Here is a 576,716-nt window from a genome sequence, read left to right as displayed (position 1 = left end):
CAAACCTGTCGATCATTGTTAACTTTAACTACTAAATTTAAAAAAAAAATAAAAAATTTGGCGCACTGCAATTAGCTAGCAACAGTGAGGGTGAGAGACTGTACGAGCATGAAGCAGAAAAACATAAATATACTTTTTTAAATTAAACCCGATCCTTTTCACCCGATTCCGAGCCTCTGAAAAATGGAGTGAACGGCCCGATTTCCGATCACGTGATCAGATCAGTACATCCCTAATTCATTGCCATCATATTAATAAAGTGCCTCCCTATATTGTGCTCAAAAGCTACCTCTTGAAGATACGTATGTTGGAGTGCTCAGTCAATTTGTGTGACCTTTTGGTTCCAGTCTGGAGAGGGAGTAACATGAACCGCTTCTAAAATTGAATGTCAGGTTATAGAAGTACCCTAAACCCTGTTGTAAACCTGTTCACTAAACCTTTAGGTTTTTGCGTAAAGTGCTTTTCAGAGAAATACGGTCATAAAAGCCTTGAAATTGAACATTCATCCAGCAGCAAATTGTTTTGTACTTACAGTATAGTTTACTGGATGAAATCAAGTTTCAGTTTAGACCTCATTAAACTTGAGTGGTTTGTGCTCATAAAATGCTCCAAGAGAAGAGTGAGGACTGCCCATCTTTCGCTTCCAGCACTGCTGTCTGCACCACTGGCATTTTTTGCAAAGCCAGAAGCATGTAAACTACAGTACTTCAAAGTGTGTGGTTGCAGACCTTTTTATTGCCACTGTCCTCTAATTATGCATTCTGTGGAAGGGAAAAAAACGGGATTCCGCCCGTTTTCTGGAACACTGTGTTTTCACTTGCTCTTAATCTCAAGCCAAATGGAGTACTGGGTCAAAATTTTTGAAAAGAGTGCACATAAAGTCAACCTTCTGCTGATAAATTAAATAACATGAGAGTACACATTACGAGTGGGACTTAATTTAAAAAAAAAAAAACTTAATTATTTAGAGGCTTTGTAATTAATTAATCTCCATTAATCACATTTTGTTTAATCGCATAGCAATATCTGTCCCAAACAGCATTTTTTTTTTTTTTTTTTTTTTTAATTGAGAGGATTTTAGTGGATGAATGAATCATAGTATACTCCGGAAAATTGTAATCAATTGCATTTGAATTCAAAATTGTGGAAAAACAGTCCAGGCAATTAGCAATTATCTGACAACAAAGAAATAGTCAAAATAAAACAAAATCAGAAAATATACGTAAATATTAGGGTGTCAAATTATTAAAATTTTTAATCAAGTTAATTACAGCTGAAAAATTAATTAATCGTAATTAATCGCAATTAATCACAATTCAAACCATCTATAAAATATGCCATATTTTTCTGTAAATTATTGTTGGAATGGAAAGATAAGACACAAGATGGATATATACATTCAACATATGGTACATAAGTACTGTATTTTTTTATTATAACAATAAATCAACAAGATGGCATTACCATTATTAACATTCTGTTAAAGCGATCCATGGATAGAAAGACTTGTAGTTCTTAAAAGACAAGTTATAGAAATGTTATATCAAAACCCCTCTTCATGTTTTCGTTTTAATAAAATTTGTAACATTTTCAATCAAAAAATAAACTAGTAGCCCGCCATTGTTGATGTCAATAATTACTTACACAATGCTCATGGGTGCTGAAGCCTATAAAATCAGTCGTACCCAAGCGCCAGCAGAGGGCGGCAAAACTCCAAAAAACACAATAAGTACACCAATTGCGTGAAATATTTTAACGGGATTAATTTTAAAAATTAATTACCGCTCGTTAACGCGTTAATTTTGACAGCCCTAGTAAATATATAAACATATGTGCTTTCCAGTAGAAAAAAAATGAAAATAGTTATTTGACTGTAAGTAAGTAAGTAAGTAAGTAAGTAAGTAAGTGACTGTAACAAAAAATATGTGGTTGAATTAGACACATGCGGCGTGGTTTATGAGTAATTGGTACGTACAGTTCTGAAATAAAGTGTTCAATCTCGGGCTCTGGCCTTCCTTTCTGAAATTTGCATGTTCTCTCTGCGCCTACAGTATGTCATTTTCTCTATGTGATCCTGCTTCCTCACACTTCCCAAAACATGCATGGTAAGCTAATTAGACACTCCATAAATGTAATTGTGAGGGCGAAAGGTTCTGCTCCTGGCCATAGTTATGCAATCCCACGACTCTTGTGAGGATAAGCGGTGTGAATTAAGTCGCTAGAGACTTTGAATGCGCCTAATGCGCCAGCCGCGGAGCAAAACAGAAGATTAAACAAAATAGTATCAATAGTAAGAACCGAAATCTTTGGACTATAAGGCGAGCCTGACTATTAGCTGCGCCCACCAAATTTGACACAAAAACGGCATTTGGTCATAGATAAACCGCTCCGGACCATCAGCCGTAGCTGTCCTCACTGTATTATGGCATATTTACACCAAAAGATATTAACCAGTAACACTTTATTTGACAGCGGTTTCATAAGACTGTTATAAAACCATCCTAATTATGACATGACACTGTCATGTACATTAACGAATGCTTATGACAGATGTCATTGAGGGTCATCCGGCAAATTTTGTCACTTATCTCACTTTTGAATGGATGTACAAGATCTGGACTGGACATAAATTGAGTTAATGACAAAATTTGCCGGGTGACCTTCAATGACATCTGTCATGACCAATAGCAAAGCAAAATTGAAGATGGGATCTTATTCATGTCTCATTTACATCTTTGAGAAGTCAATCAGCAACAATTGAGACCAGAGTGGTTTTCTCAAATTTGTCTAGTGAGAAGTAAGTCTCACAGTGAGCATTTATTACATGAGAAGGTCTTGAGAAATAGTTCTATTGGCATGATGTCTCAAAGCTGTCCCATTTCTGGACCTTAACAAGAGACAACTATGAGCGCTTGTGTTGATCTCAAATGTATTTCAATTTGATCTCCTTACTTGGCCTCATTATCTCAGTCATGTGTCAGTGAAAGATATGGATGAGCAAAGTATCTCACTTTTTAAACTTGCCTCAAAGCTGCCTCTTTCCCTGATCTTGCCTAGCAACTATATATTGTGCCAGTTACAAATATTTCTCAATTTGATCTCCTTCCAGTCTGTAATTGCTCATTTTGAGTTCTCAAGATTCTTTAATTGTATGAAAAGAGTAGTGTCTGCTCTGACATGTCCAATCACATCTTAATTCATCTCGTGCCAAAATCTAAGAAAACAACATAATTGGGCAAATAATTCAATCACATATCTGGTTCATTTACACAATGTACAATCTAGAGATGGGACTGAAAATTCAGCGCCGAAAACTGAAAATAGCAGCTGAAAAAATGCATTACCAGTTTTGAAGACCACAGAATAGTGCGAAGAACCTTGGTCCTCTTGTGATTACGTAATCAAAACACGATTAGAAGCAACACGCTGGCTGACACTGGTTTGCTAAATCTACTGGCTCACAGCCAACATGTCCGCAATTTGGAAGGATTTTGAAGTATCAAAGAAATACATATTTAAATTATCAACAGAAGGAAAATAGAATAAATTTGCTTCATCGCTGCTACATGCTCTTTCTGAAGTTTCTTTCAATTGATGTACTGCAGAACATCGAGTACAGTGCATTTCAGCCCATGCGTGGCTCAGTGGTAGAGTAGTCGTTCCCCAATCAAGGTTGTGAGTTCGATTCTCCGTCCTGATGAACTCCTCTAAGTATCCTTGAGGAAGACACTGACTATACGTTGCTCCTGGTGCTGTGTCAGCAGTAGGTCAGTGAGGATACAGTGGAAAGGAGCTGTATAAGTATAACTCCATCTTCAGTTATGAGAATTTCTCTTCTCAAGTATTGCTCAATTCTGGTTTTGTCATTTGTCACACTGATGTCTTTGCTCATTTTGACTCATCCCTTGCTCCTAAAGGTACCCTAAGGCAGGGGTCCCCATCCGCCGGGCTGCGGACCGGTACCGGTCCGTGACGCATTTGCTACAGGGCCGCACAGAAATAATATTTTATTAACGACCGCATTCTGGCCGAATTAACTTTGGTCTGTGCCCCTGCTTGACTCATCAATATCCCTGTCTACTCTAGATATAATACTACAGTATAGATTAGAACGTTGTCATAGAAATCCATTGATTGGACTGCAAGCAATACATCTTGTTTTGTATATATAATATCTCTATGTGCGCTTGTCCTCCATAATAACGTATGACTAAGCCCCGGGCGCAGCACATTTGTACCCCCACACTAGCGAAAATGACTGGAAAACAGACGTCTTTGGATAGATTTTTTTACGCCGAAAAAGGGCACCTGACGAGCCAGAAGATGAGCCTATAACCTCGAAGACCCACGAACTGCGAAGGAGTGGATTCGTGACCCGTTCGTGAATAAACCGAGTGACTCGGGCATGTTTGTGCAACAGGAGGATCAGCTTGTAGAGATCGGAAATGACGGCGACCTTAAACGTACATTTGAGACAATTAAAGTCATTCCGGAATATCCTGACAGCACTACGAGAACACTGAAAACCTTGCTACAACTTCCAACATGGCATCTTTGTGAAGCTGGCTTCTTAATTAATGCTAAACGACATGGCGAAGGCTTTAACGGTGAGCTAGCGGTGTGCAGCTAACATGGCAGGATGGGTCTGAGGAGAACTGTTGTCCATCCATGATCAAACGTAAGTTAATATTCCTTTCTTTAAAGAAAGTTTGTAGTGTTTACTTTGGAATCGCTGCATTCGCGGCCATTTTTAATGTTTGTTTAGTTGCATAGTTGCAGTTTGTGATGGGTTGCAAACATTTGTCAAAACACGGGTCCGTGAAAAAAAGACCCAAATCCCACCGGTCCGTGGTGCAAAAAAGGTTGGGACCCCTGCCCTAAGGAGCACAAACTCAGAAACAAATAAGCAGAGAATGAGATAAATTTGAGATGATCAAATTCGTCTCACGAGACGAGAGTAAGAAACAGATGAGCAGCAAATTTTTGCTATGGGAAGCGTTCAATAAATGCCCATGACAGTGTCATGTCATAATTATGACAGTCTTATCACGCCGCTGTCAAATAAAGTGTTACCTATTGACTTAAATTAAGAAATAAGCCACACTGGACCGCAGGATTCTAAATGAGGGGGAAAATTAGCGTTTTATATTTCGAAAATTACGGTAATAGTAATAGTATCCTTTTATTTTCATTGAGAAAACAGAGCTTGTTTGTCGAGGTAAAAAAAAAAAAAACATACATAAGCCACTTGGTTTTAAATGCCGCAGGATTCAAATGGAAAGAAAAAAGTAGTGGCTTATAGTCTGAACTAGGGGTGTGACAAAATATCGAAACATATCGTGATACTTTGTATCCCAAAAGGTTATCGATATGCTCCCGTCAAGAATCAAAATATCGTTTTAAAAAGGCGTCAATGTTTAAAAAAAAAAAAAAAAAAAAATGGAAGGAACCAACTATTATAGTGTCTCAGTCAACTCTAAGGCAGCCATTGACGGTGCTCAACACCCAATCCATTTAGAGACTGAGAATGTTCGTTCATTCAAAACCAGAGCATTCACAGTCATTCCGTCTGATTTTCGGGGCATTTACAGGTCACTTGCTGTTCATTTTAGGGCATTTACAGCTCATTTCCTGTTGAGTTTGAGTCACTGCCTATTCATTTGGGTGATTCCCAGGTCACTTCCTGTTCTGTAACTCAAAATAAACAGGAAGCGACCCATAAAATACCCCAAAATCAACAGGAAGTAACTGAAAATCAACAGGTTAATGACCTTAAATGGCCCAAAATTACCTCATTGCCGCAGTGGCTGCCACTGACGGCCATAGACGTTCAATCGTTTGAAGTGGGAGGGATGGCAGCGAATGAAGTTCATTCGCTGCCATCCCTCCCACTTCAAACGGATTGAACGTCTACTAGTGATAAACTCATTCCAATTCACAGCAGACACTTGTTTTTCTGTTTATTAGTTGTTTGTAGAAAATCCTAGACCAATGTACCAATGTATCGATAATCGTTGTATCGCCATATCGTCAGATCATCGTTATCGTGAGCTTTGTATCGCAAATCGGATCGTATTGTGAGGTACCAAGACGTTCCCACTCCTAGTCTGAACGTTATGGTAATTAATTGTAATTATTCAATTTGTAAAGATACATGATGATCAAATAAAAGATTCATTTCTGTGGCAAAAGATACATCGGTACATCTATTACTGTCAAAGACAATAAATGAGTTAACCTATACAAGTTACCTCATTTATAATTATAAAGAATTGCAGTTGCATCATCTTTCAAAAAGTAAGTCAACACGATACTGAAAAGATTTTAAATAACCTCATCCATGGTACAAAAAATTGTCCTCCTCTAATTGTGCAAACTCTAGTGCCATCCTTCATTTTCTATCAAATACAAGTTAATTAAATCAAGATGGATGCTTTACCTCACTTAGCATTGGGGGAAAAAACTCCCAATTAAAATGAACTGATGTTACTTCTGGTTAGAGTTGATTATTATTGACAACCCAATAGAAGTCACTTACACATACACTTCATATCTCAAGTGGCTGGCTGAACGTTGATTGGAGAGCTACTTCTTCTGATTAGGCAATTAAGGACACTGAAGAGATGGGTGCAGGTGGAGAAGGTCACGTACATGTGAGGTCACTCGCTCAGTCAGCCATCTGATGGTTCCTAAACACGGCAGACTTGGTCATGGCTCTGTGGACAGCAGTATCCTTCTTCCTGGCGTACTTTTTGGTGAGTCCTCACTCTTGTGCAGATTTATTAGTCATAACCTTTAAGAGTGTTCAGTGGAGTAAATATGAATTGATCAAAAACTAATAAAATTAGATGTGTTCATTCACTGTTGTTTGAATCAAGAGCAATGTTGTGACCAGTCCAGATTGTTGTCTACTTTTCATACTCTGTGAACTGGATAAGTGCTTAAAAGAGAAGAAATTGATGGGTCTATTGTCTAACAGTAGCCGGAATAGTCCCTTTTGATTTAAGTTACCAAATATGCTTGTTTGCCCTACACAGGTGGAAAAACATATGTGATAATGTCATTTCGTGTTTTGTTGGCACACCCTTACTCTTGTTTCGATTCATTTATGCAGGGTGTTCATTGTTGGCATGATCTGGACAACACGGAGTATGACTGCTGGCCTAGCAACAATCCAAATGATTACAACATGATAAGTTGTGGTGGTATGTGTTATCACCTGTGGCTATTTCTGTTTTTATTTGTGTTATTACAGTGAAGCATTGCACGTTTTTGAAAGTAGTCACATCTTAGTCACAGCATTGATGAATGTATTACACGCTTGTAAAAGAATGTCATGTTCAAACAGCTTTCAGTCATTTGGAATGAATGATTAATCCTGATAGTCTTTGTCATTTGCATATGTGTATGCAGGTCTGGAGATGGCTTGGGTGCAGCGCCCTCCAGAGAAAGTCACGAATGGGGAAGAATTCAATGTTTCGTACACAGTCACAGCCTCGGATTCCTTCTACGACTATGCTGTCCGCAACAAGATTTTCCAGTTCAGGTGAGTGACTTTCATTAACATTCGGAATCTTGAATGTCTGCCGTGCCTGGATTGTTGACACGTGCACGAGCAAACCGCAAATGTCATAGATTTGTGCTTTTTACTAAGAGCAATTGATATGAACTTCTTGACTTAAGTGGAATCTAAAGTTAAAGGGGTATGGCAAGCCAAACGTAATGATAATATTAACTACTGAAATTTACAAAATGACACCATGTATAAGTGTTGTAAAAAATCTATTAATTATTATTATTTTTTTTTCAAGCATTTACATAGTTTTCCCAATTCAGTGTGTATGCAACATTCTTTTGTTCACTGCAACAAATGGCATTCAGCTATATTATTTATTACATATAATTATTCCCAGATGGCGTAGTAACATTCCAGTCAGCGAGTACTATAGTGATTAATACTAACTCACACCCGCACACTTTTTTTTGTTGCATCCAGTGACGCTGCGGAGGCAAAGAGGTTCTGTCATGATCATGAATGTCCGTCCAACTGGAACAACGCCAATGAAATAAATTGCTGCGTGTACCACGCCAACATCCACTCTTGTCCCTTAGGCCTCATGGTCAGTGTCGAAGCACTTGTCCTTTTTCACCTAAGTGAGTGCTTCTTAAATTGTGGTGGTGCATGTGACCTCGGGGAACATACTTTTTTGCCATACTGGAATGAAGCATAATTGCACATCCGCTCAGTAGGTGGCAGTTGCGCTCTCATTTTCAGAGTGTGCCCAGTATTTTTGAACCAAACAAGAGCATGCAGCAAAGAGCACTGAAGATATGAAAGAGCTAAGATGAGGAAATATGACAAAGCGTGTGTAGCCTTTGGCTTTGATTTTTACTACAGCGGGAGACGAGGAAAGACCAGTCTGTTTACTGTGTCTAAAAATGTTTCCAGCGGACAGCAGGAAGCCAAATCAAGCCAAATCAAGTAAGACATTAAACCCCAATCACATTGATAAGCCACTTGATTTTTTTTTCAGTGAAAATGTATCGAATATTGCAAACAATCGTCCCGCTTTGTCAGTGTTACATCAGTATACCAGCGAGCACTGTTAGCATCATATAAGGTGGCATGCTAAGTTGCTTAGTGGAAAATAACCCCACACCATAACAAAGGAGCTGATACTGCCTGCAGCAAAAATAAGTACAGGTAGTCCCCGGGTTACGAATGAGTCCTGTTCCTACGCTGGCAACGTAACACGAATTTCTACGTAAGTTAGAATGAACCCTTTAAGTACCCCTAAATATCAAAACGACTATCCATAAACATGTATTATATGTTATTTTACTGTCCTCGCCAAGACATTGGAGCTCCGTACTAGCTAGACAGCGAGCTAAGCTCCGAAATGACGATATCAGACGTCCGTGTGGTTTGCTGCCTTTATTCAGCTGCTTATGACATCAACACTTGCAGAATGAAACTAAAATAAAAATGATATTAAATCAGCTTCAACTTCAATAACAGCAATTCAAATTTGCGTTTATAACTAGCTGCTGTTATAGCAATAACAATCCACACAACCGATTAGCATCTATCAGTTAGTGTCCGCAAATCAACAAAAACAACCACATAAACTCGCCCCAAGTATTCGACCACAATTCAAAACGCACAATAAAAAGTACAAAAGGTGTTATATAGAGGCGTTGCCTCTGTAGATGCTTCACAAGCAATAAATATGCGCGCAGGCTCACAGCTGTAAACTATCCCCTTTCTCCCTCACTCGTCTCTCACCCACTTCTTCTTGGGCGTAAATGTGCTCTTCCTCGTGTGCGCGCCTGTGTTCTTCTTCGTGTGTACATGCGCTCTTACTCGCGTGCAGAAGTAGTACCTGCTCCGCACTTCCTGTGCCAAAAAAAACAAAAAAACTGTCATCACAAAACAAAAGTCAACATTATACAGTATATATTTTATAAACCGACTGGGTGACAAAATGGCGGATGGGACAAAATGGCAAATGGGACTCCCGCGTTGTAAAGTTGAAATCATGTAAATCGGGTACGTAACAGAAAATAATTGAGAAGCACTGACCTAAGTGAAGCTTGAAACACTCATTCACTTACGACATAAGTTGGCAAGATTGTCTGTCAGGGGCTGCAAGTTTTAAATAAAATTGTTTTAAGAAAAATGTTGCTTAACAGAAACAAGGCGGCATCTGTGGCCCGTGGATTCCTGATGACGGCAAAATAGTGACTCATACAGTGTCCAAAGCAGGCAAGATGAGCCAGAAATATTGGACGTCCAAGGTGAGTATACATCGGTTATTTTGAGGGTTAAAGCTTGAACAATCTTGAATCTTCAATGTTTTTGTTACGTATCATTCCTTGTATGTTAGTAGAAATTGTGACGAGGGCATCCTTTCTTTGCAGGTGGTCCTGATCCATGTGGGCGTCACTTCAGTCATTGCTCATATTAAAATAGGACAAATGCACGCAGCATTGGAATCCAAAGTGCTTGTTGTCAGTGCTCAAGGTCAGTCTGCAAGTACATAATAATGCTTCTTAACACTGTGACAAAAGCATATATACACAAGAGGACATACTCTCCATTGTATGGCAATACTATAAACACAATAAATGAGCAGGAAAGCAAGGAAAGAATGGCCTTGACCGTTCAATAGTACAGTTAATCTGCACAAGGAGACAAACAACCATTCATTCACACATTCATATCAACGAACCATTTGGAGTGTTCAGTAGCCTACAGCTGATCTATGTTTCCGAAATATGACATTTATCAATGTTACAGTGTGTGGGGATGATGTCTGTGAATTGGAGGAGAATTGCCTCAACTGTCCTGCTGACTGCGGTATCTGTCCCATGTCTATGGCCATCAAGGTGTCCATAGGTCTCCCAGTCGCATTTTTCAGTGCTGGATTCATCCTAACCATGGTGGTAAGTGAGTGCCTTTGTCCGTGTTGTGTGTGTTCCAGAGAGAGATCCTCATAAATTCACACAAATACTGTATGAAGTTACACAAAAATGTGCAAGGCCCACATACAGCATTATCTTTATTCTCTTCCCCGCAGTGGCTTCAGTACCAGAAACAGAAGATGTTTTGGGACGAAAGCTGGATCATTGACTATAAGAGTATAATATTTGGTAAAATGACACAAGAAATGTATGGAATAAATAATTTTGTGCTTGCTCACTAGAGGTTCACCGACTAAATATGTTTTATAGTCGATTGTAAAATGCTTTAAGTCAATGAGGTCATTTTTCAGCACCATACGACTGTCCACTAATTTCAATATACAGTGATACCTCTACTTAGAAAATTAAATGGTTATGTAAGTAATTTCATAAACTGAAAATTCGGTAAGTAGAGACGTGTTTTCCATGTAAATGCCCTAATCCCTTCCAAGCCCCCCAAAATTCAGCATAAATCTTTTATTAAAAAAAAAAAAAAAAAAAAAGCATGAAAACGTGTAACAAATACATGATACAATCAGATTATTGCACAATAAACATGAAATGAGAGTTGTGCATAATGTAAAAAAATAAAGAATAAAAAGTTAATACACTCATGTAAAGCTGTCGGAAGACCTCATGGCCTGAGGGGCGAATGAAAATGACGCTGGGATCAAGGGCGTAGGTTTGCATAGGGAGGTAGGGACATAACACTTTTCAGGACGTTGAAATTGTCCCCACTAACTTTTAAGCAACCTTATTTGCATTACATAATGACATCAGATATATACAGTAGGTCATTTAGATTGGCTTCCCATAATGTTGTAAGGATAGAATCAACCCGACCATCATTAAGTGAATTACAGTACTTTCATTATGTTCCGACTTACATTGACACCTTTTCACTTGCTGAATGTGCCAGTCCATTTTTTCCCCCTCAAATGCACGTTTGATTGGCTGATGACTTGACCCCCCCCCCACCCCTACACACACACATACAAGCATTCACAGCTCAACAGAAATACAACATGTCGCCTCCTTCACCCCATTCGAAAACGAGGGATATTAGAAGTTTTTTTTCCTCCAACAGCAGCCATGGTTAGTAATGTATGTGGGGAACACACCACTAATTTTGCTACTGAAAGTCCGACCTGCATCAGAGTTAGCATAAAATTAATCCGTGTGAATTTCTCGAGCGCGAGGAGGAAGCTGCGTTAAGACAAGTATCCTCCTGTATATTTTCTACTGTTAACGTTAATTAATAAACTGTAAGAAATGTAGTGAACTAAGGATTACCCCCAAATAGATAGTTAATTGATGATTAACAAGTTTGTATTTCTTGTGCATGTTAATAGAATTTGTGTTCAAATATTGCAATTTGTCTTTGGTAGTTTTTGAATAAAAAAAGGTTTGAATCGAACGGTGTATCACCTGAACCAATACACATGAACGTTAGTATAAGTCAGTACAAATTTATTTGCATTGATCATTTAGCCTATCAATTAATCAGGTTCATATTGGTGTTAAATGTAGCCCTGACCTCCGTTCACCCAGTCTCTTTGGTCTTACAAATGTCCCGTCCCCAGCAAAAACTGTACATGCAGGTTATGCTATTATATCGTCCCTACCAATGTTGAGAACAAACCTACCCCCTTGGCTGGGATACAAACATACACATACAGTAGAGGTCCCTCTTAGCCAGTTGGATGCCAGGAAGATGCAAGGCAATAGCCAATGGCAGAGCAGCTATAAATAGGTTCTATTCAGTAAACTCTGGGAGCTGCGAGTAGCCGCCCATACAGTATTTTTTGCCTTTCGTATGCTGAAATTTCTTTCGCAAAAAGAGTCAATATTTTCCCGTTGAGGTGTGTTGAAACCCTATACAGTGTATCACAAAAGTGAGTACACCCCTCGCATTTCTGCAGATATTTAAGTATATCTTTTCATGGGACGACACTGACAAAATGACACTCTGACACAATGAAACGTAGTCTCATCAGTAGTATCGCTCGTTTCATCAGACCATAGGACATGGTTCCAGTAATCCATGTGCTTTGTTGACATGTCTTCAGCAAACTGTTTGCGGACTTTCTTGTGTACCGTCTTCAGAAGAGGCTTCCTCCTGGGGTGACAGCCATGCACACCAATTTGATGTAGAGTGCAGCGTATGGTCTGAGCACTAACAGGCTGACCCCCCCCCACCTCTTCAATCTCTGCAGCAATGCTGACAGCACTCCTGTAATGAGTCACATGACATTTTGGAGGGAAAATGACAAGCAGTACTCAATTTGGACATTTAGGGATGTACGTTTTTTTAAAGGGGTTTACTCACTTTTGTTGCCATCGATATAGATATTAATGGCTATATTTAGAGTTTTTTGGGGGGGTAAAATAAATTAACTCTATTATATAAGCTTCATAAAGACTACTTTTCATTGTGTCAAAGTATCATTTTGTCAGTGTTGTCCCATGAAAAGATATACTTAAATATCTGCAGAAATGCGAGGGGTGTACTCACTTTTGTGATACACTGTAATTCCGTATGTAGGGACATCCGTAAGTAGAGGTACCACTATAGTCGTAAAGGCTAATCAGTTTAACCCCTATACATTTTTTTTCATCCAACTGTATGGTGGTGCAGGCAGGGTCTTTGGTACAGACTTTGGCAGCACAAACAGCCCCCAACATTTCAAGAGCACCTCGAATGTCAGTCAGTTGACTGACATAACCATGTGCACCGGTGTCAACACCTTCTTCAAACAAGGTTTCATCCAGCCCGGCATCTAGTAAGGCAGCAAGGATTGCAAGTTAACTCCCTTCTGTCCAATTTCTGTTCTGCTTATCCTAGTAAGGGCTGTGGGGAGACAGCGCTAATCCTGGCTGACTTCAAATGAATGGCAGATAATAGTGTGACATCCAAACAGGCTATCCGTCGAAATAGGGTGGAACTAAATTAGTAGCACACAGTTTACACTTGTGGAATGTACTTAGAAACATATTCAGATACAATACATTTTTTTTCAGGTTGTTGTCGTGTTTTGACACCACACTGTTGCTATCTACTGGTCAGTATGAGCAACAATCTAGTTGATGCCGGTTTAAGTAATCTGCAACATGTTATTATTCATTTGCATTTGTATATTATGGTTTTCTCTTTTGATTTTGGAAATTTTCCTATCTCACTACAGACAAGCAAATAAGAAACTCAGTCTGGTTGATATTTTGATTTTAGAACCAGTCAAACAACCAGTCGTTTTTCTATTTTTAACATGTTTCCTCATGCTGTGTGTAATTACCAAACGATACACGGATAAGCAGGGTAGACAAAAGATGATGATGATTCCAACAGAAAAATGAGAAATGTATTTAATTGTATTCTTCTTGTTTTATTTCATATCTTATAAAGTAGATTTCTTTACATAGTGTAAATGATTTGGTTTCCGAGGCAAGGGGTTAATATACTGTATTTCCTTGGAAGTCACAGCCAAAAGTTCAATTTAATTCCTCTTTTGGCAATGCTGACCAAAGAAGTACTTTTAGCCCATACACTTTGCAGTTTATCCTTTGTAATTTCACCGCGAAGGTGACGTGTCCTGTCTGTGATTTCATGTGTTTTCTCAGGTCAACCTGGCTTCCTCCCTCATTCTAAAACATTCTGTAAAAAAGCTAATTGAAGACTCCCAAGTGGCTGTAGCATTACCTGTTTTGTGCCAAAGTCCACTGGGATAGACTCCCAACTTACTAGCAAACCTAATGAGGAAAAGCAGTATAGAAAACTCATGGACAGATATAAGCTTTTAGTCATTAGAACCTGCACTCTTACATGACTACTTATCCCACTTTTGCACAACGTTCTCCTTTTAGTGATGGTAGGACGGTTGCAGTTAAACACCTCCAAAAGAAACACTTTGCTCTCTCAAAAAGTATCAGGAAGGAGGTGAAAGAGGTCAGGTGAGGGAAAACAGGTGACACTTTCACACGGGTTTTTTTTTTTTTTTTTTCCTGACAAGATTTGATTTCCCTTTTAGACAACTGGACCATCCAAATCTTTGTAAGTTTATCGGGGGCTCGATAGAGGTTCCCTATGTTGCCATTATCACAGAGCACTGCCCCAAAGGAAGCCTGTCTGATGTTCTACTCAATGATGATATCCCAATCAACTGGGGATTTAGGTAAGGAAAGGCACATTCATTATTATGTCTCCTCAAAAAAAAAAATGCGTGGTAATACCGGTGTTCTGCCAAAATACGCTACATCGGCGAAACGTCCTACATTAGTCGAATTTGACACCTAAAGTACTACCGTGCGCTCTAAACTTGTTTTGTATAGATGCATACAGGAATAACGTACTAAAAAATGCCTGCAGAAAATACTTAAATGTAGTTATATCAAATAAGGACAGTTTAAACACGCTACGTGACTAATGTGGTCAACTGCTTCAAAGCTAACACAAAAAAACCACATTGGTTAAAGGTATGAGAGTGTAATACATGCAAAAAGTATCTTTGAGGCAGTGAAAAGGTTCTAAATAACTAAATAAAAACAAAAATATTGAGTACTCGCCGCTTCTAACCGATGTGCGCATGCGTGTGGATGCATGCGCAAGCGCCCTGAGCATTGTGAAGGACGTTTCGCCGCGTAGTAAGGAATGGCCGAACACCGGTATATCCAACAATATGTCACGGTATCACCAAAACACTGCGTAATGTCATTAAAAAATGCATCAACCATTTACCTTACTCTGACAGTGTCAGTCAACTGAGATTCATCTAGTTAGTATGTTAAATCATCTCTTTATGCTACAAATACAGTATAATCTCATGCTCTACAGACTGTCATTTGCCACTGACATTGCCCGTGGAATGTCCTACCTGCACCAACACAAGATGTTTCATGGTCAACTTCACTCCAGGAACTGTGTTATTGATGATCGCTGGGTTTGCAAGATTTCAGGTTGAAAACAACAATGAGCAAAATACAAAGTGCAATATAATAAACAATTCCATTTCTACTTGTGTAGATTATGGCCTTACACTCTACAGAAAGGAAGACTTTGATGTGGTCAGTAATGCTTTCACTTGTGGCGACATAAACCGTGTCTACTGTGCTCCAGAGGTCCTCTTGGGAAGCAGCTCAACTATGACACAAGCAGCTGACGTCTACAGGTTACTGCTTGAATTTCAAATAAATACTGTTGGCCAAAAGTATTGGCAGCCCTGCAATTCTGTCAGATAATGTTCAATTTCTCCCAGATAATGATTTCAATTACAAATGCTTTGGTAGTAATATCTTCATTTATTTTGCTTGCAATGAAACAACACAAAAGAGAGAAAAAAAAAAAATCATTATCATTTTACACAAAACTCCCAAAATGGGCCGGACAAAAGTATTGTTGCATTACTTGGTAGCACAACCTTTAGACAAAATAACTGCAAACAACTGCTTCCGGTATCCATCAATGAGTTTCTTCCAATGCTCTGCTGGAATTTTAGACCATTGTTCTTTGGCCAACTGCTCCAGGTCCCTGAGATTTGAAGGGTGCCTTCTCCAAACTGCCATTTTCAGATCTCTCCACACGTGTTCTATGGGATTCAGGTCTGGACTCATTGCTGGCCACCTTAGAAGTCTCCAGTGCTTTCTCTCAAATCATTTTTTAGTGTGTTTTGGGTCATTGTCCTGCTGGAAGACCCATGACCTCTGAGGGAGACCCAACTTTCTCACACTGGGCCCTACATTATGCTGCAAAATTTGTCAGTAGTCTTCAGATTTCATAATGCCATGCACACGGTCAAGCAGTCCAGTGCCAGAGGCATCAAAGCAACCCCAAAACATCAGGGAACCTTCGCCATGTTTGACTGTGGGGACCGTGCTCTTTTCTTTGATGGCCTCATTTTCTTTTTCCTGTAAACTATGTTGATGACTTTTCCCAAAAAGCTCTACTTTGTCTCATCTGACCAGAGAACATTCTTCCAAAACGTTTTTGGCTTTCTCAGGTAAGTTTTGGCAAACTTCAGCCTGGCTTTTTTCTGCCTCTGGGTCAGAAGTGGGGTCTTCCTGGGTATCCTACCAGAGACTCCCTTTTCATTTAGACACCGACCGATCGTACTGGTTGACACTGATGTACCCTCCGACTGCAGGACAGCTTGAATTTGTTTGGATGTTAGTCGAGGTTCTTTATCCTCCGCACAATCTTTCGTTGAAATCTCTCGTCAATTTTTCTTTTCCATCCACATCTAGGGAGGTTAGCCACAGTGCCATGGGCTTGTGGGGCGCCGTTTGTAAAGCAGCACATGCTCAAAATTACGGCAACATTTTCTCACATTTAGCGCCACACAGTGTTTAAAATGGTGTAAAATTTTTAGAGTCACTTTTTTTTTTTTTTGCACATTTACAACATTATTTAGCAACTTAAATATTTATTATTAAATAAGAGGTTTTGGACCTGATTGTTTAAATCCAGAACAAAATATTTAATTTGAATCTTGAACTTATATCCTATATCCTAAATGTTAAATCAGGAAACGGTCGGAACTAAATATTTAGCTTAATATGCAAATTCACATGACTGGAGACCGGAAGTAACAAAATAAAAGCTGAAGCACACAAAATACTCTTTAAATAGTTTCTACTAAATATGTATTTTACCCATATATTGTTATTATCACAATGACTCATGTCCAAGAGCAGACTGCCACCGTTGAGTAGGTTTTATTCATTTTCAAGCAACTTAAACACTAAACAGACAGTCTGAGCTGCTCCACCAGCTTTTATTTTGTTACATGTGAATTAGCATATTAAGTTAAATATTTAAGTTCCAACCGCTTCCAGATTTAGCATTTAGGATATAGAATATAAATTTAAGATTTTAATTAAATATTTCGTTCTGGATTTAAACAATCAGGTCCAAAACTTCGTATTTAAAAACAAATATTTAAGTCACTAAATAATGTTGTAAATGGGCAAAAAAAAAAGTGACTCTAAAAAATTCACACCACGTTTTAAACACTGTGTGGCACTAAATGTGAGAAGATGTTGTCGTGATTTTGAGCACGTGCTGCTTTACAAACGGCGCCCCATATGGGCTTTACACTTATTGATCACACTGTGCACGGTAGACACAGGAACATTCAGGTCTTTGGAGATGGACTTGTAGCCTTGAGATTGCCCGTGTTTCCTCACAGTTTTGCTTCTTAAGTCCTCAGACATTTCTTTGGTCTTCTTTCTCTCCTCCATGCTCAATGTAGTACACACAAGGACACAGGACAGAGGTTGAGTCAACTTTAATCCATTTTGACTGGCTGCAAGTGTGATTTAGTTATTGCCACCACCTGTTATGTGCTGCAGGTAAGTAACAGGTGCTGTTAATTACACAAATTAGAAAAGCATCACGTGATTTTTCAAAGGGTGGCAGTACTTTTGTCCTGCCCATTTTTAGGGTTTTGTGTAAATGATAATGATGTTTTTCCCATTGTCTTTTGTGTTTCTTTATTGCAAGCAAAATCAATGAAGATATTACTACCAAAGCATTTGTAGTTCCAATCATTTTCTGGGAGAAATCGAGCATTATCTGACAGAATTGCAGGGGTGCAAATATGTTTGGCCAGCAGTGTACATAGTTTGAATTCATCATATTTTTCAAGTTATGTTTTGGTTGACTGTAGCTCTATACTATTCTAATGTCAAATGTGTTGTCTGAAAAAGACAAAGACCCTGTTAACTGAATTCAGATTTTTTTTTTAAATCCTAAATCAATCTACATGTTTGAAGATAGTTCCTAAAAATGTTCAATAACTAAGCTGCTTTGTCCTTTCTCTCAGTTATGCCATGATCCTGGTTGAGATAGCTACTCGCTCTGACCTCATCTCAGTGAGTATGACAGCTTCGTCTTCCATCTGGTTTATGACCTGTGGTTTCATTTTGAAATGAGCAGTTGGCATTGTTGTACAGGACCAGGCGGAGGGAGTGAGAATGGATGTCATATGGCGCCCTCCTCTGCCTGAACTTAAAGCAGGAAAAACCGACGTGGACTGCCCTAGTCAAGAAGACTACTGTGAGGTATATCATCACTAAGTCATAATAGAAATTTCACTTCTCGGCTGCTTTTTGAGTGAAAGTATCAAAAGCCCAATACATGCAGTCAACTGAGGAAATTACTGATTCCTGCTGTCTCTAGCAAGATTACTACTTCTTGTTCTTTACGTATTATTTGCTTAACATTTTTGTAGCTCATCAAGAAGTGCTGGTCTCACAACCTCGCCACGAGACCTACATTTGAGCAAGTGAAGAAGATGCTGGACAAGATGAACCCGCATAAAGTCAGCCCTGTGGACATGATGATGAATCTGGTAACAATCCTTCTAAAACAGTGGTTCTTAACCTGGGTTCAATTGAACCCCAGGGGTTCGGTGAGTAAGTCTAAGGGCTTCGGCGAAGGTAAAGAAACACAAAAGCCCTGTTATCGTACACTGATTAAATTTAGGCAAAGAGGCTTTTTAGAGAAGGTTTTGGACTGGTTTGCTCCTAATTTACAGGCATAATCCATTCCTTTACCTGCTAGTCCTCGATCTGATGGGAGGAGGAACTGGTTTGCTCAGTGGAAGGTCGACTCGCACTTGTTATGAGGGAATACAACAGACCTATGGGCAGCGTGGTCTGAAATTTGGACCTGTTCATAAAACATGCCGTCAAAATGAGAAGCATTTCACTGGGAATTTGCTAAATTATTAGCTTGCCAGCTTAGATATATCGATTTTGAATTTGAAAAAAAAATGCTTTCTTATCTAATGCCGAAGGGTTCGGCGAATCCACATATGAAACTAGTGGGGTTCAGTACCTTTAGCAAGGTTAAAAACTACTGTTCTAAAATGATGCTAAAGACAAACAAAATGTTGATATCTGGATGCTAAATTGAACAATTGGACTGGAAAATATGACAAAAATGTCCATAAATTGCAGATGGAGAAGTACAGCAAACATCTGGAGGCCATCGTTGCTGAACGAACACAGGACCTTCTTCAAGAAAAACAGAAGACTGATCGCTTGTTATACAGTAAGTGTTGCAGGCTCATTAATTAAGAAAGCAAGCAGCACTGCAAGCAACACACATCAATGCATTAAATCAGGGGTCTACAAAAAAAAAACGGTCCTCAAGGGCCGCTTTGGGTCCTGGTTTTTGTTCCAACCGATCGGGTACCGACAGTTTAACCAATGAAGTTTCTGCTAAAACAAGCAGCACCTGAGTGCAATCAACTGATTACACATGTAAGACACCAGATTGGTGCTTAGGTGTTGTCTTGTTTTGTTGGAATGAAATCCTGCACCCACTGCAGCCCTATGTGGAATAGTTTGGAGACCACTGCATTAAATCCAATGGGTGGAGACAGACCACTTGATTATGCTACATTCCATTGGTGTGTACAAGCAGCAACCTCTTAATTCCAATCATGAAAACTTCCGAATGACATCATCTATTTCCTCTGTAGGCATGTTACCAAAGCCAGTTGCCGATGACCTTCGCCAAGGCCGAACCGCAGAAGCCCAGAGCTTTTCCAACGCCACTGTCTACTTCAGGTTTGTCAAGAAGGTTCAATTTACTGGCAAAAAAGAGGCAAATAAATGGATGTCAGTGGTGGAATGTAACGAAGTAAAAGTACTTTGTTACTGTACTTGAGTACATTTTTGTGTATCTGTACTTTACTTGAGTACAAATATGAAGTGGTACTTTTTACGTTAACTTAACTACATTTTACAGCAGGTAACAGTACTTTTTACTCCACTACTTTTCAAATTGTCGCCTGCGTTACACGTTGCTTTTGTTTGGTTTTTTTTCTCATTGTGAATTGATGGTTTTATTTTCATGCCTCAGGGTGAGCACTAGAGGCAGCAACACGAGTACAAGCAAGATTAGGCTGGTGAACAAGATATTGACCACTAAAAACCACCACACTCTTGAACAGTAGGTGGCGGTATGTGCCTGATAGTTGCTTGCAATCCGCCAATAAGCTAAATTTAGGAGTTTTCGAGCTTGTTAAGCTTCTGTTTACAGTGCAGTCAATCATATTGGTTGTTTTTTTTTTTAAACAAACTAAGCACTCAATGAATTTTCTGGTTCTTTCTTTGAATATCGACTCAGATCTCTGTATATATACTGTGTGTATATATATATATATATATATACATATATATATATATATATATATATATATATTTTTTTTTTTTTTTTTTTTTTTGTATAATATATGTATAATTGACAAGTAAATTTTAAAGCAAGTACTTCTGTACCTTGGGTAAGTTTTTTTTTCTTCGATACTTGTACTTTTGTTTAAATAATCTGTACTTTTACTTAGGTTAAAAAAAAAAAAGTGAGTACCGTATTGGCCCGAATATAAGACAGTGTTTTTTGCATTTAAATAACACTGAAAAAGAGGGGGTCGTCTTATATTCGCAGTCTACACATTATACCCATTCACGACGCTAGATGGCGCCAGATATCATTGAAGCGATGTTCTGTCATGACAGATCTCAGCTACTCTCCCCATTCACGACGCTAGATGGCACCAGATATCATTGAAGCAAGCGATGTTCAGTCATGACAGATCTCAGCTACTCTTTTTAGTTTAACCAGTTTGCATTATTTTATTGCAATGTTTTTCCTTATTCTGATTTGTTTCAAGACTACAGTTAGTTAGACTTCACTTTGATGGTTAATGCAGTTATTGCAATTTTGTTGTTTTATTACAATAGATTGGTTTATTTACATTTCAAAAACCAGAAGCCATTCATTTACGAATGTGATTGCACTTTAGTTTACATATTTAAATGTTATGATATTAAGATTTGAATGAGGCAAAATAACATTCTTTTTCTCTCAAATACTGTATTGTAATAATCATTTGTTTCGGAAGTACTGTAATTATTTTCTGTATAAAAATTAATTTGGTGTTCAAAAAGTCTTTTTTCAAACTTATCATCCTATAATCAGGGCCGTCTTATATTCGGGCCAATACGGTACTTCATCCAGCACTGATGGATGTACATTTGCCTCCTCATGACAGTGACATTGTGGGCTTCACTCAGCTGTCAGGGGCCAGCACACCCCACCAAGTTGTAGACTTTCTTAACCAGCTCTACACTACCTTTGACGACATCATTGACAATTATGGTGTCTACAAAGTGGAAACTATTGGTGATGCTTGTAAGTAATGAATAATGATATACAGTACATCTTTGTAGCAAAATGTGCTTCTTTTGATAGTACAACTTATGTTTTGGATGAGGGAAATTGTCATTAAAAACATTTTGAAATAATTTGTAAGTAAATTGAGGAACAATCATCTCAAAATTCTTTTTTTTTTTAATTAGTTGGTGCTTTGGCTTAGAATGGGTTGTGAAACTGCATTAAAATCGTAAACATCTGATTAATAAATCCTCAGGAAAGTGTAATTTCCACAATTATATTTCATTAACAAGGAATATACATACATGCGGTAAAAGAGGAGGCTGTCTCAATCAAATATTACATTAGGACATTTTTGTTGCGTTACGTCCTATAATGTTTTTTAACAAAATTTTGAGTGCAAATCCAAGACTAATCTCAGTTTATCACTGAAGGTTTTTGAACTACAGTATATGATCCCTGTTTTCTTAAATGAAAAAAACCTTTAGCCTTACTAAACATGAGCTAGTTTTTTTAAACAATGGGGTACTATGCAATTAAATATTAACTCATTGCCTGCCATTGGCAAAGATATATCCAATCCATTTAAACTGGAACAATGGTCATTTAATGTATGTAAAACTGCAATATTTATTTAAGACTGTGATGCTTTTATAAAGGATATGGCTACTTTATTATAATTCCGTGCATGTAGTATCGACATATGAGTACATAGGAAAACTGTGGGAAAAAAACAAGATAATACACTTGAATCACAAACATTTTGGAATCAGCACACCAATTTTAGTTTTAAACATAAAAATCTAATGAACAGATATTTCGTTTACATTTTTACCCAGTGTTTATATGAGATGTGACATCTAAGTATAGCTCAGTAAATTCATGCTATATTGACAAACAAAAACAAAATATAATTTTTTGTTATCTGCATTGTCTTTGTTTTTAAAGTGGTTACAAATGAAAGATAGTTGAAGTCTTTCATAGTGGATCAAAGATGAACAAAATCACAGGCTAGCATCCATAATGTTACTCATGTCATTATGTCACATTAACAAACTTTTTTGGTTTTACTTTGGCATTACGGGTATGTATCTATGCACAACCAAATGGTTATACAATAATCATTCCTATGACCTGCAATGCTGGTGATTCTATCGTTGCACCCAGTTCTGTAATGTCAGGCAATAACACAAAACGTGGGAATTTGGAGGGAAAAAAAACAAACAGTATTTCCATGTCCCTTTTTTTTCCTGTCCATAAAAATGGCTGGCTGGCACAGACATGGTGGTCTCAGGGGTCCCGCAAGAAAATGGCATAAATCACGCAGGGGAGATAGCCAGCATGGCCTTGGATCTGGTCAATGTTTGCCACACATTCAAAATCCCCCATAAGCCTAATACACAGTTGAAGATTCGTGCAGGCATCCACTCAGGTACTTTCAACAGTACCACCTCTTAATAACATTTCTATGCAAAATGTAAATCTACATGGTGAATAGTGGTTTGTCCCTACAGGGCCTGTAGTGGCTGGTGTAGTTGGAACCAAAATGCCTCGTTATTGCTTATTTGGAGACACGGTCAACACGGCATCACGGATGGAATCAACGAGTGAAGGTAATTAAGGATGAGGAAGATGACTTTTAATTTGAACTTTGAACTTTTAAGATGTAGTATTGCAATTTAAAACTGTTTTTATGCATTTTGATTACATGCATATAACATGTTTCAAGGATTAATATTGACGCACTTTACTCATATTACGCAAGTGAGCAACTAAACCCACCTATAAACTACTTGGCAAATGTTGATGTCTGTAATGCATCCTTCCTAAATTCATATAGAAATTGCACCCAACGTTGCACAAACTATTTTCCTACTTTACTAATTGATCGGAATACAGCAGCTACCAAGGAATAAACATTGCCGTAAACTACCCAAATGAATGGAGTTTTCTTTTGTGCTTTTTATGTAGCATTGAAGATCCAAGTGAGTGGGGCCACAGCTGACTTGCTTCACACATTGAGAGGTTATATTTTAACCTGCAGAGGGATGCTAAATGTTAAGGTAAATCAGGTGCTAGAAACTCTTGAAAATACTCAAGTTTTGAACTCTCACGTTTTTGTCACCGACAGGGCAAAGGTGAGATGAAAACATGGTGGCTGGAGGCCAAACGAAAGGAGTGCACAGATCCGCTGCTGAGCACTTCAGAATCTACAGGAGGTCCCGTGCCAGTTAGTGACTGAAATTGGCCAACGTGTTGTGAACATATTAATAACCATGTGCAGTGACAGATCACGTTGTGTTTTGTTGTCAGTGTCAAACTTGTGCAGTTGTAGCCATGTTAAGCAACATTCTACTCACACTATGACTTCACAGGTGCCGTATAAAAGAACACTGGAAAGGGATCCTCGGTTTATGACTGTCATGTGGTAGACCTTAGGCATGTTGGATTTCCTCCATATTCAATTTTTCATTGCATTTCATTGTTGAATATCACTGGCATTGTATTGGTTTTCATACAAGTATTTACCATATTGTTATTATGACGTTTTATGGACTTGGGCTGTACATTAATGACAGATTTATGTAAAAAAAAAAAAAAAAAAAAAATCAGGTTACTCTCTGTCGTGAATGGGTATCGGTCTACAGTTAGTGTATTTTTGAATGCATAACACTTTGAAGGGCGCTCTTTGAACCCATTTGCTGCCTTTGATGGCGCTAGACGTTCAGTCCATTTTGACAGGCAGATGGATGGAATGGATGTCTTGTGCCGTTAATTTCATTGAAACATGAGCTTTTACAGCCAACCCTCTCTGGTTAAAATAATGGATGGATGCCCATGGTTTTCAATTGAAGGCAATGAGCTAAATACTATGAAATTTGAAAAAAACATCAGAGTGTCTTTGAAGGCAAGAACCAGTTTATTTATTTTTTCTATTCTTTTGAGTTTTAGTACTTTTGTTTTTATTAACATTTTACTAATGTGTAATTTTATTTTTTCAAATGATTAAAAAAGTCACTCTTTACAATGTTAATATTGTTGCCTACATGACCCAAAATGTGATGTCCAGATACTGTATGAGGACGGCAGGTCTTTGTGGAGTTAAGTTCTTTTTATATTTTATTTTATTTTTATTTTATTTTTTTTAAACAGAAAATCCGCTTTCCCTATAAATGCCTCAACCACCTGTAACCCCACGCGTCTATTATGGTTTAATCACACACAAACAAAACAGAAATTATGAGAAAATGAGCAAATACTAAAATACTGGCAATATTACCACTCGAATAAATGCTAAATCCACGAGCCAATCAAAAGAATTGTTGTTCGTTGCTATGGGCCGTGACAGCCAATCCGCGTGTTTCTAGCTTTGCGTGTTTCAATTTGAGGAGACCAAACTGGTGAGTTGCAACACAGAATCGTGCTGAAGAAAAAACGACATTTCATAAGTACGTTACCCATCCGTCATGTGTTTCCTTGCGTTTAAAACACGAAAGATAAACTTATGATTGAGTTTGTATTTAACCAAGGTGATAATTATTAAATGTTCGGAGAGGTGAGTCGAACCCTAGCCGACACCGCCACCTGTCTCCAGGACCTCTCTCCAATTCTGCGCCGTTTAAAAGTTGTAACTGTACGAAAATTGTGATGATAGCGCCAAGATCTGTCGTTACCTCATGCTTATTGCCTCATATATTAAAGCACGTCATGATCATGTCACCGACACGCTCATCACTTTGCGTCGCATTTCTTACTTCATTGTAGATTTATTACCTTTACCTGTTCACTATTGGAAATTCAAGTAAACAGCCGTTTGACCTATGAGGTAAAATTAAAAGCTGTTGCTTGTGTTGTTTTGTTATCTTGGGATTTACAGTACTGAATTTCTTGGCAGGGGAGGTATTAAAACTGCAAAATGTAACGTAAATGCATTGTCATATTTTGAATGAATCTGTGGAGACTAATGAGCAAATGCATTGAAACGTTTTTGCAGAAAAGACACACTCAAGAATACACAGATAAAATAGATATTTAATACATGGGAATTATTGAGTGTTGTTAAACGGATAAATCTGCATCCCGCCTGTCTGGGATTAGCCTGAGCAACTAAGCATAAGAGCATTGAGATAAAATGCTGCTTTCAACCTTGTAAACTGTTAAATAGTCCACCTGCAGTGACAATACTTTCTGTAAACAACAATAATCTCGAGGAAATTAGTACCCAAATAAGTGTGAATACTCGTTTTAGTAGAAAGGTTCATTTACAGTATTTCAATCGTTCCATTAAAAATGTGAATCTAATATATTCTGAAGATTTATTAAATGTATTATACTGTACTAAATTTATTGTATGTATTTTTGCGGAAGGTCCTTCCTAATCCAAATATTTAAAATAGTTTAAGCACTTTAGTGGAGCAGCACTTAAATTATGCTGTATTTTACATGCAATGACAAAGCTACTCAATTCAGCACATAAAACTTTAGTAAATTGTCATGGTTTGTGTTGAATAAATTTCAAAATTGTTGATGTTGATTATCTGTCACATTTACACTAGTAAACATATGACAGTCATTCAATAGCATTAAGAGAATGATGATGCTAGGCAGGGCTGTCAACAGACTTGCAGGGGCCCGGGGACAAGAGACCATTATAGGGCCACCCCACCCCACCCCTGCCACCTGTTTGTCACAACAACATACACAGTACTTTTAACGCTTTGCAAGCAAAGACAGTGTAAATTTTCAAATTATTTAATTTGAGATGCACAGTTAAATTTACCAGACCGTAATGTGATGTAACACAATACAAACAAACAATATCAATCTATTGTCCCGTGTAGGCTACAATATAATACAACTGAGAGTGCTATGCTTGCCTGTTAAGCAACAAAACAGTGTAACTAAATTACTAAACATCCTGTGCCTGCCCCCTCCACATCCCTTGGCTTATCAAGCCCTCAAACAGTGATGCGCCTAGATTTTTTGACAGCAAAGTCATTTATAAGCGTTTGCTGTAATACACAGTGGATTCTAAACCCAAGATAAATCCAGCCGCCGGACCCAAGTCTGTTCAACCTTGCGCACCTGCTCCCCACAGACTAACATATATCCCTGATCTCCAATCACCTTCTGTCTCCTCGGCTCAACGCGAGCAGCATGTCTTGTCATACCACAGCTCAATAGGCTACAAGCGACTGGTGACAGACTCGAGTCGGGCTATGGTCACAGTGATCGCGAATGTAAACGTTCAGTGTTAGCGGCTGTTGTTCACTTACCGACATCACCATCCACAGCAAACTCTAGCCCTAATTCTCTGGCTTCTTGTGACCATTTCAAAAACTTCATAATTTTTTCTCATTCACCTCTATGATCTTCATCTCTTTTTCTTTTTTCTTTTCTTTTCTGGCACCCGATTTATGACGACTCGCCATGGTTAGGGTTTATAACAATGGCAGATTTTAAATTCCTGCTTCAGAGCACATACGTAGTGTAACCTTGAGTGCGCCAGAGCGGGGTCATACCATTCTCTAAGACGGGGGGGGGGGGGTGCTCTACTTTTACTTTTGTAATATTATTTAAGTAACGCTACACTTACTTGAGTACAATTTTTGGCTACTCTACCCACCTCTGCTAATTATACAATTTATTGGTTCTGGAAGTAGTTTCGTAACTTGAAAATTCTATAAGTAGTGATGTGTTTTCCATGTAAATGCCCTAAACTGTTCCAAGCCCCCCCCCCCCCCCCCCCCCCGAATTAAGATATAAATATTTTATAATGCATAAAAATACATCACACATGTACCAAATACATGTTACAATTAGATTATTGCACAATAAACATATACTCAGAGTTGTGCATAATGTAAAAAACCAAGAATAAAGTAAAGAATACAAGTTAATTCACTCATGTAGAGCTGTTGGAACACGAGGGGCAAATGAAAACACTGGGATACACACACAGGTTCTCTTATTTGGAGGAAAAAAGAATACTGAATTACACCATACCCTCTGTGAAGCATGGGGGTAGAAACGTGCTTTGGGGCTGTTTTTCTGCAAAGGGACCAGGACGACTGATCTGTGTAAAGGAAAGAATGAATGGGGCCATGTATCGAGAGATTTTGAGTGAAAATCCCCTTCCATCAGCAAGGGCATTGAAGATGAGACGTGGATGGGTCTTTCAGCATGACAATGATCCCAAACACACAGCCAGGGCAACAAAGGAGCGGCTTCGTAAGAAGCATTTAAAGGTCCTGGAGTGGCCTAGCCAGTCTCCAGGTCTCAACCCCATAGAAAATCTGCGGAGGGAGTTGAAAGTCCGTGTTGCCCAACGACAGCCCCAAAACATCACTGCTCTAGAGGAGATCTGCATGGAGGAATGGGCCAAAATACCAACAACAGTGTGTGAAAAACTTGAGAAGAGTTACAGAAAACGTTTGGCCTCCGTTATTGCCAACAAAGGGTACATAAGAAAGTATTGAGATGAACTTTTGGTATTGACCAAATACTTATTTTCCACCATGATTTGCAAATAAATTATTTAAAATCAAACAATGTGATTTTCAGTTTTTTTTTTCCCACATTCTGTCTCTCATGGTTGAGGTTTAACCATGTTGACAATTACAGGCCTCTCTAATATTTTCAAGTGGGAGAACTTGCACAATTGGTGGTTGACTAAATACTTATTTGCCCCACTGTAGTTGATGAATTAATGAGGTGCCCTAGTGTTCTATTAATACACGGAATAGTGATCCTGACCTGATCTGCCTATTCAAGGGGAATTAAACAGATCTTTTCCAGATAAGCCCTACCAAAATGTTAACCCCCGCCACCTAAATAAAGTTATAAATAAAAAAAAGGATATGTAACTTGTACATTTAGTTTTTATTGAAGATGGTGACATTAGGACATGTCATTAATAATTTGGATGAAAAGGTCTGTATTTCTTTCCTATTGCCTCCAAACGAACTCACACAAGTAGCTGTCCACTAAAGACCCTAATGTGTGCCGCATTAGGGTTACGGTTAGGGCGAGGGCTTAGAGCGTGCATTAAATTGGAGCTGGCGCGTGCACTTTTGCATTCGTGGTGGGCCTTATCTGGAAAAGATGTAGTTAAACATCTTTGTTAAATTTTGCAAGCCCTAGAATAAAGTTTAATAAAATATTAATTTCTTTAATATAAAACTTAGCCGCATCAGAAGGTTCAAACAGCCGCATGTGGCTCTGGATCCGCAGGTTGCTAACCCCTGGCATAGGATCTGCATTTAACAATTGTCATGACTCATCATTTCTAAATTGAGAAATTTAAAATTTGTCAAGTGTCAAGCAACAGACATTAAAATGTCAAAATGGTCTAATTGGGTTGTCGAAAACTATTGTTAGTACCTCCTTCACTGTGTCACCTTCACCATGTGTTTGTGTTTTGTTCTTATGCGTGGCCTTGTAATCCGGACTACACTTTGTTGGCGCTGCTAATCTGAAGATCTATTTCAGGTGTTGTCAGCGTAGGAGCATATTGGGACACTAAATGTGTACAAGTGTGTCTGTAGTGGATGTCTAAAACGTCAGAGGCTCCACTTCAACCATGCCAGAATCCTCCTCTGGTGAGTTAATGACTAAAATGATGTTATAACATAAGAAAGTCCTCACAGTTTGACACTTATTTAGAGGTTTCTCTGTGAAAAAGAAGGAAGAACGAAGACCCATTTATCACTGGTTACAGCTTTCATTGTCATTTTGCTTGTTCAACATTAATTACTTCCTAAAAAACAATTACCTTTTAATTCTTTTTTTACATGAATCCTGTGTCTCATAACAAAAATTGTTCCCTCAGATGTCAAGGACGTTTGCAGCAGCTCTGTTTTATGTCCAACACCCTCAAAAATGGGCCACATGACCCAGTCACCGCTGCCCCTGCACAGGAACTCTTACATACTCACAAACTTCTGTACTGAGCACAACCTGCAAGAATGTGTAACGCATATCAATCAGGTTGGTGACCTAAAGACATAATAATATGGGCAAAAAGACAGAACATTGTAGTCTCATGAGAGGTGTAAGCTGTTAAAGTGGTAATGTTGGGACCAGCTTCTTACAGTTTAATTTCTTTTAGCTGTAATAGCCAAATGTCCCAAAATCTTTTCATAAATCAGTACTCGCCTCATATTTTTGTAAATATCTACTGTTTATTCAGAATAAGCACACAAAATTTAGATAACGTGCTGTACGCTACAATGCAGTGTTAAGATATTTCTAGGCAAATAGAAAAAAACAACAACAACACAAATGTTTTAGCTTCCCTTTCCTTTTACAGGAATTGGTATCACTCTGTCTTTCACCGGTTTGGACGCAGTCAGATGGCAACTTGGATGTGAATGTCATCCCTGTGCTCAACTGCATTTATGAACTGCTACAACTGCACCGCAAGGGTCTCCAAACACTGGAGAACATGGAGAAGGAGCAGTTGAAGTTGGGCAACAATGTAGACTCCCTGCAGCTTACCAGCACACGACTAAAGGTTTGTTTTTCTCTTGCATTGTTGTGCTTAATGTGTGGAGAAAGGGAAAGTTTGTAGGATGAATTTTGTTATTTCAAGCCCTAAGTATTGTGGTGTATTGAATTATGCCATCTTGTTATTATAGGACCAGCTAGAAATTGCCAAAAGAGAGAACACGGGACTTTTTGAGCGGGAACGCCAGCTACAGCTGAAAGTGAAGAGCTTGCAGAACTCCCTGAAAAATGAAAAGGAAGAGGTGATTTAAAACTGGTCAGGGTCTGTTTAAAACATATAGGCAGCAGTCAGACCAAAAGCCAACATCCATGTACTGTATTTTTCCAACTATAAGTCACACTTTTTTAAAAAAGATTTGGCAGTTGCTGTGACCTACAGTGAGGAAAATAAGTATTTGAACACCATGCAATTTTGCAAGTTCTCCCTCTTAGAAATGATGGTTGGTTTTGAAATTTTCATGGTAGGTTCTTGTCTGCTGTGAGAGACGATCTTAAAAAATAATCCAGAAATCACAGTGTATGATTTTTTTTTTTTAACAATTTATTTGTATTAGTCTGCTTTAAATAAGTATTTGAACACCTGAGAATATTTGGTATAGTAGCCTTTGTTTACAATAACAGAGGTCAAATGTTTCCATCCTCTCCTTAATACATTGCAGTCGCCCAGTCCCATATTCAGAAAAAAAAAAACAAAGCATGATGCAACCACCCCCATGCTTCACAGTCGGGATGGCGTTCTTGGGATGGTACTCATTATTTTTCTTCCTCCAAACACTATGAGTGAAATTGAGACCAAAAAGTTGCATTTTAATCTCATATGACCACAATACTTTCTCCCATGACTCCTGTGGATCATACAAATAGTCATTGGCAAACTTTAAAACGGGTCTGGACATTGACTGGTTTAAGCAGGGGAACCTATGTGCCATGCATGATTTTAAACAATGACGTCTTAGTGTATTATCAAGAGCAACCTTGGAAATGGTGGTCCCAGCTCCTTTCAGGTCATTGACTAGCTCCCTCTGTTTAGTGCTCGGCTGATTCCTCACCCTTCTTAGGATCATTGAGACCCTACAAGGTAGCTCTTGCATGGAGCCCCAGTCCGAAGGAGATTGACAGTCATGTTTAGCTTCTTCCATTTTCTAATAATTGCTCCAACGGTCAATCTTATGTCATCAAGCTGGCAATTGCCCTGTAACTTTCCAGCCTTTTAGAGGTCTAGAATTCTGTCTCAGGTGTCTTTGGACAGCTCTTTGGGGTGTATGGGGTGGACAGGTGTTTATATGCAGCTAATCGCCTCAAACAGGTCAAGAAGTCCAGACACAAAAACTCTTTGAGTCTTTGAGGCTCATAATTTTTTTAAATACTTATTTGCAGTAGTATACTACAAATAAATTGTTATTGTTATTTTAGATTGTTTCTCACAATGAACAAGCACCTACCAATTTCAAATCTGGCTATCATTTCTATGTGGGATAACTTGGAAAATCGCAGGGTGTTCAAATACTTATTTTCCCCACTATATATTTAGGTGCGACTTATATGTACCGGTATTTAAAACATAATGATTTGATATGATTTACACTAACAGATATGACAAAGGAGTAGAAATTACCTACAGCCAACCACAAGGGAGCACTTTAGGCTTCTGGAAACTACTACCGTAGTATCTGCTACTCCATTACTAATGACAGTTAATTTACCATAAACATTGAAAGATGACTGAAAAAGACAGAACACAAATCCCCACAAAAAGACAATTTCAAAATAAACTACGACCCCTGGTTCACTCCCTAACTGACATACTCAGAACCTACAGGCAAGAATACGTTTGCAATTATCGTAAATTCTGCACTATAGAGTTCACCTGTCTATAAGTCGCACCACACATATTTCTCAAAATCTAAGAAAAAAATTCAGATATAGCCTATGTTGCACGTGATTATAAAGCGCATGTGTCCATGTCTTAATATGGTATATTTACGAAGAGAAATGTGACACAGAAACATTTCATAGATCAAAAATACATTAACCAAATTAACATCAACACGCCGAATGCATCCTCTACTTGCAGTGGCCTGTAGAGGGAGCCACACACCACAAGTGCCACTCATGTTCTCGGATGCTGTCTGATCGCAAATAGGAGTCACTACATTTGCAGGAAAAAAATAAATAAAATCCACTTTATCTTAGCTGCCTAACAGCATAGCACTATGGCTATTCGTCTTCTATAACACTGTCAAGCCATCCACGTATTGCCATAAACGGTTCCTCTGTAATGGCATCAAGTATTAGATGGAGCCTTCGTCGGCAATAAAGTCTGAGTGCTGGTTTAAAACTGCTAATCAGCGCTTGCATAGCGTCCTTTTATCATAGCTAACAGTGGATATTCATCCTTTTAAAATCTTTCTTTTGTGGGGCTATATAAGCAGTGGTTTCCAAACCGGTCCTATAGAGCCGATTTGTGTCCTGCTTTTTGTTCTGACCGATCAAGCTCGTACAGTTTAACCAAACACATAAGTAAATCAACTTTAGAATGGTTTCAGAAGAACAAAATGCACGTTCTGGAGTGGCCAAGTCAAAGTCCAGACTTGAACCCCATTGAGATGCTGTGGCATCACCTAAAGAAAGCGATTCATGCCAGACATCCCAGGAATTTGACTGAACTACAGCATTTTTGTAGAGAAGAATGGGCCAAGATTAGTCCTGATCGATGTGCCAGACTGATCTGCAGCTACAGGAAGCGTCTGGTTGAAGTTATTGCTGCCAAAGCGGGGTCCAGAAATATTAAATGTGATGGTTCACTTCCTCATTTTTTCCCCTTCTGTCATTGTTTGCATACTATCCTTATTAAAATATGAAAACCTATAAATGTTTGGTTGGTTTTAGTTAAAGCAGAGTTTTTTCATCTACTGTATGTGATTTTGACAAAGATCAGATCACATTTGATGGTGATTTTAAGCAGAAATGTGAGAAATTCCAAAAGGTTCAGATACTTTTTCATACCACTTTAGCAGAGGGATATTAATTTTAATTCTACAATTTATCCAACTAATCAGCCCTGAAACTAAAAACAAAAAAAATGATAGAAATAATGGAGAATTTTAGTGTTCTCACCAACAATATCAGCGAAAACTTCTTACCTCCCTCCAGACGAAAAAAATTATATTCTGTAGATGAAAATCTGCAAATGGTAAAATATGTAGCCAAAATTGTTAATATGTTGTTCATACTTTCTGTGGTTGAATAACCATTCATGTTACATTGACCTCGGACACTGACATGACTTTGTTGTTCTTTATTCTGCTTTTTTTTCTCTTTTTTTTAATCAATTTAAAACTCCAAATGTCAAATATACGTCAGATTTTTGCAACCCTATACACTATCAGTGGTATACAAAATGAATCACTATACGAGGGCAAGTCAAAAATTATCCACACTTTTACGGTTTTTATTTGTGAAAACACAAAGTTAAAAAAAAATACATAGTTTTTCTACGTTCTCCACCCATTTCGATGCACTTGAATTTCAGCATTCGGTGAACCTTCTGACCACAAAAATCGGGCCACAGCACGTTGTTCTTCTCTGGTGCATTGTGCTAGTGGAGCATCCTTTTTTTAATCAACTGAAAATAACACGTCTTAAAACTAATCGAACAATTAGATCAAATAATCGTGATCACGTGACACAGTATTGGACGTGTTTTTAAAATTTGTGAAGAAATTAAATCAAGAGTTCCTTTTTTGAGCACTGTGCGGATCATTTTTGCCTTGCCCTCGTAAATATATATTTTTATTTTCACATTTATTGTTTTTTATTGAAAAGCCATTTGTTCTTTCAACATACCAGATGCAAAAAAAAATTTTTTTTTACAGTTTTCTTCTGCTTTTCCTTTTTTTTTTTTTTTTTAAACAAAATAAGGTTTTACCCACAAAAAATAAATAAATAAATAAAATAAAATAAATAATTATAATAAAGTCGTAAATATATTTAAAGATCAGTCACAATGCAAAACACATGCAAGTTTACTATTCATATTATTTGATCATGATTGGGATTGTATTAAGTCTATCAGCCTTGGCAGTGTGAAAGCAACCAAAATTTTTGTTCCAGATTCACAAGCTGCAAAACATTATCTCCAGCCGGGCCAGCCAGTACAATCACGAGATGAAGAGGAAAGAGCGAGAGTTTAACAAACTGAAAGAGAAACTGAATCAGCTCCTGGTTGACAAAAAGGAGAAGAGACTTGGTTAGATCTACAAATTTACACCATCAATGTCCAAAAACTAAACTCTTTTTGGTTTTAGCCATTGACATAGTAAACAAACTAGGAAGAGCTGACGGGAAAAGAAGCGTCTGGAAAACTGAGAAGACAGAAGCAAAGTAATTTATATTCTGTACACAAAGAAATAAAAATTTACTGTACCTTTCATGTGATTAATTTTATGCTTCAATGCAGGCATGAGGGGGAGATGTACACCACTCTGCTCAAGGATCACGAGAACACGCAGAGGGAGCTACTCCTGGAAAATGCTGAGTTGAGAAAGGTTTTGAAACAGATGAAAAAAGACATGGTGGTCATTCTCAGTTCCAGGAAGTCGACTGGCAAAGGAGAAACACAGGACAACGGTGCCATAGAAGTAGGTGGAACGCAAACAACAGGCTCACTGACATAACACTAGGTCAAGCCCTTTAACTCAGTTGCTGCCATTGATGGCGATCAACATCCAATCCATTTTAACTGGGAGGGTTGGCAGTGATCATTCACTGGTAGCCAGTGAGTTAAAAGCACATATCCAACACACAGACACTACAAAACATACATCATATTCTCATACATACATTTTATACTGCCAGTTTATTTTTGTCTTAGTTTAACAAGTGTTTCATTACATCTAATTAAAGTGTGTTTTAATAAGTATAAAAATGTTTCAAAATTGTAGGAAAGATACAAACACTTAAAGTAGAAGTTCAGGATTTTTGACATTAGGCTTAATCTTCGAGTTAGCGGGGGTTTAGTTAGTTGGTGGAGTTGATTTCAACGAATTCCGTTTCGTTTGCAAGTTATTTGTTAGTTTCAGGGCTCCGGAGTGGCTAAGCTAGCGCGAGTCAATGGCACCATGATAGCATGCCAATAAAAACCAACATATGCACACATGAAAATCATTGATGACCAATGCAGTCAATAGTGTTAGCTATGTTTTCAGGATAAAGTTATTAAAACCTACCATTGCATATCAATAAGTGCAGTATGAACAGCAACATTTGTAATCCAGAAGCTCTGCAGAGGAGCTGGGCAGAGTGAGCTCATATTTTCTTCACCGCTGATTTTTTATGTCGTAGACAGCAGCAAGTGACCAGTTTATAAATTTCCTCGTTCTTCAGAGGGAATTTGTGGAAACTTTCTTCTGTATGTTTCCACAGCCTCTAAATGCACATTTCACCATGTTGCCGGCCATCAATTAACTCAGCAGACTGACGCTGCATTCGAGGAAGGTGGGAAGTCAGAGTTTCCAACTTCTTGAAAAATATCGTTAGTGCGCCCCCACTATTTGATAGCTTATGAGAAGTCAGGTTTGCTGGAGGTCAAAATGTCTTTTGAAGGCCAAAATACCCTCCGAGCGGGATAAGTGCGACTTCCCACCTTCCTCGAATGCAGCGTGAGAACGAGTGACAGAAGCACTCCTCTTTATTGGGGACATATTACGCATCTAAAAATATAGTCCTGCAGCATGAAATTAATTATGGCAGTTTTCTGACATTGTTTTGGCCGCTTGGGTGGTTTGAAACAATGATCTGTGTTTTGAATTTATTTGACTATGTTGGATCTGTATCGTTTTTTATTGCCATGCTATATATAATGGTGCCATTGACTCGCGCTAGCTTAGCCACTCTGGAGCCCTGAAACTAACAAATAATTTGCAAACGAAACGGAATTTGTTGAAATCAACTCCACCAACCAACTAAACCCCTGATAAGTCGAAGATTAAGCCTAATGTAAAAATCTAAACTTCCGCTTTAAAATACATAGGCGGAGTTTGACTTTTGTGGCAGGGGGGCGCAAAACATGTTGATGACGCCGAAACGCAGTGTCACCAATAAAATTAACTTACAAGATATATGTTCAGTTAGTAGCTTAGCCCATGCTCGTAAATACAGGCATCCCAGCTGTGTGAGCGCGCAAGTTTTTCTGCGGAGAATTAGGCGCCGATTTTTGCGTTTCGTGGAGATATCCAGTTTAATGCCAAGTTTTTCCAGTCACTCACACCCTTGCGGAACGAATCCTCACCGTCGTGAGTTTAAAAAAGGCGGCAGGCAAAACAGGAGATGGCATCCTTTTTTACTTAATATTCCAGCCAAAATATTCATAATTATACATTGAAAATGAGCGTTTTTTGTTTCCCATCATTTTAGGGAAACTCTAAATCAGGCTGCTTAGGCTTTTGGCCAAGGATGTCGTTCATTAAATATGAAACGCCCAGGTGTGGCTCCGTTATACAATTAGCGTCTTTAGTGGGACAAACTTAAACTCCGCTCACCATTTTGGCGGTGCTCTCTGGCGTTTCATGGTCCACATCTTCAATCCTTGGTGTCGCTCAGTAGTTGTCGCTTTTGAAAGCTTAGGTTTAAAAAAAAAAATACGTATATCCATCTTATTTCTTCTGTCCTCTGGTGGTTTTGGCTAAGCAATGCAAATGACCGTCTCTAAGGTGTTAGTCACATCATCTGTTCGAAAATTAGTTTTGACCCATTATTTAAAAAAAATGTGTTCATTTCATTCTTTTTAGTTGGTGGTTTTATTGCTTTACAACTTTTATAGACAACATTTTACTGACAAATTCTTAATTTTAAATTCATATATTGGAAAGTCAATTACATGCAATGATATTTTCGGCAACCAACCCCCACCTCCTCTTTTTTCTCTGCATAAGTTAAACGATACTTACTTCTGAGATTGTGAAAGTTCACCTATATTGAGGTACACTATATATTGACTAGAGATGTCCTGATCGATCGGCAATCACGTCATTTTCAAAGTATCGGAATCGGCAAAAAAATATCGGACATGCCTTTTTTTAATATATATATATATATTTTTTTAATTAAATCATTTTCTAATTGTATTTAACATTACAGACAAAATGTCTTACACTCATCCAGAGTCTTTAGTTGTGGCTTAAATTAGGGCTATCAAATTTATCACGTTAACAGCGGTAATAACTTTTAAATATTTAACGCAATTAATGCATGCGCTGCACTACCCACTCACGCATTGTCGCGTTCAATCTATAATGGCACCGTTTTACGTATACATAGAGTTAAAAGGCAATGTTAAATGAGTAGAGAGAATTTTGGCAGCCTTTGAAGCTTTTTTTAATTGGCTAAAGCCTTAAAATCCCTCTCTCAACAATTAGAAACATCGTGGGAAGCAGTGTGGGGAAGAAAGGTGGTAGTTGATCTTTATCTTAGCACTCTATTTTATTTTCCAACGCAGAGAAGATATATCATTTGGTACCACTACGCACAGTCATGGTTGCACTTCCCATCATGCATTTGGGCAGAAGTTAAATGGCTACAGTATCATTTACTGAAAGCTCAACAAATACACTAGATGGCAATATTTAGTCACAATATACAAGGTCACATTTATCCTATTAGAATTACAAGTCTTTCTATCCGTGGATCCCTCTCACAGAAAGAATGTTAATAATGTAAATGCCATCTTGAGGATTTATTGTCATAACAAATACAGCACTTATGTACTGTATGTTGAATGTATATATTCGTCCGAGTTTTATTCATTTTTTTCTTAATGCATTGCCAAAATGTATATGATCGGGAAAAATTATCGGAGATGATTGGAATTGAATCGGGAGCAAAAAAAAGCAATCGGCTCGGGAAATATCGGGATCGGCAGATACTCAAACTAAAACGATCAGGATCGGATGGGGAGCAAAAAAACATGAACACCCCTAATATTGACCATGAAGCTGCAGTAAAGCCATAAATATTTCTTTTGATACAGATTGACTCTAATGAGGAGGAAGAAGTGCTCGATTCCTGTAAGGAGAGCTCGGAGCTCTTTAGTGTTCACACTCGGGAGAAGCTGACCAACAGTGTTCGACGTCAGTGGCGAAGACTAAAAAACCACGTTGAGAAGCTGGACAACCGAGGTAGCCACACTCCTCTGTACTACATTTATTTTGAGGAACGATATTCACCTGACGACTGGCTGGCAACCAATTCAGAGTGTACCCTGCCTACTGCTCATGTTTAGGCTCCGGCAAACCGGCGACCCTTGTGAGGATAAGTGTCACAGAAGATGAATATAAATGAATGAATATATTCACATTGAAAAAAATCCATCTTTTCAGATTAAGAGCAGTCTTTATCCTAAACTGGTTGCCAGTCAGTTGCAGCCTAGCTTGAAACCTCTGTGCAATTCCAAAACTCTTATTGGGCTAATATTCATGTTTTTGAATGGAAAAAATAAGATCATATAGATTGTCATTTAAAAGGACAAATTATTTCTACTTTTCCTATTTCTATATAGTTTCTATGCTTTAATATGTATATGTTTGATACGCTAATAAGCTCCTATCCAGATGCCATATGTATTTTATCTGGGTTTTGTGGGTGTCCTGGAAGTAGAGATTGACCAATATGGGTTTTTCAGGACCAATACCGATTATTAATAGTTAAAGGGGCCGATTACTGATTTTTGAAGCCGATATTAATTTGCCGTAAAGTGTAAAAATTAGCATTAAAAAATGGAATAATGCAAACACTGAACTTCATTGAAATGCCTAAAGAATGTTTATTGAATCACACAAATCAAAAATAAAAGCTAATAATAGGGGGTGACGTGGTTCAGTGGTAGAGGAGTTGTTCACCAATCCAGAGGACGTAGGTTTGATTCTCCGCCCTGATGACCTTGTCTAAGTATCCTGGAGCAAGATGCTAAACCCCATGTTGCTCCCGGTTGCATCACCAGTTGGTAGATGGGGATAAAGTGTGAAGCCTTAAAAAGTTGGAAAGGCTCAATACAAATGTACCTCAATTTAGCATTACCATTTAACCAATCAGAGGACGCGGTGAGTACTAGTGGAGGAGAGAGAGGCGCGGCTGCTTCTGAGCCGAAATAACCCAGTTTTAAATGGACTTTTATCATATCGGCCGGTCGGATTTAAAAAAAAAAAAAAAAAAACGTCAAATTTCCAAATAACGGCGCAGCCGATAATTGGCCTATCTTTACCTGGAAGCATACTGTATAGATGCAAAACAAATATACAGTGACAATGAGTATCAAAGTAAAACCTGGAGAATGTCTTGGAATTTGTGGCAAAAAAGTCCTGCAATGTTGGACAAGTTTCCCCACCTTTATCCAACATGACAGGAAAACACCATCAACATGTCTTTAAGATGCTGAGTGGCCTGGCAGACCTTACAGAAAAATAATGTTATTTGTCATCAGCGTCCTAAGTCATAATCATGCTTTTTCTTGTACATTAATGTTAGTTCACATTCTATTTTGGGTCACCCTTTTTTGTAATAGAAGCCCTTCCATACCAAGCTCTTCCAAGTATGCCTTGATATTTGGGTGTGAACAGAAAATGGTCATAACCAGCCTAAACTGTTCCTTCATATTTGGAAACATGGATTTGTCAAAAAAATCTTAATATAAAGAATTAGGTTATAGGCGATAGTAAACCATCTAGAGATATCATACAACTGTGTTTCTCATCAGCCTCGACAGATGAAAGTGAAGACGCTGAAACCATTCCCCGACAAACATCGAAAGAAATGGGCAAACTAAAGCTCGAAGTGCGGCAGTGTAAAGACTACATTTTGAAACAGCAAAGTCTCCTGCAGGTTAGAACCAACCTTTCATCATAAATGTGTGTTAAAGGATTAACAAATACCGTAAATGTAACAGAGGCTGAGTTGTCAGAGTGAGGACACGACATCCGCCGTGCTGGGTGACTCCCACATTTCGCAGGAAAAGGATCGTCTCCGGGACGAGTGGAAGAACCTCGAGGACCAGAGGAAGTGCTTTGAGAGGGAGAGGAGGAACTTTACAGAGGCAGCAATTCGACTAAGCCAAGAGGTGACTGCAACAAATGACATAGAAAGGACAGCGGACCATGTTGATGCTGATTAGGTTGCTGACACTGCTATTGCTATCACACTTTATCTTCTGCTCTCAGAGAAAGTCTTTCGAGGAAGATCGCGCTATGTGGCTCAAACACCAGTTTTCAAACTTGAGCCCTTTTGCTGACTCCAAGAAATCACAGAGGTCAAAGTCTCAATGTGCCTTTCAGATATGTGAGTATCTTATTGCTCCACTTTCCCTTTTTTGTTTATACATATGCTTGTTGGATAAATAGTTGTGCGCTCCAAATGTTTTGAGTGCAGAAAACATGTCACAGTTTTATAACGCTCATATTAGTTAGTTCGTGGGCTTTTTTTGTGTAATGTATCATGTCATCAAGCATCTTAAATAGGGCTGCAACTACCTTGTACCGATTAATCGGACAATTAATCAAACAACTAGTCGATTAATCAGATAAATGTCACTTTTTTCAATTACCTATTTAACTTGCTGTTGTTTTCGGTTGTAAGCAGCAATGAAGACAAAATGGATGACTTTCCTGAGAAAATTATATTTTATAACATCTTCCTGACTTAACTGTATTCTACAACTGTACTGTTTTAAGTACATAAAACCTATTAGATTTTGTGATAAAGGTTCTGAGTATAAAACCTAAAAAGAATTTCTCAGTACACAAATCAGACAAAAGTCCTGTTCATTCAAATAAAAAAAAGTGCTGCTTATTCAATTTCAAAGCACACACTCTAGTATGACAATTTACAGTTTGAGTTTGTGTTGAAAGGAGACTATAAGCTGTTATATGAATGGTTTTATGTACAGTGCCTTGCAAAAGTATTCAGCCCCCTTGAATCTTGCAACCTTTCGCCACATTTCAGGCTTCAAACATAAAGATATGAAATTTAATTTTTTTGTCAAGAATCAACAACAAGTGGGACACAATCGTGAAGTGGAACAACATTTATTGGATAATTTAAACTTTTTTAGCAAATAAAAAACTGAAAAGTGGGGCGTGCAATATTATTCGGCCCCTTTACTTTCAGTGCAGCAAACTCACTCCAGAAGTTCAGTGAGGATCTCTGAATGATCCAGTGTTGTCCTAAATGACCGATGATGATAAATAGAATCCACCTGTCTCCGTATAAATGCACCTGCTCTGTGATAGTCTCAGGGTTCTGTTTAAAGTGTAGAGAGCATTATGAAAACCAAGGAACACACCAGGCAGGTCCGAGATACTGTTGTGGAGAAGTTTAAAGCCGGATTTGGATACAAAAAGATTTCCCAAGCTTTAAACATCTCAAGGAGCACTGTGCAAGCCATCATATTGAAATGGAAGGAGCATCAGTCACTGCAAATCTACCAAGACCCGGCCGTCCTTCCAAACTTTCTTCTCAAACAAGGAGAAAACTGATCAGAGATTCAGCCAAGAGGCCCATGATCACTCTGGATGAACTGCAGAGATCTACAGCTGAGGTGGGAGAGTCTGTCCATAGGACAACAATCAGTCGTACACTGCACAAATCTGGCCTTTATGGAAGAGTGGCAAGACGAAAGCCATTTCTCAAAGATATCCATAAAAAGTCTCGTTTAAAGTTTGCCACAAGCCACCTGGGAGACACACCAAACATGTGGAAGAAGGTGCTCTGGTCAGATGAAACCAAAATTGAAATTTTTGGCCACAATGCAAAACGATATGTTTGGCATAAAAGCAACACAGCTCATCACCCTGAACACACCATCCTCACTGTCAAACATGGTGGTGGCAGCATCATGGTTTGGGCCTGCTTTTCTTCAGCAGGGACAGGGAAGATGGTTAAAATTGACGGGAAGATGGATGCAGCCAAATACAGGAACATTCTGGAAGAAAACCTGTTGGTATCTGCACAAGACCTGAGACTGGGACGGAGATTTATCTTCCAACAGGACAATGATCCAAAACATAAAGCCAAATCTACAATGGAATGGTTCAAAAATAAACGTATCCAGGTGTTAGAATGGCCAAGTCAAAGTCCAGACCTGAATCCACTCGAGAATCTGTGGAAAGAGCTGAAGACTGCTGTTCACAAACACTCTCCATCCAACCTCACTGAGCTCGAGCTGTTTTGCAAGGAAGAATGGGCAAGAATGTCAGTCTCTCGATGTGCAAAACTGATAAAAACATACCCCAAGCGACTTGCAGCTGTAATTAGAGCAAAAGGTGGCGCTACAAAGTATTAACGCAAGGGGGCCGAATAATATTGCACGCCCCACTTTTCAGTTTTTTACTTGTTAAAAAAGTTAGAATTATCCAATAAATTTTGTTCCACTTCACGATTGTGTCCCACTTGTTGTTGATTCTTGACAAAAAATTAAAATTTTATATCTTTATGTTTGAAGCCTGAAATGTGGCGAAAGGTTGCAAGGTTCAAGGGGGCCGAATACTTTTGCAAGGCACTGTATATGGTTTCGTTATAAAAAGAATTTTACTATCTAACAATAACTCAAGTGGTAGTACTGTATAATTCTCCAAAAACACAATAAAAACAGACACAGAAGACACTGATTTGCATAATTGCTAACTAGCTTAGCGCTCCGTGCTAAGTAGTAACATCTCATCAACAAAGAATACAAACAACACAACTGGCTTCATTTACTCACCTCTGACAGAGGCCCACTGGATCTAAAAACACAAAAGACAATGTAACTCTCGGCACTTTGTAATATTGATTTAGCAACCCAACAACAGCAGCAGCAGTTGCAGCAGTAAACTCCTTCTTTCTTGCTCAAATAACTGGCACGCAAAATCCCCATCAAATGTTATCTGATTTTTGTCAAAATCACAAAGAGAAAAATACAGTGTCTGCTTTAACTGAAACCACCCAAACATTCCTAGGTTTTCATATTTTGATGAGGATAGCATGCAAACAATGACAGAAGGGGGGAAAATAAGTAAGTGAACCCTCTGCGAAAGGAGACTAAAAGAGCAATTGAAACCAATTTTTACCAAACATTTTAAGTCAGGTGTGTGCCCAATCACTGATGAGTGGTTTAAAGCTGCCCTGCCTGTTGTAAAACACACACCTGGTAAGAAATGTCTTGATGAGAAGCATTGTCTGATGTGCATCATAACTTGGTCAAAAGAGCTCTCTGAAGACCTGCAATCAAAGATTGTTAATTTGTACAAAGCTGGGAAAGTATACAAAACCATCGCTGAAAGTCTGGATGTTCATCAATCGACAGTCAGAGAAGTTGTCTACAAATGGAGAGAGTTTGGCACTGTTGCTTCTCTCCCAAGGAGTGGCCGTCCACCAAAGATGATGCCAAGGGTTCAGTGCAGAATACTCAGAGAGATAAAAAATAACCCTAGAGTGTCTGCTAAAGACTTACAGAAATCACTGGCACACATCAACTATATGTGAAACTATGGCAAAGAATGGTGTTCATGGGAGGACATTGTTGCTCGTTTAATGTTCGCAGAAAGGCACTTGGACACTCCACAGTTTTGGCAAAATATTGTGGGACTGATGAAACAAAGTTGAATTGTTTGGAAATAACACACAATGTCATGTGTAAAGGAAAAGTGGAACAGCTCACCAACATCAACAGTTCATCCCCAACATGAAGCATGGTGGAGGGAGCATCGTGATTTGGGGCTGTTTGGCTATCTCAGGGCCTGAACAACTTGCAATCATTAATGGAAGAATTAATTCAAAAGTTTATCAGGATGTTTTGCAGGAAAACCTGAGGCCATCTGTCAGTTGAAGCTAAAAACAGGATGGATGCTGCAACAAGACAATGATCCAAAACACAGAAGTAAATCAACTTCAGAATGGTTTCAGAAGAACAAAATACACGTTCTGGAGTGGCCAAGTCAAAGTCCAGGCTTGAACTCTATTGAGATGCTGTGGCATGTCCTAAAGACAGTGATTCATGCCAGACATCCCAGAAATCTGAACTACAGCAGTTTTGTGGAGAGGAATGGGCAAAGATTAGTCCTGATCGATGTTCCAGACTGAACTGCATCTACAGGAAGCGTCTGGTTGAAGTTATTGATTCCAAAGTTGGGGGCCACAAAATATTAAATGTGATGGTTCACTTACTTTCTGTCATTGTTTGCATACTATCCTCGTTAAGATATGAAAACCTATAAATGTTTGGGTGATTTTAGTTAAAGCAGACACTATGTTTTTCATCTGTGTGATTTTGACAAAGATTGGATCACATTGGATGGTGACTTTATGCAGAAATGTGAGAAATTACAAAAGATTCGAATACTTTTTTATACTACTGAAAGCTCCAAATCGTCACCTCAGCTGCGCACTTTTTTCTCAAATGGATTCAATGGAAAACTTTTTATCAATATTGTTTCTTTATCTTTACAGTAACTGAAGCTAAGCCCAGTAGCACATCGCTTCCAGAAAAGCCCATCACCTCCCCCACCCTGGGAAGCACACCAAGCGGATCACCCTCTTTGTCTGACCGCCTTCACAAATTTAGCGTTATCTGTGAAAACAGGTACAGTACATGTTTAGCTACCATTCTTATGTGTTGGGATGCTTGTGTTAATGTTGGCTGTAGCAATTCCCTAAGTCGATGTTTGTGACTTTCAGCTCGACCAAACCAAATAGGAGCGAAGACGCGGGAGATGCCAGCTTCTTGGCAGAACAGCACAAATGTTGGATCAGCGGGGACGACCACAGCACTCTCAAGCTTGGTGGGGACAAGAACAGCTCCGTTTGAGCAGTTGATGAAACAAGACCAATGTCCATTCATTGATGTGCTGGCAAAATTATTTTGACTTCAGGGACTTCAGGCTTTGGGGGACCGTCGCAATGGCGGAGGGATTTTCACTTTTATAGCTGTGGTTCATTTGTTTTAATGTAGTTGTTTTCTATGTAGATTTATGGGGAAGTGCATTTATCTTGTATTGTTGTGTTTACTCCTCGTACCAAAGTTCTCACTCCCAAGGAGGTAAACAATACAATAAAGGAGAATTATGTATTTTTTCAATGAGGCTCATTGACTACAGGTTTCATTTCAGCAAGAGGGTTGGAGACTATCTAGTGGGTGTTGATGAATGATCGTGTATGAACGCGTTCCTATTTTGGGCGAACGTGAATTGATCGTATCATATTTCTGTCTCGTGAATGTTTTTACTATGAACGCTCTCTTTATAGCGATTGTGAGCGGCGCTCATAACGTTATTCATGAGTTCAAAATTAGAGCCTCGCCAACAAAACTGCAGATAATGCCATAGGCTGTAAACACACGTTAAAAAAAAATCTAACTTTAACTCATTCACTCCCAGCCATTTTCACCAGAGCAAGGCCTTTCGCTCCCGGCCGTTTTTCTGGATTTTGACTGATTTTGCAATCCCACAGAAAATTCTGTTCTATTGCTGTATAAACATGGAACCCACCAAAAGAAAGATTAGACTCTTCTTTCAGCAGAAAAAAAGTAAGTTCATATCTTTTTCCATTCTCTAGAAATCAGCATTAGAAAATAGCTTAGTTTGAGCAATATTCCAATTTCTGATGAAAAAACATTTCAACCATAACTTTGATTTTAACAAAGCTATTTTTTGCATTAGTTACATCCCAAACATCGGAATAATGTTTTCCTTTTACAAAATACCATGAACAACCAGACAAATAGAGCTTTTGATAGCAAAGTAACATTTTATTTACACATGACTACTGAGAGATGACGCTTTGTCGCCGAGATGACGCCGTTGTCGCCATGTCAGCCGTGTAAACTTTTCCCCCATCGTTGTCTGTCTCACAAAATGGATTATTTTTGCGTCTCTGCGGGGTCTGCTCGGCGAGCCGCTGCACTGGGGGTCCCACTCGTTTTGCTCGGTCGTCCAGCGCCTGGCCTTCCAGTCGTCCTCTCGGTTGTTTTGTTCGGTCGGAGCGCCGCCTGGCATCATGCCGCCAGCGCTCTGACCGTGCTGCAAGGCCGTTCATTGCTGTTGAATCGGGTCTTATAAAATGCCCTACTGCCCCCCAGTGGCCAGTTTTATTGCTTTAAAATGGGTTTGGAGCCTTGTTTTTTGTTTCTCAGATAGATCACAAGCTATAGATCAGCGGTCTCAAACCGACTCCACAAAGGGCCGCACTGGGTCCTGGTTTTTGTTCCAACAGATCCAGCACAAACAGTTCAACCAATGAGGTTTCTACTAACATAAGCAGCACCTGATTGCAATCAACTGATTACACTTGTAAGAAACCAGATTGGTGAAAAGGTATTTGTCTCGTTTGGTTGGAATGAAATCCAGTACCCCCTGCGGCCCTTTGAGGACCGGTTTGAGACCACTGCTATAGATGCTTCTTGTAAAAAAAAAAAAAAAAAAATTAAAGACATATAAATATGTTTTTGGGACAATGAAGCATTTAAAAATAGAACGTATTTATACGTTTCTGGGAGCAAATGAGTTAATAGCAGAAACCTATCCAACCTGGCAACCCAAGCTGCCTGTCACAGCTGTGTTGTTTTAGCAATTACGACTGCTTTTACTCCCAAAGCTTTTGTGGTGGCGAATAAGCATTCTTTTACATTCAGCTGGACTCTCAATGTTGAGAATCACCTGAATCAAATGATTATGTCATCAGCAACCTCTCCAGAAGCCTGCTAATGATCCTGATTATTTTCATTCGGGTGTGTTGGAGGAGAGAGACATGGAAAACACGACAGGAAAAGTGGCACCGAGGTCCGGATTTAGTGAACCCTTACGGTCCGCGGCCCGGCACATTTGTTCCCGGAAATAATTAGCCCCCACACAAGCGAAGATGACTGGAAAACAGATGTCTTTTGAGATATTTTTACGGCGAAAAGGGCACCTGGCGAGCCTACAACCTCGAAGACCCACGAACTGCGAACTGTTTAACGACAAGGCGAAGTCGTTAATGGTGAGAGCGGTGTGAAGTTGTTGTGTGCAGCTTACATGGCAGAATGTATCTGAGGAGAACTTTTCTACAAGTCCTTTCATGATCAAACGTAAGGTGATATTACTTTCTTTCAAGAAAGTTTGTAGTGTTTACTTTCGAATCGCTGCATTTGCGCATTTTGCGGCCATGTTTAACGTTACGCGCATGCGCAGAACCGCATCCTTGCAATTTTTGATGGGTTGCAAAATTTGTCAGAACACCGGTCCGTGAAAAAAAGACCCAAATAAAACCGGTCCGTGGTGCAAAAAAGGTTGGGGACCCCTGGTTTACGCTGTCGCTCCGCCGTAACCAGAACGCAGAAGCATAAATCAGCCTTAAGACCTCCCAGTTCGAGTGGGGTTACAATGATATATTTCCAGGTCGGAGGTTGGAAACTCCATCTTTACACCTTCCTCTAATGCTGCAGCAGTCTGCCGAGTTGACTAAACCTTCAACCTTTTCTGAGTCACGGCACGTTTTTTTACATTGGAAAAAATCTCGCGCACACCACAAACCAAAAATGTTCCAAAATAACTTTCTGTACAGTATATTTAGTGATAAAATAATTTCTCAATATTTATACTTCATCAGTGTGAAACTTGAGCCTGTTTAGATGAACACAAAGCCGATATCCTGGCAGAAATTGAAGAAAGACACAAAGCTCTTCTTCAACAGCTTTCAGTCTCTCTGTTTTTATTTTTTCCAGCAGTTATGTTTCAAAAGCTCAGAATTATCAGACAGGGGGACTTTAGCAATGTCTTTAACCACATCAGGGCAGAACATCTCGCCGACAATGGCTTTGCAGGCAGGTAGCAGCGTCTCTGCCATCGTGTGAGACTTTTTTGATTTAGCAACAAGCTAACTGGCTTTGAGGGCTTTCTCATTGACCTTTGTAGTTTCTCTCAAAAAAGTTGCCTGTTTCTCTGTTTTTTCACAAAGGTGAACAAAATAGTCCATCAACTTGTTTTTAAGCAACGGATCTTTCGTTTGAAGATGACGTCTAAGCTTGCTTGGCACCATAGCGCTGTTGGATAGCTGCTCGTGTCACGTTAAAGAACTGCTCTGATTTCTAGCCATAAGCCACCTTGCTGTTCTCAACAATGTGTTGGAATAAAACACAGGGGGAGGATTGACGGTCGTCACATATGGATAAAATTGAAAGTGTACTTACGTGCATATCAACACTTGACGAGTCTAATCAAATGATGTACAGTAGACGTGCTGGGGTCCGCATGGTCGCGGACGGTAAGGTGGCTGATGGCTAGAAATCCGAGCAGTTGTTGAACGCGAAATGAGCGATACCTCTCATCTGCACACAATAAAACCTTCTACCTACTCCTTCATACTGCAACTCCGCCCAACGACGTTAAAAGAAAAATATTGGATAATTTCTTGCCGCACACCTGACAATCTCCCACGGCACACTAGTGTGCCTGGGCACACCCGTTGAAAAACACTCGACTAAAGGACGGCAACATGGAGAAATGTGCATTTAGAGGCTGTGGAAACAGACAGAAGAAATGGGCAGAGGAAAGTTTTCACAAATAAAGAACAAGGAACAATATAAACTGTGGTTACTTGCTGCTGGCTGCGACAAAAAAAAAATATCTGCGGTGAAATAAGCAATGTGATATCTTTCCGCCCTGATCCCTTCAGAGGTGCTGGATTACAAATGTTGCTGTTCATACTACAATTGTTAACATGCAGTGGTAAGTTTTAATAACTTTATCCTAAAATCAAAGACAACACTATTAATTGCATGTGTTGTCAAATTAAGTAGTGGAGGAAAAACGATGGCTGCGGTAAATAGCACACACAGTAAACTGCCTTCTTTAGCTTTACTATACACGGTCTGCTTTTTGATGGGCAGCGACATTTTGTCGAGTGACGTCAGATTGAAGCAACTCGTAAAGTCAGGATACTATTTTTTTTCTGATTTCGCGACTAGGGCGTTCCAGTTCGAGTGGCGTTCCAATGATATTTTCCTGGTCGGAGGTTGGAAAACTCCGACTTCCCACCTTCCTCGAATGCAGCATCAGTCTACAGAGTCTTGAATGAAGAACGGCAACATGGGAAAATGCATTTGGAGGCTGTGGAAATAGAAGAAATGGGCAAATGAAAGCGTCTATAAATTCCTTATAAAGAATGAGGAATGATATAAACCGTGGTTATTTGCATCTGGCTACGGCATAAACGCAGCGGTGGAAAAAATATCACTCTGTTCTGCCGCCTGTTCTCTGCAGAGCTGCTGGCTTACAAATGTTGTTGTTCATACTACAGTTACTGACATGCAATTGTAAGTTTTAATAACTTTATCCTGAAAACATAGCCAACTTTATTGATTTCATGGGTCATTGGTGATTTTAATGCGTGCATATGTTTTTTATTGGCATGCTAAGATGGGACCATTTACTCGCGCTAGCTTAGCCACTCCGGAGCCCTAAAACAGACTAATAACTAACAAACTGCACAGAATTTGTTGAAATCCACACCTCTGACTAATTAAATCCCCGCTTACTGAAAGATTATGCCTAATGTCAAAAATTCTGAAATTCTCCTTTAACGGTGAAAAAAGAGCGGTGTGCAGTCGAGTTGAGCACAGCTGCATGGTAGGATGTGTGTGAGGAGAACTTTCCTTCGTGTACATCCATGACTATACACCAAACGTAAGTACATACAACATATTCCTTTCTTTACCTAAAGTTCTTGTTGTTTAATATGGAATCGTTCCATTTGCGGCCGTTTGTAACATTACGCGCATGCGCAGCGCTACAACATTGCAATTTCTGATAGGGTACAAAATCTGACAGAACACCGGCCTAGTGCCAACAATTCAGAGAATTTTACAAACAGATCAGTACTAAAGCGGATTAGAAATTGAATATGAAGGTGAATCAGTTTCAGGGATGAAGTGGATAAAATAATTGCTGTCTGTAGTTCGATATCGATTGCTTGCAGCAATTATTGGAGAGAAGAAAGAATCATAAAATTTTGTTCAAAATTTTGAATTATTAACTGTTAATTTTAAAATTTGCTATTGCAATTTGAACAAGTTCATGTAGAAAATGAACTTTCCCAACACTGCTTACTGTTGATTGCAACAAGGTGTCTTTTCGTGGCATGATGACACTTCGGGCTGGTAAAAACAAGAACTGGAATGCTTTGACCTTTAACTCCCTCATTTGATGTTATTATGCACGATGACTGTCAACATATTTTGTCCTGCGCAGTTGTCCTCAAAGAGACCACGTTTTCAATTGAATGAACGTACAGCATTAATATCGTTTTGAGATGCACTTTATTTAATATTACATTCAAAACTTCGAGACGAAGTGACAGGGTAAATGTTGTTATGCACACTGAGCAGTGCAGCTGCAAGCGAGATGGGCTTGGGTGGTTTCCCTCAGATCCACGCTGAAGTTGTAGAAGTCCTTGGGAATCACAGCAGTGTCTGTGCATATGAAGAGAAACGGGTTATATGAGAAACTGTTTTTGTTTCAAAGTACAACATGTTTGTTCCACACTCACCGATGGCCTGACAGTGGAAACCAATGGTGACGGGGGTGGTCTTCACGGGGAGACAGCCAGGCAGACAGCGCAGCACAGGCTCAACAGAGAAACACTTGGACTCCGTGCCTTGAATGTTCATCTGCTTCTCTAGCGGCACTGACTCCAGCTTCAAGCGACACTCTATCATTTTAAAAAAATGGAAACATGTAAATTCATGCATTGTATTTGTTTTAGGATTGAAGGAAATTCCTTTTCTTCAAACTGAGTGTTGTGCATCTCACCCGTGTTGTCCCGGCAGTTTTCAGCAGGCAGAACCCAGGAATGAGCAAAGCTAATGGGGTTCTTAGTCACACGTCCGTTGGAAGTACGGAATTCCTGTCTTATCTCACCATCAGCCTTTCCACAGAGTCCACAGGTCTGTCCCTTAATCCAGTCTGCAACTTTAATCTGCATGGAAACATGGAATCAACAATTCAATCTAAATAGGGTAAATAGATTTGGTGATTGTGTGATAAAAAGGAGCATTCAAGTTTAATTACCTTCCAAGAACTGCTGTCATAATACACTTCATGAAGTCCCAGGTTTGGTGCGTAGACAGAGATGCCATCTTGATTTGGTTTGATCTCAATTTTAACTAGATGGGGGAAAAAACATTTGGAAATTTCCTAGTGAGGACATTTGAAAGTGTTTGGCATCACTGCACTGTTACAATTTTAAGAAATAACGAGTAACCTGATGGGTGACGATATGGCAGATTGCTGGTGGGCACCTCCCGTCCGTTCACCTTCACAACTACATCGTTGCCCCTCGTGGATAGGTCGATATCACTAAGAAAGACGAAGTAATTTATTTTTTTGCATCGTAATTGCCTACTGAGCACTACTTATTCATCCTTTCATCCTCACATGTCAGCAACTTTAACGTTGAGATGACTGTGCACATTATCATCCTTCCTCATCAAGACCATGAACTTCATCTCTTCACTGCTGTCCTGAGCCAGAACTTGGTAGCAATTCTGAGGGATTTCGTTCTTGTACTTCCTGTTGTTGAACGTGGTCAATGTGTCTTTGCTGAAGCTACATTCAGCTAAACGCGAGACAAGAGGAGGGTTAGGTTAATGACAATGTAATGCATGCTATAAGTGTTCTTTAAAGAGTTGCGTGCAACCTGCGCCAGCCTTGGAGATGAAGTAACGGATTTTATCAGCCACGTCATCGAAAGGTGTGAGTCCTGATATCGCATCAAGTGGCATGGCAAGGGGTACGCGCAAAGCCAGTTTGTAGATACTGCGCTGTAAACGGAATACAATAATTATTAGGAATCAAGGCTAAAAGAAATCGTGGCCTATTCAAAGTGCTGGATTATCCATACTGTTGGTGTCTTGAAAATCAAATCCAAGGTCCTCTCAGATGTTGCAGCCACTGTGAATGACAACTGATTGGCACTGTTGGCAGCCTTCCCTCGGATGAACCTGTCCAGCACGTAAGTAGGAATGTATTCATAGGCCCTGTAATTTCAAGACAATTTATCAAAACACATTCCAGTCTTTGTGTTAGTGGGGAAAGATTTTGCCTACTTCTTTGCGTAGCGTTTGAATTCAACTGGTAGTCGAGTCCATGCCATTCTAAGGCGAGCTGCTGGGCTTGGACCTAGGAGACCAGTCTCTGCGGTGATGTTCATGCCATACTGTTTGCATGCCTGTCCCCAAGCTATTTTGGCCTTTTGAGAGACAACAAACGGAATAAAGTCAGTGATAAAGGCTTTAGCTACCTTTAAACTGCTAACTAAACAAGCAATTTTCTCACTGTGACTTTGTGCTTGCTGAGCAAAACTCCATCAGCACAGAGCCTCCAGTTGTTATCACTAGCCAGAACAGCCAGGATTAGCTGAACTCGAGCATTAGTCTTGTCTGCGTAGCCAGTGATTTGGTATCCCTGGAGTTTGCCGTCGGTTCTCACAGCTTGTAGGATGACAGTAAAGGCAGGAGCACTTTGACTAGCAAGGAGTACGTTCTAGGAGAAGAAAAAAACACATTTTTTTAGCCTAAAGATTTCAGGTATGAATGTTCTTGGTCCAGAAGAAAAACAAAGTTTCACCTTGCTGTAGATGGCCTCAAAACTTGCACCGCTGCTTCTGCTCTTGCGAGACGATGAGGTAGCTTGAGACTGCAACAACATTTAAATAGATTTTTTTTTTTAATAGCTCTACACCTCTGTTTTTTTGGTCCAAGCACTACAGTATATATACCTTCTTGTGGTTCCTCTCAAAAGTGCGCACGTAGTTAATTTGCTGTCAAGACATAGGAAACAATAGTGGGATTCCGCGCTGTGTACTCATTTCTAAAAGTATGTTTTGGCATGGTTTACCTTTGAGACACGACGACTGGAACGAGAAGAACGAGAGCTGGCGCTGAAGAGAGATTCCAAACTAGATGCAGAGCTGGATTTGGCAAGTGCACTGTGTCTGCTGCTACGTTTGCTGCTCCTGCTGCTGCTGCTGCTGCTGCTGCGCTTGCTGATGCTGCTGCTGCTGCGCTTGCTGCTGCGTATGCTGCTGCTGCTCCTGCTGCTACCGCTTCTGCTGCTGCTGCTGCTGCTACTGCTGCTGCTGCTACTGCTGCTGCGTTTGCTAGCGCGGACGCTGCTGTGGCTGCTGCTGCTACGGCTGCTGCGACTGCTGCTGACTGAAGATGAGGATGACTTGCTTGAAGATGAGGAAGTGCTGTTGAGAAGTTTCTTGAGCTTCATCAAGACTGGCCTTCCCTCGATGACGTCATCTTCTTCCAGAGTGATCTTCTTGATAATCTTCTCCACTGCCTTTGGTCCAACTTGAACCAACATCTCCAGTCTTTCAATGGATTCCTCTTCATCTGCAATTAACATTAAATTAGTAAATTGTTTATGCTATCCCATCTAAGAATGCTACTTTGAGAATTCTATCACGCACTTCGTTTCAACGACAAAGAGACAGAGTGACTTCCAACCATTCTGTACAAAGCAACGTCTCTAATAAAAGCAGCGCTGTCTGTGGCAACCCTGAAACAGCCTCTCAGTCCAACGCCGTAAGCTTGGAAACAGTATTTTTTAGAAAATGATCTGCTTCTGATGGGTTTAAAATCTGTTGGCATATCATCCTGAATGATCTCTGAAGATATGGGCTATTGAAGGGAAAAAAGAGGCAAATGGTCAGTCTATATTTCACCATACATGCGTTGCTGCCTCATATTTGAAACCTCACCAGACTAGCAGAACGAGAGGAGGTTTTTGAGGCTAGGATCTGCTTTGAAGTTGGCTTCATGAGTTTGGTAGGGATGAGGGGGGTGATTTTGGCATTAGGAAGGTCTTCAATGTTTCTCACCAGCGCAACACTAACTACCCTATTAAAAGATCAAACTTTTGGTTATGTTAGCTCTCTCAAATTGACATTGTCTGAACTGAAAGTCAAGTCATACTCAATAGCGGTGACGTTTTCAGGTACAGAAACAGGTAAAGCCGCAATCTTGAAGAGACCCTCATTGATGTCAAGTCTTGCTGTAATGGAGGCTGGGACATCAGAGTTGAGCTTGGCTTTTGAGAACAGGGCAGCCTGAAGAACTGGAGTGTTCACTCCCATCACGGCAAACATGTTCACAGCAACACTAGAATGAGAGGAGGATGTGGTTAAAATATCACAATTCAAAGGATGATGTTTGACTTCATAGTCAGACTTTGTATACACCTTGGTTTGATGTCAGCCACAAGCTCCATGTTGGTCTTCAGGAGATGGCGGAACTGGATGGGCTCTGGCAGAGCTGGAGTCATGGTTGCCTTGACTACCAGAAAGGACAAGTATTTTTAAAATAAAAATAAAATGTCATCAAAATAATTAGGTACTATAGTTTTGAGTGGCAGTGCTCACCTTTAACAACTGCATTAGTTACAGCAGCAGTGTAGAGACCAAGCTCCATTGGGAATCCAGCAGCCGTTGGCATGATGCGTCTTACTTCATTTGCCAGGACTGGCTTAGCAACATGGAAAGTGACTCCAGCAATCAGAGATCTGAGAGCATCCCTACCAAGCTCCTGAACAGTTGACACACTGGCCATCTGAGCAGAAATAATACATGTCAATGCAAAGTCGTTGTAAGTTGGTGTCAAAATTTTGTTTTCTTCCAAACCTGCACTTCCCTTAGTTGCTGTTAAGGTTGACAAGCTCAAACATAAAATTATCAATTATCCAATTTAGGGTGTCACATTTCATATAAGTTCCAATTTTAATCACTTTATAAATTGTCACTTATTTGTGTGACCTAGGTAAAATCTGGCAGAAATGTTAAAAGCGTTACCAAAATTCTAAATTGAACAGGAGACGGTCTTCAACATGTCAGACCTTTGTTCTGTCTTGCACCGTGATTAGCTAGTTTACAAAAGTCCAGTTTATGTTGTCTTATCTCTAACATATATCACTATACCGCAATGGCCTGGTTGATCAACCCCGGGTTGATGTCAGCAAAAGCAACCTCTTGTCCAAAGATCCTAACATAGACAGAGGCCAGAGGTTTGCTGTTGGGCATGGCCCTCCATTCAGACAGCTGAAACAACAACAAATCATGAACTAAATTTAGAAAGGAAATACTCTCCATGACGTGAAGTTACTGATTTCTGAATGACGTTGACTTCTTACAGCTTTAATGACACGCTTCATCTTGGTTATCCTGTTCACATCATCAGCTAGTACATCGCTTTTCATCAAAGCCTCCTGAAGTCCCTCAGTTCTCACTCCAACCTAGAAAATGATTGACAATGTCAAGCAGAAATTTTACTCTATCAATTCAAAGTGAGGGGACTTTAAAATGTCACCTCCAAGACATCGGCAGCAGCCCCAGCAATGTAGGCACTTGTCTTAGCCACGATGGTTCTTGGCAAAATGGTAGCAGCATCATTGATGTAGAAAGTACTAGCAGTAGCACCAAGCATCAAGGGATCTGGACAGATACATTAATTAACGTCAATAAGAACTGAGGGTGAATGGAAAGTAATGTCGAGCTCTTACTGCTATATACGTCCATCTGAATAGCTCTGCTGAAGCGGAGGCTCAGTCTTTCCAATTTGCGGCTCAAGATTTTGACTGCAACGTTACAAGCAGCGGCACTGCAATGAAATGTTGCTGACATTAGTTTGCCTGAGACAAATTTGACCATAAACACGGAGTGTCTTGAGCGATGCTTTACATGGAAGCATGGGTGGGAACAGTGCTTCTGGTCAGGGACTTCATGTGAGAGTAGGTGAAGCTGGCCACCTGCAAGTTCTCCTCCATCTTCACAAGGTTGGCAAGACTTGTAATCAAACCCACTGGCGGGCGTGTCTCAAAGATAACAATGCACGCAAGCATACGAAGCTCAGGGTGGAGAGTCTTGTCCATGTAGAGCTGAAGAGCCAATTCCTGAACCTGATTTAAGAAGAGAAATTGTTAGGGAAAATCGGTTATCTATTTGAGAGTGCGAATGGAACCTTCAAATTTGACCTCAGACTGGAAGTATTATGCCTCTTATGAAAGAGTAACTGTGTCTGACAAGATATGCAAATTACCATTCTTGGCTCCTTCTTGGCAATGTTTCTCAAAGCCATGATTGCCTCAGCGTGAACTCTGGTGGGCAGGCTTCTCGCTGGTGTGCCATGGATGGGAAGAACCTTGGTGATCGGCTTAATGCTCATTGGATGGCCAGCGTTACTCAACACCTTCAAAATGGAAATGATCTGACGTATGTCGCTCTTGGTGATTGCTTCCGTAAGAAGGGTGTGGATGGGCTGTTTAAGAGAGAGAATTGAAACACATGTACTTCAAAAATAGAAGAAAACAACAAACAAAAATAGTTTGTTTAAGGACTTTTCACCTTAACGAGTTCAACAGGACAGACGGGCTTGTCGACACAATATTTAGAAATCATTGTACCATAGCCAAGCAAGACAATCTCAGCCAGAACTGGGTTCCTCTTTATTTTGCTGCTCACTGATAAGTTCTAAAAAAAGACAGATTGTAGAATCGTTAATCTTCAATCAAAGAACAATTTTAGGAGTGTGTCAGCAATTTCACTGACTTCAATCATCTGAACGGTCTCAGTGTTGGCTGTCGCCGTGTAAACTGTTGCAATCAGAGCTTGAGGAATCTCAAGATTGGTGAGTTCGTCGGACTCATATTTCTGAATGATGAATCTCAGAACAACAGGCGTTCCAACAGAGGGAATTGCATCCAAGATCCATTGCCTGAAAGGTAGGAGTAGGTCGTTCACCCTTTGAATCTTTTTTTTTTTTTTTTTTTATGTCAGAAATGTTAATGAAAATGTTACCTGTAGGCAGGTTTATTCTTGTACTGACTCCAGAGCATTTGCACATCCTCAATTTTGGCCATACGAAGGATTTGAATGAGCTCCAAAAACTTAATAGGGGCATCCTCATGAACTCGTTCCACGTTGTTGGTAATCAGATGATTTAGAATCTCAACAACCTACAAAGAAATAAAGGTACAGTTTATACGATAGGAATTCCATTTCTTCTTCTGGACTTAGGTGATACTCAAATGAGTCTAATTGGGTACCTGAGACTGAATGTTTGTGATCTTCACAAGCTGAATAGGTGTTTGCAGCAGCTCGGTGGAGAATTCATACTTGAGGGATCCACGTGGACGATACTCAGCTCGCACGGGCTTTAAGGGGCTGTTCTGGACCTCGACGAAAGCCAAACGTTGCCTAGGGAATTATAAGATTAAAAAATGCATTCTCTGTTTAGCAGTCTCCTAAATTTGACACAGCTATTATCTTCAATTTTCATACTTGGTCTGCATTTGCGCAGCTCCGTTCATATCGGTGAAAGGTGTGAACTGAATGAGCTCATCAACGGATGCTTCCAAGATCATGATACCATTGGGAACTGACTTCAGAACGTAGTTGTATGACGTTGCACCCTTCAGGTTCTTAGAATCCTGGAATATAAATACTAACATTAGCATCCCACCTTCTCTCCTGCCATCATTCTATTCACTACAAAGACTGATCATGCAGTTACCCGCTGACACTTGACACATGTCTCAGTGTAGGCCAACCCGATGTCCTTCATTATCCTTTCCTGACAGTGGTTCAGATCTCTGGTCTTTGTCAGGAGGATACGTTCAGCCTTCTCATCTTCAGTGATGGCATAGAAGGTCTTGCACACACCCTGAGCTCCAGCCTTAAGACAAAAGAAGACGTTTCAGAATATATAGTGATGGATCCATAAGCAAACCCTCTTTTGTTTACCTCCTGCATCTCATAGACATTCTGTGTCTTCTTTACGTTGAGCTGCAGGACATTCAGGATACCTCTGTAGATGTTCAGCACCATAACCGGGACTCCCTCAGGTGCAAACATTTTTCCGACAACCCCATTGGAGTACTCAAACTTGATGGGGATCATCAGCTGAGGCGCCAGGACCGAAGTCAACTTGGGGGCCGGGGTGAAAGCATCCTTGGGCCAAACATCACTGTACTCGAAGAACTCAGGTTCTTCCAGCTACAATTTCAGACAAGTTAATACCATGTTAATCATAATGCTTTTCCCACTTCGATCTTGAATGAATATTAGGCAAATCTACTTCACCTTAAGCATGAACACGTTCTGTTCAATGGCGCTGATCAGAACTTTGCTTCTCACTTTGAGTCCAGCTCTCGCCAATCCTTCCTCCGGCAGACCGCCAAGGAGCAGTGTCTCATATTTGTACACGTAGGTCTTACCGACAGCAAATTCAGGGGCTTGAAAATAAAAAGTGTCAATTGGAACATGAAATGATAGTACTTGTCTAATTGACTTTCTTCAAAACATTGTTCGTCAAATTGAAAACATGACAAAAATGACCTTTTCTGTGTTAGAAAAAAAATAAATAATACATTTGGCACACTCAACTTTCTTTTGATATGTCTAAATTGAAACTTACCGAATTGATGTTGACAGGCTAAAAGGCAAAGAAAGGAAAGGCACTATTACTTACGTAGTTCATTGAAATTTATAAGTTTCTGATTTAGTAGGCTGGATTTTAAAAATGAATACTATTAACATTTCATTAGGGTGTCATTGTTAAAACAAAACATGAATACAGTAATTACTTTCAAAGTTACCAGTTTTATGAGGTAGAACATTCACTGAACAAATGCTAACTGCAAAAAAAAAAAAAAACTTTTTTCCAAAAAGTGAATGAAGGCAACACTTACCCACAAGGGCCAGAGTCAGGGCAAGCACAACCAATCTCATGGCTGATGGGTTGTACCTGTCAGCACCAACAACCCACCTTTTATAGGGAAAAATTGCAAGGCCCAGCTATTTACTTGGTCAAAGTCGAGCATCATTTAGTAAATATTTGCTGTTTCTTGAATCTAAGCCATCAAAAGAAAATACTGAAATTAAACATGTACAGTAGTTAAAATGATTCATGGCCTTGTGAAATGATGAAAGTGGCGAGTTCTTTATTAAATGTCTATTTGTATTCTTTTCAATGAAAATGACAAGAGCGTGTCAAATGACTAGCATAAGATATGTAAGCTGTGTAAGACCTAAAGAAAGACCATATTTTACATGTGTGTATGTGTGTGCACTTTCTGTTTTTGTTGTGGAAAAATAATTTTATCAGAAAATGAATCATCCCATTTCTTAGTAATGCTTATCTATTTCCAATTTATTATAATGCTCTAGAATTATGGAGAAAATGATACAGTTAGGTTATCAATATTTTTTGTCTCACAATGGGTCATTTCTTCTGCCTTTCTAATCAATGATAAACTGTATCCCAAACAGAGGCCATTTATTAGCGTTAAACGCTTTTTACAGTAGTATGAAAAAATATCTGAACCTTTTTGAATTTCTCACATTTCTGCTCAAAATCATCAAATGTGAGCTGATCTTTTTTAAAATCACACAGATGAAAAAAAAACAGTGTCTGCTTTAACTAAAAGCACGCAAATATTTATAGGTTTTCATATTGTAATGAGGATAGCAGGCAATCAATGACAGAAGGGGGGAAAATAAGTAAGTGAATCCTCTGCTTAAGGAGAGTGAAAGAGCAATTGAAACCAATTTTTACCAAAAAATTTAAGTCAGGTGTTTGCCCAATCACTGATGAGTGTTTTAAATCTGCCCTGCCCACTATAAAACACACACCTGGTAAGAATTGTCTTGATGAGAAGCATTGTCTGATGTAAATCATGGCTCGGTCAAAAGAGCTGTCTGAAGACCTGAAATCAAGGATTTTTGATTTGTATAAAGCTGGGAAAGGATACAAAACCATCTCTAAAAGTCTGGATGTTCATCAATCGACAATCAGAAAAGTTGTTTACAAATGGAGAGAGTTTGACATTGTTGTTTCTCTCTCAAGGAGTGGCCAGAGATGACACCAAAAGTTCAGCGCAGAATACTCAGAGGTAAAAAAAAAAATAAAAAAAAACCTAGAGTGTCTGCTAAAGACTGACAGAAAAAATATTAAATGTGATGGTTAGCTTACTTATTTTCCCCCTTTCTACCATTGTTTGCATGCCGTCCTCATTAAAATATGAAAATCTATAAATGTTTGGGTGGTTTTAGTTAAGGCAGAAACTGTTTTTTCATCTGTATGATTTTGACAAAGATCAGATCACATTTCATGGCGATTTTATGCAGAAATGTTAGAAACTCCAAAAGGTTCACATACCTTTTCATACTACTGTATGTGTATGAATAACATTTGTAATTATTGACCAGCATGATGAGTGTGGTTTTTTTGGGTGGGGCCAGATAAGACGCAGTAGTCATTAGTTTCATATTATGTATTTTTTGTTTAATTTTACTAGATTACTGTCGGATTTATAATCATATTTCATACGTGTAATGAATTTATAACTGTCATAGATGTGTGACATTATCGAAATTCGGTTTCAAAGTTCACACTAATAGGGCACAATGACTATGGTTGTTTGCTCACTTTATTTGTTGTGGTCAGTGTGACCACTGATGACATGACATTTTAACACCCGTAATTGTCAAAGTAGTCGACGAGATAGAGAACTGAAAAATAAATAAATAAAAAGTCTGAGAAAATTGGGCCAACAGATTATCTCTGATTCTTTTTCTTCATAAAACCAAAAATGCCACTTGTTGGTTGGGAGGAATCCTGGGGTACAGTCATTTGTGGTCCAATCAAATCTTGTCCTTGACATGTTGGGGAGAGCACATGGAGAAAGGGAGGCACAGAAAGACAAACAAAACTAAGGCAATATGTCTCAGCACATTCTCACTCATCAGGTCATGGTGATCTGCAAAGGTTCAACTGAAGCAAGTGAACAGAAGTCCAGTCGTCTCGATTCAATTCTTACAAAACATGCAAAGACGATAACTCAAATATCGCCCTATTTAATACGTTGAGCATTTGTAAAAAATAGTAACTAACACTGGAAGACTTTTTTTTTTAAAATAAATAGATAAATAAAACAATAATTGGCATGCTGATTTCAAGATTGATGTCAGTTTTGTTATTAGCACATAAAGTTTATCTCCAAGCTTACATACGTACTAGCAGAGGTGGGTACAGTAGCCAAACATTTTACTCAAGTAAGAGTCTTCTAAATAATATCACAAAAGTAAAAGTACTCTAAGACGTGCATTTTTTCGTTTTTTTTAAAACGTTAAGTAAATGTAACGGACTAAATGTAACGCGATACTACCCACCTCTGCTTGCTAGGTTGTTACTACTTGCACACATTTATAAGTACATTACCCATATACTTTGTAAAAGTAAAAATTAGGGCAGTCAAACGATTAAAATTTTTAATCGAATTAGTTACAGTTTAAAAATTATTAATCGTAATTAATCGCAATTCAAACCATCTATGAAATATGCCATATTTTTCTGTAAATTATTGTTGGAATGGAAAGATAAGACAAAAGACGGATATATACATTCAACATACGGTACATAAGTACTGTATTAGTTAATCATAACAACAAATCAACAAGATGGCATTAACATTATTAAGATTTTCTTAAGGTGACCCAATTATAGAAAGACTTGTAGTTCTTAAAAGATATGTTAGTACAAGTTATAGAAATGTTATATTATAACGCCTCTTAATGTTTTCGTTTTATTAAAATTTGTAAAATTTTCAATCAAAAAATAAACTAATAGCTCGCCATTGTTGATGTCAATAATTACACCATGCTCACACATGGTGCTGAAAGCCATAAAATCAGTTGGACCCAAGCGCCAGCAGAGGGCGCCAAACACCAAAAAACAAGTAACAAGCGGACATTACACTCTGCTGTCATTTTAATCTGAGCGGGGCATGTGCGTTAATTGCGTCAAATAATTTAATGTGATTAATTTAAAAAATTAATTACCACCCGCAATGCGATAATTGCGACAGCCCTAGTAAAAATGTATTATTAAGTCTTATATGCCATGTGTTTCATATTTCATTTTATGTCAATATTCGATTTTTTAATATACAGTGAGGAGCAGAAGTATTTGCACCCCTTGTGATTTTGCAAATTCACCCACTTAGAAAATAGGTAGAGGTCTGAAATTTTAATCATAGATGCATTTCCACTCATAGAGACATAATCTAAAAAAAATCTGAAACTCACAATGTATAATTTTTAATAATTTATTTGTAATTTAGTGGGATTCATAAGTATTTGTACACCTGAGAAAATCAGTGCTAATATTGAGTGCAGAAGCCTTTGTTTGCAATTACAGGTGTCAGACGCTTTCTGTAGTTCTTCACCAGGTTTTCACATGTGGAAACAGGGATTTTGGCCCATTCCTCCACACAAATCTTCTCTAGATCTGTCAGGTTTCGGTGCTGTCGTTGGGCAACATGAAGTTACAGCTCCATCCAAAGATTTTCTATTGGATTGAGGTCTGGAGACTGGCAAGGTCACTTCAGAACCTTGATATGCTTTTTACGCAGCCACTCCTTGGTCAGCTTGGCTGTGTGCTTCGGATCGTTGTCATGTTGGAAGATCCAGCCACGACTCATCTTCAAGTCTCTGACTGAGGGAAGGCGGTTGTGGCTCAAAATCTGACGATACATTTCACCATTCATCCTCTCCTTTATACAGTACCGTCGTCCTGTCCCCTTTGCCGAAAAGCAGCCCCAAAGCCTGGGGTTTCCACCCCCATACTTCACAGTAGGGATTGTGTTCTTGGGATTGTACTCATCCTTCTTTTTCCTCCACACATGACGAATAAAGTTTACACCAAAAAGTTCTACTTTCGTCTCTGCTGACCACATGACTTCCTCCCATGACCCTTCTGCATCATTCAGATGGTCCCTGGCAAACTTCAGACGGGCCTTCACATGTACTGGCTTCAACAGGGGCACCTTCTGAGCAATGCATGATTTTAAACCATTGCACAGAAGTGTTCTACTGACGGTAGCCTTTGAAACTGTGCATCCAGCTCTCTTCAGGTCATTGACCAGCTTCTGCTGTGTAGTTTTCAGCTGAGCCCTCACTTTTCTCAACATGAGTGATGCCCCACAAGAAGCGATTTTCCATGGCACCCCAGTCCGAGGTGCATTATCAGTGCTGTTTAGCCTTTTCCATTTTCTAACAATTGCTGCAATTGTTGGTTTATTCTCACCAAGATGCTTTACAATTCTCCAATAGCATTTTCCATCTTTGTGGTGCGCAACCATTTTTTGCTCTGGTGTCTTTTAAAAGCTCTCTGGTCTTGCCCATGGTAGCAGTTGGATTAAGACTGACTGTGGGGTGCACAGGTGACAATATTGAGCTGAAACAGGTGGTGGGTGGGTGGTTATTCATGGGGTAAAGGTGGATTTTTTAAAAAACAGACTGACAACTCTTTGAGTGTCAAAATTATTGCTGATTCTCAAGGGTACAAACACTTAGGAACCCCAGTAAATTTCAAATATATATATATTTTTTTTAATCATACAATGTGATTTCCGGATTTATTTTTTTAGATCATGTCTCTATGAGTGGAAATGCCACTTTGATCAAAATTTCAGACCTCTACATATTTCTTAAGTGGGTGAACTTGCAAAATCACATGGGTGCAAATACTTCTGCACCTCACTGTATATATAAAACAAGCACATACAGTATGTTAAGTACAGTATTTGTCATATTTTCTTTAAAAAAAATGGAATTCTACAGTTCATCAAATTGATGTAAAATAAGATATGTTTTTGATTCCTTACCCAAAAAATAGTTTTAAAAAGCTGTCAGACCTAACTCAACAAAAACAGTATTCGCCAGTGTGATTGAACATTACATCGTAAGAATTTATTATTGTTTTGTAAGGATTTATTATTGTTTTATAATTATCTGAAAAGTTCAGCAAAGGCTATTTAAATTAGGCTGGGAGTTTGACAGTAAAGGATTTTTTGGGGTCACGCAGCAATGATTTTCAGGCTCACAACCAATCAAAATATTTTTAATAGCCTTCAAAGAGCTTCAAAGTGTCACTGTTGAAAAAGATCGTCAACATTTTCAGATCTGAAATCAAAATCAAAATCGAACAAGATGAAACACTGCAGGTAGATTCCTGCGGGGCAATGGCCGAAGTTTCCTGTGGACCTGGCCCAGTCAACACCTAGCCCCCCAATCATGTGGCACTTAAATTTGTATGCTCTTTGTAGGAACCCTTATAATCAACCCATCTTATAAGACCGGTACTGCTCAATTATTTTCTGTGATGCCCCCCCCCAGAAAGTTGTAAATGTTTCGTGCTTCCCCCCCTTAACTCTCTGCCGCCACTGTAAATAGTATCATTTGTCCATAAAATAATTAGTACACCTCTGCATAACATTGTCTCCTTTTTAATATTAAAGGGAAAAAAATCAAAATTGTCTGATATGCATGTGTAATACATCATTGGAAAGCTTCAAATCTCAATTTTCTGGGGGTAGAAACTTTTTGAACAGGAGGGCATTTAAAAAAACAAAAAATTTAAACAACAAAACCCTAACTGGAGGTGAGAGCATGATAGAGCATAATTAAAGACGCCATGATTTTAACGAGATATTATCGCGCACTTACCTCTTTTCGATCCAAAAACATGTAGCATGTATCACCGAGTGTCAAGACACGGCTATGAATTGCCACAGCCTGATTTTTGCTGGATTTTATGGGTGAAACATGGTAATACAGTGGGGCAAATAAGTATTTAGTCAACCACTAATTGTGCAAGTTCTCCCACTTGAAAACATTAGAGAGGCCTGTAATTGTCAACATGGGTAAACCTCAACCATGAGAAACAGAATGTGGAAAAACAAAACTGAAAATCACATTTTTTTATTTTTAAAGAATTTATTTGCAAATCATGGTGGAAAATAAGTATTTGGTCAATACCAAAAGTTCAACTCAAAACTTTGTTATGTACCCTTTGTTGGCATTAACGGAGGCCAAACATTTTCTGTAACTCTTCACAAGCTGTTCACGCACTGTTGCTGGTGTTTTGGCCCATTCCTCCATGCAGATCTCCTCTAGAGCAGTAATGTTTTGGGGCTGTCTTTGGGCAACACGGACTTTCAACTCCCTCCACAGATTTTCTATGGGGTTGAGATCTGGAGACTGGCTAGGCCACTCCAGGACCTTGACATGTTCTTACGAAGCCACTCCTTTGTTGCCCTGGCTGTGTGTTTGGGATCATTGTCATGCTGAAAGACCCAGCCACGTCTCATCTTCAATGCCCTTGCTGATGGAATGAGATTTTCACTCAAAATCTCTCGATACATGGCCCCATTCATTCTTTCCTTTACACAGATCAGTCGTCCTGGTCCCTTTGCAGAAAAACAGCCCCAAAGCATGATGTTTCCACCCCCATGCAGGGCTGGCCCAGGCCATTTTGGGGCCCTAAGCAAAATAATGCAAATGGGCCCATATTTTTGGCTCACCATTTCGTCACAGTGTACTGTGAAACCCACACATGCAATCCAACCCATACGTCCATATTTTGTATAATAAGCAGATTTTGTTGCACTGGATACTTCAAACTTCTCACCCCAAATGATTGTCAGTACTTACATTAGATAGCGCCAAACCTTTTTCTAGAAGAGGAAAGAAAGAAGTTAAGGAAGAACTTTTGTTTTTTTAAGCTTGTAATCAAATATCAAAAGTCAAATAAAGCAAACTGTAGAAAACAAAATAGAATATAAATTAAACAACTGCCAGATTAGGGGCCCCCCTAGTGGTCAGGGGCCCTAAGCAGCTGCATAATCTGCGTATAGGCTGGGCCGGCCCTGCCCCCATGCTTCACAGTGAGTATGGTGTTCTTCGGATGCAATTCAGTATTCTTTCTCCTCCAAACACGAGAACCTGTGTTTCTACCAAAAAGTTCTATTTTGGTTTCATCTGACCATAACACATTCTCCCAGTCCTCTTCTGGATCATCCAAATGCTCTCTAGCGAACCGCAAACGGGCCTGGACGTGTACTTTCTTCAGCAGGAGAGCACGTCTGGCAGTGCAGGACTTGAGTCCCTGGTGGCGCATTGTGTTACTGATAGTAGCCTTTGTTACTGTGGTCCCAGCTCTCTGTAGGTCATTCATTAGGTCCCCTGTGTGGTTCTGGGATTTTTGCTCACCGTTCTTGCTATCATTTTGACGCACCGGGGTGAGATCTTGCATGGAGCCCCAGATCGAGGGAGATTATCAGTGGACTTGTATGTTTTCCATTTTCTAATAATTGCTCCCACAGTTGATTTCTCTACACCAAGCATTTTACCTATTGCAGATTCAGTCTTCCCAGCCTGGTGGAGGTCTACAATTTTGTCTCTGGTGTCCTTCGACAGCTCTGGTCTTGGCCATAGTGGAGTTTTGAGTGTGACTGACTAAAGTTGTGGACAGGTGTCTTTTATACCGATAATTAGTTAAAACAGGTGCCATTAATACAGGGAACCAGTGGAGCCTCATTAGAACTTGTTAGACCTTGTTAGAAGAAGTTAGACCTCTTTGACAGCCAGAAATCTTGCTTGTTTGTAGGTGACCAAATATTTATTTTCCACTCTAATTTGGAAATAGATTCTTTAAAAATCAAACAATGTGATTTTCTGTTTTTTTTCCACATTCTGTCTCTCATGGTTGAGGTTTACCCATGTTGACAATTACAGGTCTTTCTAAACTTTTTAAGTAGGAGAACTTGCACAATTGGTTGTTGACTAAATACTTATTTGCCCCACTGTATATGGCGGAAAACATAGACAAGGCTGAAAAAGCAGTTTCTGCTCTTGCACCTCTCTTTAAAATAAACTGCTGTATTTTAAGCTAAAAGAACTGTTGTGTTTGGTCGAACAATATGTCTATATACTGCCATAGCAGATTCATGGCGCATTAAGTTCCCGATGTAACATGGGTTAAGATTCCCTGATTTTAGCCAATACTTGTTTTTCCCACACTCCCTGAATGCACCACAGCACATGACAAGTCACATTACACCAATTATCCAATCACCAGTCACCTAGGCACTATATAAGCTTCCTTGACTCCTCTCCCTTCAGTCGTGTGGGAGAGAAGCCAAGGAGAAACAGCTGCAGGTCAGTCTCAAACACTTTTTGATGCATCCAACCAATTGTTTCAAACTTGTTAAAGGCTGTTTTATAACTTATAGAACCAGACCTTTTAGTTGTGTTGGGGATCTGTTAGTGTGAGTGCTCAACTACATCCAAGTGAACTGGTGAGTCTGAATTTTTTCTATCTGTTTAGCGAATTAGCCACCATGCTAAATTAGGCTAGGTTATGTGATTTTCTGTGCCCGTTGGTGATTCTTTTGTATTTCTGTATGTTAGCATGCTGATGCTAATGCTAACATGCTAATGCTAACAAGCTAGCATGTGAATACTTTTGCATTTTCATGTTTGTTGGTGCTTTATGATTGTATTCTGTTGTGTTAGCATTCTGGGGCTAATGCTAACATACTATTGCATTTTTTTTCAATTGTTTAATTGGGTTGGTTGGTCCATACAGGCCAGGTGGTCCTACCCTGCCTTGGGACCACTCCAACAAACGGATGGCGAGCTAGAACTTGAGCCAGGAGCCTGACGGTCCTCTCTTTTTCCTTGTCTTCAAACAAAGTCAGGGTCTGGTAGGAGGCTTAGCAGCCTGTTTTTCTCTCCCCACTACTCGGGTCAAGCATTTCAAATACCCATTCAACTTGTGACCAATAAAGCAGCGCTAATGGACACTCACCCTGTATTGCCATAAACTGAAGCCATGCATTTGTACTCTTGACTGTTTGTTACTTACAAACGTTACGGTGGGGAAAGTGAACTGGATTTTTGTCTACCTGTTGATCAACTGTAAATTGTGTACACACTGGTATTTTGTAAATATTTATTTTTTGTGTCACTTTTTGTAAAATACATATTTCACTCAAACCAACTCTGTCTGTCTTTATTCATTGCCGCTGCCCTCTAGTAGCCGAACTAGATCTTCCTGATTTGCCCACTAATTTGTCACCTCAGTGGTGCCCTTAACACGGCTCATACTTGTTACACCGAACTATTTTTATTTGTCCATTTTACCCCAGAAAACCCCGTTTTCAGATGTCGCGCAACTGCTTTTGTTTCAACCTAGCCATAAAAAGGTAAGTAATCGTATTCATTATTTGAAATGTCTGTCATTAAAATCATGAATTGATGTTTAATATTTAGTTTAAATTTTTTAAAAAACGACTTTGAAAAATGATTCACTCGCATATTTTAAACTTTTACACAAATTACGTCACAATGAAAAAATTGGCTCAGTAAAAAAGTCACGGATGTCTACCTCATAACCATTGCTTAATTGTATTTTTTTCGTCACTGTCGCATTTTACCAAATGTTTTAGATGATAAATAATCGATCCAAATAAAGAATTGAAAAAAAAAACATTTAAAAGGGTAAATATATGAAAATGAAAATCTATACCACTCCTTGATGTCTGCGATTTCTGGATCGCGACCCTTGTTATATTACCATGTTGCACCCATAAAATCCCCCAAAAATCCAGCTGAGGCCATTCACAGCTGTATCTTGACATTCAGTGATACATGCTACATGGAGTTTTTGGATCGAAACAAGGTAAGTATGCAATCATATCTCGAAGTCGTGGCGTCTTTAATGCTCTTTCATGCTCTCACCTCCAGTTCGGGTTATGCTGTTTAAATTTTTTTTTTTTTTTTTAAATGCCCTCCTGTTCAAAATTTTTCTTCCCCCAGAAAATTGAGATTTTAAGCTTTCCAATGATGTATCACACGTGCATATCGGACAATTTTGAAATTTGGCCAAATTGGTTCTCAGAGCGGAACTTCAAGTCACCTGAGTGTTTTGCGCAATATACATTATAATTTTATAACTATTTTACTCAAAACTGATTTAATTTAATTAGGTACATACATAGACTTCAAAATTACATATACAGTATACATACTGTATATTATGAAGTCTATATTTGAGTGATATAAGCACATGAAAAACAATAACTATCCGTAATGTATTTTTATTACAAAAAAAATACTAGAATAAAATTAACTGCCGTGCTAAATTTAGAACTGTATAAATATTTAACCCTTGAGATCCTTTGCCTTTTTTCTTTGTGTGTGTGTATGTATTTTTGGCTGTTTTGTAATTTTTTCTGAAGTACTTTTTTTTTTTAAACAATTTAGGTGCGTTCAAAATCCCCCTCAGCAATAAGTTTCACAAATGATCACTCTAAATATAATGTGGAAATGCAAACGAAATTGACTGAATACAAAAATATACACAAACAATGAAAATAAAGCACAAGAGCAGGAGAAGAGCAAGAACACAAATTATCATCATTTTGAGCATGCTTTTTACTCGCGCTTTACTCAAACCTCAAGACTTACAAGGGAACATTAACCATCAGATGGCCATAAACTAGAAATTAACGACATGGAAGATTTAAGGGAAGGTGTTCGACAACAACTGTTAACAACAGCAAAGTATGAGGAGGAAAATGCTCAGCTGCCCTAGCCATAAAATGTAGGCCAAGTGAACATTTCCTTCACATACCTACGTAAGTACGTAGCTCTTGTAACGGTTTGACTCATTGCTCAATTGATGTCACGTTCCCTCAGGTAAGATGGGGGTAACCTGTTGTTTTACGAAAGAAAAAGGCAAAAGCGAAGGCAAAGACAATGAAAAACTTGATGGAAAATGTAAAGGCAAAGGAAAAAAATGCCATTGTATTTCCGTCTGTGTTTTTTAATGACAAAAAGTAAACGTCAATGACAAAAATTGTCATTGTTTTTTCATTTGTGTTTTTCAATAACAAAAAGTAATAGACGCTGTCAAAATATACCTTTTTATTTTCATTTATTTATTTATACACTTATTTCTCCTAATATTTTTTATTTATTTTAATTTTGGCACTCCCGTGATTCCAAACAAAGACCAAAAAACACCAACATCATGTGGTAGAAATGCTGTACAAATTTTAATGTAAACCACTTCTCCAATATACAGGGGTTGGACAAAATGATGGGAACGCCTTTAAAATCAACAAAAACTAATTTAATATGGTGTAGGTCCCCCTTTTGCGGCAATTCAATCATTCAATTCTTCAGTTTGAATACCCTCTAACGTGTGTTAAGAGATGATGGCGGTGAAAATCGATGTCTCAAGTGAATCTCTAAAACTGACCATAGATGCTCAATAATGTTGAGGTCTTGGGATTGTGCCGGCCATACGAGATGCTCAACTTAATTAGAATATTCCTAATGGCATTCTTTAACAATTATGTTGAATGATTATGACGCCAAAATGTTAGGTGTTTTCATTATTTTGTCCAACCCTGTATTTCTAACAGACAACTTGCAATCAGAGGTGGGTAGTAACATGATACATTGACTCAGTGACATTTGCTTGAGTACCTTTTTAGAGAACTTGTCAGAGAAGATACATTGGAATGCTATTCCAATGCCATTACATTAAGCAATACTGAATTCATTTGATTTGTTTTTTTGTATCAGTGGTCACATATCTTTTTGCCTTTTTTGACGTACTGCCCAGAAAAATAATTTTCATAATTTCAGACCCTTACCATATCATTTCTTTCACTTTGAGCAGTGTTTTATAATCCTTGACAGGGGTTTCATAGTTGCTGCTACATGGAGATAACCTCACCCATTTTAAAACTACAATTTTTGCACTGTTTCTGCCTTACTGGAAGATAATGCCGGTAAGCATCCAGTTCCAGGGATGAGACACATGATCAATGACTTTCCCTATTATCAAGTGATGCTGAGCCACAGCAACGTTTTACTGATAAATAGAATTTACTTCGCGGTCCTTTTGGGTGTTTGGAGCACACAAAAGTCATTTTGAGCTGCTTGGCAAACCATTTGCCGTCAGTTCGAAAACTGCACTCAGAAACTGCATGTCCAACTAAATGTCCAATCCATTTTCCTGACTGGAATGGATGTTTAGTGCCGCCAGTGACAGACAATAAGTTAAATGTGTCCTTTAAGGGTTAAAAACAATGAATAGATTATTCATGCATGAAAAGATCAATCCAGTTCAGTTCATAATCTAATGCATGCTTTGCGTTTGATGCCCTTGCGCAGTAGAGATTAACACCTATAATCCCGCATCTGCATATGTTGCAAATAAGTGAAATCTGAAGCTAATAAATGTATTTTTTGCCATGTGGACTGTACAACAAAATGAAGTAAAAGAATATCATTTGGATAAATAAACAGCACACGACAAAACATTCCACACATAGTCTGCGGTTTAAGTTTACATTTTATTGTAATTGGCAGTAGTGGCATGAATGGAAATAAACATTGTTGCATGAAGGTTTCAATCTTAAGCACACTGAGCAGTGCAACGGCAGGCTACGTGGGCTTCGGTGGTTTCCCTTAGGTCCACGCTCTTCTCGAAGATGCTGCTCATTCCCCCAGAACGGTTCAGTTGGGTGTCTGTAAAAATAAATAAGTAAATAAGTGGTCAGCAGTGAAGGCTAGTAAGAACTGTGGAGGACAGTACTGTAAACCTTTTGTGGACTCACCAGCAGGCAGGCAATGGAAGCCAACTGAGACAGTGGTGGTTCTCAGTGGCATGCAGCCAGGCAGACAGCGCAGCACCGGCTCAACAGAGAAGCATTTGGACTCTTGGCCGTGGAGTATGATCTGTTTCTCCAGCTTGACAGACTCAAGCTTCATGTAACACTCTGGAATAGGTTGGAACAAAATTGTTTGTTGCCATATATGGGATCAAAAACTACCTCTAGCCATGTGAGATTTTACTAGAGTCCATATGGGCAATGAAGATGTTAAAGGCAGTGGTTTTACCTGTGGCGTCTCTGCAGCTCTCAGCGGGCAGCACCCAGGAATGAGCATAACTGACCGCGCTCTTGGTCAAACGTGTGTTGGGCGTTCGGTATTCCTGTCTGATCTCCCCATCGGCTTTTCCACAAAGACCACAGGTCTGTCCTCTCATCCAGTCCACTACTTTAACCTAGACCAAAGTGTTGTGTTTAGAAATGCACTGGATGCGAATTCTGCACTTGATCTTGAACTGCCTACCTTCTGGACATTGATGTCAAAGTACACCTCCTGAAGACCATGTTTGGGAGCGTGGAGGGCGATGCCCTGACCACTCTGTTTGATCTGGATGTCGGCTGAAACGTGGCAGCAAGTTGTTCATTAAGTATTGACTTGAACACATTAAGAATGACTTCAAGAAGAAGAAAAACAAACCTGTTGGATGACGGTATGGCAGCTTATTAACAGGGATTTCTTTTTTGTCAACCTTCACCGTGGGAACACTGTCCTTCAGATACATCTCGACATCACTGATCCCAAAAAACAAAAAGAGGCAAATCAGATGTGAGTAAAAGTACACACATGTAGTTTTTCCCACTTCCTTTAAGGTGATGAGCATTTCCTTACATATCTGCAATCTTCACAATGAGCATGTTTTGTTCTCGTTCTTGGTCTCTCTTCAGCATAACAATGAATTTAGCCTCAGCGGTGCAGTCCTGAGCCAAAACCTGGGGGCAGGAGTGAGGCATCTCTGCCTTGAATGTCCTGTTGTTGAATGTGTTCACTGTGTCCTTGGATACTCTGCATTCAACTGGGCAGGGTAAGCATATGAATTCCAGTGTTCATGAGGCATCCGGCATCCATTTTCACTTCAGTTTTTGTTCAAAATTGTTAACTAAGCCCTATAACCGGAAATGGATGTTTTACCTGCATGAGCCTTGCTGACCATGTAAGAGATGGTGTCAACCCAGCTATCGTCATACGCCTTCAACTCTGACGCAGTTTCACCAATTGGCAGGGAAATGGGAAGAGGGATGCCTTCTTTGAAGATTGTGCTCTGTAAATAATAGATTGTGATTAGTATCTGAGTGACAGATATGTTATAAACTAGTATAGCAAGATCAAAAAAGCGTTTTACCCTTGGTGTCTTGAGGACAATATTCAGGCTTTGTTCTGAAGCAATCGCCACTGTCAGTTTGATCTGATTGGGAACATTCTTGACCTTTGCCACGCTAACTCCCGTTTCCAGAACTAATCTTGAAACATATTCAGACCACCTGTAACCAAAAAAAATCAGAGTAGAAGTTAGGTTTGGGAACTTTGTTAGGTTAACTTTACGCTACACTGTGACTTTTACCTCTTTGCATAGTATCTCATGTTGCTTGGCAGTTTGTCCCAGGTCAGCTTCAAACGGAGCGCTGGTTCTTGACCAACAAGACCAGTTTCAGCAGCGATCTCAGTCATGTATTGTTTGCAGTTAATACCCCAGGCAATCTTGGCCTGAAAATGTTATAGTCACAATTAGCCTTTGCTTAATAGTGGGGGTAGTCTGAATCAAATGTCGCACTGTTACCATCAACTTGTGGTCGCTCAGCATCACACCATCAGCACAAATTCTCCAGTTGTTTTTCTCTGCCAGGTTGGCAAAAATGATCTGCACTCTGGAAGTCGCTTTATCAAAGTAAGCTGCAATCTGGTACCCTTGTTCCTTGCGGTCGGCCCTCACGGCACGGATAAGGATGGTCACAGTTGGAGGGGTGGCACTAGCGAGGTATTTAGCCTAAAAAAAACCACACAAAAATTTCTTTTAAGAAAAATTTTTCCCAATTGAACGCATGTGGTTGGTTCTGGTGTGGCACTGACCTTATTGTAGATGGCCTCAAAACTGCGAGCACTGCTGTGGCTATTGCGGCGACTTGCAGGTACTGAATGCTATAACCAAGATCAAAAGATTTAAAAGAATGAGGCAAAGTACAACATACACTAAATTTATTTCATGGTTGAAATAGAAAATACCTGGTGGATGTGGATCTTGGTAAAATTCATGTCGTACAATTCTTGCTGCAACGGTAAGATAATTGCATTATTATTATGATTATTTTAAAAGATGCTTAAAGTAGTGTTTTTATTAGTTTGTGCCGCACCTTTGACTGAGAGCTAGAAGAAGAACTGCTGCTACTGCTGCTGCTGCTGCTTCTTCTGCTGCTGCTGGAGACGCTGCTGGAGGATTTGCTTGATTTCAGGCTGGATCTACTGCTGGAAGATTTTCTGGAACGAAGACTGGATTGGCTGCTGGATGATTTGCTTGAATGAAGGCTGGATCTGCTGCTAGAGGATTTGCTTGAATGAAGGCTGGATCTGCTGCTGGAGGATTTGCTAGAAGGCCTTTGCAACTTGGATGGCTTGTCAGTCGGGTCAAGAGTGTCAACCATTTTGCTTATTTTGCGAGAGGAACTTGAAGAGCTCTTGGATGGCCTAGAAACGCTTGAGCTGCTTGAGCGAGAGCTAACAGAACTAGAGCTGCGAGAGCTGGAAGAGGTACGGTTCTTCAGACCAGGAACAAGGATCTTTTTCAGCTTCATCAGGACATTCTTGTCCTCAAGAATAGTGTCATCTTGACTCAGGTCAATGACTTTGATGATCTTTTCTGCTGCTTTCTCTCCAACTTGAATCTCAATTTCAACCTTCTCGATTGCTGGTCCAGAAGCTGGAACCAAAGACACATATATGTTCCATAGCAACCAAAGTGCAACTTTTAACAGTAATTACATCTTTTCTACTTGCCTGGTGTAACCTCAATAAAAACGGAATGCTTTCCAATGACGGCATACAGTGGAACATCTCGAATGACTGATGCACTGCGAGATTCAATCACAGCGCATGCCTTGATTCCAAAGGTTTCCATTTCTTTACAAAGCTTTTTCTCAAATGCCTTAATGAGTTTGTTCATTTTGCTTGGTTGATTGGAGATCAGTTCAGATGACACTGACTGTAAAAGTATGTCAGGGAAATGTATTACCTCGTAGGAAATCAGTTGAACACAGTGGACAAAGACTCAAACTCACCTTGTGACCACTCATAGAGGATGTCATCCTGGAATATCTGGATGAGGACTTCTTTGAGGACTGTGGTGAATAATCGGCCGGAATCAGTGGTGTTATCTTAGCAGCTGCGAGGTCTTCCACATTTCGGGCAACAGCAAATGTCTCAACACTGTTAGGATGCAGCAAAAACAGGATATCAGAAATTGCAAACATAATTGATGTTAGTTGAGGATGCCAGAAAAATGTACATACAGTGCTGATGCAATCTTATTGACTCCCTGGACTGGCAGGAGCTCAAACTTGAAGTTGCCCTTGATCATGTCAAGTCTTGCTTCAATCTTTGCTGGGAGAACAGTGTGAACTTTGGCTCTTGAGACCACTACAGCCTGGGCCAATGCAGTATTTACACCCATCACTGCATAGGTATACTTGGAAACACTGTAAGATAGAGAAATGTTAAAATTTGGGGATTTTGGTGGGGGAGGGTTTGTTTCATTTAAGAGAGTTTTTTTTGTTTTGTTTTTAAATTGTGTAAGTTTACCTAGGAGTAAATGCCGCCTTAATGCTGATGTCAGACTTAAGAAGTTGAGAGGGGTTGAATCGCTGAGCTGGAGGTGGCGACACAGTGGCTTGGACTATTAGAAAGGGACAAGGACATTAGTATTTTGTCTTGTATGAGTGATGTTTTAACAGAGGTTGACCATACGTTCAAGGGCCGTATTTATCACAGATGAAGTATAGAAACTGAGTTCCATAGGTAGACCGACAACAGTGGGCATGATGCGACGAACTTCAGCACCCAGCATTGGCAGAGCATAGTTAAATTTCACACCAGCCAGGAGCTGATCTAAGGCCTTCCTTCCATAAGACTGAACTTCTGGCCCGGTGACAATCTGTTTAAAAAAAAAAAAAAAAAAAAAATCACTTTAAGCTTTGGGTTTGAAAATTAAGGGGACTTCAAATGACATGCAATGTTAACAGGCACATACCGCCATCAGCTGATCAACCACTACTTTGTCGACATCGACAAAGGCAATATCCTGTCCGAAAAGCTTAACATGTGCTGAGGCTAGGGGCTTCCTTGAAGGCTGGGCCCTCCATTCAGAAAGCTAGAGGTGGGTTTTGGAAAAAAGTGAGAATATACCATATTCTGATTTCTGTGAGCACTATAGTATATGCTATAGACAACAGATAATATGAACTTACAGCCTTGAGAACTCTCTTCATTTTGGTAAGCCTATCAGCATCGTCAGAAAGATTTGGGACTTTAAGAAGGGCTTCTTGGATTCCCTCAGTCCTCACTCCAACCTGATCGGGTAAATAGCATTATAATACTGTGTAATTTTAAGAAAAAACAACACCATAAAAACTAAAGTGGTTAATATTAATCTGAAATATTGCTTTCATTGTACCTCAATAACATCAGCATAAACTCCCGCGAAGTACAAGCGAGCTTTAGCCATAACAGCTCTTGGCAAAACAGTTGCAGCGTCATTCACATAGAAGGCACTGGCAGCAGCACCAACCATCCAGGGGCCTGGAAAAATAAAGTGGGAACCATCAACTCACTAAATCAGACAAGCTCTGAATACATTAATAATCTGCCAAAACCTTACTGTAGTAGCCATCAACAAGCAGCGCTCTGCTGAAGCGATAGCTTAGTCTGTTAAGTTTGGGGCTGAGGATCTTCAAAGCAACATTGCAGGCTGCAGCACTGCAAATAGAATAAAATTTTAAATAGAGATGTCCCACCGATCGATCGGATCCGATCACGTCATTTTCAAAGTATCAGGATCGGCAAAAAAATATCGGCCATGCCTTTTTTTAATATATATACAGTATATATTTTGATTAAATCGTTTTCTAATTGTATTTAACGTTACAGACATAATATGTTACACTCATCCAGAGTCTTTAGTTTAGGCTTAAGGTAGGGTTATCAAATTTATCCCAATGACGGCGGTAATTAATTTTTTAAAAAATGTATTACGATAAAATATTTAACACAATTAATGCATGCGTTGCACGAGCCACGCAAGCATTGTCGAGCTCAATCTGATATGGCACCATTTCACTGACAGAGAGACAAAAGGCTGCGTATAATGAGTAGAATGAATTTTGACAGTCTTTGGAGCCTTTTTTAATTGACTGTAACCTTACAATCCCTCTCACTACAATTAGAAATATCGTGGGAAGCAATATGGGGAAGCAAGTAATTAACTGATCTTTTTCTTAACACCCTATTCTATTTCCCAACGCAGAGAAGATATATCAATTGGTAGCACTACGCACAGTCATGGGTGCACTTCCCATCATGCATTTGGGCAGAAGTTAAATGCCTGAATTATCATCAACTGAAAGCTCATAAAAATCCACTAGATGGCAATATTTCGTCACAATATACAAAGTCACATCTGTCCTTTGAGAATTACAAGTCTTTCTATCCGTGGATCCCTCTCACAGAAAGAATGTTAATAATGTAAATGCCATCTTGAGGATTTATTGTCATAATAAACAAATACAGTACTTATGTACTGTATGTTGAATGTATACATTCGTCCGAGTTTTATTCATTTTTTCTTAATGCATTGCCAAAATGTATATGATCGGGAAAAATTATCGGGAATGATTGGAATTGAATCGGGAGCAAAAAAAAGCAAACGGATCGGGAAATGTCGGGATCGGCAGATACTCAAATTAAAACGATCGGGATCGGATCGGGAGCAAAAAAAACATAATCGGAACAACCCTAATTTTAAATAAAAATGAATCCTATCTTCAGCATCTACTTTGTAAGAGCCACAATAGGTAACCTGACAGTTTCTAGGGTACTTACACGTGCACAGAATCAGGAGTGGTGGATCTCGTCATTGCCTTCATGTAAGAGTAGACCAAACTGGTAACCTGAAGATTCGGTTCCCTCAAAAGTGCATTAGCAATGGTAGTCACCAAACCCATGGGCAGTTTGGTCTCAAACAGCACAATGGCAGAAACCATACGGAGCTCTGGGTCAAGAGTTTTATCCATGAACAGCTGAATAACAACCTCTTGGACCTAATTCACAATAGTACAGAGGTGGTAAATCACACATCGCTCCCAAGCATTTTTATTGAAAGAAATCAGAGCATAAATTTATACCATTTTCGGCTCTCTCTTCGCAATGTTCCTAAGTGCCAAAACACCTTCGATGTGAACTCGGAGTGGCAGATTAGCAGCAGCATTGCCAAAGATAGGCAGAACCTTCATGATTGGCTTGAGGCTGCTAGGATGTCCTGCATTACCAAGAATTTTAAGAAGGTAGATTATATCATCTGGAGTACCCTTGGAAATAGCCTTGGCAACCAGATCGTGGACATCCTGTTGAGACAAATGAATATATAGCAATATTGTTGATGCTACAATTATAACAGTTTCAACTGGAGAAACGCTAAAGTACAAAGCAATCATACCTTGATGAGGTCCACTGGACAAGTTGGGTTCTCGGCACAGTATTTAGAAACCAGACTGCCAAAGCCAAGCGCAGCAATTTGACTCAAAACTGGAGTTTCCATGACCTTTGGTGTCTCGGAAATATCCTGAATCGAGATGTATTCATCAAAACACGTCTCAACGACCTATTTTCTCTGGTTAAAATTACTCAAGGTGGCATTTAGCATTGACTTACTGAAATGAGCTGAATGGCTTCCAAGTCAGCAGTCACCATGTGCACGGCTACCATAAGAGCCCGAGTTGCTTCAGCTTCGGTCAGTTGACCATTGAGGAAATGTTCTTTAATGAACCTCAGTGAAACGTGAGTGCCAATGGCAGGGACTGTATTCAGGATCCATTCTCTGTATAAAGAAATATAATGGGAAAAAACTTAACATTTTGCTTTTTTTTGCTTGGGTATATTTTCAAATCACAGTAGCAACTACCTATGTTCTGGACGTGATTTGAACTGCGACCAGAGGGCTTCAATCGTTTGGTATTTGGCGGTACGGAACAGCTGAATGAGCTCAATAAATTTAAGAGGTGCATCTTCATGGACTTTGGCAACATTGTTGGTCACCACGTGATTCAGAATCTCAACGATCTATTAATCAAAAAGTAAAGTGGGTGGCTTCAAGGTTTAAGTGAAAACATTTTCGACAGATGGGAAAAATTTTGTCAAGTACCTGAGCCTCAGCGTTGGTAATCCTTAGAAGCTGGATGGGTGTCTGAAGCAGCTCGCTGCCAAACTCGTACTGCAGGTTTCCGCGGTGGATGTAATCAGTTTTGAGGGGCTCAACTGAAGTTTTCTGGATCTCGAGGAATTTCAGGGACTGCCTGGAAAGCAAAACTCTTTCGTAAACAAACTGTCCGTTGGTTTGACACCTTATCTTTCATTTGGAATACATACTTGGACTCCATCTGGGCAGCACCGTTCAGGATGTTGATGGGAGAGAACTGAACCAGCTCGGTCGAGTAAGCTTCCAGGAGTAGAGCTCCTGTGGCTGATGGCTTCATGACATAGTTGAATCCTGCTGTTCCCTTTAGGGCTTTGCCTCTCTACATGAACAGAAAAAGAAGATGTAATTACAGTGAAATATGACCGCGTGCGTAATAACTTGCACTTACCAATTGACACTCAGGACATCTTTCTGTGTAAGCCATGCCTATGTCCTTGACAATTCTCTCCTGGCAGTGGTTCAAGTCTTTGGTCTTGGTCAAAAGGATGCGGTCAGCCTTTGCATCCTCAGTGATGACATAACTGGTCTTGCACACACCCTGTACGCCAGGCTAATCCACCAAATTCAAAGTATACATGAGAGCTCAAGTAAGAGGTACAGAGAATGATGAAAGTGGTTAGTTGTACCTCCTGGAGCTCGTAGACGTTCATTGTCTTCTTGATGTTCATTTGGAAAATATTGAGGATTCCCCTGATGATATTCAGTACAGAAGTAGAGATACCAGCTGGTGCGTACACTTTGCCTACAACACCATTAACGTATTCAAACTTGAGTGGTGTCTTCAGCTGAGCTGCCAGGGCAGAGGTGAGCTTAGTGGCTGGTACAAAAGCGTCTTTGGGCCAGACACCACTATACTCAAAGAGCTCTGGTTCCAGGAGCTGCAAGCAAAAGCGACCAAGTAGTCAAATAACTTTGTGTCATTCCTTGGATGTCATTAAAATGTGATTGTACTGACACAAGATTGGTTTCTACCTTCAGTACTAAGGTGTCAGTAGCCAATGGACTGATTAGAACTTTGCTCCGAATTTTGAACCCAGCACGAGCCAGACCCTCTTCGGGTAGTCCCCCCATAAGAATTGCTTCATATTTGTAGGAGTATGTCTTTCCAACATCAAATTCTGGAGCTGCAACAAGATTTAGTTGATGCTATTCAATTGGAGTATCAAAACTCATTTTCCTAATTTTAGCAAGCATTCACTTACCTATTTTGACTTGGTGGCCCGCTGAATGAATAGTGAAAATAGAGTCAGTTTACATTCTAAAGGAAGCACTAAACAATGTGTGTCTCATACTAGTGCAAAATAGCTGCTCTTAAAATTATAACTCTAGTTGAAATAGTAAAAAGACATACCGACAAAGGCCACAGCCAAGGCTAGCAGGAGCACCCTCATGGCGACGGATGTGACAGACTGATGTCAGATGCTCCCTTATAAAGGCGCTTCTTCTTTTGCACGCGGGACCAAAAACAACTATGATTAACTAGGCATCTATCTGTCAATGGTGTTATCTTGCCCCGACCATGGAGGTTAAACAAACAAGACAAATAAAAGATGTCAGTAATGAAACAAGTCAACTCAACCTGACTCTTGCCTTTTGAATTTCTCAACAGTCACCTCAACACACCCCTGCTTAAACATAATTTATTTTCATATTTTCGCATCTTGATTTTGTTTCCTGTTTTTGTTGTTGTTGTTGTTGTTGTTGTTGTTATGGTGTTTATCATTACACAATGAAAGACAACCATCCAAAATATTTTGACGTTTTGATTAACCTTTTCAGGGACATTGTTCACTACAAAGGACAGTTATTCAAAACGTGACACTTAAGACCTTTAACCCTTTATAGAGTAAGTGACTCTTTGATAATAGTATTTATTTATTAATATTAATATTATTATTCATTTATTTTTTTATACCCTTGACTCTTATGTGACTATTTTTGGTCATTAAAAAAAAATATATATATATATATTAGTGTTGCACCGATACCATTTTTTGGCCCCGATACCGATACAGATACCTGGCTGTGCAGTATCGGCCGATACCATACCGATGCCACCCCATTTATATATATATATATATATATATATATATATATATATATATATATATATATTAGGGCTGTCAAAATTATCGCGTTAACGCGCGGTAATTAATTTTTTAAATTACAATCACGTTAAAATATTTGACGCAATTAACGCACATGTCCCGCTCAGACAGTATTCTGCCTTTTGGTAAGTTTTACAGCGAACTCTAGTGGTCGCTATGCGACATGGTTTATTTTTTTCTTGCCAGTTCAATGTGGCTGCACGGCGTCTCGGGCTGACGCCTACGTTGTAATGTTGTGCTTATATGATCCTTGGACAAGATTTGTCCATAAGTATGGTTGTTGTAAAGAATGTACATATTATGTTAGTAAGCGAAATGTTCTATTTTTTGTATGAGACGCTTTTTGTTTATGTTTAGTGAACCTGTATAGCGTGCTAAGCTAACGTTGTTGCTGATGCAATGCTTGTGTACTTTTTTTTTTTGTAGTTTTACGACGGTCTAAAGAGGACAATGGTTTGAGGCTATTTTATTAATAAATCAGATGAAAAAGGAAGAAGTCTGATTATTAAGGAGTCGTTCACTAGCTGTCTAGCTTTGGAAAAAGTAGACGCTTCGGAGTGAGGACAGCATAGACAGATTTAAATGACAGTAGAGTGAAATGCCCACTACAGTCCTTATGTACCGTATGTTGAATGTACAGTGGGGAGAACAAGTATTTGATACACAAATACTTGTTCTCCCCACTGTATATATCCATCATGTGTCTTATCTTTCCGTTCCAACAATTTATTTTACAGAATATATATATAATTTACAGAAAATATGGCATATTTTATAGATGGTTTGAATTGCGATTAATTGCGATTAATTACGATTAATTAATTTTTAAGCTGTAATTAACTCGATTAAAAATTTTAATCGTTTGACAGCCCTAATATATATATATATATATATATTTTTTTTTTTTCCCAAAGAGCTACATAATTGGATGTGAAATCATTCTATCAAGGCTTTGTCAGGCTGTTGCTTACCTTTGCAAAATAGGAAAAAGACTACTACAAAGTGAATAGTCTACTAAACCCTAGTAGACAATAGTTGAATAAACCTTTGGCTCTCGAAGGCCAAAATAGTGCTACATTTGTGAAATTAATAAAACATGTATAATGCTAGCCCAACAGTAAGAAAGTAAAAATAAATTCATAATAATAAACTCTGAATGAACTGAATAAACTTTTTTAAACCTCTCAAAGGCCAAACAGTGCAACTTTCATGAAATTATTGTCACATTCTGCTGCTGGTTAGACTGTGTTTTGTTGCTGGGCTGGTCGTGGGGGCGTTCCTGATGTCACACCTGAATCCAATGCAGGCTCATCAGCGCAGCATTTAAGCACGGGTGGTCTCAAAGATATTTGCCTTGCTGATCGCCATTTGACATCTCGCACTAGAGTCTCGCTACATTTGCTTGTTACGCCCCTGCATTGGGTTTTTTTCTGTTAGCATGCTGCTCTCGTTTGTAACCTCTACCATGTGTTTGAATGTTTTTATTTTGGCTTTTTGGCTCGCTGTCTATCGTCTTAGTTAACCTTCAAGTTTGTAGTATTGAGCTCCGTCGACCTGCTTTCACGGGGTCCTTTTGTTATTTCTTCTATCCCGCGATCGCGTGTTATTTTTTTGTTTGCAATCATTAAACCCTTGTACGTATCCCCCGCTTGTTGTCTGCTTCGAGTTCCAACTTTGTTTCCGCATTTGCGGACGCTAACAATTATAAGTAATCATAATTGACCACAGCATCCCGTCTCTCTATTAGCCTCCTTTATTTCGGGAGGGGGGAGTCCCTTATTTCTATTTCTGAAAGGTGGCAACCCTACTTTGGAAACAGTTCCCAAATTACTGAGGCATTTCTTTCAGTAAAACACAATAAAAGTAAAGTAGACGTAGTGAACTGACCAGAGATTGTTGCTCCGATCCAGCGCCCTTCTTCTGGATAGCAGTCCTGCTCTTGCAGGCTCAAACTCGTTGTGTTCGTTCACATATTTTATGTGAACGAACACAACGAGTTTTATGTGTTAGTGTTTTATCAGGTTCGAGGTATTGAAATTGGCCGATTTAACTCCACATCTGGAAACTTTCAGGCCGCAAATCTTGCATGCAGCCATTGATTTTAATCGACGGGATTTCTATTTTGAAATACTTCCTGATCGCCGCCATTTCTCCTGGTTTGTTTTTCATCCATATGAAAAAGCGGCCTTGTTATTGGTTAGGAGTGCTCGCTCTCATTGGTCTGGAGCAGGCCAATAGCGATAGCTGCTTGGTGTTCACGTGTCATCACACAACACAGAGACAGAGTGTAGTGAGCGCCAGGAGGAAAAAAAGGCTGCGGTCAAATGTTATAATAATGGACCAGTAAATGGTATCGGCGCCGTCTTTGTTGGTACTCGCCGATACCGATACCACCATTTCGGGCTGGATTGGCGCCCCCTGCCGATACTAGTATCGGTACATCTTTAATATATATATATATATAAATCAATTTCAATCAGTTTTTGCTCTTGTACCCCTCTATAAAATAAACTGCTGTATTTTAAGCTAAAAGAACTGTTGTGTTTGATACAACAATGTCTATATGCTGCCATAGCAGTTTTATGGCGCATTAAGCCCCCAAACTATTTTTTATTTGTCCGTTTTACCCTGGAGAAACCCTTTTACAAACACAGCGCAACTGCTTTTGTTTCAACCCAGCCATAAAAAGAGGTAAGTAATTATATTTATTATTTGAAATGTCTATCATTTTTAGCTTAGAATCATTAATTGATATCTAATATTTCGTTTTTTAAAAAATGACTATTTACTCGCATATTTTAAACTTTTAAACAAATTACGTCACAATGAAAAAAATAGTGTCTGCAAATGGGTCACGGATATCTACCTCATAACTATCGCTGTATTGTATTTTTTTTGTCACTGTCGCATTTTCCCTGACATTTTAGATGATAAATAATCGATCCAAACAAAGAAAATTGAAAAAAAAATGTTTAGAAGGGTAAATATTTGAAAAAGAAAATCTCGACCACTTCTTGATGTCTGCAATTTCTGCATTGTGACCTTTGTTATATTACCATGTTTTACTCTTAAAATCCCCTAAAAGTCCGGCTGTGGCCAATCACAGCTGTGTCTTGACGCTCAGTGAGACATGCTACACGGAGTTTTTGGATTGAAACAAGGTAAGTACGTGATGATATCTTGTTAAAATCAAGGTGTCTTTAATTATGCTCTCAACTCGAGTTACGGTTTAGGGCAGGGGTGTCTAAACGTTTTGCAAAGGGGGCCAGATTTGGAGTGGTAAAAATGTGGGGGGCTGACCTTGACTGACGTTCTTCATGTAGAACAATATATCTAAGCAAATTTTAGCCATTCTGTGTGTCACATTTGCTTTACTATTTTTTTTTATTAATAATTTCAACAATCTCGCAACTAGCCTTTGTGGCGCTCTCTTTCATCTCTCGGGCTCTTGCGAAATACTGCTGCTGTAAAATTAAACTAACTTCAAGTTGCTTCAATTTCTCGCTATGTATCTCCCCTGTTATCTTGTCGTACATGTCAGCGTGTCTTGTCTGGTAATATCACCTCACATTGAACTCTTTAAAAACAGCGACTGTCTCTTTGCAAATGAGGTAGACACAGTTGTTGTGTATTTTAGTGAAGAAATATTCCAATTTCCACCTATCCTTGAAGCGTCGGCCGTTGCAGTCAACTTTCTTTTTTGTTGATTCTCGCCATTTTAGAAAATTGGGAGTAAAGGGTCACACGGGCTAATGTTGCTTAGAGTACTGCTGCCTTTTAGTGGGTAAATGAGCAGCAGCATTTAGTGTGGAAGCAACTTCATATGCTGGTAGCAGTACTGCTGACCAATTTATTAGGTCTGTGTGCGGGCCAGACGTTATTGATTTTATAACAGAGGCTGGGGGCCTGATGAAATTTAACCGCAGGCCGCATTTGGCCCCCGGGCCGGACTTTGGACATGTCTGGTTTAGGGGTTTGAATTTTTTTTTTTTTTTTTAATTCCCTCATGTTCAAAATTGTTCTTCCCCCATGAAAATTGAGATTTTAAGCCTTCCAATGATGTATCACACATGCATATAGGACAATTTTAAAATTTGGCGAAATTGGGGATCTCAGAGTGGAACTTCAAGTCACCTGAGTGTTTTCCGCCATATATATAGTACATATATATATATATATATGTTTTTTTTTTTTTTTTGCTGTTGTTAATTTTCTTCAAATGTAACCATAAAAAAGACAAGAACAGACGGAACACAATAAGGCAAACCTATTTTATGTTTTTTAAAGTAATCATTTTTGTTATTGTATTTTTTAATATATATTTTATATTAATGAATGTATAATTTAATACAATGGTAATAACAACTAAATAAATGAAACTAAAATGAATACAAACATAAATACGCACTAATGGTTATGGCCCCAAGTAATACTCTAAAGTTGAGTTCTCTTTTTTTTTTTTTTTTTTTTGTATTTAAATCATTGCATGCCCCTGATGGTGATGGACGTCCAATTGATTTAAACCGGGAAGGCTGGCTGGGAATCCTCATGTTTCAGTGCCACTGACAGCACTAGACGTCCAATTCATTTTGACTGGGAGAGTAGTCAATGTGACAAATAAGTGCCCTGTGAGGGTTAAAATAAATAAATAGATGAATAAAGAAAAATTAATATTTTCGCATGAAAGGGGTAAGTATTAAGTTAATATAATGCTTGTTTTTGGGGTTTACTGTATCAAACTGGGAGCTGTTTTTTTGGTATGGGTCTCTGATTTTGGAAATCGAGATAACCAAACTTCTCATAATGTGTCAGTTCAGTTGTACACTAGTGGCAAAATCAAACCCCAATAATCATTCAATATCTACTTGTCTGAAACTTTATATTTGATACAAATCTTGCACTGGTATAAACTTATTAACAGTGGTCATAATGTTGTGGTTAGCTGAAATGGCTGTATTTATTCCCACCAATGAGTGCCTGGTGAGTCACATCTCATTTTGATGACTACATTTCTAATAAGATTAACAATAACATATTAAAACAAATATGACATATATAAGTGCTTGTCAAGAATCAGTAAACAACTGGGGCTGCTAGATTTCACTGTTGGGATAAAATGTCATTCCGTCCTGACCTCAAATGTTGTCACAAACTACCACTATGACCTATTGGCTTTCCACTGCCAAAAAGCAATGTGACTTTACTCCTAAAGAGAAAAACTCGACCAAATAGTGGCTTACTACTGACATCATAATCTTTTTTTTAGTTCATCCATAAATGGCTTTATAAGCCCTTATTGCAAAATTCATCAATATGAAACAAGATTTGATTTGCTGCATTTTGAACCCACCAAAAGGAATATGTCAACTATTACTTGAGCAAACCATTTAATTGTGTATACTGTGATCCCTCATTTTTTGCGGTTAATGAGGACAAGAACCCGCCGCGATAGGTGAAAAACCGCAAAGTTGCCCCCTCCCCAAAGTTTTCAATGTATTTATTCAGATTTAGCATTGGAAAGAGATACATATAAGACATCTTTTTTCACCTTTTTCCCAAAAGTATAATTAAAAATATATATTGCGGAAAACAAAGGCAAGACTGAAAAAGCAGTTTCTGCTCTTGCTCTCTTCTTTAAAAGAACCTGCTGTATTTTAAGCCAAAACAAATGTTGTGTTTGATAGAACAATATGTCTATATGCTGCCATAGCAGATTCATGGCGCATTTAGCCCCTGAACTATTTTTAATTTGTCCGTTTTACCCTAGAAACCACAGACATCAGACGTCGTCTGAAAACAATCAAAACATTTGTCTCTCAAATGATGTTAATCGATTCCAACCCCCCAAAGAAACTATCAAACTTTTAACTTTTTGTTTTAATTAAGAAAATAGATTTCCACGTATTGCAATAAAAACAACCAGTGATGAGAAAATTGATAAAGAGTTGAACAATGTCTGCATGATGGTGAATTCATCCTGTGGCAGAACATGATCAGTCCAAATAAGAGTGAAGCTTAATATCCCTGCGAGTATCATAATTGTTTTTTTACATGTGATGTTGTGCTATTCGTTTTTAGATGGCAGTTGTTCATGCTTATAACTAATTAAAGATAGCTTCATAAGCCTGAATGGTGTTCTATACTTTTGTTGGTTTTTGATTCGTTGGACAATAAACTTCAACTAGGGATGGTACATAACTGTATGATGCAAGCAACTTTGCGTTTTTTACAGCATGATTGTCAACTACCGTATTTTTCGGACTATAAGTCGCACCTGAGTATAAGTCGCACCAGCCATAAAATGCTCAACGAAGAGAAAAAAAAACATATACAAGTCGCACCGGAGTATAAGTCGCATTTTTGGGGGAAATTTACTTGATAAAATCCAACACATAGAACAGATATGTCATCTTGAAAGGCAATTTAAAATAAAAATACAATACAGAACATGCTGAATAAGTGTATAGTATGATAATGTTACATGATGCATGAACAACGAAATCCTAACATGGCTGGTACGTTAACGTAACATAGCTGTTAAGAGTTATTCAGATAACTATAGCATAAAGAACATGCTAGCAAGTTTACTAAATCATCAGTGTCACTCCAAAACACCAAAATAACATGTGAAATGACATAATACTGTGTTAATAATTTCACACATAAATCGCTCCAGAGTAGGGGAGAGTGGGGTGATTTGTGCCAGTGGGGAAGTTGCGCCACCCCGTTTCTAAGCAACCATAGGGGGGGAAATGGTCATGTGACCACACATTTTTGAAGACTCAGTCATTTCACTCATCCTGAAGAGAGCCTTATTACATGAGAGGTAGGCACATTTAAGTTAAGAAAACTGTTTTTTGCCTTACAAAGTAAAGTTTCTATGATCACGTTTTTTTTTTTATTGTTGTGTCTGAACAGTTAAGTTTGAAAACATTTCACTCATGTTTTAGTGCTTTGGTAAGCTACTCTATGAATCTGTACAGCTAGCACAATGTTAGCTCAAAATTGATGGATGATGCAATTTTTCCAAAAAGGTGGGGTTGGGGTGATTTGTGCCACAGGGCCTGGGTAGGTTGTGCCAGTAGCACAACTCACAGGTAGATTAAAAGGGCTCTTAAAGAATCAAATCAAACTAAACTCATAAAATCTATAAATTTACCCACACCACAAAAACTTAGTGGTATATCCATAAGGGAGCAGAAATTTATATTGCCCAGTAGCATAAGCAAGTGGGATGTTATGTAGTAGGCCAGATCTGTGAATTGGATTGCATTCAATTTGGTCTTTATCAGAATTTCATTTTGTTCTGATTCTGAACATATGTTTATGTGGCGCTAGGCCTTGTTTCAGAAAATTTGCCTTCAATTTTATAAATTACCTTTAAATAGAATTGCTGTTTTTTTTTGTTTGTTTGTTTGTTTCTTTTGACTAAACTTTGTTCTGATGTGTTCATGGAGCGCTAGGTCTTGTTGAAAATTGACCTCTGATGTGCTCATTTGGCGCAATGGGCTTGTAGAAAATTGGCCTTTGATGTTGCAAAATAAGTTTAAATAAACCTTAAATGAATAATTTTGAATGTTACTTTTCTAGCAGAGATAAAATATTCTGTTTCACTTCAATAATCAATGGCACAATTTACCCCAATGCATTCTCTCCAAAGGCAAGGCAAGGCAAGGCAAATTTATTTATATAGCACAATTCAACACAAGGCAATTCAAAGTGCTTTACATCACATGAAGATCATAAAAATCACATTTAAATCAATACAACGTAAACACCAAGACAAAAGACCGCATTTAATCACAAATAGAATAAAAATAAAAATAAAACAAATATAACAAAAACTACTACTAATAATTATAATTGAAATCAGCAATGGAGATAAGCACAAGAGTAATAGAAAGCAGGTAGATTGAAATATATAGCCAGTTATGGATATGAAGTGCTAAACAAAAGTGTTTTTTGCCCTGATTTAAAAGAGCTAACAGTTTGAGCATACTTCAGACGTTCAGGTAACTTGTTCCAGAGGTGAGGAGCATAATAACTAAATGCTGCCTCACCCTGCTTGGTTCTTGTTCTTGGAATATGCAGAAGACCCGTTCCAGACGACCTTAGGGGTCTAGATGTCTCATAGGAATCTAACAAGTCAAGCATGTATTTTGGTCCAAGGCCATTAAGTGTTTTGTAGACGAGCAGTAGTATTTTATAGCCTATCCTTTGACTCACTGGAAGCCAGTGTAGCGATTTCAAAACCGGTGTAATGTGGTCCAGCTTCCTTGTATTTGCGAGGACTCTGGCTGCAGCATTCTGTACTAGCTGCAGCTTCCTGACTGATTTTTTATCAAGACCCGTAAATATACCGTTGCAATAGTCCAATCTGCTGAAAATGAATGCATGCATAAGTTTTTCCATGTCTTGTTGAGTCAGAAGCCCCTTAATTCTGGTTATATTTTTTAGGTGGTAATAAGTGGATTTAGTGATGGACTTTAGATGGCTATCAAATTTTAGGTCTGAGTCAATAATTACGCCAAGGTTTCTGACTTGATTTGTAGCTGTAAGTGACATTGTTCTAAGTTGCCTGCTTATCTTTACCTTTCCTTTTTTGGCCCAAAAATGATCACCTCTGTCTTCTCCACATTTAACCGGAGAAAATTCTGGCACATCCATTCACTGATTTGATGAATGCATTTACTCAGGGAGACTATGGGACTATAATCATGTGGGGACACAGAAATGTACAGTTGTGTGTCATCTGCATAGGCGTGATAGGAGATGTCATACTGTTCCATTATCTGAGCTAACGGAGGCATATAGATGTTAAATAAGAGTGGTCCAAGAATTGACCCTTGAGGGACGCCACACGTGAATTTGGTTCGTTCTGACTGATAGTTTCCGATTGACACAAAGAAATCCCTATCATGTAAATAGGATGTGAACCACTGAAGAATAGTGTCAGTAAGCCCTACCCACTGTTCCAATCTGCTGAGTAGTATGTTGTGATCAACCGTGTCGAATGCGGCGCTGAGATCCAATAGTAACAGAACAGATGATTTGCCTGCATCGGTATTCCAACGAATATCATTTAGGACTTTGATAAGCCTTATGTTAAGTTTGAAAACATTTCACTCATGTTTTAGTGCTTTGGTCCAAAGGCACAACTTACCCCGCACTGGGGGCAAGTTGTGCCAAAAGACCACTTTTTTTGAGAAAGCTATATTTCTTAAATACTATAGTTCAGATCCAAAATGATTGTTCCCAAAGATGCACCACATTCTGAAATATATGTTCATATTGCAGTTGGATAGATTCCTATCATGACCTCACTTTAAGTAAAAACTGGCACAACTCCCCCCACTCTCCCCTATAAGTCGCACCCCCAGTCAAACTATAAAAAATAACTGCGACTTATAGTCCGAAAAATAGGGTAGTACAAACTCATTCTACAACAATAACCTGAAAAAAATACAAACTTATAGATGCCATTTGTTTTTATTTAGGAGGGTGGGGGGTTAAAATCCAGATGGAAGGACGCTGGGTTTGTCGTCTTCACAGGCAAAGCTATTTCTCATTAGTAAGGCTTGTGCGCCCTCTTGTGGATTTGATAGCGTCAGACAGGGCATAAAAATGATCAATTAAAATTACACCCCCAAAAACAACAAAATCAATTGCTGTTGATCACGAGTGTATCACAATGTATTGACTTTTCACCCAAACCAACATGAATTAGTTTTGCTTAACGAGTTTCAGGGTGTTTCTTTACAAAACCGTTTGTGCCTATATGAGCAGTAAACCACTTAAAATCGAGGATAGGAAGCGGGCCCGTAACGGGTTACATCGCCAATAAACCTAAATAGGTGAACCTATAACCCAAAAACGTTAAAATGCTATAAGTATACTGCTTAGATGTCTTTAAACCCAGTTATTAATACAAGGAATGTATTCCTGATCATCTGCCTTTAACGCTGTCAAAATGTGAGGTTATAAAAGCACAGCAACAAATGTATTAAAGTATAAAAATAATATATAACAATGTATCATACTTGACATACCCCATTTCATTAGTCACTTAAGGATATTTAAAGTGCTCAAGTGGTAGCCGGCTGCCATCAATAACCATATACTGTCACTTTGTCCTGAAGTATTGCCTCTTGCGTCAGAGACATAACAGTGTGTATCTTTTCGTGGCTACTGTAGACCTGCTCAGCACCCGACTCAATAGAGATGCCATATTTCTGGCTCCGTGATGTCCAATGGTGAAGGCATAAGCTCCTAGTGATTCTCCATCACGTCTGATGGCAATGTCTCTTGAACAGGACTGCCCAGCGTTTCCACATTTGGCAGCGAAACGGAGGGCTCAGAGTCTCCAGCTGAGGCATTCGGGTCCTACAGGGGCAGGAATTGCTATTACTGACAGATGAAACATCAAAAAGTACAGAAGAGGATTAAGGCCACTTAAAAAGGACAAAAAAATGCGACCAAGATTCTGAGAACAAAGTCAAAATTCCTACTTTATTCTGACATTAGAGTCAGAATTCTGACTATTCTGTGAGGATGCCCCAATCTGATCACGTGATTGGAAATTGGGTCAATAGTGGCATTTTTCAGAGGATTGGAATCGGGTGAAAAGCATTGGGTTTTTAATCCTAAAAAAAATGTTTTTCTGATTCATAGTAGTGGCCAAAAATTTTACTCAAGTATGAGTAACGTTACTTCAAAATAATATTACTCAAGTAAAAGTAGTCTTACAAAAATGTGCTCAAGTAATAAAGTACTTGGTAAAAAATACTCAAGTAATGAGTAACTGCTTATATATTTGTTGGATTTTTATTTATTTTTTTATTTATTTTAAACAATGGTATTTTTTTCTGGGCACAAAGTTATCTATATGGACTGTGGTTATAATGATACTGTACAATAACCCATTACATAACCACATTTAGCCAAAGAAATTTAAATATATATATATATATATATATATATCACTGAATTCCGACAAGAGAAAAAAAAACATAATAAAGAATTATTCGTCCATAGAGGATGAGTGCCCTCTGGTGGAGAAAATAGTTCTAAGTTTGAACAGTAAAGAGTTCCTTCATAATTACCAATTTGAAATTAAAAGGATATCTCCGATTTTCCGTGGTCAATCGGTGCCAAATAAAAACTGGGAGAGAGGTTTAAATCCACGCTTTCGAGTCATGTAGAGAGCAGCGCTCTATATGAAATATTTAATTTTTTTACGGTACTTTAAAGAGACCAAACGATTGAACAGGCTGGCATGAAGTTAGAACAGCAAGCTTGTGTCTGATTAGTATAACGGAGTCATGTGATTATTGTGGCGACGTCTGGCATCGCTGGACAAAAAATAAATGCAATATTTAGAATAAAGAGGAAAAATGTAACAACTCTTAGCGGAGTAAGAGTAGCGTTTTTTATTCACAAATCTACTCAAGTAAAATGTATAGCTGAGTAAAACTACTCTTAGAAGCACATTTTTCTCAAAAACTTAAGTAAATGTAACTGAGTACATGTCATGCGTTACTACCCACATCTGCCCCTCCTAAGCAGTGCGCCCAAACTGTCTAGTGCGGCTTGCGTTTGGTACTTAAGTTAACGATGACTGACAGGGTTATAACTTTGATATTGCCAGAAACGCTTGGTAGCTCTACAATCAAAGACACAAATGTGTCAGTCATCGTTAAACTTGCAGCCCAGTCATAAGTGTGCTGTGGCAACTCATTAATTAAGTGAGAGCCTGTTCTCAGCAGTGTGAGTGGATTTGAGGGGACATATTTACATTATGAAGGCGGCAACATAGGATAGTAACATGTTCGGACATGTTGTTCAAATAAAAACTTTTTGTCAGTATCGGATTAGGACTCTGTATCGGCAGATTCTAAAAATCAGTTGACTCAGACGCGGGTGCAAAACTATGCGATCGGGACATCCCTACCCTAAAGTCAGAAACTTGGCCAGCCCCCCCCTTCAGTGGCCCTTATCCTATTCTGTAAAAAAACACAATGGAAATTGCAGTTTGACAAATACATGCAATCAATTTTAAGCTGAGCCATGAACACTTTCTCAAAAGATGTGTTCACAGACAGATAAGCAATGATGACAAAGAAGTGTGATGCTATCCAGAAAAGACAGTATGAACAGATATTTCTGTATTTGGTTGTCACAAGGCTCTAACCTGCACATCCACTTTAGGTAGAGTCTGAGGGAGTCCAGATGGCGTCCTCTCTCTGGGCCTGTCTTTTGGATGTTCTAACTGAGATGAGCCGCAGTCGGTGGGTTTTTCCTTTATTTTAGCAGTCTGCCGTGACACCAAAACACTTGCGCCTCTTTGAGTCTCCTCCACCTCTGCATGGTCATCAGAGTCAGACACCATTCGAGGATCGGCCTCATCCCCTTGCCCGGCTTCAACACGCCTCTCACGTCGATTCCCGTCTAACTCCTGTTGGTTTTGGGAAGAAGACGCAGTACGCAAAGTCTCCACAAATATCCTGGCTGGCTCTTCTCGGGCCATGTTGAGTCGTGATCGGCAAAACTGATTGTTGTGCAGTCGGGCCTCATGTCCGTTATGCTGGGGACAATGCTGCGGCATGTCCCCTGCGTCCATGTGGCCACGGTTCTCAATTTCTTGGAGATGACGCTGCTCTGTTGGTGGAAGGGGCTGATCCCTTCTATGCCGGCGTAGAGGTGCAGTGATGCCGTACTGGAAAACTGCCTGCACACTTCCATACATGAAGACCTGAAAATAATAATTTTACCACTTCTTTATTTGATGAATGCCTTAGGACTTAAATACGTTGGGTAATAAATAACTAAAAATGATAACAATTCAAGTGTCTTTACCACAATGGCAAGCACAATAGTAAGGAGAACGGGGATCTGAAGGGTGATGGGAAGATCTTTGAGGAGTGCCCGGAGAAACTCGCTTATCCCAAGGCCGACATGCTTCAGTGGCTCTGTGATGAGGGTCGTGATAGTAACCGAGATTGCCTTGACAGATGGAAACATTTTGTATAAGGCACATTGAAATAACATAACTGGGACGTGTGTTTCTGTTTGCCACATGGAGTACTTCCAATGCAGCTGAAACGTTGATTTGCTCGATGGCGCTTGCCGTTTGCAGGTGAGCCGAGTCAAGTTAAATTCTATGGAGTTTTGCCCCATGCTCTTGTGGCGTCTCTCCAAGGATTCCTGCTTCCTCCCACATCATGTCATGTTCATTAAAGACTTGAAATATTTGAAAGCTGCAAATGTAATTGACTAGCACTTAGTTTAAGGTTAACCCCATCTCCTCACCCAAAGTCTGCGAAGATGGGTTTCAGCTCACCCACAAAGATAAGCAGTATAAAAGAAATGTTGGGGTAGATATGGAATTTTGGTAACAAATGTTACCATTCTGCATGCACCTTGGTGGGAGGTACGAGTAGAATGGGGTTGACCATAAGGACTTCATAGTATCTCTTGCAAGGGTCGTCCTGCAGTGTCCACGTGCTTCTGAACCACTCTGTAGGGATGTTAACAAATACAATATTAACATGCAGCCTAATCATCACATCCATTTTCAGTGCAAACACTGTTATTCTGTTGAAGGATTTTTCTGGGCAAGAGAACTGCTGCTACACTAGCGTAGCTTTTTCTTTGTAGCTGCACGTTGAAAGAGTGTTTTTGTACAATATAAAAGCCAACGTATCTTCCAAAAATATCAATTACAATCCAATTCAGTCCAGTCATTATTTTAAAGAATTGTGATGATTCTATACGTGATCACTACTTGGCATGTGCCGGTTACCGGTTTCAAGGTTTACCGTGGTATGAAAACGTCACGGTTTCAAAACCACTGAAATTTTCCGTAGTGCGGTATTAGCCATTTTTTATGTCCCAAAAATGCAGCAAGAAATCCGTGGCTTGGAGCGGCAGCGCTCACCCCTCCCCTCCAGTTGTTGCTCTGTCGATGATACTACACCTGAGCTTTTTCCCCCCTCAAAAAAGACAGTCGCTAATATGGGAGTACTTCGGCTACCGAAAATAAAACAGACGGCCGCGGCTTGGAGGAGGAAGGACAGCCGACTTGCTTGCGGATGGTGGTTGCCAGGGGAAACAACACCTCCAACATGATTTGACATTTACGTGACCATCATCTGTCAGTTAACACAAAATTTAAAGTAAGTAAACGCTGTCATAAACATTTCCCTTCAGCGTGTTTAGTGTGGCTAGAGATGGTAAACAAATACTATAACGTAAGCTTATTAATGAAGCAGATAGCGTGGCTAGTTAGCATGCCAAGACTGCTAAGTAGTTTCCGCTCTACAATTAGCAGCCTTTTGTAAAGTCTTCCACCATTGTAAACATCTGTTCGAAATAACATTTTCATAATACAGCCTGTTGTTTTTTTCTCTCTAGAATTTTTCTGTGTTGAGAATGGGTGTGTGTGTGTGTGTGTGTGTGTGTGTGTGTGTGTGTGTGTATAATGTGTAAATGATGCTACGAGTCATACACGCACACTCCGTCTCTTACTCTCACTCTCCATTAATATTCCCGCTCTTTTTCAGGCATGTAATTGATGTTGCAATGTTACTTAAATTCCATAATTTGTTTTGCTGCTCTTTTTTGTTGTATGAGCTGTATATGTTTGCGGTCTTGACGGGAACGGTCATGGCCTGAAATAAACGAATGAAATGAAAATCAAATGAAACAAATTAATATTAATAGCAGTAGTGGTGTTTTGCATAAAATCAATTTGATCACATATTGTTTAAGTCCAGCTCTGTATTACCATGGGTTCTTGTTGTAATGTTGACCAACTTGAGCTGTGGATTTAGTCTTTAAGTTCTATTTATTTCAATATTATGTATGTACAGTATGTATTTAATGTTTTAATTATTTTATCTATGTATTTTAACATTATAGTCATGTTGATGTTCCAATTTGCAAATGTTTTTTTATTTTTAAACTCATACAGGTCAAAAAAAGAGCTATAATTGCAATATCGTGATACAGTGAAACCACAATATTGTTTAAGGTTTTCATACAGTCAAAATCTATTAAACAGATTTTAAAAAGCAGAGGTTGAAACCAGTAGTGTTTCACGACTGTTTTAAACCTTTTTTTTTTCACTGCATTCTACTGTATAGCATAAGATATTTGTATTGTATGCGACAATTTTACATTGTAGTTTCTAGAAAAAAAATTTGAGCTCTCACTCAACCATAAATCATGGTTCAAATGCTTTGATTTCCAGTTTGGGAATGTGCTCTCCCTAGCTTTATGTCCTTGCTGCATCCATTGTCCTTTTTGAAGAATTCCCAGATATGTAAAGTACTTAATATGGTCAGAAGCACATACATGTGATATTTCACCATACCTTTCAAACTATCACGCCAGTCAATTGTCTTCACTCCAGTGCATTTTTCATAGACACCATCCATCTTCGCAATGTTGCTTTGGTGCTCAGCAAATGCAATCTAACAAGAAAAAAAAATCTTAGAATCTCTATCCAATCGGAAGGCCATTGATAAACATCTTTAAGCATGGCCAGAAAGTGATTTATCTCACCTTGTACAGGTACAACCAGTTCCACACAATACTAACAAAGAAACAGATGGTAAACAGCCTCTTGAACTGCACAAACCAGGAGATGCAAGACCACAGCTGAGTGCAGATGATGACCATGAAGATCAAAATACAAATTGCCAACTAAAAGGGGAGAAGATATGAAAGAAAGAAAACACTTTATGGTGACAGTTTAAGGAGTTTGGATGTCAAGTGTACGCACATATTTGTTACCCAAAATACCAATGAGCACAGCCTAAAAGTTTGGTCAAAAATGAAACCAAGATCCAAAGCTCCTTTTAAATGAGTATAATTTCTCAAACACTATCATGATAAACAGTGCATGTATCCCCACAGCAATTCCCTTCTGCACAAAGTTATACAGACACAAAAAACATGGCAGAAAACACTCAGGTTACTTGAAGTTCCGCTCTGAGACCCCCAATTTGGCCAACTTTCAAAATTGTCCGATATGCATTTGCGTCATCATTGGAAAGCTTAAAATCTCCGTTTTCTGGAAGAAAAAAATTTGTGAACAGGAGGGCATGAAAAAAAAAAAAATTTAAACAACAAAACCCTAACTCGAGGTGAGAGCACGCGAGAGCAGAATTAAAGACGCCATGACTTTAACGAGATATTATCGCATACTTACCTTGTTTCGATCCAAAAACTCCCTGTAGCATCTATCACTAAGTGTCAAGACACAGCTGTGAATGGCCACAGCTAGATATTTTGAGGATTTTATGCGGAAACATGGTAATATAACAAGGGTCATGATGCAGAAATCGCAGACATCAAGGAGTGGTCGAAAATTTCTTTTTGATACATTTACCCTTTTAAAATGTTTTCTTTGATTTTTCTTTGTTTGGATCGATTATTTATCATCTAACATATCGGAGAAAATGCGACAGTAACAAAATAATATAATTAAGCAATAGTCATGAGGTAGATATCCCTGACTTTTTTACAGACACCATTTTTTTCATTGTGACAAAATTTGTTTAAAAGTTGAAAATATGTGAGTAAATTTTTTTAAGTCGTTTTTTTTTTTTTTTTTTTAAACGAAATATTAAACATCAATTAATGATTCTAAGCTAAAATCAACAGACATTTTGAATAATAAATATAATTAATTACGTTCGTTTTATGGCTGGGTTGAAACAAAAGCGGTTTCGAGACGTCTGTAAGCGGGGGTTTCCAGGGTAAAACCGACAAATTAAGAATAGTTTGGGGGATTAAGGTGCCATGAATCTGCTATGGCAGCATATAGACATATTGTTCTATTAAACACAACAGTTCTTTTGCCTTAAATTACAGCAATTTATTTTAAAGAGTGTAAGAGCAGAAACTGCTTTTTCACCCTGGTTGGTGTTTTCCGCCATATACATATATATATTTATAAATTAAAATTACTTCTGAATTTGTTTCCTTATATAGCAGATACAAGTTTCTTAGCCATCAACAGCCAGGGTTGCTGTCCACATTCTTTTCACACTGAATGCATTGACGTCATGAAACTCAGTTGTGATAAAGGTTACAGTATGCTTGCATGATTACTTTGTCTTCAGTAGGCTACTTCCCCTTCTTACTTTCAAAAGTGTGTCCAGCTCAATGCCAAAGGTGTCTTCAAACCGCCATCTCCAGGCATCGTAGTCATGTGGTCGAACTTTAACCAGAATCTGACTGATGGCATTGTCCAGAGCACCCGTTCTGCAACAGTCTTCTCCATCGAGAAAGTTCTGAATCTCTGCCATGCCTTGGCCGGATAGTCTGATCATAGCGTCATAGTCTACGGTGTCTTTGGGCTGTTTAAGAGCGGCACAAATAAGGTTAGGGTCAAACGAAAAAAAAAATCTAGTTGGAATACTACCACCACTACCATTCTGAACACCCTGGATGAAAAATATGTTTTGCTCAAACATGAATAGAAATGTTTATATGTTACTTCCTAATGTAATTTTTCAGAAAATTCAAACAAAAATTTAAAAAATTACCTTGACATAACAATTTTAAACTGCCATAATTTCTGCATTGGGTTTAAAATTTGCATACTCCAAAAAAATCTTTCCCGAAGAACAAGAAAACATGTTTGTTGAACAATTAAAAATACATAGTCAAAGAGCATTTTTCAACCATTTCATTTTTCACTGAAACCTACATGGGCAGTCATCACTAAACCATTGTATTGATTTGTGGGAAAAACATGAAATTTGTAGTTTGAAAGTTTTGAAAGTTTGGAAATAGGGGTTTTTGGTAGTGATGCACGATAATACATTTTTCAACCGATATCGATAACCGATAATTTCCTGCCCCTTCCACCCGATAACCGATAATGTCACGCCGATAATTCTATTCAAATATGTATGTAAAATTTTAAAGTATACAAAGATCAAATGTTACTGTACAAAAATGTAATTTAGTGCTATTTTTTTCCACATCAAATGTGAACAAGTAGTAAATTCCAACATCTAAACAATGGCAATGACATTGTGTAATGGTAAGCTTTTGGCAACAATTACTTAGCGAGTAAACACCCAAGTTGCACAAAAATGCCTTTAAAAGTAAGCCATTCCTAACATATATCACATTACTACACTGCAAAAACACCTCCTTAAAACTAACAGAATTGGAAAAAACTGTTGATTGCACACATTTGGTGGCTAAATTAAGTATATAATTATCGGTTTGCATTATCGGTAGAATTTCGTTTTATCTGGATTATCTGTGTGACGTCATAATTACCATTATTGGCCGATAATTATCGGAGACCGATATTATTGTGCATCTCTAGTTTTTGGTCCTATACCATCGGCGTACTATGGCAACATACCATTTCAACTCTCCGTATGTCCTTCAAAAGCCTGCTAAGGAATCTTTTAAAAACAGGATTACATGTTGGCTGCTGGGAGATCTGTTTCATACTCTTCTTTTGGGCTTCGACCTGAAGAAAAGCAAAGTGTTGAGTACATAAATTGAGGAAAATAAGTATTTAGTCAACCACTAATTGTGCAAGTTCTCCTACTTGAAAATATTAGAGAGGCCTGTAATTGTCAACATGGGTAAACCTCAACCATGAGAGACAGAATGTGGGGACAAAAAAAAAAAAAAAAAAAAAAAACAGAAAATCACATTGTTTGATTTTTTAATAATTTATTTGCAAATCATGGTGGAAAATAAGTATTTGGTCTATACTAAAAGTTCATCTCAATACTTTGTTATGTACCCTTTGTTGGAAATAACGGAGGCCAAACGTTTTCTGTAACTCTTCACAAGCTTTTCACACACTGTTGCTGGTATCTTGGCCCATTCCTCCATGCAGATCTCCTCTAGAGCAGTGATGTTTTGGGGCTGTTGTTGGGCAACACTGACTTTCAACTCCCTCCTAACCCTGTGGCGTCAAAATGATAACAAGAACGGGGAGCAAAAATCCCAGAACCACACGGGGGGGACCTAGTCAATTTGCCTGGCTCTGCCACACTATTCTCCCTGTATTTTTCAAACATTGAGAGAAATAGTCTGGGAACCATCACATTAACGGCCTTTTCGAGCAGGTACAAAATCAATCGACAAATCAGATTCGTTTATTTGCGTGACGTGTTCTTCACGAGCAACGTCACTCTTGCGCGTCGAAAGTCGTCTCCACAACACAGGTGGTCAACGGGATAACCGAGAACATGTTCCAATCCGCGGTAAATTCTGTTTTAAATTACCAAAAACACATCGACACGAGTCATTGACAATAGTCTGTCTCGCGCTAGCCATGTTGAATAAACTCCGCTCTCTTCGTATGTTTACTTCCGCGCGCAAGTCCCTCATGCTTCCGTCGTCAGTTAATAACGTCACGTCTGCCCGTCGCTGATTGGTCCACTCCGCTGTCTGTTTGCTGTGGCTTGCTCCGCTCTGGAAATTGTATCCGTTGGAATGGTGGCCAGACTCAATAGCTGGAACAGCGTTGAGTCTGGTGTACCAGGCAACTAGTCAATGACCTACAGATAGCTTGGACCACAGTAACAAAGGCTACTATCAGTAACACTATGCGCCGCCAGGGACTCAAATCCTGCACTGCCAGACGTGTCCCCCTGATGAAGAAAGTACACGTCCAGGTCCCGTCTGCGGTTCACTAGAAAGCATTTGGATGATCCAGAAGAGGACTGGGAGAATGTGTTATGGTCAGATGAAACCAAAATAGAACTTTTTGGTAGAAACACAGGTTCTCGTTTTTGGAGGAGAAAGAATACTGAATTGCACCATACCCACTGTGAAGCATGGGGGTGGAAACATCATGCTTTGGGGCTGTTTTTCTGCAAAGGGACCAGGACGACTGATCTGTGTAAAGGAAAGAATGAATGGGGCCATGTATCGAGAGATTTTGAGTGAAAATCTCCTTTCATCAGCAAGGGTATTGAAGATGAGATGTGGCTGGGTCTTTTATCATGACAATGATCCCAAACACATAGCCAGGGCAACAAAGTCGTGGCTTCGTAAGAAGCATTTCAAGGTCCTGGAGTGGCCTAGCCAGTCTCCAGGTCTCAACCCCATAGAAAATCTGTGGAGGGGGTTGAAAGTCCGTGTTGCCCAACGACAGCCCCAAAACATCAAAGACAATCAACAATGAAAAATGTTGAATCAATGTTGCAAATACCGACGACACACGACAGTGACATTGAAACAACGTTGTTCTGTGGTATGTCAGGCTATGGTTGGGTTAAAATTGTTTTATAGTTGATGAACTAATGTTGACAAATAGTTGACTTATAATTGACCGGGAAATATGATTGAAAAGTCATTTAATTATGGATGAGCGGGAGTTTTGGTCGAAAAATATTTGTGTTCTTGGTTGATTGGGAAGACAGTGAATCACCTCAAAGGAACTCCACTGGAAACGCCTCAATTAAGGATAGCCGCATGTAAAGGTATGCCTGCTGCGCTTTTTCAGAGCCGTTACCAGCAATGATGACTCATGGTAGAAAGAAAGTTTGTCATTATTACTTGTATATGAAACCATTTGTCTGACACAATGTGACAAAGTTGCCAAAATTGTAAGAAATTGTGCATTTCCTGTGAAGTCATTTCCTCTTTGATATGATAATGCAGTTTTGTTTGTATTTTTCAGAGTCACTGAAGAGACAGACGGGGATGGACGTGTCAGAATATGCAATCGCTGCTGCTGTGCAGAAGTGGCTATGCTATGCCCCAGACCACATTGGTGGCAAGGTTCGCAGCAAAGCTTGTCAGACAGAAGAGGAGGCTTAAGTTTGAAATATTTTTACTGAGCGTTATTAAAAATAATTTGAAATCGATAGTCTTTAAGTTTGTATTATTTCATAATATTTATTCGGTATTTTATTAGCCTAATAGTTTCATCTGGCTGTAAATAAAGCGGGACCTCTAAATAAAGGCATATTTGAAAGCTATAATAGCATCATGGTTGAAAATATAGGAAAACATAACATTGAGTCAGCGTTTTTCCAATATTATTAATAATCGAAATTACATTTAGGTTTTGTAAGGATTTCAACGTTGGAACAACATTAATTGAGGGTGCAAAGTGACGACAAATCAATGTCGGGTGACAACGTTGATTCAATAAGATTGACAGCGGAATGTTGGTCCAACATCTTTTCAATGTCTGTCTGCTACCTGGGATATTTTAACAAATGGTTTTTAAGCACTTCAAATGTAATAATAATACGTTTTAAACATGCTACTGTCCCACTGAATTATTTTTAAACAAGAATAACGTACAAAAATGCTTGCCTTTATTAAATGCTTCATTGAGTGAGTCCACTCAAAACCGCTCCAGCTGCTCACACAATGCATTGCCACAGCAAGTGTTAAACAAGCAAAACGATGATTGACTCATGCGACGCTTTGAAGTTTCAGCTTGAAAGAATCTCTGGCAAGATCAAACCTTAACATCTGTCAATCATCGTTAACTAAATAAGCAACTCCAGTGCACTGCCTGACCAGGAAAAGCAACAGGAGGGAGAGTGAGACTACGTGACCGGATCTGTGGCCTATACTACGAAGCCGGTTTTCTGGGTTAGCAGGGTAACTTCGAGAGTAACTTCATCACGTGCGACCTAAATTCGCAGCTAAGCGAGACTACGAAAGGTGGATATGTTGGAACCGAGAAGTGTTGCCATGGCAACACACGCCACACGCCAAACCTGGTCGTCTCAGAGTTAGAGCTTGCTTAACCCCAGAATTCTAATTAACCACGCTCTATTTAAACAGCACTCCTCCGCGGACGTGTCCTCCTGACAATGACAGCGTACCTGGACGACCCAAACGACATTGGCACGCGGATTGTGAGGGGCTCTCTTCGGAGGGCATGGGTTTTTGGAGACCGCCAGAATCCGCTGGCGTACCCGGAAGATGTTCTCCATGAAAGATACAGATTTTCAGCTTAGGGAATTCTTTACCTGTGACAAATGATCGAGGCGGACGTCGCTAATGTAACCCGCCGAGTCAGGCCCTCAAAACCGCGCAGCTTGTGTGCCTGTCCGTGCGCTCTTTTGCTAGGGACAATATATGTATTCCATCTGTGATGCGGAATACCTGCGTAAGAACACTGTATGCCGTGCGATTCGGAGTGGGGTATGGAAACGCTTCAAATTGATTGTTAAAATCGCTGAATGTAAACGAATGCGGAGCATTGCTCTCATTCAAGAAATATATTTAACGAACTTTCCAGCGTTATTTCGTTGTGTAAATGCAGTTATAATAATCATAGAAAAATGTAGACTATTTAAACATTGAGAAAACTTGCGTTTTTTTCTGCCAACTCGAAGAGATTAAATTGTCAAATCCACTGATAGGACAGACGCACAAATATAAAAGACATAAATGTTTATTGAATATGCATCTTAAAGTCTTGTTTAACTGAAAATTCGTTATAAAAGACGGGCTTTAATTTACGCAACAACGCATGGCATCCCGCATTTCTTTCTTCTCCTTGAGTCCTCACAAATATAACATTTTTTTTTTTTTTTTTGGTCGGGCTTGGGCCTGCAAATCAAGTTGATTGATCGGACTCGGGTCGGGCTGGATTTTTTTAGCCCCAAACTAAAAAAAGAACATACGTATTCATACAGTCAAGGGGACTAAACATACAATCATCCTGCCTCATGTGGTGATGCGCGATAAATTATTTCTTACTGTTAACGTACCAAATCTTCTTTTATTGTCCTAACAGCAGGCTTTATTTCTTTTGATGGACATAAGTAAACTGGCATATTGACGCATTCACAAATCACACGATCTGTAAATTCGCTGTCAATAGACCCGTCGAACTCTACTCGCCGAATCGGTGTTGGATTTCGCGGTGAGGGTGGATTTTAATCATCGCGCATTCCTCCTCCGTGAAGTAAGGTGCCCGTGCCATCGTCACAAGTAGTGTTTGACTCTGGTCTCCGCCCCCTTTTATGTGAACGCGCAGTAACTCTGACTGGGTTGACACAGGTTCGACTAATCAACCTCATAATCAGCGTCATAGCACCGATTGACCACAAACTAGACAACCAGGTTTTGTCAACTCCGGTTACCCGCTAGTAAACTGGATTACTTCTGGGGAGGTTGAACTCCGCTCGTAGTATAGGCCACAGGACAGCACATCTGTATTTATTTATTTTAATGGGGGGGGAAAAAAGTCAGCGATGGACTGAGGGCGCGAAGTTTGAAGTGTGAAGTAGGGAGGGATCGTTGTACACCTCTCCGCACACACAGAACCCTACTGGAACCGGAGTGTCAAGTAAAAAATATATTTTTGTAATTAGTATAATTGTGAAATAGTAAAGCCTGGTGTCATTAAAATACTTTGTAGTCCGAATCACCACAATGCGTCAGTCAAAACATGCGAGGCACACGAACTCCCCACCGACATACCCACTCCACAAACGTTAAATTCAAATATTGATTATTTGAATTTGATCTGGTACGCTGCATATAAATGAGGGACAGGATTTTGCCAAAACGCAAAAGAAAGGACAAACTAAAATAGCTTAAAAAGGACAATCCAAGAACTGTCAACAGAAATTGTCATGTAAACGTGGTAAAATGTCGTACAATGTTGTGGAATAATGTAACAAAATAAAACAAAACAGAGTACGCTAAAGTAGTGTGAAACCAAACCACGCACCTGAGTTTGTAAATCAGACAACTGTTGGTTGCAGACCGTAAGCTCAGCTTGACCACAGTTGATGTCCACGTTTTGTGAGCTTGGAACATTAACTGCCCTTGCTGGCTGCTATAAGAAAGGGGAATACACATGGATACATTCAAAAACCACTCAATCGTGTGTTTTGGGGCTTTTTAGTCAAAATGTTAATTTAATCAGATTAAAACCCTCTCAACCTCGGCGGGCTTCCTCATCGTTTTTGTGCTTGCGTCGTAATTGAGCAAGTCATAGGGATCCAGCCAGTCGTCGTCCAGCTGCTGACTGGAAGCCAGCATCAGGTAACCGAACAGGATGATGAGCCGCATTGTGGCGACGTTTCCACTTCACGGAAACTTCGAACTCCAGTTGTATCCAGTCGCGACAATTGTTTCGCTATATTTTCCAAGCGCGTTGTGTCCGTCTGCTGATCGTGAGTTCGTGGTGATCAGATAGCAAGCATTCTCAAAACACAGAAATTCAGGAGGCGCAAGGCGAAAACAAAATAAAGTAAGGCGCCAGCACTTTCAAAAATGCCCTTTGAAAAATTACCGATGGACCAAGATGACACTCTTTTTCCGTATGTTGACAGCGTTCTGAATCTGAAGTTGACTGTTGTCGCGTCTGTACTGCGTCATCATTCTTCTTCTTGCTTTAAATGGCGGTGTCATCTCGTTTTAGGAAGCATTACCGACACCTACTGGGCTACAATTTCGGTCAGCGTATACTGGTAGAGCGCAAAAGAAAGAAAACCATAGTCTACTATACTTATTATCATCATCCATTTCTAAGAAACTAAACACCCCCAAACCGCATTATCTTAAATTTTATCATCATCCATTTCTAAGAAACTAAACACCCCCAAACCGCATTATCTTAAATTTCCTCTTTGGAAACTATATTTTAAAAAATCACTAAAGTCACATAAAATATATTTTTAAAGCTGTCACTGGTTCAGAACCCTGTGAAATACATTGCTCTAATCAGTTGCACCGTTCCTTTTAACCACAGCCTATAACAATCATGGTAAGCCTACAACTGTTTTTCCAGTGCTCATACCTCCATACCTTGGAATTCCCTGCTAAAATCCATTAAATCTATCCAGTTATTATAGCAGACATATTTTTTCCTTTTTTTTTTGTTTGTTCTGTGTGCTGAATTAAGAAACCCATTGTAAATCTGTTCATTGGACCATTTGTAAAGTCGAAATACACGTTCCACAGGTCTGTGGCATCTCTGCTCCCCATTTTCGAAAATGCTCAGTAAATGTTACACAAATTTTAGCACCCCACACACATGAAAATATTTTATTGCAAATATGCTTGTATACTATTGTATTTACAAAAAATAATGAGTACATTTATGCATGATGAACCTTTACAAAACCTGCTTTAATTGAAGACAATAGCATATTTGCTTTTAACTAGGGCCAAGAACACTGACCAGTCCCCCAAAGCAATGGTGTTTTTAATTTGTTTTTTAAATTAAACTCAAACCGAAAGGCTCTTTCAATATGCGGAAAGCCAAACCTTTCTTGGACAGTTTCTCAATTATTTTGCCTTTCGTCCTTTATTAGTATTGACTCCTTTTTTGCCACCTTTAGCTTGTCTTCCCTTTCCCTTGCCACCCTTTGCTTTCTGGTCTTTCCTTTGCAATCCACGAGTATCTTTCTTCATGCGACCGTCCACCACCCTAAAGACGCCTTTGACGCCGGCAGGCCGCCTCACTTTCTTGCCGGCTCCTTTTTTCGCAACGACATATGTCACTTCTCGCTTCTCTTTTCCCACGCCAGCTTTCTTGTAGATACTGACAGAAATAATATCAATGACAAGACCGTTACTAACACCTTAGTCAAACGAGCATTGCTCTAGTTTTCGCTGTAGTGAGAAGCCATACCTCTTTAACTGAGCCATCTTTTCTCTCTCAGAAATGTCCACTGTGTTCACAACTGCCTCTGCTTTCTTCTTAGCCTGCTCCATCTTCTTCAGCATCTAGTGAGAAACCCACAAATTTCCTTTTTGAGAAGACAGAACTTAAACTGTGTACAGTTGTAATGTAAAATAAGAACCGATTCAATGAGCTTACCCTCCTCTTTTTCCTGGCCTTGGCTTCAGCAACTCGCTTAATTGGTCGGGCATCGATCTCCTTCCACTTCTGTTTATACTCCTCCACCATCTCTTTGGTGACCGGCACTGGTTTCCTCCTGTGTTTGAGCTCGTCGTTCAAGAACCACTCAGGTACTTCCCAAGCCTCGTCAGAAGATGCAAATCTACGAAAGTATCAATTCTTGCTGTTTTTTCAGTTTTTTTCTTTCATCTTCAACATCATTTCACAAATATTTGGATTCGGTGTATATGCTAGTAGAGGTAAAAGTGAATAGGTGTGTGTTCAAGTCTGCAGCTCCACACTCACCTATGGAAAGAGTTGTCCACCAGGTCTCTGGTTTTCTTCTTGGACGTGGCAATCATGGTACCAATGGCGAGGCCTTCGGCATCCAGGATGCGAGCTTTCTTACCTTACCGAGAAAAGCACAATGACATATACTTCCATCAGGACACAGATAAATCTAAATGTGATCGTTTCAAACCTCCTGTAGGTTTTGAGGCCAAAATTTACTCACTGTTGCTTTCAACTGGAACCACCTGGAAGTCTTTGTCATCATCAGCCCCTGGACTTTTCTTAGTTCCAACATTGGCCTGCTTCAATTTTGTAATGTATCTGGAAAAATATCAGGCTGGATTTGTATTTTAGATGCTTTGACTCATTTTTCTATGACAGCTAATACAATGTAGGTAAAGTTCTGTTTTTACATACAGTAGATCTTCTCTGATTCTAATGTATAAATGGATCAAATTTAATATTACTATTATTCATTTGTTGGAATTTATGAATGTTGTCAATTTATTTAAAAAAAAAAAAAAAAAAAAAAAGATTGGATCAGGAAAAGATAAGTTTCAACTCAACACCGTATTTTTCGGACTATAAGTCGCACCAGAGTATGAGTCGCACCAGCCAAAAAATGTGCAATGGACAAAAACAAAAACATATGTTCCGCCGGAGTACAAGTCGCATTTTGGGGAAATTTATTTGATTCGAACACCAAGAACAGACATGTCACCTTGAAAGGCAATCTAAAATAAAAAAAGAATTGAGAATAAGAAGCTTAATAATGTTGAAATACAGGCCTTGAGCATCCTCTTGTGGTTTAGAGTGAAAATAACATGTGAAATGATATAATAATGTGTTAATAATTTCACACAAATATCACTCCAGAATATAAATTGCACCCCCAGCCAAACTATGAAATAAAAACTGCGACTAACAGTCTGAGAAATACTGTATTTATCTTTTTGTTCTTCAATAAAATTATGACATTTGACACTTAACATAAATATTATGTCCTTTTTGCTATCCAAACACTTTAAAAACAAATGAAAAATAATAATAATTGAATTACCCTTCATCATCGCTGTCATCTGAGTCGCTGTCACTGTCTTCCGCAACTTCCTGTGAAGGTTCGGCTACTTCTTTTTCAATTGGGACAACCTCCTCTTGCTGCTCTACTTCCTCCGCTTTCCTCTTTTTGCCTTTCCCTGAAATAAAATGGAAAAGAAAGAAAATTATTTATCGCAGCACCACTCTATAATTCAACATAAACCATGATTGTACCTATTGTCTTAGGGTAAAATATAATTACACCTTATCATCGAGTTTCAGGAGGCAAAGTTTAAGACCTTTTTAATGTCACTTATAATAAATTTAATTTTCAAATAGCCCCACTTAATCCTACCACAGAAAATATCCGTCGCCCCCCCCCCCCCCCCCCCCCCAAGATTTCCAAAGAAAATATAGTAGCATTTAGGGTTGTTCCGATCATGTTTTTTTGCTCCTGATCCGATCCCAATCGTTTCAGTTTGAGTATCTGCCGATCCCAATATTTCCCGATCCGATTGCTTTCTTTTTGCTCCCGATTCAATTCCAACCATTCCCGATAATTTTTCCTGATCATATACATTTTGGCAATGCATTAAGAAAAAAAATGAATAAAACTCGAATATATACATTCAACATACAGTACATAAGTACTGTATTTGTTTATTATGACAATAAATCCTCAAGATGGCATTTACATTATTAACATTATTTCTGTAAGAGGGATCAACAGATAGAAAGACTTGTAATTCTTAAAGGATAAATGTGACTTTGTATATTAAACTAAATATTGCCATCTAGTGTATTTGTTGAGCTTTCAGTAAATGATACTGTAGCCATTTAACTGTTCTGCCCAAATGCATGATGGTAAGTGCAACCATGACTGTGCGTAGTGGCACCAATTGATATATCTTCTCTGCATTGGGAAATAACATAGGGTGTAAGAAACAGATAAACTATTACCTTTCTTCTCCACGATCTTTCTAATTGGCGAGAGAGGGATTAGGGATTAGGGCTTTAGCCAATTACAAAAAGGCTCCAAAGACTGCTAAAATTCACTCAACTCATTTTACGCTGCCTTTAAGCTCTACATATAGGTAAAACGGCGCCGTTATAGATTGAACAAGACAATACGTGAGTGGGTCGTGCAGCGCATGCATTAATTGCGGTAAATATTTTAACGTGATTAATTAAAAAAAAAAAAAAAAAAAGAATTACAAACGTTAACGCGATAAATTTGATAGCCCTACTTTAAGCCAAAACTAAAGACTCTGGATGAGTGGAAGACATTTTGTCTGTAACGTTAAATACAATTAGAAAACGATTTAATTAAAAAATATATATATATATTAAAAAAAAGCATGTCCGATAATTTTTTTGCCGATTCCGATACTTTGAAAATGACGTGATCGGACCCAATCGATCGGGATGCATCTTTAGTAGCATTGTTTATGTTCATAGAATTTATAAGACCTCTCACAGCAGATTCCCAAGTTCTGTAGGGCAGCAGCTATTGACTTTTTAAGTAATCGATCAATTTATCAATTAGTTAGTTCGAATAATCGAGTAATCAGATTAGGAACATTTAATGTGTTTCAGAATAAATTCTGGAGATGTGAAACAAAGGCTTGCTCAAATTGTCCTTTCAAAAGAGCATTAAATGCGAATACAAAATAAAATTCCCGAGTGTTTTTCAAACTATGCCGAATTGCACTTTCATTTCACAAGAGCAATAAATGCATTTAAAAATAAATTAAAATCCCCGAGTTTAGCCTCAAACGATATAAAAAAGTTTATAAATGACGATCGAATTACAACAAAAGAACTGGCTAACTTTCATAGCGAAAGTCCACTAGCTTATATGCTATAAAATGCTAGGTTTTTTTTTGTTTTTTGTTTTGTTTTTTTCGTTGCCCTTAACTAATCGTTCAAATTCGTATTCCCACAAAAATCTGCTAAATATAACTCTAAACTAAATTACAAATGCATAAATAATCATATTAGCTCAAACAAAAACGTACAACCTTATGTTGGTCTTAAGAGGGAGCAGCTGGATCCAGCCATGTAAGATGAGTCATATCATATTCACTGTTTTCACTAGAGGGCAGTGTATCCACCCAAATCAAAACTAAATGCAAACACCTTCAAAACAAATCATTACAATGCCACTCTAAAACGAATCGTCGAAGCAGCAAGAGTACATTCGAAGCTTTGTTGCAATCGAATTACTCAAGTTAATTGATGAATCGTTGCAGTACTACACTTGTGTAACATTTTTAAACAAGGTTTTTGGTTATTATAATCCTATTTCTGAAAACAGAATCTGTAATTAACAATTTAGCACTTAATCCAAAAAGTTAGGCACTTTAAAAACCTTATAATATGTTAGATTGAGCATTTTCAACAACTTCAACACGTTTGTTTCTTTAAAACAGCAGCACGGTTTACCTGGTTGCTGGGTTTGAAGCAACAGAGTCTGCCTGAGCTCGCTCTCAGCATCTCCTTCCAGTTCAATCTCTGAGAAAATGTCCTACAAAACATGCACAGTACATTAAAATTAAGCTAATTTCCAAATGAGAAAGAAAGGGTCATTTAACGGGTCAAATTGTGAGGGGAGACATTGACAAACCTTGCTGAACCACAAGTTGGTTTCACGCTCTGTCTTCTCATCTTTTCCTTCGAGTTCCACTAGTAAGCCACTCCCCTCTTCCTCGTTGTCATCATCTTCTACCTCCTCTTCCTTGTCGAAGGTCACTCTGAAAACAGGAATGACAAATTGGTATAGGTCTGGTTTTTGACTTAGTTGTTTTGGTGAACATCAAAAATGATGAGGCCAATGCACTATTCAGTGATGAAGCACTTCATTTTGTCTAAGACTCACTTTTTCTTCTCTTTCTTCTTAAGCTCCTTCTGTCTGCGTTCCACCTCCTCCAACTCTTCTTCATCCAAATCAGAGGCCAGGGAGATGTTATCTGCTTGGTCCTCCTCATCATCAGACAGGTGGATGTCGTCCTCCCCTTCCTCTTCCAGCAGAAATTCTGCTGCCTTCATGTCCCCCTTGGAAATATCAGTCAGCGCCTGATTGGTGGGAGAAAAGAAGAATTAACGGACACATCAACATCACCAATAAACACCAGTCCTGTGTTTAATGCTCATTTATGATTTTATATATGTTAAACTATCAAGGCTGTAACAAAAATTCATGATTCAAATTACTGATATTGGCACACAATTTGATAGACTTAACAGTATTTTAAATATTTTATTTGAAAAATATTCTACTAACATTTCAATAAATGTAATAAATCACCCGAACATTGACCACTTATAAGAAGCAAAATGATTGAATAAAAAAAGATAACAATTCTCACTCCTCCAAAATAATGCTTTTAAGGGAGGAAAAAAATAATTTTGCCTTTAGCCTAAAGTTAAATAGGCTCCTTGTCATATGTTAAACAATGTGACAAGAATTACATTTTTGTTGCCTGTCATTGCAGTTAACTTTTTCACTGCCTAAAGTGCGTACGACAGGATAAAAAAAAATCTTATATAGCATTACTATGTGAATTAGAATCATATTTTTAGACGATTTGACTATGTACAACAATTTGGCAAGCACAGATGACGACAAATTAGTCTTTTAATCCGCCATTTAGCCACGCCTACCATTATAGGGCTCTAGCGTCCCCAACAGGTGGATGACGTCGGCAGGGTAATGGTTTCATCTGTTTTATAATTCAGCCCATTGAGGGGGAATTATTTAGAACGAGGAAAATGTGACGAAGAGAGCCGCAAAATGTCATTGTTTCAGTCTCTCTACGCCATTATTTTTAGGGGATATTCTGTTTATCAAAGTATTTTTCCCAAATTGCTAAATAAATGGTATGGTCATGACAAATAACAGTCTTGTGCAAAACTGAATATGAAATAATACAAATGTATTTATTCAGTACGACATGGAAAAATTACTCCATAATGGTAAAAACTGTCAACTTCACCTTTACTGTCGCACTTCCCGAACGATATTTTATGCCACCGTAGTTAGTCAGGCTTTTGTCATTTCCCTGCCCAGGCTTCGGAAAATGTAAACAAACCAAGAGTCGTGACAGGCAGCCAACATGCTAACCCGAACCGAGTCACGTCTCAAAGTCTTATTTCAGCTTTTCGAAGCGAAAAATCACACAAAACTGGCTTGGATAAGTCTGAGGAGAACTTCTCTACATGTCAATCAGTCCATGCTCAAACGTAAGTAAATAGTCCTTTGTTTAGATAAAGTTTGGAGTGTTTACTTCAGGGGTCCCCAAACTACGGCCCGCGGGCCGGATATGGCCCGCAGCCACATTTGGTCCGGCCCCCTGAACAAAAAAAAAAAAAAATTGTAAAAAAAAAAATTTGTAAAAAAAAAATATATATATATATATATATTTTTTTTTTTTTTCAATAGAGTTATTTATGTCCTGGCTTTTTTCTGTGAAGAACTGAGCAATGGTTATTTGGCTATTATCTATTTAATTAATACAGTATTATTATATTATATTATATTACATGATATTATATTATATTATATTCAGGGGTGCACATAAGTGGTCCGCACATGCGTACTGGACGTAGACAAACGCGCTGGCCCTCAACGGCTTCCATACGCTTTTGCGTACCGATGGCTGACCACTCTATTTGCGGCGGACACGAGAAAATAACTTCTCAAAATGTCGATGAGGCAGGCCACACTGAGTAATTACTTCCGTGTTCCCCCACCCCCGTCAAAAGACAGACAGACAACAGAGACGTCACCGGAGCTACCGAAAAAAAAGACTTTTGCTGAAAAGTGGCTACAGGAGGTACCATGGCTAGAAGCGAATGATGCTCGCACGGAAATGCGGTACAAAATGTGCCGTGAGAATCCCAATGTCGCCGATTAGAGCAACGCATTTTATGTAGGGTCAAAGAATTTCAGCCATCCAAACTTTGAAAAGCACGAAAAAAACAGAGAGCATGTGGCAATTAAGCAAACTATCGATGTCAAACAGGACCCCACTCGCCCTATGGACATGTGGCGGAATAGGGCGGAATAAAGGTAATGAACAGCGACATGCACTGACAAACGTGTTTTTGCTCGCATTTTACAAAGCTAAACATGCACGTTCAATGAGGTCTTATGAGGAGGACATCCCACTTTTAAAAAGGCTTGGAGTTAATGTGGGAGCCGCATAATGCCCTTTATTTTGAATTGGTGCTTTTATGTTTATTTCTTTACATTTCACTTCAAAGTAATGGCAATTTTGTTGTGCCAGTTGATGTTAATCAAGCATTAACTGTTAATATAATTAATCAAAGTTAATTGGCTCTAAGTAAAGCTTGTCATAAATTTATCGCATCAGGTGGGTCGGCTCTCAAGCTCAATGAGGACCAAGTCACATCTCCAGGTCCTCCTCTGAGAACCTGGGCAAAAAAATTATGTGCACCCCTGATTATATTATATTATATTATATTATATTATATTATATTAAGGGCTGTCAAAGTTATCGCGTTAACGGGCGGTAATTAATTTTTTTCATTAATTACGTTAAAATATTTGACGCAATTAACGCATATGCCCAGCTCAAACAGATTAAAATGACAGCAGTGTCACGTCCACTTGTTACTTGTGTTTTTTGTCTCCCTCTGCTGGCGCTTGGGTGCGACTGATTTTATGCACCATGAGCGTTGTGTAATTCTTGACATCAACAATGGTGAGCTACTAGTTAATTTTTTTGATTGAAAATTTTACCAATTTTATTAAAACGAAAACATTAAGAGGGGTTTTAACATAAAATTTCTATAATTTGTACTAAAATCTATCTTTTAAGAACTACAAGTCTTTCTATCCAGGGATTGCTTTGACAGAATATTAATGTTAATGCCATCTTGTTGATTTATTGTTATAATAAACAAATACAGTACTTATGTACAGTATGTTGAATGTATATATCCGTCTTGTGTCTTATCTTTCCATTCCAACAATAATTTACAGAAAATAAGGCATATTTTAGAGATGTTTGAATTGCGATTAATTACGATTAATTTTTAAGCTGTGATTAACTCGCCTAAAAATTTTAATCGTTTGACAGCCCTAATTATATTATATTATATTATACTATATTATATTATATCATTTTTATTTTATTTACTTTGGTTCCGTGAAGAATCCAGAAAGGGTTATTTGATTGTGGCTTTCTGAAAAACAATACATTTTTACATTTAGGCACTCCTGCAATCGTCACACTTTTTCTGTTACAAACTGACCCCGGCCCCTCATCAGAGAAGAGAAGGGTTATGTGGCCCTCACAGGAAAAAGTTTGGGGACCCCTGGTTTACTTTGTAATCGCTGTATTCGCGGCCATTTTTAACACAATGTTGAAATCAATAATGAGGTTGAAAATTTGACAGAACACCGGGCACACCAAGAGGGCAATAAACCGAGTATAGAGGGGGGAGTGCAAATAAGCCGCCAGTCGTCAGCCGAGTGGCATTCTGAACAATCTGCCACAAAATGCAAGCCACCTCCGTATTAAAACGTGTGCCATGATCCCAGTATTTTAAATAATACAAAATACGATGTTTACTCACTTCCTTGTAAGTCCAATGGTCCCACAGTAGTAGGGCTTGTTCTGGCAAATATCTGCGGTGAACGGGAACATTTTGAAACCCTCACACGCCTCTCCCTGGTGCAGCAACAATTTTCTGCAGCCGTTTGGCTGGCGTGATGCGAAAAATAAACGAATTAATCCGAAAAATCAGCTGAATCCGCAATGAATAAAGCAATGCTGTTTTGTGTGATGCTGACCCGGGTGACGTCACATTCGCATATGTCCTAAACCCGAGTCTGAAGCCGGAAGTCACTCATTTTCATGGCATGGGATTCAAAAATTGAATATATAAAATGATCACTTCCACACATATCCAAGCAGTCCATTTAAATCAGGAGCATAAAACGCCACGTGAAATATGAAAAAAAACATGCTTTTTGGTGTCATACGCACTTTAAAGCACAGAATTATGGCAGACTCACTACAACAGTCTTTAAGCAATTGAGAGCAAATTGCTTGTTGCTAACTCGCTAACGTTGCAATTCAGAAACCAATCCAAATGAATAATGCTCTCTTCTACTCGCTCCCATGATGTCCGCGGAAAATCGGCAGAGTGGACATTTATCACCTTTCATCTCACACCAAGAGACAGGATCGTGACTCATAGTTTGGGATTACAAAATGCATATTGTAACGTGCTGAAAAACTAAAGATAATTAATATTAAATGTTTTTGTCACTATTATTAGGTATCTGGAACATATTAAATATACATTTGATGATTTTAGTCAGATGTTTTGGAAGATTCATCAGTAAAACCCAATTAAAGACAAGATGGGACTAGAAATTGGTGGGTTTATTTTCTCCAAAGATCTTAATTATCATGTACTAATGTCTACTCATCTATCTTGTAAGGGCTCCTTAGCAGTGTTTTATACCATATTTGTGTGCTTCACTGTTTGTGCCTTTCAAGTGCATCAAGGATGGTTGCGCTCCATTTTTTTATACTCATTCATAGAGGTGTGCAAAATTTCCGATTCTTAGATTATTCGCGATTCGGCCGTGGAAGATTCGAGAACGATTCACAAACATCCAAATTCCGATTATTGAAATATGCGATGTAAAGCGGAAGTACACAACACTCAGCGCGCCGCGCGGTCTTCGGGACGGAACGGAGCGAGAGTAGCTAAACATCATGCTTCCCATTACCCGGCCCCTCAGGTAATGCCAATGCTCAACTCATGGCTCTAGCTCAACTCATGCAACGCGATAAAAAAACACAACAACATACCTGACTGCTGCCGAAAAGCTGCTACAAGTACATCCATATAGTGTTACGGTGGATATCATTTATATAGGACTAGATGCAATATAGATTTGGTAGTGTTAGCAGCACATCTACAAAAAGCTAGATGCTGGCGTTATAAACGGCCGCCATCTTAAAGCAGTACACTTCCCTGCAAGGCTGTTGTAGCGAACTTTCCAAGCAAACCTAATTAACTTTTTATCTAAAATACTCCTAAATCGGTAAAATATTGACTTGAATCTATCTTTAAAATAGTTTTAAAACTTTCACATGTCGAAAGTAGACAAAAGGGAAATTATGGAATAACGGGAGCAATTTTAACAAATTTAACGGTTGATTCACAACATTAAATTAATTGAATGTAGTTTAAAGCTGCTGATACAGAATGGGGACTGGAGTTTTTCAATTAATGTTATTTTTGTATATTTGTTTACGCTATATGTTAACTTGATACTGAAATAGTAGTGTGGTTTAGCCTGAGAGTATTTTTGAACAATTTTGGAACTAATGTACAAAACATTAACAAAAAAACAAAAAAAAAGGGAAAAAAAAAAGGAAGGGGGTGCATCAATAATCGTTTTATAATCGAATCGGAGCCTCTGAATCGTAATCGAATCGTTAGGTGCCCAGAGATTCCCAGCTCTACTCATTCATGTGTTGTCGTCTCTAAAGATTGCTTACAAATGAAGAACAACCAAGCATCATCTTTTCTGATTTAAAAAAAAATCTTAAATTGGGGCAAACATGTTTAGGCACCACTGTATATTGCGCAAGTGTTCTTTATCATGTGTATCCCCAAACATCCGTGTTACGACCCTCACCTTTTTCTTCTTGAGGGCGTGTAGGGAGAACAAGCAGACATCGTTGTTGTCAGCAATGGAGACACCTGGCAGATCCATCTTGAGCTCCACCCTCTCCCTCTGCTTCCTGCGTTCTTTCAACAGCTTCCGTTTCTTCCTGACAGCACAAACACACAAATATTATGACATAACAGAATTCCATGAATCCACCATTGGGGTGAAATCTATTCCCATTACAGTGTTTCTAATGCTCATTCTTGGAAAATAGACAAGACTGAAAAATAGCAATAAATAAGATTAAAAATTTGCAACATCATTATTTCAACAAATTTCTGCAAGTGTTCACAAATCTTATTACGAGAGCTTTTAGCCAGATGTGTCATACCGTTTCAGATCAGCCACTTCATCTGCTTTCAGCTCGGCAATTTTCTTCTCCATTTCTTCTTCTTCGTCAACTTCCTCCTCTTCCTCTTTCTTCTTATTCAACTCGTCTTCTGAATCATCCCCCTCTTCATCAGAACTTAGACTAAAGAAGGAAGCAACAGGATTTGCATTTAATACACCTTGGTAGAGGTCATGCATCATCCCAGCCTCTTATACCTGATTTCCTGGTCAAGCTTCTTGGCCTCCTCCTTCAATGTCTTAGCTAGGTATCTCCTCAGTTTTGTCCTCCAGTTCAGCAACATACTGGGTTTGAAAAATAGAACAAACAATGTCGCATGTTAAATTTTGTAACCTGTGAGGCTGTAAAGATTGGAACTAGGGTATAAAGATTTTACCGGAGTTCTTTGCGCCCCAAAACTTTGATGTCACGACAACACTCCTTTATCTCATCAGTGGTTGTGCTGTGAGCCTCGAGCTTTGGGTTGTCAAACGTGATCTAAAATAAACAACGTGGAAGATGACAATCAAGGAAGAGTTTTGAACATTCATGCAAAAATGAGTGCATCCTATAAGATACATAGGATATTGCAATACGTGACACCTCACCTCACTGGCTTTGCTCAGAAAGTCGACGGGATTTTCAGCTTTTACAAAATTCATAACAGTGCAACTGTGGAAAAGTGTCAGGTCGCCGTCCGTGTATCCCTCCGCCTGATTACAAGAAGCAAATCTGGGTCAGACTCTACAGCCGTGAGACCTATGAAGTTTTGCCTTGCTTGTTAGCATTAACCTAAACAGACTTCAAGCTACGTGTCTGTTTAAAATACAGAAGATGTCATTTTCTTTGATTAATGTTTAGTATGACCGCAGTAGCGACTTACATGATGAAATACACAACGATAGCACCAAATAAAGCACACATCAACACCACCAAGGAAAATCAATGAAATCATTGAGAAAAATGACGGCCCTAAATATATAATTATAGGTGCGACATACTAGTAATTGTTGTATTGTTTTAGGCAATCTAATCAATTTTGTGCATTTTACTCATCTCATTATAAAAGACTGACTGTTTTATGACTTAAATATCCTACACTGGTTGTCACTATCATGATAGTATACTTTATATGCAACCGCCATTTTCATTGGGGTTAGAACATGGTGTGTATGTCTTGCAAACATTAAACACTTGAGAGGTCTGGAAGATTTTTGCTATGGGACACGTCCCTTTTTTTTTTCTCTTTTTTTTTTTAATGATCATATTTTTGCTTCCAAAACAGCAGTTCTACATGAACAAAACACAGAACCACTGAAAATATTAATCTTGACATGCACTATTTTCTGTTGACTGGAATCAACCCATACTGTACCTTTGGCTTCTTATCCGGAACCAGATCTTTCACAGTTTTGGCTTGCACCTCCACCTCTTTAAACGCATATTTGGGATCAAAGAACTTTGCATCAATTTTGTCTGGAGCTAGGAAACCTATATGAATGAATCACATAATAATGTAAAATCACTGTTACAAATGGACTCATTATGTGATGTTGCATTTACTAAGTCTTTTGGATGAATGAATGAATTAATAATTCCTCCAAATCTGCTACTGACCCTGGCAAATAACAAATATTTCAGCAGACTCATTCCTAGACGCTTGGGGCTTGGTGGCTTGAACCTTCTTGAAGAACTGCTGGAAGATCCAGAGGAGTGGCTGGTAGTCCTTGGAGCGGAACACCTTAGTGACAAAAGTGCCTCCTTTTGCCAAGAATTCAGAGGCCAACTTCAAGGCCATCAGAGTCAGGTGGGCTGTTAGAAAAGGACACAAATAACATTTGACAGGTTGGCTCTCATTCCCAACATAACATCACAAATCATACACTTTATGACATGCCAACAATAAACTTAGACAAAGGCGTGTGAAAGTAAGCATCAAAAACTAATATTGTTAAAATGATGAGTTAAAGCTGGCGTTTTCAGAATGAAAGCGCAGGATCCACACACTCACAAACACAGATGCAAACAAATGTCAATGTCATTGATGTACCAGCCAAGAATAGAGAAAAATGTGTGTTCAAGGCTGCGGAGCTTTATAACTCATTCATGTACAATTCCATTGGATTCTACATTTGTTAGATGATGATGTGTTTTTGTAGGAGTAACTAATCAATTCTATTCGAAAGTAAATTATGCCAACACAAAAAACGACTTGGGATTCAGATCACAATTCCAAGGACTAGTAACTATCAATAACTATTGAATTACTTAAATCAATTTCACCAACACTAATGGTATTAGACAAATACCACATACCCTGGGAGAAAGCATCATGCTGCCAGTTGGCTCCTACATTTGGAGCGCCATCGTTTAGCACAACATCAACCTTCCATGTCTGTAGCTCCTTTTTCAGGGCCTGCACATGGAACATAAAAACATCATGTAATAGTCCAAAGTACTATCCAATTGCAGAGAGAGTAGGTGATTTTCATCTCAACACCTTAAATGGGATAGGAAAATCATTCATTTTAATTCTAAAGACATTTTTGTGCTTTCTGTAGGTTGAACTTTTCAAGCTACGGCAGTAGTATTTTGGTAAACCGCAACAGATGAATTTGCTCTAAACTTTTACTTGGAAGCATTGTTAAAGCAGCTGCTTACGAAGTCATCAGATACAAAATGGGCCTGAAATCATAACAATCCTGGTTACAAAATAATTAGGGAATTCTTACATTTTCGCTCACATTTGCTCAGTCAGCGCTCCTGAATTGAGTGAGCATATCACAAGCATGAAGAGGGAGGGTACATAAATAATATTTTAAGGCCATAGTTATCATCCAGCATTCACCATTTTACCATCCAAGCAACACTTACCTGTCGGCATTTCTCGGTAGTAATGTCTTCTTGAAGAGTCACTACATTGGGGATGGGTTTGATAGGTACCAGATCAACACCTGCGAGGAGAATTATATACATTTTAAAAACAAAAAAAACTCTACTTTATACTACAGTACAAGTGTACTTACCAATTACAAGGCTCGAAACGGGCATAAATTTGGACGCCACCTGTAACCTGCAAACAGAAGACAGAATCGGACCAAACCAGTGAGTTATGTATTTATTCAATTTCATTGAAATAGACAATAGGAGTTCGCATTTGGACAGGTGACTAACCATCCTCCAGGAGCAGCGCACAGATCTATCAAAGCTCTAGCTTTCTGTAGAAACTGGTATTTTCGGTTGAGTTGGATGAGTTTGAATGACGAACGAGACCGATAGCCTGTAAAAGACATCAAAATTAAGTTGACATACTGCAATTCTTGTTGCTAGCTAGCATGGCTGCCATTTCTCAAAAAACATTTTTTGTGAGCTCGTTGCCCTACCTGTTTCTTTGGCTAAATGGTAAAATTTATCTTTTCGGGTCTTTCCAACTTTGAGCTTCTTCCCCATACTTGTGTCGGTGGTGGCTTTCCGTCTGAATTTAATATAGATACTCTACACTTTGACGGAGAAAAACTACACTTAGCATGTGATGAAAACAACACGTGTGAAATACCAGGCGCACACATTCTACGTCACGCAGACACGCACACGGTCTTCTTCGCCTTTTCCGAGGCGTAATAGCGTCGCTTGCTGGCTGCACCTGCTCGCACATGTTCAGAACAAAAAGATGCAACTTTTTACTTATACTTTAAAATTCACAAACAGATACATTATATTGACAAAAGTGTTCGGTCAGCTGCCGTGACTCACCTATGACTTTAGGTGACTGTCTTATGAATTTAAATGACATCCCATTTTTTTGTCGTTTGCCTACCCTTGCTTCAACTCTTCAGTGATGGCTTTTCACAATAAGTATTTTGTTAATAGGAACCTTTGACTTCGTACTTTCTGAAGTACATTTGTGCGGTAGAGTGCCAATTTGGCTTGGTTTTCCTTGGTTCTTAAACATACCTGTCAACCCGAGGCCTTTGGCAATCTCACAAATAGTGACGTATGCCCTTATAAATTTGTGACTAATCTTACAACGTTGTGTAAAGTATGCAATATGAAACAAAAATAAAACTCAATTTTTAAAATAATATGAATTTATTGGTAATATTGTAACATATAACCTGGTGTAATAAAAAAAAATCAATATCTTCAGCTACATCATGATTACTAAAATTTAACAGTGACTTTTGTTATATTTGTATGTAGCACTTTTGGCAATTTCTATCATGTCTTGATGGCTGCACTTCAGCTCGCAATTCAGTTTGACTTGAAGGTAGTTCGTTAGTGTGTCCAATTATAAATAAAAAAGGTCAATTGATAAAATTAACTTACCGATTCAATCTTTGAGTCAGGGAACATTTCTTTTGCTAATTCTGAGAAGTGATCAGCAATAGTTGCAGGCAAATTGTGTTCGGCAACAAATTGGCAGAATGAAATTTCCGCTTTCGTCACGTTTCATTCTGCAGACTTCATCTTTATGACCAGTGTTGTTAATCATACTTTAAAAAGTAATTCATTAGTTACAAATTACTTCTACCATAAAGTAATTGAGTTAGTAACTCAGTTACCTAAAAGTAAGAGTAATTAGTTACTTGGCAAACTAACTGGTGTTACCATTCATGTTTTTTCCCCCCATTTGAATAAATAAATAAATAAAACATAATAACCTTTGATATTTTTGGAAATCGTTTAATGTTGTGAATCACCTGTTAAAGTTGTTAAAATTGCTACCGTTTTTGCATTAGTTCCTTTCTGTCTACTTTCGACATGTTAAAGTTTTAAAACTGTTTCATCATTTAAAGATAGATTCAAGTCAAGATTTTGCCGATATAGGAGTATTTTAGATTGAAAGTTACTTAAGTTCGCTAGGAAGGTTCACTACAACAGAGCCTTTCTTAGAAGTCTACTGCTTTAAAATGGCGGCTATTTATTAACGCCGCCGTCTGTCATTTCGCATGTAGTTCTATAAGCATTTGATATCTAGGCGTTGATTGTAAGCTGTTGGCTATAGTCAGGAAATATTGGAGCCACCTAGCCTAGCATCGCATTTGCGACAGCATCACAACACTCTTCTCTCTCAGTGTCTTTGACTTTTCTCTCGTCATTCAGCCAACGTAGTAGCCCTTGGTTTAAAAGATGTCCAAAAAAGTGTTGTGATATTATACATTTCATTTTATTCATGATTCCCTTCAACCACAACCCATGGTGAGGCTGCTGACTTTTCATAGAAAATATCTTGATGCAGAAGCTGCACAAAAGCTGTCAGAAGGGCCTGTTTCTGGATCGAGTGTTAATCAGTCCCAGGACAGAGAAGGCGCTTGCTGCTGCTGTGACCAAACTGATGGCCCCGATGGCCCTTGTCGCCTGTCAACACAAGAAGGAAAGCAAAAGGAGTTTAAAAATATAAGTACTGTAATTTTCATACTATTAGGCACACCTGACTATAAGCCGCCACCCACCAAATTTGACACAAAAACAGCATTTGTTCATAGATAAGCTGCACTTGACTATAAGTCACAGCTGTTCTCATTGTATAATGGGATACTTACACCATAAGATATTAAGCGATAACACTTTTTTGACAGCGGCATCATAAAATTGTCATGAGACCAAATGAACCACCATGAAGCTTGGATCCAATTGGCCGCAAAGCTTCATTTCTTCAAGAAGCTTCATTTGACCATCACTGTTCCGTTGGGGTAGACAGTCAACCACTGATGCCACCTGCTGTCAACACTATTGTTGTCCAACCTGCCTCCTAGCATGCATTGCAGCACTAGAGCTGTAAATAACAATCAAAGTTCATGTTCTGTGCTAATTATTTCTTCAATTACTGTTCCAATTGTTTAATTAATTGCTAGTTATGGTATCCAACACTTTATTTGACAGTGGTGCCATAAGACTGTCATAAGGCCATCATAATTATGACATGACACTGCCATGAGCATTAATGAATGCTTATGACAGATGTCATTTTGAATGGATGTACTGTAAAAGATCTGAGCTGGACCTAAATGGAGTTAGTGACATAATTTACCGGATGACACTTAATGGCTTCTGTCGTAAGCATTCATTAATGCCCATGATAGTGTCATAGCATTATTATGACAGTCTTATGGCAGTCTTATGACGCCACTGTCGAATAAAGTGTTACCTATTAACCCAAATAAATAAACAAATAAAATGCACTAGATTATAAGCCGCCGGATTCAAAATGCGGGAAAAAAGTAGCGGCTTATAGTCCGAAAATTACGGTAAAAATTATGATAATGGTAAATAATAATAATAATAGCTTCATTGACAAATTTTTGTGGGTTTCTCTTCTGTGTAAAATCATTACTGACACAAACAAAGAGAAACCCAGCAATTCTATGTATTTGCCTTTAGAGGGATGAACCTAGTTTAGTAACAGTAATAATAAGTTAGAGTATAAAACCACCTGCTCAGACACCCCTTCTCCGTAGCGCAGCAAGGTGACAAAGTGCTCGCAGTTACTCCCCAGTAGGTCATAGCACACCTCCTGGCCAATCAGGATTTGCGCTCGCTGGATGATCTCATAGACAGGCAGGGGCGTGTGGTTGTGGTCGTACTTATTGTTGACACGGTACGAATCACTTCCCACCACCTCCTTCAGAAGTTGCATGCGCACCACTGCCTTCCGGCTGAAGACAGACTTTACACTGGACATGGCGGCAGCCTGGCTCTCATCTGGAGACAAGCATTAAGGAACGATGAGATTAGGGCATTGTTCAGTTTGGAGCACAGACTAAAGGTCCAGGGTCCAGATCTGACCCGCGACATTATTGTGTATGGTCTACAAAACCAAATCATGTGCATTAATTTCACGCTCTTGCTAAAATACTAACATTTCGGATTGTCATTGCTCTAAAAAACATTGAGCTTTGTGAGTTTTTGTTGTTACCAATATCATAACGTACATGACAGTATGTACAGTACATGACAATCAGTGGTGGGCCATGTTTCTGGCACTCAACCTTCCTTCAGCAAGTAATTGACCTCTTAATGTAACTAGTATCCTGTCACAATTATAGAACAGTCACAGTAGAAAAGACCTAGCACAAAACTAACGTACAAAATGTACAAATACTGTTTTCTTTGCAGTTTTACTGTTTTACACACAAGCACGTACATGCATACTATAGTATGCATGTACGTGCTTACATGTACATGTAATCAGCACATGCCTATAGGCATGTGCTGATTACATGTTTCAAGATATACCATGGTATGAAAACGTCACGGTTTCAAAACCGCAAAAATTTTCTGTCATACCGTCCTTTAGGTATTAGCTATTTTTTATGCCCCAAAAATGCAGGGAGAAATCCCTCGCTTGGTTGTTGCTCAGTGTCAGTGAGTCAGCTGTGATACACAATGGCTGGAGGAGGTGAAAATCCTGAATTATTTTCCCCCATCAAAGAAAACGAAACCACTGGTATGGGAATATTTTGTTTACAGAAAAGTTACGGACGGCTGAGACTTAGAGGAAGCGGGCCAACTGACATGTAAACCATGTTTGCAGAGGGCGGCTGCCGAGGAGGCAATACCTCCATTATGATTTCGCATTTATACAAAATTAAAGGTTAGTAAACACTGTCATGAACATTTCCCACCAGCTACGATAGTTAACCCCAGCGTGTTTATAATGGTGGTAAAACATGTTTTTTTTCTCTCTCTGGCAACTGTCTGTGTTGAGAAAGAGAGTGTGTGTATAATGTAAACATGATACGAGTCTTACAAATGTGCTTTTTATATATATGTGCTTTTATATATATACAGTGCCTTGCAAAAGTATTCGGCCCCCTTGAACCTTGCAACCTTTCGCCACATTTCAGGCTTCAAACATAAAGATATAAAATATAAATTTTTTGTCAAGAATCAACAACAAGTGGGACACAATCGTGAAGTGGAACAAAATTTATTGGATAATTTAAACTTTTTTAACAAATAAAAAACTGAAAAGTGGGGCGTGCAATATTATTCGGCCCCCTTGCGTTAATACTTTGTAGCGCCACCTTTTGCTCCAATTACAGCTGCAAGTCGCTTGGGGTATGTTTCTATCAGTTTTGCACATCGAGAGACTGACATTCTTGCCCATTCTTCCTTGCAAAACAGCTCGAGCTCAGTGAGGTTGGATGGAGAGTGTTTGTGAACAGCAGTCTTCAGCTCTTTCCACAGATTCTCGATTGGATTCAGGTCTGGACTTTGACTTGGCCATTCTAACACCTGGATACGTTTATTTTTGAACCATTCCATTGTAGATTTGGCTTTATGTTTTGGATCATTGTCCTGTTGGAAGATAAATCTCCGTCCCAGTCTCAGATCTTGTGCAGATACCAACAGGTTTTCTTCCAGAATGTTCCTGTATTTGTCTGCATCCATCTTCCCGTCAATTTGAACCATCTTCCCTGTCCCTGCTGAAGAAAAGCAGGCCCAAACCATGATGCTGCCACCACCATGTTTGACAGTGGGGATGGTGTGTTCAGGGTTATGAGCTGTGTTGCTTTTACGCCAAACATATCGTTTTGCATTGTGGCCAAAAAGTTCAATTTTGGTTTCATCTGACCAGAGCACCTTCTTCCACATGTTTGGTGTGTCTCCCAGGTGGCTTGTGGCAAACTTTAAACGAGACTTTTATGGATATCTTTGAGAAATGGCTTTCTTCTTGCCACTCTTCCATAAAGGCCAGATTTGTGCAGTGTACGACAGATTGTTGTCCTATGGACAGACTCTCCCACCTCAGCTGTAGATCTCTGCAGTTCATCCAGAGTGATCATGGGCCTCTTGGCTGCATCTCTGATCAGTTTTCTCCTTGTTTGAGAAGAAAGTTTGGAAGGACGGCCGGGTCTTGGTAGATTTGCAGTGGTCTGATGCTCCTTCCATTTCAATATGATGGCTTGCACAGTGCTCCTTGAGATGTTTAAAGCTTGGGAAATCTTTTTGTATCCAAATCCGGCTTTAAACTTCTCCACAACAGTATCTCGGACCTGCCTGGTGTGTTCCTTGGTTTTCATAATGCTCTCTGCACTTTAAACAGAACCCTGAGACTATCACAGAGCAGGTGCATTTATACGGAGACTTGATTACACACAGGTGGATTCTATTTATCATCATCGGTCATTTAGGACAACATTGGATCATTCAGAGATCCTCACTGAACTTCTGGAGTGAGTTTGCTGCACTAAAGGTAAAGGGGCCGAATAATATTGCACGCCCCTCTTTTCAGTGTTTCATTTGTTAAAAAAGTTTAAATTATCCAATAAATGTTGTTCCACTTCACGATTGTGTCCCACTTGTTGTTGATTCTTGACAAATAAATTAAATTTCATATCTTTATGTTTGAAGCCTGAAATGCGGCGAAAGGTTACAAGATTCAAGGGGGCCGAATACTTTTGCAAGGCACTGTATATACAGTATATATATATATAATTTTAACTTAACATTATACTTATGTTCTTCTAATTATATGTTTTGAAAAGTAAAAATCCTGTTCAGTGGAAAAAAAGTACAGCAAAAAAATACAGTAAATTCTTGTGTAAAGTAAACATTGTGCAAGTTTAAAATGTGAAATTCCAATAGTATTGTTTCATTTTATTTTTTTTTACTTTTGTACTTTGCGACACAAATACATTTACTTTTTTACTTTTGTTTGAGTACAAAATGCTGTACACTAACACAATGCGCACAATTGTGAAAACATCCTGTACTTTGTAAAGGCTAGATTCTTATTCTAAATTGAATTAAACTGTTAATAATTTTGTGCTTGTTCAGTGTATGTGGTTTAATACTGGCACTGACCAACAGGCGTCAAGTTGATGATATAACCATCTCCCAGGTAGAGCGCCCAATGCTGATAGGCTGGCCTGAAGATCTCAATGAGGTCCCCAGGCTGGGGGTCGCCAGAGGGGTCAGCAGGGTCATTAGAGGCCATCTACACACACAATTAAGACAGTTGACCTGAAAGAGCAATATCCAATCATTTGATGTTATTAATATCTTTTCAAATACAGGTGAATCTTAGTAAATTCTAATACTGTGTAAAATGTATTTCTATAGTTTGATAAAAAGGACAAAACTTGTGTGTTATGCAGATTCACGAGTAGTTTCATGACTTTAGTTATGTAGTCTACTGGCAGTATGGCCCAGGGATGCCTGCCATACTACTTGTGCTGGGTTTTTGGGACCAGCATTTGTTAAATCCATACCAAAAAAAAAAAAAAAAAAACTGGAAATGTGGGCTTCCCCATGATTTTTCTTTTTTAATTTATGTATGCAAGATTGCCTTTCTGTGGTGAAATAGTGAAAATTTGCATTTCTATGCTATTTTTTGGTGTTTCGAATTAATATTCCGCACTACATTGAGGCCTACAGAGCTCAAACCCATCTAAAAATACTCCCAGACACATAAAGTACAACTATGTAAAATTTTGACAAAATCCGTCCAGCTGTTTCTGAGTCCAGAGGGAACAAACACATACATACACAAACAGACAAAGTTCTATTTCTAAGTTTGATCATTAAAGATAATAGCATCACATTCACGATTACAAGAAAAAAAGAATACTGCACTGTTTTTTTTTCTGTTTACATTTTTGATAAAGGGAACATTTGAAATTGCACTACAAATTGGAGAATTAAAAGGAATTGAAACACTTCTGAAAAGTATTCCTATGTTGAATGAATTGTATTTTTACATTGTGTCTAAGGGCCTTAATATTTCACACCAATTTCAACTTACACTAGAGCTTTGTTGTTGTTTATCCATCCCATAACATGCTTCCACAAGTTCTAATGAAGAAAAAGAACAGACAGATGGTGAATTGATTGCTACAGATACACCTCATAAAAATATTTTTTAATCTTACAAGTTTATCATATTATTTCAAAAAGTACTGTGATAAAGTCCACTATCAAATGTGTAGTTTTAGCAACGCTATATAGACCGGATATAAAAATTCAACACAACCCTCCCTGTTCAAATGCATCAAATGAGACAATGATCAATTATTTTGATACAGATGCTTTTTAAGGGGGAACTAGAAATGAAATTCTTGTTCCACAAGTAGGCACACATTGGTGATGAGCAATGTTGCATTTGCAAGACAGCATACTCAGTCCTTTCTGTTTTTTTATTTAATTTTTTTTTAATTTAAAAAAAAAAAAATCTGCAAAATTTCTTTTCCCCATAAAAATGCAGTATTTAACGGAAACTCGCAATACCTTTAATTACCACAATACTTCAACACAGGTGTCTATCAAGCCTGAATCCTTAAGTGAAAGATCTGTTTTCTGGTTAAAAAGCTTATGCTTAAAAAGCTTATGCTAAGACAGGAGGTACCATTATGATTATTGGGGGTGGAGGGTATGTATTGATACTATGATGACTCAAATACTAAAAACAAATACACTACTATTTCTTCAGTTGACCCAAGACTGTTGACCTTTAAGAAATAGTGGATAGAGAATGCTAGATTGGCTGCACGCCATGTAAAGGTCATTCGTACATACTCACTGCACAATACCACACTGCTCTCACGCACACAAACAGACAGACACAATACGCACACCTTTTGCTGCCACAAAAGCACTGACACAATGGGGAAGTCGACAGAAAAATACTTTGAGCCCATTTTATGTTACGTGAAAAACACTTGCACTTGAAAAAAAAACAGTGAACTTCATCTTACTGACACCTTTTTAGGGAAATGGAGACAATAATAATAAATATGATACGATGAGGACATGATGAAAGGAGAAAGGCTTGTTATTTTAAATAACACTGATGTCAGTGCATAATAGTGTAATTTGTAAATTATAATTCCTATCACAACAGGTAAATAAAAGGAAAACATTTAAATATAAATTCCAACTCTCAATGCTGGAGTTTCCCAAATGTGGGCTCAAATTGTGCCAGTCCTTGTTGGGTCGCCTATTGGGCACATTTTATCTTGCAAAATAAATTTAGATTATTAATATTATCATTATTATTGTTATCAAACAAGTTAATGTATGTGGTTTTCTATACAATTGATTCAAATAATTTAAGTCCATTGACCTGTATACATTTGGGAAATCCTGCCCTTAAAAGTAGAACACAGAGACATAGAAGAAAACAAAAGGAGCAATACTTACTCAAACACAAGCAGTTTTTTCTTTCTCACCATTTTAATTCTCCATAATACGTCCACGGATTATCATAAAATAAAATCAAGCAGTCAGAGAAAACTAAGAGAGATTAATTCCTTGTTTCTGTGATGACAAATTTGAGGTTTACGCAAAGTTCCAAAGCCAAACCAGAAGCTGGAGGTCGCTGTGCATGCGTTCAATGTCTCTGGCTGGTGATAGTTGTGAGCTAAGGATCTACACACTCACAAACACACACGCAAACAAAACACATACACACGGGCAAAAAGAGGCGTTTCCTGTCCTGCATTGTCCTGTCCACTTGCTGCTGCATTAGCCCTAACATTAAAAGAAAATGGGCTCGGTAATTTTCTGATGTCTTCAATTGTAATTCAAGTATACATATATATATATATATATATATATATATATATATATATATATATATATATATATATATATATATATATAATTATTTATTATTTTATAAAAAATAAAAATAATAAATAAATAAATTTAAAAATATATATATTTATATTTATATATATATATACAGTGGGGAGAACAAGTATTTGATACACTGCCGATTTTGCTGGTTTTCCCACTTGCAAGCCATGTAGAGGTCTGTCATTTGTATGATAAGTTCTCTTCAACTGTGAGGGACAGAATCTAATACAAAAATCCAGAAAATCACATTGTATAATTTTTAAATAATAAATTTGTATTTAACTGCATGAAATAAGTATTTGATACATTACCAACTAGTAAATATTTCGGCTCTTAGTTCTTTTTTAAGAACCCCTCCTGTTCTCCACTCATTACCGGAAGTAACTGCACCTGTTTGAACTTGTTACCTGTATAAAAGACACCTGTTCACATGCTCATACAAACAAACTCCAACCTCTCCATAATGGCCAAGACCAAAGAGCTGTGTAAGGACATCAGGGATAAAATAATAGACCTGCACAAGGCTGGGATGGGCTACAGGAAAATAAGCAAGCAGCTTGGTGAGAAGGTAACAACTGTTGGAGCAATTATTAGAAAATGGAAGAAGTACAAGTTGACGGTCAAGCTGCCTCATTCTGGGGCTCCATGCAAGATCTCACCTCGTGGGGCATCACTGATCATGAGGAAGGTGAGGGATCAGCCCAGAACTACACGGCAGGACCTGGTCAATGACCTGAAGAGAGCTGGAACCACAGTCTCGAAGAAAACATCGGAAACACATTACGCCGTCATGGATTAAAATCCTACAGCGCACGCAAGGTCCGGCTGCTGAAGCCAGTGCATGTCCAGACACGTCTGAAGTTTGCCACTGACCATCTGGATGTTTCAGAGGAGCAATGGGAGAAGGTCATGTGGTCGGATGAGACCAAAATTTAACTTTTTGGTCTAAACTCGGAACATCGTGTTTGGAGGAAAAAGAAGGATGAGTACAACCCCAAGAACACCATCCCAACCGTGAAACATGGAGGAGGAAACATCATTTTTTGGGGCTGCTTCTCTGCCAAGGGTATAGGACGACTGCACCGTATTGAGGGGAGGATGGATGGGGCTATGTATCGCCAGAGCTTGGCTGAAAACCTCCTTCCTTCAGTGAGAGCCCTGAAGATGGGTCGTGGCTGGGCCTTCCAGCATGACAACGACCCAAAGCACACAGCCAAGGCAACTAAAGAGTGGCTACGTAAGAAGCATCTTAAGGTCCTGGAGTTGCCTAGCCAGTCACCAAATCTGAACCCGATAGAAAATCTACGGAGGGAGCTGAAAGTCCGTGTTGCCCGGCAGCAGCCCCGAAACCTAAAGGCTCTGGAGAAGATCTGCATGGAGGAGTGGGCCAAAATCCCTGCTGCAGTGTGTGCAAATCTAGTCAAGGACTACAGGAAACGTTTGGTATCTGTAAAAGCAAACAAAGCTTTCTGTACTAAATATTAAGTTCGATTTTCGTGATGTATCAAATACTTATGTCATGCAATTAAATGCAAATTTATTATTTAAAAAATCATAAAACGTGATTTTCTGTTTTTTTGTATTAGATTCCGTCCCTCACAGTAGAAGAGAACTTATGATACAAATTACAGACCTCTACATGCTTTGCAAGTGGGAAAACCAGCAAAATCGGCAGTGTATCAAACTTTTTTGTTGTTGTAGCCTTTAATTTTCTTCATTCATTTATAATAATAGTAATAAAAATGATAAAAATTTTGCTATACCATTGCTGGAATCAATTCCACCTAAATTGTTTTGATATTTCAGGGGCATTTAATTGGGTCTTTCTGTCTGATGGGATTCACGCATTACTAGGTGCAATTAGACACACTCAAGTAGAGATTATGATTAGCGATCAAGCAGCATAGAACAGGATGCCAACATATCCACACTCACAAAGGCTTCACACAAATACTGGGTTCTACACCTCACATGGCTGATTTGCGTACACTCCCCCCCCCCCCCCATCACTTATCTTTCAGACCCCCCCCCCCTTTCTCCTTGGTCATCAGCCCCCCCATATGGTGTCAACCGGAAATACAATTAGCTAATGACAGCACATACAAATTCATAGTTAGTATAGGCGTTCAGTGTATTTCTTGTTGTTGTTTGTGCTTCTTCTGTCTCTCTGTCCTATTCTCTTTTTTTCGGTCCGCCCATAACCCCTTCCTGTTCGCTGCTTTCTACTAATAAACAAGGCACGTTGAATAATCATAATGGGAGTATGTCATACTCCCATGTGATACATTTAAACTGTTCAGACCAATCGGACAACTGAAAACTATGTAAACTGTTACGCAGAAGGGAACTTTCCAATGTTGTGGAGGAAAGCTTTCACGTTTGTGTTAGCATTAGCACAGAAAATCGACTTTTCCATTGAAATGCAAGATGATTTAGGTTTTTCTTTCACAACTACTTTTCCAGAGAATGTTTAGATTTCCTTGTGTCATGTCTCGTAATTCATGTTAATATTTGTTTTGTGTTTGTTCATGTTGGATTTACTGCTTTTATTTTGGTAGTGGCGTTCCTCCTTGCTTCACCGTTACTTCCTGCCCTTCCCAGTCAGGCTGATCATTCCCACCTGTGACCCTGTGTATAAATAGTCTGCGTGTCCGCTTGTCCTTTGTCACTTCGTCTGGTATCCTGCCACGTTCTATGTCACCACCTCCTGCAAGCCTTTTTTGACCAAGATTTATTTTTGGATTAATTGCCTTTTCGTTACTTTGTTGACTTTGCTCAGTTTTTTGGTGTCAGACAAGTGCTGTGATTTTTTTGTTGTCTCATTTTTAAAACCTTACGGACGGACAGAAAAATAAATCTTTTTGTTTCAATGGACCAGTTGTGCATTTGGGTCCTTAGTCCATGTTTGTCACCTTGATTCACTTACCCGTGGTAATATATTAGATTTATTTATATTAGATATACATTTATGGAGCGCTTTTACAGATGCTCAAAGACGTTTTACAGTTAAAACAAAAGCAGCAAACAACTTGAGCAGAACAATAGAGAAAAAGAATTATAAATTAAAAGCCAGTTTGAAAAGGTGAGTTTTTAGCAATGTTTTGAAAGGAGAAAGGTCTGAACAGTTGCGGATGGATTTAGGGAGTGAGTTCCAAAGGGAGGGGGCAGCAACAGGGAAGGCTCTGTCCCCCAAGTTCGGTGTTTTAATTGTGGGGGCAGTATGACTGTGTTTCCATTAGACTAGCGGAGGTGATGGAAGGGCGTGTGGGGACAGAGAAGGTCTGTGAGGTAAGGAGGAGCCAAGTTATTTAGTGGTTTGTATGTGAGAAGGATGATTAAACTATCCTGTGTGTAATGGGAAGCCAGTGCAGTTTGTGGAGGACGGGGGTTAAGTGATTCCTATAGGAGCTACGGGTAAAAAGGTGTGCAGCGGAGTTGGATATATTGTAGTTTATTGAGGAGTTTGGATGTAGAACCGGAAAGAATGCTGTTACAGTATTAATGTCTGGAGGTGATGACCGCATAGATAAGGGTTTCTACAGCAGAGATGAGGGAATGGCAAAGACGGGCTATGTTCTTGAGGTGAAAGAAGGCAGTTCTGGTGATATGGTTGATGTGCTGGTCGAAACTTAGTTTATTGTCTAAAATTATTCCTAGTTTGTGGGAGTGTGTTGAAAGAGACAGGGTGCAGTTGTTGAAGGTGAGGGGAAAATATTTGTGTTTGATGTGGGCTGCAGGGCCTATGATGATTATGTCCGATTTGTTACTGTTAAGTTGAAAATAGTTTGCTTGCATCCAAGATTTAATTTCACTGACACAATTGTGAAGTGTAGATCCAGTGCTGTGCGAGATGTTTTTTTGTGGAAATGTAAATTTGGATGTCGTCTGCGTAACAGTGAAATTACAGTCCAAATATTAAAGATAATGTATAACAATAACAACTCATTACCCTTTGATGAAGAAAACCATATTTTTATTGAACAATTGGTGAGATTGGTGTCATGGTTCAATGTATACACCTAACATTTTATACCAGTAGATCAGTAGGCTGTGATGGTTGCACGAATCGGTCCGAAAAGGGCTATTTCCCCAAGGACCAAGAGCAGCAGAAAAAATGGATGGCAATGATCAGCCGTTAAAACATAAATTTGAAAGGCTTTTTTTTGCGTTTTGCTATATTTTGCTAAAATAGCACCTCCGCGACCCTCGTGAGGAATAAGCGGCATGGAAAATGAATGAATGAATGAATGAATAATGTCAAACATTTTAAAGAATACAGGTTGTCATTCATTAATGTGGGACTCTTTGATGAGGGTGATACCCTCAAAGCTGACAAAATTGAGCTAATAAGCACATGAAAGCTGGTCGTCTACCAATACTCACAAATACAGATAAGTGTATGCGTCACAAAGGGCCTTTGAAAGAGTTGACAATTTTAAAAGAGGTAGTGACTTCATCAAATTATCCCTGGCGATTCCTTCCCAGCAAGCGGAGTCAGCTTAAAAAGTAAATTGCTTGTCAACTAAGATAAAATATATAATTACGCTATGAACATACATATAAGGCTCCACATATACATTTTAAAGTGCCTCTGATAAAATACAGATGAAAATTCAAAAGAGGTAGTTTTTTTTTATCAATTTACCTCCGAATATACTTGACAATCAGCCATTCAAATGAATGGGGTCCAACCTCAGCGATATTTGGAACTATTCAACACTCCTTACCCAGAAGTACCCGGAAGTGAAATCGTCTAATGGATCTCTGTGAGAGTGTCGCTGTCGCATCCAATGTGAGTAGTACGGACAGGGCATGAGTCAATTAAATTGTGCTACAACTGGAAATGTTTTACTTGATGTGACCAAATGGACAGAATATGTTAAGCCTGTAAGAAATGATTTTGATTAAAATATGCTCATACATAATGATTTCTTTCATGTAAATAGTATGGCGATGTAATAGGTTCCCTGCTCCTCGGTTTTGTTTTTATTTTTTTGTTGTTAAAAAATTTCATTTTGTTTTCAAAAAAGGAAAAACAACAGAAAACTGTCAAATCTTTTCGTATTGTATTTTGAAAGAACAATGTGCTTCTCAATAAAAACAGTGAATAAATTGTGCTTGCATGCAGGGCTGTCAACAGACTTGCAGGGGCCCGGGGACAAAAGACCATTGTAGGGTCCCCCCACCCCACCCCTACTTATAACGCTTTGCAAGCAACGACAGTGTAAATTTTCAAATTACCGTATTTCATTTGAGATGGACAATTAAATTTAATTGACCATAATGTGATGTGACACAATATAAACAAACAATTTCCATCCATTCTCCCTCCCATGTAGGCTACATTACAATAAAACTGAGAGTGCTATGCCTGCCTGCTAAGCAACAAAACAGTATAACTAAACATCGTGAGCCTGCCCTCTCCACATCCCTGAAGTTATCAAGCCCTCAAACAGTGATACGCCTAGATTTTTTTTTACAGCAAAGTCATTTATAACATCAGTGAAATCCAGTTTTTGAGCAAGGTCACGCTCAATGGAGAGCATGGCTAGGTAGTTAAGCCGGCCCTTTGATATGGTGGAGCATAGGTAGTTTTTTATTTTCATTTTACTGAATCTCGCTCTCCTCCAGCTAGAGTCACTGGCAAAGACAAGAATATATGTAGCCGGACCAGAGTCTGTTCAGCCTCGCGCACCTGCTCCCCACAGACTGACATATATCCCTGATCTCCCATCACCTTCTCTCTCCTGGGCTCAACGCGAGCAGCATGTCTTGTCATACCGCAGCTAAATAGGTTACAAGTCAAATCGGGCTTTGGTCTCGGTGATCGCGAATCTAAACGCTCAGTGTTCGCAGTTCTTGTTCACTTACCGACATCACCGTCCACAGCCACCTCTAGGCCCAATTATCTGGCTTCTTGTCCCCCTTTTAAAAACCAGCATTTTTTGTCGTAAACCTGTATGATCTTCATCTCTTTTTTTTTCTTATCTGCGCACCAGATTTATGAAAACTCGCCATGTTTAGAGAGAGAATTCTGGTCCAACTAAATGCATTTAATAAAGTAGTTGTGAGAACACGTGTCATAACAAAACACGATAAATGAGAATGATAAATTATTTTTCTTATTTTTTTAAGTTTCTAAATTTATTTATATAAATATCTATACTTAGATATATCGATATATATTTTGTATTTTTGAGTATCCAGGTGAGCATGTTTTATTGTGAATATTTGTGTTCCTTGTTTCCTGTGAACGTATACATTGATGACACATGATGCCACCAGAAGGTTAACCAGGCTGCAGGCATGAAAATGGGTCAGGGGTTAAAAAGGTGAGAAAGGTGTGGAGGAAATATGTTCCGGCGTTCTGCCAAAATGTCCTCCGTCGGCTAAACGTCCTACATGTGGCGAATTTGACAATTTTAATTTTTCACATAAGACTTAATATTCGAGGTAGCGGGGGTTTAATTAGTTGAAGGAGTTGATTTCAACCACCATTGACTCGCGCTAGCTTAGCATCTCCGGAGCCCTGAAACTAACAAATAACTGCCAAACTGCACAGAATTTGTTCAAATCAACTCCAACGACTAATTAACTCAACTCAAAGATTAATCCTAATGTAAAAAATTCTAAACTTTCCCTTTAAAATAAAGACCACTGAATATGGCCATTAAAATGTTGTTTATAGAAGTTTTAGAGCAATAAAACAAACAACAAAAATGAATGAAATGAACAAGAATCCTTCAAAGTATTTCATAATAGGTCCAAATTATTTTTCGAACAGATCATGTGACTATAGCACCTTAGAGACAGCCATTTGCATTGCTTAGCCAAAACTACAGCTGAGGAGGCAAGATGGATATTTAGAATTTCTTTAAACCTAAGCTTTCAAAACCTTCAACAACAACTGAGCTTGAACCGAGGATTGAGCACGAGCAGTATCAAAAAGTCCTGGCTGTCGTGTTACCTGTTGTGCTGTAATTCCAATTGGTGCTTGAAAAGGATGCTTATAGCGGTCGACAGTCTTTTTGAGCCAGCGCAAAGTTCACAGCGCACGGAGATATTTTGGTCATCTTTATTGGACAAAAATGTGAAGTAATGGCTGTGTTTCCAGTGTGCAAATGCAGCCATTTGTAGTATAACTCCCATTCTACATACATTATGGGGCAATAACAAAATAGTAACGCACAGGCATCAAGGAAAGTAATTTTAATCAGATTACTTATTTAGAAAAATGAACGCGTTAGATTGTTCTTTACTGAAAGACAGTAATCAGATTACAGTTACGCATTACTCACATAACGCTTTACTGACAACACTGCATTTATATTACCATTAAATACACTAGCTTGACGCTACCTTAACGGGAGCTATTCTTTCACTGGACGCTCTGGCAGTGTTCAACGCAAGCTGCAACGAACGGCAGTAACTTTGTCATACCGCAAAATATGAAAACGATCCATTACTCACCAAATTCAATATGCTGGCATATGCATTCATCTAAAAAAAATTGGGAGTGAGACCTCACCTTGTCCAGCGAACGTGAATTTGTGCTTAGGACAAGATCATCTGTCGCTATTAGCGATCTTTGAAGCGGTTTTTTTCCTCCCCGCATACAAACTTGTGACGGGATCTGTCGTTCACTTGAGGAAACGAATCCATTTCAGTTCGTTCAGTAAAAAGACTCGTTCAAACATATCGTTCAACAAATCATTCACCCCCCTTATCTCCCTCCCCGCCCAAATGAATCGTTCAGTTAGTGAACGGGAAGTGACGTTGCCGAACGAATCACCAAAGACCGCTTCGCAGTATAGACCATACTCACGTGACGTCACAGCCACGCCCCCGCGCCATGTTGTCCGTATACTCGTCATGTTAATGCATTAGCGCTTCGTAAATTCCTCCTATTATGGCGCGTTTTTCTGCTCGCTAACATTAATAATCAAAATGGTGAAGTCGTGTGTGACGGTCGGTTGCAAAAACAGAGAAGATAGACGGAAAGACTTGAAGTTTTACTGTATTCCGAGAGACCCGGAGAGAAGAGCGAGATTGACTGCTGCAGTTCGACGAGAAAACTGGGCTCCAAACGACTACCACTGTACACGTATCAGCTCTTGCTGTGTAAAATAATCTTCTTAAGGGATGTCACCTTTTACATACCTAGTCTGTGTGGTCCACGGTAAATTTATTCCTGAGAGTCAAAGAAGAATGAAAGATTCCCATTGGATTCCATAGAAAATGCATGTGGGTCATTTTTGACCAACTTGTGGAAGCTTAGGCCAGGGTACTAATACAAAAATGACAATTCCTTCAAATTTATAAAAAGTTCATCAAAAATTTGAATGGCATTATATCAAGAACATGTTTTTTGAGGAATACCTGAAATATGAATCGATAACAATTTTTCATTCTGAAGATATTTCAAGAAAACAACCTCACTGGCTCATTTTTGACCAACTTATGCATCTAAGGGTTAATTCAACTTTAAAGAAAGCACCTCGCTAATAAATGCTCGACAGTTTAGCAATTAGCATCCTGCTCTCATCGAGTTCTACAAACAAATGAGCAGTTAGATCCCAGTCCAAATGGATTAGACGTCCATCCGCTGGGCCCGTTTACCTTCTCACCAATGGTGTATTGCTTCCCCAGGCGGCGATGGTTGACCTCTCAGGTGAGGTCAACCACCCAAACTTTTTCCTGTGAGGGCCACATAACCCTTCCCTTCTCTGATGAGGGGCCGGGGTCAGTTTGTAACAGAAAAAGTGTGACGATTGCAGGAGTGCCTAATTGTAAAAATGTATTGTTTTTCAGAAAGCCACAATCAAATAACCCTTTCTGGATTCTTCACGGAACAAAAGTAAATAGGATAAAAATAATAGAATTAGGGCTGTCAAACGATTAAAATTTTTAATCGAGTTAATCACAGCTTAAAAATTAATTAATTGTAATTAATCGCAATTCAAACCATCTCTAAAATATGCCTTATTTTTCTGTAAATTATTGTTGGAATGGAAAGATAAGACACAAGACGGATATATACATTAAACATACTGTACATAAGTACTGTATTTGTTTATTATAACAATAAATCAACAAGATGGCATTAACATTAACATTCTGTTAAAGCGATCCATGGATAGAAAGACTTGTAGTTCTTAAAAGATAAATTTTAGTACACGTTATAGAATTTTTATATTACAACCCTTCTTAATGTTTTCGTTTTAATAAAATTTGTAAAATTTTCAATCAAAATATAAACTAGTAGCTCGCCATTGTTGATGTCAATAATTACACAATGCTCATGGTGCATAAAATCAGTTGCACCCAAGCGCCAGCAGAGAGAAACAAAAAACACAAGTAACAAGTGGACATGACACTCTGCTGTCATTTTAATCTGTTTGAGCGGGGCATGTGCGTTAATTGCATCAAATATTTTAACGTGATTAATGAAAAAATTAATTACCGCCCGTTAACGCGATAACTTTGACAGCCCTAAATATAATATAATATAATAATAACACTATTAATTAAATAGATAATACCCAAATAACCCTCTCTGGGTTCTTCACAGAAAAAAGCCAGGAAATAACTAACACTATTTTTAGCATTTTTTTTTTTGTTTTGTTCAGGGGGCAGGACCACGAACACGGCCCGCAGGCCGTAGTTTGGGGACCCCTGTTATACCCATTCACGACGCTAGATGACGCCAGATATCATTGAAGCGATGTTCTGTCATGACAGATCTCAGCTATTAGCTAGTTTGCATTATTTTATTGCAATGTTTTTCCTTATTCTGATTTGTTTCAAGAGTACAGTTACAGTTAGATTTCACTTTGATGGTTAATGCAGTTATTGCAATTTTGTGGTTTTATCACAATAGATTGTTTTATTTACATTTCAAAAACCAGAAGCCATTCATTTACGAATGTGATTGCACTTTAGTTGACATATTAAATGTTCAGATATTAAGATCAGGGGTGAAAGTGGGCCGGAACGGTCAGGAACGCAGTTCCGGTATAAGATTCAGGGCCGGAATGTAGTTCCGGTATAAGATTCAGGGCCGGAACGCTGTGCCGTTATACGGTCCTTTGATTCCGAAAATATGACGGCAACTGTCAAAACGCTATGTAACTATCTAACGCTATGTAAAAAACATATGCATTTTATCTCCAAGAAGAAAACAATCTACCAACATCCGATTTACATACACAAGTGTTCACAACAAGCATAATAAAGGGCTTGTGTAGCGTAAGCCGTTTCCACCGATGTTTATTACTTATTTTATTCCACGGACAGCATGGAGGTTTCCCCAGCTGCTGCAGTTTAATTGGCTGACGTACTGAAATGTGATCACCAGAGATAGTTAGCTCTGATTGGTTCAAATGTGAATGCTTTCTGAAACAGCAAAAACAAAAAAAAGTTTGTTGAATTGATGCAACAAAAAAAGGGCAATGCAACAGAAAATAGATCATTTTTTTAAGAGCAAGGCAAGAGTTAAGGAGGCTTATTTATCATATTTAGCTTTATTTGCTCTGATGGGGAGGTTCAGAACATCTTAGCTGTCAATGTGCACTTTGGACTTATATTTGTTCATTTATGTTAGGCTACTTATTCATTTCCTTATGATTTAAAAAAGTCACTTTGCGAAATCTTCAAAATATATTCCATTTCACGCATAATATAAGTAATTTGTACTTATTTTTCTGAATGTATGTTACTTACAGTTGTGGTCAAAAGTTTACATACACTTGTGAAGAACATAATGTCATGGCTCTCTTGAGTTTCCAGTTATTTCTACAACTCTGATTTTTCTCTGATAAAGTGATTGGAACAGATACTTCTTTGTCACAAAAAAACATTCATGAAGTTTGGTTCTTTTATGACTTTATTATGGGTGAACAGAAAAAAGTGATCAAATCTGCTGGGTCAAAAATATACATACAGCAGCGCTAATATTTGGTAACATGTACCTTGGCCATTTTCACTTCAATTAGGCGCTTTTTGGTAGCCATCCACAAGCTTCTGGCAAGCTTCTGGTTGAATCTTTGACCACTCCTCTTGACAGAATTGGTGCAGTGCAGTCAAATTTGATGGCTTTCTGACATGGACTTGTTTCTTCAGCATTGTCCACAAGTTCTCAATGGGACTTTGGGAAGGCCATTCGAAAACCTTAATTCTACCCTGATTTAGCCACTCCATTACCACTTTTGATGTGTGTTTGGGGTCATTGTCCTGTTGGAACACCCAACTGCCCCCAAGACCCAATCTTCAGGCTGATGACGTTTGGTTCATTCATTCATTCATTTTCCATGCCGCTTTTCCTCACGAGGGTCGCGGAGGTGCTGGAGCCTATCCCAGCTAACTACGGGCAGTAGGCAGGGGACACCCTGAACTGGCTGCCAGCCAATCGCAGGGCACATGGAGACACACAACCATTCACGCACACACTCATACCTACGGACAATTTAGAGTGTTCAATCAGCCTACCATGCATGTTTTTGGGATGTGGGAGGAAACCGGAGTTCCCGGAGGAAACCCACGCAGGCACGGAGAGAACATGCAAACTCCACACAGGAAGGCCGAAGCCCGGGATTGAACCCTTGATCTCAGAACTGTGAGGCAGACGTGCTAACCACTCAGCCACCGTGCCGCCGCATGACGTTAGGTTATCTTGAAGAATTTGAAGGTAATCCTCCTTCTTCATTATCCCATTTACTCTCTGTAAAGCACCAGTTCCATTGGCAGCAAAACAGCCCCACAGCATAATACTACCACCGTGCTTGACGGTAGGTATGGTGTACTTGGGGTTAAAGGCCTCACCTTTTCTCCTCCAAACATATTGCTGGGCATTGTGGCCAAACAGCTCGATTTTTGTTTCGTCTGACCACAGAACTTTCCTCCAGAAGGTCTTATCTTTGTCCATGTGATCAGCAGCAAACTTCAGTTGAGCCTTAAGGTGCCGCTTTTGGAGCAAGGGCTTCCTTCTTGCACGGCAGCCTCTCAGTCCCTGGAGATGCAAAACACGCTTGACTGTGGACACTGACACCTGTGTTCCAGCAGCTTCTAATTCTTGGCAGATATGCTTTTTGGTGATTCTCGGTTGAATCTTCACCCTCCTGACCAATTTTCTCTCAGCAGCAGGTGATAACTTGCGTTTTCCTCCTGATCGTGGCAGTGACAAAACAGTGCCATGCACTTTATACTTACAAACAATTGTTTGCACTGTTGCTCTTGGGACCTGCAGCTGCTTTGAAATGGCTCCAAGTGACTTTCCTGACTTGTTCAAGTCAATGATTCGCTTTTTCAGATCCATGTATGTATATTTTTGACCCAGCACAATTGATCACTTTTTCTGTTAACCCACAATAAAGTCATAAAAGAACCAAACTTCATGAATGTTTTTTGTGACAAAGAAGTATCTGTTCCAATCACTCTATCGGAGAAAAATCAGAGTTGTAGAAATAACTGGAAACTCAAGAGAGCCATGACATCATGTTCTTCACAAATGTATGTAAACTTTTGACCACAACTGTAGCTGGTTCCTATGTAAAAATGAAAAAAGGTTACAATAAAATTATTTTCATGGGAGAAAGTCATTTTTCGAAATGCTTGCTTCATATAAAGGAAATTTACAGTGGTTGTGATTTTTTTGGGGGGTGGGGGGTTTAAAAAATGTGCATCGGCTGCAAATAAAAATATTTTTTTAATGATAAGAGATAGAAAATACATACATTTTAATTAGAGTATAAATGCACAGAAGGATTAATGTTAAAAGTAGAAAAAGTTCAGGAAGGCACGTCTCTAAGCAGCTTTCTACTCGAGTTTTACAGGTTAGCAAGTTCACATGGTTTAATGTTATGCAAACGCTGATGCAGGCCAGAATTTCAGTTGCAAAATTAGTGGTGTGTTCCCCACTTTCACAACATTGACATCTTTTTACATTACTTAAAGTGGCTACTGCTGGCCAAAAAACCTTTTAATATCCCTCCTCTTCAAAGGGGCAGCATGTCAACATGTATTTCTGATTGTGTGAATGTGGGGGTTCTAGTCATCAGCCAATCAAACGTGCCTTTGAAGTGGAAAAAAATGGACCAGCACATCCAGCAAGTGAAAGGGGGCTAATGTACGTCCGAACATAATGTAGGGTCAACTCTATCCTTACAATTTATGGGAAGACAATCTAAATTACCTATACAACTGGACTCATTATATAATGCAAATAAGGTTGCTTAAAAGTTGGTTGGGACCATTTCAGCATCCCTAAAAGTTGGTGGTGTTATGTCCCTACCGTCGCTATGCAAACCTACGCCCATGGTTGGATAAAATCTTTGCTCTCTGATTGGCTATATTGCTTGCTATATTACCGTGGCCAGAACCGGAAATTATTTTTCGAAATTTCACGTGAATTTTGGGCCATCTAAAAGCATTTAATAAAGTGGTTGTGAGAACACGCAGTGTTGTTAATCTTACTGAAAAAAAGTAATTAACTATAGTTACAAATTACTTCTCCCAAAAAGTAATTGCGTTAGTAACTCAATTACCTGAATGTAAGAGTAATTAGTTACTTGGCAAAGTAATTGGTGATAATAATTATTTTTTTCCTCAAAAAAAAAAAAAAAAAAAAAAAAAAAAAAACATTGGCCACACTATGTGAAGTTTTTTTGTGGTTTTTGGTGCAATTGGCCCGAGCCCAATTCTTTACCCTAATTTACCCTTCACCCTGAATCAACTGTTAAAAGTTGTTAAAATTGCTCCCATTATTGCATTAGTTCCCTTCTCTCTACTTTCGACAAATGAAAGTTTTAAAACTATTTCATCATTTAAAGATAGATTCAAGTCAAGATTTTGCCGATTTAGAAGTACTTTAGATAAAAAGTTACTTAGGTTCGTTAGGAAGGTTCTCTACAACAGAGCCGTAATAAAAGGTCTACTGCTTTAAGATGGCGGCTGTTTACTAACGCGTCTAGTGCCGTGTCTGTCATTTTGCATCTAGTTATATCTATATACAGTATATGAAGCACGATAAATGAGACTGATAAATTATTTTTCTTATTTTTTTAAGTTTCTAAAATTATTTGTATAAATATCTATATTTAAATAGATATATCGATATATATTTTGTATTTTTGAGTATCAAGGTGAGCATGTTTTATTGTGAATATTTGTGTTCCTTGTTTCCTGTGAACGTATACATTGATGACACATGACGCCACCAGAAGGTTAACCAGGCTGACAGCGAATCATCGTTCACCGCACGCAGGGATTACCAGCATTGCTTTGGAGGAGCGACTTCTGCGTTTGTGTTATGAGAAGAGGACACTGGCTGTTTTAAGAATTTGGTAATGAAATAGTTTACTCAAGTTTGCTACGCTGAATGTTTTGATTGTATGCTTGCTTCTTTGCAGCTAGCTAATAGTTATCTAGCTAGCTAACCCAAGTACGAATGTGTCAACAGCTGAAGCACGTTTTTTATTGGTTTATAACATTGATTTACACGCAGTAGGAGTTTTGTCATTCGATTATTTGGTGTGGAATGATCGAGTTTACGCGTGCTGCTCTTGTTTACATTCATCGGGTCTCCATTTACAGAAAGAGAGCAATATAAAGTAACAGTTTGTTCGCTTTCTCAACATGTGGGTTAGCTTCATTCATGCACTCAAATGTGCTTCAAATGTTAATACTGGAGTACTCACATGGCACAATGGCTGTCATGTTGAAATCCAGTTTCACCGTTGTTGTGGACAGTACAGTAGTTACTTTGACCTTCTGTGACCACTGTGTATATTTTCAGTCGCCATGGCCGCGGCCCCCCTACTTCGACGCACCGACTCAGCCAGGGGGGACTTTTCCCCCTTGAAACACTTTGTGGTGGCCAAGAAGACCATAACTGATCTGTTTGAACAGCTTCTCAATTACGTGACAGAGACCTGCGAGTTTGTGGAGGGTATGATGGATTGTTTACCTATCCTTATACATCATCGTGTGTGTGTAAATTACAAATATAAAGCGATCAAATGAAAAAAAATTATATACAAGACGTCTTTCAACCCAAAGTTATATGGTTCAATGAATCAAACGTTATGGCTATGATTACATTTCAGCATAGAAAAAAATCCCTCTATCTAGCCCTAAATTCCTGAACATGTTCTATCTAGTGATACCAGTGATCATTATCATTTATGAGGAAATTGCATTTTCATCACTGTTTATTTTGTTTTTGTGCACCTTCCTGTCTAAACCTGTGATTAGATCTATTTGAGATTAGAGGTCGACCGACATGGGATTTTCAAATGCTGATGCTGATACTGATATCTAAGAAAATTTACAACCAATTGCCGATATCCAAAGCCAATTTCTAAACTGATATTTGATGCCGATATATATATATATATTTTTAAAGCATGTAGATTATGAAAGGCATATTTTTTTTTTTAAAAATGCTCGAACAGCTTCAAATTTACAATGATGACATTAGACTTCAGGATTAATTTGGTCTAGTGCTACCAAACCAATGATCGCAGCGCTTCTTTTTAAGATTATACACACTCAGCAAGAAAAGTACATTATTTAAAAAAAATAATTAAACCCACCACGACGTCACTATGTGAACAAGTGAGAGTTTAAGAGGATGCTCGCCATGCTAATGCTAACGCGAATGCTACGCTACTGCTAGGAGTTAAATTTACAGTGTAAGGCAGGGGTGCCCAAGTCCGGTCCTCGAGAACCCCTATCCAGCTTGTTTTCCATGTCTCCCTCCTTGAACATACCCGAATCAAATGATCAGCTCATCAGCAAGCTCTGCAGGAGCCTGATAATGATCCTGATTATTTGAGTCAGGTGTGTTGGAGGAGGGAGAAATGGAAAACAAGCTGGATAGGGGCTCTCAAGGACTACACTTGGGCCCCCCTGGTGTAAGGATTACTCAGTAAACACCTTAAAAGGCTCAAGCAACATTGCATATTTGCTCATGCAAGATAATAAAAAAACTGACAATATTTATAAAATAGGAAAGCCTGAAGCTTCCTGTAGCAGGGTCTTTCCGTGGTCCTACCGTCAGTCAGTGGCGGCCACAGTGGCCCACACAGATGCCTGATCAAAATCCTTTTTTTTTAATCTGCTTTTTTCCATATTTTTTTTTTTTTTGAAGTCCATATATCAGCCTCATATATTAGCGGGCCAATATGTCGGTTGACCTCTATTTGAGATTGTAGCAGTGTGGCTACAACCTTTTGTGACACGTTATCAAATGTAATCAGAGTAGACTGAGCAATACATTGACGTGCTTTGTAAAATTTTACTGTACAATTGATTAAAAACCTGGATAAAACAGGTGAGGTATGTTTCACCCTTTATATATCAAGCAGCTATTTTTGGCCATTTAGAAAAAAAAAAAAAAAAACGTCACCCCATAAAGACCTTGTGTCCACATATGTGAACAATTGTAATTTATTATATTTAAATAAGTGTCCTCTTAAGGGTAAATGAAGAAGGTCCATTCATTGTATTGTCGTATAACTGCTTTTTTTTTTAAATAGAAACATGCGGGAATAAAGCGATGGAGAAAATTGCAAGTCTGGATCAAAAGTTGGAGATTCAGGCGTATGCTGATAAACTTGCTGTCATCAAGGACGTTTTGGCTCGCAGACACATGAAAGTGGCCTTTTTTGGGAGGTGAACACACAAAAACTATTTGTCATCGTGAGCAATTCTTTCATTGCTTCTGTTTTCTACTTTCACGTTCTGACTTTAAATCTGTGTGGTGAATGCTGCACCATATCGCTTTACCTAAAACTTATGAAACTATTGCGTACTGTTTGGAGATTCGTAGAAAGATGCCTGAGGCATTGCTCACTATTGTGAATAAGGTCCATGTGTTGTCAACAAGGGATTGTGTGCTTGTAGGACAAGTAACGGTAAAAGCACAGTGGTCAATGCTATGCTGAGGGACCGAGTGCTACCCAGCGGTATCGGTCACACCACCAACTGCTTCTTGAGTGTCGAGGGGACCGATGAAGACAAGGCCTTCCTCAAGACTGAAGGCTCAGAGGAGGAGAAGAGCATCAAGGTCAGCAATGTTTTTCTGTATCTGTGGTACCTTATTCCCACAATGACAAATGCATGTCAATCATAACAATACCTTTCTTTGCACTTTCTAAAAGCTTGCATGACACATGGAACAATTAATGTAATACATGTTTCCAAACCTTGCAGACTGTAAACCAGCTGGCTCATGCCTTGCACATGGATGAGAGTTTGGACGCTGGCTGTCTCGTTCGAGTGTTTTGGCCAAAGACCAAGTGCGCACTACTTCGGGACGACCTGGTGCTTGTAGACAGGTATATAATAATACTAGTAGAATATTATGTTGCTTTTGTTATGTTACGAAAGTGCTCATGAGATTGAACTCATTGAGAACAGGTAAAAACATTCCATTTTCAATAATGTCACATTGAAAATGGAGGCTGAATAAATGTAAAACGAGTTCATTTTTTATGAACTGGATCCACGGTTTATTAAATGACTGCTGTGACATTCACCAGCCCTGGGACAGATGTCACGCCAGAGTTGGACAGCTGGATTGACAAGTTTTGCCTGGATGCCGATGTCTTTGTGCTGGTTGCCAATTCTGAATCCACGCTCATGAACACGGTAATGACACCTTTGCTGTATTCAGGTACATCTATATAGACTTTAGTATAAGGATGTCCCCGATCCAATCACATGATCAGAAATTTGGCCGATTGCACCACTTTTCAGAGGATCGGAATTGGGTGAAAAGGATCAAGTTTTAATTAAAAAAAAAAAAAAATTAAAAACATAGGATAAAATAAGGGTTAAAAAGTACCAAAACAATCCAGAAATACAATGGCATTTCCCCTGCTGCATTCAGGTACATCTGTGTAGACTTCAGTATGGGGATGTCCCCGATCCAATCACATGAACAGAAATTGGCCTGATTGCGCCACTTTTCAGAGGATTGGAATTGGGTGAAAAGGATTGGGTTTTTAATTTAAAAAAAAAAAAAAAATATATATATATATATATATATATATATATTTTTTTTTTTTTTTTTTAAGGTTTAAAATGTAACCAAATAATCCAGACGTACAATGACAGTGCCCCCCCCCCCCCAAAAAAAAACAAAAAAAACAAAAACAAAAATATACGTTTTGTACTCCGCAACACTCCCAGAAAAAGGGGAAGAAGTACTGTAGGCGTTACATGTTTGGAACTTTTGTTCAAATAATAAATTAAAAAAAAAAAAAAAAAAAAAGACCTTTTTTAATCGGATCGACACTCAATATCTGCAGATTCTTAAACTTGGGTAACTGGGACTCTGATGCGGGTGGAAAATTATGCAGTCAGGACATGCAGACTGTGGTAAATGGGACTTCAGTAATCTTTTTGTTGTGTGAGAATGGCACTGAATGAAATCACACGCAGTTAGAGTGACTGGAAGGACTTGCCATCATCAAATGAGGGATTGATGGACAGAGAGGAAATGTAACTTATTTGCAATAAATTGTTTTTTTAGGTGACAAGATAACTGTATTTGTCCCTTAACTACATGTACTTTATGAAGTAGTGTGCTTGCTTTTAAACTGGTTGCAGATTTTATAATGTAATGGACGGCCTGCTCTCGAGGTTGCTTCCTCCCATGTGCTCAGGAATTTATGCAATGTGAAGTGTTACAGAGCTTCTTAAAGTGAAAGCACACCCATTCCTGCTACAGTTTATACACCTCTTTTACAAAGACTTATAGTTAAAAACAGGTTTTGAAAGTCACTATTTTGATTTATTTACTTACTTTCTAGGAAAAGCATTTTTTCCACAAAGTCAACGAACGATTGTCCAAGCCCAACATCTTCATCCTCAACAATCGCTGGGACGCCTCCGCCAATGAACCAGAATACATGGAAGATGTGAGTATTGTTGAATCACTTGGAGGATGTAGGGTATGCAATCCCTCCTCGTGATCAAGTGGCCAAAGACGGTATATTTTTTGTCGTATTAATTTTTAATGTTCCAGGTGAGAAAGCAGCACACAGACCGTTGCGTGGACTTTCTTGTCGAAGAGCTGAAGGTCGTTGACCGCGAACAGGCACCCAACCGCATTTTCTTCGTCTCCGCCAAAGAGGTGCTGAACTCCCGCATGCAGCGGGCACAGGGCATGCCCGAAACAGGTGACGCTTTGGTTCTTAATGACTTCATTTAACTTATTGGCACGTCGAGCGTCGTCATTGGCAGCGAAGCATGACCCAGAGTCAGAATTCTGACTTGAAAGTGAAACATCCGAGACTAAAGTCATATTATTTATTGGCTGTATTTGAAAGGTATACACTATTCATTTAAATTAATCGTCTTTCGTGGATTGATTAATGACTAATTGAAATGCCTTAAAGCAGGGGTCCCCAACGACTGGGCCGCGGACTGGTATTTGGTACCGGGCCGCGCAAAAATAATAAATAACTTATCAACGACTGCATTCTGGCCGATTGACTTTGGCCTGTGCCGCTTAACACACCAATATCCCTGTCTACTCTAGATATACAACAACAGGATAGCAGGTCGTCATAGACTGTTAGCAGTACATCTTGTTTTGTATATCTATGTGCGTCGTCGACGTGGTCGTCGCCCATCACATATGTTCCCGGAAATAATTAGCCCCCACACTAGAATGACTGAAAAACAGACGTCTTTGGACAGATTTATACGGGGAAAAACGAACCTGATGAGCCAGAAGATGAGCCTATAACCTCGAAGAAAACAAAATCTATGCTACTTCCCAATCACTAAAGACCCACGAACTGCGAAGGAGTGGATTCGTGAACCGTATGTGAATAAACCGAGTGATTCGAGCATGTCTGTGCAACAGGACTATCAGCTTGTAGAGATCGCAAATGACGGTGACCTTAAACGTACATTTGAGACAACAACTCTACCGAGGTTCTTGATTAAAGTCATTTCGGAATATCCTGACATCGCTAGGCCAGCACTGAAAACTGTGCTACAATTTCCAACATCGTATCTTTATGAAGTGGGCTTCTCTCACTCTCCCATCTCGGGACCATCTCGTCTTAACGAAACAAGCTCAGGCCTCCCACTGATTCAGCGGGTGAGTTGTATTTTCCCTGCACTTAACACGACGGGGCTAAAAACAAATGTTATTTTATATTTGGTGTATTTTTCTGCCGCACATTGGCAGTGTTCTGACAAATTTGACATGCGTGTTATGTTAAAAATGACCGCGAATGCAGCGATTCCAAAGTACACCCTACAAACTTTCTTTAAAGAAAGGAATATTAACTTAAGTTTGCCATGTTAGCTGCACACAACAACTGCACACATTTCTCTCACTTAATGACTTCGCCGTGTCGTTAAGCATTAATTTACACCATTTTCGTGTTGCACATGTATGTTTATGATGTAAATAGTTTTTTAGCACCGTTGGATAACATTGAGAGTCCAACTGAATATAAAAGAGGGCTTTTTTTCACCGCCACAAAAGCTTTGGGAGCAAAATTTTATGAGGGTGCAAAATTTGACAGAACCCCGGTCCGTGAAAAAAAGACCCAAATCACACCGGTCCTTGGTGCAAAAAAGTTTGGGGACCCCTGCCTTTAAGTATATTGGCGGCCACAGAAATATTTAAGTCAACCAGGTTGCCTGTAGGGATTTTCATATTCCAGCAGGTGGCAATATTCAGTGACACAGTACAGTCATGACTCTTATCGTCTCACACCACGAGACAGGATCGTGAATGAGTATCACGATTTCAATACACATATCATTATGGATTTATCATACAACCTTAACTATACTACATATTACTCAAATTTCAAAATAATTACTCTTACAGTTTAGCAAAGCTAAAACATACGCTAACATGACAGTTACATTTAGCTCCACACTCACATAAAAGATTGTACACTAAGTTTACAGTGACTTCCACCTTGTGGCAGTTTCGGGTGTGAGAGCAAAGGTTAAAAAATATGTGTGAAAGCTGCAGATTAGTAAAAAAAAAATTCTCCGTCCATTTTTAATCCATTTGTTTTGTTCAGCAACACCTACACAAGACTTAGCTAATGGCTGGTAGCCAAATCACAAGGTGATTGTCAAATTGATTATAAAATTATCTTCACTTCATAGTGTCCAACTATGGGACTAGAGGTTTTCATTGGGAAAATCGAGATATCTATCCATTCATCGTAGAAAGACAAACCTTCACTCGTATCAGTTTTATTGGCCAAGTTAGAATAAATTAAAAAACAAGACATGAATATGTTCATTCCATTCAACAGGTGGCGCCCTAGCAGAGGGCTTCCAGGAGAGACTAAAAGAGTTCCAGTGCTTTGAAAGGAGGTTTGAGGTGTGTATGCGTGTATTTGTGTGTCATTTTTGGTCTGTTATCAGGCTATTGGAAAAACCCACTTTTAACTAAGCGTTTTCGTCCATCGACCAGATGTTTGATAGTAGAAATTAGAAAATCTAAACTACTGTTGTACTTGAAAATCGGCGTTATGAATCGGTTCAAAATCCAAAATGGAAAGCTGCTGTTTTGAGATGGCTCAGCTAGTATACTTTTAGTAGAAGATGACTCTTTAAGATGGAACTAGCATGCTTACCTTTTAGCTCCCATCCAGCACGTTCTCAAACAGGCTCCCGTGATCTTCCTGACCTCACGGTGCTTTTTCCATCAACCTGCGTCTTCATTGTTGAAGTCTAGATTCACTAAGGCGAGGGCGTTTGTTGATTTACTTTGCATTTTATTGATTTTGTTTTGTCTTTGTGTTTAGCCCCTTATTTGCATATTATACACAAAGCAACAAACTTCATGAAATTTAAACCATGTAATATGGAACCTACATACCCAGACACCTAAGAAATTATCCAATGTTGAGTTTAGAGCTGCAACTAATGATTATTTTTATAATAATTTTATAATAATTTTTTTCAATTAACTTTACAATTGGAAATTGTTTCAAACATGTTGTAAGTAACAAGACAAAATGGATGACTATTTCCTTAAAAAATAATCTTTTATCAAAGCTTCCTGACTTAACTGTACTGTTTTAATTACATGAAACTTGTTAAGGTTCTGAGTATAAAACATAAAAATGATTTCTCTGTACACAAATCAGACAAAAGTCCTGTTCATTCAAATTAAAAAAGTGCTGGTAATTTACATTTTTTTTCTTATATATATATATAATTTGTGTCAGTGACTCATTAATTTCTTCAAACTAAGGCTACGTTCATACTACAGGTCTTAATGCACGAATCCGATTTTTTCGTGTTTTTCCGACTCGAGTGAGGCATTAACTTGACGGTCTGAACATGACAAGTCGCATAGAACTGGACCATTTCAAATCCGATCTGGGTCACTTTCGTATGTGGTTCAAATCCGATCTGGGCCACATTTTTCCAGACTGTTGCGGCGGTCTGTACTGTCCACTCTCCCAAATCGGATTTCATGCAGCAATTACGTCATCAAATAGCGAGAGAGACGCTTATCGTAGCGGTGCCGCTGTGCGTTATTGCAGTGTTGTTAATCTTACTGAAAAAAAGTAATTAATTATAGTTACAAATTACTTCTCCCAAAAAGTAATTGCGTTAGTAACTCAGTTACCTGAATGTAAGAGTAATTAGTTACTTGGCAAAGTAATTGGTGATACTTACTTTTTTTTTTTTTCCCTCAAAAAAAAAAAAAAAAATTAGTTACTTGGCAAAGTAATTGGTGATGATTACTTTTTTTTTTTTTCCCTCAAAAAAAAAACAAAAAAACATTGGGCACACGATGGGAAGTTTTTTGTGAAGGTTTTTGGTACAATTGGCCCAAGCCCAATTCTTTACCCTAATTTACCCTTTACCCTGAATCAACTGTTAAAAGATGTTAAAATTGTTCCCATTATTGCATTAGTTCCCTTCTCTCTACTTTCGACATATGAAAGTTTTAAAACTGTTTCATCATTTAAAGATAGATTCAAGGCAAGATTTTGCCGATTTAGAAGTATTTTAGATTAAAAGTTACTTAGGTTCGCTAGGAAGGTTCTCTACAACAGAGCCGTCCTAAAAAGTCTACTGCTTTAAGATGGCGGCTGTCTACTAACTCATTTAGTGCCATGTCTGTCATTTTGCATCTAGTTATATCTATGTACAGTACATGTGATATCTACCATGTCTACCATATCTACCATAGCATGCGGGCGTAGTTTGTAGGCTATCGGCTACAACATGTATTATTGGAGCTACCTAGCATCGCGTTTGCTCGGCGTCACAACTTTCTTGCCTCCTCCCTACCCCTGCTCTGCTCTGTCGTCTCGGTGAGTCCGTCTCCCTCAGACTTTTCGACCAATATAGTAACGCATAGTAACGCATGCCTTTCCGTCCTCAGTAACGGTAACGGCGTTGCCAAGATGAGAAAAGTAATTAATTAGATTACCCACTACTGAAAAAAATAACGCCGTTACTAACGCCGTTATATTGTAACGCCGTTATTAACAACACTGGTTATTAGCGCCTAGCTTGCAGTGAACACTGCTTTTGGGGAAGGGCTGGGCTTGACAACAGTCATAAAAAATAAAAATGGGTTGAGGATAAACCTGAGAATGCTCAGTTTTCTCTTTGCTCCAAGTGAGCAATATTTCAACATTGCCTACACGGCCGAGAGTCGGGGCAAACTGCGCATATGTGTGTGTGACATGCAGGGACAGTGCGTGCATGCTATCGATCCATATAAACTTTGAATATAAGCCTAAACGGGGATTATTTATGTCTGTTATTTGTGTCCTCCTTTTGAAAAGCAAAATATGATATCCCTGTGGCCTATACTACGAACTGAGTTCAACCTCCACAGAAGTAATCCAGTTTACCAGCGGGTAACCGGAGTTGACAAAACCTGGTTGTCTAGTTTGTGGTCAGTCGGTGCTACGACGCTGATTATGAGGTTGATTAGTCGAACCTGTGTCAACCCAGTCAGAGTTACTGCGCGTTCACATAAAAGGGGGCGGAGACCAGAGTCAAACACTACTTGTGACGATGGCACGGGCACCTTACTTCACGGAGGAGGAATGCGCGATGATCATACGGAGTTATGAGGAATTAAAATCCACCCTCACCGCGAAATCGAACACCGTTTCAGCGAGTAGAACGCAACGGGTCTGTTGACAGCGAATTTACAGATCTTGTGATTTGTGAATGCGTCAATATGCCAGTTTACTTATGTCCATGCAAAGAAATAAACCCTGCTGTCAGGACAATAAAATAAGATTTGGTACGTTAACAGTAAGAAATAATTTATCGCACATCATCACATGAAGCAGGATAATTGTATGTTTAGTCCCATTGACTGTATGAATACGTATGTCCTTTTTTTTTCCCCTTAGTTTGGGCCTAAAAAATCAAGCCCGACCCGAGCCCGATCATTTAACTTTATTTGCAGGCCCGAGCCCAACCCAACCCCCCCCCCCCCCCCTCCATAATTTTATGTTATCTTTGTGAGGACTCAGGAGAAGAAGGAAATGCGGGGATGCCATGCGTTGTTGCGTGAATTAAAGCCCGTCTTTTGTAATGAATTTTCACAGTTAAACAAGACTGTAAGATGAGTATTCAATAAACATTTATATCTTTTATGTTTGTGCGTCTGTCCTATCAGTGGATTTGACATTTAATTTAATCTCTTCGAGTTGGCAGAAAAAAACGCAAGTTTTCTCAATGTTTAAATAGTCTACATATTTCTATGGTTATTATTAACTCATTTACACAACGAAATAACGCTGGAAAAGTTCGTTAAATATATTTCTTGTATATGAGAGCAAAGCTCCGCATTCGTTTACATTCAGCAATTTCAACGATCAATTTGAAGCGTTTCCATACCCCACTTCGAATCGCACGGCATACAGTGTTCTTACGCAGATATTCAGCATCACCATTGGAATGCATATATTGTCCCTGGCGAAAGAGCGCACGGAGAGGCACACAATCTGCCCGTTTGCGAGGGCCTGACTTCGGCGGGTTACATTATAGTGACGTCCGCCTCGATCAGTTGGCACAGGTAAAGAATTCCCTCAGCTGAAAATCTTTCATGGAGAACATCTTCCGGGTACGCCAGCGGATTCTGGCGGTCTCCAAAAACCCGTGCACTCCGAAGAGAGCCCCTCACAATTCTTGCGCCAATGTCGTATGGGTCATCCAGGTACGCTGTCATTGTCAGGAGGACACGTCCGCGGAGGAGTGCTGTTTAATTATAGCGTGGTTAATTAGAATTCTGGGGTTAAGCAAGATCTAACTCTGAGACGACCAGGTTTGGCGTGTGGCGTGTGTTGCCATGGCAACACTTCTTGGTTCCAACATATCCACCTTTCGTAGTCTCGCTTAGCTGCGAACTTAGGTCGCACGTGATGAAGTTACTCTCGAAGTTACCCTGCTAAGCCAGAAAACTGGCTTCGTAGTATAGGCCACTGGAATGACGGATGACGTGTGTCATTTGTTTTGATGCTTCTGCGCATGCGGGTCTTCATGCTCAGCGCGTGTCGGACTCCGAATTAGTGCGCATGCGTAATACTTGAACGGTCTCAATGGACAAAGTCAGTCTGAACGGGCACGCCAAAAAAATCGGATTCGTGCATTAAGACCTGTAGTATGAACGTAGCCTTAATGACCAAACCAAATAAGGAGGTAAGGAGTAAGGACTGTAAATAATCACTTTTCTTTATCAAACAGTTGTTCATAAATAGTACAGTAATAGAGTTTGAGTTTGTGTTGCAAGGAGCTGTTATATAAATGGGTTTATGTGTTTGGTTTCTTTATAAAAAATGAGACAACTTTACTATCTAACAATAGCTCAAATGCTAATATGCTTCTCCAGGACACAAGACAAACGGATGATCAGCATAATCACTAACTATAATCACTAACTAGCTTAGCGCTTTGTGCTAAGTAGTTATGTCTCATCATGGGCAAGGCAAGGCAAATTTATTTATATAGCACAATTAAACACAAGGCAATTGAAAGTGCTTTACATCGCATGAAGATCATAAAAATCCCATTAAATCAATAGAACGTAAAAACAAAGACAATCGAAACAGGAAATAAATTTATACATAAAAATCGCATTAATCACGAATAAATAAACTACTACTACTACTAATAAGAATAATAATGATAATTGAAATTAGCAATGGAGATAAAGCACAAGAGGAATAAAAAAACAAATAGCTTGAAATATATAGAAAGTTATGGATATGTTGTGCTAAATAAAAGCATTTTTAGCCCTAATTTAAAGGAGCTAACAGTTTGAGCATACTTCAGACCTTCAGGTAACTTGTTCCAGAGGTGAGGAGCATAATAACTAAATGCTGCCTCACAGTGCTTGGTTCTTGTTCTTGGAACATACAGGAGACCGGTTCCAGACGACCTTAGAGGTCGAGATGTTTCATAGGAATCTAACAAATCAAGCATGTATTTTGGTCCAAGGCCATTAATTGTTTTGTAGACGAGCAGTATTATTTTATAGTCAATCCATTGACTCACTGGAAGCCAGTGTAATGATTTCAAAACTGGTGTAATGTGTAATGAAAACAAACAATACAATTGGCTTCATTTACTCACCTCTGACGCAGGCACACTGGATCTAACAGCATAAAAAAAATCTAACTCTTGAGTTAGTAATATTATTGATTCAGCAACCCAACAGCAGCAGCAGTTGCAGCAGTGAACTAACTCTCTCTTGCTCTACTGGTGCGCGTGCCCAGCCTCACATTACAAACAAACAAAGACCCAAAAGGGACTGCTAAAAGCTGCTGGCAAAAATTGATTATCAAATTTGCTGGCAACTAATTTATCAATCGATTAGTTGTTGCAGCCTTAGTGGAGATTATAATTCATTATATTTTTGTAAAACTATGCTCAAAAGTTAGATCAGTTCAAACCATATTTACCACAAAAGAAACAGAAATCCAAGTTATTTGAAGAAAGAATATGGCTGCCCCGTGTAATGCAAGAAATACTATAATAATAAATAGTTATTTCCAATGGATGCTTCTGTAAATAGCAAAATAACACATTGGCTGTCCATGGCTCTGCTATCGCTCTGTAGAGTAGATTTAATTGTAGGAGTGTTAGCACTACTATACAGGTTTATATACATAGACACACTTAAATAATAGTGTACACCATCTTCCAGCATTACACACAGACTTTGTAGTTTGCATTGCATTGTTTACACTTTATGTTGGTTTTCATTAAGTCTAGGTTTTATTACATTCATTTGATAATGTTTTTATAATTTTGCTGACGCTTCACCGCCACGTTGCTGTGACATTTGACTTTTTGGGGCGCCTGTTTGTGAGATGCACACTCTGCTGCTGTAATTTACACACCTTCATTTGGCCTTCTTTTAAGTTAAAAGGCAGCAGGTGTATGTGTGTCTCGTCCTTTTTTCCACCTTCCATGGAACGCCCCGACAAACGTCACAGTAACGTGCGTGTGTTATGGCCTCGCAGGAGTGTATCTCGCAGTCAGCAGTGAAAACAAAGTTTGAGCAGCACACAATCAGGGCCAAGCAGATCACAGAAAAAGTCCAGTGCGTCATGGACATCATCAACATCGAGGCGGCAGAGAAGAGGTGAGTCGCTCACGTCAATTTTGATCGGGTAGCTGTGGTTTGGAGAGATGAGAATGGGGAAATTCAGGTGGGCTAGCAGTTGTCTGATTACATCTTTGATGAGTGTCTAAAATGGCTGCCTGTTGGATGGGGGTTTAGAGTGGCAGCACTGGAGGACAGGGAATATCAAATAGACCGGCTGGATTTTGTGAGGAATCAGCTCAGACTGCTGATTGAAGACATCAATAAGAAGATCAAGGCCATCAGTGAGGATGTGGAGTCAAAGGTAATTTTGAACATGTTTCAGTCAATGCTATTGACAATGATAGATGACTGGTAGCCAATAAGATAACCATGATGTCATGTGTACCTATGCGTTGAATTGGCTAACAAATCTCCAGCCAGGCTTTTCCCTCTAAGAAAGTAGTTTGATGGACGTGTCCGTTGAAAAGATTTTGCAAAAGCTAAATTGTTTTCAATATGTTGGACAACAACCACTCAAATTGCTTGAATAATTTGGATTTTTCTAAACGACAAATTAACAAAAATGGAAACATTTTTGGGGAAACTTTATCTGGTGGCACAAGCCAAACGCATTTTGTCAGTTTGCAAACACCATGCATAAACATAATCTGTTTCTTCCCTGCTGTGAGTTGTGTTGCGCTGACTTTGTCCCTACTTGAGGTGTCCAACGCCATGGGTGAGGAGATCTGCCGTCTGCATGTGATTGTGGACGAGTTCCATGCAGACTTCCACCCCTCGCCTCACGTCCTCAATCTCTACAAGTCTGTAAGAAGCGAACACTTTTACCTTGAGTTAACGTGCAATATTTCGTGATGAATTACGGCTGGTGTTGAATCCTGTTTTTTGACAGGAGCTACTGTGTCACGTGGAAGAGGGAATGGGAAAGAATCTGGCTTTCCGCTGCTCAGATGCAGTCAACGCCTCCGTCCAGTCAATTCAGAGATTTATGACCGGTACAGGGATTGATCACTGCCAACTCTGTTTAAATTGCTTGGAAACCTATTGTCATCAAGGGTAGTGAATGAGTTAACTTGCAACTTGTTGAATTGGGTGGTTTCTTAAAAACACCAAGTGAAGTGGCCCCCACCTGTTACTTGAATTTTTATGCATATGGCACCCAAGCGGAGAAATTCCACTCAATAAAGCATACATTGTACTTCTCTTCTTCGTCTCCTCTACGATCTACAGATAGCATGATGCCTTTGCTGCCCTCCGCCAGCCAGAACCAAATCCACATGCTGGGGCCCAACAGGAAGTTGGACCTAAGTTACAACCTCAACTGCGCCTCGCTGTGCAGCGACTTCCAGGAGGACATAGAGTTTCGCTTTTCTTTTGGCTGGACGGCATTGGTGCACCGTTTCCTGGGCCCTGTCAACGCTGAGAGAGCACTCAAACTAGTGGACCAGAAACTGCAGGTATTGTGGGGCTTGGAGATGAAAAATTGGATGCATTCTGACGTTTACATACATAAGTTTATTTTTGAGCTTAGTAGAAATGTAGATTGAAACTAAGCCTGAACGATATATCGTTTAAACATCGCCATCGCGATGTGCGTGTGCGCAATAGTCCCATCGCAAGCACGTGCGATACTTTTTCTTTTTTTTGATCCACATACGCCTCACTTTCTGGTCTGCGCACAGCCTCCTACCCTCCCTCTCCCAGCCTTTTGATCCTCTCAGTCACTGCGGCACAACAATGGCTTTGATCTGGCCAAAGAAGCAGACTTCACACGGGCATCTGTCAATCATCGTTGAACTTGTTAAACAGTTGGAAGGAAGCCGCGCTGGAATGAATGTGTGTACTGTGGGGACGTTGGAGACATTTAAATGCCAGAAGTGATCATGAGGAGTTTGAAATTTCTACATGTCACTTCAACGATCACAGCTAAAGTAGATAAACAGAAGCATTTAATAAAGCCAAGCATTTATCTGCTACAGTACTTTATTCTTGTTCAAAAATGATTTGGTTGGACAGTTATGTTTAAAACTTATCATAATTATGAAATTTGAAGTGCTTAAAAACCATTTATTTTTATACATTTTTTAAATCACTTTGGGGGGGGGGGGTGAGAAAAAAACATGTCTTATACACGGTGACCCAAAAAAAAGTTTACACTGCCATAATACAACTTAAATGCCATGTTTATTCATCTTAGAATTAGAATTGAATCACAAATTATACATTATTGTAAAGAACATGTACAGTACACTCTATTTTTCAATGTGTCCTCCCTTAAGTGTCACAACAGCCTCCAGGCGCCTGCGGAACGCTTCTTTATGTAGGATGCTGTCATCTTTTCCCAAGATCTAACAATGGACCTCTCCAAGGCTGCCACAGCAGTTTGTGGCTTCTTACAGGCACTGTCCTCCACAGTTGCCCATATGCTATAATCCAGGGGATTGAGATCTGGATTCTGGGGTGGCCACATATCACCTTGTCGATCAACTTTTTGGTCGGCACAGATCGGCACTTCCAGACCCAGGTTTTCGTGAGGCTGTTCCAATATCTTTCAGCTTCTTTTTAACTTTGTAGACTGCACATCTGGATATTCTCAGATTTGCTGTAATCTCAGTAGGTGTCAGACCGGCACGCAGCAATTCAGGTACAGCTAAAGTTTTCTTCATTTTCAGCAGAAGCACAGGAATTGTACAGACGAGAGATTACCAGCTGCATTGAGTGACCTTAATGAATCACTTAAGCATGACAACCTATTTAGATATGTTTCAATGGCTTTTAAACAAGCAGTCAACTGAGTGTAAATTTTTTTTTGGGTCAACCTGTATGTATCTCTTTCCAATGCTAAATCTGAATAAATACATTGGGCACAAAAAACACACACACAAAAAAAAAATTAAAATGGGGGGGTGGGCTACTTCGCGGTTTTTCACTTATCACGGCGGGTTCTGGTCCCCGTTAACCGCAAAAAACAAGGGATGACTGTACACTGTGGTGATCTAAAGTCTTTCCAAACAGCTATTTAAGTCATCTTGTGAAAATATCTTGAAAAAAATATATATAAATGTTTTTTAATATCGCAATATAATATCGCAATATATCGCAAACCCAAAAAAAATCGCAGCAATAGTTTTTCCCAATATCGTTCAGGCCTAAGAAACATTATTCTTCATATCACTTCCACATCCATCAGGCCTCTCTACCAGCTCTGCCCCCGGCCACAACACCCTCCTCGGGACCCCCGTCAGTCGCGCCGGCCAACCAGGAGACAGCCCTCATGACACAAGAAGACCTTATGGTCGCCATGGCAACCAACGCCGCATCCCTCACCTCCCGCATGTCAATGAGCGCTATTGTCGTCGGAGGAGTGGTCTGTTGTTTCCAAAAATTAACATTTAAACAGTGAGCCCCCTTTTCATCCTAAGCTATTTTCATAACAGTCGCGGTGTGCATGTGTGTTGAGGTGTGGAGGACATTGGGTTGGAGGCTGATCGGCTTGATGGGCTCCTTATATGGCTTGCTGTACCTCTACGAACGCCTCACGTGGACCACTAAGGCCAAGGAGCGTAGCTTGAAGCGTCAATTTGTGGACTATGCCACTGAGAAGTTGCAGCTCATTGTCAGCATCACCAGTGCCAACTGTAGCCACCAAGTGCAGCAGTAAGTAAAAGCAATTAAAAAAAAAAAAAAAAAAGTATACACACTCGTCAAATACTAGGTTGTTGGGACCAACCAAAATAGTGTCAATGCTCCCCCCCAACAAACTGTATAGGGCAAGTGACTTTTAGGTCATTTCAAAGAAAAAAACCTAACCTCATGAAGGCCTGACGTTCGCATACATTTTGCGTCATGAAGGCCAAACTAACATTTGGTATTCAGTTGTGGAAATGAGTAAAATGCCCTATAAAAGGTTAATATGACTTACAAATTGTACAACTTATTGGAAAATCCAGACAATGTTGAAATGGTGAGCTGTGTTTTTGAGGCTGATAGTAGAAATAAACACTGAATATCTTTGTTACCAGAGAGATGGCTACCACCTTTGCTCAGCTCTGCCGTGAGGTGGAGACGACGCAGAAGGAGCTCGAGGCAGAAATCCACCGACTGAGCGCCAACATCGAGCAGCTGGAGGGTGTCCAGGGACGCTCCAAGAGTCTACGGTTGGTTAATTTTATATTTTAAAATGGTTTCTTTTCGTTCTTTTCAATTCTCGTAAAAATTGTAGTCTTTTTCTGTCAAATTGCCTTTTGTCATCAATGTCAATACTTTTTCTTTCAAACTTAGATTCAATCAAATATTTGGGTTACAGGGGACTAACTTTTTATTCCCTGTATAACTGTCAAAACATTTTAAGTCCCAGCCCCTCAGTAATATTATGACCTTATTCCAAAAAATGTTAGAGGCCTTTCAATTAAAACTTTGTTTTCCTCATCCGCTGTGTGTCTTCTCGCCTACAGGCACAAAGCCAGTGAGCTGGAGAAACAGTTGGAGACCTTTACAAAGCAGTACTTGCAGCCTCAACACTGAGCTCAATCCTTTCATTTTTTTTCCACTTGAAAGGCACAATCTTTCAACAAAAGCGTTTTTCCAAATCTTTACAGCCATGAAGAATATATAGTATTGTTATTTTCCTCAACTTCCATGATGAAGTGATTTTTATTGTTTCATAGTACACACCAAGATTAAGTCTTGGACTTGTCCACTCCATGTGAAGACAGTATCATAAAGAATACTAACTCACTAACCAACTATTGGGGTGCTATATTTGTACACTAATGTGCTTCAAACTGTGAATATGCCTTTTTTTGACAAACTTTTGTGGAATTCCTTGTCTCTCAGACTGTTCATGCATGTTACCAACAAAAAATAAATGCATTTCCTATAAAATATATACAACGTATATCGTCTAGTCGTTCAAATTTATCTTTTAAAAATATCCTTTGATTGAAAACATTTCCTACACAATAATAATTAAAATACATAAAAAGAAAACATTTCCTATAATCATGGCCAAGAATGCTCATTTATTTATCCACTGTGTGAAGTAGCCTCAAATGATCTATGAAGGCACCTTGCTAGTAGTGACCCTTACTCAGGAATTGCACATGCATGCATTAACTGGAGCACAGACACTGAGGAAATGCTACAATTTTCTAGCAAATGTAAATGGAAAAAGGCGATATTTTTTTAACCTAATTTGTTGAACTAAGAAACTGTAACATTTAATAACTATAAACCTGACCTACCTTGTCATGCCTGTGTCCGAAAGACACACAGATCCTAATTTACAATAAAACTGCAAAAATACCCATTGTGATTCTTATCTGTAAGGGCTGAAAAAGTCAAAGAATTTGATGTATTAGAGCTGAAGCAAGTGCTACTCATCATGGGATAGGAAATCATGGCTTTGTCTTGAAGTAACTCTTTAGCTACTGTTATCGGGCTCTGTGATGTAGTAGTGGGCCTACCATGACTTGGCAGGAAAATGATGTAGCGTATTTCTTTTAGGAGAATTGTATTACATAGTACAGTCAGTGGTACCTCTACTTACAAAATTGGTTCTGCTGGAAGTAGTTTCGTGACAAATTCTGTAAGTAGAGACGTGTTTTCCATGTAAATGCCCTAATCCGTTCCAAGCCCCCCCAAAGGTCAGGCAAAAATCTTTTATAAGGCATAAAAATGCATCAAAACATTTAAAAAAATAAATGTTACAACTACATTATTGCACAATAAATCAGTTGTGAAAAAAATAGGACGCTGGCATACACACGCATAGTAGATGCCAGGAATGCTAGGCAATAGCCAATGGCAGAGCAGATATAAGTTTGTATTGTTATTTTGCCTGTTGTATCCTGAAATTTCTTTTGTAACGAGCGGCAATATTTTCCCGTCGAGGCGTGTCTTAACCTGAAAATTCTGTATATAGAGACATTGTAAGTAGAGGTACCACTATATTACACTGTTTAAAACACAGCAGTAACACAAATGGGGGGAGTTTTTACATTAACTGCTACATTTCTCTAATCACGAGACACATTTTGTTTCACCCTTCTCACTTTCAGCACCTTTATGAACCATGGCCAGGTCAAAGCAAAAAAAAAAACCCTGCGAGGTAACCAATCTGAACTGATGGTCGCAAATAAATTCTATGCTGACATCTAATGAACAGATAAAATGGCATGTCTATTCGTTTCAATGAGGAATGATTTGAGATATGAGTGCTATGAGCACGATTTCAAGCAAAACCTCCACTGTTGTCTGCTGCCTCTTCACATTTCTAGAGACTTTTCACAATTGCAGGCATAAAATTCCCACACATTAAGTTTATTTGTCAAAAGATTTTTTTTGTTTTTGTTTTATTGATTACAATAACTCATGGCAACATATCAGTATCACCAAGCCACTGTACAAATACAAAAAAAAAAAGATCTGGTGTGAAAAAGACTATAAAAATTATTCCATAAGTGATTTTCTCACACACTAGCACTGTAAGAGAATTATCATGGCACCAAGTCCCTGGTCATTACTGGCTTAGAACATGAAACAATAAATAAGAGAAAGCAACGTAGTCATAAAGGCAGTGCATTATTTGTGACAGTGCGGTGTGTGTGTGTGTGGGGGGGGGGGGGGGAGAGTAATGGCACTGCATGTGTTTATCATGTTTAATAACCCCAAAGTTAGACTTCATGTTGGCACTGAGGTTGACACGTCTACATAGAAAACTACAGTATTGTTGTTTCGGCTATTTAAACAGTTAAATAATGTAACTACTGAAACTTGAGAACATAAGTGAAATTAAATCAATTCAAGCACCTTTTGTAAGTGTTTTTTGTTTAAAACATTTAGGCTACCGACAGTTGGTGTGCTCTGATGGTCGTCAGCTCGCTAAAATATACACTTAGTAACGGCACAAATGAGCCCATTTACATTTGGCCCGCTGCTCACAAAAAATTCCATTCCAGACAAATTGAATGTAAACCCAGGAAGAATTCAACAGAGAAATATTTCACTCGTTTAATATTATTTTCCTGATGTCAAGGTCGACGTCAATGAGTTGGTAATTGTGACGGATTACAACTAGATTTGGTAATTGAGGTCTGTTCAAAACTCAAAAGATAAAATTTTATTTAAAGTTCATAATAAAAAGTATTTTGAAAGGGCAACTTTTGATGTTTTGCCACGAGACATTCATTTGTTTGCTTTTTCGAGGCGCTGGGGTGAAAGGCGGTTTTGTGCTAAGCTAGGCTAACTGGCTACAAGCTAACGGCAGTACAGACTGTCTAAAAAACTATTCTTTTAAACCAGCGATTCCGAACTAGTTTGCCTGCTCAAGAAGAACTATTGACTATAACTGTATATTTTATCTCCTATAGCCATATGTAGTGACTGGCATAATTAAATATTCTTCCACTAAATGATTCAAAGTGAAATTAAGCTATTCGTCTACTTTTGTGACAATTTGGTTATGTTGTGTGCAGTGATTTGGGGAAAAGGACAATAGTATGTTAAGTATTTGTCTTGGCTCAATAACGGTCGTGAAATAATTTTTAAACATAGCGTGCGGGCATCCTGTAGCAATGGCACAGCTCCAGAGCCTTAAAAGATATGGGCACAAATGTGCACACACGCCTAGAAGTACCACAAAACTATTTTGGCACATTTGCTGCATTTGACTGCAATAGACGCCAATTTCATTTTAACTGGGAAGCCTGGTTGTCAATGGCAGCCAATGAATGAATGTTGGTATAACTAGCTAAGTTTCTTTTTTTATGTGATACAGTGGGGAGAACAAGTATTTGATACACTGCCAATGGGAAAACCCATTGACAGTGTATCAAATACTTGTTCTCCCCACTGTACGTGGTGTAAAAAGTTTGAGAGCCATTGCATTAATGCAATGGAACATAGAGGCGGCCTTAAGAGTCCAAGCGTGTTCACGGACCAGACCTGAATGAATTGTCACAAAGCGTAAAGCAGACTATATTGTAGTAAAAAGCTGAAGTCGAATAATTAAGCACAGGCTCGTGTTTGTCGATATTAAGTGCGCGCTAGTGTTCACGAGTGCTTCAAGTGGGCCAGTGGAAAAGTACAAGTGTCAATAGTCAAAGACTTTGCTATGTTGTGGTGATGGAGGCAGATGTAAGGCATAAAATGTCCTTTGTCTGGACACGGGCACCTGAGATGACACATGATAGGTCCATCATCTCAACATTAGGCTTTTTTTCTTTTTTGCTATGAAACTGATTTTATACATGTGGTGCAACACTGATTGACTTTGATACATCCTCCTATCCTTAATTTGCTCTGAAATACACTTGTATGCAGTTGTGCATTTACATTAATGAGTCATAAGTAGGTGTATTGCAGTAATACGTCAAATTTCACTTAATTGGTCTGCAAACTATTCTCTACAGATAACATTTTGCAAGAGGCAGACCAATAAAATGTTTTTTTTCACTAGGAGGCAGACAGCCCAATAAACCTGATCCTGAAAAACAGCTTTTGTGTACCAACTTAAGAGGACCAGATTTCTTTGAGGGCATTTTGTTAGGTTAACTTTTATATCAGATTTTTTTTGTACAATTTTTTTGTTGGGGGTTTCCCCATGACATTTTTTCTCAGCGACATGGAATATACTGTACTGGACTGTCTCAGAAAATTAGAATACACAATATTCTAATTTTCTGAGACAGTCCTGTATATTGTTCTATGTAAAGGACGTCAGCCAAGGTCGGCCCCCCACATTTTTACCACGCCAAATCTGGTCCCCTTTGCAAAAAGTTTGGACACCCCTGCTTTAAATGGTGGATTAATGTACAGGACTGTCTCAGAAAATTAGAATATTGTGTATTCTAATTTTCTGAGACAGTCCAGTATATACAGTGGGGAGAACAAGTATTTGATACACTGCCTATGGGTTTTCCCATTGACTGTGTATCAAATACTTGTTCTCCCCACTGTATATGTGTGCGAAGTGTGATAAGTATGAATGTGGGTGGCGACTTAATGGCCATGTAAAAACTTGGGCGACCAGTTGAAAAGCCCAGCTTTAGGGGAGCCACGGTGGAAGCAAAAAACCAAATGTATGAAAAAGATCATAAGCATGGAATTATATGTTTTGAAATAATAGTTTTAGCCTTAGATAGGTTCCTAAACCTGGAAGTGAAGTCACTTGTGCTCAGTTGTTGAATTGCTATTTGTGAGTGCATTCTTCGCATCTCTCGTTTACACATTGTCCTCTAGCAGTATAAACAGCTCACAAAGTTGTTTTTGGGCGAAGAAACAAAACAAAGCACAGAAAGTGTTCAAAGGTACTTTTTTCAGTGGCACGTGACTTTAGGTCCACGCAGTTCATTCACTCCAGGGCTTGTTCTTTGTTTTCTCTGAAAATGGGAAAGGGAAAAAAAAAAAAAAAAAAAAAAAAAGCTGCTGACAACAGTCTTTGCAGTTCTTGGTGGTCCGCATCACTTTTGCGTACTCCATAGGTTCCACTGGCAAAGTTGTTCACATTTAGTCTTACTAGGGTGACATTGAGGTTGCTGATTTGTGTGGAGTTGAGTTGCGAAACCAAAATCTCTTGGAGCAGGCTTTCTCAAACTGAGCTCAAAACGGCCCACCGTACCATTTTGTTTGTGTCAGGATTGTCAGAAAGAATGCTTGTTTCAGTCTTGTGAATTGTCTTTGTAGAGTGGGAATAAATATCACAATTCCAATGCATTGTTTTCTACTACAGTTAAAGGGCTGGGATTGCTAGCTAATGTAGTGTGCTATGACAGATCATCAGGGGCGCTGAAGGAAATCAGCAAATTATATTTAAAATGTCCGAAAATTGTTATTTATCAATAATGACTTAACAGTGGTTACTTTGGCCGGAGACTTCAATCTTGTTTATCTCATTCACTCCCAACCATCTTTCACAAGATATCCCCCTTCCATACAGGCCATTTGACTTTTCAAGCGCCACAGAATATTATGATATATGGCTCCATGAACACAACAGTTTACAAAAAGAAAGATTAGAGTCCCATCTTTCACCATAAAAAAAACAAAACAAAAGAAACGTTTGTTTCGACGATTTTTGGTTATTTATAAGCAGCTGAACATCATCAACAACATTGTCTATACGTCTTTGGTAGCAAACGTGAGTGTTCCAAAAAACGTATAAATGCGTCTTTGGTAGTGAATGAGTTAAATGTTTGTCTTTGTTTAGGGTTTCATTGTTTTAGTCATGTTTGGGAAAGCCTGTCCTCGAGTCTGGTTGTCAAACTTCAAGGCCATCTCCTCAGCTTTCCATTGACCAGATTGCAACTTTCCTCCTAACACGTGTGGCAAGCTCCATGCCTTGCTGACAAATCCAGAGATCCTCTTCTTCCATACATTATTGGACGTTTGCAGGAACACGTGCGACGGCCACGGATGCACATTATGTTCTCTGTGGAGCACTGTTATGTTGAGCACAGGCTAAGCGTTTGGAGCCATTCGGCCGTGTTATAATGGGGAATAAGTACAAAGAAAACAAGAACCCCTCAAATGATTAAGACAAGACAAAAAAACCTTAAATATAAACAATATGTATGCATATATGTAAATATATACACACATAATGCTATACATATATACTGTCTTTTTATATATAAATTTACAAATGACACGCATAATTTTGGAATAAATGGGAGTTGTTTTCTTGTTTTTTTAAGCATTTATCCCTCTGATGTTATTGATTGGACTACTTGAAAATATGCAAATATTCAAGTTACTTTGCAGGGGAAATAAAAGATAAAAAGATTGTTTAGAAGGCTGAAACAGTGTATATATACTCCTTCAGCTCCAGCCCTGCATGAGTCATGATGCGTTGCGTGGGGTGAGGGAAATTGGGGAAAAGTTCACAAGTGCTGATGGAGGACAGACCAGAGTAGGTTTCGTTTAGTTCCAAATCCGCAGGAAACTGTCCCAGGAGCCGGTGCCCACGGCCATGCCATCCTCAGTCACGCCTAAGCAGCTCACCCTGTTGTCGTGGCCCGCCAGGACGCCTGCGTGTCAGCAAGACAAACAACAGCCAAATCTTATTTGCCAGCTGGACCCAGCACAATTGATTTTGCTAACCTCCAAGGTTGAACAATTACTGCAATTGTCAAAGTTGCCATGGTAATAAATGGTTTTAAGTTTTTGCAGGATAACTTAACAGGAGAGCTGTTGAAAATTAAAACATTAAATATCGACATGTTGGGGAAAATTGACTCATTATTTGCTATATACAGGTAGGTCGGTAAGCCTTTGTAGACCCTGCCAACCCATCAAGTGAGCAATTGAACAACCAAGGAAATATATTATAAGTTGTCTCGAGCTACAGATATCCCCAGATGACTACATTGTTGGTCAAGCACTCACTAAATATATAACAATGAGATAGCTCACTTGGTTGCTTGCCTTGGCATTCCCAACTGTCGTCATGATAACAAAACTCCTTATTTGCATGAGACATAACGAAACCCAAAACGGAGGGGTCTTAACCAGCATGTGACAGGCCAATATTAAGGGTAAGCCTACGACAATTATTTTTGTATTTTAACTGTTTAAAACGGGTCCCCAACCGCCAGGCCGCGGACCAGTACCGGTCCTTGGCGCATTTAGTACCGGGCCGCAAAAGAAATAATAATTTATTAACGACTGCATTTGGCCTGTGCCCCTTAACAAACCAGTATCCCTGTCTACTCTCGATATAATAGTACAGGATGGAATGTCGTCATAGAAATCCATTGATTGGACCGCTAGCAGTATATCGTATATATACATTATATACATATATAGCAGTATTGTTTTGTATACATCTATGTGCGCTTGTCCCCGATAATAATGTCTGACGTAGGCCGGGCGCATCACATTTGTTCCCGGAAATAATTAGCCGCCACACTAGAATGACTGAAAAACAGACGTCTTTGGACAGATATTTTATCGGTATAGAGTGCCTGACGAGCCAGAAGAGGAGCCTGCAACCTCGAAGAAAACAAAATCTACGCTACTTCGCAATCACTAAAGACCCACAAACTGCGAAGGAGTGGATTCATGACCCATTTGTGAATAAACCGAGTGATTCGAGCATGTCTGTGCAACAGGACGATCAATTTGTAGAGATCACAAATGACGGTGACCTTAAACGTACATTTGAGACAACATCTCTACCGAGGTTCTGAATTAAAGTCATTCCGGAATATCCTGACATCGCTACGAGAGCATTGAAAACCGTGTTACAATTTCCAACATCGTATCTTTGTGAAGCGGGTTTCTCTCACTCATCACCCATCACCATCTTGATGGGACCATCTCGTCTCAACGAAACAAGCTCAGGCCTCCCACTGATTCAGCGGGTGAGTTATATTTTCACTGCATTTAACAGGACGGGGCTAAAAACAAATGTTATTTCATATTTGCTGTATTTTTCTGCCGCACATTGCCGGTGTTCTGACAAATTTTGCATGCACGTAACGTTAAAAATGGCCGCGAAGGCAGCGATTCCAAAGTAAACACTACAAACTTTCTTTAAAGAAAGAAATATTAACCTACGTTTACCATGTTAGCTGCACACAACAACTGCACGCAGCTCTTTCACTTAACGACTTCGCCGTGTCGTTAAGGATTAATTTAGGCCATTTTCATGTTGCACATGTATGTTTATGATGTAAATAGTTTTTTAGCACCGTTGGATAACATTGAGAGTCCAAATGAATATAAAAGAGGGCTTTTTCACCGTCACAAAAGCTTTGGGATCAAAATTTTATAAGGGTAAAATTTGACAGAACACCAGTCCAGGAAAAAAAAAAAGACCCAAATCACACCGGTCCGTGGTGCAAAAAAGGTTGGGGACCCCTGGTTTAAAACACCTGTGAACATGAAAGAACAGCTTAAATTGTGCTGCAGTTCCTATACCAAAGTACTACAGTGCTAGCATTGCTCCCCATTTTGTAGTACCCAAATGAAATTAGAACACTAAATATCAAGCTTTAATTAACCAACTGCCAGAGGTGAGGAGAGAAAACAAAAATTTTATTCAAGAGTAGCGTTACTTCAAAATAATATAACTCAAGTCAAAGTAGTCGTCCAAAAAATGTACTCAAGTACAAGTAAAAAAGTATTTGGTAAAAAGAATACTCAAGTAATGAGTAACATTGTGAGCACTGCTCACCGTATTTTTCAGACTATAAACTGCTACTTTTTCTTACCATTTCTATCCTGCGGCTTTTAGAAGGAAACGGCTTTTTTTTTTTTTTTTTTTTTTTTTGACAAACGAGCACGAGCAATACAGTTGGATAATTAGACACATCTTAAAAGAATGGCTTTCCAAATTTTGCCCTGACATGGCTCTAAGCCACTACACTAGCACCGATAAAGCTTGCCAGAAGCAGAGAAAAACTTAGGATTTTATAGATGAACATGGCTCCATCTGATACTATATGCTGCTACAAAACAACAGTTTTAATGGATGGGCATCCACAATTTGGTACGACAAGAGAACGCGATGCTAACATTGATTAGCCGTTTTCAACTGGCACCCGGAGGACTTTATTTCCACAGTATGCTACACTAAAACTGCTATATAAGGGGTTAGCGCTAGCTGTTAACCATTTTGAAGAGGTTTTAATCCACTTAAAGTTTAGAAGGCAAGGTAAAGTGGATTATATATCTTTGCAAATGTTTTAATGTTTTGTAACCTGTTTTTTAGTTAGTTTGTTTTTAAGCATTCAGACAACACATGTTGGTGATGTTGATGCGTGTTTATCTGGCCAAGAAATATATTTTTGATCAAGCAAATATTTCTGTCTAACATCTGTGTCATATTGCCGGTTTTCCGTGGTCTGTTGGTGCCAAATAAAAACTGGGAGAGCGGTTGTTAACATCCGCGCTTTCGAGTCATGTTGAGGGCAGCGCTCTACATCAAACACTTCATTTTTTACAATGCTTTAAAGACACCACATGATTGAACAGGCTGGCGTGAAGATAGAACGGCAAGCTTGCGTCTGATTGGTATAATGGAGTCATGTGATTATTGTTGCGACTTCTCATTGGTGAAAATGGTAGAGCTACCCTGGTAATACACTAGGCACGTCTCTACTCTTGGCATCGCTAGCAATAAATAAATAAATAAATAAAAAATCAACATGTAGTATAAAGAGGAAAAATTTAACGACTTGTGTAGCCCAAAGTAGAGGAGTAAGAGTAGCGTTTTTTTCTTCACAAATCTACTCAAGTAAAAAGTATAGCTTAGTAAAACTACTGTTAGAAGTACTGTACATTTTTCTCAAAATGTTACTCAAGTAAATGTAACGGAGTACGTGTAACGTGTTGCTACCCACCTCTGCCAACTGCTAATACAACATTGTATTTTTCTTACCTTGACAAAACAACTAATTAGTTGCTGCAAATTCAATTAGTATTCTAAGTATCAAGAAACAAAGTAACTATACTTACCAATACAACACAGTATTTTTCTTACTTTGACATTATTAGTAATTTTCAGAAAAAAATTGCATGTAAAATTGAGAAATATTTGTCCATTCAAGAGGTCCACCATGAACGTACCTGCCCGTTCGCCTTTCAGAGTGTCCCAGACGTTACAGTTAAAGTCATCGTAGCCAGCCAGCAGCAGACGTCCGCTCTTGGAGAAAGCCACGGATGTGATGCCGCAGATGATGTTGTCATGGCTGTACGTCATCAGCTCCTGGTCGGCACGCAGGTCAAAAAGCCTACAGGTGGCATCATCCGAGCCTGTGCCAAAGGCGTTCCCATTGGGGAAAAACTGCAGGAAGGAAATAACAGGAAAAACAAATGACTTGAAGATCTTTGTTAAATCCTTATTAACAACACAGAAAGTAGTGCCCACGTCTAAAAGTAACATAATGCAATTTTATACATCATGTTGGAGTAAGAGGCTTTGGTGCGCAGTTTTCTTTTTAGTTTTGGCAACGGTGGAATGCAACAAAGTACTTTGTTGCTGTACTTAAGTACATTTTTTGTGTATTTGTGCTTCACTTGAGTACAAATATGAAGTGGTACTTTTTGCTTTTACTACACTACATTTTACAGCAAGTGTCTGTACTTTTTACTCCACTACTTTTCAAATTGTCACCTGCGTTACATGTTACTTTTGTTTTTCTTTTTTCTAATTGTGAATTGATAGTTTCGTTTTCATGCCTCCAGCGCAATCGATAAACCCAGTGCAAATATACCGTAATTGAGCACAAGAGGTGGCAACAAGAATACAAGCAAGATTAGGCAGGTGAACAAGATATTGACCAATAAAAACCAACAGTGAGAGGAGGATGCCTTCAGATGAGTGCTGCATTCTTTTGGACAGTAGGTGGGAGTATGCACCAGATAGTTGCGCGCAATCTGCTATCAAGCTAAATTTTGGACGTTTTTTTTTTAGCTTGTTAAGCTTCTGTTTACAGTGAAGTCAATTTTATAGCTTGATTTTTCTATTCTGTTTAATTTTAAATAAAACTGAGCATTCAATGAATTCTCTGGTTCTTTGAATATTGATATATGTACATATAAAGCCTATATCACATTGTTGCATCGGGAGAAAATACGTTTACTTTTTACTTGTAAATTTTAAAGTAAGAACTTATGTACTTTTACTTGAGTAATTGTTTTCTTTTGCTTTTATTGAAGTATTTTTGCCCCTGTATCTGTACTTCTACATATGTTTAAAAAAAAAAAAAAGTGAGTGCTTCATCCACCACTGAGCTTTTGCCACTCACTGTGACAGCATTGATGTCATTTTTATTTAAGTATTTTTGCCCCTGTATCTGAACTTCTACATAAGTTTAAAAAAAAAAAAAAAGTGAGTGCTTCATCCACCACTGAGCTTTTGCCACTCACTGTGACAGCATTGATGTCAGACACGTGACCAGTGAAAGATTGTCTGCACATCCCATCACGGACGTCCCACAGCTTGGAGGTGGCATCACATGCTCCAGACACAAATGTCTTGTAGTCCGGGCTGAGAGACAAGCTCATTACATCCCCTGTGTGACCAGCGAAGGTTGTGGCCTGCTGGCCAGTCTCTATGTCCCACAATGCACTGGAAGAAACAGAGTGTTACACTATTATTCTTGTCAAGTGTAAAACCTTTGTACTGTATATCCATGAACTCAGTGATTTAACCAATGTCTGCGAGTTTTGAGATAGGTGAAAATTGATTTATTGGCTTCATCTCTACATGATATTAGGCACTCATCAACAGCTTTCTATTGTGTCAATTTACTCGACTGCCTCGTCCCCCCCATCCTTCAAGAGAAGAGACGCGAGTTAAACTTTGAGAGGAAGACGCACACTCACCAGGTGGTATCTCCAGAGCTTGTCAGTATCTGGTTGTCATCCAAGAAACGACAACAAGACAAATAACCTGAAATAAAACACATATGCATACGTTCTCATCATTTACGGGAATCATATTACGTGACTCCAGATGACACAATTTTCTAGACTACACCTCAAGCATAACTAGTGTTGCACCAAGTACTAGCGCCGAACCAAAATTTCTAGCTGGTGAAAGATTCACTAACCCAGTATCTATGTACTGGTATTTGAGAGGGAAAAAAACCTACTCATGAAACCACTTTAAACAAACACAAACGTCAAATTTTCCTACAAGCGATGCGCCAGATAGACACAGAAAGACATCATCTTCTACAAGCAAAAGCCCACCAAGGGTGGGAGGGGGTTGTCAAATTCTGATTCAAAGAGCTCCAGGTTTACGGTGACATTTCAAACACCTCCCTTCTTGTCAAACATGTATGAAAATTTTTTCGATTAAACATTCTTTTTCTTGGTTCTGTTCAACAAGGCTAGTAGAGCGAAATGCAGCACACAGCCCCCAACCACTATTTTACTGTGTATAGGAATAAAGGTGAAAATGGTAAGATTTTTTTTTTTTTTTCTGTATTACAATGTATCACCATGGCATCAATAACAATGTGTCAGCAATTCAGGAAGTCTGACAATGATCATATCTGAACTGTTTTTGTTGTTGTTGTTTTTTTTAACCCTCAAAAGATTGACTGATTTCTGACAGTAACAACAATGCAAGATATATTTTGTCCCCACCTGTGTGTCCTGGTAACTCGCGGGTAACACGCACACTGCCCTCGCGGGTCTTCAGGCTGTAGATGGAGCAAATGTTGTCCAGGCCACCGCAAGCCACATAGTTCCCAGACGGGGCATAGGCACACGTCATCACCCAGGAAGAGCGAAGTGGGATGGCATGCATCTGTGGATGTTAATTGCCTTTTCATTATCAATGGTGTTGGAAATTATTAAATCAGGGGTGTCCAAACCGGTCCTCAAGGGCCGCTGTGGGTCCTGGTTTTTGTTCCGTCCGATCGAGCATTGACAGTTTAGCCAATGAGGTTTCTGCTAAAACAAGCAGCACCTGACTACAAGCAACTGATGACACTTGTAAAACACCAGATTGGTGAAAAGGTGCCGTCCAATCTTGTTGGAAAGACATCCTGTACTCACTGCGGCCCGATGCGGAATAGTTTGAGGACCCCTGGATTAAATGGTTTAATTATTAAAAAAAAAAAAAAAAAAAAGAGGTAAACCTCTTGATGCCTATTGTTCCAAATTAGGCACATACCCGATCAAAGCAACCTCAATGCTATTTTTTTTTTCCAACATTGATGCCTGTTGTTGGTAATTCGCATCATACATAAAATATTTCTTTTTATTTTGTAATTTATTATTCATTTATTATGCATTTTAATTAACTTTCTCTACTCGATGTACTTGAAAGCAAAACATTTTTAAATCTTTTTTTTTTTTCTAATGTTAGTGTTAAGGGGCTTAAGGATGTTCTATATCAGGGTTCACTAAATCTGGACCTCGATGCCATCAATCCTGTCGTGTTTTCTACGTCTCTCTCTCCTAACACACCTGAATTGAATGATTATGTCATCAGCAACCTCTCCAGAAGCCTGATAATGATCCTGATTATTTGATTCAGGTGTGTTGGAGGAGGGAGACATGGAAAACACGACAGGAAAAGTGGCTCCGAGGTCCGGATTTAGTGAAGCCTGTTCTAATTTATAAGAAGAGTTTTCTGACCTTATTTGTGGTGTAACTGTCCCAGATGATTAGCTTTCCATCTTGGGAGGCACTGACAAGAAGCCTAAAAACGGGGGGGAAAAAATGTGAGGAAAGAAATGCGTGCATTGAACAAACCACCATGATATGCTGTTCATGCATGTGGTGTTTTCATAGCAGTAACAGGCAGCCACCGTGCGTGCTCTGTCTCTCTCAAAATTTAAAGGATACTGGCAGAAGGCATCCTTTGCTCTCTTCTTAGCTGCATTGTCTTTTATGTAATATTATTAAGAATGGACTCATCTATTGTCGAGCTAAAGGTGGGAAAGTTAAAGTGTAAGGAAAAAACAAAGTAAATGAAAGAATAAAGAAATCTAGGATGAGAAAAAGACAAGAGGATACAACAGCAATGCCAAAGTAGTGCAAATATGGAAACACCCAGACCTCATGTTTCCTACTCTCTAGGGATAGGAAGTGGCTTGATGGGGCTGTGCTTACAATCAAGCAGGGAGCCACCGAGCGCAAATGTCAATAGCTGTGTACAAAATAAAACTCCCTGCTGGATCACAAAGAGGGTGCACACATGCCGGATAAACTGTTATCTCAACCATTCAAATGATGTTAAAAATAATCTAGATTTTAAAAAAATAAATAATGAGATTAAGGAATTCCTCTAGAGTGCATATCATTCAAATTAGAAAGCCATTGTTGGGACTGCATGCAAATAGTCAACTTTGGTGAGATTGTTAAAAACGCAGTTTGCACATTAATTTTAATGACCATCGTTTTAGACTACAGTGGTACCTCTACATACGAAGTTAATTCGTTCCAGTACCTTGTTTGTTGAAATGGTCGTATGTTGAGCGGGATTTTCCCTTAAGAATACATTATAATTCGATTAATTCATTCCACATCCCGAAAACCTAAACTAAATCCTTAATAAATACTGCTGGTACCATTGCAAATAGCAATTACACAGAACAAAACAAACAAATTATAAATAAAAATCGGAATAATAATAGTAGTAATAATAATACCGCATCTGTAATAATGTAACGAATCGGGTGTGTTTTTCGTGGTGTACCTGAACGCACCGCATGGCTGACGTGACAAAGTGAGAAAGAGGTGCATTAGAGTTTTTACTTTCACTTTTCATGTTCTGTTGTTTGAAGCTGGCGATTTCTTTGGCGATGTTACAATAATAATAATTGTCACAATAACTTAAAAAGACTGGTCAGAGAAAGACCGTCGAGATCAGACATTCTACGGCCGTATTGTCGAGCCAGGTCACAGAAGTGCACACCACGCTCATATTTTCTATCATTTCCATCTTCATTTCAATGGTAAGCATCACCTTTTCCCTTTTTTTTCACCACCTGCACTAACATTCTTGGAACCTATGTCAATTTCTCTCACAAGAAAATCAGCCGTGCGCCGTCTTGCAAGAAAACAAAGAAACTGCAGTGCTGTCATAAATCGTCGTATTTCGACCATGTTGTCGGATGTAGGAAATAATGGCTAGTCAAATTTTACATCGTATGTCGAAAAGATCACGTGTCGCTGCGATCGTACAGTATGTCGAGGTACCATTGTATTTCATGGGTCACGGGTCATGCAGGAATTCCAACTGTTCTCAAACTGCATCTTTAAGACCACATTAACCAAGCTGTGTTTAATACAACCGTATGTCTATTGCAAACATCATTAATGTAATAGTAATGAGAGTGCAAGTCTGTGCTAACACATGGTAAGTAGAAGTGGAGGTGCCAGTGTCATTCACTTATGGTGATATTAGTCATATTAGTATTAGTGGTAGTAAGAAGTAGTAGTTGTGTAGCCCCACACCTGGGACTGCCCTCACTGGCCAAGAGCATTGCATTGGGAGACAGACGGATAGAGAAAGATTTAAAGCACATGGATAGCCATAAGATATTGCCACACATTAACATATGTTGCATACTGTAGTTAACACTTTATAACAGATCTGACATATCCACATACTGTACTTTGATTCAAATGTGCTTTACATGCCGGGAAATTACGAGATGTTTAATAGAGCAAATATTAGTTTTGTCGTAAGAAAATTTACACCACCTGGAGTCACTCCCCCAGTGCATTGCATAGATCTTGGCCAGGTGGCCCCTGAGCGTGCGTCGAGTCCGCATCTGTATCCGGCCCACTGAGTCCAGACCAGCTGTGATCTGCCAAAACACAGGAAGGACTGTCAATAGTTACGCACACATCTCTACAAACACACACCACTTTCATACTATCCTAAGCTGTGCTAAAATATGCATTAGTCAACAACGAGTTGAAATGAAATCATCAATATTATACCGTATACTCAACAAAAACACTTCTATGAATCAATGAAACAACATTAATGGGGAAGCCTTTTTTAACTTGGTGGTAGTAGCATCTCGTATGTCTGTCATGCCCTATCAGGCCTAAAATATGGAGATATTATATTCTATAGCGTTTCTTACCTGTGACAAAGTAGAGTCACTGCAGGCTTTTCTTGCATCCTGCAGTGAACAAAAAATATATTTAACACTTTATAGCTCAAGGGGTAATTTGGAGAACGACAACAACAACAAAATTTAACCCCAAAAAGACAGTGGACTTGGCCACAATACATTTGGTATACAAGTGTGGCCTACATGACCCAAAATGTGATGTCCATATAAGTGGATGCTATGTCCCAATTCTAAAGAGATTATCTTTTTTTATTTTTAATAATTATCAATTTGTTATTTTTATATATTTTGTATGAGCAAATAAAATTATAAATGACAAGTAAAAAACAAAACAAAACAAAAAAAAACAAATACACTCTGGTTATAGACCCAAATAATATATATATATGTGTGTGTGTGTGTGTATATATATATATATATATATATATATATACATATATATATACATATATATATGCATTTATTTTATTTTCTTGACTGTCATTGACAACGATAGATGTCCAATTCATTTACAGTTGGGAGGACTGGCTGTGAATACTTATGTTTCAGTGCCATTGACGGTGCTAGACATTGATCCTTTTGGACTGGGAGGGCTGGCAGCTCCCAGTCAAAATGGATCGGACATCTAGCGTCGTCAATGGCAGCCAGTGAGTTAAATGACTGCCCTATATAGGGTTAAACAGCAACACATACACCCTACATCACATAAAGAGGGATGACAAACCTTTGCGGTGTGCGTCACAGGCTCATCTGAGAGTGTTTGCGTCACATCTAACAGTGAGCAGACAGTCTCTCACGTGTAAAGAGCTCACACACAAGTGGGCGCACGCACATCAACTACACACAATGTTGCCGTACCCGGATCTGATTGCGTAGCTGATCGCCCTCCTGCCGCAACTGTTCCAGCTCACTCATTGTTCCTGGGATGTGTTCAGGTCACACTCCTCACCAAACTCCGACTGAGCGAGGAAATGCACGTGACTGAATACACGCAGTCTTGCACACACTCACACAGACAGAAACACGCACACCCTCACTCTCTCGCCAGCTGACACCTGCAGGAAAAAAGGAGAGAAACAATTACATTTAGATGACGGATAAAAAGTTACAAATACTTCCATCAAAGAAATGTACTGTATCCTGTTTGGGGAGCAGAAAAGGGTGGAGCAGGGCAGTGGCCTGGAGGGGGGTCTGGCTCTTCAAACACCCCAGTATGATTCAAAAAGGCCATCTGAGCCACACTCTGACCTTTAACTCACTCCGAGCCTTTTACGTTGTTGTAATCTATCACAACATGAGTTTGATGCCTGCAACACAGTAGCGTCTTTCACACCATTCATAAAGGTCCACATTATTCTGTCGTTTTAACCGTATTGCTATTCTGTATAAACGGCACTAATATGGCCTATCTGGAGAAAGCTAATCTGATAAGACAGTAAATGCACCCCCATAGAATATGCGCTGAGGGGTACATTTTTCGCATTCGAATATGAACATTTTCTGAGAATGAACCATAAATAAACGAACAAATACATATGGCGGAAAACACAGACAAGGCTGAAAAAGCAGTTTCTGCGTTTGCACCCCTCTTTAAAATAAACTGCTGTATTTCAAGCCAAAAGAACTGTTGTGTTTGACAGACCAATATGTCTATATGCTGCCAAAGCAGTTTCATGGCGCATTAAGCTCTCAAACTATTTTTAATTTGTCCATTTTACTCTGGAGACCCCCTTTTACAGACACCGCGCAACCCTTTTTAGTTTCAACCCAGCCATAAAAAGAATGTAAGTTATCATATTTATTATTCGAAATGTCTATCACATTTAGCTTAGAATCATTAATTTAAAAAAAAAAAAAAAGCGACTTTAAAAAATTATTCACTCGCATATTTTAAACTTTTAAACAAATCACATCACAATGAAAAAAATAGTGTCTGTACATAGGTCATGGATATTTACCTCATAACTATCGCTAAATTGTATTTTTTTTTTTTTTTGATACTGCTGCATTTTCCCCGATTTTTTAGATGATAAATAATCAATCTGAACAAAGAAAAATTGAAAAAAAATATTTAAAAGGGTAAATATTTGAAAAGAAACTCTCGACCACTCTTTGATATCTGCGATTTCTGCATCGCGAACATTGCTGCATTACCGTGTTTCACCCATAAAATTCCCAAAAAGGTCCGGCTGTGGCCATTTACAGCTGTGTCTTGACACTCGGTTATACAAGCTACAAAGAGTTTGGGATCGAAATAAGGTAAGTATGCTATAATCTCTCGTTAAAATCTTGGTGTCTTTAATTATGCTCTCTCATGCTCTCACTTCGAGTTAGGACTTAGGGGTTTAAAAATTATTATTATTTTTTTTAAATGCCCTCCTGTTCAATTTTTTTATTCCCCCGGAAAATTGAAATTTTAAGCTTTTCAATGATGTATCACACATGCATATAGGACAATTTTGAAATTCGGCCAAATTGTAAGTCTCAGAGCGAAAATTCAAGTCACTTGTTTTCCGCCATATATAAATAAATAAATTTATAATTTAAAACACCAACAAAAAAATTTGTTCATTTAACCACTCCTGCCATACCAAATATTTTTGTCTAAAAATGAAACATTCAATGAAGAAAACATGGTTTACCATTTATTTAGACAAATATACTTATTTTAATAATCATATCTTAGAGATGCAATCACAATACTGTGATGTAATATTTTTGCCCAAGGTTATGGTGCTGTCAGAGTCTGATATTGTCTCATGCATGTTTTTGGGAAGTGGAAGAAAATTGAGTACCTGGAGAAAAGCCACACAAGTACAAGGGGAACATAGAAACCCCAAACAGAAATGCCAGAGCCCAGGATTGAACCCTTGAGCTCAAAAGTATGAGTTGATGTGCTAGTTATCCACTCTGTTGCCAAAGTTTATCCACCCATTTTCAAACAGCATTGATCCTGCTCAGGTTTGGCCTTACCGGGCTCTAGTCTAGACTAACATTTTTACGAGGAGCACAGTGGCCCAGGCAGAAGAATCAGGGCTGCACACTGTAAATCGGCGTGCAAAGTTTTCCTCTAATTTTCACAGTTTAACCGATTCATGCAATTATTATGAAAGTAACTATTAACTTATGAATCCATATTTTATTATCTATCCCTTTTGACATCAACTAGTATACTGCTTATAAATTTGGTTAACATGGGAACATTGTTCTATTTCTGTCGTTGTCACTTGGCACTACAACCAGTCAGCAACGGCAGGGTTTCCCCTACATATAAATACAGTAGATTGTGGCGTGGCGCCACACCAAAATAAAAGCCGTCACGCCTTGCAAATAAGATTTTTTTTTTGTGTGTAAGATTTCAAGATACATTCTATTTTATAATTAGTGTAATTTAATAATACGTCTAAATCAGGGGTGTCCAAACTTTTTGCAAAGGGGACCAGATCTGGTGTGGTAAGAATGTGGGGGGCCGACCTTGACTGACGTCCTTTAAGTAGAACAATATACAGGCATGAAAATGGGTTAGGGGTTAAAAAGGTGAGAAGGGTGTGGAGGAAATATGTTCCGGTACACTGTACAACCCAACAAAATATTGAGCTCTGTCGACCCACACTGTGTTTCAGCAGGGCCGTGCAGAGACCGGTGGAGGGGCGGGTGCTCGTAGATCAAAAGGGGCAAATGAACAAGTACTTAATACACCTTAAAACAACATAACTTCAATTTTAACCAGCTTTAGATAATAATTGGCTGCAACTGTGACATACTTTAATTGGGAGGGGGCAACAGTGAATAGAAATCAACACTGTCATCAACACTTTCTGGCTGTGACTCAGTCAGTCTGCCTCTTTTCTTCCTTCAACCTCTGGATCAAAACTTCCTTCCTCAACTTGTTCATCTGAGAACAAACCACATCAGATGGTCACTGAGCCACCACCAGCACAGTTTTGTTAGAACTAATATTTCATTTTTATTCATACTTAACTCTAGCAACTAATAATTAATAAAGCAATTACATAAAATCTTATACAAAAATAACATTGTAATTGTGTTTATAATTGTATTTTATACCCGGCTATCCTTGCAAACTTATTCTTACCAAGTGTGCTATTCACCCAGCTGATGAGGTATCCACTGCCTTTAGCAGCCTCATCCAACTTTTTTTTATCCCTCAATCTCCTTTCCTTACAAAGGCATATCTATATAATGAAATCTAAAAAAAAAAAAAAAAAAAAATCAGACTCCCCGGTGTCTTTTATTTTAAAGCTTTCTTAATTTCTTTTTCAATAACTATGGAGGTGGATTTGTGTCTTTATTATTCAATCAAAAAAAAGTTGCTTCAATCAAAATATATATTTTTAATCCCAAAAAAGTCACTCCAATTTAAAAAAATTGTTTTTGATTGCAAAAATAAATCTGAGACAAAAAAAAGCATTTGAAAACTATTTTTCTTGATTGAAACAACTTTTTCCATTGAATAATGTTGTTTTGCGTTTGGGCCACATTTTGGTTAGGACATTTGTGTCTTTATTATTATTCAATCAAAAAATAAGTTGCTTCAAACAAAAAAACAAAAACAAACAAAAAAAAACTCAAATAAAAACAAAAAAAAAACAATCATAGAAAAAGTTTGCACATGTGTCAATCGTCGTTTAACAAAGTGAGCAGCCTCAGAGGGTTTGAGTAGACTCACTATGAAGCATTTAATAAAGCCAAGCATTTTCTTACTACTATATTCTTGTTTTAAAAAAATTCGGTGGGGCAGTAACATGTTCAAAACTTATCATAATTCTTACATTTTGAAGTGCTTAAAAACCATTTATAAATGATACTTTGGGTGGAAAAAAATGAAAAAACATGTCTTATATGTGTATCTTTTTTCCCAATGTAAAATCTGAATAAAAACATTGAACACGCACAAAAAAATTGAGGGGGGGTCGTGCTACTTCGCGGTTTTCACTTATTGTGGCGGGTTCTGGTCCCCATTGACCGCAATAAACGAGGGATCACTGTATTTCTGAAAAGCTTTAAGAAGCAAGAATCATTGCCACCACTCGTTGGGCCCGTGTTGTGCCGACACCGGCCGTCAGCTCAAGTCCCAGCCGAAAATAACGCGTCTCAGGCGGACGATGGGAGCGATGCGAGGCATCCGAGAGCATGCCGCTTAATTTGACTCAACAGCGCGGTTCTTCGTTTATATTAGCTACTATACTATTTATATATATATATATATCTATATATATCTATATAGATATATAGATATATATATATATAGATATACACACTATATGAGCTATTTTTTCACGGGAGATTTGACTAGCTCTGGCAGTGTTCAACGCAAGTTGCAACGAATGGCAGTAACTTTATTATATCGCAAAATATGAAAACGACTGAAACCATTACTCACCAAATTCAATCTGCTGGAAAATACAGGCAAGTATGTATGCTGCGCTCTGGTCTGCACCGGTGTGGATAAGGCCTGTTTTTTGTTTTCGCAGCTTTGCAATGCAACCAAAGGCTCTCCAAGCACTCCATGTACACGTAAAGAGTGCGAGCGATTGGAATAATGGAACGCGTTTGGGCCAATGATTGGTTCTCGTCAGCGAAGCATCTAGAAGGATTTGCTGACTGAAAGGACCGATTTCTGAATTGCTCAGTTTACGTACTAAGTTAATCACATGATGATAGTAATAATAATAATTAATTCAATAAAATCCCCCCACCCCCCCAAAAAAAGAACTTTTCCTCGGATCTACGCAATTCACGTAGGTCACCCTTTTTGACTTCAAAACGGCGAATTTCACCGAAAGGTGAGAGATTTTCATGCGTGAATATATTTAAGCAAATTTTAGCAAGCCATTCTGTGTGTCACACTTGCTTTATTATTATTATTTTATTTAGTAATTTCAAGAATCTCGCAACTAGCCTTTGTGGCGTTCGACTCTCAGGATATTGCTGCTGTGAAATTAAACTAGCTTAAAGTTGCTTCAGTTTCTCGCTGCATATCTTCCCTGTAATCTTGTCGTACATAGGGTTGCCACCTTTCAGAAAAAGAAATAAGGGACGCCCCCCTTGCGCCCAAAGCCTTACGGGCGAAAAAAAAAAGTCCATTAACCGCGAAAAACAAGGGATGACTGTACACTGTGGTGATGGTGAGTCGTCTAAAGTCTTTCCAAACAGCTATTTAAGTCATCTTGTGAAAATTTCTTGAAAAAAATATATATACATTTTTTTTAATATCGCAATATAATATCGCAATATATCGCAAACCCCCAAAAAATCGCAGCAACAGTTTTTTCCAATATCGTTCAGGCCTAAGCTGGAGTTTATCACAGCTAACTCCAGGCAGAAGGCGGTGTACACCCTGATCAGGTTGCCAGCCAGTCGCAGGGCACATCTAGACACACAACCATTCACGCACACACTCACACCTACGGAGAATCTGGAGTGTTCAATCAGCATAACATGCACGTTTTTTTTAAATGTGACAGGAAGACCCTAAAAAACCCACGCAGGCATGGGAGGAACATGCAAACTCCACAAAGGAAGGCCGGAGCCGGAATTGCACCCACTATCCCAGAAATGCGAAGTGGACGTGCTAACCACTGTCCCACCGTGTCGCCATCGTATTGCAAATTATTTTTGAACAAGAATAGGGTAGAAAAATGCTTGTCTTTATGAAATGCTTCATTGAGTGAGTCCACTCAAATTTACCCACGTTTTGACGATCACGTTGCGAGAACAGTCACTCACTTACACAACGAATTAGTTGGCACAGCACACTTCAGACTGGGCTGCAAATTTAACGATGATCAACACATTTGTGCCTTTTATCGTAGCGCTACTGAGGCTTCTCTGGCTTGATCAAAGCTACAAACATGTCAAAGTTAAGTAACGAACACCAGCTGCACTGGTGACCAACAAAAAACATTTGGTCGCACTGCTTAGCAGGAAGGAGAGTGAGAGGCTGTGGCGCTGTATGAGCATGAAGCAAAAAAAACATGAATACTAGTATATTTTTTTAAAGTAAAACCTAATCCTTTTAATCCGATTCCGATCCTGTGAAAAATGGCAAATGATTTCTGATCACGTGATCGTATCTGGGACCCAAATGTAGCCTAATGTTGTTTTCATCCAGGCTTGCTGTATATACAGTGGCATGAAAAAGTATCTGAAACTTTTGGAATTTGTCACATTTCTGCATAAGATCACCATTAAATGTGATCTGATCTTTGTCAAAATCAGACAGACGTAAAAACGGTGTCTATATAAAGCAATTACATAAAATCTTATACAAAAATAACATTGTAATTGTGTTTATAATTGTATTTTATACCCGGCTATCCTTGCAAACTTATTCTTACCAAGTGTGCTATTCACCCAGCTGATGAGGTATCCACTGCCTTTAGCAGCCTCATCCAACTTTTTTTTATCCCTCAATCTCCTTTCCTTACAAAGGCATATCTATATAATGAAATCTAAAAAAAAAAAAAAAAAAAATCAGACTCCCCGGTGTCTTTTATTTTAAAGCTTTCTTAATTTCTTTTTCAATAACTATGGAGGTGGATTTGTGTCTTTATTATTCAATCAAAAAAAAGTTGCTTCAATCAAAATATATATTTTTAATCCCAAAAAAGTCACTCCAATTTAAAAAAATTGTTTTTGATTGCAAAAATAAATCTGAGACAAAAAAAAGCATTTGAAAACTATTTTTCTTGATTGAAACAACTTTTTCCATTGAATAATGTTGTTTTGCGTTTGGGCCACATTTTGGTTAGGACATTTGTGTCTTTATTATTATTCAATCAAAAAATAAGTTGCTTCAAACAAAAAAACAAAAACAAACAAAAAAAAACTCAAATAAAAACAAAAAAAAAACAATCATAGAAAAAGTTTGCACATGTGTCAATCGTCGTTTAACAAAGTGAGCAGCCTCAGAGGGTTTGAGTAGACTCACTATGAAGCATTTAATAAAGCCAAGCATTTTCTTACTACTATATTCTTGTTTTAAAAAAATTCGGTGGGGCAGTAACATGTTCAAAACTTATCATAATTCTTACATTTTGAAGTGCTTAAAAACCATTTATAAATGATACTTTGGGTGGAAAAAAATGAAAAAACATGTCTTATATGTGTATCTTTTTTCCCAATGTAAAATCTGTAAAAAAAAGGGGCATCCCCAAAACTCCTAAAATGCATAGAAATGTAAAATGCATAGAAATGTATCTATTTTTAGATGAGAAAACTGTATTGTGCACTATGTAGGCATGGCAGTTTCCTTGCAGCAGACTGTTTTGGTTTTTTCTGCAAGTTAGTGAAAACGAAGTTGAGAATATCGTAATTAACATTTGTGTTGTCGGCACTGAATCCGGTCACGTGACCCATTGACAAACCGAATTTCTTAAGGGAATGTTCCAGGAAAACTAACTTCCAGCAGCTGACTCGTCTGCATTCTCTATGAAGTCCAGCATTTTGTTGGTGACTCCAGACTCTGGACTGAAGTACTGGACAGCAAGGGGAAACATCTTCCTGCTCAATTTATTCGAGCCATCAGTCTGTATGGAGAATGGGATGAGTGATGTTAAGATCTTGAGCACCCACTGCCTTTGGACCCAGGACTTGATTCAACAGTGCCTCTTGCTTTGTTCTCCCCAAAGTCATTTTCTTCACCATTTTGGAATCACATAAAATCTTCTGATTTAGCATGTGTCCCAAGTCAGCACTATTGTTGCTCTGGCCACATTTTACTGTGTACTACACCTGTGTCACCTCAGCGGCAGTAATTTAGAGGGTCGGAGTGGGATGATGTCAAATTATTGCTTTAATTTTGGTATCACTATTAATCAATCAATAGATAAATATATAGATATATATTCGCAGTAGGGCTATTTATTCAGTGTTTATTTGCTGTTAATCTATGAGGAATAATTCCAAATGAGGAGCATTAGTTAGCATAACAAAATAAAATGTTCTTTATGAGTACATAAATTCATTCCATATTGATTGATAAGAAATGCATGTTTAAAAAAAAAAACAAAAATCAACATTCCTGAAAATAATCAACCATAGTAGCAACTGAAATAGCCTAGCTATGCTCCCATCAATGCAAGATCTATGAAGGTAAATATAAATATTGCCTGTATGTTATCCATATACAAGAGCATAATAACATACCAAATCAAGCTCAGGGGATCTTTCAGGTACAAAGAATTGTGACGAAGGCTCTTCTGGGATCGTATATTCCGTTTGTGGAGGTCCCCTGCAGCATGCTGTTTTACACCTCCGTGAGACACTGCAAAAACTTTCCTGCCTGTCTTGCAGTTCGCTTTATAATCATCATCAGTGACTCTATCGAGCCACGGGTTACCCTCTTTCTACTCCAGTCTATTTTTTTGGAGACGTTTCCTCTTTTGAGGATGAGGTGGGGTGTCCATAGCGTCTGGTGTTGAAGACATCTTTGTTTTGAAAACGCGCGGGACGGTGCACTGAGCAGAGCGAGCGATGTAACTAGGCAACGAACCCGGAAGCGGAGCGTAGTGCAGGGCAGACAGCAGCAGGCAGGGAGATAACTATCGTGCTGTCTTTAATATCTCCTGCCGTTTTTGTTCATTATTGTTGGCTCAGTGTTTACTCATGAGCGCAGGTGTGTGTTTGTCTGTGCCAGCCGTGCATGGGCTGGGCGCACCGCCACCCACCCCTCCCCGCTGCCGAAGCCGCGGGTCGTGCGGGGTCGCCCCATGGCAATTGTGAAATACGGAATAAACTGCGTTCCGTATTGGTTCAATACGGAACGCAACTTTTAATTCCCAATTACGGAACGATTCCGTATTTCAAGGAACGGGTGGCAAGCCTAGTCGTACATGTCAGCGTGTCCTGTTTGGTAATATCGCCTCACATTGAACTCTTTAAAAACAGCGACTGTCTCTTTGCAAATGAGGCAGACACAGTTGTGTGTTTTAGTGAAGAAATAGTCCAATTTCCACCTATCCTTGAAGCGTTGGCCGTCGCAGTCAACTTTTTATGTTGTTGATTGTTGCCATATTAGAAAATTGGAAGTCAAGCGTCACACGGGGTAACGTTGCTTAGAGTGCAGCTGCCTTTTAGTGGGTAAATGAGGAGCAGCATTTAATGTGTAAGCTACTTCATATGCTGATAGCAGTACTGCTGACCAATTTATTAAGTCCATGTGCGGGCCAGACGTTATTCAACTAATGACAGAGGCTGGGGGCCGGATGAAATTTGACCACGGGCCGCATTTGGTCCCCGGGCCGCAATTTGGACATGTCTGGTCTAAATGAATAGATATTGGTCATTATTTACGCACTATTTGCCAGAAGTCATCTGCAATATCACGTCAAATAGAAATTGTTCCTTTACACACTTTATTTTGAAAATCACATCGGTTCCCCTATTGCAAGCTTGTGCCAGACTACGTTGACAAGGAGTTGGAAATCGGGGGAAATATCCACAGAATGGTATTTCAAGTTAATAAAAGTAAGCCTGTGAAAACGAACTTACCATTGACATTGACATAAGGTTGAATTTTTTTTTTTTTTACGTCGTGTGTTTGACCCGAATCGTCGCGTCCTAGCATAGAATTTGTTTGTTGCTGATGGCACTGGTTGCAATTTCAGATGAGTATTTATAAGTATTTAGAAAAAGATTGAAGTTGTCAACGGACAAGGGTCTGTTAACAGAAGGACTATTATTGCTGTGATAATGTAGTACGTATTAGGGCGTATTAGGGGTAATGTAGCTGTAATTAGCTACGCATTTTACATAAATGTACTGCAGCTGAGAGCTACGACGAAGCATTAGTATAAATCCTTCTATTGATTAAATTTGATGTAGATGAGGCAAAATATTAAGGGTTTCCTTATTTTCTAAGCTGATTCTAAAACACAAGATGCTTTCAATATTGTTAATTTTAACGGCGGCGGCAACGCGCTATGTAAAGTATTCAGCTGCTTATTTAACTACATTAGCCCTGCGTCATAAGACGATTTTTATTTTCGTACTATTGATTCGACATTCATTCTCGTATTAATACTTTCTCGCATTACTACGAGAATAAGAGTTTTATTACGTGTAGGACTAATGTAGCTGAATAAGCAGCGACATACTTCACGTAAGAACGTTGCCGCCTCCGTTAAGAACAACAATATTGAAGGCATCTTGTGTTTTAGAATCGGTTTTGCAAATAAGGAAATAAAGTTTTGCCTCAACTACATAAAATTATTATCCATAGAATGATTTATACACGCCATATTTATAACGTCAATCAGATTATTTTTCTTAAATCTATTCAAATAACCCTCAGAACAAGAAGGAAAAAGTTAACAGTCATGCGTTAGATTATTACACTTTAAGTAAATACTCACTATTTGGTCTTATTCAACCCATACATCTAAAAGTTGGTCATTTTTCACTTATATCAAGAAGAATTTGCTTTCAAACAATGCTTTGAACAATATCTATTCTTGAATTAAGAACATTTCTGACAAACAAGCTTTTTTAAAGACTGAATATACTAATTTATTGATTAAAATAAGTCAAGCTTATTTTTAGCTAGCCATTTTTATTACCGTACAAGAAATGTGAGTAAAATTTACTTGCAGCACTGGCAGATAATTTCACTTAATTCTAGTAAATTTACACTCTTAGCCACTAGTTAAATTCCCTTATTTTCAGCTAGCCATTTTATTATTACAAGAAATCTGAGTAAAATTTACTTGCAGCACTGGCAGATAATTTCACTTAATTCTAGAAGATTTACGCTTTGAGACACTAGTTAAATTCCCTTATTTTCAGCTAGCCATTTTTCTAATTACAGGAAATCTGAGTAAAATTCACTTGCAGCACTGGCAGATAATTTCACTTAATTCAAGTAGATTTACACTGAAAATAAGGGAATTTAACTAGTTTAAGGTGGTGTGTTTTTGCAGTGTACTAATGCTTCGTTGCAGCTCCCAGCTAAGGTACATGTACGTAAAGTGCGTAGTGGCTTACAGCTACATTACTCCTACGTAATAACACAACTTTATTTCTCTTTCATTTTTTTTTTTTTTTTTTAACCTGGCTCTAATCGTCGTAAATGTAAACTATCATGTTAAGAAATATTTCATTAGCAAATATTTCAAATAGATCTTTCTTTTGGCTCTTCTTGGACAAAAAAATAAATGTTAAAAAAAAAAAAAAAAAAAAACTCACTTGTCATGATATGATGCATTTACGCTGTGGCACTACATGGCGGGGATATCCGACTCCGATGCAGCCCACCACCACAGCTTCAAAAATTCCTAGGAGAAACCCTGAACGGATTTATTGCTTGACCAATCACCTGCGAGGATACTGGCCATAAGCCTGTCGCAATATGCAATAATTCCATTTATCGCGCGGTATTTAAAAATGAAGATGGTAATTTTCCTGCTGCGATTTATCGCCTCGCGTGCACGTGCGTGCACGTGTGTGCGCGCGTGACGCACGCGCTTGTGGCAGATGTGCGGCAGACGTGCTTGACAGCGCTGTTTAAAGCTTCAGCTTCCTTGTGCCGCTCTGTTTTATTGACTTCTGGGTATGTTAGTTTTATACATTTGAGTTTGAGAGACCGTCATTTAATCGCTGGAGGCAGGGCCGAGTGCACTGTTGGCACACAGCAATGAGCGAGCGGAATGAGGAAGAGGACGAACCAGTCTGCAAAATGTTTCTGGAGGTTGTTTCAACAAAGATGGCCAACAGAATAAATCTACATGCTCATTTGAAACACTATCATCCTCTCCAGTTTTCACTGCTTAGTAAGAAAACTGCATCGCAACAAGCGGAGCCTCCTCGTCATGTTAATTGACAATTAGAGGTATTCGCTTGATGTGAGAAATACAGACGACACCGCGCAAAATAGCGTTCCCTCACGGAAAGTGAAGTCCACTACATTGCTGAAGAAATGAGACCGTTTTACCACTGTTAAATGATATTTGATACCTTTGGGGGCCAAATTTTTGTTACTGCTTCTTAATTAGTCTATTTTTCTCTGTTGTTGTTGAAGTGCAATTACTGTTAGTGCAACTTTATACCTATGTGCCTAAATGCTTAAGTTATTAAGTGCAATTTTATTTTTTCTTAAAAAAAGACATTTATTATGTGTTTCTGTGCGGTATTAATATTGTTGTCTTTTACTTGAAAGAGGCATGGTGTATTGTTTTTAGTTGTGATTTCTTAAAAGGTATTAATTTAAAAGTAAACATTTATTGTGTTTAAATGGGTGTACTTGATCTATTAATATATACTGTATTCTCACTGTGTTATTGTAAATCGGTTAAAAGGGGACGGGACTTGATAAGCATATGCTTCTCTTGTCAGCCCTTGTCTTCGTTTTTTTTCGGGTTGCTCATATCACATCTTGCAACTGTCAATGATACCGATGATGATGACAATAAATAAATAAACGCTAAAAAAAAAAAAATTGGGGGGGGAGGGCGCAATAATATCGCATATCGCAATAATTTATGAGATAATTTATCGCCCACTAAAATTTATTATTGCGACAGGCCTAACTGGCCAACGCAGAAATTGACATCCACACGCTACATTTTGTCAACTTGGAGGGGCATATCATTTTAGCATTGTGCAACCAGCACTTTATGATACCTCTCAACATGATTTCCGGGACATTATAAGAAAGCAGCAGTATGGAAAGCTGTTGGTGCTCAGAAAAGACCGGACATTTTTAAAATGCCCTCCAAATTCATAGCTCATCAGAGATGAGCGATGACACATAGGCAGAGGGCGGTGTGTTTTGCTGTCACATGCTGCTACAGTCGCATCGTACCCAGTGTGTTGGCTTTCAGCTCAACGGCGATGACTTTTAGCATTTCACCATCGCCTCCCGTGTGTCAAGCCATTGAATTGGACTTATTCCTGCCGTTGGCCTCTTTTGAAACAGTGCTGGCGGGTTTGTTGGAAATAAAGTAGTCACTTAATGTCCTTTTCGCCATTGTTCGCAAGCGCTGTCAAGTTTTCCCGCTACCCAATTATAACCCGCTCCACACATCGCCCACCTCCACCTTCTTCCGCTGTATTCGTTTTTGGCAAACCAGCTTATTACATTACCGCGAACTAGTGGATTTAACTGTAAAGGAGCTTGTCAGAAAAAAAAAAAAAAAAAATTACTGATTGCGCATGTGCGAGTAGATGAAAAGAAAATACTCGTACTGGATCTAATTTTAGTCGCAAAATGCGACCATTTGGTCAAGGTCTAGAGCCCTGCCTTAGACAAAAAGCAGACTACACCCTGAGCTGGTCACCAGTCAGTCGCAAGGCAACCATTCACAATGTCACTGAATGGGAACTGAACCCACACTGTTCCTGCTCTTAAGTCAGATGAATATACCAGTACACCAACAATTTATTACCAGTAACATTGACAACAAAATACAAAAGGTAGTTGTACGTCCATATCACACAGCCGACAATCCTGCACCCGCAATTTTTCAGAGGACGTCTTTACAGTCAGAAACTATGAGGAAGGGAATTCCTCAATGCGATTATAGAGGTGACAAACCGGTTGTGTTGAAGAATTGTCGCAAACAAATATCTTGTGTCACACCAGACACCGGCCTTTTTCATTGTCACTCATCAAAATATCTCATTGGGACGTGTGAAATTACACAGTGGTGGAAATATCCTGCTAAACCTAAATCCGGACAAAAACTCAACAGGCTTTGAATGCCATGGTCTTCCTGATTTTTGGTCTTTGTCTTCAGATTTTGTTCTCTATACTCAAGGGAGCACATTTTATGAAAGCAAGCCTCACTCTTTTCAAATAAACCAAAAAGAGCAAACAAATAGCCATGAAAGAGAAATCTCTCTCCATTGAATTTAATTTGTTGACACAAAACTCAAGATCAAGACCATCTACGGTCAATATATACAGTACTGTTTGTGCCTCGGCCAGTGATATAACGAGGCAGAATTATATAAAGACTACTTAACAACTTTCCAAGAAACGTCAGAGGTGAATCATGGGCCAGAGAAGAATCCATTAAAAGTGTATAACTGGAATTGGTCCTAGTAATCGTAGTGAAGAGGACACGATATAAGTTTAGGTCAGTCATTTTAATTTAATTAATTCTTGTGTCACACTACTCATTTTTACGTAAACAAGTGTCTATTTATGTGCATGTAGCCCCTTTCTTTACCCTGTGGAGCTTGAATGTGGGTCACACAGCACTTAGAAAGTGCACTTGGAGGCAACCCTCTGAGATTAAATTTTCAGTTCCATTTTCTATAATTCAACAATTACAGTCCTACTTTCCGTTCCCTTCTGCATAGAAAATCAAGCAAATGTCAAGAGACGGGGAAGGTTTGTTGCTTATAGATTAAAATCCATGTTAGTAGTAACGGAGCTCTGTTACAATAAAACAGGCTGCATTTCAAGTTCCACGACTTGTTCCTTGAATGCATGACCACCTTTTCTCAACTCAAAAGGGATCTGACTGTAATGACGCATCAGTATGGCCAAGCAATGAAATTGTTATAGCTGCCCAGGAAAGACGTCATACTCTCCTCTGGCTGACGCAACTTCACTGAAGAAAGGCTCTTGGCACTGGCTAACCTGTGACATGACTTACAAACAAATCCAACAGCTCGGTACAAGTCCACAGATGTGTGGCTGTGTATTTGCATTTGCCATTATTTAGTAAGTGGCTGCCAGCCACAAAAAATAATGCTGCTTGGCACAATCATCTGAGAGATCTGTAAAGGCCCTTTCTGCTCTCTGATGATCTGGCCAGTGTCAGTCCAACCAGGCCAAACACTCACTAAGCCTAATATTTAAATAAACACAGTGACTGCAACATGCACACTGATCTTTGTAAGCTTATTTGATATGTAGTTTTACAAATAAATAATTTAACTGGAGTCACACAGAACTCGATCAACAGAGAACATGAAAATCTACACTTAGAAAATCCTCGAAGGCTATGTGTATAATGATATTTGGGGTTTGTGGTATGGGGAATAAGTTGCTGAATGCGTGATTAAGTGACTGGCCAGTGACCAAAGATCATCAAATTTGATTCATCAAAGTGACCAATGCACTGGCTTGACATTTCTTTTTCTTGACTGTCTAGATTGGTCCGTTTAGTCACGTGTGACGACGTACTTGTATTTCGGCCGTCTCAGCTCAGCAAGCCCGCCATCTTTATATGTAAGCGCATACAGTACATCTTTATGAAAATTATGCTAGCATTATACACTATTAAAAAAGCACAAATAATTGATCAGTTGCATTCATTCATTCATTTTCCATGCCGCTTTTCCTCACGAGGGTCACGGAGGTGCTGGAGCCTATCCCAGCTAACTACGGGGCAGTAGGCAGGTTGCCAGCCAATCGCAGGGCACAAGGAGAGGAGACATAAAACCATTCATGCACACAATCATACCTACGTACAGACAATTTAGAGTGTTCAATCAGCCTACCATGAATGTTTTTGGGATATGGGAGGAAACCCACGCAGGCACGGGGAGAACATGTAAACCACACAGGAAAGACGGAACCCTTGAACCCTTGATCTCAGAACTGTGAGGCGGACATGCTAACCACTCGGCCACTGTGCCGCCTGATCAGTTGCAGTTACACTAGGCGAAAAATCCCAGTTTTACATTTTATGTAACCTCTGTCTCCCCATATCTGACATCGGGATTCCGGGTCAAATTTAATAGAAAGACGGAAACTAGAATTGGCCGTGAATGCAGAGAAGCTTTATACTGTGGTGTGTTAGCCAATAGCAGCCGTAGCAACCCTTTCAACTTAAGAGTGAAACAGCACATTTTCAAAACAAGTGGGGTTGCACTCGAGTGTGAAGGCAAACTGCGTGCGGCATTGGTGCAGTGACGTCAACGCGTTGAGAGCTGCGCAAGTGTAAATCCAGCTTCATACCATTCAACAATCGAGCAGCCATCTTAAAAATTAGGAACCCCACAGATGTTGTTCTCCTTTTGGATGGACCAATTACATGGTTGCTAATTACACATGTGCATGATTAAAATATCTGATGAAGACTATTGCCTTTATTATTAGTTTAAATTTTTAGGCCACACAATAGTTTACTCCCTCATAGAGCCTCTTTATTCTGTCACATTAATGTATTTATTGCAATATTTGCAATGTTGCATGTTTAAAATTGCACTGATTCAAGTTCGTGATATTCATCAGCCTTATCGCATCTTTATCCAATATCGTGCTATCCTTGAGTCATTCAAACATCTAGAGAATGGTAAAAATGCTGTTTTTCTTTAGGTAAGGACATTTTCCAGTAAGGAAGGTTACCACTTCTCGTAAATCAGTGGTCCCAAACTGCACCATGGACCGGTGTGATGTAGCCCTTTTTATTCACGGACCGGCAATGTGTGGCAGAAATTTACAGTAAATATAAAATAACACGACGGGGCTAAAAACAAAAATTAAAAGGCAGGGAAAATATAACTCACCACATGCTAAATCAACCTTTTTTTAACAATGGCCTCTCCTAAAACTTGACTTCAAATATCCTTGGTCTCAGCCACGCGGGCATAATGAGTTCTATTCCAATCGTGAAAGGTTTCTTGGCTTAAGCTATACGGTATGCCACGAGCAACGATGCTCTCAGCGCATTCACTTTTGTTGCCTCATTTGCTAGCTTTTAGCCACATATTATACAGAATGGACTTGGTTGTAGGTTCCTCCTCTGGCTCAGCAGGTGGTCTTTCCCCCATAAGTAAGCTGTCAAAAGACATCTCAGCACACAGCCAACAGCAGCTAAACGTTACTGTTTACATTGACTGATGCTGGGCTGCTAGGTGTGCAAACACCTGGCGGCCAACCTCGAGAGGGAGATGTACACAAATCTTTACTTGGATTAGTCAAAATGCACAGGCCAGACTGCGTTCATGAACAAATTATTTATTACTTCTCAGCGGCCCTGCAGCAAATGCGCCACAGACCGGTACCGTTCCCGGCCCGGTGGTTGGTGATCCCTGTCGTAAACCATTAGCTGCTCCTCTACTTTAGTTGTGCGCGAAGTCAACAGATAAGCCTGGAAAATGTCAAATGATATAACTCGTTTTGGTCTGGTTTCATCAGCCTAAACAGAAAATTAAACAATGTACACAATAATTATAAATCACATACAGTATTTGATCCAAGGCATTAATATGATAAAGGGCAATTGCTTGACTTCAGTTCTAGCAATACAGGTTCAGTTCCCCCTCAGTAACAATGTGAATGTGAAAGTGAATGGTTGTCTCCTCTCTCTCTCATGCGCCCTGCGAATGACTGGTGAGCGGGTGTAATCTGCCTTTCGCCTCAAAAAGCTCGTATAGGCTCCATTCATCGCAACCTTGAACAGGATAAGCGGTATAGAAGACAGAAGATGTCAGGGTATTTTATAGTCACAATTCGACACACCTTATAAACTTTCAAAGTCTTTCACATCTAGAAGTGCAAGTCTATAGATATAATTACTGCTTTGACAAATGTCGAGTGAACCACAACAATCACATTTGAAACTACTGTTGGCATTAAAAGTGTTTTCTAACAACATCCATACCATCAGCTCAGTCCTTTGTAATGTTATTGTTTACGAAGTCCATTTTGGTTCTCCCCAGGAACATCATAAATGTAATTATAGTCCCGCGAGTGAATTTTGTAAATACAACTACAACGTGACAATAAAAACGCTTTATTTCGGATTTATTATTATTTTTCCGATATTATTTATAATTTATTTATTCTATGTTTAATTGCCATTTGTAATGTTATCTGCAGTATTTATTAGGGATGTCCCGATCAGGTTTTTGCACTTCCGATCCGATACCGATATTGTTTTGCACTTCCGATCCGATAACAATACTGGCCGATACCGACCTATCTGAGCATGTGTTAAAGTTTAAAGTTATTTAGGCCCCTTACTTAGTTGTCAGAGTCATGTTGAAAAAGGTTTTAGTACCCTAGATAACAACTAGCCAGCTGAATTAGGTCAGTTTGAATAACACACAACGGTTGGTAACAAGAAACTGACCTGTTTATTCAGTGACAAACACAAAACATTATAAATAACAAACAGAAATGGCACAGTCAGTCAGTAAAACGTGCAAATAATATTGTAAACTGTCTTAAAAAAGCAAAACACACCAACAACCTCAGTGGAAAATCCCACAAATCCCCCAAGCCATTAGATGCTTTTAATGTTTCGTGCATTAGTTACAAAAATTGTATAAAAAGCCTCTCAGGTTTAAATAAACGACTATTTCAGTATCAAGTTAACATTTTAAAACACTAAATAAAATAATCAAGTCCCCTTTCTGTATCAGCAGCTTTAAACTACATTCAATTCATTTAATTTTGCGAATCAACTGTTAAAGTTGTTAAAATTGCTCCCGTTATTCCATAATTTCCCTTCTGTCTACTTTCGACATGTGAAAGTTTTAAAACTTTTTTGAAGATAGATTCAAGTCAAGATTTTGTCGGTTTATGAGTATTTTAGATAAAAAGTTAATTAGGTTTGCTTGGAAGGTTCACAACAGCCTACTAGGGAAGTCTTCTGCTTTAAGATGGCGGCTGTTTACTAACGCATCTGGTTTTCAATACTTCAATGTTGCTAACGCAGTCGAGTCTATCGTGTAGCATCTAGTTCTAAATATATATGATATCTATTATCTCCAGTAAAACGACGCTGACGTAGTTTGTAGCGGCTGTCAGCAGCAGTCAGGTATTCTTGTGTTTTTTATCCAGCGGCATGAGTTGAGCTAAAGCCGTGAGTTGAGCATTGGCATTACCCGGGTCTATGACAAGCATTATGTTTACTTTCGGGACGCAATGCGGTCAGTTTATCATTGCGTCCCGAAGACCGCGCTGTGTATTAGTTCCGCTTTACTTGACATATTTCAATAATCGGAATTTGGATGTTTGTGAATAGTTCTCGAATCTTACACGGCCGAATCGCTCAAGGATGTAATGACGGCTGGGCATGTTGTACCGTAGTTCTAAGTGTTGGATGGTGCGTCTTTGCTCACGTGAGATAATGGCTCGTCATCCAGAATGAATTCTTCGGCAATGACTCGTTATTCCCTGGGCTTTGGGACTGTCGAGTGCCAGTATGTCACGCATAGCAAAAGTTTCTGCCAGTGTTAGTTGCGTAAGACCTTTCTTTTTGTCTTCGGTTTTCTTAACATACTCCTCATATTGTTTGTGGTGGTATTTCGCGAAATGCTTGATTAGGTTGGTTGTATTAAAAACTTCTTACAGCTTTACCACTACGCTTGACTTTATTGTGGCATATATTGCACTCTGCCTCTTCGTCTTTGTCGTCCTTTAAGGTGAAATGATCCCACACAGCTGACATGTTTACCGATAAAGTCTCTCGGTAAATTGTGAGACGGTAATGTAAATGTAGTGTGTTGAAGGTGTGACGTAAAATGCGGACCGGATTTTAGGGAAACCGAAGCAAAAACTGGAATGGATTATGTAAATCGGTGTGCTGGAAAACCCGGACCGGACTTTAAAAAAAAAAAAAAAAACTGGATCAGAAGTAGGGCTGCAGCTATCGAATATTTTAGTAATCGAGTAATCGACTGAGAATTCTATCGATTAATCGAGTAATCGGATAAAATAAATATGTTTTTAGGTGAAGAGAAATTATAGATATACATGAGAAAACAAGACATTTTATCATTTTCAGTCAATCAATGTCTTTATTTTTTATGTGTATTGTTGAAAACGGCCAACAATTGCATCTCAGATGTAACTAGGATTAAAAAAAAAGACTAATTCACTATATATATATATATATATATATATATATATACACACACCTAAAAATGCCTTTACGCTTGATAACACACTTCGCTTAAAAGTTACGATTTTTCCCCACGTTTTTCAATTGAATTTTTATTTGTGTCAAGCCATTTTTAAGTTCTAGTAAAGTTTTAAGTTAGTCTAAACTGTAAGTCCTGATAGGATTTTGAATTTTTGCAGTGTTCAAAATAAATGTATGATACAGGCTGTATTGGAGCACATTAGGGACTAGTGCTACTTGGTGTTTTATCCAGCAATGACTACTGAGCTAAAATTGATAGTTAGCATTATTGAGTTTTTATTTGACACCCTCATCACTCCACAACGCTATGTTATGTTAAAGCCTGTATGTAAGACACGTTAGCCACACATCGAAAGTGGTCTTAATTAATAGAAACCTAGCCCTCCGCAGGGCTAACGTTACTTGAGCTAGTAGTGACAGTAACGTTAATCTTATATATTAGCGCTCAGCGCTCTTTGTTAGCGCTTAGCGCTCTACTACTTTAAGATGGCGGCTGTTTGCTAACGCTGCCCAGACGCGGCCTAGTCTGTCATTGTGCATCTAGTTCAACATACATGTGATCTCTATGAGACTCACCAGAGCTAACTGCAACTAACGTAGCATGTGCAGGCTAGTATTTTGCAACGTCGGAGTCGTTTGTAGCGGCTGTCTGCTGCAGTAAGTTTTTTTTTTTTGCTTCTTCCTCTACGCACGTGACATCAGCGCGTTGTCCCGCATTAAAAGTAGTCCGAGCAAAACGTGATGCTTAGAACTGTCAAAATAAACGAATACTCGAGGTGAATAAAATTACTCGGATCAGTTTTTAAACTCGAGTTACTCGAGTTGCTCGAGTATTCGTTTCAGCTCTAATCAGAAGTCTGGATCGGAATTTTTCCGTGTTCCGATCCGATACCGATGCGCATTTTTTTGCCCATATCGGCATCCGATCCGATCCAAATATCGGATCATCTCTAGTATTTATGAATGATTTAGCATAGGTTTACGGGCTGTGGAACAAATTAATGGAATTATAGTGTATTCCTATGGAAAAATCCTACTCGACAGACGACCATTTCTATTTACAAACCAGGTTCTAGAACGAATTAAATTCATATGTACAGGTACCACTGTACAGAAGACAAAAGTAGCATATCTAGATGAACATTGTCAGATGATAAATATTTACAATTACAGAATAGCTCAAAATCTCCATGTCAAAATCAAAACCACAATGCGTCCAACTAGGCATCCTACTTTAGGCCTTGTAAAATGTTAAAAAGCTGAAAATGCTCATATTCAAATTTTTAAAACCCCATTACTTCCCAGATGCTTGTTAAGGCTTAAAGTGCATAACTTCATCCATTTGCAAGTCGTTTGCGTTTGTAGTTGCTGTACAGTGAGGAAAGGAAGTAAATGATCACCTGCTGATTTTGAAAATACTCATACTCAGGAATAAAAGAACCATGGCTGATTATACGGAAGGTTTATTTTAATAGTGATGGGGGGAAAAAAATTGAGAAAATTACAGGAATTGAAAAATCTTAAATAAAAACACTGTCATGCAAAAATGTAATATTGGTCATATTTTAATCATAGCCAGTGGTCAGGGTTTCCATGATTTACAGTGAAAAGGAAAATTAGTTCTTAATGAATTTGAGTCATAAAGTCAAATTACGATGTATGTTGTAAGCTTTGTTTACTAATTGTCAAACATAACCAACAATTATTGACAAATGGTTTCTGGATAAATGCTGTCATAAATTGATGTTTTCTGTGTTAATGTAATGCCCACTTTAAAGATCTTAGTTCCAAAAAAGAAGCACATTTGCAATTTGGGACTTTAATAAGAAATGTTTGGGAAAAACATGTACAACAGCTTTGGTTGAGCAACTGTTATAAGATACGGATCTGCATTTTCCTTTCATTGCAAAAGTCGCAACCTACGTTTCTAGATTTAGAGAACATATAGCATAAATATATATCTGCAATCAGTTCAGAGTGTACCCCGCCTCCTGCCTATAGCTGGCTGGGATTGGCTCAAGAACCCCCGCAACAAAACAAGAAATATTGTGTATTCAGGATCACCACAACTTCGCCTGAGGAATGTTCACTTGCTAAATGCTAGTAGAATATGCAAATTGCGCAACACCGTACTGTAGCCAGGCTAACTATAAGCATTAATTTTGCAGTGGAGTTGCATATTTCACCACAAAAGGTGAAGCAAAACATGGAGACTGACAATATAAAATGGTCACAGTAATCATTTATATTCCCTCTTAATAAAAACAACTAACATTACTAGACGTGTGCAAAATTTACGATTCTTAGATTATTCATGATTCGGCCGTGGAAGATTCGAGAACGATTCACAAACATCCAAATTCCAATTATAGAAATTTGCCAAGTAAAGCGGAACTAAAACACAGTCAGTGTGGTCTTCGGGACGCAATGAGGAACGGACCTTGAGTAAACATTATGCTTGTCATTACCCGGGTAATGACGATGCTCAACTCACGGCTCTGGCTCAATTTGTGCCGCTAGATAAAAAAAACAATGACAGCCACTACACACTATGCCCACATAATGCAACGGTACATATCACATGTATAAAAAACTAGATGCGAAATGACAGACTCGGCGACGTTATCGGCACATGTATAGAAAACCAGATGCGAAATGACAGACTTGCGGTTCTTAGTAAACAGCCGCCATCTATAGACTTAAAAAAATCTATTGACCTTACACTTCGTCATTCTTTGCGCCACGCCTTATCAGAGGGGGCCGAGCTTCATTTAGTAATAGCCGAAGACGGCACACACTCAGGTCGGATTTAAGGTTGGATTTACTTACAATTGGATTTAACTACGAAAGCTGTACCGCATACAAACAGGAAGGATTGTCTCAGAAGTGATTTGTTCGAGGATTCTAGGTAAATATTACATTTTTTGTGCCATGCATGCGTGATTGAAGCATTTATTCGCAGTAATTTTCTTCGTTTACACAAGGAGGCGGCTGATTTTTGTAACTGACTAGCCTCATAGTTGGCAATATTTACGTAAAATAAATGCTAACTGTACGGTTTCTTAGCTTTTAACCAAGAATCGAGACCGTTTGACATCCATATCTATGAAGAATTTGGGGATTTAAGCATTTATTCACAAGAATTTTCGCCAGAAAAGCTCTGTTTATGCCAGGCGGCCGCTAGCCTCATCCGCTAACAGTATTTAGTGTATGATAATAATAATAAAGGGGTATTCTATTCTATAATAAGTTGTAATTATATATAGAATTTATTAATTATCTATTTACATATTAATTATGATTGATTTTGCATGTTTTCCTCAAGTATTAAGTTTCTGATGTTAAATTGAGTGATTTATTAGCTGTTGAAAACTTATGGTCACTTTTGGCTATTTTGGTCAAAAACTTAAATATGTTAAATATTCCTATTGATCCTGAAACTATAGGTGATTATCTCTGCATTTGGTGATTTTGGTGAAAATCTGAGACTTTTATAGCCATTTTAAGTTGTGTTATAAAGAAAATAATGAATCAGGATTTTATCAGGGAACGACTGAATTTTTTGATGCCGCTGCTCATGGAGACTTATACAGTGGGGCAAATGAGTATTTAGTCAACCACTAATTGTGCAAGTTCTCCCACTTGAAAATATTAGAGAGGCCTGTAATTGTCAATATGGGTAAACCTCAACCATGAGAGAAAGAATGTGAAAAAAAAAAAAAACAGAAAATCACATTGTTTGATTTTTAAAGAATTTATTTGCAAATCATGGTGAAAATAAGTATTTGGTCAATACCAAAAGTTCATCTCATTACTTTGTTATGTCCCCTTTGTTGGCAATAACGGAGGCCAAACGTTTTCTGTAACTCTTCACAAGCTTTTCACACACTGTTGCTGGTATTTTGGCCCACTCCTCCATGCAGATCTCCTCTAGAGTAGGGATGTTTTGGGGCTGTCGTTGGGCAACACGGACTTTCAACTCCCTCTACAGATTTTCTATGGGGTTGAGATCTGGAGACTGGCTAGGCCACTGCAGGACCTTGAAATGCTTCTTACGAAGCCACTCCTTTGTTGTTTGGCTGTGTGTTTGGGATCATTGTCATGCTGAAAGACCCAGCCACGTCTCATCCTCAATGCCCTTGCTGATGGAAGGAGATTTTCACTCAAAATCTCTCGATACATGGCCCCATTCATTCTTTCCTTTACACAGATCAGTCGTTCTGGTCCCTTTGCAGAAAAAACAGCCCCAAAGCATGAGGTTTCCACCCCCATGCTTCACAGAGGTTATGGTGTTCTTCGGATGCAATTCAGTATTCTTTCTCCTCCAAACACAAGAACCTGTGATTCTACCAAAAAGTTCTATTTTGGTTTCATCTGACCATAACATTCTCCCAGTCCTCTTTCTGGATCATCCAAATGCTCTCTAGCGAACCGCAGATGGGCCTGGACGTGTACTTTCTTCAGCAGGGGGACACATCTGGCAGTGCAGGATTTGAGTCCCTGGCGGCGCATTGTGTTACTGATAGTAGCCTTTGTTACTGTGGTCCCAGCTCTCTGTAGGTCATTCACTAGGTCCCCCCGTGTGGTTCTGGGATTTTTGCTCACCGTTCTTGTTATCATTTTGATGCCACGGGGTGAGATCTTGCATGAAGCCCCAGATCGAGGGAGATTATCAGTGGTCTTGTATGTCTTCCATTTTCTAATAACTGCTCCCACAGTTGATTTCTCTACACCATGCATGTTACCTATTGCAGATTCATTCTTCCCAGCCTGATGCAGGTCTACAATTTTGTCTCTGGTGTCCTTCGACAGCTGTTTGGTCTTGGCCATAGTGGAGTTTGGAGTGTGACTGACTGAGATTGTGGACAGGTGTCTTTTATACCGATAATGAGTTAAAACAGGTGCCATTAATACAGGTAACGAGCCTCGTTAGAAGAAGTTAGACCTCTTTGACAGCCAGAAATCTTGTTTGTTTGTAGGTGACCAAATACTTATTTTCCACTCCAATTTGGAAATAAATTCTTTAAAAATAAAACTATGTGATTTTCAGTTTTTTTTCCCCACATTTTGTCTCTCATGGTTGAGGTGTACCCATGTTGACAATTACAGGCCTCTCTAATCTTTTCAAGTAGGAGAACTTGCACTATTGTTGGTTGACTAAATACTTATTTGCTCCACTGTATATGGCTAAGGTAGGTGCGTGTTTTGGTTTTAGGTTGGTAGCAGCTTTGGTTTTGTACATATTTGAATTTGAAGTTTTGAAAATAGGCCCACTACTAATCGGCCCTGTTTCCCGTGTCATGTTGATAGGTTATGAAGTCTATGTACCATCTTAAAACAGTAGACTTCCCTGGAAGGCTGTTGTAGTGAACCTTCCAAGCGGACCTAATTAAAATCTTAAAATCTTAAAATTTTATCTAAAATACTCCTAAATCAGCAAAATCTTGACTTGAATCTATCTTTAAATGATGAAACAGTTTTAAAACTTTCATATCTTGAAAGTAGACAGAAGGGAAATTATGAAATAATGGGATCAATTTTAACAACTTTAACAGTTGATTCACAGCATGAATTGAATGTAGTTTAAAGCTGCTGATACAGAATGGAGACTTCAGTATTTTATTTACCGTTTTGAACTGTTAACCCTTTAACACCTAAGCCTATTTTGGCCAAATTTGCATTCATTTGATGTTGCCTTTATATTTCAAAGAAAAAAATGTTCACAATAGCCAAGTTGGGTCCCTTTTTTCAGGACACCTTGAACGTCATGTCCAAACTGTTGTTTTCTTCACTGACCAATTATAATCCACATTTTGGACTCAAAAAGACAAAAAAAAACTCCAAAATATTTTTTCAAAATTTGTAATGTTGGTGTTCCATTGACAACCAAACATGCTCGACCAACCGTTTTGAAGCTTGATATATTATATATATATTTATTCAACTTGTTAGGATAAACATTCAATAGAAAAAAATAAGATTGAATAGTTTTATGTTTGACTATTCAACACAAACAGCTGGTATGGTCATAGGCGTTTTTGGCCTTTACACATACTATGGTCAATACAGGTTATATACAGTGCAAAATAGTGAGAAAAAAATATATATATATCATCTAACACAAAAAGGGTTTGGAGGATATCTCTTTGTGAAGTTAGGTATTATACCCATCACCTTATCTAAAGTATACGTACATGCAATCAAGCTTCTCGAACACACATCTATATAAAAATTCAAAAGATTCATAGTGAAGAAAAAAAATATATAACATTGAAATAAAGTATTTTCAAAAATATTGACAAGTAGTTCGGTTCAATGCAATTTTTTTCAGGCATGCGACCCGATAGTTTTTTTTTTTGCGCACTCAATAAAGTTTGTTTTTGAACAGGTCACTGAGCTGCGTCACATACAACGTCACACAGCCTACTCTTCTGCCGTTTGAACGCTGCTGTCACTTCTACTCGCCGAGACGCCGACTAATCAGAGGAAGAAAAGGACAAATACAGCTCATCCTATTCCTTGAGTTGATGAAAAAATGCATTAGCTTGCGCTAAAATTAGTTTTCGAGTCATTCTGCACGTTTCAGAGTCGCTCGCGCAATCCAACCGTTGTTCATTCCTCCTTTTCCTTAGTTGGCGCCGAGCTCGGCAATTTATTAAAAATGTTCACATTCGGTTCGTCCTTCTTGACATCACAACGGATCTTGGGATATATAGTCTTTTGTGCTGCTTTCGGTTTTGAAAAAGGACAAGAAATGATGGAAATATGGAGATAGATACATGGTACATGCAGTGTTTTAATGCATATTTATGAGTGCAATAAAACTATAAAACTCAAATGACATTATCTCCCGTTTTTCTTGGTCGAGTGACTTCAAATAAAAACTGGTGTGGACATCACTTTCAAATGAGACCAACCAGCGGCGCGTGGGTGACGTAATTACAGCGTGACGAAGCTTCAAAGACAACATGTGTAAACGCGTCGCTGCCGACACGTTTGGTGTTAAAGGGTTAACTTGATACTGAAATAGTTGTTTATTTAAGCCTGAGAGGCTTTTTGTACAATTTTTGAAACTAATTTACAAAACATTAAAGCAGCTAATAGCTTGGGGAGGTAATCAGCGATCAATAATCGATTTATAATCGAATCCTTGCCTCTGATCGTAATCGAATCGTTAGGTGCCCAAAGATTCCCACCTCTAAACATTACACTTATAGCAGTTTACCACGTCAGTTGCGAAACTCTTCTTCTTCAATCAGTATCATTTTTAGTGCCATTGACAGCGATAGACATATAATCAATCCATTTTAACTGGGATAGTCCTAATGGACTGGACGTCTATCGCCGTCAATGGCAGTGTATGTGGGGTTTGGACGAACATATTTACAACTTATTGTATTGGGAAAATATGATTTGAGCTACATTTCTTTTGAATTAAGAGAGTGTTCTCAGCACAAATCAATCGGGTTGTCCACGACCCACCTGTCGTGGATCACTGCACTAGATAAAACACTACAAGTGTAGCAGGATTGTTCTGTTATCTCTCCATACTGTAACTACTAGAGCCTTAGAAGTTCCTGATCCAAGAAGTCATGAATTGCATCCAACGGAGGATGATATACTGACGTATCTATATAAATTTGCCAATAGATGATCAAAGCAACGTATTGAAGAAAATAATTACTTTAAAACAACAACAAAAATAGCACAACTCTACCAGGGACCGCTCTAAAGGATTGAGGCCGCCTCGACTGTGATTGTACCAATGTGTATAAGTAAATGCGTCGTAGGGTGTTTCACTTGAACAGAAAGGAAAAGCGTAATGTGTCACTTGGACAAAATGTATAAAAAGTCAACTATGGAGTATAACTGAAGTGTCATCAGACAGGCTGAAATTTGACCGCCTGTCTATTGCCAATTGTGAAAGAAACAAAATGCACATTGGAAGTATCGTGGGGACATTATGTCAGCAGCTCCTCGGTGATTATTGGTTTGGTTCAAAAGTCAATCGTTTTGCTTTATGACGAGATGAAAGTGCGTGACTAAGAAGGAAACTAGCAAAAGACACAAGAACGGCGTTGTGGGACGAGACAGCACGTCCTTACCTGAAAAACAGCCTTGCCCCCCTCACTCTTGCACGTCTTAAAAGTCCGTGTCACGCCGATGCGGTTTTACACGGAGACCATATTTCCAGCTGTGATGGGGGGGAAAAAAGAAAAGGAGGTAGTGTTGACTGAATTTGTTGACGGGTAGCGGAGCTGGCGCCACTGTGGTTAGATTTGTCAAAATTTTCTCCAAGCAAGCTAATCACCACACCCATGAAAGAGGGAACATGGCAACAGCCCACACTGAAGGGGATGCCTTGTGTTGAATTGTGACTCGGGATTTCCTCGAACTGAAATAACACATAATGGAGCTCAATTTTCACCGGTTCAGTTGTGATTGACCCCCTTACTCCAATAAAATGTCAATAATGTCACTTCGTCAAACGCAGGGAAATAGCTCTTGAAATCAAAGCGTAACCCGTACGGAATGGTACAGTCCGATAGCTGCCCTAGTGAAAAAGGAAGCGAGCAGGGTACAGGAAGCAAATAGTAGTAAATGTACAAAACTGGTTACCACATTCAGGCAAGTATAAACACGGATTTGTTTAGTTGCCGACAGCCTGCTCAAATCAGACTCGTCAAAAGTTCAGTAAAATTGAACAACTAAGATTTACTTTGTAATTATCTAATTTATACAATAAGACTTTCTCTCAAACACAAAAAAAGGCCTATTAATATACACGATACAGTTCTGGTGCAGCATTGTGTAACTTTTAGAGATGGACTGACCAAAACAAGTATACTTAAATATATTTAGAACTTATCAACCAAAAATATTCCGATTCAAAATTTGTGCATAAGGTCTGGACTGTGATGGGAGAGACAGACAGCTGTGCCAATTTTCACGATAGCACATCAAGGTTCATTGAAAGGGATCCCTTTCCATTAGGTTAGGATACATTTTTAATGTGGCCAATGAAAGGAAGCAGTGGGATGGACTTTTCCATAACTCTGCACGAGCAATAATCAATCGAGGGTAGATGAAAGTTCTCCAGTGCTTGGTTTCCTTCCGAAGTGGCATGGGGTCAGATTAAGTTTAAATGAATTCCCACTCAGCAGTAGTTTAGGCGTATCAAACTGATTTGCTTCCAAACACATAATAAGGATTAGTGCGATACCATAGTCAAGTTGATTTTTATTCTACTATCATTAAAGATAATTTAGGATTACCAGCAGCGCAAAACAAACGAGAAACACCTAAAAATGTTGTCGCTGAATATGATTGATTATTAATGCTGAGCTTGCAAGTCCACCAAAGACAATGATGTAACCAAGCAAGACTAGGCAGAAACCTTGGAGGCTATAGTGCCATCATTTCTTTCAGATAAGGCCAGAAGTTGCTTAACACAAGAATGATATCTATGAGGCAATTGCAGGTTGCAAGTAAATTCAATTCGTGCAGTAGAAGGAACTTACCTATATTTTTCACCCCAAAAATGGTCCAAGGAATAGAATACCTAAGAGATTCACTTTTCTGCTTTTTATTTATCTAATTATTTTCTTGATCTCTGGTAAAAAGCTGCTGAATGCATTAGCTTGCACAGATTCAGATTTAGTGTCCAAAGGCACATCTTTGGCCAAACACGCCACCCAGGTCCATTGCTTGGCAACCAAAAAGGGAGGGGGGCAGATGGATCCTATACTGTACTACATACTATAAATAGACCATCAAGCGCTCTATGTTTGAAAAAAAGACAAAGGAAAGACACATGTTGGTTGGGCTATAAATAGTATCAAGGACCCTGGACATGTTATGTTGTACAGTAACACTGTTGTATTGTCACATGCAACGGATAATGAATTACAACATTTTTTTTTTTTTTTTTTTTTTACACATCCTGGTTGGGCTATGAATCGTATCAAGGAGCCTGGATATTTTGTGTTGTACAGTAGCTCTGTTGTATTGTCACATGCAGTGCATAATGTATTATAGAATGTTTGTATTTATGCAAAATCAAGCAGACTAACTGTCAAACGATTTGAATTTGTGGCCATTTTATGGCTCTGGATGAAATAGCATGAGGTGACATTAGGACACCTTTTCATTAAGAAAAAAAATGGCAAAAGTGTGGATTATAAGACATGCTTCCTCCCATTGTATTATTGATGGTGGTTTGTGTTGTGCAAATTAATTTGGCATTAGATGGGAGAATATATTTGAATGTATTCTACCAATCAATGATGTGATAGAATAAGGCGTTTACATGTCATATCTGTATTGTTCAATTGTTATATAAAAAAAGTGAATAAACAAAAATAATGTAAATGCATTAATAATTAAACTGAAGTGATGGACATAATTTTGAATGAGCTTTTCTTTTTTTTTTTTTAACTTTAGATTTCATTTTGACCCACACACCTGGCCCTCATGAACACCATGTAGTATTTTTTACTGTATCAAAGTCAATTAAAAGGTGTAGCAACAGCAGGACCTTAAAAGGCTTTATCAGGACCGTCTTATCCACCAGACATCGCCCGGGGAGGCTGGCCGTTGCCAGGGCAACCCTCACAAATGGCTGCTGACGTCAAGAAGGTAGGAGAAATACCAGGGAGAGCAGCCACAGCTTCAATGCATAATGTATTATAAAGGGAGAAAAAAGGACTGTCTTGAAGAGTGTGAAGTGAATTAAAATATGCGCGTTCTACTCAACTCAAGAGCTTTTTTCTGGGGTAAATCAAGGTTGACAGCTTAAAGCATTCACTTGTTGGCTGGCCAACAGAATTAACCTCATTGAAGCAGTCATATGGCATACATATCCTAGAACAAGGAATTCTTCGAGGTGCTAGAAAATACAAATACTTGTGAATCCTGGAGTTAATGTGATGTATACATTTTCAGAAATCGGGGAGTTTTGCTAAATCTAAATGTTAGGGATCACCTCATTGCATTGGAACGTTTTTATTTTTGGTCCTTTTCATCTTCAGTTAATATTTAATGTTGCCAATGTTGCCATGGAGTACTGAAGAATACATAGCACCACAAGTCTGAATTTTTACACTTTAATCCACTTCCCAGGTGCCAATACGGTATGCTTTTCATGAATCAAGTTATAGAATGATGAAAACAACACTCTTGTTACTTGTTACAACTTCATACAGCTAACCACAATTTGTTGGGGGGAAAAAAATTCAAAAAAAACTTTAATGCTGAGTCCACAATGCCATCTGTTCAGAATTTGGGAAGTAATATCAGTAGACTGCAGTTTACTGTATGCTGCCCCCTAGACAGCTTCTTGTCTAATGTCACTTCTATTGTTGGGACATGAGACACAGTCTGACCAAAGGTTTGGTGAAGTACCCTCATCATTTTAGTGATAATGACTCTCGTGATGAGCTAGAATTACAAGATTGGCAAGCTGGATGCCGGTTATGGAGTAAGTGTAGCTGTTTGCAGAAGGCCAAATGCTGTTGCACCTCAAATTACTATACTGCAAGAAAATGCATGATTCAAAGATATGGATGCGGATGTCAATCTAAACAGTGGTTTGTCTAAAGGAGCATTACAATTGGCTGGTGAGCAGTCCAAGGTATATCACAATTTGCTCAAAGTCAGCTGGAATAGGCATCAGGTTCCTGCTACACTAATGATAACAAGGACTGACGAAAATGTATAGATGTTTGACAAATAGGAGAGAAATATTTTTAAGTCACCCAACCAATAGTACAAATAATATGTTTTGATCAGTGTGAAATGGACTAATGAAATATGCAACGGAGCATTACAATTGGCTGGTGAGCAGTCCAAGGTATATCACAATTTGCTCAAAGTCAGCTGGAATAGGCATCAGGTTCCTGCTACACTAATGATAACAAGGACTGACGAAAATGTATAGATGTTTGACAAATAGGAGAGAAATATTTTTAAGTCACCCAACCAATAGTACAAATAATATGTTTTGATCAGTGTGAAATGGACTAATGGAATATGCAAAAAGACTTCGGTTTTTAATAAATCATTCATGTCAAATATGAAGCCCAGAAGAATTGTTTCAAATAAATGCACAGTGAAGTAAGAAGTGTTGTGGGGAATTTCCAACACTTCTGCTATTGGAGTTCCAGCAAACATGAAACATGAATCAACATGCTCTTACGTTTCCAGAGAAGTGAATCATACATATTAGTTACAAAGGAAACAATGGGTAAGATGTAATACATGTTACCCTCTTCTTAAAAAAAAAAAAAAAAACTTGCCATAACTGCATAACAATTGTACCAGATGATCATTCGTGACCACAATCTGACAATTACTTTCTGGATGTACGGTGGACCACAGGTCCAAAACATAACTCTAGATATACCATAGGTAGTAATGATGTACAGAAGCAGGTAAGGAAAGATAACCATTTTATGTGGTTCCACAATTATAAAATAATATGGTCATATTATTCTATTATACAAGAATTATCTCTATGCTCTACATGAAGCTATAGATGGAATGTTTGCAACCCCAAAACTGCAACACTCAACAAGGGAAAAGAAATTCTGAACAATGCTACCTACTTTAAGAAGAGAGCACAGGAAGTGGGTGGTTTTCATATAGGTCCTTAATGGCATGAACCTGCTGCTGGGCTGGATCCTTCCTTCCGCTCACCGACGTGGAGGAGTAGTAAATGATGTGTAAGGCAGTGCTGGGAGAAGTAGTAAATGGTGTGTAAGGCAGTGCTGGTGTATGAGGCTGCTGAGTGGTGAGTGCGCGCATAGGGGAGGTACTGATGATGGGAGATGGAGTACTGTTTTTGTTAAAGGGGCAGTAGTGTGCTCTCAAAGGAGTGAAGTTATCAATTATAATATGAAGTTATTAATTGTGACATGCTGTTTCTACAGTGCTTTGATGGCAGTGGTGTTTGACTCCACATGAAATCAAGATAGTTAAACTGTACTGTGTTGCAGATAGGAGTTAAATAGAGGGAAAGCCAATGACGAAATTAAATTAGAATCTTGTGTTTGTACAGGGTGGAGGTCTATACTTTTTTATGGATCAGTCAGCATACCTGTCATCCCGAGGCCGTTGGCAATCTTACAAATAGTGACGTATGCCCTTACAAATTGGTGACTAATCTTCCAACGTTGTATATAGCGTGCAATATGAAACAAAAATACTGTAAAACTAAAGTTTTAAAATAATATGAATTTATTGGTAATGTTATAACCTGGTGCAATCAAAGAACAATCAATATCTTTGGCTACATCACGATTACTAAAATTTAACAGTGACTTGTTATAATTGTATGTAGCACTTTTGGCAATTTCTATCATGTTTTTTGATGGCTGCACTTCATGGCACTTCAGCTCGCAATTCAGTTTGACTTGAAGGTAGTTCGTTAGTGTGTCCAATTATAAATTATAAAGGTCAATTGATAAAATGAACTTACCGATGCAATCTTTGAGTCAGGGAACATTTCTATTGCTACTTCTGAGAAGTGATCAGGCAAATTGTGCTTGGCAACAAATTGCGGAATAAAATATCTGCTTTCGTCACTTTTCATTCTGCAGACTTCATCTTTATGACCAGTGCGGTTAATCTAACTTTTAAAAAGTAATTAATTACACTGACAAATTACTTCTCCCAAAAAGTAATTCAGTTAGTAACTCAGTTACCTGAATGTAAGAGTAGTTACTTGGCAAAGTAACTGGCGTTACCATTCATGTTTTTTTTTCATTCCCCTCCCCCCCAAAAAAACAAAAAAACATAGTAACCTTTGCTGTATTTGGAAGTCATTTCATGATGCGAATCAACTGTTAAAGTTGTTAAAATTGCTCCCGTTTTTGCATTAGTTCCCTTCAGTCTACTTTCGACATGTCAAAGTTTTAAAACTGTCATCATTTAAAGATACATTCAAGTCAAGATTTTGCCGAATTAGCAGTATTTTAGATAAAAAGTTACTTAGGTTCTCTAGGAAGGTTTACTACAACAGAGCCTTTCTGAGAAGTCTACTGCTTTAAAATGGCGGCTGTTCATGAACGCCGCCGAGTCTGTCATTTCGCATGTAGTCCTATATGCATGTGATATCTAGGCGTAGATTGTAGGCTGTCGGCTACAGTTAGGAAACATTGGAACCACCTAGCCTAGCATTATGGGGCGCCGTTTGTAAAGCAGCACATGCTGAAAATTACGACATTTTCTCATATTTAGCGCCACACAGTGTTTAAAATGTCACTTTTTTTGCACATTTACAACATTGTTTAGCAACTTAAATATTTATTTTTAGATAATATATATTAGACCTAAATGTTTAAATTTGAACTAAATATTTCATATAAATGTTAAATGTAAATGTTAAATTTATATCATAAAAATATATTTTGAATTTATTTCATAAATATGTATGCTAAATTTATTTTATATCTAAATATTAAATTTATATGTTATATCTAAATATTAAATGTATATTTTAAATCTAAATCTTAAATTTATGATTTAAATATTAAATCCATATTCTAAATGTAAATCTTAAATGTATATTTTAAATATAATTCTTAAATCCATATTCTAAATGGAAATCTTAAATATAATCCTAAATACTAAATTTAAATGTTAAATCTGGAAAAGGTTGAAAATAAATATTTAGCTTAATATGCAAATTCACATGACTGGAGACCAGAAGTAAGAAAATAAAACCTGCAGCAGCTCAGATTTTGTTCACCTTTCTTGAAAATGAATCAAACCTACTCAACGGTGGCAGTCGGCTCTTCTTGGACATGAGTCATTGTGATATTAACAATATCTAGGAAAAATACACATGTAGGAGAAACTATTTAAAGAGTATTTTGTGTTTTTCGTGTCACTTTTATGTACGAGCCCAGTAACGTTACTAAGAATAGCCACGAGGGGTCTCTGTTGGACTAGACTGGAAAAATCCCGCGTTTCTCACAGTCGGCGAAGGTGGGCTGAAAGAACATATGTCGGGCGAGTCAAATTTAGCGAAGACTATAGACCTTACCCATGTGACGTCACAACTCCTTCCTCCTGACTGGTGCCGCCCAATTGTCCGTCAACACATCATGTTTCCCTGTTACGGCTACGTACATTCCTCCTATTTACGACGTGTTTTTCTGCTCGTTAACATTAATAATCAAAATGGTGAAGGCGTGTGTGGCGGTCGGTTGCAATAACAGAGAAGATAGACGGAGAAGACGGAGAGACTTGAAGTTCTACCGGATTCCGAGAGACCCGGAGAGAAGAGAGCGAGATGGGCTGCTGCAATTCGACGAGAAAACTGGGCTCCAAACGATTACCACAGATTATGTAGTAGTCATTTTATATCTGGTAAGATGCATTTAATATATATTTAGAGGGTTTTGGGCTGACAACCACAATTAAGATCATTGCTAGGCTAATCGCCGACAACATACACGTATGTATGTAGTGAGAGTGCTATCGCTAAACCATATAAACATTAAAAGCCCTAACTCCATTGACAAACGACATGAAATACATTAGACTTGACAGTGGATGTTAGCAATAACAAAAGATTCTGAATTGAAAATTTCGTAACTCACCTTTCCAAGCACAAGATAGATTCCTGCCGAATTTTCGTGGACGAGGACCTGTTTCACCCAACCAGCAACGAAGTATTTATAAGCCTCCAAGCTCTTAAAGGTTTTCAAACTTTCGTGAGAATAGGCTGATTTTGTGTGGACAAGATAGTTGTACAGTTCAGGGTAGCTAGCAGATGTCAGGCAAATACGGCGGAGACAGCGGGTCGAAAAACATCGATTTAGGCATCAAATATGGATCTGGCGAATGGATAAACTGAAGCTTTTCCACATAACGCCTTTTATGCAACGCATCAAGTGAGTTTACGGCATCCGAAAGCACCGGGTCTTCCATGAAATGCATTATAAATTGCTCGATCAATTGAGACCATTGATAATAGACCCTACACACGTGACGTCACAACTCCGCTCTCCTGAATGGTACCGCCCAATTGTCCGTCAAAAGTGTTAACCTGTTACGGCTACGTACATTCCTCCTATTTACGGCGTGTTTTTCTGCTCCTTAACATTAATAATTAAAATGGTGAAGGCGTGTGTGGCTGTTGGTTGCACTAACAGAGAAGATGGAAGGAGAGACTTGAAGTTTTACCGTATTCTGAGGGATCCAAAGAGGAGAGCGAAATGGACGGCTGCAATTCGACGTGAAAACTGGGCACCAAAAAATCACCACAGACTATGTAGTAGTCATTTTATATCCGGTAAGATGCATTTAAGATATACTTAGAGGGTTTTGGGCTGACAAATAACCACAATTAAGATCATTGCTAGGCTAATCGCCGACAACATACACATATGTATGTAGTGAGAGTGCTATCGCTAAACCATATAAACATTAAAAGCCTTAACTCCATTGACAAACGACATGAAATACGTTAGACTTGACAGTGGATGTTAGCAATAACAAAAGATTTTGAATTGAAAATTTCGTAACTCACCTTTCCAAGCACAAGATAGATTCCTGCCGAATTTTTGTGGACGAGGACCTGTTTCACACAACCAGCAACGAAGTATTTATAAGCCTCCAAGCTCTTGAAGTTTTTCAAATTTTCGTGGGAATAGGCTGATTTTGTGTGGACAAGATAATTGTAAATATCAGCGTAGCAGATGTCAGGCAGACAGGGCGAAGACAGTGGGTCGAAAAACATCAATTTGGGCATCAAATGTGGATCTGGCGACTGTATAGAACGAAGCTTTTCCACATAACGCCTTTTATGCAACACATCCAGTGAGTTTACGGCATCAGAAAGCACCGGGTCTTCCATGAAATGCATTTTAAATTCCTCGATCAATTGAAACCAATGCTAATACGGAGACAAAATGACGGACAAGTGGGCGGAACCATACAGTGAGCACATGGTTTTGTGACGTCGGTGGGTAGGGTCTATAGACAGCCATTCATAATTTTCCCACAGCTACAGCAATGGCGACAGCAGCTTCCACTTCACGACCCACTTCGGTAAGCTAAGTGTATTGTGACTGTTCTCTAAATTGCTTTTATTGGCGTTGGATTCTCAGCTAGGCTAATTTACCCGAACTAGCTAACAGCCTCCAGAAATTTTTCATAGGGGTGGCCAGATGGGGCCACTTAAAATCTTGGTGTATTGTGTAATATTTGATGTTACAAATGATTTAATGTGCATAGTACATAACTGTCTAGTCAACATTTTGAGTTCCACAACAATTCTGTTTTATTGTGTTATGTATATATTAGGCATAAGGTGTACATTTAACAAAACAAAATAATTGCTGGGGAAAAGCAGGTGCATTTGGGACGAAATTCATAACTGATGCTACAACAATCTAACGATATACTGGCAAGCGGGGTGGCCAGTGGAGTGGCCAACAAATTTATAGGGGGGGCCGTGGCCACCCCCTGGTGGCGCCACTGCTTGCTACAAGAGTCAGTGCAATCCATACTGTAAGTAGATCCTTTCCCACTATAATATAAGCAGTCAAACTATGGGGCCGTTTAGATGTTGACGCTCCGAGAAAAGACACATATCATGTTTGGATGGTTCTGTCTTGATGCTTTTTTTATTTTATTTTTTATTGTAGGCTCCCACTAGCTGCAACAACGCGAATGGGCCAGCTCTCCTCACCACCTCCACTAGGACATACCATTCGGTAAAAGTTCATGTTCTTTTTTGTGCATGTTCTTTTTTTGTGTGTTTTACACATAAATTCTGATCATTGTGCGAGGTTTTTCGAAATACTTAATGAACAGATAGCATATTTGGTATTTTGTTTTCATAACAAAAAAAAAACTCAGGGTTCCAGCTCCAGTGCTACCATACCTTTACCAGCAGCAGACTTTGCTCTGTTGGTAAGTGCTAATTAATATTCATGTTCATATTTACTTGCAGTAATCATTTACCTGTCATTAGCCTCACTTTTTTGTTGTCCGTCGTCCATCGAAATAAACATTCCATAACCCCTAATGGGTCTGTGGGATATTTTTGGTAATTAACTGTTTCTTTAACTTTTTTTAACGTTTTCAAAGAATACAAAGTTAAAATGGTCATTTGTTTTCAATTTATAACAAGAGTTTAGAAATATAAAGATGAAAATCTAAATAAGAAAAAATATATATTTTTTTCAAAATAGGTTTCAAATAGTTTTGAATTTAAAATGGATTTTGGGGAAAAAAACTAATATTACAATTAAAATGAATTTTTAATATTAACTCATTACCTGCAATTAGGCCTGAATGATATTGGAAAAAACTATTGCCGCGATTTTGCGATATTATTTTGCGATATTTAAAAAAAAAATTTTTTTTTTTTAAAGAAATTTTCACTAGATGACTTGAATAGCTGTTTGGAAAGACTTTGGATGACTCATAATGACCAGTGTACAGTGATCCCTCGTTTTTCACGGTTAATGGGGACCAGAACCCGCCGGGATAAGTGAAAAACCGCGAAGTTGCGCACCCCGCACCCCAAATTTTTATTTTTGTGTGTGTGTGCTCAATTTATTTATTCAGATATAGCATTGGAAAGAGTTACATATAAGGCATGATTTTTTCTCACCTTTTCCCCAAAGTATGATTTTAAAAAATGTATATATACTGTATATTAATAAATGGTTTTAAGCACTTCAAATGTAATAATTATGATCAGTTTTAAACATAACTGTCCAACCAAATCATTTTTGAACAAGAATAAAGTACTGTAGTAGAAAAATGCTTGGCTTTATTAAATACTTCTGTTTATCTACCTTAGCTGTGACTCTTGGTGGACATGTAGAAATTACAAACTCCTCACTCCATCACTTCTGGCATTTAATTTATGTGTCTCAAACGTCTCCACACACGCGCGCGCACACACACACACACACACACACACACACACACACACACACACACACACACACACACACACACACACACACACACACACACACACACACACACACACACACACACACTCATTCCAAAGCGACTTCCTTGCAGAAACTGTTTAACAGGTTAAACGATGATTGACAGCTGAAGCGCTGTGATGTCCGCTTCTTTGGCAAGATCAAAGATACCAGCATCGTTAACTTTATTAACCCTTTAACACCGAACGTGTCGGCAGCGACGCGTTTACGCATATCGTCTTTGAAGCTTCGTCACGCTGTAATTACGTAACCCACGTGCCGCTGGTTGGTCTCATTTGAAAGAGCGGAAGTTGATGTCCACACCAGTTTTTATTTGAAGTCAATCGACCAAGAAAAACGGGAGATAATGTCATTTGAATTTTATATTTTTATTGCACTCATAAATATGCATTAAAACGCTGCATGGACCATGTATCTATCTCCATATTTCCATCATTTCTTGACCTTTTTCAAAACCGAAAGCAGCACAAAAGACTACATATCCCAAGAGCCGTTGTGATGTCAAGAAGGACGAACCGAATGTGATCATTTTTAATACATTTCTGACGAACCGAATGTGATCATTTTTAATAAATTTCAGAGCGAGGCGCCAACTAATGAAAGGGAGGCATGCCAAGCAAGCAATGGCCGGTTGGTTTGAGCGAGCGACTTTGAAACGTGCAGAATGAATCTAAAACTTCATTTAGCGCAAGCTAAGGCATTATTTCATTAACTCAAGGAAGAAGATGAGCCGTATTTGTCGTTGTTTTTTTTGGATGAGTTGCTGTCTTGGCGAGTAGAAGTGACAGCAGCGCGCAAACGGCGAAAGAGTAGGCTGTGTGACGTGTGTGACGCAGCTCCGTGACCTGTTCAAGAAGAAGCTTTATTGAGTGCGCAAAAAACAACAACAAAAAACTTTATTGGGTCGCATGCCTGAAAAAATTTAATTGAACTTCACTACTTGTCAATATTTTTGAAAATACTTTTTTTCAATGTTATATATATTTTTTATTCACTATAATCTTTTCAATTTTATGTAGATGTGTTTTCGAGAAGCTTGATTGCATGTATGTATATACTTTTGATAATGTGATGTGTACAACACCTAACTTCACAAAGAGATATCCTCCAAACCCTTTTTGTGTTAGATGATATATATATTCTTTTTTCTCACTATTTTGCACTGTATATAACCTGTTTTGACCATAGTATGTATAAAGGCCAAAAACGCCTATGACCATACCTGCTTTTTGTGTTGAATTGTCAAACATAAAACTATTCAATCTTATTTTTTTCTATTGAATGTTTATCCTAACAAGTTGAATAAATATTATCAAGCTTTAAAACGGTTGGTCGAGCATGTTTGGTTGTCAATGGGACATCGACATTACAAATTTTGAAAAAAGATTTTGGGATTTTTTTTGGCTTTTTGGGTCCAAAATGTGGATTATAATTTGTCAGTGAAGAAAACAACAGTTTGGACATGAAGTTCAAGGTGTCCTGAAAAAAGGGACCCAACTTGGCCATTGTAAACATTTTTTTCTTTGAAATATAAAGGCAACATCAAATGCATGCAAATTCGGCCAAAATAGGCTTAGGTGTTAAAGGGTTAAGCAAGGGCTGCAGTGACTCTGAGGTTCAAAGAGCGTGTGAGGCTTTGCGCAGAGCAGAAAGCAGGGCATATGTGGATTTAAAAAAAAAACAAAAAACTATCGCACGTCCTTGCGATGGGACTATCGCGATGTTTAAACGATATATCGTTCAGGCTTACCTGCAATAGATAACATTAGACGCCCAGTTCATTTCAGGCAGGACAGGGAGGTGAATGCTCGTGTTTCAATTCCATTGACAGTGCTAAATGTCAAATCCATTTTGACCCCAATCAATTCCATTGACAGTGCTAAATGTCAAATCCATTTTGACCCCAATCCAAAATTAATTGAATGCCGAGGACCGTCACTGGCAGCCAGTAAGTTCAATGAGTGATTCATAAAGCGTTACTAATGAAAATACTGTATATGGCAGAAAACACTCAGTTGACTTGAAGTTCTGCTCTAAGACCCCTAATTTGGCCAAATTTCAAAACTGTCCTATATGCATGTGTGATACATCATTGGAAACCTTAAAATCTCAATTCTCTAGGGGGAAAAAAATCTGAATAGCAGGGCATTAAAAAAAAAAAAAAAAACTTTTTTAAACAGCAAAACCCTATCTGGAGGTGAGAGCACGCGAGAGCAGAATTACAGACGCCATGACTTTAACGAGATATTATCGCGTACTTACCTTGTTTCGATCCAAAAACTCCATGCAGCATGTATCACTGAGTGTCAAGACACAGCTGTGAATGACCACAGCTGGATTTTTGGGGGATTTTATGGGTGAAACATGGTAATACAAGAAGAGTCGCGATGCAGAAATCGCAGACATCAAGGAGTGCTCGAGATTTTCTTTTTCATATATTTAGCCTATTAAACTTTTTTTTTTTTTTTTTAATCGATTACTTATCATCTATCATATCGGAGAAAATGCAACAGTAACAAAAAATACAATTAAGCGATAGTTATGAGGTAGACATTCGTGACTTTTTACAGACACCATTTTTTTCATTGTGACATAATTTGTTTAAAAGTTTAAAATATGTGAGTGAATAACTTTTTAAAGTCTTTTTTTTTAAACGAAATATGAGACATCAATTAATGATTCTAAGCTAAAAACGACATTTTGAATAATAAATATAATTAATGACCTTCGTTTCATGGCTGGGTTGAAACAAAAGCGGTTGTGCGACGTCTGTAAACGGGGGTTTTCAGGGTAAAATGGACACATTAAATATAGTTTAGGTGCTTAATGTGCCATGAATCTGCTATTGTTCTACCAAACACAACAGTTGTTTTGGCTTAAAATACTGAAGTTTCTTTTAAAGAGGAGTGCAGAGCAGAAACTGCTTTTTCAGTCTTGTCTGTGTTTTCCGCCATATATATATATATATATATATATATATATATATATATATATATATATATATATATATATATATATATATATATAAAATGTGGGCTAAGGTTTTTTAAAATAAAAAAAAAAAGTCAATCCCCCGCGAAGCATGGTAAAAGTGTGGTTAGTACGTCCTCACCGTTTTGAGATCGATTCCAGCTAATGAGCTTGCCTGTTCTCCCCATGCCTGTGTGGGGTTGCTTTGGGTACTCTGGGTTCCTCTCACATTACAGAAACATGCATGGTAGCTGATTTATTCATCATCTGACCCGCATATCCTCACAGGGGTTGCTGGAGCCTATCGCAGGTCACTCCGGGCAGTAAGTGGGGTACACCCTGAACTGCTTGCCAGCCAATTGCAAAGTAGACTGATTGCTAACTCTGAATTGTCCATAGGCGTGAGTGTGTGTGAATTGATGTTTGTCTACACGTTCCCTGCGATTGGGTGACAAACAGTTCAGGGTGTACCCCACTTGCTGCCTGAACTTTGCTGGGATAGGCTCCAGCACCTCTGCAACCCTCATGAGAGCTGTTAAGAAGCGGAATGAATGCTTGCTATAGGGCAAGCATTTAATCACCTTTGTTTGTTATAAAGACATGCTAAATGTCATATTCTTAGCTGTGTTCTAGAATGAAGGGAGACATCAGATCTCCAAAGAAGAGCTTGAACATGTTCTTTCACTGAAAACCACCTTTACAGAAGCAGCATCTATTCTTTCCATTTCAAGGCCAACTTTCTACAAGTTACTGCAAGACTTCAACATCACAACGTCCAAATTTAAAAGCATCAGTGATGAACATTTGGATTGTGAAGCGTCCCAAATAAAAACTCAACACCCAAATGTTGGAGAAGTGATGCTTATGGGACACCTCCGCTCCAAAAACATTGTGGTTCAGAGAAAACGTGTAAGAGATTCTCTGCGAAGGATTGACCCAATTGGCGTCCTAAGCAGGAGAAGAACAGCAATAGTCCGAAGAGTATACTGTCCCACATCCAAATTTGATATGGCATATACAGTGGGGCAAATAAGTATTTAGTCGACTACTAATTGTGCAAGTTCTGCCACTTGTAAATATTGGAGAGGCCTGTAATTGTCAACATAGGTAAACCTCAACCATGAGAGACAGAATGTGGGGAAAAAAAACAGTTGAATTCATCATCATCAGCTGTTGTTTCTGAGTTGTAGTTGGAGCCTATTGAGCCTACCCACGTACCACGTGCTCGCTGTATGGTTCCGCCCACTTGTCCGTCAAAACATAGTGTTAACCTTTTTCGGCTACGTACATTTCTCCTATTTACGGCGTGTTTTTCTGCTCCTTAACATTAATAATCAAAATGGTGAAGACGTGTGTGGCTGTTGGTTGCACTAACAGAGAAGATGGAAGGAGAGACTTGAAGTTTTACCGTATTCCGAGGGATCCAAAGAGGAGAGCGAAATGGACGGCTGCAATTCGACGTGAAAACTGGACACCAAAAAATCACCACAGACTATGTAGTAGTCATTTTATATCCGGTAAGATGCATTTAATATGTATTTAGAGGGTTTTGGCCTGACAACCACAATTAAGATCATTGCTAGGCTAATCGCCGACAACATACGACGTAGTACGACATAGTTTCAAATTCAAGATGTTTGTGACTTCCCTTTCTTCCACCATCGTTATTTTTTTAATAATATTTAGCTGGTACCAAGTGAAAGAAACTGGCCTCGTCTACGGGGCTGACAAATAACCACAATTAAGATCATTGCGAGGCTAATCGCCGACAACATACGACATAGTACGACATAGTTTCAAATTCAAGATGTTTGTGACTTCCCTTTCTTCCACCATCGTTATTTTTTGAATAATATTTAGCTGGTACCAAGTGAAAGAAACTGGCCTCGTCTACGGGGCTGACAAATAACCACAATTAAGATCATTGCTAGGCTAATCGCCGACAACATACACGTATGTATGTAGTGAGAGTGCTATCGCTAAACCATATAAACATTAAAAGCCTTAACTCCATTGACAAACGACATGAAATACATTAGACTTGACAGTGGATGTTAGCAATAACAAAAGATTTTGAATTGAAAATTTCATAACTCACCTTTCCAAGCACAAGATAGATTCCTGCCGAATTTTCATGGACGAGGACCTGTTTCACCCAACCAGCAACGAAGTATTTATAAGCCTCCAAGCTCTTGAAGTTTTTCATATTTTCGTGAGAATAGGCTGATTTAGTGTGGACAAGATAATTGTAAATATCTGCGTAGCAGATGTCAGGCAGACAGGGCGAAGACAGTGGGTCGAAAAACATCGATTTGGGCATCAAATATGGATCTGGCGACTGTATAGAACGAAGCTTTTCCTCATAACGCCTTTTATGCAACAGATCCAGTGAGTTTGCGGCATCAGAAAGCACCGGGTCTTCCATGAAATGCATTTTAAATTCCGCCATCAATTGAAAACAATGCTAATACAGAGTCAAAATGACGGACAAGTGGGCGGAACCATACAGCGAGCACATGGTACGTGGGTAGGCTCTATAGGCAGAGCTATTCTGACAGCCATTCAAAATTTTCCCACAGCTACAGCGACAGCAGCTTCCACTTAACGACCCACTTCGGTAAGTTAAGTGTATTGTGACTGTTCTCTAAATTGCTTATATTGGCGTTGGATTCTCAGCAGGGGTCGCGTTAACTGAATATTTTCCGTCGTTGACCGATTTTTTAAAATGGTGACGGAAAAAACTGAAGCCCATCCGTCATTTTGACTGGTTGCAATTCACACCCCAGACCACAGGGTGGCGAGTGAGCATATTAATTAGCTATTGTCTCTCTTGATGCATGACGTCGTTGGCCTTACTCTGAAAAAATGTCAAGGCAACTGAGTGTCCGAAGTTTCTTCAAAATGCCCCAAAACGACGATGGTGTTGATAAAAGAGGTGAAAAAACAGGGACTGCACAAGCGGGCACGCAATTCAAGTCCATGCGCACCAGGAGGAAAGTGTGAGACTACGTTCAGGCCACAGCAGGTGAACTGTTAATTTCATTGTTCCATATGCTACATATGGTAGGCTACCTACCTACTGGGGCCACATTCAGCTGTTTTTGCCACTGCGGAGAAAAAGTTACATATTCATCTGCTTGATGTGTGACGGCACAGTGTGGATTCTCTGTTAAGCTTGTTCGGACAGAATATTAATTTGAAATGAATGAAAACTAAATACTGTTGAATATGTTGAAGCGGTATGCAATGTTAAGAGTATTGTTAGCTGTAGGCGCACTATCCTATTCCCATCACTATCCACTCGCGGGGGCCTGCGCTTGTCAGTGACGTTTCTTATTCTCGCTATATGATTATACAACTTTAACATTTGTTAATAATACGCTCTGTGTGTAGTATCATCCATCGCTTTTCCTTTTTAAATGGGCACTTATAAGTGAACGCAAGAAGTAACAACGGGAACATTTTTAAACAGGCATTTCACAGGAGAGCATTTCGACTCTTCGGCCAATCATATAGCGAGAGCGAGTCGATAGTGAGGGGACCGCACGCGGCTCTTAAGTGTCTCTGTCACGTGACTGTCGTAGCCGGTGTAGGCGCTTGAACCTACACCGGTAACGCGCTCGGCCAAATGGACACACAAGTACAGAAGGTGAATTATGCCAAACAAAGGGTCACCACAATGTCATTATCATCATTTTAAAAATTTAAGTGACGGGTAAAAATAGATTATGACCGGATTTTTATGACCCTGTCAGTCAAAACGACAGACAATGAAAAAGTCTAGCGCAACCTCTGATTCTCAGCTAGGCTAATTTACCAGAACTAGCTAACAGGCGCCAGGACCGACTAGCTTCAAGAGTCAATGCAATCTAAAGGAAGATGAGGCTCTTGAAGAGGCAATTCAACTTAGACTACTAGAAGAGTCTGATCTTGAAGGTGGTGGAGTAAATGCACAAATATCTGTCTCTATCAATTGTCATTTTTAATATAGGTCATCTGAAATGCTGAGCAAGGAAGAAATCACAGGCCTTCTAAAAGCTTATAGTGAGAGTTATTACACCGGGAACAAGGCAAATCTATATCAGTCGAGCCAATGTTTGGAGCACAGCCTTGCGTGCTTTCAAGAGATCCAGTTTTGCAAAGAGGTGTGACACGCTCTATGTCACATTTGCAAGCGATGAACACAATGGTGAGGAAGATGCGGCTGACCTTGGGGGTCCCAGGCGGGAATTTTTCCGCTTACTTGTGAAGGCTGTCTTTGAGGACAGTGGAGCTTTTGAAGGTATATATATATATATATATATATATATATATATATATATATATATATATATATATACTGTTTACTGTATATATAGACTATGCACCTGTAAATATTTATTTGGAAATGTCAGAAAACATAATACAGAATGCAATGTTAATAGATGGAATCTTTTAGGCTCACCAAATGGATGCGCACCTCGACTGAACATTATCCAATTGCAAAATTGATTGTATTGAACCATTGGCACGATGATGGCGACAGTAATAGTGCAAGGGGGTGAACCACCTGCATTCCTCTATGCATATGTAGTGGACTCCATTGTGTTTGGGGACATCTTTCAAGTTAATGTGACACCTGATGATTTAGGTGACCCAGGTATAAGAGAGAACCTCAAGAAGGTAATGTGCAATATTCTGGAATGAAAACTATATGCTATGTACTATATACAGTGTTTGTATGTATATATACAGTGTATGTATATATACAGTGTATGTATTTATGTGTGTGTGTGTGTATATTAGGGGTGTGTATTAACTCATATCTGGCGATATGATTCTTATCACAATTCTCTCATCCAGATACTAAACTTGAATACGGTTATTGTGATATTTTAATATAAAACAAATCAAAACGGAGATACAAATTTACATCAATTTATTGCTGAAACCTCACCCAGTACTCAAGTAAAAATGTTTTTTGTTTTTTTTGAGCTACATATGGCTTTTCTTCGAACACTCTTTTTTAGTGCAAACCTGCTATAATCCTGCTTAAATACAGGATTCAAAATACACCATCCCTCTGTGTTTGCAGTCATAGGCAAAATTAGCCCCGATTTCAGATTTATAAAAGGACTAATCCAAGCAACCACTAGAGGGCGACATCCGCAAATCTCTATTCAGATTAGTCTAATTTTGGCAATTCTGCTGCGTGCTGCCAACTACTGGACGGGATGATAAGTACAGCTCCTGAATTGTTTATATACACCAAAAACACGTGTAAAGGCGTTTTCGCACTATTGTCAGCCCAGTGTGAAGAGCGGCACACGGCAAGGGCAAAACGGGGGGAGCCACGTAGCCTGACGTAGACATTGTCAGGAAGTGAAAAGCGGCAAACATATTTACTGTAGTCCAAAGCAGCAATGCGTTTATTTTAGAGCTGAAACGAATACTCGAGCAACTCGAGTTTAAAAACTGATCCGAGTAGTTTTATTCACCTCGAGTAATCGTTTATTTTGACAGCTCTAAGCATCACGTTTTGCTTGGACTACTTTTAATGCGGGACGCGCTGATGTCACGTACGTAGAGGAAGAAGAAGAAGAGAAAAACTTACTGCAGCCGACAGCCGCTAAAAACGACGCCGACGTTGCTAAATACTAGCCCGCACGATGCTAGTTGGTAGCAGGTAGTGTCTGATGAGTCTCATAGAGATCCCATGTATGTTGAACTAGATGCGAAATGACAGACTCGGCCGCGTCTGGGCAGCGTTAGTAAACAGCCGCCATCCTAAAGCAGTAGAGCGCTAAGCGCTAATAAAGAGTGCTAAGCGCTAATAAATAAGATTAATGTAACGTTAGCCCTGCGGAGGGCTAGGTTTCTATTAATTATGACCACTGTCGATGCTTGGCTAACGTGTCTTACATACAGGCTTTAACGTAACATAGCGATGTGGAGTGATGAGGGTGTGAAATAAAAACTCAATAATGCTAACTATCAATTTTAGCTCAGTAGTCATTGCTGGATAAAACACCAAGTAGAACTGGTCCCTAATGTGCTCCAATACAGCCTGTAATCATACATTTATTTTGAACACTGCAAAAACTCAAAATCCTATCAGGACTTACAATTTAGACTAACTTAAAACTTAACTAGAACTTAAAAATGGCTTGACACAAATAGAAATTCAACGGAAACACGTGGGGAAAAAATCCTAACTTTTAAGTGATGTGTGTTATCAAGCGTAACGGCATTTTTAGGTATATATGTATTTTTTAAAAATAAGATCTAAAGGTTTTTTGAGTGAAAGCAGTGAATTAGTCTTTTTTTTTTTTTTTTTTAATTTTAGTAACATCTGAGATGCAATTGTTGGCTGTTTTCAACAACAGACATTGAAAATAAAGACATTGATTGACTGAAAATGGTTCAAGATTAGATGAAATGTCTTGTTTTCTCATGTATATTTATAATTGCCCTTCACCCAAAAATATATTTGTTTTATCCGATTACTCGATTAATCGATAGAATTTTCAGTCGATTACTCGATTACTAAAATATTCGATAGCTGCAGCCTAGTTTATTTTTCATTGTTGCACAAGAAAACAGTGACTTTTCCTAGTTCAATGAGTAGAGAGCATTATAATAGCTGTGTAAAGAGGTTTACCAGTTTTTTTTTAGTGTTCGTGAACTACATTTCCACACAAATGTACATCGAGGTATCATTTAGCTTAGCAAAGACAGGTATGAGAGTCATTTTTCAAATGCCTTATAACTCGTAAAAAGTTTTTAAAAACGCGCATTTATCAAGGTTTCGTTGGCCGTGATTTATATCTGTCTGCTGAAACGGCCTGATAGCACGCCAGCCCCTCTGCTATTGGATGCGTTGTTGACGTAAGCGTGGGAGCGCTTTGAAAATAAAGTAAGGCTCTATTTTTGGGCCCGCCTCTTGGCGCAAATTCATTCAAACTTGCTGTTCCGCAAAAAAGACGGCCGCTTACTCTCGCCTAGAAGTCCGCTTGCACATTTACAAAGAATTGGTTGCCGCTTAACCCTTCTGCTGCTAGTTTGAGACAGCCTTAAGGATCGATAGATTTTGAATCAATAGGAGAATTGTGTGACGTAATATTTTGAAAAATCTCAATTTTTTTTTCAACACCCCTTATGTACAGTGGGGCAAATAAGTATTTGGTCAACCACCAATTGTGCAAGTTCTCCTACTTGAAAAGATTAGAGAGGCCTGTAATTGTCAACATGGGTAAACCTCAACCATAAGAGATAGAATGTGCGAAAAAAAACCCAACTAAAAACTCACATTGTTTGATTTTTAAAGAATTTATTTCCAAACTACAGTGGAAAATAAGTAGTTGGTCACCTACAAACAAGCAAGATTTCTTGCTGTCAAAGAGGTATAACTTCTTCTAACGAGGTCTAACGAGGCTCCACTCGTTACCTGTATTAAAGGCACCTGTTTTAACTCATTAACGATAAAAAGACACCTGTCCACAACCTCAGTGAGTCACACTCCAAACTCCACTAAAGCCAAGACCAAAGAGCTGTCGAAGGACACCAGAGACAAAATTGTAGACCTGCACCAGGCTGGGAAAATCTGCAATTGGTAAAACGCTTGGTGTAAAGAAATCAACTGTGGGAGCAATTATTAGAAAATGGAAGACATACAAGACCACTGATAATCTCCCTCGATCTGGGGCTCCATGCAAGATCTCACCCCGTGGCGTCAAAATGATAAGAACGGTGAGCAAATATCCCAGAACCACACGGGGGGACCTAGTGAATGACCTACAGAGAGCAGGGAGCATTTGGATGATCCAGAAGAGGACTGGGAGAATATGTTACGGTCAGATGACGCCAAAATAGAACTTTTTGGTAGAAACACAGGTTCTCGTGTTTGGAGGAGAAAGAATACTGAATTGCATCCGAAGAACACCATACCCACTGTGAAGGGGTGGAAACATGCTTTGGGGCTGTTTTTCTGGATAGGGACCAGGACGACTGATCTGTGTAAAGGAAAGAATGAATGGGGCCATGTATTGAGAGATTTTGAGTGAAAATCTCCTTCCATCAGCAAGTCGACTTGGTTCATCTTGCCCCTCAACCACGGCGGACGGGCAACTCCGACCGCCATGCCGGTCGCCCTCATCCCCGGCTGGGCAACTCCGACCGCCAACGCCTGTCACCCTCGTATACAGCCTCGACTGGTTGGCACTGCACGTCGCACTTCTCGACCTCATACTCGGCCGCAGCTGAGCGATGCATGCCACCTCTCTCGGCCTCAGTTTCTCCGGCCATGCCTGGGCGGTGCTGCATGACGCGCTTCTCGTCCTGGACGGCCTCCCGATCGCACTGCTCGGTCGTCCAGCGCCTGGCATCACGGACGTCCTCCTGATCGTTACACTTGGTCGTCCAACGCCTGGCATCCCAGACGTCCTCCCGACTGTTCTACTCAGACGTCCTGCATCTGGCGTTCTGGACGGCCACCTGATCGTCCGTTCGGTTGTCTTCTACAGATGCCCCGGCCGCGCAACCCGTCCTGTGTGGGTGAATTCTGGGGGGACCTGGGTGGTGACCCTTTATTATGTGACATAATTCACCCACGGAACTTGTGTGGGAGATGTTGTATATTTGGCCCAGCGTGTTTCCGGCTACTTCACAGTCACGTGACAGACATGAGACAAGAGAGTTCCTAGCAAGTCACAAGAGACACATGAGCGGCCGAACACGACGGCAACAAGACTCCATCTAACGTCATCTGCCAAATGGCCCATATTGAGGTAAAATATTTTTTTTCCATATCGCACATCACTAGTTCGTTTTTTCATTGTCACTAGTTGTTTTTTCACTATTCCACAGAAACACATAATCATAGCTCGATGAAATGCATTATTATTATGATTGTATTTCCGCTATTATACCAAATCAATACAAAATTCCAATGGTTTCTTGTCATAGGTATCTCTTAAGTAGTGATGCACGATAATATTTTTCAACTGATAACCGATAATTTCCTAACCGATATTATCGTGCATCTTTACTCTTAAGTGAAATGTGCAGGTTTTTGAGAAATTAAGATTTTAAAGATTTGATCAGCATTGTTTAGGTTTAAAATGCAACTCTGCCAAATGATTTGGAGAGTGCAATCAGCTGCTGTGACTCATGGCGATACGAAGTCGAGAGTCTTCCACTCACTGTCACCATGGCCAACAGAGATCTTTTTGTGACAAACGCCATTCTTTACCATACTGTTGCGCAACGGCAGAGCTGTCTTGACCAGCTCATCGATGGCTTGCACTACTATGGCGTAAGATTCACTTTACAATTGTGTATCATGTTGTTGATACGGTGTTAAAATATATTTTTATATAAGTCATATTTAATCATAACTTTTTTTTTTTAACTTTGTTTTGCATTTACCTGCAGGTTTTATCACTACTGTGAGAGACCCCCAGCTTGCATGTGCTTTTTGACAGACGTAAAGAGGGCAAAGTTCTAGCAGCTGATTCAGTTACTGGGATTCTGAAACCAAGCTACTCTGTCCTTGGAAGCACCAAAGATCTTTAGAGGAGATGGCTGTCATAAAATTTCAGGAGCTTCTCTTATGTGTTGAAAGTAAGTATAATTCAGAAAAAATGGACTAATTTTACTTTTCAAGCACAACCACTGCAATTGCCTAATTTCTTGAAAGTGTAAAAGTATTTTTTCAACAAATTACCTACACAATATTCCCATGACTACCTCAGTTCAGTCGTTTTTAAACTTCAGTACGATATTTACTGTGTCCAAATAAACAATGGCTTTCCTTTGCTGTTAGATGGACAGCTGAAAGAGACATTTGGAGAGAGGATTTTAACGGAGGAGGCATTCCTGAAGAAATTGCATCCTGCCCACATCCTGGCATTTGCAACAGGAAGCAGCAGAGTTGCAGCAACTGGTTTTCATCCGACACCTAAATTAGTATTTGTTCATGATGAAAACAAACATCTTTTGATTGCACAAACGCTTGCAAATGAGCTCCAACTTTTTGCCAACTCAAAAACAACAGCTGATTATGATGAATTCAACCATTTTCTAGTAGCACTAATGAATGGATCAGTCTTTAGCACACTTTAAACATTTCTTTCGTTTTCTGATACATTGTACCAGTACTGTATTTTTGGTTTTGTATGTGGAAAACCATGTTAGAATATGACTCCATATATTTACACCAACGGGGGAATTGTGTTTTGGGCAGAAAGATGGTCCTCCTCCTAAAGGTCTTCACAAAAATAATCACAAAGCTAAAAACTTTTTTTTCTTTTAAAAAATAGAGCAATCTTTTCAGAGTCATATTATCATTAATCATTATATTTGAAATGTTAAGAAAGAATACTGACAGGACTTCACAGACTCGTTTTTTTTTTTTTTAAACCCGGTTCCATGTTACGATCACACATTGACAGGTTTGTTGAAAACGAACTGTTGTGTTCTCTGAAACAGTTATGCCATTGTTGTTGTCATCTTGAAGAGGCTGAATGGCATCATTCAGCTCAATATAATCTCTGGCATTCAATGGAGAGAATCCTATTTGAGAGTTTGGTGCAAATCTAAACAGCTCTGGGTTTTGAAGATGAGGCAAATCATCGTCCAGAACAAAAAGCTGAAGTGGTGTTCCGTTTCCTTCAACGGAGATTGAATGATTCTTATATCCAGATTTGAATTCTTCCAAGGTGCGGTTGATTCTGGGTGTAAAGACATAATGGAGAAAAAAATAGTCTGTTTCATTGTCTACACTTAAGATACCCAGGGATTCCATTTCATAAAAAATGGGTGCATAAATGTGGCTACAGTTTTTATGCAAGTCTCAATTAAAACGCTCAATCCTTTGATTGTGTACAGAACTTCCTGTAAAAACAGAGCCTTCACCCTATGAGAGAATTTTGTTCATGGTTAAAACACAACCATTATACATCATATTTTGTATGCTTTTTGTTATGCATTAGAACATTATAGCATTAACCTGTTGAGTGTGCCTTCTCATGGCCTTGACTGTATCACCATATGCCCAAATATGGACTGTTATGTTCCTGCTTTCCAATATGCCCTGAATGAATACAATGAGTGACTGTAGTTTATCAGACTAAGCTTATCTTCGTTCTAGCAGGGACCAGCGCTCAAGATCTCAGCTCAAAGATGTTTTTGTATGGAAAAATACCCAGGTTTGTGAGATGATGAGTTTCGTTTCTGAGTAAGTTTCGTTTCACGGTCGGCTTCGGCACCGCCCTTTCAAACAGTATAAATGTCCAACCTCTATTGTACTTCTTCGTACTTTCTGGGTGATCACAGCTTCTGGCTGGGTCGCATCATTCTGTACCCAAGAGCTCTTGTTTATAAAGCCTTCGAAGAAAAGTAATCCATGGTTTGGGGTCGTATTCATTTCTGTAATCGAGCTATCGAGGTAACACTTGTCTTGGAGTTCAAACTTCAGCTTCCCTGACACACCCCTGCTTGCATGCATGTCCGCCCAGATTTGAGCAGTCTCCCCTCCGTGATCAGTTCTAATATGTAGTGGTCTGCCAAACTGTCCTACAGCTGTTTGAAAGAGATTTCTCACAGTTTCAGCACGATTATTGTTGGAGAAGTGAAGAAAAATCAACATCCTACTGTAGCCATCTATTGCACCATGAACAACCAATTTCCACCAAATCAACTTATGATTTCTGTCTATATACCATATAAAATTTGGATGTGGGACAGAGTATACTCTTCGGACTACTGCTGTTCTTCTCCTGCTTAGGACGCCAATTGGGTCAATCCTTTGCAGAGAATCTCTTACACGTTTTCTCTGAACCACAATGTTTTTGGAGCGGAGATGTCCCATAAGCATCACTTCTTCAACATCTGGGGGTTGAGTTTCTATTTGGGAGGCTTCACAATCCAAATGTTCATCACTGATGCTTTTAAATTTGGACGTTGTGATGTTGAAGTCTTGCAGTGACTTGTAGAAAGTTGGCCTTCATATGGAAGGAATAGATACTGCTTCTGTAAAGGTGGTTTTCAGTGAAAGAACATGTTCAAGCTCCTCTTTGGAGATCTGATGTCTCCCTTCATTCTAGAACACAGCAAAGAATATGACATTTAGCATGTTTTTAGAACAAACAAAGGTGAATAAATGCTTGCCCTATAGCAAGCATTCATTCATCTTCTTACCCGCTCTCATGAGGGTTGCGGAGGTGCTGGAGCCTATCCCAGCTAAGTTCGGGCAGGTAGTGGGGTACACCCTGAACTGCTTGTCAGTCCATCGCAGGGAACATGTAGACAAAATCCATTCACACACACTCACGCCTATGGACAATTCAGATTTATCAATCAGTCTACTTTGTAATTGGCTGGCAAGCAGGGTGTACCCCACATACTGCCCGGAGTGACCTGCGATAGGCTCCAGCAACCCCTGTGAGGATAAGCTGGTCAGGTGATGAATAAATCAGCTACCGGGCATGTTTCTGTGATGTGATAGGAACCCAAAGTACCCAAAGCAACCCCACACAGGCATTGGAGAACAGGCAAGCTCATTAGCTGGAGTCGATCTCAAAACAGTGAGGCGGACGTACTAACCACACTTTCACCATGTTTCTCGGGGTATTGAGTATTTTTTGTTATTTAAAAAACCTTAGCCCACATTTTATATATACAGTGGGGCAAATAAGTATTTAGTCAATCACTAATTGTGCAAGTTCTCCCACTTGAAAATATTAGAGAGGCCTGTAATTGTCAACATGAGTAAACCTCAACCAAGAGACACAGAAAGTGTAAAAAAAAAAGAAAAAAAAAAGAAAATCACATTGTTTGATTTATAAAGAATTTATCTGCAAATCATGGTGGAAAATAAGTATTTGGTCAATACCAAAAGTTCATCTCAATACTTTGTTATGTACTCTTTGTTGGCAATAACGGAGGCCAAACGTTTTCTGTAACTCTTCACAAGCTTTTCACACACTGTTGCTGGTATTTTGGCCCATTCCTCCATGCAGATCTCCTCTAGAGCAGTGATGTTTTGGGGCTGTCGTTGGGCAACACGGACTTTCAACTCCCTCCACAGATTTTCTATGGGGTTGAGATCTGGAGACTGGCTAGGCCACTCCAGGATCTTGAAATGCTTCTTACGAAGCCACTCCTTTGTTGCCCTGGCTGTGTGTTTGGGATCATTGTCATGCTGAAAGACCCAGCCACGTCTCATCTTCATGCTGATGGAAGGAGATTTTCACTCAAAATCTCTCAATACATGGCCCTTTTCATTCTTTCCTTTACACAAATCAGTCATCCTGGTCCCTTTGCAGAAAAACGGCCCCAAAGCATGATGTTTCCACCCCCATGCTTCACAGTGGTTATGGTGTTCTTCGGATGCAATTCAGTATTCTTTCTCCTCCAAACACGAGAACCTGTATTTCTACCAAAAAGTTCTATTTTGGTTTCATCTGACCATAACACATTCTCCCGGTCCTCTTCTGGATCATCCAAATGCTCTCTACCGAACCGCAGCCGGGCCTGGACGTGTACTGGCTTCAGCAGGGGAACACGTTTGGCAGTGCAGGATTTGAGTCCCTGGCGGCGCATTGTGTTACTGATAGTAGTCTTTGTTACTGTGGTCCCAGCTCTCTGTAGGTCATTCACTAGGTCCCCCCGTTTGGTTCTGGGATTTTTGCTCACCGTTCTTGTTATCATTTTGACGCCACGGGGTGAGATCTTGCATGGAGCCCCAGATCGAGGGAGATGATCATTGGTCTTGTATATCTTCCATTTGCTAATAATTGCTCCCACAGTTGATTTCTTTACACCAAGCGTTTTACCTATTGCAGATTCAGTTTTCCCAGCCTGGTGCAGGTCTACAACTTTGTCTTTGGTGTCCTTCGACAGCTCTTTGGTCTTAGCCATAGTGGAGTTTGGAGTGTGACTGACTGAGTTGTGGACAGGTGTCTTTTATACCGATAATGAGTTAAAACAGGTGCCTTTGATACAGGTAACGAGTGGAGCTTCGTTAGACCTCGTTAGAAGTTAGACCTCTTTGACAGCCAGAAATCTTGTTTGTTTGTAGGTGACCAAATACTTATTTTCCACTCTAATTTGGAAATAAATTCTTTAAAAATCAAACAATGTGATTTTCTGTTTTTTTTTTTGCTTCTCCACATTCTGTTTCTCATGGTTGAGGTTTACCCATGTTGACAATTACAGGCCTCTCTAATCTTTTCAAGTAGGAGAACTTGCACAGTTGTTGATTGACTAAATACTTATTTGCCCCACTGTATATATTTTCATTACTAACCCTTTATGAATCACTCATTGAACTTACTGGCTGCCAGTGACGGTGCTCGGCATTCAATTAATTTTGGATTGGGGTCAAAAATGGATTTGACATTTAGCACTGTCAATGGAATTGAAACACCAGCATTCGCCTCCCTGTCCTCCCTGAAACAAACATGGGGCGTCTATTGTTATCTATTGCAGGAAATGTGTTAATATTAAAAATTCATTGTAATTGTAATGTTTTTTTCCTCAACATCCATTTTAAATTGAATTTTGAAAGAAATGAATACTTTCTTATGTAGATTTTAATATTATTATTTCTCTTCTATATAGAAAACAAATGACCATTTTTACCAAAAATATCCCACAGACCCCTTAGGGGTTATGGAATGTTTATTTTGATGGACAACGAACAACGAAAAAGTGAGGCTAATGACAGGTAAATAATTATTGCAAGTAAATATGAACATGAATATTAATTCACACCAACTGAGCAAAGTCTGCTGCTGGTAAAGGTATAGGAGCACAGGGGCTTTTTTAAAAAAAAAAAATTTTTTTAAATGAAAACAAAACACCAAATATGTTATCTCTTCATGAAGTATTGTGAAAAACCTGGCACAATGATCAGAATTTATGGGTAAAACAGACAAAAAAAGAACATGCACAAAAAAAGAACATGAACTTTTACCGAATGGTATGTCCCAGTGTAGGTGGAGGAGAGCTGGCCCATTTGCATTGTTGCAGCTAGTAGGAGCCTACAATATATAAAAAAAATAGCATCAAGACGGAACCACCCAAACATGAAATGTGTTGTATTCTCGGAGCGTCAACATCTAAACGGCCCCATAGTTTGACTGCTTATATTATAGTGGGAAACGATTTACTTATGGATTGTATTGACTCTTGTAGCAAGTCGGTCCTGGCGCCTATTAGCTAGTTCTGGTAAATTAGCCTAGCTGAGAATCCAACGCTAATAAAAGCAATTCAGAGAACAGTCACAATACACTTACCGAAGTGGGTCGTGAAGTGGAAGCTGCTGTTGCTGTAGCTGTGGGAAAATTATGAATGGCTGTCTATAGTCTCCGCTAAATTTGACTCGCCCGACATATGTTCTTTCAGCCCACCTTCGCAGACCGTGAGAAACGCTGGATTTTTGCAGTTGAAGTTAGAAAAGTCAACCTTGCTCTCCAGTCCAGTCCAACAGATACCCCTCGTAGCTATTCTTAGTAACTTTACTGGGCTCCTGTACGTAAAAGTGACACAAAAAACACAAAATACTCTAGTTTCTCCTACATGTGTATTTTTCCTAGATATTGTTATTATCACAATGACTCATGTCCAAGAAGAGCTGACTGCCACTGTTGAGTAGATTTGATTCATTTTCAAGAAAGGTGAACAAACAGTCTGAGCTGCTGCAGCTTTTATTGTCTTGCTTCCGGTCTCCAGTCATGTGAATTTGCATATTAGGCTGAACATTTATTTTCAACCTTTTCCAGGTTTAAAATTTAAATTTAGTATTTAGGATACATATTTATGATTTACATTTAGAATATGGATTTAAGATTTATATTTAAAATATACATTTAAGATTTACATTTATAGATATTTAAATTTAAATCATAAATTTAAGATTTACATTTAAAATATACGTTTAATATTTAGATATAACAAATTTAGGATATTCATTTAGTATATATATTTAAAATATATATTCACGATATAAATTTAACATTTACATGTATATTATTTAGTTCTAGATTTACACATTTAGGTCCAATACTTATTATTTAAAAATAAATATTTAAGTTGCTAAACAATGTCGTAAATGTGCAAAAAAAAGTGACTCAAAATTTCACACCGCATTTTAAACACTGTGTGGCGCTAAATGTGAGAAAATGTCGTAATTTTCAGCATGTTCTGCTTTACAAACAGCGCCCCATATAGCATCGCGTTTGCTACAGCGTCACAACAAACACTCTTTTCTCTCAGTGTTTCTGGCTTTTCTCGCGTCCTTCAACCAACGTAGTAACGCGCATTGTCTCGTTGCTGAAACGGTGACAAAATCCGAACAGAGAAAAAAAAAGTAATGCACAAAAAACGTACAGATTTTGAATGTACGGTGTACACATTTAGAAATCAGTGCTCACTTGTGCAAATTGCCCTAAAACCGTACAACTTGACAGGTATGCCTGCCTTAATTTTAGTAACATCAGGAGGGGATGTTCAGCACTCCAGCTATCATAAGTAAATATGCAGCCGAAATTCTTTTTGAATATAGCGATTTTGCATTAGGTCATGGATAAATTTTTTAAACCTTTCCTTTTCCAATTGCGTGGAATAGCATCACTGTCTGTCCCAGTTTGGATTAAATTATAACCAACAGGCATATTGCATGACTGTTCACATTCATTGATGAATTCAGCTTCTTTTGAATCCATACAGCACATTGGTTACAATTTTGTTTCCATTAGAACAAATTTTTTGCATGAATGTCAATCAAGCAAAGCTGATGTCACTGTGGCGGTTCAGAGGTTTTAACTTTTTTTTTTAAACTTATTATTATTATTCATACTCGGAACTTGCAAAACGAACACAGAAAATTTGTAATTCATTGTGGTTTTTGTATTTTAATAAATGGCGATTTTGGTCCTGCTGAGTTACTCTGTTCTTTCTCTGCCTTGAGTATCGGCAATCCCTACTCCCCACTGTATTGCAAGCAGAACCAAGATGCATTCTTGAATCTGAATCATAACATTTTGACTGTCTACAGTAATACAGACCAATCAATTAGAAATTGTTAAATGTGCAGAATAAATGGCTCCTGTGTTTACGGTAATTTCCTTCATGTATGATTTTGTTAGTTATTCGTGTTTCTGCTAGTTCTCACTGTCCTTTCATATTTTGGGAGATCGCAGAATTCTGCACCAGTGATATTAATTTGGAGAATTTATAAAAATATTAAACATTTTAGGAATGACAGTTAATAAACACAGTGATGGTGATTCCCGGGTACAGTACAACCAATTTCCTTTTAATATATTAAATAAACTAATAAGATTGGACCAGAATAAATGGTTAATCTTTTATTTTAGAAGAATAAGGTATCTTGAACATTCTTAAAGCACAGAAACTCCTTTTCTAAGTGCTTGTACAAAACCGCAAAATCAGCATGATGAAATCAATCAGCAACTTCTTAAGGTTTGCAAAGTGTCTACAGACTTCCCTGATTCAAATCTAACTCCCAAACCATAGATGTATTTCATATATAGCAGTTAAATTTGTCTAAAAAAATTGACCTTTTCTAATTTAGAAGCAGTGACAAGAGATGACGTCACAATATCCATTGCCGTTCAGACAAGTGTCACTCAAACTTGATTCCCTGTGCAAGAGGAAGATCCTTGCTGTAGTTGATGGTGCAGGTTGAGCGCCTCATGTACTGCTTCCAGGAGTCACTTCCAGACTCTCTGCCTCCTCCTGTGTGTTTCTCTCCGCCAAATGCCCCTCCGATTTCAGCACCACTCGTTGGTATGTTGACATTCACGATGCCACAGTCAGATCCTTTAGGCCCGAGCCAGCGAAAAATCCGTCCCAGATCTTTGGTAAAGATGCTGCTGGATAGGCCCTGCTTCACCTCGTTGTTCCAGGCAAATGCCTCTTCCTCAGTTTTGAATTTGAGGACATAGAGGATGGGGACAAAGGTTTCAGTGTGGACAACTGAAGCGTCGTGAGCCAGCCCAGTGATGATGGTGGGCTCAACATAATTTCCAGGACGATCCATCACTTTTCCTCCACAGACGACAGTACCACCTTGCTGCTTGGCTTTTTCAATTGCAGACAAATACTGTTCCACAGCTTGTTTGGTGTGCAGAGGCCCATACAAGGTGCTGGGATCCCAGGGATCTCCAATGCGGACTTGCTTATAGGCCTTGGTGATCCTCTCAATCACTGTGTCATGGACACTCTCATGCAGCATTAGCCTTCTCGTGGTGGTGCAGCGTTGGCCTGCAGTTCCAACAGATGCAAACACTGCGGAGGGCACAACCAGACTAAGATCGGCATCCTCAAACACAATGATGGCATTGTTCCCGCCAAGCTCCAGCAGCTTCCGACCAAACCTTTCCTGGACCATTGTGCCTACCATCTTGCCAACGTGGGTGCTACCGGTGAAAGACAACAGATCTACTCGTTCATCTTTGGCCATGGCTGTGCCAATATCAGCCCCTCCACAGGTCATGGAGCAGATGGCACCTGGCAGGTTGTTCTGCTCCAGCACCTCAGCTACAATCTTTGTAACAGCCACACTTGTTAGAGGTGTAGTTGGTGCTCCTTTCCACAGGCAGACATTGCCACAGGTGAGAGCGAGGGCATTGTTCCAGCCATAGACTGCCACAGGGAAGTTGAAGGCGGTGATGATGCCAACAAGACCAACTGGGTTCCACTGTTCGATCAGGGCGTGGCCTGGCCTTTCTGAAGGGAGGACGGGCCCACCAATCATTCTCGAAAGACCAACAGCATAATCACAGACATCAACATATTCCTGAACTTCTCCCACACCTTCAACATAAATTTTTCCCATTTCTAGTGACACCAAGCTCCCAAGAACTTTGATTTTCTTTCTCAGGCCATCTCCAATCTGCCTGACAATCTCCCCTCTTTTCGGAGCCGGAATATCAGCCCACATCTTCCAGGCTTCCTTTGTCTTGCATACAGTTTCTTCATACTCTTTCATCGTGGCCTGGGTTACTCTGGCAATTGGCTCGTTGTTGGCGGGGCAGTAAGAGGTGATAACCTCTCCACTGCCTCCCCAGCTGCCATTGTAAACCCCGGGATTGTCCTCTGAAAGACCCAACTCCTTCAGCCAAGCATATTTGGGCTGGCTAATAAGAAGACTCGACATGGCTGCTGATTGGTGAACAGATGGCAGTTTATTATTCAAGAGGAGCCTGCTGTGTCGGGCAATAGTCAGGTTGAGGCAGTGCTGCATGAGTGCTGCAAACAAACAAACAAAAAATGCTTACACATGTAATTTATAAACAACCACAAAACGTGGACAAATTGCACAACAATGATAATACGGTTATGATGTACAACTTGCACTGGAACCAGGATTTTATGTGCAAATTAAATTTGTTTTGAGGTGGGGGTGCCTCTGTGTCCACCACATAATTTCAGGTCACTTCTGATTTGCGAGCATCATGAAAACCTGTTAACAGATTTGCACAAGTTGAGTGACATTCCCAAATGCAACTGCAATATTTAATAGAAAGTATTCAGAGGTCGCTCCTAAAAACAGCAAAGAAGATGTGCTGATTTCCATTTCCCAAATGGGTATAAGTAGGCCTGCACAATATATCGTTTGAACATCGCCATCGCAATGTGCGCATGCGCAATAGTCCTGTCGCAGGACGTGTGATTGTTTTTTTTTTCTTTAAATGCAAACTTTAGTTTTAGATTAAACGGTATAATATGAATACAAGAGATGTACCGATCGCTTACTGTATTTTTGCACCCGAGTCACTCGATTTTGAGAATCTGCCGATACAGTCCTAATCCGATACCGAAAGTTTTTTTTCCATTTTGTTTTGATGCTCACGCTGCCGAGAACAGCCTCTCACTTACACAATGAATGAGTTGCTACAGCACACTTGATTACTGTGGACTAATCTTAATGATGATTTACATCAAGACACATTTGTGCTTTTGATCATAGAGCTACAGAGGCGTCTCTGGCCAGATCAAAGATACAGACTTGTCAATCACTGTTAACTGTAAGTACCAAACGTCAACTGCACTAGTGACCAAGAAAAACAGTTTGGTCGAACGGCTTAGCAGGAGGGAGGGTGAGAGGCTGTACGAGCATGACGCAGAAAAAAAAAATTTAAATTAAAAAACCTGATCCTTTTCACCGGACTCTGATCCTCTGAAAAATAGCAAGGTCATTTTTTATGAATACAATGTGGTCACAGTTATCCACCAGTCTTCCCAAACAAAGCTATTCAAGTCATCTGGTGAAAATTCTAGTTTTAATATTGCAATATACTGTATGTTCCAATATATCGCAAGCCCCCAAAAAGTCGCAATATCAGTATTGTGTCAGTGTCCAATTACTCACATAGAGGGGAGAGCAGGGCTCTGTCAGATGCGCTGCATGCACGAAGACTCGCTTGAGGCTGGGAATGTCATCCGATGGCGTTCATTTGTCTATTGTCTTAGTGATTGCATGTATAATAAACTTTGAACACATGACTAGTTTAATTTTGTCACTTTCCCATCCGCTCAAGGTCAACTGGTGATAGTTTTGTCTACTAAATACACTGTATTGCAAAAGTGTGCACACCGTGATCGTGTAGAACTAAAGTGAATCAAACAAACATGAAATATGACCGTACGAGAGCCAATCTAATTCGATCGGATGGAATACTAGTAGATCAAATGCTGGCGGTTAGCAGAAAGTTGGCACCCTGCCTCCTCTCTTCCTACCTCAAATGAACTTTCCAGGTAGTATTAATTAGGTGACAGAGGCACACCCACTCCATACACACAAACGCGCACACACACATTAACCCTTTGCACACCAAAACAAGTAGTGCTCAAATTCCTGCCTCTAACAATCAGTCCCCCCACCCCACCCCACCCCACCCCACCCCAATATCGTTCAGGCCTAGTTAGAAGCACCACCCATTCCTAGGTTTTAACCAGAAAAGCAATTTACCGTTATATGGGAACAGCTCTTGTAATGGATCAATTGTTCATAGTGTTTTCTTATGTGTGCGTACGGCAATAAATGACAATTTTCATGATATAGAACAATCCAGATAGACTGCAAGTGTTAATTCTTCCACTATTTCGTGTTTCTTGCAATAACATGCAATACAAAATGATATATTAGTTGTAGGCTTACATTTAATATCTTACGAGCATTCTATCCAATTTGTTACCACATGAAAACTTGTTGCATGTGCACATTTGCCGCCAAATTGTACATCAAAAGTGCAAATCTGAACTTCTGGATTTCAAACTCAAAATTGTGCGACCTCGTGACACTAGTCTATTTTGTTCTCCCAAAGTCAGTGTCATGGTCGCCCAGATCCGTGACACGTTCTCGAATCGACCGTGGCTCAAGGTCTTGAGTTAAATGCCGACTGACTGAATTTATTGTGCAACTATGACGTTGCTACTCGATTCGTTTCCCAATCAATTTCAAAGAGTTTTTTTCAGATAGGAAAATGAGGTCTGCATTCTACTTACTTTGCTGTGTGATACGCAGGGCCACGTCCACTGTCGAGCATGGAGCTAATATTGCGGTCCCCTGATTTACTCGTCACCACGCCCTCGTCGCTGTATCGCTTTCTGATTGGACGGCTGCTCTGACGCGAAATTAGCGCCCGTTTAGCTACGGTTCTGTGCTAACTCCCGCAGCTCCTTTGTTGTGATTCTGCCATAATAACCCATATTATCACACAAACGCGCGATTGTGCACATTTCGAAGATGAGCGGTGGAGTGTACGGGGGCGGTGAGTGGCTTTTAAATGACCTCTGAAAGGAATCGGTTTCTTGTGTTTTCCCTCTGCGTCGCTTTTCATAGCTAGCTGAACTAGCCATGCTACAGGTTAGCCGTGTGATTGGAATATGATTATTGTTTTTCACAGCTTTTGTTTATTTATTCGGCCAACCATGACCGTTGTATTTACACATACGTCGGAACGCCAAGGCTCATATTTTGGAGCAGTTGCACTCTTTTGTGCTGCCCTTAAATTGTTACTTTCATAGCGCAATGAAATGAATGAAAGTGGGCAGGACTTAGAATCATGTGTTTGTGTTGCATAGAATAGTTATTAATTGAGGGAGTTACTGAAATAGATGGACAAACTAATGCAACTTTTTTCAGTCTTTTAATGAGGAAGATCACAAACATAGTCTATTAAAAACCCGGATATCTTTGTTTATTGCCATGTATTGTACTCCAAGTGTTCCACGCTGCTTCTCTTTATTTTTTTTGGTAAACTGGGAAGCTGTTTGTCTTTTCTCTTTATGTAAAATTATAATGTTGGTCTAAATAATACTGTGAAGATTGGATACATTGTTTTATTAACATTCTAGTAGATTATCTAACACTGGCGTTTTGGTATTGTACTGATACCAACTGCACCCCTTTTGAAAAGTTGCATTTGCAATACTTCTTGGCTAATCATTTCTTTTTTTTATTAAACTGTGACTCGCCGGTTGGTACTTGAATATCATGCAGGCCACATGAGTGATAATAGATTCAGTGCCTATCTCAGCAACTGTGTGAATTCTTTGTACAGTATCTTTTTTGTCACAAAATTGACTCGCTGCCAGTCCCGGGCATGGTGGACTCTTTTATTTATTTATTTAATTTAAAAAAATCACAGTAAGATTTGTTTCTGTGTGTGCACGTTAACACATTGTTGAGAATTTTTGTAGCACAGTGAGCAATAGGAAATGTTGATTCTAAGAAGAAACTGTAGTTTTGTGTTGTATTTTCTCCAGATGAGGTGGGAGCTCTGGTGTTCGACATTGGCTCATACACAGTGAGAGCTGGCTACGCAGGAGAAGACTGTCCCAAAGTAAGAATATCTCGAATTATCTGACTCAATGTGCCCCCCCCCCCCTTTCTTCACCTTCTCTCTTGTGGTATACTGATGATGACAGGAAATGAGGTCTGTCACCCAGGAGACACACAGCATATATCAAGCTGAGATCATTGTGGACGACTTGCGTGTTTCTGTTTTGTGTAAATATTCATCGTATTTATCCTATAGTCAATACAGATGGTCTACCAATTGCTATAAATTCAATTTAAAAAAAATATTAAAATGACTCTCAAAATGACACTCAGTTACAGGGTAGGCTTGGAAGATGACACACGGCGGTCAATCTGATCACCTCAAGTAATAATAAAGAAATAAATATAAAGGGTTGAACCGTTTGGATAATAATTATTTGGGGGGTAATATTTTTACTAAACAGCAATAAAGTGTGTAATGTGCTTCACAAATATTATTTTTTGCTTTTGCTTCATATTTCGACCCGAAAACAGGAATTTAAAAAATGGGAAAACTGTATTGTTAAAGAATGCAAGTACAAAGATAATGCGATTTGTATATGTTTAAAAAAAAAAAAAAAGCTCCAGCACCTCCGCGACCCTCGTGAGGAATAAGCGGCATGGAAAATGAATGAATGAATATGTCAGTGCTCACTGTTGATTATACAGAATACAAAAGCAGTGTTGTTTTTGGCAGCCCTTTTAATTTTTGTCTTAGTCTTTTGGACAAAAATACTTATTACTCTTAGTCATATTTTAGTCATTTCAAAATGTGTTCGTCTTTGTTTTCCAAGAGTTTAAGATGACACTAACCACGCTAAATGCTAATAATACTAACGCAAACGCTATGCTAACTCTACAAGTTACATTTAGTGTGTGATGATCACTCAGCACAGACCTTTAAAGGCTAAAGCAACATGGCATATATAGCCAAGATAAGAAAACAAAACTTATTAAGCAGCCCCTGACATTTGTTTCACAAAAAACAATTTTGGAGGACAGTGATGAGTAAGCGTGTATGGAGGGTGGGTGGGGAGCAGCACGTGTGTGACATGACCAAACACTGGTACGATGCATGCTAACTACACGTACGGTCGGAAAATGTCACATAACTTGAACTTATGACGGAAACTTTGTTTTGGTCTCCTAAGACACGTTTTTAGTTCGTTATCGTTGACGAAAACACTGTACAAAAGTGATAGAATGTGGCATTTATGGGCTGTGCACAAAAAGTTAGTATTACTGTCAGTGAACTGAAATCTTGGAAAACTAAAGGTGTGTATGCCCTCCAAAGGCTGACTTCCCCACAGTGATTGGCGTGACACTTGACCGTGATGATGGCACCACCCCGATGGAGACAGATGGCGACAAAAGCAAGCAGAGCGGTACCACTTACTACATCGACACCAACCAGCTTAGGGTTCCGCGGGAGAGTATGGAGGTCATGTCTCCCCTCAAGAATGGCATGAGTGAGTATTTGTGTGGTACCTTTTTACCGTCCAAAGTACAGAATAAACCCCAGAGCTGGAAGTGAATTATTACTGCTAGCCTTAATGATTACTGCAAGCCTACCCAGTTCAAATGGACTGGATGTGTATCACTGTTCATAGACGCACGATATGACGTAAATCCAGATAAACTCTGCCAGTAAAGCCACTTATAGCGCACACTAATGTAAAGTATGCTTGCTCCTTGTATGCGGCTCATTAGAACCCATGGAGATTAGATTATTTCCAGGCCATTGTGACACCAATTTTAATTGCAGCAGAGCGGCAGTGTGGCACCACAGCCTCCTTGAGAGACCTGGCCTGGAACATTGGTGCTCGCTGCTCAAATTACAATCTAAAAAAACTCGTCATTGCTCTATTTTTCACGTCGAAACTGAGTCAGTGGTGTTGATGAATGAATTCTGGTTTTTAAAACTTTGACACACAAAAGCAAAAAAAAAATGTTGAGTGCATCTAGAGAATGGTATCGTCCTTATTCTCCAGAAAGTAATTTTATTATTACTATTGACATTGTACTGTAGTTCTATATACTAATGCATAGCATATGAAACGATTCTACCTTTCAGTGATTTACTTGATCAAGGTTATATTCAGATGTGATGCAGAAGTTAAAAGTCACCTGTTCATCCATTTTTTTCCTTAAGAATAAAATTTATTGTTTGTAATAAACTTTTTTAATGCCCTTATCACAGTTGAAGACTGGGACAGTTTTCAAGCCATTTTGGATCATACCTACAGGATGCACTTCAAGTCAGAACCTAGCCTGCATCCAGTACTAATGTCAGAAGCATCAGTGAGTTACTCTTTTTACAAGATGGAACTCTGAGTTCATCTTCTTTGTCTCATGTCAAATGTTTTATGTCTGCAGTGGAACACACGGGCAAAACGAGAAAAACTCACTGAACTGATGTTTGAGCACTACAACATTCCTGCCTTCTTTCTCTGCAAATCAGCTGTGTTATCTGCGTATCCTTTATGCACTCGCCTGCTTCCGTTTTACAATGCTGTTCCATTATGTGTACAACACTGCAAAAAAAAAAAAAAAAAAAAAAGTCCTACCAAGAATTTGATGTTTATTTTACAGTAAAAAAAAAAAAAAAAAAAAAGGATACATTTCCCTTAAAAAAAGTATCATTTCAATAACATTAAGACTTATTTTGAGACCATTTTTACTTGTTCAATATTTTTTAGGCTTCCTCGCATATTCCAAATAACATGTTAGGTTCATCAAATACCCAGAAGTCAGCTGGGGCTCATCGGCAACCCTAATCTAAACAAGTGTTCTATAAAATTGATATTTCATATGTGTTTCATACATCTGTTGTTATGATTCCTTTACCCGAAGAAGCTTCGCTAATGGGCGGTCTACAGGCTTAGTCCTGGACAGCGGAGCCACACACACCACAGCCATCCCGGTGCATGATGGCTACGTCCTGCAGCAAGGTAACTTTACCAGCTTTCAATTTCTGATTCTATGGTTACCATTACACCTGATCACTGAAAGCTTTTGTAAAGGTTTTCTTAAAAATATTAAAGGAAAATGAGTTTTGGCTGATCACCGAATTGTATTGGTTTTTAAATGTCTTTGTAAGTCCTGCTGGAAGTATATTCTATCTGAAACTTTTATTTTCTCTGACAAGGTATCGTCAAGTCACCCCTGGCTGGAGACTTCATGAGCATGCAGTGTCGAGAACTTTTCCAAGAGTTAAATGTTGAAATAATTCCTCCTTACATGATTGCTTCAAAGGTAATTCCCCTTTATCATTCATATTGAGAGTGTTGTATTTGAATACCAGTAATTGTAATTATCATCTTGCTCATTCAACAATATTTTATGCAAGTTTTATTTTGCTGAAGTCCTATCAGTGACATTGAGCCTGTATTGTTTAACAAACTGTCTTTTTGTCACTTGAATTTTATTCTAATATTTTTCAAGTAGGATCTCATGTCACTATTTCTCATTAGGATGCAGTGCGAGAGGGTTCGCCGGCCAGCTGGAAGAAGAAGGAAAAACTACCTCAAGTCACCCGCTCGTGGCACAACTACATGTGCAATGTCAGTATCAGCGTCTAGTCATGGCAATACATAGGTGTACTCTGCAATTTATAGTTAAACAACATGTCTCCTCTTGTAATTACAGTGTGTCATCCAAGACTTTCAGGCATCTGTGTTGCAGGTGTCCGACTCACCGTATGACGAACAGTAAGAGAATATAATCTTTCGCCATCCATCCCATAAATCTTTCCCGCATTGACGTTTTTGCCAAAGATAGCTTTTCTCGGATTGTTGTGATTATGCTGTTCTATAATTGCCCATTAAGATCAATTATTGTTATTTACCTGTGACTGAATATTCGCAATTTGCGATTCACCATTTTTGTGGGGCCTTTCTTCTGTTAGTGTTTTGTGTTCAGGTCAAGGCACTATTTAACATTTAGAAAAAATACTTTGCTGCCATCTTGTGGCATGTATATGCTACTATCAAGTGTATTGGGGAAGCATAATTACAAGCATTTTCAATTTGCTCTACAAATAACATTGTTTAGTGCAGGGATGCTCATTGGTTTTTTGCTGCAAGATCTACTTTTCAAGGAGACAACCTCCCGCAATCTACCTTAACCTACCTTTTTTTTTTTGATGCCACGAGCTACCCACACTAGCGTTACGATCGACTGGTCAATCGCGATCTACTTAATGGGCACCCCTTCTTTCGTGTCACAGTCTGTGATTGTTGTGATTGAAGGTGTAACTTTAAGTGGTGTTTATTTTTCCAAGTGGACAATAATGTTCAGAGGCCGCAATTTTAATGATCTAATCATAGCGTGACAAACTGAAAAAATTGTGAAAAACGTCTTTGGCAGTTTTTTGTGCTAAATCCACGTTTAAAAATATTCAGTTGACGCGGCATGCCCTTTTCTGCTTTTAGGGTTGCTGCCCAGATGCCCACGGTGCACTATGAGCTACCCAACGGCTACAACTGTGACTTTGGGGCAGAGAGGTTAAAAATACCTGAGGGCCTTTTTGACCCATCTAATGCCAAGGTATGATTTGCCTCATTTAACATACGGACCATCTTCTGAACATTGATGAATACCACGCAGCACATATCCCACTGTGAAAGTTTTGTTTGGGTGTACAGAACTTACTCTATAATGTTGCACTATCAGGGTTTGTCTGGAAACACAATGTTGGGAGTGGGCCACGTGGTGACAACCAGCGTGGGAATGTGCGACATCGACATTCGACCGGTGAATATTGACCAGTCTTGTTGTTTGATAAAGGTTTGAGTTGGAAATCACTTTCTGAAGCAGATTTTTGACTTGTGTGTCAGGGTCTATATGGCAGCGTAGTGGTGACGGGAGGAAATACACTGATTCAGGGCTTCACTGACCGCCTAAACAGAGAACTCTCCCAGAAAACGCCACCGGTGTGTGCTCAATTTCTGTTTTCTTTTATTTTTAAAATAAGTGATTTCAGTCAAATAATAAATTAAACCCCCCTCCCCCCACACACACACTTTCAGAGCATGCGACTGAAGTTGATAGCCAACAATACCACCGTGGAGCGAAGGTTCAGTGCATGGATCGGAGGCTCCATCCTAGCATCACTTGTAAGGAGACTTGGTGTGTGCTGCATTTGTTGTCTAAGTAGACAAGCCAAACGATTTTCTTGTTTTCAGGGTACCTTCCAGCAAATGTGGATATCCAAACAGGAGTATGAGGAAGGAGGAAAACAGTGCGTTGACAGAAAGTGCCCTTGATTTGACACTTGACTGACCCCTAACCTCAAAATATGACAAACCACCCGATAAAATTCATTTTGTATTTTTTTTTTTTAAAGTTTGTGTGTGTGTAGCAATATTCACATTTACAATTTTGTCTATCACTTTAAGTGACATTAAATGTCTTTGCCATAATTTGTGTGAATTATCTTTAACAATGGTTTTTTTTCGTCAGTCAAGCTTACAAAAAATGTAAAGGTTGGCTGCCTCTGTGCATAAATGCACTTAAAACATGCGTCTTAACTTTTAGAGGCAGCATTTGCTGTGTGCTCAAGAATTTGCATATAACATAACACCTCGTCCATATTAACACACTTGCATTCCAAGCCTGTAAAATGAGCTTGTCAATACTGGACAACATTGTACAGTTGAGAAAACGTGTAAACACGGTACATTTCTGTGCCCTTTTGTTGTTTCTGTTCACAACACATTCCGTTATAATAAAGATGCACAAAAGATAAACATTTACTTTTTGAAAATAATTTCATCTAAATGAACAGACTTGTGGAAACAATACATTGACCAGTTTCGCATCCATCTTTTATTGCTGAAAAGTATTTAGAGCAAGTCACTCAGCGTTTAATGTAGTCTAGTGACATTGGTTGTGTTGACTTTGTTCGACCACCAGTTGACCAGTACACTAAAGCACCAAATCTTCAAATCTCAAGGAAAGCCTAAAGTCATATTTGAGAAAGGACTCTTTGTTTACTGTTCACTGGCTCCACATTATTGTGAAATACTCTTGGAAATGCATTAAAAAAAAAAAAGATTTTATGTAAAGTTTATCATACATAATCACGTAAATGTATATCTTTATGGTCACTCAACAGATTCAACCCATCTACAATGACCATGACTTGTTCAGTACAACATGATTGAGGTTTTTATGTAGCAGGAACCTTCATCTGGGGGAACTTTTCTTTAAGTACAGCCAGCTTTTTCCTCTCCATGTTTGCTTTCCGGTATTTAGCCCGAATGAACTTCTCAATGCGCAACCTAACGTAAAGCAGCAGAGAGATTCATCGTAAAAGTACAGCTTTTAAAACAAGGATAAATGCTGCTTGTGTAAAGTGTCTTACCTGATGTGCGGTTCAACAAATGCGGGCGTGTAAAACTTCTTTCGCTTGTAGTGTTTATTCATATACCAGGGAATGGCATACTCTTTGAATCGATACCTGGAGAAGAAAATAAAATAGTTTACCCGTGTGAAGGAACAAGAAAAAATTCTCGTTAAAAAATGTGTTGATTTTAGTCATGCTGCTTTTCCAGGGAGTGACAAAGCCCTTCTGTGAAGATAATCTAACTGAATCCTCCTAAAAAAAATTGTCACTTAATAGATGGCAAACAACTTTTTTTGATTGCACAAAGTGATGGTCTGATTAAATAAAGCTGCGCTGCTCATTTTAATAAAATCGCCCAACATCAAGAAGCTACCAGATTCTGTGTCAAAGTATATAGTTCATGCCAAAATTGAAAGCTGACAACAAAGTAACATATAACATGCATTTTTTTGGTCTTGCAACATAAGTTTGTATACATTTTGTATTTTTTTGTTTGTATACTATACATTAGGTGCTATATTAGTGTGGCTACATAGCTAAACTAATTATCATCAATTAATCTATTCTCTGTCCCGCTGATAGTCATATAGACAAAGGATTATGTATATCGTTAAGTACATTTTTCACACTATAATATACCAGTATATTATAACAACACGGACCAATTTTCTTATTTACAAGCTCTCACCAATAAGCATAACCAAACACGTTCCTCCTCCAGGCCCCTGGTCTTCCCTTCTCCTGGCCTGTTTGGAGCAAACGCAGCGAATTCTCTCTCTCTGCCACAATCGTGTCCAGCCTAGTCATTGATCGCTGAACCTAGTCGGGTTAAGAGAAACCATTTAAAAAACAAAACAAAACATGCCTGTTTCAATGACTTAGGCCTTGTGCACACAGTGCATCAAGAAAAATATTTACCACCATGTTTATAGGAAAAATATTATCCACACCCTTAACCAAGCATAACTGCGATTTTATGCATGTTTCACGATGGTGCTAGACCTTTTACATTGTTTGACTTGTTATACACCTTGAGTTCAGAGCGATGTGTGCCACCCAGTAAAATACGGGTTAATCTTTTGCGCCAAAGTGGCAGGAGTGAATTTTTTCTTCCAGGTTTGAGTCCTACTGTTGACACCTAAACCTTTTTAAAACAATTTATTGCAGCAGATCAGAAAAAGCAAGTAAGCCATTTTCTTTCACGTCTTTATAACTTCGACAAACGGTTGAACACGGTGAAGCAGTGACAAGTCGGAGAGAGTGAGAACTAATATTATTGAAAGGAGAATATACTTAAGACATGCAACGGCAAAGATAATAGAACCGTCCTTCACATCGTCCTTTGTGTTCTCGAATGCTGAGTAGCATCTAGTATTTAAAAAACAAGAAAAAGAAGCACGTGGACGAGCAGTGGCATCAAAACCATTGCGAATTCAAGCGTACGGTCTCTGAATATAAACACTGGTTGGGTATATGATGCATGAACATATTTAGTTGCAGGAAGTGACGTTTTGACTAAAAAAAAATAATAATAATGACACAAGACGACTAATCAAACGCAGATTCCGCAAATCTTCACTTTGGTCGGAGGTTTTTCAAACCTGCCCAAAATGTGCATTTATGTGTGGATGATAGGCCAAACTGTAGAAAAAGTTCTACTTTTTGCAGAATACCTTGCTACGCATGGACAAGGCCTAAATCTGTTCATTTTGAGGAAGTCAACCGAGTGTAACACCAACCTTGCGTAGCCTCTCTGGGCTCGGCATCTGAACTCTTTGCCTTTTTGCTTCCTGCTCCAGAGTGAGCAGCATGTTTCTTTCTTTCAGTAGCACATACCTAACGTAAGATAAGTTTCAAACACAGCCCAAAAGATGCAGAAGAACAAAATGAAATTATACGCAATGCTACCAGAGTTTGTGCAAATCCTCATTGCTCTTCGTTCTCAGTTGTTTGCCAGTCCATGGTGCACCTGCGATATAATAATGCAAAATGAAAACAAAACAAACAACAACAACAACAAAAAACAACATCAGTACAGAGATGAGAAATGGAAACATGTCACAATTGGTTCACCATGTAAATATATGAGTTATTTCTCTTTTACCTGATTTCACAGTGCTCTCTCCCCAGTTCTCTGGGAAGTCAAAGAACTCATCCAGGCCCCTTTTGTGGACACTTGTGTGCAAGGCGCTCCACTGAACCAGAGATATGTTACGACTGTACTCGCACTGGGTAACAAGCAGTGAGTTTTTCCTGTTGGTGGGTAAAGCATATTTAGTCATCATTCTAATGCGTACAGATAACCTATGATTGATCTTAAATTGTTGGTGTAGGCACTGCTTCGTTGAAAAATGCCAACAATGCTACAATCATACCATGAAAAACAAGAACAGATGGTTTTATCTAAGTTTTTACCTTATTGTTACTCATTGTAACCTGTCGGTGTGTCTTGAGGTCGCAATAAATCTCGCGTTAGCGCTAAGCTAAAGATGAACGGGCCCGAATTTGTGTATTTTGATAGGGTTCTTACCTCCAAAGATAAGGGCTGGTATGTGTCACACTAGTAGCACACCGTTGAATATTTAACTGCGAAGATATTCGACAAATATTCTGCAACTTTTTGCAAAGACTCAAGATGAGTCCTGCTGAGGAGGACGCAGCCATCTTTAGATTGCTGTCATCATAGATACATATATATAAAACTAGATGTCTATAGGCGCAGTAAGCGGCGTAAGTAACTGGCAGCCATCTTGTAAAAGAGGACTTTTCTTGCCAGTGTGAGTAGATTGTGTAACTACACCGGGCGTAAGGTGAATGATTTTCTCCACTAAAATACTCTTTTAACTCACTGAATTCTTGGCGGATTTGAAAACAGCCTGGTTTATAACAAACTGCATTAACGTGGCTATGACTCAGGTTGGCTGTGTATATTTTTTGATGTTACATATTTTTTAGTTGTGCAATTAATTCACTCCATCGTAGATTTTTATACATTAAAGCTGTTTCAAAATTGATTGAAAATTAAGAAATCAAAGTATAGGTTTCATTGAACGCAATGCTGTTTAGCGTATGGCCCCGACGCAAAATGGCCATCAAGAGACGACGCTTGTCACCTTTGGCTCACAGCGTGCAGCTCACATCTAATTTATTATCTACATCTTCGGCAGTCTGTTTCACATTACCCAGCATGCATTTTCCCCCCCTTATATTATTTTAGCACACAACTTAATTTCCGTATATGATGATGAATATCGAAAAAAACCCCCTCTATTTTACTCGTATATACTTTTTAAAAATATCCCAAAAGGAAAACAATGATTAAGATTCCTTGAACAGTACTTGCCCCTACAAATCATGGCGTTTCCCGCTTCAGATCGTTCAACAGCGAATTACAGCCCGCTTTGTTGGAGTGCCATCCCTCAGTAGCTATGGTGGGTATGAGTCTACTCAGGTCTGTCGCTGCAATTGCAGCCAGACTGACTCCGGTGAAATCAGGAAATGCGGCGACAAATTTACTTGTTCGTACAATACCGCGTACGGAAAAAGGTATGTGACACTTTGACTGAGTCAACTGTTTGAATATTACTCCAGAGATATGTCGTCTCTTCTTGTGACCTTGCGATAGGTTGTGTTAGCATGCTAATGATAGCTATTTTGCACAGTTGGCATCGCATTCAATATTTATCAACTTAATCTGTATTACTAAATTAAGTGCTCATTAGATGTTTTCATGGCATTGATTTACCTTATGATTACATGTTCTTTCTTTTGCCTAAATCTGCAGAATTATATCTATTAATATTACAGTATAGTTAGTGCGCACTACATTATTGTAACCAGTCCCCTAATTTTCAATAGTGTTTGTTTTCAATCATAAAGTCAAAGATGAGCTTGAGCCTTGTCTCCTAAAAGTAATGTTTTTTTAATGTGGGAGGCAGCTTGTTTTTCCAGAAAAATCCCACGAACAAGCAGAATACATTAATTTTTGGGCTGAATCAGAGATTCAAACCCCTAACCCCAGAAGTGTGAAGCAGTTATGCTTACCACTCGAAGTACCTCGTACTGCTAGCTATTTTCATCTGACTCACATTTTAATTAGTACTAATTACAGCCAATCCCTCTAATTTTGGCAAAACAAAACAAAACAACAGTTTTTTAAATTCAGTTTTTGTTGTTCAGTGGCTGTCCGTTGGGGTCATGGAAAGAAAATGTTTGTCATCAAACCAACTGAGTTCTATGACAAACGATTTCTTCGCCTGTTGGTGAGTTGAAAGAACTTTAAGTATTCTATACATGTATTCACATTCTTTCATCAAAATATACAGAAGAGAAACAAATACAGCCAACACACTTAGAAATTGTTTACACGACAACGGGGGTGATAGCTCAAAAACTTTTCCAGACAGCCTTATCGTTTACACGGCGTCAGCGTTTTGGGGGGCTGAAAACGCAGAAATTTGTAAACTCCCTCCAGAGTGGAAATCTTGACAACGCCTGTCGTCGCCGTCTAAGCTGTTGACAATGCTAAACTGACTTCTATCTCCACAACAGTAGGTAGTAGCAGTGCAACGGTTTGCCGTTCAAAGCCGAACCGTATGGTTCGCCCTGTACGGTTCAATACGCCTTTATGAACCGCGCCTTTTTGGTTTTGCAATTAATGTATTCCGAACGCTTGTGGAATGAATTGATCGAGCTCTGTGTGCGTGTGTGTGACGTGAAGCACCGCTGTGGAGAAATTCTCGCCCCGCAAGTAAATGTCCGATCGCTGTCAAGCACCTGTGTAATAGAAGCGGAGTAACGCCCTCTATCGCTTACGAGCGAAGTGAAAGTGAAACGAGAAAGAAAACAAATAGCTATGGGGAGTGGAGAGACCAAATTTTGAGGAAGCACCGGCTTCTTTCAAATCTGCGGTGTGGCAACATTTCAGTTTCTCCGTGGACTACAATGCGGAGGGAGAGAAAATATTGAAAATAAAAAAATTGCAAGCATTGCTCAGCGCTTGTTCCCTATGCTAATGTCAACACTTTTATAACATGACTCCGGCACCTCAGCCGGCATCACCCGCAGATATCACTTTTTCAGAGCAGGACAACCCAGGAAGATGATGCCAGTGAAAACACACGGCGGGCTTCGTTAATTTATTTGCAACGCTATACCCGCGTTACATTGTTCCCTCGCGGACATATTTCTCCAACAACGTAATCCCCGACATTTATGAAATGGCACGCAAAGCCAGCGTGACTAGGCCTGTCGCGATAACAAATTTTAGTGTGCGATAATTTATTTCATAAATTATTGCGATATGCGATATTATTGCACCCCCCAATTAGAAAAAAAAATTACAATAACACTGTGAGAATACAGTATATATTAATAGATCATGTACACCCATTTAAATGCAATAAATGTTTACTCTTAAATTCAAAAATACTTTTTAGGAAAAGACAACAATATTAATACTGCACAGAAACACAGAAGAAATAAAATGTGTTTTTTAAGAAAAATAAAATTCCACTTAATAATTTAAGCATCTAGGCAAATGAAAACGTTTCCCCTCATAGCTTCTGCTATGGCGTTTAATGTGTAATACAGTGGTACCTCTACATACGGAGTTAATTCGTTCCAGGAGCTTGTTTGTAAGTCGAAATGGTCGTATGTCAAGCAGGATTTTCTCATAAGAATACATTATAATTCCAAAAATTCGTTCCAGAGCCCAAAAACCCACACTACATCCTAAATAAATACTGCTGTTACAATTGCAAATAGCAATTACAAAGAGCAAAACAAATAAAATATGAATAAAAATCAGAATAACAATAATACAGTACAGTACCTGTAATTATGTAACGAATCGGCTTCTAATGTGGCGGACGTTTTTTTTAGTGTACCTGAACGCACCGCGTAATGTGGCGGACTTTTTTTGTGTACCTGAACGCACCGCGGGGCTGATGGTGAGCAGGAGCGCGCTATTTTACTTTCTGTTTCAATCCTGGCGTCAACAGCAGTGGACACTCGGCGAGTTGATGGAATAAATGATTTGAAACCTGACGAAGCTGGCGATTTCTTAGGCGATGTTACCACAATAAGAACTGTCACCTTAACTTATAAAGACTGGCGAACCCGAGGGGGACCGCCGGCCGATATCGGCATCTATGACCCAGTTCATGGATGCACACTTATAGTTTGCTATCATTAATGTCTTCATTTCAATGGTAAGCGTCACCTTTTCTTTTTTTTTTTTTTTTTCTCCACCTGCACTAAACTTAAACTGCACTAAACTAAAAACAGAACTAAAATGCATTTTGCGTAGTTGGTAACAAGGAAGCCGAACTTTTAAAAGCACGTCAGCAGCACGCGCGCACGTAGGTGCACGCGAGGCGATAAATCGCAGCGGAAAAATTATCGCCTTCATTTTTATTTACCGTGCGATAAATGGAATTATTGCATATTGCGACAGGCTTAAGCGTGACCACTGATAGTTGGACGTCCCGTGCTACAGAGTGCTACTACCTAACTGTGACGGTCCACTATAATTCATACCTGTCAAGTTGTACGGTAGGCCTGAACGATATCGGAAAAAACTAATGCTGCGATTTTGGGGGGGTTTGTGATATTATATTGCGATATTAAAAAAAAAAAATACAAAAAGAAAAGAAAAAGAAAAAAAAAAAAAAAATATATATATATATATATATATATATATATATATTTTAAGAAATTTTTACAAGATGACTTAAATAGCTGTTTGGAAAGACTTTGGATGACTCATCATGACCTCAGTGTACAGTATTCCATCGTTTTTCGCGGTTAATAGGGACCAGAACCCGCCGAGATAGTGAAGTAGCACACCCCCCATTTTTTGTGTGTGTGTGTGTGTGTGTTTGCTCAATGTATTTATTCAGATCTAGCACTGGAAAGAGATACATACAAGACATGTTTTTCTCACTTTTTCCCCCCCAAAGTATGATTTTGAAAAATGTGTATATATATATATATATATATATATATATATATATATATATATGTTTATTTTAATAAATGCTTTTTAAGCACCTCAAATGTAATAATTATTATCAGTTTTAAACATAGCTGTCCCACTGAATCATTTTTAAACAAGAATAAAGTACTGTAGTAGAAAAATGTTTGGCTTTATTAAATGCTTCTGTTTACCTAACATGGCTGTGACTCTTGGAGTGACATGTAGGAATTACAAACTCATCGAAATCACTTCTGGTGTTTATTTTATGTCTCGAACGTCTCCACATTCTCCCCCAACAGACACACACATTCATTTCAGCCCGCGCTTCTTTGCAGACTGTTTAACAAGTTAAACGATGATTGACAGATTGCTGCCCGGCTTCTTTGACCAGATCAAAGCCATCGTTAACTTTAATAAGCAAGTGCCGCAGTGACTGGGAGCTGGGAAAGGGGGTGAGAGAGGCTGTGCGAGCGAATGAAGCAGATCAAAGGTTTGTGGATCGCGATGGCGATGTTTAAACGATATATCGTTCAGGCTTAGTAGGTAGTGATAATGCTCCAATATGTCTGTCAGTGAAGATACTGATGACGTCAGTGCACGCAGACAGTCCGACAGTGTATGAAAACGTCTTCAAATAGCAACCTTTTACACGACCTAACTGCGTTCAAAATTATCAAGAATCCAGCCAACTATTCACTTCTCTAATTACAGAAACACATTTATTACTCTGTCTGATGCGCTTTGCTATGTTATTATTTGACCAGGACAAAAGAGGAAACGGCAAAGAGGAAGGGTTATGTGCAGGAATTAAGTTTTGGTGGTGCTGACACCTAAACATTGGGAATGCATAATAGGTTTCATGCACTTTTGCGTTTCCGTGTGCACAAAGTTTTCCCGACACATAATGGTCGTGTACATGCGAAACTGAAATAACGGCAAAACACCACTTTTGCATTATTGTGTAAGATCATTGTCGTGTAAACATGGCCTTAAAGAGCATATGACACGAGAAAAAAAGTCTAAAATGTCATTATTATGTGAATTAGAATCATATTTTGAGACGATTCGACTATATACAACAATTTAGCAAAGCACAGATGACGAGAAATTAGTCTTTTAATCTGCCGGTTAGCCACGCCTACCATTATAGGGCTTTAGTGTCCCCAACAGGTGGATGACGTCAGCGGTAGACTTGGCTCATCGATTTTACTATTCAGCCCATTGAGGGGCAATTATTCAGAACGAGGAAAACGCGACGAAGAAAGCTGCAAAATGTCATTGTTTCAGTCTCTCTACTCCAATATTTTTACAGGATATTCTTTTTACCCAAGTATTTTCCCCCAATAGCTATATAAATGGCTTGAGAAGGACCAGTCAGCCCGTTGAGGGGGAACTATTCACAACGAGGAAAACGCGACCAAGAGAGCGGCAAAATGTCATTGTTTCTGTCTCTTTACCTCAATATTTTTACAGGATACTCTTTTTATGCAAGTATTTTCCCCAATTGCTAAATTAATGGCATGGTCATGACAAATAACAGTCTTGTGCTGAATGGAATATGAAATAATAAAAATGCATTTATTCAGGACGACATGGCAAAATTACTCCATAATGGTCAAAACTGTCGACTTCACCTTTACTGTCGCACCTCCCGAACGATATTTTATGACACCTAAATCGGACATATGTCATTTCCCTTCCCCGGCTTCGGAAAATGTAAACAAACCAGAAGGCGTGACAGCTAGCCGACATGCTAACCCGAACCGAGTGATGTTTCAAAGTCTTCAAAGCGGAAAATCACACATAGCTATCCTGGATTATTTGACATGACGACCCGGTTGTCGAATGTCTTATCGGATCGGCAAACCGCCCGGCGGAGAGCAATTTACAGTTCGTTCCCCGGAGGAGGGTGGCTGGAGCTAACGCAGCTAACGTGCTGCTGCTAATGCATTAGGAGAGCTTTTTACATGCCTATCAATGATCAAACGTAAGTAGTCCTTCATTTAAAGGAAGTTTGTAGTGTTTACTTTGTAATCGCTGTATTGGTATTTGACATAATACAAAACAAGATGTTTACTCACTTCATCGTAAGTCCAATGTTCCCACAGTAAATATCCACGGTGAATGGGAACCTTTTGAAACTCCAAAAAGGCGCGTACGCCTCTCCCTCATACAGAATGATTTTTCCGCAGCCGTTTGGCTGGCGTGATGCGAAAAATAAACGTATTAATCCGCAAAATCAGATGAATCCTTCGTCCTCATACACAACAGTACACTGTAGCGTGAAGAGGACGTCTTCTACCGTACACGTCACAGCGCCCTCCTCCTTAATGCAAGACCAAAGCCGGAAGTCACTCATTTTCCTGGCGCGGGATTCAAAAAACTAAATAAATATAGCGATCGCTTCCACACACATCCAAGCGGTCCATATCATTCAGGAGCATAAAATACCGCGTGTATTATGAAATAAACATGCTTTTTCGTGTCACAGGCACTTTAACATACATTGTTCACACAATTGGGAGAGTGAGAGGGTGTTACCAACTTCATGTCTTAAGTGACTTACTGTTGAAAAACAGATCAACAAAAATGATGAACAAATGATGAAAAGTGATGAACAACCAATATTTTGACTTCCTTTGGTTATATTTGAGACTTTTGGAGACTACATCCAGAAGGGAGACAACAAGTGACTATTCTTCCCTTTCCTTTTAGCAATTCTACATCCTTCTGACTGGAATTCCAGTGGCTATAATTGTCACGTCTGTGAATCTATTCATTGGTGAGTAATCTAACACCTTGAATTAACTGTACTTTCATCATGGGCTGTAAATCAAGAATGTTTATGTTGTGAAGGTGAAGCGGAGCTGGTAGAAACTCCCGAGGGATATGAACCTGAGCACTGGGAGTACTACAAGGTAAGTAGCTACTTCTTCAATGCAATTAAATACAGGGGCCTGGTGAGCCTATAATTCGAAGTCAAAACATTTTTACCAGTTAAAGCACATGCATTGTTTCTAATAACATTTGAACATTATGAGCTGACATACAAGTGGTTAATTTACTAATGTACAGTATAGGTGAATGCACAGTCTTTGTTGATGCATATGGGATTAGAATTATATTCTAAACCACTTTATAGAAAGGACTACCGCAATTCCCCAAATATATTGCGCACCCGTCAGGGGTTAATTTGTGCCGGATCCTGCCGGAACAAGATCTGCCACCTCTTGATTTTGGTCTACCTGTGTTCTAGGACTTATTCGGGCCGATCCGGCACCTCTCGTGTATAGAAAATAATAATAATATGTGGATCGGCGATTTTCGTGGCTCGTTCGTCGTCACTTCTATGTCCGGTTCTTCCTTAGGGGAGGTGGTGTAGTGTATAAAAACATAGAGATGCCTCGGATGGCGTGGTGTAGTGTATAAAAACATAGAGATGCCTCGGATGGCTGTTGCACGGAGACTTTTATTAACTTAACATAAACCAGCGGGGGGACAGTCAGTAAGTCAACAATGCGCCCTCGAGCAATTCTCCTTTTCACTTCCTCTCACTGCCCCTTACGCTTGCCCACTTCTTCTTCTACGCAAAATTGGCAATGTTGGTCACACTGAAATGGAACATCAGCCCCTTGGGGATGCCGGTAATGATGTTGTTTGTAAAAAAATTAACGTCATTTGAAAGAGTCAGAGATTTGTTGATGCATTGAAAAGCTGGACCAACAAATCACGCCCCTGATGTAAAAACAAAAAAAAAAAAACTTCGTAAATTTGAGGCATCTCGGGAGCAAGCAGCCAGGGTCAAATTGTATTTCAACATGCCAAAAAGACAGTTGCATTTACTGTCCTTTTTCAAAAAGAAGGAAGATGGTTCAAAATGAGTCAGAAAAGCTACACCGGAGCAAAAGGTGGGAACTACGACATCAGCTTGCTTACAGGAATATTCAGACTGAGAGGAGAGCGCACTGAGCGGAGAAGAATGTGGGACACCCACCGACAGGTTAGGGATGGACAGCAGCTCAGTTCAAGGTGAATGCAATAAAGTAGGCGACACCGTTTTGAATTATTTTCAATTTTTTTGCTTACATAGGCGGCTGGGCCTATCCGATAATTATAACTGTGTTATTGGAATAAATAATTTGAGAAGTATAATGAATTAACGGATAAATACGTTTGTAAACCATACTCAAGGCACAAATATAACGGCATAGTGATACATTTGGTGATGAGGCCCTAGCCATGTTATATCGTGATTATTACAAGGCAACTGACCAATCAGAGAGCTTCCTCAAAACTACACGTTATTATAATAAATAATAATAATGGGAGATTTGTGTTAATTATTGTAACATCTGATTTTTTTTTTTTTTTTAATGTATATTTTTTTTTTAGACCTGTTGAGAAACTTTTTGCTGACTGTGAACTGTAAATGCCACCTATGGTTATGTGGGCAATTACCCGTGCTGTGCAGAGTATAGCCAGAATAATTGTAGATTATTGTCATAACATTTATACCATGGATATTATCTGAAATTGAGGCTTGTAAGTCCCACAGCATGGCAAGTGGGCATTTGCGTCTTGTTTTCAGCACCATTTTCTGCGTGCGTTCCGGGACCTGTGCCAGTCTCGTCATCCCTGCGCTGTCATAAGTACTTTGCGTTCCCGCACCTTATGATTTACAAATTAAGCATTGGCACCTGTGTATAACGCGCACCCAAAATTTACCTGTAAAATCTAGGGAAAATTCTTGTACTCGTGTATAAAGCGCACTCTAATTTGAGCATAATTTTCTGTGGTAAAATTGCTCACAGTATAATAATTTTCACAAAGTAAGCGGTCAACATTTTGTTATTGGCATCCCCAAGGGGCCACAGTCTCGTTTCAATATGACCGGCATTGCCAATTTAGCGTGGAAGAAGCGGGCGAGCGAAGGGGGGGAGAGAGAGAGAGCAGGTGTCGCGGAGAGTTGCGTGGTGTTAATCAGCTGTGTCCCCCACTGGTTTAATTTTTTTGTTAATAAAGTATCCAGCAAAGCCATCCAACACCTCTAAGTGTTTTTATACGTCTCACCACCTTCCTGAAGGAAGCACTGGACGAATCGACGACAAACAAGCCACATAAATCGCCGGTCCACTCCCGACCACGGTCCGGAGTTGAAAGCACCGCAACTTACCAAAACTGCAGAGTGGTAACAATTTAAACAAAACGGATCGCCGTATACAAGCTCTTCGAGACAATAAGGCTGTGTCAATGAGCCGTCATGTTGCGATAACAAAGTAAGAAAAATGTAAATAATAGACGAATAGTATAACAAAAGCATTTGAATTTCATTAGATATGAAAAATATCCTGAAAACAATTATTTACAACATGAAAGTTGACTATTATATCATTGTCGTTCGGATCAGGTAATATTGTGCTGGTCCATGCTGACACTGGAACATGAATCACGATGAATCTTTCTGTCCTGATCCCTTTACTTGTGTTAAATGCGCAACCATGATTTTACAAGTGCATTTTGTGAGGTAAAGTGCGCGTTATATTTGGGGAATTACGGTACTTACCACACACTATTAAATTTGATGTCACAGTAAATATGTGTAATGGAAGATTTTTGCCTCTGCCTGGAAGATGAGTTTTCACATTTACGTTAAACTCGTCTGACTTTGCAGTTTACATTTTTTCTTTTATAATTGATATCGACTTGCTGTCATAACATTAACAACTGTGTTGAGATTATTTTGACTTCCTAATTTGTGGTTAGCTTCTTTCCTTGTTGTAACATCAAAAGAAGCCAAAGAAAATACTTCTTTTGATAATTGAAAGGACACCATTCAATTCAAATATCTTGTATGTATTCTTTCCCATGCTACTGCAGCACCCCATCACTAGGTGGATTACCAGAAATGTATTTGATTCTCCAGTGAAGGACTACGAAAAGATGATGGCTGCGATCCAAATAGAAAAAGAGAAGGCAGACATGAGGTAAGTGAAAGTGATATCGTATCGTTTTTAATTTTTTCCCAAATGGTGCAATAGTCATCTCGATTGCATGTATTAACTATTTGTGTACTCTGCTTTCCTAAAAAATAACACAAGACAGGAGCATCTTGATGAATATTTATTTTGGGTGCATTTAACTGTTATTTTAATCAGTTGATTATTATCATTTTATAATCAACAGTGAATTAGATGAAATAAGTAGAACAAAATAAAATCCTTATTCAAAATGGCAAATATTTTTTAATTGACAATGCAGAAAATGCACAAACAATACATTACAATACATTTACTGGTTTCGTCTGTTACATTACCAAAATAGCTGTTCCTTAAGTTGATAATGCATTAAGTATTGCACCTGCAAAAAGTTGATTCAGAGGAAAATACTTTTCCATAGGCCAAGTCCTACCTTCCACCTTGTGTTGTTTTGAAGATATTGCTGGATGTACAGTGGTACCTCTACATACGAAGTTAATTCATTCCAAAACCTTGTTTGTAAGTCGAAATGGTCGTTTATCGAGCAAGATTTTCCCATAAGAATACATTATAATTCCATGAATTTGTTCCACAGCCCGAAACCCTACACTAAATCCTTAATAAATACTGCTGGTACCATTATAATTTATTAGGGGTGTAACGGTACACAAAAATCTCGGTTCGGTACGTACCTCGGTTTTGACGTCACGGTTCGGTTCATTTTCGGTAGTACAGTAAGAAAAGAAAATGCAAAATCTAAATGTGCTAGTTGTTTTTTTACAAACCTTTTTGCTTTCAACAATGGGAACACTAGCCTATACAAAGCTAGAATTCTGCTCAAAAAGTAGCGGGTATTTAAAGATAATTCAACAACAATTTGCCTTTCAGACCCCGCGTATTGGTCAGCTTTCTTTCTGAAAGAAAGAAGAAAAAAGAAGTCCTGTGCTAAAGAGAAAAACAATCCCAATGACAAAGATTGTAACATGTATTTTACAAATGAAATGCCTCAGTGAATCATTTTTTTTCCTTAAGGACGGTTTTCAAAAGCTTTATTGGTGGATTTTCTCAAGTTAAAGCGCCACACAGAAATTAATAAATTTAATTGTGTAAGCAGTAGGCCTGAACGATATTGGAAAAAACTATTGCTGTGATTTTTTGGGGGGTTTGCGATATTATATTGCAATATTAAAATTAAAAAAAAAATTTTTTTTTAAAGAAATTTTCACTAGATGACTTGAATAGCTGTTTGGAAAGACTTTGGATGACTCTCAATGACCAGTGTACAGTGATCCCTTGTTTTTCGCGGTTAATGGGGACCAGAAACTGCCGCGATAAGTGAAAAACCGTGAAGTTGCGCACCCCGTCCCCCCAATTTTTTTTTTTTTTTGTGTGTGTGCTCAATGTATTTAATCAGATTTAGCATTGGAAAGAGATACATATAAGGCATGTTTTTTTTCTCACCTTTTCCCCAAAGTACGATAAAAAAAAAAAAAAAAAAAAAAAATATATATATATATATTTATATTTATACAGTATATAATGTATATATATTAATAAATGGTTTTAAGCACTTCAAATGTAATAATTATGATCAGTTTTAAACATAACTGTCCAACCAAATCATTTTTGAACAAGAATAAAGTACTGTAGTCGAAAAATGCTTGGCTTTATTAAATACTTCTGTTTATGTACCTTAGCTGTGACTCTTGTTGGACATGTAGAAATTACAAACTACTCATGATCATTTCTGGCATTTAATTTATATGTCTCAAACGTCTCCACACACACACACACACATATTCATTCATTCCAAAGCGGCTTCCTTGCAGAAACTGTTTTACAAGTTAAACGATGATTGACAGCTGCTTCTTTGGCAAGATCAAAGATACCAGCATCGTTAACTTTAATAAGCAAGTGCTGCAGTGACTGTGAGGTTCAAAGAGCGTGTGAGGCTCTGCGCAGAGCAGAAAGCAGGGTGTATGTGGATTAAAAAAAAAAAAACTATCGCACGTCCTTGCGATGGGACTATCGCGCACGCACACATCGCGATGGCGATATTTAAACGATATATCGTTCAGGCTTAGTAAGCAGGATCTGTGTTTTATTCTTTTTGATTACAAGTGTTTTGAAAATTACCCTAATTTTCGCACTGTAAGGCGCACCTGACTACAAGCCGCAGCCCACCAAATTTGGCACGAAAACGGCATTTGTTCATAGATAAGCTGCACTGGACTATAGGCCGCAGCTGTCCTCACTGTATCATGGGATATTTACACCAAAAGATATTCACCGGTAAAACTTTATTTGACAGCGGCATCATACGACTGTCAAAAGACCAAATGAAGCACCATGAAGCTTTGAACCAATTGGCTGCAAAGCTTTATTGCTTCAAGAAGCTTCATTTGGCCATCACTGCTCCCTTGGGGGAGACAGTCAACCTCTGCTGCCATCTGCTGTCAACACTGTTGTCGTCCAACATGCCTCTTAGCATGCATTGCACCGCTACAGATGTAAATAACAATCAAAAATAATTTTCTGTGCTAAATATTTCTTCAGTTACTGTTCCAGTTGTTTCATCAATTGCTAGTCATGGTATTTGCTAACACTTTATTTGACAGTGGTGCCATAAAACTGTCATTACACAATCATAATTATGACATGTCTCTGTCCTGAGCATTCATGAATGCTTATAACAGATGTCAAGTGTTATCCGGCAAATGATCTCACTTTTGAATGGATGCAAAACATCCAAGATGGACAAAAATTGAGTTAGTGACATAATTTGCCAAATGACACTTAATGACATAAGCATTCAGTAATGTCCATGATAGTGTCATGTCATAATTTTGATGATCTTATGACAGTCTTATGACACCGCTGTCAAATAATGTGTTACCTAAAAAAATCAACAAATAAGCCGTACTGGACTATAAGCCACAGGTATCAAAATGAAGGAAAAAAGTAGCGGCTTATAGTCCGAAAATTACGGTACTGTATATTTGTGTAATTTGAATTTTATTACGGTAGTAGTATTGCTTATACTGTACTACTAAGTGGCTTGACCATTTTCCATTGCAGCACCTAGTCAGGTATTTGACTTTGGACTTTGTCAATGACTTTTCATTGATGGCACGTCCTGTTTGTCTTTGCTCAATAGGCTGGCACAGCTGGAGGTGCGCCGACACATGCGCCGGAGAGGAGACGGCCCCTGGTTTCAGATAGAGACTCTCGACAAGAACCTAATTGACTCCAGCCCTAAAGCAACACCTGATAACTGAATTAGATCATTGTCAGTCCGTTGTGCTGGTTTGGCGAGCTGTTTGTACATTTTCCCCTCCTTCATGCTTAAATAAAAAATATCTATGTTTACCTTATGTGTTTGTGTGAATGGTAGGATTCTTTGTCTTCAGTAGGTGAAGACTAATAACACATGTAGGTAAGAAAAGGTGAAAAGGGAGTGTGGCAATATATATCGCAATGATATTTTTTTTTCTAATATCATTCAGGCCTTTCCCAAACAGCTCTTGAAGTTATCTGGTGAAAATTCTTCTAGTTTGATTATCGCAGTATATCGCCTAAAAAAAAAAAAAAAAAAAATCGCAATGATAGTTTCCCCCAATATCGTTCAGGCCTAACCTAAACCCACAACAGGTTTGGAAATAAATCTACTTTGATATGGCCATTTATTTTTATAGAAGGGTTTTTATAAAGTGCCATTTGGATGTAAATGGGTGGACACTAACATTTTGTGCTACTGTTAGGGCTCAGCCTAGCTTTTGCTAGCATAATGGCTAACATGATTTTGAAAATTTGATGCGAAAATTCTTAATTTTACAAATAAACCTTTTGGATTACGTATGATCACACACTAACATAAGAGTTTACAGTGACACGGGACGAACAGAAAACTTTTTTTCTTTTTTTAATTTTTTTTAACGAAAGATAGTTTATCTAGGACAATCACATCATGAAAATTATTTTTTTTTTAAATTTTTTTGTACTTGTATTTTTTTCTGGACTGAATTTGAATGAAACACACTGGGGACAGAAAAATTTCCAGAACTTTTTACCGGAAGTAAATTAAATTAAACAAAAAACAAAACATTTAGGTTCCTGTACCCTTGAATTTATATTAGACGGTATTTGGTAATACAGTACACTAAAAATTAGTAGAATGAGTACTTGTCCAACTTAAGCGAAAATGCAGGGATGCCCAAATTGATCCTCAAAGGCCAATTTGGGTCCTGGTTTTTGTTCCTACCGATCGAGCAGGTCATTTAACCAATGAGGTCTCTGCTAAAAGAAGCAGCACCTGATTACGAACAACTGATTACACTTGTGAGACACCAGATTGGTGCAAAGGTGTTGTCCCGTTTTGTTGGAAAGAAATCCAGCACCCATTGCGGCCCGATGTGGAATAGTTTGGGGAACTCTGGCTTAATTTATACTGGGGACACAGATGACACCCTATAAAAAGTGACCCAGTTTCACAAATGGCCATTGTGGAACAGTCTTCAGTTGAATATCAGGGTACTTTACACAGAAGAACAAAAACCTCAAATTTCATTTGTGTTGCTAGAATTATATTAGTAACCCACTGTTCCAAGATTTTGAACAGCTGCCATCCCACGTCGAGTTGAGGACTGCGTCTGGTGAAGTTGCTGGCTGACCCTTGAACAGTATTCATAGGACGCCCCTTCCACCCCGGAGTTGGCAAATCAAGATACACCTACACCTAAAAGCTGTTTCTTCATGAGAATCGGTGACTGGTGGAATGGCAAGGAACAGGTCACCATCATTGATGATTTCTATGAGTGGCCAAGATGTGACTATGTGATTGCTGGACCGTTAACCCTGATAAGTGCCAGTGAAAAGGAGCAATGGTGGAATTCACATCCAAGAAGCAATAATAATGTTTAAAAAACAGTAGTATCTAACCAGTATTGTGTGGGAATGGTACGATTATCAGAAGTGTAATCTTCCACCTTTAATTAGACACATCAACAGTACCCTCTTGTGGCACAATGATGAATTTATTGAATTGTCAACTGTGATGCAGGTTTATGACAATACATTAGGTACGAATACTGATCAGACTGTTGTCTTCCATCCAAGGGCGTAGGTTTGGTCTTAATATTGGTAGGGGCGATATAACAGCATAACCTGCATGTACACTTTTTGCTAGGGACGGTACATTAATAGGACCAAACATATTTGGTGAATGGGGGTCAGGGCTATATTTCTCACCAAAATGAACCTAATTAATTGATAGGCTTAATGTTTAATGCAAAATTAATCTGTATTGACCTATAGTAACTTTCACACTGCAAATTTATAACGTCTTAATCGGATATTTTTTGTTAAATCTAGTCATATAATTTTCTCCATCTTTTTTGAGTGTTAAAGGCTAGTTAACGGATTAATTCTTCCACTTACTTTAAGTAAAATATTACTATTTGTTCGTATTGAGCCCATACATCTAAAAGTTGGTCATTTTTCACCTAAATCAAGAAAAAAATTATTTCAAAGAATGTTTTGAAACATTCTTGAATTAAGAACATTTCTGACAAGTTTTTTTTTTTTTAAAGATTAAATATACTAACTTTTTGCTCAAAATTAGTCTGTTAAGCTTATTTTCAGCTAGCTTTTTTTCTTATTTCAAGAAATCTGGGTGAGTAAAATCCACTTGAAGCACTGTAGCAATAGCAAAATTAGTGGGGTGTTCCCGACCTCCACAACATTAACGTCTTTTTACATTACTTACAGTGGCTGCAGCTGGCGGAAAAAAACTTCCAAAATGCCTCGTCTTTGAAGGGGGCGTGGCAGGCGGCATGTTGTATTTCTGTCGGCTGTGAATGGGTGTGTGGGCTGGGGATCAAGTCATCAGCCAATCAAACGTGCGTTTTAGTGGAAAAATGGACTGTCACATTCAGCGAGTGGAAAGGGGTCAGTGTAAAGTACTGTAATTCACTTAGTAATGGTAGGATCAATTCTATCTAGAGCTGTCCCGACTAGTCGACATAGTCGACGTCATCGATGACGTAAATCCGTCGACGAGCACAACATCCCGATCTACGGTTAATGAAGGGTTAAAAAAATATATGCGTGGAAAGTTAGAATGTCGGATGCTCTGTTTGCAAGCGGGGAAAGCGGCACAAAGCCAAAAAAAGCGCACCAGAGTGTCCAAAACATTGACTTATTTCAAAGAAACTAAGGAGAGTACACTCTTCTGTCCTGTCTCTTCAGTGCCAAGCTTGGCTGCACGTCGGCCGTGAATAAACACCTCAAACGCCTTCACGCAGTTTGTAATTATTATTTTTTTATTCTCCATTTTTTGTACACCAGAGGGTGCTGTCGCCTTACTAAATAATAATGTTTCATTGACAATGGGCCTATAAGTGCTATTAGTATTGTTCTTAATGCTAATTGAAAGATTTATTTCATGTTATGGTTTATTTTATGGTATAGAAAATTATATAAGGTTAAAAGGTCATAAATATATACAGTATATACAGTGATTGCACTCAAGGGAGAGATTGTCAATGATAAGGTAATAAGGTAAAGGCAATTCATATAGGCAATTCATTGATATATAAATAAGGTTTAAAAGGAAAAAAGTGGAAAGTTTTTGTTAATTTCTAATTGTGTTGCTTTATTTGTGTGCACCGTAGCTCTTACGGTGTGTTTACATCAAGGATGGAATAAAAGTTGTAAACCATCAGTTTAAGAGACCATCTTTTCAATCGGGATGCTACACTAGTTAATTCTATCAGCATTTGAACTCATTGTTTATTTGTGATTTATTATTGTTATTTACGTGTTTATTTGTACTTTAATAAATGATTTGAGTGTTCCAATATGTTTTTTGCGAATTGATAAGCGTCAACAAAAATTTCATTGCTAAATTAGTAAAAAAAAAAATAATAATTTTTTAAATTATTAGATTAGTCGACTAATCGTAAAAATAGTCGGCTGACTAATCGGGAGAAAATTAGTCGTTTGGGACAGCCCTAATTCTATCCTTACAAGATATGTATAGGAAGACAATCTAAATGACCTATATAACTGAAGTCATTATATAATGCAAATAAGTTTGCTTAAAAGTTGGTGGGGATCATTTGAGCATCCTGAAAAATTGGTAGTTTTATGTCCCTGCGGTCCCTATGCAAATCTACGCCCTTGCTTCCTTCACTCCCAACGCGCCCCGGCCACCGTACAGTGAACATTGCTGTTTGAAAGACACAAGGAAGACACCAGTCAGGGACCAGGGTGTGTGTGTGTGTGTGTGTGTGTGTGTGGGAGGGGGGTTACAAACACGAATAGGTGATCTTGGTGGAATATTCACAGCTCAGTTTAATCAACTTGTCACAAAAAAGGACTTGCAAAAAAAAAAAACAACAACAACAACAACAACAAATATTTCAGTCTATGAAACACTAGTATTTTCGGGCACGGCCCCTGATGGCCCTCCCATGTCTGTTACCATCGACCGTAGAGGTGGTCACGCGGTGTAGTAGTAAGCGTGGGCGTATGTGTGCATCACCTCCAGACGTGGGAGTGGCTCCCGTGCTGAAATATATCCCACGCGATGCGATGTCACGCAGGAAAATAAACAAAAGAACCCGCCGTGTTTTAGCATAGCATTCAGCCTCTTTCTAATCAGTCATTTACAGTTTTTTTGACGTTTCCTGGCGTCAGGCCCCCGCCCTCTACGCTCCTTTTTTCTTCCCTCCCTCCAATGGCCGGAGGAATGTAGTGTTGGTTGGCCACTTTAAAAATAGCCTCCGTCGCCTGTGAGAGCGAGCGGCTCCGGTGGCTGCCCTGCACTGTGCTGCGAGGAGCGGGAATGCCAACATGGCTACAGACCTCGGCGAACTGCTGGTCCCTTACATGCCCACCATCAGAGTGCCAAAGACCGGTGACAGAGTGTTCAAGAGCGAGTGCGCTTTCTCCTTCGATTCCCCGGTAAGTGTGCGCGTTATTCGGGGGGAGGGAAAGGTGAACCTGCCATATTTTCATTGCTAAACCTGAGAGGATGTTGACAAGTTGGAGACTTGTGAATGGATGGATTGGCATTTCTTGACAAGCCCAGGCCGCACATGAGCGCCTCAATCTGGGTGCTGAATGGAGTACGAGGCGCTACCTGTTTACCATAGGAGCGAACTGCTGACAATCACAGTAAATCCTCCGATGGAATAAAACAGTTCAAGATCATAAATGTAAAACAATGTGGCAGTAACTGAGCGGTTTGCATTTCTCCTTTTGTGAAAACTAGTCTATTGTGCGCCTTTCATAACTTCAAAAATGTTATGTAAGAAGACAAACGTGAATTGAGAACATCAACTGTTAATCTCTGATTTACAGTGGGTTTGGTGTCGAGGCTTGTGGAACACCACCAGTATTTTATCAACAGATGTGCTCTCAGTTTACAAAGGTGTTTCACTAGATAGAACTACCTGTAATCTATCACTCAAAGTTGTTCTAATAAATACTCGTATGAAAAACAAAACAAAAAACAATGCTAGGCTACGAATACTGTATATTAAAACATTTTTTTTTACAGTAACAACCGAACATGCCTTCTTTTGCCTAGTAACAACAACATACTCCTATGTGTACCATTCACATTCTAATTACAGTCAATATTTGTTTAAAAAAATTTCTGGCCAATAGGTGTAAAACAGTTCATGAACCTCAGCAGTAGTTGTACTGTGCAGCACAAATTAGTTCATTGTGTACCCTTCATAACCTTGAACGTTAACGTTCTATGAGGGAAATTTTAGAAAACCGAGGGCCCTCCTAATGCCTGCGTTATCTGCCATTAAATCGTTTTCAAATTTATGTAAAGTGGGCCTAGTATCAAGACTTGTGGAACTGGTACTGAAAAGGCAAATAACTAATATAATTTGGAATACCTCTAGTGGGTCCTTAGATGGCAATGTAAATTAATTAAATTGTCATTTCACGTGATGTATCCAAAATTTAGTTCAGTGAATGTGTAAATAGGAATTGGGCAATTTTAACCTTTTTGTGGCTAAGTCATACTAAATCAGTATGACCAATATGATGCAACAAATTTTTTTTGGGTCATGTTTTGGTTAGAAAATCTGCCGTTCGAATCTTGTCACAGCTTGCGTTTTCTCCGGGTATTCCAGCTTCACCCCACATTTCAATAATATGCCCCGACATTCTATGTGAATGTGTAAAAATAATTGTTTACCGATATGTATCGTGTGATTGACTGGCCACTGGTCCTAGGTCTACCTAATCTCTGTGGCTAGATATTATTGTTAAAACATACATACATTAGAACAGTTCATTTGTTCTAAATACGTGCACATAGATATTAGTTTCCCCCACTCCGTTTTAGTGTCCGTCTAGGGCCTATTCTGTTAGAATTGACACTTAATAGTACTGATTTTCTCCCAGTAATTCTCAATGACCCCAGCATATTACTTGAACTCAGGGTAAACAGCCAGGTGATAACGTGTTCAAAACTCACTCAACTGTTTTTAAAGGTGACTCAGCTGTCTGGAGTTCATCATGTTAGCCTGAGGATGGCTTTATTTTTAGCCTTGCGCTGTTCAAGCTCATATGTCACTCTGGGCCACTTAAAGGTTTATCACAGTGGTTCTTTACATGTGGCACATTTGGAATATTTTGATTTTTTTCTGACTGGGGAAAGCAACATGAGGATAAAAGTGTTGTTCTAAATACTTAAATATGTGTGAACTGTTGACTTATAGCCAGTTGTAGCCTTACGAACTAGCTGTGAAAATGGTTTGTGCCGATAGTCAGGAAATGTATGAACAGAATTGTTAAAACCTCTTTGATTGGGTGCGGTGTTGAAGTCGATTTGTTTGTTGTGTATCATGCATAAGTAAATGACTCCCAATTTTTGAGGGCTCCTCTTTTTGCACATGAAAAGTTGCATGAAGAGAACACCTTCAATGTTTTTTAGCATACTTTTCCCCCTTTTCCTCATAATTGAGTCACTTAAAAAAAGCAAAATTTTGCGGATTTGACAGCCTTTTGTGATGCTCAAATTGAGGCAATGTGATCATCGTATTACAATATGTGAGAATCCTCGTCCTTTTGTCACTAACTGCAAAATCAAGGGGGGTTAGATCGCCATGGCAACTGCAACTGAGCCTTACATCTGCTGATTAGGCACAACTTCTCAGAAGTGACACCTTCTTATAAGCCTACTTAAGGCATTGTGGAATTGGTATATTGACTTTTATTCATTGATTGGAAACTGGATACAGATTTAAAATGAAATTGTTCATTTAGAAGGTCTTTTTTTATGTCTTTTTCAGAAAATTTAAAGCGGCAGCTCATGCAATTTATTTTCTAATGGATTTGTAACTCATTTCATAAAAAGACATTTAGCATATCTGGGCCATAATTTTCATTCCATTAATTAACCAATTATTTGATGACATAAAAATGTGATTTGTGTGTAAAAGTTTCTCTTATTTGTATTATTTACAGTAATTCAGTCAATATTTTATTTATGAGCTAAGTCAACACAAAATTAGTGAAAATGAATACATTTTGAATAGCCAATTTTAGGTAAAACAACACATTTTGAAGGACCCTAGATATTGTGAAGGCTTTGTGCACTGGATTAAAGAATGGAGAATTTGCACTGGGCCATACTTTTTATAACTTTGATCTCGACTTTAAGCAAGGCATTGATTTGAATCATGATGTTTTATTTTTATTCATATCTTCAAACCACGAATGGAAAACCTAGCACACGCCTGCCTAAAAAGACAGAAACCGTTGATTTTATCTTAAGAAGATTGCCGTCTAAAGTAGGCTGGACCATGCATTTGAATTTATAATCGGGCCTTTGCTCATTTTGATCAGAAACAAGCTCAATGTGAATCACAATGTCAACAATGGGTAAAGCATAACACTGTCATGGAAACACAACATCCAGAAAGATTTAAACAGCCCTTTAAGCAGTTGGTTGATTGTTGATTGATGAACATCTTAAATATTGAGCACTGTCGTCTCATTGCTTTTCTCCTCCTTGTGTGTGTATATGAATGTGTGTGCACATGTGTGCAGGAATCTGAGGGGGGCCTGTACGTGTGCATGAACACATTCCTGGGCTTTGGACGGGAACACGTGGAGAGACACTATCGCAAAACGGGCCAGAGTGTTTACATGCACCTCAAGCGACATGTCAAAGAAGTAAGTATATTCTTTGAGCCACAGAAGCATGAGAGTCTACCATAAGGTTTAGTCAAGATGAGAGAAAGCTTCAGGTTTAGTCATCCAAAAAGTTCTGCCCTTGTTTAGCCTCTTGTGTTATTGAATGGTCAATATTAAAATATTGTATGTACATTTAAAAACAATTCCCTAGACTTCATAATGCATACACAGGGCGCGGGGCCGATTCATAGGGGGCCTATTTCCCTCAAAGCTGAAAGAGTGGAAACAAAGAGGAAGAGCTTTTTTCTGTTGAAAATTCTTGTGAATAAATGCTAAAATCCCCGAATTCGTTATAGATTTGGACGTAAAACAGTCTCGATTCTTGGTTGAAAGCGAAAAAAAAAAAAAAAAAAAAAACGGAAGTTAGCATTTATTTTACGTAAATGTGCCTAATGTGCTGCTAGTCTTTAAGTCACTGTGGCGGCCCCCTTAGTACAACAAAGAGCTTTTTGCGTTAACATTCTTGTGAATAAATGCTTAAATCCCTGAATTCTTCATAGATATGGACGTGAAACAGTCTCGATTCTTGGTTAAAAGTAGAGCTGGGAATCTTTGGGCACCTAACGATTCGATTACGATTACGATTCAGAGGCTCCGATTCGATTATAAAACGATTATTGATGCACCCCCCTCCTTTTTTTTTTTTTTTTTTTTTAAATAAAGTTTTGTACATTAGTTCCAAAATTGTTCAAAAATACTCTCAGGCTAAACCAAACTACTATTTCAGTATCAAGTTAACATATAGCAGTAAACAAATATACAAAAATAACATTAAATAAAAAAACTCCAGTCCCCATTCTGTATCAGCAGCTTTAAACTACATTCAATTAATTTAATGTTGTGAATCAACCGTTAAAATTGTTAAAATTGCTCCCGTTATTCCATAATTTCCCTTTTGTCTACTTTTGACATGTGAAAGTTTAAAAAATATTTTAAAGATAGATTCAAGTCAATATTTTACCGATTTAGGAGTATTTTAGATAAAAAGTTAATTAGGTTTGCTTGGAAGGTTCGCTACAACAGCATTGCAGGGAAGTTTACTGCTTTAAGATGGCGGCCGTTTACTAACGCCCGCATCTAGCTTTTTGCAGATGTGCTGCTAGCTTAGCTGTACTTGTAGCAGCTTTTCGGCAGCAGTCAGGTATGTTGTTGTGTATTTTTATCTCGTGGCATGAGTTGAGCTAGAGCCGTGAGTTGAGCGTTGGCATTACCCGAGGGGCCGGTTAATGAGAAGCATAATGTTTAGCTACTCCCGCTCCGTTCTGTCCCGAAGACCGCGCGGCGCGGAGTGTGTTGTACTTCCGCTTTACTTGGCATATTTCAATAATCGGAATTTGGATGTTTGTGAATCGTTCTCGAATCTTCTACGGCCGAATCGCGAATAATCTAAGAATCGGAAATTTTGCACACCTCTAGTTAAAAGCAACAAAAACGAGCAGTTAGCAGTTATTTTTACGTAAATACTGCAAAGTATAATGCCAATGCTGTAGTGGCTAATTTCTCCCATTGATTTTTTTTCACAACGTTTCAAAATGCATGCATGGTACGAAAAATATAATAATTACCTCGAATCCTCGAACAAATCACTCCTGAGACAATACTTTCTGTATGTATGCAGTGCAGCTTTTATACTTTTTCAACCTAAATCCGGCGTTAGATCGCTGTATGGGACCGACTGCTAAGAAATGAAGCGGAGTGTCGGACGGCCCCCTTTGGGAAGGCGTGACGCAGTGAATGGGAAATGTGTCGCGTCAATATATTATGAAGTCTATGACAATGCTAAACAAAATACAGCTAATAGAAATGAGAATTTTAAATGAAAAAAAATCCAGAAAATTGTTTTTAACTCATTTAAATACAGGTCTTAACAATGGGGATAAACAAACATGTTTTCCAGATAGCAGACCGACATTGTATAAACTTTGATTTTCTATCAAAATCATCAGTATGGTTGGTTTTATGTCAAGTGACGTTGAAACAACATTGTTCTATGGTATGTCAGGCGATGCTTGGGTTAACATTATTTTATTGTTGATGAACTAATTTTGACAAATAGTTGAATTATGATTGAACGGGAAATATGATTGAAAAGTCATTGAATTATGGATGAGCGGGAGTTTTAGCCGAAAACATGACATTGATTCAGGGTTGTTCCAGTGTTATTAATAATCGGAATGACGTTTAGGTTTTGTAAGGATTTCAACGTTGAAACAACATTAATTGAGGGTGCAAAAGTGACGTTGATTCAACGATATAAGATCGACAGCAGAATGTTGATTCCACATCTTTTCAATGTCTGTCTGCTATCTGGGTTATAATTTGTGTACTTTTAAGCGCAAGAGATATGTCAAAAATAAGTGATGCCCTTTATCGATGTTTCAGAATGCTCTCACTACAGTTTTACTTGGTTGTAGTCAATTTTTGGCTTAACTGTATACATGAGCTCCTTAACTATGATGAGTTAGGTTATGCAGTTCTCTGGATATGTTGTTTTATTCCAGTGAGCTATAACGTAATCCGCATTGCCTATTATTGTAAAAATGTTTGAATGATGAAACCCTCATTTTTCTACTGCCGTTATAATGTTACTGTATTATGAAATTGAAGGTTATGTATATGGGAAATGCAGTAGATTTACATTTCAAAAATAAAATTCTACTTAAAAAAAGGCATAAATATGTCACATTTGACCTGAATAAACAGTAATATAAATTCAACTGACATTTTGAGGAAAATTAAGAAAATTATTTGAACGAAAAAATTGCATTTACTTTTGTCAAAGAGTAAAATGGAATTTAAAATGTTTCCTGACATATAGTATACCTGTATATACTACAGTATATTATAATTCTGTGGAAAGTGAATATTGTTAGCTGACCACAGTTATACATTTGCAAGGTATATTAATATATGAAAATAATAATGTATTTTAACTTTTTTTAAGTACACAAGTATTTTGTTTTATTATTATTTTTTTCACTGCTCTTTAACCATATTGAACCTTCTCGCCCTGTGTTGGTAGTGAGCACGAAGGCCTAAACTTCCGCAGTGTTTTCTCACTGGCTCTAATTGCTCCCAGATAAGCTTTGCTTTGTAAAGAGCTGCTATTTCCATGCCTGATTCTGAAAACAGAAACAGCTGTTCACATTCTGCCGGCTCCCATGTCTGCTGTTTTTTGTCTCTCCCACGAGTACTTTTTAGTCTTCAGTGTGTCAGCATTCTGTCTGTTTGTGCCAGCCCTGTCCGATGAACAGATTTGACACCGTAATATGCATTTGATGGATAAAAAACAAACCGGTGCCTCTGAAGACTTTGTACTTTGTACTGTGTATGCATGGTTCATCCGCTCTATAATTATAAGAAAATAACGACTGAGGCCCGACAAACTTACAAATATTCAAAAACAACTAGCCTGCCTGCTACTCGACAGTGGATAGAGTGTTGAATAATTAATGTTGAACTAAGATTTCCCGGAAAATAAGATCCAAGAAAGGACACGACACAGATGACCAGTATCTAGTCTGTTTCAGTTTTCCTCAGTGTTTTCCACACATAATTCCACTGATGTATTGGCAATTTTTTTTAATATGAAAATAGAACAGAAAAGTTACTCCTTCTTCCAAAGAAATTGCTCAAATGCAAGCTAAAATACTTAATTTTACTACGAGAATGTAGAATAGTTACATGCGAACATTTATCCAGATAATAACCTGCATACAGAAAGCATTAACAATTATATGCTAAAATATTGCTAAATTGCAACCTGAGTGCATAAAGCACTGAGCCAGATTGATAAGAATTGTTATTGGGTACTATTTCAATGTAAATACCGGTAGTCCTCTGGTTACGACGTACTCGATTTACGTGATTTCGACTATACAACGCCGACGTCTCGTCCGCCATGTTGTCCCCAGTTGTTTTATTTATTATTATTTTTTTTTAGTGGCTTAAAAGTACCTTATTTCATCTTTCAGTATCTTATTTTTTACTTTACTTTATTAATATGACATGTTCTGTCATCACTAAATATGAAGTTGTTCATCTTTACAGACAGGAAACAAGGTTGTTGTGCTTTTGGAAGCTTTTTACTTCCTTGACAATTTGTAAAGCTGTAACACACATATGTACACTTATGTTTGAAACGACATGCATTTTAACAATGAAATACTTGACACAAAGCAATTGTTCAAACCTCCATCTAGTCTGATCAATATGTAAATTTTTGTAGGTTAAATTAGCCTAATTTACCTGACAAAAGTCCGCTAGTTTAAATGCTACGAATGCTAACGTACTTACAATTCTCACAGCAAATCGCTCACACACAACTCCACAAACTTTAGCTCTAAACTTAATAACAAATGCATAAACAAACATATAATAGCTGAAACAACCTAGAGCCTTATCTTGGCCAAAACAGAGCACAGCTGTCCTTTATCTATGGCGAGTCTGCTCCTCAGTCATACAAGGCAACAGTCCAGCCAGACCCAACGCTGCCACCAAAGGGCAGTCTATCTCCCATCATTGAACAAAATACATTACTTTTGGACTTTTTGGATAGTTATTTTGAGATTTAGGAGTACTTAAAGGGTTAACTCCGACTCACGTGGAAATTCGGGCTATGTCACCAGATTAGGAACGGAACTCGTTCGTAACCCGGCGACTACTCTGTACTAATTATAGGCTAAAAAATATCTAATGAAATAAAGATGGCGACAGAGTTCATAAAGAGGTAGGTAGCTTGCTAAGGATTTTCTTGCCCTTATGTTGAGAAGTGATTTGGTACAGTTTCAATTCATAATTGATGAAATGCAAAAAACAACCTGAGTATCGCATTTGTTAAGGTTCTAGAACATTTTTTAAAAATACAAATGAAGATGGGTAAAAAGCTATCATGGCTATGCTTAAAATAAATAAATGATAGTAACACAAGTAAGAGCACAGAGGAATCTAAGTGAGAATGTTGTATTAGGCCTGTATTATTTTAGAAGCTTAATTTGATAAATATAACTATACTGACAGTTAGTATTGTAGCATAGGACCCATTAAATTTATTTATGATATAGCTAGAGCAGACCACAAAGGAATATCCATCAAGCCTTCTGGTTTGGTAGTCTTTTGATTGCCTTTTGTTTCACTGTTCAATAATCGACTGAAAAGTGTGTAGTTGCTTATGTGCTCTTTCCATATCAAGGCAGTAAACCGTAAAACATACGGGTAAAACATGCGGTTGTATCCCAAATTCCTTTCAAATTGTCATCTGACAGGGGCACGAATAATGATCCACAAAATAGTGGAGCGAACACTGTACTTGCTTTTTGACTCTGACCCTATTACTTTGTGGTTGGAGTTTTCCCCTGTACTTGTAAATTGACCTTACTACTTACATGCCATCAGCTATTTTCATCTACCGATATGAAGTGACCAACACATCAAAATTAAGCATCCTTCTAAAAACAATACTATCTCATTTATTATATGATGTATATTTTTTCTCCTTGTATTTCTTCTTTTGTCTTCAGAAAGCCACAGGAGCTGCAGGAGGCACCATCTCTAGGAGACGGAATGGAAAAGTGTTTTTGGGTAAGTTTGTGTTTCCCACACTGTGCTTGATTGAAGTACAGGAATCCAAACCATTTGTTCTTGAAACTTGTTGGTTTTTATCAAATCTAAAGAACATAACTGCTCACTGTAGCATTTTTATGGGTGTAACCAAAATGTTAATTTTGGTTCAGTTAATTTTCGGTACAAAACAGAGATTAAAAAAAAAAAAAAAACAACAGCAACAAAAAAACCACTTAAAATGCTGTAATGTGCAAAAAGGTAAACAATAGAATTTATGTAGATAAATAAAAGCGACACATGGGTGATGTTTCAAATAAACTTTGACCCCTTAGCAGCAACAGCATTAACATGACAAATCTTTGAAGCATTTTAGTTTTAACATCTAGCAGTGACATTCATTATTAGATGGTGATGTTTTAAGTGGATTAACATATGAGATACGTTTCCTGCAGCACACACAATCTCTGTGGAACAATGTTGACACATAACTTTTGATTTATACACTTGCCATTTTCCCATTAGTAGCTTTAACGGGCAAGCCAAAAAGTGTTCATCGGCGTTAACACTGGTCGGAGTGTCCATTGCATTGGCCGCAGCACGGGACCAGGGGTGAGGGGTTGCTGGGGCAGTAGAAATGGGTCTGTATGAGATTGTTTCTGTGTTGAGACAGAGACTGCGGTTCACTAGTTTGTAATCTCTGATTCAGTCTTTAGTTGACATGTATGTTTCTGGAATATGGGAGGAACCCAATGAGTCCCTAAAAACGGAAACTTACAAAGAGGGAGGCCGGAGCCAATATTTGAAACTGCAACTTGTCGACACTGAGGCAGTTTTGCAAACTAATAGCTACTGTATGTGTGAAAATAGTAGAGGTGGGAAATTTTGGGCACCTAACGATTCGATTACGATTAGGAATTCAGAGGCTGCGATTCGATTATAAAGATAAGATAAGAAGACCTTTATTGATCCCACCATGGGGAAATTCTCGGTGTTACAGCAGCAAAGACATAGGTAGCTCAGAGGACGGCGTGATGTGGCCGTTAATGTATAACATTAGCAGCAAACATTCGAAAACACACTAATAGTCCTTACATAGTACAGAGGGAAAAAAATAGGTGGCAGTGCAGCAGTGCAAATATAAAGCACATATAAAGTTGGGCATTGTCAATACCCGGGTAATGACAAGCATGATGTTTACTTTTGGTCCATTCCTCATTGCGTCCCGAATACCGCGCTGAGTTTTAGTTCTGCTCTACTTGGCATATTTCAATAATCCGAATTTGGATGTTTGTGAATCGTTTTCGAATCTTCCACGGCCGAATCGCGAATAACCTAAGAATAAAAAATTTCGCACACCTCTAGAAAATAGTGTGAGAATGAGTGGTTGATAGTGGTCAGAGGGTCAATAGTGGAAATTGGCTGCCTCACCTCTGTCAGACTTCCCCAGAGCAGTTATGGCTACAATAGTAGCTTACCTCCATCTGGTGTGGAGTGAACAAATAATGCTATGTAAAGTGTCTTTGAGTATCCTGAAATGTGCTCTATAAATCCAATGCCTTATTATTATTATTATTATTATTAGTCAGGATTGTCAATAGACTGGATTTTAATGATTGTTTAATTTAACTTCAGTCAGTTAATTCATTGACCTTTGATGACACGGTGAATTACTGTTTAGGACGTCTGCATCACAGTTTCAAACGTCTTGGGTTCAATTCCATCATGAATGAAGTTTGCATCGTCTCACTCTGTCTGCGTGAGTTTTCTTTGGATACTCCGGTTTCCTCTTGAATTCCCAAAATTGGTTGTACTGTATGATAATTGAAGACCTGAAATTTTGTTTCTGTGTGAATCTGTAAATGGTCGCTTGGCTACCGGTATATGCGCTCAGCGGCTGGCTGGTGACCAGAGTAAAGGTATCCTATTTATTTCCCAAAAATAGTTGGGATATGCCTCAGCACACTTAGGACGCTAAGAATGATACAGTAACTTTTACAAACATTTAAACCTAAAACCTCAGAACTACGAGGCAGGTGTTCTGTTCCAGTTCTAGTGCTGGTTGATATATAATATAGCTCAATTCAACCGATAAATTATAAAAGATAAAGCATTGTCTATTTTTTTTTTTTTTTTTGATACTACCGAGTCTGTGCGAGACATCTGTGTTAGCAATTGTTTTGTGGGCAAGAAGGATGGAGATTCTATACATGTTCATTAGTTACAAAAAAGGGGCACACAATGTGTCTTTTAGAAATGGTTCAGCAGTGTTAGTGCTGTCCACTCACCACATCACCAGAGGAGAATTAAGGCGATCAAAAATGTGCGATGTAGCCACACTGGCTAAGCACCAATATGATGACTAAAGACATCCTGCCCGATTGAAATTGAACTGATCACATCTACGCATTCTGGTGCCTGAGTGAACAGGATTACTACAAGTTTATTCCTGTGATTTAGTATTTATTCTGAAAAGTAAAACATTTCAATCCTGCACTGTGTTGGCTGCTAGTTGAGCAGTAATGGGATGCTGACAGAGCTTCCCAGCTGTGGGGACAGGAGAACCCTGCGTTTCTCATAGATGTTCACTGCGGAATCATACTGTACCTCTGATGCTAGGGGAGCCTATCTTCAAACAGCCCACAACGTCCGGACCAGCTCTTTGTGGCGAATTGAATGTTATTGTCCAACGTCACTGTGGAAAAAGAAAGAAAATTGGCATCATATGGTTGATCTGCTGAAATAAAATGTTTAATCAATTGAATAAAATCCAAAGCTAGACTATGGACTGTATTTCTACAGTCTATATAAAATAGCTGAAAACCTTTGACACATTTTTATTAGGGGTATCCCGATCGCATGTTTTTGTGCCCGAGTCCGAGTCACCTGATTTTGAGAATCTGCCGATCCAGAGTCCTGATCCGATACTGAATTTTTTTTTTTTTTTTTTTTGAGCATAAGTTCCAAACATATTACTGTCCCACAGTGCCTCCTTCATAATGTGAATTTTTAAACACAAATAATGTAGGAAAATGTTTGTCTTTATTAAATGCTTCATTGAGTGAGTCAACGCAAATCCACTTACGTTTTGACGCTCACGCTGGTGAGAACAGCCTCTCAGTCACACAGTGAGTTGCGACAGCACACAAATGCAACTTTAACGATGATTGACACATTTCACACAGCTTCTCTGGCAAGATCAAAGCTACAAACCTGTCAGTCATTGTTAACTTTAAGTACATACCACAAGCTGCACTGGACAGTTTGGCCGCACTGCTTAGTAGGAGGGAGGATGTGGCGCTGTACGAGTATGAAGCAAAAGAAAATAAATACATTTTTTAGAAGTAAAAACCTGATCCTTCTCACCCAATTCCGATCCTTTGAAAAATGGCGTGATCAGCCCGATTTCCGATCACGTGATTGGAACGGGACATCCCTTCATTTTATATCATTTTGGCTCATTCACTCATTTCCATGGTAAGCAACACCAACCTGTCATTGTTTGTTGCTAAAGGTGTCAGATATTTGCCCTAATCAGACTCCTCCTCTTGCTTCCAAGTTCTAAATATAGTACGTTTATGTGTGTTATGTGCAGTTAGTAACTGTTCTAAATCAAAGTGCCACATGCACAGCCATGGATTGGTGGGTGGTTGGTTTACGACACGACCGCCTCGTCTCTCTCACTGGCCCTTCAGCTGCCGCCACCTGTCAACCCTTCTTGCCCGCTCATAAGGTTCACACACTTCTATTGCCACTATGACGCTGCTTGGCAAGGACCAGGGGTCTCGCACCCCACCCTCAATCCTGGCCTAGCGGACGAGGAATTCCTTCCACTTCACCCCATAAACCTCGATGTTTAGGGACATCCTAAATTTGCTCTTCCCTCTCCTTCGTTATGACTGGTGCACATCAGCTCATCAGAACCCTCACAAATTGTACTTTTAGCACTGCCTTTTTACATTTTTAATTTTAGCATTCAGTTTATTTATATATGTATATTATTGGTATGCCCCATACCAATCCTCTGAGCCAATCCATCCTGTTGTACTGTATGTCTCTAAGAAGTTTCCATGATCCATGAGATGAGTCATTACACAGCTTTAGGTTGCTCAATGAAAGTCTCTCTATGACTAAGCTTCTCTCCATGGTCATAAAGCAGAAGATCCTCAGTTTACGGGGTTTTCAACAAAAGCGCTTCGATGTTACAAATTAAGCTCAATGATATAATTTGGACAGCGCTGTCATGCTGTACAAGCTTTGTAAATGTGGCCTAAAAATATCACAAAAAGATACAATATGAATTGAGAACAACATCACAGCATTTCTACTGCCCTATACAGTGAGGTCTGCACTTTGTTCCTTTTGCTATAAAATGCTCTGGTTGGGGTCGTTTTGATGAGACACCTCTGACCAACCAACTACTGTGTAATATGCAAAAAAAAAAAAAAAAACCTCTGGTAACACTTTATAATAACTATCCGTTTTACTAGGTAATAGATCATTAGTAAACTGTTGATAAATAATTTATTGTTGATTTGTGAAGTATTTGTTAACAGTTTGTTAAGCATTTACAGGGTGTTCCAATATGGTTGACCCCATTCTAAATGCCCATGCTAGTTGATGGATCTTGATAAAACTATATACACTTTATGTTGAAGGTCATAAGTTTTATTGGTTAAATATACAAAGAAAAGTACAAATATTTGTTGGTTCTATGGCAGATTTTCATAAATATGCAACATGAGCGCTGCCTGCAAAATGCCTTTTCTTTTGAAGTGAACGGCATTTCTTAACCTGAAAAGATAGAAATGCCAAACATTACACACAAAAACTTGAAACGTTTCTACACAAACTGTTTCAGGTTAAGAACACCTTGTAAATGCTTAACAAACTGTTAACAAATACTTCACAAATCAACAATAAATCATTTACCAACCGTTTACTAATGATCTATTAACTAGTAAAAGGGATAGTTATTATAAAGTGTTACCAACCCTCTGCAAAAAAAATGTTATTATTGTTAAGGGTTTAACCTTTTCTTTCAAACTGTTTATGAATTAAAAGAAGATTAAAATGAGCAATGTTAGCGGTGTCAGCAGCAGATTGACCGAATGTTTTCTTCCTCCTTTTGAAGATTTAGAGCTAAACCGCGATTTTAATGGTGAGGACTATGAGTACGAGGACGAGGCCAAGCTTGTTATATTTCCAGACCACTTCGAGATCCCCTTACCAAATATTGAGGAGTTACCTGCTCTGGTCAGTGAGTTTGGTATGTTTTCATGCATGTCAACGGAAGGGGTGCACTGATGGGATATCACTCTTTTTCCCACTCAAATTTAGCTGTCACTCCAAAATGCACGGAAAGTATTACAAGCTGTGTTATGAGAACGTGAGCACAGGGGGAACCACTGAGTGCTTTCCCCCTGAGCGCACAAACAATTACCGGCAACTAAAATAGGTACACCTGATTTATGCACCTGCATCCAGTACAAGAGCTGTAGCAATAATAATGCCGTGGCAGATTTATTTTTATTGAGCCTTATTTGCAATCTGTTTATGATTGTATTTGTTGTATACTGCAGTGTACAACACTTTACAACACTGCATTACATGAAACAGAGATAACAGTATGTTTATAAGGTTACAAAAGAATGTAAATGCATATTAATACACAATAAACTCTGTAAACAAATCTTTGTCTTTGAAAAGGTATATTTTTGATTGCTCTCGCATTACCCGCATTAAATTGTGCAGGTACACCTGATGGAGTGACCTTGTTTAGTTTATTACATGCATTGGAATCATTACGATTTCCTTGTTTTTGAATGTCTGGCATGTTTTTGTTCTTAGTGTAGGTTTTGTTAGAGTTATAACAATGCAATATCCTTTATCACATTTGTCGTTGTATAGACTATGTTGTTTGTAACAGTTGCTTGATTTGCTATTGGTCACAGAAACCTATTGAGAAACGTGTAATTACTTGTTCTTGTAATGTAGCTTCACATTTTCCTCTGGCCCATTTAGGTAACCATCGCCTGTGATGCAGTGCTTAACGCACCTTCAGCCTACAAGAAGCAGGAGCCTGAATCCTGGGAAGAGGAGATCCAAGTATCGAGACATGCAAGAAGCCTCAGACAGCTGGACAATGGAGTCAGAGTCCCACCTAGGTTGGATAATCACTAGAGATGCCGATTGATCGGGTCCGATCACGTCATTTTCAAAGTATCGGAATCGGCAAAAAAATGTCGGCCATGCCTTTTTTTAATATATACTGTATAGATATATATTTTAATTAAATTTTTTTGTAATTGTATTTAACGTCACAGACATAATATGTTACACTCATCCAGAGTCTTTAGTTTAGGCTTAAGGTAGGGTTATCAAAAATATCCCGATAACGGCGGCAATTAATCTATTAAAAAATGTGTCACGTTAAAATATTTAACGCTATTAATGTATGCGCTGCACGACCCTCTCACTCATTGTCGCCCTCAATCTGTAATGACGCCATTTTACCTATATAGAGAGATAAAAGGAAGCGCAAACTGAGTAGAATGAACTTTGGCAGCCTTTGGAGCCACTTTTTAATTGACTAAAGCCTTGCAATCCCTCTCCCTATGAATAGAATTATCATGGGAAGCAATGTGGGGAAGTAAGGTGGCAATTGATCTTTGTCGTAACACCTTGTTATTTCCCAACGCAGAGAAAAAAATAACAATTGGTAGCACGACGCACAGTCATGGTTCCACTTCCCATCATGCATTTGCGATGGCCACAGTATCATTTACTGAAAGCTCAACAAATACACTAGATGGCAATATTTAGTCACAATATACAAAGTCACAAGTCTTTCTATCCGTGGATCCCTCTCACAGAAGGAATGTTTATAATGTAAATGCCATCTTGAAGATTTATTGTCATAATAAAAAAATACAGTGCTTATGTACTGTATGTTGAATGTATATATTGGGCCGAGTTTTATTCTTTTTTTTTCTTAATGCATTGCCAAAATGTATATGATCGGGAAAAATTATCGGGAATGATTGGAATTGAATCGGGAGCAAAAAAAAGCAATCGGATCGGGATTTATCGGGATCGGCAGATAGTCAAACTAAAACGATCGGGATCGGATCGGGAGCAAAAAAACATGATTGGACCAACCCTAATAATCACCAACTAATGTGACCATTAATAACATTATTGGATTGTTGATTACATGCCTTTCCTTCCGATAAAATTACAGCAAATGCTTTACTAAAAGTCATGATTACAAGTGAATAAAATAAAAATACACAACACTGACACCATTGTCATTCCTCCCAACAGTGGCTGGAAGTGTCAGAAGTGCGAGATGAGAGAGAACCTGTGGCTGAACCTGACAGATGGCGCCATGCTCTGTGGGAAGTGGTTCTTTGATGGCAGCGGAGGAAACGGCCACGCTCTGGAACACTACAAAGAGACCAAATACCCACTGGCTGTCAAACTGGACACCATCACCCCAGATGGAGCAGGTTTGATTTCTCTGACGTATCGACGAGAGTGTCTGCTCAGTCATCTGATTTGGATTACTGGGAAACCTCATCAAATCAACATTATTAATCATCATTAATTATTCAGTGGAGCACCTTGCAAAGTTTTTTTTTTTTTTACTTTATTAAAAAGGAATCCAGTGACCCCTAACCAGACTACAACATTTAGGAGCACACAATGTAAATTCACTCGCAGTTTAAGTGTATAAACTTCCACTGATTTTCACTTAACTTTTAATAAATACTTTAACCAAATTTCTGCACCGCACTTAAGCCCACTTCTTAGTGATAATGCATAAATCAGCTGTTGAACCCCCAAAATAATTATTTATAGGGATAAGTTTGAAAGAGACATATTTATATTAAGTGGTTGTCACAGTGCGGGAGCCGTTAGAACTTCTGCCTCACAGTTCTGAGCTCAAGGGTTCAATCCTGGGCTCTGGCCTTACTGTTTGGTGTTTGGATGCTCTCCACATGCCTGCATTGGATTTCTCCAGCTACTCTAGCTTCCTCTAACATCCCAAAATCATGCTCGGTAGGCTGATTGAACACTCTAAATCAGTCAGTGGTTCTTGACCTTGCTAAAGGCACCGAACCCCATGAGTTTCACACATACATTACCCGAACCCTTTGGAATTACAATTTTTTTTCCAAATTATATATTTAAGATAACAAGCTAAAAACTAAGTGAATTGTCATTGAAATTTCCATTCTTTTAGAGTTTTTTTAAAAAGGCCAAAATTTATGTTTTTATCTTAATTTTTTACGTTCTATCACATACTCAACTAACATAATATTTTCATGGCATAAAATGTGACACAATTTTTTTTTTTTTTTTTAATGTAAACGCAGTGCATGTTGCACGTAGGTCTGTTGTACTTCCTCATACCAAGTGAGAATCAACCTTCCACTAAGCAAACCAGTTTCTCCCCCCATCAGATAGAGGACGAGCAGGGCCGGCCCAGGCCATTTGGGGGCCCTAAGCAAAATAATGCAAAGGGGCCCATATTTTTGGCCCACCATTTTGTCACAGTGTACTGTGAAGCCCATACATGCAATCCAAGCCATACGTCCATATTTTGTATATTAATCAGATTTTGTTCCACTGCATACTTCAAACTTCTCACTCCAAATGATTGTCACTACTTACACTAGATAGCGTCAAACGTTTTCTAAAAGAGGAAAGAAAGAAGTTAAGGAAGAAGTTTTATTTTTTTAGGCTTGTAATTAAGTACCAAAACTCACAAAAGTCAAATAAAGCAAACTGTAGTAAACAAAATAGAATATAAATTAAACAATTGCCAGATTGGGGGCCCCCTAGTGGTCAGGGGCCCTAAGCAGCTGCATAGTCTGCGTATAGGCTGGGCCGCCCTGAGGACGAGCAGTTGAAAGAATTGGAATAAAGCCTGTAAATTGGGGACTCACCAATCCAAAACCTGGTCTAAAACACCACTTTGCCTGGATTTAGTCAGAGTCCAAAAATAGGGCCCTGCGTGTCTTAACCTTCACCGAACCCCTTAGACTGACTCACCGAACCCCTAGGTTTCGATCGAACCCAGAATGAGCACCTCTGCTCTAAATTCTCCAAAAGTGTGACTGTAAGTGTGAAAGGTTGTTTGTCTCCTTCAGTGTTGTTTTTACAGCCCTTTTAATTTTAGCCTTAGTCTGTATTTTGGACGATAAAACTTATCAGTCTTAGTCATATTTTAACCATCTCAAAATGTGTTTGTCTTAATCTAGTTTTTGTTGACAAAAACTGAAGACTAATTTTGTCTAGTTTTAGTCGACCTTCACTAAAAATGTTTTCGTCTGTAAAATGAAAAAATTTTACTCCAAAAATAAATATAACAAATCTTACCGTGTGTGCAAGCCACACTGAGACAGGAGACAACACACTGGTGAGTTGGAGGAAGGGGTGCAGCATATCACATGAGTGACACAAACGGACACTGTTACGATACAGGCTAACTACACGTTAAAATATTAGACATTGTGAACATGTGACGGAAGCAATTGCTCATTTTCGTCTTGTTTTCGTCTCATCAGTTAAAAACTGGGAATCACCTCATTATGTTTTAGTATCCCAAAACATGTTTTTAGCTCATTATCGTCATGAGCAAACTGTTCATCGAGGAACTAATTTTGTTATCGACATCATTTACGAAAACAACACTGGTCTCCTTGTACCCTGCGATTGGCTGGTAAGCAGTTCAGGGTGTACCCCACCTCCTGCCCATAGTTAGCTGGGATAGCCTCCCACATTTCCGCAGCCCTCATTAGGATAAGTGCCACAGAAAATAAAAATAAATTAAGTGTTAGCACTTGTCGAACTACATTAAATTTGTTTTTGCAGTGTGTCAAATTTTAGTTACAAAATGTCCCCATTTTGAGGCAGTCTGAACAACACTAAATACACTCGCATAGTAGGCCCAAGTAGAAATTTAAAAGAAAAAAAAAGGGCAAAAGTGTTATTCAAACAACGTATCTGTAATGTTAAGTCAATGTATTGTTACACCCAGTTTAAACATTATGAATGTGCTTAAATATATAAAGAATGAACCAGAAAACTCGGACATTACACACTATTTACCGAATTTTTCGGACTATAAGTCGCAGTTTTTTTTCATAGTTTGGCTGGGGGTGCGAGTTATACTATGGAGCGACTTATGTGTGAAATTATTAACACATTATCATATCATTTCACATGTTATTTTGATGTTTTGGAGTGAAACTGGTGCTTTGGTAAACTTATCATGTTCTTTATGCCACAGTTATCTGACTAACTCTTAATAGCTATGTTATGTTAACATACCGGCCACGTTCGCATTTTGTTGTTCATGCGTCATGTAAAATGATCATACTGTACACTTATTCAGCATGTTGTTCTCTATTGTATTTTGTATTTTAAATTACCTTTCAAGGTGACATATCTGTTCTATGTGTTGGATTTTATCAAGTAAATTTCCCCCCAAAATACGACTTATACTCCGGTGCGACTTATACATGTTTTTTTCTCTTCCTTGGGCATTTTATGGCTGGTGCGACTTATACTCAGGTGCGACTTATAGTCCGAAAAATATAGTAATTACATATACCTTAATACTATTTTTTCCCCCTGTATTTTCTTAATTTTGTCAACTTTTTTACTTCGATATTCTCTTGAAACTAACACGTGGAAAACATTTCGTGGTGTTTTCTCAGCACCTATTTCCAAATATTTCAGGTGAAAAAACAAAAAAGGGTACCATCCATTATCAGCGACCCTCCCTATTCGCTGTTAATAGCGGGTTGTCATTAAATTTACAGACAAGAATAAAGTAATGTCTTAACAATTTTAAGATCTTACAAATGTAGAAAATGTGTACCCCTAGTAACTACATGACATAGAAACAATAAAGTATGTTCCAATTTTGAGGACAATTCATGGACGTGGTATCAAACCAAGAGGGAGCTATCTACTAGTGTTTAGGAAGTGAAGTGCGTTATACAAAAGCTCATTTCACACCACCTGATTTTTTTTTTTTTCCAGTCTTCTGTAGGCTCGCACAAACTCAAAAGGGTGACGATTAATTAAACTCTGGATTTTACCAAAAGTCTATGTCTGAAATGTACGATGTTTGACATGCCATTGCATTAATTCCTGGTTTCAGATGTCTACTCATTTGAGGAAGAGGAAGCAGTGCTGGACCCCCACATATCAGAACACCTGTCGCACTTTGGAATAGACATGCTACAAATGCAGAAAAAAGTAAGTCTACATGCCTCTGATACATACACAAAAAGTACTAAAAAGTGTGCCTTCACCACCCCCTCAGACAGAGAATGGCCACCACACAGATAATAATGCCCGACCGCGGGTCAGCGAGTGGGAGGTGATCCAGGAGTCGGGCATGAAACTGAAAGCGGTATACGGTTCCGGTTACACGGGCATCAAAAACCTCGGCAACAGCTGCTACCTCAGCACAGTCATGCAGGTCCTCTTCAGCATCCCAGAATTCCAAAGGATGTGAGTACCGACAGAAGGCCTTGCTATGAACATTTGTTTTACGGGTTGTTACTGTGAATCCCCAAAGGTTGAACCCATGCCATTTTGTGACACTTCCAGTTGTGCAAGCATGCAAATGTTTTGAGTAACATTTTAACATCTATAACACAGGATCATAACCATTATGAAATAAACCTAAATCGAAGTAGAATAAAATAAACTGGACGGACCTGTAAGACAATACGGTAGTGCCCTGAGATATGAGTTAAGTATATTTTGTTAACATGCTTGTAATTATCTTCAAAAGTGTTTTTAAATAAGAAATCAACTTTATGCTCCAAGTTTATGTTATAAAAACAGTGTAAAGATTTCTGTAGATTGTGTAATATGTATTTGGATCTGTAGGTATGTCGGGAACCTTCAGAGGATATTTGACTATTCACCACTTGACCCCACACAGGACTTTGCCACACAAATGTGAGTAATGTCAGCACTACACAATCTACATTTATGATCAAACTACTGAGACTTGGCGATTTTGCAAATAGTATGCACATAACTGAGGCTATTCTACAGCTTCCTGTACTTTGGATAATTTACCACAGCACATCTGTTGATTTCGTTTGGCACACTAATGTGGCATGGTACATTGATTGGAATCACTGATTGAAATAACGCAATAGTCCATCAAAAACAGACAAGGGACCGCGGGAAGACCCTTTGGAAAACAGCCCCTTCATTAATGAGCAGGACCTAATGCAGAACTCCCCAACAAGGGAAGAAGTCCACATCCTATCTTTTCTTTGGTCGGTCAGTTCACTGCAGCTTTGATCAGCATTACCTAGCATTAACCACTCCTGTCAGGGACGGATGCAGTGAGGAAAATCATTAAATTTAATTAAAGTATTTAAACACCATGCGATTTCTCCAAGTTCGAAATGATGGGTGGGTTTGAAAATGTAATGGTAGGTGCTTATCCACTGTGAGAGACAATCTAAAAAATATCCAGAAATCACAGTGTATGAATTTTTAACAATTTATTTGTATTATACTGCTGCAAATAAGTATTTGAACACCTGTCTATTCGCTAGAATTGTGAGCCTCAAAGACCTGTTAGTCGCCTTTAAAAAGTCGACCTCCACTCCACTTATTCTACAGTAGCTAGAATTGTGAGCCTCAAAGACCTGTTAGTCGCCTTTAAAAAGTCGACCTCCACTCCACTTATTCTCCTAAATAAGTGAAGTCAAGGTGGACTTTTTGAGTCTGACTTTTTGACCTGTTTGAGCCGGTTAGCTGCATATAGACACCTGTCCACACCATACACCCCAAAGAGCTGTCCAAAGACACCAGAGACAGAATTGTAGACCTCCACAAGGCTGGAAAGAGTTACGGGACAATTGCCAAACAACTTGGTGACATAACATCTACTGTTGGAGCAATTATTAGAAAATGGAAGGATGGAATTTGGAGGAACAAGAATAATGAGTACCATCCCAAGAACACCATCCCTACTGTGAAGCATGTGGGTGGTAGCATCATGCTTTGGGGTGTTTGCCAGCACATTGGACTGAAAAACTGCACTATATTAAGGAGAGGGTGACCAGGGCCGTTTATTGTGAGATTTGGGGGAATAACCTCCGCTCAGTTATGGTCAGTTATTCAATGCTGAGTTAGAGAATTGAAAATGGGTTGTGACTGGGTCTTCCAACATGACAATGGTCCGAAGCAGACAGCCAGGATAACCAAGGAGTGGCTTTGTAAAAAGCATATCAAGGTTCTGGAGGGGCCTAGGCAGTCTTCAGACCTAAACCCGATAGAAAGTCTTTGGAGGAAGCTCAAACTCAGTGTTTCTCAGTGACAGTCCAGAGACCTGATTGATCTAGAGAAGATCCGTGTGGAGCAGTGATGCAAAATCCCTGCTGAAGTGTGTGCAAACCTGGTGAAAAGTTATAGGAAAAGCAGAGGTTGCGCTAGACTTTTTCGTTGTTTGTCATTTTGACTGACAGTGTCATAAAAATCCGGTCATAATCTATTTTTACCCGTCACTTACATTTTAAAAATGATAACAATGACATATTCAATAGTATTTAGTTTTCATTCATTTTAAATTAATATTCTGTCCGAACAAGCTGAACAAGAGGCAAACAGACTGCGGAGTGCACCAATCAGCGACGGGCAGACGTGCCGTTAGCAAAGCGATGAGGGCAGGACGAGGGACTTGCGCGCGGAAGTAAACATACGAGGAGAACGGAGTTTATACTACATGGCTAGCGCGAGACAGACTGTTGTCATTGTCTCGTGTCAATGTGTTTTAGCTCATTTAAAACTGAATTTACCGCAGATTGGAACATATTCTCGGCTGTCCCGTTCGCCATCCGTGTTGTTGTAGAGACGACTTTCGGTGCGCAAGAATGACGTTGTTCGTGAAGAACACGTCACGCAAATAAACAAATCTGATTTGTCGATTGATTTTGTACCTACTCGAGAGGCTGTGTCCCAGACTTTTCTCTCAGTGTTTGAAAAATACAGGGAGAACAGTCTGGCCGTGCCAGGCAAACACTCAGTTGCCTTGACATTTTTCCGAGTAAGACCAACGACGTCATGCATCAAGAGAGACAATAGCTAATTAATATGCTCACTCGCCACCCTGTGGTCTGGGGTGTGAATTGCAACCTGTCACAGAATATTAAATGTGATGGTTCACTTACTCATTTTCCCCCTTCTGTCATTGTTTGCATACTATCCTCATTAAAATATGAAAACCTATCATGTTTGGGTGGTTTTAGTTAAAGCAGACACTGTTTTTTCATCTGTGTGATTTTGACAGAGATCAGCTCATATGTGATGGTGATTTTATGCAGGAACGTGCGAAAATCTGAAAGGTTCACATACTTATTCATACCACTGTACCATGAAAATTTCAAAACCGCCAATAATTTTGAAGTGGGAGAACTTGCAAAATCACAGCGTGTTCAAATACTTTATTTTCCTCACTGTATATTGTAAGGATATACATTGTATCAGGCTCATAAAATCAAACTTGTAAGGTGGACATTTTATAAATCGAGTAGGCTAAATGGTAAATTGAAAAAATAAATGTTATTTAACAACTATTTGACATGGTCTGTCAAGTTAAGACATCATTTAAAAATAGAACAAACAGTAATATATGCTGTCCTATTTTTAACTGTGTTTTGTCCAACAGGGCTAAAGTGGGCCATGGGCTTCTCTCAGGCCAGTACTCCAAACCGCCTATGAAATCTGAGCTCATTGAACAGGTGATGAAAGAAGAATACAAGGTATTAAACTGGGTATGTTCATTTCCACAATTGCCTGCGTAGAACAAACAAGCATGGTTTTAGTCATTAGCAACAAACAAACAAAAAAATAAACAGATTCGTTATGTATATGCGGTATAATGTATGAGTGTGTGTCTGAGTGAAACAGACCAATGCATGCTTTTTAGAATGTGCTTGGAGCGTCTTTCTCCTGGTCTGAAAATAGCTGTTGGCGGCAACGACACATTTGCAGCATAAAGCGCTTGTGAAGACAGCTGTCACAGTTCTTCTTGCACTGTTGCTTTCTTTCTCTCTTTAGTTATCTTTTCAACTTTGTTGTCATTACTGTAGCATTCCTTCTCTTTCTCTGCCTGCCAGCTTCCCTTGTCTTCTTCCACCTGTCTGTTTTACCACTACATCATACTGAATCATGGCTGCTAGGTGGGCAAGGGGTTACCATTTCTGCCTCACAGTTACAACATTCAAAATTGTTTTTTTGTGTGGGTTTTCCCAGGTACAGTTGCCTTCCGCCATCATTTCAAATACATGCATTTCCCGTTTCATTTAAGACTAAATTTTTAATAGATTTAAAAGTCATAGATTAGATGTGCTTTGTGGTGTCCAGGTTGCACACGTGCTAGAGAAAATGAATGGATGTCTTACCTGTCCAGACTCATAATTGGCAATTTTCCACTGGCGAAAGGAGGCATTAACAGAAACTTGGGTACTACTTGGTCATCAGTGAAGTATCCAGGGCTGATACCATACAGTGGCAGATAATGGTCTTTCAATGAGGGGAAGCTCAATGTGTGTCCGCTTGTGAGTGCTTTGTGACGGGCTCCACGGCAGCCGCTGTGGAGTGCCAGAAGTCAAGTCTCCATACACAAGCAGCAACAATAACAAATAACACCACAATTAATTTGTTGCTAGTTGTTTTTAACAGAGCAAATGTCGCTAGGACGATAAAGAAAGTCTCTGGTTCAATGCAGAACTACGAAAAAAAAAGAACATGTCTCCCACAGATGTTAATACGACAAGATCACTGATTTGCTCATTTCCGTTTCAGTCAAAAAGGGATTTTGTCAACACTCGCAAGAATTTGCTGTCTCTCACCCAAACATTTCGATTGAACATTGACCATGCAGCCAGCACAACCCTTATTGTCATTCACGAATCCCGAAGCCGCTGCACCTTAAACACATGAATGCTAAAGTATGTACCGTAAATACAGTACACTTAATTGATCCAGTTATTGCTTTATATTCACTTACATTGTACAGTATGGGTGTTTCATAAAATGCAGTACCACAAAATATCACAAAAATTCTGGGGAAAAATAGAAACTTTTTTTCTCAATTAAAATATGGAGCAAATTTAAGTTTTTGGCGTCTGAAACCAATTGACGGTGTTTCGATGAGGAAAATTGACTTACATAATTAAAGTCTTACATTCAGTTAAACTTTTTTATTGCTTTCCTATGGTATTATTTTTATTATTTTGATGTGGAAAACTAGTTGTACTGGAAAATTGTATTAGTTAACCCCAAAAAGACTACTGATCCCATTAGGATACAATTACAATTTCTTTTGAAATACATGGTAGGTGTCTTTAAAAAAAAGTCCTGACTACTTTTGCGCACTAAAAGAAATCATTAGCTTCCCAAACACATTTTTCTCGGCTGTCAGGATGTGTAAAACCATTAAAGTATTATGGAAGCCAATGAGCCAGGATGTGAATTTGCTGTAAGCCTCATCAGCCTCTGTAATTGATGGCTCAGTGAGGGGGTCATCCTCCACTTGTGATGGTATAGATCAGGTCCAGACAGACACATAATGACAGCTGGGTGAGATGGAATGGGAAGGGATTGTGGCTGTTAGCGTTGGCCATTCAAATGTAAAATTACGATTCAGCTTTTCCAACAGCTTGCATCAATCCCACAAATGGATTTTCTAGCATACAAGTATGAACATTACTCTAGTTAGCGCTTCTGCTGTTAATGGAAAATAAGTGATAGCCAATTTCCAACTATTCAATTCCTGCATCCAATATTTTTTCCTGGCTATCCATTTTTTCTTTTGTTGGCAACAATGAGTATTATTTCACTGGGAAGAACCAATTAGGTTTAGCGGGTGGTCCTATAACTCACTGTATGTAATGCTAGTTCTTTTTTTCCCCAGCACCAACAGAAAGGCATCTCCCCTCGAATGCTAAAGTCTCTGGTCAGTCGAGGACATCTGGAGTTTTCCTCTAACAGGCAACAAGATGCACAAGAGTTCTTCCTTCACATGATAAACTTGGTGGAGGTGAATTGATGCTTATATTCTACCCACCTAGAACGTTTTCGATCATGCCCTAGGGCTAACGGGAACTTGACACTTATGTCCACACATGTAGACAATTTCGAGTTTTCGCTATAGACAAGTTTCCGAGGTACTTCCTTTTTTTTTTTTTTCCCCCCTGAGGTACTTCCGCTTTACTTCCTTGTGTCTGCAAGCAACTTCCGTTTTAGAATTTCTCCATCCAAAACAACTGCGGAGCTAGAGTAACATTACTCATCAAAATCCCTTAGAAAATACAATATGGAAATACCGCATCCATCTGCCATCATCATGACAGGGGAGGACAACATGTTCATGAAAGAAGATGTTGAAACAAGCTCGTGCCACGACAAAGACCGGGTGTTTTTGTCGCCATGTTGCCGCTGTGTTATGGAAGGTATGTTCTTCCTATGCATGCATTTTAATGTGTTCGGTGCTAAAAAAATACTTAAGCTAAAATTTTGCGCATGAAACGACTTGTTCCCTTTGATATTGTTATTACGATGATGATTGTAATTATAATGATCTTCAATATTATTTACGACAACTACTGTGACTGCAACAAATGCTATCTGCTGCTAGCCTGTTGCTAATCAGTACATGTAGGATGGCACAATGATGTCAACGCATAAATGCAAAAGTTTTTTGTTCGTTTGTTTACAGGTGGGAAACGCTGTTAGCTAAGGTAAAATAAGTTGATATGCCTCACAGCAACACCTACTGTAGTTGATGGACATATATTTAGAATACGTCGTTCTACTCGGGGGCGGCCGAGAGGCTGGGACCATCAGCTCTATCCTGAGATCAAACTACGAACTTTTTAACTGCAGCAACTTTAAGATATGCTATTGGAGCAGGAATTACCGAGGACAGCGGGAGAAAGCCCGTCTAGAGGCTGTAATGTCGGGTGAAAGTTTGGCGAGGCTCCGGAGCTCTACTATCTGATATCACAATCTCGTATGCTAATTTTCCAATAATTTTATAAACTGTGATTTATTAACCTGTTTTTTACATGCACTAATCGTTTAAATAAAACAAGAAATGGAATCAGTCATGTTGTCCAGATGTTTTATTGCGATCAATATCTGCAATAAGAAGAATGACATTTTTGTTTATATGTACATACCTTGTAGAATTTCCTTGTAACAACAAAATCTGTGTCAGCCCTTCTGCATTCGGCAAATGTGATATAATTTGTAATTTCACCTCATTTTGGTCACTCAAGTGGCTGTTGTATCAATCTATACCTCACGTCAACATATGCTGACAGGTTGTTATAATTTTGGCCACGAATGATCAACGAAGTGATAAGAACAGTCATGCAATCTCATCTACGTCTCACCTACGTCGTGCTGAAACCATTTTTGCAGATTCCGTTGGTTCCTCTGGCTTGATTTTGCAGTTTTAACTTTGTCAATACACTGCTTACTTCAACCGCAATTCATGTAGTTCTTTCTAAACCAGAAGTTCGAAGCAGACATTTTCCAAGATGGCACCACCCATATTTCGCTCAGGAAACTTGTCTATACCTAATTTGCATATTTTTGGGATGTGGGAGGAAACAACAGAAAACTCGACAAATGGTTAGAAAATATTCTTTATATGAAAAGATAGATTTCAGAAATCAGCTTTGATTGCAATTAATTTAAATGACTTCATTATTATACGTTTGCACTAGGGGTGTAACGGTACACAAAAATCTCGGTTCGGTACGTACCTCGGTTTTGAGATCACGGTTCGGTTCATTTTCGGTACAGTAAGAAAACAAAATGCAAAATATAAATGTGCTAGTTGTTTATTACACACCTTTGTGCTTTCAACAATAGGAACATTAACCTATACAAAGCTAGAATTCTGCTCAAAAAGTAGCGGGTATTTAAGAATTTAAGATAATCCAACAACAATTTGCCTTTCAGACCCCGCGTATTGGTTAGCTTTCTTTCTGAAAGAAAGAAAGAAGAAAAAAGAAGTCCTGTGCTAAAGAGAAAAGCAATCCCAATGACAAAGATTTTAACATGTATTTACAAATGAAATTCCTCAATGAAACATTTTTTTTCTTATGAACGGCTTTCAAAAGCTTGTGGATTTTCTCAAGTTAAAGCGCCACACAGAAATTAATAAATTTAATTGTGTAAGCAGGATGTGTGTATTATTTTTATTATTTAATTACAGGTGTTTTAGCACATTTCATTTTATTTAAATGGGCTATTATTTATTTTATAATGTGTTTATATTTTACAAATGTGATGTAGTATTCATTTATATTGTATATTTTATGTTGTATAACTTTAGATCCTGAATATTAGTTCCTACTGGTTTTGTTGTGGTAGGAGTGTTATGTATTGAACATGTGGCTGTGTTGGTTATTATTATAGCAGAGAAGACAGCAGTAAATCAACAAAGACAAGTCAACTGTGCCCCGATTTACCACTCAAGAGATCTGATGGACTCAAAAAGTGGGTTAAGATTGCATATTAGTTTGAAAATCGACCGGATCCACCGTATTTTTACACGAGTGACTTCCGGTCTGCCCGATCCTAGCTACCTAGCTACTATGTAGTAGTACTGATGCAGGAGGGGCGCGTGTCACGTCAAATAATAAACTCTGCCATTCTTTTCGCATGCGTCGCGTTGAGCCGCTCCTGGGAAGCATCTAACACCCGGCCCCACTGCGACTGGTGTGCATTGGCTGATTGACTCTAACGCCTGCGTTTCACTGCGTTCTCGCGGCGGCCACGTTGTCGCGCCGTTGACGTTTCTGGGTTATACTGTCCTACCGTGTTGGTCCTCATTATAGTAGAGAAGACGGAGTAAATATAATCTACACAAAGAAACTGTAACCCGATCGACTCACAGCCTCGAAAAGTAAGGGTTATATTTAGGGCTGTCAAACGGTTAAAATTTTTAATCGAGTTAATCACAGCTTAAAAATGAATTAATCGCAATTAATCGCAATTCAAACCATCTCTAAAATATGCCATATTTTTCTGTAAATTATTGGTGGAATGGAAAGATAAGACTGATATATACATTCAACATACTGTACATAAGTACTGTACTTGTTTATCATAACAATAAATCCACAAGACGGCATTAACGTTAACATTCTTTCTGTGAAAGGGATCCACGGATAGAAAGACTTGTAATTCTTAAAAGATAAATGTGAGTACAAGTTATAGTAATTTTGATAGTTTGTATATTGTGACTAAATATTGCCATCTAGTGTATTTGTTGAGCTAAACTTAATGTATGAATAGAGTATTATTTTGTATAGCTATTTTGATTGGGAATGACAGATCTCTTTGCATTGAGCACTTTTCTTTTTGTGAACATTATTTTATTTTTGAGAGATAGGAATATTATTTTTGTTGTGCTTTCACTAAATGATACTGTAGCAACTTAAATGTTCTTAACTGCCCAAATGCATGATGGGAGAAACCATGAGTCACAGTGGTTGCTGCAAATGGTATATCTTCTCTGCGTTGAGTACAATACATGCTGTTAAGAAAAAGATCATCTCCAGTTGTTATTCCCCATGTCGTTTGCCACAATAGTTATAACAGTTGTGGAAGAGATGCCACCTCTTATTCCATTAAGTAGCGCGGCTCCAATAAATGCCTGCATTACCAATTCGCCCTTCTTGGTAATTAGCGGTGCTATGGACCGGCGATTCATATTGACTCGTTGTCGTTGGTTGGCCCGGTTCGTCAGATTTCCTCCTGAGGAAGACGGTGCTACACATGTAAACACCGAGAGGCGTTGGATGGCTTTTTGTGGGAACTTTTATTAACAAAATCAAAGCATGTGGGGGACGCAGCACTTGAGCCTGCGCTAACTGCGCACTTTCTCTACTCTCTCGCTCGACCACTTTCTTCCTCACTGCTCAATCTGACAATGCCGGTCACATTGAAAATAACAGCGGCCCCCTAGGCGGGTGCCGGTAATACCTGCGTCCACTCCACTTGCTTGTCTCTGCCCTTAGCTCTCAATATACTTCAAACGGCGCCATTGTAGTCTGTTCGCGGCAATGCTTGAGTGGGTCGTTCCGCGCATGCGTTAATTGCGATAAATATTTAAATTTGATTAATTAAAAAAATTAATTACCGCCCGTTAATGCGTTAATTTTGACAGCTCTAGTTATATTACGTCAGAAACTCCTTCGGTACGCGTCCGTTCCGAACCGAGCGCCACGTACCGAAACGGTTCAATACTATTACATGTACCGTTACACCCTTAGTTTGCACACTGCAAAAGTATATGAACTTAAACACACCAGTAAACATAAGAGCGCCACGTACCGAAACGGTTCAATACTATTACATGTACCGTTACACCCTTAGTTTGCACACTGCAAAAGTATATGAACTTAAACACACCAGTAAACATAACACCCATCATCTTCTGTAAATCTCTGCAGAGGAACAGTACGAGCTCGGAGAATCCGAGTGATGCTTTCCGCTTCTTGGTGGAGGAGCGAGTACAGTGCTGCCAGACACGTCGGGTTCGATACACTCAACGGGTGGACTACTGCATCCAGCTGCCAGCCCCCATCGAGGCTGCAACCAATCGAGGTAACAGAAACCAATGCGGTACTAGCCATACTTGACATTCACTGTGTGTTCAAGTCTCTGGTCCCAAGGGACCAGAATTACAGAGCTACAGTGGGGCTAATACAATCCGGATTCCAACAATAAGGGGACACCATAAAAAATTTTGAAAATAAACTTACTGCAATGTGATGTGAAAGTGTCATGTTTTAATATTTAATTCAGAATAGAACATAGATGATGGGTCAAAAGTTTAAACTGAGAAAATTTTAATTCATTTCAAGGGAAAAATATGTTGATTTTTTTTTTTTTTTTTTTTTTAAATTTCATTGTGTTAGCCAATCTAAAAAAAAGTTGAGACGAGGCCATTTTCACCACTTTAAGGAATGCTCTCTTCTTCTTACAACAGTCTGCAAACATCTGGGGAATAAGGAGACAACTTCCTTAAGTTTAGAAATAGAAATGCTGTCCCGTTCTCGTCTAATACAGGCCTCTAACTGTTCAACTGTCTTCCTTTTCGTACCTTCCTCTTCACGATGCGCCAAATATTCTTTATAGTGAAAGATCTGAACTGCAGGCTTGCCATTTCAGAGCCTGGATTCCTTCCTATGCAGCCATGATGATGTAATTAATGCTGCTTTTGGTCAGACATCATGTTGAAAAATCCAAGGTCTTTTCTGAAAGAGATGATGTTTGATATGTTGTTCTAGAACCTGAACATACCTTTTTGTATTGCCGGTGCCTTTCCAGATGTGCTAAGCTGCCCATGCCGCATACATTCATGCAATCCCACACCATTAGAGATGCAGGCTTCTGAACTGAGCGTTGATAACAATCGAATCGTGATATGTCTGAACTTAGAACAGTTTTTTTACTTTGCCACACTCAATTTTAAATGTCCTCTGCCGGAGAAAAACACTTCGAAATGGCCTGTTCTTTGCACTGTAGAATTTCAGCTGGCAATGGTGGATGACACGGTGCATTTTGTTCACTGACAATGGTTTATTGAAGTATTTCTAAGCCCATTCTGTGAATTAATTTAAAGTTGCATTCCTGTTTGTGTTGCAATGCAGTATTGGGCCTGAAGATCACACATGCAGTATGTTTCTTTTGCCCTTGACCTTTACACACATATTGCTCTACTGTAGATTTTAAGAATATATGGATGATGTTATGCACTGTAGATGATAACTTCAGACGATTTGCAGTTTTTTGCTGGGAAACAGACAATTGCACGAGTCACAATGAGCCGAGTCACAAGTAAGTCCCTAGTCTTACTTGTTGTGGTCGACTGGAGTTGAGCCACGAAGTTATTTCAAGTCGAGTCGAGTTGCGTCACAGGGTTATGTCAAGTCAAGATTTTATGTCGAGCCAAGTCAAGTCACAATGTTATGTCAAGCCGAGTTAGGATGTTATGTCGAGTTGAGTTGAGTCACGAGGTCATGTCGAGTCGAGTCTTGAGGTAATGTCGAGTTGAGCCGAGTCACAGGTTAGTCAAGGCCTTCACCATTATTCAACATTATGTTTCATCATGAAGACCAAGTGGTCCCTCTACATACGAATTTAATTTGTTCCAGGACCTGGTTTGTTAGTCGTAGTGGTCGTATGTCGAGTGGGATTTTCTCATAAGAATACATTATCATTTGATTAATTTGTTTCATAGGTCAAAAACCTACGATAAATCCTTCATGAAATACTGCAGGTGAGATCTCAAATAGCAATTACACATAGCAAAACAAATGAATTCTGAATACAAATCGCAATAATAGTAAAAATAATGTAATGATTATGATAATATAACGAATTGGGTTCTAATGTTGTGGTTGTGTTTTGCATGCTGTTCCTGAATGCACTGTGTGCCTATCGAGAGGGTGAGAGAGGTGCGGAAGAGTGGGAAGTTTTTACTTTTCATGTTCTATTGTTGTTGGTGTCGGCAGCGGCGGACAGTAGCCGTGTTGTGTTGCACTAGTTCTGAAATAAATGATTAAAAACCTGACGAAGCTGGCGACTTCCTTGCCGATGTTACAATAATAAAAATGGTCACCCTAACTTATAAAAACTATTTAATGGAAGTCTGAGGAGAACTGTCAAGATCGTAGAAATATTCCGGTCATGTGTCGAACCAGTTCGCCGACGAGCACACCACACTCATAATTTCCTATCAATGGTGTCACCTTTTTCCTTTTTTCACCACTGGCACTAACCTTCTTGGGACCCACGTTGATTTTTCTCAACAGAAAATCAGCCGTATTGCTGTCTTGCGGGAAAACAATGAAATTGCGACGCTGTTGTAAATCGTCGTATTTTGAGCATGTCGTCATATGTAGAGACAAATGATGAGTCAAATTTTTCGTTGGATGTCGAAAGGATTGTATGTCGAGGTGTTCGTATGTTTAGGTACATGAAAGGCTGTATTAAAAGAACAAAATTGCATGTTTGACACAATAAATATTTTAAAGGATTTGCAACACAAATTGCTGGTTTTTAATACATATTTTTTTAAAGGAATTTGTCTCACATTTTAGGTGAGGCAAAGTCCTTGTGCTAACAGGCAGCACACAGCAAAAAAAAAAAAATTCAAATTTAGAATGATATACCATCCATTTATTTAATTTTTTGTCAAGGCCTTGCGTGAACCAACAGTAATGGTACCATTGTAATTTTCATATAGATATAAAAAAGATAACTGTAATAAAAGAAAATAACAACAGGATAATTTTTAAACACTCCCAAAGTGAACATATTCGTCTCTAGTTGCGAGTCACCAAATTTGCAACTCGAGTCGACTCAGCATGTGACTCGAGTTCAATCGTCTCGAAACACCTTTCTGATATTGCGATACTATCTTTTTGCGCAACATTGGTGTAATTGATGATACTTTACCCATTTTGCCTTTTGAGACACTGCCACTTTAAGAAGCTCTTTTTATACTCAATCGCATAGCCAATGGACCAACGGTAAATGGGCTTTCAGCTGTCATATGTGTAATTGACTTTTCCAGCTTTCTATTGGTTCTTGTCCCAACTTTTTTGAATTGTTGACACTATGAAATTTAAAATCATCATATTTTTCCCCTTCAAATGATTTACTCAGGTTAAACTTTTGCTTGTCAACTATGTCCTATTTTCAATGTCATTGCTTTTAGTTTTGATTCACAATTTGTTTAGCATAACAAGTTTTTGGGGATCCAATTTGGGGTCTGCTTGTACTTCTTAATACCAAGCACACAGCTTCGCACTGAGAAAACCAGTTTTTCCTCCCATAAAGTAGAACACAAGTGGTGCAAAGAAATTTGACAGTTTTTAAATGGAATTTAAAAGTGAAAAAACAGTTGGATGTGATTGTTGTTTTCACCCCACCCCCCACCCCACCCCGCCCATCTCCCTCACAGAGGAGCTACTGGCATATGAAGCCAAGCGCAGGGAAGCTGAGGAGAACATGAGAGCTCCCCCAGAGCCGGTGAGGGCTCGCATCCCTTTCACTGCCTGCCTGCAGGCTTTCACTGAACCTCAGAATGTGCCAGACTTCTGGAGTTCGGCGCTGCAGGCCAAGTCAGCTGGAGTCAAGTAAGATACCGACCTATTCAATCCTGAATTTAATCGGCTTCAATTTGTTGTCCTCTTTTTCTTCAGAACGTGCCGTTTCGCATCATTTCCAGAATATCTGGTGGTACAAATCAAGAAATTCACATTTGGAGTTGACTGGGTGCCAAAGAAACTAGGTCACTACTTCCTTTTATTTGCATTCCTCTTTGGTCCTCCAGCTATGTCTGTGACCAAGAAGCTGAAACCCAAAATTATTTACCTTTATCAGTGTTTACAGGAGGATTGTATTCTGTAAAATGTCCTACAGAGGGCAGCAGTGAGCCATGATATATAAAGAACTAAGGCACATACTGTTATTTTGTAAAGGGCTATATGCTGTAAATACATTTGATTTGATTGTTGGAAATTGTGTGTTAATTATCCTGTATTTATTTATTTTAAGGATTATAGTTCAATCTAAGAAACTACCGTTTAGACACTTAAAAATTATCAGGGTGAGCTTTTGGTGAGCATATCTTCATCACTATCAAAAGTTCCGGTCAGTCTGTATATCTTGGTTTGACTTTCCAATCTGAAATTTACATATTTTCTCCGTGGTAGTGTGTGTGTTTTTTTTTTTTTTTTTTGTCTGGCTTCCTTCCACTCCCTCAGAGCAGACAATTGATATTCATAGAAGACGTTAAACAAAGCTGACAATTGATATTCATTGAAGAAGTTAAACAAAACAAACAAACCAAAAAAAAAACCCATTTGTCCAATGCCACAAATGAGGACAAGCACAGTAGTATCTGGAAGAAAGGCTATTTATGCAGGTAATCCCCGGGTTACGACGGATTCGACTTGCGTGATATCGACTTTACAACGCCAGAGTCTCGTCCGGCATTGTCTCCAGTCGTTTTTTTTTTTTAAGCTGTGTAAACAGTACCTTATTGTACCACACAGTATCTTTTAACTTTATTAACTTGACATGTTCTGTCCTCACTAAATGTGTTGTTCAGCTTGACAGACAGCAAACAAGGCAATTGTGGTTTTTGAAGCTTTTTCCTTTCTTCACTTTGGACAATTTGTAAAGCTGTAGCACACATATGTACACTTACGTTTAAAACGACACACAATTTAACAATAAAACAACCAAAAAGCAAAACCAAACAATTGGTGTTCAAACGTCCATCTTGTCTCATCAAAATATAAATTTAATTGATTAAATTAGCCTAATTTTCTTAGCAAACGTCCGCTAGCTTAAATGCTGCGAGTGCTAAGGTATTTACAATTTTCATAGCAAATCGCTCACACACAACTCCACAAACTTAGCTCTAAACTTAATTACAATTGCATACACAAGCATTTATTGGCTGAAAACACTTACAGGCTAATGTGGACCAAACGAGAGGGCAGCTGTCCTATATCCATGTCAGACAAGTCTCCTACTCAGTCATAGAAGCCAAGGAGACAGTCCAGCCACACCCAACGCTTCCAACAGAGGGCAGTGTATCCTCCATAATTAAACAAAATAAAATACTTTTGGACTTTTTTTAGTTATTTTTTAAGGGGTTCATTCTGACATTAATTCTGACTTACGAGGAAATTCGGGTTACGACGCCAGCGTAGGAACAGAACTAGTTCGTAATCCAGGGACTACCTGTATTTATATTTATATTATACAAGACTTCTCCTGTTTTTGACATATGGTAAATATTTGAATAAAACTGTTTCCCTTCTGCTTGTGTATAGATTTGGGGATAGATGTTCCAGATTTCCTGGATCTTAGCCGTCTGCGTGCCACAGGACTTCAAGCAGGTGAAGAGGAGCTCCCTGACCTCATGCCGCCAATTGTGCTACCTGAAGACACGAGAGGTATTTGCACAAGATGAAATTGTTAAAATCGTCTCCACATTGCGGCAGTGTGTCTCTTTGCCAAAAAGTAATTACTGAAGATGCACAAGGACCGACCATTTGGTAAACCAAGCTGTTACATACTGTGTTTTGTTTTAGTGTTTATCCTTGGCGTCCAAATGTTTTTTGGGTTTGTTATTGAGATGTTATGTAATTTCAGATCAGAAATTGCCCATTTTGTTTTCTCTTAAAATGACCACAAGCTCCAATGAATCAACCACAATGTTCAAAGGAGCTATTTGCATTTTGTGCGAGAATACTAAAAAGCAAAATGGTACTCTTGATAATTCCGGGGTGTTTTCCTGCTGTTGCTTTTTTATTCCTATGGATTATTTTACTATTACAAAGGACATTGTTTTCCCTGAGCATTGCTTATGTTCTTTTCAGTCAGAACGTTTTTGCATGACCTAGACTAACTAACATTTATAGGAAATATTAAGGGGATTATAACCATACATTTTGATTTTGTTTATGTACAAATATTTAGGTCTGTCCAATCTATTGTTTCATTAAACAGCAACATACAGTAAATAGTTCATTTTACTAATATATCTGAAAACGTGTCTGTTGAGTCAGCCGTTATGAATTTTATATAATTGCACACACATAGTGTGTCTTCGTCTGTGAAAGAGAAGCTGTGATATTTGACCCGACATTGTCTAGCGAGGGCAGGACTGTATAGAAACAAGGGTGGGCGGAAGGCTATTGTTATACATACTGTATAGTGCTGACTTTGTGCAGCATTATATGTTTGCAATCAGGACATAGAATTGAACCGTTTAGGGGAATATCAGTCTCCAAAAACTCTCATGTAAAGCCACAACAAAACACTAACTTTGCTACTTGTGGCCTTTTCAGGTATTTTACAACTGGAAACTAAGTTGTTATAAGATGGCAGATTATTTGTTTCGCCCCAGCTAGTTAATTATTAAGTTGAAATTTTATAAAATACTAATGTTCTCGCTAGCAACGATGCACCAACGTGCTACTTGAATATGCCCATTTTTATAAATAATGTAATATATCAGATATAATATCACTAATATCACTATTACTTGACAAGTCATCAGGATTCAGCTTCAGATTCAGATTCAGCTAGCTTCAACAAATTAAAATGAACTATGACCACCAGGCTCGCTAAAAGTAGGCTAACATGATCCCAGACAATTGCCACGTTTACATGGAGCCAAATATTTCAATTACAATCGGAATATTTGTTCAAACCGAATAAATGTGTTCCATATAAACACCTCATTCGGAATGAACAGGCCCAAACCGAATGGAATTTCATTCCGATTCACAGGGGTGGAATATTCCTTTTCCCAAACCGATTAGAAGTAAAATTATATCATGTAAACAGGGAAGCGGAATGGTGTCTGGTTGCGTTCTTTCTGCGCATGCTCCGTACTGACGTGGTGACGTCACTCGGTGACGTAAGTAACGTCACTTGCAACATGGCTTCCAAGCACACGCACAGCGCACCCACACAACTTTTTAAATGAACGGCGAATCATTCTGAAGTTTTGTTTCCACTCGAAAAGTTAAAACAGCAGCTGATCTGACGATCGATCTCCATGTTTTGCAACGTGACGCTTTGTTTTGATTAATCTGCGCATGTCAGACGGCAGTTGTCAAACGTCCTTTCGGAATAAAGGCAGTCACATGTAAACGCTGGATCGGAATAGATGAAGTGACATGTAAACAGCTGATGTGAAATTTCCATTTGGAATGATTTGAATCGGTATGAATAAAACTCAGCATGTAAACGTGGCTAATGTCACAGATTACTTGAAAAATTAATCTGATTACTGATTACACCTCAAAAAGTAATCTAGTTACTTTACTGATTACTTCATTATCAAAGTATCTAAGTTACTTTAAAAGTAATTTATCAGTTACTGTGTACCAATTTTTCTCCCTTTGATGCCTCAACAAAAGAATGACAACATAAAAATGTCATCGCATGTAATGACTTTCCGATAACTGAATATAAAGTATAGAATTTTTCACATAAGGCTTAATTTTCGAGTTAGCGAGGTTTAATTAGTCGATGGAGTTGATTTCAACCACCATTGACTCGCGCTCGCGTAGCCCCCCGGAGCTGTGAAACTAACAAATAACTGACAAACTGCATGGAGTTTGTTGAAATCAACGTCATCGACTAATTAAATCCAGCCAATTTGAAGATTAAGACTAATGTCAAAAATTCTGAATTTGGGATTAGAGTAAACAGCATATCAGTGGCAATGTTAAACAATGCAAATTGATTGCACAACAATCAACAACACAAATGAATTGCACAGTGCAATAAACAGTAAGGTGGGGGTGGATGTGTGCGCTCAACCCGGAAGTACGCGGTACACACACGCGGTCAATTTGGCCACAAAACGTGGCGGCAACTAAGCACTTTACACTCAATCGGACTTACAGCACATCCCAAAGATGCTAAACGAATACATACACTGTACCCTCACGGCATAAATGTACAACACGAATATGATGTAAACAAAGCTTGCCAACTTGTAGTGATGACTGCCCGTCGTTGAACGGCAAAGCTACGAACGGCCGCGCATGTGGGGGGTCCAATCTATTGCTGATACCCTTCAGAATGAAGGAAAAATACTCACCTTCATTCATGGATGTACACAGATCAACATTCCTTCGCACATCTGAACACTCGGGTCGAATGTGGCTTGCCCACGCCTTTCTCAGTCCCACAACTGAGCGCGTGTGACTTGAGACCAAAACATCAAGTAACGGTGAATGGTTACCATGGAAACACGTACCTTGAACCTTTCTCACATTCATTTATTCCAAAATGCTCTTTGTACATGACTACACTATTCTTCATTCTACATACATTATGAGGCAATAACAAAATAGGAACGCACAGACACTAAGGAAACTAACTTTAATCAGATTAGATTTGGAAACATGAACGTGTTAGATTACTCGTTACTGAAAGAAAGTAATCAGATTACAGTTACGCGTTATTCACTGACAACACTGATCCCAAACACATGATAAGCAAACCTGAAGAGAGCGTTTGCCCTTTACTGGCAAACACAGAACCTACAGACAAAAATAAATTACTTATTTAGCTTTGGATTGATGCATATACATCCTTAGAATATACCAACCAAACGTCCTTCTGGTTCATCCAATAATAATGGAGGAGCACTTATTTGCTATTTTAGGTAATGTACTCACCAAGAAAAGCAAAGCGAGTGAAATCTTGAGCCCTCCTCTGGACAGCCTAAAACCACTGTGTCAATGGCGTACCGCACGCAGGCTATTTTTAGACCGTGACGTTGCATCGTAAAGCGGAAGTAAAGCCGAAGTGGGACATTATAGACCCGCCCTCGCATAGACTTAACGTAATTTGTGCTACTTTTCGCCGCTAATCTTTCACAAACGAACATGCCGATTACGCATTGCTTTTTTGGAACTTGTAGAAACGACTCTAGACATTACGACACATGAAGGATGTTTCTTCTTACGTTTCCGGAAACCAAAAACTCGGGAGGAAAAAATGTGAAGACCGAATCAACTTGCGCGGACTTTAACACCAGCTCGGTGAATCCATTCACATTTCATATGCAGTAAACATTATGTTGGGTTGGCATGGTCTTTCAGAGGACAAAGAGGTAAGCCATTTTTATATTTTTACTTAATTTTTTTAGCGTAACGTTGTGCTGTACTGCTTCAGACTGACAATGAATGACCTGAAAAGAATTACAATGGTATCTGACTGCCACTGTTACCGTTTCTGTTATATATATATCAGGGGTCGCGTTAACCGGATATTTTCCGTCGTTGACCGGTTTTTTAAAACGGTGACGGAAAAAACTGAAATCCGTCCGTCATTTTGACAGGTTGCAATTCACACCCCAGACCACAGGGTGGCGAGTCAGCATATTAGCTATTGTCTCTCTTAATGCATGACGTCGTTGGCTCTTCTGTCAGAATATTGTAGCGTCACCGGGGTCTGGCGGCGGCACCGTGATTGACACATCAACGCGAGGTTCTTATTGGTGCACCCGGTGTGCCAGCGCGTCATCCAATCACCCAATCACATGACGTCACAACTCCGCCCCCCTGACCGGAGCCGCCATATTGTGTGTCAGCTCGTCATATTTACACATTACCGCTACGTACATACCTCCTATTACGACGTGTTTTTCTGCTCGTTAATATTAATAATCAAAATGGTGAAGATGAGAGTGAGATGGACTGCTGTAATTCGACAAGAAGTCTGGGCACCAAACGATCACCACAGACTATGTAGTAGTCTTTTTATATCTGGTAAGATGCATTTAATATATATTTAGAAGATTTTGGGCTGACAACCACAATTAAGATCATTGTGTGACGTTGGTGATTGGGGTCTATATCGTTGCCTCTTTTTCTTTGGGGGCGGAGTTGTTGGTAAGCAGAGTAAAAAGGGAGAAAAATACCACGACTTCCGTGTCTAATTTTTCGCCGCCAAGCAAGTGTTACAATATTAATTAAAAATGAATGAAAACTAAATACTATTGAATATGTCATCATTAAAAAAATCATCATTTAAAAAATTTAAGTGACGGGTAAAAATAGACTATGACCGGATTTTTATGACCCTGTCAGTCAAAATGACAGACAACGAAAATGTCTAGCGCAACCTCTGATATATATGTATATATATATATATATATATATATATATATATATATATATATATATATATATATATATATATACATATACATATACATATAAAACTATAATATATATAACTTTAGTAAGGGGGAAGTGTAAATACATTATAGAATTAAGATGTGTTATCAATGAAAAAATTAAAAGTGTTCGTTGGCTGTCTCTGAGTAGCATTTGCGATCGCTACAAAGCTAACTAAATTACCCCCAAGAACAGTAAGAGACGTAGGACAACCAGAGGATATATAAGAAAGACAGGGTTGATGGTAAAGGATAGCTTGGAGAATGTCATTGTCAGTCGCGTCAATAAAAAAGCTAAAGCTATGCTTAGGTCGGCTCGTTTTTTCCGTTTTTTTCAGCCTTCGACACTCAAGCCATCTCTTTAACTCAGTGCTTCTCAATTATTTTCTGTTACGCCTCCCCAAGGAAGACGTAAATGTTTCGCGCCCCCCCCCCCAACTCTCTGCCGCCACTGTAAATAGTATCATTCGTCTATATTACTATTATAAGTACGCCTCAGCTTAACATTGTGTCCTTTTTTTTTTCTATTAAAAAAAAGTAACATAGATCAACTTATAATAAAGTATAACTTTTTTAACATTGTGTTGCTTGTAACAGAAAAGACTTAACGCGCATCAATTTGCCTGAAGTTAAAAAAAAAAAAAAAAAAAAAAAAAGTCACATCCAAACTGTAAAAATACACTCAAGGTACATTTTTGACCATTTGATACTGAAAAATAAAATGTAATAAAATCAGTAAATAATAACAAATTCAAATTGATTAGAAACATTTACTCTTCAGGACAACATGCCAAAAAATTTGACCGAAAAAAAACAAAACTGAATAGAAGGGGGGGGGGGGGGGTCTTTGGACAGAAGGAAAGTTTTTATTTTCGCTGATTCACCACAGTGCTCACTGGTTTACTGATATAACACTGACAAAGCGGGACGATTGTGACAATTGGCAATATTCGGCACATTTTCGCTGAAAAACAATCAAGCGGCTTATCAATGAGATTGAGGTCTAATGTCTTTAAGTGGCGTCTTAACTGATTTGGCTTCTCCGCTATAATCATTTTTAGACTCAGTAAACAGTGGTCTTTCCTCATTTCCCACTATATTAAAAGTCAAAGGCAAACGGCCCGAAAAAAGCGCATTCTCGGCGGCCGAGGGAGAACCGTAGGTGAGGGCGGTGGTCGTGACGATCCCAAGCCGAAAACGGCACTTCTCGGCCGGACACGTGAGAACCGAAGAAGACAGTGGGTCGCTGCGTGAGTCCAGCTCTGCATGAGTCTCTTCCGTGTGCTCTTGCTTACTTCAAAAATACTGCACGCACTTTGAAAATGAGAGCACCACTGCCACCCACGGAGTGGATGTGCAAGTACACTTTATTCTAGTACGGCAAAAAAAAAAAAAAAAAAAGCATGTTCCCCGAGGTCACTCGCGCCCCCCCTGGCATCGCTCTGCGCCCCCCTGGGGGGGCGCGCCCCACCATTTGAGAAGTACTGCTTTAACTGAACATTTTTATGTTCTTCCACATCTTTGCCAGTGAATTTGGCACCAGGCACATCATTTTCAGAGAGAATTGGTAGGTTTAGCTCTGTAAACATCTCCTTCGTACACGATTTCCATTCATTTCCTATTAGGGACAAACGGTGGCTTGTCCCTACTTAGCAACAGTAGCTAATGTCATGAATATTAATGAGCGGAAGTGACGTGTTGCTTGCGATACGCCATTTAGAAGAAATATCTGAAGTTGCAGCATGGTAAATTCAAGTTTACAGCGGAAGTCCCAGTAAGTTGCGCAAAGCAGAGATGCGATTACTGCAAGAAATTTAATTCAAATGTAATAGTTATATTTATAAGTACTATACATTATGCAAGTTTTGCCCCATAGTATTAAATATTTCAGGCAAAAATATATGTTCATTTTTTGTAAAATGTAGCCTCGGTGAAGTCTAGAGCTACTCTATATTTGATTTTTTGTATCTAATAACGTGGTAAAGTTGAGGTAAACATCATTTTAAAATTTGACACACCAAATAAAAGAGCATTTTCATCAAGCCTGCTGAATTTAAACTTAAAAGAAAAAAAAGTGCCAAATGTGTCATCATCAGGGAGGTCTCAGAAGCAAATCACCGCTCTCAGTCCAAACGGATTGGACATTTATTGCCCTAAATAGCAGCCAATGAGTTAAACCTAGCTGCTCTTCCTATAATGTATTCACAAAACTAACAAGCAGAAGTGTGCTCCAGCACTCTGCAGGCTGAAAAGGAACCACGGATATAAAAACTTTTTAAAAGATAAATGTTAGTATGGCAACAAGTTACGCACTTGCGGCAAGTGCGTCTCAATGACAACAGCGCGGGAGAGTGTTTGCTGTAAAGAACTCCAATTTTTCTAAGCAGAACTTCAGGGTAACCTATTGTATGATCAAACTTATTCCAAAATAATAATTAAGATTGTTAGCATCCAGAGCTATCGTGTTCCTTACGTACAGTGGTTTGAAAAAGTATCTGAACCTTTTGGAATTTCTCACTTTTCTTCATAAAATCACCATCAAATGTGATCTGATCTTTGTCAAAGTCACACAGATGAAAATACAGTGTCTGCTTTAGCTAAAACCACCCAAATATTTATAGTTTTTCATATTTTAATGTGGATAGTATGCAAACAAAGACAGAAGGGGGAAAAAAGTAAGTGAACCATCACATTTAATATTTTGTCCCCCCCCTTTTGGCAGCAATAACTTCAACCAGACGCTTCCTGTTGTTCCAGTCTGGCACATCGATCATGACTAATCTCGGCCCATTCTTCGCTACAAAACTGCAGCAGTTCAGTCAGATCATGGGATGTCTGGCATGAATTGCTGTGTTTAGGTCATGCCACAGCATCTCAATGCGGTTCAAGTCTTGATTTGGACTTGACCACTCCAGAACGTGTATTTAGTTCTTCTGAAACCATTCTGAACGTTATTTACTTCTGTTTTTTGGATCATTGCCTTGTTGCAGCATCCATCCTCTTTTTAGCTTCAACTGTCTGACAGACGGCCTCTGGTTTTCCTGCAAAACATCCTGATAAACTTGAATTCATTCTTCCATTAATGATTGCATGTTGTTCAGGCCCTGAGGCAGCAAAACAGCCCCAAATCATGATGCTCCCTCCACCATGCTTCATGGTGGGGATGAGGTCTTGATGTTTGTGAGCTGTTTCATTTTTCCTTCACACATGATGTTGTGTGTTACTCCCAAACAATTCAACTTTGGTTTCATCAGTCCACAAAATATTTTGCCAAAACGTCTGTGGAGTGTCCAAGTGCCTTTTTGCGAACATTTAACAAGCAACAATGATTTTTTTTTTAGAGAGCAGTGGCTTCCTCCATGGAGTCCTCCCATGAACACCATTCTTGGCCAGAGTTTTACGGATAGTTGATGTGTTGAGATATTGGACTGTGCCAGGGATTTCTGTAAGTCTTTAACAGACACGCTAGGGTTCTTTTTTTTTTTTTTACCTCTCTGAGTATTCTGCGCTGAGCTGTTGGCGTCATCTTTGGTGATCTGACTGTCGATTGATAAACATCCAGAATTTTAGAGATGGTTTTTGTATCCTTTCCCAGCTTTATACAAATCAACAATCCTTGTTTGCAGGTCTTCAGATAGCTCTTTTAACCGCGCCATTATGCACATTAAACAATGCTTCTCATCAAAACATTTCTTACCAGGTGTGTGTTTTATAGTGGGCAGGGTAGCTTTAAACCACTCATTAGTGTTTGGGCACACTACCGACTTAAAATGTTTGGTAAAAAATTGTTGCAATTGCTCTTTAAGTCTCCTTAGGCAGAGGGTTCACTTACTTATTTTCCTCTTTTGTCATTGTTTGCATGCTATCCTCATTAAAATATGAAAACTTATAAATGTTTGGGTGGTTTTAGTTAAAGAAGACACTGTATTTTCATCTGTGTGATTTTGACAAAGATCAGATCACATTTGATGGTGATTTTATGCAGAAATGTGAGAAATTCCAAAAGATTCTGATACTTTTTCATACCACTGTATATGATATACATTACAGTACAGTGAAACAGCGGTTTGATTATTTTTGCAGATATCCAGTGCATCACTGCACATGAGAACTTTGATGCAGTTTGCCTCAATGGCAATGTCTTATGGGCTGCCCTCGCGATCGTCAGCCTCCATGACTGAGTGCTGCCTTACCCGATCGGAACCGGGTCACCAACCATCACGGACACGTAAAAGCGCTGTCTAGATTGATGATCGTCCTGCCGGTGTTCTGTCAGATTTGGCTCCTGAAACATTTATAGTATTGGTAGTCGTCATACTACCTTTGCTAGTATTGAGCACAACCAGTAGCAACCATTCTGCATCATCACCCCTAGTGTGTATTGAGCGCATAAAACATGGCATCTTCCGTTGGTCAAAATATGTACTGAATATTATAGATTTTTAAATCATTGGCAATATTTTATGTGCTTCTAATAACATTTTAATACTATTATGGCTTATTAGGGCATACAAGTCTTTATACCTGTGGATCCCTTGAAGGCTGTGCAAGCATGCCCTTTCCTGGCTAACTCATAACCTACAGGAAACACAGGCACCAATAAGTTCGCAATTAATTAATGAGCATTGATTTAAAAAAAAAAAAAAATCCGGCTCAGAAGATTGATAGATACTGGCCCATGCAACATATGCAACTACCAAGTTTCAAGACAATCGGTTCAAGAACGACAGAGGATTTTAATGTTAGATTCCACAAGGAGAACAACAACAACTACTTAAGAGGTGCCTTGACACGAAACTGTAATAGAGCAACTTGCAATCTAACTTGTTTACTTTCAAAACCAAAGGATCAATTAAATAACTGTAACTGATAGTACTTATTCAAGGTAACCAGCAATGCTGTGTCATGAGATATCTTAAAATGATGGTTTAAACACCAATCTTGGTTAGAATTTTGAAGCGTATTTTTGAAAAATTGGCTGACCTCGTTCGACTTTTGAGGCTGTATTGTGTTTTCACACCACTCATCACATTCAACTGGAAGCCCCTGTCGTTGTCATCGCGAGATAATCAGATTTTGTGGGCGATATGTTTGCATACTGTCTGTTTCCACTTTGACTGTACACTGTCTGCCTGGAAAGTCGCCCCCACTGCTTTTCACGGCTTGTGATTTTAATAACTGGTGTTCCTCGAGTCGCTAGAAAAGTTCAGCTACATCTACTGATCAGCATCTACATAAATATTTTAGAAAGGAAAGTCTGTTCAAAATGGTCTCTCTCCCTGAAAACTATCTCAAAGGAGGAGCCGTGCAAACGCACAGCATCAAGTCATGTGCTCCACTTGCACTGATATTGCCTACAGAAGTTTGCCTTCTTACTATGATTGAAGGCTGGACGCCAGTACATTACATGCTATCTCCAGCTCCATGTGCACCTTTAAAACGGCCTTGATGTGACATGCCCATGCTTTTTACAGTTGCTTATCTGTCTCTTACAGCAACACATGTACAGTATATAAAAAGACCATTGCATTAAATACTTTGATTGTATTCTATTTTGAACTTCCTGTATTTTTCCTTGCAAAGGGGGGGAGGGGGGCTCTACCTTTCCCTTTAAAAAACTTATAATAGGTAGTAGTCTTTTTTTCATTACATCTACAGTATATACGAGGGGTCCCCAAACTATGGTCTGCGGGCCGAATACGGCCCGCCTCCACATTTGGTCCGGCCCCCTGAACATTTTTTTTTTTTTTTTTTTTTAAATACTTGTGTTATTTATTTCCTGGCTTTTTCTGTGAATAACCCAGAGAGGGTTATTTGGTTATTATCTATTTAATTAACAGTGTTATTATTATATTATATTATATTATATTATATTATATTATATTATCATTATTTTTAAATTTTATTTACTTTTGTTCCATGAAGAATCCAGAAAGAGTTATTTGATTGTGGCTTTCTGAAAAGCAATACATTTTTACTTTTAGGCACTCCTGCAATCGTCACACTTTTTCTGATACAAACTGACCCCGGCCCCTCATTAGAGAAGGGAAAAGTTATGTGGCCCTCACAGGAAAAAGTTTGGGGACCCCTGATATTTACCATTGCATGTGGAAAAGGTTAGCTACAGTCACAAATGCTCTTTTCAGCCATTTATTGAACAACTCATTGAACTCACAGGACACTTACTGTATGCAAACATTGCTGTGGGTCACATGTTTAAACATTTTTAAAACAGGTCTGTCAGATTTTAAAACAATCAATATTCACATTGCGATCACTTATGCAAGTCATAGTAAGGCTTAAAAATATATTTTTGACATTTAAAAAAAATCAGCAAATTTAACAGTACAGAGTGTAGATGCAGAAAAGCTAATGTCAATTGACTTACTGTGAACTTGTAAAAGAGTTGCTTTTAAGTTGGTTATTACTGACTTGACTTTGACCTGATTATTCTAACTGTTAAAAAATAAACCATTCAAAAAGATGCTTATTAGAGGGTTTCCTAGTTTGTCCCATCCAAAGGGCATTGGAGGTACTCTTTCTTGTCCCAGAATCTCATTGAGGTTGTCACAGCAGGACAAAAAAAGGTTAGGAAGAACAAAATGTTCTTTTTCCACACTTTTGCTGAGTTATTTAATCCCTGTTTTTATGATGAGTTATGCCTGCTGCAAATGACACTGGCCCCATTGTCCTCAGGCCGACATAAGCAGTGATTAATCATGTTGACCCTACTGTCGCTCCTGCTCTACAAGACTCCTGCGCCTCATTGAGCACAAATGTTTGCCTGTATAACCTGCTCTAGCTTTATACACATTCCTGTCTCATAATGACCACTTAAAATTTAGCACTCAGGTGAAATATCTTCCAATAGTTTGCCAATAATAAATATAACAACACAGCATTCAATTATTAATTATTTTCCATAAAAAGCAAGTGCGCACGATTCGTATGAATGTTTACATTATACACACAGTGCCTTTCTCAACACACAGTTGCCAGAGAGAAAAAAAAAACTACGTTTTACCAACGCCAGACACACTAAACACCCTGGAGTTAACTCTCGTAGCTTGTAGGAACGTTCAGTTCGGTTGGCCCTCCTCCTCTAAGCCGCGACCGTCTGTAGCCGAAGTATTCCCATACCAGCGATTTGGTTTTCTTCGATGGGGGAAAAAGTTCAGGAGTTTCACCTCCTCCAGCCATCGTGTAGCACAGCTGACTAACTGACACTGAGGAACAACTGGTGGGGGAGGGTTGAGCCTTACAGCTGCAAGCGAGGGATTTCTCCATGCATTTTTGGAACATAAATAATAGCTAATACCTTAGGGACAGCATGATGCAAAATTTTTGTGGTTTTGAAACCTTGACGTTTTCATACCACGGTGACCTTGAAACCGGTAATCAGCATATGACTAGCTTGAACATAAAACTCTAACCTCACAAAAACCACGCTTTAGTGCTCAAAATTCCCCCCATGTGCTTATAATTGTTGCCAAAACATGACTAAAATGTTCATTTCAGTTTCAGTTTGAATTACGTCTTTTACCTAAATAACAGTGCCAAAGCAGAATGTGTTGATCTAAGCAAATCCGCAAACTCAACTTTTCTCTGAAACCTAAACTTTCAAGATTTTTGTGCTCGTCAGACGTCATATTGCTGTGGATGGGGTTTCTCCCAGTAACCAGAGCTTGCTGGCCAATGATATTATGCCCACATGAAACTCATCAGGTGGATAGTGTGCTGTCGACATGTGGCGATTACCGGTTTCAAGATATACCGTGGTATAAACACGTCACAGTTTCAAAACCGCAAAAACTTCCCGTCATACCGTACCTAAGGTATTAGCAATTTTTTTATGTGACAAAAATGCAGGGAGAAATCCCTCGCTTGCAGATGCAAGGCTCAACCCTCCCCCACTGGTTGTTGCTCAGTGTCAGCGAGTCAGCTGTACTACACAATGGCTGGAGGAGGTGAAACACCTGAACTTTTTCCCCACATGAAAAAAGGAATCGCTAGTATGGGAATACTTTGGCTACAGAAAAGTTACAGACGGCTGCAGCTTAGAGGAGGAAGTCCAACCGACATGTAAAACATGTTTGCGGAGGGTGGCTGCTGAGGAGGCAATACCTCCAATTTGATTTTGCATTTATACAAAATTAAAAATTAGTAAAAACTGTCATGAATGTTTCCCACCAGCTACGAACGTTAACTCCAGAGTGTTTAGTGTTTCTAGCGGTGGTAAAACATTTGATGTTTTTTTCTCTATAGCAACTGTCTGTATTTAGAAAGTGCTTTCTGTGGAAAAAAAATATTTATCTGATGGTAATAATGTTGAGCTGTGGCTGTGGGTTTTGGCTCACCTAAAGGACTGCATTTATTATAATTAGAATATTTGTTATTTTTTATTTTTTGCAATTTATTTTAACTTAACATTTTACGTTATGTACCAATTTGCTAATTTGTTTTGAAAAATAAAAATCCTGTTCAATGGATTTTTTTTTAAAAATCCAAATATCTCAAAGTAACATATTTTAGAGCTGTAATTGCAATACCGTGAAACCGTGATATTTTGGCTTAAGGTTATCATACGTCATGCCTAGTGTGCTTGTGCTTAAAAATCAAGCATCGACTAAGTGTTTATTGTCATTAAGATCAAAGTCACACTTCTGTTCTTACGTGACTACTATACGTGCCCTGAGGTGACAATGCTTTCCATGGAGACCGCTATGTCATCACAAACAACCTATTAAGGCCATTAGCTACAATTTATGCAGTATTTATTGTAGACTAAAGGGAAACAATAATGTGAATAACTTGTCCGCACACAGTTCTGAGATTGAGGGCTCATTGGTCTCCAGCCTCCTTCTGTGGAGTTTGCATGTCCTACTTGTGCCTGCGTGGGTTTTCTCCGCATAGTCTGGCTTCCTCCCAAATCCCCAAAACATGAATGGTAGGCTGATTGAACCCTCTAAATTCTCCGTTAGTGTCATTTAGAGAGTGAAAGGTTGTTTGTCTAAATCATTTGTCCTTTGGCAACCTGTTTAGGGTGTAGCCTGCCTTTTGCCTGTAGTTAGCCAGGATCAGCTCCAGCACCCTCGTGAGTAGAGGTGGTACAGAGGATATATGAAAGAACTAGGGACAGTTTTATGGGGTAACTCCTGGTCTTGTTTGGCATGTATGTGTTTATTTATTAGTTTTTTTCTTAAGAAACTTGTTTTAATTCCAAATTTGACAACTTTTAGGGCAGTTGACGTCAGTTTCAATGGCATTGTGTTAAATTAAACTGGAACTGGTAAATTCAGCTGTGATATAAGCAATAAGGCTCTGCTGATTTGCATTCATATTCATTTATTCAATCCATGTTTTTGTAATCACTTGATACACAAAGGCATGCAAGCGCATATATGTAAGCAGTGTGTGATTCATCTCTTTCTCCTCTGTTCTAGATAACTCCATGAGCTCCTTAGACTGTGAGTATATTGCCTCTTCTCTCATTAACACGATGACACATTGAGCCAAAGTACTGAGCATGCATGCCTGAGCAGGTGCACAGCACTTTCTTGTTTGCGTACGCACTCCATGATAGATCATTGCGCAATGAAGAAACATCCCCAGGGCTCATTGTCTTCCGGTCTCTTTGCTTAATGAGGCCCAAAGAGAAAGAGAGCGAGGGAGAGGCTGGTTGCTATGACGCCAGCACATGTGAATGAGCAACTGTGCGTGTGTTTTAAGTTATTGATGCTAGCTGTCCGTTGTGTCCCTTAGCTCCGGAAATAGATGAGGCAGCAGTAATGCAGCTGGCAGAGATGGGCTTCCCGCTAGAGGCCTGCAGGAAGGCCGTCTACTACACAGGCAACATGGGCCCTGAGATGGCCTTCAACTGGATCATTGCCCACATGGAGGAGCCAGGTAAGGAACGTGTAGAATGCAGTCACTGCATTCAAAATACACATTTGTGCTTCCGGTATGAGTAAACATTGATCCCAGACATCTGTTTTTTAGCAGAATTCCGCAGTTTATGTAGTCAAAAATATGTACCGGTACAGGATTTAATTGAGAAAAGCGATTAGAAGAATACCTTCTGATTTAGTTGTCTCGCATCACTGGTTTCCAAAAATTCAAATACCATATTGGGCCGAATATAAGACGGTGTTTTTTGCATTGAAATAAGATTGAAAAAGAGGGGGTCGTCTTTCATTCGCGGTCTAGACATTATACCCATTCGCGATGCTAGATGATGCCAGATATCATTGAAGCGATGTTCTGTTATGACAGCTCTCAGCTACTCTCCCCATTCACGACGCTAGATGGTGCCAGATATCATTCAAGCGATGTTCTGTCATGACAGATCTCAGCTACTAGTTTAACCAGTTTGCATTATTTTATTGCAATGTTTTTCCTTATTCAGATTTGTTTCAAGACTACAATTACACTTAGACTTCACTTTGATAGTTAATGCAGTTATTGCAATTTTGTTATTTTATCACAATAGATTGGTTAATTTACATTTCAAAAACCAGAAGCCATTCATTTACGAATGTGATTGCACTTTAGTTTACATATTTAAATGTTCAGATATTAAGATTTGAATGAGGCAAAATAAAATGCTTTTTCACCCAAATATATTGTTACAATTATTTGTTTCAGATGTACTGAAATTATTTTCTGTATACAAATTAATTTGGTGTTCAAAAAGTATTTTTTCAAACTAGAGTCTTGAAAAAGAGGGGGTCGTCTTATAATCAGGGCCGTCTTATATCCGGGCCAATACGGTATAACAGACTCTACCAAACAGTGATTGTCTTGCAAAAACGACAAACACTTCTGTGTGCTTTGTCAGTGCTCGACTTGGATTCATTTTAATTTAAATGAAATGACTCCAGAGGTCATATACTGTATAATATTTTCAAAGAATTTACAAATGTCACAGTTGCTCTTTTTCTGAAAATAAAAAGCGTCCCCACAATTCTGCCAAAAGCACTTGAGCAGCAACTGTGTCACCTCTTCCTCCTCCTCCCCCTTGTCCTCCTCGAGGATGCAGGCGTGAGGAAGTAACACACCGAGACAAGGCACGTTTATTGATGTGGGGCCTTTTAAACTCAAAGGTAATTCAAAGTGAGGGAAGAGTCAAATCTTCACTGGATCAGGACAGCTTTTGTGTACTCTGGTCGTTTATCGGGGCATGCGTGTCCGTGACAACGCCATCAAGTCTGTCAGCGCTTTGCAGCCGTGATGTTCCAGCGAGGCTTTAACTTGTGTCACTTTTATTACCCTTGGTGCATGGTAAAAGGCCTCAAGAGTACATGGAAATGAGAGCAGCCGCTGCTTTTAAGTCTGAAGGAAAACGATGCAAAATGGGCTGTGTTGAGGTCGAATAATCTCTTTGAAGTTAGTGTAATATTGTTCTTGGGGTGTGTATTGTCTCATATCTGGCGATACGATTTGTATCATGATTCGATTCGATCCCGATTAAACCCAATACTCCACTTTAAGTGGTAAAAGTACATTTATATCAATTTATTCTTGAAACCTCATTCAGCACACGTAAACATGTTTTTATTTTGTTTGAACAACATGTGGCTTTCATTATAACATTTTCCCTTTTTTTAGTAAACATGCTTTAGTGCAAACCAGCTTTAGTCCACACCAAAAAATGGCAGGTCAAAGTATGAGCTTCCAGGTATACCAACCACCACAGGGCCAAAATACCAAAATTAATTGCATATGGTGTGGCTCTTGTCACACTCCATGCCTCCATGTTTGCAGTAAAAGCCAAAATGAGCCCATATTTCAGACTTATAAAGGTGCTTCAGGGCATCGCATATTTTCATCTTTGCCAAGTTGAAACTTTTGCTGCATGGTGCCAAATCCCACGAGTCTATAGTGTAAAGAAGCCACCTGGGATAACTCTCGCGAGATTTTGTTGTTACTTCAGCAGAATGCAAGGCAGCTGTGCACTGCTGTGCGATACTAGGGCTGCAGCTATCGATTATTTTAGTAGTCGATTAATCTATGAACTAGTTAGTTTGAATAATCGGATTAGCAACATTCAATGCGTTGCAGAATAAATTGCAGGAGATGTAAAACAAAGGCTTACTGGGATTGCACTTACAGAAGAGCATTAAATATGAATAGAAAATAAAATTCCTGAGTGTTTCTTCAAGCTATGCAGAATTGAATTCATTTCACAAGAGCAATAATTAAAATACCAGAGCTTAGCCTCATACGGTAGCCTCATACGGCATTAAAAAAAAAAAAAAAAAAATCAAAGTACAACAAATGAACAATTGGCTAACTTGCATGGCAAAAGCCCGCTAGCTTAAATGCTATAAAATGCTCTTAACAATTCGTTCAAACATATACAGTATTCCAACAAAAAATAAAACTATTAATATAATTATACCTATAACCTAAATTACAAATGCATTAAAAAAAAGCCTTAACTCAAACAACTTACCTGATGTTGGTCTTAACAGGGAGCCGCTGGATTCAACCATGTTAAATGAGTTGTGTCGTATTCACTGTTGCCACTAGAGGGCAGTGTGTCCACCCGAATCAATAAAACTAAATGCAAACACTTCACAACAAACCATTACAATGCCACTCTTAATTAAACGAATACTCGAAGCAGCAATATTTGATTCAAAGCTTTTTTCCTAATTGAATTACTCGAGTTAATCGATTAATCCTTGCAGCAGTAATCGATACAGATGGATTTTGAATCGATACGAGAATTGGGTGATGTAATATCGCGATAAATCTCGGAATCAAATTTTTTTTAACACCGTTAGTATCTAGTGACTTTGCAAGTTGAGGTAACTGTAGACATTGGTGATGTTTTCATTGTATCATAAAATGATCATCTAAAATGACCTAATCAAAACACTTTATATGACACAATGTACAGCGCCTTGCAAAAGTATTCGGCCCCCTTGAATCTTGCAACCTTTCGCCACATTTCAGGCTTCAAACATAAAGATATGAAATTTAATTTTTTTGTCAAGAATCAACAACAAGTGGGACACAATCGTGAAGTGGAACAACATTTATTGGATAATTTAAACTTTTTTAACAAATAAAAAACTGAAAAGTGGGGCGTGCAATATTATTCGGTCCCCTTGCGTTAATACTTTGTAGTGCCACCTTTTGCTCCAATTACAGCTGCAAGTCGCTTGGGGTATGTTTCTATCAGTTTTGCACATCGAGAGACTGACATTCTTGCCTATTCTTCCTTGCAAAACAGCTCGTGCTCAGTGAGGTTGGATGGAGAGTGTTTGTGAACAGCAGTCTTCAGCTCTTTCCACAGATTCTCGAGTGGATTCAGGTCTGGACTTTGACTTGGCCATTCTAACACCTGGATACGTTTATTTTTGAACCATTCCATTGTAGATTTGGCTTTATGTTTTGGATCATTGTCCTGTTGGAAGATAAATCTCCGTCCCAGTCTCAGGTCTTGTGCAGATACCAACAGGTTTTCTTCCAGAATGTTCCTGTATTTGGCTGCATCCATCTTCCCGTCAATTTTAACCATCTTCCCTGTCCCTGCTGAAGAAAAGCAGGCCCAAACCATGATGCTTCCACCACCATGTTTGACAGTGGGGATGGTGTGTTCAGGGTGATGAGCTGTGTTGCTTTTACGCCAAACATATCGTTTTGCATTGTGGCCAAAAAGTTCAATTTTGGTTTCATCTGACCAGAGCACCTTCTTCCACATGTTTGGTGTGTCTCCCAGGTGGCTTGTGGCAAACTTTAAACCAGACTTTTTATGGATATCTTTGAGAAATGGCTTTCTTCTTGCCACTCTTCCATAAAGGCCAGATTTGTGCAGTGTACGACTGATTGTTGTCCTATGGATAGACTCTCCCACCTAAGCTGTAGATCTCTGCAGTTCATCCAGAGTGATCATGGGCCTCTTGGCTGCATCTCTTTGTTTGTTTTCTCCTTATTTGAGAAGAAAGTTTGGAAGGACGGCCGGGTCTTGGTAGATTTGCAGTGGTCTGATGCTCCTTCCATTTCAATATGATGGCTTGCACAGTGCTCCTTGAGATGTTTAAAGCTTGGGAAATCTTTTTGTATCCAAATCCGGCTTTAAACTTCTCCACAACAGTATCTCGGACCTGCCTGGTGTGTTCCTTGGTTTTCATAATGCTCTCTGCACTTTAAACAGAACCCTGAGACGATCACAGAGCAGGTGCATTTATACGGAGACTTGATTACACACAGGTGGATTCTATTTATCATCATCGGTCATTTAGGACAACATTGGATCATTCAGAGATCCTCACTGAACTTCTGGAGTGAGTTTGCTGCACTGAAAGTAAAGGGGCCAAATAATATTGCACACCCCACTTTTCAGTTTTTTATTTGTTAAAAAAGTTTAAATTATCCAATAAATGTTGTTCCACTTCACGATTGTGTCCCACTTGTTGTTGATTCTTTACAAAAAAATTAAATTTCATATCTTTATGTTTGAAGCCTGAAATGTGGCGAAAGGTGGCAAGATTCAAGGGGGCCGAATACTTTTGCAAGGCACTGTATGTCTACCAAGTATGAAGGTGTTCGGAGATTGGTTACAATAATTATTTATGCAAAACTGCAATGCTATGCAACAACTATTTAGTGGTAGAATAAACACAGAAATGGAAAGCCGTCATTTAAATGTTTAATTGGATATATTACTCAATTGGGTCCGTCGAAACATATTGTTACTGGCTTAAGGCCTGTCAACTCGCCACTCAGGTTGTTGTTGTTCTTGTGGACACTAAGTCTGAAGTCCTACTCCTCTGATACTCGTGAACCGATCGCCTTGAAACTTGGTAGTTATGTAGCATGGGCCATTTTTGTTTTAGGGCTGTTTGATAAATAGTGGCATTATTAGTAAGTAGCGGAGAGCCTGCTCTAAGTTAGATATTTGGCAGGAGAGGGCAGTGCAGACTTATTTTTTGTGACTCATTCTCATTTAATTTTAAAACAAATGGAGACATAAAATTACTAAATAAAATACAGTGGACGCGGAATATACAATATACTGTTACGGTGTCGTTTAGCAAAATAAAAGAACCTTTTGGAGCACCGCTTCTGGCTTCTCTGCGCCAACGTTGACTGATAAAAGTTTTCGTTTAGTTGGAGTTAGCCAGTCAAGCGCATGCGAGCACAGCCTTCAGTCTGTTAGTGTCCTGGGGCATACTAGCTTGTTGACTTTGCTACTAGTGTCAGCTGTCTCAGACTTAGTCAGTTGACAAGCAATGGGGGCTTCTACATTGTTTACAGAGTAATATCTAGAGTATCGTTGATTTTTTTCAAGCAAAAATGAAGTATTTTTAATTGTTTATTTGGAAAATACTTATATGTACATTCAATTTTAGGTTTTATGAATGCATGCTTGTTCAAAATACATTTAGGACTTTTTTATTTTGTTACTCGTCTCAATCGCCTACCAAAGTAATAAGCGGTGTGGTTATCAACCTATTACAAAAAGCTTGAAGGTAATGCATAACATATGTTTGTGAAAATGTGTGTAGTATACAGTGTATACTGTATGTTTTACCTTGTTACATGTGACTTAGTGACATCTTGCTAACGTTGTCTTTAAAACCATTCATTATTGTGAAGCGATATGCACATTAAGGGAAAAGAGCCCCTATTAGAAGTTAAGTGGAAGCAAGCAGTTTAACAGCCATTTAAGTCCTATTGCAAACGTGCCGTTTATTTATTCAGCTCTTTAGTTTACTGGCGGCTTGACAACACACTGAGTGGCAATCGAAAGTACACAAAACAAGGAGATAAAGGCATTAGCTGGTAGATAAGAAGTTTGCCTTTTTCTTTTATGGCAGCGAGATTAATGAAGGCTGTTTATGGCCATCTGTAATTACAGTCGCAGTGTCCTTGCTGAAGGGCCACTTCACTTTCATTTTAGTCTCATAGAAGTGCAGAGATGCCACATAAATGAACGAATAATTCATTTGCCGCATTTAAGGAGGCTTCATTTACAAGTTAATAAATGTACTGTACATATTGTACTAATAGTATTCACCCCTCTGTATCAAGGCTTACCTGCCACACCCCACTATACTGCATTTTTTGTGAAACGTGTTTCAATGTCTATTACAGAAAAAGCCTCCTAAACACAGGAATAAGTCCTTTTTAGTCCTTTAAAAAATACCAAAAAATATACTAGTATATGACGGAAAACACTCAGGTGACTTCTCTGAGACCCCCTATTTGGCCAAATTTCAAAATTGTCCTATATGCACGAGTGATAAATCATTGAAAAGTTTAAAATCTCAATTTTCTGGAGGAAGAAAATTTTTGAACTGGAGGGCATTTAAAAAAAAAAAAAATTAAACCCTAACTCAAGGTGAGAGCATGAGAGAGCATAATTAAAGACACAGTGATTTTAACGAGATATTTTGGCATACTCACCTTGTTCCGATCCGAAAACTCCGTGTAGCATGTCTCATCGAGTGTCAAGACACAGCTGTGAATGGCCACAACCAGATTTTGGGGGGATTTATGGGTGAAACACGGTAAAACTACAAGGGTCGCGATGCAGAAATCGCAGACTTCAAGGAGTGTTCGACATTTTCTTTTTCATATATTTACCCTTTTAAACGTTTTTTTTTCTAAATTTTTCTTTGTTTGGCTCGATTATTTATCATCTAAAATATCGGTGGAAATGCGACAGAAACAAACAAAATAAAATTAAGCCATAGTTATGAGGTAGATATCGGTGACTTATTTACAGACACCATTTTTTTCATTGCGACGTAATTTGTTTAAAAGTTTCAAATATGCGGGTGAATAATTTTTTTCAAATGTTTTGTTTTTTTAAACTAAATATTAGCATCAATTAATGATTCTAAGCTAAACATGTTAGACATTTAGAAGAATAAATATAATTACTTACCTTCTTTTTATGGCCAGGTTGAAACAAAAGCAGTTGCACGGTGTCTGTAAACAGGGATCTTCTGGGTAAAACTGGCAAAAATAGTTTGAGGGCTTAATGTGCCATGAAACTGCTATGGCAGCATATAAATGTATTGGTCTATCAAACACAACAGTTCTTTTGGCTTAAAACACAGCAGTTTATTTTAAAGGGGTGCAAGAGCAGAAACTGCTTTTTCAGCCGTATGTGTGTTTTCTGCCATATATACAGTATGTATGCATATATATACTGTATATACAGTATATTTGTGTGTGTGTGTGTGTGTGTGTGTGTATATATATAATATACATACATAAGCATATTGTGGAACATAGACTTACGAATATTTCAGTTTATCACTAATTTTACAGTCAATCCTATTTATAGCAAAAATCCTGAAATAATTAACCTCCCTCTCAAAGGAGCGTGTGCATATTTGCATAAATATGCCAAAAGATCGTAACAAAGCACTTGAAACAGAGATAACCAAAACATCCGGTATTCAGTAGTTAAGATTTAACGCAAACTTTACATTCTCTGTAATCGTTTTATGTCTTATACAATAAAGTATTATTTTCCTTTATCAAAAATGTATTGAAAAATATCTGTTCATTTTGATTATTGACGTGTCTCAAGTATTTCTCATTGTCTCCAGACTTTGCAGAGCCACTTCTGCTACCTTCCATGTTGGATCCGGGCCCTTCTAGCAGTATAGACGGCCCCATGGGGGCCGCTCCTCTTGACAACTCGCCCCCCGAGGAAAGCATCGCTATCCTCACTTCGATGGGCTTCCCCAGGACTCACACTATCCAGGCGCTTAAAGCCACGGTCAGTTGTACGCACTCTCTACATAGGTACATACTCTCTCTCTGTGTACTAATGAGCTCACAGTGCACTCTAATGATTTCCAATGCAAGAAATATTTGTGTACTACTCAGTGACAGTGTCTCTATTTGTGCCTGGTGATTGACTGGGGACCAATTAGGGGTGTAGTGTGCCTTTTGCTTGATGTCATCTTTAATAAAACCCTAGCTCACCACAACCCTGAAAGCAGTACCAAAAATGGAAATAATATCTTTATTCTATATTTGACATGGGGGACCTTTTATTGTTTTCTCTCCAGGATCATCCTCATGTTTAATAGGATGGGTTATTCCTAGCGTTTGTGCTTTGAATTTTTAAAATTTATTCTGTTGGTTTTGTGGTTTTACATTTTAGGATTTTCTGGCATCTGTGTTAGCACAGACTGCTTTAGTTTTCATAAATTATTTTCAAATAACCAGGTGGGCTAGATTCGATCGTCTCCGAAGTCATTTATGGCCCGTTAGGCTGCCTGGTTCCCACCTTGTGACAGGTTTAATCTCACTGGCTCTACATGAAATACAAACACTGAATATGTCCTGTCTTATGAGCTCTTTTACCTTGAACCCTCTAATGCATGCACACACAGTCTATGTATTACATTGATATGATGGTAATTTTTTCATATGCCCACTCAAAAGGAAAATGACTGATTCCTGTTTCTTAGTTTTAGAGGACTGGTTCTCAAACTTAAATAATAGATAAATAAATATCTTAATAAGCCTAAGTGTTTCCTTAAAATAAGGCAGAGGCTTTAGTTCTATAATGATACAATAGTCATGATTCGATCCGTATCATGATTCCTGACCCACAACTTCATACACAAAACCATTTTTAAAGCTGCAAAGTATTCTATTTAAAGAATCACCAAAGTTATGTTCCAATATTTTAAACTGTTTCAAGCATACTGAAGGAAAAGAAAGTCGATTTTTCCATTTTACAGGTTCTTTAATTCTCTTAACAAACAGGAGAAAGCGACCCACAATTCAGGAACAAAAAGGACAAGAGTTTACACTTAGCCAGAGACAAGACAAGAAAAAAAATTGGCCGGGACACACGAGCGATGTGTCCTAATCTCGGCGCGCATACCGTTTATATTAAAGATGCACCGATTCCGATACCAGTATCGGTGCGGGGGGGCTATCCGGCCTGAAATGGTGGTATCGTCGATTACCAAGATAGGGTGCCGATATCATTTACCGGTAACCTGGTTTGGTAACAGAGAACACAGCCTTTTTTCTCCTTACGCCACTCTGTGTTGTATGATCAAACGTGATTACTTTGCATGCTTTGCAAGGGATCACACAGACCGGCCAAGCTGCTCGATTGGAGCACCCCGAAGTGAAAGGTACTTTAATTTTTTGTCTTTTACTGGAACAAATGCTGCAATAATTTGAGACCTGTTTCAAAAGTGCTACAGAAATAAACTAACTGTAGCGGACCCGCTCAGAATCAGAGTTGGACTCGACTGATGATTTAGTGTCTTTTATTATCAAACATTTTGTACCGCATTTCCGTGCGAGCATCATTTACTTCTAGCCATGGTACTTCCTGCAGCCACTTTTCATCAAAAGTCCTTTTTTTCGGTAGCGCCGGTGACGTCTCTGTCGTCTGTCTGTCTTTTGACGGGGATAGGGGAACACGGAAATAATTACTCAGTGGGGCCTGCCTCTTCGACATTTTGAGAAGTTATTTTCTCGTGTCCGCCGCAGATACAGTGGTCAGCCATCGGTACGCAAAAGCGTATGGAAGCCGTTGAGGGCCAGTGCGTTTGTCTACGTCCAGTACGCATGCGCACATGCGGACCACTTATGTGCACCCCTGTGTATATATATATATATATTTATATATATATATATATATATATATATATATATATATTTGTTGTATCGGGGCCAAAAAATGGTATCGGTGCAACACTACTTTATATTGCTGTCTAGTGCCGCCCATAGCAAAACAAAAAGAACAGAAGTCCTTGTACTGTAGATAAAACATATAGCTTCGAAAGTAGCATGTACAACCATGGGAAATGAACAAATATCTATTTGAGTGAATAAGTGGAAATGTATATCCACAATACAATAGATTGAAATAGTAGTGTGCCCTGGTTGAAGAGTGTAATCTGTATATTTTTAGTTAATTATTATCAATTCTCCCCCCCAAAATAAAAAAAAAATCAATGCAAACCTATTTGCAAGTGAATTCATTCTTAAACCAAAAGGTCTGAGGACTGACAAATGCCGATTTCAGCAGTACAAGAAATAGTGTGCATTTGTTTTTAAGCGTTTCCACTTTAAAAACAAATAGTGAAGCACCTTGTCACTTTTCATCTTGCTCTCCCAGTATGAGTTTACACAGAAACACATTTCTTTTAATCAATGTGAACCTGTTTGGAGGCTTTCACTACTGCGGCTATTTGTAGACCAAAATAATGAAGAGGGTTTTTTTGTTTTTTGTGTCTTTTTTTTTTTCCAAAGCACTAGCCTGACTAAAAGCCAGCTCATGCTTCTCCTCTCATGCACTTTGTGAATGGATGCCCATTCTCCAGGAATCACATGTCTGTTTTGGATCCCATTAAAAAAACATTCAAGAGTTTTGCTTAAGAGGATATGGACATGTGCTGCTGCAAACATATTTAGAATAGCTTGATTTTGTGAGAGACCACCTCAAAATGGAACAGGGGAGGGAGGAATATGGCTGCTCTGTATGAGCGAGTGTAATTGTACACTGCTGCAAAGTGCAAGCCCAATACTGAACATGCTGTTAAACAATGCTGAACACTAAAAACCGAGCATTTACTGTGTAAAGATAGTTTTTTAATAGGATTTAATTAAATCCTACAGCTGTACTTAAGTTGTGAACATTGAGTTTACACATTAAATTCAATAAAAACAGAACTTTATAAATATTGGTAATTTAACCAGCCAGTGCATTTTAAATAACTTTTTTTGTGCTTTGGTCTTTAAGAATAATAACCTGGAGAGAGCGCTCGATTGGATCTTCACCCACCCGGAGCAGCAGGAGGAAGACAGTGACCCCCTTTCCAATATGGCTGACACAGAGCCCAATGACAATGCTTTCTCCAACGCCAACTCGCACAGTGACTCCACATTGTCCCCAGACAGGGACACAGCCGGACCACGTGTCAAAGACGGACCGGGACGTGAGTGAATGACTTCTTTTGTCAGTTTTTTACCTGCGTTAATTTTGCATGAACGCATGGACAACTAAGGGACATTTGAGACTCACTTGATTATTTGAAATGAGACTGAGCCTAACTAAGCTAATATATGCACCCTGAACCAACTAACTCAGCAGGCCTTCACATTCATATTGTCATATTATGCTGATTGCAGACTTATTTTAAAATAACATACTTGAATTTATGTATTCAATCTATAATTATTTGATATTTCTTTCCCAGCAATTTGAGACTGAGAAATGCAGTTTTCATTTTTTTCTTTTTTAAATATTCAATTGCTATGCAAGTCAAACCCTTTTTATATAAAATCTCCATTATCTAACGACCGTAATGAAATTGTCTACCTTTTTGCTGGTGGAAATAGAGAAATAAACGTCTGGTGGGGATGAAAATAAATTACACGAGTAGTCAGCTTATAAACAGCTTTCATTGCCATTGTTTGAGTTGATTGCTCCGTAAAGTCAGTACTATGGGATATGCTTATATATTCAGCTACAGTGGGGCAAATAAGTATTTAGTCAGCCACCAATTGTGCAAGTTTTCCTACTTGAAAAGATTAGAGAGAACTGTTATTGTCAACATGGGTAAACCTGAGCCATGAGAGACAGAATGTGGAAAAAAAACAAAACAGAAAATCACATTGTTTGATTTTTAAAGAATTTATTTCCAAATTATAGTGGAAAATAAGTATTTGGTCACCTAAAAACAAGCAAGATTTCTGGCTGTCAAAGAGGCCTAACTTCTAACAAGGTCTAATGAGGCTCCACTCATTACCTGTATTAATGGCACCTGTTTTAACTCATTATCGGTTTAAAAGACACCTTTCCACAGCCTCAGTCAGTCACACTCCAAACTCCACTATGGCCAAGACCAAAGAGCTGTCGAAGGACACCAGAGACAAAATTGTAGACCTGCACCAGGCTGGGAAGAATGAATCTGCAATAGGTAAAACACATGGTGTAAAGAAATCAACTGTGGGAGCAATTATTAGAAAATGGAAGACATACAAGGCGACTGATAATCTCCCTCGATCTGGGGCTCCATGCAAGATCTCACCCGGTGGCGTCAAAATGATACCAAGAACGGTGAGCAAAAATCCCAGAACCACACGGGAGGACATAGTGAATGACCTACAGAGAGCTGGGACCACAGTAACAAAGGCTACGATCAGTAACACAATGCGCCACAAGGGACTCAAATCCTGCACTGCCAGACGTGTCCCCATGCTGACGAAAGTAAACGTCCAGGCCCGTCTGCGGTCCGCTAGAGAGCATTTGGATGATCCAAAAGAGGACTGGGAGAATGTGTTATGGTCAGATGAAACCAAAACAGAACTTTTTGGTAGAAACACAGGTTCTCATGTTTGGAGGAGAAAGAATACTGAATTGCATCCAAAGAACACCATACCCACTGTGAAGCATGGGGGCGGGAACATCATGCTTTGGGGCTGTTTTTCTGAAAAGGGTCCAGGACGACTGATCTGTGTAAAGGAAAGAATGAATGGGGCCATGTATCGAGAGATTTTGAGTGAAAATCTCCTTCTATCAGCAAGGGCATTGAAGATGAGACGTGGCTGGGTCTTTCAGCATGACAATGATCCTAAACACACAGCCAGGGCAACAAAGGAGTGGCTTCGTAAGAAGCATTTAAAGGTCCTGGAGTAGCCTAGCCATTCTCCAGGTCTCTACCCCATGGAAAATCTGTGGAGGGAGTTGAAAGTCCGTGTTGCCCAATGACAGCCTCAAAACATCACTGCTCTAGAGGAGATCTGCATGGAGGAATGGGTCAAAATACCAGCAACAGTGTGTGAAAAGCTTGTGAAGAGTTACAGAAAACGTTTGGCCTCTGTTATTGCCAACAAAGGGTACATAACAAAGTATTGAGATGAACTTTTGGTATTGACCCAATACTTACTTTCCACCATGATTTTCAAATAAATTCTTTAAAAATCAAACAATGTGATTTTCTGTTTTCTTTTTTTTTCCACATTCTGTCTCTCATGGTTTAGTTTTACCCATGTTGACAATTACAGGCCTCTCTAATTTTTTCAAGTGGGAGAACTTGCACAATTAGTGGTTGACTAAAGACTTATTTGCCCCACTGTATACCAGCACTTCTCAAATAGTGGGGCGTGCCCCCCCTGAGCGATGCCGGGGTAGCGCATGTGACCTCGGAGAACATACTTTTTTGCTGTACTAGAATAAAGGGTAATTGCACATCCACTCAGTGGGTAGCAGTGGCGCTCTCATTTTCAGAATGTGCGCATATTTTTGAACCAAACAAGAGCACAGAGCTAAGAGCATTCGAGAGATGAAGAGCTCAGACGAGGAAATTTTACGAAGCGGTTATAGCGTTTGGCTTTTGGCTTTGACTTTTAATTCAGTGGGAAACGAGGAAGGACCAGTCTCTTTACTGTGTTTAAAAATGTTCGCAGTGGACGGTACAAAGCCACATTAATTAAGAAGTCTCTTAAAGACATTAGCGCCCAATCACTTTGATAACCCCGCTTGATATTTTTTTCAGTGAAAACAAGCCGAATATTGACAACAATCGTCCCGCTTTGTCGGTGTTACATCAGTAAACCAGCTAGCACTGTTAGCATTATACAAAGTGGCCTACCAAGTTACTCGGTGCAAAATAACCCCACACCATACCAAAGGAGCTTTTTTGTTCTGTTAATTTTTGTTTTTTCGGTCAAATTGTTTGGCATATTGTCCTCATGAGTTAATGTTGCTAATCAATTTGAATTTATGATTATTTATGGATTTTTATAGAAAAAAAAACTGTATCAAATGGGCAAAAACCCTTGTATCTTCTTGAGTGTAATTTTAGTTTTTTTTTAATTCAGGTAAATTGATGTGCTATAAGTCTGTTCTTTTACAAACAAAACAATGTTAATAAAGTTATACTTTATCTTGAGTTTATAGTTATATTTAATATTAAAAAGGAGACTATGTTATGCAGAGATGTACTTATAGTAAATTTTATAGACAAATTTTACTACCGTATTGGCCCGAATATAAGACGGTGTTTTTTGCATTGCAATAAGACTGAAAAAGTGGAGGTTGTCTAATATTCGCGGTCTAGACATTATACCCATTTTCGACGCTAGATGGCGTTAGATATCATTGAAGCGATGTTCTGTCATGACAGATCTCAGCTACTTTCACGTTTAACCAGTTTGCATTATTTTATTGCAATGTTTTTCCTTATTCAGATTTGTTTCAAGACTACAGTTACAGTTGGACTTCACTTTAATGGTTAATGCAGTTATTGCAATTTTGTTGTTTTAGCACAATAGATTGGTTTATTTACATTTCAAAAACCAGAAGCCATTCATTTACAAATGTGATTGCACTTTAATTTACATATTTAAATGTTCAGATATTAAGATTTGAATGAGGCAAACGAACATGTTTTTTCTCTCAAATATACTGTTATAAGCATTTGTTTCAGATGTACTGTAATTATTTTCTGTATACAAATTAATTTGGTGTTGAAAACGTCTTTTTTCAAACTTGAGTCTTGTATAAGAGGGGGTCGCCTTATAATCAGGGCTGTCTTCTATTCGGGCCAATACGGTATTTACAGTGGCGGCAGAGAGTGGGGGAGGAGGCGGTGCAAAACGTTTCCGTCTTCCTGGGGGCCGTACAGAAAATAATTGAGAAGCACTGAGCTATACTAAAATATATAATAATTGCCTTTATTCCTAAAAGATGTAAAACATTTCTTCCTTCAGGTTACGAGCTATTTGCTGTCATCAGTCACATGGGAGCATCCACAATGTCTGGGCACTACGTTTGTCACATTAAAAAGGAAGGAAGGTGAGTTGATGGAAGAAACGTGATTTCAAATGTACTTGTATACTATCATTATTTATTTACAAAACTGACAGAATTGCCCCAAAAGTAGCATTGTCTATTTTCTAGTCATTCTTCTGTGACATTGGCGACTGAATTACTAGATAAACTTGTCTTTCTTAAAGTAGAATAATATTTTATTACGTTTATTCTCTTTTCTATCTGATCTACAGTGGGGAGAACAAGTATTTGATACACTGCCAATGGGTTTTCCCATTGACTGTGTATCAAATACTTGTTCTCCCCACTGTATATAATGACATAGGGACTTGAATGCTCATGTCAAACAGAAGATTTTATTTATAGACTGCTACAGTAGCAACAATGATTCACCAGCTTTAAAAAGGGTTAAGATAGTTTTAGTCAGTCAAATTTGTTGCAAATTTGCCATCTCTTGATGGCTTTGACCGGTCATTAATGCAAAACTCTGTTGCACTTCTAGCAAAACAAACTAAAACAAACTGAATTTAGAAATTCCAAAAACCCAGCAGATGCCAATTCCCATTTTAGTTGTCAAAACTTTTGTATCAAATCCAATTTCCCTGTTTAAATGAATAAAAATTCAATTAATTGGTTCTAAATCACCTCATAAAAACAATTTATTTAAAAAAAATATATATATATATATATAAAACAAGAAAAACAAAGGTCACATGGGGATTTTACTTCATGAAAACATGCAAAGAAAGTTTTTATCAAATTTTTTTCTTTTCTTCAATTAAACTGACATTGTCCTGCTCTTTGAATGCACGCCTTGGCCACATAGGGCCAAACTAATGCAGATATACAAATTATACATAAGACTGTTTAATTCTCAGAAAGACAGAGTGCCAGTAGTTGTTTTTTGCAGAGGATACAAAATATATTAGGCGGAAAACACATACAAGACTGAAAAAGCAGTTTCTGCTCTTGCACTCCTCTTTAAGATAAACTGCTGTATTTTAAGCTAAAAGAACTGTTGTGTTTGATAGAACAATATGTCTATATGCTGCCATAGCAGAGTAATGGCGCATTAAGCCCCCAAACTATTTTTAGTTTGTCCGGTTTACCCTGGAAACCCCCATTTACAGACGTCGCACAACCACTTTTGTTTCAACCCAGCCATAAAAAGAAGGTAAGTAGTTATATAAAATGTCTGTCATTTTTAGCTTAGAATCATTAATTGATGTCTACTATTTAGTTAAAAAAAAAAAAAAAAATTTAAAAATGACTTTAAAAAAAATAATTCACTGGCATATTTTAAACTTTTAAACAAATTACATCACAATGGAAAAAAATGGTGTCTGTAAAAAAGTCTCGGATATCTACCTCATAGCTATCGCTTAATTATATTTGTTTGGTTATTGTCGCATTTTCCTCGATATGTTAGATGATAAATAATCGATCCACACAAAGAAAAAAAAAAAAAAAAATGTTTAAAATGGTAAAAATATGAAAAAGAAAATCTCGACCACTCTTTAATGTCTGTGATTTCCGCATCGTGACCCTTGTTATATTACCTTGTTTCACCCATAAAATCCCCCCCAAATTTGGCTCTGGCCATTCACAGCTGTGTCTTGATACTCTGTGGTACATGCTACATGGAGTTTTTGGATCGAAACAAGGTAAGTACGCGATAATATCTTGTTAAAATCATGGCGTCTTTAATTATGCTCTCTCATGCTCTCACATCCAGTTAGGGTTTTGCTGTTTAAAAAAAAATTAAATCCCCTCCTGTTCAAAAATTATCTTCCCCCAGAAAATTGAGATTTTAAACTTTCCAATGATGTATCACACGTGCACATTGGACAATTTGAAATTTGGCCAAATTGGGGATGTCAGAGCGGAACTTCAAGTCACCTGAGTGTTTTCCGCTATATACACTTATGATGCCTCTTTTTTGAAGAGTTGACGAATCAGCCAAACTGTTGCTTGCTGAAAACTTGTTGACTACTAATTTAAAGTACTCCTATCTCAAATTCTTTTTCAAAATCTAAATAAACAAACAAACAAATGGTCTAAATGATGGCTTGTATGTACAATAACTTTTAAGTCGTGTTACTGATAGCTCAATATGCTCCACTGTATTTGGCTGTGAACATGAAATAGTAAAATTTCCATAATAAGTCCCTATTTAAAGAATGCCTCATTCTGCAGGTGGGTGATCTACAACGACCACAAAGTGTGTTTATCAGAAAGGCCTCCAAAAGACTTGGGTTACATCTACTTTTACCATCGACTGTCAAGCAGTTAAAGTTAGCACCTGTCAGCCGCCCCCTCCCCCAACAAACGAACCACTGTCACCCGCAGCCTCAGTGGTAACCATGGAAACGTCACCTCACACCATCTACCTGCCTTAACTACGAGGTCAGTGAGGAGCAACTCTGCTCACAAAGGGAAAGCGATGTGCTCTGTCTTTTGTTGTTTTGTCGAATGCACGTGTTTTTGTGTAGTCACTACAGAGTATGCAATGTTTCATGTGCTCAGCCCACAGTCTCATCTCTCAGTGGTACCTCCTAGATGCCTTCGGATAGCGATTTTTTTTTTTCCCAAAAGGTGCATTTTGTGAATGTACTGTACCAAGTCAAGGTACTGTCAGTGCTTTAACACGAAAACCAACATGCTCTGAGATGTCAAAAATGGGCAATTAGTGCAATGCTTTTAATTTCTAATAGAATTGTTAGAAATTATCTTTATTTCTTCCCCTCGGTATTGGCAAATATTTGGACAGTGGATGAAGCATTGTTTTTTGCTCAAACCCTGACCTAATTTAATGTGCTAGTTTGTCACTTTTAATGAGAAAAAACCTTAACACTGGAAGAGTTTTCAACATTGACGAATTTTTCCTCACTGAAAGCACTTTTCTTTAACAACAGTATTTTGCAGCCCAGTGCACAAGCAGACTACACCAGCTACATGCAATGAATGTGATTATTTGAAATGTCAGCTCCAGTACTACTGTGAGTACATAGGAAAAATTCTATATAAATGATTTTCCGGTTCTTGCAACGACACTATGGGTCTTTTATTACTGATAAAGCCAACATTTCACCAGTAAAAAACAAAATAAAACCTGTACTACCTGTAACTAATTTTTATTTAGTTAATCTATGCACATAGTCAGGGTTCATATCCAAAGCAATATGCACTATAACCAAACCTACTGTATTGTAAAGACCTGATCTGAATGTATGAAGTAGCACAATAATTCAGAACATCTTTTTGGTTTTAATACATACCTTGAAAGTAGACTTGTAAATCACAAGCAAATGACACCTCCTCCCAACACAAAGATATGTGTAAATGCTACAAGATCGCAGGAACCCCCGTTTATTTCAAATGAAACCACCCGACTAACTTCGACATACAGTATTTTTTTTATACCAAGATGCAATCTGATGGTACCTAAGCAATCCTGTTGTCTGGCCTGAGCATGAAAATATCGATGAAGTGAATTTTACAAAATAACATTACTTCACCCCTCCAGTGTTAGTTTTTCCAAACAGTTGTGAATGCCCAAAAGCAAATATGAGGGTTAAATGCACATACACCATATGTTTGCAAGAATAGCCTAAACTCTAAGTCACCTGGCACGCTCATGAGAAGATATAAACACCACACTTAGAATACTGGTAGTCCCCGGGTAATGAACAAGTTCCGTACTTCCTACGCTGGCGACGTAACCCGGATTTACGTGTGAATTGGAATGAACGCTTTTAAGTACCCCTAAAATCCCCCTAAATCTCTAAATTATCCAAAAAACATGAATGTACTGTCCTCGCCAAGACTTTGGTGTAAGTCCTAGCTAGACAACGAGCTGAGCTGATCTTTCCCCCCTCTCCCTCTCACTCGGCTGCGCGAATTTTTTGTCGAATTCTAATTAAAAAGTAAGATAGTGGTAGGTACAATAAGATACTGTTTATGCGACTAAAAAAACAAAACAACAACAAAAAACAAATGGAGACAAAATGGCGAATGAGAGTCTGGCATCATAATGTCAAAATCACGTAACTCGGGTCCGTAGTAACCCGGGAACTACCTGTAGTTAAACCAAGTCACATTTTTCTCTATATGTACAGTCATGTGAAAAAATTAGGACACCCCATGAAACATTCAGTTCTTTATTAAGAAATGTTCATATTAAGAAATGTTCACATATCAATGTTTGATCTTGTTTTTCTTTATCTCTGGAAAAGAAAGTGATTTAATTGCAGGCAAACAACAAAAATTACATTGTTTTACTTACTAAACCAAATTTATCAACAAAAATGCATATCCCCCTGAGGAAAGAGTTAGGACACCCAACCACCTAATAGCTACAGACCGATGTCAAAGACTAGTAGATGGCTACAAAAAGCATCTCACTGAAGTTATTCCAGCTAAAGGGGGTAACACTAGCTATTAGGTGGTAGGGTGTCCTAACTTTTTCCTCAGTTAGAATATGCATTTTTGTTGATAAATTTAGTTTAATGAGTAAAACAATGTTATATTTTGGTTGTTTACCTGCTATTAAATCACTTTCCTTTCCAGAGATAAAGGAAAAACAAGATCAGACATCAGACATATGTGAACATTTCTGAATAAAGAACTGAATATTTCATGGGGTGTCCTAATTTTTTCACATGACTGTAGCCCTTAATGACAGAAATATCTTATGGTGTGGGGTAAAAATAACACAAGGGAGCTGCACCTGCTGAGTGCAGAAGTGGCATATACAAAGCTGAAGCTTAAAGAGAAAGCAAGAAGAGAGAAATTTTGCCATCTTGCCTTTTTGCTAGGTTGCGACTCTCCTGGATATGAACAGCACATGGAATGGGGGTACAAAGCAACAGAGATGGGACGGCTTCTGTAGAAAAGGGTTTGTCAGAATAGTGGGCCAGGGGTTGTAAAATATCACGCTAGATGCTACACTTTGCTCTATAAAATAAAATTTGGCTTTCCCGAAAGACATTTGGTTCACTATACAGTTGAGCAAATATTAAAAACTATATGGTGAGATACATTACAGTACTTCACGTCTTCACATCCTTCAGGGGAGTTCTGCTGCTTTTAGTCTGCGATCATATTCAAGACTTGAGATTCATATTTCTCAAGAGGAGGCAGCCCACTATCAAAAATACTGGTTAGTCTAGCATCTCAGGTTTCTGATGTGCCTCTCCTTGAAGGCCAATGTAATATTTCAGCAGCGCTTCCCTTCAGCAACGCCGTGCCTCTTAGGTCCCCGAGCAAGTTTAAATGCAGTATATCTCAACGTAACCCCACCTCATGTGTAATCCCCGGGGTAGTGAGGAAATGATCAAACATCTCTATGCAAGCCTTAGCTAGCTTTTCCATCCACCATGTCAAATGGATGGTTCTCATGTGATCAGTGGCAGTTCGGTAAAGTCATCTCATGGCGTCCAGTGATGAATGTCTGTCTGTTTTCATGTAATATTTTGTTTATCTCCGAGCAGCCGACCATGGTATCGTGAGTGTATGTTCTGTTTGAGCTTTCCCTTCTGGCTGTTGTTCAACATATGGTTTAGTTTGTCTCCACTGTTAGCATGTGCACTAAACGTTGACATTTTAGTTATTTGGATTGTAAGATTGTACTTTGCTGGGCTTACATTTCATGTAACTAAATGTTCAAGTTGTTCTTTCCTGCCTTTTTTCGAAACAGATTTGTGCCAATTCTTCAAGTTTTGGTCAAGAGATTGTTTTACGGTGACTTGAAATGTATGCGTTTTATTCAAATATGGCTTAGCCGTACCTGAATAGAGTCTTGCCTGTATACTCAATGGCACTGTTTACTTACGATGTTTGGGTAATTTAATAAACAACACTTTGTTCACTCTTGCCTTTTGTTTTCACTATGTTGAAAATGGATTTCCAATATGGGAAAAATCTTCAATGTCAAAGTCAGTTTAGAGTTTAGCTGCTATGAAGTCACAATAAAGAAATAAATGATTATAAATATTCAGTTAAGATAGAGTTCATTAATAAAATTTCTCTTAAAGCTGTAATGTGAAGTAATTTCATAACATGCCAAATAGGGTCACAATTAAAGTAATTAAACATTGTCCAACAAATAAAGCATGAAAAAATAATTTATATGTTGTATATTTGACAAAATAATCGCGTTTCCGAAGTTCGAGCCTGAAAGGGGACGAACCCGGAAGTGATACGTCACACCGAGAACAGCGATGGGAGCTCTCCATACGGCCGTCCTACAAAGCCCTTCAAACAATGCTTCAAACAGCGATATAAGTGATAGATCAAGCGCAAGTGAGGAGACCCAAGTTTTTGAAGAGTTGGAGGAAGAGGAGGAGGTTGGAATTTTATGTTGGATCGTACATGTATTAGCCAGACGCTAATCAGGATGCAAACAATGTGCCCAGACTACCTGACATCGAATGGAGACAAGACCCATCGAGATTACAAGATTGGTAAGATATAGGCTGTTATTATTTTCATGATTTGAAGATGCAAGCATTTGCACATAATTATATGTTTTTGTCTCTCTGATGACATTGTTTAAAAAAATAATAACCAGACTGCATGTTCATTTTGGCAGATCCGGCAGCGCTCATGCATATAAAATAATAATATAAAAACGTTGGGGGAAGGGGAGAAGGAGATGAGTTGTTGATGGCTTTCTCCACTTTATTGTGGCAACAATAAGACAACTAAATAGCGGACTGCCGCCACATTCGACCGCGAAGTTTTGCTTCTCGCTCATCTCCGCCTCGCCTCGTACTACAAGCTACTACCAGTCCCAGCGTCTCTTAAACGGACCATGCATAGTGTCTTGTTATGAGCGTTTTGTTGACAAAGGTATCGAACACACGACGTGCTTACAACTTTGTTTCTTTATTAACACATGGAGCTAACAGTAGCTGGGGCTCTCGGCAGTAAGTGGCGTCTAATGGCGTGAGGAAATGTAGTTTTTTCACACAAGCGAACGGATTACAAAGCACCACTTCAGTGTTGTCCCGAGACTACATTTCCCATGATTCACTGCGTGACTTCAGCCGCTCGCTGATTCGCTGCGAGATTGACTCAATGCCAACACGCTATATTAGATTGAAGTAACGTGTAGTATATTGTTAAGCATTTATTTTCTTTGATGTGGAGTGGGAACTAAAGTTCACTGCCGCGAGTTGACAGGGGTCACTATTTAGCGTTGCCTCGGGTTGTTAGATGATGAACACTACTAGCCTGCAGACAACTTGTCGATACCTCTGATTAGGATCAGCAAAAAAAAACCTCTAAAGTGCATCGTGCATCGAAGAATTGAAGCTGAACTAATTTCGTCTGGAGTAAAAGCGGCAATGAGGTAATTTAGTTTGTGGTTTTTAACTTAGTAAAACTGTTAGTTTCTGTTAGTGTAGTTATGTAGTCATGTTATGTTTTATGTCTCTGTGTGAAGATCATTTGACTTAATGTATACTAGTCCTCAAAAAATCAGCATATTGTGATAAAGTTAATTATTTTTTGTAATGTACTGATAAACATTAGACTTCCATATATTCTAGATTCGTTACACACAACTGAAGTAGTTCAAGCCTTTTATAGTTTTAATATTGATAATTTTGGCCAAAAAATCAAGAAAAACAAAAAATCCCTATCTCAAAAAATTAGCATATCATGAAAAGCTACTCTAAAGAAGTTGCTAACCTAATCATCTGAATCAACGAATTAACTCAAAACCCCTGCGAAAGATTCCTGAGGCTTTTAAAAACTCCCAGCCTGGTTCATTACTCAAAACCGCAATCATGGGCAAGACTCCCGACCTGACTGCTGTCCAGAAGGCCATCATTGACACCCTCAAGCAAGCGGCTAAAAAAACAGAAAGAAATTTCTGAGCGAATAGGCTGTTCCCAGACTGCTGTATCAAGGCACCTCAGTGGGAAGGAAAAAGTGTGGCAGGAAACACTGCACAATCAGAAGACTGGACTGCACCCTGAGAAAGATTGTAGAGAAGAGCCGATTCCAGACCTTGGGGGACCTGCAGAAACAGTGGACTGAGTCTGGAGTAGAAACATCCAGAGCCACCGTGCACAGGCGTGTGCTGGAGGCACTTCTGAACCTGAAACAACGGCAGAAGTGCCTGACAGGGGCTACAGAGAAGCAGCACTGGACTGTTGCTCAGTGGTCCAATTTACTGTTTTCAGATGAAAGCAAATTTTGCATCTCATTCGGAAATCAAGGGGCCAGAGTTTGGAGGAAGACTGGGGAGAAGGAAATGCCAAAATCCCTGAAGTCCAGTGTCAAGTACCCACAGTCAGTGATGGTCTGGGGTGCCATGTCAGCTGCTGGTGTTGGTCTACTGTGTTTTATCAAGGACATGGTCAATGCAGCTAGCTATTAGGAGATTTTGGAGCACTTCATGCTGCCATCTGCTGAAAAGGTTATGGAGATGAAGATTTCATTTTTCAGCACGACATGGCACCTGCTCACAATGCTAAAACCACTGTTAAATGGTTTACTGACCATGGCATTACTGTGCTCAATTGGCCTGCCAATTCTCCTGACCTGAACCCCATAGAGAATCTGTGGGATATTGTGAAGAGGAAGTTGAGAGACACCAGACACAACACTGTGGATGAGCTTAAGGCCGCTATCGAAGCATCCTGGGCCTCCATAACACCTCAGTAGTGCCACAGGCTGATTGCCTCCATGCCACGCCGCATTGAAGCAGTCATTTCTGCAAAAGGATTCCCGACCCAGTATTGAGTGCATAGCTGATATAATTAATTGAAGGTTGACTTTTTTTGTATTAAAAAACACTTTTTTGTATTGGTCGGATGAAATATGCTATTTTTTTCTCTAGATTTTTGTTTTTTCTTGACTTTTCATCGCCAAAATCATCAATATTAAAACAATAAAAGGCTTGAACTACTTCAGTTGTGTGTAATGAATCCAAAATATATGAAAGTCTAATGTTTATCAGTACATTACAGAAAAAAATGAACTTTATCACAATATGCTAATTTTTTTAGAAGGACTAGTATATTGATCTGCGTTGTGTGAAAATGATTTTATGTAGATATTTATCTGTGTTGTTCAGTTCTCACAGCAAGTCAGTCAATCAAGTTCTGTGCATAGACTATGTTCTGTGATTAAAGCCCGTAAAAGAGAAACAACTTGGTTCATGATTTCGACTCGAGAGGGAATTACAGTGACACCTCGAAACAGTGTTGCTTCTGTCAACGATGAAGCTAACGAAAATATTTCATCAACGAACACTTTTTTCATGGCTGTGACGAGACAATAACGAACTAAAAACTTGGTTTTGGGAGACTTAAACATAATGAGACGAATGCCAGTTTTCACATGTTCACAATGTGTGACATTTATGTGTCGTTAGCCTGCATCGTAGCAGTGTCTTGGTTGTGTCACTCGTGATGTGCTGCGGCCCTCCTTCTGTCTCACCAGTGTGTCGTCTCCAGTCTCCATGCAGGCATGCACACACGGTAAGATTTATTTTCCTGGCCTGAAACCTGAGAATATGCAAAATTACTTTACTCTTTACAGGTATGCGTCGATTTACCATCACACAGTAATGGTAACTTGTAGCAAAACAAACATATAAACTGGACAGCTATGAACAACAATGGGAAACAATTGCTCGAATGATGAATATAGAATGAGGATTCTCTCTCGCCTCCTAAGGAATGCCATAACAACGATAAAAATGTATACATACATTGATACAGTGTATCACAAAAGTAAGTACACCCCTTGCATTTATATTTAAGTATATATTTTCATGGGAAAACACTGACAAAATGACACTTTGACACAACAAAAAGTAACCTGTGTGCAGCTTATATAATAGAGTTAATTTATTTTCCACTCAAAATAACTCAAAATATAGCCTTTACCCCTGGCAACAAAAGTGAGTACACCCCTTAGAAACTACCCCAGACCATAGTACATAGTTCCAGTAATCCATGTGCTTTGTTGACATGTCTTCAGCAAACTGTTTGCGGGCTTTCTTGTGTACCGTCTTCAGAAGAGGCTACCTCCTGGGGTGACAGCCATGCACACCAATTTGATGTAGAGTACAGCGTATGGTCTGAGCACTACCAGGCTGACCCCCACCTCTTCAATCTCTGCAGCAATGCTGACAGCACTCCTGTAACGAGTCACATGACATTTTGGGGGGAAAATGACAAGCAGTACTCAATTTGGACATTTAGGGATGTAGTTTCTAAGGGGTGTACTCACTTTTTTTGCCAGGTGTTTAGATATTAATGGCTACGTTTTGAGTTATTTTGAGGGGAAAATAAATTATCTCTATTATATAAACTGCACAGACTACTTTTCATTGTGTCAAAGTGTCATTCTGTCAGTGTTGTCCCATGAAAAGATATACTTAAATATCTGCAGAAATGCGATGGGTGTACTCACCTTTGTGTAACACTGTATATACAGTATATAAAAATAACCAGATTATTAACAAATAAGGGACTATGTTTAAGTAATACACTTCACAGGTCCTTTGCACAAGACTATGGGTCTTTTGATAAATCTGTTCTTCTGTCAGCTTTAGTAGCGCTGCGTGGGTACACAGGTGGGTCGGGATCGCCCCCATCTCCGGGGGAAATTGGGGTGGCGGCCACATTGCCCTCCTGGGTCGGCCTGGCATGGGCTACGTCTCCTCGTACTGGGTACCCGTGAGGTGCTCTCTGGTGTCATTCTGCAGTTTGCTCAGTGCATGTCGGACTGCGAATTAGTGCACATGCGTAATACTTGAACAGGCTCAATCGACAAAGGCTGTCTGAACGAGCACGTCAAAAAAAAAAAAAAAAGACAAAAATTCGGAATTGTGCATTTTGACCTGCAGTATGAACCTGGACTAAGACAAAGACAAAAAATTAAAAGGGCTGCCAATCACAACAATGCCTTGAAAAATGCAGTTTGAAAGCTAGTTGTCTTTTTCTTATATTTTGTAAATTATGTCCAAAATCTGACTTGAGCTTTACTAATCTTTTTTTCCCCTCACTCTATCGGGCATGTGCATCCTTTTTTATTTAGGAACAACACAAAGACACGCACACTTGGAATTTGTATATATAACAATTTTTTTTATTTTTGAAAAGATTAATGTTCATTTTAAAGGTTCTAATGCGTTCATTGTGATTATACAGGGAGAGTAATATGCATTATACTTTAGTGTCAAACTAAATGAATCGATGTATACAAAGTGTGTTATTTCAATTCCTGACCATCAAAATATCGTTTACTCCTACATGTAGGATGCATGGCTAAACAAACCAGCAAAATGCTTTTTGTACACTTCAGTGAAGAAAAAAAATACAGATAACGCTTTGAAACCCCAACCATTAATACTTTTGACAAAAACTTGTAAAGAGCTAAAGACCTCTTTAAGTAAAGGAAGATGTTTAGGCACATATACAGATTTGTCGTTTTGGTAGTCACAAGGCAATATAGTCAAAAAAAAAAAAAAAAAATCCAGTCAGTAAAGTTTTTTGACTAATTCATCACATGGAAAAATAAGGCCGAAATCTTATTTTCATCATCAAAATTTAGCTGTGCTGTACTGTTTTTGTCCTGTTAAAATAAGTTCAATTACATTTGACTGAAAAAACAATGCTGACATTTTTTTAAAAATTCCTGTAACATTAGAATCTTTTACATTGAATAAAAATAAAAAAGTATGTTAAATGCTTTATTTACATGTAAAGGGCACAGTTTTTCTTGTATAGTTTTATTTTTGACAAATTATGACTTAAAAAATATAAAGATTCAATTCAGTTTTTTTTTTTACCGGTATGCAAGTATTTTAAGATTCCAATTTAATTTGCGAAACTTTGTCATATACAGCAGCGGTCCCCAACATTTTTTTTTACCACAGACCGGTGTGATGTGGGCCTATTTTTCACGGACTGGCAATGTGTAGCAGAAAAATATAGTAAATATACTGTAATTTCCCGAATGTAACGCACACTTTTTTTTCCCCAAAAATCAACTTGTAAAATCATGGTGCGCATTATACACGGGTACAGGGATGGAGACAGAAATATATATATATATATATATATATATATATATATATATATATATATATATATATGTATACAGTGCCTTGCAAAAGTATTCGGCCCCCTTGAACCTTGCAACCTTTCGCCACATTTCAGGCTTCAAACATAAAGATGTAAAATTTTAATTTTTTGTCAAGAATCAACAACAAGTGGGACACAATCGTGAAGTGGAACAAAATTTATTGGATAATTTAAACTTTTTTAACAAATAAAAAACTGAAAAGTGGGGCGTGCAATATTATTTGGCCCCCTTGCGTTAATACTTTGTAGCACCAACTTTGGGGTATGTTTCTATCAGTTTTGCACATCGAGAGACTGCCATTCTTGCCCATTCTTCCTTGCAAAACAGCTCGAGCTCAGTGAGGTTGGATGGAGAGTGTTTGTGAACAGCAGTCTTCAGCTCTTTCCACAGATTCTCGATTGGATACAGGTCTGGACTTTGACTTGGCCATTCTAACACCTGGATACGTTTATTTTTGAACCATTCCATTGTAGATTTGGCTTTATGTTTTGGATCATTGTCCTGTTGGAAGATAAATCTCAGTCCCAGTCTCAGGTCTTGTGCAGATACCAACAGGTTTTCTTCCAGAATGTTCCTGTATTTGGCTGCATCCATCTTCCCGTCAATTTTAACCATCTTCCCTGTCCCTGCTGAAGAAAAGCAGGCCCAAACCATGATGCTGCCACCACCATGTTTGACAGTGGGGATGGTGTGTTCAGGGTGATGAGCTGTGTTGCTTTTACGCCAAGCATATCGTTTTGCATTGTGGCCAAAAAGTTCAATTTTGGTTTCATCTGACCAGAGCACCTTCTTCCACATGTTTGGTGTGTCTCCCAGGTGGCTTGTGGCAAACTTTAAACCAGACTTTTTAGGGATATCTTTGAGAAATGGCTTTCTTCTTGCCACTCTTCCATAAAGGCCAGATTTGTGCAAAAAAAATACAACTTCTTAAAAAATAATAAAGCCTAGAACCAGATATGACTGCAAGCATTCCCCGGAGCTGGGCCTTCTCTGACTATGTACAAGTATTTCCTCTTCTCACATTCATCAGCAGTCGCGTGCACACACAGATCTAATAATAGGAGATCACTATGAAAAGGCAAGTGTGGGTGAGCATGAGCATATAGATTGTTGTCATATGGACAGACTCTCCCACCTCAGCTGTAGATCTCTGCAGTTCATCCAGAGTGATCATGGGCCTCTTGGCTGCATCTCTGATCAGTTTTCTCCTTGTTTGAGAAGAAAGTTTGGAAGGACGGCCGGGTCTTGGTAGATTTGCAGTGGTCTGATGCTCCTTCCATTTCAATATGATGGCTTGCACAGTGCTCCTTGAGATGTTTAAAGCTTGGGAAATCTTTTTGTATCCAAATCTGGCTTTAAACTTCTCCACAACAGTATCTCGGACCTGCCTGGTGTGTTCCTTGGTTTTCATAATGCTCTCTGCACTTTAAACAGAACCCCGAGACTATCACAGAGCAGGTGCATTTATACGGAGACTTGATTACACACAGGTGGATTCTATTTATCATCATCGGTCATTTAGGACAACATTGGATCATTCAGAGATCCTCACTGAACTTCTGGAGTGAGTTTGCTGCACTGAAAGTAAAGGGGCCGAATAATATTGCACGCCCCACTTTTCAGTTTTTTATTTGTTAAAAAAGTTTAAATTATCCAATAAATGTTGTTCCACTTCACGATTGTGTCCCACTTGTTGTTGATTCTTGACAAAAAAATTAAATTTCATATCTTTATGTTTGAAGCCTGAAATGTGGCGAAAGGCTGCAAGATTCAAGGGGGCCGAATACTTTTGCAAGGCACTGTATATATATATATATATAATGACCGATTTTTTTCTTCTTCTTTTATTGACACGGCCATGTTGCGTTGGAAACGTATGCGGCTATCCTTTGCCGACCATTATGGTACATGACGTCACCATTTTGTTTCCGTAATACTTCACTCTGATTGGTCAAATGATTTCGTCTGTGTTAAATTCTGCTTTTTTCACTCTTCATAAAGCACAGAATTTAGTTTCTTGAACTCATTTGAGTCAACGTTTATTGCAACTCGGACCATGACAAACGTAACACAACACAGACTTCCTGTGTCCGTCAACTATATCTGTCCCTCGGGAAACTCAAACCCAAATAATAATAGTTCCTCTTGTTACAGTCTACAGCGATGCGCTCCTTCCGATTTCCGACTTCAGTCCTCACACTTATTTTACCGTATCTATCCATGGAAGAAACATTTATTCATCATGATGAAACAAGCAAGTTATACAGCAGCTTTTAAAAGAAAAGTCACATCTGTTTTGTTTTCTCCTGGATTCTGGTAAGTTGGAGAAGTTGTCAGATCATAATATTACTGTACATATTGTCAGTTTACGGTAATGTTTTGAACTACCAATGTGCTATGCTTGTGCTGTGTTTCACCAGTCAGTAAAATGACATTTCTGTATCTGTACATAAGCTCTGTTTTCTTGTATTCTTCTATTTATTGGTGCTAAAATTAGGGTGCGCGTTATACACGGCTACAATAATTTTCCCTATATTTTACAAGTAAATTTGGGGTGCGTGCTATACACAGGTGCGCCTTATATTTAAGAAATTACAGTAAAATAACACAATGGGGCTGAAAACGAACATTAAGTGCACCTCACCAGATGCTGAATCAACCTTTTTTTAACACCGGCCTCTTCTAAAAATTGACGACAAATATCATTGGTCGCAGGCATGATAAGTTCTCCAGTCGTTAAAGGTTTCTTTGCTTTAGCATTACAGTTCGCCACGAGTTATGATGCTCTCAGTGCATTCGCTTTTGTTAATGTGGTGGCCCTCACTAATTTTCTCCATCCTTCGTGCTCCCGCTTTTTTGTTTAAAAAAATTCCAAAGGCTTGTCCATTATTCCAGTGTGCTTAGTCTCTATGTGCTGAAGCAGCTTTGAAGGCTTCATTGCCTTTTGGCCACATATTATGCAGAGTGGACTTGGCGTCGGCTCCTCTTCTGACTCGTCAGGTGGGCTTTTCCCCGTAAAAAGCTGTCCAAAGACTATTTTTCAGTCATCTTTGCTTGCATGTGGGCTTATTATTTCCGGGAATAGATCTTATGCGCCTACATCATACATCATTATCGAGGACAAGCAAACATAGATATAACAAAATGGATGCTAGCTCTAGTTGATTTTGATGATGACATCCTATCCAGTTTTATTATTATATCTATTAACGAATCTGAGCAAAACGACTGGAAGAACCCCGTCCACCATTGCTGAGGAATAGACTTCACCAACAGTTAACAGGAAACGGGTCTCGGGGCCGATAGGCAGTGGGCCTATTTAAAAAACAACAACTTACAATTCAAATATTTTCAAAAGGCACCTCCCTTTGAGTCTACATGAGGAGCCGCATCGAAAAATTCAAGGTTGTTCCCTAATAAAATCCCGATTAAATACGTTTTTATGTAAGTATAACAAGATGAAAATTCTTTAAATGAATGCGTAAATCCTGGCATTTCTATAGATACAGTATGGATTACAGTCTAGATTCTTGGTTAGAAGCAAAAAAACGGGCAGTTATCGTTCATTTTACATTAATATTACAAGCTAAAGTTACCCTATTTTTTTCCCATTCATTACATTTTTTTCACAACGTTTCAAAGCGCACGCATGATGCTATTTTATATCATATTTACCTTGAATCCTTGACCAAACCACTCTCGAGACACTTCTGCCTGCTTGTATGCACTAAAACTTTCGTCTTGTTTCCACTTGTTCGGCGTTAGAACGCAGCGTGTTTATCACAGTGAAAGCCGCCACAACACTCTGCCTAACCTGGCCCCCTAGGCGAAGCAGTCTGTAGGAGCTGCCTCATCAAATGATGGTGAAGTCTATGGCTGAGGTGTACCACCCGCAGCAGATAGCGAACGTTACTGTTTACACTGACTGACGCTGGGCTGCTACTGAGATGTGTAAACACCTTTGTATTGGTGGCCACCACTAGAGGGCAACGTCCACATATCTCTACTCAAATTAGTCCGTAGAGTAGGCAAGCAGAATGGTGATACAGGCCAGAATGCGGTCGTTAATAAATTATTTATTATTTTTGTATGGCCTGGTAGCATATGCGCCACAGATCGGTACTTGTCCCCAGCCGATAGTTGGTGACCACTGACATACAGTATATGTATATACTTTATGAAGGGAATAGTTACCTTTCTCGCAAACACCATATAACTGTTTGCATTACTCTAACACAATATAATCAATCAGGGAATAGTATCGTTTTTAATATTTACTGTAGGACTGTTTGTATTACTCTAACGCACCTAATATAAAATAAATAGCACTTATACAATAGTTTAATGAAAAGAACCAGAATAGAGGGCATAAAAGATACACAACGCCATCTTATCACAGAAGCCCAACGTGCGTCATGAGCAAGATTGACGCACCGACTCTCGCAATCAGTTCTCCCGGGCACTCCAGGACAAAGAGCAGGGCGTTCTGTCCTAAAAGAAGTAGCATCGGAGAATGCCCGATATCCAACTGATAACACAACTGACAAGATTCCAAGAGCCCCCTTTGACGCTGAGGGGGCAGAATCCACATCCTCGCTGCCTGGACAACAGTAACGCCCAAATCCTCTTGTCCAATCAACAAAACACAATAATCCCACACACGCCCTTTTTCTTCCTTCTTCACACCCTTCTTCCTGCCCACGGCCCGCACCGCGAGAGCTTTCAAAAGACTGAACATTTAGATAATAACTGTCGCTTCTCGGGAACATTCCGATGTATCCATTGTTTTGCCGACAGTAGATCCAGCATTGTCTCTCCGTCGTCTGTTTTTGCCTTGTTTTTGACCATTGTCAATGAATAAATTGTCAACCTGTTTTCGGTGAGCCTTCTTTAAACCGATCAAAATGGGGTCAGTACAAAGGGTTAACACCGGTGTGGACGCGCGGAATTGGCCCCTCACGGCCGACTTGCGGGAGCGGTGCCAGCGGAACACCATTTGGTTCGGCTGTTGCTGTTTCCGTGGCCGGGGGCCCGAGTTATAATGAATAGGATAATTATTATTCTCAATGTTTTCCTAACTGGTCTTTCTTCACATAAATAAACAAACTTATAAATGATACATACAGTACTTGAAATATCACTATACCAGGTATGTCCTTTGTCTCCACACTCTATCATTGAAATGGGCTGTCTTCGTCTTTGACTACATTCTTGTGCCTATACAATGTTACAACTCCATGTGATAAAGTAGTTGCAATGAAAATGATTTGAACTCATTTATTGTCCAAACATTCAGGATTCATTTTAACAATGAAAACACATGTGGAATAATGTATTGCTTTAATGGTTGGGGTTATTAGAAAATGTTATCAGTAGTTTTGTATAAATCACAATTGAAAAATTCCTAGCAATATTGATGTAATGCACTAGTGAGCTTCCTAGTTACGTTTTTATTCATGAATGTCTCCTTTCAGCAGCTGCTCAGTCTAACCGTAGCATTTTACAGTGTGTATATAAATGTACGTATATGCGCTTTTTAATTGCAAACATACTGCTATGAGATTTAAATTGATATGCTGATAAATTACTGGGAATAAAAGAAAACGGTCTCACATTGTTCATGCATACAAACTCAATGTCAATGTCTGGCATGCGATCAAGCTCGTCTTGTTCCTCAGGAGCATGCGCTATGATAGTTCACCTGAGAGGCTTCAACAAGTTGCTTCTACTGACATTCAATGCAATACAGTATGCCATCCGAGGTTTCTTTAGAAAAATAACTTCTTCATTTCAAGCAAAAAACAGCAAAGGCCCACAAACCTTGATCAGAAAACTAGATTGGATTTTTTTTTTTTTTTAAACGGACATCATCGTTACAGTTTCGAGCCACCGCTGAATGCTTTCCTGTTTCTTAACAACTGCCATACGTCTATTGTAAGAAAAAGAATGGTGCATGGAGGCTTGTTTTGGCCAGTTTGCGGGTATCTGGCAATGTCGGCATGTAGGACAGTGTGGGGGAGGCCGGTAAAACACACAGATGTGCTGGCCAGCTGTGACGCAGAAGCACAAAAGACTCATCCGACCATTTTTATGTGACTGCATTTAAAGTAGATCTTTGAAATAACAAGGACAGTGGAGTAAAGCGTCAATGAGAAAATGTTTGGACAAGATAAAACATTTTCTAGTGGGCTTCTCCTGATTGGATTATGGTCGCACGAAGTGGTGACGAACTGTTTCCACTCCTGACTTTTTCTGGCTGTAAAATGCTGACTCGTAGGACACATTTTGGAATGAATTAATGAGCGAATCAACAATTAAGTATGACTGTTTTAGTCCCTCAAAATTTTAATTATATCAAAATCCTTTGGACAACTTCCAACTCTAAGAAAAGAGTTGTCCTGTCCTGTGAGGTGATTGTGCCTGAAAGCTCAAAGTAAGGTCCCTTGTATGCATTTCATGTGGAAGAATCACATTAAAAACTGGACATCTGGGGATTAACTAGAATGGAGGTTGTAAACCAAGCCAACATCAGTTGACCTCTGACAGACCATTCTCAGAAAGTAGAGCAATTATTATCAACCACTGAAGTGACCGTGAGACAATTATCATATGTGGCAGGGGAAAATATCCAAATTCGCTTAGTCCAAATATTATTTATTTAACATAAAAATGCATCTTTGTTGAACTATTATTCGTACTATACTAGTGTTGTGTTAATCTAATCGACCCAGTATTCACATTCATTTAATGAATTGGTTATTAATATGCAATTATTGTAGTAGGCCTATATGGTTTATATATATAGTGACATTTTTGTTTAGTAGTTGTTCGGAAATTTTTAAAAGCTAAAGGGCCATTTACATGGTGACGCTGCGACACCAAGGCGCATTGATTGTGTTGCGGAATGAGCTCGCCTTTACACGGTGACGGAATAGACCCTACTCACATGACGTCACAACCACGCCTCCGCGCCATATTGTCCGTCTACTCGTCGTGTTGATACATTACCGCTACGTAAATTCCTCCTATTATGGCGTGTTTTTCTGCTCGTTAACATTAATAATCAAAATGGTGAAGGCCTGTGTGGCGGTTGGTTGCAATAACAGAGAAGATAGACGGAGGGAATTGAAGTTCTACCGTATTCCGAGAGACTCGGAGAGGAGAGCGAGATGGACTGCTGCAATTCGACGAGAAAACTGGGCTCCAAACAATTACCACGGATTATGTAGTAGTCATTTTATATCTGGTAAGATGCATTTAATATATATTTAGAGGGTTTTGGGCTGACAACCACAATTAAGATCACTGCGAGGCTAATCACTGACAACATACAGTTTCAAATTCAAGATCCTTCTTTCTTCCACCATCATTACATTTTGAATAATATTTAGCTGGTACCAAGTGAAAGAAGTTGGCCTCGTCTACGGATCATCAGTTAAACAGGTGTGTCCAAACCTTTTGCAAAGGGGGCCAGATTTGGTGTGGTAAAAATGCGGGGGGCTACCTTGGCTGATTTACATAGAACAATATATTTAAACAAATTTTAGCAAGCCCTTCTGTGTGTCACATTTGCTTTATTATTATTTTTTAATTCATAATTTCAACAGTCTCGTCTTTTTGGCTTTCTCTTTTGACACTCGGACTCTTGCGAAATACTGCTGCTGTGAAAAAATAAAACTAGCTTCAAGTTGCTATAATTTCTCGCTGCGTATCTTCCCTGTAATGTTGTTGTACATGTCAGCGTGTCTTGTTTAGTAATATTGCGTCACATCGAACTCTTTGAAAACAGCGACTGTCTCTTTGCAAATGAGGCAGACACAGTTGTTGCATATTTTACTGAAGAAATAGTCCAATATCCACCTATCCTTGAAGCGTCGTCCATCGCAGTCAACTTTTTTTTTTTTTTTTGATTGTCGCCATTTTAGAAATCACACAGGGTAATGTTGCTTAGAGTGCTGCTCTTAAAGTTTTTCAAACTTTCGTGAGAATAGGCTGATTTTGTGTGGACAAGATAGTTGTAGATATCAGGGTAGCAGATGTCAGGCAGAGAGGGCGAAGACTGCGGGTCAAAAAATATCGATTTAGGCATCAAATATGGATCTGGCGAATGGATAGACTGAAGCTTTTCCACATAACGCCTTATATGCAACGCATCCAATGAGTTTACAGTGTCTGAAAGCACCGGGGCTTCCATGAATTGCTCTATAAACTGAACAACTAATTGAAACCATTGAGAATAGGGCTAAACGGAGACGGACAATATGGCGGCCGGATACAGCGACACGTCATTCTGTGACGTTGGTGAGTAGGGTCTATAGGCGGAGTTTGACTTTTGGGGCGGGGGGGCACAGCATGTTGATGACCCCGAAATGCAGTGTCAGCAATAAGATTAACTTACAACAATATTTATAATAATAAGTTGAAAATGAGCGTTTTTTTTTTTTTTCATTCTTGAATAGAATTCTAAATGAGGCTGCTATACTGCAGTTATACTTTTCGCCAAAATCGTCATCCACTGAAAATGGTACGCCTGCCAGTGTCGTGCCAATATAATTACCTCCTTCAAAAATTGTATCCCCTGGGCGGAGCCACTGCGCTGCACTGATTTGCTTGATTTCCATGTTTTAGTGATGTAGTTATCTATGAGGTTTTAAAACATGGCCCATCCATCAAAAAAAACCTTTTTTTCCTTGTCGTATAACATAACATACGTACAGAACGTAAAAAAGGCAATGTTTTACTGTTTTACTTGTAGGATAACCTATAACTGTTATAGTGTAATTCAAGCCCTGTATGGAGTTTCTCTAGTTTAATGAACGTCGATGTCCAAAATATATAACTGTGGTTCTTTTCTGGCTTCAATTATTTGTTTAAGTTCATATAACTCATAACTAATACTGACTGTCTCAGGAAATTAGAATATTGTGTATTCTAATTTCCTGAGACAGTCCTGTATATATACGCAGGACTGTCTCAAAAAATTAGAATATTGTGTATTCTAATTTTCTGAGACAGTCCAGTATATTTGTGTGTGCGCTCTCACAGCCGGGGGATACAATTTTTGACGGGGGTAACTACATTGTGAAGACACCGGTGATGGCTCTGTTGTATAATTAGCGTCTTTAGTGGGGCAAATTGAAACTCCGCTCACCATTTTGGTGGTGCTCTCTGGCGTTTCATGGTCAACATTTTCAATCCTTGGTTCTTGCTCAGTAGTTGTCGCTTTTAACTCATCTGCTTCCAAAAACGTATAAATACGTTCTGTTTTTAATTGTTTCAGTGTCCCAAAGACGTATTTATATGTCTTTTATGTTTTTTTTTTCATAAGAGACATATCTGGGTTCTAATTCAACTGAGCTCCAAAGCACAAAGCTGAAAATCCATTTTAAAGCAATAAAACTGGCCACTGGAGGGCAGTAGCGTATTTGCTAAGACCCGCAACCCAATTCAACGGCAACAAACAGCCGGGCAGCACAGCCGGGGCGCCGGCGGAAGGGTGCCAGGCAGCGGACGACCAAGCAGAACACCCGAGAGGACGTCTGGAATGCTAGGCGGTGGACGACCGAGCAGAACCGGGACCACCAGCGCAGCGGACGATGCCGTTGAGTCCGTGCTGCTCGCCGAGCAGACCCCACAAAGACTCAAAAAAAAAAATCCATCTTTATGAGACAGGCGGCGATGAGGGAAAAGTTTACGTGACTGCGGCTACAACAGCGTCATCTCTTAGTTAGTTATGTGTAAATAAATTGTTACTTTGCAATCAAAAGCTCTATTTGTCTTGTTTATGTTATTGTGTAAAAGGAAAACATTATTCAGATGTTTGGGATGTAACTAAAGCAAAAAATAGCTGTGTTAAAGTCAAAGTTATGTTTTAAATGTATGCTTTCACAAAAGCTCAGTTTCTGTTTTTTCATCAGAAATTGGAAAATTGCTCAAACTAACCTATTTTCTAGTGCTGATTTCTAAAGAATGGAAAAAGATATGAACTAACTTTTTTCCCTGCTGGAGGAAGAGAGTCTAATCTTTCTTTTGGTGGGTTCCATGTTTATATAGCAATAGAACAGAATTGTCTGTGGCCCTTGCAAAATCAATCAAAACCCAGTAAAACAGCCGGGAGCGAAGGGCCTTGCTCCGGTGAAAATGGCTGGGAGTGAATGAGTTAAAAGCGTAGGTTTGAAAAAACAACGTATATCCATCTTGCCTCTTCGGTCCTAGGGTGGCTTTGACTAAGAAAAGCAAATGACTGTTGAAGGTGCTCGTCACATGACCTGTTCGAAAAATAATTTTGACCCATTATAAAAATATCTTTTTTTTTGTTCATTTCATTTATTTTTGTTGTTTTTTAATTGCTTTACAACTTTTATAGACATATTTTACCGGGAAACGCTTAATTTTAAAATTATATATAGGAAAGCCAATTAGATGCAATAGCACTTTTCAGCCCCCAGGGGGGGCTGGCACCCCTGGCCCCCCCTTAAACTATGGCGCGGAACTGCGACATCACTCGAAAGGAGACGGAACCATGTAAATGCAAACATGAAATGGGTCGTGTTTTGTTGTTTTTGTCGGTGCATCACCATGTAAACGACCCCTAAATGTGGCTGTGCTTGATCAAGATTGGGAAACACTGAAATAGAGCAGGGACTAGGTGTCAGACTTTTGTAATATGGTGGCGTGGTATTGCAATAGGTCCATTGTGATGTTTTGCATGACATGCTACAACAGGTATAATGGACTGTGTTGCATGTATCTTCAGAATTGGTTTGATCTCTTCCTCATGTCTTGCATTAGTTTCTTAATGAAATTCTTTTCCTTATTTAGATACAGCTTTGTATTTGGAAAAATTAATGTCTCATACTGGGCTCTGGCTTTCCTTGATAGCATTCTTAGTGTGTTTTTTTGTAAGGTCCACAGAAGATAAAACATGACCTTTTGCATAGAATTAGAACTACTCTCCTTCCCCCCACCATGCTCACGACTCCCCATCTTCAGAATGGCAGGGCCACAGCCACGCTTGTTAAACAGGCAGGTGCTGAGCTAAATGTAAAGTCACGCAGATGAGCTATCATTTACTCTGTTTCACTGAAAAGTGAATGTTGCTGACTTTACCTTGTGGCTTTCAGACAATGGCCCTGCAGAAGACGTGGAAAAACTTTTTCGATTAGTTGACTTTTCTGGATTCTTACGATCATGTATTTGTGACAAGACTTATTTACACCAAGCAGAACAGTGTAGTTTTGTATGAATATTAACTTTTCCTTTGCGTAGGTAGGTAGTATAGGTACCACACTCTTTTATCCTTCTACAGTGGTATGAAAAAGTATCTGAACCTTTTGGAAGTTCTCACATCTCTGCATAACATCACCGTCAAATGTTATCTGATCTTAAAATCACACAGATGAAAAACAACTGTCTGTTTTAACTAAAACCACCCAAACATTTATAGGTTTTCATATTTTAATGAGGATAGTATGCAAACAATGAAGGGGAGAAAAAAGGTAAGTGAACCATCACATTTGACATTTTGTGCTCCAGCGTCCTTTGGCAGCAATAACTTCAACCATACGCTTCCTGTAGCAGCAGAGCAGTCTGGCACATCGATCATGACTAATCTTGGCCCAGCCTTCTCAACAAAACTGCTGTAGTTCAGTCAGATTCCTGGGATGTCTGGCATGAATCGCTTTAGGTCATGCCACAGCATCACAATGGGGTTCAAGTCTGGACTTTGACTTGGCCACTCCAGAACGTGTCTTTTGTTCTTCTGAAACCATTATGAAGTTGATTTACCTCTGTGTTTCGAATCATTGTCTTGTTGAAGCATCCATCCTCTTTTTAGCTTTAACTGTCTGACAGAAGGCCTCAGGTTTTCCTGAAAATATCCTGATAAACTTTTGATTGTATTCTTCCATTAATGATTGCAAGGTGTCCAGGCCCTGAGGCAGCAAAACAGCCCCAAATCATGATGATCCCTCCACCATGCTTCACGGTGGAGATGAGGTGTTGATGTTGGTGGGCTTCTCCATTTTTCCTCCACACATGATGTTGTGTGTTACTCCCAAACAATTCAACTTTCATCAGTCCACGAAATATTTTGCCAAAACTTCTGTGGGGTGTCCACGTGCCTTTTTGTGAACATTAAACGAGCAACAATGTTTTTTTTTTTTTTTAGACAGCAGTGGCTTCCTCTGTGGAGTCCTCCCATGAACACCATTTTTGGTCATAGTTTTGCATATAGTTGATGTTTGCACAGAGATATTGGACTGTGCCAGTGATTTCTGTGAGTTTTTAGCAGACACTCTAGGGTTCTTTTTTTACCTCTCTGAGTATTCTGTGCTGAACTCTTGGTGTCATCTTTAGTGGATGGCCACTCCTTGGGAGAGAAGCAACAGTGCCAAACTCTTTCCATTTGTAGACAACTTCTCTGACTGTCGATTGATGAACATCCATACTTTCAGAGATGGTTTTGTATCCTTTCCACGCTTTATACAAATCAACAATCCTTGATCGCAGGTCTTCAGACCGCTCTTTTGACCGAGCCATGATGCACATCAGACAATGATTCTCATCAAGACAATTCTTATCAGGTGTGTGTTTTATAGTGGGCAGGGCCACTTTAAACCACTCATCAGTGATTGGGCACACACCTGACTTAAATTGTTTGGTAAAAATTTGTTTAAATTGCTCTTTAAGTCTCCTTAGGCAGAGGGTTCACTTACTTATTTCTCCGCCTTCTGTCATTGTTTGCATGCTATCCTTATTAAAATATGAAAACCTATAAGTGTTTGGGTGGTTTTAGTTAAAGCAGACACTGTTTTTACATCTGTGTGATTTTGATAAAGATTAGCTCACATTTGATGGTGGCTTTATGCAGAAATGTGAGAAATTCCAAAAGATTCAGATACTTTTTCCTACCACAGTATGAGAATAGCATCTCAATACTTATAAAACAGAACTGCGCTTCTTTTGGTGGAACTCTTCGCTTTGATGGTTTCCGTTTCAAACTGTGATGTGCATGTTCATTTAAAAAAATATGCCTGGTTACACAGGCAATGCTTGAAGTTTTAAAAGCTTAAACCATTGGAACCTTTACTATAATGTGAAGAAAAACAAGTTAACTGGGATCGAGTCAAAAAATGAAAAAGACATCAAATGAATGGCTCAGAAATATTTCAAGTTCAGAAAACGGCAGTAAACCAAAGCAAGTGAAACCAGTTTAGTCATGTAATAAATAGAGTGCAATGGCTTATTGTTTTTGTGTTGCCATAAAAATAGTATCACCAAATGTTGTTGGCATGCTTTTGAGTAAGGCTTACACAACCTGGCTTACACATTCCACATGAGATGGAGGAGGTTACCGGTTTGTCTCAAGTGCAATAGGGAAACTTTTGAAGTCATGCGGGAACATACTTCCAAGCCAGGAAGAGTCACGTGAACTCCAGGTTAAACGGTGCACTTGTTTTCATTTGCTGAATGATTTTCTGCTGAATCAGCTCATGAATCTTTCTGAGTAATTGAGTTGGGGAAAGCTTTGTTTTCCCAAAACCTCATCGGTTGTGTGCAAACAGCAAATTGTACATGACGTTCCCTCGGTGAGATCTTGTGGTTCAGCTCTGTTCCAATGAGTGAGCCTGTTTTTAATTGACGTATTCTCTAAGGCATTGCTCGTACAATCTTCGCCCGTCCTTGTGCTCTTCAGGGTACTTGCAAATTGCAGTGCAAATCCGTCACAAAGCAGTCACTTGGAAGAACCTGTCCTCAGAACTGCTCCAAGACAGCCGAGTGGACGACGTGCATACAAAAAAAAAGTAATATCTCCTGCGTTACATCCAGTTCATTCTCATGTGTCCACTTTGGGTTTGGAGCTACTGGCAAGAAGAAAGATGAGGAAATGCAGTCGTCACCAGCTTCCAATTCCTCATATGTCTAAGTTAAAGGCTCTCATGAGAAGATCCAGGTCACCTATGTTTGCAGCCTGGAAGAGTTCGGGCTGGTCCATCATGGATAAAGCTATCCGGAGAGCGGCCCATATGTTTCCAGACATGACCTGGTGTGACTGCTGCCGACTCCGGCTTTTCCGTTGAAGGCTGAGGGCTGTTAGGAAGTTGCTTGCCGCCTCTCTGGGGAAAGAAGCGCAATCACTCTTGTTTAATTCACTGGCTGTCACTGACTTCTACTGTCGTCAACGGTGCTGCAAAAAAAAGATCATTGACTGCCATCCTCTCCTATTTAAACATAAATAGAAAAATTAAATGCACGTTTTTTTGACCACTTTGCCTTTTCTAAGATAATCATTACGACATTATGGTACAGCTACATAGCTATGACGGCACATTAATTGGCAATGCCCATTCATATTTTTAATGAAAATTATGGTCACATTCCAAATCCTGTGCCGTTAAAGGCATTTGAAGAAATTATGCTATGATTTCTGAACTTTTTCTTTTTTAATGAGAATAAAACTTAAAACTAAAATGTGTGTATCTTCATCAGCTGTTGTCATCGGCTGTTATCTTAGTTCGCAGGTGTCAAACCGGCCCTCCACATAATTTTGTGTGGACCGCGAAAATAAATCTTGGGCACCAACTTTCTGTTCAGATTTTTTTTTCTCTTTTTAAAAATCAAAATAAATAAGCATTTATTAAAGAATTAAAACATAGGAAAATATTTTTCGTTCATACCTTTATTATTTCATAAAAAAGGTAATAATATAATAAAAATTAAATACATTTGTTTTTTCCCCCTTTTTTATAAAGTTATCAGTGTCAGGTGTACCTTTCTGAACACCCAGGAAATAAATTAAAACAAACAAAAGCACATAGAACATAATAAACATCAGTGATATAACAACTTTGTCTATTGTAATATTACGAACTTGATCTCGTAATACTGTATTACACTAAACTTTATTCTTTCTTTATTCTGGTAATATCGCATTTTTCTTTTCATAGTATTTCAATGTATGATTTCATTCTTGTATTATTTTTCAACTTTAATCTCGTAATATGACATTCTCGTAGTTCTATTTTTGTATCTTTCTTTCTTGCTTTGGCCCTTTTGTGGCAGCTGAAGTCACGTGAATGGCAGCTGAAGTCACGTGAATGAGAAAAATATTTAATTAGCTCTTTCCACGATGAAAATGTAAGATTTGAATAATTAGGGTACATATATTATATATATATATATATGTATATATATATATATATAGTTTTGGCCCAAAATTTGGATGTATATTTTCCCTTTAAGGTCAATCATAGAAGCAAACAGAAAAACTGAGCAACTCCTCCAGATGACATTGTCGAAAATTACTATATATTGTTTCTCCTGCTTGGTAACTTTTTTGTCTTGTGACCAGTAGACATGTGGCGATTACCGGTTTCAAGGTATACCGTGGTATGAAAACGCCAAGGTTTCAAAACCGCAAAAAATTTCCGTCTTACCGTCCCTGTGGTATTAGCTATGTTTGATCTCCCAAAAATGCAGGGAGAAATCCCTTGCTTACAGCTGCAAGGCTCAACCCTCCCCCACCAGTTGTTGCTCAGTCTCAGTGAGTCAGCTGTGCTACAAAATGGGTGAAACTCCTGAACTTTTCACCCATCGAAGAAAACGAAATTGCTGGTATTGTATAATACTTCCCGCTACGGAAAAGTTAGTCGGCTGCGGCTTAGAGGAAGAGGGCCAACAGACATGTAAAATATGTTTGAGGACGGTGGCTGCTGATGAGGCAATAACTCCAATATTATTTCGCATTCATACAAAACTAAAGCTTAGTAAACACTATCATGAACGTTTCCCCACTAGCTACGAGAGTTAACTCAATCATGTTTAGTGTGTGTAGCAGTGGTAATACGTGTTTTTTCTCTCTCTAAAAACTGTCTGTATTGAGAAAAAGTGTGTACAATGTAACTATGATACGAGTCATACACACATGCTTTTTATAGAAGACAATTGAATTATTTTTTGTTCTGATGGTAATAATGTGTAGCAGTGGCTGTGGGTTTACGCGCACCTAGAGGACAGCATTTATTTTAATTTTATTTAGAATATTTCAGCTATTTATTTTTAAATTTATTTTAACTTAACATTATACTTACAGTTATGTGAAAAACTTAGGACACCCTATGGAAGCCTGTGTGTTTCATAATATATTTGGTCATGGATATTTAATATCAATTTTAACAATCTTGAGAGATTCAAGAAATACAACTAAACAATTAAAACTGAAAAGAAAAAAAACAGATCTTTTATAACATTCTGTAAAATGGGAATTTTAAATAAATGCAATTTCTGTTGAGGAATAAATTAAGACACCCCCACATTCAATCTCACTTAAAATGACTTAAATCATACACAAGTGTATCACACCAGGTGCACATAATTAGAACATCCCACCCAGTGTTTTGAAGGAGGCTTGCCTTATTTAAGCCTCAAATTTAATTTAGGGTGCCCCTGACTGTTGAAGTGAGAGAAAACACCATGGTGAGATCAAAGGAGCTGTCTGAGGCCTTCAGAAAGAAGATTCTAGACGCTTATGAGTCTGGTAAGGGATTTCAAGAGAACTCAAAAGAATATAAAATCAGCCATTCCACTGTCCGGAAAATAGTCTACAAGTGGAGGAAATTCAAAACAACTGTGAACATTCCCAGCTTTACCCTGAGAGCAGACCGCAAGATGCTAAAAGAAGTCTCCAAAAACCCTAAAACAGGGGTCTCAAACCGATTCCACAAAGGGCCGCAGTGGGTCCTGGTCTTTGTTCCAACAGATCCAAAACAGACAGTTCAACCAATGAGGTTTCTGCTAAAGTAAGCAGCACCTGACTGCAATTAACTGATTACACTTGTTAGACACCAGATTGGTGAAAAGGGATTGTTCTCGTTTGGTTGGAATGAAATCCAGTACCCACTGCGGCCCTTTGAGGACCGGTTTGAGACCCCTGCCCTAAAATGTCATCACGGGACCTACAGCAGGCTCTTGCTTCTGTTGATGTGAAAGTGCATGCCTCTTCAATCAAAAAGAGACTTCAGAAGTTTAACCTTCCAGGGAGGTGTTCAAGGAGGAAACCTTTGCTCTCCAAGAAGAACATGAAGGCAAGACTGAATTTTGCCAGAGTGAATGTAGACATAGACCAAGACTCCTGGAGAAATGTTCTTTCGACAGATGGATCTTTGGACACCACAACAGAGGACATGTTTGGCATAAATCTAATACAGCATTCCAGGAAAAGAACCTCATACCAACTGTGAAGCATGGAGATGGAAGTGTCATGGTTTGGGGATGCTATGCAGCAGCAGGACTTGGCCAATTCGCCATCATAGAATCCACCAGGAATTCTATCGTGTATCAGAGTGTGCTTGAAGATCATGTGAGAACATCCAAGAAAAAAATTAAAGCTGAAGCGAAACTGGACCCTGCGACATGACAATGACCCAAAACATGCCAGTAAATCGATCTTTGATTGACTGAAAAGGAAGAAATGGATACTCCTGAAATAGCCGAGTCAAAGCCCAGATCTTATTCCCATTGGGATGCTGTGAGGTGACTTGAAACGGGCTGTACTGTACATGCAAGAAACCCTTCAAACATCTCACAGCAGAAAGTATTCTGAGTGAGGCAAACTTTCTTCAGACCGATGTCAAAGACTGCTACAGTGTAACACAAAAGTGAGTACACCCCTCGCATTTCTGCAGATATTTATTTATTCATGGGACAACACTGACAAAATGACACTTTGACACAATGAAAAGTAGTCTGTGTGCAGCTTATATAATAGAGTTCATTTATTTCCCCTCAAAATAACTCAAAATATAGCCATTAATATCTAGACCCCTGGCAATAAAAGTGGGTACATCCCTTAGAAACTACATACATCCCTAAATGTCCAAATTGAGTACTGCTTGTCATTTTCCCTCCAAAATGTCATGTGACTCGTTACAGGAGTGCTGTATGCATTGCTGCAGAGATTGAAGAGGTGGGGGGTCAGCCTGTTAGTGCTGAGACCATACGCCGTTTTCTATATCAAATTGGTGTGCATGGCTGTCACCCCAGGAGGAAGCCTCTTCTGAAGACGGTACACAAGAAAGCCCGCCCGTCTGATTAGACCATAGGACATGGTTCCAGTAATCCATGTGCTTTGTTGACATGTCTTCAGCAATCTGTTTGCGGGCTTTCTTATGTACCGTCTTCAGAAGAGGCTTCCCCTGGGGTGAAAGCCATGCACACCAATTTGATGTAGTGTGCGGCGTATGGTCTGAGCACTAACAGGCTGACTCCCTACCGCTTCAATCTCTGCAGCAATGCTGACAGCACTCCTGTTACGAGTCACATGACATTTTGGGGGGAAAATGACAAGCAGTACTCAATTTGGACATTTAGGGATATACGTAGTTTCTAAGGGGTGTACTCACTTTTATTGCCAGGGGTTTAGATATTAATGGCTATATTTTGAGGGGAAAATAAATTAACTGTATTTTTTAAGCTGCACACACACTACTTTTCATTGTGTCAAAGTGTTATTTTGTCAGTGTTGTCCCATGAAAAGATATACTTAAATATCTGCAGAAATGCGAGGGGTGTACTCACTTTTGTGATACACTGTAGATGACTCCAAAAAGCGTCTCACTGAAGTTATTTCAGCCAAAGGGGGTAACACTTGCTATTATGTGGTAGTGTGTCCTAACTTTTTCCTCAGTTAGAATATGCCTTTTTGTTCATATATTTGGTTTAATGAGTAAAACAATGTTAATTTTTGTTGTTTACCTGCAATTAAATCACTTTCTTTTCCAGAGAAAAAGAAAAACAAGCTCAGACATTGATATGTGAACATTTCATAATAAAGATCTAAATATTTCATGGGGTATCCTAATTTTTTCACGTGACTATTTTCCAATTTGCTAATATGTTTTGAAAAATAAAAGTCCTGTTCAATGGGTTGTTTTTTAACCCAGATATCTAAAAGTAACCAATACCGTGAAACCGTGATATTTTTCCTTAAGGTTATCATACCATCAGAAACTCGTACCGGCACATGCCTAGTCACCAATAATATTTCTAGGACACTTTCTTCTGCATCTGCAGATATATGTGGTGTAGCTGCAGATATTTTGTTAGATTTGTTAGATGTTTTTTATGGTCAAAAATTTCATTGTGAACACATATTGCTGGCATTTGTTTTTATTGTTCTGTTGCGCTGGACATTCAGCATGGTCACTCTTGAGTCTGATTTAATAAGGACAAGGCAAACCTGAGCATATCGTCGAGTGTGGTCACATTTCATTAGTTCTGTAGGAGTTGGCTGGCAGTGATGATGACTCGCACATTGCGCCAAGGTTTCAACTTTGTCTCACTCAAACTTTTTTTCTTAATTCCAGCCCCAAAGCAATTGCACTCACTCACCTGTGTGCTCCGAGGTTAATGCAGCTGATTCCCAGGTTGTAGCGGGACCGGATAAATCCCGGCTGCAGTTCCAAAGCTCGTGTGTACGCCTCCACCGCCTCCTCGCTCCGGTCTCCGTTTGCCAGAGTGGCCCCTAGCCGGTTCCACAGCAAATAATCCTGGGAGGGATATAGATGTTTTAAGTCCGTAGAGCTGAATTATCTGCTTTGCAACAAAAACAAGTCACTTGATTTTTGCTGTGAGAAAGTGATAAAATGTCAACGTCAGCTCCTCGCTAAACTAACAAGGGTAATTTAAGGAGAGCTGCGTTACATCACTCAGGGTGTCCTTGTGCTTGTTGGCCACCTGCAGGTACACACACACATGCTCACAGAGGTCATGGTCTACGACAGTACAGGGGGCCTTTATCTAAGGCTGAGCCTTGCAGTGGGGATATAATTATCTGGCTTTGTGTTCAGAGATAGTTTTGCAGCAGGGGGGTGGGTAGAAAATTACCAAGTCAGATGTGCGAGGGTGGATTTAGCATTGAGTAATGTTCATCCCGACCTGGGACATCGTGAGGGAGGACAGATGCTGATTTGCATTAAGGGGATGCAGAGACATTCAAAACTTTTGTGTCTTCATGCATATCGACGTTTTGCTGTCATTTTGCATGGGCACTGGGCTCTAGTTAAAGTCACTCAAAATCGTTGCGGCAGATTTTTTACGTTTTGAAATTTCACCTCAAAACTCCATAGCCGCAGCTTTTTCGTGACTGTATGCAACCATGCTCTATGAACTACTATGACTTTTAGATGTGCCTCACCGCATTTATTTTCTATTAACGTCAGTTCTCGATGAGTGTGTGTGTCTACTTGCTTTAGGGCGCTCAACACTTTCCATGTCGAAGTCATGTGTGTGACACAGAGTGCCCAGCTGAATTTTTCTTGATCAAAGGCACTGTCAGGCACAACTTAGTGTGCATTTAGCAGGAAATATGCAAATGATATCACCCATTTAGCCACCCATCATTTCCCACACGGCTTATCCTGTTCAGAGCCATGAAAGAACACGGCAGTACGCCCATGATTTTCTAGTAAATCTAAATGATTTATTTTAGTAGTTGACAATATTCTACTTGGTACAAAAGGTTTACAGTATGCTGATGTATGCCATGTCCACTATTCTATATCATCGCTGTCTGATGACAACCTTGTAAGATGACTTATAACATAACGTGATTCCCTGTTTTCTTTTGAACCGTGTCATTAAGCAATAAAATGTTTTACGACACAAAGTATTTAAGTGCGTAGCAAGGTAAGGACAAGAGCTGTTCACTATTGCTTTGTTTGAATGAACTACGTTTCACCAACCTTATTTTAGGTCAGCTGTCGGGACCTATTTTGACCAAGAGAGCCAAAACACCCAACATATTTTAAAATATGATTCCATGAGAGCTATACAGTGTGTGTGTGTGTGTGTGTGTCTATACAGTATATATACTGTATATACAGTACTCTATGTGGTGGAAAACACAGACAAGGCTGAAAAACCAGTTTCTGCTCCTGCACCCCTCTATGAAATAAACTACTGAATTTTAAGCCAAAAGAACTGTTGTGTTTGATAGAACAATATGTCTATATTCTGTCATAGCAGTTTCATGTCGCATTATGCCCTCGGACTATTTTTAATTTGTCCGTTTTACCCTGGAGACCCATGTTTACAGACACTGCGCAACCGTTTCTGTTTCAACCCAGCCATAAAAAGAAGGTAAGTATGTTTATTATTCGAAATGTCTAGCATTTTTTAGCTTAGAATCATTAATTGATGTCTGATAATTAAAAAGACTCGCATGTTTTAAACTTTTAAACAAATTACGTCACAATGAAAAAAATAGTGCACATATTTTGTTACTGTCGCATTTTCCCCGACATTTTAGATGATGAATATTAAACTTTCAAACAAATTACGTCACATTAAAAAAAATAGTGCTCATTTTTTGTTACTGTCGCATTTCCCCTGACATTTTAGATGATAAATAACTGATCCAAACAAAGAAAAAAAAATTAAAAATAGGTTAAATATTTGAAAAAGAAAATCTCGACCACTCCTTGCTGTCTGTGACTTCTGCATCACGACCCTTGTTATATTACCGTGTTTCACCCATAAAATCCCCACAAAGTCCGGCTGTGGCCATTCACAGCTGTGTCTTGACACTCAGTGATACATGTTTTTGGATCGAAACAAGGTAAGTATGCGATAATATGTCATTAAAATCATGGTGTCTTTAATCATTGAAAGCCACAAAAAGTCATACATTGCAGTCGAACGCTCGCAAGAGAATTATGGACACAGCAGGCTAACTGACTAGCATGCTGTCCATTATCTTTTCGACCTTTGTTGCCTTTTGGATTGCTTATTATGGGATGATATCGATGTGTTAGATACTTTAGATGCTTATATCATAAAGCCTAGGTCCTAGGCTTCAAGGCTAATTACAATAAATAGATAGTGTTATGTACTTACATTTATATATTCCCTTTATGCATAGAGTCTTTTATTCGCAGTATCTTGCATTCACATTCTTTGATCACAGTTGAAAAATATTTAGCCCACTGCAAAAATTAAAATATTATGGTATTGGAATTTAACCCCTAAAATTCCCCTGGAAATGTTTTTTCTTTGCACAGATTAAAATCAAGCCATATCAAAAACTGTATGCAGTAAAGTTATCATAAATTATACAGCTAACTCCCAGTTTAGCCATGTTTATTTACAAAATAAAACACAGGGCTAAATTGAATCTACATTTATTCACACACACCAATTTCCATTATTATCGTACATCCACCCACATGTCTTAGTGCATGCATATTGATTATCAAAGGGTGATCATCTTGAAGTGTTCGTTACTTATTCTTATTCTTACTTATTAAACCTTTTTTTAAATGATAAACTTAAGAAAATTTCAAAGGTCCCAAAAATGTCTATTTTTCACTCAATTGATTTGACCTACTTTCTTACTTCAGAAAATAGAGATTTTAAGCTTTCCAATGATGTTTCAAACATGCATATAGGACAATTTTGAAATTTGGCCAAATTGGAGGTCTCAGAGCGGAACTTCATGTCACCTGAGTGTTATTCCGCCTTCTCCGCGATTGCGTGTATTTTTGTTTGCATTTAATAAACCCTTGAACGTATCCCTCCGTTGTTTTCTTTCAGGTACAACCTTGTTTCCGCAGTTGCGGACCCTAACATAGGCAACAAAATAAACCACACATTTCCAAAGATGGACAATGGACCCTTCCTTTGGTCTGCGATCCAGTAGCAATTTCATTTCGTTATGTTTTTGGTTTAATTTAGCTATTTCCAGTTTGCTATGTTGATAATTGCGATGTTTGTCTACCACTTCTTGTCTTACTCGGAAGAAAGACGAAGTGACGATCGACCCGCAATGATATTTACATCATCCGCTATCGTGCTGTGACCCTTTAATTTAACGTCTGCTTTCACACACACCGCTTCCCCGTAAAGTCCTGAACATTATACTAAGATGCGACTCGGCAAATGTACGCACCATTCCTGTGACAGTCGACTTGGGAATTTGCTTTCACATACAGTGGGGCAAATAAATATTTCGTCAACCACTAATTGTGCAAGTTCTCCCACTTGAAAATATTAGAGAGGCCTGCAATGGTCAACATGGTTAAACCTCAACCATGAGAGACAGAATGTGGGAAAAAAAAAACAGAAAATCACATTGTTTGATTTCTAAATAATTTATTTGCAAATTATGGTGGAAAATAAGTATTTGGTCAATACCAAAAGTTCATCTCAATACTTTGTTATGTACCCTTTGTTGGCAATAACGGAGGCCAAACGTTTTCTGTAACTCTTCACAAGCTTTTCAGCACACTGTTGCTGCTATTTTGGCCCATTTCTCCATGCAGATCTCATCTATAGAAGTGATGTTTTGAGGCTGTTGTTGGGCAACACGGAGTTTGAACTCCCTTCACAGATTTTCTATGGGGTTGAGATCTGGACACTGGCTAGGCCACTCCAGGACCTTGAAATGCTTCTTAAGAAGCCACGCCTTTGTTGCCCTGGCTGTGTGTTTGGGATCATTGTCATGCTGAAAGACCCAGCCTCATCTCATCTTCAGTGCCCTTGCTGATGGAAGGAGATTTTCACTCAAAATCTCTTGATACATGGCCCCATTCATTCTTTCCTTTGCACAGATCAGTCGTCCTGGTCCCTTTGCAGAAAAACAGCCCCAAAGCATTATGTTTCCACCCCCATGCTTCACAGTGGGTATGGTGCAATTCAGTATTCTTTTTCCTCCAAACAAGAGAAGCTGTGTTTCTACCAAAAAGTTCCAATTTTTGTTTCATCTGACCATAACACATTCTCCCAGTCCTCTTCTGGTTCATTCAAATGCTCTCTAGCGAACCGCACACGGGCCTGGATGTGTACTTTCTTCAGCAGGAGGACACGTCTGGCAGTGCAGGATTTGAGTCTCTGGCGGCGCATTGTGTTACTGATAGTAGACTTTGTTACTGTGGTCCCAGCTCTCTATAGGTCATTCACTAGGTCCCCCCGTGTGGTTCTGGAATTTTTGCTCCCCGTTCTTGTTATCATTTTGACGCCACAGGGTGAGGGGGGAGTTGAAAGTCCGTGTTGCCCAACGACAGCCCCAAAACATCACTGCTCTAGAGGAGATCTGCATGGAGGAATGGGCCAAAATACCAGCAACAGTGTGTGAAAAGCTTGTGAAGAGTTACAGAAAACGTTTGGCCTCTGTTATTGCCAATAAAGGGTACATAACAAAGTATTGAGATGAACTTTTGGTATAGACCAAATACTTATTTTCCACCACGATTTGCAAATAAATTCTTTAAAAATCAAACCATGTGATTTTCTGTTTTTTTTTTTCCCACATTCTGTCTCTCATGGTTAAGGTTTACCCATGTTGACAGTTACAGGCCTCTCTAATATTTTCTAGTGGGAGAACTTGCACAGTTAGTGGTTGACTAAATACTTATTTGCCCCACTGTATAAGGGCTGTTCAGGTGTATGTGATAGGGGCTTAACAAATAAAAACATGGTTTAGCGCTGCGTAAATCTCCTGGTAGTGAAAACAGCAACCAGGGAACTTGTGAATAACAGTGGCAGAGACCTCTAGGGCAGCCGTTCCGCTCTCCTGGAAGTGACGACAATTTTGACAGGCGAAAAAGTAATGAAAGTGAAACTGATCGTGCCTCTGTGACTTGAGGTACCACTCAGTCAACTTTCATGGTTTAATTTTGCCTTACGCATTTTTTATATACTCCAGTTTGCTCGGCATTAACTCATTTGCTCCAAAAAACTTATAGATTCTATTTTTAATTGTTTCAGTGTCCCAAAGGTGTATTTATATGTCTTTTAGTTTTTTTTTTTTTTTTTTAACAAGAGATATCTCTGGGTTCTGATTCAACTTAGCTCCAAACCACAAAGCTGAAAATCCATTTTAAAGCAATAAAACTGGCCACTGGAGAGCAGTAGCACATTTTGTAAGACCCGCAACCCGATTCAACGGCAATGAATGGCCGGGCCGCACGGCCGGGGCGCCGGTGGATGGCGACCAAATGGAGAACAACCTAGAGGACACCCGGGATGCCAGGCGCTGGACGACCGAGCAGAACGACTGGGACCACCAGTGCAGCGGACAATGCCGTTGAGTCCGTGCTGCTCGCCGAGCAGACCCCGCAGAGACTCCAAAAAAAATCCATCTTTATGAGACAGGCGGCGATGAGGGAAAAGTTTACTCGGCTGTTACGGCCACAACAGCATCATCTGTCAGTTAGTTATGTGTAAATAGTTACTTTGCTATCAAAAGATGTATTTGTCTTGTTGTTTATGTTATGTAAAAGGAAAACATTATTCAGATGTTTGAGATGTAACTAAAGCAAAAAATATCTGTGTTAAAGTCAAAGTTATGTTTGAAATGTATGCTTTCACAAAAAGCTCAATTTCTCAGTTTTTTCATCAGAAATTAAAGTTGCTCAAACTAAGCTATTCTCTAATGCTGATTTCTAAAGAATGGAAAAAGATATGAACTTACTTTTTTTCCTGCTGAAAGAAGAGAGTCTAACCTTTCTTTTGGTGGGTTCCATGTTTATATAGCAATAGAACAGAATTTTCTGTGGGCCTTGCAAAATCAGTCAAAATCCAGTAAAACGGCAAGGAGCGAAGGGGGTTGCACCGGTGAAAATGGCTGGGTGTGAATGAGTTACAGTTGTGGTCAAAAGTTTACATACACTTGTGAAGAACATAATGTCATGGCTCTCTTGAGTTTCCAGTTATTTCTACAACTCTGATTTTTCTCTGATAGAGTGATTGGAACAGATACTTTGTCACAAAAAACATTCATGAAGTTTGGTTCTTTTATGACTTTATTATGGGTGAACAGAAAAAGGTGATCAAATCTGCTGGGTCAAAAATATACATACAGCAGCGCTAATATTTGGTAACATGTCCCTTGGCCATTTTCACTTCAATTAGGCGCTTTTGGTAGCCATCCACAAGCTTCTGGCAAGCTTCTGGTTGAATCTTTGACCACTCCTCTTGACAGAATTGGTGCAGTTCAGTTAAATTTTATGGCTTTCTGACATGGACTTGTTTCTTCAGCATTGTCCACAAGTTCTCAATGGGGTTTAAGTCAGGACTTTGGGAAGGCCATTCCAAAACCTTAACTCTAGCCTGATTTAGCCATTCCATGACCACTTTTGATGTGTGTTTGGGGTCATTGTCCTGTTGGAACACCCAACTGCGCCCAAGACCCAATCTTCGGGCTGATGATGTTAGGTTATCTTGAAGAATTTGAAGATAATCCTCCTTCTTCATTATCCCATTTACTCTCTGTAAAGCATCAGTTCCATTGGCAGCAAAAACAGCCCCACAGCATAATATTAACACCACCGTGCTTGACGGTAGGCATGGTGTACTTGGAGTTAAAGGCCTAACCTTTTCTCCTCCAAACATATTGCTGGGCATTGTGGCCAAACAGCTCGATTTTTGTTTCGTCTGACCACAGAACTTTCCTCCAGAAGGTCTTATCTTTGTCCATGTGATCAGCAGCAAACGTCAGTGGAGCCTTAAGGTGCCGCTTTTGCAGCAAGGGCTTCCTTCTTGCACGGCAGCCTCTCAGTCCATGGAGATGCAAAACACGCTTGACTGTGGACACTGACACCTGTGTTCCAGCAGCTTCTAATTCTTGGCAGATCTGCTTTTTGGTGATTCTCGGTTGAATCTTCACCCTCCTGACCAATTTTCTCTCAGCAGCAGGTGATAGCTTGCGTTTTCTTCCTGATCGTGGCAGTGACAAAACAGTGCCATGCACTTTATACGTACAAACAATTGTTTGCACTGTTGCTCTTGGGACATGCAGCTGCTTTGAAATGGCTCCAAGTGACTTTCCTGACTTGTTCAAGTCAATGATTGTTCAAGTCAATAATCATTCACAAGAAATTGCTAATTCGTGTTGCTGTAGGTATATTTTTGACCCAACAGATTTGATCACTTTTTCTGTTAACCCATAATAAAGTCATAAAAGAACCAAACTTCATGAATGTTTTTTGTGACAAAGAAGTATCTGTTCCAATCACTCTATCGGAGAAAAATCAGAGTTGTAGAAATAACTGGAAACTCAAGAGAGCCATGACATTATGTTCTTCACAAGTGTATGTAAACTTTTGACCACAACTGTAAGTTGGAAGGGGCCAGCCCCGCTGCTGGCTGAGCAGAAACTTAATGTGCGAGACGAGCTCCGTACTAACATCCATCTCCGTGCAATCTGTGAAGGGAGGACCACCAATGGGCACTGATTTGAATATGTTATTGCGACCTATGTTTGAAAGTACAAGAAAAAATGTGTGACTGGACCAATCAGCTCATTGATGTCAAACGAGCCGGCCGGTTCCACATATAAAATTACGTTGGCCAAGAGCCAGACGCACTCATCAAAAGAGCCACATATGGCTAGCGAGACATAAGTACCTCATCTCTGTTTTAGGTTATGATGTTGTTTTTCAGCAGATGATGGTTGATAAAAGTATTACTGTAAAGTAAGTTCGATATCAGGCGACCATTTGAAATATCCTATAAACTATCAATTGCGCGATTTACGTACATAATGAAATCTCAACACTTTGTGTAAAACTTGTTTTACATTGCTAGATGTATGGCTAGAAGTTGAAAAGAACATGACTAATAAAGTCTGCTTCTGTGCGAATACTTTTGTAGAGTTTGGAGGTCAGCCTTTCGTATATCTGCCTCTGCGTTTCTGAGAGTCTCTATGGGAATGTTCCATTACAAAGTGGAAGTATTCAGCAATGCACAACAGGGCGAACCTTGATAATGTCAAAACTGAGCTATGCGGAAAAAATTCAAAACAGCCAAATTATTCCATGACAAAATGTGCGTAGGACTGTGGGTATCGATTATTATTTTAATAACCTTGCTAGTTTATTGTGCAAGTTTATGTCCTTTCTTGAGTATGTGGTACAGCTATACCTCAGGCCGCACCGACAAGGCCGTGTTGAATGCGTCCACCGCTTTGTTGAACTCTCCGCTGAGGTTGTAAAGCACCCCGAGGCCCGTCTGCAAGTCCGGGTCAACGGTGTCCGAATTGTGCTGGACTGCTTCCAGGAAAAGTTCCTTGACCTCAGGTAGCATGGCGCTGTAAACACATTCAGAGGATGATTACTATGACTCCATGTTGCGAAGTGACTGTTGTTTTACTTGAAAGAGGGGAGAAAAACACATGATTCCTAATTTTCCACTGAAAGTCATTTTCTCCCATGTGGTCAGGCATTACAAATGCATTGAAGATGGGTATAAAAGATAATGCGGATAATTACAGGGAGCCGTTAACCAGCAGGGTTAAAGGAGAGGGATGGAGAGAACAGTAGAAAGAATAGAATTGGGAAGATCCTGCATGGATTAGCGGGAACATCACAGTAATTGGGATGTACCTGTATCTCTTCACTTTGACTAGACGATTAATGATTTGATAGAAGGCTTCTTTCCTCGGGAAAAGAATTAAGCCTTTTCTATCTGATGTTCAAAGCTGAAAAACTCCATTTTAAAGGCTTAAGATAGAAGCGTCTCCTCCTCAAGCAGGGATTGTGAGTGGTTGCGAGAGGAGGACGTGGCTGTCAAGATAGCGAAAGAACGGCAACACCAGCCATGGTTCACAGAGCCGGCTAGTTCTTGTGCTTTGAGCCACTCAATGAATATTAGAACAAAATGTAATATCTTGTTGAACATGATAACAATATGCCATAACAATTTTTTTTGTTGGTCGGCAGTTTTGGGATGACAAACAGTGAAGAAAATTACAATTTGAACACACTGCTATTTTGCAAGTTCTCCAACTTAGAAATCATGGAGCGGGCTAAAATTTTCATCGTAGGTGCATGTACACTGTGAGAGAGATAATCTGAATAGAAAAATCCAGAAATCACAATGTATTTTTTTTTAACAATTTATTTGTGTGATACAGCTGCAAATAAGTATTTGAACAACTGAGAAAACTAATGTTAATATTTGGTACAGTAGCCTTTGTTTGCAATTACAGAGGTCAAATGTTTCCTGTAGCTTTTTAACCAGTTTGCGCACAGTGCAGGAGGGATCTTGGCCCACTCACCAGTCAGGTTTCTGGGCTGTCGCTGAGCAACACGGAGTTTGAGTTCCCTCCAAAGGTTTTCTATTGGGTTTAGGTCTGGAGAGCAGCTAAACCATGCTAGAACCTTGTTATGCTTCTTACGGAGCCACTCCTTGGTTTTCCTGGCTCTCTGCCCATCTTCAATGCTCTGACTGAAGGAAGGAGGTTGTTCCCCAAAATGTCCAAATACCGGGCCCCAGTCATCCTCTCTGTAATACAGTGCACTCATTCTGTCCCATGCGCAGAAAAACACACCCAAACATGATGCTACCACCCCATGCTTCACAGTAGGGATAGTGTTCTTGAGATAGTACTCATCATTTTTCTTTCTCAAAACACGGTTAGTGGAATTATGACCAAAAAGTTCTATTTTACTCTCATCTGACCACAAAACCTGCTCCCATGACTCCTCTGCATCATGTAAATGGTCATAGGCAAATTTAAGACGGGCCTTGACATATGCAGGAACCTTCCGTACCATGCATGATTTCAAATCATGACGTCTTAGTGTATTACCAACAGTAACCTTGGAAACGGTGGTCCCAGCGCTTTTCAGGTCATTGACCAACTCCTGTCGTGTAGTCCTGGGCTGATTCCTCACCTTTCTTAAAATCATTGAGACCCCACGAGGTGATATCTTACATGGGGCTCCACTCCGATTGAGATTGACTGTCATGTTTTGCTTCTTCCATTTACTAATGATTACTCCAACAGTGGTCCTTTTTTCACCAAGATGCTTGGCAATTGCTCTGTTGCACTTTCCAGCCTTGTAGAGGTGAACAATTTTGTTTCTCGTGTCTTTGAACAACTCTTTGGTCTTGACCATGTTAGAAGTTTGAGTCTTACTGATTGTATGGGGTGGACAGGTGTCTTTATGCTGCTATCGACCTCAAACAGGTGCATCTGATTCAGTATAATACATGGAGTGGAGGTGAACTTTTAATAGGCGGACTAACATGTCTTTCAGGGTCAGAATTCTAGCTGAGAGACAGGTGTTCAAATACTTATTTGCAGCTGTATCCCACAAATAAATTGTTAAAAAAATTGTATTTCTGGATTTTTCTTTTTAGATTATCTCTCTAACATTGGACATGCACATACGATGAAAATTCCGGACTCCTCCATGATTTCTAAGTTGGAGGACTTGCAACATAGTCTGGTGTTGAAACATTTATTTTCTCCACTGTACTTTGGCAGGATCCTGGAATTGATTTGACAATTTTGTCTTCACAATGTGTGGATACTTGAAGATCCACTTGGATGAGCTTATGCTGAACCCCAACCCCCATTAGGGTAAGCAGTATTGAAAAGTGATGGGTGTTGAATGGCTCCCAGTCAGCAAAAACCCACAAGTGATACACAGTACTAGAACATAGAGATCATATATAAGCATAGCTGTCTTATGTTGGAATTGTCAGCGTGACTAATTGGCCGCCATCTTGTTAAAAGAGACTTCTCTGGCAGGCTCTATCTTAATGGACGTGAGTTATTTACTCCACTAAAAACCCCATCATAAAATTATTCACAAATTTACAAACAGTTTGGTTGATTAAAAAAAAGTAATAATGTGCCCATGATTCAGACTAGATTTTGAAATGTTGAAATTAAAAAAAAAAAGTATTCTACAGTTCTTAAGTCTGCAGAAAAATTACGGCATCGCTGGCATTTATGACAAAGCCAGGCGTTAAAAAGATTGGAGAAAAAATTGAATAATCTAAGGTTATTTTAAAGTACCTGCCTGGTATGTGGATCGAATGCTCCTGTCTTTAACTCGCTAAGAAGTGAGAATGTCAGTCTCTATTGGATCACAGCATGCATAGGATCTCCACTCTTATACTGTATATGGTATCTATGTACTAGAGCAGACATGTCCAAAGTCCGGCCCGGGGGCCAAATGCGGCCCGTGGTCAAGTTTCATCCGGCCCCCAGCCTCTGTCATAAAATCAAAAACGTCAGGCCCGCACGCAGACTTAATAAATTGGTCATCACTAAATGCTGCTCCTCACTTACCAACTGAAAGGCAGCAGCACTTTAAGCAACATTACCCCGTGTGACCCTTTACTCCCAATTTTCTAAAATGGCGACAATCAACAACAAAAAAGACGGCCGACGCTTCAAGGATAGATGGAAATTGGACTATTTCTTCACTAAAATACGCAACAACTGTGTCTGCCTTATTTGCAAAGAGACAGTCGCTGTTTTTAAAGAGTTCAATGTGAGGCGATATTACCTAACAAGACACATTGACATGTACGACAACATTACAGGGAAGATACGTAGCGAGAAATTGAAGCTAGTTTAATTTTACAGCAGCAGTATTTCGCTAGAGTCCAAGAGTCGAAAGAGAACGCCACAAAGGGTAGTTGCGAGATTATTGAAATGATTAATTTAAAAAAATTATAAGACAATTGTGACACACTGAATGACTTGCTAAAATTTGCTTAAACATATTGTTCTACGTAAAAGACGTCAGCCAAGGTCGGCCCCCCACATTTTTACCACACGGAATCTGGCCCCCTTTGCAAAAAGTTTGGACACCCCTGTACTAGAGGATTGATATTTCTATTTAAATAAACATAGATGGACATTGTTGTTGTTGTTAAAATCCCGTCCTGTCAAATTCTTTGGAAATACACAATCCTTGATCCGAATGCTATTTAATGCTGGAACTAGGGTTGCCAACTCCCTGAAAAAAAACAATAAGTACACCTCATTGATAGAGCAGGCCGGCCCGATAACCGTCACGCTATAACTATTTTATATATATTATATTTATCTGGGAAAGACCTAGATAATGTTATTCTGCAACTTCATTTATTCAATGTCTTCTCCGCGTGTTTTCAGCGCGCCACGCAGCCCGAACTGTTTAACCAATCGGCACCGTTCAAGTATCGACACGACCGGAATTTTTGCGCGATGCAGGGACTTTTTCGAACGACCCCGAAAATTTTTTTGTAAATGGCGATTTTCCAGTTTTAAACTTTTTTTTTCCAAACACTACTTGTCCTACAATTTTTGACCAAATCACATAATTTGGACATAAAAAAATCCGGGACGGTGAGGGGCATAAAGATTGTATACATAATTTGGAAAAACATTTACGGGTCCCCAGGAAATTTGCCAAAAACTTTCCCATTCATTTCTAAAGGGAAAATTTCCCATTCACTTCCAATGGTATTTCCAATGGAATTTACATTGCATTGATGCCATTGACTGCCATGCATGTCGAATCTATTGATGCTGATGTACTTAGATTCCATTGACACCTATGTAACTCGATGCCATTGACGGCCATGGACTTCCAAAATTTTTCCCCTTCATTTTCAATGGAAAAAAAAACAATGTCCCCTAATCAACAGGAAATGACAATTTCAATGACATTTACTTTGTTTAATGCCATTGACGGCCATGTATGTCGATTCTACAGATGCCAATCTACTCGGACTCCATTGACACATATGTTAGTTGATGCCATTGACGGCCATGGACGTCCAAATTTTTTCCCATTTATTTTCAATGGCAAAAAAAAACAATGTCCCAAAATCAACAGGAAATGGCCAGATATCAATAGGACGTGTCCCCCAAACCTCCCCGATTCCATTGATGCTTACGGAGGGCGCTGCCATTGACGGCCATGGACGCCCAAATTTCCCATTCATTTCTAATGGCATTTACTTTGTTTATGCCATTTACTGGCATGTTTGTCCATTCTATTGGTACCAATGTACTTGAATTCCATTGACGCCTGTGTAAGTCGATGCCATGGACGGCCATGGAGGGCCAAATTTTTTCCACTTATTTTCAATGGCAAAAAAAATGTCCCCAAATAAATCGGAAATGACCAGATATCAATAGGACACGCCCCAAAATGACCTAATATGACTAGACCACGCCCCCAAACGTTCCCAAATGACCATATATTACCAGGCCACGCCCCCAAATGTTCCCAAATGAACTGATATGACTAGGCTACGCCCCCCAAAAGTCTCCAAATGACCTGATATGATCAGGCCACCCCCCCAAATGTTCCCAAATGACCTGATATGATCAGGCCACGCTCCCCAAATGTTCCCAAATGACCTGATATGACTGTCCCCAAATCAACAGGAAGTGACCTGATTTTGTCCCCAAAATGTCCCCAAACCCACCTGGGCGGGTCTAAGATCTGTATATCCGTAGAGCAAAGACCCAGAGTAATTTCTCAAGAAATTGCAGTTTCTAGTATAATAATTTTATTCAAAACTGAATTAGGTACGTATTTGAGTTATATATGCACATGAAAAAAAAAATATTATCAGCATTTTTTTTTTTTTAAACCATTAAGGTGCATTCAGTCCCCTCAGCAATAACATTATCGCAAATGATCACAAAAATATGATACAATTAGTGAAAATGAAGTACACAGAGAAGAACAAGAAAACAAATGATCATCATTTTGAACATGCTCTTTACTCTTGCTTTACTCAAACCTCTTATCTACATACAGTACAAGTTACAAAGTATTCATGATCTTCCCATGAGCAACTGCTTTTTTTACCTTTCATGCCTGCCCATGTTGGGTGCATAGGACAACCTGCGCTGGGAGTTTGGGGATCCCACAAGGTGATTTTTGCCCTTCAGGAGCTGTTTGTATTTCGGGTTGTGTCTTAGCCAGCGAAGCAGAGCCTCGCACGCCTCATAACGCATGCCCGTGTTGGTCAGGCTCACCGCCACGGCCATGAGAGCCGGCAGGTTGTTGGGGTGGAGCTCCAAGCACCTGAATGAAGACGGCAAGAGAGTGAGGATGCATGCATTGGCATGCAGGATCACATTCTGTATGTATTGTCCTTGGATTAGCGTGCATAGAAAGTGTTGTTGCTGCTGTCCCATAGATGAAGCGGAGTTCTTTTGGATGAACGTCTTGGATTAGTTTTAAGACGAAAAGAGAAGCCAAAAACAAGGTTTATCTTGATAAAGTCCCGCGCCAAACTCTTAATCTCTGGTAATCCCAAAACAAATTATTTCACCCCAGTGTATTGAAGGTGAGGGTTACATAAAGTTGAAGTCACAACACTCAAATCCACACCACCAAAATGATCCCTCTGCTTTTTCTTTGCTGAATGCAGAAACAAATGCAACAAATTTGAAGTCCTCAGCAAATTATATTATTATATTTCATTCCGACATTTGCAGGCACAAAATGAATAACAATAGGATGCACAACATCCAAATTGTTCCCAGTGTGGCTTCAACAGGACTAATGCCAGGTAAAACATCTAATCTCACTTCATACCAAAACATTGTGCACACAGATGGCAGTTGTTACATAACAACAACACAATGTGGACTCAAGCACCTCATATTTGACTGGTAACTGTCTGGAAGATTAAGTGAAAAAATGGTCTCTCTAGTAATCACATTTACTTGGAAAAGCGATGATTCATTTTTTTGTGTACTTTCAATTTCATCGAAAGGTCTACGCTGATTCAAAGACTTTTCATTTATTTGAATTGTGGTCTCTTGTTGATTTCTGTGGACTACAGAAAAGCAATTTGTGCTTACTGTGGTCTAAATTGCTTCCTTATACTTTGCTGGTATGAAAGAGTTCACTTTTTAGAAAAAATAAAAACTGTTGTTAGTTAAAGTTAAAATGACTGGAAAGTAATTTCTTGGCAAAGTATTGGATTTAGATTTTGTGTTTTACAATGATGTGTCTTGGGCTGCATCTATCGATGATTTTAGAAGTCGATTAATCTATCAACTACTTACTTCGAATAATCGAGTAATCAGATTAGGAACATTTATTACGTTGCAGAATAAATTTTAGGAGATGTTAAGCAAAGGCCTGCTAAGATTGTACTTTTAAAACAGCATTAAATGCGAATAAAAAATAAAATTCCTTCCTGCTTCTTCAGACTATGCCGAATTGCACTTTCATTTAAAACTAAATTAAAACACCAGCAAAAGTTTGCTAGCTTGAAGCTATAACATGCTAATGTTGTTTTGCAATGCTCTTAATAAATCGTTTACACACATATTCCCACACAAAAAAAAATCAAAAAAAAACAACAACAAAAAAACAGCTGAATATACCTATAAACTAAATTGCGAATGCATTAAAAACATTATTTCAAACAAAAACTTAACTTTATGTTGGTTTTAACAGGGAGCAGCCAGATTCAGCCATGTTAAATGAGTTATGTCATATTCACTGTTGCCACTAAAGGGCAGTTTATTCACCCAAATCAATAAAACTAAATGCAAACAGTTTGAAAACAAACCATTACAACGCCACTTTAATTAAACGAATACTCGAATCAGCAAAATATGTTTCGAAGCTTTTTTCAAATTGAATTACTCGAGTTAATCGATAATCATTGCAGCACTAGATGTGCCCATTTAGCTCTCCATAATAGTCCTTTATAATTTGTTTTAACTTCAGTTTCTAGATGGGAATATTATTTAATAATACTCCAAAACTGCATTTGTATGAATGAGCTTTCCACTACAATGGACACTTGATGTTGAGAGTTTTGCTCATGCCCCCCTCCCCCTTAAATTGTTCTCCAATGTAACTTTTATAAATTTACCTCTGAAGGGAGACAATTGCTGCCTGTTCATTCTCATTTTCGGCCTGCGTTGTCCCCAGCACTTGCCACGCCTGCAGAGAAGCAGTAACAAGGAGACCACGTGAGAAGAAGCTTGACATCCCGGACATTCTCGTTCACAATAAACAGCGCACAGAGATTCCAAAAATAAACTTATTGCGATCGCAAATCTCTCCTGTTGTCATTATTTGAAGCCATGGCACTGCTTTTTTGATTAATGTTAGAGAAACATTAGGTGAAGCCTCATTTACTGGATGTATAGAAAGAAATACAGCCATCTACCCATTTTCTGTTAAAATAGATTCTACAGCATGAACTGGCCACTAACCTATGACAGAGCAAATACAGTAAAGACAAAATAATTCCTACTTAAAGCGGAAGTTCAGAATTTTTGACATTAGGCGTAATCTTCGAGTTAGCGGGGGTTAAATTAGGCGGTGGAGTTGATTTCAACAAATTCCGTGCAGTTTGTTATTTATTTATTAATTTCAAGGCTTTGGAGTGGCTAAGCTAGCGCGAGTCAATAGTCCCTTCCTAGCATGCCAATAAAAAAATGATATTACCAGATCCAACATCGTCAAATAAATTCAAAATACAGATTGTTGTTCAAAATACCTGTCCCGCCAAACAATGTCACACCAAACTTTTTTTTTTTTTTTTTATCTTGGCCATCAGAAGACATGTTGACTTCCAACAAACTTGCCTTCTCGTAAGCGATCAAATAGTGGAGGAAAATGACGGCTAAGGTAAATAAACGACACTGTAAACTGCCTTTTTTAGTTTTACTCTTGACAGTCTGCTTTTCAACAGGCAGCCTGTTTTGACTACTGACGTCTGATTAAAGCAACTCGTGAAGTTGGGGCACTTCTTTTTCCTGACTTAGCGACTAGGGCTTCCCAGTTCAAGTGGCGTTCCAATGTATTTTTCCTGGTCAGAGGTTGGAAAATCCGACTTCGCACCTTCCTGGAATGCAGCATCAATTTATGGCGGCTTGACTGAAGAACGACAACATAGTGAAACGTGCATTTAGAGGCTGTGGAAACAGACAGACAAAACGGGCAAATGAGCGTTTCCACAAATTCCCTATGAAGAATAAGGAACAAAACAAACTGTGGATGCCTGCTGCTGGCTACGACATAAACACACCGGTCGAAAAAATATCATTCCGCTCTGCAGCCTGTTACCGACAGATCTGCTGGATTACAAATGTTGCTGTTCATGCTACAGTTATTGACATGCAATGTTAAGTTGTAATAACTTAATCCTGCAACATGGTAAATGGTGTTATACTTGTATAGCGCCTTTCCACCTTTCAAGGCCCTCAAAGCGCTTTACACTATCTCACCATCCACCTACTGGTGACGCAGCACCAGGAGCAACGCGGGGTTCAGTATCTTTCTCAAGGACACTAAGACGAGTTAATCACAATGGGGAATCGAACCCACAACCTCTGGGTTGGGGGACAACTACGCTGCTACGCCACCCCCCACATAGCCAACACTATTGCTTGCAAGGATCATCGGTGATTTTCAAGCCTGCATATGTTGTTTTTTATTGGCATGCTACGACGGGAGCACTCTGGAGCCCTGAAACTAATAAATAACTAACTAACTGCATGGAATTTGTTGAAATCAACTCCACCAACTAATTACACCCCAGCTAACTCGAAAATTAAGCCTAATGTCAAAAGTTCTGAACCTTTTAGGATGATTTTATTTTCCAATGACCATAACAAGCATCCTTTTGGCCTTGAGGAGAAAATCCAAGCAAGAACAAGGACAACATACAAACCTTAAACCTTAACGCTATGAAGCTGATGTGCTAACCAACAACTTTAATTGACACATTCACTGCCTTTGATAGCACGAGGCATCCAATCGATTTAAAGTGGGAGAGCTGACTTTAAATTACAGGTATTCGCCGGGTTACGAACGAGTTCCGTGCCTACGCTGGCGATGTAACCCGAATTTCTGCTTAAATTGGAATGAACACTTTAAGAGCCCCAAAATAACTAATAACTAACATCCATAGTTCAAAAGTGTTGTATTTTGTTTAATGATGGCGGATACACTGCCCTCAAGTGGCATCGTTGGGTCTGGCTGGACTGTCATCTTGTATGACTTAGAAGCAGACTCAGACGTTTGACATGGATAAAGGATAGCTGCGCTCTGATTTAGCCCACACAAGGCTGTAAGTTGTTTCAGCTAATATATGTTTGTGTATGCATTTGTAATCAAGTTTACAGCGACAGCTCGTGGAGTTACGTGTGAGCGATTTGCTATGAGAAATGTAAATACGTTATCATTTGTAGCTTTTATGCTAGCGGACCTTTGTTAGGCACATCAGGCTAATTTAATCCACTAAATTTACATATTGATCAGACTAGAAGTATGATTGAAAACCAATCGTTTTGTGTATTTTATTCCATCCTATATAGTCCGATCTGTTTGAATTGGATGTGAATGATCACTGCCAACAATCCTAGTCCAAATGGGTTGGACGTCAATTTCCATCAATGGCAGCCGACAAGTTTTGAATATAACTGCCATATTTGACCAATGGAGAGCAGAATGACTAATTCTAAATCCATATTATGAGATTATTAAATCACCTCTGTGTTTTGTCTCTGTGTAACCTCACGTTAAAACCTGTTAATGCTAAAGCTAATCTCTGTGTATGCCTTTTTTGGCCCCGTTCTCTTAAAGGGGAGAAATAATTTCTCTGAGGTTTTCTGAGTGAGGAAACGAGCCACTAAGCGCCCCAGGTGGAATTTTGGAATCGTATTAGTTCCATACACTGAGGGATTATCCTTTCCCTGCAGAAATTGGCACATTTCTGTATATTCCAAAGGCACTTGATGTGAAGGCTTTGCTCTTTCAACCTGCAAAGAGGTCACTCCTGACTAAGAAAAGGAGTGGGGGCAGAAAATGAAATGAACCGAGATTCATCTCACTAGTCAAATGGAAATTCTCATCAAGAGTACGAGCAAGCCAGGCCTTTTTGTTAGAGTAAACACAAGAATTTCGACACAATCAGCGTTCAGCCCGTGTACTCTGAGGACAAAATCTGCCTCGCACAGTTGGTGGTCACTAAGGCATTATTTCTCGATGGTTTCTCTCTCAGCACGAGTCTGCGAGGATGAAGCGTTCTGTTCGCATTTGCCACAGTCAAGTTGACCTATGCAATCATGAAGAGTAAGCACATTTTGTAAAATGCATCACGTTATGTTGGTGTTGAAAACCTGAGGTTGCCACAAAGACATGGCATTTCCATTCATTTTGTTTTGCACTTTCATCGATGCATTCACCTCTGAATCGTGAGGGTCCTGCAAGACGGCCGCTTCCAGCATAAGCACCGCATTTGGCAAGTCTCCTTCTCGAGACTTCTTCAGCCCTTCCTCAAACGCATTAGGCAAGTCCTTATAGGGATTATCTGTGTGGAAGTAGTAACCCTGTCAGCGAAAAACAACAAAAACAGAAAACAAGTTTAATGGTGACGTCAGTGCCTCTCGGATGCAAAGCTGCGGCGAAGAATCGATCGTTACCACATCGCATAAACCCTGGACTGAGCTCCCTGGAGGCTTTCCCCACTCTTTAAATGTTAAACTTTGAATTTTCAAACCACGATTACCCCAGTGTGTTTATGGACACTTCTGAGCAAGACGACTTTGAAAGAACATGCTCTGCGCGGGGATCAATCAGGAGGCCTCCAAGGCGTCTCTCTTAAGACTTTCTTATACGGGAAGGTCAGGTAGGGGTGTGGAGTTCTGCCTTCAAACATATTCACTTGCATTATTTATACTATACACTATCCTAACCTTCCATTGCTGATTTTTGAAAATTCACATCAGTGTTGTTTTCGTCAATGTTGAGGTTAACGAAAATACTGTATTTCGTCAACAAACACTTTTTTTCATGACGATTACGAGACGATAACGAGCTAAAAACTTGTCTTGGGAGACTAAAACATAATGATATGAATGCCAGTTTTCCTCTGACGAGACGAGAACGAGATGAACATTCGCCATAGTTTCTGTCACATGTTCGCAATATGCCTACAGTGGGGCAAATAAGTATTTAGTCAACCACTAATTGTGCAAGTTCTCCCACTTGAAAATATTAGAGAGGCCTGTAATTGTCAACATGGGTAAACCTCAACCATGAAAGACAGAATGTGGGAAAAAAACAGAAAATCACATTGTTTGATTTTTAAATAATTTATTTGCAAATCATGATGGAAAATAAGTATTTGGTCGATACCAAAAGTTAATCTCAGTACTTTGTTATGTACCCTTTGTTGGCAATAACGGAGGCCAAATGCTTTCTGTAACTCTTCACAAGCTTTTCACACACTGTTGCTTGTATTTTGGCCCATCATTCGACTGTCATAAGAACTATCAACACTGTTCCATTTGTTTCATCATTTGCTAGTAATGGTATTTAATAACACTTTACTTGTCAGTGGCGCCATAAGACAACCATAATTATGACATGACACTGTCATGAGCATTAATTAATGCTTATAACAGATGTAATTTTGTGTTATCCGGCAAACTGAAAAACTGGACCTATATGGAGTTAGATAATTTGCCGGATGACACTTAATGGCATCTGTCATAAGCATTGAGTAATGCCCATGATAGTGTCATGTCATAATTATGATGGCCTTATGACGCCACTGTCAAATAAAGTGTTACCAAATACCATAACTAGCAATTAATGAAACAACTGAAACAGTAACTGAGTAAATAATTAGCACAGAACATGAATTTTGATTGTTATTTACTTGTGTAGCGCTGCAATGCATTGCTAGGAGAAATGTGTTACCTGTTAACCCAAATAAATCAACAAATAAGCCGCACTGGACTGTAAGCCGCAGGATTCAAAATGAATGAAAAAAGCGCCTTATAGTTTGAAAATTACGGTAAATTATTTTAAATTTTACAGACAAAAACATTTGGAGTAAACGTCGACTAAAAAACTAGACGAGGTTCGTCTTGAGTTTTCGTCAATAAAAACTAGAATGAGATAAATATATTTTGAGATGACTAAAAAATGAGTAAGTCCAAAAGACTAAGACGAAAATAAAAGGGCTGCCAAAAACAACACTGATTCACATATTTCAACTCCCTCATGGTGAGGCATGCAACACCCATTTTGACTTCATTTCAGTGTAACAAATATAATTTTTTGCCCTATGAAAGGCTCTACAATATGCCAAAGGACGGCATGAGGTGATGTTTACAAATCATGCGGCACTGCACTGTATGTTTTTTTTTTTCTTTTCCTATTCTGTCTGTTTTTCTTTTAAGCTTCAAGGCTCAAATGTTCACTTGTGGGAGGAAGATAGCACACACAGGTCAAAAGGATTCAGTTTAAATTATTTGGAAATAAGATGAGGAACCTTTGAGCATGCACAAGTTCAAATAGCTAAGAGAGCTTTCCCAATACAACAATTTGCCCATGAAAATCATTTTGATTTTATTCATTTCCAAAAATAGCCCTGAGATTACATTTGTACGGGAGTGTGAGAACATGCCATTTTTAAAATTGCAATTGCGTATTAACTAGCTTTGGAGGTAATGTTATTGTTATGAATTGTATGCATGCTTTATTGCACACTTATTACCATAAATGCTAATAAATGTTTCAGTTGTGTACGCAGTAAAGACATTATGATACTTGAGAGCGAGGTTCCTTGCTGCTTGTTTACTTATGTCGGTCAAAATAGGAATAGAAATGTTCTCACAGTTATTGATTTGAGACGTACATTCATTTATTGTTGTCATAGTTCCCTGTTTTGTACATGCAATATTCCAGACAATATTGACCTTCTCATAAGGCGAGACTGTGGAGGGTATCTGGGCTTGTTCATTTTCCGTCAGCCAGTTTCGCCGTGCCAGTTCCTCCCACTCTGCCTGCATCTTATCCCAGAACTCTGTATCCGACTACAGGCAACAGAGACAAAGGGAGAGGAATGGGAGGAGAGAGTGAAGCAAAGGGGGAGGGGTCAAGGAATGGAGGGAAACAGATTTCAATGAATGTGCACAATTTATGCAATACCATGTGACATTTGCATTTTACTTTGTAAACCACCTACTGAATGGTTACATACTAGAGATTAAATATTAATCGAAGTTGTCAAGCCCTACCAGGAAGTTCCGTTTTAGTATTTATAAACTTCAGAATAAAAAAATAATTAATACGACATTCTACGTGTGTGTGTGTTTAATCATTCCGCAATGACACATGTTGACACAGGATTGTTTTGGTCTTCACAAGTCATAGTTCAATAAAAGCTGTTCATTTGCTCCTTCAGTGCAGCACCTTCATGTCTCAATATTATGTGGACGTTCATCCATTCATTAGAGTGTCCACGATTCTTGGCCAACCTGGGATGAATGAACCAATCAGAGCGGAACAACCCTCTGCGCTTCACTTATGGATGCCTCCATTGTTAGAAACAAGACAGGGCCAAAGTACTTTCTATAGCGTCTGTGAGTGTGTGCGGCAAGCGTGTCTACCGACAATCACGATGGGATCAGGGCCGAGAACTGCTGTAAAAGAGTGCATCTGTGTCATAGGTCTTCTCATTTGCTCTCTTTGGAGGATACCGTATGACACGAGGCCATTGTGGCTCTTGACAAGCAGCCAAGGCAGGTAATTGGCGGCTGCTGACACTCCAAACCAAATTGCCTCAAGGTGACTTTTCATGGTTGCCACTTCCAAATATGAACTTATTGAAGTTTTACATAGTGGATCTTGTAGATCTGTATTTTCTACAACAGTTCTCAAGTGTCTTGATGCCCTGTCTGTGATATGTTTCTCTTCCAGGCACAATTTTGTTTTTAAACCTTTTTAACAGTTCTGTGTAAAGGGGCCGTTTACATGACAATGGCAAAAGGGGTGACAACGCAAAAATTTGGAAACGCCTTCCAAAGTTGAAATCTTGAAAACACACCCCCATTTAGTTGCTGTCTAAACAGTTGACAATGCAAAAGTGAGGTTTGGGTGACAAAAGACTTCCGTACTCCGGAACATTATGTGACGATAATGCTGCAATATATTTGTCAGTGAAGGGGGTGAAGATCAGTGGTGGAATGTAACTACTAGGGTTGTTCCGATCATGTTTTTTTGCTCCCGATCCGATCCCGATCGTTTTAGTTTGAGTATCTGCCGATCCCGATATTTCCCGATCCGATTGCTTTTTTTTTTTGCTCCCGATTCAATTCCAGTCATTCCCGATAATTTTTCCTGACCATGTACATTTTGGCAATGCATTAAGAAAAAAATGAATAAAACTCGGACGAATATATACATTCAACATACAGTACATAAGTACTGTATTTGTTTATTATGACAATAAATCCTCAAAATGGCATTTACATTATTAACATTCTTTCTGTGAGAGGGATCCACGGATAGAAAGACTTGTGACTTTGTATATTGAGACTAAATATTGCCATCTAGTGTATTTGTTGAGCTTTCAGTAAATGATACTGGAGCCATGCCCAAATGCATGATGGGAAGTGGAACCATGACTGTGCGTAGTGCTACCAATTGATATATGTTCTCTTCGTTGGGAAATAACATAAGGTGTAAAGAAAAAGATGAATTGCTACCTTGCTTCCCCACATTGCTTCCCATGATATTTCTAATTGTAGGGAGAGGGATTGTAAGGCTTTAGCCAATTAAAAAAGGCTCCAAAGGCTGCCAAATTTCACTCTACTCATTTTACGCTGCCTTTTATCTCTCTATATAGGTAAAACGGCGCCCTTACAGATTGAGCGCGACAATGCGTGAGTGGGTCGTGCAACGCATGCATTAATTGCGTTAAATTTTCTAACGTGATACATTTTTATAAAAATTAATTACCGCCGTTATCGAGATAAATTGATAACCCTACCTTTAGCCTAAACTAAAGGCTCTGGATGAGTGTAAAATATTATGTCTGTAACGTTAAATAAAATTACAAAACGATTTAATTAAAAAAAAAAATATATATATATATATATATATATTAAAAAACGATACTTTGAAAATGAAGTGATCGGACCTGATCGATCGGCATCAATTCTAGTAACTACGTAAGTAAAAGTACTCTGTTACTGTACTTAAGTACATTTTTGTGTATCTGTACTTGAGTCCAAATATGAAGTGGTACTTTTTACTTTTTCTTCATTACATTTTACAGCATGTATATGTACTTTTACTTCACTACTTTTCATATTTAGCCTGCGATATATGTTACTTTTGTTTTTTTCTCATTGTGACTGGATTGTTCCGTTTTCATGCCGCCAGCGCAATAGATAAGACCTGTGCAACTATGCCGTAATTGAGCACTAGAGGCAGCAACACGAGTACAAACAAGATTAGGCGGGTGGACAAGATATTGAACAACAATGAGCAGCGCGCCTTCAGATGGGTGGGTGCTGCACACGCTTGTACAGTAGGTGGGGCTATGCACGAGATTAGAGCATGAATTATTTCGGGAAATACCCCGGGTCACGGGACAGGAATAATAAACAACGGGAGCGGGAACACCTAAGTAGCTGATGATTTTCACCTGGGTTAAAAAACCTAGAGGACCGAAGCGTTCATTTTCGTAGTTTTATTTTCATGGGACAACACTGTCTCGACTTGCGTTGGCACGTCAAAAGAACTACGCATTACAATATCCCAAGTTTCCAACGCTTTGACTCCCAGCTACTATATTTGTGTGGACTCAACATGGAAAACGGTGGTGGTGAAAACCCGAAGAGAGAACTACACATGAAACTAATAATGACCCATCGGTTGAACTAGTGGAGGAAGGCCCAAGTTATTAGAAAACTTCTTGAGAGTGAAACGCGACGATGCCACTACAAAGTAAGTGGCATGTAAAAAATGTGTGGGTCTAGTAGTAGTCACTTTTCTACTGACCGAATTAAAGGTGTTTAAAAAAAATTATAATAAAATACGAGAGTGGGAGTAATTTTGACTGGGAGTGGGACGGGATGGGATTTACTTTTTGATTCAACCTGAGGATTGGGATGGAATAGTTTTTCCTCCAGATCCACGCTCGAGTAGGCACCTCATAGGTGCTTGTAATCTGCCATTAAGCTAAATTTTGAGCTTGTTAACCTTCTGCTGACAGTGCAGTCAATTTTATTGCTTGTTTTTTTCTCCCATTCTGCACAGTTTTAAATGAAATTCACAGTTAATGAATTTTCTGGTCCTTTATTTGCATATTGGCTCAGATCTCATATATCACATTTTTGCATTGGGAGCATTACTTTTAGTTTTTTTCTAGAAAAGTAAATTCTAAAGCAAGTACTTTTGTACTATTACTTGAGTATTTTCTTTCCTAGATAAGTGTACTTTTACTTAAGTAACAAAAAGTGAGTACTTCAACCACCACTGGTGAAAATACTGATGAAAACATGGCTTCAAGAGCAACCTTGTACATGGCCTAACTGTGTTCAACATTATTTAAGAATCTGGTCAACTAGTCACTAATCTAATTACAGTTTGATGCGCTTCGCCATGTTGTTTTTTTGACCAGGATGAAAGCGAAAACATCAGAAGGAAAGATTTTAGGACACCCCTCTGTTATTGAAAGAGTTGGTACGCTCCGCCAGCCGTGGGAATGAGGACACGGAAGTAATGCATTCTCATGCTTCCTTGAAAAAGGCTTTAGTGAACTACGCACGTTTCCTATGTCTTCCTTTCTGCACATGTAACATACAGAAGGGTTACACGCAGGAAAAAAGGTTTTTGTGATGCTACCACCCACATATTGGGAATGCATACTATATCGACAAACCGGAGGTTTAATGCACTTTTGGGCTTCCATGTGCATGCACTTTTCCCCACACATAATGGTCGTGTAATCGCGGAATAAGAATAACGGCAAAACGCCACTTTTGTGCTATTGCTTAAGAATGTTTGAATGTTTTAAGAATGAAGAATGCTTTCTCAATTGCTACAGTATGTGTGCCAAATGAAATCAAATTTTGGGCTATGAATCTTGTTTTGGGCACCTTTTCATTAATAAAATCGCAAAAAATACACTACACCAGTGGTGTTCAAACCTTTTTCTCCGAAGGCCATTATCAGAAAAATCAAAGGATTCATTGAGATATGAATTTCGAGTAGTGGCGTGACTCGCAGCTCCCCATTTCCTGCAAAATAGACCCAAAGGGATGCCATTTGTTTGTTCTACGTTTGTGCTAGTTGTTGATACACCCCTCTTTTATTGAGAGAGTTGGTATGCCGTCAGCCACAAAGGAGGGGCTGCAAATGATGTCATCACTCGAAATTAATATCTCAATATCTATAAAACAATAGCTGCGCAAACGAAAATTTTTACAGCACAAACAAACGAGCACTAATCTAGCACAAACAAATGGCACCCTTGCGGTTCCGTTCCACTCATCACTACAACTTAAAAGCATATTATATACAAAAGTGTTGAAGCAAGAACAAATTTTTACAGCACAAACCAGCACGAATGAAGCACAAATGATTGACACAATTTTTAACTATTTTTAATCAAAATGGGGGGCTGGTTGACCTCAGATTGACCTACAAAAGAAATGTAAATCTTTCAAAAACGATAGCAGCACAGACGAAACGTTTTACAGCACAAACATAACACAAACGATTGACGAGGCCAACTTCACGGAGGTGCCGATTTGAAATCCTTCCATTTTCATTTTTTAGATAGAGGATCGGCATTAGGTAGAAAAAGATTGGTTTTTCAAAATGTACTTATTACTAAGTAATAATAACCCATGGCTGCCATCGAAGGTGACAGACATCCAATCCATTTTGACTGGGAGGGCTACAAGCAACAAATCTATCTATCTATCTATCTATCTATCTATCTATCTATCTATCTATCTATCTATCTATCTATCTATCTATCTATCTATCTATCTATCTATCTATCTATCTATCTATCTATCTATCTATCTATCTATCTATCTATCTATCTATCTATCTATCTATCTATCTATCTATCTATCTATCTATCTATCTATCTATCTATCTATCTATCTATCTATCTATCTATCTATCTATCTATCTATCTATCTATCTATCTATCTATCTATCTATCTATCTATCTACATGACTGATATACTATTGCACAATAAAGAGAACATTTCCAGTCCAGAAAATCACTTACAATTTAATTTCTTACATACATTTATTAATGTAAGATAAAATACTGAAATTCTAAACAATTTCCTATATTGATTTCAACATGACAGGGTGTGACCAGTGAGCTAATGGAGAGGTACTGCTAGCTAATGCCACAGAATGTAGGCTGAAATTCAGCTTCTTCTGCAGACCATATTCAAGAGTATGTTCAACAAAAACTGGGCCAGCTAAAAGCAGTTGGCCATAGTTTGGACACCACTGCACCACGCAATCAAAACCACAAGCTCCATCAGATGTATAGATTATCCATCACTGTACTGTAGTTTGAAATGTACAGTAGAAGACAAATTGTTCTTTTTAAATTACATAAGACTTGGGTTGTCAGTTCAATTATGTGAAACAAGGCAAGTTAATTTACAACCCATGTAGCACTGAAGCGTATTGAATAACAATGTTGCTCAGAATTAATGAAAGGATGCAGGATCTATGTTGTAAAAATGAATGGGCTGCTCCATGAATGCATGTTAACAACAGAAAATGATGCCAGTGTCAACAGTGCTCATGTAAACCCAAACAAATGTTTGCCTCAAGGGTAATATGAACCAGTCATTTATGATGTCCACTCTGTTGCATATAAATGTTGATTATTAATCTTTGCGAGAGTAAGAAACATACATGCAGTAAATGAGTGCTATATGTGAATTGAATCTTGATGTCAAAGCTGCTCAACTTTAAAAAAAAAAAAATTAATTTACAGAGATAGATTGTAAATTCAAACGCTTGCAAAATGTATATTCAAACATATGGAAATTTAGCCTAATCCTAGCAAGGTATGAAAATCTACAGGAGCCTTTTGCACGCGAACAAACCGATAAGCGGCACACTATTTTGCCCTAGTGACTCATTGTCTTCATCCTCTCCTGCAACATTTAAGCAGCTGAAATGAACATACCGCTTTAATTAATGTAGCTTGATTTTGTTGTACTGGGGATTCTAAGGTATTACGATGTGCATTAATTATATAATTACATTCTCTTCAAAGATATTTTATTTTATTCCAAAGTGATTTTTTTTTAGCAGTTGAAGACGGTATATGTTTGGGTGTTTAGCTTCGTCAAACCATTTTCAATAGCTCTCATTCAGGTCTCAGGAGAGCTTGAATTCATTCAAGATGAATTTTGGGCAAGAGACAGAAAACATTTTGGAGTAATTATCAGTCTATTCACTCTTTCCCTGCTATTTGGCAAACAAATATAGAGTAATCTCTAAAATTCAAATGCTCCCAAATTGGTGCAATTTGGAGTACTGTGCAAAGAAATGGTGATTAAAAACTGTATCAATGCTAACCATGTGAGAAAACGTTTTGCTTAGTCTTATTGAATCAATCCTCTAGTGTTTTGTGCCACCACAGTTTAACCTACTACCTAACGTTTTATGTACTGTATATATGACATTACAGCCCTGCGACTTTTCTGTTTTGAGTGCATTTGTCATTTGAATAATTTTGTTTATAATAGATTTTACAGTTTTTCTAAATTGCTTTGGTACGTTTCTCAGATCAGAATTGGAATTCTCAAAACTACTTGCTCAATCCCCACAACATGTCGCACAAGTAGCAAAACAACATGGATTACCTGCAAAAGCCAGTTTTCTGTGCTAAATACTTCGTCTATCGCTCAAAATTACATTTCTGTGTCATTGAACATGTCAGAGCTGTCAGAATGATAAGTCCTTGTTTCATTGTGTACAGACAAGACAGTCAAATTGCTAAGTCATGCTCTCAGTTGAACAGTTACTCTTGTGGAAGGCTCTGATGCTGAAGAAGATGTACGTAAGTTTTGATGAAAATTGCAAATTACACCTTTGTGTGTGGGAGATTGATTGCAAGAGACTGGAAAAAATTCAGTTTACACTTTTACAGTTTTTACAATTTCTTGACAGACCATCTCACTGCGATGCAGAAAGCAAAAGACAGCACTGAGTATCACAAAGAAAAAAACAAAAGCAAAATTAGAAATGTGAACATAAAACCGTCGACACAACTAAACTTTGAGTGCTACATACAGTATCAGGATTTTTTTCCACATTCTTTATACACATATTGACGTTTCTCTCTGTTTGGCCTCAAAATTTCATCCACGGATGTCCTCTCTTGCTATACAGCATGGAGAAAAACTTCTTTAATGCCTTACCCAGCCTCTGCAGGCATCAGGTTTGATGTCACTGCATGCTGCATTCGTGGCATCCAGGAGAGTCATCTGATTGTGAGGCTGGCAATCATACACTTGCCATCTCTGGAGAAAATTTTTTCTATGGGATTGAGGAATGGAGACTAGAGCGGTAGGAACTTCATTACCATTTTTTTGTGGGTTACAAACCATTTCCTGATTATGTTGGCGTGGTGGAAACTCACATTGACCCATGCTATTACAAATTTTGGCAGGTTAAAATAAGTTACGAAAATGCTATGAAACAAGCACGCACATCATTCAATTTGCATGTAAAGGCTTATGCAATGAAGTAATGACTAGATGTTGTGGGTGGTGAGCCTATTCAATAGAGACCCATGATAATCCATTTTGACCATCATAGCAGATGCAACTGATAATGTAGGAAACAGCAGAGAAATGTACAAAATCATTTGCATGGATGCACAAAAACATCTGCAACTTCCTCAAAGGAATAAGTAACTGTTTTTTTAAATGTGCACTAGTGATGTGATGTTGTGAGGATTGAACAAGTAGTTTTGAGAATTGCAAGTCTGTTCTGAGAAAGCCATACCAAAGCAATTGAGAAAAACTGTAATTACATTTGTATGGGTGTTAAATGTCAATTAAAACACTGTCTGTACAATAAATCCATGGTTTATTATAAAAATAAAGGAACAAAATGTCTATGACTTTGTTGTGCCAGTACTATAATTGATTACAAAAGTTAAGTGCTGAACAAAATCTCGCATGTTTTTTCACATTGCTCATTGACTATGCATTTACTGGTATGACTTCGGAACACTTTTAATGGACTCCACTGTTTCACCAAAGGCTCTACTGTATATGCTAGGCGAGCATGCCTTAGAGAAAAGTAAGGAATGAAAAGGGTTATCCATCTTGGCCATACATCACAAAAAGTTTCATTACTTATCAGTGACACACGGAGCTTCACCTCCAGAGTTTCCCGGGCAGAGCTGGTCTGGCCTTTCAATGCTAACAAGCCCCTGACAACTCTGCACTGCTCCACACGGCCAGTCCTCGGTCAGTCAGACACAAATAGAAAGCCGGAGAACCGATAAGGGAATAACACACATTTAACGGTACAAAGTGCCTCGGTTGTATTTTACCACACAATGCAATTACCCATGATGTGAATGTCGGTGATAACACATAGCTCAGCATGTGCAATTTTTTGCTCGGTCGGCAGAAATACAAAGCAGCTCTGTAGAGCAGCAACTGCCGTCAGGTAGTTTGTCAACAAAACGTGACGTTAAAATGTTCAATTTAATTTGAATTAAGCTTGTAGATTGGAATCTACAAAGCACCATTTCAAATTTGACCAAAATCTTCAAGGGTAAACATGTTTTTAAGCTACACGTCACTTTTGCATGTCTTGCGGCTTCAATTTTTTTGGGTTGTTTTTTGTGATGATGAATGTGATTAGTAATGGCAACCAAAAAAATGTCTCTATCCTGGCTGCCTAGTATAATATGGCTAGTATGACAATAAATTTCCCTATAAACAATTACCTTCAATGGTGTCCTTTTTTTCACTTATTTACAGAGGTGGGTAGTAACGCGGAACATTTACTTGAGCAACTTTTTGAGAAAAATGTACTTCTTAAGAGTATTACCTTTTACTTTTACTTGAGTAGATTTGTGAAGAAGAAACACTACTCTTACTCAGATACTTTGGGCTATACTAGTGTTGTTACATGTTTTTCTTTTTTTTTAGGGCTGTCAAACGATTAAAATTTGTAATCGAGTTAATCACAGCTTAAAAATTAATTAATTGTAATTAATTGCAATTCAAACCATCTCTAAAATCTGCCATATTTTTCTGTAAATTATTGTTGGAATGGAGAGATAAAACAAGACAGATATATACATTCAACATATTGTACATAAGTACTGTATTTGTTTATTATAACAATACAGGTAAATCCACAAGATGGCATTAACATTATTAACATTCTTTCTGTTAAAGGGATCCACGGATAGAAGGACTTGTAGTTCTTAAAGGATAAATGTTAGTCATGGTCATTTTATATTACAACCCCCTTAATGTCTTCGTTTTAATAAAATTCGTAAAATTTTTAATAAAAAAATTAACTAGTAGCTCGCCATTGGTGATGTCGCCGAGCGGTGACGTCACATGGGCTCCCTGCCGTTCTTCCACAGTGTCTTTAACTATGTAAGGTAGTGATTGAAATACACCACAAAGTGTCAACGGCGAGTTTTAAATTACTTAGATATCAAGCCAATGAGTGTGTTTTATCCCTCGAATGATGCCGTAGTTCCCTGTTTGCTGGTCCATCGATTGTACTTCACAGTAATTTGTGTACTGGTTTCACAAAGTGCGAGACCTCTGATAGTTTGTATATTGTGACTAAGTATTGCCATCCAGTGTATTTGCTGAGCTAAACGAGAGCTAAATGAAATGTTTGGATAGAGTTTGACCAAAGTTTTATGTGTATTTTGCATAGCTATTTTGATTGGGAATGCCAGTTCTCTTTGCATTGTTGTTTAACTGTGTGAGATTAGGGCCTCATTAATACAGATTGAAGCACTTGTCTTTTTGTGAATTTTTTTTTTTTTTGAGAGATAGGGATATTATTTTTGTTGTGTTTTCACTAAGTGATACTTATGTTTGCTGTGAAGGAGTTGCCGAAGCATATGCCAATAAACGGCGCGGTCCAATGAAAACCTATGTCCACACGCCTTTCTCTGCGTCTTAGCTGTCAATGTGCAAAAAAACGGCGACATTGTAATCTGTTTGAGGCAATGCATGAGCGGGTCATTCCGCGCATGCGGTAAATGCGTCAAAGATTTTAACGTGATTTCATTAAAAAAATAACTACCGCCCGTTAACGCGATAAGTTTGACAGCACTACTTTTTTTACATAATGATTTTATATTTGCCAGAGATGCCGACAGTTGTTGTCTCACTTTCACCAATTAGACGTCGCAACAACAACCACATGACTCCATTATACCAATCAAAGGTAACAATTTTTTTAACCTCCAATAGAGGGCACTCGTGCTCTTTGGACAGGTGATGTTTCATACTGTTGTTGTTGTCTGAATTTGATGATTTTTATGTGATCATTTTGGTCATGTAATGGGTTGTAGTACAGTATAAAAATAACAGTTCATACCGTATACTAATACATAATAACAATACATTTATTTCTAGAGCGCTTTTCACGACACGCAATCACGCTTTACAAGAAAAATCAGACCACAATAGCTCAACAGGAATAACGAAACAATCATAGGGAGGGGATCTTGTAATTGATTCTTAGTTTGACTGAGAGCCAGTGAAGTTGACGGAGGGTGAGGGTGATGTGGTGGGGGTCCGAGTGATGAGGTGTGCTGCTGAGTTTTGGAGGAGCTGCAGTTTCTGAAGGGACTTCTTTGGGAGACCGAAGAGCAGTGAGTTCCAGTAATCGAGCCGGAAAGTGACTGGACTACAGACAAGAGTGGAAGCGGTATGGCGGGTGAGAGAAGGGAGGAGGCGAGAAATACTGCGAAGGTGGAAGTAGGCCGTTCTGCTGATGTCGTTGCTATGGGAGCGGAAGGAAAGCATGCTGTCGAGGATGACACCAAGACTCCTATCCTGAGTGGAGGGAGAGATCGCTCCATTGTTGATGGTAATAGGGAAGTTATTGTTATGAGAGAGCGTGGTGTTGTTGCCTACAGGAGGACTTCTGATTTTGAGCTATTGAGCAGGAGGAAGTTGGAGGAGAACCAAGAGTTAATGTCTTCTAAACAGTGGGTGAGGGAGGAGAGTGGAAGGGAAGAGGTTAGTTTTGAGGAAATGTAGAGCTGGGTGTCATCCGCGTAGCAGTGGAAGTGAATGTTATGTTTGCGGAAGATGGAACCGAGGGGAAAATAATGAAGAGGAGCAGCCCCAGGACAGAACCCAGGGGCACAAGATATAGATATAGTTGTGCTCGAAAAAAAAAAAAAAAAAAACAATATACAGTGGTACCTCTAGATCCGAAGTTAATTCGTTCCAGGACCTTGTTTGTAAGTCGAAATGGTTGTATGTCAAGCAGGATTTTCCCATAAGAATACATTATAATTCCATTAAGTCATTCCACAGCCCAAAAACCTACACTAAATTATTAATAAATACTGCTGTTACTATTGCAAATAGCAATTACAAAGAGCAAAACAAAATTATGAATAAAAATTGTAATAATAATATTAGAAACAATAATAATAATACCTGTAATCATATAACGAATCGGGTTTTAATGTGGTGGATGTATTTTGCGTAGAGTGTTCCGTCAGCTGCTGGGGACTGTAGGCATGTTGTGAAGGCAAGTTCTGCAATAAATTATTAAAAACCTGACGAAGCTGGCGATTTCTTTGTCGATGTTAAAATAAAAATAACTGTCCCCTTAACTTATAAAGACTGGCGAACGGAGGAGGACCGCCGAGCTTGTAGTCATTGTACGGCCGTATTGTTGAGCCAGTTTACGGACGTGGACACCACGCTCATATTTCCATATCATTTCAAACTTCATTTCAATGGTATACCTCACCTTTTTCCTTTTTTCACCACCTGCACTAATATTGTTGGAACCCATGTTGATTTTTCTCAAAATCAACAGTGCGTCTGTCTTGTGAGAAAACAAAGACATTGCCGGGCTGTGATAAATCTTTGTATTTCAAGCATGTTGTCGGATGTAGAAACAAATGGCGATTAAAATTTTATGTTGGATGTCGAAAAAAATCGTGTGTCGAAGCGATCGTATGTCTAGGTACCACTGTACCATTATTTAAAAAAACAAAACAAAACACATTGTAAGCAGTTACTCACAGTGTTACCAATTTTCAGTGTTCTTTTCAAAAAATACTTTTTTTTTAGCCTTTACTTGAGTACATTTTTTGATGAGTACTTTTACTTTTGTAATATTCTTTAGAAGTAACGCTACTCCTACTTACTTGGGTGAAATTTTTGTCAACTCTACCCGCCTCTGCTTTTTTGACACATCTCGCACTTGTATTTACACTTACATATTTTAAATGATGGCGACTGTTTTACCCTGTAACGCGCATTCATTTTCAAAATTTGTATCCTCATTAGTGGCACTAACGAGCAACAGTGGTACCTATTTCAGCAACTTTTGGCAAAAGGTAGAGGTGTCTTGAACTAGTCACTCGCAACTTCCATTGCTTTCTATGGCAAAATATGATTTAAAATGAGGATAGGAAGGAAGTTAACTCATACTATTGGTTGTTGTCCCTTTGAAAGGTCTACAGGATGGCGACAGAGTGGTTAGCACGTCTGCCTCACAGTTCTGAGATCAAGGGTTCAATCCCGGCCTTCCTGTGTGGGTTTTCTCTGGGTAGTCCAGTTTCCCCCCCACATCTCCAAAACATGCATGGCAGGCTGATCGAACACTCTAAATTGTCGCTAGGTACGAGCGTGTGCGCGAATGGTTGTTCGTCTGGCCACCGATTCAGGGTGTACGCCACCTACTGCCCATAGTTAGCTGGGATTGGCTCCAGCACCTTCGTGACCCTCGTGAGGATAAGTGGCTCAGAAAATGAATGAATGAATGATCTACGAATCACTGAAGTAAAAATTCTAGCCCTTGAAATTTGAGACATCTCTTAGATAACTTTAGCTATAATTAATTGTGCAATCAAATTGCATTTAGTAATCTAAAATTCATTCTAGGAAGATTGAGACATTTTTTCACTGGTGCAAATTAAAAAAAATCTTTTGAATTAAGGGTAAAAGCATTGTTTATTCACGCTCATTTATATGTCGATTGATAGCACAGTCTGGCAAGCAACTCAGCATCTGATGTAACCAATACCACATTGTGCTGTTCTTCTAGGAGATAATAGGTTATAATAGAGTGCACCCATCCTGCTGTTGCTTTAATCAAGGAAATGCCATGCTGGCAAGGAAACTTAGTCAACCTTTTTGCTCCACTCAGGGAACCCTATTTCCTATGCACCACAGCCAAAACAAGCAATAATTTATTTTACATTATCCAAGTGAAGCATAACAATACCATATGCAAGGGGTAATTGAAAGTGTCCTAATGCAGGATGAAGAGTCACTAACCCATCGAGAAAATGTTTCATCACCCGGCTATCTTTCATCAATTTAAAACCATTTCTCCATTCCTTATTTCATCCTTCATCCTTCTATTCTTATCTGTCATGCCATAAAAGCTACATTTACTATCATCAGGGGCAATTTGATAAAATGGATGATATTTGGGAGAGCTTTTTCATCGGCTGCCTCTGTGGGTTTGACTTCTCTTACATTTTGTCTGCTTCATCTTATCAAATGAAATGAAAGAAAACCTGCGCGCTAAATTGACATCCACATTGTAGGTAAAAATGTTGAGCCCAAATAATTCATACGGTGGCCGAATCCGGGTAAGAAAAAAAAAAAAAAGAATTTTTATCTGGTTAAGAGGGAGGTAGGTTACTATTGGCTGGAAAATATACAAAGAAATTTCAATGAAATTCTGTTAAGAGGTTGTCATTTATAGTTCAGCTTTGACTTGTTTAAGTATTTAATTATTTTTCTTTTTTTAAGGTATAGTTTACTTTCTGAAGTAAATGGTCTAGTCTAGTGGTACATTTGCCTGACTTCAGCGCAGGCAGTGTGGGGTCGATTCCCACGCAGGGAGGGTGTGATTGTGAGTGTGAATGGCTGCTTGTTTCTGTCTGTGCCTTATGGTTGACTAGCGGCCAGTTTAGGGTGTAGTCCACCTTTCACCCCAAGTCAGCTGGGATAGGCTCCAGCTCCCTGCAACCCTGATGAGGATAAGCAGTGTTGAAAATTTATGGGCTTTACTTTCTTTTGAAATCTACATTTCAGTTAATTTGTTCATGTCACTGTATTCATTGAAAATTGGTTGTACCACTACATTTTCTAAATGGCATTTGAAAACAATTTTTTAGACGCCTTTTGTATGCAACCATTCATAATTGGTAACCAGGTTATGGAAGTCCATGGAAACGCCTTCAAAAACTTAAATATGCTCGAATTTTCGTTTTGGTTCCAAAAAATAAAAAATAAAACATTTAAAAAAAAGAGAAAAAGCAATTCGTCCTCTGAATTGTTTTGCAAGATGAATATGTCGCCATGTAAACTTGCTATCAGAATATAGCATTGGCGCATTCTCCATTCCGAGGGAATTTTGGTCTTTTGAGTACAGGACATAAGCAGCATTTGACGGAGGTAACTACATTGGCACGACACCGGCGGATGTACCATATTCAATGGATGATGATCTTGACGAAAAGCATAGCTGTCCTAAGCAGCTTGATTTCAAATTCCCCTCAAGAACGATCATCTGACCAAAGCACACGGTCCCACTGGGACCGTGTGTATTTTTGTGTGAGACCAAGATTGAGCTTTTTGGCAACAAACACTCTAAGTGGGTCTGGCGGCTGTTTCGCTTCCAAAGGCCCTGGGAACCTTGTTAGGGTGCATGGCATCATGAATGCTTTGAAATACCAGGATATTTTAAATCAAAATCTGTTGCCCTCTGCCCGAAAGCTGAAGATGGGTCATCACTGGGTCTTTCAGCAAGACAATGACCCTAAACATATGGCCAAATCTACACAGAAATGGTTCACCAGACACAAAATCAAGTTCCTCCCATGGCCATCTCAGTCCCCAGACCTTGTTTTGTTGGCAAAAGGGGGTTGTACAAAGTATTACCACCGGGGGTGCTAATAATTGTGACACACATTATTTGATGTCAAATAATTTTTTCTTTATGTGGGATTTTTTACCCACTGAATGAATGCACTTGTATTGAAGGTTGGATTTTTCTCTTTTTTTCCATTAAGGTCCCATATTATTTTAATTAAAAAAATATTAGAAATTAAAAAACACATCTTTTTCAGGGGTGCCAATAATTATGGAGGGCACTGTATCTCTTGCTCATTGCTGTGAGCTCATTGTTGGCAAAAATACTGTGCACACTCTGAAAACAAGAGCGCCACTGCCACCCACTGAGTTGATGTGCGATTCTAGTTGCACAAGTATTTATTCCCTGAGGTCACAATCGGGCACCCCCTGGTATTGCTTTGCACACCCTGTGTGTGTGTGTGTGTGTGTGGGGGGGGGGGGGGTCTCAGTATTTGAGAAGGGCTGACTTAATTAGTTGTTACTAGCATAAGAAGCTAATGCAAAAGTTGACATTTTCTCAGTGCTCCTTGTAAAACAACACAAGGGCACCAACTCCAGCCCCCCCTCCCCCATTTCATTTCACTTTCTGTTGACGTAATCGCCAGTCTTCGTAATACTTGGGTCCCTTTGGGGCCTGCAAAAACTGAAATGATCTGATTGTGGATACTGATGAAACTGGAAACCCAAATGGTGGACCACCGGCATGCAGCTTTGTCCAGAGTGAAGTCTGCCTCATTCCAAGCCTGGAGATACTGTTACCAATCGATGATCCATGCACTGATGCCCTCTCTCTCTCTTTCTCTCCACCTTTAAATCTCTCGCTCTCTCCCTCTCTAACCTGCCCTGCAGTTGATCCGAAGACAACTATTTTGAGGGCTTACTGCTTACAGAATCTGTGACATCAGCGCTAATTTTAGGATGGGATCCCCCAAGTGGGCAAGTGCGCTGCACTGCTACTCTTACTTTTTGACCATTTTTTCCTGCCCCTGGTGCTCTATTATTTATCAATGCAGTATTCAACAGCATGTAGTCTTTGGTCAAGTAACTCAATAGTGCAGAGTTCACTGTCAATATTAGGAAAAGAGGGTGCTTTATTTAGTAGGCAAATCTGAAAGGACACAGACAGTGTGTTCTAGATGACCTTGTACTATACATGGTAAAACTTAAAATTCAACATGAGGTGAAAGTACAAGAGACTTAAGTAGACGTCTTATGAATTGATTCATTCATTTGCCAGAAGAACTATTGGTAGTTCTGATTCACAGTTCTGCACTTTTTTTCTTTAAATAACTAACAGTACAAGATAGCATAGCTTAGGCTAGTGACCATTTTCAGCTTTGTTCATCAAGAAGTTGGGCAAAGTGAATTAGCCACAGACACTATATTGCAACTTAATTCCACAGTGACACCAGGTTTCGTGAACACAAAAGTTGGCGACCAACCAATTTCAGGAAAAGTGGAGGACAGAATATTTTCTAGTTGAGTACAGAGGCATCCCGACCCCAATGTGTATTACTATGTACGCATAGGGAAAATTGCAATTCTCAAGAATTACAATATAAAATGTCATTACTCAACCAGACATGCAGAGGAATATGTAAAATAGCAGAGATGAGAGTGGGCCAACAATCTGCAAGAAATGTTCTCTACTGTTATTCATGAAGATTGAGAAGACTGCATAGCTCACTTGTACGTCAATATTTGAAACCTTTTTTGTAGAATACTTGGTGTGGCCCACACACACCCAACTCCATCTCCTGCAGCTACTGAATTAATTGAGTGCGAGACCCCTGATCTAGGGTGTATCCGACCCCTCATCTGAGAACCTATTGAGGACAAGTGCTAAGAAAATGGATGGATGATTCATTTATTCGGTTGTCAGGAATAATTAATGTTAAGAGGTGTGGAGAGCAGATACATTGAATTAATCCATCATTAACTACTGCAACTTGGGCTGAGTGATATTCGATTCATCTAGTTGGAAAACGACTGACCTAGTTTTTCATTTACTGTTAGCAAGATGGAGGTTGAGTTTTTTTTTCTGGGTCAATCACACCTTCAACTTAAATGTGTAGATTTAAGATGGCTTCAATAGGGTGTCAAGTGTCACAGTGGGGGCTGAGCAATGGCGATGATGAGTCGACAAAGGAAGAAAAAGGGGCTCAAATTAATAGGAAACCCCAGGTAGGGATTCATATCACATCACTGATCCCTGGCTCAAACGGCAAAAATTCAGTCATCTATTTAGTTTTCCTGCTGTGAACAATACATCATGATATTGGAAGATTTGTGCAATGCCACATTCTTGTGTTCAGACAAATGTTTAGTTTAGTTTTGTAGTGTTATGGTTTCTCTCAGAGCACTCGTCAAAAGCTATTTCATTATTAAAGGGAACCTATTACTTAAAGACTTGTAGGCGCTAAGAAGGCAAAATTGTTCTCTTTTACTAAAATATGTTATTAGAAACACATACAATATTGCCATTGATTTAATAAAAATCTATAATAATTAGTACATGTTTTGACCTAAAGAGGGCTCCATGTTTTATGGACGCTCGGTGTGATGACTTAGGGTTTCTGCAATTCCTTCTACACGGCGAGACGTCACAACACATGCACTCATCGGTTAAAAGCGGCGAGAACTTACTCTTTGTGTTTTTAGTGAGTCTTTTATTACATTTTCATTGCCTCAAAATACTTTTTGCATGTGTTTCCCTCTCATACTTTTAAGCATTGTGTTTGCTTGTGGTAGCTTTAAAGCAGATTGTTGATGTTAACCACATTAGTCACGTAGCATATTTAAACCACTCTTATTTGATATTACTACCGTACGTTTAAGTATTTTCTTAAGGCATCTTTAGTATGTTCTGTCTGTATGCATCTAAACAAAACAAGCTGAAAGCGCCCGGTAGTACTTTGGGTGTCAAACTAATCTCTTATAGACGTTTCGCCAGTGCAGCACATTTTGGCAGAACAACGTTTTTTCCTACTCTCTTCTAGTCTCATCCTGCCTTTCCTGTTAATTTTGCTTTTGCTGCTCCTTTTATGAAATATCGACAGTGCTGTCATGCTCATTAATGTTCCTCTTGGGTTCAAATTGAAAGGGTTGAACACAAGGGCGAAGGTTTGGTCTCAATATTGGTAGGGACGATATAACAGCATAACCTGCATGCACACTTTTTGCTGGGGATGGGACATTAATAACATCGAACAGATTGGGTGAACAGGGGTCAGGGCTACATTTCTCACCGATATGAACCTAATTAATTGATAGGCTAAATTATTAATGCAAAATAAGTCTGTATTGATTTAAACTAACATTCACACTACAAATTTACAGTGTAACGTCTTAATCTGATCATTTTACTTAAATCTAGTCGAATAATTTTCTCCATCTTGTTTTGAGTGTTAAAGTCTAGTTAACAGATTAATGCGTCAGATTCTTCCGCTTACTTTAAGTAAATATTACTCCAGTATTTGTTCTTATTAAGCCCATACATCTTAAAAGTTGGTCATTTTTCACCTAAATAAAAAAAAAAAAAAGAAATGCTTTCAAATAATGTTTTTAACGATATGTATTCTTGAATTAAAAACATTTCTGACAAACAAGTTTTTTTAATATCAAATGTACAAACTTTTTGCTTAAAACAAATCTGTTCAGCTTATTTTCAGCTATTTTATTTAAAATCTGAGAGAGTAAAATTTCTTGAAGCACCGGCAGATAAATCCACTTATTTCTAGTAGATTTACACTGAAAACAAGGGAGTTTTTTTTTTTTTTTTGGGGGGGGGGGGGTGCAATGCATATGTATTGGTTTAGGTGGTACACCGTTCGATTCAAACCTTTGTTTTAAAAAACTACTCAAGAAAAATTTTGAAAACTTCCAGAATAAGTGTCTGCATTTTATAAGCAAATTTAAATTGCAATATCCGAACACAAATTATATTAACAATCATACACAAGAAATACAAACTTGTTAATCATCTCTTAACTATCCAGGAATGCAAAAAAATAAACGGTTCTGCGCATGCGCGTAATGTTAAAAATGGTCGTGAAATCGAATGCAGCGGTTAAAAAAGTCAACACTACAAACTTTCTATAAAGGAATATTTACTTACCTTTGATCATGGACGCACTTGTAGAAAAGTTCTCCTCAGACACATCCTGCCATGTGGCTAAACACAACCCAACTGCATGCCGCTCTCTCACTGTTAACGTCTTTGCCGTGTCTTTAAGCATTTATTTCTGCCATATTCATGTTGCACGTGTATGTTTATGATGTCACTTGTTTATTTAGCACCTTTGAATAAAATTGAGTCCAACTGAATCTGTGTGTGTGTGTGGGGGGGATTGAGTCTTCAGACAACCAAACTTGTGTTTGAGGGGGAAAAATGGACTGACCCATTTTGCAAGTCAAAAAGGGGGTCAATTTAAGTCTGAACATATTGAAAGTACTGTAATTCACTTAATAAAGGTAGGGTTAATTCTATCCTCACAACATGGGAAGACAATCTAAATTACATATGTAATTGAAGTCATTATATAATGCAAATAAGGTTGCTTAAAAGTTGGTGGGGACAATTTGAGCATCAAGAAAAGTTGGTAGTGTTATGTTTTACAAATTGTATAAAAAAAAGAAATATTTTAACTCATAATAACGTTTATCTTTTAAGAACTACAAGTCTTTCTATCTGTGGATCCCTTTAAAAAAATACATGTATAGTACTACATCTTATGGTGAAATGCTTTATCGGCAAATGAATTGGTGAATCAATTTCATACGTGAGTGCAGTTCAATGATATTTTATGACAATTTTCTTGTGTTAGCAAGAACATTCTTCATAGTCTTTGACCTTCTGTTACTATAAAACTGTGTTGCTCTTCAATTGTTGAAAATATGCTTTTTAAAATCACATTTTAAAAAAGAATCCCAGTCAGCTGCTGGAGCTGTCCTTCAGACTTGCCTATTTATTGTTTTAAAGATGAGCCAAGAATCAAATGGCCAAGATAGGTACCAGTTGCCTTACTTTGTTTTGACTCATTTACTGCCAGCCATCCCTGTTAAAAAATAGTTGACATCAATTACTATCAACGCAGCAAATCAGTTTATAAACTAAGTGCTGGCAACCTTTGATACTAAAGATTTTTTTTGAACAGATAAATTATTAAAATGATTAAGATAATGACCCATTCAACTTGAATTACTCTGATTCCATGAGAAATACAATGAAATGCTATATGGCATACCGTGAAGTGTCTTACCTTTTTAACCAGACATGTGCATATTGTACCTTTTACAGGTGACAAGTGTTATGTCAACAAACTGCCAGAAAAGCTCAGCTAAAACCTCTGTCATGTCGGTCATTCTCTACCTCCCCCAAGGCCAAGCGACAGACTGCCTACCTCCACAGCAGCCTTGGCTCGCTCAAACTCCTCTTCTAGGGACTGATGTCTGGACAGGAGGGCGCTGCCCCACCTCTGATCCTTGGTTAGACGAGCCTGTTACACAACCACACACGCAAACACACAATTCATAGCATATATGTACATGCAGAAACACAGTCTATTAATCATCGACGTATAGCCCATTACTCACACGCGCACCCACCCACCCGCACACACAAATTCAGCCAGAGGGAGGACAGGCAGGGATCGTGTGCAGGGGTCAGCCTTGTCTGCTTTCTCAGGGACGAGTGAATATCTCCTCCTCAACAAAGCCCCTGACATGCTTAGCTCAATCACTCGTGTCAGCAACTCGCCGCAACCCTCATCCAAACTCTGTGCTGTACTCAGCCAACCTCTCTTGGGTTCACCACCGGCCCACCATCCACTCTTGTGCAACTGCACGTGCAACTCTACACCCCACAATACGCTGACAGCCTCACAGGTGTCACTTCGTACATCCTGTAGTTAAATTTAAAACTGACCAACTCAGCAAAGTTGCAGGTATAGCAATACATTAACGCAGCGTAGGTTAAACGATTCACATTTTGAATGGAGATTTATTGTAACGACTATATAGAATGAACATCGTGAAACATTAGGTCATTGAATCTATTTCAGACTCTGAAGAGCTAAAGTGTCTATGTGGAATTAGTGGTGTCCCCTGAAATGGGTTATATAATCTCAGTGTGATGGATGGATGACAGTAATGTGCCGTTTTCATTTCATGCTTTCTTCCTATTTATATACACAATATATATAGTGTGTATTGTACAATTTACAACGATTAGACTAAGCAGAATATTTAATCTTTAACATCAGATAATGCTCACACTTAAAGATATAACGATTTGAGTCAAGACCAATTTAGTGACTCAGCTATGTTTTTCATTCATCTTTCAGAAAATGAATAGCTATTTTTCTGTTTTCAAAAAAATAGAACAAACGAAAGAGCAGCACTCTAGTGGTTAGCACAAAAGCTTCACACATTCTCACGTTCCAACTCTCGCTCTCCATTTTTCTAATTGTCTGTGATTGCCTTGAATTCCTGCCTGTACCCCTCCTCTCACCCAGTCAAATGGGAAATGCTCCAGATCACCCGCAATGCTAATGTGGATAAATTGCTGAAATGGATGGATGGAAATAGAATAGAATGATATCGAATAAAACACACAAGTGCTAATGAATATATATGTAGTGTTTACATTTATCTCTTTTTGGCATTTCCTAAAATTCATTTTCAAATATTCTGTATTTTAGAGGGTATTCTCTATTTTAATCATCTACCTGTTTTCTGCACTTTGTGAAGAACACTACACTGCAAATTTGTAACGTCTCAATCAGATTATTTTTCTTAAATCTAGGCAAATAATTTTTCCATCTTGCTTTGAATGTTAAAGACTAGTTAATACGTTAAAGTGTCAGATTATTTCACTGACTTTATGTCTGTGTTTTTCAACCACTGTGCCACGGCACACTACTGTGCCATGGAAAATCATCAGCGTTCACCTAATTGATGAAAAATGTTTTGGGAAAATGAATCCGTGAATGCGCAAAATCCGATGTCGGTCAGTAATCATGCAATACTCTTCCATTCCAATAGGTGTTATTAAGTAGATAATTACTTTGTTTAGTGCTTCGGACAGTGCTGTTAATCTTACTTTTAAAAAAGTAATTAGTTACAGTAACAAATTACTTCTCCCAAAAGTAACTGAGTTTTACTTCAATGTATGAGTAATTAGTTATTTGGCAAAGTAACTGACGCTACTTTTCATGTTCTACACATTATTACATGATCTTCTATAACGTCTTTCACATCAAATATGTTCATACTAACTGATTGAATTCAACTGAACTGTCCCCCACCCAAAAAAAAAAGAAAAACATTGGTCACACTTTTATCATAAAAGAAAAAAAAAAAGATTACCTTTAAAACTGTGTAATGGTATCCAAACCTAAACATTCAAATGCTGTGAGATTTTGTTTATCCTGTTGTACTGAACCCGCACCGAACCGTGAACCCTGTACCGAGGTATGTACTGAACCGTGAATTGTGTTTACTGTCACACCCCTAATATATATAGATAATATGCAATGCATTCAATATGCAGGTGAGACTGAATCTCTTCCCTCTCCAATCTTTGATCTAGTTGTTTTGATTAAAAAACTAATAATAATAACACAAAGTTTATGGATACGTCATTCAAAAAAAGTTTAGGGCAAGTGACTATTTTTGGTAATACAAAACAAAAACAAATTATTATTATATTGTAGCATCTACAAGGACAACTCCCACTTGGTGATGTTAATGCATACTCAACAGGAGAACAGTCCATTCTTTTCAATTAATTGTACCCACCTGAACGCTACGAACTGTATGTTAAAAAGAAGGTTGCGCGAGAGTTTTAGATGGTGCTCGCCACGTTAATTGCTAATGCTAGCGAGAACACGAATGCTATGCTAATGCTCCGATCCGCCTAGCATCGCGTTTGCAAGGGCGTCACAACCCGCTTCCCTCCTCCCCCCTCCCACTCTACTATCTCTATGTCTCCCACGTCATTCACCAAAATTGTAGTAACGTGCGCCTACACATCCTCAGTAACGGTAACGGCATTGCAAAGATGGGAAAAGTAATTAATTTGATTACTCTCAACCGACAAAAATAACGCCGTTCATAACGCTGTGATACTCTAACGCCGTTACTAACAATTTTGCATAACAATAGTACTTTAACAACACTGGCTGCGGAACAGGCAAGAGTGCCACTGAGGCTAGCGGCAGCTAGCAAGTGCCAGCGGCTAGCTAGCGAAACTACAATGGTGACAGCGATGCAAAAGGTTTTTAAAAAGGAAAGATGCTAACTCAGAACGGGACAAAATTCATTGAATGATGGTCAAAAGGAAACAAGACTGTTTCCTCTCAGAGAGTCTCTGGTGTGACACAATAAGCAAAAGCTATCTTTCATTGGGATTTAGGCTTGACTGTAAAGAAGAACTGAACATAGCGGGATTAACCCTTTCAGACACATTTTTTCTGCTGGGCCACAAAAACAATCTGATTTTGACTCTACTCAAATACCTGTACAAAGTGCAATTTTTTTGGTCGGGGATATTTCATGCTTTTATTGGTTATTTTTAATGTTAAAGTTACATTGTTTTTATTGAGAAATGAGCACTTACGTTTGCCTTTTTGAAGTTGCGTTTTGTCTCAGCCATTTTTAAAGAGCCGAAAATAGCAAAGAGGGCATGTTAAACCTTATGATTTGATTTCGATGGGTAAAGTTCCGTCCAATCATCTTCCAGAAGTGGCAATAGCAACTAAATTTAGTTGATATAGAGAAGCAAACGCATCATGTCCTTCAGCAGCATGATCAGGTCTGAAGGGGTTAACTTTCAACGGAGATGCAGTGATACCTACTCTAATACAACAAGCTCAGCTGTCAAACTGGGAGTGAAAATCTGATTATAAGATATGTTTTTCTTTGTTTTTGTCTGATTCCTATTCAATGCATGACTTTATATTGTCAATACATTTTACATATATCATTTTTAAATTATTTAACGGTAGCGTGCCTTAGGATTTTTTCTATGAAAAAAAACTGTGCCGTGGCTCAAAAAAGGTTGAAAAACACTGCTTTAAGTAAATATTACTGTTTGTTCCTATTAACCCCATTCATCTAAAAAACGGCAAATTTTCACCTAAATCAAGAAAAAGCTGCTTCCAAATAATGTTTTGAACAATATTTTTCTTGACTTCAGAACCTTTCTGATAAACAGGCTTTTTTAAAAGCTTAAATATATTAATTTATTGCTTAAAATAAATCTGTTAATCTTATTTTCAGCAATCCATCTTCATTTAAAGAAATCTACATTAGTAAATTTTACTTGAAGCACTGGCAGGTAATATTATTTATTTATAGTTGATTTACACTGAAAACAAAAGAATTTAACTAGTTTTTGAGGAGATGCGTTTTTGCAGTGTACTTGAATTAGAGAGTACACAGAAAAAAATTCCAATGCATTTTCAGGTGCGATAACTTCTGGACAAAATTACTTTTCACCACTCCTAAAAAGCATGTGAAGATTACTTTTCTGTCGGCTTGTTTTGTATATTTCTTGCAAAACACACTTACAGTATTTGCATGCAGCCGGTATGTGTATTTTGGACACTTAACCTGCTTGCACTGTGGAACTCTTGAACGCAACAAATTTGGAATACTGTACTTGTTCAAACTCCCATCCATCTTGTACGGCTATCTTTAATACCAAATCAATCATTAATGGGGGTGCTGAAAAGGTGACGTATGCTTAGCTAGCTCGATGAGATCAACACTAATGGGCTCAGAGTAAGACGGCTCAATAATTCATCAGCTATTAATCTAATAACGGAATCAGAAATAAGACCCCTTTAGCAGACCTGCACAGACATCCACCCAGCAAGAAAGCGCTTCACATTTGGACCATGTAGCACCACCAAAGAGCAATCTGGAATTTCCCAAAAGCTCAGCTTCAAGTTAAGCTGCTCGTTTTGGAAGTCAAATTTCATGAAATGGTGCTGTGCGTTTTTCGCGGTGCAAATGTTTTAAGTCTTTCCATATGAAATGAAAGGATGCATAGGGAGGCTTACATGTCTTCCACTAATATACTGTCTGTTGAGCTGAAATGGAAGAATTGTAGGTGTTAGGACAAATGACGGCGTAACAATCACACACAAACTTGAAGGGTTAACATGTAGCAATGGTTTTGTTCCAGGGTCTTAATGTCTGTGTTAATACAACATCTACTAATACCAAACTTAATCACTTTTCAAGGATGGTGGCTTCAACAATAAAAATGATTCCTTCCGACTTCAAATCACACTGAGCACTTACTTGAGATGCTAGAGCAGACTCTGGCTCCACTTTGGTGTTTGCCTCCACAGAGTTCTTACTCAATGGCTCTAATGGGGTTTTACAGTCAATGGACCTAAAATAGCGCAGAAGTAGCTGAAATCAATGTTTACAGTCAAGAGTTTTTGTTGTATACAATTTACGTTTGACATTTGTCTACAGTATGCTAAAACAGTGAGGAGGACTTTATTAGATTATAATTTCAAATGTATAATAATCTAAAATGAAATGTCAGTAACTGCTCGAAGCCTTGAGTTCTTAGGCTGATATTTCTTCCATCTAAATCTGGATGAGTCTGACCTAAGAAAAGGGCCATTGTAAACCAAGGGAGGTTACTACATTAGGGTTTCCCCTACAAAAAAAGATTGTGGCCCACCGCCACACCAAAATAAAAGCCGTCATGCCTTGCAAATGAGATTTTTTTTTTAAGATTTAAAGATCCATTCAAATTTATTTTTGTACAATTTAACATGACGTCTACATGAATATATGAAGCTCATTTGTAAGCACTATTTGTCACAAGTCGTCTGAAATAGCACGTCAAATACAAATTGTTCCTTTAAACGCTTCATTTTGAAAAGCGCATCAGTTTTCCTATTGAAAGCTTGTGGCTGGTTAAGTAGGTCGGCTTGGTGCAGAGATGGAAATCAGGGTCCGAGGGTCCGCTAACAAAATGACCATTATTGTAGTTGTAATCAAGACCATCACGTTCCGAAATATTAAATTAGCGTCTGAGGATCATTAAATATTTCGGAACGTAGGGCTCATGCTCCCAGGTGCTCTTCAGTTCCAAAGGTATTAGCTCTCATTTTCGAAGGAGTAGAAATAACCAAAAGGTTATGGCAAGCGTTGCATTTTAATGTTGAGATAACGTTTTAAAAAACTGAATGAGGCAAGATCGCAGATGGAGACGCAGATCAGAAAGGTGCACAGTCCAGGGTAGGAGAAGTAAGCAAATAAGCAAACGGAATCCAACATGGGCAAAAATTCCAAAGTTCAAGCTGTGGCTGTACCACAAAAATCCAGGTGAGTGCACCTATTATTTTTAATAATCCTAATTTTACCTTAAATCGTGGTGTTGAAAAAGGTTCATTGTCTATAACCTGGCATATTCCTTAACCCAAAAATATTACAAAGCAGATGGCGTATTTGCATTGAAAGAAGTATTTTTCATCTCATTGAAACAAATCATTATATGAATTTGCACTAACAATCAGAAAAGTAACTCCCACAAAGACACTTCAGTTTGAACTGAAGTTGGATTGACTACTGTAAATTTGACATATTTGATTTAAATCCAAATGGGTAATCCATTGAATGTGTTTCAGAATATGGACCAGGTCAGCATGATGCCAAAGATGGCATCACACACTGATTAATGGGGAGTGCTGTACCCTTGCTTGAGCCAATTGTCGGCCATTGCGTTGACAGTGCCCATCTCAACAGTGAATTGTAAGAGATTTCTCTGCAATGAACAGGGTAAGACATCTGGTCAACTGTACATTTTTGTTAGAGATGCTTGAGTGTCTTCATTTCCTAGATCTCGTTTTATTTCTTATTTCTATGCAGGTGAAGACAGACTTGAGAAACAGGGGGACCATCTTGCAGCATGCCTCACAATGACTAAAAATAGATCACTTAATTGCTGATTTCCCTTAAATTTTTTTCAGTCCAGGAAAACCAAGTGTTCCCAGGTAGGATGCAAACTTTGGAAATCTTTGTTATGGTACTTGGAAAAAAAAATGTTGTAAAAAAAAATCTTATTTGCCATGATATGAAACAAATTTGCCGCGGCACAACATGGCGTTGTCCGACTCCGACGTAGCCCACATTGAAAGGCACATTGAAAAGAGGGCATGATACGTCACTTGTCGGCATGAACACTATTGAATCTTTTGCACATTGGCATTTCTTTACAGCGCTTGTCAGTTACCTGACAGAAAGAGAAACTGGTTTCCTCAGTGGAAGTTTGGCACGCGATTGGTACAAACAGATCTAGCGGGCATATTATGAGGGAACTCTACATTGGAAACTAGCACTTATGTCGCGCTTTACATTAAAGCACAGAAAAAGGGACCTTTTTCATGCAAAAACTTTTACCACTATGCCACCTACAGTATTATTGTCCAGGAAAATGATTACCATAGAAATTCATTTGAAGAGTTTTTAGATGAACGCCGTCTCTCCAATTTCCACCTCCTGTTGCCGTTTCGCTCAGGGTTGGGGTTCAAGTCTTCCCATTTATCCAAAGGTGAACCAATGTTAGCTGCAAACAAAGGGGAGAATTGTTAAACCTGCAAAGCTCATTGAATTGGTATAAGAAACAACAGAAATTAAGATAAGTTGTTTTTAAAGTGAGTTAAATGTAAATTTGGAAAGAAAAACAACTAATAGACTGAAAGGTCAAACAAGGTGCAAAAAATAGAAAATTAGTACGGGGAATGCTCTAAAAATATCAACTACCGGCAGTTCAAAGATGTTTTTTTCTTAGAAATAGCATCAGGGATATACAGTAGTTGCTGGCATGAATTATTCACTTCACTGCTGTTAAACTTATTGCTTAATTAGTTCCCAGTGAAAAGTTCTTCCTGATTATGCTTGCTCAGCATCCATACCGGAGTCCAGTGACACCCTCTCTGGTGTCCGCGTGCTCTGTTCCGTCTCCACCTGGATCAGTTCTGTCTCAGCGGTCTTTTTCCTGTGCGGACTGTTTTGCTTTTCACGCCGGGACGAACGAGGACTCTTCCTGTCTTTGTTGTTTTTCTGCTCACTTGGCTCACTGAGGTCCAGTAGGTCCAATGTTGACGACAAAACTGCCAAGACAACATTTTTATTGGAACCTTCTTGCTGCGTAAATCTGGATTTGTTTGGCTGTTTTATCATTTCCAAACTGGCTTCAAATGGGAATGTGATACCCAGATGGGGCAGAAAGTACAAATGATTTCCCATTTTCCCATGATACACATTTACTGCCAAATGTGGCACACTGAAATATCTTGTCATCGTTGTATGTGGTTTATGAAAAGTGTTATTCTCATCTGAACGAAGTGGGATTTTTTTTTCTTTTTTAGAAATACAAAAAAATCTAAATATAACTTGCACTGCATTCTTTTTTTATAATCTTCACAACTGAAGATTCAAATGTGTCCCTTCAGTTGTTTTCATGGACACTTGATGCTAAGGAGTGTTCATAGGGCTGAATGATAAAAGCTGTAAAAACAAAAGATTAGGACAAACTAGGCGCAAATGATGAGCCATCAAAAATAGAAACTCATAGTCCCGGTTCATAGTAACATTTAAAAAAAAACATCATCTTCAAAAATATATGCAACAAAAACATGAAAAAAATGGTCACATGAGCAGCATGTTAGCCAAGAGTGAAAAATATATATACCTAAAACTAGCATTAATTTAACTATGCAGTACTTGGAACATCATAAAAGTCACTGTATCCTGTCTTTTTTCTTTGAAGATTACATTTGAATGGTCAATAAAGCAAACCTTTCAATTGAAAAAAAAGGGGAACTACAGTGGTACCTCAACATACGATCGCTTTGACACACGATCTTTTCGACATCCGACGTAAAATTTGTTTCTACATCCAACTACATGCTCTAAATAGGACGATTTATGACAGCCCTGCAGTTTCTGTTTTCCTGCAAGACTGATGCACGGCAGATTTTCTTGAGAGAGAAATCCACATGGGTTCCAACAATGTTAGTGCAGGTGGTCAAGAAAAGGAAAAAGCTGATGCTTGCCATTGAAATGAAGGAGGAAATGGTAGAAAAATATGAGCGTGGTTTGCGCATCCGTGAACTGGCTCAACAATACGGCCGTAGAATGTCTACACACGACGGTCCTCCTCCGACACCCGTTCGCCAGTCTTTATAAGTTGAGGTGATAGTTATTATTGTGGTAACATTGGCAAAGGAATCGCCAGTTTCATCAGGTTTCTTATCATTTATTCCAACAACTTGTGCAACACAACACACCTACTGTCCGCAGAGCTGAACAAAGTGAAAGTAAAAAGTTCTATCTCAAGCTGTCAAGTCAGCCACACGATGCATTCAGGTACACCACGCAAACACATTCGCCACATTAGAACTCGATATGTTACATTATTACAGGTATTATTATTCTTATTACTATTATTGTATCATCATTCTTGTTTTTATTCATAATTTATTTGTTTTGCTCCGTGTAATTGCTATTTGCAATAGTACCAGCAGTATTTATTAAGGATTTAGTGTCGGTTTTCGGGCTATGGAACGAATTAATAGAATTGCAGTGTCACCTCGACATACAATCGCTTCGACACGCGATCTTTCGACATCCGACGACATGCTCCTAATACGACGATTCATGAAAGCGCCGCAGTTTTATTGTTTTCCCGCAAGGACGCACGGCGGATTTTTTGAGAGAAATCAACATGGGTTCCAACAATGTTAGTGCAGGTGGTGAAAAAAAAGGAAAAGGGGTGAGGCTGACCATTGAAATGAAGTTGGAAATAATGAAAAAAAAATATGAGCGTCGGGTGCGCATTCGTGAACTGGCTCAACAACACGGCCGTAGACGGTTTACGATCTCGGCGGTTCTCCGTTCGCCAGTCTTTATAAGTTAAGGTGACAATTATTATTTTTGTAAAATCGTCAACGAAATCGCCAGCTTTGTCATGTTTTTAATCATTTATTTTAGAACTTGTGCGATACAACGTGCCTACTGTCGCAGCTGCTGAACAAGTGAAGAAAAGTAAAAAGGCCTCCCTCATTCTGACATGTCAGCTACGTGGTGCGTTCAGGTACACCATGCATAAATACATCTGACACATTAGAACCAGATTCGTTACATTATTACAAGTATTATTATTATTATTCCTATTATTACATTCTGATTATATATATATATATGGTGGAAAACACAGACAAGGCTGAAAAAGCAGTTTCTGCTCTAACACCCCTTTTTAAAATAAACTGCTGTATTTCCAGACAAGGCTGTAAAAGCAGTTTCTGCTCTAGCACCCCTTTTTAAAATAAACTGATGTATTTCAAGCCAAAAGAACTGTTGTGTTTGATATATATATATATATATATATATATATATATATATATATATATATATATATATATATATATATATATATCCATAGCCTATTCATGGCGCATTAAACCCCCAAACTATTTTTAATTTGTCCATTTTACCCTGGAAACCCCCGTTTACAGACGTCATGCAACCGCTTTTGTTTCAACCTAGCCATAAAAAGAAGGTAATCGTATTTGTTGTTCAAAATGTCTGTCATTTTTAGCTTTGAATCATTAATTGATGTTTAATATTTAGTTAAAAAAAGAAAAAGAAAAACTACTTTAAAAAATTATTCACTCGCCTATTTCAAACTTTTAAACAAATTACGTCACAATGAAAAATTAGCATCTGTAAATAAGTCATGGATACTCACAACTATCGCTTAATGGTACATTTTTTGTTACTGTCACATTTTCCCCATTATTTTAGATGATAAATAATCGATCCAAACAAAGAAAAACTGAAGAAAAAAAAAAGTTTAAAAGGGTAAATACTGTATATGAAAATGAAAATCTTGACCACTCCTTGATATCTGAGATTTCTGCATCGCGACCCTTGTTATATTACCATGTTTCACCCATAAAATCCCCCCAAAATCCGGCTGTGGCCATTCACAGCTGTGTCTTGACACTCAGTGATACATGCCACATGGAGTTTTTGGATCGAAAAGAGGTAAGTACGCGATAATATTTCGTCAAAATCATGGCATTTTTAACTTGCTCTCGCGTGCCCTCAACTCTAGTTAGGGTTTTGTGGTTTTTTTATTTATTTTTTTGATGCCCTGCTGTTCAACATTTTTCTTCCCCAAGAAAATTGAGATTTTAAGGTTTCCAATGATGTATCACACATGCATATAGGACAATTTTAAAATTTGGCCAAATTGGGGACCTCAGAGGGAACTTCAAGTCACCTGAGTGTTTTCTGCCAGCTGAAACGAATACTCGAGGAACTCGAGTAACTCGAGTTTAAAAACTGATCCGAGTAATTTTATTCACCTCGAGGAATCGTTTAAATTTGCCAGCTCTAAGCATCATGTTTTGCCTGGACTACTTTTAATGCGGGACAACGCGCTGATGTCACGTGCATAGAAGAAGAAGCAATAAAAATATATAAAAAACCTTTCTGCAGCCGACAGCCGCTCCAAACTACACCGACGTTGCTAAAAACTAGCCCGCATGACGTTACGGTGGTAGCAGGTAGCATCTGATGCGTCTCATAGATATCACATGTATGTTGAACTAGATCCGAAATGACAGAGTCAGCGGTGTTCGTGAACAGCTGCCATCTTAAAGCAGTACAATTCTCAGCGCTAATAAATAAGATTAAGTTACTGTCACTCGCTCACGTAATGTTAGCCCTGCGGAGGGCTAGGTTTCTATTAAGACCACTGTCGATGCGTGGCTAACATGTCTTACATACAGGCTTTATTTAATCCGTGAAAACATAGCGCTGTAGAGTGATGAGGGTGTAAAATGAAAATATGGTAAAGCTAACTGTCAATTTTAGCTCAGTAGTCATTGCTGGATAAAACACCAAGTAGCACTGGTCCCTAATGTGCTCCAATACAGCAGGTATCATACTGTAACGTTGACAAAGGGTCACCCGCTTCGTTAGGTTGCAATTATTTCTTTTTTGCGAACTTGTGGAACGACAACAACAACAGAAAGGCACGTCTCTCGCTCTACCGCACCTCCCTCACCCCTGCACGTCACGCGGTGCATTCAGGAACGCATGCAAATATCACCGCCATATTATAACCTGATATGTTACAATACATTTATTTTGAACACTGCAAAAACTCAAAATCCTATCAGGACTTACAATTTAGACTAACTTAAAAGTTAACTGGAATTTAAAAATGGTTTGACACAAATGGAAATTCAATTGAGACACGTGGGAAAAACACTTTAACTTTTAAGTAATGTGTGCTATCAAGCGTAATGGCATTTTTAGGTAAGAAATACAGTATATTTTAAGGGTGTAACGGTACATGTATTTGTAATGAACCGTTTCGGTACTTGCCGTTCGGTTCGGAACGGGGGCGTACCGAACGAACTTCTGACGTGATTTAACCCTTACTTTTCGAGGCTGTGAGTCGATCAGGTTACAGTTTCTTTGTGTAGATTATATTTACTCCGTCTTCCCTACTATAATGAGGACCAACACGGTAGGACAGTAAGAAACGTCAACGGCGCAACAACGTGGCCGCCGCGAGAATGCAGTGAAACGCGGCCGTTAAAGTTAATCAGCGAATGCACACCAGTCGCAGTGCGGCCGCGTGTTGAGTCCCAGAAGCGGCTCAACGCGATGCACGTGAAAACAACGATAGAGTTTATTATTTGACGCGAGACACGGCCCTCCTGCGTCAATACTATAGCTAGCAGACCGGGCAGACCGCAAGTCACTCTTGAAAAAATACGGTAGATCCAGTCGATTTTCAAACTAATATGGAATCGTAACCCACTTTTTGAGTCCATCAGATCTTTTGAGTGGTAGATCGGGGCACAGTTGACTTGTCTTTGTTGATTTACAGTTGTCTTCTCTGCTATGGAGGAAGTCGGCGTGATGTCACGATGACGTCACCTCGCTTAGCAACGTGTCACCATTTTGTGAAGGGGGTACGCACAGCTAAACATTCCATAGACAAACGTCTGAAATTCATATATTTCAGGTGTGTTTTGCGTCTTTTTTCCTAAAAACGTCTTAAACGTGGCTTACTATTATCACGAGTCACTGCCGACAGACGCGAGGAGGCGATGCAATTTAAAATTAGCGTTTATTGGCGTACAAAGCTGCTAATACAAAGTCGCAGCTGATAGCTGGATAAAAAAAGGAATGGCCTGCAATGGAGTTCGGAAACATCTACAACTATCTCATAAAGTCATCCAGTAAGTTGACCTTTATCATTTACGTGGAATATGTACTGTGTGGAACTGAGAAAATTGGTAGTATATACGAAGTGATTATTTCTGCCGTTACCGGTAATTCGCCTCCAAGTCACGGCAAAATAACCAATTCCCACCAGGCATGTAATATACCGATTGACTAATCAGAGCAGTTCACGGCAAAAGAAAAAAAAAAAACGCTTTGCGAGTTGCCGGTTAAGGTAAAAATAACAACTGCCTAGTCTATTGAATCGTGGCAGCTAATTGGGGCAAAAAATAATCGATTAAACTCACCAGTAATAAAATGTCGACTGCAAACGTAAATGTGTTTGGATTTAGGTTCCCACAGGCGAAAATAGTCCACGGAACCGTCTTCTTTTACTGTTCCTTGATTAATTGCGCTCAGCCATTTGTTTCTCCTTTTTTTCTCAAGTGGAAGAATGAAAAACTTCAAATGCGGCTCCGAACTCTTCCTTGTGTGACAACCCGCAACACAGCAACTTTTAGCCATTCCGACGGAAAAAAGACGGCAAATAAGACGAGAGTTCAATGCGTTTCTATTATAAGTGACTCGTCTTTTACTCCAATGTCAATATGGCGACGCTTTGTTGTGGCTGGTGATGTCATTAAATGCCCGGATGTCCGACTGCCTCTATAATAATAACCAACACGGCCGCATATTCAATACAAAACCCTCCTACCACAACAAAACAAGTAGGAACTAATATTCACATAGGAACTAAAGTTATACAACATAAAATATACAATATAAATGAATACTACATCACATTTGTAAAATACAAACACATAGTAAAATAAATAATAGCCCATTTAAATAAAATAAATTCGAAATGAGCTAAAACACCTGTATTTTAATAATAAGAATAATATACAGATCCTGCTTACACAATTAAATTTATTAATTTCTGTGTGGCGCTTTAACATGAGAAAATCCACCAATAAAGCTTTTGAAAACCGTTCATAAGAAAAAAAAAATAATTGAGGCATTTCATTTGTAAAATACATGTTAAAATCTTTGTCATTGGGATTGCTTTTCTCTTTAGCACAGGACTTCATTTTTCTTCTTGCTTTCAGAAAGAAAGCTGACCAATACGCAGGGTCTGAAAGGCAAATTGTTGTTGGATTATTATCTTTAATTACCCGCTACTTTTTGAGCAGAATTCTAGCTTTGTATAGGCTACTGTTCCTATTGTTGAAAGCACAAAAGTGTGTAATAAACAACTAGCACATTTATATTTTGCATTTTGTTTTCATACTGTACCGAAAATGAACCGAACCGTGACCTCAAAACCGAGGTACGTACCGAACCGAGATTTTTGTGTACCGTTACACCCCTAGTATATATATATATATATATATATATATATATATATATATATATATATATTTTATAAGATCTAAGAGTTTTTGGAGTGAAAGCAGTGAACTGGTCTTTTTTTTATTCTAGTCACATCTGAGAGGCAATTGTTGGCTGTTTTCAACAATGTACATCGAAAATAAAGACATTGATTGACTGAAAATGGTCCAATATTAGATGAAATGTCTTGTTTTCTCATGTACAATTATAATTGCTCTTTACCTAAAAAATATATGTATTATCCGATTACTCGATTAATCGCTAGGATTTTCAGTCGATTACTCAATTACTAAAATATTACAATATAGCTGCAGCCCTAATATACATATATATTCTGATTTTTACTAATAATTTATTTGTTTTGCTCTGTGTAATTGCTATTTGCAATAGTACCAGCAGTATTTATTAAGGATTTTACGTATGTTTTCGGGCTGTGGAACGAATTAATGGAATCATATTGTGTATATTGTGTTCTTATGGGAAAATTCTGCTCGACATACAACCATTTCGACTTACAAACAAAGTCCTGGAACAAATGAACTTCGTATGTAGAAGTACCACTCTATTTTGATGGAGTAATTTACTTGGCTAATGATAATCCCATAGATTCTCTTTTTGTCGGTCACATTCAGTCAACATAAAGACTCCAGATGGTATTCTTTATGTTGTTTTGAAATAAAATGTAGGTGATTCAGCACCTAATAATATGGCGCTGTTGTTTTGAAAGAAATCTAAATATATGTCAGGCCTATAATGAGGATCATCTATCTATTTAATTGACTTTTATGATGCACTTTATGACCTCAGGAATGATGGCCGTTGGCTCTTGTGTGTGATTTCTTTTATTTTCTTTGGGTTCTAAATTCACTGCGACTTTTTCTAAAATCACATCACATAACATCCGTATTTTTCAGTTGCAGAGTCTAAAAATCATTGCCAATACCTGACAGAAAATGAGTAATAAAATGTCATTTTTTAATCTCTCGCACAATTTTCTTAATAGCAATATCCAACTGTTCTGCGTCATCAGTGCCATTCACATCTTGTATTTCAAATAAACGCTTTCGGCTGATTGCCACTTATTTTTAGGTGTACAGTACATTTCCATACAATGGGCGGTAACTATTTAACTCGTATTTGTACAATCTCAGTCAACCCACACCCTGCTGACTCTTTCCCCCGTGTAACAAGAGCTTAAAGCTGCAAAAGGGTGACGAGATAATTGGCGTGCTGCTGTTTCTTGATAACCAGCTGAGAGGGTTTGTTGACTGAATTTTGAGCGTAATCAGAGCGTATGCTTGTCGCCCGTGACTTGCGCTATTTAGATGACAAGCACAATTACAAATATGGGGGAGACGCACTCAATGGGAGAAGTTGCCTGAAGAGACGTTTGCATAAAAAAGAAACAAAGAGGTTCATTTCAAAGCAGGAGTTTCATCATGTTTTGACACCCTTGAGCTTAATGAGACTGCTAAAAAGACAATTGCTCAGACTGTGAGGTATAATTTATAAATCACCATTTTTGTCATGGTTGTTGGGTGGAGAAGTGAGTGGATTGCCCCATTTGAGATCACGTACTTTTAGTTTAAATGTCAGTTATTTAATCAGTTCTTATAGTACTATGGCATCGGCATGGCCGTTGAACCAGCATTTTGAAGATGACTTCTTGACATCTGAGTTGACAAACGGAGTGATGAAGACCTCTTGAAAATATGAGGTTTAGCCTGCGCAGTGGTGACGACGGTCTGGAGGAGAATGCATGACATCGCCTCTCAAGAAATGATTACAGTTGTGCAACTTCACAGCTCTTGATTGTCCATTCAATCAACCAATCACTCATTCATTCATAGTGTTCATAGTTACAACGAAGCTCGATTACTAACATGTATTCTGATATCTAACATGGAGCGACGAACAAAAGCAATTACAGCACTACATTAGGATTTGTCTTGGTGCCTTTTGAACAGTGCTATGCTATTTCATTCAGACACATTTTTGACCTCACATACCCATGAAACTTAACTTGAAATATCTAAAGCAACAAATAAAAGAAAAAAAAAAGAGCACAGAGATCCGCTTGTGGATTTGCATATATTTGAGCTTGTAATTAAAATTCCGCATTGATTTTCTTCGCTTGCTTACTCCTGCTCAGCATTATTCACTGCTTCTTCAGTCCATCACATTGTGTGACAGGCTGACAAAGGATCACACCGAAATCCACTTCACCGGCGTGCATTTAAACTGTGGAAGGAAACCAGTTTTGCATAATAGGATGAATCCAAGGAGGGATCAAACCTTCACAGTTCTTTTTGCGTAGATGAAAAAAAGACTTGAATAGATTCTAATGTACATTTTGCGAGCACTATTGATATTGGGGTTAAAGCATTGACAACAGGAACTATGTTAGGTGTTTGAGAGACATGAGATAAGTGTTTCCCAAAGCATGTTCAATGCACTCGGGGGGCTACTTTACAGATGAAACATCGGGTTGGTGAACCACATCCCAGTGTCAATCCTGCATAACAATGTAGTACGTGCAATGTGGAATTGAATAATGTTAGCAAGCACTTTCATCCGAAAACCTTTTAAAAATGTAATAAAAAGGAATCTTGTCTGTTGTACCTGCAGTGTTAGAGGTCACTGGTCGGGAAAGCCCATCACACTTGGTCTCGCAAAGGAAATCGTCAATGGATGGACTCAGAAGTGGGCGACTCTCTTGTTGCTCACCCACCAGCTGAAAGGACAAAAACACAAAATGAGTTTCAAATTAAAAAAACAGAATATTTTATCAATGACTAGTGTTGAAAAGTATTATGTATAAAGTATATAGTGGTCATTTGAAAAAAAAAAAAAAAGTCATCTTTCTGTCGTCAAGTGAATTCTTCATATCTTCAAAATCATAACCTATTTTCAAAACTTAGACTGGTCAGTAAACTCTAAAAACTAAAGACGCACATAGGGACTGACCAATAGGATTTTTCAAAAACATTATTAAACTAATCAAATTCGGACATTTGCGATTTATACCAGATATCAGTGATAAATGGCAATTTATTGGAAATACAGTAACTGGTAAGGCTAATCTCTTTGGGCCGTAATTGTCCCTGGAAAAAAAACAACAACACAAATTTGTTAAAGGGAACCTCAGACTTAAATACTTACAGACTCTAATAAACCACAATTGTTCTCTTTTACTAAAATATGTTATTAGAAACACATAAAATATTGCCATCGATTTAAAAATCTAAAATCTATAAGATTTAGTACGTTTATGTTTTGACCTTTGGAGGGTGCCATGTTTCATGTGCACAATGTACACTCGGGTTGATGACGCTTGTCCCTGTCACTAGATGAACACTACCGGGGTTACTGCAGTTCCTTCTATGCGGAGAGACGTCCAACACATGCGCACATTGGTTAAAAGTGGTGAGTAATTACTATTTGTATTTTTATTGAATCTTTTATTACATTTTCATTGCCTCAAAATACTTTTTGGATGTGTTTCCCTCTCATACTTTTAAGCACAGTGTTTTCTTCCAGCAGCTTTAAAGCAGATTGTTGATCTGTTGACCACATTAGTCACGTCGCATATTTAAACCACCTTTATTTGATATTAGTATGTTCAAGTATTTTCATAAGGCATCCTTAGCATGATCTGTTTGTATGCATCTAAACAAAACAAGCGGAAAGCGCACAGTAGTACTTTGGGTGTCCTCTTGTAGGACGTTTCAGCGGTGTAGCAAATTTTGGCAGAACACCGTTTTTTTCCCCCTACTCTCATCACATCCCGTCTTTCCTGTTCATTTTTCTTTTGCTGTTCGTTTTGTGAAATACCGACAGTGCTGTCATGCTCATTAATGTTCCTTTAGGGCAGTGCTTCTCAATTATTTTCTGCTACGCCCCCCCAAGCAAGACATAATTGTTTTGCGCCCCCCCAAACTCTCTGCCGCCACTGTAAATAGTATTATTTGTCTATAAAATTACTATTATAAATACGCATCTGCCTAATATTGTGTCCTTTTTTTCTAATAAAGAAAAAAAGTAACATAGATCAACTTATAATAAAGTATAACTTTATTAACATTGTTTTGTTTGTAACAGAGAAGACTTGACATGCATCAATTTGCCTGAATTAAAAAAAAAAAAGTCACATTCAAACTGTAAAAATACACTCAAGGTACATTTTTGACCATTTGATACAGAAAAATAAAATGTAATAAAATCAGTAAATAACAACATATTCAAATTGATTAGAAACATTCACTCATGAAGACAATATGCCAAAAAATTTGACCGAAAAAACAAAAATGAATAAAGGAAAAAAAGAGTGTCCTCGGACAGAAGGACAGTTTTTATTTTTGCTGCTCACACTCAGTATTACCTCCTTTGCAATGGTGTGGAGTCATTTTGCAATGAGCATGCTAACAATGCTCACTGGTTTACTGATATAACACTGACAAAGCAGGACGATTGTTGGCAATATTCGGCACGTTTTCGCTGAAAAACAATCAAGCGGCTTATCAATGAGATTGGGGTCGAATGTCTTTAAGTGGCGTCTTAATTGATTTGGCTTCTGGCGGTCCGCTATAATTATTTTTAGACACAGTAAACAGTCTTTCCTCATCACCCACAGTATTAAAAGTCAAAGCTAAAAGGCAAACGGCACGAACAAAGCGCATTCTCGGCGGCCGAGGTAGAACCGTAGGTGAGGGCGGTCGTCGTGACGATCCCAAGCCGAAAATGGCACTTATCGGGCGGCGGCGTGAGAACCGGACAAGACAGTGGGTCGCTGCGTGAGTGAGTCCGGTCGGAAAACGGCTTTCGAAAACGGCGGTGGCGCACTGCTCTTCATATTTGTTTTCTGTGTGATGAGTGCTCTTCCTTAGTTCAAAAATACTGCACGCACTCTGAAAATGAGAGCGCCACTGCCACCCACTGAGTGGATGCGCAAGTACACTTTATTCCAGTACGGCAGAAAAAAAAAAAAAAAAAAAAAAAGCATGTTCCCCGAGGTCACACGCGCCCCCCCTGGCATCGCTCTGCGCCCCCCCAGGGGGGCGCGCCCCACTATTTGAGAAGTACTGCTCTAGGGGTTGAACAGATGACATGTTTTGGTGGCTAAAGTCATACGCTGGAAGCCCTGCAGCGTAACCATATGATGTCACCGTCAGTGTTGTTTTCGTAAACGATGACGACAAAGAAATTAGAACAAAGAATATTTTGTCAACGAAATTTTTTTTCATGACGATGACGCGCTGAAAACGTGTCTTGGGAGACTAAAACATACCGAGATGGATGCCGGTTATCGCCTGACTACACGAGAACGAGATGAAAATTTGCGATAGTTTTCGTCATAAATTCACAATGTGTGACATTTTCTTATTGTATATGTAGTTACAACGGATTTAGTAGTGTTTGGCCGTGTCACTCATGTGACATGCTGCGCATCCCCCTGACCCTCCTCCGTCCCACACACAGGCTTAAGCGTGTGCCCATTCTAGGCTCCTTTTGTGAAACACATGTCTCAGGTGCTACTTGGTAAGTTTTAATTTCTTATCTTGGCTATGCCATGTTGCTTTAGCCTTCAAAGGTCTGTTCTAAGTGATAATCACACACTTGTACTTGTAGTGTTACCATAGCGTTCGCGTTAGCATAGCATTCACGTTAGAACTTAGCGCAGTGATTCAGAGTCTTATTAAACTCTTGGAAAACAATTTATATCTAGTACGTGGCATCTACTGTAGGTGAGTTTAATTAATTGCAAATAATGTGCTGTTTTTCTGCTGAGTGTGTATTATCATCATGAAAATGGTGGTATCCTTGTAGATTCTACAGTAATTTGCTCGTCTGTCATGTTCATTCGAAGTTGTTGGAAACCTTTTATTTATTTATTCATTTATGTACTTATTTATGTATTTATTTATTTAGTTATTTGTTCATGGACTAAAACGTCTGAAGTTTATAGACGAAAACATTTTGAGAATTGTTGACAAACACTAGAAGAAGACGAACACATTTTTAAATGACTAAAATATAACTAAGGTTAATAAGTATTTTCATCCAAAAGACAAAGACTAAGACGAAAAGGAAAATGGCTGCCAAAAACAACTCTGGTCACTGCCCTACGACGTCAACAACAATGGCGACCTACTAGTTATAGAGTATAGCGTATGTAGTATAAAAACCAAAACATCAAGAGGGGTTTCAATATCAAATTATTTTAACTCATAATAACGGGTTTATATTTTAAGAACTAAAAGTCTTTCTATCCGTGGATCCCTTTAATGGCTATTGCTGGAGTGACATCTGTCGCATTGACAGAGTTACTAAAATTTACTAATTGACTGTACAGTGTTTCTGTTGTCTCTTGTAAATTCTGATACATTCAATTCCAAACAGAAAGTATCCATAAGAAATAGTAGTCAGTACAAGAAGAAAAAAAATAGAAAAACAAAAATTAAAAGCAACATTTATGGGAGACTAACATAACAGCAATAATAACATAAATCTTCTTTTCCTTTCGGCTTTTCCCTTCAGGGGTCGCCACAGCGAATATTCACTCTTAAATGATGTAGTGATGAAAATAATGAATTATCCAATACCTTCAAGCTTGGTTAAAATTCACAATGGATGGTTCCCCCACCCCCACCCCACCCACTTTAAAACAAATCTTTTTGTAATTAGCGAACAACAAAAAATACATCACGAATTAACTAGTCACCAGTATAAGCCAAATGAGCTTGGCTGTGTCAGATCTAATGGAAGAGTCCCAAACAATCGCACAACATTGCTTATCTCTCGTCCCATACCATCAAAATGCTAATAATTTTTCCTTTCAATACAGAAATCTTCTCATGCAGCTGCAGAATGTTTCCCATTCAATGCTGCCTTCTTGAAGCATGAACCTCCAAGGCGGAATCAGTGATTCATAATTTTGGAGCCAAGAGCCAATTGTGTCCTAGAGGAAAGGTACGCGCCGGTGTCAGCTTGTGTGTTTGGCAGCAAGAAAACTTGACATTTGCTGTTGTTGCCCTCAGGGCTGTATTTGGACTTGGAATTTTAATATGTATTAAAAATCCAAGGCATTTTAAATGATGCATCATAGAGGGAATCTTGACGATTGCTTGGGTTTATGCAGATATGTAGCGAGAGCCTATGTTACTTGGCAAAAAAAGTGAAAATGTAAATAACTTGAGAAAATGGATCATTATTGTGTTCGATATATAGTGTATCACAAAAGTGAGTGCACCCCTTGCATTTCTGCAGATATTTAAGTACTGTATATCTTTTCATGGGACAACACGGACAAAATGACACTTTGACACAATGAAAAGCAGTCAGTGTGCAGCTTATATGATAGAGTTAATTTATTTTCCCCTCAAAATAACTCAAAATATAGCCATTGATATCTAAACACCTGGCAACAAAAGTGAGTACACCCCTATGAAAAAATGTACATCACTAAATGTCCAAATTGAGTACTGCTTGTAATTTTCCCTCCAAAATGTCACGTGACTCGTTACAGGAGTGCTGTCAGCATTGCTGCAGAGATTGAAGAGGTGGGGGGTCAGCCTGTTAGTGTTCAGACCATACGCCGCACTCTACATCAGATTGGTGAAAGCACGTAAACAGTTTGCTGATGACATGTCAACAAAGCACATGGATTACTGGAACCATGTCCTATGTTCTGATGAAACGGGCGGGCTTTCTTGTATACCGTCTTCAGAAGAGGCTTCCTCCTGGGTGACAGCCACGCACACCAATTTGATGTAGAGTGCGACGTATGGTCCGAGCACTAACAGGCTGAGCCCCCACCTCTTCAATCTCTACAGCAATGCTGACAGCACTCCTGTAACGAGTCACGTGACATTTTGGAAGGAAAATGTCAAGCAGTACTCAATTTGGACATTTAGTGATGTACTTTTTTTTCATAGGGGTGTACTCACCTTTGTTGCCAGGGGTTTAGACATGAATGGCTATATTTTGAGTTATTTTAAGGGGAAAATAAATGAACTCTATTATATAAGCTACACACAGACTACTTTTCATTGTGTCAAAGTGTCATTTTGTCAGTGTTGTCCCATGAAAAGATATACTTAAATATCTGCAGAAATGCGAGGGGTGTACTCACTTTTGTGATACACTGTACATATTTTTAGTGCTGCAAAAGGCTGAGACTGCGCATGTAATTTGACTGTAGTGTTTTAAAACATAATTTCACTCTGTGGCAGCTGTTGTCCACTTTTGCCCATACAATGATTGTAATCGTGAACAAGTGACTAAGGGCTGTTGTTCTCTATGCTTATTGACGGTTTTTTCGAGTTTGTTTCGATATGTTTAATTGATTACGACTGCAGGGAAATAACTGACCTTTTACAGAGGCAGTAAGTCATTTCAAAAAGTATCTGGTTTAATTAAATGTTATCTCTAATAAAACAGTATGCACATAACAATGAGTGGATTAAAAAAAATGTGAAAAGCAAAGTCTCTCTAGCGTCACATTTTAGTTTAAGTAAATGAATGTTGGTAACAAAAAGCATCAGTCAAACTCTAATTGTCTTTCTGCGTGTTAGTAATAGTTCAGCAGTTTGCCTCACCCGCCCCAAGTTGCAGCAAATTTATTCAGGTAATTTACACTTATTGTGAATCTGAGTTTGTGGATGACTTCTTGAAAGGAGGAGCTGTAAGCAACGAAAGAATCTCCATCTTTTGGTGAGGAAATTTGATGGATTCCTACATACGCGCGCACACACACCAAGTTGCACATACCAGACACATCCCTCAACTGATTGCCTTCTGTCACCTAGATTGCTGCCTGTGTTCCCCCCCATATCTGTCTGCCCCCCGTCACGATAACCTCCTTGTGTAAATCTTTGAATTTTAAGACTGCCCGGATGGAGGACTCCAAGCCTCACACGCATTGTTCTTCTTGTTTTCTTCTTGGTGAGGACACTGACTGGAATTGCTAGTCCTTCGGTATTCGTGGACGGATTGAAATGACATTTGGTATGTATACTCTTCGTGTTTACGACCATTTTTAAAAACGTTTATTTAGTTTTTGTAAAAATACTCCAAATTGATGGACAACCTAGAACACGAGGACATTCGGAGTCCATTAGCAATGTTCGGGGGACAACAATTCGGCCTCTATCTACAGTATGTCTTGTAAATGGCTGGCAACCAATTAAAGGTGCTCCATCTCTCGCTCAAAGTCAACTTGGAATAGGATCCAGCAACCTGAGTAAGAATGGATGATTTCACATTCTGGTTACGTTGAGCTACACTAGGCTTGTCATTGCTAGCAATCAGCAACTGGAGGCAAAAATTTATCTCCATCTACAGTATATGTAAGCCTGTCACGGTATGCAATAAGTCAATTCATCGCACAGTAAATAAAAATGAAGGCGGCAATTTTCATGGCTGCAATTTAACGCCGAGTGTGTGCGTGCATACATTTGTGCGTGCGTGCATACATTTGTGCGTGTGTGTGTTTCCGTGTGCTGAATGCACATGGCACACGTGCGTGTTGATGGCATATGATAGTGACCAAACGTCCTCTTTTGCCCGGACATGTCCACTTTTCACGTCGTGTCCTTGTCGTCCGGCTGGGTTTTATACGTTCACGAAAACGTCCGTTTTTTAATGATTTTTCACGGGACCAATTTGAAGAGAATCCCTCCGGCCGCTGGGGGCCAGCGCCTGCCTGCGTTGACGTGGGTCCTACAAGTAGGGGAGTAGAAGGAGTAGTTCTAAGAGACATTTATGCTATTGGCATCCCCAAGGGGCCGCTATCCTTTTTCAATATGAGTTGCATTACAAATACAGTGCAGAAGAAGAAGAAGAAATTGGGCCGTGCAAAAAAGAGAGAGAGAAACAGGTGTTAAAGTTGCGTGGGAGCGTCGTGTTGAGTGGCAGTGTCCCACGTTGGTTCTGTTTGGTTATTAAAAAATCTCCACTAAAAAGTCATCCGACACGTCCATGTGTTTTATACACTTCGTCATCCACTCGAAGGAAGAACCGAATCTGTAAGTTTATCTTCTATTAACTCATTTGCTCCCAAAAACGTGTAAATACGTTCTATTTTTAAATGCTTCGGTTGTCCCAAAAACTTATTTATACGTCTTTTGCATTTTTTTCTTTTTTTTTAATTTTTTTTTTTTACAAGAAGTATCTATAGCTTGCGATCTATCTGAGAAACAAAAAACAAGGCTCCAAACCCATTTTAAAGCAATAAAACTGGCCACTGGAGGGCAGTAGCACATTTTATAAGACCCGCAACCCGATTCAACAGCAATGAACGGCCGGGCAGCACGGTCAGAGCGCTGGCGGCATGATGCCAGGTGGCGCTCCGACCGAACAAAACAACCGAGAGGACGCCTGGGAAGCCAGGCGCTGGACGACCAAGCAAAACGAGTAGGACCCCAAGTGCAGCGGCTCGCCGAGCAGACGCCGCAGAGACGCAAAAATAATCCATCTTTGTGAGACAGACAACGATGAGGAAAAAGTTTACACGGCTGACGTGGCGACAACGGCAATATTTTTTTTTTTTTCTATTTTTTTATAAAATTGTATTTTTCTATCCAGACAGAGGAGGTCCACTTTAAATATATTAAAGTGATATAGGCACCTTTGAGTGAACTTCGAGTAAAAGTCAAGTATGTCGAGGCCGGGCCGAGTGTCCTTCTTTTTTGGAAATCAAAATATGGTCACCCTAGCATATGAGACTCAAGTCCCTTTCACAGATGTTTGTTGGTCATCAACACGCCGTAGAATTAAAGTTCAGACATACAAAATAAACAAACACATCTATATTAAACATTGTAAAATGTTAGCATTGCTACATTGAAGCTAATGGAAAAAAGACAATGTACTAACCAATTTAGCCTGTTATAAAACATTAGCAGTCCTCTCCAAAATGCAAAAGATGACACTTAAAACGCAAAATTGCGGTTAAAAGGTGACACTTCCAACATGAAAAATGGCTGTGTAACAGTATTTGCAAACGAAAAAAAGACAAAAAATCTATCACTGACACCACATTTTTTTTTAAAGAATGTAAACTTATGGTTAGAGGTTTAGCAGACATACTTCCGTTAAGCATTTCAAAATAAAAGCACGTCATATTCAACATATAAATAACAATTTCTGGAGTTAATCTCTCATACTTCATATTCAACACTAAGAATAACTTTGTCACTACATTAGTGGTTGAATTGGCAATATTATCTTATATCAGCAATAATTTATGAGACAATAAATTGCCTACTAAAATTTGTTATCGCGACAGGCCACTCATATGCTGTATGTGCGACTCCACAAGTCATAAGTTGAGGAGCTACTGTGCCATTAGGGATCCCTTGTACTGCTCTCGGCGACACTTCAGGACCTGTTTTTCACATAGCCGAATATAAATACAATTTATATTGTTCAGAGAAATAATAACCAAAGAAATAAGTTCAATAGTGTCATTTTTCAAATTGGGTTCTTGTGATTAAAAAACAAACCTCTAGCGAGTGTTAAGGGTGCAGGGCAAGATTTGTCGAAAATTTTGTTATTCAAAAATGCACACATTCACATTGGAAGTGTAAATGATAAACAAAGACACATCTGTTACTGAATACCAATGTTTGTGGTGGTTGCAAAAGTGTCTTCTTGGGGAAATGTAAGAGTTACTGTCAACCATTAAACCCGGACCCATTTTTTATGTTACCATTTTGTTTGGGCGAAAATAGGCCGGATTGATGGAAGACCCAGGACAATTTACCCCTTCTTTTGGTCTCGAGGAATGTAAATATGCCTGCGTATGCCTGTCTGTCTACTGTCATTCCCTGCAGAGTGATGTTTACAGTGTTGTGACTGAGTGAAGGTCAGCACTGTCAAAAGAGCCACATGCAGACATTTCCATCTTATCAACTTATTTTAGACAATATGAAGATGTTGACACTTGACAGATGCTATGTGTTACAGCGTAACTCAGTTGATTATACCTTGATGCTAGATGAAGTACCGCTTGTGGCAACCTGACAAAGAGTTAATTTTAGTGTGCGTTGCTCTCACTTACCAACATTAGCAAGCTAGTAGAGGAACCATTAGCTCAATGAAACATAATACATCAGTATTGTATGGTTGCGCGCTCTGGTGTCACCAACATGTACAAAAGTGTTGTTCCCAATTTTAAATATTGACGTTTAATGTCCACGTTGTAGATTTTGTTGCTGTTTATAACGAGCACTTTGTCATTGCGTCATGTCTTTCCCACAGCATTCGGTGTCTTCCTTCCATTGTCAAATTTAAAGTCTTATATTAGGTAAGAGACACTGATAAAATAACTAATATCGACTGATTAGGGTTAAGGTACAGTACAAACAAAACTAACAAATTGGCCCCAAAGTCTGCGAATTTCATGCCTTGTTCATCCTGCAGATCTCACCCTCAAATGTCAGACAAGCAATTTCAGATTACATGATCTAAAACTATCCATACTTATTCCCAATGTGATTAAGAATAGCAGCTCAATGCAGATAATGAAAACACACCTTCCCTCTGCCTAAACATCTGGAGAATACGGGCAATTGTTTGTCCATATTAATCTGGGAAATTGGTTTGTGCGCTAGATGCTGTCAGGTAGCAGACAAACACCAATTAAAAGCCCCCTGCTATCTCTATAGGGAGGTGAACATGCACTATTAATGCATTTTCATGGAGCATCCCTTCGTGTCTCGGTGCAAAGCACCTCAACAATTTGTGCTTCAAGGGAAAAAAATCTTTCCAGGAGTCATTTAGTAACTTATGTAATGGAAAACTTCTACTAATTGTGTCACTTGGGCTTTACTCAAGAGATCCTTCAAATGTTGCTATCAAGGGAATGTTACAAACTTGTCAGAGCCTTCAAGGTGAGATTGGAACAGGTTATATAAAGGAAAATTGTTATTAATTGTTAAAAAGTTATTGGTTAAAACCTGGAGGCTTTAACATACAGTTTCATTCAGTGATTTTAGCATCAGATTATATTAAATAATTCAAACACACACACACACATATACAGTATACGTATATTCAGTACATCAGTGTTTTTCAACCGGTGTGCCACGGCACAGTAGTGTGCCATGAGAGATCGTCAGGTGTGCCGTGAGAAATTATCCAACATCTGCTGTCTGTGATAATGTGGACACCAGCAGGTCTACTGTACATCATTTGATTAGACCCATCACGTGTCGATATACACGCAAGTGTCCTTTCTATTTTATCCATATATGACGACCGTCAATCCTCCCCGTGTTTTTTTCCTACACAAGGACAGCAAGGTGGGTGATGGCTAGAAATCCGAGCAGTTCTTGGACACGACACGAGCAGCTCTCCAACAGCGCCATGGTATTTTGTTCGCCTTTGTGAAAACACAGAGAAACAGACAACTTTTTTTGTGGAAAAACTACAAAGGTAAATGAGAAAGCCCTCAAACCCAGTTACCTTGTTGCTGAACTTGCTGCTAAATCCAAAAAGTCCCACACAGTGGCAGAGAAATGAATACTTCCTGCCTGCAAAGGCATTGTCAGCGAGACGCTCGGCCCTGATGCGGTTATAGACATTGCTCAAGTCCCCCTGTCTGATAATTCTGAGCTTTTCAAGCCTAACTGCTATAAAAAATAAAAACAGAGAGAGACTAAGAGCTGTTGAAGAAGATTCCAGCCAGGATATTGGCTTTGTGTTCATCTAAACAGGCTAAAATTTCCCACTGTGTAAGTAGAAATACTGAGAAAATATTTTTTCATTAAATATACTGTACAGAAAGTAATTTTAGAACATCTTTGATTTGTGGTGTGCCGCGAGATTTTTTCCAATGTAAAAACGTGCCGTGACTTTTCAGTTTTTGCAACCAGCATTAGAATCAATTGTTCAGACTGAAACGGTAGCAACACAGCTCAAGCCACCCGCTGCTGTGACCTTTTTAGATGTCTGTTGGTCTAGTTCATATATTATTGATATACAGTATACAGTACACAGACCAAGCAACTCTCCAATGCTTTCAATCTTATAAAAATTTTGTAAAAATCTAAAAATTCTTAGACAAAACTAAGATATCGTACGTCCAATATTTTGGACATTGACCCATCATATTGAGTACATCAGTGGATCTCCCTTCAGCCAGTGACAGGGGCAGAGCTTGGATGGGTTCTGGTGGTGCTTCTATGGGGTACGGTTTGCCGGCGTAAAGGGGGCCAGGTTTGGCAAGGGGAGGGGGCTAAAAATAACGTATGATGATGCGCAGAGCCATAATTTTGTATTTGACTGTTAATCTCTCTCTCTCTCAGCATCCCCCAGCTCGGCTGCTCATCTTGAGGGTCTCATGGGGCCTGCAAATGACAATAAAGTACCACCCCTGGGTTTGACTCGAGAGACCCAGTGACATTTGTTCTACCACTGGCCAATGTTAAAGGAACTTAAAGTTACAGTACTGTAAACAGAAAAAGAAAAAAACATTAGTGTTGTTACTGGCTGTGGTGAGCAGTGAGGTTCATCGCTGGTGTAACACTATTTATAACAGATTTATGAATTTATGAGCCAAAGGAAGTGGCATATAAACCAACATTTTAATTTAAAAACTAAACAACATATACAGTCATGTGAAAAAAATAGGACGCCTCATTGGATATTCGGTTCTATATTAAGAAATTGTTACATATCAATGTCTGATCTTGTTTTTCATAATCTCTGGAAAAAAGGCTAAAAAAAATTCAGTGAGACGCTTTTTGTAGCCATCTACCAGTGTTTGACATCGGTCTGAGGAAAGATTGCCCCAAACCTCATCGCAGAATACTTTCAGCTCTGAGATGAGGGTTTTCTTGAATGTACATTTTTTCCTTTTCAGACAGTTCTTGGTGGATTTACTGGTATGTTTTGGGTCATTGTCATGTTGCAGGGTCCAGTTTCGCTTCAGCTTTAATTTTTTTCACAGATGATCTTACATGTTTCTCAAGCACCGTCCGATACACGATAGAATTCATGGTGGATTCTATGATAGTGAGCTGGCCAGGTCCTGCTGCAGCAGCTGATTGTAGAGGGATGCACTTTCACATCAACAGTAGCAAGAGCCTGTTGTACGTCCCGTGATGACATTTTAGGGTTTTTGGAGACATCTTTTAGGGTCTTGAAGTCTGCTCTCAGGGTGAACTTGCTTGGATCAGACCTGGGCCTTACCAGACTAATAAGCGTCAACAATTTTCTTTCTGAAGGCCTCAGACAGCTCCTTTGATCTCACCATGGCGTTTTCTCTCACTTCAACAGTCAGGGGCTCACCAAACTAAATGTGAGGTTTAAATAAGGCAAGCCTCCTTCAAAACACTAGGTAATTATGTTCTAATCATGTGTTCTCAAAATTTTACAGAAAGTTACGAAAAAAAATAAGTTTTTTTTTCAGTATTAATTGTTTACTTCTATTACTTGACTCTCTCAAGATTGTTAAAATTGATATTAAATATCCACATGACCAAATATGTTAGAAAACACACAGGCTTCCATATATGTTAGAAAACACACAGGTTTCCATAGGGTGTCCTAATGTTTTCACATGACTGTATACACGTAAATTTATATATATTCATATATATACTTCAACGAAAAAAGATAAAATATCAAAGTTCAAATTCAACTTTGAATTAGATTTTTGCATTATTGTATTATCATCTCAACTCATTTGAGGTTGAGTTTAAAACATTTTTGTCCTACCTTTGAGATATACCTGCGAGATTTTTGAGATAAAGTTTGTTACTTTCCTACAAAAATCCTCATTTATTTGTTTGTATTTTTATTCATTGCATGTGGGTGAAGCTTTTCCTCCCTTATCCCCCTGACCTCACATCCTTGGTTACTGGTTATATTTTGGAAGTTTTTTTTTTTTTTTAATCCTTTTTTTATTTATGTTCAATTCCCATAGGCTTGATAGCCATCAGTATGCGCTATTTAACAAGGAGTGGATGCGGTTGGCTGGCTAGCTACTATATCATGTTACTTGGGTATGGGTGTTGTGTGCATGTCATGCTTTAGATTAGCGGCTGAATTTAATTTGCACGCCACATTTTTCCAGGCAAACTGACGGTTTTTGGGAGGTATAAAGACATTCGAAGGTTGTAATGCAGTATTTTTACTGATGGGAGTGAGAGCGTTTATATAACCCCATTGCGAAGTATGTAAGTAAAGGCTTTCTGGGAGGTTATGTCCAGGACGCTCACCCCTGACTCAGTAAAATCCAGTGAGATCCACGCAGTAATGCGCTCTACAAATAAACTTGACTTGACCTGACGTGTGGCGTGAGGAGCCGCAGCCTGTCACTTAGCCTCTGTCACTTGCTAAGTGACATCAAAGTAAGATATGACACCACTTAAAAATGAACCCTAAACAGCTGGAGCACTATTTGGGATGTTAAAAAAAAAAAAAAAAAAAAAAAAAAAAGGATATTGCATACGTTCCTCTTGTGGGGACTGTAAAAGTTTAAGGAAAGTGTAAAAAGCTTTACACACCACAGTGTTATTCTGAAGTTAGCCAAATTTGAATGAATTAAAAAAAAATAGTAAGTAAAAAATATTTTACATAATATTTTAGCTGTGAGAACAAGTTAGTGCTGAATTAATTTATTTATTAAACTATATTCTTCAAAGAATGTTAAAAAAAAGTCAAGTTATGCTAAGATGAAATACAAACAACCAAATTTTTTATCTTGCTGCCCTTGGTTCAAGCATGCATTATTAACCAACTGCTCTCTGAAACAAAATACTGTCTTGAAACAGCTGCTTCCATCAGAGTGAACAACAAAATTTCCAGGCACTTTTAAGCCTGTTCTGTATATGAAAATAGACTTCAATATTTTGACTCTTAGAAAACCTTTTTGGTAACAAAATGTACAAGGAACTATAAATATATGAATAATAGACAGTACTTGTATGAATTAGTTAAAAAAAAATAAAAATCACAATTGTTAGTAAAATATGTTATAAAAATTGCAACAAATGGTTCATTTTCTTTTTTGTTTTCTGAAGAATCTTTAAAAAATGACCTAGGCCATCTTTTCAATGTATTTGTTCGCAAATAAACTATTAGCATGCTGGCGTTTTAGAGTTCAGTGAAAAATTTAAAGTGCGTATGACACCAAAAAGCATGTTTGTTCCATATTTCACGCGGCGTTTTATGCTCCTGAATGAAATGAACCGCTTGGATGTGTGTGGAACGGATCATTTTATATATTCAATTTTTGAATCCCGCGCCATGAAAACGAGTGACTTCCGGCTTGTGTCTTGGGTTTAGGATGAATGCGAATGTGACGTCACCCGGGTCAGCGTCTTACAACACAGCACTGCTTTATAGCATGCAGATGTACTGCGGATTCAGCTGATTTTGTGGATGAATTCGTTAATTTTTGGGATCACGCCAGCCAAACGGCTGCAGAAAAATGTTGCTGCACCAGGGAGAGGCGTGTGAGCCTTTTTGGTGTTTCAAAAGGTTCCCATTCATCGGTGGATATTGGCCAAAACAAGCCCTACTACTGTGGGACCATTGGACTTAAGAGGAAGTGAGTAAACGTCATGTTTTGTATTATGTCAAATACTGGGATTATTTTAATACGTAAGTGGCTTGCATTTTGTGGCTGACATGCTCTTTGTCCACTCGGCCGATGAACGGCAGCTTGTCGCACATCCCCCCCGCCGGGAGAGCACTATACTCTGCTTATTGCCCTCTTCATGTGCCCGGTGTTTTATCAAATTTTTCACCCGATCAGAATACAGCGATTACAAAGTAAACACTACAAACTTTCTTTAAATAAAGGACTATTTATTTACGTTCGATCATTGATGGGTATGTTGAAAAGCTCTCCTCACTCCTCAGACACATTCTGTCATGTTAGCTGAACAACAACTGCACGGCGCTCTCTGTTTACGTTGTCGTCGTGTAGTAAAGCATTATTTTTCATTATATTCGTGTTGACCATGTGGCAGCTACGCATTCCTCTGACGTCGGCTGGTTTGTCCAGCGGTACTCTCCAGCTGCTTCCCCGGCGAGCTCTCCTGTCCATGGTAGCAGAGGAACGAGCTGTAACTTGCTTTCCAATGGGCGGGTTGCCGATCAGCGAAGACAATCGACAACCCTGCCGCCGTGTGACATGATGGGGGCTAGTTTTGTGTGATTTTTTCGCTTCGAAAAGCGAAAATAAGACTTTGAAGGTCACTCGGTTCGGGTTAGCATGTCGGCTAGCTGTCACGACTTTTGGCTTGTTTACATTCTCCGAAGCCATGGGGCAGGGAAATGACAAAAGCCTGACTAACTACGGTGGCATAAAATATCGTTTGGGAGGTGCAACAGTAAAGGTGAAGTCAACAGTTTTGACCATTATGGAGTAATTTTGCCATGTTGTACTGAATAAATGCATTTTTATTTATTCATATTCCATTTAGCACAAGACTGTTATTTGTCATGACCATACCATTCATTTAGCAATTGGGAAAAAAATACTTCCATTAAAAGAATATCCTTTAAAAATATTGGAGTAGAGAGACTGAAACAATGACATTTTGCGGCTCTCTTCATCGCATTTTCCTCGTTCTGAATAATTCCCCCTCAATGGGCTGCATACTAAATCAGATGAAACCATTCTCCTGCCGACGTCATCCACGTGTTGGGAACGCTAGAGCCCTATAATGGTAGGCGTGGCTAGACGGCGGATTAAAAGACTAATTTCTCGTCATCTACGCTTTGCCAAATTGTTGTATATAGTCGAATCGTCTCAAAATATTATTCCAATTCACATGATAATGCTATTTAAGACGTTTTTCGTCCTGTCGTATGCACTTTAAAGAGGATACACAAAGCAATCTGAAATGTATAGAGATGCGATCGAAAATTTGGCACCGAAAACTTTTGGCCAAAAAATGGCGTTTTCAGTTAAAAGACCGAAAGTTTATCAACGAAAAGTGTGAAGAACCGTAGTCCTCTTGTGATAACGTCATCATAATAGGGCTAGAATCAAAACTACTGGCTCACAGCCAACATTTTCACAGCTGCAGTTTTGACACCTTCAGAGTTTGCCACAAAATGCTTACTGCCACCGGAAATGCACCCTCCCAAGCGGATTCAGAATCTGCACCTTTCAAAAAAAAAAAAATTCTCGAGCCTCAGGGATCGTCGAACATTCTGAAAGATGTTTGCGTATTCGTGCGAAGGGACCATATTTTATTTCTGCCTGATCGAGAAGAAGAAAAAAAACGGGGGGCATTAATTGGAAAAGTTGTATTTCATACAATGAAAACTAGGCCTGCAAGCAGGACTGAACGGGCCCTTGCAATATAGCGCAACTCGGACGTCACGCAACTCGGACAGTGTGCAGGTCAGGGTGGTGGCAGATCGTCCTCTCTAATCATCTCATTAGAACCTAACATGCTCGAAAGTCGCCTCTTTACATTCACACACCTAAGAGATATAAACCCCTATTGGAGACAGTACTACAAAAAAGGAGCCACTACTGAGCTGTGCAGCCAAGCCCTTATTCAAAACCAAAATGAATCTTTTAACTGGGCCAATTCGACCAAGTGTGCCAAATTCTGTGGCTCTATAAGCTGCCTGAGTCTCTGAAAAAAAATATTTCCTTTTAATGGCGAACAAAGGGTCGTCACGGCAACAGACAGAGACATGTGGACATGGGCCGTAAAATAAGTATTTCAAAAGGTCTTGAAACTACAATGACCAACCTGAAAAGAACTGGACATGTATTGGAAAAACGAGTGACTTTCTATTGCCACTAGTTGGCGCTGTAGGGTTGATGCAAATGACCCCTAAAGGACCCTTCAGAGTATGGACTCAACAAGCACAAGATGTTTGGCACCGATATGTTGTAGATCTTCCAAGTTATGACTGTTCAAAACTTGTGGTGAGACGAAATGGCTTCAGTCATTTTCACTTCTCCTGTTGGACCCTTCTGCTTCAACCAAACCTCAGTATTTTTCATCAAGCACCTGAACACATGTCTTATGGCTCCCCTGATGCAGGTTTGAGGTGAATAGATTTTTTTTCCTGGGAGGAGGAGCCTGTTTCGTAAAAAAAAAGGCATTTCCTGTTCCCACTAGGGGGCGCTAGGCCTAATGGGTAATATTTCAATGCACTCGTGTTAAGGGTGGGATCCCGCACATACATGCCAGATATGAAAAAGATTAAACGTTGTGTCAAGGAGCTATTAGTCATTTACTGAATTTGTCATTTTGGCGAAAAAATGGCCGAATTTGGCACCACTCTTACGTCAGACCCATGAATGAAAATGCACCATTTTGAAAATTTTAGATCTCCTATGTCTCCTGAATAGTCTCACCAATTTTGAAGATGATCCAACTAACTCCCTCTGTGACAAGGTCTCAAATGTGCACCCTGTTAATTGATAAAAATTTCACATTCGATCCAAAATACCCGATTCCCTGTTGGGTTTGGAATAGGGGTTCAAGAGACTTTTTGGAGCAGTTTTGCACAAGGTATCAACTCCCCAAATTTCATTGCTCTACGTTAAAAAAACCTAATAGGAAACGCCTTTTTGAAAAATTCAAAGGGGCGCCACTGAGCTATTTTGTTACATTTTTTTGTAACGTCAGAAGATTATTGAAATCCACGCAAAGCCACATGTATGTGCAAAATTTGGTGAGTTTTCGTGCATGTTCAGGCCTCCAAATGTAAACTGTATTACAAATGGATAAAAATTTCACATTCGATCCAAAATACCCGATTTTCTGTTGGATTTGGAAAATGGGTGTAAGAGACTTTTTGGAGCAGTTTTGCATAAGGTATGAACTCCCCAAATTTCGTTGTTCTAAGTTGAAAAAACCAAATAGAAAAGGCCTTTTTTAAAACTCCTTTCTGTCGCCACTAGTTGGCACTGTAGAGTTTATGCAAATGACCCCTACAAGACCCTTCAGCGTATGACTCTCAACAAGCACGGGAAGTTTGGCGCAGATATGTTGTATATCTGCCGAGTTATGACTGTTCAAAAGTTTTTTGCGAGGCAAATTGTTGACGCTCATTTTCACTTTTCTGTTTGGACCCCTCCGCTTCAACGAAACCTCAATATTTTTCATCAGGCACCTGAACACATGTCTTAAGGCTCCCCTGATGCAGGTTTGAGGTCAACAGATTTTTTTCCCTTGGAGGAGGAACCTGTCTCGTAAAAAAAAGCATTTCCTGTTCCCACTAGGGGGCACTAGGCCTAATGGGTAATATTTCAATGCACTCGTGTTAAGGGTGGGATGCCGCACATACGTGCCAGATATGAACAAGATTAAACGTTGTGTCAAGGAGTTATTAGTCATTTACTGAATTTATCATTTTGACGAAAAAATGGCCGACTTTGGCACCACGCCCAGGTCAGACCCATGAATGAAAATGCACCATTTGAAAAAACTTAAGACCTCAAATGTCTCTTGAACAGTCTCACCAATTTTGAAGATGATCCAACTAACTCCCTCGGCGAAAAGGTCTCAAATGTGCACCCTGTAAATCGATAAAAATTTTATATTCGATCCAAAATAACCGATTTCCTGTTGGGTTTGGAAGTGCCAATGCTTTTTGGAGTGGTTTTGGACAAGGTATAGACTCCCCAAATTTCATCGCTCTATGCTGATAGACCCTAATGTTATAGGCCAATTTTAAAATTTCAAGGGGGCGCCACTGAGCCTTTTTTTTTTTTTTTTTTTTTTTTTTTTGGCAACGTGGCAAAATGATCGAAATTTACATTTTTCCGCACGTATGTGCAAATTTTGGTGACTTTTCGTGCATGTTCAGGCCTCCAAATTGGCCGTTTTTATTTGCCCTGAAAAAAAAAATCCTAAAAAAAATCCACGCTTAGTGCTCGGGCCCTAATAATAATAATCCTTTGCAAAACAATAGGGCCTTCGCACGCTTAGTGTTTGGGCCCTAATTAAAAAGAAAAATTAAAAAATGAATTATATACATGTATACTATTCGGTCTTTCGGTTTCGGCCTAGAATTTTGCTTTCGGTACATGCTTAAGTATCACTCAAAAAAATCAAACATGGTATTTATGCAAGAACCTTATTCCAAGTGGTTTCACACAACTGCTTTAGGTAACTATTAAGTTATGTAGTTAAATGAAAAAATGCCTAAATGATTTAAGTTAGACTTAGTAAACTACTTGAACAAGTTAAGCAACTCCTGTTCGACCTTTCACATGCAAAATGTGTAACCACTTTTTGTTTTCTTACAATAGTAGTGTTAATTTTAAACATTCATTGTGATGTTGTTATTATTCTGGATGAGTGGGGGACCCTAGTGCAGAACATGGGTCTTACAGGCAATCGTACTCTACTGTTGCACTCGCGTGATGTAACAGAGGGACTTTGTATCCCTGAAGTAGGCAAAGATGTCAGGCCCACTATTATGTGTTTTTTCAACCGAACACACTCCAGCTATTTACAGACAACACTACTACCAGCCGTGGTGTCACTTCACCCACAAGTCTTTGCGCCTGCATTGTTTTCTAACACGTGCACTTAAACTGGGTGTGGTTGATTAGCTCTGCTAGTACATTTAACTCTGCAAGGGGTGCCTCACTTAATTGACACCTAACAAAGAGTGATCTTTACACTGCTAGTGTTAAAACAACACCTAAATCAACACTAATCACTTCAAAAATATTTCACAACAAAAAAATCAACTCCATATAGATTCTGCTGCATACGGCAACCTCAGAGGGACAAAAGTCATACAATTTGTGCAATCACGTTACCTATATATTAAGCAATGCTTTTTCATAAGTGTTTTAATTCATATATTTACATAATTACCGTATTGGCCCGAATATAAGACGGCCCTGATTGTAAGACGACCCCCTCTTTTTCAAGACCCAAGTTTGAAAAAAGACTTTTTGAACACCAAATTAATTTTTTTACAGAAAATAATTACAGTACATTTGAAACATGATTATAACAATATATTTGAGCGAAAAAGCATGTTATTTTGCCTCATTCAAATCTTAATATCTGAACATTTAAATATGTAAACTAAAGTGCAATCATATTCGTAAATTAATGACTTCTGGTTTTTGAAATGTAAATAAACCAATCTATTGTGATAAAACAACAAAATAGCAATAACTGCATTAACCATCAAAGTGAAGTCTAACTGTAACTGTAGTCTTAAAACAAATCTGAATAAGGAAAAACATTGCAATAAAATAATGCAAACTGGTTAAACTTGAGAGTAGCTGAGATCTGTCATGACAGAAGATCCCTTCAATGATATCTGGCGCCATCTAGCGTCGTGAATGGGTATAATATTTAGAACGCAAATATAAGACGACCCCCACTTTTTCAGTATTATTTTAATGCAAAAAACACCGTCTTATATTGGGGACAATACAGTAATACAACAATGGATTCAATAATGTGCAAAAACACAAAGCTAATGTGTATACACATATATATTAAGAAATGGTTATTCATAAGTGTTTTAATTGACTCTCGTACATGATAAATATGACAATGGATTCAATAATGGATAATGTGTTAAAACACAAAACTAATGTGTATACACAATGAAAAACACCTATTTAAAAGTTAAAATAGTGCATGTGCATTTTTTGAGTGTAGGGGTGTGTGTACATGTGTGTTCTTGTCATTGATTGGCATCTAAATGCAAAACTGTACAAATTTTACTCTACATTACTAATGATAAGTATAATAATAAGTCAATTTAAAATGACAAATACAGTAGGTGCAGATATTTGTGGAAGATTTACTTTAAAAAAGACATCATTCATTGTTTTTCTTCCTCCAGAACAGTAATGACATTGTAGTTATTGTAAAATATAATAAATACAAAGTTGTTCATTTTCAATATGCTGTACAAACTGTTATCCATCGGCGACAATGCAGAGCCTCAAGTAGAAGTGGTTGTGTGACAGCGTATTAACAGTTTATCCAACCAGACATTGCATTAGGAAATCAATTGAATATAAAGCATGTAGCAGGTTGTAGAATCAGACGGAAATAACAAGATGACATAAAGTGGTGCACACACATTTTCTTCCAAAAGCAGTCAGCCAGCACAAAGCATATAGCTTAGTCAGTGCAGGTGTACTGTATGTGTGTGGTATTTGGAAATAGTTTTTCATGTGCTGCTTATGAGGTGTTAAAAGTTAATGAGGAGGTTTATCAGACTTGATTAGTGAGATGAAGTGTGCATTGAACCTGTTGGTAATCCCTCCTGGAAACACACTGAGAAAATAAATACTGATGTGCAGGACTGCAACATTAAGTCTTGGTATTGTACTAAAAAAGAGGGATACTCATAGTGTTGATCATAGTGTTCAGTATGTTTTCATTCAAGAAGCCAGAATTTACAAGATTAAAATTAAAAAGCAACGACTTTTCCCTTTGCCTTCAAAAACTGATGCGGTCGGTTGATTTGCAAATTTAACCGGAATTTTTCATGTGTCTTTGCAAAGTTGAGTACATACTGTTCAGGATTTTAAAATCCATTTGTGATTTCATCACTTGAGTAAATTTTAATTACCTTAGTATCCATTACTAAAAAGATTCAAAGTAATTTAAACTCAAGTGCATGAAGTACTAAGTAGAATTAACTCCAAAGTCAAAGTGTACAATGGCATATCCTTCGTCAACAATAGATATCCGAAGTTAGCGTATCGATACTATTAAAAATAATGATGCACAGTCCTTGGTTCCATCCCTTGCCAATACAGCAGCTTCTGTATATACAACAGTCATAACAACAACAACAAACAAATATATACTGTAAAAGCTTTGTTATTGCATCTTTACAACCAGCATAGGAGGACGGCTTGGAGGCAGCACATGTTTTGAAATGGTTCTGCCCACCTTGTTAGTCACCGTGAGGAGGGGCTTCCCTTCTGATGACGCCTTACTTGGTATCTCCTTCAGGACCATGGCAACAGTCTTATCTGCAGCCCTAGAGTCTTTGCCCTACAACAGTAAAATCAACAATGACTTGTGTCAGGACAGTTCAATGACAACTCAATACTTTGCCTTCATCCAGGGCGCCTTACATACAAGACTTTATCTTATGATGATGGAAAAACTACAATATGTGAGTCTCTCTACAGTTACAAGACATCCACAAGACGATGAAAAGTCACTGCACAATGTGTTGGCTTGAGACCGTGATAAGCATGATTAACCACAACAGTACTTATCACCACTATGATGGCGGATTATCACATGGAGAGTTTGTATTGACAAATGACATTGTTTGGCTTCAGTGTGGCTTTGTGGTGGTTTGCCCACGCGTGTGTGTAATGTTGCCGAGCACTTAACGTGATGATATATCTCCATGTTTACACATCTGCTTATAGCCAGGGATGCACTATACCAGAGGAAAGCAGTGCAGCAAAAATAGCAAACATCTAATTTGCATTGCTTAACTTAGTTGTACTACTTACAGTAGATTGCCATTAATAACCATAATTTGGCTCAACAAACGAGATATTCATTTTCAATACAGTAAAGTGACTTTATGATCTATCTTGAAAGCAGGGAGCAGGTGGAGGAACATTTAGAAATGTGTTGGAAAGGGTCCAAGTAAAATTAAACATAATATTTGTGCATAAATGACAGAACTGAAGAAAGAACAATGAGGCTACATGGAGAAGATATAGCAAAGGTAGAGGACTCAAAATATTTGAGATCACCAGTCCAGCTCAACAGTGAGAGTGTTAAGGAGGTGAAGAAAAGGATCCAAGCAAGCTGAAAAGGGTGGAGAAAGGTGTCAAGTGTTTTTTTTTTGTGACACAAGAGTTCCAGCATGAATGAAGGGCAAAGTTTATATGGCACTGGTGAGGCCAACCCTGATATACGTATTGTAGACAATGCTGCTGAAAAGAAGACAGGTGGTCAGGCTGGAGGAATTTAAGGTGTCGAGGTAGGATAAAAAAATTTAATTCATCACACGGACAGCCAAAGAGAGATGTTTTAGAGACAAAGTTAGAGAGAGCAGACTTCAATGGTTTGCGCACATCCAGAGGAGAGTGTCTTGTTGAAGTTGGGGGGCCACAAAATATTAGATGTAGGGGTGTAACGGTACACAAAAATCTCGGTTCGGTACGTACCTCGGTTTTGAGGTCACGGTTCGGTTCATTTTTGGTACAGTAAGAAAACAAAATGCAAAATATAAACGTGCTAATTGTTTATTATACACACTTTTGTGCTTTCAACAATAGGAACATTAGCCTATACAAAGCTAGAATTCTGCTAAAAAAGTAGCAGGTAATTAAAGATAATACAACAACAATTTGCCTTTCAGACCCCGCATATTGGTCAGCTTTCTTTCTGAAAGAAAGAAGAAAAAATGAAGTCCTGTGCCAAAGAGAAAAGCAATCCCAATGACAAAGATTTTAACATATATTTTACAAATGAAATGCCTCAATGAAACATTTTTTTTTTCTTATGAACGGTTTTCAAAAGTTTTATTGGTGGATTTTCTCAAGTTAAAGAGCCACACAGAAATTAATAAATTTAATTGTGTAAGCAGGATGTGTGTATTATTCTTATTATTTAATTACAGGTGTTTTGGCTCATTTCAATTTATTTTATTTAAATGGGCTATTATTTATTTTATCATGTGTTTATATTTTACAAATGTGATGTAGTATTCATTTATATTGTATATTTTATGTTGTATAACTTTAGTTCCTATGTGAATATTAAAGTTCCTTCTTGTTTTGTTGTGGTAGGAGGGTTTTGTATTGAACACGGGGCAGTTTTGGTTATTATTATAGCAGACAAGACAGCAGTAAATCAACAAATACAAGTCAACTGTGCCCCGATCTACCACTCAAGAGATCTGATGGACTCAAAAAGTAGGTTACTATTGCATATTAGTTTGAAAATCGACCGTATTTTTACACGAGTGACTTCCGACCCGATCCTAGCTACCGGTAGTAGTACTGACGCAGGAGGGCCGCATCTTGCGTCAAATAATAAACTCTGCCGTTCTTTTCACGTGCGTTGCGTTGAGCCGCTTCTGGGACGCATCTAACACGCAACCGCACTGTGACTGGTGTGCATTGGCTGATTGACTGGAATGCCCGCATTTCACTGCATTCTTGCGGCAGCCACTTTTTCGCGCCGTTGACGTCTCTGGGTTATACAGTCCTACCGTGTTTGTCCTCATTACAGTAGAGAAGACAGAGTAAATATAATCTACACAAAGAAACTGTAACCCGATCGACTCACAGCCTCGAAAAGTAAGGCTTATACTACGTCAGAAACTCATTCGGAACGCGTCCGTTCCGAACCGAGCACCACATACCGAAACTGTTCAATACTATTACATGTACAGTTACACCCTTAATTAAATGTGATGGTTCACATACATATTTTCCCCCTTCTGTCATCGTTTGCATGCTATCCTCATTAAAATATGAAAACCTATAAATGTTTGGGTGGTTTTAGCTAAAGCAGTATTTTCAACTGTGTGATTTTGACAAAGATCAGCTCACATTTGATGGCGCTACCAGGCAAGAGTTGGAGAGGAAGTTGGTGTTTGAGAGGACGACGCAGAATGTAGACTAGCATACAATAGCAAACCAAAGCAAAACAAAATTTAAGATGAGATTTTGTTCATGTCTTACCTACATCTCTGAGAATTGAATCAGCAACAATCGAAACCAGAGTGGTTTTCTCAGTTTTCTCCAATTTGTCGAGTGAGAAGTAAGCCTTATGGTGAACATTACATGAGAAGGTCTTGAGAAATGTTCTACTGCCACGAAGTCTCACAGCTGTCTCCTTTCAAGAGACAGCTGTGAGACTTCACCAAGAGACAACTATGAGATCTTATGTTGATCTCAAACGCATCTCAATTTAATCTCCTTACTTGGCCTCACTATCTCAGTCATGTCTCAGTGAAGGATATGGATGAGCAAAGTCATTTATTTCTTAAACTTGCCTCAAAGCTGCCTCTTTTTCTGATCTTGCCAGGCAACCAAATATTGTGCCAGGTACAAATACTTCTCAATTTGATCTCTTTCCAGTCTGTAATTGCTCTTTTGGGGTTGTCAATATTCTTTCATCGTAAGAAAAGAGTAGTGTATGCTCTGACATGTTATATCACATCTTAATTCATCTCGAGCCAAAATCTGAGAAAATAATATAATTGAGCAAATAATTCAATAACATATCTGGTTCATTTTCACAATGTAAAAATTAGAGATGTGACCGAAAATTCTGCGCCAAAAACAATTGGCTGAATAGCTAAAAATGCATTATTGCTTTTAAGACCACCGAAATGTGTGGAGAACCTTAGTTCTCTTGTGATTACGTAATCAAAACACAACAAAAAGCAACACGCTAGCTGGCACAGACAACATGTCTGCAATTTGGAAGTATTTTGAAGTATCAAAGAAATATTTAAATTATTAACTGAAGGAAAAAAAAAAAAATTGCTTCATCGCTGCTGCATGCTCTTTCTGACGTTGCTTTGAATTGATGTCCTTCGTAACATCGAGTACAGTGAATTTGAGCTTGTGCGTGGCTCAGTGGTAGAGTAGTTGTTTCCTAATCATGATGTTGTGAGTTCAATTCTCCATCCTGATGAACTTGTTTAAGTATCTTTGAAGAAGACATTTCACCCCACGTTGCTCCTGGTGCTGTGTCAGCAGTAGGTCAATGAGGATGCAGTGGAATGGAGTTGTATAAGTATAACTTCATTTTCAACTATGAACATTTCTCTTGTCAAATATTGCTTAAATCTGGTTTTCTCAAATCAATCTCATTTTTCTCAATGATGTCTTTGCTCATCCCTTGTTTCTAAGGGGACCCTTAGAAGCACAAACTCAGAAACAAATAAGCACAGAATGAGATAAATCTGAGATGATCAAATTCGTCTCACGAGATGAGATTAAACAACAGATGAGCAGCAAATTTTTGCTCTGGGATGGTAAAGGAAGACACGCGGGACAAGCTGAGAGGAAAGGAAGACACTAACAAAACACAATTGTAATGTGAGCGTCCTTTTCGTATTATCAATTTGCGATACTATGAAAGTAAATGAAACTAATATCAATATACATTTGCCTCCTCAAAACTATTCACACAATGTTCTTTGCAGTAGACCATTATACAAAATGTTGAATTTAGGATTCAGGGGGGACTAATGGATTAATGGACGATTTGAGACAAATGTTTTGAGGTACCAGTGTAGTCATAGAACAAATTAAAGTTGTATCCCAAGGCAACAATGTATTTGGAAACAGAGCAATCTTTTCACGAATTAAGTGTCGCCAAGGTCACCAGTAGAAGTTTCAAATGTAACAGGCTTTTTATTTTCCCCTATTTCATCTCCACTTTTTGATCATATTACCTCAGGTGTTCCTTGACTTTGATTTTGCCCACAGCCAGGAGCTGCTTTTATCGGCACTGGAGCACTCAGACTCACAGATGTTCACAGAAGACGCAAGCCATTAAATTTGTTCACCAGACACTGAAAAAGCCTCTATTTGAAGTCTTCTTAACCAGGAAGCCCTAATAGCTCCTAAATGTGTATCATCTTAAATACAACAACGTTTCAACCTGATATTCACGTGCCAAATTATATGAAATTATTTTCTTGAATACCTTCGACTGACCCATCATTCTAGTGTTAAATTGTTCGGTCCAAAGGATTAAATATCATAATTAATTGTGATCTCTGTTTTTTGTGTGCCGTCCATTCATTGCTGCTCAGGGGTTTCTCAGTGCAACAATACTCTTTAGTGACAAAAATGTCATTCTAATAAAGATATGCCTTAAATTGAACACTTGAACACTGTTTTATTGCCAATGCTAATTCCTTCCAATGACATAATCTTATTCATTAATTATTTTCCAATGTTTTGAAATTTTTCATGCATAAGATGAAATGGGAGTGTGCTCTAGCTGAAGTACGTTTTTTTGTCTATTTTTAATTTGATTGTAATCGCGTTCGCAATGAATTAGTTCTGTAAATGGTAAGCTTTTAAATTGGTCACGGAGTGACATCACACTGGGACTTCTTATGCATTAACCTGCCCTTTTCTTTCTTCCTCCGCGCTCACTAATATGGGAAGCTCAGAGCCTTGAATGAGTCGCACCAAGCATACAATGAATAAAAAATGCAGTATCTCAATTAATACATGAGGATCTGCTGTTGTTTAGTACAATACTTATGTCTAGGGATGGGAATTGATACGATTTTTACGATTCCGATTCCATTATCGATATTGCTTAACGATTCGATTCTTTATCGATTCTCTTATCGATTCTAATTTCGGGAAAAAGAAGAACAAACATTTTGATTGGCATCAAGTTTGTTTAATCAGAAGTCACAACCTTACAAACTCACAACGAAGTCAAAAGAGGCCCAAAGCCTCAATGTTAACTGTGGCAATAAGTGGCAAATGCACAAGAATGTGTAACATTTTACTGAAACATTTTTCTAATAGAAATTAAAATATTGGTATATTTTGGCATATAGGTCGTTGTTCTGCCTTTGGCAGTGTCCCCAAACATTTTCCTGTGAGGGCCAAATAACTTTTCCCTTCTCTGATGAGAGGCCGGGGTCAGTTTGTAACAGAAAAAGTGTGACGATTGCAGGAGTGCGAAATGTAAAAAAATTATTGTTTTTCAGAAAGCCACAATCAAATAACCCTCTGTGGATTCTTCTCGGAACAAAAGTAAATAAAATAAAAATAATAATATAATATAATAATAATAAATAATAATAGCACTATTAATTAAACAGATAATAACCAAATAACCCTCTCTAAGTTATTCACTAAAAAAGGCCAGGAAATAAATAACACTACTGAGGGAGAAAAAAAAAACAAAAAAAATTCAAAATGCTCTCTGGAATTGTTCAGGGGGCCGTACCAAATATGGAGCAGCGGGCCGTAGTTTGGGGAGCCCTGTTTTTATTTACCATTATATTGAAATGCATGCCTTTTAGTTTTTATGGCGCTTTCATGCTCAAGTGGTGGCGCCCTTGCGCTTCCTCACGCGAAGAAGAGCGCGAAGAAGAAGAAATGCCGCATCCAAGCCAAGTTAGTGAGAAAGGGAAACACTGCCACGAGCCTACGTTTTTTGTTCATGTTTGTAAAATATCCACAGAGCCAACGCCTGTATGTATCATCTTCTGTGTTGTTGTTGTGTGTTTCCACTCGCGATCGGACACTTAAATCCAGTTGTGTAGTGGTTTAAACGATGTGCTAATGCTAGCGAACGCATGCTAACTGTTTGTTATGACTGTGTTAGCAGCTAATCATCGCTGATTTACGTTGATGCGAACCTGTTTGTTATTGGGGACGAAATTGATTTGTTTCATTTCTATTTTTAGTTTCAAGTGATGGTTGAATAAAGTCAGCAAATTATACCGTCTTCTGCATCGTCATTTGGGAGTTTAGCTAGCTGTATAGCCAGGACTGAGCCTTAGCGTCTCGGTGAGGACAGTGCAGTCTATTCCCTCCCGATGCAGTTATTTCCATCTCGCAATGACTGCAAGTCGCTTTGTTGTAATTTTTCCTCGTGAAAATGAAGACACACTTTCGAGCGTTCGAACCTATGTCATTGTTATGTTTACGGCGGCAACGCTCGTGCTAAACTATCGTAACCTTTCATTTTCACCCTTTTTCCTGGTGAAGTGTAGCCAAACTTTGGAGCGAGTGGTTCTTGGCGCCATGCTAGTTTGATGCGTCTGGACAACAAGACACGTCACGACGCAATATGCGTCTTTAGGGATCGTTAAAGGGATCGTTAAGGCTTTTTCATTGTGATGTCGAGGCCTCGAAACACTCGGAACCGGTTCTGAATTGGAATCGGATTTCGATTCCCATCCCTACTTATGTCGCATGACCAGTTTCTGTCCTTGTCAACCCCCGCCCCCCTACCTCCACAAACCACCTCCTTCTTCTTTGTTTGCCATCGAACTGAGCGAGAGACACTTTGTTCGGCCTGTAAATTGTGGACAGTACACGTGTGCAATGTTTTTGTTCAATGTTGAAGTGAAACAGCGCTGTTGTCGCAGTGACGTGCGTAGACGTGCACAGACTTGAGCTTGCCCAGAGTATTCAACCCGAACACTCTCTATTCAAGGGGAAAAAGGGCTTTTTGGGGCAGCCTCAGTTAAAATGTGAGGACACTGTGTACTCATCAAGGCATTGGTGGAGCATGCATGGAGTAAAAAAGTATTTTACATAATCACTATGAATATAAATTACATAAAGTAGCTTTAAATATTGAATATTCAAATTCGATCTGGTCAGCTGCATATTAACGAAAATTTAACTTTTTCCTCTCCAAAATATAATGACATAATGAAGTACATTTACGATCGTGTTAAAAATAAAGGAAAATAAAGCTCACTAAGTTGGAGAAGGCAACACAGAGGTACTGAATGTAAATTGCTTTAGGATGTACTTGTTTGGGTAGTAGCAGGTCAAAAAATAGCTGACTGGTATACATTAACACAATGTAGTACAATGCCCAGCAGGCATGTTGTCAGACTGCAAACTTTCTAAGTGAGCCTGTTGTGGTGTTTTTGTGAACTTTACAATAACCTGAGGTGCCCCTATGAAGGATGCAGGCTTATCCAGTGAGAAGGGATTAGTTTGGCCTTTATCACGAAGGGCTGAAATCTTTGTCCCTGGTGTATTCCTTTCACGTCTTCCTTTACCCTATTTAACAGGAATAACAGATGGCGACACCATCGCTACTGCCTAAAATATTAACAAAAACGTCTTGGGCTGTTTGTGCTGTAAAATTCAACATTTAATTCTTTTTTTTAGTCAAACCATACAGTAATTGTCCATCGGCCATCCTTTTTCGATAGTACTTGTTTGTGTAGATTCATGGATAAGCTGCATCCCTTCCTAGGTGACTTTGGCCAAGAAGCAGGGTGAATACAGTATAGACACTTTCACACTCACATTCAGATTGACTGACAATATGGTCAATACAGGGAAGTAATTTGTGACTGTAATATACAGTGGGGCAAATAAGTATTTAGTCAACCACCAATTGTGCCAGTTCTCCTACTTGAAAAGATTAGAGAGGCCTGTAATTGTCAACATGGGTAAACCTCAACCATGAGAGACGGAATGTGGAAAAAAAACTGAAAATCACATTGTTTGATTTTTAAAGAATTTATTTCCAAATTAGAGTGGAAAATAAGTATTTGGTCACCTACAAACAAGCAAGATTTCTGGCTGTTAAAGAGGTCTAACTTCTAACGAGGCCTAACGAGGCTCCACTCGTTACCTGTATTAAAGGCACCTGTTTTAACTCATTATCGGCATACAAGACACCTGTCCACAAACTCAGTCAGTCACACTCCAAACTCCACTATGACCAAGACCAAAGAGCTGTCGAAGGACACCAGAGACAAAATTGTAGACCTGCACCAGGCTGGGAAGACTGAACCTGCAACAGGTAAAACGTTTGGTGTTAAAGAAATCAACTGTGGGAGCAATTATTAGAAAATGGAAGACATACAAGACCACTGATAATCTCCCTCGATCTGGGGCTCCATGCAAAATCTCACCCCGTGGCGTCAAAATGATAACAAGAACGGTGAGCAAAAATCCCAGAACCACACGGGGGGACCTAGTGAATGACCTACAGAGAGCTGGGACCACAGTAACAAAGGTTACTATCAGTAACACAATGCGCCGCCAGGGACTCAAATCCTGCACTGCCAGACGTGTCCCCCTGCTGAAGCCAGTACACGCAAGCAGGCAACTTAGCACAATGTCACTTACAGCTACAAATCAAGTCAGAAACCTTGGCGTAATTATTGACTCAGACCTAAAATTTGATAGCCATCTAAAGTCCGTCACTAAATCTGCTTATTATCACCTGAAAATATAACCAGAATTAAGGGGCTTCTGACTCAACAAGACATGGAAAAACTTGCATTCATTTTCAGCAGATTGGACTATTGCAACGGTATATTTACGGGTCTAGATAAAAAATCAGTCAGGAAGCTGCAGCTAGTACAGAATGCTGCAGCCAGAGTCCTCACAAATACAAGGAAGCTGGACCACATTACACCGGTTTTGAAATCGCTACACTGGCTTCCAGTGAGTCAAAGGATAGACTATAAAATACTATTGCTCGTCTACAAAACACTTAATGGCCTTGGACCAAAATACATGCTTGATTTGTTAGATTCCTATGAGACATCTAGGCCCCTAAGGTTGTCTGGAACCGGTCTCCTGCATGTTCCAAGAACAAGAACCAAGCAGGGTGAGGCAGCATTTAGTTATCATGCTCCTCACCTCTGGAACATGTTACCTGAACGTCTGAAGTATGCTCAAACTGTTAGCTCTTTTAAATCAGGGCTAAAAACGCTTTTGTTTAGCACTGTATATCCATAACTGTCTATATATTTCAATCTACTTGCTTTCTATTCCTCTTGTGCTTATCTCCATTGCTGATTTCAATTATTATTATTAGTAGTAGTTTTTGTTTTATTTTTATTCTATTTGTGATTAAATGCGATTTTTATGTATAATTTTATTTCCAATTTTGATTGTCTTGGTTTTTACGTTGTATTGATTTAAATGTGACTTTTATGATCTTCGTGTGATGTAAAGCACTTTGAATTGCCTTGTGTTGAATTGTGCTCTATAAATAAATTTGCCTTGCCTTGCCTTGCCTTCCATCAGCAAGGGCAACAAAGGAGTGGCTTTTTAAGAAGCATTTCAAGGTCCTGGAGTGGCCTAGCCAGTCTCCACATCTCAACCCCATAGAAAATCTGTGGAGGGAGTTGAAAGTCCGTGTTGCCCAACGACAGCCCCAAAACATCACTGCTCTAGAGAAGATCTGCATGGAGGAATGGGCCAAAATACCAGCAACAGTGTGTGAAAAGCTTGTGGAGAGTTAAGGAACACGTTTGGCCTCCGTTATTGCCAACAAAGGGTACTTAACAAAGTGTTGAGATGAACTTTTGGTATTGACCAAATACTTATTTCCTTATTTTTTTCCTTTATTTCCCATATTCTGTCTCGCATGGTTGAGGTTTACCCATGTTGACAATTACAGGCCTTTCTAATATTGTCAAGAGGGAGAACTTGCACAATTAGTGGTTGACTAAATACTTATTAGCCCCACTGTATCTTAAAAGCTCTGTATTTCAACTCAAAGTCCAACACTACACCCCCAATAGGCGCAGTTCAGGTCTGGCAAAAATTCTGAGTGAAATCTCATTGACTTTGACGTGTGTAAAGGTTGTGTCTCTTGAGCTCTTCGCCGCACAGAAGACGATGCTTCATCGTGATTTATTAATGCAACCTCTGCGAGCCACTGTCAGGCACAGCTGCAGTTGTCTCCTCGCTGTGTATGTACGTAAAGTATTTATACACCCTACGTTCTCTTCCATGTCCCTGTGATCAATGTCCCATCTGTGCAGAAGCTTTCCTGCCACTGTTTGTGACCTCACTCTCTCAAGCCAAGAGCAAATGCAGGAGGTTAGGGGCAAGAGTTCTGCCAGGGCTACAGAAAAAAGCAGTAGAATGCATACACTGCACTATCACAGCATCTGATGTGCTCTGTAGAAAACATTGGTTCAAACTTCTTTTCACGACCATCATCTTCAGTCATATTTTTTAAATTCCATGCACACACATTCATGCTGTGAAATGCTTTCCCCCTCATTCTAAATTCTTTGAATACAGCTGCATCCTGTCTGAATGCAATTTCGGTGGGTGGTCAAAGCAGAACCAATGACATTTTCAACCTGAAATACTATGCCTAATTCATTTCATTGAATGGTTCCCAAAAGTCTTTTGGTTATATTTTGTAGTGTTGGTCTTGGCAGAACAGCTTTTATGTTCAAAACTTTTGAAATCAGTAGTTCTGTTTCCGATTTCTCCTCTAACATTGGGGCTTTTTCTTTAACCAATCAGATTTCAAGTCAGTTATTAGCTATGGTGATTTGCGCTCATTAATATTTTCAGTAAACAACATCTCATCTGAGCATATTGCATTTTTTTTTTGGTCATGCTGTTAGATAAATATTGATTTTAAACTGCTGCAAATAATGCAAGTAGCACAGTTGCATTCTATCATAATGCATTTTTGTATTGTATTGATAGCTTCAATTACTGCCACAGATAGGGGTTGGAATAAGAGGTGGATTAAGTCAGGTTAATCCCCACAAAAAGCCCAAGTACAAATGTGAAAACAACAACCACAATATTACTGTAAATGTTAAATCAATTATACGTTCTCTTAATTTGATTGACAAATGTAGTGTCCTTAACTGTGTATCGTGTTTTTTTTTTTTTTTTATGAATTTTTACGCAAGTCTTAAAAGTAATAAACCATTATTGTAATAACCAGGAATCTGTCTATGGAACCTTAGAAAGAACAACAAATAGGTACAGTGGGGAGAACAAGTACTTGATACACTGCCGATTTTGCTGGTTTTCCCACTTGCAAAGCATGTAGAGGTCTGTAATTTGTATCATAAGTTCTCTTCAACTGTAAGGGACGGAATCTTATACAAAAAAAAAAAAAACAGAAAATAACGTTGTATGATTTTTAAATAATAAATTTGCATTTAATTGCATGAAATAAGAATTTGATACATCACAAATATCGACCTTAAATTTGGTACAGAAACCTTTGTTTGCTATTACAGATACCAAACGTTTCCTGTAGTCCTTGACAAGGTTTGCACACACTGCAGCAGGGATTTTGGACCACTCCTCTCCTCCACGCAGATCTTCTCCAGAGCCTTCAGGTTTTGGGGCTGCTGCCGGGCAACACGGACTTTCAGCTCCCTCCGTAGATTTACTATCGGGTTCAGATCTGGTGACTGGCTAGGCCACTCCAGGACCTTAAGATGTTTCTTACGGAGCCACTCTTTAGTTGCCTTGGCTGTGTGCTTTGGGTCATTGTCATGCTGGAAGACCCAGCCACGACGCATCTTCAGGGCTCTCACTGAAGGAAGGAGGTTGTCAGCCAAGATCTGGCAATACATAGTCCCATCCATCCTCCCCTCAATACGGTGCAGTCGTCCTGTACCCTTGGCAGAGAAGCAGCCCCAAAAAATTATGTTTCCTCCTCCATGTTTCACGGTTGGGATGGTGTTCTTGGGGTTGTACTCATCCTTCTTTTTCCTCCAAACACGACGAGCCGAGTTTAGACCAAAAAGTTCCATTTTGGTCTCATCCGACCACATGACCTTCTCCCATTGCTCCTCTGGATCATCCAGATGGTCAGTGGCAAACTTCCGACGTGTCTGGACATGCACTGGCTTCAGCAGCGGGACCTTGCGTGCGCTGTAGGACTTTAATCCATGACGGCGTAATGTGTTTCCGATGGTTTTCTTTGAGACTGTGGTTCCAGCTCTCTTCAGGTCATTGACCAGGTGCTGCCGTGTAGTTCTGGGCTGATCCCTCACCTTCCTCATGATCAGTGATGCCCCACGAGGTGAGATCTTGCATGGAGCCCCAGAATGAGGCAGATTGACCATCAACTTGAACTTCTTCCATTTTCTAATAATCGCTCCAACAGTTGTTACCTTCTCACCAAGCTGCTTGCTTATTTTCCTGTAGCCCATCCCAGCCTTGTGCAGGTCTATTATTTTATCCCTGATGTCCTTACACAGCTCTTTGGTCTTGGCCATTGTGGAGAGGTTGGAGTTAATTTGTTTGAGCATGTGAACAGGTGTCTTTTATACAGGTAATAAGTTCAAACAGGTGCAGTTACTTCCGGTAATGAGTGGAGAACAGGAGGGGTTCTTAAAAAAGAACTAAGAGCCGAAATATTTACTAGTTGGTAATGTATCAAATACTCATTTCATGCAGTTAAACACAAATTTATTATTTAAAAATTATACAATGTGATTTTCTGGATTGTTGTATTAGATTCCGTCTCTCACATTTGAAGAGAACTTATGATACAAATTACAGATCTCTACATGGCTTGCAAGTGGGAAAACCAGCAAAATCGGCAGTGTATCAAATACTTGTTCTCCCCACTGTATGTCATTATTAGAGCTGGGAATCTTTGGGCACCTAACGATTCGATTACGATTACGATTCAGAGGCTCTGATTCAATTATAAAACGATTATTGATACACCCCCCTCCTTTTTTTTTTTTTTAATGTTTTGTACATTAGTTCCAAAAAATCCTCTCAGGCTAAACCAAACTACTATTTCAGTATCAAGTTAACATATAACAGTAAACAAATATACAAAAATAACAGTAAAGAAAAAACTCCAGTCCCCATTCTGTATCAGCAGCTTTAAACTACATTCAATTAATTTAATGTTGTGAATCAACTGTTACAGTTGTTAAAATTGCTCCCGTTATTCCATAATTTCCCTTCTGTCTACTTTTGTCAAAGTTTTAAAACTATTTCATCATTTATAGATAGATTCAAGACAAGATTCTGCCGATTTAGGAGTATTTTAAATAAAAATTTAATTAGGTTCGCTACAACAGAGCCTTCTAGAGAGGTCTACTGCTTTAAGATTGTGGCTGTTTACTTACGCCGGAAATTCTGTCATTTCACATCTCTGTTCAATAATACATGTTCTAACACCGACGTCGTCTGTCTTTTGCATCTACAGTAGTTCTACATGTATATGATATCTACTGTAGCCGTATGTTTGTAGCAACTAGCAACTGGGCGTTGTTTGTAGCGGCTGTCAGCTGCAGTCAGGTATGATTGTTTTTTTATCTAGCGGCATGAGTTGAACATGACATTTACCCTCGGTCCATTCCTCATTGCGTCCCAAAGACCGCGCTGACTGTGTTTTACATCCGCTTTACCTGGTATAATTCAATAATCGGAATTTGGATATTTGTGAATCGTTCTCGAATCTTCCACGGCCGAATCGCGAATAATCTAAGAATCGGAAATTTCGCACGCCTCTAGTCATTATACTGTATAGTTACGATGATAAGAAGCAAAGACTCTACTACCTGTCTTAAAATTTTTCAATTATTTTCATTTTCAGGTTACCCTTTGACACTGTTGAATCTGAGGTAAACATGAGTGTGCTTGTATATTTTTGGGATGTCCTGATTGCATATTTTTACAGCCTAGTCCGAGTCACCTGATTTTGAGAATTTGCCGATATCGAGTCCCTGTACTAGTCACATTACTTCCTCTTGCGCTGTTTTCAGGAGTGTTGCAAACCAGCACAAAATACAGGCGCACCCACATTTTTCATTGCATCACCTTTAAGGCCAGAGTTTTAATTACGCTCTATAACATTCATATAATTCATAAAAGTGAGTCCACTTAAATTTACTCACGCTTTGACGCTCACTCTGCCGTGAACAGTCTCTAGACCAGTGGTTCTTAATCTGGGTTCGATCGAACCCCAGGGGTTCGGTGAGTAAGTCTAAGGGGTTCGGCGAAGGTAAAGAAACACAGTGCCCTATTTTTGTACGCTGATTAAATCTAGGCAAAGTGGCTTTTTAGACCAAGTTTTGGACTGGTTTGTTCCTACTTTACAGCCTTAATCCATTTTTTTAAATGCTAGTCCTTGATCTGATGGGAAGAGGAAGTTGTTTGCTCAGTGTAAGGTTGACTCACACTTGGTATGAGAGAAAACAATAGACCAACGGGCAGCGCGGTCTCAAATATTGACCTGTTTATAAAACATGCTGTCGGAAATGCGGAAATTTGCTAGATAATTAGCTTGCTAGCTTGGATATATTGGTTTTGAACATGAAAAAAATTGTTTTAATATCTAATTCCGAAGCGTTCAGTGAATCCACATGTTAAACTTGTTGGGTTCGGTACTTTTAGCAAGGTTAAAAACCACTGCTCTAGACAATGGAGATTGACTAAACGATGATTAACACGTTTGTGCCTTTGATCGTAGAGCTAGAGCCTTCATTCGCCAGATCAAAGCTACCAACCTGTCAATCATCGTTAAATTCAAATGGCAAAATCCAGCTGCACTGGTGACCAAGAAAAGCAGCAGGAGGGATAGTGAGGGCTGTACGAACATGAAGCAGAAAAACAATATATTTTTAAAATTAAAAACCCGATCCTAATCACCCGATTCTGATCCTATGAAAAATGGTGTGACCGGCCCGATTTCTGATCATGTGATCGGATCAGGACATCCCTAGTATGTTTTACATAATTTATTTTATATATTATACATTCGAAATGATGAGATTACAAATGACACATTTTGTATGTTAATGTACCACTTAGGCCTTTTTTTTTTCTTCATAAAAGCAGCAAGTGTGCAGAGACATGGCCTCCTGGATCTTTTTTTATCAGAGCTGGGTAGAGTAGCCAAAAATTTTATTCAAGTAAGAATAGCGTTACTTCAAAATAATATTACTGAAGTAAAAGTAATCATTACACCAAAAATATACTCAAGTACAAGTAAAAAAGGTATTTGGTAAAAAGAATACTCAACTGATGAGTAACATTGTGAGTAACTGCTTACAATGTTATTATTAGGGTTGTTACGATCATATTTTTTTGCTCCCGATCCGATCGTTTTAGTTTGAGTATCTGCCGATCCCAATATTTCCCGATCCGATTGCTTTTTTTTTTTGCTCCCGATTCAATTCCAATCATTCCCGATAATTTTTCCTGATCATATACATTTTGGCAATGCATTAAGAAAAAAATGAATAAAACTCGGACGAATATATACATTCAACATACAGTACATAAGTACTGTATTTGTTTATTATGACAGTAAATCCTCAAGATAGCATTTACATTATTAACATTCTTTCTGTGAGAGGGATCCACGGATAGAAAGACTTCTTAAAGGATAAATGAGACTTTGTATATTGTGACTAAATATTGCCATCTAGTATATTTGTTGAGCTTTCAGTAAATGATACTGTAGCCATGGCCAAATGCTTGATGGGAAGTGCAACCATGACTGTGCGTAGTGCTACCAATTGATATATCTTCTCTGCGTTGGGAAATAACATAGGGTGTTAAGAAAAAGATCAATTACTACCTTGCTTCCAACGTTATTGGAATTGGGATTGTAAGGCTTTAGCCAATTAAAAAATTGCTCCAAAGGCTGCCAAAATTCAAAATTTAATGCTGCCTTTTAGCTCTCTGTATAGGTAAAACGGCGCCATTACAAAATGAGCGCGACGATGCGTGAGTGGGTCGTGCAGCGCATGCATTAATTGCGTTAAATATTTTAACGTGATACATTTGTAAAAAAAAAAATTACCGTCGTTATCGGAATAGATTTGATAACCCTACCTTAAGCCTAAACTAAAGACTCTGGATGAGTGTAACATATTATGTCTGTATCGTTAAATACAATTAGAAAACAATTTAATTTAAAAAATATATATATATTAAACAAAGGCATGTCCAATATATTTTTGCCGATTCCGATACTTTGAAAATGACGTGAAAATGAAGTTTGAAAAAATAATAATAACTAGAGATGTCCCGATCGATCGGGATGCCGATCGATCGGGACATCTCTAGTTATTATTATTATTTTTTTAATATGGTATTTTTTTCTGAGCACATACATAAGATACTTACTTTTTTACGGTGCTATAAAAGACTATGTGATTGAACAGGCTGGTGTGATAGAAGAACAGCAAGCTTGAGTCTGATTGGTATAATGGAGTCATGTGATTATTGTTGCGACATCACATTGGTAAAACTGGAGGAGCTACTTTTGGCATCTCTGACAAAAATAAGTCAATATGTACAAAAAAGAGGAAAAATGTAACGACTAGTGTAGCCCAAAGTAGTGGCGTAAGAGTAGCGTTTCTTCACAAATCTACTCAAGTAAAGGTATAAAAAGTACATTTTTCTCAAAAAGTTACTCAAGTAAATGTAATGGGTTAAATGTAACGCGTTGCTACCCACCTTTGCCTTTATACAGCAATCTTCATCATTCATAAATTACCCCCTTAGCCTGGAATAAACCGTATTATATAAATACAATATGGTCATAGTGAGTCAACCAAAGTATCTATCCAAATTCTTCTAGTTTTAATATCGCAATATATATCGCAATATGTCGCAAACCCCTAAAAGAGCGCAAAGTCAGTTTTTTCCAATATCGTTCAGCCTTTGTACCACTGCATTTTGTGTTTCCTACAAATTCACACCTCTCCACCAAGATTTATTTATCAATTGGAAACTTTCATTGAAACGTGACATAATTCCTGTTTGCCTTTAGCCTCTTGCTGTGGTGCGGGTAAAACAGACCCACAAGTACAGTATATGCTTTTCTTTTTTCTTTTCTAAAATGTTTGTTAAAATTCCATGCATCAATCCTCTTCCGCTTCATCCGAGGTCGGTTCACTGGGCAGCAGCTTGACATAAACATTATTATTGGGATTTTTCTTTTGATTTTGTTATTCTTTGACAAATGAACACAAATTGACATTCTGTGCTTCTTTGCTTCAGTGTATATACATAGCTTTAGGGGCTTATTTGTGAAAGTACAAGAGTGACTCAGACTACAGGAAACAGAAGGCCCGAAGAGTGGCACTCAAATACTAGCCTTGCATTACAAGTGTTTCCAGTAACACACACATCCTCACTGTGTGAGTTCTATACAGTATTACAGCCATTAATTGACTTCCAGCAGGGCTTCAGGATAAGCCTTGCTGATATTTATAAATGTTGTGTTAATTTTATTGCAGTCATTTCATTTCCACTAAAAGCCCTAATGAGAAGTTTTTTTTCTTCCTCCCTGTGACATTTCCTGGCACTGTTTATTGCCTTTCATGAACTTGATGGAGATTGCGTCATTTAATGAATGGAAAATCTTGGTGACACGCGTAATGTGTGGGTAAAATCACACCCTGATCTGGTCTTGAAGAGTAAAAAAATGAGAAAATGATGCGTTTGCGTCTCCGCTCATACATGACTGTCACAAATGGATGGCCGGCGTCAGGACCAGTTTCAAAGGAGGCTGGCGACAAAGATTTCTTTGCCAATCATGATAAACACCAATCACATGTCATACTAGCTTGCTGTAATTGCTCACAAAACTAAACATCTGCTTCTACCTTTTCAGAGTAGCTCACGCTGACTGAATAGAATACTTTGGTTGCATGAAAATCACTCACATTATCGATAAACCCACCTGTTTTTGTCATGAAGCAACGTTCTTTTGTACTGAAAGCACAAATGATCTGATTTCCATGTAACAATGTTTTATCACGTCATTGTTATCATTCCATCTGTGCACATAATAGCAAGCGTGACTCACAGCATGTTGGGTTCATTGCTCTTGTCTAATCAGTTTCTTCTCAATCTTATTTAATCTGTAACAAAAATGCAACTCAGGCCACTGAACTAATTAGAGACTTCCGAGGTGGCAGAAAAGTAGTCTCTGTTAAACTGTCTCTCTTGTGCATTGATTATATACTGATCCCAGGGTCATAATGTTAATAGAATATGTACCACAATGTCGAATATCCCAAAGTTATGCAGTGGATTATTTTTATACTTGCTAGGCAGTTAATGTTACAAAATGAAAATGTCTAATTCTCATAGCAATGGTTATTACTCTTCCTCGTTCATCATTAACTTAGTTGCAGTGGATTATGTAAAACTGTTTTTCGCTTGCTTTGGGTTTTAATTAAAAATAACAAATTTAAAAAATGCTTAAAATATTGTCTACTGCCTTTAAAACAACAGACAAGTTGACTTGCTACTCATGAAACATGCACGAGTAACTCATCAAATAATAAATCCCTACCACTGTATCTGATGACCTGGTAATTAAAAATAAATTAAATGACATTCACAGCAGTGAGCTTAATGAGGATGTCACATTTATAAATCCATAAATAAAAACTAATCGGCTTTCTCACTATGTTTTAATTTTCTCCCCCCCAGCCCCCCTCAATCTCCCAGGGTTACATTCAAGTGAATCTTTCCACCTATAAATTGCTTGGACCACGGCACTCTACTTATCTGCAGGTGACCAGTGTGTTTGCCTGTCAGAGAGCTTTCTTGTTGCACTCCAACAAACACCTGGTTTCAAACCCTTTAATCACAAAAGGTTTCAGAGGTATAATATATAATCAAAAGTGGGTAGACTAGCCAAAACTTTTACTCAAGTAAGAGTAGCGTTACTTCGAAATAATATTACTCAAGTGACAAAAAAGTATTCATCCCTAACCCTAACCCTAAAAAAAAAGTACAGGAGTCAAACGGGGATGTCTCATTGCCCCAACACTATTCTCCATCAATGTTGCTGTTATCCTCCATCTTATAAACCAACACTTGCCACAGGGAGTCAAAATCATGTACAGAACCGACGGTCAATTTCTCAACATCAACTGATTTAGAGCCACAGGTAAAACCACCATCATATCCATCAGAGAGCTGCAGTATGCAGATGACAATGCCGTTGTAGCCCTCTCAGAAGGGGACCTTCAGTGCATCCTGTCTGCCTTTGGTAAAGCATACAAGCAGCTTGCTCTGGCCATCAATATAAAAAAGACACAAGAACTCCACCAACCACCACCAAACTGCAGCACAATTGCCATGCCCCTAGACATCTCCATTGAAGGGCTGGCTGCAGCTATCGATTAATCGGATATAACATTTTTTTTTTTTTAAGGTAAAGAGCAATTACAAATATCTATGGGAAAACAAGACATTTACTCTAATATTGATGCATTTTCAGTCAATCAATGTCTTTATTTTCGATGTACATTGTTGAAAACAGCCAACAATTGCGATGTGTGTCATCACGCTTGATAACACACATCACTTAAACGTTCAGTGTTTTTCCCATGTGTTTCAATTGAATTTCCACTTGTGTCAAGCTATTTTTAAGTTGTAGTTGCGTTTTAAGTTAGTCTAAACTGTAAGTCCTGATAGGATTTTGAATTTTTACAGTGTTCAAAATAAATATATGATACCTGCTGTATTGGAGCACATTAGGGACCAGCGCTACTTGGTGTTTTATCCAGCAATGACTACTGAGCTAAAATTGACAGTCTACAGTGCCATGTTTTGACAGATTAAATAAAGCCAATATGTAAGGCACGTTAGCCACGCATCGATAGTAGTCATAATTAATAAAAACCTAGCCCTCGGCATGGCTAACGTTATGTGAGCAAGGGAGAGTAACCTTAATCTTATTTATGAGCGCCGAGTCTACTGCTTTAAGATGGCGGCTGTTTATTAACGCCGCCGAGTCTGTCATTTCGCATCCAGTTCTATATAGCGGAAAACACTCAGATGACTTGAAGTTCCGCTCTGAGACCCCCAATTTGGCCAAATTGTCCGATAAGCATGTGTGATACATCATTGGAAAGCTTAAAATCTCAATTTTCTGGGGGAAGTAAAATTTTGAACAGAAGGGCATTTTGAAAAATAAAAACATTTTTAAACAGTAAAACCCTATTTTGAGGTGAGAGCACGCGAGAGCAGAGTTACAGACGCCATGACTTTAACGAGATATTATCGCGGACTTACCTTGTTTCGACCCAAAAACTCCATGTAGCATGTATCACCGAGTGTCAAGACACAGCTGTGAATGGCCACAGCTGGATTTTTGGGGGATTTTATGGGTGAAACACAGGGGTGAAAGTGGCTAGAATTTCTTGCCGGAACATGGGGGACCCTCCTAAAGCACCGAAATGCTAAAACTGCTTTTGGCACAGTTACAAATATAACACACAATAAAACAACAGGTTTCACAGTGGTTTGCACGTTCCCCTCACAGTTCTGAGATCAACAAGTGTTCAATCATGGGCTCCAACCTTCCAGTGTGGAGTTTGCATGTTCTCACCACGCCTGCGTTGGTTTTCTCCTGGTGTGCGTGAAAGCAGGGCTAAACTAAACAGGAAACAGGGCAAGCTGGAAATAGCTAAATTAAACTGAAAACATAACGAAATTATACGTTCGGTTCGGGCCAGGGTTCTCGCTAACTTTTTTAAATAAATATATATTTTTATATGTATACTAAAACGATGTATGAATGTTAACTAAGGAATACTTGTTATCAAATAAATAATTTGGAAAAAAGAGAAGGCGCTGTATGGTCATTGCAGAGCCAGAGCGTGCCATGCGCCCTCTTTTTAATATTCAGCTCTGCAAGACGGCAAAACCGCGTCTCTTTATTTATATTTAGCCAACTTTTCCAGCATTATTTTGTTGTGTAAATGTATTTAAAATGATCATAAAAATATATAGACTATTTCAACATTAAGAAAAGTTGCGTTTTTTCTCTGCCAACTGAGAATTCGTTACAAAAGACAGGCGTTTATGCATAGGCATTGTCACCAAATGTGATTACACAAAATGCAACCAGTCCGTTTTTCAAAGCAGCAAGCAGTGCTTTGTCAATGTCTGACTGGCGCATCCCTTCCCTCTCATTCTCCTTCTGAGTACTCACAAATAATACATAGAATTTTGAGGTTTTTATCAGGCTCGGGCCTACAAATAAAATATAACATTTGGTTTTTTTCCGGGCTCAGGCCTACAAATAAAACATAACATTTTGGGGGTTTTTTGGGTCTCGGGCCTGCAAATCTGGTTAATTGAATGGGCTCGGGCCGGGTCGGGCTACAATACCCGCGGACCCGGGTCGGGTCGGGCTGGATTTTTCAGCCCCGATCTTACCTCTTGATGACCTTAAATTGGTTGCAGTTACATGTCGGGAACGCTCCCTCCGGAACAAAACACGACACGATTTGACCAACATTGTGACAACCAATGCTGACCAAAAATGACGTAATGTCCAGGTTATAAAATTGCGCCAGCAGCCCTCCACGCACAGAGAGCACCAGTAGGCAACACGGGACAAGTCCGTGAAAGCGTCCAACCTGCTTCATTCTTGAGACATCTTTTCATGTGAAAGCAATGACGAGAGTAGATCCCACGTGACCTGATACAGGAATTTCCCTGGATATATGTGTGAAAAGGGCTACAGGCAACGCGACTTGTCAGATCGACACGTTGGGAAGAACTATGTAGAATAAATGAATAATAAAAATCAGTGAAAACGGACGACGCTAAACAAGCTCTTTATTGGGCTTGTTGTTAACACTTGTGGATGTAAATCTGATGTTAGTAGATTGTTCTTATTGGTGATGCGTGTGTGGCAGCTTAATTAAAAAAAAAAAAAAAAAAATTAATTAATTTTTTTAAATGGGTTTTGACAGTTGCCGTCATATTTTCGGGATCAAAGCACCGTATGCCGGATCGGCGTTCTGCCATCGTATTTCTTGGCGGAACGCCGATCCGGTGCGTTCCGGCTCACTTTCACCCCTGGTGAAACATGGTAAAAAAAGGGGTCGCAATGCAGAAATCGCAGACATCAAGGAGTGGTTGAGGTTATCTTTTTCATATATTTACCATTTTAAATGTTTTTTTTTTTTTTTTCAATTTTCCTTTGTTTGGATCGATTATTTATCGTCTAACATATCGGAGAAAATGCAACAGTAACAGAAAAAATACAATTAAGTGATAGTTATGTGGTAGATATTCGTGACTTTTTTACAGACACCATTTTTTTATTGTGACGTCATTTGTTTAAAAGTTCAAAATATGCGAGTGAATCATTGTTTAAAGTCGTTTTTTTTTTTTTTTTTTTTTAATGAAATATTAAACATCAATTCATGATTCTAACGTAAAAATAACAGAGGTTTCGAATAATAAATACAATTACTTACCTTCTTTTTATGGCTAGGTTGAAACAAAAGTGGTTGCGCGACGTCTGTAAACAGTGGTTTCCAGGGTAAAACGGACAAATTAAAAATAGTTTGGGGGCTTATTGCACCATGAATCTGCTATAGCAGCATATAGACATATTGTTCTATCAAACACAACAGTTCTTTTGGCTTAAAATACAGCAGTTTATTTTAAAGATGGGTGCAAGGGCAGAAACTGCTTTTTCAGTCTTGTCTGTGTTTTCAGCCATATACATGCGATATCTATGAAACATATCAGATGCTACCTGCTACCACCGTAGCATCATTCGAGCGTAGTTTTTAGACAATGTTGGCATAGTATGTAGCGGCTGTCGGCTGCAGTCAGTTATTATTGCTCCTTCCTCTACGCACGTGACGTCTGTGCGTTGTCCCGCATTAAAAGTAGTCCAGGCAAAACGTGATGCTTAGAGCTGGCAAAATTAAAAGATTCCTTGAGACGAATAAAATTACTTGGATCAGTTTTTAAACTCGAGTTACTCGAGTTGCTCAAGTATTCGTTTCAGGTCTACTCCATTGACAACATCCGACTGGAAAATGTGGTCCACTTCCCATAACTTGGCAGCCTTCTCTCATCAAAAGCTGTCATCGATGATGAAATACACCATCGCCTCAGCAGTGCCAGTGGGGCTTTCTCAAGGCTAAGGAGGAGAGTCTTTGAGAATCGCGATATCCAGGCAACAACAAAAATCCTGGTCTATAAAGCAGTGGTGCTCCCCACTCTCTTATATGGATCAGAGACCTGGACCATGTACAGCAGGCCACCAACATCAGCGTCTTGGAGCAAGCAAATATTCCCATTATCACTGCCATCATTGCCCAAAACCAGCTGAGATGTACTGGCCATGTTGTCCAAATGCCTGACTCTCGCCTCCCAAAACAAGTCCTCTTCTCGCAGCTTGCTGAAGGGAAGCGGGCTCCTGGAGGCCAGAAGAAGAGGTTTAAGGACAACATAAAAACAAGTCTAAAGAAGCGTCACATTGACGTAAAAGCCTGGGAAGAGATGGCAGCAGACATGTCATCCTGGAGAAACATCGTCCGTGAGGGTGCTGCACAGGACAACGCTGACCTCCACCGGGCTGAACAAGGCAAACGTAGAATCAGGAAGCAGAGAGCGACCTCCAAACAGGACCAACCCAAATCCACCACAACTACTTTCTCCTGCCCACACTGCAGAAGAATAATTGGGTCCAGAATCGGTCTCTATGCCCACCTGAAGACCCAAAAGGACCAAGAAGAAGGACAGTCTTACTCGACCACGAGTGACCGCCGATGATGACGGTGCGTTACTGCTTACAATGTCTGATTTTTTAAATGATATATTTTTCAGCACATAATCCTTTATACCAGGGGTCGGCAACCTATGACACGCGCGTCAGCACTGGCACGCGAATAGTTAACCAGTGACACGCGAGTACATGGCAAAATTTTAAAGATGGGCCTTTTTACCTGAAATTAAGACATTTTCAGCTGCGCGCCCTGTTACTTAGGGGCTTTACGGGAGCGCCCCTCCCACCCCCTGGATTTTGAGCACAACTCAAATTCTTCCTTAATTTCTCGACTCCTGTGCTCGTCGTTTTTTTTCCTCTGCGTGCTCCATTCAGCACATACTACTAACGTGTCACGAAGCCAACCAATCAGAGAGCTGATGGAAATACACTGTGTTACCAACCTGCACTTTTGGTAATTGCGGTGCTTTCATAGTGGACTGCAATTAAAGTGGCTAGTTGTCATCGATCAGTCCGGTGCTTACTTCGGAGGGGTGGTCATGTGTGTAAAAACTAAGCTTGAGAACGATAAACCGATACGACCGGATATCCGGTTTTACAGGTGAGAGATACAGATGTATCGATAGTAAAGTTACCATTCGACAGAAATTAGCCATTAAATATTCAATGAACCGATAGTAGAAATAGAATTCGGCTATCGCGAGCACAAGAATCGGCTTCTAATGCCTAGCTCAATGCTTAATATTTTACTTCACATGCTGCGCTTGTGTCATTCACCACACAGCGCACTTAGATCGAGACCGTACGCATGATATAATATGGACAAGCGCTACTCACGGTTGTGGTTGCCTCAACTTCCCATGCATTTTGGCAGAACCGCTACTAATCGCCGTCATTACCCGATCGTCACGGGCGTGTCATAACAACGCGAGCGCTAACGAAACCACTGTAACGCACGCTCCTTAGCATTTTCTTCACAGCCCAAAACGAAACTAGTAGTGGCAACGAAGCAACATGCTAAAACAATGGACAGTGTGATTACTGACGCCAGCGACATGCAGCGATTGATTTTCAACGCACCCAGGAAAACGAAAGTCGGACTTTGAAGTGACGAAGGCAGCCAGATATGTTCGCATGGGACTGAGCTTGTGTGAAGTGTGGAGCGGTACAGAAATCGTGTTTTTTTTAATCCTGAAAAATAACCCACTACAATGGTGGAAAAGATGGCATATTGTCTCCACGAAACGCAGTCTACCTAAACATGAACATGTGGATTAGTTGATCTTCCTCAAGAAAAATCTGCCCTTCAAAAAAGATATGGACAGTGATGAGAAATAAAAAAAAAATAGGAAGCACGGGCATAATTGAATGACTTTGCTGTGTATTAGGTTAAAGTAATGATTATTGACCAGTCCGTCTAAAATGCCTTGTTTTTATTCCCCCAATTATACCAGTCGTAAAGCATGATTTAAAATTTATTTATGATAACACTAGCAGGTTTAATTCTTTTTTTTTCTATAGCTGCTGCATATAATTAATATTTTTTGTTTGTAAGATGTTTACATTTGAAAGTTTGCACTGAAATTACTTATCTCTTGTGTTCAAAACACCAGGAAATACAGTAATTGAATTACTGCACTTTATTGTTGTCTGTCACTGGAGTTTTATTATCAATCCCATCCAACAAAATGACGGTCATATAGTAAGCCTTAATTTTTTTTTTTCATAAACAAATAAAACATAACATTGGTATGAAATTTTGTTGTTTAATTTTGCTATTAGAAATGTGGCCTTTTTTATATGTTTAAAATACTGTACGAACACACACAACAAATGTTTACTATCGTATCGTTTTCACTCTGTATCGAACCGTATCGTTTTTAAACTGTATCGAATCGCATCGAATCGCTCGGCCATAAAAATGTATCATTTTTTAATCGAATCGTAACCTGTGTATCTAGATACATATCGAACCGGCTTCATGCCAGAGATTCCCAACCCTAATAAAAACACAGTGACGCGTTGGATGGCTTTTTGCTGGAGACTTTTATTAACAAAACAAAATCCAGTGGGGACACAGCCACTTTTCACGGCGCTCTCCGCGTAACTCTCTCTCAACACCTTTCTTCGCTGCCTCTCTTTTCCCCGCCCAGACGCCCATTTCTTCTTCTACGCTTAACTAGTAAGCCGGTCATATTTTAAGGGACAGCGGCCCCTTGGGGATGCCGGTAACAACTGGTTGGCTGGTTACTTCCACTAGCTTTGTTTGAGCGTTGTGTGTCGCACAAGTGTCAAAACGCCACTATGAGACAAAACATTCAAATTCATGGAAAACAGGGCCAAGGTAGGCATCTTTTATACTTGTAATATAAAATGTAAAATTGTGCATATAATTCACAGTTTTAAGTTGCTAGTGAACAAGACAAAATGTAAGAGTTGGCTGGTTTGACGTTGAAGGTTAAAACAGCCCGCCCTGTACTGTGTAAGAGTCCTGCACTGAGAATGTTCCCCTTTTGTTGTTGGGGTGTGTGATTGTGTGTGTGTGTGATATGTTTACTGCTGTACAGCTGTTATTACGGTTGCACTTATTTTCAAGTTTTGATATTTTCTACAATATGCATTTATTTTTTTATTTAATTGATAAAGAAGAATGGTAGTTATACAATTTCAATGTATGTCCATGTTGTTCTGTCTGGAGTAAAATTACAGCTCTGTTGGATATAAAAATTTGGATGTGCATCATTAATCTTGGTGTGGCACACTGATTGAAAAGAACATTTGAAAGTGGCACTCCGCACCAAAAAGGTTGCTGACCCCTGATCTATACTAATGGACTGAACTATCACCTACTACATAACAATATTAGCCCAAAAAGAGTTAACAAAAATCATAAAATTCTGATTTGAACAACACTATGAAACCACCCGTCCAAAGAGTATGAGTGCCCTTTTAGTGGGAAAAAAAATGTAACTTTCCGACGATGAAGTGAAAACAAAGGTACTGTATCTCTGGTTTTCCGTGGTCTATCAGTAACAAAGAAAAACAGAGAGAGAGGATGAAATCAACGCTTTCGAGTAATGTTGACAATGTCAAATAGGCGTTTTAAAGACACCGCGCGATTGAACAGGCCGGTGTAGTCCTAGGACTTCAGACTGTTCTGTGTGTTGTGTCTGGTTTGACCGGTGTGTTTATAGTGAAGGCGGAAGTGTTCGCCGAAACATATCAGGTATTTAAACCACCTATAACTACTGTCTGGGATAAAAGAAAAATTTGACTAATCTATAAGTTTAGACAAAATGAACTCAATACAACTGACATATAAGCAATAATTACACAATATTCTCTTCATTGTTCCAAAACAAAATTGAGGCTTCAACTCTTACAATTGAGAGATATTAAAATTTGAATCTTGTATTATTTTAAATGTAAGAAGGCTAACAAAAATGGTTCCGTGTTGTATACTGTAAAAGTTAACATTTATAAACCGGTGTGTGTTCAAATCTCAAGACTCCAGAGACAGCTGAAAAAGTCTGACTGAGGAAAACAAATACCAAAACATTTTTACGACGTAAAGCTTATGCTGCTTATCTTTTTATTGAGCCCATGTTCATTAACCGAAGTATAATCAAGCGCAATTTCATCTTACACACAAGCTCTAATTGCCCCCTATTAGATTAAGAAGGGGAAAAAAATTGCTTAAATTACTTGTGAGCCTTATTTCAGGACACAACACTCCAAAACAGTTTGTAATTTGGATAGATGGCGACAAAGCGTCCCTTGTGGTATTCAAGCTGTTACACAGTGGGACAGCTGGGCAAATACGTACAAACAGATATCGGGGGGAAAAATGCCCTCATATTCCCTGTGTGTACCAAACTAAAAGGCTATACAGCCGCAAACCTACTTTGGGTTCAAAGCTGCATCTCGCTTCACAGCTGTTAGCCAGCGCTGTCACCATTGTAGTCATTGGCAAGAACATCACATTCGGGGCATTCATGACATTCAGGGGCCGAGTAAACAATACTCATAATGTAAAATATGCATTTTTGGCATCTGTTTATATAATAAAATCAATATTAAATTGTCTGCCAGTGATTATGTTGGCCTGAATTTATGTCTACAGTGGTATGAAAAAGTATCTGAGCCTTTTGGAACTTCTCAAATTTCTGCATAAAATCATCATGTAATGTGATCTGATCTTTGTCAAAATCACACTGATGAAAGAGAGTGTTTTAACTAAAACCACCCAAACATTTATAGGTTTTCATATTTTTATGAGGATAGTATGCAAACAATGACAGAAGGGGGAAAATAAGAAAGTCAACCATCACATTTAAATATTTTGTGCCCCCCCCCCTTTGGCAGCAATAACTTCAACCAGACACTTCCTGTAGCTGTAGATCAGTCTGGCACATCGATCAGGACTAATCTTGGCGCATTCTTCTCGACAAAACTGTTGTAGTTCAGTCAGATTCCATGTATGTCTGGCATGAATCACTGTCTTTAGGTCATGCCACAGCAGGTTTAAGTCTATAATTTGACTTGGCCACTAACTTCTAACGAGGTCTAACGAGGCTCCACTCGTTACCTGTATTAATGGCACCTGTTTTAACTCATTATCGGTATAAAAGACACCTGTCCACAATCTCAGTCAGTCACACTCCAATCTGCAATAGGTAAAACGCTTGGTGTAAAGAAATCAACTGTGGGACCAATTATTAGAAAATGGAAGACATACAAGACCACTGATAATCTCCCTCGATCTGGGGCTTCATGCAAGATCTCACACCGTGGCGTCAAAATGATAACAAGAACGGTGAGCAAAAATCTCAGAACCACACAGAGGGACCTAGTGAATGACCTACAGAGAGCTGGGACCACAGTAACAAAGGCTACAGTAACACAATGCGCCACCAGGGACTCAATTCCTGCACTGCCAGACGTGTCCCCTGCTGAATAAAGTACACGTCCAGGCCCGTCTGCGGTTCGCTAGAGAGCATTTGGATGATCCAGAAGAGGACTGGGAGAATGTGTTATGGTCAGATGAAACCAAAATAGAACTTTTTGGTAGAAACACAGGTTCTCGTGTTTGCAGGAGAAAGAATACTGAATTGCATCTGAAGAACACCATACCCACTGTGAGGCATGGGGGTGGAAACATCATGCTTTGGGGCTTTTTTCTGCAAAGGGACAAGGACGACTGATTTGTGTAAAGGAAAAAATGAATGGGGCCATGTATCGAGAGATTTTGAGTGAAAATCTCCTTCCATCAGCAAGGGCATTGAAGGTGAGACGTGGCTGGGTCTTTCAGCATGACAATGATCCCAAACACACAGCCAGGGCAACAAAGGAGTGGCTTCGTAAGAAGCATTTCAAGGTCCTGGAGTGGCCTAGCCAGTCTCCAGATCTCAACCCCATCGAAAATCTGTGGAGGGAGTTGAAAGTCCGTGTTGCCCAACGACAGCCCCAAAACATCACTGCTCTAGAGGAGATCTGCATGGAGGACTGGCCGAAATACCAGCAACAGTGTATGAAAACCTTTATGAAGAGTTACAGAAAACGTTTGGCCTCCGTTATTGCCAACAAAGGGTAGATAACAAAGTATTGAGATGAACTTTTGGTATTGACCAAATACTTATTTTCCACCATGATTTGCAAATAAAAATTCTTTGGAAATCAAACAATGTGATTTTCTGTTGTTTTTTTTCCATATTCTGTCTCTCATGGTTGAGGTTTAACCATGTTGACAATTACAGGCCTCTCTAATATTTTCAAGTGGGAGAACCTGGACAATTAGTGGTTGACATTAAATAGAAATGCATGCCCAGGTGAAAACAATATTTTTTAACGCTGTGCGCAAACCTGTGTACTTCCTCTAAAGGTCCTAAGGAGATTGTAAAACAGTAGACATGTAGTACATAATGTGAGTACCACCCAGTATGATGAGGTCTCTGTATGATATTACAGATAAGGAAGCTTCCGACCTTGATGGGAATGTTACAGTACAGTATGTGTAGAATCCCTTAGATGGCCCAGACATAAAAGACGCAACACAGGCTGCTTCTCATTAAAAATTAACATGGGATCACAGAGCATGTAAAAAGCATGTCAGTTTCAACTTGCACTGGATACACACAAACACACACTCGCCTACCTTTCGGGGCATCTGGCATCCTACACCAAGTGATGTATGTTTCACTCATGAATATGGATGTAGTGGATAATGTATCCAGTGGCTCAAAACAATTGGAGGACTACTGAAAGGAGTGTACACATCAGTGTAGGATGTAGCCCAGAGTGTTAAACACAGCATTGGCCCCTCCCGCTAGTGTTACTCTTTGTAGAATTTTTGGCTGATGAGTGTTTCAATAATGAGGTTGTTATTTGGTAAGATTCTGCTGATGTTTCCACTATGCCTACTTGCACAATTTGCAGTGCATAATTTATTTCCAATTATGACAAAGTATTTTTGGCTATCCCAGGTTACAAAATAAAAGTGCACTGAAAAATTAATGGGATTCAACCAGTCAGCTAAATGTCTATTTTGTCACCTCTGATGTCAGGTTTGATGGGCCATCAATGTCAGACACGTACTCCGTAATTTCAATTAGAGTAGGCGAAACATCTGTTTATGTAAAAGAGTTCGTGTGGCTTTAATTTGCATGTTTGAGTTGCATTTGTTGGTGCCTGTGTCACTCATTTTCAGGTATGCATTAGTTACATATTGTCCACAAGCGTGAGGCGAGCATCACACAGTCTCGCAGCCTCTCAAAGGCTCGCATGTTGCCCTATGCTGCAGCATGCGCTGCTCTTTCAACAACCTCTCCTTTCACCTCTCAAGCTGTGTGGAGCCTCTTGAGACTTCTGCGCTATTAGGTAACACAGCACTAAATCATAGCCCGGTTTTTCCTGCTGATTTTCCTTTTCTTTTCTGCTTTTTCTAAATAGAATTGTAGCTGTGAAAAGGGTCAAACTAAAGATAAACAAGCTGTCTAAGGCAGTTCAGTTTTTCTGAATAGGTTTAGGTAAGTGACTTTTCTGTGATGTTTCTGGAACAATTTTAAATAACCATAATACAGCATCACAGGTAGTCAGACCATGTGGAAATGTGGGATTCTAGACTCTGTAGTCCAGTTTTCTTCCCCTTTCCATGACCACTAAAGTTACAAGAGCATGTAATCCAGAAAAATAATAGAAAAAAAGGGAAAGAAAGAAACATTTTGTGAAAGTGTCGTCATAAATCAACATCCTCACAAACCTTATGTCAGTCATGTGTCACCAAATTTCAATTATCGTATTTCATGAACTATAAGCCGCTACTTTGTTCGTACTTTGTAGCTTTTATAATGACGTGGCTTTTCTGTGATTTTTTTTTTTTTTTTTTTTTTTGACAAACAAGCACCGTATTTTCTCTTTGATATTTCAAAAAAATAATAAAAATAAGCGGGAGAAAATGGATGGATGGATGGATGGATGGATGGATGGATGGATGGATGGATGGATGGATGGATGGATGGATGGATGGATGGATGGATGGATGGATGGATGGATGGATGGATGGATGGATGGATGGATGTTTATCTGCGGCCCAGCTAACCCAGCGCATGCCATGTAGGGCGCGTTCAGTCTTTAACCACTAAAGCGAGTATTCCATTTTGACAACACTCTTGAGTTGCCATGGGTATCTGTCCATGTGCGGTGTGTATTCTATTCTCCAAACGCACCCTTGGCTAGTTAGCTTTATAGGCTCCATTTGTGCGAAAACTTTATTTCAGTTACATGCTAACTTTTTATGAAGAGAAGAACCTTCTGCCATGACAGAAGAGCCATTTAAGTCTAACCATGGATAACTATCCATTTTAAAAGAATGGATAGCTAAGTTTTACCATGACATGGCTCTCAGCCGCTGCACTAATGCTGACAAAACTTGCCAGAAGCTTCGTCAGACTTCATCAATTTTTTTAATGGATGAATAGGACTCTATCTGATGCAATGCACCACGACAAAAGAAGAAATTTGAAAGGATGGGTCTCCACTGTTTGTTATTACGAAAAGATGCCATGTTAGTACCAAATATGTGTTTTTAACCAGCACTCAGATGACTCTATTGACCAGGATGTTTCCGTCTGATGCTTGAGCCCATTACAGAAGAACGAACGGTTTAAGGCTATCCCTGGCTGATTTGACATTTGTTTTTTTTTTTAAAAAGGACGGATTGCCACAGTGTTCTACAACAAAGCTGCTGAACTAAGGGTTAGTGCTAGCCGTTAGCTCTAAGTATATCAATTGCTGTCGCGGCAGAGGCGGAGCTTGGGGGGCTGGCAGTGCGGCTGCATCTAGGCCTGGACCTGTCTGTGAGCGCTCCCTAGTGTGAACAATTGGTGTTTTTGTATGCTTTTTTTAAACACTGTTAGAGAAAGAAGGAAGTGGGGTAACTGCATCCATGGACCAACTTCAAAACAAACTTTTGAAACTGGCTAGTGCAGATCGTAGCGGTGGCATGCTTGACTTGGTACCAAAACGCTGCACACTAGTTTAGATATATTTAAAATATTCCATGACATCCAAAGATAGATGCCCAAAACATGTTTAAAACTTGTTTACCTTTAATTTTGCATAATCAGGCTGAAATGTTGCATTTTTCACTTTTTGTGTATAAAGTGCCTGTGACACGATTTTAAAAAAAAATCTTAAATAGCATTATTATTGGAATTAAAGTCATATTTTGAGACTATTCGACTATACACAACAATTTTGGCCAAGCGCAGATAACGAGATACAAGTCTTATCTGCCTTTTACCTCCTCCTGTCATTATAGCGCTCTGGCGCCTCCATCTGGGTGATGACGTTGGCGGAGTAGCAATTTCAGCAGATTTAGAATTTAGCCCAATGGAGGAGGAAGCGTTTTTCAGCGATTCTGGTTCAAGTGTGGATCTTTCAAGTGATATTGGCGATCCAGAGGAAGCCTGTAGCATACAGCCATATATGTCTGAGTCGTATTTGAAGGAGAAGGAAGCTTCAGAATGACAACAAATGCGTGACTGATGGCTAGAGCATACTGTAAAATCTCTCTACTCCAATATTTTTACAGTATATTCTTTGTATCTACAGCAAGTATTTTTTCCCGATTGCCAAATAAATTGTATGGTCATGACAAAAAACAGTCTTGTGCTAAATGGAATATGAAATATTAAAAATGCATTTATTCAGTGCGACAGGGCTAAATTACTGCATAACGGTCAAAACTGCCGACTTCATAAACCTCCCTAACGATTTTTTATGCCACTGGGGTTAGTACGGCTCTTGTCATTTCCCTCCTGGCAACTCGGAGACTGAGGACAGAGCGTAAACAAAAGAGGAAGCATAATAGCTAGGCTACATGCTAATGAGAACCGAACGTCTTTTCTAAGTCTCTTTTTCCCCTTTTGAACATGAAAAATCACACAAAACTACTCCGACTCATGTCACACACGGTGGCAGGGGTGATTATTTTCACCAATCGGCCAGCACCCGGCTGCAAGCAAGTTTCGGCTTATCGTTCCCCTGCTGTGGCCCCAGCAGGCAGGCAGTGCTCGTCCCCGGGGACGCAGCAGGGGAATGAACACTGAAAACGGCGCATTCTCTGTGGACAAACCATCCAACGTCGATGGGCGTGGCTGCCCGAGCCCAAGCCAAGGATAGTGCTCTCTCAGCGAGCACACGGAGAGGGCCGAGAAGGGTGGAAGATTCTACGTCTACGCAATCGAGAACTGCAGACGAGAGCGTCGGCCGAGTGAGGTGGCCACTCCCGCCTTCTCAGTGGACAGGGAGCAGCATTGTCACCCACAAAATGCAAGCCTCCTCATTAATATATAAAACACGTAGCTTACTCAATTCCTCATCCGTCCAATGGTCACTCCATTGTCATACTTGTTTTGCCCATTCTTCACAGTGAACAGGATCTTTTTGAAACCAAGAAAGGCTCACACCACTTTCCCCAGTGTAGTAACAAAAGCCTGCATCACATTGGGCTGGCGTGACGCGAAAAATAAATGAATGAATCCACAAAATTTTATATTTTTTACCATACTACGATACTGAATACTATAATATATTAATTATTTATTATATTTTGGCTAAAATGTTGCCCTTTTTTTACCGACCAAATATGACTGTATGTATTTTATTTTTTAAATTTTCTGGTCCCATTCAAACATGCCATGCAGGTCCTTTTTTGTTTTGTTTTGATGTCAATGTCCTTCATTACCTGAGATTCTGTTATTTCTTCCAGGGCCACGAAGAACCAATAAAGTGCCTTTTACCTGTTACGAAATACTGAATGAAAGTCTTTATAACTGGCTTCTTTATTATCGATGTCTCACTTAAAAAAATCTTATCGCTTTGTTTCCATGTGGTATCGAATTCTCTCGTTTTGTTTCCTACTATATTGTATCAAATCATGTCGCTTTCAAACTAATCCGAATCGTAATTGAAACTTTAAGGCTTTAAGAAAAATAAGTTTTATATCGCATCGCAACATGTGTATCTGGATACACGAATCGGCCTCCTGCCAAAGATTCCAAACCCTAGAGATAATGTTAATGTTTTCTCAACAAGACAACAAGACAACAATTATTTCAGGTATTTTGGCTTTCTGGGTTATGTAAATTTAAAGGGTGGATAACAAGGGATGCAGAAGCTAATTAAGACTGAGACCAATTAAGTTCATCCTTCAGCTCCAGCTTAATCAAAGGGACAGTTTTAAAAGAGAAACACTTCCTCATGGCGTCTTCTATTCCAAATCTATGTAATTGACCTTCATGACCATGATGTGGCTTTACTGTATCCACCCCATCAATGCCTACAGGCATCCCATTAGTGTGAAAATAGCATTGTTGATTGCGTTAAATGCATATTAAAAGAAACTGTGATATAGTTATTCATGAGCTTCCCTTATATTTTACATATTTTACATATATTTTATTTTTGTAAATAACAGGGCAACCAGTCAAATTGCAAAATTTATATCTGTGAGAACGGCATGTTGAGCAGTGTTTAACTTGTTGCCGGCCATTGACAACAATGGCCACCAATTCATTTAAACTGGGAGCACTGGCTTTTAATGGTTATGTCTCATTGCCACTGATGTCGGTAGGCGTCCAATCAATTTTGTCCGAGTGAACCGGCAGCAATCAGTCGCTCTCCTTGTCAAAATGGATAGGACGATTACTGCATTCAATGGCAGCCAATGAGTCAAAATGAAAATCAACATGTTGCTTTTTATTAGGAATTTGCTGAACTAAAAATAATGTAGGAATATAGATGCGGCCCCTTTTTTTTTTGAATGAATATCTAAAATCCATGGCAAAACTTTCCTTAAATTACGGCCTTTTACAGACTTATGATGAACCTATGCATGGCAACATATCCTACATTTACAGTGGAAATGTCATGAGGAAAAGTTTCAACTATCAATACAGTGGTACCTCTACATATAAAGTTAATTCATTCCAGGACCTTGTTTGTAAGTCGAAATGGTTGTATATCGAGCAGGATTTTCCCATAAGAATACATTATAATTCCAATAATTTGTTCCACAGCCCAAAAGCCTACACTAAATCTTTAATAAATACTGCTGTTACTATTGCATATAGCAATTACAAAGAGAAAACCAAATAAATTATGAATTAAAAAAAAAAATAATAATAATATAGTAGTAATAATAATATTAATACTTGTAATAGTGTAACAAATTGGGTTATAATTTGGCGGACTTTTTATGCTGTACCTGGCAAACGGAGGAGGACTGCCAGGAGAGATCGACATTCTATGGCCCTATTGTTGACCCAGGTTATGGATGCACACACCATGCTTATATTTTGTAATCATTTACATCTTCATTTCAATGGTAAACGTCACCTTTTCTTTTTTTTCTCCACCTGCATTAACCATTTTGGATCCAGTGTTGATTTCTCTCACTTTAAAATCAGCCATGCGTCCATCTTCCAGCAAAAAAACAAAGAAACTGCGGCGCTGTAAAAAATCGTCGTATTTCGAGCAAGTCATTGGATGTAAAAACAAATGGCGAGTCAAATTTTACATCGGATGTTGAAAAGATCGTGTGTCGAAACGATCGTACGTTGAGGTACCACTGTATTTTACAAGCTACCAGGGTGCCATTTGACTGAAATAAACATGTGTTATAAAATGTGTGACCATCTGAAATTGCATAACAGGTAAATTCAATAGTTGGATGCTCAGAAATGGCATCAGCTGGTTATAGAACTTTTCAAAGAAAAGGAAAAACTGTCACTCCTTTATTTTAGAATCATCATGCATTTGATTTTAACATTTTCCGTGTTGTCAACTGTGCTTTACATGCTGAATGAAAGTTACTTAACACAGAAGTGCTGCTTATATAGTTAACAGTGAAATTTTGAAAGAAATGAATTCAATATTGGAAGTTCCAAATTGAGAGTTCAAGTTGTTAAAGTCATAAAATCTCTAATTGTCCAGGCAAAGTGATATTTTATTTGATACTTTATAGATTTCTAATTTTTATACACAGACCGCAAGAAGCATTGGTGAATAAAAAAACAACATACATTGATTACACATGATAACTACATCATCACTGCTTTTTGTGGCAACGTCTAGTTTAATTTTCCCCACTGACATACTGTGCGTAAATCAAATCTCCCATCTTCTTCTCTCCCTGAGAGCATTCACACACGTACAGTACGGGTGACTTTAAGAGCTGAAAGGGGAGACCATGATGGCATGACACAAAGGGAATGAAAGCCAAGAAAATGAACGAAGGATTGTCCGCAACAGAGGCTGAATTCTCTCTTGGTTTCCACTTTAGTCACCTTCCTCTTTGATAACTCCTCATCTCTTGACAGAACAAAAGCTGTCTCCTGGCTCCGGTGGCCAATTTCCTCTTTGCCCATTACCTTCCCATTAAGGAAAACTATGGCAAGCAAGGACACGAAGGCCCTCTTGCAGAGCCAGCCTCAGTCATTACTTTCATTATAGCTGTGCTGCTTGCAGCTTGGCCTGCAGCCGCTAATGATGAGGGATGGCAGCAAAAGCAAGAAGATCTCTTCTGAGCACGAGGCGAGTATAACCTGATTACTAGCGACTTGCTCTGAAAATGGCATTACATTTTCACTCTCGTTTCTCACTCTCAGCTCCCTGCTGCTGTCCTCCATACAGGAGGCCGTCATCTTCTCTAGATGAGTTTATCATTGTGCTTGGTAAGCAACCGTGGCAAATTGCGGCTTTCTTACTCCTCGTGCGTTGCTACTCTCGTTTTGATTTAATCACCCTCTCGCACCAAGGGATGTGGATCTAGCCTCCTTTCAATTACGAAGACATTAGCCACAGTGTGCCGGCGGGGATTATAACTGAGAAGTGGACAGCACTAACCATTTAAAACACCAGACCTTATTATGAAACTTTGGAGCTGGGACCTAGCCTCAAAGTGTCAAAGCAATCTTTTGGGTGAGTTGACTTCAAGCAGAAAAAGTGCCTTTTATAATTTGGATGCATACCTAAAATCCGCTCCAATATTTCTGTGTTTGTTCGGTCTCAAGTGTCCTATGTTACTAAAATAGATTGTGAGCTATTTATGGCAGGACAGAGGAAGAGAGATAAAAAAAGTCTTGTAGACATTGAGGAGTTTTTTTTCCTTTTCACAGCCTTGATTTATATAGACAGACATCTACTTTTGTAAGACATCTATTGTCCTGGAGCTTGACTGCATTTGGACAAGAATTTTATGGCAGATTACCATGAAAAGTAATATATATTTTATTTTAGTGATTTTGCCATAAGAAACTATTAGTGTAGGGACATTACACACATGTACTCATGCAGACATACCATGTAATCATGTTCCAAGACACCAGCCCATGAGGCTCTTTTTTTTCCTTAGGTGACTCTGGCCAATTAAAAGCTTTGAAGTGTCAGCAGCAGGGATGTAGACTACTGGGAGGGAGAAATAGGAGGAGCAGGATGAGGAAGAGTGCAGTCAAGTCACTATGAACAAGCATCAGAGTGAATCTCTAAACATTAGTTTGACATATATAGCCAATGGCATTTTAAAAAAGTACAACACAGCAGTTTATTAAAATGTATCAGGCACACACTGGAGCTTCTTACTCCCTCTTACTGAAAAAATGGATAACAAATCCAGTATAGAAGAACTGATAGAAACAAACTACTGTGGGTTTAGAGTGGCAATTTCTGACATGTTCGTAAATTTAGTGAAACAGAACATGTTTTCCTATGTCATTGGTCATCTGAGGTTATACCTGCAGATGGAATATAATAATGTCTCCATCCTTGCGTTCATCCATCTTCATCCATCTCACTCCGCTTATCGGAGGTCGGTACCCGGGCAACAGCTTCAACTTCCCTTCCCCCAACCACTTCACCAACTTTTCTGGCGATACAGCACGCCTACACAAAACCTCTCCCTGTGGGAAACTCCAATGTGGAATAGGGTCCATGTCTTTTCATGATGTGTGGTACCAGAGCCCAAGCCATGAGTGGAGGTGAGCCCGACTATATTCTTGTCTGGTCTAAGGATGTACCAAACCCAGTCATTGATAAATTGAGAAATGTTTTCTTTTCAAGTGTATTTAATTATTTTTATTTACAGTAACCCTCCAGACTGAATGATCACTAACTCAAACACCTTCTCTGTAATCATCTGAAACATACTAAAAACCTTTAGTCCCAATCTGTCCAGTAGTTTTGACACACTACCAATCGAAAGAGTTCGTGCCCCATTCTTCAGGTACAGAGCAGTGTTGTTTTTTGTCAAAGATGACGATAACGAAATTATTTCATCAACGAATTTTTTTCATCTTTCAAAACTAGACGAAATTTGTCTGAGTTTTCATTGACTAAAACTCGACAGATTTTGAAAGAACTAAAATATGACTAAGCCTAATAAGTATTTTCATCCAAAAGACTCAGACTAAGACGAAAATTAAAAAGTCTGCAGAAAATAACACTGGTACGGAATGTGTCTTCAAACGAGGTGTGTTCACTGCCTCGAAGCCACCATTACTTATTATTCCATTCACAAGTTCATCCATCCACCTAGCCATCTATCCATCCATTGATCCATCCTGGCTTTTATCTCGAGCGTTTATGATTATAGACATGTTTGTATTGTACGGCTGTACTAAATCATCAGAGTCTAGTGTGAGACCACTACAAGAATTTCCAAAAGATATCATGACAAGGGACACCTGGAAGCATTTTGTTCAGTGGAGTGGATGCAAGATAAAAAGGACTGCACAAATGTACTCATATCTGAAGTGAACATTTCACCTGCCCAGACTGCTACAAAAATTGGCTATTGTGGCAAATGAGTCATGTGTTAGGGCTGGAGTTGAAGCTGTTTGCTTGTGGGACACGAGCTACAATTATTATTGTTATTAGCTACTCGCCTACATCTCTCAAACTCCACACCACCATATCTTGATATATTCAGCTTGCTCGATATAAGAATGTTCCCTGCTGTTCGAAGATAAACATCCGTACTATGGCTGTGTACTGCTACACATTCGCTCACTAGATACATAGTGTTATGGTGTGTACTGCGCCTCCGGCTCCAGCTAATGTGGCGTCTCACTGTGATCACGTACTTTCTACTTGACAGGCATACATTGGCAAAAACATTTTTTTATCCTTTTTATTGGGGCTAAAACACGATTGTTTACTACAGCACATTCCTAACTGCCCTTTCTGTTCAAATAGGTATATGACTTGTGCTTTTCATCCATTAAATTGTCGCTATATTTCTATTTCCTATTTTAATTATAATTCTATTTTAATTATTTTCATGTAGTTATTTTAATTATTTATTATTTGTGTATATTTTAATCATGATTTTGATTTTAAAAGTGTCTTTTGACTTTTTTGTGAGGTCTAGCACTTTGAATTACCTTGTGTTGAATTGTGCTATAAAATTTAACATTAACATCAATTAACATAAAAAATGTCTTCACCAATTAATAGTACAAATCATGTCGGCAGCAAGCAGGCAAGAAATATCCATTGATTTGCAATCGGATAGTGATGCCGCACTGGAGTCCCCCGTGGTGTTGCAGTCAGCTGCTCATCTTTTCACCTTGAGTGACGTCACAACATTTCCAGGAAGCTCTTTGATTCGCACACGACTAAAACCACTTCATCGACCTGATATATGTTGTTATTTATATGTTTAGCCATTGTTGAGTGTAAAAAAATTTTGCCAAAGGAACAAAAAAATTATGTGTTACAACGCACAGCAGACTGAAAGAGTGGAAGAGGTAGTAAACACCGCCAGTAACAGAAAATTCTGTCAGCTGTCGCAGGAAGAAAAGGCATCTTGTTAGAATGATCATGTCTACACTAAGGAATTATTTTACATTTGGATGTGCTTTTTTTCTTCTTCTTAATATATTGCCGAAGACTCAGTATATTGCCGAGGACTCAGTGTCAGAAGATCCTCAAAATCAGGTGACTCCGGTGCAAAAATATATGATTGGGAAATTCCTAATCCAGTCAGAACTTCTAGAGCTCCGCACTAGCTCGAGCTCCTTCGCTGCCAGAAAGGTAATACCCCCCAAGCCAAGAGATAGCTTCCATAGTCGGGATCACAGCGCTAAGGTCCCCACCTTTGGCCGCCATCCAGCACCTTGAGCACCCGACCCCCTTTGCCGCTAGTAAGAGAAAATTCTGGCAGCTGTCACAGGAAGCCAACAGTAAGATAGCAACTTGCATCCAGCACCTTGAGCACCCCGCCCGCTTGGCCCCACTCATAGATGGTGAGCAAATGGGAAGGGGGGCACATTTTGTCTTTTCAGGTTGTACCCTGCTAAGCCCATTTGGTGCAGTCCTGGCTACCAGGCACTCACCAACAAGCCTCACCTCAAGACCCGGCTCCACAGGTGGGCCCCATGACCCGAGTTAGGGCAACAGTAATAACAGACCATTTGTTTTATTTATCACATGTGGTCTTTTGGGTCGTGATTGTTCTGGTCCCTCACCTGTTTGCTACTGGTATTGGGCACACAGTACCAGACAAAATTTCAACAAGCCCTCTACCATGATAAATTAACTGCTCGGAGACGGGAATATTGTCCCTTTTGGGCAGAATTTCAATTTCGCAAATCAATACTGAAGATCTTTTAATGTTACCAAGCTAATTGCAATGTTTGTTCCTCTGTATTTTGTTAGGTTTTGGTTTGTTTACTTAAGACAATTCAAAATTTGTTTGTATCAGTCCCTCACGAAAAAAATGATATTCTAAAAGAGATTGTATCATATTATTATACAAAAGGACAATGGGTTTACGTTTTTTTTTGCCCATCCATAGCTAATTATCTCAATAGATATCGCATGTCAAATGTAGTTCCGCTGAAATGATGCTCCATTCGCTCACCTTGAATAAAACAATGCACACTGCCGCTCTTGCAGCCTTGACAGTCGACTCTTCCTCCATGCTGTTGTTCCAGCCTGCCTCTTGTTCACCAGTCCTTTGTTGAGGTGGACTGAGGCCCCTGCCGGCCTTAAGAGATGGACCACTAGCGAGGGCTTATTGCTTGAGGATCCTCTCCCGTGCTGGGAGAGGAAATTAACACTCCCTCCAAATTCATTTACATGTCGAAAAGAGACTGGAGGGTGTGACACGCTTTGGCAAAAGCAATTACAGTGGAACCTCCAAATTTAAATGGAGGTCAAACTATTATCATAGCCTAAGAAAGCTCTGGTCAGTTGGTGTACAGGGATTGCCTCACGTGCATGTTTTACTTTTTTCTTTGGATTCGTGGCTACTAGCTAGCCAGATAGTCATTCCATCCCCGTAATATGGTGGGTGTTCAATGTACACTTTTATGATCATTACTTCTATGTCTTTTATGAACATTGGGAACCGTAAAAAAAACCTGTGTCTCACAAACTGTGATTTCGTTTTATTCGTAGTAATTGTTCCACCACTAAGTTTTAATTTAAGATTTTAGTTGCTTCCCCCAAATATTTTGTTTAAAATAAATGAATCACATATTGGACATTAAGAAAATGCACTCAAGCTAATAGCAGTTTGTCCCAAAAGGCATTTTGTATAAAGAATACTGTCTGGACCAGAACCAACTAAAGTGCTTTGTGCCGTCAAGGAGATGGTGCCAGAAAGCTTTTGGGACTTCCAGTACACTGACAAGTCCAAGTGGTTATGTAGACAACAGATTCTCAGCCTTCTGTCTCAACAACAGCTTTTTGACAAATTACAGCCCTGTAGACTTCAATGACAAATTATAACAATCTTTACTTTTTGGTGGATTAAGTAAAGTATAAATACCATATTTTCACGACCATAAAGCGCACTTAAAATAAAAAAATAAAAAAATCTCCAAAATGGACAGTGTGCCTATTATGTGGACTTAGTACCAAAATGTGTCAGTCTGACTGAGCAATTTTTGAAAAGTAAGTTAGAGCCCCATGAGAACCTTAAAGGGAGAAGATTGCATGTGATAGAGGGCGTGCCCCCAGTAGCTGTAACGTTGGAGTGTGTGCGTTAGGCTAAACAACATTGGTTTGGCAAAAGACCCTCGAAAATGGCATTTACTGGGAAGACCCAAACCTATGAAGGCCAGTTAAGATTAATGTGAGTACTTCATTAAATTCTCTACTCAGTTTTTCTCCCGCTGCCTTTTTAAAAAAAAAAACAATATGCTAGCGCGCATGCTAGAGTGCATGCTAGCGTATGTTTTTCATGTGCCCAATAATGCGGTGTGCCTTGTGTAAAAATATCGTCCGAAAATGAGGTTTTTAATACAGTGCGACCTACGGTTGTGAAAATAAGGTACATATAGCTGTGGATAATAAAAACTATTATTCAACTTTCTGAAGTAAAAGATCAATATTTGAATGAGACACAATAGGTCAGGAATCTTTTTGAGGGAGAGAGCAAAAAAAACACATATTTTAAAAAGTGATTCCACAACATCCATACTGTGTGTGTGTGTAATTTTGGGTAAAAACACACATTTCATTTTTTGTCTCATAATCTAAAGCAGTACTTCTCAAACAGGGGGGCGCAGAGCCATGCTAGGGGTGGCGCATGTAACCTTGGGGAAACATACTGTAGTTCTTTGCCCTACCAGAATACAGTGTACTTGGCGCTCTTATTTTCAGAGTGTGCGCAGTATTTTTGAACCAAACAAGAGCGCACAGCAAATAATACAGTAGGAGACGAGGAAAGACCTATCTTTTTACTGTGCCTAAAAATGCTTGCAGTGGACAGCGGGAAGTCAAATGAATTAAGACGTCACTTAAAGACATTAGACACTGATCCCATTGATAAGCCGCTTGATTGTTTTTTCAGCGAAAACGTGCCGAATATTGCCAACAATTGTCCGTCTTTGTCAGTGTTACATCAGTAAAGCAGCATGCACTGTTAGCATGCTCAGTGCAAAATAACCCCACGCCATAGCAAAGGAGCTGATACTGCCAGCAGCAAAAATAAAAACTGTCCCCCTGTCCAATGACACTGTCGTTTTTGTTCTATTCTTTTTTTTTTTTTTTTCTCGGTCAAATGGTTTGGCATATTGTTTTTGTAAGTTAATGTTGATAATCAATTTGAATTTATTGTTATTAATTGATTTTGATACGTTTTATTTTCAGTATCAAATGGTCAAAACATGTACATTGGGTGTATTTTTACAGTTTGGATGTGCCTTTTTTGTATTCAGGCAAATTTAAGTCTTTAAGTCTTAGTCAAAACAATGTTAAAGTTGTACTTTATTCTAAGTTGATCTACATTATTTTTTCCCTTTAATATAGAAAAGGACACAATGTTATGCAGAGGCGTATTAATAATTTTAGAGACAAATGGTACTATTTACAGTGGAGGCAAAGAGTTGGGGGGCGTGCAACGTTTACTTCTTTGTGAGGGGGGCGTAACAGAAAAAGGTCAGTAAGGATAATCAAATTTATTTGATTTTGTTTAAATGCCACATACATGAGAGAGAGAATTTCTTTTTTTTCTTTTAATTTTATATTGTTTTCTTTTTGGTCCAAAGTTTACATACACAAAAAGTCATAAGTCTTTATAGAACATGGATAAGTGCAGATAAAGAGGTCATTGCTTTGGAAGGTATTGATAGCTTACAACATGTGATTCAATTGACAGCTTAGTTCAGTCTTATTGGCTAGTAAAATTGGGTTGCTTACCATTTTTCTTAAACGTATTTGTTCAGCAAAAGCCCTAAGAATATGTCAAAATCCTGAAAGAATGCATACTTCAAAACGTCACTTCTCCAGGGGACCATTAAGGAGCAATTATGCACTTAGGAAATCATTTGTACTTGCTGATGTTTTAAAAGCTTTTACGTGCTCTGCAAAACCAGTCAAAGCGGATGTTTTAGCTGATCCGCAAGACCTAAATATGCCGATGCATGCATTTTGTCACACATGAACTTGATGTAAAGCATGAAGTGACATTGTGAATATGCTTTTCCAAAGCCTCTCTACAGAACTTTCTTTCACTTAATCTTAATACATGTCTTTTAAACATTATTCCAGCAGATGCTGGCTTTCTTGACAATTCCACAATTTTCTGTCATCGTTATTCTTGTATTACCTGAGCCCAAACCATTTTTTTTCTCTGATTATAAGGTTCCCATTTGGTTGCATCTATTTTGCCTGTTTACCCACAGCAGAGAGGAAGTCAATGCATGGCTAAAGATAGACATGTCAATCAGGGTGGGTCGTCACGATAAAAGCGGATGATGCATCTGTGCTGCTTTACAACTGATGAAAGGGATGGATATGCACCCACATATTTTTGTGTGCATTTTAGTGGAGAAGATACAAACATAGATTTGTGTATTTAGCATCGGCACTAAAAAAAAAAACACTGTATATTTGCAATGAATTATACAGCAGACCAGGAGAGCATTTCAATAGATTTTTGTCAAGCCAAGTTGGTGAGTTCTTGTGAACTGTTTTATTGGTTTAGTTCAGTATGTTTGTCCGTGTGATTTTAATGTGCATCTGGTTAAAGAAGATACATGGTTGTTGCTCAGTGTCAGTGAGTCAGCTGTGCTACACGATGGCTGGAGGAGGTGAAACTCCTGAACTTTTTCCCTCATCGAAGAAAACGAAATAGCTGGTATGGGAATACTTCGGCTAAAGAAAAGTAACAGACGGCCGCGGTTTAGAGAAGGAGACCAAATCGACATGTAAAACATGTTCGCGGAGGGTGGCTGCCGAGGAGGCAATGCTTCCAATATGATTTTGCATTTATACAAAATTAAAGGTTCGTAAACAATTTCATGAACGTTTCCCACCAGCTATGAGTGTTAACTCCTTTGGGTTTTTTTTTCTCTATGACAACTGTGTTGAGAAAGAGTGTGTGTATAATGTAAACATGATCATACACAAGTGCTTTTTATGGAAAATAACTTAATTATTTTTGTTCTAATGGTAATAAGTTTGAGTTGTGGCTGTGGGTTTAGCCTAACGTAAAGGACTGCACTTATTTTAATTTTATTTAGAAGATATATTTTTTAAAATTTATTTTAACTTGACATTACCCTTATGTTCCAATTTGCTAATATATATTGAAAAATAAAAATCCTGTTCAATGGAAAAAAAGTTTTTTTTTTAAAACCACATACCTGAGAGTGACACACTTTTGAGCTGTAATTGCAATACCGCGAAACCGTGATATTTTGGCTTACGGTCAAAATATCTGTCAGAATATCATACCGGCACATGCCTAATTTGGTTGTTTTTTTAAACAAATCAATGATTAGGGATTCCCGACTTCGAGGCATACAGCATTGTTATGCCGCAGTCAGTCACGGTGCAAATTTGAGTGTTCAGGATAGTATGTGTCTTTATGTGCGGGGCAACAAACACTTGGACGTAGCTCACATTTTAGTCAGCAGCATGCTGTGTAATTTGCGGATTATGCAATACACGCCCCATTTAGCAAAATTGTGTTGCCAATAATGATTATGTGATTATAAAAGTGTATGTTGAAGTGCATGTGTTGGGAAAATTGTCCTCTTCAGAAGGCTGTCCTGCTAAGTAATGAAATGCTAACTACATCACGACCACCTGTAGTCATGTCAGATTTGAAGCTGATTCACTCAGTCATCAGGGGACTGATCAATGTCAAATTTCTTTCTAGCTTCAACAGAGTTGCTCTACATCTTTATACGGTATCAACAACACTTGTTGTTTCACAGTTTATGTTGGTCACATTTAACTAAGGCTGAAAGTAGCTATATTAACTATAAATAAGGGAGTTATTAACCGTATATAAACAATACAAGACAAGATGTGTAAAGGCTGGGATGACGAAGTTCCACTTGTTACTTTAAACTCAATATTCTTTTTGTAATGTTACAGTTAATCAATCCCATCTGGCAAAGGCTTAGTCTATCCACATATATTTCACTGCATGTAAAAAAAGAAGGGATCAAAAAGTATCTGTGGTAGGATTTTCTCCCTGAGCCATTTATCTGAGGAAGACTGCTGATGTGCTGATAGGACAGCTCCCACTAAGCCAAACAGTGCTACTACAGCCTTCTAAGACCATGACTCTGCAATGAGAAACACTCACATTCATTCCTTTCCCATTATTACACAGAATTCCTCTATAGACTTGTTGTGTTGTTGTAAGATAAAGCACTCGCCAATCCTGACACCACTGCTGTTCTCATTAACATCACATTTGTCTAATCTGCTGTCATTAAGATTTAATCTGTTCTAACCTGCTTTTCCTTGTTTTCTGAATGGAGCCTCATAGCCACAGAGGAGGCCTCATTTCAAAACGCCAAAGTTGCAATGTCACAACTAGACACTCAAAGCAAATCTGCTTGAAAGTCTATATGTCATAAGGTTAGTGCTGCATAATTGAACCTGTTATGCTTGTGGGATCGCTTCATTCAACAGAACATACTAAACTGCATGTGAGCAACCCATGAAATGTCAAGTCAAACATTCATTGGTGTGAAGGAAATTCAGCATGGCCATTTCCTCACGCTAGGTCACTCGAGTCTCAGGCGGAGCACACGCCACTTTCTTCATTTTTAGAATAAATCTACATACTGAGCAGCCATCAAAGGGCAATTTTTGCACAGTGTGTTGATGGTGCCTGAATGCGTGTGTCATGGGTGCCCCTCATACATGATTAGATAGCTGATTACACAAGGACCTTGCGAAGTGCACACAGTCACGTCATCTAGCTTAGTTTATTAGTATCGCTGAGCATTGCCAGCCTGCGACTCGTGCCTTCGGAAAACTTCATGTGGCACAAAGAATTGAGAGGATTGCAATACAATCATGGAAATGCTGATGGCTTTGTATAAGTTTTCTTTTTTATCCCCACTTGTCGTGATTGGAGTTGGAGCTGAGAGCCATAAAATGAGAGGTTCTGAAAAATATAAGCATTATATTTCAATTCAAGAAGGAAGCCTTCCTGATTTACGTGTGGACAACTAGGAATGACGGTATGTAACATTAAACCAAAGTTTTTGGAGCTGGAGCATGTTGCTCATTTGATATAAATTATGCATGTATGAGTTGCAGATGGGTATTTAATTATACTGCACATTTACGAAAACAGGGATTCAGTCAATGTGCTTAAATAAATTAGCAAAGGTTCGGTTCGGTGAACTCACATTAAAATCTGAAGGGTTGAAAAGTTGACAGGAGAACAATATTTTTTTTTGTGACAAAAAAATTCATTTCGAAGCTGAAAGAATGATGCCAACCAAAAATTAACATTTAAACAATGACAGAGTAATAAACTGAATACAAATAATTAGGGTTGTTCCGATCATGTTTTTTTGCTCCCGATCCGATCCCGATCGTTTTAGTTTGAATATCTGCCGATCCCGATATTTCCCGATCCGATTGCTTCTTTTTTGCTCCCGATTCAATTCCAATCATTCCCGATAATTTTTCCTGATCATATACATTTTGGCAATGTGTTAAGAATAAAAAATTAATAAAACTCGGACGAATATATACAGTGCTGCTCGAAAGTTTGTGAACCCCACAGCGATGGTCAGATTTTTTGTAAAAAAAACTAAAATAACCTTATTAAATGTTAAGTTATACCCAAATCCACAATACTGACATTCCAAATAATGGACTGAAACAAAAGAAATAGTTATATTGTCATTCTTTATTTAACAAAAGTGGTTGATTTAAGAAAAACTCAGATATCATGTGTGCAAAAGTATGTGAACCCCTTCAGTTAATAGGATATTGCGCCTCCTTTTGCAGAGATTACCTCAACCAAACGGTTTCTGTAGTGACTAATCAGCCTCTCACATCTACTTTGGGGGATTTTTGCCCATTCTTCCTTGCAGAACGCAGTCAGTTGAGAGAGGTTTGATGGGCGTCTGGCATGAACTGCTCGCTTCAGGTCCCGCCACAGCATTTCAATGGGATTTAGGTCAGGACTTTGACTGGGCCAGTCCAGAACACGAATCTTCTTCTTTTTCAGCCATTCCTTGGTTGTATTGCTGGAATGCTTTGGATCATTATCATGTTGCATGATCCACCTTCTGCCAAGCTTTAACTTCAAAACAGATGGCGTCAGGTTATGTTCTAGGATTTGACAATATTCCTCAGAATTCATGATTCCCTGGACTATGTGGAGTTGTCCAGGTCCTGAGGATGAAAAGCAAGCCCAGATCTTGACATTCCCACCTCCATGCTTCACTGTTGGGAGAAGGTTCTTTTGGTGGTATGCAGTGTTGACTTTTCGCCAGACATGGTGGTTTTGGTTGTGACCAAACAGTTCAATTTTGCACCTATATCAGTTGATGAAAACTCTTTTTAATTTAGTCTCGACAACACAACTGTTAAAAAAACAAAAAAAAACTACTGAATTGATTGATTAGGAAATCAGGTTGAAATAATAGAAAATTCCAAAATGTTGAGGGGGTTCACAAACTTTTGAGCAGCACTGTACATTCAACATACAGTACATAAGTACTGTATTTGTTAATTATGACAATAAATCGTCAAGATGGCATTTACATTATTAACATTCTTTCTGTGAGAGGAATCCACGGATAGAAAGAGTTGTAATTCTTAAAGGATAAATGTATATTGTGACTAAATATTGCCATTTGTTGAGCTTTCAGTAAATGATACTGTAGCCATTTAACTTCTGCCCAAATGCATGATGGGAAGTGCAACCATGACTGTGCGTCGTGGTACCAATTGATATATCTTCTCTGCGTTGGGGAATAACATAGGGTGTTAAGAAAAAGATCAACTACTACCTTTCTTCCCCACATTGCTTCCCACAATTATTCTAATCGTTGGGAGAGGGATCGTAAGGCTTTAGCCATTTAAAAAAAGGCTCTAAAGGCTGCTAAAATTCACTCATTTTATGCTGCCTTTTAGCTCTATATACTGTATGGGTAAAACGGCGCCATTATAGATTGCACGCGACAATGCATGAGTGGGTCGTGCAGCGCATGCGTTAATTGCGTTAAATATTGTAACGTGATAAATATAAAAAAATATTAATTCTCGCCATTAACGCGATAAATTTGATAACCCTACCTTAAGCTTAAACTAAAGACTCTGGAAGAGTGTAACACATTATGTCTGTAACGTTAAATACAATTAGAAAACGATTGAATTAAAAAAAAAATATTTATTAAAAAAAGGCATGTCCGATATTTTTTTGCCGATTCCGATACTTTGAAAATGATGTGATCGGACCTGATCGATCGGCATGATTGGAACATCTCTACAAATAATACTTGACATAAAGTATTCATGGTCATCAGATAAGGCAGTGAATATCCCAGCATTCCTCCAGGTTTGTGCATATGATTAAACATTAATAATCCTTTAATGATGAATTAAGTTTACAAACAGGAAACAGTCGTGGCAACGTGTCGTCATTTGACCTTCTGGTCTATGTGTAAGTTTTGCTCAGTGGAAAGCCTAAGACATGCCACATTCAATTGGCTGCGTGGAAATCACACCAACAAACTTCATTTGTTTAATCTTTTTAGTCAGTGTTGATGTTTTAGCATTAGCATTTCAGAGTAATGGCTCCACGTCTAATGCGAACGTTTGAGAAACTATTTCTGTTGCTGAATCTGAATTAATGCCCAATTATATAAAAACAACCTCAGAATTTGCTTGGTGTTCGATACTGTTGACAACTGAATGTGTGCTTATTTGGTGCTAGTACTTTCTCTCATGTGACATTACTTAATTATAAAATAGTCCGCAGAGGGAGTGCATTCTCTGTCCTGGCTGCTCAATAAAATATGAATATGGAATTTACACTGCAAATAGAAAATACTTACATAGCGCATTTATCTACATGCTAACCATGCCCAAAGCGTTCACACACATTCATACACCAATAGTACTGCTACGATGCAAGGCGCTGCCAACCCATTGGGGGAAAATTAGGGTTCAGTGCCTTGTCCAAGGGCACGACAGTGGGCATTCATAGCGGGGAATCAGACCACTGACCCTTCGGCTGCAGGACCAATTAAAAAAAAAAAATCATACATCAAAGCCTAAATAGGAGTTAGATTATAACAGAAAATCAGTGAAATTCTGGAATTAGTGCCTTACAATTTAGCCTATACAAATATGGCTTGCTGTTCAGTTGACTGTAGCCCTCTAACAAATCTTCAGAGGATTCTTGGATTTCTTCATTGTTTTCAATGTATTGAGTCGTTTTTTTTGCTGGTAAATGAAAATTCCATTTTTAGGTTTTTCTGGCATTGTTTGTTTTAGTAAGCAGCTGTTGATTACTTCCAAATACATACCTAGCCTGTATGCCAAAAACACACCTTTGGAAACTAAATAGTTCAACATTTTAAATGTACGTCGTACATGTTTGTTATGTTTATAAGACAAACACACAGATACTCATAAATGTCTGGTGAACGGAGCCCTCGTATATGGTCCTGGTAACTGTATGTTGTGATATTTGTTTACATTTGGCTAACCCATAAAACCTAGCGGCAGTGGGCGTATTCCAACCTATAATGCGAGTGTTCCGATGTCTCATGTATTGTCCAAATACCAAATATGTTGGCTTAATGAACGCGGATAGGAAAATGGTGCCTGTCATAGCACTGCAAAGAACAGTGATAAGGACAGTTGACATAATGGGTGAAATTACCAAGGATTTGACCAAATCTTTTTTCACAGTCTATGACTGTGATCAACTCTAAAAGTCGCAACTGTATAAAGGTAGTAAGCTCTGCAGGAGCCTGATAACGATCCTGATTATTTGAGTCAGGTGTGTTGGAGGAGGGAGACATGGAAAACAAGCTGGATAGGGGCCCTTGATAACCGACGTTGGCTACACCTGGTGTAGAGTATGTCCTTGAGCTCTGTATTTTTCTCAGTGTAACAGCTGTCAAGTTTCCCTGCAAATATTTTGTTTCGCCAATATGATGAGCTGAGCTTCACTAAGGTTAATTCAAAATTTTACATGATGCGCTATTTATTTATTTATTTATTTTTGCGTGCCTTGTTTTTGTTTTCATGTTGTCATTGTATAATTTTTGGGACTATATTGTTGATAATAATTTAGTTAAATTCAGTTAAATTAAAATGGTGAAAATTACAGTGAGCGCACACCCAATTAGGTCGCTTTCTATTTTCTACTAAGGAAGTAGAGTCCAATGCAGCAAGCAATGGTGTAGCATAAGGAGCTTGACCTTGCCTAAGATGCTGAAATCAAGCTCTAAATAAGCTTCATATGTCACTAGAGCTGCAGCTATCGAATATTTTAGTAATCGAGTATTCTACTGAAAATTCCATTGATTAATTGAATAATCAGATAAAAATATTTTTTTAGCTAAGGAGTAATTATAAATATACAGGATAAAAACAAACAAACAAACAAACAAACAAACAAACAAACAAAAAAACATGAGATTTCACCTAATATTGAACCATTTTTAGACAATCAATGTCTTTATTTTAGATGTACATTGTTGAAAACAGCCAACAATTGCATCTGACAACTTCATTGTTTTCACTCGAAAAACAAACAAAAAAAAGAAATCTTATTTCTTACCTAAAAATGTCATTACACTTGATAGCTCACATCACTTAAAAAGTTTCAATTGAATTTCCATTTCCACAAGCATTTTTTAAGATTTACTTTTTAGTTTAAGTCCAAATTCTAAGTCCTGATAGGATTTTGAGTTTTTGCAGTGTTTAAAATAAATGTATGATACCTGCTGTATTAGAGCACAGTAGGCACCAGTGCTACATGGTGTTTTATCCATCAATGACTACCGAGCATACATTAACAGTTAGGTTTATTATGTTTTTATTTTACACCCTCATCACTCAACAGGGCTGTGTTTTTACAGATTAAATAAAGCCTGTATGAAAGACACGTTAGCCACGGATCGACAGTCGTCATAATTAATACAAAACTGGCCCTCTGCAGGACTAATGTTACATTAGCAAGGTACAGTAACGTACAGTATCTTATTTATTAGCGTTACGTTAACTTAATTTTATCTAGTCCGTCTATCACTACTCCGCTCTCAGAAAAACCGTGGTGCCTTCGGTGGAGCGGGGGCTAAGCGGGAGGGTCACGCGGTGGCGCCTGGCCCGGGTTTCGGGGGGGGTGGGGGGTGGGGGGTGGGGGGGGTCATCTGTTGTGAGGTCCAGCCGGGGGTGCAGAAGCGTCGGCGGGGTGGCGGGTAGCCGGGGCCGGGCGGGGTTGGTGTTATGCAAACGCTGTCTTACAGTGAATACATGAAACAGTGTTTACCTTGGTCCTTAGCTTGAAATGCTCCCACACTTTTGACATTTTCAGCTTTTTCTTGGTGCCTCTTGGCTTCTTCGCTGTTACCTCTATATTCATGCATGGTTAAAATCAAATATATCCGCCGCCTCTCCCTTCTTCCTCTACGCACGAGATGTAAGCGCGTTGTGCTGTATTAAAAAGTAGGGGTGTGCCATTTAAGGAACCCCACGATTCGATTCGATTACAACTCAGGGTGCTACGATTCAATTACCGAACAATGATCACTGTATTGACAAAGAGCACGGTTATCACGATTATCACGATTCTCGATGCATCGTACATTTACTAATTGATAAAGTAGCCAAACAAATTTATGTCTATTATTTACGTATTTAAACTATCCTAACGATTCAACAGGAACGATGGAAACATGCCTATACAACAAAAATCTGCCCTTAAGCTGCTTTTTTATTTATTTTTTTTTTTTTACAAGACAGTGCAAAACCATTAATCATTTTAAAGGGAGTACTTATTTCTCTCAACAATACAATAAAATTTACACAGGTGGAATGAATTCCACATTTTCTAGAAACAAAGTGTCTTTACAAATAAGACTTCTTTTAACCAGTATACTTTGTTTTCACAGATTTCTGTACTATTTTGCATGTTTGTAGTTTTACCGCTGCACTTAATCATGGTTTTACACATTCTGCATATGAAATACACGTTACCGAATTAGCTAATTAGCTTAGCGCTCGAAGCTAACTATTAACATCTCAAAAACAACAACAATAAAGGCTAAACAGTACAAGTGGGTTCATGTACTCACCTCTTACAGAGGCGCACAGGTCAAAGCAACACATTCAGGACATCTTTAAATTGACAGGACCTGAAACTACTGCTGGACATCTGAAAGACAAGGAGCAACAAACTATCTCTCTTCCCCTCTCGCTCTAAAAAATAACTTGCGCACTGAAGCACGACCACCGGCTTCCTGCCTGTCTAATACACACATTTATTTTCCAGTCTTTTGAAAAGGAGTATATCTCTCGCTCAGTAACCGCAGCATCCATTATAACGTTGTGCGTTCGTCAGCTAAAGGTTTCCGGGCGGCAGACGTATTTTGAATTTCGTTCCGCTACGAGCGGCTGTCATAAAGTTATGAGGGAAAATCATCGTTTTTGAACCTTGACTATGAATCGTAATCGAATCGCGATGTATCTAATAATCGATTTTTTGGAACTCCCTTAATTTAAAAGTAGTGGGGGCAAAACGTCATGCTTAGAGCTGGCAAAATTAAACGATTCCTCGAGGCAGAGAAAATGCCTCGATCAATTTTTAAAATCGAGTTACTGTAATTATTCGAGTAATCATTTCAGCTCTATTAGTCACATCAACTTAACTGTTTGTTACCTAGCAGGCCAAAGTGTTCTATGGTGTGTCTGTGGTTTAAAAGTAAAACTACAGTAAACATTAGTGAAAGAATAACTCTTTTGTCTCCAGTTGTGAACAAGACGACATACCTTTTTCACCATCCACCAGCATTGGTGGTAAGTACAGTATCTTATTTTTTATATTATAAATATGACAAATAATACATGTTTTAAATCGTTATTTTGAAATTTAGGGGGTATTTAGGGGTACTTAAAGGGTTAATTCAGACTTATGTGCATGCCAGCGTAGGAACAGAACTCGTTCGTCACCCGGGGACTACCTGTACTTTGTAGTTTTCAGTCAACGTAATTGTCAATAAAACTTACTTCCATCTTCTATTGACTCAATTAAAGAGATTTCTATTTTTAAAGCGTCACACAGAAATGGTTAATTTTCCAAGGCCTGCAGTATACTGTATAAACACATTAAAAAGGTACTTGAACAAGCCATGCATCTCATGACATGGTTCCACTTTGAATGTAAGGAGGCGATTGTGTTACTGAAGCGCAAGGAGCCATAGATCACACTCCAATTTTCCTCTCAAGTTCTTCACTCAGCAAAGCTGATGCATTGGAGCAAAAATGAAAGTCATTTTTCAGTCACTACACAAAGCTTGAGATAGGTTGTGTACTATGTGGACAAAATCATTGGAAAGCCCCGGCTTAACACAAACTCTTAATGCAACATCATGACGATATTTTTGGACAAGTCTCTCCAATTTTGGTAATTTGATGAGTGATGGGAACCTGAGCTCCTTGACCTCAAAACTTTTAGGATAAACTTGAACAGTTTGTGACAACAAAACGCCAAATGAATGTGGTAATTTGACCACATATATGCATGTTGTTTTTAGGTTAAACATGCCTGCCACACCCAACAACTTTACACCATATAGTTTCATTTCTTCCTGCACCATCATTAAGGCAGCTCCTGACCTGTTCTATGGAAGCCTGTCTTCTCACCCTAGGGTGATATCTTTGAGATACTTTAATTGACATGTGAGCATTCTTGAGGTTAGAGAAGGGTGAGAGCAAGAAGCAGGAAGTACAATGTTAAAAGTAGAAAGTGCATGTGCACTTGAGCGCTTCTGCTCAAGGTTGAACATGCCTCTTTACCAGTTTGGATAACAACACAAGAGGAGATGAATGCATTTTCTTTCCGCAACAGTTTTAGTAAAGAATGATGGTAAAAATGGTTGAAGGTGAACACCGTTCTCTTGAGTTGTAACGACAATTTTGAATTCGTGTTTTTCTCATACACGACCTTTTCAACAGCCTGTAGATTCCTTGGGTATGATTACAAAACACTGCAAAGTGTGCTTTGTAAATGAAAATTTCAGTTACAAGGGACATGTAAGATTTAAATATTGTTTTACCTTTAACTGGTGTTCAGCCTTCAAGGCCACTAGGGCTGTCCCAGACGACTAATTTTCTCCTGATTAGTCAGCCGACTATTTTTACAATTAGTCGACTAATCTAATATTATTATTAAGTTTTTTTTTTTTTTTTTAACTAATTTTGCAGTTAAATTTTTGCTCACGCTTATCAATTCACAAAAACATTTTGGAATAGGGCTGCAGCTATGGATTATTTTAGTAGTCGATTAATCGATGAACTAGTTAGTTCGAATAATCGAGTAATCGGATAAGGAACATGAAAAATTAAAATACCTGACGTGAACGTCAAATGGTATTAAAAAGTAAATTAAAAAGGACCTATGTACAACGAAAGAACGGTTAACTTACATAGCAAAAGTCCGCTAGCTTAAATGCTATTAACGCTAGGTTTTTTTTTTTTCCTCCAATGTTCTTAACAAATGGTTCAGACACATATTCCCACAAAAATATGCCTATAAACTAAATTACGAATGCATTAAAAAAAAAACAACAACATTATCTCATACAACAACTTGGCTTATGTTGGTCTTAACATGGAGCAGCTGGATTCAGCCATGTGAAATGACGCAGACTGGAGGGCAGTGTATCCATCCAAATCAATAAAACTAAATGCAAACACTTTCAAAATAAAACATTACATCGCCACTTTAATTAAATGAATACTTGCAGCAGCAAAATTTAATGCGAATCTTTTTTTCTAATCGAATACTCGAGTTAATCGATTAATCGTCACAGCACTATTTTGGAACACTTAAATTCTTCATTAAAGTAGAAATAATCATGTAAATAACAATAATAAACCACAAATAAACAATGAGGTCAAAGGCTGATAACATTAACAAGTGCAAAAGAATGGAAGGTAAACAGATTCAGAAACTGACTTCGCCTTTCCAAAATGATTCCAAACAATTCTTTAAAAAAAAATGTATATTAATTAAGCATTAATATTATAGTATTATTTACTATTATAATAATTATTAATTGCCAATCTGATTTTTCATAAAGGATGTCATTTTAAAGCTATTCTTAGTGTAGAATCTGAATTCGGAAGTATGTGGGATTAACACCGGAAATTGTTATTTATATGACGAACATGACATGCTTTTATTTTGAAATGTTCACCGGAAGTACTTTCGCAAAACTGCTAACCGTAAGCTTTACACTCCGAAAAAAAAAAAAAAAAAAAAAATTCATTGCATGTGGTGTCAGTAATGTTGTTTTTTTTTGTTTGTTTGCAAATGCCGTTAACCAGCAACCTTTTAACCGCAAGTTTCGAAGAAGACTGCCAATGTTTTACAGCAGGCTAAAGTAGGTTGTCTTTTTCCCCATTCACCTCAATGTAGCAATGCTAACGTTTGCAGTGCTTAATATAGATGTGTTTCCTTATTTTATATGTCTGAACTTTTTTCTGTTGATAACCAATCAACATCTATGAAAGCAACTGGAGTCTCATATACCATCAACATCCACAGACAAATGTACAGTATGCACGCACGCACGCGGCGATAAAGCGCAGCCGTGAAAATTACCGCCCTAATTTTTATTTACGGTGCGATAAATAGACTCATTGCATATAGCGACATGGTTAGCAACTTCAATAAAACATGTAAGTTAGCTAGATGGACCTACGATCTGCCAAATTGTTGTCTCCTGTCGTCATGTAAAATTACAACTGGGTGACGGTGCTTTAGGTGTTCATTCATGGCCGACGTGCAGCTAAGCATGCCATTGAAGAGACAGGACACAACAGTGTAGTACACTGTTGTGCAAAGGAAACAAAGGAGGGTACACTGTTCCCTCCTTTGCTTCGTCGAAATAAGTCAGTTTTGGTCACACTGGTGCGCTTTTTTTTTTTTTTGCTTTGTGCCGCTTTCCAGCTTGCATACCGAGCGTCCAACAATCTCAACTTTCCACACATATATTTTTTTAACCCTTCGTTAACCTTCGACGGGATGTTGTGCTCGTCGACGCATTTACGTCATCGAAGACGTCGACTACGTCGACTAGTCGAGACAGCTCTAAAGGCCAGACACACTCATATTTTATGTATGGTATATACTGACTAATAGCAGACATTGTCATTCATGTTGTCTACACTCAATGACTTTCTAATGCCATATTCCAAGGGAAAAACAAAAACAAAAAACACATAATAGCCTGACAAATGAAAAATCTAATTCGGTCAAAATGTTTAATGGTAAATTGAGTACACTTATATACTGTACCTACATCATATCCTGCTATGGCCATATGGTTCCAAAAGTGCTTTTATAAAGCCTCATACTAACCGTTTTGAATATCATCTTTTGAAGTGGAGTGTTTGCAGGTGCATATTCACTACAGCTTCTACTGCTACTAAAATAAAGTCCAGATGTTGTAGTCATCCTGACATTTTTGTTGTTGTTGTTGCTTTCTTTCGGAAGCCTGGCGGTTAACACTGACGGCTTTCACTGATATGCTTCACTGTATGAACAGTGTTTTTACCATGATTTCATTGGACTATAAGACATTTTCCTAAATCTCTTGAGTCTTGTTTCCACACAATAAAATATCACCTCCCAATCAAATACACTTGCATGCACACTCACACAGGAATAGATAATGGATAAAAAGCTTCAAGAGCCTAAAATAGCACCAAACTGTGGTATCTGTTATTCAATTGAGTCATTCACTTTGCGAGCAAAGCCCTTAATGGCACACTGGCCTCAGTGTGGTGAGACAGACAGTGTCATGGGCACACAGACTCTCATTGCCTCTGTCATTGATGGATTACACACAGAAGGGGATGAATTAGAAGATAAAATAGAACAATGTTTGGTTGTCACACCTTTAAACAATGTGATGGATATGTGGGGTTTTGTTTGTGTGTGGTCTTTCCGATGATCCCAGAAACAATCGCAAATGTGACCAAGTAAGAAAACATCCTTATTTTGGCCGTACATTGTCATGTGCTTTCTATTGTTTTGTGTTATATTCTTTGTTTAAAGTTTTCTCCTCTACTACTTCTCTCCTTCTCATCACTTTGACTTAGGGGCAAAACACACGGGAGGTGCCGAGTGATGGTGAAGTGCGATAGTCATCGCCGTCGAGCTGAAAGCCAACACACGTGGCACTATGCGACTGTAGAGGCAAGCGCCCTCTGCCTGTGCGTCATTTCTGATTAGCTATGAATTTGGAGGGCATTTCAAAATTTCTGGTCTTTTCTGAGCACCAACAACTTCCTTAACAGCTGCTTTTTTATTTATGTCCTGGAAATCATGCCGAGAGGTGTCATAAAGTATGTATAGCACGTACGATGCTAAAATGACACGCTCCTCCATGTTGACAAAGTGTTTTTTTTTTGTTTTGTTTGTTTTTTAATGACAAGCAATGTTACACACTCACAGAAACAGCAACCACACAAGAGATATGACAGAAAAATTCATTATCAATGTTGACAGTTTTTCGTTTTTTTTTTCCTATGTTGACAAAGTGTGGCGTCTAGATTTCAATATCCTGGTCGGGCAGTGTTGGCCAGTGGATTCGCCGATCACTGAATCCATTGCTGATTGCTGTTGTAGTGCTAGGCGATGGCGACAGAAATAGAACCATTTCTTATTTCTTATATTACGTGCACGAACGCTGCGTGTTGCTTCGCCACACAAGGGTGGCACTCGTTCCATAGGAAATGTATTGAACGCAAGCGATGTCGCCTTCCGTGTGTTTTGCCCCTTGCCCCGTTTCAGGATCCTCAAGAATTACCAATTATGTACATCACAAGTACAATGTTCCATATCGACCCAAAATTATATTTTATCTGGCCCTATTAAAAAAAAAAACAACAACACACAAATGGATGAATACATATGGCTTTCAACATCAATATTCCAACAATGTTTAGACACTCCTGCTAACTGAAAACAAAGCACAGAAGCGACCATGTCAACAACATGATTAAATTCCACACAAATTATAGGAATCGTAACAATCAATTATTATGCCTATTACTACAGAGCATGGTCTCTATTTAAAAGCCGCAACTGTCCATTAAAGGATATGTACTGTATTTTTCCTGCCAATTAAAGTAATTCCCTGGTTTCTGAGACATTCTAGTCGCAAGAAACCAGTGCTCATAATGTTATTAGCAAATTTATCAAGTATATTTTCCGCAATATGTCCCTTACTAATATGATTTACTTTTCCTACATATCTTTTACGTACAGTACATGACATACAAGATATGAATTGGAAACATTCTTTATTGCAGTACAAAGTTAGCAGACATACATTGCTCAAATTTGTCAAGTACAGTATAGCTAGTTGAAGTGAATCTAAATTTTCTGAAATTGCTTCATTGCATATTCATGCATTCATTGGTTACGGAACATGCATCTCACCAACACTTTCTGCTGCAACTAACAGTGCTGTTTATTCGAGGTGTGCGTGAAAGTGAATCTCTCTGACCCTCTCAAAAGCATGTTGTTGACCAGCCCTCATCATATAGGTATACATGAATCACACGTCTGTGTCTTCTCTCATTTGTTCTACTTCTGCGAGCATCACTGCTTGTGGGCAGACAGATGTGCAGATTCAGATGCTGCATTTGGAAAATAGGATCTCAACTGCTATGAGAGCTGCTTATAAACACTCTCAGACATCCAAGCCCACTGTAAACTGTGAGTGGGATCACACCCTGTGGGACGGCTCCAGGCAAGCGATCATGCACTGGTTGAGAAACCTGCGTGCCTTTTCGGCAGCTCAGCTGGTGTACCCTTGAACTCAGCATACATTCCATCTGCACGCCACAATCCACCCCACAGACCAGCCCTCAACTTTTGCCAGGGAATTTATTAGCCGTATGGTATTTGGATTCCCAGGGCACCCACACGTCACTGGCAGAATGATGCACGCGAGCAAACATCACGAAAGCTGCTGACATAAACTTTGCATAGAAATGCAGGAAAGTTAATGCATGAATTATACAGTGTTCCCTCGCTTTACATGTGGTATTACACCGACACTTGAGTCAAAAATACTGAGACTAATCGGCAGCCCTTATTGTGCCTTTGACAAGCTTTCCAATCAGCCATGATATTTGAATTTAAATGTGATTATAACTGACAACATAATCACATTTTCCTTTTAAATGTGACTAAATGGTCAAAAAAGTTATGAGGCATGTTATCCTTTTAAAAGTCATTAGTGACCAATAAAACGTCTAACCTCATTACACTACAACCGAAGACTATGACTCACACGGTTAGAGGAAGAACGAGTCAACAAATAGCCTTAAAATAGTTTAAAACACGATATTAATAGGCTATGAGCACACAATCTGCTCCCCCCCTGACCAGGCCGGGATGTGAATCCACGCCACGCCGCACAACTTTCACTCGGCAGGTGGAGACACTAACCGCTGAGCCATAAGCTCGAGCCGACAGCACACGCTGAGCAGTTAGTGTCTCCACCTGCCGAGTGAACGCGTTGTGCAGAGCAGCGAGGGTTCGCGCCCTGGCCTGGTCAGAGGGGGGAGCGGATCGCGTTGGGGCGCAGCGCGTTTCACACCGATCACATTGGTGCCGTGACCCGGATCGGTAGCGAAGGTTTTCGGGGGGGTGAGTGTAACAGGTACACGTATGTCCGCGTGTGTGAAGCGGTGCGGGGAAAAAAACCTTCCCTCAGATGCCTTCATGTGAGTACACTGGTGGCTGTGCCGTCGGCTCGAGCTTATGGCTGAAAATCAGACAACTGGATTGAAGAGCGATGATGACAAGAAGGACAACAGGATTCTCGGTAAAAGCCGAGTGGCGAGCCAACCCAAGAGCTAGATTTCTTCTGCTGTATTTCCCCACCTGAACAAGAAGTTACGTCACAACCAAGGTTTCGGTAGGAATTGGGTTATTTTTTCTTTTAGATGGACTGAACTGAACGTTGTGTGTGCTTCCTACACGACAAACCCACTAGAATCTTGGATGGCGATTAGCGGACAACCTAAACCAGGGGTCCCCAAACTACGGCCCGCGGGCCGGATACGGCCCACCTCTACATTTGGTCCGGCCCCCTGAACAATACACACACAAAAATACACACGGTCCCAGGCTTCAACTGGGACCGTGTGCTTTGGTCAGATGAGACCAAGATTGAGCTTTTTGGCAACAAACACTCTAAGTGGGTCTGGCGTGCCACGAAAGATGCGCATGCTGAAAAGCACCTCATACCCACTGTGAAGTATAGGGGTGGGTCAGTGATGCTGTGGGGCTGTTTCGCTTCCAAAGGCCCTGGGAACCTTGTTAGGGTGCATGGCATCATGAATGCTTTGAAATACCAGGACATTTTAAATCAAAATCTGCTGCCCTCTGCCTGAAAGCTGAAGATGGGTCGTCAGTGGGTCTTTCATCAAGACAATGACCCTAAACATATGGCCAAATCTACACAGAAATGGTTCATCAGACACAAAATCAAGCTCCTCCCATGGCCATCTCAGTCCCCAGACCTTGTTTTGTTGGCAAAAGGGGGTTGTACAAAGTATTAACACCAGGGGTGCTAATAATTGTGACACACGTTATTTGATGTCAAATATTTTTTTCTTTATATGGGATTTTTTCCCCACTGAATGAATGCACTTGTAGTGAAGGTTGGATTTTTCTCTTTTTTTCCATTAAGGTCCCATATTATTTGAATAATTAAAAAAAATATTACAAGCTAAAAAACACATCTTTTTCAGGGGTGCCAATAATTATGGAGGGCACTGTATCTTTAAATGATGAAACAGTTTTAAAACTTTCACGTCGAAAGTATACAGAAGGGAAATTATGGAATAACGGGAGCAGTTTTAAGAACTTTAACGGTTGATTCACGACATTAAATTAATTGAATGTAGTTTAAAGCTGCCGATACAGAATGGGGACTTGAGTATTTTATTTACTGTTTTTAACGGTTAACTTGATACTGAAATAGTATTTTGTTTAGCCTGAGAGGATTTTTGAACAATTTTGGAACTAGAGTACAAAAAATTAAAAGCGGGCGGGGGGATTGTGGTGCATCAATAATCGATTTATAATCGAGTCGAAGCCCCTGAATCGTAATCGAATCATTAGGTGCCCAAACATTCCCACATATAGTGCGTAATGTGTCTAGCTGTAGTAAAATGTGGCTTTTTTCTCTGGCAACTGTTTGTGTTGAAAAAGAGAGTGTGTGTATAATGTAAACATGATACGAGTCATGCACAGGTGCTATTTATGGAAAATAATTCAATTATTTTTGATCTGATGGTAATAATGTTGAGTTGTGGGTTTAGGCTCACCTAAAGGACTGCATTTATTTTAATTTTATTTAGAGTATATCTATATTTTGATTTTAACTTAACATTATAGTTATGTTACAATTTGCTAATATGTTTTGAAAAATAAAAATCCTGTTCAATGGAAAAACGGTTGTTGTTTTTTTATTTTTAAACCCAGATATTTCAAAGTAACACATTTTAGAGATGTAATTGCTATACAGTGATAGCGTGAAACTGTGGTATTTTGGCTTAAGGTAATCATACCGCCAGACTATCATACCACCACATGCCTAGTATGTAATAGTAAATATGCAGTAGTAAATATGGCACCTTTGAATAAACAAAATGACAACAAATGATTACTGTAGTTCATTGGCTGCATGCCGTGAAAAGAGGTGAAATCTTAAAACATTTGATGGAAACTTGGATGGGGCTTTGTTCTTTATGATTTGTTGACAATCTATCTTATTGTGTGAGGAAATAGGGAATGAGACAATACCCATGTGCAAGTAAATGTCGAGGTCTGTTTGTCAAACTCTGTTGTCCTGCCAACGTGAACAATAATTGGTTCTGACGTTTACAACATTTTAAATAAATAAAGGAATAATTTCTCTTGTGGCATCAGACACAGACACACACACAAATCAAAATTCCAACATTCACAAGATAAATGAATTATATAATGTACGTATATTTTAAAAATCATTCATTTTTGAAAATTGCAAAGCCCTCGAAATAGAGTATTTTTCTTTTAAGTAACAAATTGTAGCAGATATTTACAGCTCTGCTCCCTCAGAACAACAATTGCTTACCGTGTTCATATCAACTGACCAGACAGCGATCATGCATTCGACCCCCACCCAGCCCATGCAATATTGGATCCTCTTTGCTTTCTGTCCAACTCTCCAACACCCCCTGGGGAGGTGTGACTGACAGTTTGAACACCCCTGATTGGAACAACAGCTGCTGTAAATCTGTCTTTGCAAAACATAGTATAGTGTCACATTGATTTAGCTGAACTGTTATCCTGAATATGGCTTAAACCCTAGTGAGCAGTGAACAATGATTTACAGTAAATTTCTACTGCAACCAACTAGATACAAAATCCCTTCACTCTTGTGCCTCCACAGCATGTAATCTACCTTTTGTTGCCATTAATTGCAAATTGGACCGCATGTATGGTGAGCATTGACCTTGACAATTAGTTTGGTTAACAACAACAATGATGTAATTGGACCATTAATATGCACACATTATTTTTATGGCGCATTTCCTTCTATCTGTATGACAAGCCTATACGCTCGCAAAGTAAGACCTACTGTGTTGGAGTCAGGGTGAAGACAGAGCCTGTGGTTTCATATCTAGAGGTGCAATGTCAGTAGTCGGCATCAAAAGAGGAGCATCAGTTGCTCAAGGCACATAAAGATTTTTTTCAGCAAAATAGCTGGGCTCCAATGAGTAGGAATAAGGCCAAAAGTGGTGTTTTCAAACCTGATTTCTTAATGTGTGCCCATTTTCTTAACCTAACTTCTGCACCCGCTTAGAGACAAATTGAATTTGCACTGGTTGGTTGTCTCTAATGTATGAGCTTTAGCAAGCGGAAAATGAATTCAGTATGTACTCTGTGCTAATCCTACTTCAACATCCTACATCATTTTGGGGTTGTCGCCCAACAGGAAGTTCTGAACTGAATTAATTAAAAGTCAGTCCCCTCTAGCAGGGTCATAGTCAGGGCAAAATTGTAACTTGGGCTGCGTTCACACTGCATCTAAATAAAGATTTAATTCACGTATCACATATCCATCTCTACATTCACATACACAGGTAATGCCAACATATTCACACAATCCAAAAAGCTATTTGTCCGGTCTCAAACTCACACAGTACAAACATTTGTGAATTCATTCATACTAGGCCTGCATAATATATCGGTTGAACATCGCCATCGCAATGTGCACATGCCCAATAGACCCTACTCACCAACGTCACAGAATGACGTGTCGCTGTGTCCGGCCGCCATATTGTCCGTCTCTGTTTAGCCCTATTCTCAATGGTTTCAATTAGTCGTTCAGTTTATAGAGCAATTCATGGAAGCCCCGGTGCTTTTAGACGCTGGAAACTTATTGGATGCGTTGCATGAAAGGCGTTATGTGGAAAAGCTTCAGTCTATCCATTCGCCCGATCCATATTTGATGCCTAAATCGATATTTTTCGACCCGCTGTCTTCGCCCTTCCTGCCTGACATCTGCTACCCTGATATCTACAACTATCTTGTCCACACAAAATCAGCCTATTCTCACGAAGGTTTGAAAAACTTTAAGAGCAGCACTCTAAGCAACATTACCCTGTGTGATTTCTAAAATGGCGACAATAAAAAAATAAAAAATAAAAGTTGACTGCGATGGCCGACGCTTCAAGGATAGGTGGATATTGGACAATTTCTTCAATAAAACACGCAACAACTGTGTCTGCCTCATTTGCAAAGAGACAGTCGCTGTTTTCAAAGAGTTCGATGTGACGCAATATTACTAAACAAGACACGCTGACATGTACGACAACATTACAGGGAAGATACGCAGCGAGAAATTATAGCAACTTGAAGCTAGTTTATTTTTTCACAGCAGCAGTATTTCGCAAGAGTCCGAGTGTCGAAAGAGAAAGCCACAAAGACGAGACTGTTGAAGTTATGAATTAAAGAAAATAATAAAGCAAATGTGACACACAGAAGTGCTTGCTAAAATTTGTTTAAATATATTGTTCTATGTAAATCAGCCAAGGTAGCCTCCCGCATTTTTATCACACCAAATCTGGCCTCCTTTGCAAAAGGTTTGGACACACCTGTTTAACTGATGATCCGTAGACGAGGCCAGCTTCTTTCACTTGGTACCAGCTAAATATTATTCAAAATGTCATGATGGTGGAAGAAATAAGCATCTTGAATTTGAAACTGTATGTTGTCGGCGATTAGCCTCGCAATGATCTTAATTGTGGTTGTCAGCCCAAAACCCTCTAAATATATATTAAATGCATCTTACCAGATATAAAATGACTACTACATAATCCTTGGTAATCGTTTGGAGCCCAGTTTTCTCATCGAATTGCAGCAGTCCATCTCACTCTCCTCTCCGGGTCTCTCGGAATACGGAAGAACTTCAAGTCTCTCCGTCTATCTTCTCTGTTATTGCAACCAACCACCACACACGCCTTCACCATTTTGATTATTAATGTTAACGAGCAGAAAAACACGCCATAATAGGAGGAATTTACGTAGCGGTAATGCATCAACACGACGAGTAGACGGACAATATGGCGCGGAGGCGTGGTTGTCACGTCATGTGAGTAGGGTCTATAGTCACATTGCAGGACGTGAAATTGTATTTGTAATTGTCATGTTAACTTTTTTTTACTTAAAGGGTACCACCGATAGAATGACATGTAGTTCTTAAAAGATAAATGTTAGTATGAGTTATAATAATTTGATATTAAAACCCTTCTAAATGTTTTTGTTTTAATAATATTTGTATAATTATTTTAACGAGTAGGTCGCCATTTTTGTTGACGTCGCATGGACACGCTGCCGGGCTTCCACCGTATCACATTAACATGTCGTCGGTTCTGCCCTTTCAATTTGAACCTGAGTGGAACATTAATGTGAAGGACAGCAAAAGGGATGAGTCGAGTAGCGTTTATGTGTCAAGTTCACTAGAGACAGCACTCCCCTGGTCTAGTGACAAGAGCAGGGGCGTGTTTAATGTCAAAAACTGTTTGCAGATCTTCAGGGTAAACTATTGTGTGATCCAACTTATTCCAATATTATTATGGAGATAGTTAGCTTCCAGAGTTGCCGTGTGCTTTACATATAGGGTATGCAGTACAATGAAACACAGCAGTTTTGATTATTTTTGCTGATAGCCCGGGACCGTGCATCACAACACACGAAAACGTTTGCCTCTACCGAGACATCTAATGGCGTCTAATGACGTCTAATGACGTCTTACTTTATTTTTGTCACGTACGTAAAAGCAGATGTACAGATCGTTGATCATCCTGCCGGTTGCCTCCCAGTGAATAGGCGACACGTAAAACGAATAAATGTATTAATGTCTAACAGATCATAATGACACCTTATTTTGCACATCGAGATCTAAGAGGCAGAGAAAGGCAAGTGGACACAGGCGTTCATTGGACCGCGCGCCGTTTATTGGTATAAGCTTTGGCAAATCCCTCTCAAAAAAATATTCACAAAAAGAAAAGCGCTTCAATCTGTTTTAATGCGGCCCTATTCTCACACGGTTAAACAACAATGCATAGAGAACAGGCATTCACAATCAAGATATGCAAAATGCACATAAAACTCAGACTTTGGTAAAACTCTAAACATTTTAGCAACGCGTTTAGCCCAACAAATACACTGGATGACAATATTTAGTCACATTATACAAACTATGATGCTGGGAGCCATTATCAGGAGTCTTGTACGTTGTGAAGACCACACTCAAATGAACGTAATGTACAATGAACCCGCAGGAAACTCTGGCGTCAGTCGAGGGACAAAACACACTCGTTGACTTGATCTCTAAATAATTTAAAACTCACCATTGACACCCTGTGGTGTATTTAAATCACTACCTTAGATAGTTAGAGTAACACTGTGGAAGTACGGCAGGGAGCCCATGTGACGCAACCTTCTGCGATGTCAACAACAATGTGAGATATTAGTTTATTTTTTTATTTAAAATTTTACAAAGTTTATTAAAACGAAAACATTGAGAGGGGTTTTTATATCAAATTATTATAACTCGTAAAAACATTTATCTTTTAAGAATTACATGTCTTTCTATCCGTGGTACCCTTTAATAAAAGCAGCAAGCGTGAAGATCCTGGATCCCTTTTATATACAGCAAGCCTGGATTAAAGAGCATTCTATAAATTAGGGATGTCTCCAATCCGATCACGTTATAAGAAATCGGGCCGATTGCGCCACTTTTCAGAATTCTGGATCGGGTTTTTAATTAAAAATATATATTCATGTTTTCCTGCTTCATGATGTACAGTGTCTCACCCTCCCTTCTGCTAAGCAGTGCAACCAAACTGTTTTTCTTGGTTACCAGTGCAGCTGGCGTTTGGTACGTAACGTTAACTGTGATTGACAGGTTTGTAGCTTTGATCTGGCCAGAGAAGCCTCAGTAGCTCTACCATCAAAGGCACAAATCTGACGTGTGCTGTGCCAACTCATTCATTGTGTAAGTGAGAGGCTGTTCTCCGCAGCGTGATTGTCAAAGTGTGAGTGAATTTGTTAAGGGTGTAGCCCGCCTTCAGCCTGGAGTTAGCTGTGATAAGCTCCAGCACCCTCGTGAGGATGAGCGGTTCAGAAGATGAATGAATGAAGGAATTATATGAATGTTATGGAGAGTGATTAAAAGTATGACATTAAAAAGGTGATGCAATGAGAATGTGGGTGCGCCTACATTGTGTGCTGGTGCACCTTAAGAAAAAAGTTAGGTGCAACCAGTGCAACCAATGCAAAAAGTTAGTGTGGAGGTGTGTTAATTTTTCCCAATACCATTCAGGCCTATCAATCCCAAAAAGAGGTATTCAAGTTATCTGGTGAAAATTCTTCTAGTTTTAATATGGCAATATATTGCAAACCACACAAAAATCGCAATGATAGTTTTGTCTTATATCATTCAGGCCTAATTCTTACACAAATACTGATCTTTTTCTCCCTTTTCATGCACGTATGTCCGTTCAAATGATCATCATACGTCAATTGTATTCCATTCGCAATGCAAATATTTGGCTGCCTGCCTGGCTGGATGGATGGATGGATATAATTTGAACAAATTTGGACATAGGAGGTTTTAGCCCATTATAAAGCATAACCTTTTTTATTACTTGCTATTAAAATATTGAAAAAATATTGTTAAAGTGAGCAGTGATATTGTGAAATCCCTTTCTCTTAGTAATGAAATCTCTTGTCAGTGATAAGACTCAGCCACTGGTCATAAATGTCAGTGCCAAATCTCACAGCAATCCATCCTTGAACCTTCATCTCTGTGGGCCGAAGTGAAGGACTTCCTGTATTGGCTTTAGCACGTTATTTTATCTTAGAAACCACTATTGCGTAATAGGAAGTCAGTGTAGTTGTGAAAAGCATTTCAAGAAAAGAGATGTGTTCCAAAACAAGGTGCGACAACATATTTTTTATGGCATATTAGACACAAACAGAAGCAATTTCCCGAGAGGTTGTGTTATGAAGATCCTGCTCATATCTGCCATACTGAATCACTTATTTGTTTATCAAGTGCTCTCGTCAGCGATATAGCTCACACTTCCCTGGAGGACCAAACACATGCTGCTTCAACTCGCGCACAGAGACTCCTGGTTTCTGGAGCAAATTAATTCCCTGTTGGAGAATGACTGTTATGAATGGCTTGGGAGGGAGAGAGAGAGATGGATGGGCCACCTATTCTTTTGCACGGCCCTCTGCTCCGGGTTACAAAGATGCTGAGGCGTGTCCTACTTTTGTGAGGGGGAAAAATGCGGCTTTGTACAGTAGCTCATGTGGGGCTCGTAGGGCTGCTGTGTTAACACACTTGGAAGCAAGACAGAGGGAATCTACCCAGGGTCAAATTGATGTATTACCATGAAGTATAAACTGTATATTCAAGTCCCTCGAATTTATAATAGTAAGTCTCAGATGCAGGCTGAAGGTTGGGTCTGGTGTTGATTTGTTGGGGTGTCTAGTACAGCCCGTGCAAGCTTTGATATATTGTTCAGTTTAAAAAGGGCACATACTTTATAACATAACAGCTATTCACAATAACACATCGAAAGTCTTTAATGAACCTAACATTCATGTTTTAGGAAGGTGTGAGGAGAAATGCAAATGCTACACAGAAGGACAGAAGGCCGGAGCCGAAAGTTGAACCCCAGACCTCAGGACTGTGAGACTAAGTGATGACCACTTGCACACCGTGCAGCCCAATGCCTAGCAAACTATCCAAACAAATATCTCACCTTTTCAAACTGCCTATTTACAGATGTCACTATTTGTGTGATAACAGTCGCAATTCAGAAAAGTTTTGTTTATTTGAATGTCTATTTGATGAATGACAATAGAGGAAATCCATAAACTGACCTTATTAGTCAACAATTATACACTGTTGTTCCAGTACGAGATGTCAACATGTTATGTTAACCTTTAGATAAAAAGTGAGCTGTCAACAACAAGTAAAGGCATCAAACTTTGAAAACTCCCCCTCCCCTACAGCAAGAATGACTTGTGTTTGTCAGGAAAGAAAATTTGGGATCTTGCAAATTTTGGAGTTTCAATACTAAGATCTGTTTGAGTCTAAATAAACTTTGGTAAGATAAATATGTGCAGTGTATCACAAAAGTGAGTACACCCCTCGTATTTCTGCAGATATTTAAGTATATCTTTTCATCGGACAAAACTGACAAAATGACACTTTAACAAAATGAAAAGTCGTCTGTGTGCAGCTTATGTAATAGAGTTAATTTATTTTCCCCTCAAAATAACTCAAAATATAGCCATTAATATCTAAATCATTGGCAACAAAAGTGAATACACCCCTAAGAAACTATGTACGTCCCTAAATGTCCAAATTGAGTACTGCTTTTCATTTTCCCTCCAAAATCTCACGTGACTCGTTACAGGAGTGCTGTCAGCATCTATCTGAGAAACAAAAAACAACATTTTAAAGCAATAAAACTGGCCACTGGAGGGCAGTAGCGCATTTTATAAGACCCGCAACCTGATTCAACAGCAATGAACGGCCGGGCAGCACGGTCAGAGCGCTGGCGGTGCTCCGACCGAACAAAACAACCGAGAGGACGCCTGAGAGGCTAGGCGCTGGACGACAGAGCAAAACAATTGGGACCCCCAGTGCAGCGGCTCGCCAAGCAGACCCCGCAGAGACAAAAAAAATAATCCATCTTTGTAAGACAAACAACGATGAGGGAAAAGTTTAGACGGCTGACGTGGCGACAACGACGTCATCTCGGCGACAAAGTGTCATCTCTCAGTAGTCATGTGTAAATTAATTGTTACTTTGCTATCAAAAGCTCTATTTGTCTGGTTGTTCATGGTATTTTGTAAAAGGAAAACATTATTCAGATGTTTGGGATGTAACTAATGCAAAAAATAGCTTTGTTAAAATCAAAGTTATGTTTGAAATGTATGCGTTTACAAAAAGATCATTTTCTCCATTTTTTCAACAGAAATTGGAAAATTGCTCAAACTAAGCTATTTTCTAATGCTGATTTGTATAGAATGGAAAAAGATATGAACTTACTTTTTTTTCTGCTAAAAGAAGAGAGTCTAATCTTTCTTTTGGTGGGTTCCTTGTCTATATAGCAATAGAACAGAATTTCCTGTGCGCCTTGCAAAATCAGTCAAAATCCAGAAAAACGGCCGGGAGCGAAGGGCCTTGCTCTGGTGAAAATGGCTGGGAGTAAATGAGTTAAAGCAGTAATGTGAAGTACGGTTGGCCAACCATGTTTTTGAATGATATCAATGGCTAAACAGTTATAAGCATATTTTCGTTATTTTTTTTAACGCAACCCTTCCAGATTCTTTGTTTAACCCATAGCAACGCCCTTGACAACGAAAATGCTTTTCTTCGGCAATCCTCGGAAATTACGTCACACCTAGAAGTGCGAGGGAAGTCCGCCATAGAACAGTATTGTTTGTTGCATTGCTTCTCGGTAAGATGCCACGGCGGTGTGTGGCGATGTTTTGTTCTCACTCAAACGAGAAGTTGTATGAGTGGCCAAAGGATAGCAGGGCACGTAAATGGACATCTTTCGTTCGCACGAAGCGAATGAATTTCACGCCATCATCGAGTAGTGTTCTCTGCTGCAAACACTTCGAAGATGCCTGCTTCCTTAACCGGTCTGCTTATGATCAAGGATTTGCCAAAAAGTACGTGTGATTTTTGGATAGATGACTGATGACTTTGTCAAAGCAGAGCTGCCAACTGTTGTGGAATGAACAGTAAAAGCTAGCGACGTTAGCCGAAAGTTAACTCGTGGCAATCCCCGATCATAGTTGTTGTTGCGTTTGCTAGGTTAAGCGTGTTTAAATTGTGCGTCATCTATGATCTTGTCCGAAAGGGTTAATCCACTGTCAATCGGAAAAGGGGTGTGGATGTGCATATAGCGTCGCGGTAATTCACGGTCACGTTGCAGTAAGAGACACACACCGCCGGTGAGTTTGTGCACTTTTATTTGTATTTGTATTATGTATTTCCACCTTCATGCTTCAAGCATTGCATTGCATTTGTACGGTTCGGCGTTTCTTTCACGGTGATCGCGTGATAGCCTTCTAGTTTGTGTTTCGCCGCTTCGCGAGAGCCACTGACAGGTGACAATTTAGCGTGTTGGCATTGAGTCAATCTCACAGCGAATCAGCGAGCGCTTCAGGTCACGCAGTGAATTATTGGAAATGAAGTCTCGGGACAACACTGAAGTGGTGCTTTGTAATCTGTTCGCTTGTGTCAAAAAAACTACATTTCCTCACGCCATTAGACGCCACTTCCTGCCGAGACCTGTGCCGAGCTGTGTTCTTACTGTTAGCTCCATGTGTTACTAAAGAAACAAAGTTGTCAGCACGTCATGTGTTGGATAAATTTGTAAACAAAAAGCTCTTAACAAGACACTATGCACAATCCGTTTAAGAGACGCTGGAGTAGTAGGAGGCGAGGAGGGGATCAGCGAGAAGCAAAACTTTGCGGTCGAATGTGGCGGCAGTCCGCTATTATTTTGTTTTCTTATTGTTACCACAATAAAGTCGAGAAAGCCATCAACGACTCATGTCCTTCTTTCCCCCCAACGTTTTTATATTATTATTTTATATGCACGAGAGCTGCCGGATCTGCCAAAATGAACATGAAGTCTGATTATAATTTTTTTTAACAATGTCATCAGATAGACAAAAACATAAAATTATGTGCAAATGCCTGCATCTTCAAATCATGAAAATAATAACAGCCTATATCTTACCAATCTTGTAATCTCGATGGGTCTTGCATCCATTCCATGTCAGGTAGTCTAGGCACATTGTTTGCATCCTGATTAGCATCTTGCTAATACATGTTAGGTCCAACATAAAATTCCAAGCTCCTCTTCTTCCTCCAACTCTTCAAAAAGCTTAGATCTCCTCCCTTGCGCTCGATCTATCGCTTATATTGCTGTTTGAATCATTGTTTGAAGGGCTTTGTATGGCGGCCGTATGTATGGAGCTGCCATCGCTGTTCCCGGTGTGACGTATCACTTCCGGGTTAATCCCCTTTCAGGCTCAAACTTCGGAAACGCGATTATTTTGTCAAATATACAACATATAAATTATTTTTTCATGCTTTATTTGTTGGACAATATTTAATTACTTTAATTGTGACCCTATTTGGCATGTTATGAAATTACTTCACATTACTGCTTTAAGGTGGCTTGGGCATTACGTTCGGATGCCTCCTGGACGCCTCGCTGAAGAGGTGTCCCACCGGCGGGAGGCCCCGGGGACGACCCAGGACACGCTGGAAAGACTATGTCTCTCGGCTGGCCGAGGAACGCCTTGGGATCCCGCCGGAAGAGCTGGTTGAAGTGGCTGGGGAGAGGGACGTCTGGGCTTCCCGCTAAAGCTGTTGACCCCGCGACTCATCCCCGGATTAAGCAGCAGATGATGGATGGATGGATGGATGGACGGATGGATGGATGGACGGATGGATGGATGGACGGATGGATGGATGGATGGATGGATGGATGGATGGATGGATGGATGGATGGATGGATGGATGGATGGATGGATGGATGGATGGATGGATAATATATTATTTTATAAAGGCGAGTGGACACAGGCGTCCATTGGACCGCGCCGTTTATTGGCATAAGCTTTGGCAACTCCTTCACAACAAACATAAGTATCAGTTAGTGAAAGCGCAACCAAAATAATATTCCTATCTCTCTCAAAAAAAAAAAAAAGTTCACAAAAACAAAAGCACTTCAATCTGTATTTATGAGGCCCTATTCTCACGCAGTTAAACAACTATGCAAAGAGAACTGGCATTGCCAATTAAAATAGCTATGCAAAATACACATAAAACTTATTCAGACTTTGGTCACTCTATTCTTGTTTCTTTTATTCTTATTATCATATTAACTCTACTTTTGATTGAAAATTTTACAAATTTTATTGAAACGAAAACATTAAGAGGGGTTTTAATATAAAAGTACTATAACTGCTAACTATAACATATATCTTTTAAGAACTACAAGTTTTTCTATCCGTGGATCCCTTTAACAGAAAGAATGTTAATAATGTTAATGCAATCTTGTGGATTTATTGTTATAATAAACAAATACAGTACTTATGTACAGTATGTTGTATGGATACATCCGTCTTGTGTCTTATCTTTCCATTCCAACAATAATTTACAGAAAAATATGGCATATTTTAGAGATGGTTTGAATTGTGATGAATTACAATACAATTTTTAAGCTGTGATTAACTCGATTAAAAATTTTAATCGTTTGACAGCCCTAATATGTACACACATTTTTGCAATGCAAATGCAATGCAAATCTGAATAAATACATTGAACACACATACAAAAAAATGTTTCATTAAAAACACAAGCTTTTTTCTATATTTGTCTGTTTTTTATTTTTATTTTTTATACTGTTTTGACGACAAAGATTCCCAGATGAAATTAAAGGAAAAAGATGCACCATGTATGTTTTGTTGAGTTTACAGTCAATATTTCCTACACTTACACTGCTGATAACAAGGCAAGATCAGTCAGGTTGGATGTTAAAATTGTCGCGACATGTACAAATGTTTTTTGTTTTTTAAATAATGATGTGAGAATCAACACTTAATATACTTATGCACAGTAAAGCTCTTTTTTGTTTCAGCCATATTTGTGTCAGACTTTTCATATTTTTTCAGTACAAAAACAACTGAGTCAGAGGATAACTCTGCCTTATAAACTGCCACATTACTCAGAGTCGTATCATGCACTGTTTAAACAAAAAGATGTCATTTTAATTTACTTCGGAAATCAATTCACTGTTGTCGTAAATACACAAACTAACTTAATATAACTCGACAAGATTTGACATGCTGAGGCCCACTCCATTTTAGTTAAAAATATATACACTATACAGGAAATAATATTGGGAAAACACCTACAGGAAGTGAATACTGAATTAACAACAAATGTTTTTCCCCACACTAAGCTACTATACCTCGAGGCAGTACTGGAAATATTGTTTGAGAGCAACTGAGATGCGCAAAGTATTGAATCGATCGCAACTAGACTTTTCTGACCGTCTTATCCGTCTCCTGTTTTGCCTCTTAGCCAAGCAGGCTTCATTAAGAGGCGAAACATCTTCCAAGATAACCAGAAAAGTCCTGTTGCGATATATTCAATATCCTGAGAATGGACTTGCCTGAATAAATGAGAATATGTGACAACTGGGAGATTTTTTTTAGCGGCGTCAGACTTTTTTTGTTGCGGGTCACATATTGTTATGGTTAAGAGGGCTAATTGAATGATTATTACCGGATTTTATAATAAGAAACAAGTGAAAACTTTTTGTCCAACGATTATTCCATTTATTTAACAAGGCGGATTCTTAACAAAAAATATTATCACTATGCTTTTAAAAGTGATGACAATCTACAATTTCGTTGTTCTAGAAAGTAACATAATGTCGTTGCACGTGATTGGCTTTTGCAGGCCACACAAAATGATGTGGCGGACTGAATATGGCCCCCGGGCCTTGAGTTTTACACGGATGATGTAAATAATAATATATCTAACTAACGATAACATTCATCTTAGACATATTTGAACATATACAGTGAGGTAAATAAGTATTTAGTCAACCACCAATTGTGCAAGTTCTCCTCCTTGAAAAGATTAGAGAGGCCTGTAATTGTCAGCATGGGTAAATCTCAACCATGAGAGACAGAATGAGGGGAAAAAAGAAAAAAAACAGAAAATCACATTGTTTGATTTTTAAAGAATTTATTTCCAAATTAGAGTGGAAAATAAGTATTTGGTCACCTACAAACAAGCAATATTTCTGGCTGTCAAAGAGGACTAATTTCTTCTAACGAGGTCTAACGAGGGTCCACTCGTTACCTGTATTAATGGCACCTGTTTTCTGTCCACAACCCTCAGTCAGTCACACTCCAAACTCCACTATGGCGAAGACCTAAGAGCTGTCGAAGGACACCAGAGACAAAATTGTAGAACTGCACCAGGCTGGGAAGACTGAATCTGCAATAGGTAAAATGCTTGGTGTAATGAAATCAACTGTGGGAGCAATTATTACGAAATGGAAGACATACAAGACCACTGATAATCTCCCTTGATCTGGAGCTCCATGCAAGATCTCACCCCGTGGCGTCAAAATGATAACGAACGGTGAGCAAAAATCCCAGAACCACACCGGGGGACCTAGTGAATGACCTACAGAGAGCTGGGACCACTGTAATATAGGCTACTATCAGAAACCCAATGCGCCGCCAGGGACTCAAATCCTACACTGCCAGACGTGTCCCCCTGCTGAAGCCAGTACACGTCCAGGCCCGTCTGCGGTTCACTAGAGAGCATTTGGATGATCCAGAAGAGGAGTGGGAGAGTGTGTTATGGTCAGATGAAACCAAAATAGAACATTTTGGTAACAACACAGGTTCTCGTGTTTGAAGGAGAAAGAATACTGAATTTAATCCGAAGAACACCATACCCACTGTGAAGCATGGGGGTGAAAACATCATGCTTTGGGGCCGTTTTTCTGCAAAGGGACCAGGACAACTGATCTGTGTAAAGGAAAGAATGAATGGGGCCATGTATCGAGAGATTTTGAGTGAAAATCTCCTTCCATCAGCAAGGGCATTGAAGATGAGACGTGGCTGGATCTTTCAGCGTGACAATGATCCCAAACACACAGCCAGGGCAACAAAGGAGTGGCTTCATAAGAAGCATTTCAAGGTCCTGGAGTGGCCTACCCAGTCTCCAGATCTCAACCCCATAGAAAATCTGTGGAGGGAGTTGAAACTCCGTGTTGCCCAACGACAGCCCCAAAACATCACTGCTCTAGAGGAGATCTGCATGGAGGAATGGGCCAAAATACCAGCAACAGTGTGTGAAAAGCTTGTGAAGAGTTACAGAAAACGTTTGGCCTCCGTTATTGCCAACAGAGGGTACATAACAAAGGATTGAGATGAACTTTTGGTATTGACCAAATACTTATTTTCCACCATGATTTGCAAATAAATTCTTTAAAAATCAAACAATGTGATTTTCTGGGTTTTTTTCCACATTCTGTCTCTCATGGTTGAGGTTTACCCATGTTGACAATTACGGGCCTCTCTAATATTTTCAAGTGGGAGAACTTGCACAATTAGTGGTTGACTAAATACTTATTTTCCCCACTGTATCTTCCTCAACAAACTCAAAGTAGAGATTTGAGAATTTTCTAGTCTAGGTTAAAATGATTATTTAATGAATTAAGAGGTGTGTAGTTTGTCATGTTTGCATTGCACAGCACATATATTTCACACACCTTTTCCAAAGGCTTTGAAACTACAATTTTGAGCTTTATTACTGCCCATGGTTGAAGACATTTCACATCCTGCCGTGTCGCCATCTCTGAGAAGAGCGCCGTCTTTGGAGCTTTCGTTCCAGTCGGGGAGCACCTGATTTCTCTCATTATTCTGGCTCCTGAACTAGGCAGGCCAGTTAAATAGCTTTTAATCAAGACCACGGTTCATTACATTGAGGAGACTTTAAGCTGTCTCGATAAAAATAGCCTGCAGGACCTCTGTCAACGCTCCTGCACTTGACCAGGTCGGCCATTGCAGAGTTCTTGATAGAAATGCCTGCATATGACAGTCAGTGACAGGGTCTTGGTAAAGAATAGGAGCTTAGTGCAAATGAATCATTTCTAATGTGGAAAGGCACATGCTTGGTAAATCCACCACAGTAGTAGAAAGACTTTACCACCATTTGTGTCAACCATTAAGGTTAGTGCTGCAATGATTACTCGATTAACTCGATTTGCAAAAAGTGGAGTTATAATGGTTTGTTTTGAAAGTGTCTTCATTTAGTTTTAACGATTTGGGTGGATACACTGCCCACTTGTGGCAATAGTTAATATGAGATAAATTATTTAAAATGGCTGAACCCAGATGCTCCCTGTTAAGACCAACAAAAGGTAAGTTTTTCTCTGACCTAATGGGTCATGGTCATGGGTCACATGGGTACATGTAGCTGTCTTTGGTGGGAATATATGTTTGAACGATTTGTTAAGCGCATTGTAAAAAACGTTAACATTTTATAGCATTTATGATAGAGAACTTTTGCTATGCAAGTTAGCCATTTGTTTTTTTGTTGCACTAAGATCCTCAATTATATTTATTTATTTCATAACGTTTAAAGCTAAGCTCAGGTATTTTATTTTTATATGAAAGTGCAATTCTCCATTATTTGATGAAACACTCTTTTGTATTCGCATTTTATGCTCTTTTGAAAGTGCAATCTTAGCACGCCTTTGTTTTACATCTCCTAAAATTGATTCTGCAAAGCAATAAATGATTCTAATCCGATTACTCAATTGTTCGAACTAACAAATTGATAGATTAATCGACTACTAAAATAATTGATAGTTGCAGCCCTCATTAGGTTACTGACTAATATTTTCACTACAATACTGTGCAATCAATTTATGCCACCACATGTGGAGTTGTTAATTGACTTTTTTCATATCAGTTGTTTGGCTTTGATAAACAGTCAAAAGTAGTCAAATACTTTGAGCTTGATTACACCAGCAATACGACATTTCATTCATTTTCCAATGAACACAAATCTCTCTTGTGCCTTGTGTGTGGATTCAATTGCATTTTGATGAGAATCTGGATAATGTTACATAATTTATTCTTATGTTTTGCGTTCTAGGACTCAATTTAAAGCAACATCAGTTGTTGTTTTTAAAACACTTAATAAACTGTGTGTGCCAAGTGTTATCACTGTGTTTATATTCAAGGAATACGGCAAATAACCTGCCTGCACACAGGGTAGAAAAACAAATGGTAGACTCCATTGCACTGGGAGGCCTCATTAATATATTTTTCCTTTTATTTGCCTTATTAAGTTTTCACTGTACAAGTTATTATGGTTACTCTTGTGTTATAAACAAGTCAGAAAACATCAGGATAGCTTGCTGAAGAGGAGATTTACGGCTCAGTAAATAACAAACACCCAGAGAAATCTTTTCATGTATGTATAACAAAACTGTTCTGATTGTATTTACATGCAATAAGGGTTTTCTGTGCTTGACTAAAAACCATCATTCTGTGTTATTATCCTCCATCAAGAGCTGTTGTTATACATGAAGATGTGGAGGTCACAATTAGCAACAAGTTATCGCAGAGATAAAAACCTAAAAATATATTTCAGTCAATTGTCTGGTCTAATTCTTTGTAAATGGGGAATCACTACTGTATCTCAGACCCCTGCAGGTCATTTAAACCATCCTCTTTTCACTTCTAAAAACAATCTTTTCTCATTGCATTATTGTTCATCATAAATTTAGTATGTCTCTCTTCAGATTTTATTTAAAAACAACGAAAATGGCTTCTGATTAAAAAGAAAGATTGCCTTCTAATGCTCTAAGGCACAATACCACCCACAATCCAGAAAAAAAGAGCTACCAATTGTTTGTTCGTCATCCTCCACGACTCAGCAGGGAGACTGCAACTAACAAATATGGCACTCTGTGATTACAGTATAAATGTGATGCATATAGCTTTAACCTTATAGATATCTTTTTCTATGCAAGCATCATCATGACCAATAAAAAATACAGACCTCCATATATAATGTACATAATCACAAACAAACAAACAAACAAAAATACAGGGAAATGCTCAAGGAAATAAAACCAAATAAATAGAAACCCAAAAATCATCAAGTTATGCAAAAGTTAAGACCTGAAATTTTTTTATTTTAAGCGCTTCTGAAAAAAATGTCCATTGGAGAGCCTGTGCTTATGTAAAACAAAGTGCATCTCAGCATTTGGGAGCAACAAACCACACGGCTCTATCAGCAGAATATATAATGACCTAATAGGACAAGAAAATGACACCAAATCTACCAAGCATGTAGGGGTCTGATAAAAAAAAGATCTAGATCAGGTTCACATTTTGTTCAACTCCAGAAGACAATCATCAGATTTTGACGTTTTCCAAACCAATTAGTGGCAACTGTTTTCTGACAAATGAATCTTGATGTCATTTACATTTCAACTTTTACAATCCAAATACCGTGCCTATTTTTTTTTTTTTCTCTAAACATTGCATTGACTATAGTCTTTTGGGACTTGATCTACATCTGATCAGTGATAAACTCCACACAGATCTTCCCTGTGGGGACTTGCATTATAATAATCAAATTATGTAAGCACGCGGTGCTTAACAGAGCAAACAACCAAAGGCCTTGTAGTATCTCTTCCATTAATCCAAGATCTATTTTGTGCCCATAATAGAACCACTCCTGTAATTACGTTTACTATAAATATAAAGACAGAGAGGGAAACCATGACAAAAATTGCAGCGCACTCAGTAACGTCAGGCTTTCGGGAAAGCGTTGCGTTGACTGTTGAGTGCAGATTACAAAAAATGTTTTTGCTGCTGTGCCTTTTTTTGTAACAGTTTGTAGCTACAGTGAAGGCATGCTGTCACCATTCAATGCCTTGTCTGGGATACTTTTACTTCTGAGGAAGCATGAGAGAAATAGAAGACTGCAGTTTAGAATTCTTTTCTGTTCAAGCTCTGCTCAGAGTTCGCTTGTTTGCCTGCCAAATTCTCACGAGTCATAAAAGAATTTTGCATTGTCTGTGAAACCTGACTCATGGCAAGACATTCGATCCACCTGATATTGTATCATCATGTGCGCAGTCACATAAAGATAGAAACCATAATTACGCACAGTTTTGCCATTCTCCAAATTAGAAGATCCAACATAAAATAAAATGACCAGGACTGACTTCCTTCATGCAATGCAATAAAGCACTCAGGCTGACATTGACGGTAAGAAGGATTGTAATGGCAGGAAGGAAATCTGATAGCTCGTTAGGAGTGACTGACTGATGCTGCACTGCTCTATAAAGTACAGTAGCGTAACTTAATTAAGAATGCCACACAGGTCTCAATCATCAATGAATAATGAAAAAAAAAAATTCAAGAGCTACTGAGGATAGATAATTCAAAAATGTACGATTCTCGTGTTTATGGACACATTACTAGCTTCAACTTTTATCTAGTTTTAATTGGCGCTCAGACATTTATTAAATCAACATTATGTTTATTATGGTCGTTGTCGTTAGCAGTGTAGAGTACCAACATTTTTTCCCCCTAAAACTACAGCCTCAATAATATGCCCATTATTACATCGCTGACAGTGTCAAACCTCGCAATAATGATCAGTTCTTTACAATAATTAACATATTTATACATAGTCTTTAAAGCAGACATTCCGCAAAAGTGATGAATCGGAGCCATAACAATAGAGCCAACATTACAGAATATTTGGCAGAGGATTCCAAAAGGCCAAGAGAACTGAGTCTCCCAATGAATAGGTGTTATTTCACATTTCTAGAGCTCCAAAGATGGAATATCAATGACATGACTTGTCTTCCAATTCAGTGGCAGTACTGTTTATATAACAGCTAGAGGAGCTATGAATGCATTAAGCTTGGTTTAGTTTTCAGTAATGCTATGCAATCTGGATAAAAATCTATCACGATATGTGCAATTTTATATCATGATATCGATATGCCACCATATAACACATTTTTTAGTGGTTAGTGGAAAAATTATACAATTATGACAGTTTTAATTGTCAGTAAATGGACCAGCCACAAATGATTAATGTAACAAGTAGAGCAAAACTACCCATTGTAAACAGAAGCAGCACAGTTGCATATATGTTTTTGCTCAAATCTTAAAATATCGAATTATCTACTGCACTTCTAACTAGAGGTTTTAATTTTTAAGACTACTACATATCAGGCCAGCATAAATAATAATCATTTATAATAATTTAATATTGTTTTAGGAACATATTTTGCTTTCTGTGTTTTGTGTGGCTTATTCTAGTATGTGTTGCTATTTTCAATTGTGTTGCATGCATTACTCACAAACGGTGGTGGGCGAAGACAATTGGGAACATCTCGAGACCCATTGGTGGCACTAATATGACATTTGGAATCCCATCAATGTGGCAAAGTGAAAGCATTTTGCTGGCCAAAATGTGCATTGCAGGAGCAGGTCTATTTATGGTGATAATGACGTTTGACTTGTGAAATGTTCACAGAAATTTATTTATCGTTTTGGTGATATATGTTGATCATTACATCGAATAGAACATGTTTTCAGCGGTGAAAGTGGGCCAGAGTGGTCTGGTATGCCATACTTGTAAAACAGAACAGTACGGTACATTGCTTTGATGCAGAAAATATGATGGCAACTGTCAAAACACAATTTTAAAAAACTGCTAGCCAGGCTGCAACAAAAGCATCCCCAAAAAGAAAACAATCTAAAAACTAGGGGTGTGACAAAATATCAAATTGGCGATGACATATTGTGATACTTCGCATCCAAAAAGGCTATTGATAAGCTCATGCCAACAATCAAGATATCGTTTTAAAAGTGTCAATGTTTAAAAAAAAAAAAAAAAGAAGCCAAAAAGTTCCTAGCAAAATCTTCCACCATAATAGTCTCTCAGTTACCATTGACGGAGCTCGACGCCTAATCCATTAAGACTGGGAAAGAAATAAGCTTATTTTATTTATTTCTGAACATCTTCCATGATAATGTGCACATTTGGATTTTTGTTCATTTATGTTAGGCTACTTATTATTTCCTTATTCTGTATATATATATATATATGTATATTTATTTTAAAGTCATCGTTTGCAACATCTTCAAAATATATTCCGTTTCAATGTGCATCATGTAAGAGTCATTTGGACTTAATTTTTGTTGTCATTCATTTATCATATCATTTTTGTTTATTTCTTTATTTATGCTACTTATGCATAGCTTTCATTTTCAAAAAGTCAATGTTTAGATTATCTTTAACTATGATGTACTTAATTTTAATAATACTTGTAATGTACATCCTTATGTTATTATGTTCTAAGGTAGCTAAAGTTGAGGTTTTCCATATACATAGATGTGAGGAAAAAAGGATAAAATAATATTTTCCAGGAAATACACTGAGATGGAAGTTGGGGCTACTGATGTATTTGTGTTATTTGGCACATTATTGAAAAAATAAAATTTTGAATGAAAATCAGTTCCTCGAGTATGTCTTGTCTCTGTAAGTGTAATGCAGTTGCCTCATGAATTTGTAAGACATGTTGTGTTTTATTGTGAAAAAGCAGTTTTCTTTGCATTGTGGTGGTTTTAAGAGGGTTGACACCCCCACCCTCCACCCCTGAAAAAATGGCTCCGTGGTGACCTTTATGTAAGGGAGTTGTGACGGGTGTTTGACTATATTTCTTCAATTAACTACAGGTTACGTTAATGAATTGATTACAAGATAGCAAACGAATAGGCAACCCTTGCAGTATGCTGGCCAACCATGACAAAATTGAATGAGTCAACCTGTTTTTCATTTTATCTATTCATTGATTGAATCGTTCATTCATCCAGCTATTTTCTATAGTGTTTAGCCTGTTCAGAGTCATTGGCAGACGAAGCAAAAGACAGCCTCCTCTTGGGAGTGGTCGCTACTAGGGATGTCCCGATCACATTTTTTTGCACAGCAGTCCGAGTCACCTGATTTTGAGCATCTGCCGATACCAAACAACTGTTTTGTATTGTATTGTGTTTTGTTTTGTATTGTAAACTGTACTGTTTACAATACTTCCTCTTCCGCTTTTTCTGGGAGTGTTGCGGATTATAAACGTCAGGCTCCGGGATGGACAAGTGTGTGGGTGTGTCTGTCATCCCGTTATTGGGCCAGCACCTGATGGGTGGAACAGCGGCAGGTGTCAGCAATCACCATCTGCCTACGTATAGTAAGACAGCCAGAGCTCCACCACGTCGATGGATCATCTCTTTCAGTTCACTGTTAGTGCTTTCTCGCGTTGTGAATATTTCTTTGTGGACTCATCTGATCATAGACCAATTTGCTTTGTTCCAGAATTTCGTCTACGCCTCTTGTTTATGGTAGTTTGAACCTTCGCCCAGACTCTCCACGCCACAGACTCCACAGCTCTGTGAATAATAAACTGCTTTAATTCCTACCCTCACTATCTCACGTGCCTGTTTTGGGGTTCTCAGCCCACGATCATTACAATAAACCGTATATATTTTTGTTTCTTTTGGCAATGCTATTGTATTTCTGGATTATTTTGTTAATTTTTAGCCCTTTAAAATAAAAAAGTATATACTAGTATATCTTTTTTTAATTAAAATCTGATCCTTTTCACCCGATTCTGATCCTCAGAATTCTGAAAAATTGCCAGAAAAGCCCAATTTCCCATCACGCGATGGGATCGGGGACATCCCTAGACACCACTTATTCTATAGAGCACATAGAGAGAGGAATGGAACAAAAACTGTTAAATGTTGATCAAGAGATAAGAAAATCTTTCTGATTGTTCTTTCAATTTCATGCTAATGTCTCATTGAGCAGACCAAGGCTGAATAGTTCAATTTTCAATAACTTATGTTACTTGTTTCTAAAGCAGAAAAACTAATCAATTTTGCTTCAATTGCTTAAACATTGAATTCCACAACAATTAATTCCACACAAATGACTTTTTAAAATTACTATAACCAGCCCTAATACGAACAGAAAGTTCAATCAAACAATTCCTACATCAATATTCAAACAGTGTGTTCAGAGTTAGAGTTTACGACAAAAAATCCATCCAACAAATGCAGCAGCTGCTGCTTTTCATGAGAATAATATGCAGAATGCACTTCATTTTAATGGCATGGGACAGGTAACATAGAAAATGTCAGAGCATTGGCATGCCTATGGATTGAAACATCATACAGATATGCACAACATTTGGTTGCATACTCACAAAACAGACTTTTCACTGGGCCGTAACAAATAACGCTGCAAAATCAGACAAGAGCTGTCGACCGCCTTTTCATGCATTTTCAATGACTACCGCATGCTTGAGTAATACGTCATGAAATATTCAAGTTTTGTCTTTAATGCTCTTGAATACTGACTCTGGAGTATTTTATTACATAATAAAAGCGCAAAGTATCTCTTGTGTTGAAAATGGGGCACATGTACCACCAGAAGCTGGATTTATTGCAAAATATATCAATAACATAACACTGGTTCAATGACTGCATACCCCTGAGGGTGGGACGTAAGTTTACATATTCAGTCTACACTGGTGATGTAACCCAAATTATTCAGTTGATGTCCGACTGACATCACAAGAGGAGGAAAAATAACATGATGTGAGATTTCTCTTGACAGAGCTGTTTACATGTGACATGCACCTGCATGCTCCTAGTATGCGCTGTGTTTGGGAGTGGATATGCGTCAACTTACTTAGTCCCTTGGCTGGCTCCACTGATGAAGATTAACAGCAAAAACATGCAAAGGGGGCTCTTCAGTTTATGGAGGTCCCGACATACGCCGTTCCGACTTACGAACAGCTCTGTTTCATGCGATGATTTACAAGTTTCTTTTATTCTATATAAAAATATTGACTGTACTTATGACTTTAGTGAAGATTTACGTTTCGATTAACGTTCACGTTCGGAACTTGGACGTAAACCGAGGAGCCCCCGCTATACGTGACTAGATTCGAGAGATGACTTATGTTTTGCAAACATCAGAGTCCAAAATGAATATGCACCAAACCGTGATGATAGTTAACAGTAGTAGTGATAAAAGCCCGTCTTACCTGTAAATGCCCCTGGTACATATTGAGGCGTCGCGGATGTCTCCCTCAGAGCCTGCCGGGACTTGTTCCAGACTTCTCAGGGCTCAAAGTCAAAGTAGAAGTGGTGACATTGAATGGCTGTGCTCAAGTTATAGGCAGAGGATGGCGAGGAGGCAGTACTCAGACCGCTCAGGTGCTCAATGTGACTCTTGAAAGAGGCAGCAGCTCCGCCCGGTCACTTGAAACTCGCCGGGTCGTCCTTCGCTCCCACACTGGATGCTGGCTCACTCGCTCCTCAGCTTAAAACAAGTCTCGTTCATCCAGTCCGCTCGCTCTCTCTCTCCCTCCCTCTTTCCCCACCTCTTCTTCATCATCGTGTCTGGGCCGTTTGAGCGCTCTCCCGGGGTCGCTTGTCTTCTTATAGCGCGCTCCTCTTCCTCGTTCGGCCGCCTCGCTCGCTCCGAGGCAGCCCCCTGGTGGGTGCCTCCCTCCTCAGTGACGTATATTAGCGGCACTCTCGCGTCAATGTAACAGGAGCCTTGATTTACGAGAGCTATTATGGAAACTCAATTTACTAGCATATCAAATCAATTGTTCCCTGTTAAATAAAATGCCATTAATCCATTCAAACCAATCAAAAACACATTTTTCTTATGTTTCAGCAGGGCCGGCCCAGCCTATACGCAGACTATGCAGCTGCTTTGGGCCCCTGACCACTGAGTTTTGAGACTTGATTACAAGCTTAAAAAAAAATAAAAGTTCTTCCTTAACTTCTTTCTTTCCTCTTTTAGAAAAAGGTTTGGCGCTATCTACTGTAAGTGGTAAGTACTGACAATCATTTGGGGTGAGAAGTTTGAAGTATGCAGTGCAACAAGATCTGATTAATATACAAAATATGGACGTATGGGTTGGATTGCATGTATGGGTTCCACAGTACACTGTGACGAAATGGTGGGCCAAAAATATGGGGCCCTTTGCATTATTTTGCTTAGGGCCCCAAATGGCCTGGGCTGGCCCTGGTTTCAGTAATACATAAAAAAATCCCCCAAAATAAAATAGTACATTTAACTCATTGGATGCCATTGACGGCAATGGACGTCCAATCCATATTGCGATAATTCGCTGCCAGCCCTCCAGTCAACATGGATTGGATGTGTATTCCTGTCAATCATAGGCGGAGTTTGACTTTTGGGGCGGGGGGGGCACAACATGTTGATGACCCCGAAACGCAATGTCAACAATAAAATTAACTTACAAGAATATTTATAAATGAGCGTTTTTTGTTTCCCATAATTCTTGAGGGAAATTCTAAAGCCTGAGTTATGCATCTGCGTTCCGGCGACTACGGCGTCATTGAGTTCTGCGGCAAGGGAACATGTTTCTCTGTAATTCACCGCCAAGCAACTAGAGAGGTGTGTCTTGTCGGCTTCCTCGTTTTTTTCCGGTTACACAATGCCAACAGAGAAAAAAAATAATAATAATGCTAACGGAGATGGAATGCTTGAATGTGGGTCTTCAACACATCAACATAGAAAACAAATTTTGAGGAGCAGGCGATGCAGAAGACGGTTTCGGAGGTGGTCTGTTTGACTGTTGATACCGCACATAGACTTGCCATTTGGCAATCTTTATAATGTCTTGACGAGACTTGCTCTTCAATGATACTCCCGTCAGGTTGGTCCATTTTATGTGTAGCAAAACAATGTTTAAAAATGGCGCTGATTTCACGCTGAACCGGAAACAACAGTCTGAGCGGACCAATCACAGTCCATTTGCACCACGTCACCATGCTCTGACAGGCTACGGCAGAGGGTTGTAAATCGGGTCTGCCTTACTAGGCCCACCAGTGTCATGCCAATGTAGTTAGCCTCGTCAAAAATGGTATCCCCTGGGCGGAGCCACTGCGCCGGACTGATTTGCTTGATTTCTGTGTTTCGGTGATGTAGTTATCTATGAGGTGTTAAAACATGGCCCATCCATCAAAAAAACACCTTTTTGCTGTTGTATAACGTAGCATACGTACTGAACATAAAAAAGGCAATGTTTTATGGTTTTACTGGTAGGATGACCTATAACTGTTATTACTGTAATTTAAGTCCTGTATGGGGTTTCTCCAGTTCAATAAACGTGGATGTCCAAAATATACAACTGTGGTTCTTTTCTGGCTTCAACTGATTGTTTAGGTCGACATTACTCATAATTAATGTGTGTGTTTGCGTGCTCCCGCAGTCAGGTGATACAATTTTTGACGGGGGCAACTACATTGGCAAGACAACAGTGGTGGCTCTGTTGTACAATTAGTGTTTTTAGTGGGGCAAATTGTAACTCCGCTCACCATTTTGACGGACGGTGGCGTTTAAAGGGCCACATTTTCAATCCTTGGTTCTTGCTCAGTAGTTGTTGTCATTTTTGAAAGCTTAGGTTTGAAAAAAATTAGTATATCCATCTTGCCTCTTCGGTCCTCGGGTGGTTTTGGCTAAGCAAAGCAAATGACCATCTAAGGTGCTAGTCACATGATCTGTTCGAAAAATAATTTTGACCCATTATAAAAATATCTTTTTTTTGTTCATTTAATTCATTTTTGTTGTTTGTTTTATTGCTTTACAACTTTTATAGACAATATTATACTGGAAAACTCTTCATTTTAAAATATATATATAGTAAAGTAATTACATGCAATGACACTTTTCGGCCACCATGTGGGGCCTGGCCCCCTGGCGCCCCCTAATTACATGCAATGACACTTTTCGGCCACCACGTGGGGCCTGGCTCCCTGGCGCCCCCTAATTACATGCAATGACACTTTTTGGCCACCACGTGGGGCCTGGCCCACTGTCGCCCCCATAAACTTCGCGTATGCTGTCAAATTAATGCCAGTGAATTCAACAGATTCAGTGGCGTGCACAGACAATTTGGGGAGCAGGTGCTTAGAGGGGAAAAAAAAGGGACACTTTTTGCAGCGTATGCAACTGCCAGCCCGGCTGCCTCGTTAGAAAAATGTGAGTTAATAAGAGAAAGAAAAAACATTCCTGATGTATTACGAAATTACATATTCGTTTATATATTTAAATAATAGCTACTGATACAAAATGCAACAAAACACTTTAATTTTCTTTTTCTTTCTTTTCAGCACATAATTGCTGCTGCAAGTGGTAAATAAAAAAAAAAAAAAAAAATGAATAAGCCTGCTTGCTGACATTACAACAGGGTACACAGACTACACAGCTAAGTGTATGTTTGGCATTTGGCAAATAAACGATGCTTATAGCCTACTTTAAACCTGCATTGTTATTATAACAGACACTCAGTATCACCTCTTCCAGGTCAGTTTCAAGTATATATTTTTTGCGTGTGTTTATTTAGATTCCTATTAGTTTTTGTTAAGTAGCAACATTCTCCCGAAGTAGCAGTACTAGTACTAAATATGCAAACACATGACTAAATATTAAGCTATGATAATGTACTGTCTGTAACTATGTGCGGCCCCTCTGGACGTGTGGGCTGTGACGTAGGGGGAGCAAGCAAGTGGAGTGAAAGAGAACGGGCAGGGAGTTACCGATAGCAGTCGCACTGAGCAGGAGCCACTTGTATTATTGTTTTCATTGGTGTCACATTAAAGTGAGTGTGGATCCATTCCTGACTCCTCTCCTTTCTCAGCCGAGGGCAAAACAATCTGTAGTTTTATGTATTTTTAGTACCGACACTGGTTGTGTGCAAATAGTTAAGCAACTGAGGTTTAGGGGGCACACACGTACACATCATGTGTAATCTCTGCGTAGGGTCGTCAGGCGAGCACGAAGAGAGGGCGTGGATGGAAGCTATTGTACTGTGCTGCTCCTGCTGCAAGTAATGTGCCCCCTTCCTGTCCGCGCTGCGGGTTCTCGTTGACAACTGATTAGCATTTGGGCACACATGAGGTGTATTTCCGTGCTTGGAAGACAGAGGGCACTCTCACAGTGATTATGGCTGCGACGCTTGGGGGGCACAAGCATTACTAACATAATAATAATCATGACTTAATAACCTTGATAAGGGCACTTGCTCAGGTTAAGAGGGGAAGGGCCAGTGTTTGAGCACCACCAGTGGTCTATGTGCGCACGCCAGTGAACAGACTCATACACAAATAATTAGAATTCCGGAGAAACATGAGTTTGGTGGTAGGCTGTACACTGAATGGATGGCTCGCACAATATCCCCACAGTTATAAGGTTGGGGGTTCAAATGCGGGCTACCGCCTCCTTGTCTGACTTGTCAATGATCTCAAAGCAATTGGGAAATAATATCATTGAGCCGGTCCGCAATCTTGCGCTGTAAGCAAGATCTGCGCATTCAAGAAGGCACAGGCAAAATCTGGGAATGCAAATGCTAAAACAACACCTTTTTTGAGTTGCAATGTAAGACTATTTGTGATTTTATTAATATATATGTATATATATATGTCAGAGACAAAGATTTTTAATTTAGTTTGGTCCAATCTGATTCAACAATTAATTACAGTGTGGCTCTACTGCTATCTGTTTTTACCAGCCAGCATTTCATTAGGAAGCCAGTGCGATGTTTCATTATATTACCTCCTGCAGGTACATCCATGACAACGCAATGTTGCAGGGGGCAAGCCTTGAGAAGAAGCTCATTATCGACAATTGACAAATGTTTCTCATTTTAACAGGAGGGAAATGTAGCTCAGCAATGTCATATCCATGCGAAGTAGTTGTACGAAATGACGTCCAGGCTCCATTTAATTACCTTGGACTCTTGAAGAGGCACTACAGGCGTGATTCATGATAATTAGGATAAATGTCTGATGATTAGCCATGACACTTGCAAAGAAGCATACTGCCAATATGGTTTAGGTATTCATGACGCACAGGCACATCATCCAATTTATTTAGTTGGCAGGTGGCAGTGCCCATTAGTGAAATAAAGTTTGTGAGACAAATCTGTGACCATAGACGAACACAGATATAGTTAGTGCACAGTATAAATGATAAATTAATTTAGAGTAAAAAATAGACAGGAATGGAGAGGTCATTATTAAGGGGAATGAGACTAAATGTCTATCTCACAAAGCCTGCGATTAAAAATTAAAATTTCAATTTTATGCTATGTGTCATCTGCTGGCCAAATTGGGATATGATCTTTCAGAAATATGTGACATGGCTTTTATATGATGCATTGCTTTGTGCTACAGAAGAATTAGTAATCCAAGCTTCCATATGTCCACATTAAACATAGTGCTCATGCTTTCCTGTTTTTGTAGTTATTTCCACACAGAGAGCATAATCAACCACAGGTGAGGCAACGTGTCAGTAAACATTCACCACTTATGAGAAACTGCAATTTTATGTTTATGGCTACTTGTCAAAATGCATGCGCATACAATGGTACCTCGACATACGATCGCATCGACATACGATCCTTTCGACATCCAACGTAAAATTTGACTCGTCATTTGTCCAGACATAATGACGACATGCTCGACGATTTATGACAACGTTGCAATTTTATTATTTTCCCTCAAGAAGGAAGCACGACGGATTTACTTGTGAAAGAAATCAACACGTCTCTCAAAAAGGATAGTGCAGGTGGTGGAAAAAAAGGAAGAAGGTGATGCTCACCATTGAAAATAAGATCGAAATGATCGAAAAATATGAGCGTGGTGTGCGCATCAATGAACTGGCACGACGATACGGCTGGAATATGTCTACAATCTCGACGGTCCTCCACTGACCTCCGTTCGCCAGTTTTCATAACCTAAAGTGACAATTGCAGTGTATCACAAAAGTGAGTACACCCCTTGTATTTCTGCAGATATTTAAGTATATATTTTCATGAGACAACAATGACAAAAGGACACTTTGACACATTGAAAAGTAGTCTGTGTGCAGCTTATATAATAGTGTACTCACTTTTGTTGCCAGGGGTTTAGATATTAATGGTTATATTTTCAGTTATTTTGAGGGGATAATAAATGAACTCTATTATATAAACTGCACACAGACTACTTTTCATCGTGTCAAAGTGTCCTTTTGTCAGTGTTGTCCAATGAAAAGATGTACTTAAATATATCTGCAGAAGTGCGAGGGGATGTACTCACTTTTGAGATACACTGTATTATTATTGTAACATTGGCAAGAAGTCGCCAGCTTCGTCAGGTTTTTAATCATTTATTTCAGAACTTGTGCAACACAATACGGCTACTGTCCGCCGTAGCCGACCCCAACAAGAACATGAAAAGAGATGCAAAACAACCGGCACATTAGAACCCGATTCATTACATAATTATTATCATTCCGATGTGTATCTATAATTTATTTGTTTTGCTATGTGTAATTGCTATTTGGAATTGTACCAGCAGTATTTATTAAGGATTTAGAGTGGATTTTTGGGCTGTGGAACGAATTAATCTAATTATTATGTATTCTTATGGGAAAATCCCACTCGACATAGGACCATTTCGATTTACAAACCGGGTCCTGGAAAGAATTCAATTCTTATATATTAGTACCACTATACTTACATTTGTAAGCAGTTAGCGTTAAATGGCAGTGCAGTATTTTTCTAGGTTTAAAAGTAATCTTCCAGATTATGTTCCATAGTGAATATAATGTAAAACAAACTATAGGGACAAAATGAATAAGACTGTATATAAAACATCTACATCTTAAATCATTTAGTTTTAAGCAAACCGGTAGATTGTGTACTTTTCAGAAATCAACTTTGCAGAAAATTGAAATTATTTGCTTGTTTGTTTGAATAGTATCAGATATTTTTTATGAAAAGCACAAAAAAAAAAAAAAAAAAGCTTGACAAAGGCAAGTGTCCACACCTGTGTCGAGAATACTTCACAGAACCTTGATGATATCACATACAGTGGCATGAAAAAGTATCTTAAGCTTTGGTAATTTCTTACATTTCTGCATAAAATCACCAACAAATGTGATCTGATTATGGTCAAAATCACACAGATGAAAAAACTAAAACCACCCAAACATTAATAGGTTTTCATATTTTAATGAGGAAAATATGAAAACAATGACAGAAGGGGAAAAAATAAGTATGTGAACCATCCACATTTAATATTTTGTAGTCCCCCCCCTTTGGCAGCAATAACTTCAACCAGACGCTTCCTGTAGTTCCAGATCAGCCTGGCATATCGATCATGACTAATCTCGGCCCATTCTTCTCTACAAAACTGCTGTAGTTCAGTCAGATCATGGGATGTCTGGCTTGAATTGCTGTCTTTAGGTCATGCCACAGCATCTCAATGGGGTTCAAGTCTGGACTTTGACTTTGCCACTCCAGAACGTATATTTTGTTCTTATGAAACCATTCTGAAGTTGATTTACTTCTGTGTTTTGGATCATTGTCTTGTTTCAGCATCCATCCTCTTTTTAGCTTAAACTGTCCGACAGACGTCCTCAGGTTTTCCTGCAAAACATCCCGATAAACTTTTGAATTCATTCTTCAATTAATGATAGCAAGTTGTCCAGGTCCTGATGCAAAATATTAATTGTGATGGTTCACTTATTCCCCCCCCCTTCTGTCATTGTTTGCATGCTATCCACATTAAAATATGAAAACCTATAATTGTTTGGGTGGTTTTAGTTAAAGCAGACAGTTTTTACATCCGTGTAATTTAGACAAAGATCCGAAAATATTTGATGGTGATTTCATGAAGAAATGTGAGAAATTCCAAAAGGTTCAGATATTTTTTCATACCCCTGTAGCTCTTGAACAAAGCCAAACAAGATGCACTGTGACTTTAAAAGCAAATAATCAGCTTGCATTTTTTTTTTTTTTTCATGTGTAGTGACCCCTTTTTCAATCTCTTCTTTTTTACCTCCACAATTTACACATCCAGTTCAACAACCAAACCAAAAATCTCATTTGCTGCTTGAAGGGCAAGTCATTAGCAAAACACAAACACGACCCAGTTTAGTTTAGGCGGATGACAGAAAGTATTAGAGCAAACAAATTGTATCAAACAACCTACAAAGATACTTTTAAGTGTCCTGAATAGCTACACACATTCTCTTTGTTGCATTTCTCTAAAGTGGTAAGGAATTGCATTTTCATTTTTAAGTGTTCACATGACATGGGGAAAAAATACTGGTCATATGTATTATACATGAAATATCAGCAAGTCCCCACAAAACAATCTATTAGTATTGACAATAAATCGGAATCAGGAGAATGTTTTCGAGACATCCGATAATTACATCTTTCCATACTTTGTGAACTCACCAACTGAAGTTTACATATAGGTTAAATTTTTGGGCGAACGTTGACATGATCTCACAATTTACTGACAGCCTGGAATGACCTTACTTTACCCGTGAGACGTGTTGAACACAGAGCTGAAGTGTATCTGAAAGCTGACTTGGCATAAGGTTGACAGATAGTTTGAATGATTTAGCACCAGGAGAACCTTTCAATGGAGTATCAGTGTCTGAGGGCATTCGACTCCACGTCAAAGTTTGATTAAAGCATCTTGGTTAACAATGATGTATTGAACAGCACAGAATAATCTATTGAACAGCACAGAATAATCCCCCCAAGACTGTTTTTAAGACTAATTTCCATGAACTTGCGCGCCAAAGCACCATAATAGAGGCTGTATTAAGCAGTTTTACTCTTAACAGGTCAAATGGGAAACTTCCAATTTTGGAGAAGATTGATCTGAGACTAAACTCAGAGAGTGATTCATCAAAACGACAGACCAGTGACCATCAATCACCTCTCAAGTTGCTGTGTCCGACGGCTATAATTAAACTGTCCGAATGTGATGTAATTTAATACATTCTCTCTGCAAAATCATCTATGTTTAATACAATACAATAAAGTACATTGTCAGTGACTTAAAGATGCTGTCCGTCTGACTTCTCTGTGATTCAGCATAGAGAGGTATACATATCCATTTCTTGTAATGGAACATAGCGAACACACCCCACTTGCATTATAGTAATGGACTAGACCTACTCAGCTTCATATAATTGTACTTGCTTCAAAATTTTCCATTGGAAAAAATGCTGAGATGTCAATGACCATGCGCACACATAACAATATACAGTAGTGTTGGAGACAGTTTGTCGCGATGGGCAATGGGTAAACTAAATATCAAGGGCGTAGGTTTGCAAAGGGACGGTAGGAACACAACACTGCCAACTTTTCAGGATGCTTAAATTGTCCCCACCAACTTTTAAGCAACCTTATTTGCATTATATGATGAGTTCTGTTTCTGTTATATGGGTGATTTAGAGTGCCTTCCCGTATGTTGTCATGTTCAGACTTACATTCATCCCATTTTACTTGCTGAATGTCACGGGTATTAGTTTTTTTCGGCCAGCAGCAGCCACTATAGCTTTCATGTTTTTGATGAGTTTGGCTGTGCTTGTGGACAAAAGCAGTAGTGTTTTACCTGAAGGAAGGCTCGATTTTTGTTTTTTATTGTTATTCCCTAAGACATTTTTTTCAGTTATATTTAATTATTTTTTTAGACAGACAAAGTTGCGTGGTATATGTTTAGTTTTTGCATTTCTGGGTAGTTAAGAGATTATTAACAGGTTTGTTTTTATTGTGTATGTTATACAATTTAAGTTATGTTCCAATATTGCTAATCAAATTTGCTAATAAAATCCAGACAATTATTCTGGGAGTTTTCAAAATGTTTCTTTAGTAGTTTTTGAAAACTAAGGTTTGAACCAAACGGTGTATCACCTGAACCAATACATCTGAAAGTAAGTACAAGTCAATACAGATTTTTTGTGCATTGATCATTTGACCTATCAATTAATTAGGTTCATATTCTGAGAAATGTAGCCCTGACCCAACTTAAGAATAGTTGAAGCAGTGAGTGTGAAAATTGTTCCACAGCACTGTATATAGTAATTCTGTTTTCCTGTGCATTTTTGGGTTACATCCTCTCATGATCCAGCTGAACTAAATGGGAGTTTCATTTTATGAAGCATTGTGCAAAAAATTACATTTTTTCATATTGCGTGGAATATGGACATTAGTCCAACCTAGTTGCAAGACTAACAAAAACCTGCCGTGTTGGTTGCTATCACAATACAATCATAGGCGGACTTTGACTTTTGGGCCGGGGGGGCACAACATGTTGATGACCCCTGTGTCGGCAATAAAACTGACTTATAAGAATATGTATAATAATAAGTTGAAAATGAAAGTTTTTTGTTTTCTATCATTCTTGAGGGGAATTCTAAATCAGAATGCTTAGGACAGCTATAGACCCCAATCACGTGACGTCACAACTCCGCCCCCCTGACTGGTGCCGCCATATTGTCCGTCAGCTCATCGTGTTTACATATTACCGCTACGTACATTCCTCCTATTACGTCGTGTTTTTCTGCTTGTCTAAGGAATCACCGCCTAGTAAAAGAACCCAAAAACCTTTCTGACAATCGTTAAGATTGATTAATCAAAATGGTGAAGGCATGTGAGGCGGTTGGTTGCAGTAACAGAGAAGATAAACGGTCATTTTAGTAATGCTGTGTGCCCACTGTTAAAAGGGCAAATCTCTAAAGCAGCACGGTTTGTTTATCTCGGTCCATGAGGCGTTTGTGTCGATAGACGTCAGACAGCGGCGACACATCAATATGATGCCAACACGATCGCAGACATCATCAGACGGAGACTATGAAGCTCGTCGCCACCTAGCAAGAAGGTGAGCGCAACAACAGGTGTTGTACCCCCCTGGGCGCTCCCGTCAGGGGGGGACATTTCACGCAGGGCGGCTATTTTTCGGCACACACCAGCCCGTTGTCGATCAAGTTTCATTTTACAATCGTGACAATGGTGACGCTCAGCTGACCAAAAGTCTGTTTATATTTGGGCCGGTGCCGATTTAGGGTACCCGACTCCTCATCGTGACATAAACTGGAGTATGATTGGAAATTTTGTGGTCTCAGGACGAGCTCTGACGCACGTGACGGGACTGGACAGGAGGAAACATCGGTTTGGGCATCAAATATGGATCTGGCGACTGGATTGACCGAAGCTTTTCCAAATAACGGCTTTTATGCAACTCATCCAATGAGTTTACAGCGTATGAAACCACCAGGGCTTCCATAATTTGCAAGTGAATCCATCTTTAGAAACTACGATCATTGACAATATGGACACACAATGACGGACAATATGGTGGCATAATACAGCGATAACGTGATTGTGTGACGTTGGTGATTGGGGTCTATACTTTTCGCCAAGATCGTCATCCATTGAATATGGTACGCCTGCCGGTGTTGTGCCAATCTAGTTACCCAAGTCAAAAATTGTAACCCCCGGGCAGAGCCATATGGAGGTAGATTTGTGTCTTCATTATTCGATCAAAAAAAATGTGTTTGAATGCAAAAATAAATTTGAAACGCAAAAAAATGCATTTGAAAGCTATTTTTCTTTGAATTTTTGTTTTGATTGAAGTCTTTTATTTTTTTTGTTTTTTGAATGAAGCAACTTTTTTGATCGAAGTAACGTTGTTTTGCGTTAGGGCCACATTTTTGCTAGGACATTTCTGTCTTTATTATTCAAATTCAAATTGTCCAAAAAATAAGTTGCTTCAAACAAAAAATATATATTTTCAAACAAAAAAATCACTTCCGTCAAAAAAATAAAAATTTCAATCAATGAAAAAAAGTTTTTGAATGCGAAAACATATTTGAGACTCAAATATTTGCATTTGAACACTTAATTTTTAATTTAAAAAGTTTTCTTTGATTTTAGCAATCCTTTTTGTTTTGGGCCATATTATGGGTAGGACATTTTTGTCTCAATCATTCAATCCCGAAAAAAGTTATAATAGTAATAGTAAAAGTAATATTTTCAAACAAAGAAACACCTCATTTGAAAGATAAAATTGCCCTCCCCTAATTAAAAAAAAAAAATATGCAAAGCAAATGACCATTTAAGGTGCTAGTCACATGATCAGTTCGAAAAACAATTTTGACACATTATAAAAATCTTTATTTTGTTCATTTAATTCATTTTTGTTGTTTGCTTTAATGCTTTACAACTTTTATACATACTAGCATATAGACCCTACCCACGTGACGTCACAACTCCTTCCTCCTGACTGTCCATCCATCCATTATCTTCCGCTTAGTCCGGGGTCGGGTCGCGGGGGCAGCAGCTTTAGCAGGGAAGCCCAGACTTCCCTCTCCCCAGCCACTTCAGCCAGCTCCTCCGGCGGGATTCCAAGGCGTTCCCAGGCCAGCCGAGCGACATAGTCTCTCCAGCGTGTCCTGGGTCGACCCCGGGCCTCCTACCGGTGGGACATGCCCGGAACACCTCTCCAGGGAGGCGTCCAGGAGGCATCCGAACCAAATGCCCGAGCCACCTCAACTGGCTCCTCTCAACGCGGAGGAGTAGCGGCTCGACACCAAGCCCCTCCCGGATGACCGAGCTTCTCACCCTATCTCTAAGGGAGAGCCCGGACACCCTGCGGAGGAAACTCATTTCGGCCGCTTGTATCCGGGATCTTGTTCTTTCGGTCACGACCCACAGCTCGTGACCATAGGTGAGGGTAGGAACGTAGATCGACCGGTAAATCGAGAGCTTCGCCTTTTGGCTCAGCTTCTTCTTCACCACAACGGACCGGTGCAGAGTCCGCATCACTGCAGACGCTGCACCGATCCGCCTGTCAATCTCCCGCTCCCTCCTACCCTCACTCGTACCCAAGACCCCAAGATACTTGAACTCCTCCACTTGGGGCAGGATCTCATCCCCGACCCGGAGAGGGCACTCCACCCTTTCCCGGCTGAGGACCATGGTCTCGGATTTGGAGGTGCTGATCTTCATCCCAACCGCTTCACACTCGGCCGCGAACCGCCCCAGTGAGAGTTGGAGGTCACGGCTTGATGAAGCCAACAGCACCACATCATCTGCAAAAAGCAGAGATGCAATGCTGAGGCCACCAAACCGGACACCCTCAACGCTTCGGCTGCGCCCAGAAATTCTGTCCATAAAAATTATGAACAGAATCGGTGACAAAGGGCAGCCTTGGCGGAGTCCAATCCTCACTGGGAACGAATTCGACTTACTGCCGGCAATGCGGACCAGACTCTGACACCGGTCGTACAGGGACCGAACAGCCCTTACCAGGGGGCTCGGTACCCCGTACTCCCGGATCACCCTCCACAGGACTCCCCTAGGCACACGGTCGAACGCCTTCTCCAAATCCACAAAACACATGTGGACTGGTTGGGCGAACTCCCATGCACCCTCGAGGACCCTGTCGAGGGTGTAGAGCTGGTCCACTGTTCCACGGCCGGGACGAAAACCACACTGCTCCTCCTGAATCCGAGATTCGACTTCCCGACGGACCCTCCTCTCCAGCACCCCTGAATAGACTTTACCGGGGAGGCTGAGGAGTGTGATCCCTCTATAATTGGAACACACCCTCCGGTCCCCCTTTTTAAAAAGGGGGACCACCACCCCGGTCTGCCAATCCAGAGGCACTGTCCCCGATGTCCACGCAATGTTGTAGAGGCGTGTCAGCCATGACAGCCCCACAACATCCAGAGCCTTTAGGAACTCCGGGCGGATCTCATCTACCCCTGGGGCCGCCGAGGAGCTTACCAACCGCCTCAGTGACTTCAACCCCAGAGATCGAAGAGCCCACCTCAGAGTCCCCAGACTCTGCTCCCTCAAAGGAAGGCGTGTCGGTGGAATTGAGGAGGGCTTCGAAGTATTCTCCCCACCTGCTCACGACGTCCCGAGTCGAGGTCAGCAGTACACCATCTTCACTATACACAGTGTTAATGGTGCACTGCTTTCCTCTCCTCAGACGCCGGATGGTGGACCAGAATTTCCTCGAAGCTGTCCGGAAGTCGTTTTCCATGGCCTCGCCGAACTCCTCCCATGTCCGAGTTTTTGCCTCGGCGACCGCCGAAGCCGCAGTCCGCTTGGCCAGCCGGTACCTGTCAGCTGCCTCCGGAGTCCCACAGGCCAAAAAGGCCTGATAGGCCTCCTTCTTCAGCTTGACGGCATCCCTTACCGCTGGTGTCCACCAGCGGGTTCGGGGATTGCCGCCACTACAGGCACCAACCACCTTACGGCCACAGCTCCGATCGGCCGCCTCAACAATGGAGGTGCGGAACATGGCCCACTCGGACTCAATGTCCCTCACCTCCCCCGGGACAAGGGAGAAGTTCTGCCGGAGGTGGGTGTTGAAACTCTTTCTGACAGGGGATTCTGCCAGACGTTCCCAGCAGACCCTCACAATACGTTTGGGCCTGCCAGGTCTGGCCAGCAACTTCCCCCACCATCGGAGCCAACACACCACCAGGTGGTGATCAGTTGACAGCTCTGCCCCTCTCTTCACCCGAGTGTCCAAAACATGTGGCCGCAAGTCCGATGACACGATTACAAAGTCGATCATTGAACTGCGGCCTAGGGTGTCCTGGTGCCAAGTGCACATGTGGACACCCCTATGTTTGAACATGGTGTTCGTTATGGACAAACCGTGACGAGCACAGAAGTCCAATAACAGAACACCACTCGGGTTCTGATCAGGGGGGCCGTTCCTCCCAATCACGCCCCTCCAGGTCTCACTGTCATTGTCCACGTGAGCGTTGAAGTCCCCCAGTAGAACGAGGGAGTCCCCAGAGGGGGCGCTCTCCAGCACACCCTCCAAGGACTCCAAAAAGGGTGGGTATTCTGAGCTGCTGTTCGGTGCATAAGCGCAAACAACAGTCAGAACCCGTCCCCCCACCCGAAGGCGGAGGGAGGCTACCCTCTCGTCCACGGGGGTAAACCCCAACGTACAGGCACCAAGCCGGGGGGCAATAAGTATGCCCACACCTGCTCGGCGCCTCTCACCGTGGGCAACTCCAGAATGGAAGAGAGTCCAACCCCTCTCGAGAGGATTGGTACCAGAACCCAAGCTGTGTGTGGAGGAGAGTCCGACTATATCTAGTCGGAACTTCTCTGCCTCACCCACCAGCTCAGGCTCCTTCCCTGCCAGAGAGGTGACATTCCATGTCCCAAGAGTTAGCTTCTGCAGCTGGGGGTTGGACCGCCAAGGCCCCCGCCTTTGGCTGCTGCCCAACTCTCTACGCACCCGACCCCTTTGGCCCCTCCCACAGGTTGGTGAGCCCATGGGAAGGGGAACCCATGTTGCCTTTTCGGGCTGTGCCCGGCCGGGCCCCATGGGGACAGGCCCGGCCACCAGACACTTGCCTTCGAGCCCCACCTCCAGGCCTGGCTCCAGAGGGGGGCCCCGGTAACCCGCGTCTGGGAAAGGGAAACTGGAGTTCATTTCTTTTTCTCATCATAAGGGGTCAGTTTGAGCCATGCTTAGTCTGGCCCCTCACCTAGGACCTGTTTGCCATGGGTGACCCTGCCAGGGGCTTAAATCCCCAGACAACATAGCTCCTAGGATCATTGGGACACGCAAACCCCTCCACCACGATAAGGTGATGACTCACGGAGGAGTCCTCCTGACTGGTGCCGCCCAATTGTCCGTCAACACATCATGTTTACCTGTTACGGCTACGTACATTCCTCCTATTTACGACGTGTTTTTCTGCTCGTAAACATTCATAATCAAAATGGTGAAGGCGTGTGTGGCGGTCGGTTGCAATAACAGAGAAGATAGACGGAGAAGACGGAGAGACTTGAAAGTTCTACTGGATTCCGAGAGACCCGGAGAGAAGAGAGCGAGATGGGCTGCTGCAATTCGACGAGAAAACTGGGCTCCAAACGATTACCACAGATTATGTAGTAGTTATTTTATATCTGGTAAGATGCATTTAATATATATTTAGAGGGTTTTGGGCTGACAACCACAATTAAGATCATTGCTAGGCTAATCTCCGACAACATACACGTATGTATGTAGTGAGAGTGCTATCGCTAAACCATTTAAACATTAAAAGCCCTAACTCCATTGACAAACGACATGAAATACATTAGACTTGACAGTGGATGTTAGCAATAACAAAAGATTTTGAATTGAAATTTTCGTAACTCACCTTTCCAAGCACAAGATAGATTCCTGCCGAATTTTCGTGGACGAGGACCTGTTTCACCCAACCAGCAATGAAGTATTTATAAGCCTCCAAGCTCTTAAAGTTTTTCAAACTTTCGTGAGAATAGGCTGATTTTGTGTGGACAAGATAGTTGTACATATCAGGGTAGCTAGCAGATGTCAGGCAAATACGGCGGAGACAGCGGGTCGAAAAACATCGATTTAGGCATCAAATATGGATCCGGCGAATGGATAAACTGAAGCTTTTCCACATAACGCCTTTTATGCAACGCATCAAGTGAGTTTACGGCATCCGAAAGCACCGGGTCTTCCATGAAATGCATTATAAATTGCTCGATCAATTGAGACCATTGATAATACAGACACAAAATGACGGACAAGGGGGCGGAACCATACAGCGAGCAAGTGATTTTGTGACGTCGGTGGGTAGGGTCTATAGGAAAGTCAATTACATGCAATGACACTTTTCGGCCACCGGGGAGGGGGGGTGTTCCCCCCCTTAAACTTCGCTATAAACTTGGCGGCGTGTATGTGTTGGTTCCCTATGGACTCCTAAACGGCAGGGCAGATTTTGACGAGATTTCACACAGTTGTAATATAGGTGTCTGGGAGTGCTCAGGGGTTCATCTCTGTAGGCCTTCATTTAGTGTGGAAGATAAATTCATAACTCCAAAAATTAGCATAGAAATTCCCTGATTGTGGAGGCGACAGCGCCAACTTTTGGGCAAAAGACGCGTCTCTTGCGATTGCAGTGACTTTCTTGGCTTTCAGACTTTACGCTTTCATGTACAAATTTAAATGTGCTGTGATATACGTTGTGGCTTTGAATACTCGACAACAAGACGCTGGATTAAAAAAAAAAAAAAAAAAAAAAACGTACAATTTTCCGGAATATCAATAACGGATTCCTTTCGCCTGGATATTCATACTGCACTCAGTGATGCTAATGCGCATCAACCCCTTTATGGTATCCTTTAACGATGACTACAGCTGCATCTCGAAGAAAAATATGTTTTATGTGTGATTCAGTTGTATTGCGTTCACGTTACACAAACACGAACATTGCCAGGCCATAATGCTACTGCACAATAAATTGTCTGTTTGTCCTCTTTATTCTTTATTCAAATTTGGTGAGACGCTATGTGTTGGTATTGGTGAGTTTTTTTTTAAGCCACTTGTCAAAAAATGGCCTTAAAATTGGTTAACATGTGATATAATTATGAGGATTCGTTGGTAAAAAGGATTCAAAGGCTTTTTATTGTCATTGTACCCTGGCCAGAGGTTGGTAGAGTAGCCAAAAATGTTACTCAAGAGTAGCATTACTTCAAAATAATATTACTCAAGTAAGAGTAAAAGTAGTCATCCAAAAAGTTAAGTTAAAGTTAAAGTTAAGTTAGTTAAGTTAAAACGTATCTAGTGAAAAGTATATTCAAGTAATGAGTAACATTTTGAGTAATTGCTTTTTATTAGATTTTTTTTTTTTGTTAAACAATGGTATTTTTTCTCTCTCAGGAAAAACTTACGTTTCTATATGAACTGTTGCTGTAAAATAATCCATTACATAACCACATTAAGCTAAAGAAATTTTAAAAATCATTAAATTAAAGAGAGAAAAAACGGTAATGAAGTATTATTTGTCCAAAGAGCACGAGTGCCCTACCCTCTAGTGGAGAAAATAGTTCCTAGTTAGAATAGTGAATACTGTAGTTCCTTTAAAGTTACTATTATAAAATATAAAGGATCATATTTCCGATTTTCGGTGGTCAATCGTTGCCAAATAAAACCTGGGAGAGAGGTATAAGTCAGCTTTCAAGTCATGTTGAGGACAACTCTCTATGTCAAATACTTCATTTTTTATGGTGCTTCAAAGAAACCACATGATTGAACAGGCGTGTGATCATAGAACGGCAAGCTTGCGTCTGATTTGTGTAATGGGGTGATGTGATTATTGTTGCGACGTCTCATTGGTGAAATTTGTAGCGCTACTCTTGGCAATAGCATCGCTAGCAAAAAAAAACAAAAAAAACTAATATGTAGAATAAAGAGGAAAACTGTAACGACTCTTGTGTAGCCCGTATTAGCGGAGTAAGAGTAGCGTTTTTTTCTTCACAAATCTGCTCAAATAAAAGTAAAAAGTTTGGCTTGGTAAAACTACTCTTAGAAGTACAGTTTTCTCAAAAAGTTACTCAAATAAATGTAACGGAGAACATGTAACGCGTTACTACCCACCTCTGTCCCTGGCACAGTGAAATGGTTTTCCAGTTCGTCCTGTCTTATTTGGTAGTTTTAAATATATATTCAAGCATTATTTTTTTTTATAGTTTGGATTCAAAGGATTTTCATTGTCACTTTTCATCTCTAAAAATGATATTTGCAAAAAAAAACAAAAAAAAAAACCAAAAAACATATATTTGTACTGGTAAACCGATAAAGATGATTGGGTGACTTTGTGTTCCTTGAAACTTATTAATCGAATATAAATATACGTATATTCAAATTGGAAGAGATGACATGGGATATGACTATTTTGAGATACAAGTATGGTCAGGAAAAAGGTTGAACTTGTTAGCTCAATAAGCCTACAAGTCACATACAAAATATTAAGTCACTTTTCCGCAATTTGTCCTCTGCATTACTTTACTTTTCCAGTCAATAATTGTGTTCAGAACAATTTTTCGGCTCCAGATTATGATAGTTGTTTGTTTTTAAATTAGTACATTTTATTGGTCTCTTTTCAGGCGGCTGAGTAGTGAGAAAAAACAACTCAATCGCAATAACATTTTACCTCCATGCCTTTGACCGCAACCATTTTGGGACAAGTTAAGTAGAACTGCATATGGCATGGCAAACATGATGATGTAGCACAGCTTTAAACCCTTGATTGTGAATCACCTCTGGGAGTAAGTTTCATACAGCCAGGAAGTCATTATTCCACATTATATCCTTTAATATTATTTGTTTGTAGTCAAGTTCACTGAATCATCTAGACTAAAAGACCATACTGGACTGACTTCCTGTGCCTCCATAATTAAGTGCAGCGTGTAACATGGAACATAGACGAGCCGTTTGCATTTAAATGAACTTGCACATTAAACCGTTGCTGAATATGTACTGTAATGTCCATGCATTGAACGTGCACTATGTACACATTCCATTATGGCATTTTAACTGTAGAGATGAAAATTGCTTTGAATGCATTACTCGGCTCTTCTATATATTTTGTGGCCATCACAGTGATGCTTACCCCCTCTCATTAAGTCAGCCTCCCCCGTTCAGCTCTGATTCCTTGCGAGTGACATCCCATAATAGCGCCTAGTCAGATAATGTTGCCTCACCATGCCTGTCCCCGCTAATGTTGGCAATCACAAGGCCTAAATCTTTAATATTTGGATGACATGGCCACAAAGGAAGCAGCCTCTTTAAATATGTAGAATATTTAGTTTTTCTGCTGTCTTCATTACCGCTGTTGTCTGTGCATGGCGTGGGATTCATAGGGATTCATAATTTATGTTTCTCAAATATTCCCTCAGATGTGTACAGAAATCCGGTTTATCTCCACTGCAAACACACACTTGCAACCAAGCTTGCATTAATAACAAGTACACGTATTTATGCATTTGCCAGTAAAGGCAGGATTTCTACAACTGATTCAAAGGTAAATCAAGTCTGCTTTGATTATCACAACCTACTGATGATTGCTGACAGGGTGTTTAGAATGCAAATGCAGGTGAATTGTGCGATGGCCGATAAAAGGTGATTGCATTCACATGATCGCCTCGCCGAGTCTCAGGCCACTCTCTTTTTATCTTTGCACTTCATTACATGTGGCAGGGTCAATTAGTGCTCCAGCAAAGATTAAAACGATCAAATAAAGCATTCTCTGAATGGGAACAGTGGTACCTTGGGTCACTAGTGCCCAAATGTATGAGTATTTTGAGCTACAATTTGGCATATTTTTTTTTGTGGGCAAGGGAAAATTTGAATTAGGGGCAAATGAGCAATAATATTGTCACTCACTTGCATGTGGACAAAGGGGAGCAACAGTCGGCAATGCACTTGCAACCATTTTTCAATTTGATAAACAAGCATAAATCCAAAATGAGAACACTCGTAAAGAGTGACTCCTATGAAACTCCCCACTTCAGTCACTAGGCTCAACCCCACGTATCCGATACATAAAAACATTAGTATATATTGTACTATAAAAAAAAACGTTTATTTAATCACATTCTCAATATCATGCCTCTAATATGGTAAGTGCTTTTGTTCATTTTTTAAAACATGTAACAAAAATGTTTTATTTGCGGCTTGATTGGAGTAGAGGCATTTCATTGTATAGAATTGTTTTGATTTGTATGTACATTGAGAATCTAAGTCAATGTCACTCTCAGAATAAGTCAAACGTTTTTTGTTTTTTTTCCCATCAGTCTTGTGTTAAATGTACAAATAATAAAGTATATTACAGAGGCACTAAAGCAACTTTCCAATATTTTGAACTGTTCTATGCATACGTGAGTGTGAGAGTGCCCTGGTTGAAGTATGTTATCTGTGTAATTTATTATTTGATTGCAATCATCTTTGCATGTTAAATCATTCTGCAGATGGTAGGTTTTGAAATTTGGCACTTTGTGACATCGCATCGTGCCTTATTTTGAAAGTACCTCCCCTCTTCATTTGTCCTCCACGCTCCTCCAGTGCTGAACGCTGAGAAAAACCGTCTAGTGGTTGCCACTTCCTGGTTGTGAAATGTGCCACGTTAAGCATACAATAAAACGCAGGAGCCGGTTTGCTATCAGCACTGAGAAAATTAGCAGTGTTGTCACAGATTACATGATAAAGTAATTTAATTACTGATTACTAATTATGCATCAAAAAAGTAATCAAGTTACTTTACTGATTACTTTATTATAAAAAGCAACTAACTCACTTTAGATCAGTTACTTTTTATCAATTTTTCTCCCTTTGCTGCCTCAGCATAAGAATGACAACAGAAAAATGTCATGTATGTATGTATGCATGTATGTCACGCATGTAATTATCTTTCCGATAATTGAATTTAAACGGGAAGATCAGAATTTTTCACGTTAGGCTTAATCTTCAAGTTGGCGGAGGTTTACTTAGTCGATGGAGTTGCTCTCCATCAACATTGACTCGCGCTAGTTTAGCCACTCCGGAGCACTGAAACTACCAAGTAACTGACTAACTGCATGGAATTTGTTGAAATTAACTTCACTGACTAACTAAACCCCCACTAACTCGAAGATTAAGCCAAAGGTCAAAAAGTCTAAAAAGTCTAAACTTCGGGTTAGGGTTTAGGGTTAGGATTAACAGCATATGCCAATGTAAAACAATGCAAATTGACCGCACAATAATCAATAACACACAAACGAATTGCATAGTGCCATTAAACACATAGGTGGGGGCAGGCGCGAATGCACGCACACAAGCCAGAAGTACGCCTTACACACACGCAGTCAATTTGGCCACAAAATGTGGTGGCAACTAAGCACTTTACACTCAGTCGGACAACACATCCCAAAGATGCTATACGAACACGTCACCTCACGGCATAAATGTGCAACACAAATATGATGTAAACAATGCTCGCCGAATTGGCGAGGACGAGCGGGAGCGATGACTACCAGGCGTTGCAAAGGCAAAGCTACGAAACGCCCACACTTGTAGAATGAAGGAAAAATACTCACGAACATTCATGGATGCACTCAGATCAACATTCCTTGCACTCGGCTCAAATGTGAACCTCACGCCTTTCTCAGTCCCAAAACACTTAATGCGTGTGACTCGAGACCTGTCTAACATTTTTTATTCAAAATACTCTTCGTACATTGTTATGACCCTGTGGGTCAATTGTTCTTTTACTGCTTTTTCCACGGTGTGTGTGCGTGAGTTTGGTGGCTAATTGAATGAATTAGGTGCAGGTGCTGCTGATTCAACCACTCCTGATTGGTGACCCCTCATTGGCCAAGGTGTGGACTTCCTGGCCTATTTAAGAAGCCTGCCACCAGCACTCGTCCTCCTCGCCAGCCAGACCAGCATTCAGAAACGCCAGTTCGCGTGTGTTTGGTCTTCTGTGGTTCCTGCTTTGTTTCCTCTGGGCTGTTCTGTGTTTGCTGGCCTTTCTGGGTGGCGGTTGGTCGGGAGGAGCTCGCCCCAATCTTGGTGATTTGGGGGCTCGTCCGTTGCTTTTTTATCGTCGTTCGTCGCCTTTCCTGGTGAGTGTCTTTGGTTGTTTTCTGCCTCGTTGGCTGCTTTTGGTTGGCAGTTTTTTCTTTTTGGTGGTGGCGACTATGGAATTTAATGTAGAGGATTTTGTTATCAATCCGACCGTACAGGTACTTGAGAAATGTAGAAAGGACGATCTTGTTTTAATTGCACACGCTTTTGAGGTGATTGTGCCTCCTAACATCAGGAAACCTGAACTACGTGAGCTCCTGTTCAATGTGTTAAAAGACAGGGGTTTGTTTGGTGAGCCAGCCCCGACAGAGGGGCCAGGTGCTGTGCCTGGTGTTCCCCCACTCCGTACCTCCCCAAGTCAGGCTGCTATGTCGGCCGAGGAGCTGAGGATAACGCTTCGCATAAAAGAGGTTGAGGTGAGACACAAGGAGTTGGACGTGGAAGCCATGCATCTTCGGGTGAAAGCTCTGGAGCTAGAGCGGGGTGCGGCTCCTACAGCCAGCCCCTCAACCCCACAGTCACCGCTCACAGGTATGCCTCATGAAGGGTTTGATGTTAGCCGGCACATCGCATTAGTTCCACCTTTCAGAGAGTCTGAAGTGGACTCTTACTTTAATGTGTTCGAACGTATTGCAGCTACATTGAATTGGCCCAAAAAAGTGTGGCCCTTATTGCTTCAATGTAGATTAGTTGGAAAAGCCCAGGAAGTGTGCACCTCGCTGTCTTTAGAAGACGGCCTAAATTACGATGTTGTGAAAGCCACCGTCCTTCGCGCGTATGAGTTAGTGCCAGAGGCATATAGGCAAAAATTTAGAAAATGTGGAAAAACTGCCACCCAAACTTATGTAGAGTTTGCGAGGGAGAAAACTGCTTTATTTGACAGATGGTGCCAAGCCAGTAAGATACACAATTTTGATAATTTGCGTGAATTAATATTGATGGAGGAATTTAAGAATTGTCTTCCCGAGAGAATCGTCGTTTATTTAAATGAGCAGAAAACCACCTGCCTGACTGAAGCCGCAGTATTGGCGGATGAATTCGCATTGACACACAAACATTTGTCCTCGCCAATAACTCGTGATTCGGCTCCCGTTGACAAACCTCGATCCCCTACAACCTATCGCCGTACCCCTGTCACTGTTTCTTCAGCTAAAGAAACTCGCGAATGCTTTTACTGCCATGAGCAGGGACACCTGATTGGCTCCTGTCCCATCTTGAAAAGGAAAGAAGCGAAAAGCACCAAACCATCCTCAATTGCATCAGTTCAGACTACACAATCCGTTCCTCCTCGCATGAAGTTGGCCACACCAAAACGGCAGGTTGATTCAGGTTTTCGGCCCTTTGTCTCCAAAGGTTCAGTAAAATTAGAAAACACAAAGCCAGTCGCTATCACTATTTTGCGGGATACTGGGGCAAAACAATCACTTATTCGCGGGGATGTTCTCCCATTTTCAACTGAGTCCTATTCTGGCTCAAATGTTTCAGTTTTGGGTGTAAAATTGAGTGAGGTGCGTGCACCTTTACATTTTGTGAATTTGAAATCTTGTTTTGTGAAAGGCAGAGTAGAAATTGCCATTAGACCACAGCTCCCAATTAATGGAGTTGATTTGATCCTGGGAAATGATTTGGCCGGTGGGAAAGTTTTTCCTTCTCCCAAGATAAAGAAAAATCTGTGTGCTAGGGCAAACCGAAAAGAATTAGTTCCTATTGAGTCCCATTCTGTTAATGAAAATCTGACACCACCCGTAGACATAGATCAGCTAAGCGCCGCCCATAATTTGTGTCATTGTTTTTGTTTGTATAAAACTTGCTCGCCCCTTCAAAGTAAAGCTCTACGCCAGCGCCCTTGGCGCAGGTGCCGTATTCCTGCAGTAAGATGACTATAATGTTCATCATCCATTTTGTTACTTTTTGGAAAGGTTAAAAACACTAGTTACATTAGAGCAACTCTGAATCGCACATTTACACTGGGGGGTAAATGTCCGATTTTTAGGTGGTGGGGTGTTATGACCCTGTGGGTCAATTGTTCTTTTACTGCTTTTTCCACGGTGTGTGTGCGTGAGTTTGGTGGCTAATTGAATGAATTAGGTGCAGGTGCTGCTGATTCAACCACTCCTGATTGGTGACCCCTCATTGGCCAAGGTGTGGACTTCCTGGCCTATTTAAGAAGCCTGCCACCAGCACTCGTCCTCCTCGCCAGCCAGACCAGCATTCAGAAACGCCAGTTTGTGTGTTCGGTTCAGCAGTGATTCCTGTTCGAATAATCTTTGTACATATTGTAAATAGTTGAGCAGTAATGTAGGAGGGAGATGCCTTTTTGTTTTGCACAGTTTTCTCCTGTTTTTGTTGCAAGGAGGTAGGTAAAGGAAATGTCTTTAATTTGACCTTTTTAGTTTTGTTAGGGAAGACAGGGTTTTCATAGATTGTTTTGTTTGTTATTTTGGCGACTGTCTCCCTCTGAGCCAAATAAAGAAACTGCTCTTGACTTTTTTTTCGTTTTCACTGGCTTTTCTGGGTGAGGGTTTGACGGGAGGAGCACACCCAATGTTGCGTCCTGAAACCCCTAGACCGGGGCGTAACAACATGACTACAATATTCTTCATTCTAAATACATTATGAGGCAGTAACACAATAGTGACACACAGACACTAAGGAAACTAACTTTGATCAGATTATTGGTTTGGAAAAATGAACGCGTTAGATTGCTCGTTACTGAAAGAAAGTAATCAGATTACAATAGTGCGTTACTTAGTAACGTGTTGGTGACAACACTGAAAATTAGGCGAACTAAAGTTTTCCACTTCCTAGTTCTAAAATGTTCCGGATTAAGTTTACAGTATATAAGTAAAGCATGATTTAAATGTATTACTACACATCCGTACATCTGCTGTTGTTTAGTCCAGTTCTTTGAGTCGCTTTTTTTACCCCCACAATCCTAGGCTGCTGGTTTCTGTGTTGCTGGTTGAGAGGCACTTTTCTTAGCTGGTGCATAAAAGTCCTCACTTTAAAAATGCAGGTAAGCAGTAACTCAAGACATGGATGTAAAGCAGGACTGCAGTGAGTTTCACCTCAACACATAGCCCTGAATGGGCAGTGTAGCAGAGGATGGTTTTGTTCCATCAAGCGTTATTGGCCCAGCACGCTTCCACTGCACGAGTCTGTTATGTCGCTTGGAAGATACGCAAGAAATCAGTATGATTGGAGCACATGCATTGTGCAGCATGAGATTATTACATGTGCCTGGGAGCTTTGTGAGCCTCTTAACACACAGTATAACAGCCACAAGAGTCGCATCAAATCAAATTGCGATAATTTTTATTTTAATGTTACGATTATCCATAATGAACTGAAGTGAGGATAATAGAATGTATAATCAAGTATACAAAAATAATACAAAAACAGAATTTAATGTGCATATTTTTTCAACTACTGTCTCTACTATGTCAGAAGTGCTTGGTACAACAATTTAGTGCTCTTCCACTAGATGGCAGAAGATAAAAATAACCATCGTATCAAATGTGATGGCATTCATACATCAGATACTGTACTGTCTGTCGGTACTCTCAGAGTACTAAATATAAATATTTGTCACATGCAATCCAGCAGATAGGAACCCGTGTTCTGTCTCTATGTATGTACAGTGGGGCAAATACGTATTTAGTCAACCACTAATTGTGCAAGTTCTCCCACTTGAAAATATTAGAGAGGCCTGTAATTGTCAACATGGGTAAACCTCAACCATGAGAGACAGAATGTGGAAAAAAAAACACAGAAAATTTTATTGTTTGATTTTTAAAGAATTTATTTGCAAATCATGGTGGAAAATAAGTATTTGGTCAATACCAAAAGTTCATCTCAACACTTTGTTATGTACTGTACCCTTTGTTGGCAATAACGGAGGCCAAATGTTTTCTGTAACTCTTCATAAGCTTTTCACACACTGTTGCTGGTATTTTGGCCCTTTCCTCCATGCAGATCTCCTCTAGAGCAGTGATGTTTTGGGGCTGTTGTTGGGCAACACGGACTTTCAACTCCCTCCTCACCCCTTGGCGTCAAAATGATAACAAATACGGTGAGCAAAAATCCCAGAACCACACGGGGGGACTTAGTGAATGACCTAGAAAGAGCTGGGACTACAATAACGAAGGCTACTATCAGTAACACAATGCGCCGCCAGAGACTCAAATCCTGCACTGCCAGACGTCTCCCCCTGCTGAAGAAAGTACATGTCAAGGCCCATCTGCGGTTCGCTAGAGAGCATTTGGATGATCCAGAAGAGGACGGGGAGAATGTGTTATGGTCAGATGAAACCAAAATAGAACTTTTTCGTAGAAACACAGGTTCTCGTGCTTGGAGGAAAAAGAATACTGAATTGCACCATACCCACTGTGAAGCATGGGGGTGGAAACATCATGCTTTGGGGCTGTTTTTCTGCAAAGGGACCAGGACAACTGATCTGTGTAGAGGAAAGAATGAATGGGGCCATGTATCGAGAGATTTTGAGTGAAAATCTCCTTCCATCAGCAAGGGCATTGAAGATGAGACGTGGCTGGGTCTTTCAGCATGACAATGATCCCAAACACACAGCCAGGGCAACAAAGGAGTGGATTCGTAAGAAGTATTTCAAGGTCCTGGAGTGGCCTAGCCAGTCTCCAGATCTCAACCCCATAGAAAATCTGTGGAGGGAGTTGAAAGTCCGTGTTGCCCAACGACAGCCCCAAAACATCACTGCTCTAGAGGAGATCTGCATGGAGGAATGGGCCAAAATACCAGCAAAAGTGTGTGAAAAGCTTATGAAGAATTACAGAAAACGTTTGGCCTCCGTTATTGCCAACAAAGGGTACATAACAAAGTATTGTGATGAACTTTTGGTATTGACCAAATACTTATTTTCCACCATGATTTGCAAATAAATTCTGTAAAAATAAAACAATGTGATTCTCTGTATATTTTTTTCTTCACATTCTGTCTCTCATGGTTGAGGTTTACCCATGTTGACAATTACAAGCCTCTCTAATATTTCCAAGTGGGAGAACTTGCACAATTAGTGTTTGACTAAATGCTTATTTGCCCCACTGTACACTACAGTATGTCTCAAAGCTTTGAATAAACCTTTAAATACAACTTTGGATTTGACTGAACAATCCTTTGTTAATGGAAAATTGCTAAAACAGTGCGCATACAGTGGGTCCTTGAGATATCAGTTTAATGTGATAAGTAACCACACTCTCAATTTAAAACACTTATCATTCAAATTATGTTTCTCCACTGAAATTAAAGGATTACATTGAAAAGAAGCATGCTGTAATGCCATAATTCAATAGAATGTAAAGAACTAACCAAATTACCCCACATTTTCCTCCTTGATTTCAAATGAACATTGTGCTGCTCCCTCTAGTTTGTTTTGTCTTGTCCAAATGGGGTCAGTATAATGCCGGCATACTGATATAAATGCAATAAAGTCATCCAAAAGATGAGTCTTCCAACGGAAAGCTAGTGAATTAGGTCACTACTTTTTGGTTATTTCTGGTATAAATCTGTTGATGAGGAACAAGCTAAACAAACTTGATATATGGTTGCTTTCTAAATAATAACTCTAAATAATAATTTCTGAATACATTCTTTTATATTATTATGAGGTTGGGTATGTTAATTACATGGTCTATTAATTGACCTACAGACCATTTGAATGAGTCTCACCCTTCACCCTTCTCAAGCGTTCCAACAGGATCCAATCATGTCCATCATACCAATGAGTATGGAAAGCGATGAGTCATCCGCTCAATTGTTCCTCTCTCACTTCCTCATCATTTACTTGGCGGACGTGGGATCTTCATAACAAGGACACAGGAAAAATGCTGGGAAAAGCTATGAGACAGGTGGCGGGTGTGTAGCCAGAGGGTGGTTAATTTTTGCGTGTGTTGATAATTACCTCAGTTTTACAACGTTCCTAATTAGACATCCTTTTTTTCCTCATGGCTCACATTTACTGAACCGTCTCAGCAGGAGCTCCTTAAGGGGGAACGGTGTCATTTGCAAACGTCTGGAGAAATAACAATAATGACACAAATGTACACGTCAAACCAACAGACGGGGGCCATGCAATAATATGAGTTGTGGTTCTAACCTGAATGGTGCTCAAACAGCCCACCCACACACACACTCACACAACCCTGACAGAAATACATGTCAACATGACACCTCCTCCGCCCCCTTAAAAGAGGAGGGATATTGGCAGCTTCTTTTGGCCAGCAGCCTCTGTAAGTAATGTGAAAATACATCATTGTTGTGAAGGGGTGGAACGTGCCACTAATTTTGCTACTGAAAGTCCGACCTGCATCAGAGTTAGCATAACATTAAACTGTGTAAACTTGCTAACCTGCAAAACTCGAGTAGGATGCTGCTTAGAGAGAAGTGTCCTCCTGTATGTGTTTTCCAATGTTAATGTTAATTAAACAGAAGTGTGGAGAACTCTGCTGGAAACTATAGAACCAGAAAAACATGAGCAAGAAGTTGCTTAGAGAGTCTGTGTTTCACAGGAAAGAGTTGACGGTAAAGAAAAAAAAAATGCAATCTGCTACCACTGATGCACTTTAGAGATGAAAATAAGGGAGAAGAAGATGAAAGAGACAACCAATTAAAGCAATGTATTGCTCTTGTGGTGAGGGACAATGTAGGCTAACATGTAGTTACATGTATAGGTTAAGTAGTATCTCCTCCCACACCTGCAAAAAAAAAAACCTCACAAAAACAACCACTGTAAATTTCCTTTAAATGAAACAAGGGGGAATTACCCCATTTTGAAAACTGACTTTCTCCCATTAAAATAACAATTTTAATTTTAAAGAATTTTTTTAACGTAGGGAACATCAGCAAATTCATGAGAAATGTATCCCTGACCCCTGTTCACCCTATGTGTTTGATCTTGTTAATGTCCCGTTGCCAGCAAAAAGTGTACATGCAAGTTATGCTGGTATAGAGTCCCTACCAATGTTGAGACGAAATCTATACCCGTGTGTAGGGCTCTGCCTGGGATTTTTATTTTTATTTTTATTTTTTTAAAGGGGGGGGCCCCCCAACGTGCACCTCCAAGAAAGTGCTTTTGTTTATTTTTTTGTCTTATTGCCAGAATCATCAATATTAAAACAACTAAAGGTTTGAAATGATTTAATCATTGAAACTGGCAATCAAGATATTTAAAGGGAAAGACAAGGTTTAGCATCAATGCCCTACATGTAAAAAATGTTTGAACAAAAAATCTGAAAACACAAATCATGAAATTCTTTGAAGTTTTCTGTTTAAACACAGAAAATGGCAACGAACGGGACTAATGTGATGTCAGTTATACCCACGCTCCTTTGTGCAGCATGCCAGGGGTGGCTCTTGGGTGGGTGCTGTCAGTGCTGCTGCACCCGGGCGAAAACTGGTTGGGTTTCATCATTGGGTCTTAGTGGGCATAAATATAGCAGCGGGCCTCGATAGCACTGCTAGCGCCGCTAGCACAGCAACCCCCACCGGTAATACTGTTTACAGATGTTGTGTGTAATGTAATGCAGTGAGGACACAAACACAGCAGTCCCACTTGGGTTTAGGGGCCCCAGTTGTATTCATTGCCCCAAGCTAGGGACTAATTTATTCCACCACTGCGGGGGGCATTTCACGTACTGCCAGCCAGGATTTTTCTAAACGCCAGGGAAGGCTCCGGGTTTATCAGTTTTGGCCTGCGAGGCAACATAAAATGGCGGATGAAGTTCCTAAAACAGATATTTTGAGCAATGAATCTTTCTCAAGTTATGTATTGGAAAGGAGCTGGCTGAGGGCTGCAGGGTAATAATATCAGTAAATCAGAACAAAGCGAAGAAGAAATAAATGTGGGGACGAATCATTCTCATAACATTATTCTTATATTACACAATGTAAAGACTATATTGGCTGCAAGAAATATTAATAGTAGTGGTACACTTCAGGTTTCAAATCCCACTTGGAGCAATTTTGGCTGTAGGTACTAGGTAATGATCGGACAAATTGGCTTTTAACCATGTTTGAAATCCATAAAGCAAAATAACAGGCATGATTCATTATGAGTGAAAAAAGACACGGCACGGTGGCTGAGTGGTTAGCACGTCTGCCTCACAGTTCTGAGATCAAGGGTTCAATCCCGGGCTTCGGCCTTCCTGTGTGGAGTTTGCATGTTCTCCCCGTGCCTGCGTGGGTTTCCTCCGGGAACTCCGGTTTCCTCCCACATCCCAAAAACATGCATGGTAGGCTGATTGAACACTCTAAATTGTCCATAGGTATGAGTGTGTGCGTGAATGGTTGTATGTCTCCTTGTGCCCTGCGATTGGCTGGCAACCAGTTCAGGGTGTCCCCTGCCTACTGCTCGTAGTTAGCTGGGGTAGGCTCCAGCACCTCCGCGACCCTCGTGAGGAAAAGCGGCATGGAAAATGAATGAATGAATGAAAAAAGACAAAATGACATTGAAAATAATAAGATTTATTTATGTATGTATTTATTTATTTACTATGGTAGAAAAGTACAAAACAGTAAGCATCAATAATACAGAACAGTAACTATGTGAACATTAGGAATATGCCTAAAAACACAAAATAAATTGAAATACTGAAACGTGACGGATGCAGTAAAATTACAGGTGCTATAAAATGGTGATCATGTTAAAAAATGAAAATGACTGCACAGTTAATTTGCAGACTAATTTTCCATATACAAAACAGATTTGGCAGTCCATTGTATTCCATTTTTTTTTTTTTTAGTAATTCTGGTCCTGACATCAGAACCGGAAATAATGCTTTTTAGGCTACGCGTTGAAAGGATGACAGAACGGTCACACAGCAACAAGAGAATAGAAAGCCTATAGATAGCGTGCAAGCAGACTGCAAAAATATGCAACTAATTCTGGGTGTGATGTCATTTTCTGTTTGTAGATTTTTTTTTGGTGAGCGGGGTCAAGGCAGCTGAAAAAGGAAGACTAATTACAATCAGATTTCATTATCAAGCCATTTTTGTTACTTTTTGGATGGATTTGTGTTCAAAATATGGTCTGCTATCATTATAAAATTATTTGCCGTAGTATAGCACTTTTAATACAGAGAGTAAAACGGCAGATAGAAATGCTAATTTGAGACTCGCAATGACAGCGGAGGCCATTAAGAAGGTAGATCTATCCTTGGTGCACGAACTGATGAAGACTGTTCAGATGAAGATGTGAAACATTCATTGATCAATTCTTCTCACTAACACATTTCTTTCTCTTAACCTGTTGCTTCTTGAAGAAATTGTGACCACAAACTAAGCAGGAAAAGGTTTCTCACTGTGTGTTCTTCTGTGATCCGATGAGCATCACTTCTGGACCTATTTTCACCCACAAAAAGAGCAGGAAAAAACATTCTCTAAACCTTACATCTGAATTTTTTACAGCAAAAAGAGCAGGGAAACGGTTATCTTTGCACTGTGTAGTCTTACTGTATGTTTTTTGATAAATATGAGAAATATTTGCCACAAGCCGAACAGGAAAAGGGTTTCTCTCCAGTGTTAAAAGAATCCTTTTTACCAATCCGTTGACCATAATCTGGGCCAGAAACGGGATTATTTTCAGAGGGTTTTTCTGTGTTCAATGTTAATAAACTTGACATTACAGAGAATCTTTGACCCTAACAGAGCAGGAAAAGTGTTTCTCTCCGTGTTGTGGTCTTTTGTGCTCTTTTAAATGACACTTTGAAGGGAACCTTAAACGACCAACATGAGCAGGAAAAGGGTTTCTCTTCAGCATGTGTTCTTGTGTTGTTCCTAAGCTTCTCTTGTGAGAAAGTCGTTGACCGCAAACTAATCAGGAAAAATGTTTCTCATGAGTGTGTGTTCTTGTGAGGCTTTTTAAAATGTGAATTTGAGGAGAATTTTTGAACACAAACAATACATGATTTTTTTTTCTTTCTTGCGTGTGCTTTTAACATTTATAAGTGTTGTCTTTGACCACACACTGAGCGGGAAAGGGGTTTTGCTCCAGTGTGCATTCTTCTGTACCCTGGTAAATGTGACTAGGGGAGTTTGGCAATACGAGCAGGAATATGGTTTCTTTTCAAAATATTCACGAGGAAATCATGAATGGATGAAATACAGTATATTTTTCCAACCTCCTCACACTTCGCTCTACTGTTTATGTTAGCACCTTGCTTTAGCAAGACGCGTCAAAAGATGGCTCAAAAATTTTAGAAGCTCAATCTCGTCATTTCATGGAGACGACATGCGCAAGTAAATGTGCTTTGCTGAAAATGTTTGTATGCGTTCAGTTCCTGTTTAGGTAGACCTTTTTTTAAAAACTTGTGTACATCTCTCTGTACTTCTCATTTATGCTCCTAAGGTGTGCATTGCTAGCCATTTTTGCTGGTGTTGGGCTACGCTCCTGTTATTTGTATCAAAATCTGATGTATAGACTTCTGTGCAGAACTTAGGTGACTTAAATGAAAATCTCAGGTCTATCTAAACCTATATACAGTTTCATTACAGTACAGGTTTACATACTGCTGAGCCGTTGGTATTTATGTTCATATTAATTTGTTGATATCAATTTGGTTTTTGGTTGTTTGTTTTAATTCCTTGCATATTAGGGATGTCCCGATCCGATCATGTGATTGGAATCACATTAAAAAATATATATTTATGGTTTTCTGCTTCATGCTCGTACAGCCTCTCACCGTGTCTCCTGCTGCTTTTCTTGGTCAACAGTGCAGCTGGCATTTGGTACTCAAAGTTAACAATGATTGACAGGTTTGTAGCTTTGATCTGGCGAGAGAAGGCTCAGTAGGCACAAATGTAATAATCATCGTTTAGTCAATCTTCGTTGTTGGGAGGCTGTTCTCGGCAGCGTGAGCGTTAAAGCATGAGTGAGTTTTAGTGGACTCACTCAATGAAGCCTTTAATAAAGACAACCATTTTTTAAATGTTATTCTTGCTTAAAAATAGATCACACTATGAAGGTGGCAGAGTGGTTAGCATGTCCATCTCACAGTTCTGGGGTATCGTAGGTTTAATCCCGGCTCTGGCCTTCCTGTGGGGAGTTTACATGTTCTTCCCGTTTTCATTTGGTTGCTGCCACATCCCAAAAAACGTGCATTGTATTATATCCAAATTGTCCATAGGTGTGAGTGTGTGCGTGAAGGGTTGTGTGTCTATATGTGCCCTGCGACTGCCTGGCAACCTGTTCATGATTTACGCTACCTTCTGCCTGGAGTTAGCTGTGATAGGCTCCAGCACCCCCACGACCCTTGTGAGGAAGGCAGTTAGAAGATGAACTAATGTTTTCGACAGTGATTAAAAGTATGGCATTAAGGGTGATACAATAAAAATGTGAGTGCGCATACAGTTTGGGCTGGTGCACCTTAAGAAAAAAACATTACAACCAATGCAAAAAGTAAATGTGGAACCTTGGCAATCTACTGTATATATTGACATGGTATTTTTTTCCAATATTGTTCAGGCCTAATGTTAAGGTTTGTGTTTGTCTGCTCTTTGTTTATCAACCAATCTACTTACTCTCCTGTCCCCCACCTGTGCCTCATTGTCTCTTTACCCCTTTGTCTGTAAATATAAGCGCCCCGTTTTTGTTCAGTCCTTGTTGCGACATTGTTCACGTCAGCGCTTGAGCCCCGCGTGTTCCTGTCATGTTTGAGTTCAATAGTAAGTTGTATGAGACGAGTCTTTTGTTTGCCTTAGGAGTTTTTGGATCCCGCAGTCTTTTGTTTATATTTTTTTAGTAACCTCAATTAAATCATTTTTGCTTCGTCTGTCTTCCCCGCCTCCATTTCGCTGCTTTTTGGGTCCACACCGCCTGCCCACCACCTAATCTATATATTTTTTAACTTTTTAATGGTTAAAAAATAACAAAATAATCCAGAAATACAATAGTATTGCTAAAAGACACAAATAATATCCGTTTTATACTCTGCTACACTCCCTGAAAAAGCAGAAGAGGAAGTACTGTAAAACATATGGTGCTGTAACATGTTTGGAACTTTCGAATAAAGACAAACATTTTCTTTCAGTATTGGATCGGGACTCAGTATCGGCCAGATTCTCAAAGTCAGGTGAATCGGACTCGGGTGCAAAAATATTTGATCATTCGCAATGAAACTCTTAGAACTCTAAGACATACATGAACAATGCGAATGGATGAGGTGGTTCCTTCTCCCATCAGCTTCACCTGATGTGTCCTGCTTGCCATACATTTGTAAAAGGGCAGGAGGAATGCAGAGCTGGAGGCCTCACATAGGTTGCCTCATTAAAGTGTTCTAGCATGAAAAGCAGTCACGTTTTAAGTAGGGCTGTCAAAATTATTGCGTTATCGGGCGGTAATTAATTTTTAAAATTAATCACGTTAAAATATTTGACGCAATTAACGCACATGCCCCGCTCAAACAGATTAAAATGACAGTGTCATGTCCATTTGTTACTTTTGTTTTTTTTGTGTTTTGGCGCCCTCTGCTGGCGCTTGGGTACGACTGTTTTTATGGGCTTCAGCACCATCCATGAACATTGTGTAATTATTGACATCAACAATGGCGAGCTACTAGTTTATTTTTTGATTGAAAATGTTACAAATTTTATTAAAACGAAACATTAAGAAGGGTTTTAATATAAAATTTCTATAACTTGTACTAACATTTATCTTTTAAGAACTACAAGCCTTTCTGTCCATGGATCGCTTTAACAGAATGTTAATAATGTTAATGCCATCTTGTTGATTTATTGTTATAATAAACAAATACAGTACTTATGTACAGTATGTTGAATGTGTATATCTGTCTTGTGTCTTATCTTTCCATTCCAACAATAATTTACAGAAAAATATGGCATATTTTGTAGATGGTTTGAATTGCGATTAATTACGATTAATTAATTTTTAAGCTGTGATTAACTCGATTAAAAATTTTAATCGTTTGACAGCCCAAGTTTTAAGCAAATGATAAACTGGCATTCTTAGCATTAACCTGCATGACATAAAGAGATAGCAATTGGCATATGAAAGATGAGTCATTAATGTGTTTTCCCTGTTGTGTAAATCCATCAAAGCTGGTTGAATTTCCGATGTGTGTTTTTGTGTGAGGCACAGGGATGCGCATGATTATCTCTAAATGGTGCTTTGCTGTCACTAATGACAGCCAGTAACCCCTTTACGACCTCTCTTCAAACAACAGTACAGTGACAGAATCAGTTAGATAGGGTTATGGTATATTGGTGCATGAAGTGTGAGCTGTATCTAGATGATATCTCATCTGTCTGTGTTTCAGCTCTGCTTGCTGAAACGTCCCCTTATCATGGGATGCTATGTCACAATTTTTCCAGGCGTGTCTGAGTCCTGATGTGCTCATGCAGGGGTATGTGCTTGTTTAGCATTCGATGGACAAGAGGGTGACCTTCCTTCGCCTTCGGGAGAGGGATACGGGTCATGACTGCTGTTTTGGCCAATGCACCAAACTGAAAACCTTTTCAGAATTCATTTTGTCAGAAGCATACAAGCATGTAGTGACAATTTGTTATGGGCTTATGTTGAATCGGAGTCTATTAAATTCAATTTTGTCAGCATAATATCTTAATTATCTTACTTTTCTGCAACGACATGACAATAGTTGGATGCAAAATGATGGATTTAGAGCAGGAGAGTAATGCAATGGTTTGCACTGACGAGTTAAGTTGTGCTTTTTTAGACTTGTCTGATTCCAGCTCTATGTAAATAATTGATTTCTGTTAACCTTATCAACGATACAACCTCCCTAATGCAACTCTCTTTGTGTACAGTGACTGGACAGTATACTCAGTTTAATTTTCCATATCAAAATAATACTTCAGGAATCTTTGAAAACCATGCGCCATTGGGCTCATTAATGACAACGAGACACACAAAGATCCAAGAACATTGGGGGAAGAAAACAGAAATTTTGGAGTATAACATTGCAGCCTTCTGAGCAAAGGTGCAGAAAGGAACATTTCAGTTTCAACAATCTTGAAATTTGTTGCTAACCAGGCATTATTAATAAAAATTGTTTTATTGTTGTAAAATATTTCCCAGGCACTTTGAAAAGGGATATGTATTTAATCTTCATCTATTGAAATAAGACAATTGAGACATTTAACTTTAAATTATGACATAGTTACATAGTAAAAAAAAAAAAAGTTACAACACAGCAGTGATTGAGTCCACTGTATACAGTTTTCTACATGAGACTTCACGTTGTTGAAATGGATTATAATCGTGTCGAATTTTGGCAGGTTTCAAACTTGTTTTCCTCATAATATTCAAGCCTAATGAGGTGTTTTTGTAGAGAGTTTCAAACACTTTCCTCAAAACCCAACGAACAAAAACAACATCTGGCACCAACTGTCATCTTTGTCACTTATTTTGTGTTCAAAGTCCTCCTAATTAGACTTACGGGTGTTTAGCCTTGGCAGTCAATCAATACCGATAGTTCACACCATTCATTAGGGAAAGCCTTATAAATCTGACAAAGTTCAGACCTCAGGGGAAGCTTGGAGTCCAGAAATGCTTGACTTCATCATTTCATCTCAAGGAACATGAGCTGAATGACACGTATGAATCACTTGGAGTCAATGTCAAGGTTTGTCACTCAGCACAACGTTTCATTAACATGTCAACATCGATCACATAGGTGTCACAGTAATGTACCACTACAAACAAAAGCTTAAGAACAACATCATTTATTCTATTTTACAAGAGTACAAGACAGTAACTCCTACAATCTTTAGTTTCACTTCGATGTTTTGGAGCGAGGCACATGATACGGGCCATTTGCCCTGTAAATTGGTTTGAGATGTTGTTTGACCCAACTGTGCCCATTTCTCCGGATTGACGATTCACACATTTATCATCTTCAATTCGTTGCTGAAGTGAAACTCCGAACTCTATTGTTTGTTTGCTGGAATGTGTTGATCTCCGATAAAATCTTTTTTTTAATATGTTCACAAAGTTTCTCTCGGCCCGTCAGCAGTTTGAACATTTGCATTTAGACTCTTCTCTCTTCCTGCTGTGGTTTCATAGATAATTATTACATAAGGCAACCATTAAACTTACTTTTATTGTGAGATCCCTTTTGTGAAGGAAACAGACGCAAAAGGGAGTGTGTTTATGATGCCAGCATGATGAAAAAAACATCAGACATAATGTGTTGCCTTCTGCTGAGATAAAATGAGATTTATTTGCTTTTATTTGTTTATTTGTTTTACAAGCACTCACTGATGACAATGATACTGTAATAGCTGGAACCAAGAATTGACTCCCTTTCAATTGTGCTTCTTCTTGGGAAAGCTAAAAACGTATATGGCGGAAAACACAGACAAGGCTGAAAAAGCAGTTTCTGCTCTTGCCCCTTTCTTTAAAACAAACTGCTGTATTTGAAGCCAAAAGAACTGTTGTGTTTGATAGAACGATATGTCTATATGCTGCCATAGCAGATTCATGGTGCATTAAGCCCACGATCCATTTTTAATTCGTCCGTTTTACCCGTTTTAGCGTTAGAGACGGTTTCAATCAAGCCACAAAAAGAAGGTAAGTAATTATTATTTGAAATGTCCGTCATTTTTAGCTTAGAATCATTACTTGATGTCTAATATTTAGTTTAAAAACAATGACTTTAAAAAGAATTATTCACTCGCATATTGTAAACTTTTAAACAAATTACGTCACGATGAAAAAAATAGTGTCTGTAAATATTCACGATATCTACCTCATAACTATCGCTTAATTGTATTTTTTTTTTGTTACTGTCGCCTATTCCTCAATATTTTAGATGGTAAATAATCGATCCAAACAAAGAAAAATTGAAAAAAAAAAAAAAACGTTTAAAAAGGTAAATATATGAAAAAGAAAATCTCGACTCCTCGATGTCTGCGATTTGTGCACCGCAACCCTTGTTATATTACCATGTTTCACCCATAAAATCCCCCCAAAATCTGGCTGTGGCCATTCACAGCTGTGTCTTGACATTCGGCGATACATGCTACACGGAGTATTGGGATCGAAAAGTACGCAATAATATCTCGTTAAAATCATGGCGTCTTTAATTATGCTCTCTCAAGCTCTCACCTCCAGTGAGGGTTTTGCTGTTTATTTATTTATTTTTTAAATACCCTCTTGTTCAAAAATGTTCTTCCCCCAGAAAATTGAGATTTTAAGCTTTCCAATGATGTGTCACACATGCATATAGGACAGTTTTGAAATTTGGCCAAATTGGGGGTCTCAGAGCAGAACTTAAGTCACCTGAGTGTTTTCCGCCATTTGCAAATGTTAACACATCAATACAATCTTTAAATTTTGTATTTATCTTTGCTCACATTATATTACAACACTATCAAGGGCAAGACTAAAAAGCGAAGGTGTGGTAAGTTAGTGTCATACCTTGAGTTGAGTTTTGTTAGGATTTTGCGTTTCTTGTCCATGTGACTACCCATTGATTTTACCTGTTGTGGCCTGCTCCTTGTGTCTCGATCAATGCGCTGCCTCTTGTATCAACCGCCTGTGTCTCATTGTCTGGTTACCCCATGTCTGCATTTAAGTTCCTCGTGTGCTGTCTGTTCTTGTTCGTTCATTGTCTATCCAAGTGTCTACCATATGTCGATATCCTGTCCAAGCCCTCTGTTTTGATTAAGTAAGTTTTGAGCCACAGTTTTAGTTAGTACTCTTGATTTTTGTTTGAACCTCACCTTTTTGATTCCCATTTTTTTGTTTGTACTTGGTGTTTTTGTTTGTTATGATTATTAAAACATTTTTGAGTTGGTCGCCACCTTGCCTCATCTCCCCGTTTCACTGCATTTGGGTCTTCCATACCCATGCTGCCTCCACGTGACAGTTACTTACAGTATGTGGTAGTGGCAAGTGAGACTCAAGTCTTGAGCATCAAAATTTCAAACAAGCCCTTTACTGTGGCAAAAAGTATGTCACTTACACACTTCAGTAACAATTTACTTGATTGCTTATTATCATAACACTGCCATGATCATGACATGACACATGTCAAGAACATGAAAGAATTCTAAATCTCAAATGTCATTGTGTCCTCAGCCCAATTCATAGACATTTGAAACAATGTCAGCTTTGTATTTAAAGTGGCATTAAAAACGCACCTCATACATTATACTGCACGGGGGGGATTTGGAGAGGGACGGTAGGATGTGCGGCTAGGAAGAACATCTATGCAGCGGTCCCACTCCCCTCAGATGGGCTCTCCTATTTTAATGCATACACTGCACTACAGCCCCCACACAATCCCATCACGGTGCTGGGTAATGGCTGCAAGTCTGGAACCTGGCAGCCACAGTAATAGGGCGGTAGGTGGATCCCACACTTTTTCCCTCTGTTGTGGCTCTCGGGGCATGGCCTCCTCTTCACCTTGCTGCCAGTAGCAGGGGTGGGGGGAAGCGGGGCTCCGGTCTCGTGCCGCCCCGCGGTGGCTTGTCTGCGCTAGCCTGCTTCCGCCTTCACCTCTCTTTTCTACCCATATTTCCTTCTTGGGCTCCTGCGCTGGTCACTGGCTGGGTGCCGGTGGGTTGGACTGGTGTTGCCCACTGCGCGTGGGGGCCTTGTCCTGCCCCTGGCTTAGTGGGCCATGGGGGTCCTGCGCTGCGCTGTGTCGGTTGGGAGCAGGGGTTAATTAGAGCCAGACCATGCCGGTACATGTTCCGGTATCTCTTGATTTTGGACTAGACGTGTTCCGGGACTTATTTAGTCCGATCTGCCGGCACCTTCTGAGTGTAAATATTAAGGAAAATATTTCTGCTGAGCGACGTGGAGGAGAATGTAAGGCAATGAACTCATCTTCATCATTGTCATCATCACTTGCTACGCTAGTGCCCTCTACATTAAATAACGCCACGGACCACTGCGCTTACCCGAGCGTATCACACATTATATAACACTGGAAACCACCACTCTAAGTCATGGTTGCCCAAACTTTTCATCGAGCATTTGGGCTGAACAGAAAACAGTCGCTTTAAATTGTAACGCTTGCTAAGTGAAAGCTTGGCAGCGAAAATAACAAAGGAAGCTTGACGCTTTTTACCCCCTCATTTTAGTCTTGTTTCCGCCACCCTAATGCAATAGACCCTACTCACCTACGTCACAAAATGGGCGTGTCGCTATTTCCGGCAGCCATATTGTACCTATTTTTTAGACCTATTCTCATTGTTTTCAGTTAGTCGAGCAAGTTATAGAGCAATTCATGGAAGCCCCGGTGTTATCTGACGCTGTAAACTCATTGGATGCGTTGCATAAAAGGCGTTACGTGGAAAAGCTTCCGTTTATCCATTCGCCAGATCTGTATTTGATGCCTAAATCGATGTTTTTCGACCCGCTGGCTTCGCCTGACATCTGATATCCTGATATTTACAACTATCTTGTCCACACAAAATCAGCCTATTCTCACGAAAGTTTGAAAAACTTTAAGAGCTTGGAGGCTTATAAATGCTACGTTGCTGGTTGGGTGAAACAGGTCCTCGTACACGAAAATTCGGCAGGAATCTTGTGCTCGGAAGGTGAGTTACGAAATTTTTAATTCAAAATCTTTTGTTCTTGCTAACATCCACTGTCAAGTCTAATGTATTTCATATCATTTGTCAATGGAGCTAGGGCTTTTAATGTTTATATGGTTTAGCGATAGCACTCTCACTATATACATATATATAATATGTAATAAATATGAAGTCCGATAGCACTACTCCAGATTGTCCCTAGTTGAATTTATTTTTTGGCTTTTGA

The 576,716-nt window shown here is 39.0% G+C and overlaps 15 protein-coding genes across 35 annotated transcripts; 6 read left to right on the top strand and 9 right to left on the bottom strand.

Moving 5' to 3' along the window:
- The first annotated feature begins 6,682 nt into the window (after positions 1-6,682).
- Positions 6,683-24,211, top strand: LOC130919061 (atrial natriuretic peptide receptor 2-like). Its single transcript, XM_057841458.1, has 22 exons — positions 6,683-6,755; positions 7,414-7,546; positions 7,997-8,120; positions 9,694-9,798; positions 9,922-10,024; positions 10,301-10,446; positions 10,581-10,653; positions 13,103-13,247; positions 14,326-14,412; positions 14,490-14,633; positions 15,293-15,414; positions 15,482-15,626; positions 18,279-18,327; positions 18,409-18,516; positions 18,687-18,806; positions 19,417-19,510; positions 19,944-20,031; positions 21,516-21,655; positions 22,917-23,069; positions 23,152-23,250; positions 23,609-23,700; positions 23,769-24,211. The coding sequence occupies exons 1-22, from the start codon at positions 6,683-6,685 to the stop codon at positions 23,877-23,879; spliced, it is 2,454 nt and encodes an 817-aa protein (XP_057697441.1). The 3' UTR covers positions 23,880-24,211.
- An 808-nt stretch (positions 24,212-25,019) lies between these two features.
- Positions 25,020-45,250, top strand: LOC130918482 (afadin- and alpha-actinin-binding protein-like). 3 transcript variants are annotated; one of them, XM_057840211.1, is made up of 14 exons: positions 25,020-25,082; positions 29,129-29,238; positions 29,469-29,626; positions 29,949-30,152; positions 30,277-30,387; positions 34,259-34,394; positions 34,453-34,528; positions 34,605-34,785; positions 38,172-38,319; positions 39,894-40,018; positions 40,083-40,253; positions 40,354-40,471; positions 44,618-44,750; positions 44,846-45,250. In XM_057840211.1, the coding sequence occupies exons 2-14, from the start codon at positions 29,220-29,222 to the stop codon at positions 44,973-44,975; spliced, it is 1,710 nt and encodes a 569-aa protein (XP_057696194.1). In that variant the 5' UTR covers positions 25,020-25,082; positions 29,129-29,219; the 3' UTR covers positions 44,976-45,250. The 3 variants fall into 3 exon arrangements, with proteins under 3 accessions (XP_057696194.1, XP_057696193.1, XP_057696195.1); XM_057840210.1 differs by having other exon boundaries at positions 25,024-25,086; XM_057840212.1 differs by lacking the exon at positions 25,020-25,082 and adding an exon at positions 25,169-25,463.
- Positions 45,251-50,494: 5,244 nt separating this feature from the next.
- Positions 50,495-58,927, bottom strand: LOC130918971 (vitellogenin-1-like). Its single transcript, XM_057841304.1, has 33 exons — positions 58,888-58,927; positions 58,280-58,431; positions 57,941-58,192; positions 57,711-57,872; positions 57,479-57,627; positions 57,244-57,394; positions 56,996-57,153; positions 56,747-56,912; positions 56,543-56,668; positions 56,238-56,456; positions 55,880-56,097; positions 55,702-55,799; positions 55,509-55,633; positions 55,333-55,434; positions 55,121-55,240; positions 54,569-54,755; positions 54,389-54,482; positions 54,123-54,308; positions 53,909-54,047; positions 53,618-53,828; positions 53,038-53,540; positions 52,919-52,960; positions 52,768-52,836; positions 52,477-52,683; positions 52,248-52,390; positions 52,043-52,178; positions 51,839-51,962; positions 51,577-51,757; positions 51,404-51,498; positions 51,211-51,305; positions 50,953-51,118; positions 50,690-50,851; positions 50,495-50,612 (listed from the first exon to the last, which is right to left on the bottom strand). The coding sequence occupies exons 1-33, from the start codon at positions 58,925-58,927 to the stop codon at positions 50,512-50,514; spliced, it is 5,079 nt and encodes a 1,692-aa protein (XP_057697287.1). The 3' UTR covers positions 50,495-50,511.
- Positions 58,928-71,461: 12,534 nt separating this feature from the next.
- LOC130918968 (vitellogenin-2-like) lies at positions 71,462-80,665 on the bottom strand. Its single transcript, XM_057841292.1, has 34 exons — positions 80,536-80,665; positions 80,387-80,407; positions 80,157-80,308; positions 79,811-80,062; positions 79,573-79,734; positions 79,355-79,503; positions 79,131-79,281; positions 78,891-79,048; positions 78,641-78,806; positions 78,426-78,551; positions 78,115-78,333; positions 77,813-78,030; positions 76,593-76,690; positions 76,389-76,513; positions 76,183-76,284; positions 75,966-76,085; positions 75,683-75,869; positions 75,518-75,611; positions 75,229-75,414; positions 74,998-75,145; positions 74,717-74,921; positions 74,077-74,639; positions 73,949-73,993; positions 73,796-73,864; positions 73,506-73,712; positions 73,290-73,432; positions 73,071-73,209; positions 72,860-72,989; positions 72,560-72,743; positions 72,368-72,462; positions 72,194-72,288; positions 71,960-72,125; positions 71,677-71,838; positions 71,462-71,587 (listed from the first exon to the last, which is right to left on the bottom strand). Exons 1-34 carry the CDS (start codon positions 80,573-80,575, stop codon positions 71,475-71,477), a joined length of 5,190 nt encoding a protein of 1,729 aa, XP_057697275.1. The 5' UTR covers positions 80,576-80,665; the 3' UTR covers positions 71,462-71,474.
- Positions 80,666-88,335: 7,670 nt separating this feature from the next.
- Positions 88,336-105,651, bottom strand: clcc1 (chloride channel CLIC-like 1). 2 transcript variants are annotated; one of them, XM_057841686.1, is made up of 10 exons: positions 105,209-105,651; positions 104,994-105,098; positions 99,684-99,794; positions 98,443-98,658; positions 96,857-96,997; positions 96,666-96,765; positions 94,711-94,808; positions 94,148-94,294; positions 93,483-94,043; positions 88,336-91,675 (listed from the first exon to the last, which is right to left on the bottom strand). In XM_057841686.1, the coding sequence occupies exons 1-10, from the start codon at positions 105,335-105,337 to the stop codon at positions 91,562-91,564; spliced, it is 1,722 nt and encodes a 573-aa protein (XP_057697669.1). In that variant the 5' UTR covers positions 105,338-105,651; the 3' UTR covers positions 88,336-91,561. The 2 variants fall into 2 exon arrangements, with proteins under 2 accessions (XP_057697669.1, XP_057697668.1); XM_057841685.1 differs by having other exon boundaries at positions 88,337-91,675; positions 104,994-105,101.
- Positions 105,652-106,286: 635 nt separating this feature from the next.
- ftsj3 (FtsJ RNA 2'-O-methyltransferase 3) lies at positions 106,287-121,065 on the bottom strand. The gene is made up of 21 exons (XM_057841684.1): positions 120,877-121,065; positions 120,668-120,773; positions 120,520-120,566; positions 120,368-120,447; positions 119,810-119,909; positions 119,111-119,305; positions 118,869-118,984; positions 118,102-118,206; positions 117,891-117,991; positions 117,712-117,798; positions 117,497-117,637; positions 117,133-117,268; positions 111,322-111,518; positions 111,070-111,196; positions 110,889-110,970; positions 108,466-108,601; positions 107,629-107,726; positions 107,421-107,523; positions 107,094-107,277; positions 106,905-106,999; positions 106,287-106,814 (listed from the first exon to the last, which is right to left on the bottom strand). Exons 1-21 carry the CDS (start codon positions 120,941-120,943, stop codon positions 106,559-106,561), a joined length of 2,559 nt encoding a protein of 852 aa, XP_057697667.1. The 5' UTR covers positions 120,944-121,065; the 3' UTR covers positions 106,287-106,558.
- A 1,556-nt stretch (positions 121,066-122,621) lies between these two features.
- On the bottom strand, positions 122,622-144,989 carry plaat1 (phospholipase A and acyltransferase 1). 8 transcript variants are annotated; one of them, XM_057840527.1, is made up of 5 exons: positions 144,769-144,989; positions 128,244-128,293; positions 127,304-127,436; positions 123,927-124,195; positions 122,622-122,851 (listed from the first exon to the last, which is right to left on the bottom strand). In XM_057840527.1, the coding sequence occupies exons 2-5, from the start codon at positions 128,268-128,270 to the stop codon at positions 122,750-122,752; spliced, it is 531 nt and encodes a 176-aa protein (XP_057696510.1). In that variant the 5' UTR covers positions 128,271-128,293; positions 144,769-144,989; the 3' UTR covers positions 122,622-122,749. The 8 variants fall into 8 exon arrangements, with proteins under 8 accessions (XP_057696510.1, XP_057696513.1, XP_057696516.1 ...); XM_057840530.1 differs by having other exon boundaries at positions 127,304-127,462; positions 144,769-144,987; XM_057840533.1 differs by lacking the exon at positions 144,769-144,989 and adding an exon at positions 137,604-137,732 and having other exon boundaries at positions 127,304-127,462.
- Positions 134,847-164,272, top strand: mfn1b (mitofusin 1b). Its single transcript, XM_057840518.1, has 19 exons — positions 134,847-134,867; positions 144,292-144,414; positions 144,867-145,019; positions 146,611-146,746; positions 146,978-147,140; positions 147,287-147,411; positions 147,616-147,724; positions 148,891-148,998; positions 149,106-149,259; positions 151,378-151,445; positions 157,579-157,700; positions 157,839-157,965; positions 158,364-158,468; positions 158,554-158,656; positions 158,892-159,118; positions 160,852-161,028; positions 161,122-161,318; positions 161,684-161,818; positions 162,116-164,272. The coding sequence occupies exons 3-19, from the start codon at positions 144,872-144,874 to the stop codon at positions 162,183-162,185; spliced, it is 2,274 nt and encodes a 757-aa protein (XP_057696501.1). The 5' UTR covers positions 134,847-134,867; positions 144,292-144,414; positions 144,867-144,871; the 3' UTR covers positions 162,186-164,272.
- Positions 164,273-167,045: 2,773 nt separating this feature from the next.
- Positions 167,046-211,833, bottom strand: LOC130918640 (guanine nucleotide-binding protein subunit beta-4). 6 transcript variants are annotated; one of them, XM_057840520.1, is made up of 11 exons: positions 211,671-211,833; positions 207,171-207,259; positions 179,075-179,271; positions 178,226-178,264; positions 177,834-177,940; positions 175,761-175,824; positions 174,762-174,924; positions 173,994-174,060; positions 173,535-173,736; positions 172,233-172,449; positions 167,046-168,688 (listed from the first exon to the last, which is right to left on the bottom strand). In XM_057840520.1, the coding sequence occupies exons 3-11, from the start codon at positions 179,129-179,131 to the stop codon at positions 168,582-168,584; spliced, it is 1,023 nt and encodes a 340-aa protein (XP_057696503.1). In that variant the 5' UTR covers positions 179,132-179,271; positions 207,171-207,259; positions 211,671-211,833; the 3' UTR covers positions 167,046-168,581. The 6 variants fall into 6 exon arrangements, with proteins under 6 accessions (XP_057696503.1, XP_057696502.1, XP_057696505.1 ...); XM_057840519.1 differs by having other exon boundaries at positions 179,075-179,264; XM_057840522.1 differs by lacking the exon at positions 211,671-211,833 and adding an exon at positions 208,587-208,763.
- Positions 211,834-236,994: 25,161 nt separating this feature from the next.
- Positions 236,995-242,656, bottom strand: aldh7a1 (aldehyde dehydrogenase 7 family, member A1). Its single transcript, XM_057841648.1, has 2 exons — positions 242,532-242,656; positions 236,995-240,272 (listed from the first exon to the last, which is right to left on the bottom strand). The coding sequence occupies exon 2, from the start codon at positions 240,265-240,267 to the stop codon at positions 238,645-238,647; it is 1,623 nt and encodes a 540-aa protein (XP_057697631.1). The 5' UTR covers positions 240,268-240,272; positions 242,532-242,656; the 3' UTR covers positions 236,995-238,644.
- On the top strand, positions 242,639-250,609 carry actl6a (actin-like 6A). The gene is made up of 14 exons (XM_057841649.1): positions 242,639-242,797; positions 243,795-243,871; positions 245,144-245,318; positions 246,050-246,150; positions 246,226-246,323; positions 246,706-246,800; positions 246,998-247,104; positions 247,323-247,412; positions 247,498-247,559; positions 248,283-248,397; positions 248,524-248,604; positions 248,688-248,783; positions 248,880-248,966; positions 249,036-250,609. Exons 1-14 carry the CDS (start codon positions 242,773-242,775, stop codon positions 249,114-249,116), a joined length of 1,290 nt encoding a protein of 429 aa, XP_057697632.1. The 5' UTR covers positions 242,639-242,772; the 3' UTR covers positions 249,117-250,609.
- Positions 249,656-252,885, bottom strand: mrpl47 (mitochondrial ribosomal protein L47). The gene is made up of 7 exons (XM_057841650.1): positions 252,729-252,885; positions 252,303-252,451; positions 252,107-252,167; positions 251,938-252,034; positions 250,887-251,017; positions 250,217-250,312; positions 249,656-250,133 (listed from the first exon to the last, which is right to left on the bottom strand). The coding sequence occupies exons 1-7, from the start codon at positions 252,860-252,862 to the stop codon at positions 250,022-250,024; spliced, it is 780 nt and encodes a 259-aa protein (XP_057697633.1). The 5' UTR covers positions 252,863-252,885; the 3' UTR covers positions 249,656-250,021.
- Positions 252,886-253,578: 693 nt separating this feature from the next.
- On the top strand, positions 253,579-266,526 carry ndufb5 (NADH:ubiquinone oxidoreductase subunit B5). Its single transcript, XM_057842303.1, has 6 exons — positions 253,579-253,744; positions 254,378-254,460; positions 259,893-259,959; positions 260,034-260,095; positions 263,055-263,161; positions 266,310-266,526. The coding sequence occupies exons 1-6, from the start codon at positions 253,627-253,629 to the stop codon at positions 266,428-266,430; spliced, it is 558 nt and encodes a 185-aa protein (XP_057698286.1). The 5' UTR covers positions 253,579-253,626; the 3' UTR covers positions 266,431-266,526.
- Positions 266,527-270,674: 4,148 nt separating this feature from the next.
- On the top strand, positions 270,675-343,082 carry usp13 (ubiquitin specific peptidase 13). 4 transcript variants are annotated; one of them, XM_057841577.1, is made up of 21 exons: positions 270,675-271,117; positions 274,232-274,357; positions 279,898-279,958; positions 285,072-285,193; positions 285,962-286,104; positions 287,264-287,448; positions 291,117-291,214; positions 291,282-291,472; positions 291,857-291,928; positions 294,657-294,729; positions 296,907-297,032; positions 301,465-301,618; positions 304,986-305,160; positions 305,227-305,315; positions 306,871-306,993; positions 321,191-321,214; positions 321,510-321,653; positions 329,324-329,496; positions 332,497-332,692; positions 336,471-336,555; positions 338,728-343,082. In XM_057841577.1, exons 1-21 carry the CDS (start codon positions 271,007-271,009, stop codon positions 338,822-338,824), a joined length of 2,568 nt encoding a protein of 855 aa, XP_057697560.1. In that variant the 5' UTR covers positions 270,675-271,006; the 3' UTR covers positions 338,825-343,082. The 4 variants fall into 4 exon arrangements, with proteins under 4 accessions (XP_057697560.1, XP_057697559.1, XP_057697557.1 ...); XM_057841576.1 differs by having other exon boundaries at positions 294,657-294,750; XM_057841574.1 differs by having other exon boundaries at positions 294,657-294,762.
- Positions 343,083-348,832: 5,750 nt separating this feature from the next.
- Positions 348,833-536,104, bottom strand: pex5la (peroxisomal biogenesis factor 5-like a). 3 transcript variants are annotated; one of them, XM_057840380.1, is made up of 15 exons: positions 535,756-536,104; positions 449,884-449,988; positions 427,628-427,739; positions 418,279-418,476; positions 417,806-417,929; positions 415,646-415,739; positions 415,402-415,431; positions 410,737-410,832; positions 390,131-390,247; positions 387,608-387,751; positions 384,283-384,353; positions 382,251-382,469; positions 376,561-376,726; positions 368,032-368,189; positions 348,833-362,759 (listed from the first exon to the last, which is right to left on the bottom strand). In XM_057840380.1, exons 1-15 carry the CDS (start codon positions 535,774-535,776, stop codon positions 362,558-362,560), a joined length of 1,857 nt encoding a protein of 618 aa, XP_057696363.1. In that variant the 5' UTR covers positions 535,777-536,104; the 3' UTR covers positions 348,833-362,557. The 3 variants fall into 3 exon arrangements, with proteins under 3 accessions (XP_057696363.1, XP_057696364.1, XP_057696366.1); XM_057840381.1 differs by lacking the exon at positions 415,402-415,431; XM_057840383.1 differs by lacking the exon at positions 449,884-449,988.
- Positions 536,105-576,716: the final 40,612 nt, after the last annotated feature.

The sequence above is a fragment of the Corythoichthys intestinalis genome, chromosome 7, assembly GCF_030265065.1.
Source record: "Corythoichthys intestinalis isolate RoL2023-P3 chromosome 7, ASM3026506v1, whole genome shotgun sequence".
Taxonomy (NCBI): Eukaryota; Metazoa; Chordata; class Actinopteri; order Syngnathiformes; family Syngnathidae; genus Corythoichthys; species Corythoichthys intestinalis.
This window is presented reverse-complemented; position numbering and strand designations above follow the sequence as displayed.

What these genes read in the sequence shown, in the direction of transcription:
- clcc1 (XM_057841685.1), bottom strand. Translation starts at nt 105,337, where the DNA reads ATGCGGCTCATCATCCTGTTCGGTTACCTGATGCTGGCTTCCAGTCAG. An exon ending in CGATGAGGAAGCCCGCCGAG is followed by an intron (nt 105,102 to 105,208) that starts GTTGAGAGGGTT and finishes CCTTTCTTATAG; the next exon opens with CAGCCAGCAAGGGCAGTTAA. An exon ending in CTATTGTGCTTGCCATTGTG is followed by an intron (nt 94,044 to 94,147) that starts GTAAAGACACTT and finishes TATTATTTTCAG; the next exon opens with GTCTTCATGTATGGAAGTGT.
- aldh7a1 (XM_057841648.1), bottom strand. Translation starts at nt 240,267, where the DNA reads ATGCAGCACTGCCTCAACCTGACTATTGCCCGACACAGCAGGCTCCTC.
- mfn1b (XM_057840518.1), top strand. Translation starts at nt 144,872, where the DNA reads ATGGCCGCGGCCCCCCTACTTCGACGCACCGACTCAGCCAGGGGGGAC. An exon ending in AGGAGGAGAAGAGCATCAAG is followed by an intron (nt 147,141 to 147,286) that starts GTCAGCAATGTT and finishes CAAACCTTGCAG; the next exon opens with ACTGTAAACCAGCTGGCTCA. An exon ending in GTGAGGATGTGGAGTCAAAG is followed by an intron (nt 157,966 to 158,363) that starts GTAATTTTGAAC and finishes TCCCTACTTGAG; the next exon opens with GTGTCCAACGCCATGGGTGA.
- pex5la (XM_057840380.1), bottom strand. Translation starts at nt 535,776, where the DNA reads ATGTACCAGGGGCATTTACAG. An exon ending in CAGTCTCGCCTTATGAGAAG is followed by an intron (nt 387,752 to 390,130) that starts GTCAATATTGTC and finishes TTTCGCTGACAG; the next exon opens with GGTTACTACTTCCACACAGA. An exon ending in CCTTGTCGGTGCGGCCTGAG is followed by an intron (nt 368,190 to 376,560) that starts GTATAGCTGTAC and finishes TATCCCTCCCAG; the next exon opens with GATTATTTGCTGTGGAACCG.
- LOC130918971 (XM_057841304.1), bottom strand. Translation starts at nt 58,927, where the DNA reads ATGAGATTGGTTGTGCTTGCCCTGACTCTGGCCCTTGTGG. An exon ending in GCTGCGCAAATGCAGACCAA is followed by an intron (nt 57,395 to 57,478) that starts GTATGAAAATTG and finishes ATAATTCCCTAG; the next exon opens with GCAACGTTTGGCTTTCGTCG. An exon ending in AAGAATAAACCTGCCTACAG is followed by an intron (nt 56,913 to 56,995) that starts GTAACATTTTCA and finishes CCTACCTTTCAG; the next exon opens with GCAATGGATCTTGGATGCAA.
- ndufb5 (XM_057842303.1), top strand. Translation starts at nt 253,627, where the DNA reads ATGGTGGGTATGAGTCTACTCAGGTCTGTCGCTGCAATTGCAGCCAGA. An exon ending in AATACCGCGTACGGAAAAAG is followed by an intron (nt 253,745 to 254,377) that starts GTATGTGACACT and finishes TTTGTTGTTCAG; the next exon opens with TGGCTGTCCGTTGGGGTCAT. An exon ending in GTCTGTGAATCTATTCATTG is followed by an intron (nt 259,960 to 260,033) that starts GTGAGTAATCTA and finishes TATGTTGTGAAG; the next exon opens with GTGAAGCGGAGCTGGTAGAA.
- ftsj3 (XM_057841684.1), bottom strand. Translation starts at nt 120,943, where the DNA reads ATGGGGAAGAAGCTCAAAGTTGGAAAGACCCGAAAAGATAAATTTTAC. An exon ending in GCATGATGCTTTCTCCCAGG is followed by an intron (nt 119,306 to 119,809) that starts GTATGTGGTATT and finishes CTTTTCTAACAG; the next exon opens with CCCACCTGACTCTGATGGCC. An exon ending in GAAGTGGCTGATCTGAAACG is followed by an intron (nt 117,269 to 117,496) that starts GTATGACACATC and finishes TTGTGCTGTCAG; the next exon opens with GAAGAAACGGAAGCTGTTGA.
- LOC130919061 (XM_057841458.1), top strand. Translation starts at nt 6,683, where the DNA reads ATGGTTCCTAAACACGGCAGACTTGGTCATGGCTCTGTGGACAGCAGT. An exon ending in TCGTGCAGGCATCCACTCAG is followed by an intron (nt 23,070 to 23,151) that starts GTACTTTCAACA and finishes TTGTCCCTACAG; the next exon opens with GGCCTGTAGTGGCTGGTGTA. An exon ending in GATGGAATCAACGAGTGAAG is followed by an intron (nt 23,251 to 23,608) that starts GTAATTAAGGAT and finishes CTTTTTATGTAG; the next exon opens with CATTGAAGATCCAAGTGAGT.
- LOC130918640 (XM_057840520.1), bottom strand. Translation starts at nt 179,131, where the DNA reads ATGAGTGAGCTGGAACAGTTGCGGCAGGAGGGCGATCAGCTACGCAAT. An exon ending in GTGACTCTACTTTGTCACAG is followed by an intron (nt 177,941 to 178,225) that starts GTAAGAAACGCT and finishes GTGTTTTGGCAG; the next exon opens with ATCACAGCTGGTCTGGACTC. An exon ending in TCTGAAAGGCGAACGGGCAG is followed by an intron (nt 168,689 to 172,232) that starts GTACGTTCATGG and finishes GCTGACACGCAG; the next exon opens with GCGTCCTGGCGGGCCACGAC.
- LOC130918968 (XM_057841292.1), bottom strand. Translation starts at nt 80,575, where the DNA reads ATGAGGGTGCTCCTGCTAGCCTTGGCTGTGGCCTTTGTCG. An exon ending in GGGCCACCAAGTCAAAATAG is followed by an intron (nt 80,309 to 80,386) that starts GTAAGTGAATGC and finishes ATCTTGTTGCAG; the next exon opens with CTCCAGAATTTGATGTTGGA. An exon ending in CTGACACCTTAGTACTGAAG is followed by an intron (nt 80,063 to 80,156) that starts GTAGAAACCAAT and finishes TTTTGCTTGCAG; the next exon opens with CTCCTGGAACCAGAGCTCTT.
- usp13 (XM_057841574.1), top strand. Translation starts at nt 271,007, where the DNA reads ATGGCTACAGACCTCGGCGAACTGCTGGTCCCTTACATGCCCACCATC. An exon ending in AATACAAGGTATTAAACTGG is followed by an intron (nt 294,763 to 296,906) that starts GTATGTTCATTT and finishes TTTTTTCCCCAG; the next exon opens with CACCAACAGAAAGGCATCTC. An exon ending in GCTACCTGAAGACACGAGAG is followed by an intron (nt 306,994 to 321,190) that starts GTATTTGCACAA and finishes CCTCTGTTCTAG; the next exon opens with ATAACTCCATGAGCTCCTTA.
- plaat1 (XM_057840527.1), bottom strand. Translation starts at nt 128,270, where the DNA reads ATGGATAAACAACAACAAAGCTCTAGT. An exon ending in AACAACAACAAAGCTCTAGT is followed by an intron (nt 127,437 to 128,243) that starts GTAAGTTGAAAT and finishes TTGTGTGTGTAG; the next exon opens with ATGGCCTCTAATGACCCTGC. An exon ending in CATCAACTTGACGCCTGTTG is followed by an intron (nt 124,196 to 127,303) that starts GTCAGTGCCAGT and finishes GCTTGTCTCCAG; the next exon opens with ATGAGAGCCAGGCTGCCGCC.
- LOC130918482 (XM_057840211.1), top strand. An exon ending in ACTGAGAAGACAGAAGCAAA is followed by an intron (nt 34,529 to 34,604) that starts GTAATTTATATT and finishes GCTTCAATGCAG; the next exon opens with GCATGAGGGGGAGATGTACA. An exon ending in AACAGCAAAGTCTCCTGCAG is followed by an intron (nt 40,019 to 40,082) that starts GTTAGAACCAAC and finishes TAAATGTAACAG; the next exon opens with AGGCTGAGTTGTCAGAGTGA.
- mrpl47 (XM_057841650.1), bottom strand. Translation starts at nt 252,862, where the DNA reads ATGGCTGCGTCCTCCTCAGCAGGACTCATCTTGAGTCTTTGCAAAAAG. An exon ending in ACCAGCCCTTATCTTTGGAG is followed by an intron (nt 252,452 to 252,728) that starts GTAAGAACCCTA and finishes ACCCACCAACAG; the next exon opens with GAAAAACTCACTGCTTGTTA. An exon ending in GCCCAGAGAGGCTACGCAAG is followed by an intron (nt 251,018 to 251,937) that starts GTTGGTGTTACA and finishes TAACCCGACTAG; the next exon opens with GTTCAGCGATCAATGACTAG.
- actl6a (XM_057841649.1), top strand. Translation starts at nt 242,773, where the DNA reads ATGAGCGGTGGAGTGTACGGGGGCG. An exon ending in CGGTGGAGTGTACGGGGGCG is followed by an intron (nt 242,798 to 243,794) that starts GTGAGTGGCTTT and finishes TATTTTCTCCAG; the next exon opens with ATGAGGTGGGAGCTCTGGTG. An exon ending in GCGACATCGACATTCGACCG is followed by an intron (nt 248,605 to 248,687) that starts GTGAATATTGAC and finishes CTTGTGTGTCAG; the next exon opens with GGTCTATATGGCAGCGTAGT.